The sequence below is a fragment of the Phalangium opilio genome, unplaced genomic scaffold (genome assembly GCF_054372755.1).
Source record: "Phalangium opilio isolate 3A_F unplaced genomic scaffold, DU_Popi_V2 ptg000079l_1, whole genome shotgun sequence".
Classification (NCBI taxonomy): domain Eukaryota; kingdom Metazoa; phylum Arthropoda; class Arachnida; order Opiliones; family Phalangiidae; genus Phalangium; species Phalangium opilio.
Window position 1 is genome coordinate 7,264,280 of NW_028324187.1, and position 460,195 is coordinate 7,724,474.

Below are 460,195 nucleotides of genomic sequence, written 5' to 3' on the forward strand. Positions count from 1 at the left end.
GAGGCTTTAGCTATAGTTTTCTCAGTCACCAAGTTTCGAGACTATCTGTACGGGCGAAAGTTTACATTGATGACAGACCACCAGCCTTTGGTTTCATTATTCGCCCCGGAAAAACCCGTACCACCAATGGCTGCTGCCCGCATCCAACGCTGGGCTTTACTCTTGTCCGCTTTTAATTACGAAATTAAATTCAGAAAAGGTTCAGCTAACCAAAACGCCGACGCTTTGAGTCGATTGCCGTTGCCTTGCTCTTCAACCACCACACCGGTTCCCACCGAGTATGTTTTACTTTTGCAAGAGCAAGATGCTAGTCCTATCACGAGCATACGCATCGAACAGGAAACCTTAAAGGACGCCACACTGTCTGCGGTGTTGGCGTATATGCGTCAGGGTTGGCCCACCCACAAACTACAAGAAGACATGGAGGTTTACAGAAAAAGACACATGGAACTATCAACTTTTGAGAACATCCTATTTATGGGGAATAGACTAGTAATACCGAAGTCATGTCAGGCCAAATTACTGGAAGAATTGCACAGTACTCACCAGGGCATTGTGCAAATGAAGTCGTTGGCTAGATCGCGGATATGGTGGCCTTCCATCGATCACGATATTACGGAACTGGCTAGCCTTTGCCATACTTGTCAGGAACATTCGTCCATGCCAGCCCAACAGTTTCAAGATTGGATCGCGCCCAAAGGCCCTTGGCAACGGGTACATGCCGATTTTGCGGGGCCCATAGAAGGTAAATACATTCTCCTTCTAGTAGACGCCTACTCGAAATGGATCGAATTAGCGGTCACGCGATCAACCTCTTCCGATGCGGTCATACAATGCCTAAGAGAAAATATTGCTAGGTATGGCATTATGCCGACACTAGTAACGGATAATGGACCGGGGTTTGCAAGCAAAGAATTTAAAGAATTTGTAACTGTGAATGGCATCAAGCACTTATTCTCTGCGCCCTATCACCCCCAAAGTAATGGTCAAGCGGAACGTTCCGTGAGAACAATTAAAACCAGTTTAAAGAAACTCACAGGGGGTTCATCAGAAGAAATTAACATGATGAATAACGGACTAAACAATTTCAAAACAGGAAGTTTGGAACTACGCCTAAACCGAATCCTCATCAATTATAGGCGCACACCGTTAAAATCGGGTAAATCTCCAGCGGAATTGATGCTGGGAAGAAGCATCATGACACGATTAGACTTATGTCGCCCAAATCACAGTCCCCTTCGCTTCGACGCTCCACGCGATCAAAATCATCTCATTCCAAGGTCGAATGAAGACACTGAAGCTACACAAGAAACTACAGAAACTAAAGAGCATAAATTCGCTCTTAACGACCTTGTTTATTTGAGGAACTATGGAAAAGGTTCCAAATGGCGCCAGGGAACCATCACCAAACATGTGGGGAAGATGATGTATGAGATCGATACGGCTTATGGAACTACGAAAAGACATCAGAACCAACTTCGCTCACGCTCGCAACCTCCAATACCTATGGACCCTAACAATGATTCTTATCAAGAACATCTTAACGAAACCTTTACCGACGTGTTCGAATGGATGCCTAAAACTACAAACATCGCAACGAGTTCAAGAATTCCGCAGGCCCCACTACAGACCACGGGAAACGTTCAACATCGCCGAGCTTCGTTACCCGACCTATTATTATTATTATTGTTGATGAGGAGGGTACGCGCCCTAGCACCGATGCCAAAGGCATATTGTGCATCCTCGTAATCAGGCCTTGAATAGGCCTGTAGCTGCAGCGTAGCGAAGAATTCGCTCCACCGTGAGAGAGGAGACCCTCGAGGGTTCCAGGGTGTGTGAATCAAAATATTCTAATCTAAGCGAGGCGAAGTAGTCGCACTCGCAAAGTACGTGGGCGGATGTTTCTTCCATCTCCTGACACGACCTACAGAGAGGGTCGTCGGCAAAACCCATCAGATGGAGGTGCCTATTAAGCCGGCAATGCCCGGTCAAAAGACCGGTGGCCAGCCTAATATCCCATCTGCCGAGCGAAATTAGGTCCCTAGCACGAGACCTGCAGGGACCATCGACAAACAACTTTGTCTGTCTCTGGCCCTCCATGCTGTGCCAGAGCTGATTTTGTATGACAGTCAACCTGTCATGCAGACACCGTTTGACGTGCCGACCTAACACCACAACCAGTGGTATCTCAAGCTCAACCTAGCACCCTACGCCCAAAACGGAACATTAAACCACCTGCGCGCTATAGAAACTAAGATATACCACTAAGTATTATTAATAAAATTGTAGTAAAGTCTTTAAAGAGAAGGTATTGTAGAGTAATAGATGGCGCCACCTCCACAGTTTGTAACTCTATAAGTAACCTAGAGATAGTAGGGAGAGTGGAGAGAAAATGTTAATAGATCATTCAGGAGTTGGGGCCTGAGGTAGAAGGTCGAATCTTTAAGAGTAACCCAAAATCTTTGTAACCGTAATTATTAACCCTTTTTACATTAAAAACTAAACTGTTTATTTGACCTCCTTATTTCACAATAACGTACAAATACAACAAAAGCAAACTTGATTAAACTTACAATTTTTTCAAGGAAACCTATTAAGTTAGTTACAACGTTAATTTAAAATTTCCATTTTGGATTTATATAACCATTCCACAATTGAAATTTTTATTTTCTTAACATTTGAGATTTTAACAGGGATTTTTGACATGCATAATGTTTAACAAGGGATGGTGGAATAAAGTATAAATGGATAAAGGGGTCTGGGAGTCTTCGACTGCCTGTTCTTAGCTTAGCTTAGCTTTAGAGTGGTTTAGAGTGGCTAGAGTGGTTTAGAGTGGTTTAGAGTGGCTAGTGTGGCTTAGAGTGGCTTAGAGTGGTTTAGAATGGCTTAGAGTGGTTTAGAGTGGCTTAGAGTGGTTTAGAATGGTTTAGAATGGCTTAGAGTGGCTTAGAGTGTTTTAGAGTGGCTAGAGTGGTTTAGAGTGGCTTAGAGTGGCTTAGAGTGGTTTAGAGTGGTTTAGAGTGGCTTACAATGGCTAGAGTGGCTAGAGTGGCTAGAGTGGCTTAGAGTGGTTTAGAAGGGTTTAGAGTGGTTTAGAGTCGTTTAGCTTCGTTTAGCTTCGTTTAGAGTCGTTTAGCTTCGTTTAGAGTCGTTAAGAGTCGTTTAGCTTCGTTTAGCTTCGTTTAGAGTCGTTTAGCTTCGATTAGAGTCGTTTAGAGTCGTTTAGCTTCGTTTAGCTTCGTTTAGAGTCGTTTAGCTTCGTTTAGAGTCGTTTAGCTTCGTTTAGAGTCGTTAAGAGTCGTTTAGCTTCGTTTAGCTTCGTTTAGAGTCGTTTAGCTTCGATTAGAGTCGTTTAGAGTCGTTTAGCTTCGTTTAGAGTCGTTTAGCTTCGTTTAGCTTCGTTTAGAGTCGTTTAGCTTCGTTTAGAGTCGTTTAGAGTCGTTTAGCTTCGTTTAGCTTCGTTTAGCTTCGTTTAGAGTCGTTTAGAGTCGTTTTGCTTCGTTTAGCTTCGTTTAGCTTCGTTTAGCTTCGTTTAGCTTCGTTTAGAGTCGTTTAGCTTCGTTTAGCTTCGTTTAGCTTCGTTTAGAGTCGTTTAGCTTCGTTTAGCTTCGTTTAGCTTCGTTTAGCTTCGCTTAGCTTCGTTTAGAGTCGTTTAGCTTCGTTTAGCTACGTTTAGCTTCGTTTAGCTTCGTTTAGAGTCGTTTAGCTTCGTTTAGCTACGTTTAGCTTCGTTTAGCTTCTTTTAGCTTCGTTTAGCTTCGTTTAGCTTCGTTTAGAGTCGTTTAGCTTCGTTTAGAGTCGTTTAGAGTCGTTTAGCTTCGTTTAGCTTCGTTTAGAGTCGTTTAGCTTCGATTAGAGTCGTTTAGAGTCGTTTAGCTTCGTTTAGAGTCGTTTAGAGTCGTTTAGCTTCGTTTAGCTTCGTTTAGAGTCGTTTAGCTTCGTTTAGAGTCGTTTAGAGTCGTTTAGCTTCGTTTAGCTTCGTTTAGAGTCGTTTAGCTTCGTTTAGCTTCGTTTAGCTTCGTTTAGCTTCGCTTAGCTTCGTTTAGAGTCGTTTAGCTTCGTTTAGCATCGTTTAGAGTCGTTTAGCTTCGTTTAGCTTCGTTTAGCTTCGTTTAGCTTCGTTTAGCCACGTTTAGCTTCGTTTAGCTTCGTTTAGAGTCGTTTAGCTTCGTTTAGCTTCGTTTAGCTACGTTTAGCTTCGCTTAGCTTCGTTTAGCTTCGTTTAGCCTCGTTTAGCTTCGTTTAGCTTCGTTTAGAGTCGTTTAGCTTCGTTTAGCTTCGTTTAGAGTCGTTTAGCTTCGTTTAGCTTCGTTTAGAGTCGTTTAGCTTCGTTTAGCTTCGTTTAGCTTCGATTAGCTTCGTTTAGCCTCGTTTAGCTTCGTTTAGCTTCGTTTAGCTTCGTTAAGCTTCTTTTAGCTTCGTTTAGCTTCGTTTAGCTTCGTTTAGAGTCGTTTAGCTTCGTTTAGAGTCGTTTAGCTTCGTTTAGCTTCGTTTAGAGTCGTTTAGCTTCGTTTAGCTACGTTTAGCTTCGCTTAGCTTCGTTTAGCTTCGTTTAGAGTCGTTTAGAGTCGTTTAGAGTCGTTTTGCTTCGTTTAGCTTCGTTTAGCTTCGTTTAGCTTCGTTTAGACATAAGTAACATAATAAACATAAGTATGACTCTTCCTGTTGTAATAATGCAAATTTCAAAATGAAACCTATAATCAACACTGACACTCTCACTTACATCAGGCCAGGACTTGCAACCCCGTCGAGTACTTCATGCTGGTCTTTGGCGAATGACGTAGTTCTTCAATATTAGCCAATCACAATAAACCTTCTCCTTGAACGTATTTGTGTCGGAAATAGCTCGTCTGCTATTTATTGTACAAGCTCGCGGGGTCGCGGTGTTTGTATGTTTCACTTTGAAAGTCGGATATTTCAGCACCAAAAATGATAAGCCTTTTGAAGTCTAAATATTCGGTAACTAAACCTACCCAGTGCAATTTTCAACTTCGTAATGTGGTCGCGCTAAAATCGGTAAAAAGTCAAGACAAATCAACTATATAACCAAGGCTTAGGACCGTCGACTCAAATTTCAATGGCGTCTCTTTAAAACTCTGAACCGGATTTTCAATATGAGGCGGAAGTCGCTTCATTTTCCACCGCTAGGGGTCTCTGTGCTGGGCGCGAACTTCTGATGACGTAAAAGGTCCGAAAATAGGTTTATAGTTAGTTTTGGCTAATTGTCATACTTATGGTTATTATGTTACTTATGGTTTAGAGTCGTTTAGCTTCGTTTAGCTTCGTTTAGAGTCGTTTAGCTTTGTTTAGCTTCGTTTAGCTTCGTTTAGCTTCGTTTAGCTTCGTTTAGCCTCGTTTAGCTTCGTTTTGCTTCGTTTAGCTTCTTTTAGCTTCGTTTAGCTTCGTTTAGCTTCGCTTAGCTTCGTTTAGAGTCGTTTAGCTTCGTTTAGCCTCGTTTAGCTTCGTTTAGCTTCGTTTAGCTTCTTTTAGCTTCGTTTAGCTTCGTTTAGCTTCGTTTAGAGTCGTTTAGCTTCGTTTAGAGTCGTTTAGCTTCGTTTAGCTTCGTTTAGCTTCGCTTAGCTTCGTTTAGAGTCGTTTAGCTTCGTTTAGCTTCGTTTAGCTTCGTTTAGCCTCGTTTAGCTTCGTTTAGCTTCGTTTAGAGTCGTTTAGCTTCGTTTAGCTTCGTTTAGCCTCGTTTAGCTTCGTTTAGCTTCGTTTAGAGTCGTTTAGAGTCTTTTAGAGTCGTTTAGAGTCGTTTAGCTTCGTTTAGCTTCGTTTAGCTTCGTTTAGAGTCGCTTAGCTTCGTTTAGCTTCGTTTAGCTTCGTTTAGAGTCGTTTAGCTTCGTTTAGCTTCGTTTAGAGTCGTTTAGCTTCGTTTAGCTTCGTTTAGCTTCGTTTAGCTTCGCTTAGCTTCGTTTAGAGTCGTTTAGCTTCGTTTAGCTTCGTTTAGAGTCGTTTAGAGTCGTTTAGCTTCGTTTAGCTTCGTTTAGCTTCGTTTAGCTTCGCTTAGCTTCGTTTAGCTTCGTTTAGCTTCGCTTAGCTTCGTTTAGCTTCGTTTAGAGTCGTTTAGCTTCGTTTAGCTTCGTTTAGAGTCGTTTAGCTTCGTTTAGAGTCGTTTAGCTTCGTTTAGCTTCGTTTAACTTCGTTTAGAGTCGTTTAGCTTCTGTTAAAACATTTTTATATATTCTTTAAAATTTAGTGATGTGTTATATGTACTTGTATTTTCAATATGCTTAATGTGTTCGCCTCGCATGGAACAGTTTAGGCCACCTATGGTGTACTTCGGTCACTGCTCTTGGCCTTTCTCTTGTCAAGGCCAGGAGCAGATAGAAAGTTTGATTTGGAGAGGAGATAAGGGAACGGGGGTTCCTACACGTGTTGGTCCCCTTCCCAACAAAAGAAAAGGGCCTTTTATGGTAAAAAAGGAACGAGTAAAAATCAGTGTCTTTTCTAAGAAACTCCCGCGAAAGTAAGACGTATGAAAAGTCCATGCGAAGCGAATATAACTTTTACTACTATCGAGAATTCAAAAAATAAAGATTTGTTGTTTTTTATGGTTACCAAGTCTACTTAATTTGTATAGAACTACTAATTCCAACGCGACAAAAGAATTATCTTCCGTTTACAAAATCGTTCCTTAAATTAGTCAAATTTAAATAATAACGCGACGGGTGTTTCAGTCCGCCCGAAAAATCAAGCTCTCCCAAAGCGACTGCATATTAATTCTATCATTAATAACATTTCGCCACATTTTTTGGTGCCGAAACCCGGGAACGTATGCGGTTGATGTGTTTATACTAATGAATATTGCGAGTGATTATAATCGAAACTATACGAGTTGAGTACAAATAATCAAGAATCATGTTTGGAGAAGACAACCCGGATGAATATCGTGATGCGCCGGAGCGACCTGGCAACCAAGATGGTGCGATAAGTAACATTTTAAGTAATCAATATCGAGATGATGGTGACGCGAACTTGAAACTTTCGAAGTTAATTCGGAGAAGAGGAGCCTTTAAGTCGCTTATTACGAGATATTTAAAATCAATGGAAGAAGAATGTAACGCTTCTCAGCCGCGAGCAAAGGTAATAAAAGACTTTTTAATTCAATTAAAACCAAGAGAAGAAGCTCTTCAAAGTATCAACTTAGAAATCGAAGAGTTAATAATAGATTCCGAGAGATATGAAAGGGAATTTACTAGCACGCAAGATTACCTTTCAAACATTATCAGAATCAAGGATTTAGCAAATCAAGTGCTAAATGGCGAACGCGAGCCCGAAGTAAATATTTCGCTCAGTCGAGCATCTGCAAATACAGGGATAGCCGAGTTAGAAGAGCGTCGGGCAGCCAACTTACAAATTAGAGAACAATTTATGCGAGAAAATGGAAGTCATAACAGTCAAACTAGATTCAATAGAGAAGATGAAGACCTTTCTGGTACCGTCCGAAGTAACAGTAGAAGAGTAGGCGTGCGATTGCCAAAAATAGAGATTCGTAAATTTAATGGAGAATTCACTGATTGGACCCGATTTTGGAGCCAATTTGAATCAAATATCCATACAAATGATGCTGCTGACGTGACGGATAAATTTTCTTACTTGACGTCCTTACTGGAAGGACCAGCCCTAAACGAAATAAAGGGATACACGGCCTCTCCACAAAATTATCAATTAGCCATTCAAACGTTGCATGAAAGGTTTGGCCGTAGCGACATCGTTGCGAAATCTCATTTAAAAGCCTTAAAGAATCAGGCTCCTATTCATAAAGCGAGCGATGTTGTAGCTTTAAGAAAACTCTACAATAACTGCGAAGTACAATTGAGATGCCTTTACGAGCTTGGACAGAAGAAAGAACTAAATGCTGGACTTTTGGGAACAGAGATACTCGATTTGCTACCTAAAGAAATATCATTAGCCTTTTATCGTACTAATCAAGGTTCAGCTTTAGTCAAAATAGATGATCTGATGGCGTTTCTAAAGGTCGAGATCACCTGCAGGGAGCAGGCTTACGCAGATTCGAAAAACGAGATGGAATCAAAATCAGCGAATATTAAAGAGCATCAACAGAATACAAAACGCGAACTAGGACGCGAACGTAATTGGGCCCCTAATAAACCTAAATTTGCCAGTGCTGCAGCATTAACTACAACTGTACAGGATCGAAAATGCATTCTTTGCGAAGAGACTGGGCACAACCCAATCAACTGCATTAAAATAAGCGTGAATGAAAGAAGAGAAATGGCAGCCAAAAAGAGATGTTGTTTCATTTGTCTTAAACAAAACCATTTAGCGTCGGACTGTTACCTGAGAAGTAGAAAATGCAAATATTGCAATAAAGAACATCATCCAGCACTTTGTAACACGAATATTAAACATAAACCAGAAAAAAGGAGAGAGGACACTGAGCCAAAAAGCACGGAGAGTAGAGAAACACAAGTATCAGCAGCTGTGCAAACTGAAACGGTTGGAGTGGTCTTACTGAATACGGCTAAAGCGATCTTATCTAGCGAAGATGGTAGTCAAAGAACAGGAGTTAGAATTTTGTTAGACGAAGGAAGCCAAGGCTCCTTCATTCGAAAAGCTATTTCGCGACAACTCAAGCTACCAGTCATAAGGGAAGAATCGTATAGCGTGCATCCTTTCGGGGGTGGAACTCCCATTCAGGCGACAAGAAGGAGAGTCAAAGTAGAACTGCGAAATAAAAGAGACCCTACCAAACGAATAAGTGTTGAAGCGGCCGAGACCCCTGATATTTGTGGGGGTGAATTCAAACTGGCGAGCGAAGAAATCATTGAAAAAATGAAAGGAAAGGGGCTTCCTTGGGCTGACTCCCCCTTTGGGGAAGGAGAACCTGAAAGAACTCAAGTAGATCTGTTAATAGGCTCTGATTATCTATGGGCAGTTACTACGGGAAAAACTGAAAAAATAAGCGAAACATTAACCGCGAAGGAAACCACCTTTGACTGGACTGTGGCAGGTCCAACGCAGGTGGATTCTAATAACTCAATAGTAGGAGCAATATCCGTATCAAGTTTGGTCGTAGAAAACGAAGATGAAATGATATCACGCGAACTGCGAAGATTTTTTGACCTAGAAGCGATGGGAATTACTGACACGGATGCAGTATGCTCTGACAATAGTGAACTTCTAGAATTATTTGAGAAAAATATCAAATTCCAAGAAGGGCGATATGAGATTTCTTTCCCGTGGAAAAAGAATAAGGAGCAATTAAGCGACAACTATCCAGTAGCGTTAAAACGTACGCGTAACTTGATCACACAACTCAAGAAAGATCCAAAACTCCTTCACGAATATAATGAAGTTATTAAAGAGCAAGTCGAACAGGGTATCGCCGAATTGGTCACCCCTTCAATCAAAAGTGTCGATCTAGAAAAAATTGAAGATGAATTCATACCAATCTTCTACTTGCCTCATCGCGCTGTCATTAGAAAGAATCACGACACAACAAAGCTAAGAGTAGTACAGGATGCATCTTCCCATGAAGTCGGAAAACTCTCACTAAATGAATGCCTCGAAACAGGCCCTAATTTAAATCCAGAATTATTAGACGTCTTAATTCGGTTTCGAGAAGGAGCTATCGCCTTCATCGGTGATGTGGAGAAAGCGTTTCTCCAAATTTCAATCAATGAGAATGACCGTGACGTGTTGAGATTTTTATGGCCAGATATTTACAACATTGATTCTGCGACAAGTCTTCAAGTTTATCGGATGACTCGATTACCATTTGGAGTGACAGCGAGTCCCTTCGTACTGGCCGAAATTCTAAGATATCACGCACGAAAATACTCTGAAGAGAAACCAAGAATATGGGAGCTCGTTGATAAATCATTCTATGTAGATGATTTAGCTGCAAGCACAAGCACAGTAGAAGACGCGTATTATCTCACCACAGAAGCTGCTTTTATCTTGAAAGAGGCAGGAATGAACCTCAGGAAGTTTAAGAGTAACTCTCGCGAGCTTAGAAAATTATGGAACCTTCCTGAAGCTCCAAGTTCCAACACTAAAGTATTGGGGTTATACTGGGATGAAAATCGAGACGTTTTGGTGTATGACTGCGATTCCTTAGTAAATGGATTATCCGGGAAATCAAATACAAAGCGTTGGATTTTAAAAATTGTCGCTCGCATATTTGACCCTTTAGGATTTCTCTCACCTTTTACAATCCGAGCGAAGTTCATCTTACAACTGCTATGGGTGAAGGGAACAAAATGGGACAGCGAACTAGACGAAGAAGTATCCTCCTTATTTGAGAACTGGTGCGATGAGATAAAAGATATAAAGAAAGTCGAAATTCCAAGATTCTACTTTGGAGCGATGTTTGGGATAGAGAACAGTAATATAACTTTACACTGTTTTGTAGACGCTAGCAAAAAAGCCTTTGCAGCCTGCGTATATTTGAGATTCGAAAATGAACAAGGAGAAATCAGCACGTCTCTAGTTATAGCAAAAACTCGCGTAGCTCCCATCAAGAAATTAAAACTCCCAAGGTTGGAGCTAATGGCAGCAGTACTAGGAGCAAGATTGGTCAATTATTTGCTAAAAACACTCAAGATTAAAATATCTAGCACGCATTTGTGGTCTGACTCGACCATCGCTTTGTATTGGATAAAGGGTTCCGCGTCTAAATGGAAACCATTTGTATCAAATAGAGTGAGCGAAATTCAGACACTAACCGATCCAAGAGCATGGAAACACGTGAAAGGCACAGAAAACCCTGCCGATCTCCCAACTAGAGGGAAGAAAGTTAATGACTTAATAACAAGCTCACTCTGGTGGAGTGGACCAAAATGGCTCCGTGAAAACCGCGAAAAACAAGATGAAAATTTAAAAACAGAGGGAATAATAAATTCTGAAGAGGTCCAAGAAGAATTACTGGTCAGCGAACGCGAAGGCCTTGCCGTTGCAGCAGTCCAACTGCAAAAAGAGCCATTTTTGGATCTCGATAGATTCAGTAACTTAGAGAAGGCAAACAGAATAACCGCCCATTGGCTCAGATACATGAGAAATTTAAGAAATCCAAATAAAAAGGTTACTGGAGAATTATCAGCCGAAGAACTGATTGTAGCTGAGTGCTACTGGGCAAGAAAGGCTCAAGAAAAAGCATTCCAACAAGAAATAAGCGCACTAAGGAAGGGCGAAAAATTGCCTTCAGATTCGAAGATTTTAACCTTGGAACCATTCTTAGATCAAGAGGGTCTGTTATGTGTAGGGGGACGAATAAATGAAGCGAAAATGACGTATAGAGAACGTCATCCCTGGATTCTACCCTCTGATCATCGATTCTCGGAGCTACTCGCGCTACACCTCCATGAGAGACTTCTACATGGAGGGGTAAATGATACGCTTATTGAACTTAGAGAAAAATATTGGCTTCTGAGGGGTCGACAAGTCGTAAAGAAGGCCATTAGCCACTGCTACGTATGCAGAAGATTTAAAGTAAAACCTGCAAATATGACCATGGCCCCTTTACCTGCGAGTCGTGTGGCACCTGCACCACCCTTTGAGGTGTGTGGACTAGACTTTGCTGGCCCTTTATATACGCGAAAACAAGAAAAATGCTATATAGCTTTATTTACATGCGGCGTTACGCGAAGCATTCATCTCGAATTAGTGTCTGATATGACAACGGATAAGTTTTTGTTAGCTTTGCGACGGTTTATAGCGCGACGCGGAATGGTGCGAAAAATAATCTCGGATAATGCGAAAACTTTTAAAAAGGCGGAAGCCGATCTCAAAGAAATTCGAAGATGTCTGAAAGCTCCCGAAGTACAAAAACACGCCGCTAAATTTCAAATTTCGTGGGTATTTATCGCCGACCGGGCGCCCTGGTGGGGCGGGTTTTATGAACGTTTAGTGAGGAGCGTGAAGACTGTCCTGAAAAAAGTTCTCGGTCAAGCACGTCTATCGCACGAAGAGCTTGAAACAATCTTAACCGAAGTTGAAGCCGTAATTAATTCGCGACCGATTACCTTTACATATAATGACGTTGGCGAACCGCGACCTTTAACTCCCGCCCATTTTTTAATCGGTGATCGATTAACAGCAATTCCCGCGCGTAAATTTCCAGTTGAAGAAAATCCTAACGCGACACGCGAAATATTAACCAAAAGGCTTAAATATCGAGAAATTCTAATTGAAAGGTTTTGGAATCGATGGCTAACCGATTATCTCATGGAACTAAGATCGGCGCATCATCGACCACATAGTAAACCAACCCCAGAGCTGAAAGTAGATGACGTGGTTTTAGTTAGCGAACCTAAAATACCTCGCCAAAATTGGAAGATGGCAATAGTCCAAAATACACACGTTGGCCGAGACGGAAAAATAAGGTCTTGCCATCTTAGGTTGTCAAATGGTTCGGAAATAAGAAGACCCATTCAACTCCTCTACCCCTTGGAACTTTCGTAAAACAAAATAATATGGTTGAACTTGCGTTCAAGGGGGGGGAGTAATGTTAAAACATTTTTATATATTCTTTAAAATTTAGTGATGTGTTATATGTACTTGTATTTTCAATATGCTTAATGTGTTCGCCTCGCATGGAACAGTTTAGGCCACATATGGTGTACTTCGGTCACTGCTCTTGGCCTTTCTCTTGTCAAGGCCAGGAGCAGATAGAAAGTTTGATTTGGAGAGGAGATAAGGGAACGGGGGTTCCTACACGTGTTGGTCCCCTTCCCAACAAAAGAAAAGGGCCTTTTATGGTAAAAAAGGAACGAGTAAAAATCAGTGTCTTTTCTAAGAAACTCCCGCGAAAGTAAGACGTATGAAAAGTCCATGCGAAGCGAATATAACTTTTACTACTATCGAGAATTCAAAAAATAAAGATTTGTTGTTTTTTATGGTTACCAAGTCTACTTAATTTGTATAGAACTACTAATTCCAACGCGACAAAAGAATTATCTTCCGTTTACAAAATCGTTCCTTAAATTAGTCAAATTTAAATAATAACGCGACGGGTGTTTCAGTCCGCCCGAAAAATCAAGCTCTCCCAAAGCGACTGCATATTAATTCTATCATTAATAACATTTCGCCACAGCTTCGTTTAGAGTCGTTTAGCTTCGTTTAGCTTCGTTTAGAGTCGTTTAGCTTCGTTTAGAGTCGTTTAGCTTCGTTTAGCTTCGTTTAGAGTCGTTTAGCTTCGTTTAGCTTCGTTTAGCTTCGTTTAGAGTCGTTTAGCTTCGTTTAGCTTCGTTTAGAGTCGTTTAGCTTCGTTTAGCTTCGTTTAGCTTCGTTTAGCCTCGTTTAGCTTCGTTTAGCTTCGTTTAGAGTCGTTTAGAGTCGTTTAGAGTCGTTTAGCTTCGTTTAGCTTCGTTTAGCTTCGTTTAGCTTCGCTTAGCTTCGTTTAGCTTCGTTTAGCTTCGCTTAGTTTCGTTTAGCTTCGTTTAGAGTCGTTTAGCTTCGTTTAGAGTCGTTTAGCTTCGTTTAGCTTCGTTTAGAGTCGTTTAGCTTCGTTTAGCTTCGTTTAGAGTCGTTTAGCTTCGTTTAGCTTCGTTTAGAGTCGTTTAGCTTCGTTTAGCTTCGCTTAGCTTCGTTTAGCTTCGTTTAGCTTCGTTTAGAGTCGTTTAGCTTCGTTTAGCTTCGTTTAGAGTCGTTTAGCTTCGTTTAGCTTCGTTTAGCTTCGTTTAGAGTCGTTTAGCTTCGTTTAGCTTCGTTTAGCTTCGTTTAGAGTCGTTTAGCTTCGTTTAGCTTCGCTTAGCTTCGTTTAGCTTCGTTTAGCTTCGTTTAGCTTCGTTTAGCTTCGTTTAGAGTCGTTTAGCTTCGTTTAGCTTCGTTTAGAGTCGTTTAGCTTCGTTTAGCTTCGTTTAGCTTCGTTTAGAGTCGTTTAGCTTCGTTTAGCTTCGTTTAGAGTCGTTTAGCTTCGTTTAGCTTCGCTTAGCTTCGTTTAGCTTCGTTTAGCTACGTTTAGCTTCGCTTAGCTTCGTTTAGCTTCGTTTAGCCTCGTTTAGCTTCGTTTAGCTTCGTTTAGAGTCGTTTAGCTTCGTTTAGCTTCGTTTAGAGTCGTTTAGCTTCGTTTAGAGTCGTTTAGCTTCGTTTAGCTTCGTTTAGCTTCGATTAGCTTCGTTTAGCCTCGTTTAGCTTCGTTTAGCTTCGTTAAGCTTCTTTTAGCTTCGTTTAGCTTCGTTTAGCTTCGTTTAGAGTCGTTTAGCTTCGTTTAGAGTCGTTTAGCTTCGTTTAGCTTCGTTTAGAGTCGTTTAGAGTCGTTTAGCTTCGTTTAGCTACGTTTAGCTTCGCTTAGCTTCGTTTAGCTTCGTTTAGAGTCGTTTAGAGTCGTTTAGAGTCGTTTTGCTTCGTTTAGCTTCGTTTAGCTTCGTTTAGCTTCGTTTAGAGTCGTTTAGCTTCGTTTAGCTTCGTTTAGAGTCGTTTAGCTTCGTTTAGCTTCGTTTAGCTTCGTTTAGCTTCGTTTAGCCTCGTTTAGCTTCGTTTAGCTTCGTTTAGCTTCTTTTAGCTTCGTTTAGCTTCGTTTAGCTTCGCTTAACTTCGTTTAGAGTCGTTTAGCTTCGTTTAGCCTCGTTTAGCTTCGTTTAGCTTCGTTTAGCTTCTTTTAGCTTCGTTTAGCTTCGTTTAGCTTCGTTTAGAGTCGTTTAGCTTCGTTTAGAGTCGTTTAGCTTCGTTTAGCTTCGTTTAGCTTCGCTTAGCTTCGTTTAGAGTCGTTTAGCTTCGTTTAGCTTCGTTTAGCTTCGTTTAGCCTCGTTTAGCTTCGTTTAGCTTCGTTTAGCTTCGTTTAGAGTCGTTTAGCTTCGTTTAGCTTCGTTTAGCCTCGTTTAGCTTCGTTTAGCTTCGTTTAGAGTCGTTTAGAGTCTTTTAGAGTCGTTTAGAGTCGTTTAGCTTCGTTTAGCTTCGTTTAGCTTCGTTTAGAGTCGCTTAGCTTCGTTTAGCTTCGTTTAGCTTCGTTTAGAGTCGTTTAGCTTCGTTTAGCTTCGTTTAGCCTCGTTTAGCTTCGTTTAGCTTCGTTTAGAGTCGTTTAGAGTCGTTTAGCTTCGTTTAGCTTCGTTTAGCTTCGTTTAGCTTCGCTTAGCTTCGTTTAGCTTCGTTTAGCTTCGTTTAGAGTCGTTTAGCTTCGTTTAGCTTCGTTTAGCTTCGTTTAGCTTCGTTTAGCTTCGTTTAGCCTCGTTTAGCTTCGTTTTGCTTCGTTTAGCTTCTTTTAGCTTCGTTTAGCTTCGTTTAGCTTCGCTTAGCTTCGTTTAGAGTCGTTTAGCTTCGTTTAGCCTCGTTTAGCTTCGTTTAGCTTCGTTTAGCTTCTTTTAGCTTCGTTTAGCTTCGTTTAGCTTCGTTTAGAGTCGTTTAGCTTCGTTTAGAGTCGTTTAGCTTCGTTTAGCTTCGTTTAGCTTCGCTTAGCTTCGTTTAGAGTCGTTTAGCTTCGTTTAGCTTCGTTTAGCTTCGTTTAGCCTCGTTTAGCTTCGTTTAGCTTCGTTTAGAGTCGTTTAGCTTCGTTTAGCTTCGTTTAGCCTCGTTTAGCTTCGTTTAGCTTCGTTTAGAGTCGTTTAGAGTCTTTTAGAGTCGTTTAGAGTCGTTTAGCTTCGTTTAGCTTCGTTTAGCTTCGTTTAGAGTCGCTTAGCTTCGTTTAGCTTCGTTTAGCTTCGTTTAGAGTCGTTTAGCTTCGTTTAGCTTCGTTTAGAGTCGTTTAGCTTCGTTTAGCTTCGTTTAGCTTCGTTTAGCTTCGCTTAGCTTCGTTTAGAGTCGTTTAGCTTCGTTTAGCTTCGCTTAGCTTCGTTTAGAGTCGTTTAGCTTCGTTTAGCTTCGTTTAGCCTCGTTTAGCTTCGTTTAGAGTCGTTTAGCTTCGTTTAGCTTCGTTTAGCTTCGTTTAGCTTCGCTTAGCTTCGTTTAGAGTCGTTTAGCTTCGTTTAGCTTCGTTTAGCCTCGTTTAGCTTCGTTTAGCTTCGTTTAGAGTCGTTTAGCTTCGTTTAGCTTCGTTTAGCCTCGTTTAGCTTCGTTTAGCTTCGTTTAGAGTCGTTTAGAGTCGTTTAGCTTCGTTTAGCTTCGTTTAGCTTCGTTTAGCTTCGCTTAGCTTCGTTTAGCTTCGTTTAGCTTCGCTTAGCTTCGTTTAGCTTCGTTTAGAGTCGTTTAGCTTCGTTTAGCTTCGTTTAGAGTCGTTTAGCTTCGTTTAGAGTCGTTTAGCTTCGTTTAGCTTCGTTTAACTTCGTTTAGAGTCGTTTAGCTTCGTTTAGAGTCGTTTAGCTTCGTTTAGCTTCGTTTAGAGTCGTTTAGCTTCGTTTAGAGTCGTTTAGCTTCGTTTAGCTTCGTTTAGAGTCGTTTAGCTTCGTTTAGCTTCGTTTAGCTTCGTTTAGCTTCGTTTAGAGTCGTTTAGCTTCGTTTAGCTTCGTTTAGAGTCGTTTAGCTTCGTTTAGCTTCGTTTAGCTTCGTTTAGCCTCGTTTAGCTTCGTTTAGCTTCGTTTAGAGTCGTTTAGAGTCGTTTAGAGTCGTTTAGCTTCGTTTAGCTTCGTTTAGCTTCGTTTAGCTTCGCTTAGCTTCGTTTAGCTTCGTTTAGCTTCGCTTAGTTTCGTTTAGCTTCGTTTAGAGTCGTTTAGCTTCGTTTAGAGTCGTTTAGCTTCGTTTAGCTTCGTTTAGAGTCGTTTAGCTTCGTTTAGCTTCGTTTAGAGTCGTTTAGCTTCGTTTAGCTTCGTTTAGAGTCGTTTAGCTTCGTTTAGCTTCGCTTAGCTTCGTTTAGCTTCGTTTAGCTTCGTTTAGAGTCGTTTAGCTTCGTTTAGCTTCGTTTAGAGTCGTTTAGCTTCGTTTAGCTTCGTTTAGCTTCGTTTAGAGTCGTTTAGCTTCGTTTAGCTTCGTTTAGCTTCGTTTAGCTTCGTTTAGAGTCGTTTAGCTTCGTTTAGCTTCGCTTAGCTTCGTTTAGCTTCGTTTAGCTTCGTTTAGCTTCGTTTAGCTTCGTTTAGAGTCGTTTAGCTTCGTTTAGTTTCGTTTAGAGTCGTTTAGCTTCGTTTAGCTTCGTTTAGCTTCGTTTAGAGTCGTTTAGCTTCGTTTAGCTTCGTTTAGAGTCGTTTAGCTTCGTTTAGCTTCGCTTAGCTTCGTTTAGCTTCGTTTAGCTACGTTTAGCTTCGCTTAGCTTCGTTTAGCTTCGTTTAGCCTCGTTTAGCTTCGTTTAGCTTCGTTTAGAGTCGTTTAGCTTCGTTTAGCTTCGTTTAGAGTCGTTTAGCTTCGTTTAGCTTCGTTTAGAGTCGTTTAGCTTCGTTTAGCTTCGTTTAGCTTCGATTAGCTTCGTTTAGCCTCGTTTAGCTTCGTTTAGCTTCGTTTAGCTTCGTTAAGCTTCTTTTAGCTTCGTTTAGCTTCGTTTAGCTTCGTTTAGAGTCGTTTAGCTTCGTTTAGAGTCGTTTAGCTTCGTTTAGCTTCGTTTAGAGTCGTTTAGAGTCGTTTAGCTTCGTTTAGCTACGTTTAGCTTCGCTTAGCTTCGTTTAGCTTCGTTTAGAGTCGTTTAGAGTCGTTTAGAGTCGTTTTGCTTCGTTTAGCTTCGTTTAGCTTCGTTTAGCTTCGTTTAGAGTCGTTTAGCTTCGTTTAGCTTCGTTTAGAGTCGTTTAGCTTCGTTTAGCTTCGTTTAGCTTCGTTTAGCTTCGTTTAGCCTCGTTTAGCTTCGTTTAGCTTCGTTTAGCTTCTTTTAGCTTCGTTTAGCTTCGTTTAGCTTCGCTTAACTTCGTTTAGAGTCGTTTAGCTTCGTTTAGCCTCGTTTAGCTTCGTTTAGCTTCGTTTAGCTTCTTTTAGCTTCGTTTAGCTTCGTTTAGAGTCGTTTAGCTTCGTTTAGAGTCGTTTAGCTTCGTTTAGCTTCGTTTAGCTTCGCTTAGCTTCGTTTAGAGTCGTTTAGCTTCGTTTAGCTTCGTTTAGCTTCGTTTAGCCTCGTTTAGCTTCGTTTAGCTTCGTTTAGCTTCGTTTAGAGTCGTTTAGCTTCGTTTAGCTTCGTTTAGCTTCGCTTAGCTTCGTTTAGAGTCGTTTAGCTTCGTTTAGCTTCGTTTAGCCTCGTTTAGAGTCGCTTAGCTTCGTTTAGCTTCGTTTAGCTTCGTTTAGAGTCGTTTAGCTTCGTTTAGAGTCGTTTAGCTTCGTTTAGCTTCGTTTAGCTTCGTTTAGCTTCGCTTAGCTTCGTTTAGAGTCGCTTAGCTTCGTTTAGCTTCGTTTAGCTTCGTTTAGAGTCGTTTAGCTTCGTTTAGAGTCGTTTAGCTTCGTTTAGCTTCGTTTAGCTTCGTTTAGCTTCGCTTAGCTTCGTTTAGAGTCGTTTAGCTTCGTTTAGCTTCGTTTAGCTTCGCTTAGCTTCGTTTAGAGTCGTTTAGCTTCGTTTAGCTTCGTTTAGCCTCGTTTAGCTTCGTTTAGAGTCGTTTAGCTTCGTTTAGCTTCGTTTAGCTTCGTTTAGCTTCGCTTAGCTTCGTTTAGAGTCGTTTAGCTTCGTTTAGCTTCGTTTAGCCTCGTTTAGCTTCGTTTAGCTTCGTTTAGCTTCGTTTAGCTTCGTTTAGAGTCGTTTAGCTTCGTTTAGCTTCGTTTAGCCTCGTTTAGCTTCGTTTAGCTTCGTTTAGAGTCGTTTAGAGTCGTTTAGCTTCGTTTAGCTTCGTTTAGCTTCGTTTAGCTTCGCTTAGCTTCGTTTAGCTTCGTTTAGCTTCGCTTAGCTTCGTTTAGCTTCGTTTAGCTTCGTTTAGAGTCGTTTAGCTTCGTTTAGCTTCGTTTAGCTTCGTTTAGAGTCGTTTAGCTTCGTTTAGAGTCGTTTAGCTTCGTTTAGCTTCGTTTAGCTTCGTTTAGCTTCGTTTAGAGTCGTTTAGCTTCGTTTAGAGTCGTTTAGCTTCGTTTAGCTTCGTTTAGAGTCGTTTAGCTTCGTTTAGAGTCGTTTAGCTTCGTTTAGCTTCGTTTAGAGTCGTTTAGCTTCGTTTAGCTTCGTTTAGCTTCGTTTAGCTTCGTTTAGAGTCGTTTAGCTTCGTTTAGCTTCGTTTAGAGTCGTTTAGCTTCGTTTAGCTTCGTTTAGCCTCGTTTAGCTTCGTTTAGCTTCGTTTAGAGTCGTTTAGAGTCGTTTAGAGTCGTTTAGCTTCGTTTAGCTTCGTTTAGCTTCGTTTAGCTTCGCTTAGCTTCGTTTAGCTTCGTTTAGCTTCGCTTAGCTTCGTTTAGCTTCGTTTAGAGTCGTTTAGCTTCGTTTAGAGTCGTTTAGCTTCGTTTAGCTTCGTTTAGAGTCGTTTAGCTTCGTTTAGCTTCGTTTAGAGTCGTTTAGCTTCGTTTAGCTTCGTTTAGAGTCGTTTAGCTTCGTTTAGCTTCGCTTAGCTTCGTTTAGCTTCGTTTAGCTTCGTTTAGAGTCGTTTAGCTTCGTTTAGCTTCGTTTAGAGTCGTTTAGCTTCGTTTAGCTTCGTTTAGCTTCGTTTAGAGTCGTTTAGCTTCGTTTAGCTTCGTTTAGAGTCGTTTAGCTTCGTTTAGCTTCGCTTAGCTTCGTTTAGCTTCGTTTAGCTTCGTTTAGCTTCGCTTAGCTTCGTTTAGCTTCGTTTAGCTTCGTTTAGCTTCGATTAGCTTCGTTTAGCTTCGATTAGCTTCGTTTAGCTTCGTTTAGCTTCGTTTAGAGTCGTTTAGCTTTGTTTAGAGTCGTTTAGCTTCGTTTAGCTTCGTTTAGAGTCGTTTAGCTTTGTTTAGCTTCGTTTAGCTTCGTTTAACTTCGTTTAGCTTCGTTTAGAGTCGTTTAGCTTCGTTTAGCTTCGTTTAGAGTCGTTTAGCTTCGTTTAGCTTCGTTTAGCTTCGTTTAGAGTCGTTTAGCTTCGTTTAGCTTCGTTTAGAGTCGTTTAGCTTCGTTTAGCTTCGTTTAGCCTCGTTTAGCTTCGTTTAGCTTCGTTTAGAGTCGTTTAGAGTCGTTTAGAGTCGTTTAGCTTCGTTTAGCTTCGTTTAGCTTCGCTTAGCTTCGTTTAGCTTCGTTTAGCTTCGCTTAGCTTCGTTTAGCTTCGTTTAGAGTCGTTTAGCTTCGTTTAGAGTCGTTTAGCTTCGTTTAGCTTCGTTTAGAGTCGTTTAGCTTCGTTTAGCTTCGTTTAGAGTCGTTTAGCTTCGTTTAGCTTCGTTTAGAGTCGTTTAGCTTCGTTTAGCTTCGCTTAGCTTCGTTTAGCTTCGTTTAGCTTCGTTTAGAGTCGTTTAGCTTCGTTTAGCTTCGTTTAGAGTCGTTTAGCTTCGTTTAGCTTCGTTTAGCTTCGTTTAGAGTCGTTTAGCTTCGTTTAGCTTCGTTTAGAGTCGTTTAGCTTCGTTTAGCTTCGCTTAGCTTCGTTTAGCTTCGTTTAGCTTCGTTTAGCTTCGCTTAGCTTCGTTTAGCTTCGTTTAGCTTCGTTTAGCTTCGTTTAGCTTCGATTAGCTTCGTTTAGCTTCGTTTAGCTTCGTTTAGAGTCGTTTAGCTTTGTTTAGAGTCGTTTAGCTTCGTTTAGCTTCGTTTAGAGTCGTTTAGCTTTGTTTAGCTTCGTTTAGCTTCGTTTAACTTCGTTTAGCTTCGTTTAGAGTCGTTTAGCTTCGTTTAGCTTCGTTTAGAGTCGTTTAGCTTCGTTTAGCTTCGTTTAGCTTCGTTTAGAGTCGTTTAGCTTCGTTTAGCTTCGTTTAGAGTCGTTTAGCTTCGTTTAGCTTCGTTTAGAGTCGTTTAGCTTCGTTTAGCTTCGTTTAGCTTTTAGCTTTTAGCTAGAGTGGCTTAGAGTGGCTTAGAGTGGCTAGTGTGGTTTAGAGTGGTTTAGAGTGGCTTAGAGTGGTTTAGAGTGGCTTAGAGTGGTTTAGAGTGGCTTAGAGTGGTTTAGAGTGGCTTAGAGTGGCTAGAGTGGCTTAGAGTGGCTAGAGTGGTTTAGAGTGGTTTAGAGTGGCTTAGAGTGGTTTAGAGTGGCTTAGAGTGGTTTAGAGTGGCTTAGAGTGGCTTAGAGTGGTTTAGAGTGGCTTAGAGTGGCTAGAGTGGTTTAGAGTTGTTTAGAGTGGTTTAGAGTGGTTTAGAGTGGCTAGAGTGGTTTAGAGTGGCTTAGAGTGGCTAGTGTGGTTTAGAGTGGTTTAGAGTGGTTTAGAGTGGCTAGAGTGTTTTAGAGTGGTTTAGAGTGGCTTAGAGTGGCTTAGAGTGTTTTAGAGTGGCTAGAGTGGTTTAGAGTGGTTTAGAGTGGCTTAGAGTGGCTTAGAGTGGTTTAGAGTGGTTTAGAGTGGCTTAGAGTGGCTAGAGTGGCTTAGAGTGGCTAGAGTGGTTTAGAGTGGTTTAGAGTGGCTTAGAGTGGCAAGAGTGGTTTAGAACGGTTTAGAGTCGTTTAGAGTGGCTTAGAGTGGCTAGAGTGGTTTAGCTTAGCTTCGCTTCGCTTAGATTAGCTTCGCTTAGCTTGGTTTCGCTTAGCTTAGCTTATCTTCGCCTAGCTTGGTTTCGCTTAGCTTAGCTTAGCTTCGCCTAGCTTGGTTTCGCTTAGCTTAGCTTAGCTTCGCCTAGCATAGCTTGGCTTAGCTTAGCTTAGCTTAGCTTAGCTTAGCCTCGCTTAGCTTAGCTTAGCTTAGCTTCGCTTAGTTTCGCTTAGCTTCGCTTCGCTTAGCTTAGCTTAGCTATGTCTTTTCTCTGTAATTTCAACATAGTATAAAAAATTAAAATGTTCCTCCTACCATGGCTAAATAATTCTACATCAACAAGAAATTAGTGTTGCCCATTCACGTTTTCGCCGTTCTGTGTTGGTTGGCGACGAGTAGACCACTCTGATCAATACGGTAATCCAACTATAGGGCTACTTTATTCTGCAGTACTCGCTTCAGGGTCATTAATACTTTAGTCCAGGAATGACATTTTACGAGTTTGTTCTTTCCCCCATACCTAGTTCCAGTTTTTAAATACGGCATAAACACTATTCCAAGTATACATATTTTATTCCTGTTCGTTATTATGCCATGTTCCCATTATACTTTATTCCACCATCCCTTGTTAAACATTATGCATGTCAAAAATTCCTGTTAAAAAATTTAATTGTGAAATGGTAATATAAATTCGAAATGGAAATTTTAAATTAATGTTGTAATTAACTTAATAGATTTCCTTGAAAAAACCATGAGTTTCATCGAGTTTTCTTGTTTTATACTTTTCATGCAAAATAAAATTGGTTTGAAACCTGTGAAACCCTCGATATTATGGTATAAAATTAATCGCTAAATTATGAGCGTAAATAACTTAATAAGTTTCCTTGAAAAAACCATGAGTTTCGAGTTTTCTTGTTTTATACTTTTTTATGCAAAATAAATTTGGTTTCAAACCTGTGAAACCTTTGATATTATGTTATAAAATTAATTGCTAAATTATGAGCGTAAATAACTTAATAGGTTTCCTTGAAAAAAACCATGAGTTTCATCGAGTTTTCGGTAAATTTATGCAAATTAGTATTCTTGTAGCAAACTTTTAAATTATTGGCCATATGCATGGGGAGGTTTGCTGGTGAATTTTATGCAAATTAGTATATTGGCTGCAAACTATTGAAAATACTGGCCTTATGCAAGAAAAAGTTTCAGAATTTATGCAAATTAGTATTTTGGAAGCAAACTTTCGAAAATGGCGGCCTTATGCAAAAAAAATGGTTTGCTGCAAACTTATGCAAATTAGTAGCGTCCAATTAGGGTTAGACATGAGCCAAATTCAGTTTAGTTTTATCAAAAGCGTATAGAAAACCATGGTTTTCTATACGCTTTTGGTTTTATATATTTATTTATTTATGTTGTTGAATACATGTAAGCTAAAAAATTTTCAAAGGAGCAATAACTTGCTTGTATATTACCATACGGAAGGTTTTGCAACCCGATTATTCTTACAGGACACCCAAGTTATGAGAGGCTAAACCTATAGCATCATCTTTCTTCATTACTATTTTTATTTTACTAATTTTCTAGTTCAGAACAGGAATAATTAGGCCGAAAACAAACAAAGATTTTGGAATATATTACACTTTTTATTTCAGAACTTTTATTTGATCCAGATCAACGTAAAACTGGATCCCCTTAAAATTAATTATGTTTCATAGGAATTAGTTTAACCACATGTTTATATTGTGGTTTTTCCATCTGTAGGAATCCATAAACTAAGGTACAACTTTTTAAAAGTGGAGAAAAGTGTTATAGAAGACATTATTAAATTACAATTAACTAAATTATTAATTATATTAGAAAATAGAAGTCTGCCTAACTTCAGCAGCGCCATCTAGCGGTCCATGTTTGCAAGAAATAAACCTATTCATTCTGGGTTCTTTTTGGGGCGTTTCTTCGTGGAAATTGGCTGCTGCGATTTTCTGTCCGATCTTTTCTGGTAAATATTTCGATTTTATTTATATTTTAAGGGTTAATTTGTATTAAATACCAAATTTTTACTGCAACCGATCGGAAATTATGCGTTGCAAGTGGAAAATTTATGCTTAAACGTGCCAAATACGTTTGCTATTTACGACCAAGGCTTAGGGGCCCACGTTGGAAGTGCATCTAGATGGATGCCTAGAGTACTTGTGTCATTTAAGTTGTTAATAATTTTAATCTGTATTTGATTGTTTGAATTTTATTTTTTATAGGTACCATCTGTTTCCAAAGGAGAAATTTATGTTGGATTCTAGAATCACTAACTATTTTTTTGGCAAAAGGCACCCAATATTAATCAGGTCAAGGAACCCATTACAATCCCCTTCTTAATTGAGGTCTACACTTTGATTTTATCCGTGAAAGGGAATCTCATTAGCGAAAAAGACTACTTAGACAGCCTGTGAGACATTTAGGCAATTATTAGGGTATTTAGTTTATTATTTATTATTCTATTTATTGTTAGAAGGGAAGCGGCTTTGTGTCCTTGAAGTTTTAGGGATTTTTCTTTTCGCCAGGACATAAATAAAATCTTACTTATGGAATAGGTGAACACTGGTCCTAGCCCTCCCTTTTAAGAATAATGAACGCGTAATCAGGATTTCAAGGGTGAGATTCCCTTTGCGGTGTTAAGGTATCTAGTTTATGGTTTTAATTATAAATATTTTTAGGGGAAAAGCGTTTGGCAACTCCTTGAGGGAGTTTTGTAGGATTTAAATAAATTTATGATTTATGTTTAAGGTAGAAGGTTGCTTATACGCTTTGTCCTTTAAAAGTAAACACGATTTTAAGCGGGGTTTAAGGCGAGGCTTAGCTTTTTACGCTATTCTTTCCCTATTACTGTTACGAGTGTGCCTTTTATGCCAAAAAAATAGTCATTTGTCTTATGCCTGAACATTTTGCCGTTACGTCTAGCGAAAATACTCGACTGGATTTTCTAATTAAGGTAATTAATTTCAAGTTATTCGTGTGTCTTTTTCCAAATAGTAATTCGAATTTTTCTTGCGCAGGAAGAAGTGGACGACAGCGAGTGGACTCTCATTGGAAATCCCATGCTGTGGACGACAGCGAGTGGACTCTCATTGGAAATCCCATGCTGTGGACGACAGCGAGTGGACTCTCATTGGAAATCCCATGCTATGGACGACAGCGAGTGGACTCTCATTGGAAATCCCATGCTATGGACGACAGCGAGTGGACTCTCATTGGAAATCCCATGCTATGGACGACAGCGAGTGGACTCTCATTGGAAATCCCATGCTAAGGACGAAGTTTCCTGGTTTTGGGGGCTCTACAGCGGGCCTTAGTTTAAATTTTACGTTTCCCGATTTGTCCCAGGGACTTGTAAAATTTAAATTGGGCTCGCAAGGCTTACTTTGGGGGTGGTAGCTTAAGTTTAAAATTAAAGTGTCGATATTGGGGAAGGAACAAAAATAGTCGAAAAACACTTAGGGTAGTTTTTTTGACATTTTTTATGCTTATTTTTACAATTTTTTTTATATTTTTTAATAATTTTAATAAAAAAATAATTTTTTTTTGAAAAAAAATTTTTTTTATTGTATTATTTTCTTTATTTTTTGTAAAAATTATGAAAAAAGGGGTAAAAAAACTCCCTAAGTCCAGACTTTTAAAAAAAGAAACCAAGTCTAGTATCAAAATAAATTCAAGAAAAGAAAGAACGAGGTTTAAAGCAAAATTTATTCAATAAGAAACAAAAAAACCAAGTGTTTACAAAAATTTTCGAACAAAAAAATATTAAAGAGTTTGGTAAATTAAAGTTTGAACGCAAAAAAAAAATAATAAGTAGTTACAAATAAAATTTGCAAGAAAAAAAACTAAGTTAAGTGGTTACATGTAAAATTTGCAAGTAAAAAATATGTATTTTGTGTCTTCTAGCTTCGATGATTTTCTCCGCATCTTCGAGTCAATGTTGAGAGAGATAGCAAGTCCGGAAGAAGACATCGTGTAACGGAATCCAACAGAGAATTGTCATCAGGAATGATACGTAGCGAGTCCAGAACAGCGGAAATCATCGTGCAACGTCAAGGCAACAAAGGATGTCATCAGGAATGATAAGTCATCTGGAATGATCCGTCTAGAAATGAACAGCGACAGAAAAATCCAAGAATATCAGCTGCATCTATAAAAGAAAACATATTAATAACACATCTTAAACTATTGCCTACTTTTGGGCCCAACAAAATGGATTTAAATAATATAAGGAAAAACCCCCTAAACTAATTTAAAACTAAACGCCAGGTTTCCCTTAAACTAAATACATAGCTTGATAATGAAAATTTAAAATATCCCCTAATTTGATTTAAGGAAAACAGGTCATTTAAAACTATTCCCACAGATAGGCCCCATAAATAACTAGAATTAAATGGGATTAGGCTTAGGGCAACGGTCCTCGTGTCTTAAAATGATCTCTGCGGGACTTGATTTTCGAAATTCTGACACTTTAGCTCTAAATTAATTAATAGAAGCCCCTAACTAGTTTTAGGAAAACCTGCTATTTATTTATTTTAAAACTATTCCCACAGATAGACCCCGTAAATAACGAAATTAAATGGGAGAAGGCTTAATTAGGCCTAGGGCAACGGTCTACGTGTCTTAAAATTATCTCTGCGGGACTTTATTATCGAAAATCTGTCGCTTTAGCTCTAGTTTAGGGGCTATAATTAATTAATTTAATCTTAGGAAAACCTGCTATTTATTTTAAAACTATACCCACAGATAGACCCCGTAAATAACTAGAATTAAATGGAAGAAGGCTTAATTAGGCCTAGGGCAACGGTCCTCGTGTCTTAAAATGATCTCTGCGGGACTTTATTTTCGAAAAATCGGTCGCTTTAGCTCTAAATTAATTAATTATAGCCCCTAAACTAATCTTAGGAAAATCTGCTATTTATTTTAAAACTATACCCACAGATATACCCGTAAACAACTAGGATTAAATGGAAGAAGGCTTAATTAGGCTTAGGGCAACGGTCCTCGTGTTCGGCGGGACTTGATTTTCGAAATTAAATCTGACACTTTAGCTCTAAATTAATTAATAATAGACCCTAAACTAATTTTAGGAAAACCCTGCTATTTATTTATTTTAAAACTATTCCCACAGACAGAATCCGTAAAGTAACTAGAATTTAAATGGTACAAGGCTTAGGGCAACGGCCCTCGTGTTCGGCGGGACTTGATTTCCGAAAATCTGTCGCGATATCTCTAAATTAATTACGTACCCCGTTTAATATCTTTAAATAATATCTCCTAAACTAATTATTAAGGGATTCTCTCTTGTCCAACATCTCGTTGTAAAATTTTATTTATGGTACTTGATTTTTAATAAATAAACAAAATTCACTAACATTTAACACTACCTAATTAATTTAAATACTTGAAATAAAATAAATAATTTAAGGGGAGCTAGATGAGTTTGGATTATTGTAAAGGTTAGGCTTACGGACTGTTAAAGCACCACGAGGCGAAGCAATGGTCGCCAATTAAGTTGAAGAGCTTCGAATTCAGCTTGCGTCCTCGGCAAAAACGATCATCGAAATGGCGGAACGATCACGAATCGACTTCAAAAGCCGGCATCACGATCACCATCAGCTGAGCGCGAAAGGTTTCTCCGAGCGACCTTCTTCGACGGCTTCCAGGGAACGAAATGAACCGATTGACCTATGCCTGCAACTTACAACTGCGTAAATTTCCTGCGTCGGGGGGCGCTAAAAGCGGACTCGGGTGTACCATATCCCGGGCGCGAAATCCGAATAGCTGAACACTGCTAGGCCTAAATGAATGAACGCTAGGCCTAAATGAATGAACGCTAGTCCTAACTGAATGGACAATCATTACCTTTTACCATTAACATCTGTCGTGACGTCACAAGTCAATTACCTCGTTGACGTCATAGGTGACGTCACCGGATATGACGTCATGACGCGTCACCGGATATGACGTCATTACACGTCACCGGATATGACGACATGTCGCGTCACCGGATATGACGTCATGTCGCGTCACCGGATATGACGTCATGACACTTCACCCCCTGCTGTTTCCATACTGTTACCAACCGCTGGGACCCCCTGCTGTTACCCCATGCTGGGACCCCCTGCTGTTACCCCATGCTGGGACCCCCTGCTGTTTCCATACTGTTACCCCCTGCTGTGACCCCCTGCTGTTACAGGATATGACGTCATAGCAAAAATTTACCATGCTTTAGATGTCAGTAAATACGTAACAACGTATACAGCGCCCCTAACGGCAATTTATGAACTATATATTGCTTACACGAAAGTCTAGCAGAATTTATCATGCTTTAGATGTCAGTAAATACGTAACTACGTATACAGCGCCTCTAGTGGCAATTTATGAACTATATATTGCTTACACGAAAGTCTAGCAGAATTTATCATGCTTTAGGTGTCAGTAAATACGTAACTACGTATACAGCGCCTCTAGTGGCAATTTATGAACTATATATTGCTTACACGAAAGTCTAGCAGAATTTATCATGCTTTAGATGTCAGTAAATACGTAACTACGTATACAGCGCCCCTAGTGGCAAATGTGTTAATGCTTAATTATCCGTTCATAATGATAATAATAATAACCCATAGCCCCTAAGTATCCCCAAATCCCAATCCTGTTTAAAAGCACTAACGAGTTTTTAGTGAGTAGCCCCTCGATGATTACTCGTAATCCAGAGGCAACCATTAATCCAAATCCATTTTAAATGACTTTTTAAAAGCATCAATAGAAATCACCAATGAAAGAAAATTTTCATTAGTGAATAGCCCCTCGACGCACTGCCTTTAACAGTGCTAAAAAGTGATTTATTTATTAATGATCATATGTATGCCTGTAACTTTATTGAAAAGAAAAGCAATAAAAATGAGATTCATTAAATCGACGAACAATTATTTCATTTTATTTATTCCATAGTACATTTATAAAGTATAAACAAAAGTATATGTGTTTAAAAACAGAAAGTACGCTTCGTTGTAACTTGCTGGAGCCGTGTAATATGAGAAGGCTCCCTTTATTCCACAATAGTGTCGACGTACCTTCCCGAACGTGGCACAGGGAACAAGCCGTGAATAGGCTCATAATGTAGCATGAAGGAAAATTGTCATTAGTGTTTAGCCCCTTTAATACAGGTACAGAAAGTTTTAGTTTACAGAAATTGAACCAATAGCAACCTATCGATTTTCTGTTTATTATTCGAGTCACCTCTTCTGTTATATTGAGAAAGCACTTTAATATAGTGCATCTTATACTTAACCAGAGGGTACAAATCAAGTTTTTATAACATAGCCATAACTATAATTAGTAAGCTTATAAATAGAAATGATTCTATCACATATTATTTAAAAATATTAATGCATGTTTTTATTTTGAAATATATTTCATTGATACATTAGATTTTATTAAAAAGATTAATAATGAAAATAATAAGAATATTTTTATAAACGCGTAACTTCCGAGTGTTGAGTCCAGGTACTGAAAATAATAAGAAAATTTCTATTATTAACAAATTTTAATCGGCTTGGAATTTCCACTGTTTTTCCACACTAATATCATTAAAGGTTGTTAGGATGGAAAACTAGAGAGTTGAGAATATGTAAATCGAGTCCATGGTCTTACCTTTCATGATGCAAGGAGGATGGGGGGATGAAGAGAAACGTCCAAACCGCGGTCCCCATCTCTTTAGATGGTTACTGAAAGAACATGTAAGGGATCAACATTAAACCCTTATACCCGTCTTTTCACAAACTTAATAAAGAAATACATTTTTTAAATGAATTTTTCGGACCCTTTTACGAACTGAAAGAGGTTACCTCCCTCAATAACAATCTAGACCTAGATTAGGCGGGAATACAACTTTCAAATATTCCCTATTGTGAATTATAATTAAGATTTAAAAATTAATTCAAGCTAATATAATTAAAATTAATCTTCAAATCACTACCGTTATTACAATCAGACCACTTTTATCGCAAATTAATTATCAATATCCTTAAACAAACTCCTAACATAGCCTCATGGCAGTTCGGTATATTTCTATACGCATCTCAACGCTGTCTATGGCGATACTTTGCCACTACTCTGTTATTTCTGTTACAGAATTAAAAATAACTAAATAATAATTAATAATTTCGGAAACTATTAAACATAAGGCTTATCGATGGTTTTTGGCCAGACAGGAAATCCTAAATAAAATAACGGAAACTTGATTAAAATAAGTATTTAAACTACCCTAGAGACTAAAACCATTTAATTATTGATTAACTTTTAAAACTGAAAGGATTAACAATAGTCTTACTCTGATATTTGTTTTAAAATGAACAAGTTAATTGCATTAACAGCTTTAATCATCCTATTTAATTTCGTTAAATATGGTTCAAGCGAAGCTCCAATTTGCCGTAAAATATATCTTTCTATTAGTATAAGTTTATGACCATTGTTATCATAAGTACCACTCCTCTGATCAAAACCTATTTTACTCTAAATTCGGTCCATTGTCATTTTACTGGGTAGATGCTGCGTAATATTCTTACCCACTGATCCTTTAAGTTCAACTTCGATAAGCTTGAAGCTAATCAAAGTTATAGTAAAACTAATCAGGCGTTTATATTGCAGGAGCTACGAGAGGTGACCCTGAAAAGTTGTCAATCTTTGCCGATTGTATCAACAATAACTTCCCGGCAGTGGTAAGTATTTACATGAATTTATTCATTAATGAATAAATTCATGGTAATTACCTGAAATTGTTGCAAATTGTCTTATCAATCATCATGAATAAGATTTACTTGTCCTCAACAGGTGTTGGACGTAATCGCTCAGTGTTACCAGACCTCTTTTGGATCACCTGGACAAACTAGGGACTTGCTGAACCAGTTATGTGCCGAAGGGAAGGACATAGAAGGACTTAGTGCCGTAAGTACGACAATACAGGCAATCTAGTCACGTTAAAACGCATCCATGAAAAAGCATAAATGAACTTTAGATGGAACAATGTATGAACAATGAAGGGGAAATAAATAAAGATATCGATGTAAGTGATCAAGCTTGTTCACTATATGAATAAATATAAATAATTTTGACCAACATAATTATTGTTTCCGCAATTTAGGACGGTGATATAGAAAAGGCCGTTCTGGACGTCGAGGTGAGTAATTTTAATAAAATGAAATTGTGTTTAGTGATTAACGAGTATCCATTGTTTTTGATTTCATTCGTTTGTTAGTTATGTTACCTGCAAAAAGCCCATTTGTCCTTAACTGACCTTGCAAACCTTGCAAATGACGACGATGATGACGACGAAGATGAAAAGAAATAATTATAAAAATAACATTTCTTTCAAATTAAAATTAAATGTATCAATTGTATTGCATTATGTTACATTAAACTTACAAATTGATTATGATACGCTGATCTTATTTTTCTATTTATTGTTATTGTACCATAATACAGGGAGACCCTAAGAGGGAGCCTAGAAAATAACGCAACGCTTTTATCTCCTACTTAATTTAAAACCTCTTAATACCGCAGGCAAACACGCCTTTTATGAATAGAACATTGCATTAATTCCACCTTCCTGGGTTATTTTCATTCCGCCATGAAGCCTCGCTAGAAGCATTAAGAATAGTCTAATCTCCCCCATTCAGTGAACTCTGACCCCGTCTGACTAAGTAGAGTTATTGAAACTATCTACGAAGTTTCTTCAAAAATTTCACAATATTCATATAGGTTGGATGATTTCCTTGGTCCACTGTCACTAACCAATTATTTTCTACACCTAATTCATAATCTTTATTATAATTAGTTTGATATCGTCTTTTTAATTGCATTCCTTGCGGAAATTATTAAATTTAAAATCTTATCGATGCTTTTAGAGCCGACAGGAAACCATAATTAAAATAACCGGACCTTGATTGAAAGAAAAAATGTATTTAAACAAGCCTAGAGACTAAAACAATTTAATTCCAGATTAAGTCTCAAAACTAATCGGTATATTAAAGAGTTTTAGTTTGATTACTAAAATGAACAAGTTAATTGCATTAGCGACTTTCGTAGTCGTATTAAATTTGGTTAAATGCGATGTTCCAATTTGCGGTAAGTATGAATTTTATTAAACTAACTATTAAGTTGCATAAGTTTATGATCATGAGCGTAAGTCTGCAATGTTCTACCTCGATTAGCTTTGAGAGTTGAATGCTCAAAGCTAATTGATGCTTTGTTAAACTAAGCCACCATTGTAGGTTGTAAAAATATTTGCAGGAATTTTGGGAAACGATCCAGACAAATATTCTAACATGACCGAATGTATCAGCAATAACTTCCCAGAAGTTGTAAGTTTTTACCTTAAATTATTGCAATTCATCATGCTGAACATGTTCTCCGCGCTTAACAGGTGCTGAACCTTTTCGCTGAGTGTTACCAGACTTCATTTGGGTCACCTGGAAGAGTCGGGGACTTCCTGAAGCAAGTATGTGCCGATGAAAAAGACCACGAGGGACTTGCAGCAGTAAGTATAAACGATAGTACTACAATCCAAGTAATCTATTAAAAATACAATTTACTTAAAACTAAATGAACTTTAGATGGAAAAATGCGTTTATGAAGAAGGGGAAAAAGTTCAGGAAGTCTCGGTAAGTGATAAATTTAAAGTAATTTTTGTAATATTCATAATTTGTAGAAAACTAAGAAAGACAAAACACGTTTCTTCTGTCTTTAGGATGATGAAGTTGAACAAGCCATTGAGAACGCCGAGGTAGATAACTTATTTTAATCAAATTAGTAATTAAAGGGGATGTTAATAATTAATGATTGGTTTTATTCGGTAATTAGTTATGTTATCTCCGAAAAGCTGGTTTGAGCGAAGCCCAACTTGCAGAATTAGTAAGCGACGATGACGATGAAGATTCCAGGAAGAAAAAATGAATAATTTCACAATTTCTTTCAAATTAAAATTAATGTATCCATTCAGTGTTATTAATTTTAATACAATAAAACGTGCAAATTGATTATGATACCCTTGTCCTGGTTATTTCTGTTAGTATTGTTATTGTACAATATGTTGAACTCTAATTCTATATGAAAAAAGGGTGACTCTATAAGGGAGTCTATAGGAGAGAAGACAGAAAATCCCAAGAGAGGATAAAACAATTGCAATTAAGTTCACTATTATAATTAGTTTGATATTATCTTTTTAATTACGTTCTTAGCGGAAGGAAACGATTAGTATTTAAATCTTATCGATGGGTTTATGGTCGGCGGAAATGCTAATTAGTATAACGGAGATTAAAATAAGTATTTAACGAACCCCAATTTAATTTAATTCCAGTTGACTTGAAGAACTAAACGAAACAACAGTAGTTTAAAGAGTTATTAGTGTTTTAATTTGCTTTAAAATGAACAAGTTAATTGCATCAACAACTTTAATACTCCTATTTAACTTTGTTGAATATGGTTCAAGCGACCTAATTTGCAGTAAATACGGATTTAATCATTTAATTAATAGCTTAATTAAATAATAAAAATATTTTTTTCTCAAATCATATTTTTCACGTGGGGTGGCGTAGCGGTTAGCGCTTTCGCCTCGCAGCAAGAGGATCCCGGGTTCGATCCCGGACTGTGGCACCGGGTGAAAATCTGGGAACAAATCCTTCTGCGTAGAGTTTGCAAGTTCTCTCCCCGCTTGTTAAAGGAGTTTTCCTCCGCGGTCTAACCCGGTTTCTCCTTTCCATCAAAACTTGCTGAGGTTAACGGTAATAGTTAGTATAGGGCGCTGTAGGTTAGCTGTGGCATAGGGGCTAGCCACCACCCCTCTATGCATTGTAAAGGGACCCACCTGTAAATAAGCCACAGGCTTAGTGTGGAAATCCCTTCGTAGACAAAGCTTAGATTATTATTATTATTATTATTATTATTAAATCATTTGATCATAAAGATGTTAAATAATAATAACTACCTATTGCGTTTATTTTGCAGAGGTTTTCGAACCTGACGCTGAACGACTACCAATGTTTGCCGAATGTGTGACTACCAACTTTCCCGAATCGGTAAGTATTTATTTCTTTTTTCGGGGGATAACGCTTGTATTCTCTCTAACAAAGTTGCCCCCAAAGTTTGGGGATACATAGTTCAAAGCATCTCTCTACCGAAATTACTCTATAATAACCCCAGTTACCTCATGATTTACTTGAATTTAACAGTTTTTAAACATTATCGAAAACTGTTACGAGACCGCGTTTGGATCACCTGGAACAGTTAGGGACTTCCTCGATCAGTCATGTGCCTGGGAGAGGAACTTTGCAGGCATGACTGCCGTAAGTACTACAGTAGAGTCTGTTGAAATTAAACAAAAGATCATTAACTTTGACTTCGACTAAATGGATTTTAGATGAACCAGTGCATGTCCATTAAACAAAGAGAGGAATTTGAACGCATCGGGGTAAGTGACAGCAGTTAGTTACTGACTTTCCTTCAATCGGTGGTGGCGCTCCGTTGCCTCCACAAACCCTTTTCAAAAGTTGGGGAAAGAGCTAGACTTGTGTCTAGACCGGCTTGTTTTCTTACAACTGAACATTGATGTGTGTATTCATGGACAACAAAGGCGTATAAATTAAGATATGGCTTGAAAACAACACGGACCATCCAAATTTGGTAACTTGGACTGGTAACTTTGAAGCCCTGTCTAACGTCTTTGTTGTCGACATACTGTCCGTCTTAACCCTATAGATTAAGCAGAAGATATTTCGCCCCCCCCCCACCACCCTTGAAAAGGGTCTATTGCAATTTATAATGACTTCAATTTCTCCATGTAGATGCAGCTTTTAAACAACGCCTATGAGGCCACAGAGGTAAATAATTTTGAAAGAAAACTAGGCCTAAATTGTAAATCTGTACTTAACTGGTAATTTTCTTATTTCATCCGTGAATAGGCGTGCTTTCTCCAAAAAGCCGGTTTGACCCGATCCGAATACATAGAGCTACAAACTGCCCATAGTTCTGAAGCTGAAGAAGATGAAGATTAATAAATGAAAAAAAAAAATAATTAAACATTACATCTTTCAAATAAAAGTTAATGTATCAATTAAATATTTGTAATTATATTACTACATTAAAAGCAACAACTTGATAATGATATGTTTATCTTATTTCTGTTAATATTGTTACGGACCTATATGTATAAGCCTTTTCAATGAAACTAAGTATTATTGGGGGAAAAGATACAGGGATAAAACTTTGCCTTCCATTTCACATTTGGCACATGCGCTCTGTGCATTTTGGGTTCAGAGAGTGCGCAGAGACAGCAATGGGTTAACTGCCTTGTAAATACCAATATTGAGGGTTTCCTACTACTTTTTTTTACATCAAAAAGGTTTATTTGGAAAAAAATTCAAGTGGGATAAATGGAGACTCTATATGGGGGAGACTTGGGATAGAGACAACATGTCCGTTCTGCAGGAGCCCGGGGATATCTTAAGAAGAAAGGATAAAACAATTGCAGGTCAGATCAAGAGCGACCACTCGATTACGTAATTAAAATCGCTATTATAATTAGTTTGATATTATCCTTTTAATTGTATTCTTAGCGGAAGGAAACTATTAACATTTAAATCTTATCGATCTATGGTTTTATGGTCGGCAGGAAACACTCCATGGTATAAAGGAGATTAAAATAAGTATTTAACGAACCCCAATTTAATTTAATTCCAGTTAACTTGAAGAACTATAACAGAACAACAGTAGTTTAAATAGTTATTAGTGTCTTAATTAGCTTTAAAATGAACAAGTTAATTGTATTAACAACTTTAATACTCTTATTTAACTTCGTTGAGTTTGGTTCAAGCGACCTAATTTGCAGTAAATATGGATTTCAATCATTTCATTATCAACTTATTTGATCATAGAGATGTTAAATAATAGTTAACTACCTTTTGCGTTTATTTTGCAGAGGTTTTTGAAGCTGACTCTGAAAGATTACCAATGTTTGTCGATTGTGCGACTGAAAACTTCCCCGAATCGGTAAGTGTTTATTTGGTTTCGGGAGATATCACTTGTAATCTCTCTTACAAAGTTGCCCCCAACGTTTAGGGATACATAGTTCAATGCACCTACCTCTACCGAAATTACTCTATAATAACCTTATGATTTACTTGTATTGAACAGTTTATAGACATAATCAAAAAGTGTCACGAGACCTCATTTGGATCACCTGGAACAGTTACAGGCTTCCTTGAAGAGTCATGTGCCAAAGAGGAGGACAAAGATGGACTGACTGCCGTAAGTACTTAAGTGGGGTGGCGTAGCGGTTAGCGCTTTCGCCTCGCAGCAAGAGGATCCCGGGTTCGATCCCGGACTGTGGCACCGGGTGAAAACCTGGGAAGAAATCCTTCTGCGTAGAGTTTGCAAGTTCTCTCCCCGCTTGTTAAAAGGAGTTTTCCTCCGCGGTCTAACCCGGTTTCTCCTTTCCATCAAAACTTGTAGAGGTTAACGGTAATAGTTAGTGTAGGGCGCTGTAGGTTAGCTGTGGCATAGGGGCTAGCCACCACCCTCTATGCATTGTAAAGGGACCCACCTGTAAATAAGTCGCGAGTTGACTTAGTGTGGATATCCCTTCCTAGACCAAGCTTAGATTATTATTATTATTATTACAGTCTGTTGAAATTAAACAAAAGATCATTCATTAATTTCGACTAAATGGATTTTAGCTGAACCAGTGCATGTACAACCACAGAGAAGAATTTGAACGCATCGGGGTAAGTGATCGCAGTTAGCTACTAACTAACGTTCCTTGTTGGTGTTGCCTTGAAAACCCTTTTCAAAATTTGGGGATAGTGTCTTGTGTTTGACCATCTTGTTGCTTTAAGACGGTACATTGATAAGTATGTGGACAGCAAAGACGTATTATTAAAACAATACTGACCACCCAATTCTGACTGGTAACTTAGAAGCCCATTCTAACGTCTTTGCGTCCACATACCATCCTAATGTTCAATGTTCCGCGGCCCCGTATTGTAATGGGTCTATTACCAACCCTTTATCCATCAGGGTTAGAAATAATTTGCTTTGAATAACAAAAATTACTACACTTTTTTTACATTTAGAAGGAGGTTATGAGAAACTCCCACGAGGCCACAGAGGTAAAGAATTTTGAAATAAAATTAGGCCTAAATTGTAAATCTGTACTTAATTGGTAATTTTCTCACTGCATTCGTGAATAGGCATGCTTTCTAGAGAAAGCCGGTTTGACCCGATCCGAATACCTAGAGCTACTAACTGTCCATAGTTCTGAAATTGAAGAAAATGACGAATAAAAGATAAAAATAATTAAACATAATATCTTTCTAATTACAATTAATGTGTCAATTAAATATTTTGTAATTATATTACTACATTAAAACCAACAACTTGATTATGAAAGGCTTATCTTATTTCTGTTAGTATTATTACGGACCTATCATATAAACCCTTTCAATTAAACTAAGAAAGAGGGAAAGACAAGGGGGCTAGCTTCCATCTAGCCATTAAGCGCATGCGCTCTATGCGTTTTGGGTTCAGAGAGCGCTCAGAGACTGCAATGGGTTAATTGTCTTGTAAATAACAATACTGAGGGTTGCCTACTCTATATGGGGGAGACTTGGGACAGAGGCTACAGGTCCCGAATACAGAAATCGTATGAAATGGTTCGCCTCCGATCATGATATAATTGTAATTAGTTTTCGATAAGAAATATAATTAGTTTAGGGTAATTTTTCTAATTAAATGCTGATAAGAATTACAATTATTTTAAGGCAATCTTTTTGATTAGTTTCTTTCCGGAAACTATTAAATTTGAACATTATCGACAAATTTAAAGCCGCCAGGAAATCCTGGCTTCGCAGATTAAAAATTAGTATTTAAATCAACCCGAGACTAATTTAATTCCACATTAACTTAAAGACCTTAAAGGAATAACATACTGGATTAAAGAGTAAATTCGTCAGATCGAAATTAGAGCTAAAATGAACAAGTTAATAGCATTAACAACGTTAATCGTCTCACTTAATGTCGTTAGTTCAAGACAATCTCCACTTTGCAGTAAATATGGATTTTAATCACTTAAACTTTTATCATATCCACTTATGCTTTTATCAAAGTTAATCGATGATTAATTAAACAATACAGATAATGAACATACCCTTATTAAACGGTGATAACCACGTACCTTTGTCATTAATTTTGCAGGGCTTATCGGAGGTGACGCTGAAAAAACTGCAATATTTTGGGGATGTATGAACGAAAATTTCCCAGCAGTTGTAAGTGTTAACTTGAAACTGTCTCACCAATAATAACCGTAATGATCCAGATTTAACTTGTCCTCAAACAGGCTATAAACTTGATCAATAGATGTTACCAAACTTCATTTGCGTCAGCCGAGCCAACTGGAAACTTCCTGGAAGCGCTGTGTGAGGAGAATGATGATGATATTAGAGCCGTAAGAACAATCGATCTATTAAAATTTTAAAGATGTATCGTTAGCTTTAACTTCAATTTCAGATGACGAACTGCATGGAAGAGGGTAGGGCAGGAGTTTTGGGTATGGAGGTAAGTCATCGAGATATACTTTGTCCTGTGCTAAAAAATTTCGCATTTTGCCAATCAGGGATTGAAATTTAAAATATTTTTTCTATATTTAGTACCAAGTTATGAGGACCGCCTCTGAGAACTCCGAGGTAAGTAATTTTGAAAACCAATGAAGGGGGTTTCCTTAATTAATTAGGCCCTACTAACAACTGGTCTTTTCATTTGCATCCATGATTAGACATGCTTTATGGAGAAAACCGGTTTGACCCGAGAAGAGTACGGAAGAATATTAAGTAATCGTCATGGAAATGAAGAGGATTAATGAATGATAAAATATTTTCCATTATTTCTTTCAAATTAATATCAATGTATCAATAAAATGTTGTTAAATACATTACATTAAAACCAAGCAAGTTCTTAAGTGGAACGAAAGTGTATCTTGTCCATTATTGCCTCTTACGCAACCTTGATTTAATTTTTACTACCTTATAATTTACGCCGTTTTCTAATGTGCTTGATTTTTACACGATATGAAATTTTGGATCCATTTTAATCTACCAATCACGTAACGAGGACTAGAGGAAAAGTTAATTAAAGCTAGTCACGAATATTAAAATAAACTATACTGAGGGTTGGGATATCATATGAAATGTTCGCCTCCGATCATGATATAATTATAATTAGTTTCCCTTAAGAAATATAATTAGATTACAGTACAATAATGTTTCTAATTAAAACCTGATAACAATTATAATTAGTTTAAGGTAATCTTTCTAATTAGTTTCTTTCCGGAAACTATTAAATTTGAACATTATCGATGCATTTAAATTCGCCAGGAAATCCTGGCTTCTGAGATTAAAATTAGTATTTAAATGAAGCCGAGACTAATTTAATTCCACATCAACTTAAATAACTTAAGGGAATAACATACTGGATTAAAGAGTTTTCGTCAGATCAAAATTAGAGCTAAAATGAACAAGTTAATTGCATTAACAACGTTAATCGTCCTACTTAAAGTCGTTAGTTCAGGAGAATCTCCACTTTGCAGTAAATATGGATTTTAATCATTTAACTTTTAATCAAAGTTAATCTATGGTTAATTAAACCAAAAGCAGTTAACGAACTTTCCCTTATTAAACTGTGATAACTACGTACCTTTGTTATTCAATTTTGCAGGACTATTCGAAGGTAACTCCGAAAAAACTGCAATGTTTTGGGATTGTATGAACAGCCATTTCCCAGCAGTTGTAAGTGTTTACTTGAAATTGTCTCATCAATAATAACCGTAATTTTCAAGATTTAACTTGTCCTCAAACAGGCTGTAAACATAGTTAATAGATGTCACCACACTTCATTTGCATCAGCTGAAGCAACTGGAAACTATCTAGGAGCGATATGTGATGAAGATAGGAATCAAGATGAGATTCGAGCCGTAAGAACACTAGAAACTATTAAAATTTGAAAGTAATATCGTTATCTTTAACTATCATTTCAGATGGAGAACTGCATGAATGAGGCTAGGTCAGAAATTGATGGTTTGGAGGTAAGTTATCGAGATACACTTTGTCCATCTGCTTTCAACAAATCAGGGACAGAGATTTAAAATCTACAATTACTTATAGGACGACGTTATAAGGAGCGCCGTGGTGAACACCGAGGTAAGTAATTTTGAAAACAAATGAATGCTTTTTTCCCTAATTAACTAGTAACAATTGCTCTTTTCATTCATAATTAGTCATGCTATATGGAGAAAACCGGTTTGACCCGAAAAGAGTTCGAAAGAATATTATACAATCGTTATGAATATGAAGAGAAATAATGATAAAATAGTTTCCATTATTTCTTTCAAATTAATATCCATGTATCAATAAAATGTTGTTAAATACATTATATTAAAACAAAGCAAGTTCTTAAGAGGAACGAAAGTGTATCTTGTCCATTATTGCCTCTTATGCAACCTTGATTTAATTTTACCACCTTATAATTTACCCCGTTTTCAAGGATAGATTTAATTTTAGAACTAGGAATGGAGAACAGAGTAATATCTGGGCGCGCGTCAAAGTCCCGGACCCCCTTTCACGGGACGGGGGGGGGTATGAAAGAAGAGGCGGGTCATAGCGACAGAGATAAAAAGGAATTAAGTTTTTTACGCCGTCCCCGTCAGCAACGTCATAAAAACGTAGTTTAAGTGAGCCATTAAGATGATTTAAACTCTTCGTTACGTGTTGGAGGGAGGGGCTCTATACTTGGCTATGAGTCTGACTGAAGTAAATACTAACCGTTCTCCATTCCTACTTCTAATATTAAATCTATCCCTGATTTAAGCTAATCAAGTGTATAAAGAAAACTGTACTGAGGGTTGCCTACTACCCTTTTTACATCGAAGAAGTTTATTTGGAAAAATTCTAGAATGTTAAAGGGAGTCTTGGGACAAGGCAACATTTCCGGTCTATACAGGACCCTGGGAAATAGTATTAAATGTTCGCCTCCGATCATGATATAATTGTAATTAGTTTCTGAAAAGAAATATAATTAGATTAGGCTAATTTGTCTAATTAAAACCTGATAACAATTACAATTAGTTTAAGGTAATCTTTATAATTATTTTCTTTCCGGAAACTGTTAAATTTGAACATTATCGATGTATTTAAATTCGCCAGGAAATCCTGGGTTCTGAGATTAAAAATTAGTATTTAAAACAACCCGAGACTAATTTAATTCCACATCAACTTAAATAACTTAAGAGAATAACATACTGGATTAAAGAGTTAATTCGTTAGACCAAAATTAGAGCTAAAATGAACAAGTTAATTGCATTAACAACGTTAATCGTTCTACTTAATGTCGTTAGTTCAGGAAAACCTCCAGTTTGCGGTAAATACGGATTTTAATCATTTAAATTTTAATCAGAGTTAATCGATGGTTAATTAAACAATACAGTTAAGGAACATGCCCCTATTAAACTCAGTGATAACCACGTTATTATTATTATTATTCATTTTGCAGGGCTTATCGGAGGTGACACTGAAAAAATTGGAATGTTTTGGGATTGCATGAAAGACAACTTCCCGGCTGATGTAAGTGTTTACTTGAAATTGTCTCATCAATAATAACCGTAATTAACAAGATTTAACTTGTCCTCAAACAGGCTATAAACACAGTCATTAGATGTCATCAAACTTCATTTGCATCAGCTGAAGCAACTAGAAACTATCTAGGAGCGATATGTGATGAAAATACGAATGATGATGAGATTCGAGCCGTAAGAAAAATTGAACTATTAAAATTTGAAAGCAATATCGTTATCTCTAACTATGATTTCAGATGAAGAACTGCCTGGATGAGGGTAGGTCAGAAATTGGTTTGGAGGTAAGTTATCGAGATACACTTTGTCCATCCGCTTTCATCAAATCAGGGACAAAGATTTAAAATCTACAATTATTTTTCTATTTTTAGAACGACGTCATAATTAGCGCCTCGCAGAACACCGATGTAAGTAATTTTGAAAACAAATTAATGCTTTTTTCCTTAATTAACTAGTGACAATTGATCTTCTCATTTGCATACGTCATTAGACATGCTATATGCAGAAAACCGGTTTGACCCAAGAAGAATATTTTACAATCATTAATGAATATGTGGAGAAACAATAATAAAATATTTTCTATTATTTCTTTCAAATTAATATCCAATCCATGTATCAATAAATTGTTGTTAATTAATTTTCATTAAAACCAAGCAAGTTCTTAAATTTATCTCGTCCATCATTCATTGCCTCTAATGCAAATTTAACTTAATTTTTACCTTTTTCAAATGCGGTTTTGCCATGATCTTCGCACATTCGCACTTACTCACTTCCCTTAACATTTACTTTTGCCTTTTAAAATGCAGCAACCGTTAATTCGAATGGAATATATTAGATAAGCTGGAGGGTGAAAAACATGCGTATATGAACGCTATATACTAACTATTAACGGTTCATAATTATAAAATATCAGGTAATAATTAATTTATATCAGGTGTAAATATAAAATAACTAACATACTGTCGAAGAATAATTGGATTTAAGCAGATCTAACCTTAGTTATTTCAATTCGTAGTATCAATTTATTTGTTGGGGGAGCTAGACGCCTTTTCTAGTCTATTTCTCAGAACAATAGTTGTTAGACCGTAGATTTATGTAATTGGTAATAATGAATTATTACTTCTACGTTCATTCCAAGGGGATATACTACCACTAGCCTATAATTAATATACCAAATTAAAACTAACAATTAGATTAAGATAATCTTTCTAATTATATTTTCACGGAAATTCAAACCTTATCGATGGTTTTAAATCCGTCAGGAAATCCTAGTTAAGATATAGGAGATTAAATTAAGTACTTAATAGGACGAGAGGCTAATTTAATTCCAGATTAACTTTTAGAACTCAACTGAATAACATAATTTAGTTCAAAAAGTTTAGTCTAAAAATAAGCGTTAAAATGAACAAGTTAATTGCATTAACAACTCTAATCGTCCTGTTTAACTCGGTTCAATATGGTTCAAGCGATCCAATTTGCGGTAAATAACAGTTTTTCTACTCTTTCAATCATAAAGAGCTTATTAGTTAATTAAATTCAATTTTGGTAACTTAATTTGTCGTAAAATTTGCAGGGGTTTTTGAAGGTAACCCTGAAAAAAGTGCAATGTTTGTGGAATGTATGTACACCCACTTCCCGGAAGTGGTAAGTATTTACCTAATTTAATTTATGCAAATCAACAATGAAATCATCAACAAGATTTAACTTACTCTCAACAACAGGTTATGGACATAATGGACAGATGTTTCCGATTTTCATTTGGGTTATCTGCAGCAACAGGAAACTTCGTGGACGCTCTATGCGATGTAGAGAGGAACGCTGAACAGGCTCGAGACGTAAGTACCACCATTCAATTTGAAAGAAGTGTCGTTAGCTTTAACTATGATTTCAGATGGAAAGGTGCATATCAGTGCGTAGGAGTGAAGCTGAAGATTTAGGGGTAAGTCATTGGGCTTTCATCAATAGACTGTGCCATTAATTCTAGAAGAGAAATGGAGTCCACAAGGGCGGGGACTGCCTTCTTGGGTCATGTCCCTGGTACCAAGAAGTGCTCACCGCTAGAGGTAGCGCGAGTCGACTAGCCTCCCGTTTGTAGTGAACTCGGGCTACGTATGACGTTGCCTCTTGGAGCAAGGGAAACATTAACCCTAGATGGTGGTCTCCCAGTCCCACCTGTGTTTAGTTTCTCTGCTAGTCTTTAATGGAATGGTCTATCAGGGATCGAGATTAAAAATATACTATACCTATTTTTTCTACACATTTAGAGAGAGGTTATACAAAGTGCTGCCGAGGAAACCCAGGTAAATAAATTTGAACTCTAATGCTTTTTCCTTAATTAACTAGTTGTCTTTTCATTTACATCCGTGTTTAGGAATGTTATATGCGTAAAGCCGGTTTGACCCGAACGGAGTACGAACGTTTATTGCGCAATGGCAATCGTGTTGCAGATGAATATGATTATGATTATGATGAATAAAGAGAGAAAAAAATTAATTGAAATTACTTCATTCAAATTAAAATCAATGTATGAATATAATGCTGTTATTTACACTTAATTAAAACAAGTTTATTAGTTGATTATGATATGCTGTTAGTATTTCTTTTGAATAAGATTGTAATGTCAAAGATAAAGATGAAAAATAATTAATTAAAATTAATGTATCAATTAAATTAAACTTAAAGGTAAAAGATGATTATGATATTCTTGTCTTAATTATTACTAGTGTTGACATTGTACAAGATACCTTAAATGAGGGAGACTCTATGGGGAGATTCAGAGATCGTATCAGACATTGGCGTAGAGGTCCTATTTAAATATTATCAATTTCCGTCAGTTCTGCGTATCGATAACCAACCTATTATTTCCTATACGTAATTAAAAACCACTGTTGTAATTAGTTAAAGGATAATCATCTTAATTAAATTTTCTTTGCGGAAACTATTAAATTTAAATCTTATCGATGCTTTTAAAGCCGGCAGGAAATCCTAATTAACTTAACGGAAACTGGATTAACATAATGTATTTGAAGTAGTTCTATACTAATTTAATATCATTAAGTTTAAGAACTTAACGGAATAACGGTGACTTAAAGATTTCTAGTATTGTTATAATTACCTTTAAAAATGAATAAGTTAATTGCATTAACAACTTTGGTCGTCCTATATAACTCGGTTCAATATAGTTCAAGCGCACCAATTTGTGGTAAATATGAATTTTGATAATTATATTGTCTACTCCATCAAAATGTTATTAGATAATTAAGTACAATTTTTTAATTGAGATTTACTACAAAGACCACCATTGGGTTTATAAAATAATTCGACACAACAAATTAATGGTCTTCCAACTCAATTAATTTTGATACGTTCGGTTGTTAATTAAACTAAGCAGCTAATTAAAGGGTAGTTAAACCATTAACGGCCTTAATTTTGTAGCGATTACACGAGGTCATCCTGAAAAATCTATAATGTTTGGCGAATGTTACAACGCCAACTTTCCCGCGGTGGTAAGTACTTACCCAAATTTGTCTCACCTTACGTCATCATGATCACATGATTTTCCTCACGTTCAACAGGAGACTGTCATGCACAATCTTTGTTACGAGAAAACCTTCGGGTCAAGTGGATCCATTGCCAATTTCGTGGACCTGTTATGCGCCGAAAATTATGAAAAAGAAAAAATACACGCAGTAAGTACAATACAATATCGAAATTGGAAAATGTCATTAACTTCATCTACTTTGATTTAAGATGTTTGAATGTTTAGATGAAGAAGGGGCAAAAGTTCCACCTATAGATGTAAGTGATCACTCTACACAATGAACCAATGAAAATCATTTGATGCATTATTTACACGAGATTCAATTTTGTAATGTCATTAACTATATGTCCTACAAAAACAACCGGGGGAATGCCTTACAGGCGTGATAGCCGGCCCGAATTGTCGTCTGTCAAACGATAACAAATACCAGACGCTGCGTACATCAGGGCTTCACTATTAATTAAAAACTGCCCCCATAAGCTTTCGTGGAAGTGTAGGGTCCTATAATTGTTTTAGAAATACAAAGGCTTCATCAATCAGAACTTATTTTGCTTTAAATGACATTAATATAGTCATAGTAATTACCCATTTTCTTTCTCACTAATTAGAAGGAAGAACTACAAAACGCCTATAAGGGCACAAAGGTAAATTATTCTTAAAAGACTTAATTGTATTTAAGTAAAAGTAATTAACGAGCATACCTTAATATTTTCTATTTCACACGTGAACATTTCATCAGTCATGCTTCCTCGATAAACTTGGTTTGACCAAAGAAGAATACGACACCATCGTACAAAATTTCTATAGGGATAATTATGCATACGAAGAAGATGAAGATGAATAAACGAAATATTAATAAAACTTCATTAAAATTATAATTAATTGTATTGCTATAATTACGTTGCATTAAAACGTTCAAGTCGATTATGATATGCCCTTGTCTTAATTATTAGTGTTAACTGTTGTTATTGAACAAGATTCAACAATATTACTCATACAATAAGTTCATAAGATATGGTCCATAAGTCTGTCATGAAGTGATGTGGATCATAGATTCTCGCAAAGCAACGCCTGGTGAGACACTGTCAAAGGCTTAGTTATGCAGACTAAATAGGACCTAGATGGAAGTCCTGCAAGATTAACCACCGAGTGTAGGACTTCAATTCTCGCTTGTCGTTCTCGAATTATCTCGAGCTGTAAGTCTCTCAGTAGCATTACGAAGTATAGGAAGTGTCATACTTATGGAACATATCACTTATAAACTTATGCTCATATCTTAAATAAGGGAGACTCTATGGGGGAGATACCAAAGTTAGATAAACAAATTTCTCCTAAAATATCATAATGTCATTTCGGCGTATCAATAGCCAGCCTATTATTTCCTGTACATAATTAAAAATCACTGTTTTAATTATTTAAGGATAATCATCATAATTAAGTTTTCTTTGCGGAAACTATTAAATTTAAATCTTATCGATGCGTTTAGAGCCGGCAGGAAATCCTGATTAACATAACGGAAACTTGATTAAAATTAGTATTAAAAATTAGCTCCAAACTAATTAAATTTCATTATCTTTAAGAACTTAACGCAATAAAGGTGGCTTAAGTATTGTTATAATTATCTTTAAAAATGAACAAGTTAATTGCATTTACAACTTTGATCGTCATCTTTAACTCGGTTCAATATAGTACAAGCGAACCAATTTGTGGTAAATATGAATTTTGATAATTATATTGTCTACTCCATCAAAATGTTATTAGATAATTAAGTGCAATTTTTTAATTGAGATTTACTACAAAGACCATTGAATTTATAAAATAATTCGACACAACAACTTAATGGTCTTCCAACTCAATTAATTTTGATACGTTCGGTTGTTAATTAAACGGTGGTTAAACCATTACGGCCTTAATTTTGTAGCGATTACGCGAGGTCATCCTGAAAAATCTATAATTTTTGGCGAATGTTACAACGCCAACTTTCCCGCGGTGGTAAGTACTTATCACTAAGATTTTGTCTCACCTTGCGTCATCATGACGCTGATTTTTCTCACGTTCGACAGGTGACTGACATACACAATCTTTGTTACGAGAAAACCTTCGGGTCCAGTGGATCCATTGCCAAGTTCGTGGACCAGTTATGCGCCGAAAATTATGACAAAGAAAAAATACATGCAGTAAGTACAATACAATATCGAAATTGGAAAATGTCATTAACTTCATCTACTTTGATTTAAGATGTTTGGATGTTTAGATGAAGAAGGGGAAAAAGTTCCACCTATAGATGTAAGTGATCACTCTACACAATGAACCAATGAAATTCATTTTTAATCATTTGATGCATTACTTTCGTGAGATTAAATTTTTTGTAATGTCATTAACTATGGTTTAGAAAAACTACCTGAGAAATAGATACCCCGAATTGTCGTCTCTGCATGGTCTCTCCAACGATGACGCTGCGTTGATCAGGGCTCCCGATAACTAACTATTAATTAATAATTATCACCTGAATGTCAATCTTAAACCACCCCCCCCCCTTTAAACTATCGCAGAAGTGTATTTTTTTTTAAATACAAAGGCTTCATCAATCAGAACTCATTTTGCTTTATATGACATTTAAATATAGTACTTACCCATTTTTTTCTCACTAATTAGAGGGAAGAACTACGAAACGCCGGTGATGGCACAAAGGTAAATTATTCTTACAAGACTTAATTGTAAATAAGTAAAAGTAATTAACGAGCATACCTTAATATTTTCTATTTCACACGTGAACATTTCATCAGTCATGCTTCATCGATAAACTTGGTTTGACCAAAGAAGAATACGACACCATCGTACAAAATTTCTATAGGGATAATTATGCATCCGAAGAAGATGAAGTAGAAGAATAAAACAAATATTAATAAAACTTCATTAAAATTAAAATTAATTGTATTACTTTAATTACGTTACATTAAAACGTTAAAGTCGATTATGATATGCCCTTGTCTTAATTCTTAGGGTTAATTGTTGTTATTGAACAAGATTCAACAATATGTGCTCATACCTTAAATAAGGGAGACTCAATGGGGGTGATATCAAGGTTAGATTTCTCCAAAAATTTCATAATGTAATTTCAGCCTATTACTTTCTGTACGCAATTAAGAATCACAGCTTTAAATAGTTAAGGATAATCATCTTAACTACGTTTTCTTTGCGGAAACTATTAAGTTTAAATCTTATCGATGCTTTTAAAGCCTGCGGGAAATCCTAATTAAGATAACGGAAACTGGATTAAAATAAGTATCAAAAACTAGCTCCAAACTAATATAATTTCATTAACTTTAAGAACTTAACGCAATAAAGGTTGCTTAACTACTGTTATAATTAGCTTTAAAAATGAACAAGTTAATTGCATTAGCAACTTTGGTCGTCCTAATTAACTTGGTTCAATACGGTTCAAGTGAACGATTTTGCGGTAAATATCGATTTTAAAGATGTTATTATATAATTAAATACTATTTTTAAATTAAGCATAATTATAAAACAACCCATCATGCACTGCAGCGTTAATTACATTTATAGAATATTTCGACGCAACAACTTAATAATGGGTTTCGAACTCCATTAGTTTTGAATTTGACGCGTTCAATAATCAAAGCTAATTGATTGTTAGTTAAACTAATCAGCTAATTAAACGGTAGTTAAAATATTGTCGTTAATTTTGTAGCGATTACACGAGGTCATCCTGAAAAATCTATAATATATGGCGAATGTTCCAACTCCAACTTTCACGCGGTGGTAAGTACTTACCCGATTTTGTCTCACCTTGCGTCATCATGACGCTGATTTTCCTCACGTTCAACAGGTGATTGACATACACAATCTTTGTTACGAGAAAACCTTCGGGTCAAGTGGATCCATTGCCAAGTTCGTGGACCAGATATGCGCCGAAAATTATGACAAAGAAAAAATACATGCAGTAAGTAAGACAATACAATATCGAAATTGGAAAATGTCATTAACTTCATTTACTTCGATTCTAGATGATTGAATGTTTAGATTATGAAGGGGGAAAAGTTCCACCTATAGATGTAAGTGATCACTCTATGCAATGAACCAATGAAAATCATTTTTAATCATTTGAGGCATTACTTTCGTGAGATTCAATTTTGTAATGTCATTAATTATGTCCTACAAAAACAACCAGGGGAATGTGTGATAGCCGGCCCGAATTGTCGTCTGTCGAACGATAACGAATACCTGAAGCTGCGTACGTCAGGGCTCAATTATTAATTAAAAACTGCCCCCATAAGCTATCGTGGAAGTGTAGGGTCCTAGTTGTTTTAGAAATACAAAGGCTTCATCAGTCAGAACTCATTTTGCTTTAAATGACATTAATATAGTCATAGTAATTACCCATTTTCTTTCTCACTAATTAGAGGGAAGAACTACGAAACGCCTATAAGGGCACAGAGGTAGATTATTCATAGAAAACTAAATTATATTTAAGTAAAAGTAATTAACGAGCATACCTTAATATTTCTATTTCACACGTGAACATTTCATCAGTCATGCTTCATCGATAAACTTGGTTTGACCAAAGAAGAATACGAAACCATCGTACAAAATTTCTATAGGGTTAATTATGCATCCGAAGAAGATGAAGTACAAGAATAAAACAAATATTAATGAAACTTCATTAAAATTAATTGTATTACTTTAATTACGTTACATTAAAACGTTCAAGTCGATTATGACATGCCCTTGTCTTAATTATTTGGGTTAATTGTTGTTATTGATTAACAAGATTCAACAATATTCTTCGCATCATAAGTTTATAAGATATGTTGGCCATAAGTTTGTCGCTGTTTATAAACTTGTCACGAAGTGACATAAATGAAACGTCATAGATTCGAAATAATGCGACGCCTGGTGACTGGGGCGCTGTCAAAGGCTTTGTAATGCAAACTAAATAGGACCTTAGATGGAAGTCCTACAAAATTAACCACCGAGTGTAGGACTTCAATTCTCGCTTGTCGTTCTGCTAGAACTAGTTATCTCGATTGTAAGCCTCTCAGTAGCATTACGAAGTAGAGGTGGTGTCATACTTATGGAACGTATCTTATAAACTTATGCTCATACCTTAATTAAGGGAGACTATGGGGTAATTCGGAGATCGTATCAGATGTTGGTGTACAAGTGCGATTTCATAGTATATGCTCTTATCAATATCCGTCAACACCTCCCTAACATATCATTATGTCTGTTCGGTGTATTGATAACTAGCCTATTATTTCCTATACGTAATTAAAAATCTCTGTTGTAATTAGTTTAAGATAATCCTCTTAATTAATTCCTTTTAGCGGAAACTATTAAATTTAAATCTTATCGATGCTTTTGAAGCAGGCAGGAAATCCTAATTAACATAAGGAAACTTGATTAAAATAGGTATTTAAACTAGATCTACACTAATTTAATTTCATTTACTTTAAGAAGTTAACTGAATAACGGTGACTTAAAAAGTGGTAGTATTGTTATAATTAGCTTTAAAAATGAACAAGTTAATTGCATTAACAACTTTGGTCGTTCTAATTAACTCCGTTCAATATGGTTCCAGCGAGCGACTTTGCGGTAAATATGGATTTTAATAATAATCAATTATAAATAAGTTATTAGATAATTAAATCCTATTTTTAAAATGAACATAATTATAAAATAACCCATGATGCACTGCGGCATTAATTGTATTTATAAAATATTTCGACACAACAACTTAATAATGATCTTCTAACATGTTTAGTTTTGATAAGTTCGATAATCAATGCTAATTGATTGTTAATTAAACTAAGCAGCTAATTAAACGGTGCGTTCATTTTGTAGCGATTACTAAAGGTCATCCTGAAAAATCTATAATGTTTGGGGACTGTTTCACCTCCAACTTTCCCGCGTTGGTAAGTACTTACCTGATTTTGTCTCACCTAGCGCGTCATTATAACGATGATTTTCTGGCGTTCAACAGGTGATTGACACATTCACCAGTTGTTACGAGAAAGCCTTCGGGGGACCTGGTAACATCGCCATGTTCGTGGACAAGTTATGCGAAGACTTCATTGACCTAGAAGGAATGCAAGCTGTAAGTACGACAATTCAATCAATATCGAAATTTGAATATATCATTCGATTAATAATCTACTTCGATTTAAGATGGATGAATGCTTAGAGGTAGAAGATGGAAAAACTCCAGATTTCACTGTAAGTGATCACCCTACACTTTGAACCAATGAAAATCATTTCTAACCATTTGTGCCTGAATCTCAATGATGAGATATGGCCCCTTAAACTATTGCCGAAGTGTAGTTTTTATTTTATTTATTTTTTTTTTTTTGAAATACAAAGGCTTCCTCAATCAGAACTCATTTTGCTTTTAATGACATTTAAATATAGTACTTACCCCTTTTTCTCTCTCTCTCTCTAATTAGAAGGAAGAACAACGAAACGCCCGTTATGGCACCGAGGTAATTTATTCTTAAAAGGCTTAATTGCATTTAAGAAAAAGCATAAGTTTATAAGATATGCCTCATAAGTTTGTTACTTAGTCGATTCTCGAACTAGCTCGAGCTGCAAGTATTACGATGTATAGAAAGTGTCTAACTTTTGGAACATACCTTATAAACTTATGCTAAAAGTAATTAAGGAGTAAACGTTAATATTATCTATTTCATACGTTAATCTTTCATAAGTCTTGCTTCATCGAGAAACTTGGTGTGACCAAAGAGGAATACGATACCATCTTAGCAAATTACCGTAGGGAAGATGTTGAATCCGAAGAAAATGAAGTAGAAGAATAAAACTTCATTAAAATTAAAATTAATGCATTACTTTAATTACGTTACATTAAAACTTTCAAGTTGATTATGATATGCCTGCCTTAATTATTTGGGTTAATTAATTGTTATTGTACAAGATTGGGAAAATTACTATTATTTAGTTAAGTATAAACATGAATTTATTTATTAATAATAATATTATGTTAATAAATAAATTCATGGTATAAATAAACGCGACCTAACGATTTTCATTACAACAAAAAATCCCTAGACAGTGAAGTAATTAAGTTAGTACGATTTTAGAATAGGAAACTCAACTGGTTTTTCACGTTGGGTTGTACCACCACTACTACTACCCGATGCGCTGTCACTTTGCGAGCAAATAGCCATTTCAATTTGACAGGTGTCTTCGGCAGGTGCCAAGAAAAGGCGTCCATTCTCGCATGAGCAAACCTGGAAGCTTTTAGCAGCACCGGCCCGTCCATAAACCTTGGAAATTGGCAAATTTCTCATACGTAATTTACTGTTATCCAAAATGATCTACAGAATAGAGAGAGAAAGAGAGATAGTCTTAAGAGTTGGTTAATTGGAATTTGATTTAATTGGATGTAAAGTAATTACCCGTTTTTTTCCTTGAATATCGACATCATTTAAGGCCCTGATTTCGATCTTCCCAGCTCTGGATTCCACCAAAACTTCATTGTCGCCTTCGATTTTGACTGATTTTCGCGGTGATTCAATTCTAAAATTAGAAATCAAAATTAATCTTGAATTTCGAAATTAATAAACAATCTATCAATAAATAATATTCCAAGTTGCATTATGTATTCAATTAAATTAAAAATTAAAAATTTAAATATTAAGAATTAGTTAAGCTAAGATGGAGATATCTCAAAGGGAAGGTGAACTGAAAATGATACTTACCTCAAATCTTTTGAAAGCTCTCCACGAATTAAACTCGTTTCCAAAGAGCCATCCAAACGTAAGCCACCGGAATCTTTGCGCAAATACAAACATTTCCAGCGATGTAAACAAAGTGTTAATTATATTAAATATCAGGCTATAGTAACTCACTTGCAATATTGACGTCATCAGCTGCAACAAGAACCTCGCTAGGGTCAACGCGAAACAGTACTTGACCTTCGGAATTACTGACGATAAACCGTTTCCCGACTGTCTCGAAGCCATCCTTTCCTAAGATAACAAAATAATTAAAGGTAGCCAATACTCTACCGTTGAAAGGTTGTTACTAATTATTTACCTAAGTTGACGTAACTGCTTCTACCAGGTTGAGGGTTGTAAGATACCACGGTGACATTACCACCTGACTCCAACCTCAAATTTTGATTCTAGAAATAATATCCATAGGAGTTTATAAAAGATTGATGTTCAAATTTAAATATTGAAGAAATACCTTTGGTGCAGTGACGTATCGAGCTTTGATTTTGTCAAGGGATTCAACAGGGCTTTTGATTTTGACACCACTTGAAGAGAGGGACATTGAACCAATACCAACCTGGGTACGGTCAAAGATTAGCGAAGTCTCCCGTCTGTTTTCATTATGTACCACTCACCGATGTCAAATCAAGGACTTTGATGATCCAAATATTAAGAGACAAATTCATTACGACGGTTATCCAAGACATGGCAATCATGACGTATAGGAACTGTTTCTTGACACCGTAAATATCGTCATTTTCGCATTTGTCCGCCGGGGTAACCATCTTGGCGACCGTGGCCAAACCCTCTGTAGTTGCCCTCATAGCGGAACGTGACAAAGTCACTTCCGATCCCTGAGGAGCCTGGTGACGATCAGGGTCACTTAACTCGTTTAGAGGTGGGCGGCCATTACTTTGAAGAGTGTCAACTGTGCTGCGAAATCTGATTTGTCTGACTTGATTGGCCGTAGGACAAATGGCCGATGGAACAGAAGAAATGACGGTCATTGGTGACGGTGACAAATGGGTCTGTGCTTCGCTTATTGGTTATTCATTCTTCAAGCGTGCATAAACTATAAAAGAAACTTAAATTAGTGTCCATTGCACAGTTGGGTCGCCGCATATTTTTCATTTGACTTTTCCAGCTTTTCCCTGGTCGTCTAAAGTCACGTTTTCCCTGATAAATTTTCCCTTACGTTTAAAATTTCCTTGTACCATAAACTTATCAATATATTAATACTACTACAATTAGAAAATTACCAAACCAAAATTGAAAAACCCTCTGACATCATACACCCATTTTCCTGGACTTCCAGGTACTTGTATTACGATAAACTTACAGCATAATTAAATTTACCCGTCTTCATAGGGATTGAATATTTTGGTGTCCTTCGTCAGCTATGAAATTCACATATCCTAGTAGAACAGTACTCTTTCGCAATGGTATTCTTCGAAATAATGCAGTTAAGCTTTCTTCGCAAAAAATACAGCAGTCTGTTTTCAGTTAGTTACTTGCCGGTCGACCTCGCTCAGTGTCCGCACTGATGTACGAGCATTTGCTTTCCTCCTGAAGGATGGTAGCTGAAAATAATCCAGAAGGCGAATCGCGCACCAACCGTTTCATTGATCCAGCTCCCGACTATCACCGACAGTCCGACACCCTTGCACGTTATTGCTTCAAACAAGTTGAATAATCACACTGATGCTAGAGTTTCCACGGTAGCTTTGGTTTGGATGAAAACGAAAATCGATTCGATGGTGCCTAAGAAATTTTCCTGTTAGGAGAGGATCAAAGGTTTTGGGCAATTTTTTTAAGGTTATATCTTGACCTTTGTAATTCAAAATGGGTCCAGAAAGATTTCTTCGACGCCGAACAAAAGAGAGTGGACGAATATCTCTGTGCGAAGCTTAGTTACATTAATTATTATAGAGTTTTGAGGAAATGAAAAGGCCATATATTGATCAGTTTCCTAATGGTGCTTTATATTCTAAAGATGACTTTAAAAGTTTTATCTTGCAGATCTACTTTAAACGAAAAAGTTCTATCAATTTCAGGGGGATGAGCTCATAAAAATGCTAATTCGCTATAGGCCTAAGTTCGACTTGGCAAAAATTAGCCAATATTTCAAAACCCATTTATCAAATTTAGTAGAACTTCCGCCCACACTTTAACAACATTATGAGGCGTAAAATTCTAAAGAAAAAATAATGATAACTAGAAAATTAACTTAAGTGCAAAATAATTACTACAATTTGAATATAATGACCATATTAATTTTATTTCCTTAATATTAATAGCTAAAATTAGACAAACCTATACTTCAAAAGTTACCAAAGAATTTTCTCATCTATATTTAAAATACTTCATAAATAAAAATATCTAATCATATTTTTCGGTCAAACATTCTGATTACGTAAGTTTCAACGTTATAAAATTGAGCATAAAATATTAACATTAATTATCGTTAAAAGTCCATTACCTCGAAGTAGGTTTATCACCTTGCGTACAACCTCCCAAACAAGCGTACAAAAAACCTGGAGCGGTGGCTTCCGCTTCGGCTCCCACAGGCTCTAACGGAACTCTAGGTTCTTCATGAACCGGACCTTCTTCTTCATTAGCTAAGCGTGCTATTTTCTCGGAACCCATGAAAGGTGAAGCACCAATCAATTCTGGAATAGCCGGTGTCATGGTGATGAATCTGTGTTCCAGAACCTTGCTCATTTTGATTCGTTTATTGTGATCTTTTCTCCAGAGTTCTTTGCAAAGAAGATGAGCATACTGAGCGTCTCCGATGGATCGAACCGAGTTAATTAGTTCGGTAATTATTACAGAATAACTGCTGTCGTTTAGGTTGCCAGAACATCTTGGTACATCTCCGGTAGACAATTCGTACCTGGGAAACATTTTACAAAGTTATAAAGACTTTAAAAGAAAAAATTCTCTTCATACTTACAAAACATTCCCTAAACACCAAGTATCAAAAGAGAAGTACGCTTTTTTCCCGCCTGTTACGACTTCAAATGGCGGGAAATCGAAATTCTTTCGCAATGGTTCACTAAGATGATTGGGAGGTCGCATTACATATGAAAGTACCAACCTTTATGAAGTGGTACAACGCAAGTACTTACTCAATCCAACCGCAAAGTATATTCAAGCTCCGGGCAAACTCGAAGTCAGATATCTTGACGCGACCTAAGTAATCGACCAGAAGGTTACTGGTCTTTATGTTACGATGAACGATGTACTTGTCCTCGTGCAAGTACCGTAATCCTCTCGCAACGTCCTGAATGAAGTATCGTTTCTCCATTTCCATTAGCTTGCCTTTACGTCGACGTAATAACATCTTCAAATTCTGCAACGGCAATTAGGTTAAAGATACTTGACTGCGACTAAGCCATTTAGGCCTACCCCGTGGTAATATGGTTGTTGGGAGTAGAAGACAAATTCCTTGTTTTTCCAAATGCCTTTGCACCTGGATATGTTGATGTGATTTAAACCTTTGTGTAACTTGGCTCCAAGATAGGTCTACAACCAAAAGAAACGTACGTGGAGTTCAAAAGGTTAACTTTTAAGCAACTTTACTAGAACAAAGATGATGATAAGACACTGACTGATTTGTAAAGACCAACTTCGGTGATCCGTTTGGCTTGATTGAGTTCCCGGCGAAAGACTTTGACGGCGTGTCTTGACTTTAAACAAGAATTAGAACTGTATTCGAAGCATTCAGCATGAACACCCTAGATACGCAAATAAACTGAGAGTTAGGTCAACATGTAGTTAAGATGGGCTATTACACACCTTTCCAAAATAACCGGTTTTTATCATGGTGGCAGAGCCGAATTTGATCTCATCTGGGACAGTATCGTTCTGGGGCAACTGGTCCAATCCGTAATTGCGTAGACCCCCACCATCTTTTTGAGGACTCGTTGACGGACTTCTGCTTGACGCGCCGGAAGTACCAGGAACTGACAGCATGGTGAAGTAACTAATGGTAAACTCAACTACGAGTTAACCAAATCAATAAATATAAATTAAAGAAATTTAAACTTAAATAATTTAGGGACGTTGTAGCCCTCGATAATGCCGAATTCAAAATGATAACTATACGCAGTTGACCCGATTTTTAAAATAGATGAAATTTTAATAATTTTTTAATTTTCCGTTTATCGATGTTCTTGAATTTTTTAGGCCTATTTATTTTTTAGTTAAAGTTAACTATTACTAGACTTCGCCAAAGATTCATATCTTTTGAAATAAGTAAACCAAATATTTTAAGTAATGTTGACACAAGTTTTATTATTTTTTTATAGTCAAATTACACAAAAGCAAAAGGAAAAATGATACGTATCATAAAAAACTTTTTTCCATTTTCATGCCAAGGTCAGTTGTTTTAGGAATTGTTAACTGCAACCTAAAAAGTTATTAAAAATTATTTAAAAAGTCTACGTCACAGCTTTCAAACTAAAAGGACAATAAAACCCTATAATGCGTAAGTATGGGTCTACCGTGAGGCTTATAGTATCTGTACTATAGACACTGCGGCATCTTCGATAAACTTTTCTCATCGAAACCGGGACAGAATTGAAGTGTGGGTTAAGATATGGAGAGCATAATAGGTTATTGGTTGTAAATGAACTTACGTTGAAGAAAACAGCTTCATTTAAGAATAGTGCGAATGTATGGGTAGTTCAGTGGGTGGTGATAGGCATAGGGATATCCTGAGTAAGTGAGAGGCCAACTTCTGGTTGGGTAGATAATACGTGTTGCCACAAACGCTTCAGTAGCGGCGACCATCAAGGCGGCAATGACAAGGAAAAAGATCTGTTCGTTTTCAAATACAAAATGGACTACTTTTAACAAGGGACAAGTACAGGAGTTCAATGCTGTCAAAGCGTCTCCGACAGACTCTCAGACAACGCCTTGTCTCTTTCTTATTATAATAGAAAGACATATCCTAGATCATATAAAGCTTAAAATATACTTACCAAGGTTTTCATTTTGGCTGTTGTTTAGTTGTACTGGCGAGTTAGTACTGAATGATAATTTTACCGGAATTTCTTGGCCTTTTATACCGTTTTCCTAGGAACTGCTAAATCATTCAGATCATTCTAAACTATGATAGAACTGATATGATATGATCAAGAGAGCCTGACTATTACTACTATTATTTTGCAATACGATTGGGTATTTCCTAAATTTCATAAATTTAAAAAATAAATGATATTCTATCTATTGATTTTGAAACGGTAAAAGGGTGTTTCTTATGAATAGGTTTCAAGTTAATTTATCTAAAGAACTATGATAAGTATAGAATAGCACGTGGGACTTAATATTCCTCATGACCAATTTCATCAGGCATTATCAGTAAGTTCTAACTGAATTCGCTTAACGCTACAAGAACTTCCCCTTTGAGGAAAATATCTTTAACTTATCAAGGATTTTCAATGACATTGAGAATATGACCGTACTTACAAACAATCCATAAACAACAACACTTAAAGCGGTTAAATGAACCCAACCCCTATGGAGTGTGTGTTTAGGAATATTTTGCTCAATTACTCGGTCCCTATTTACTCGATCCCAAAGTTCATAGTATGGTTGGGTGGGGGGCAAACTGGACAATAACATACTCAAAGCACATCCCCGGATCTCTAGTAAAACCAGAGTTATGAGCCTCCAAAGTTGGGTGTAATGATATTCCTATGGAGGGGGTATGTTTGTGAATATTTTCCTCAATTACTTGGCCCCTGTTTACTCGATCCCCGAGTTTTTAGTATGGTTGGATGGGGGGCAAATGGAACTATAACATACTCAAAGGACATCCCCGGATCTCTAGTAGAACCAGAGTTATGAGCCTCGAAAGTTGGGTGTAATGCTATTCCTATGGAGTGTATGGTTATGAACATTTTGCTTAATTACTTAGCATCTGTTTACTCGATCCCCAAGTTTTTAGTATGGTTGGATGGGGGCAAACAGGACAATAACATACTCAAAGGACATCCCCGGATCTCTAGTAGAACCAGAGTTATGAGCCTCCAAAGTTGGGTGTAAGGCTATTCCTATGGAGGGGGTAATTTTGTGAATATTTTCCTCAATTACTTGGCCCCTGTTTACTCTATCCCCGAGTTTTTAGTATGGTTGGATGGGGGGCAAATGGAACTATAACATACTCAAAGGACATCCCCGGATCTCTAGTAGAACCAGAGTTATGAGCCTCGAAAGTTGGGTGTAATGCTATTCCTATGGAGTGTATGGTTATGAACATTTTGCTTAATTACTTAGCATCTGTTTACTCGATCCCCAAGTTTTTAGTATGGTTGGATGGGGACCAAATAGGACTATAACATACTCAAAGGACATCCCCGGATCTCTAGTAGAACCAGAGTTATGAGCCTCCAAATTTGGGTGTAATGTTATTCCTAGTGAACATTTTCCTCAATTACTCGGCCCCTATTTACTCGATTCCCGAGTTTTTAGTATGGTTGCATGGAGAGAAAATAGAACTATAACATACTCAAAGAACATCCCCGTTTCTCTAGTAGAACCAGAGTTATGAGCCTCCAAAGTTGGGTGTAATGCATGTTTTGATTTCAAACCTATTTATGGTTGCATTCAGATAATAAAATAATTTTCCAGTGAGGCCCAAGACGTATATTTCCAAATTAGCCTCTAGTGCCTAGGGGCCGTAGCATGATCGCAATGCCACAGTTTAAAATAGTTACTCAGTTAGACAACTAGTACTGTACATTTCGCCGACTCTCTTTTTTAAATATTAGGCCAAAGTTTTAAACAAATGTGGGTTAAATGTTTTCAAGTGAGGTGGTTCATAAGTTTTTGTTTAATGTGGTTCATAAGTTCTTAATTAATGTTGTTCAAATGTTCTTAAGTAATGATGTAACAAAGATTTTATTAAATTTTTCAAAAGTTTTATTCAATTTTTCATACAAAGCAAAGAACAAGGAAGATACGTATCATTTAACCCTTTTACAATTTTCATGTCAGGTGCAGTAGTTTTTCAGTAAGTGGTTGAGTTAACTGCACCCTAAAAATGAATAGAAAATCATTGGTTACGAGTTTGCCTCTACAATCAACATCGCAGCTCATTGGTTAAAGAGTGAATGAAGCATTGCAGGTTCAATAAATAACCCTATAACGCGTAAGTATGGGTCTACAGTATCGGCATAATCCACGTGTGGTCGTACGGCATATCCTTTCAAGTATGATAGGCTTATGATTTTAATTAACTTACGAAGATCGAAACAGCTTCATTTGATAAAAACACCGCGGTTCATGAAGGTGTCGAATGGGTAGCCAGCATAGGGATATGATCCTGCCCATCCGAGTGGAATAGTGCGGGTTGCTGGGTAGAGTACGTTGGATCCAACGTATGGAAACGCGGTTGCGGCGACCATCAAGGTGGCAACGAAAAGGAGAAAGATCTGTTCGATTTCAAATAAAAAATTTACTAGTTTTACTCGTCTATAGTATTATTCATTCTGGCGTAGTGCAGTGGTCCAAGGTTTGAGCCATGGACGCTGTACAGCAGTGGTAAACAACTTATGAGTTACTGTTCGTGACTTGCAAGCTAAACTCTGACAGATGGTCAGACCAAAATGGGTCTTTCTACTTGATCTTAATTATTACAATGGAAAGACATATCCTAGTTCATATAAAATTTTTAAACATACATACCAAGGTTTTCATTTTGGTTGGTGTTTAGTTGTAACTTGAGAGTTAGTACTGAATAGATGTATTTGGTTGAATGATAATTTGACCGGAAATTCACGGCCTTTTATACTCAAATCCTAGGCCTACGATCTGCTTAATCATTCTAATCGATTATAGAATTGATATCGTCTAGACTATCGAGTACGTTTCCAAATTTCTTAAATTTCAAAACCAAAGCTCCTGTTTCCTATTGCCTTCCATACTTCAAGTGAAAGTTCTAGACTGAAATTTTATCTCTTCTATTCTAAAGAGCAATTTAGAATATTAATGAAGATACTGGAGATCTTTTTAATAAAAGCAGATCACGCTTCTGCTTTCTGTCTTCGATAATTTCAACGTTTGTTTCTTAACTTCAGACTAATTATTTTATCTTAAGATACAGCTCGGTATAGACAAAACATTCTAAAGAGTTTTTGAACAAAGAAGGACAGAGGGAGATAGTAAAATTATATCGAAACACTGAAGAGATTTAATAAATGCATTTGAAACAAATTTATAACAAGCGAATCCAAATGGACTTTATTCTATAAGTGTATAACATAAACAGTATAAGTCTTAACTCTACTACGATCTGCGATGCAATTTAACTTTCACAGGCCTATTTGGCCTAGAAATGATATCCGGCACCAGTTGAACTTTGTCTCTTGGTTCCAAAGATTCCCATTTAAAATTTCTCAAGAAATCGGATAGGATGACTTTTTCTTCCACAACCGCAAACCTTTGACCTTTTAAATTATTAACAGTGTAAGAATTATTGGTAATTACATCTCGGACGTCATCATTACCAATGCAGTTCCTAGGTCCGGCTGAAAATGGGGCAAAGGCGTAGGGATGTCTCCCTACACTATTTTCAGGAAGAAAGCGCTCGGGATTGAAGACTTCTGGTTCCGGGAAAGCATTTGGATCTTTATGAAGTGCCCCTAATAATATCACCGCTATGGTACCCTTTGTCAGCACCCAATCTTCTACAAGGTTTTCGTGACGATTACCATAAGTTCATGATCATGTATATAAGTCTCCAATTACGGTACAGCAATGGGTAGTGTTACATCCCCCTGTCCTATTCCTACCCATTGCAGACCCGTACCTTTGAAGACTTATAGACGAAGGGGGTCGTTAACTTATGTTTTTACTTATTTTAAGATCTTCACTTATCAGTCTTGATACAACAAATATAGATGGGTAAAGTCGTTGGGCTTCCTGAATTATCAAATTAATTAACGATGTGTTAATTTTAAATTAATTGCTTTCTAATTAACCTTGAGGACACAATCCAAGTACTTCATTTTGCGAACGTGATCGACGGTAATTGGCTTTGTTTTATCACCTTCAAGTACTTCGTTAACTTCTTGAAAAGCTTTTTCTTGAATGTCTTTGTGTAAACCCAATAAGTAGATGGAAAAGATCAAACCGATTGCTGTCGTGTCGTGGCCCTGTTGTTACGGGAGCATAAACATTCCTGAGGCTTCAGTATGGTCTAAATCGAGTAAAAACCAACTTACAGCTCCCACAAACGTGTTAGTTTCGTTAACAATCTCATCGTCGGTGTAGGAAGTCTGGTCGTTCATTTGGTGTGTCAGTAACAAGTCCAAGAAGGCCCTTCTCTTTTTCGTTCCTATTTCGTCGGTTTCGTCTTTAATGAGGTCATTATTGTTTGTCATTTTACTTAATTTGGCTTTTTTCTCCCGAATGATATCTTTCGTGAAATCCCGAATGACGTTTAGGTGATAATCGAACTTTCGACCGGTTGGGGTCCATTCAAAAAATGAATCCAAAAATGGGAATTTGTTAAACGCCCTGTCCATCCATATTCCCAATACACTGTATATACGATCGAAGCGTTGTTTTATATCAAAAGAATATAAGATATATATTTAAGAAAACAAGATGGTCAAGGCACAAGATTTTTGCCATTTGCCCCCCAACTTCTAAATTAAATTTCCATATAATTTAAAAGCAATATAATTACGTTTTAGTGGCAACCAACATAGGACAATCGGGATTGTTTTGAGCCATGACTCGAACTCCGAGTGAAGTTTCTAATTAAGTTATAAACAACTTAATAATATCAATAATCGTTTGATGAAAGTTATATTTAAACATTGTTTGTTACCTAATATAACGTCGAAAGTGCATAGTAGTAACGGTTGCGCGATATCGACGTATGGTTTGTCCATATCTTTCGATAATTTATTAATTAAATTACGCGAATGGAAATTAATAACCGGTAAGAAATCTTCCAAAATGGTAAAATGAAATGCGGGGGTCAATAATTTTCGATTACGTCTCCACCTTTCTCCTTTACTAAATAATCATAATTCCAGGGAGAAAGTGGTTGAGGATGTGCATTTATAATTACAATTACTTCCGCTTTACCTGACAGTATCAACAAAAATACCAGAGTTTAACAATTTCCCAATTATTTCCCTACTTTGGTTTTGTTTCAATGTCAAGTAAAGCTCAGTCGAATAAATTAAAATTACCTTAATACCAAACCTCCCCCTAAAAATTTCTCGGCTGGTTTATAGCTCCCTGATTTGGTAATTTGAGTTTTGCTATTTAACAGAGGCTAAATGATGCAAATTAGACTTATGTTAACCTTATCACAAAGACACCATTTCCAATAAGTGCGACAAATAAAACTCATCTCACTTCAACCGTTTCTCCAGAAAAAAGAACCACAAGATTTCTTGAACCAAAACGCATATGGTATAGTCCTTCTTTCCGGTGCAATTCGGCCCACCCAGAGTAAGTTTCGCATATACCTATCGCATTATCATAAGTGTAATTAAAATAATTAATTAGCATGCCAGCCGACTTAATTTAAAATGGTGGCTTGAAATCTAACAAAAATATCCTGAAAGTAAAATTAAGGGTCCCTTCGTCTCAGAACAATTCAATAATGAAGCGTTTATTAACTTATTGGGAGGGCTAATCGTAGACTTATGGCAGGAATGCATACAGATAATAGGAATATTTATCTCCTTCTATTTCCCTTGTTACTTTCTATGTGGGTTTTGTGGGCAGGGCTTGAGAACTAACTACACGTCACGAGTTATAACTCTAGTCAACGTCTTTCTAACTCTTGATTTCATCGGTTGTTATTCCAACTTACGTTTATTAAAAGAGAAATTGAACCATAACTTACACATTGAAAGCGGAATTTCTTTAGAGGGTGGTTTTAACATGAAAAAATGTAAACGGTTGCCGAATAGAAAAGCATTCCCAACTGAAGGCAAAGGATTCCTTAACAAAGCCAGCTCCTGTCGTTTCTTTTTCTTTAGAAACCGATTGAGCAACATTAAACCTAACACCACTAAAATCAAAATTTCCGACAACATGGTTCTTTCTCCTTAACGTGTTCGCAATGCAATGCTACGAAGTTTCCAGATTTGAGACGTTTTTAAAATAAGAAAAAAAGGGGGAAAAATATTTTTCACTAGCTGCATGGATTTGAAAAACAGAAATTATTTAAGAATTTTGGAATTAAGTTGTTTCAAGGTCCCAATTATACTAAGCTATCACCATCGGGGGACATCGACACTGGATTATTTATGAAGGAAAGGTGTAAAAAAAGCCCGGCTACCTGTCGAAGAACTATCTATATCTTAGTTTGAATCTTAATTTGATAGTGATACTTTTCCTCTAACGACAATTTCCCATTGTTTTAATATTATAATAATAAAGAAACAGAGAAATTAATGTCGTTTCCGCCAGAGATACATCTCAACAACAACTTATTAGAAAATGAAATTTGAATTTAAACAATTCTCATTGTGGAGGATAATTTCTTACCTAACTGACAATAAAATTACTATAAGATGATAGAATTGTGAATAGTAGTGTAACCAACTGACCAGTAGAAACATTGGGTAACTTTTTGATATGAGACGTATACGTCAGAACTTTGGGTTTATACCATAATGAAGGAAATAATTTGGGTTGTAATTGAACAGTAACTTCATCCATATTCAACGATCAATGTTACGACAAATAATTTTTGGTCTTTTTTCTTACTGGACACTTTTACAAGATGACAACAGATTCGTCCAATAGGGTGCACGGTCAGAACACGAAAGTGTACAGTAAAGGGTAGGTACTACAAGAAATGTTAATTGTTCGTACGTTCCTCAGTATATTATATACATATATGTTTGTGGTTAAAATAAGAAGAAAAAAATTTAAATAAAAAAAATGGAAATTCAGTCTGGAATTTTCTTTTTAAAGTATGGGAGGTTTTGAAATTTAAGAAATTTGGAAATATACTTGATCGGCTTGAGAGTATCAATTCTATCAGAGTATAGCATGATTAAGCAGATCGTAGGTAGGATTTGAGTATAAAAGCCCATGAAATTCCCAGTCAAATTATCATTCAACCAAATACATCATCTATTTAGTACTAACTCTCTCAAGTTATAACTAAACAACAAGGAAAATGAAAACCTTGGTAAGTATATTTTGAATAAAATTTTATATGAACTAGGACATGTCTTTCCATTATAATAATTACGATCAAGTAGAAAGACCCAGTTTGGTCTGACTGTCTGTCTGTTAGAGACGTTCTGACAGCGTTTAGCTTGCAAGTCATGAACAGTAACTTAAAGAGTTCGCCATATTGTTGTGGCCACGGTTCAAATCCGGGGCCACTGCACTGCCCAGTTAAATATTAAATGTAGGGTATATTTGCAATTAAACGTAAACTAAAGGAGTTGAAACTAATGCAGGATAGTGTGGGAGTTGGACTCTTTGGGAATGTGAGGTTAAATGTACCACAGATCCTCCACATGACGAACTAACTTACTATGAATGAACACTTTAGAAGCATATACTTGTCCCTGGCTAAAACCAGTCCCTTATTATTTGAAATCGAACAGATCTTTCTGCTTTTCGTTGCCGCCTTGATGGTGGCCGCAACCGAAGCGTTAGTTGGGTCACCAATACTCTACCCAGCGACCAACGTCTGGAGATACCCACTTGGACTTAACTATGGCAACTACCCCCTCAGCTATCCATACCTTAGCAGCAGCTCTGTATTTATCAAATGAGGCTGTTTCGAAACACGTAAGTTAATTTAAAACCATAAGCCTATATGGTAGACCCATACTTATGATTATTATTTTTAACTTAAAACCTTTGAATTAGTAGTTAGGCAAACACGTGACTGGTTTTTCTAATTATATTTAGGTTCCCAACACAAACAAAACAAAAACAACTGAATTCGGCGTTAAAATTGCAAAATGCTTAAATGATACGTATCTTTATGCTTTGCTTTGTATAACTTCTTTTTTCAAAAATTGAATAAAACATACGATAAAATTGCACAAAACGTTTGAACTTTTTATCCCCCCCCCCCCCGAATTATATGAAACTTTGGCGAAATATAGGGTAAGGATGTTAGGACCTACCTGTATATTACTTACCTAACTCCACCGTATAAAACTGCTCATTTGAATTCAGAATTGGTCACGCATGAACTTACCTTTAACCCGTTTCACGAATTTCTGTAGAAAATCATTGAATACTGATTTAAGTTGAATATAATATATATATTTTTTGCTTAAATTTTCAAATACATTAAAAATAATGTACGGTTATTTTCAATGCCGCTAGCAAAGGCTTAGCGGTTATAATTAATTTTTTTTTTTTTTTGAAAAAACTGTAGCTAATCTGGAATAATTGTGCATTTGGAATGCATTTAATTGCTTTTAATTAAACTTTATAATTTAATTTTGCGTTAACTGCAAATTGATTGTGTTGATTTCAAGGGTGCATTGTTAAAATTATTCTTTATTTTCTTTATTTCTTTTACTGATTTGGTCAAATTTAATTTGATTGTTCTAATTGGTCTAAAACACCTTTGGCTTTTTGGGCTGTCAATTCATTTTGACTCGCGATCAGGGATTTTAATTTTTCGGGATAACCCAATGACGTCATACGCTGACGTAGAGAGCCTGAAAAAATGTTCCACGAGATGTTTTAAAGGGAGAATGAAGCGTTCAAATAAGTTGAATAAAATATGCTCAATAATTAAGCTTATTTTATCATTCCAAAGTCATTAAAATTAACTTATTTGAACCCTTTAATGCTACCTTTAATTAAACAGAAACTTACTTGAATTAAGTAGAGCATGAACTAAAGTTAGAGAGTTTTGAATAATTTCGGGGACATTATCAGCTGTCAACCTTTTTTCGAGAGATTCTAATAAATTTGACTTTAAAAATTCATCTTCCGCCATACCTAATTAAATTTAAACACAATTAATGCACCGAAATTCCCAATGCAAGTGGCAAGGCTTAGCAAAATTTGTTAAGCCTTGTCACATGCATCGGAAATAACGAATGCATCATCATACTTAATTGCGTGGCGGCAACCAAAGTTAGCGCGACCAAGGCTTCATTCCTCATGACTAGATGTTCAGAAGTTAACATAGAAACAAGAGGGGAAACTCCTCCCCCCGACACTAAACAAGCGACAACCTGACTAGAAGCGGAGTTTTTAACCAACCAAGATAATAAACGAGTCGCTTCTCCTTTCAATTTAAAAATATTTAAATAAAATATTAATTATAAAAAAAATAGTTTTGGTTTACCTTTGACCCCAGGATGGTCATCAGTTTGGCACCACGTCACCAAACGTTTCATTAAATTAGGGTTAGATCCCAATATTATGGCACTTTTCTCTAAGTTTATAAGAAAAAAAGCACATAAACACGAAATGAAACCAGCCAGCCAGCCAGCCGGATGTTATCGGACTAATACTTTTGCTAACCCTAATCGCGCAAAAGTAAAAAACAAAGTAATACTTGCCTTGTTTATCAACTAACATTCTGAACGTTCCCAATAGTTTAAAAACGACGGGAAACGTTTCAATGACCACCATGGTCAAGAGTTTATCAAGAACACCCGCTTCTAACAGAACACGCTTATTCTCCCCTTAATTAAATAAATAAATTAGCATACAAAATTAATTACGACAGTAATTAGTAATAAGGCAATTAACAACCAGGTATGGCTAGATTTCTGAGGGCTGAAAGTACAGCGTGTTGCAATCTAATATCACCATCGATACCAGTATGTTTATCGAGAACATTCAAGAGATCTTTAATTACACTGTGTTCCACAATTTGAATGCAATGAGTATCTAATTAAAATTAACTAAAATAATTAACTTTAACGCTATCTTTAAAAAAAAACCCAAACACTAGATAATTTACCATTTCTGGCAAAATTGCCGATTGCCAATGCACCGGCAACTTGTACACTTTCATCAGGATGTCTTAACCAAGCTAGAGTTTCCTGATAAACTTTTCCTTTACCCTCCTGGTATAAATACTCCATGCTTTCATCACCAGTTAGTACGAGTATTATGAGATCGTACATGGTTTTAATCATGTTTAAACTCTCTTCATCACGCGATCTTCGCTGATGTTGCGAAATTAACTCGAGAACGCGTTCGCAAAAACCGTTTTTGGAAAGAAATAATTTCACACCATCTGAACAATAATAAAAAACTTATCATAACTCTGTGATGTTATGATATATTTTTAAATCCTATCTAGGATGTGATAGGCCTAATTGTCCTCTATCTACTGATACCAAATACTATAGGGTTATTGCAAATAATGCTCGAGAAAATCGACTTTGCATAGAATAAAACTCATTTCAAATTTATTTCCGTGTCGACTAACTTTGGGAGGTTATAACTCCGATGCATGTAGAGATAGAGGGAAATAATTTTGAGGTATTATAGCCCTAATTGTCCTCTATCTACTGATACCAAATACTATAGGGTTATTGCAAATAATGCTCGAGAAAATCGACTTTGCATAAAATAAAACTAATTTCGAATTTATTTCCGTGTCGACTAACTTTGGGGGGTCATAACTCCGGTGTATTCAAAGATACAGGGATGTAATTTTGAGGTATTATAGCCCTAACTGTCCTCTATCTACTGATACCAAACACTATAGGGCTATTGCAAATAGTACTCGAGATAAATAGGCTTCACAAAACTTACCATTTTCTGCTAGATTTCCAAATAGCTCTAAAAGCGACTCCAAACTATCATCAGGAAATTCTTTCCCAATAAGTTCAATAAGCGAACCTAATGAACCTTTCTCCATCAACTTTTTGCGACCACTCTCTTCAAAAATAGACAGACATTCATCATCGAATAATTGTAAGTAATTCAGCTTACAATTAAAAGTATATACCTAAATCAGCCAAACAATTTAATACAACGAGACAATGAGTGGCGACCTCCTCGTTAGAATGAAATCTACGCAAATATCTAAGCAAAACTTCGACAATTCCGGTTGAAAGAGCCTGATCTTGTGTCTCCTCTAATTAAGCGTTAATTATAATTAAAACTACTAACAATAATTAAGGCTTAGGACTGAAGACAGAAAGGCGACCTCACCGAATGTATCAGTCATATTAAACAAACACCCTGACGCGACGGTTCTCAAGTTATCAGGCATTTCGGACAAACCCAATAGTTTTTCCAAAAGAAGAACAACTTTTTCAACTCCTCTCAAATCTTTTACGATACTCCTAGCGGGGTCTATTCATAATTAACTCGCGTTAATAATTAAAATTAATATACGATTACAATTATTAGCTAACCATTATCATAGCAAATGTTTCCAAGTGCTCTGCACGATTGTATAACAATTTCCTCATTATTATGATTGATTAATTCAACCAATGGCGATATTATGCTGCTATCCGTGCATAATTTACGTGCACTGTCTAAACAACGTATTAATAATTATATCAAACCAGGGATAGATTTAATTTTAGAAGTAGGAATGGAGAACAGAGTAACGTGGGCGCGCGTCAAAGTCCCGGAAACCCTTTCCACAGGACGGGGAGGGGGTATGAAAGAAGAGGCGGGTCATAGCGACAGAGGTAAAAAGGAATTACGTATTTTTCACCGTCCCCGTCAGCAACGTCATCAAAACGTAGTTTAACTGAGCCAATAAGATAATTTAAACTTTTCGTTACGTGTTGGAGGGAGGGGCGGGCTATATACTGGGTGCTATGAGTCTGACTCGAGTAAATACTAATCGTTCTCCATTCCTACTTCTAAAATTAAATCTATCCCTGATCAAACTATAATTTTAATCGTAGTTGTTGTTGTTTACCATCTTTGGCTAATTCAGCGACCATTTCTGATAATTTGGCCGTAACTGCCACAGGTAAACTATTAGTTCTTTTAAGTAATATTGTAATTGATGTGACAATATCATTATTCACAAGTTCGTGAACTATTTCTTCTTTGGAATCGTCTGAAAACATTTCACAAAAGGTCAAAGGGTGGTTAGTTATGCAACTGATTTCCCAAAAAAAAAAGAAGGCGGATTTTTATTAAGACAATAGAGATAGTTAATCTTATCGTATTTAATTCCTTCCATTATTTTTTGTTAATCAATATTGAATTTTAAAGGGATTGTAAACTGCGAAACAAGGTCGCAAAAACGATAATAAAAGTCGAATAAACGTCGTTAACCTTGTACTCTTTCATAAAACGTACTTATTCTTCTTACCTTACTTAGGATTACGCATATTATATAAAATTTTGCAAAAGGTAGCATTTTTTCACTTTAAACCTGTTCAAAATGAACACCGCGTACTTGGTCGCGATATTTCTTCTAACTTTATCATTTACAGGTAAATTTTCAATTAAATTTAATTAGTTTTAATTAAAAAAACACTAAATTAATCTACCATAATTAAAATATTGTTACGTATTTTAGACGCCCAATTACCCGACCCATGTCCATCGAAACAGAACGTGGTACTTGGTCAAAGAGAGACATTGAAATGCAACATTAAAAGAGTTCAAGGTTTAAGGCAATGGTCACTTTTAAAAGGTGAAACGAGTCAACCCCTGGATTTGAACGTTTTTCAACCAGACCCTGATGGGGTAGTGATTAAAATGGTCACCAGTGATTTGGAAGATACCACTTTGCAACTAACAATTACTCACCCAGTAACTGGAGTTTTAATTCAAACTAACAAAATCACTATTACAGTATATGGTAAAAATAAAAAAATGCGATTGTGATACTATCACTTTAAGATATTATTTAATTGTGTTAATTAAATTGTAGGACCACCAATAATTAAGGCAAGGGAATCAACCGTTTTCATAGGCGAAAACGATAATGCAAATAAAATTAAAACAACAATCACGTGTGATGTCTGGAGTACACCCAGTTCAAGAGTGCAATGGTTTTATAAGGTAGCATAATAATACAATTTAATAAAAACACAATATGTTTACAGTAATTAGGCAGCCTAATCTAACCTAATTTAAATGCAGAAACAACCCTATCATTTTATCCCCACATTGCGCAGTTTAACTTAAATAGTAGCTGCATAGTAGTTAATCAAACACTTTCTACAGCTTTCTGGACCATTGGAGTTTGCTTTTACTACAATGGGTAAAAATGGAAGTTCGTCTTTGATCGTTTACAATAAAACCGGCTCTTACCAATGTCGAGCCGACAATGGTTATGGATTCGCAATTGACAATATCAACGTAGTGTCGAATAAAAGAGAACCAGGTTGATTAACAATTTAAATCAAAGGGTGAACATTAATTATTGCACGTAACAAATTGGGGAAATATTCGAAAAAGAATGAAATTTATAAAAAGTTATATAGAAAATTGCGGCAACCAGCCAGCCAGCCATTAAGGGTCTGAACAATACTTTTGCGCCCAAATTTTCGCAAAAGTAAAAATTATTGAAACGTAGTAAAAATGGTCACCCTTGAGAATAAACTAAAAACTAACTAATTAATTAAATATATCTAATTAAAATAGAGGTTTTCCCTGGCATTAAGAGTCTAAATACCATGAAAATAACTGACAACTCAGTTCAGTTCAAAGTTGAACCAGAGGATGAGGCAACTAAATTGACTAAGGTATTCTATATGTACACTCTATATGCCGAAAACAACGCGATGAAAGAAAATCACAATGGAGTAGCTGAAGGTTAATTATATCTTTGCAATTATAAGCATGACATAACTTAAAAAATTGTCATTCTATTTCAGTTGTTGACAACTCATTCACAATCAGTGGTTTCCCACCTGGAGCTTATCTTCATTTTCATTTTGCAACTGCTGCAGAGGATGCTATGAAATTTACTTCAACTGAGGGACTTATGGTCACACTTATGCCTCCAGCCCCTCAATTAGCAGTGACAGAAGTCACGAGTGATTCTGTCACAATAGATTGGAGAGAGCCTTGGAGTGCAACAGCAAGCAACAGAAATGGGATTGATTTCTACGAATTGAAATATAGTCTGGTATGCGCGAAATAATTAACCACCACTAAATTAAGCTTTATTTATTAACAAAATAATCTGTGGGTTGATATAGTTAACACAGAGCGGTGGTGAATTTGAACCTCCAAGTTGCCCTATTGAAATTAAAATTCCACGGTGTGCTTCTAATAGTTATAAAATACATAAACGTTCCTCGGTTGGTGGCTACACTCTTTTGGAACATAGAGCACATAACGTGCAAGGGTACAGCCAATGGAGTAGCTTATTAATTTCACATTAAACAAATAAATATAAAAATGAATAAAATCCTTATTTTCATTTTGTTTTTGTTTATTTTACAACAAATCTTTGTTATATATTCAATTCCTATGATTAAATTGGCCTTATTAATTAAAAATAAAAAGATAAACATACCTTCAACTTTAATTTTGCCGATAACAGCATCCAAACTAGAGAGAAGTTTTTCATTTGAAAATTGCGTTTCTCCCCCTGTACATATTTTCAAATTTTCCAAAGAAGCCGCTAGGCCATCTAAAACCAAAGATAAATGAATTAAATTTAATGTCTCTATAAGCATCTAATAAAGTCAGTAAATAAATCAATAAAATCCTAGGGCTAGAGAATAGAAAAGCATCTTAAGCCTTGGTTAATGTCAAATTTTCTTGACATGTTTTGCGTATTAGATACGGAAATAATACAGTTTTCTTACCCATTTCAATGGAATATAAGGCGTCAGGACCTACAATTACGTTAAGTTAAGGTTAATTAACGGTAGATTAATTTAATAATAAGTATTTAATTAAATTAACGCGACGCAAAAAGAATACTAAATGCAGCGAAGTCAAAACACTGAGTGAGCAGTGGGCCGCAGTACTGCCAGACATTCGAAACTGAAACCAAAGCTGCTCGCGCCAAAATCGAATTATTGGCGGGAAATTCAAAGGAAATGAGTGGTTCTAGGCCTATTATGCAATATATTCAGGTCTATTGTTACAAATGTTTGAAATATTAAATTGTTTCAACGTATTATATTATTCATAAAAGTTAGTTTACCAATAAAATGCCCTAGTTGAAGAAAATGAATGACCAGTACAAATAGATTATTTATTTAAAAACATTTTATTATAAAAGATGAACCCATACAAAAATTTTAAACAATAAAAAACCTCATTACATATCAAAATGTATATTAATTAAATTAGAAAATGAATTAAGTCTCAAGGGATGGTTATTTAAATGAAATAATAAAAAGTGATTTTTAGTTAATGAGTTTTCACAACCACACAGTGGCTTGGTTTGCCCTAATGAAGAACCTGATCCTTAATTGAAAATTAAACCTCCCTCTCAAAGACTTCAATTCATTATCGATTCATGACTATTCGGAGATTGAGGTTCTTTCCATGCTCATGGTAGAGCCGCGTGGACTAGGACTATCCAGACCATCAGGGATACTTGGGGAATAAAGGCCATTTTTGAGCTTTTGACCCCAACAGAGAGCGAAAGGCCAATACAAAATTCGAAGGTAGTTGTAACGCAACTTCTTGCTCATGATGCAATAAAAGATAATCGTCAGAGAGTTGCAGAATAAAATTCCGCAACGATTCCAAGCCAATTGGCAAATGAACAGCGTTTGAATGTAGGATTGGGGGTAAAACCAGTACATGATGCTGATGATGCTGTCAGGTAAGTACGTCAAAAAGTACATCAGGATCATAGCCGTCAATGCCAGAGTGATGCGACGCTCCTTGCGGAAATTGTGTTTCTCCACTTCCTGAATAACCTTAAATAACATCCATAGGTTAAAATTTATTAGTTCCCTCTAAGTTGTACAGAAACTGCAGCAAATGGGGTTATAATCTAAGCCTTGGTTAATTGGGAGATAACCTTATGGGTTCACCTCCGACCCAACCCAGAGAAGAACTGAACCAAACCACTTCTAAAACCTTCCTCGGCATGCAGTATGGTCAAGTTTGGTAAAGGGGTAAAGGATTTCTGAAACATGTACGGTACCTTGGTTTTAGACGGCCTTTTGGGTACGTTCATCGCTTTCCTGTCACTCCTGGCCATCCATAGTCGCAAAATGAGGGCAAAGGACACTATCATCAACAGGGTACACGGAACAGCCGTGCTAAGCAGGACAGCAATGGGGAAGTACAATTTGAAAGTGGCGTCTGTCTCGGCGTGTCTCCAGTTTCCGGTCAAGCCAACTGCAATTTGCTTTTCGACAGTAGAATCCGTGGTTGATGACGTCAGATTGTAGACGTATAACAGGCATTCGAAGGAAAAGTAGTAGTAAGACCATAATGCGATTGATGACAAAAGTACCAGGACACAAACGAGTTTGCTACGAAGTTGGGTGCACAAGTTTGAGGCTTGCAAAGGAAACGTGATGGCCACGAACCTCCATAAGCCAATTGTCACCGTCAACCTGAAAAATTTAAACAAGGAATGAACATAAGTAACATCGTGTGTGAAGCGTAATCCGCTTTTGGTAACATCCTAAGGCTCGAAATGTAATTAAACAAATAAGGACGATAATTCAACTTACCAATTTGAGATGCAAATGCAGGTCTGACTGACGCAATACGAGATGGCCGAAAGCACGCTAACGTGCTCGGAGAACAGGATCACCCAATTCTTGTTGAAAAACATGGCGAATTCGTAGAAGAATGTGACGTATAAAATCAAATTTATCGCTTCGAGAGTGGCCAATTGAATGTTTATGGATGCCGAAAGGTTCGAACGCGTCAAAGCCACGATATTCAAAGCGTTAGCGATAATTCCAATTAAGCAAATTAAAAGTTTCAAAAATGGTACACCGAACGCGAAATAATCCATAAAATACTCTTGCTTTTCATATTTGAATAATTCGAAACCATCAAACGTAAAATTTTTAGTTTCGAATAAGATACATTGGGTATCGTTTAGTACTGATTCCATTTTAAATTTCTAAGTAAAACTTCGTAAGTTACTTATCGGCGTTTTCGCGCCGCGTTTGGCGAAGGAAAGACCCTTCGTGGTTCAGCTTTTAACTTTTCTGACTTGTCGCTCGGGGCTTTCTTGAGATTGTGATTTTTGAAAGCAAACTAACATCGAGGGACTTTGTAAAATTGAAAAGGGACTTCATTTTAACCCTTCCCCTTTATCCGAGGGTAGAAGCACTGATACGTTGATAAAGATCTTTTGAAACCAGTCCTATATAAGAAAAGCACGGGAATCATAATAGATGAGGATAGTGAATAGCCCCTCGTGGTTTCCTTTGAAAAACTTAAGGTTTTTCCAATAAGCTGTGTATTTAAAGTGTACGTGACACGCTTCTACAAAGCGTCATAGTTCCTTGCTTGGTATAAAGTTTAGGTGTTATTTTCAAGTTTAAAATATATTTAAAAGTCTGTGACGTCAATCCAAAATATTACAGGTCAAAGGGCGCCCAATACATTATCTAGAGCAATTTCTAATCCAATTTACAATGTTCCAAGTATTTGCTTTAAATGTAAACAAGCAATTTCATTTGGATTTACATTTTTGTAGAACTTTTCAAGATAAATCATTTCCCATAAACATTATTTGAAAATGATAAAAGAGAAATATAATTAATTGCTAAATATATACAATACGTTCACTTAAGCGCATGCGTGAATAACACTTCAAATTGGTTCTCAGAGCAAAAAATACTGAATAAAATGTCATAAACAAAAATGACTGGTAATTTCTAGCACAGTGGTGGTTTATCAAAGACACTTTAAAAAACCTGGTGTTACGGTGGGTGGCCTCTCTGACTTCTTCAACCACCAGAGGTAAAAGTCAACACTTAGGATTTTCACGGTTATTTTCCATTAGGACATGCTGTAGGCCTATAATTATCTCACCTTAAAGATTTAATAGAGATTAAAGGCAGGGGAGGGTTAAATTCAAACGCCATAGAAAGAACCCATCCACTATACCTCGCACTCTATTCTACTCTCCATATACAATACATTTACAATAGAGTTCCTTCTTAAAGGTGTGGGATATATAAAGATTAAAAATCATTCTTTTCTTCAGTGAAGTTCAGTTTTCTCCCAAAAAAAATTCCTATTTTTCAATCTGGAAGATTATCTTGTTTGGTTTTTGGATATTTCTTTAAGGAAAATGCGTAGAGTATTTAATCAGTATTGGTAAAATGATTGATTGATTGATATATTTTGATGGGAATTTTATAAGGCAAATAATATACTATCTTTTTCAATGAACTACTTTTCTATGATTAACAAGTAAATAGCGATGAGTGTTTTTTGACGTCTATAATATGTATAAAAATCATTGTTTTCCCAATTTAAGGAAAGTCAACTAGAAACTTAACATCTCGCAATATTTTGTAAGTTGTAAAGGGTTAGTCGCCTAATAATATATAATGGTAAATGTTTATAGAATGCAATTTACTATATGCAAATTTTGCGCCTCAATTCTTGAATTTTGAAATTGTATAGCTGTTTGCCAAATAATAAATAATTATTTAAGTGATTTTGTTTTTTATTTCAAGTTTTCCCACGAAAGTTTTCAAAACAAAAGTTTCCGGGTATTTTTTCTTTTTTCTTTTTTTTTTGTAAAATGAAGTATTTTTATGTTCAAATTTAGGTGTAAAGAATATGACTGCCTTTATTTAGTGAGTTTTTCAAACAGTCGAATATGTAAGCCTATTATTTGATTTGAAGCAGATTGACTTTGGAAAATAAGTGATTATATATATTTAATAGTGGCACCCCATGATATTTGCCCGTAGACCTTAATACAGTAAAAGCTGGGAGAGTGCCATTACTCTGTACGAGAAATTTCTTATAAGCTAATGATAATTCTACTTCATACCTTTATATTTGTACTAAATACCTGAGATTTTATTAATTAAACAATGGTCTATAAATTGACACTAATACACACTTGTTATTTCTACCTTCACTTGGTGACGTCAAAACTTAGGGTTTGTAAAAGATACTTGGGCTTCTTAAACAAATCTTGAAAAATAACTAAATGCGCATTAAAAATTCCTTTGCTACCTTCACTTTGAAGCCTCAGAAGTCATAACTTTGGGTTTATAAGTTCGTTTCAAAAAAACCCTCGTAATAATCAAAACCATATACTTCATCTTCTGCTGCAACTAGACATAAAAGTTCTTTCAAACAGGGCTCGAAAAATTATCCAACATATTCCAGGTCCTTCCCAACAGCGCCTTTTAAAGCGTATATATAACAAAGTAATATCAAGAAGTGATATCCAGTTTACTAGGGAGAGGTGTAAATTCGCCTCCACATTTCCAGCTTTATCTCCAGTCCAAATGCAGGTCCGGAGTTAATCCCAGCCGCCTCTAAATTACAACCAGCATGCATCTTATTGGTTCTTGAAAACTCACGTCAGCGCGACTCGAATGACGAAAATTACTTGTATTTTCCGACTGAGGAGAGGCAGCGAAATAGCCCGGCCTCCTTTTACGTCCCCCTTGAATTTTGCAAGGGGGACTGGGACTATGGCACGCGCGAATACTTGGGCATCTTATACCTTCTCCCTAATAAACTAGATATCACTTCTTGGTAATATACACCTTCAAATGCTTTTATAATATAGAATTTCATACAAGATAACAATGGAGAGAGAATTAAATCCTAACATAACGTACATAATCCTGGATTAAAATTTCGCATAAAAAAAGAATGCACTGTAGCTTCCTTCTTGAAATAAAAATTAAAATTAGCGTAACAAATCCCTTAACGGAAATGGCTATACAGAACAACATATTATGTTTCATATTGTCAAGTGCTAAACTTGCTAAAGTCGATCTCACGCATATATCACGGCGTTTTTGCAAAGAGAGGACTTGAATTCAACTCCTTGGATGATAAATATTATCAGTAAAAATTATTTAGGAAGAAAAATTAAACTCGGTTATCAATTATGTCTACTGAACTTAATCTAATCGCGCCAACTACTCAGTCTCAAGGTTCCAGCATGGATTCAGCCTTGTTACCTGTAGCTCCGGAATTCCCTGACAATCCATTTCCAGATTCGACTCATACATTTATTGGCATTTATTTAGTTATTATTGGTAAGGATTTTTTTGATTTATTTCAAAATTCGTCAGGGTAATTATTTATTTATTTATTTATTTATTATTGGTATTTGTTTTTCGATTCAGGTATCATTGGTACTTTTGGAAATGGATTGGTACTGGCTATGTTCATTAGATTTCGGGCACTCTTAACACCGACCGCTGTCTTATTGGTCAATTTGGCAGTGTCTGATCTGGGAGTACTTGTTTTTGGGTTTCCGTTTTCGGCTTCTTCAAGCTTTGCCAAAACGTAAGTACCCACGCAGTAATGGTCATTACGAACCTTAAAGAACAATTCCTTAAGAATGTCACTTGATGTTACTACAATTTAGACCAAGACAATAAGACGTTTGCTAATTATATTAAATAATATGATTTCAGATGGCTCTTTGGAGAAGGTGGATGTCAGTGGTACGCGTTTACTGGGTTTCTATTTGGTACCGCTCATATCGCGACTCTCGGATTACTGGCGTTGGACCGGTACTCGGTGACTTTCAAGAGTAGCAACGCTAGGGGGAAGCTCACCTACCGACGTTATTGCAAGTTTTTAGTGGCCATTTGGATCTTCGCTGCCTTCTGGGCTCTTATGCCACTCTTAGGATGGGCCAGGTACAGTTCATTTCAATGAGGACTAACCGGTCTCAAAGAAATACCTTTAGATATACATAGTTCCACTAAAGGGGAGTGCTTTTGCCGATACCCTAGTGTCGCCAGGTCATAGGTGAGTCAAGAGGTTGAAGAGAGAAAAAGGTGCAGTTCAGTTTGAATCAGTACTTGACTCACAGAAGACCTGACAACACTGCACCGAAGTTTAAGCTTAGAGATGGGATACATTTGCTGTAGACATTTTAGTGAAAACTGTCTATTCTTTTAACAAATGATACCTAACATCATACTTGCATTGTGATTATTCCCACAGATATGGTTTGGAACCCAGCATCACAACTTGCACAATCGACTGGCGCCATAACGACTCGAGTTATAAATCCTTCTTGGTGTCGTATTTCGTCTTAGGGTACCTGGTGCCATTGGGTGCAATCATCTACTGCTACGTGGCAATCGCAAAGCGTATGAAAAGTAAAAAAATGGCAGCCCTGCGATCCTCAATCAATGATAAATGGGCTAACGAAAAAAATGTCAATATAGTGAGTATACTCCCTTAAAACATTGGTAAGATTTAGGTTTATTGCATATTTACTGATTTAGAAATGTATTTCAGATGACTTTAATCGTGATTGTGGCGTTCATCGTGGCATGGAGCCCCTACGCCGTTTTGTGTATGTGGACTGTCTTTGCTGACCCATCAACGGTTCCCTTGTTTTTGACCTTGATTCCACCTCTCTGCGCTAAAGGTTCATTAACCTTTAACCCCATCATATATTACGCCACTAATCCACGACTTCGACTTGGTAAAATATTAATTTTCAAAATTAATATTGGGCCCCTTCGGTATTGGTTTGATTACAATTTTAATTATAGGCTTGGCTGCAACTTTGGGTTGTTGCAAGGAAAACCCGAGGGAGTTGATTGAAATGGCCGATGCCAAGGAAAAGGAAACAGTCAATACAACAGAGGAAAATGCAGACGCAAATTAAATAGACACAATTGGCTTAAATTCAGCAACTAAGAGGCCTTAAATATATTGCACCGAGGATATTAAATTTAATAGGAACTTTGAACTTGAAACTTAGAGCGTAGTATAAGGGATGCCTTTAATATTTCTTATTAATATCCTTGGATAATTAGCTATGAATACTCGAAAAATATTAACACACGAATTTTTAATTAAAGTACATTTGCTAATATGCTAATTATTAAATACTTTTACAAAATATAATTAGGCTTAATTAAATTTTAAATATTTTTTAATATTATTTTAAACATAAATAGTTCATATATCTCTCCATTTATATTTATTCCACCATTGCTTACTTGTATTAATTAAATATAAATTGTTGTATTTGAAAGTTTATAACAACAAATAAAGCTATTTGATTCTGTGGTATTAATAATTCCTTATGACTTTTCTTTAAAAGTAGAAGATTGTAAACATCTACTAACAGAATTTAATAATAATTATAGTTAATTATCATAAAATATATTTAATTGCAATTTATAAAACGGTTAAATTAAATTAATGACTTAGCTGATGTACTGTACTTCTGTTAAAAATAAATATAAACATAGTAAAAAATATTTACGTAATGTGTCATGAATGGAGTTTTAGAAATTTATCTGACCGTTATTATCCAATATCACCTTTCTTAGAATACATTTAGTACTTATGAAAATCAACTCGCCTACAAAACACAACGTCACAGCTTCTAAGGTCAAGAGGAACTTGAGACGGAGAGGATTTCGTCAATATGTATATAGAATAATTTAACAATTTTCTTTACACATAACTAAATCGTCCACGCTAAATATTTAGGTTGGTCTAAGATGATTTCAATAAATCATAAGTTTATGTTCATAAGTTTGATCGCGTTATATAATCAATTGATTCTCGACTACTCCGACGACGCAATTGTCAAAGAGGGAAAAATGTTACTTATATTGATAGATTTAAGATGGTTATTTAAACTAAATAGCTTCAAATAGACATACATTAAACGGCGTTTAAACTTGTCAATCAGTTGATTAATTTAAAACATAAATCATACTGTTTCCTGTTTGGCTTTCTAAACTATCTCTATAAATCTGTTTCAATCACATTCGATATTATCAGAACGTTTCAAAGACGATTCTATGAAACAACTCATCTCTAAGGTAGCCTAAATAACCAACGCAATAACCCTAAACACTATAATATTTCTAAAAAGGTTTAAAAATCTACGACAATGTTTGGTAACAATTCTGGTCTTTTTACGTTAACGCGAGTGATAATGACCATTATTATGGTATCGTTGACCAATTGCGATTTTGGTTATTACGGACATGGACACGCTGATGAAGAATACGGATTAAGTAAGTACTTAAGTTAACTTAATTTAATTTAAAATGTTTAAAGAGATAAATAGAGTATAAGTTAAAATAACAAAAATTATAAAAATATAACATTGGGCTGAAGTTTGAAATTATTTTTTTAAGTATTTAAATCTTACGGTAGTTCAAAATTAAATGTTACTTTCTCAATAATTAAAGGGGTTTGCCCACGCTGGGCGAAACAAACTTATTGTGACGTAAAAAGGGACCTAGTATGGCGTCTAAAAAGGGACGGTTTCCTATGGGGTAATCGATGTTGGGACAATTTACAAGGGAAGGAAGACACCATATGTGGTGCAGTTTTGAAAGGTAATAATAACTTTGAAAATTGCAAGATATTCCGTGTTAAAACAATTTAAAACATTGTGTCAGGTTCCTTGGAAACTTGCAATGGCAACGGAACTCTATTGGCTCCCGATTGCGAACGAGATTGCAGGGCATTGCACAGTTACTTGGGGGGAGATTGCACCGAAGGCAACCGACCACGTGACAGATGCATTTGCTATTACGACAGAAAACGACCATGGTCTAATAAAGCTGACAAAAATGAAAAGAAACCAAGTCCTCCATAGAAACGCCAAGGAAATTATTTTGTAAATAAAGTTTAACTAGTAATAAAGGGTTAGTTAATTAATAAGCTACTTCGAAAATGAACATCAATAAAGCTAGAGAAAACACAATTAACCAGGTATAGAAGACTTCGGGAAAATGTTTCACGTTAAGGCTTCGTTCTTTATAACTAACTGTTTCACGAAGCATGTATTTTTCCATGTGTTCTAATTCCTTTCTTAATCCATTAACGTCTTGTTTTGTCTCACGAAATCTAATGATTCTAGAAACAATTAAAGAAATTCTCACTAATTGAGTGGAATTTGATACAATATCACTAACATTTCAACAAATAGAAATTATAGTTCTAATAGTAATAGGGTTAAAATTTAAGAAAACAAACAAACTCAAACCTTTGGTTGATTTTCTCAACGGCCAACTTGGAAATATTTTTGGAGAGTTTGAAACTTGATGAGACGGACATGAGGCCTTCCTGTCCAATCAAGAATCTGTTGGTGTTATGAACTTCCGGTCCCATACGTTGGATGAATCTACGTCCCTCAGCTGCCTCGTGGATTAAAATAGAAGGTCGCTTGCACAAGGCTTTGAGGAATTGAGGCGACTCCAATTCACTTGAACTCTTGACCTCAATGCGACTTTTTAGACCACGGAAAATCGTCGATTTGTCCATCTAGAATTTAATAATTAAATTTAAATCATTACAATTATATCAATTCTTTTATCCCAATATGAGTTCTAGGCTGATAGCGAATCATTTCTTAAACTGACAAACAGGTTTTCGTCTATCAGAGGTCCACAAACAAACACACACACGTACTCACACACAAACCATCAGCGCATTAGCTACGTACATTTTTTCTTATTACTGCCATACCTTCAAAATATTTTCAAGATCTATTCCTCCAGCGATGTAAACTTTAACATTCGGGTTCATTGTGACGTCATGAATTGTATCAATCACCAAACGTTTCCTAACAATGGCGTTGCTCTCTACGTCAGCAGCCAACCAAGAAACCATAACGAAACACGCAATTTTCCAGAACCCAACTGCAAGGCGAATTGAAACGCTGTTATAAAGTTTCGGTTCTGAAATACACAAAAATAAATATATTTAATTTCAATTCTGCATAATTGAGCACGTTGTTATCTTAAGATATCGGTTTTTTGTGATGTCAGGCTTACGTTTTAGAAGAATTATTGTCAAGACAATCCAGATGCTATCAACTACGATACGTCGTGTGCTTTTGTATTTCATATTCGATACAGAACGAACGTGGAATTTGTATAACATTATTAGAAGACCGACTAGTGAACCCAAGGAACAATGCACCATCAAAATATCAATCTTAAAATAAACGTTATCGGTTTTAACTTATTGCGTGGTTATTATTTACTTATGAAGTAAATTAATTTAATTTACATTTCTGTGGAAGGCTTTGATAATGCTACGAAAGGGGGCGTCAACATCAGTGATGCTTAAACATTGAATAATTGATGCATGTTCGTTTCTAATTGGAAACGTCATATCGTACGAACTGTCATAATCAAATGACGTTTCATATGACAGATATATATCCTTATTTTCAATGGAAAAATTGCTAGATTCGCTGATACTGTACCTTTAAAAAAATAAAGCTGTAACTAATTTATATAATTGTGGCTAACTAATTAATTGAGAAATTAATTTTAATTTTAATCTCGTAAGGTGGTTATTGACTACAAATTAATTAAGTAACAAGTTATTTCACTAAATTATTTTAATTAATCTAGAAAATTAACTTTAATTAGGGTTAAATTATGGGGAAACATTGCTTAATTAGTAAGTAGTAATTACGGAATTTTAAGGTTGTTTAATACGTAACTCGCAGCCACAATTAGCGAATTATTTGAAAAAATTTTATCGTCCAAAACTTGACAGTCAAGTCTCTCTTTTTCAAAATACTGCAAAATAGATGTAGCCTAATTTATTTCTTTTAGGTAATTAAAATTAATTTAAATTTAAATTTCGTACCTTGTTAATCAAGGGCGCATTTTCATCCTCGGATATCACCGCTTCTAACACGGAAATATTTTTAAACAACATCCTTCTTGAAGGATTAAACACGTAATAGATGTTTCTTGTTGTCCCCAAAGTCTTATATAGGAATATTTAAACTTATTTGCATAAAATCGTGATATTACGCTATTAACTGTCTAATATCTTAATGACACTTGCCAGCTTTTACATATTTTAATTTCTATAGGCCTAGTAAGATATGACACTATACTGAAAGTTCAGAAATTATTTAGTACGTCAACAAAACTTTCTAAGATTAAAAAGATTTAGAGTTCAATTTTAATAATAAATAATATATTGATTACTTTACTTCGTAACTTTAGAATGTTATCGTTAGATCAATAAATAGTTTTTGATAGAAGTTCTACTGTAGATAGAAATTAAAAAACTTCGAATTTGATTTTAATTTACTTAATATTAAAATTGCATTAAAAGTGTGAAATTTATAATATTTTAACAAGAAGCTATATCTAGTTTACTGTACCTTCTCCCTAATAAACTAGATATCACTTGCATTCAAAGTGTGAAATTTGTAATATTTTAATTTAATCCTTGTATTACTGAAAGGCGTTGTCATAAGTGGTAAATTGGTAATTAAATTATTTATGGTTAAAAGTCTCTTAAGTAGAATCAAGTAAATTTGAAATTACATCTTACTCATCTTCAAATACATTATTATAGGCCTATACTTCTACTTCATCTATTTTTGTAGTATCGTCTATCTTTATTAGTACAAGAGCTAATTTATCAAGGAGTATAAAAAAGGTAGACATAATCTTCAACCTGAAACTATTTTACGGTCCAGTACTCTCTCTTTCTCCTAAATCCTTACATAAAGCTTTATTATTTTTCCCCGCCAAAAAGAAAGGAAGATCTTTTTAGACCGTAATAGAAAATAGGGTGGATGGGAGTCTTTAGAGACGATATAAGACTATTACATCATGGACTAGAAGTGATAGTTTTCATTAAAGTGACTATAGAACAATAGCCTACTCTGTCAGGCCCTCTATGAGCTATATTTGTAAAATATTGATTCAAACTAAGGATAATTAAACTACAATAAAAGGGATACTAAACCGACCAATAATAGCTGAATTCAAGTCCACCCGTTAATAGTCTAGGCTTTAGAACGATCATCGTAGAAGATTTAGAAGCTTGGAGTTTAGTAAAGCTTGGGTCGTCGAAGTATTTTCACTCCCGTGTTCCAAAAGGGGATAAAACTAATTAAGGGTGGTGAGATTAAGTTTCTAAAACTTATCTAGCTCCCTCTAGAGGCTTATAGAACAACGTTAATTGTTCTTAGTGGAAGCTGATTAAACTACAGAGGCTGTGTCAGGCAGGACCAACAATAGATTTCAAGTACCTCTCTCCTTACCTTAAGTGGTAAAGCTCTCTCTCAGTAGTCTCAAGGAAAATCGATTTTCACGACCTCCCATCTTAATTTTTTTCACGCTAGAAATACCCAGGATAAATACTGATTATTAAGTATACAGGGTGTTTTTGATAAGTCTGACTGCTTTCTTAGGTTCAAAATGAGTATAAAGTGTCAAAGAATATGATTGGGGTCTACAATATTTATTTATACGGACACATGAGCTCCCATTGGTCTCGAAAATAATTAGACATGAACATGATCCTTCTTTGGTATTTCCCAATGTAAATGACACACAGACAGACATATAAATCGCACGCGTAAGCCGCCTTATAAATTGATTTTCAATATGAACGTTTTTCAAGAAGGTGCTGCCACCTATCTATAAGCAAGTTAACTAAGGTCTCGTGCTGTTAAAGGTCGACTGAAATGTTTAGATAACGACTTTTAAATCTATTTTTATTTATAAAATAACATCGAAATCATTAATAAAACCAGAATACCACTTCCGATAAAACTTACCAAAACCATTCAGTTAATTATATATAATTTTAAAAGCTAGTTTCAAATTCAAAAGTAACTCTCATTTTTGAAAACCTAAAACGCTTTTTCCTTTGGTAAAATCGTACCTGGTAAACCAGTTCAACCTCCCTTTAAGTTGATGGTATCCCAGGGTTTCACAAGTCCCTCGATAAGTGAAGTGTCCTTACTTGAATGACCGATCGATGGCGTAATGTTGTTTATAGTTGTCCCTTCAAAGCTTGGATGGTCATCTAAAGTAAACCGCTTGGATCTTGTTAGTGTAGCTAGTATGTAGAGTCACGTGGGAATTCAATAAACAACCATTGTCCCTTTTCTCTCTCTTCTGTAAGAGGCTAGCTTCTTATCGTTGTAGAAACAGGACACAGGGACCCTCTTTGCTCTTGTCCTGGTGTAAATAAACCGTGAAGTTCCAAGGTAAAGGCCAAGGACTCTCAAAGATAACGAAGGCTAATAAAAATTATAAACAACAAGAGATTAAAAATGGAGTCTTTAAAAATATCATAAGTTTATAATATATGTTGCATAAGTCGTAATTGCATAATAAAATGATGTAATTCAATGTATTTCATGTATTTGTAGCCATATCTTAATTTACGTTTTTGTTGTGTATGCAAATACCCATCAATGTTCAGTTTTAAGACAACAAGGTGCTCAAGACATCAGAAGTCCTCCATTTGAATTTTTTTTGAAAAAAATATGCGATTTTCTGAAAATAAATTTGTTATAAACCATTTTAACCAAAAATACTTTTTTTTTCGAACATTTTATTTTTGTAAGGGAACGTTTTTGTTTGGTTTCTCATCATCATCATCCATTTTTGTTCATAAATTGAAGGAAATAAATTGTTTGTTTGTTTATTTGTTTACTTTTAGTTGGTTGTTTATATTCCATTCAGAATCTTTCAACTTTGAAAGGAAATTACGTTTAATTATTAATTATCATTAATTTTTTTTAAATATCAGAGTTTGGTTTTTAAAGCGCCGTTTTCATATATTTTACATTTTCTCGCTCGAAACGAAAAATTGAAAACAAACAATTGATGAATTTACGCTAAAATTTAGCCACGCCTACTCGAAAATGACTACGTCAGTTTTTAATTAAAATTTATGAACGTAAAATCTTTCGAGGGTGGAGGGGAGGGGTTAATTAATTTTAATTGGATTGGTAATCTACTTTTTTTATAAACACTGGAGGTTCGACAAATTTCACAACAAATATATAAACGTTTTTTATCTCTACAAAAATCTATAAGGAATTTTCTCAACAAGGGAATTATGGGAATGGAGGGTTTCATTTCATTTAATAACAACGGAATTAATTATTTTTTTTAATTATTAAATAATTCTTACCAATTATATATTATAATAATTAAAAGGAATGTTTGAATTAATAATTATAATTGAGCAAATTATTACGTTTAAGTTAGTAGCGAAATTTTTAAACCTAAATATCTAAATTTACCTGATTTTTTTTTTAACCTTCAAAGCTTGAAGTGTCGAAGGGTATTGAGTTGATGGTTTCTGGCTGGTTTTTTAAACCAAAATTTTTAAACTGTGGTTCTAAAGTGATACGATAATCGCGGTTTCTATTCGATATTTAGGTTTAATCGCTATTTTAATTAATAAATTTTAAAAACTAAAACTATTTCTACTTAATAACATTAAATTTAATTTAATAACCTAATAATTAATCGTTATTAAGCTAATTTTCTCGTATTATTTAACTCACAACCAACAAACACGGAGATACAATCAATGTTAACCGATAAAGGGCGGTGGAGTTTGGTTAGGTTATATTATATTACATCATAGATACTACAAATAATTAATTATTTTTTTTAACTTAAAAAATGGTTTTCTTTTTTTTTCTGTGTTTCCGTTCGAAATACATTTATATACATACACCCTGCATCGTCATACGTTATTTAAAATAAAAAATAATTAAAAAGTCATTAAAAACCCTTTGTTTTACTTGAATAATATCACAGACTATAAAATTAAGGAATGACACTATATTTAAAATTGGCGGAAAGTTTTATCTTTAAAGTCTTAAACTGCATCGTGTTTTCTATACATTAAAAAATCTAGAACATTTATATTATGGATATTTTTAACACTATAGGCCTACTTTAACCAAAAACCTTCGAGCGATATTATTGTAGTATACTTCATCTCATCTGGAAGACGGATCAGTTCAGTTCTAATCTTAATTTTTGTTTATAAATCGAATTATTAGATAGACTAACTTTTAAGAAGGTCTCGGTAACGAGGGGCAGATAACTTCCTCTGTTTATCGACGTACTAATCACGCTTAGACTGACTTAATCGTGTTTAAATGTTGTTAATCGTGTTTAGATTATGTTCAAAGTGTTAGTTTATAATGTTTAGCTGTTGTTTACACCTTTGTTTACGTTTAGATTTTGTTTAAAATGTTTAGTTTATGTTTAAATATAGTTCAAGGAAGTAATCTGCCTCTGTTAGCAATTTCCAAATTAAAAAATGCGCAAGATATTTTTTAGTGTTTTAAATGCAATACTACCGTCTATTTTTAATCGTCTAAGAATATATTTAGTACTTCAGTTTTATTTAATCTAATTCTATATTCATAAATATATAATATATCATTTAAAGGTATGACCCTGCTCTAGATTAACCAGCGTCATACTTAGGAAGAATATATTATTAACTTATGCTATCACTAATTCGATGAAATCACGCGTTTTATTTTTCCTTTTTGCTAAGCCTAAAATCTAATTAACTACGGAGAAATTTTGAGTGTTTTATAATTACCGCTCCGCTATATCTCTATGTTGTAATGTCATAAAGTCGATTTACGTATCGTTATAATTTTCGTCACCGGAATACACGCATAAGTCCTACTCTGTTTATATGACATAACATGTCAACTTGCCCTTATCAAGTACAAAAACATCTAAAAGTAGATTTACTTCTAAAAAGGGATTATACGAAGGGATTTCAAAAATCTCAGTAAAAAGATTTCTAGATCTACTCGATTATTTCATATTGTTATTATGTCTAGAAGTCTAAATCGTTTAAATTAAATGGAATGTCTTAATATTTATAATTAATATTAATTTTATAACTAACTTCTCAGAATAAATACGTGAAATCGTCTATCTTGAGATTGTTATTTAAAATTTAAAAAAACATTTAAGTGATCATCTGTTAGAGTTATATCGCATAGAGAAATGAAATAACCCTGGAGTTGAATACTAAATGAGAAAATTAACGATCCTTGGGGACTTACTCTATGGCAAAGTAAAAAGTAAAATAATACTTCCATTCATGAAAAGTTTCAAACGCGCCATTTGTTTCGTTACCTTTTTTTTTTAAGAAGTGAGTATAACCAGCCAGCCAGCCGTAAAGCGGTCGGAACATTACTTTTTACCCATAAAGAGCGCAAAAGTAAAAAATAATTATTTTCCCTTGAAAATTGTTCAATTCTCGTAAATTTTTTTTTTCCTTTTTGTAAACGATAGTAATACTTTTTAAAAAGGTCCATGGCATAAGTTTATACCATAAGTTAAAAACTCGCGGTACAAATTCTCCCCAATGAAAATAGACGTAATTGTTTGTAACAAACATTATTTGGCACAAATATTTCTTCCCCCCCCCCCATGCACAAATTGTGTTGTCATCACGAAAAAGTAATGTGAAGAAGGGAAATTCGCCTTAGAAAAAAATGCAGTAGATAAATCTCCCCCAAAATAAAAGTAAAAAAAAATCAAATTTATAAATCGATAAAGCATAAAGAATTCAGTCAAAATCCGCTTAGAAAAATGGGGGTCGTATAAAGTGCCAACCAAGGCTTGGGGAGAAAGTTGTTTCACTAGATTTAATAATATACTAAGCTTACTAAATAAAATTCTTTAGGAATCCTTAAGATAGTGCAGGAAGTTAATACATAGAGGGAGTCTTTTAGGTTGAGATTCAAAATGTATGCAGGTAGAGAGTGCATTATACATTTCCTTACAACTCCTTTAATGATTCTCCCTGGAAAGGGGTAGGGTAGGACTCTCTCGAGAGACCATGGGTACATTATGACTATATTTTAAACCCTTCTCTATCTCTATTTATAAATAATAAATCGATTATATTTAAAGGCAAAATGCAAAGTAATATTTTTTTTTTGGTAATGAATGCTTTTCCAATCCAATATTAATATTTATTAATGCCTTATGTAAGGGGGGGGGGCGTGTCAAGAACTATATCTCGGAAGTAGTATATTACTATTTCCTGGAGCAATGCCACGTGACTGTGTCGTCTGCTTAAACGTAGTAAGTGTTGAAGGACTCGGCTAATAGAATGCCGATGCCCTTCGCAATGCGCTGATAACTCTCAAAATAAATTGACGCGTGCGCAGTATAGATCTATTTGGTATATAAGATATAGGCCCCGCCCCTTACATAACATATTGTACATACCTTTAAAAGCATCACCTTGCATTTGTACTTTAATTTAAACGTTACCTAGGGTAGGGAGGAAGCGGTGAAAAAAATAGTGGTTTATAATAAACGAGATTCTAATGGTGTAGAAAGAACTCCACCCCTAAGAAGTTCATGATACTCTCGAAGTACACCCCCATCTGGCGCCAAAATAATATGTTTTTAGTAGTAAAAACAAATATGAGATCATTGGCATAATTTGATACCAAAAAAAAATGAATCAATTGTTACTCGATTCGTTTGTTTATACTTTAACCGCGTTTTGTATTACGCGAGGTAGCTGAGGTCCGCTAAGCCTTTGTTTGTTAGCGACTGTTTTTTTTTAATTTCCCGAAAAATTGGATTTATTTTATCAACCGAGTCTTACTCGACACTGGACCATCTGTCCTCTTGCCAGTCTTGTTTCATTTCAAGTGTGGCGCTATAAGCGCGATGCAAACGTTCCCCTTGTAGTTCGAGTCGTGTACGCAATTCTTGGAGTGTTCTGAGGAGAAGGAGGCGCCGGAAGTGAACCATCTCTTGTTGGCAAAGAAGACGTTCTTCCCGCCGCCTCTGCTCGTCCTCGCGAGCTTCCTTCATCTTCTCCTCAACCCGTCTTTGTTCGGAACGAAGACGTCGAACCTAAACAAGAAGGCCGTTGGACACGAGCTTCGTTTTGTACGTGGGTTCGAACCCGTGAACCCGTAAACCCGTTATCCATGCGCCAAGAGTTAAAGTCAACCAAGCACATGCTGGGCACTCTAATTTTCTAAAAGCTAATGTCCGCAAACGTCCGTTTAGAAGCCTCGCGCTATCTACAACCAATTATCAAGCACCGCGAAACCGAAATGAAGACGGGGGTCAAAGTGCACGATAATAAAACTGGACTTACTTTATCTTCCAGAGACTCAACGGGAACGCTGCTTTGCGGCTCTATTTCGGAAGAAGGAGTTGTGCTGCAACTGCAAGCGCTATCCGCCTGAGGACTGGTAGCTTCTTTGGCCTGTTTAGTGTAAGTACTAGCTTCTTTCGCCTGGTCTTCATCCTGATCTTCTGATTGGACAAAGTCCTCGGAATAAGCCTCGTCCGGTTCGCTGCAATCACCTTCCGCCAGTGGACAAACAGCCTTCGTCTCAGGTGGAAATTCCCATTCAACTCTGAGGGGTATCAGAAACGATGTTTGGTTACACCATCTGGATAAGAAGGAGAAAGAAAGGTTTGATGAAGGTACCTGGGCAGACTTCTGCTTCGAGGATCGTGTTTGGCTGGATGACCTCTTCGGTGAGGCACTGGGATTTCCAAGAGACGGTCAGCCCCGAAGAGCAATAGCCTGTCCACCTCTTTTTCGGCCCAAAGGCCGTGGAACTTTCCTCGTCTCTCCAAACTTGTCACTTTACGAGCGTCAAAGGCCAGCTTGTCGTGAGAAGACACCTTTAACAAGTAACGAAATTGGAAGAAATTGCGAGTTAACTAGGGTAGACCAGGAAAGTGATAGCGTAACCGTATAATGCATAAGTATGGGTCTGCCGTAGCGTACCTTGACTTTGACCTGGTAGGCCGGACTAGATTCGCGGTTACTCCTAAGCGAAGTAACGGAACTCCATCCTCCGCACCATGGAGTGCCGGATGACTGACTACCAAATACGCTATTTCCGGAACCAAATCCTTCAGCGGTTTCCGGACTATCCGAACCGCTGGATCTGGTACCACTCCATCCACTGTCACCGGAACTGCTACTACTGCAACAGGAACTTCTGGGCGAAGGTAACCAAGGGTTTGTCTTAATCCTTGTCCTCTGTCGTGGAGACCCGACATCTTGTACCGTTGGCTCTTGAAAACTGGTCTTGATTTGCAACGGAGGTCGTTTGCTGTTGCTATTATTATTGTTGTTAAGGTTGTTGCTGACCGTGTTGTTGTTGTTGTTATTGTTATTATTCAATTGGTTGTCGTTTTTCTTGTCGTTGGTATTCAAGATGGCGTCTGTCGTTACTTCGGGGAGTATTTTACGCGGGCTATCCGTGGAGGAAGCCGTTTTCAGGCACGATTTTGCGCGAACAACCTTGATACCGATACCAATTTGGTTTTGGTTGTTGTTGGCGTTATCTGTCTGAGCAACTATCGGCTGCAAAATAATTTAAAGACATCCCCACAATTTTTTAACAAATAACAGGTTTTATCAAAGACAAATATATACTAAGAAAAAACAATTGTCGTTTGAATATTCTACATAGTTTTCACCACAGTGTTGCCAGGCCGTTTGTGAGCCAAGAATCTGTAGCAGTTCAGTTTGTATTAGTACTCGACAATCTTGGCTCACAGAGTCTGACAACACTGCCTTGAAGTTAATGCTCAGAGAGAGTGAGGTAATTTTCCCTAGCCCCAAACAGTGAAAACTTTCTATAACCCGAGAATATTTTCTCATAAACTCTTCATGCTCCCTTTAAGGAAGCAGGGTCTTATTTTGTGAGAAGTTTTCCGTATACAACTTATCGTTATATCTAATAGACAGAATATATTGCAATCATATCTGTACAATAATCCATATGGAACCATATATATAGGACGCAATCTATCCTAAGCCTTGCCAAGTTCGAAAAACCCGTAAAAATCCTTAGCCTGACATATCGAAAACCAGGAAAGAAAAAAAAATCACCGTCAAGATACCGTGGTCCATCGATCTTTAGCTCCCCCTGCACGACTTATCTCTAATAGAATCAATTAAATATTTTTTTCTCTGCCTTGACCCCTACACTGACCTTTGAGTCTCGAGGCAATTCGCGTAGCTCATCCGTATCCAAGGAATCACACAGGACGGAGTCATCCAGATCGTGCGTATCGTCGTCGGTTTTCCATCTGTAAATGGTCGTTGAGAGATTGGGTGAGCTGGTAGTCATGTCGCCGGATGACCAGGGGGAAAGAACTCTTAGACTTCCGCTTCCGTCCAAGCTGGAATCGCCACCCCCTCGTCCATTTCCGCTGGCGAAAGAAGGCGAGGAATTTCCTTGACCGGAAACGAGTGTTCCGTCTTTAGTAGGGACGCCTCCACGCTCTTTCTTGGCCTTCCGGCGGGAACGACCGATGTGAACCTCAACCCAACGCATTAACTTCATCTCGGTACGTATCTGTTGTTCACCTTAAAGAAACGAAAAAGAAGATTTATATAAATTAGAGAACCCAAGCTAATGCGTCCAATTCCGGAATTATATGCTAATGGAAACAAAATAAAGGTTTTACGACGTGAAACCCATTAGGGTCTTTTAGATAATCACCTAAATTGTAATTAACATTACGGCCTTGGCCTAAATATTACCGTTGCTAAAAGAACGGAATATACAGGGTGCTTAAAAAAGGGTGTATTAACACCCTATATAAACATAACATTCAGCTAGAATTCAAAGGGATCCTATGAAAAACATTAACATGTACAAAAATGGGCCAAGCCTCGCTCGTGCCGTCTCCGCCGCAAAACGTTCTGAGATCCCATGTAGAGCCAAGTCTGCCTTTTGTTCTCATTCAATCGCCAATTGAACAATTATGTTATAAATTAAGTCCTTTTCCAAATTAATAACCAATATTCTTTGACTCTATCATTATTATACATCTTTGTTCGTATCAAAAATATCGTGACTTGGCAATCGCAAGTAAGAAATATTAAAAGGAAGTCGAGGGGATATTCACTAAATTGTTGCCGATTTTAAAATAATCGAAGGGATATTCACTAAATCGTTTATGGTCGAGGGGATATGTACAAGTTTATAAGGCGAGTTATGCATAACCTTATGTACACGTTTATAAGGTAAGGCGGAGACGGCACGAGCGAGGCTTGGCCCATTTTTGTACATAGGATCTCACTTCTTTTTGTAGACCCTCTCGTTATACTTCGGTAGTTATATTAAAACAAGACCCTCTCGTGGTACTTCGTTTGCCAATATAATCGCTAACGTTTGTCCATATTTACGCTGAATTACCCCTTTTGACCCGCAGAGAATATGCAATAACGATTGTACGCGATATCCTAATATAAGAATGTAGCATCAGTTACGACACATTTCTTTTAAACTACTACTCCTATTAGCTTTAATATATATTTAACTTTCGGTTAACTTTGGACCATTACGTCCTTTCATCAAGAACACACACTATTTCTGTTGAAAAGACGGCAACGCCATCTAGTTTTAAAATAAAGAACTAAAGAACAATTTTATAAAAATTTCGGGATGTTTTAATTTTCCTGTGGTTTATAAAATAAATGAAAACTAAATCATGAATTTTAAGTTTCTATCTCCCCTAGAAGTACCTTAGAATTTTGACGATCGGTGAGTGAGTGAGTGAGTGACAAAATAAGCTAAATTTCACCTGCGATATTTCGAAAAGTATATAGGGTAGGAACTTGAAATTTGGAAACTATAGCTAGGATTGACAGTCCTCGCGGCAAGCAAAATTTCAGACTTTTACCTGTACCCATCACGAAGTTACACTGGGCTTAAAAGTGCCACGAGTTGCTTCGAGAAAAGGATGTCAGTGCTCGACTTGGCTGGGAGCACTGCCGTGCTCCCAGATTTGTTTTAAAACTTTGAAAAATTTGCACGATCATTTAAAAACTTCATTATACCTCTCCCTAAAATTTCAAGAGATTCGAGCCAGTGAAACCGAAGAAAACACATTAACACCATTTATAATTATAATAATAATAATAATAATCTAGGCTTTGTCTATGAAGGGATTTCCACACTGTGGCTTGTTTACATTGCATAGAGGGGTGGTGGCTAGCCCCTATGCCACAGCTAACCTACAGCGCCCTATACTAACTATTACCGTTAACCTCTGAAAGTTTTGATGGAAAGGAGAAACCGGGTTGGACCGCGGGGGAAAACTCCTTTTAAAAAGCGGGGAGAGAACTTGCAACTCTACGCAGAAGGATTTGTTCCCAGATTCTCACCCGCTGCCACAGTCCGGGATCGAACCCGCGATCCTCTTGCTGCGAGGCGAAAGCGCTAACCGCTACGCCACCCCACTCTGAAGACTCTAAGCTCTTTAATCATGGATAAATTTCGTTTTAATTTATTTACAACAAAAGTATAAAAGAGAAACTTTTGAAACTTTGCACAAAAAAAACAAGCCTTATTTTGCACATCTCATTAAAATTTCAAGATATTTGACTCCTTTGATTTTTCGAAGGAAAAAACTGAAAATTCCTGGTATGCGCTTTTACATAGGAAAAACATCTATAGCGCGTGCATCCAAAAGCGTGATCGAGTCGGTTGTGACCAAACGAAGCCGTCTGCTTCAAAACCGCAGTAAAACGTGACATGTCGCTGAATATTGTTTTAAAAATCACGTCGTTTAATGTAATTGATAAAGTATTCATCGAGTTTTCGGAATTGGCTACTTGCAAAGGTATTTAAAATTACTATATTCTTAATTAACTTTTGTGCCGAATCCACATAATAGATTATAGATGTTTATTTTGTGCTGGAAAACTATGTTTAGGGTTCTTTCTCAAATTTTCACAAGTTTTCAAGAAGTAAATTATAGCTTGTTTTGGGAGGCATTTGGGGTGACATTTCCTTTAATTTGGAATTAACTTAAATATGTCAGTTGAGTACTCGTTTAATTAGTATTTCATCATACCCTATTGTTTTACTGTGGCTGTTAAATGCATACATATTTAAAACCCTTGTTTGAAGCTCTGAAGCTAGACAAATTGAAGATAATTGTCGGTAATTACAATTAACTATGGGTACCATCGTGATGCCTTTTAGCCATCTATTTATCTATCTTCTTGCAAAATGCATAGAATTGTATTTCATTTCCGAAATCCCTTTTTTTAATGTTTTATTTTGCTCTGGCTGCATGCATTTGTGTTTTATTTTGCAATGACTGTATTAATGTATGTTTTTTTGGTTAGGCATGGAATAAATTCCTAATAACATCTAGTTCTTATTTAGGTTTTAGGTCAGTCGCAGTTAAACAAAAGGGAGAATTTCTCATAAAGAAAAAATTTAGTTAACACTATTACTCGCTATTGGAAATTTTGAAGATTCGATACATCAAGTATTTACACATAGGGAATACGCCCTTTTATTATAAGCCGTATTGAACGATTCAAAATGGAGCTTGCGAGATTGCCTATGATTTCTCTACAACGCCAAGCCCTAACAAATTTCGCCTCGTCAGTATGGATTAGTGCAAATAAACAATACTTGCCACTCCCTTTGGAAATCAACCACAAATCAATGACCGACCGAGCAATTGACGAGCTTAAGCACTCCGTCATAGGAAAACATATCAAAGAAATGACCATGATGATATTGGAAGAGGTAGGATATGAAATATGTCATTGGCTTTCCAAAATCAAAAACCATGTCACTACAACTATCCTGGAACACCATGTCGCCAATTTGAGCTGGACTGTTGAAGGCTCATTAAATCGACCCAAGATGGCAAGGTTGCTACTAGAGAATCAATCTGACCTTGATTTGGAATTCAGTTTTAAAATGGCATGCAAAAACTGTTTGGAGGATAAAATTAGGGAACTGTGGCCACGAATCAGAGAAGAACGGCAATTAAAAGGTTTCTATGATGAAAATTTGATGGTAAAATACTGGATCTATAAACTAGGAAGGCTGTTGCTGGACTCGCCGGAATTTTCCTTTTTAGACCCTTTATTAGAAGAGATGTCGATTGATATCAAATTTCTCGTCAGGGTTGTTTGTAGTTGGAAATATAGAAAATCAAATGTACAATTTCTGTTTAATAATTTGTGTGAAGATGAAAAAATTGAGGCGTTGGATATTATTTCGAATTATTCAAGAGCCCACTTTCTCCAATTTTCAGGAGCATCAGGTCTGGGATATTTATTGAGTCAATTAAATTACACGCAAATGTGTGAATTATTATCGAAATTTAAACCACCTGAAGAATTATTGATGAACATATCCTACTTCGCGTGGCCAAATACACATTTTCTAAAGGCATTGGACCATTGCAATTGCATTGGCAAAAAGGAAGGTGCTATTGAAGTTACAAATGGCAACGATTTGGTGGAGTTTGCTGATGGAGCGTTCGAGTTTGTCAGACGCTACAACCGAACGATTTTGTTCAGATATTGTTGGACCAGATTCCCAAGAGAAGAATTAAATAAAGTTATAAGGTTCTTTGATATCATCATTTCTGACTTGGCTTTCTACGATGACGTTGGGTCCATTAAAATGGTAATTGATAGTATTGACCCCGAGAGTTATGCCAATAATTTGTTGATTCCTTATCATTTTCAAATTTACGCAACGTTGGATGAATACGATACTGAATACGATACGGATCTGTTGAAATATTACCTCGCTCGTTGTCAGTGAGAACTTGGCATTACTCCCTATTCTCAGGGGGGGGGGGGTTCAAAGCTTTTTTTTTTTTTTTCATATTAACCCTCACATGGTTATCTTCGTATTAGTTACGTATTCAATAATTTTCAAAAGCTACGCGATTTTTCAAAAGTAATATAGAATTACCCTACATACCAATCTTGTTTTTCATACTTAGTTTTCTCTTATTATTTAGCGATTATTCTATAAAGTTACTCGTTTTGTTGGGTTTTATTCAAAGCTTTATTCCAAATAAACATGTTTGTAGTTTTTATTTAACAAAAAAAGTTTTCAACTAATTTAGTGTTCAAGAAATGTTTTTCCAAATCTACGCAGGTTTAAGAAAGTCCCTTAAAAATTGCGATTTTACTTGTTACATTCTTTCAATAATTTTGTTTTGTACTCTTTAATGGAGACATAAATAAAAGATGGTAATCTTGCGTTTTAAAATTTGATTTGTGAAATCGAAACGCTGATACTGATAATGCAACTATCTCTATACAAGTAGCAACATCGTATGATGTATATCTTCGATGTGGCTATTAGTCCGACCTTCCTGTAGTAGTCGTTGTGTCACGTTATCGCCTTTGGTAGTATGGAAGTTTTCGTTCGCCATTGAAGGGAGGGGATTGTGGTAAGATGATGATACTTTTTCGTTTGTTTGTGTTTTAATAGGAAATAGTTTTTAATTTTAAGGTTGAGCATTGCATTTAGTTGTGCTAGTAAGGTTAAGAATTGCATTTAACAAACCACTCCATTAACCAACGCACAGGCGGAGTACCGCCATAATAGGATAGTTGTTCTCGCTAGATGGAGCTCGCGTTCGCTAAACACGGGAGGCTAGTCCACTCGCACCACGGAGCTGTATTGTGCTTACACTGCTTCTTGGCGTGAGAAAACTACAATAGAACTATCCTATGAAAAACATTAACATGTACAAAAATGGGCCAAGCCTCGCTCGTGCCGTCTCCGCCGCAAAACGTTCTGAGATCCCATGTAGAGCCAAGTCTGCCTTTTGTTCTCATTCAATCGCCCATTGAACAATTATGTTATAAATTAAGTCCTTTTCCAAATTAATAACCAATATTCTTTGACTCTATCATTATTATACATCTTTGTTCGTATCAAAAATATCGTGACTTGGCAATCGCAAGTAAGAAATATTAAAAGGAAGTCGAGGGGATATTCACTAAATTGTTGCCGATTTTAAAATAATCGAAGGGATATTCACTAAATCGTTTATGGTCGAGGGGATATGTACAAGTTTATAAGGCGAGTTATGCATAACCTTATGTACACGTTTATAAGGTAATTACCTGCGCTTGCCAAGTCACGATATTTTTGATACGAACAAAGATGTATAATAATGATAGAGTCAAAGAATATTGGTTATTAATTAGGACTTAATTTATAACATAATTGTTCAATTGGCGATTGAATGAGAACAAAACTGCCGTGCTCCCAGATTCATTTAATTTATTTTAATATTGTCGATTTTAGTTGGTGGCTTTTAAACCTTTAAATATATATGCATAACTTATGGGTTGTTATTATTTACTTATGAGCGTGGTGCTTGAAATACAATAAAATAAACACATTCTTAAGCTTTTAATCATTGGAATTATCTGCTATAGAAAACGTTTTAAGACGATAACATTATCCAGTAAGGGGATAAGCCTATGAGAGGGTCATCCAATAAGTGATATCCTTGCTATTACGGAATTCCAGAAGAAAACAGGCAAGAGGTCGAATGGCATGTCAAAATGCCATTGCAGCCAACGTCCAATCCCCTCCCTCTCCGAGGGGCTAATCACTACAACGATTACGTGCAATTATTGGCTCAGAGGCGATGTGAGATTGCTGAACATTCCTACTACACACAATTTCTTTTGACTCTAGTTGTAACACCGATTACTACGAGTGGTCAGCCCCTCGCTTTAGGGACATTCGGCTTTTAATGGCTGGACATTTCCCGATAATGCTATTAAAGGGGGGAAGGGGGTTAAAAGAGTTCATCAAAGAGATAATAGGACAAGAGCTAACCCTGACAAGAAGCGAAAAGGGTCAAGTTAAGCCTTGACATGGGTAGGAAATTCGGCAATTCACCATCGAGGGCGGTAAGGCAGCTTTAAACGCTTCCTTCCGCTTAGAGAATGAATGGCAAGGCGTTACGTAACGTAACGTTGCACTAAATCATTTCCGATAAATATTAAACTTAGGAAGTTATATATATAAAATCAGACGCTATTAATTATAGAAATCACTTTTTCTAAAAATTTAATATTTTAAAATATACGCATTTTTGTTAAATTTATATTATCTTTATATTTTAGCCAGAATTCTTAAAAACATTATCTAAAATATTGAAAGAAAATAAGGAACTAGGAAGGCTGGGAATTTTTTTATTTAACATGGAGTAATAAACCAAAATGGAGTCAACCAAGATTTATTTTTGGGCTCTCTAAGGCATCTTTAACTACCACTCCAGTTAAGATACTCCACGCAAAAATCCTAACGTACATTATTTTAAGTAATTTTTTTTTCTTCAAATAAAAAGAGCAACATTCTATTTCTATTCAATTTCGTTTGAAGTAAAAAATGGAAAATTAAATATTTATCTAAGATACAACTCGCAAACAGAAAGTAAATACCAAGAAAAAAGGGGAAAGATTTGTTAAAAATGCAAATACTGTTTTGATGAAATACGTGACCTCTATTGACCCCGTTATATTTTGAAATAAATTAAATACGTGATAAAAAGGCTTAAAGTAAATACAAATTTATTTATTTAAAACCAAGGTATATATTTGAATATTTATTCTTGAAATAAATCTTAAACCCAAATAATTTTCCAAGCCATGGAATTTATTTGTACAGTCGTCCGTTCGAGCTCACCTGATAATATAACAAAAATAAGAGGCGGATGAATTCGTATTATTAAATATCATATGAAAGAAAGTAGTTTTGTCGCACGTGAGCACGAGTTTAGTAGACGCACGCGATTCCGTTCGAATTTCACGTTGAAAATAAATAATAAAAAAAACTTTTATCAAGGAAAAAAAATTGAAAAAGGTTTCTTGTTGACATGTCTTTTTTTCCCTGCGAATTTCCTGTAGCGGAAAAATAGGCAACTTTGACTTTTAAAATAATTCTAAAAGGTTTTACCATAAAAAAGAATTAGTTTTTCAATAATTCTCTTTTAAAGTAAACCAAGAAAAAAACGGCGCGCGTTCTAGGTACACAAGCTTTGCTGAATCAGGTAAAAAAGAATTACAGAGTGTAATAGCTATTTGAGGACGACCATAGAAAGCTTTAAGTCAGCTATTTATATACAGGAGAACCGTGGACCCTAGGCATACGACGCAAATAGAACGTGTTTACACAAGGGTTCGGAGCCAATATCACTTGGCTTCTAAGTTTAAATACATTAGGGTGACGTTTTATAAGCCCCTCCCCTTTAGTTCAAGGAGAAAGTGCCGGAAAATGGCATGGAAGTAGAAGTTAACCACTTAACTTCTAAGTTCAAATATATTAGGGTGACGTCAGGGGTGACGTTTTATAAGCACAAAGTCCCGGAAAATGGCATGGAAGTTGAAGTTAACCACTTAACTTCTAATTTCAAATACATTAGGGTGACGTTTTCTAAGCCCCTCCCCTTTAGTTCAAGCACAAAGTCCCGGGAAATGGCATGGAAGTTGAAGTTAGGATAAAGATTCCAAGAATAATTAAGAAATCTATTCCTTCAGATCTTCGGATCTTTCCTGTCTTAGATTTTCGGTATGAACGCTGAAAAAGCTACGGGATTCAAATAGCTAACCCAACTTGCTACATAGAAGCTAAGGAAAAAATCCATTAAATGGGATATTTTAGGTGGCGCTGTTAACTTGGGTGGCTAGGGTAAGAAGTCGGTATTAAAGTCTTGATGCTTTCTTTCGCCTTTTGGCTGTCTTCTTTCGCACCATAAAAGAAACGATTTATTTTCACCTATGAAGAAAAGAGACCACCCTCTCTCCCCCCCTGGTGGAGAAAGTCTAGAAATTCTAGAAGGTGCAGCACACAAGAAAAGGCCTCCCAAATCCCAATTCCGAAAATAAAACGGGACAGGTTGCCATGGAAATCCGATTTTAAGACTTTATATTTATTCTCGGTGGTATATCGAGGCTCTATACTTTTGTTTATCCCCTCATAAATTTTTGTAGCCCCTGCTATGTTAGTTACCACACAAGTATAAGAAATTACTGAATGGAGATCTTACCTTACAGGTATTTCTAATAGGTAAACTCATTTATGGTTAGGTTAGCTTGGTATACACCAAGAAGTGATATCTAATTTACTAGGGAGAAGGTATAAATTCGCGCCACATTTCCAGCTTTATCTCCAGTCCAAACGTAGTACGTCCGGAGTTTATCCCTGCCTCCTCTAAATTACAACCAGCATGCATCTCATTGGTTCTTGAAAACTCACGGCCTCCTTTTACGTCCCCCCCCCTTGTATTTTGAATGGGAGATGGGACTATGGCACGCGTAAATACTTAGGCATCTTATACCTTCTCCCTAGTAAACTAGATATCGCTTCTTGTTTACACAGAATCTGGTGTTTGTTGATCACATTGTTTCCTTAAGACAGAACATTGATTTTGTATATGGATGGACACCAAATTTCGTGGACTGGCAACTTCAAATCCTTATCTAACGTCTTTGGAATGATCAAACCGTTGTATGATCAATGTTCCATCTTAACCCTAAATCAAGCAGACGAATTTAATTCAGGAAGTCCTACTCCTACATACGTTTCATCAAAAATATACTTCAACTTTATCTTATCTAAACCTTGGCTAACCTTTATTCATGGACCTGGTAAAACCGCTACAAAGGCTTTATAAAATTCACCATATTTCTCCGGGAAATTGCTGTTCTGGTTTCATACACGGGGCCAAATCCTTTGAGCCCCACGAGAGATGCTTCCGAAAAATACTAGGGTATTTGTAGAAATATTACTTTGAGCTGAGAGCGTTTTGGGAACCCGCGCTAGCTAGCCAATTTATTAGAAAGCCGTGAGCCGTAGCAAATTACCATCATTTATTTTCAAAATGATAGCCTCTGAACCCTAAATGGAAACTTTCAGCTCTGGACAATGGTTATGGCCGGCAACAGATAACCAAGAATGATATGGCAATGGTCCTTTATTATTATTATGGCAAGCCAGGGATATTTTAAATTAAACGATTTTATTGACCATTGACCATATCACAACGACGTTTTAGTTAGGCCTTATTTTAGGACAGCGTTGACCTACGGTAGGTGGCGTGCGTTAGACCCTTTTGAAAAGGGGGAGGAGCTGAGTATCATCTGCTTGAATAGGGAGCTTTCAGATGGGATAGTAGTACGTCACACCCTCCCAAGTATTACCGCTGTTCTGGTAGCCATATTAGGTGGTCTCAGCTTCATTCCTGCTTTAAACCCACCAATATGGCAGCGTAAATTATTTCAAGAGACTCAGCTCCTCCTCAAACTGAAAGCTCTTTTTTAGGGTTAAGACGCTGAATATTCATAAGACGATATGTTGACAACAAAAACTTTAGAAAGGACTTCAAAGTTACGAGTCCTGCACCAAAATCCGTATTGTGTTAATTTAGATGCATTCACGTAATATCTCAAAAGATTAACTATTGATGTGCATGCAGGAAGCTGAGGCGTATAAATACGCAATGTTAAATATCACAGAAAAAAGTAGTGTTGATCAAGAGAGTTTATTCGGTATCCTCCAAACTTTACAAAGCGATATTGAATTCCTTAAATCGAGTATAGAAAATAAATCTTCTTTTAGGCCTAGTAAGGTTTCACCTAAAGTTTCAGTCGTCGCATTTTAGGTTTAGCTTGTAAGGCATGATGGATCGCTGACTATTTTGAATATTGGATCGGTTATCAGATTGAGCCTAGAGAGAGGGATAGAGGGACTCGAATCTCGAGGACCTGCGCCTGGGGCCCCATCAGTTATGTTGACAAGACATAAGCCTACTTTCCTATTCCCGACTAAAGGGTATATATGGTATACGTGCTCAAAACGTTTCTCTCAGAATGAATGGGCAGCGATGTTTGGAAAAGGTGCATTATGTGTGTTGGTAACGCGGACATTTGCAGGTTAGAACGTTTAAAACGTCTGATGAAAATATGTCTAAGGTTGAAACCTTGTATTATGAAACTAAACTTGAACTAGTGCTGTGCGAGTACTCGATAAGACTCGAGTACTCGATCGAGTATCGAGTCGAGTACTCGGCTCGATACTCGATAAGAGATTTTCTGAGACTCAAAAAAGTTTCGAGTATCAAACCAAGGCTCGATAAATACTCGAACCTGCTTTTGGAAAGCCTTCAACTCTGAAAATAGGATGTAGTAGCTATAAAAATCTACAAGAAAGTCACGCTTATTGGTTAACAGACGCACATTAGTGCTCATTGGGTATTTTCGTTTGGAACTTTGCGCGAAGTATAAAAATGGCTACAAATGACTTCGGTGAGGAATGACATTCCGAAGAAGATATTAATGAGGAATTAAGTTAGTTAAATTTAAAGGGAAGAAGACTAATACCGTCTGGGAATTTATGGAAGTAGTTGTCGATGGTGAAAATTACACCAAATGTCTATTATGAGAGCAATAAATTAACAGAAATTGTGAAAATACTAGAAAATCAATTCCCAATTACTCGATAAATACTCGAAACCAATTTTCCAACTACTCGATACTCGTTTCGAGTACTCGAGACTCGGCTCGATACTCGATAAAGGAAAATTTCAATACTCGAGACTCGACTCGAAACCCAAAATTCAAGGCTCGCACAGCCCTAACTTGAACAGGAAAAATTCCAGTTGAATAGACACTTTTTCAAAGGGCGGGCTGTAGGCTGCAGTATCGTTAGATAGAAAATAATTCATCCTCACTTCATTTAAGGTTAGGAAAACTAAATCATACCAGCCGATCCTCGAATATCAAACCCATACTGTACCAAGGCCCCTTAAAAGGCATGCATACATACATACATACATACGGGTGGCCTTCTACAGCATTTCAAGCGAGAACAAGCCGTTATCTAATGGCCAAACAGCCTGGGTAATAAATAGCCCTCTTCAACGACACTCGTTTTTGCATATTTCTTGCTCATGGCGCAACCCCTTGCAACAACGGTTGGCAGGGTTCGAAGGGGGGGGGGTTAAAACTTTAAAGAAAGAAGAATGGAATGGATTTCTAAGGAGGCACCCTCACCTCTCTCTAAGGAGGACCACCGACCCCGTAGCATGGCATCATTGCTTGATGCACCCGCCTGCACCAGTACGCGGCGCGAGGTCACACATCTGAAAAATCATTCCTTCGTACGTGGTACGTAACGTTGTAAACCTAGGAGGGAATAGAAAATTTCCTGCACGAGATTCATCCTTAGGAATAGTGAAGATAAACAAGATGTGCAAGTCAACTTAAATCCCTTCAAATTTGAAATTTGTAATTTTATAAATTTATAAATTCGTGATTGCCTGATAATGAATAATCGGAAGCTGAAACTAGTTTCGTTGGAACTAGTCTTATGAAGCAACAGACGTCAACCCCATAATGGACTCCTGGTAGCAGGTACTCTTAGAAATATTTTCCAATCGCGGGTAGCCATATTGGAAAATGGCAGCCATCCAACAATATTAAAAAAAACCCTTCCTTAAGGAATTTATTATATCCTATAGACCGACTTTATGTAAGTTTTAGGTTGCACATTTCAAAATGGTGGACAGAACAATAACCAAACATCACTGACGTAACACCATCCACCCAGACTCAACAAAGTAAACAAACCCCAAAACCTCTTGACAACTTCCCAGTTTAAAAACTTTAAAAGATATAGCCTGGTAAGGGGGTGTCAAAAAATTGATTGAAAACTTTGAACCCCCAAGAAGGGTACCAAGCACCCCTCTTATAAAAAAATAAAATAAAAAAACTGGGGGAAAATATAAAAAAACCGTCCAACTTTGGGGTTCAGTGCCAACACCAACCAACTTTTCAATTCATCCTAAGACATCCATACGCTTCGCCGCCTTTACAGCTAGCTTTGCTTGAAGCAAGCAAGTTCTCGACGCATTTTTTTTAGACATGAAAAAAAGAATTTAAATCAGAGCTCTCCGCTTTGGAACGTCTAGGGCCGGATTCACAACCATTTTTAGGCGAACTAGTTTGGTTCTGTTAGGTCATACAAGTTTGAAATCGAGGTATTCGCCACTCGCAAAAATCTAAAGGCCCTTCTGCTTGATTTGGGGTCAAGGGTGAACATTGATAGGACGGTACATGGACGCAAAGACGTTAGAGAGGGCTTTAAAGTTACCAGTCCTGCACCAAATTGACATTGGTATTTAATGGATAAAAGGGCTTATAGACTGGCGACCCTCTCGAACTTTGAAGTCATTCCATAATACTCCATAGCAAGTAAAGAACTAAAGATCTACTTCTTCAGTAAGAGAGAGTTCGTACTCAACATTAAAAAAGAAATAGGGATAAAAACATTCCCAAAGATGTCTAGTTCGCTAGACGAGTTGAATATTGGTAGAGAAAGCTCAATGGAGGGGGGTGAAAGTTAAATCATAATCCGTGCAGTTCGAATGCAGTCATGCGAAAATATAATTTATTGGATGGGGGATAAGTATACAAAAGAATGTCTTAACTGAAAAAGGATTTATAAAGATGGATTATAAAGAAATATTGCAGTCTAATAAGGGAATGCTATTTATAGAAAAACTAATGTATTACACAGATATACACGAGCATTGAAGTATGCCAGTCATCATAAGTTTATAAGTGATATGTTCCTTCCATAAGTATGACACTACCTATACTTAAATCGTAATGGTATACCGAGAGACTTACAGCTCGAGATAACTAGTTCGAGAACGACAAGCGACGTGAATTGAAGTACTACACTCGGTGGTTAATTAATTTTGCAGGACCAAGTTCCATCTAGGTCCTATTTAGTCTGCATTACTAAGCCTTTGACAGCGCCCCAGTCACCAGGCCTCCTTCGCTTTACCCTGAATCTATGACCTACGTCACTCACTTCATGACAAGCTCCAGTTTCTAAGTTACCAGAGATTAACAAACTTATGGAGTAACATATCTTATGAACTTATGTAGTCATTAACAGGTAATATACATAGTTTTCAGACTACGAGGAATGATACAATTTACACTGCAGTAGACCAGGCTACTTGGAGGATGAAGTGTGGTACCAAGTAGCCTCAACTCCTGCAGTGTAAATGGTATAAATCCTCCTAGTCTGAAGAAAACCTATGTATTACGCAGGAACCATCCTAAACCATCTCATCTCCATGTTACGAAATACGAAGCCAACAATAAAAGAATGTAGATTTTGGTTACTATAGTCTTCTTTTTTCTTAAGAAGAAAAAATATTTCAAGAAAATAGAATAAGAAAAAATGCAGCGATGACGGAAATAAGACTCTGTTTTGTTCCACCCAACCTCCCCCGCACTTCCTTTTTTTAAGGCAGCATTTCATTTCCCCTTAAGGGAAAAGGGATAAATATGGGGAAGCCTTGAAAATATTCTAAGATATATTCTTTGAAAATAAAAGAATATATTTTAAAGAAAATAAAAAAATAAAAAAGCCTTATTTTGAAACAGTTTCAAATTTTCAATCAAAATACCCGTCAGTTACAAAAATCCTTCCTGACAGTTTTTGGGAGCTTGGTTACTTTTAAATAAATTTTGAAAAAAAAAACGTGATTGTTTTTGTCAATCAAATGATCCAATTTCGATAAAGACCAGCTTTGATTTTTTTATTTAGTTTAGTTCCTAAATCACAGCTGCCATTTTGAAAATGGACGCCAAGTACAAAACAAAATTGGTGCAAGTATAATTTAAGGAATCTCTATAGACCCTTTTAAAAAATGGAGAGTGGAGTAGTATAGCCTGCTTTAAATAGGGTTAAGGCGTAATATTGCTGGGTATGTTCATTCCAAAGACTCTAGATAGAGCTTCACAAGTTTGCCAGTCCGCCACCAAATTTGGATGGTTTGTATTGTTTGAAGTCATGTTTTAATTTAAGTCTCTGTTGTCCATATACAAATCAACGGTAATCAATGGATTTATCGATTAAATGTATTGGAATTAATTATTGAATAAATTAATCTATGCGTAATTTCGAATAATATTATTCACCTTAATGTTAATTAGACCGTGAATGAATTAAATATAGTAATAAATTATTTTTTTGCGTGAAAATATTTTATATTGAATCGTTTGTTAGAAATCACCGAATCCGAACGAAATAATATTAGAAAATATTGACAGCGCGATTTAATAGACACAAGAGTTATCTCAAAACTGAAATTACCGTAATTTAAAACCATAAAAAGTTAAATTACTCATTCGAATTTTGAGTAATAAATTTTTATAGGCTGTAATTTAAGGTTTTAAATATAACTGGTTCAGTATTTACGCCAAGAAACAACAACAATAATAATAAAATATTCAAACAAATCAACAGTTATTGCAAATAAACAAACAAACACAAAAATTCATTACAATAACAAAAAACCCAAATACATCTTAAACTGTACATTACCAATTTTGTCGGACCGGCGAAACATAACATAGTAGATGAATTTGGGTTTAAAAACACACGTGTTCAAACGTTCTTGTGTTCTAAAAACCTTTCTAAAACCAACTGTTATCTAAGAATAACCGTAAGGAAAACCGAAGATAATGTCATATTAGATGAAACCTGATGAATTTTGCTTTAAAAACACACGTGCACAAACGTTCTTATGTTCTAAAACAATCTTTCCAAACCCAACTGGTAGCTAAGCCTAACGATAAGGAGAAGGAAAAGCGTAGATAACGTCTTCACTTTCTAAGAACCTCCTACATTCTAACTTTCATTAAAAAGTAAAGAGAAAAGAAAATAATTGGGGAGAGAGAAAAATTCGGGTGTAATTAAACGCTCGCCATACGATTAATAGCCGAGGCATATCGTAGCTATACTAAATGAAGCGTTATCAATGTTTTTTTCTTCCTAACGCTTCCACGAGTGTTTGAATTTTTAATTATATACATTTTCTTCCCTTTCTGTAATCAGAGGGTCACGCTGGGGGTGCTGCTCGCGTCCATTTTTACCAAAAAAAAATAGTGTTTTGGACCTCAGGGTATATAAGAGCCTATAGACAAAACCAACTAAAAATATCTCGTATTTTAAAGGGATAATATCGCCAATTCTAAATAAGTATTCTGTGAAAGGTTTGATGGTTTTATTCTTTCAAAGACTTCCTTTCTTGGAATTCTTTAAAGATATCGAGATTTCAAAGATTTTGTGATTACTTTATTAAGACTTTGTGATTTCTTGAAAGATTTCACCTCTTACTTTAAAGATTTTAAGAATTTTTACGAATTTTTGAAATTTTTTACGAATTTTTGAAATTTTTTACAAATTTTTACAAATTTTTGAAATTTTTTACAAATTTTTACAAATTTTTGAAATTTTTTACAAATTTTTGCAAATTTTTGAAACTTTTTACGAATCTTCACGAATTTTTTAAGATTTTACTTATTTTTGAAAAATTCCATGATATCTTGAAAGATTTCATGAATTTTTTTAAATTTTTACGACTTCATTTAGATCACAAAAGACGAAAGACTGTCCTAACCTTTCTCAGAGGACAACTCATTAAAAGTCATATTCCCTTTAACCCAAAAAATATCGTAAAAAATTATAATTCCTTTGAGGTAATTGGGCCGAGCAGCACATTTGAAACTGTAAGAAGCGTCGCCTACCAAGCGTGTCGCGCGCCCGTTGCGGGTAGCACGCTGTGTATATTTGACCTTCAAAAGACTATTATCTATAGGCCTATAAACCCTTAAAAAAACTAAAGTTTCCCTTAGCTTTTCTTAAACACGTGTGCTGTAAAAAAGGACCCACATTTTATTGTCTTTGGGGGGGGGCGAAGGGGGAAAGGGTCATTAATACTCCTGGTGGTGGTGCATAGGTTATAATGCTTTTATTTGCAAACGGCAACAGCCAATCAGCGTGCGGGGATATGACCTTGACACCAAAGAACAAAATAACAGAAGGTATACATACATAAGCGGTTTTTGTTACAAATTTTATATTAAAAGTAAAGAACAATGGAGGTTTTTTAAAAGGTCTTAAATACGTCATCACATAGGTCGTTTATCTATCACCTGCTTCCGATCCGGTGTCTTTATCTTACGCAGATTTACGACATCCTTACTATAGTTAATTAATGTTTCTCACGTTGCACTAAGCGTACTTTTAATATGACTTCGCAGCTTGGTGGCCATTTTCCAATATGGCGCCGTATTTAAATAAAAGAATAATTAATCCCTTTAATATATCTTTAAATCGATACTCCGAACTAGAATTTATTCTTTTTTTAACAGAAAGAGGGTTTAAAATAATGAATATTACTAATTGGAACCATGTTTGTGTCTACAATATTACAGAAGACATGAGTACAATTAAGTTTCCGTAATAGATGGCACTACTCGTTAGGCTTATCCGCCAAGCACTCACTGGGGAAAGCTCCCTATTGGACAAACACGTCAGGTGGTACTAGGCAAACGTAATAATTAATTAATTTAAGTAATATCCCATCTTAATTAATATTTAATATAAGTGTTTCTAAACTAAATATTCTAATAATAAAATAGTGCCGACCATTAATTATAATTTAAAAGAGACCATGCAAGTTTGGGATGCATTTATATTAATATAATAGAGAAAGACGACAAGAATTTTCTCGATCCCGCCAAGAAGCGATATCTAGTTTATTAGGGTGAAGCTATAAGATGCCTGCCTAAGTACTCGCGTGCCATAGTCCCTAAAGTCCCCCTTTTCAAAATACAAGGGGGGACGTAAAAGGAGGCCGGGCTATTTCGCTGCCTCTCCTCAGTCGGAAAATACAAGTAATTTTCGATATCATTCGCGTCGTGCTGACGTGAGTTTCCAAGAACCAGTGAGATGCGTGCTGGTTGTTGTAATTTAGAGGCGGCGGGGATTAACTGAGTCCGGACCTACGTTTGGACTGGCGATAAAGCTGGAAATGTCGAGGCGAATTTATACCTTCTCCCTAATAAACTAGATATCGCTTCTTGATCTCGCCAAAAGGCGCACGCCGTCTAGGGTCCTGTAATGTTTTACATTCATGCAACGAGCGCGGTCCTAATTGTAATTACCTCAGAATGTGGCGCGTGTCGTATAAATATCCATTATAATTCAAATTTTCGTTCCATCTTTAATATAAGCCTTTGTTTCTGGTATACCTTCTCTTCCCTCTCATTTTCTTAATCTTAATGACTATATAATTTTCTTTATAATAAACTTTTGTGAACTGATGTCTTCAAAGGCCATATTTTTATTATAATTATTGTAATTAAGTATAACAGAGAAAGTAAAATTAGTTTAAAAGATAAGCCCAATGTTTTGAAACGGCTTTGTGCAAATTGAGATTGTAAATGATGCAGTACATGCAGGTATTTGTCTGGGAAATTTGACCTATTTTTCACCACATCTAAAATGGCCCATTTTAATTAAAATTCCTTAACCCACCTGGTAAAATTCTTTTTGACCCACTGGAAACCAATATTAAATCAGTAAAAACCAATTTTAACCTACAGCAAGTCCATTTTCCTGGCAAAAACCAACTCCCCTTAAAAACACACCTATTTTTCACCACTAAAACCAACTCCCCTTAAAAACACACCTATTTTTCACCACTAAAAACCAATTCCCCTTAAAAACACACCTATTTTTCACCACTGAAAACCAACCCCCCTTAAAAACACACCTATTTTTCACCACTAAAAACCAACTCCCCTTGAAAACACACCTATTTTACCCCTGCTGAAAACCAACTCCCCTAATAAACAACACCTATTAACCCAAACTGAAAACTTCTTCAACTTTACAAATCATCCTAAACTTCTAATTTATAGTAAATAAATTAATTCCAACTTATAATTAAAACAGTACGACGGACATTATAAATTAATCGTTCCAAAACTCACGCCTGGTGGGTTTATAAAATTAAACCCAACACATACAATGAAACTACTATAATTAGGCGCATAATACCATCACGAACAACCGTGCACTGTTCCGAATAAACTTTTAAATAAAGCGGGGAAAATAGAAACAATGGGCTTTAAACTATTCCACTAATAACTCTAAATGTTCCGCTAAACTACGTGGATTCCAGCAAAAGCACAATCGAAAATTTGACCATCAAACACGCGAATAAGTCTTTAAAATTTAGGGAATTACAGCTAGCCCGTTTGGACGTATTTATTCTCCCATTAGAATTAAGAGCCTATTCTCTATTCTAATCGGTTCAATGACCAATACAGAGGTCAAAACTAAGTCCTAATAGAGCTATTAAGTTTTAAAATTAAAGGTTACTACGAATTCTAACCTATATATAAATATTTGTTGAATAAACTAATATAAAACCATTTAAGCATGCAGGGATGGATTTAATTTTAGAAGTAGGAATGGAGAACAGAGTTATCCGGACCCCCTTTTTCCCGGGACGGGGGGTATGAAAGAAGAGGCGGGAGGGTCATAGCGACAGAGGTAAAAAGGAATTACGTACTTTTCGCCGTCCCCGTCAGCAAACGTCATCAAAAATAGTTTAAGTGAGCAGCCAATAAGATAATTTAAACTTTTCGTTACGTGTTGGAGGGAGGCGCTCTACACTGGGCTATGAGTCGGAATAACTGAAGTAAATACTAACCGTTCTACCCCATTCCTGCTTCTAAAATTAAATCTATCCCTGTGTTAAGCGTGATCATTCAACAAAGTTACTAATTTCTCTAATAAACCCATTCAAGGTATCATTCATCTACTTGTCAAAAAATACTCCTTGCATTCAGGAAGCAAAACTTCTAGAGTAATCGAACTCCTCTTCAAAAAGTAAATTCGTAGGTTGATCGAGGCAAAACGCGGGGAAAGAATTTCGGCCGAGTTCTTATCTTAAAAGGGCATCATCTCCGGGACTCCAACGCCTGCTGGTCTCTCAGCAGCAGCAGACTATATTCAAGTGAACCTCTTAATAGCAACACACCCCTATCCCTATTCAAAGAAGACACTACGCATGGTATCAAAGTGGTTGTTAGTTGGTTGGCCTAGAGCTCATATTGGAAATAAACAGTCGCCTTTAAGACTCGTTTGGTTAATAGAGAGTTGACCGATAAACGTGTTGAGTAGTCTAGACATAAGATTTTGGCGCGAGAAAAATAAAAGTTTGGAGCGAAAATAATGATAGCACGTGTTTTTCAAGTTTTGGCGCGACAACAATAAAAATTTGGCGCGAAAATAATGAAAGCACGTGCATTTCAAGTTTGGCGGGAGAAAAATCAAACTTTGGCGCGAAAATAATGAGAGCACGTGCATTTCAAGTTGGCGAGAGAAAAATTAAAAACTTTTGGCACGAAAATCATGATAGCACGTTCATTTCAAGTTTGGCGCGAGAATAACACCACGTGTTTTTCAAAATAACAAAAACTAACATATTGAGTTCAGTTTTTTTAAAACATTTTTAAGTATAATTTAAGACTTCAAAAACCTTATGGATCACATAGCTGAAGGCTCTGATAGCATAAGGCGGGTAATAATTACTAATGAAAGGGTTCGAACTCAGCTAGAGCATACAATCGCCAGCAGCTTATCATTTCCGTTTTCTCAGCTGTCGCCTGAAGGACCAACTTTACTCTATTAATTCATTATAGATAAGGATAAAATATATCTTACGTTTTTATTTTTATTTTAAGAGCATACTATAACCTGATGTAGAAGAATTTAACTTTTTAAGTTTATATATAGTATATTTTTAAAGTTAAAAAAACAAAAAAAGGTTTTCTTAACAGACGCCTGCCTTTTCTCCAGTCGCTTCCTGGGCGAAGTGACCTCGAAAAATCTTACTTCCAAAAGTTTTATTTAATTAAAATTTAACCCGGGATGACCCGCTGCAAATGTCAAAATGACACCGCCTTCTATATAATTAACTCTCTGCAGATGCGATGCGAAATTAAGAATTCAAACATTGGCAAAAATAAAAATTAAATTACATCTTTATCATTAAATGTAGTAATATCAGTAGTGTAAACAGATACTCAGTAAAATACTACAGTCATTAAACAAAAATTACTGGTAAATTACCATGTTAAAATAAACTGTACGCTACAAATTGGTAAAGAACCGTGGTAAAATAAACTATACGCTACAAATAAGCAAATTACCGAGGTAAAATAAACACTACGCTACAAATGAGAAAATTACATAAATTCACATTTTTCGAAAATTTAAATAAAATGTTTTGGGGCCCGATAATGTATCATAATTACAGTTGTAGCCTAAGGTTCTGGGTATACTAATAAACAGACTAATAATAATAGTAAAATTGCACTATTGCATAACATTTACAGCGATATATATTAAATTACCGTCAGTAATCTACACACTAACGTATTTACAGCTGAACCAGCTATAGAGAAGGCAATGGTTTCTAATACTTTTATGTTATTAACGGTGGTCGCGCACGAGAACTGATGCGTTACGTTTCAAAAACATAAAATTCGCTTTCCCGATAATAGTCGAGTCTGCTCTGCAAGTTCTCTGTCACGTGACAAACAGACGTGCATACATAATTAAATGGCGCCCCAGTTGCTGAGCTAAAAGAAGAAATATACTGTATTTTTCCCCATACATTAATATCTATATAAACAGTAAAAGTTTTCCTCTATTTTGATCCAAAACTCAAAACAAAACACGATAGATATCGCATAACAAACACAAATGTACATCGTTACCAAAAATGAAAAGCCTAGGCCAATATTATTACAATTTGCGAAAAAGCCAAGTTGTTTTTGCAAAAAAGAAGATCATAACACGAGGGTAAACGTCGCAGGTATATGGTTATTATAACTATACGGACAATGCAGATACTATAAGCCCCTACAACAGGTCAATACTTAGGCACTATAGGTTTATCTAGCATAAGGTTATCATAACTATCCGGACAATGCAGATACTATAAGCCCCTACAATAGATCAATACTTAGGCACTATAGGTTTATCTAGCATAAGGTTATCATAACTATGGACAATGCAGATACTATAAGCCTCTACAACAGGTCAATACTTATTCACTATGGGTTTATGTTCATTGTACAATGAAGGCGTGGGAAGAGGCAATATAGTGAAAGGTGAAATGTAGCATAAATAGTTCAAAATACATATCTATTTCTTGCAGCGTTTAAACTACATTGTTTCTTAGTAAATGAACAGTTCAGGAAGCCATAGGTAAGGGTGTGTCGAAGTTTTCCCATCTTCCTACGTACTTAAAAGGGAGGACACGCAATTTGTAAAAAAACAAAAATATATTGTACTGTATACTAACAATAGAAACAGAAAGATCGCCCATTTTCAAAAGACGAACAAATATCCCATGGTTGTTTTGTAATATTATTTGAATATATATTATTAAGTATACTTAATGTTTTGTCTATTTGTTATTATTATTACTTAGTTTTGGTTTACGTTGTGTTGTGATGTTTATAAATTTTAAGGAATGTTAAGTGATGAAAAGTAATTCAATTCGATATTATTTTTCCCTGACCTTTTTGGCCTATTTTTACATTCCCAGACTTTTCCCCCTGACCTTTTTGTTCTATTTATAAATTCCCAGACGTTTTCCTGACCTATTTGTTCTATTTTTAAATTCCCAGGAGTTTCCCTAACATATTTGGACTATTTTTCAAATTCCCAGACATTTCCCTAACATATTTGGCCTATTTTTAAAATCTCAGACGTTTCTTTGACCTTTTTTAGCCAATTTTTAAAATCTCAGACGTTTCTTTGACCTTTTTTAGCCAATTTCTAAATCCCCTGAAGTTTCCCTGACCTATTTGTCCTATTCTTAAATTCCCTAACGTGTGGCAACCCTGAAACATCCCGTTTTAATTAATAAGCGTTGACAGACGACTTTCTGCTAATTAAAAACTAATTAATTTCACTTGAAAGTTATTGACCCCCCTTCCACCCCTCATAAGATACGATACCAACAGAAAAACAGCTTGACAGCTGGACAAAAAAATATTGTCACAGCGAGACAGTCTGTGTTTGGCGACACAAAGTCGGACTGGATCGCTATAGCGAGAGCTTCGTCCTGAATTTTACTTGTAAGCCTTCCTTTTAGCTTTGAAAAAGAGGACTTCTAAAATCGGATATTAAACTCAGCAATCATTCTGTATTACCTTCTCTAAGCCAAAAAGTGTTTACAGGTGAAAGAAGTTTATCCAAAAAACGTTCCTAAACCCCAACAAAAGCTGTTTTGAACTGGCTCTCAGTTAGAAAAAGAAATAAAAGCAAATGTTAGGCCTAAGCCAACCAGATTTGAATTTTCCTTCATAGAAAGAAGTGTCTGAGCAAAAAAAGGAGTTATTATAGCCTTGAGGCCCATAATTTTTCCGTCCGCTATATAACCGAAACGCCCCGCGTAGACTTCATTAAAAAGAACTTTGGGTTTTCTTTCTTTTTTATTAAATTTCTTCTTTAGACTGTTTTGTATCGTTCCAGTTTGTTCACATAATGATATTAAGCATTCTCTGCTGGAATTCGAGGGGGTAACCACAACCACAACAACAATAACAATAAATAAAATTTTGTACAGCAGATATTATTTTGTTTATTTCAGAAGTTGATTTTATTTCAAAGATACTTCGTAATTAAGAACACTTTTACACCTTATTTCACACGTGGTTACCCCCTCGATCGACTAACTTTGCAACTATCAATTTAAAAGGTTTCTTAAAGGGATAGTACTAAGTTACTAGCGTTCGTCTGTTTGGATTATTTTAAAGTTTCAATATTAAATCCAAAATTTATTGTTTACCTTATTTCATAAGTGGTTATCCCCTCGATCGACTAACTTTGCAACTATCAATTTAAAAGGTTTCTTAAAGGGATAGTACTAAGTTACTAGCGTTAGTCTGTTTGGATTATTTTAAAGAATTCAATATTTAAATCCAAAATTTATTGTTCACCTTATTTCACACGTGGTTACCCCCTCGATCGACTAACTTTGCAACTATCAATTTAAAAGCTTTCTTAAAGGGATAGTACTAAGTTACTAGCGTTAGTCTGTTTGGAATATTTTAAAGAATTCAATATTTAAATCCAAAATTTATTGTTTACCTTATTTCACACGTGGTTATTTCAACTATAAATTTAAAAGCTTTCTTTTCCATCCAAATTTAATTACACTATCCCTTTAATTTAATTTCAAACAGAGAATTTCACCAGATTGTCCTTTAAAAACGAATTAAATTAAAAGCTACTAAAAAAAGCGTAAATTTACTGCATTTGTGTTAATTGCATTAGGTGATTAAAAACCTTCCCAACCCCGAAATTTTTTCTTTTTTTTTTTTCTTTTCAGTCTGTTAGTTTTTAAGTAAATCTTCAGTTCTTTTTCATTTAACGATAGCGTATAGTGTTTGTTGATGACGTTTTATTTTAACAAGGAAAACATAATTACTAAACTAATTAAATCGACGTCAGCTCGCGGTCATTAGCTAATGCCCGATGCTTTAATTAAGTTCCAGCCCGTCCCGTTTTGCGTTAAAGTAATTAGATTTTATTTCCCATCTTTATCAAAAATTACGGCGCCAAGATATATATGGGTCTCTAGTATTTTGCATAAATTAAAGGGAGACTGAAATGGATTTAAAAAATTGGCTCAAATTCAATTTTCTCTTTTCGTGTTTGGCCCTACAGGGTTCATACAACTTTTGGAAAACAAATTTCCCTGAGATTTCCAGGTTTTTCCCCATATACTTCCATGAGTTTTCCAGGTTTTTCCCCATATACTTCCATGAGTTTTCCAGGTTTTTCCCCATATACTTCCATGAGTTTTCCAGGTTTTTCCCCATATACTTCCATGAGTTTTCCAGGTTTTTCCCCATATACTTCCATGAGTTTTCCAGGTTTTTCCCCATATACTTCCATGAGTTTTCCAGGTTTTTCCCGTATATGGAGCCAATGTTAACGAAGGAGGGGGGAGGCAAATAGGACTATTACATAATCAAAGGACATCCCCGTATCTCTAATGTAACCAGAGTTATGAGCCCCCAAAGTTTAGTGTAATGTTAATACTGTGGAGGGGATGTTTATGAACATTTTGCTTAATTACTCAGCCCCTGAATGACGCAAATTTCCCTGATTTCCATGAATTTTGCTAAAAATTCGAAATTTCCCTGAGTTTTCCCTGAGGTTTTTGTCAACTATTTATTGCCCTGATTTTTCCAGGTTTTCCCTGTTTTCCAGGTTTGTATGAACCCTTCGTTAATAAACAAGACATGTTAGCGCACGGACTCCTAGAATTTAATTTTAATCTATTAAGAACCGTTTAATCTAGACCCTTAAATTAACATTTTAGCATTATAATTAATACCTAATTAAGCAATGATATCATAGTGTCACTCGATTTAAAACTTGTCCAAAAATGTGGTTTGCCTGTTTTCTTTTGTTCTTTTTTAAATCACATCATGATTGCAGATTACGTATTGATTTCCAGGAAACTCTATTGACTCTCTTAAAACACCTCAGGTATCTAAGCTATATTTTTGTAAACAAATAAATTTGCATATATCCTAAGGTTTTTTTTAAACTACAGACATTTCTTTATAAATTGGGCTTATTTTAAAAATAAAAAAAAAATAATTTGGGCTACTAGAACTAGTTTTGTACGTATTTTAAAATCTCAAATTTTCCCCTCAATCTGCAGCAGTCACGATGTCTGAGTTTTAAACAATGCCACCACTATTTGTTAACATAATTTTTTTTTTCAAACAAAAGCCTCTTTTTTTAGAAGTAAAACTTTCCTTAAGCCTAACGAGGGTAAAATTCATTAAAAGTCTAGACCAGACCTTGGTTTTAGTAATTAAAAGTTAAGGATATATGAACGTTGTTTTCCGTCCAATGTTTAATTATAGCGAGTTAAAAATATATTACTACTTAAATGAGTTAATTTGACTTCGAGCTTTGCTTGAAGTATGAAGTAATTAAAAATAGGGGGGGTTTTAATAATAAAGTTGACCTTGAAGAATTATCACAATCCTACTATGATATAGTGGTTTTACCCCTATGACCTAATGATATTATATTTCCATAGGATATCTTCTAAAATAACGTAGTAAATACATGTCGGTTTAGTTTTACAGTAACGTTTGATCAAGCTATAACCCCAATTTCTTACAACGTCGAAGGCAATTTTGACCAAGAGTTCATTGTACGATAAACAGATCATATTACTTGTCAAACAAAAAATTAAAAATGACAAGCTAAAAAACTGTCAACTTAATAACATGTCATTTAAAAAATATCAAAAACCAATTACCCAAACCCTATAGAGTCCCTGACAAACCCTCACCAGAATTGGCGCGGGAAAATGCTACCCTAAATCGAGTACCCTAATTTAGGCCTAATATTAAATAATCTCTTTGAAATAAACCAGGATAAAGTGCAGACAATTTTTTTACAGACCTTTAAAGGAATGCCCCTTAGAGATAATTCAAAGTTGCTTTCAGAACTTCTCTTGCGGAACCAGAAGTGGCAACTACTTGCTCAGCTTTCTTCGCAAAGACTCGGGAAATCAGTATCTTATCATGCACTCACATATTCGTGTCTATTTTGACTGGACATGATATTTTGGCCTATTCAAGGCTATAGTTCCAAAAAACTGTAGTTTAAAACTGTGCCTAACGGGATTCCGTCAGTTTTTCCCGCCAATACGCAACTTTTACCCGTCCACCAATCGTAGGCAGTAGCTTCCGCGCGCGCCACTCGCTCCCCACGAGCGCTACCTTACGATTGAACTTCCCGATCCCGCGCGTTCAACTCGCGCGTTTGTCTCTCACGACCGAGCTATTTGATTTCTCGATTGCGTAATAGTACCGTTCCGTCCGTTTCTCTCTGCTCCGAGAGAGGAACGTTGCCTAGCAACCGTGTTGGACCAGTTCATTTCAAATCGGAGAGTTAAAAACGGAGGGGGAAAAGCAAAAAACCTTAGGTGATGTCTCGAGTAGTACTGAACGGAGAACTAAGAACGAGCTAGCGATATTGATTGGGTCCACCAACCAAAAGATGGGAACTCGGGGAAAAGGGGGGGGATAAACTCGAGGGAGGGGGGAATTATCAAAGAGTTCTGTTATTGATGTTACACTTCCCTGCACCGCGCTCCCACAGTGCTCCTCTCACTCTCTCATCTTGCTTTGCTCCATCTCAGAGCTGCTCTAGAATCGAAACGGGGGGAGAGAGCTCAGCTACGTAGGGGACATTTCCTTAACAGAGGAGACAGGAAAGAGAGAACCCTGGGATTGGGAGAGGCTGGAGGATGCTGCGTTTCTCATCCCTTTTGCCTTCGCCTTCTCTCCTCTCGTATAGTTTTATTTTCTGCCCCCTGCACCAGGTTGCACTGGTGCTGTAAAGAGTAAAGGAATTTCACTCTGTGCACGAAAGTAGTACTCACACAACTCCTGGAGTCCCAGGGTTACACTGAAAAGGGGGTAAACTTCCTTCCCCCTTCACGAGCTCGAAGATATTGGGGTTTGGTTTGTACGTAGGAAGATGCAGCGCCCCGTCCCCCATCTTGTGCTCTCCTCTAGCTCATCCCAAAGCGGAGCCAGCATCCGCGCAGGTTTAGCATGCATGCGGGTTTACCCAGGGACTCAAAATTGTACGTTGGGACAAGAGGCAGTGTTCTTGTAGGGGTTGGGAAGGCTATAAATAGGCGATTTGCATAATGAAGGTGTAGGTGCTATGGGAGTTGTTACAACCAAATAAGCAACAGACGATGAAAGGAGAGTATCTGAGGAAAGAGACGAATTAATGTTGGGGAAAAATCTCTTTCCACGTTTTTGCCCCCCTGAGGTAAACTTGTGTGTTTTAGAGGATAAACTATCTGACTAAGCTGAGAGGTTTAAGATTCTGATTAGATTTTGTGGTTTAGTCTAGTTTAGATTGAAGTTAATACAATAAGTCAGTGATGCTCCTAGTTTTGAACTAGTTTAGTAGTTTGTCAAAGTTAAAAGGTTTGTTGACACCTGGCACAGGGATTAGAGATGGCAAATTGACCTTCCATAAGTTGCTACCTTCCTTTTTCAAAAGAAAGTGGGTAGTTCTCTATAAGGACATTTATTTTTAAAACCGCGGCCATCTTGGAAAATGGCGACCAAAAATGAGCAGCTCCCTACGGCTTATGGTTTGATGATACCATCCGCCATATTTTTAAGATGTCAGGCAGAAAACAAACTAAACATGATCATTTTTCAACCACAATAGAGAGCTTTCAGTTGGAGGAGGAGCTGAGTCTCATGATATAATTTACGCTGCCATATTGGTGGGTTTAAAGCAGGAATGAAGCTGAAACCACCCACCCAATATGGCTACCAGAACAACGGTAAGACTTGGGAGGGTGTGACGTAATACTATCCCATCTGAAAGCTCTCTATACTAATAAACTCCTTAATAACGCCACCTACCTAAGCTCTCCTTACTATTTACTCTCTATTATCTCTATTTGCATTTGATATTGCTAGACTTACTATCCTTCGCTCCCCTTACAATACAACACCTTAGGTTACTTCTGTTTACTTTTGATAAAAGCGTTAAGTAATTTAGTAGGCATATAGTTTCATTATAAAATAGCTGACTAGACAACCTATCCCATGCAACCACTAAGGAAACCCTCGGACCCAATCACTCTTAAGATAAAATGAAATATTCATCAGGAAGCCTTCCTTTAACGTCAATTTTCTATCGACTAATCCGATTAACATAATGAAAGTAATCTCACAGTTTTGGTTGGGGTCTAAAACCTGAGAGAGAGAACTACGTACAACAGCCCACGTACGAACCAGGAAGGGGAAAATGTTAAGAGTAAAACACTCTGCAGCCAGACTAGTTATTCAATTAAAATCTCCCTTCTTCACCATGCAGCATTTAACTGGGCACGTTTACACGCCAAAGAAGACCTACGTGTATAATTTGGTTTTACATAACTTCCCAAAACCAAGACAAAACGCCATATAACTCCTCCCATTTACAGACAAATCGAAGCCCTACCAAAATGATGGGATCCCACCATTTAGATGAGTGGTTTAGCTAATTGAGAACACCAGGACTACTAGGTCTATTTTTCTGCTTTGCCTTTTTGGAAAAATTACAGCTGGTCATGCTTTTGGAAGTTTACGGGGAAGTATAAAAATATGCCTTTTCATTAGGGTTAAGAGGTTACGTGTACGCAAGATTGACGATTCACACGTGTTTTAGTGATGTAGTTGTTGGTGCGTTCAGTAAGAACAACCGTTCCCTAATTCTATATAACCGATATTTTCGGTAAATGCAGCTGAACGCACCTTTATCATGTCGATGTGGACGCAAGATTGACGATTCAAACAGGTATTTATAGTCACGATGACGTAGTTAGGTGCGTTCAGTAAGAACAACCGTTTGCTCATTTCTATATAACCGACATTTTCGGTACGTGCAGCTGAACGTACCTTTGTGATGTCGATGTGGAGGCAAGATCGACGATTCAAACACGTATTTATAGTCACGATGACGCAATTGGGTGAGTTCAGTAAGAACAACCGTTTACTCATTTCTATATAACCGATGTTTTCGGTATTTGCAGCTGAACGCACCTTTGTGACGTAGACGCATACAATATTTAACCCATCTTTTAAAAAACGCCTAGTGTCTAGAATAATAATATTCAAAATAAACCACTTTCGAATAGCTAGACCACCCTGTATTATTTAAGCAAATTTTCAAGCATCAAAGCGGACCCATGTGTTACGATGGAAAGAACCTAACGGTGTCAGGTTTAATATTTTTCCATCAACCATATGGCAATTTTCGAAATACGTTTTTTTTTGTTCTTGTTCTAATACTGAGATGTTAGTTATAATGGTTTAATTAAATTAAGCCGAGTTTGCTGAATGAATAAATTAGCTATTTAAATACAGGTACTTGCACTCCTTAGAGAAAAAGATGGTCTGAGTGGTTTTAAGACGCTTATTGAAAAAAAAAAACCAAACTGGAAATTAAATGTATTTCCGTGGTGTTTAAAAAATCAATTAAACTCGGTTCGAAGGCCAACCACTTTTACTTCTTTATACTTCATTCCAACCGTGAAGATTCTCCAATAAATTCCGATTTTCCGGCCATTTTTGTAAGCGTGTATTAAAAATTGATTTCTGAAGCTCCATGAGAGCGGCCTGTCTCAGTTTAGGAAATTTTGGCAAATTACCATAAACTAGGTCTAGGAACGTCTGCCGGTATTTTGAATAGGAAATTCACAATGTCTACTCTACACACGTACTGAACATACATACATCTACATCGTTTATAGATTAAAGATTCAAAATTCAAACAGAAGTGTATAATTAAAATGAAGTATAGTGCTTTGGGTACAGCTATAGATGAGATATTAAATTTTCAGTAGGTTTGTTTCAATTACTGAAACGTGTTTTATGAATTGGGTTTATTGTATTTATATTTTTTTTTGGAGACGTTACAAAGATGCGTTCAGGCAAAGTTACCGAAAATACTGGTTATATATTATTATATAATCGGGGTTTTCTCTCTGAAGTTCTGAACGAACCCAAAAAGGTCATAAAATCAGTTCGTATTAATGTTTTAGTTACAAAGATGCGTTCAGGTAAAGTTACCGAAAATACTGGTTATATATAATTATATAATCGGGTTTTTTCTCTCTGAAGTTCTGAACGAACCCAAAAAGGTCATTATTAATGTTTTTGTCGACGTTACAAAGATGTGTTCAACCGAAGTTACCGAAAATACTGGTTACATATAATTATGCAATCGGTTTTTCTATCTGAACGAACCCAAAAAGATCATTAAATCAGTTTGTAAATTGTTTATCACCAACTATAACATTAAATCCTTGGTAGAGAAAATTTTCGGCTACTCATTCTTCCAATAACTAACGAAGTTGGGACTTTACAACAGTTCAACTTACCTACTCCTCTTTCAATATAATTTTCTCTGGTCTACGCAACGGGGTTTCATAAAAAAACATGGTATTCCTTTGGGTTAGGCCTATTACTCGCATCAAATATTATAGAATACTTCACGGATTATCAACTTCGGATATGTATAATATTGGACGGAAGATTATGAAAAGTTGTTAGATAGAAAGTGAGTGACAATAAAAAAATTGTCCAGATTCTGAAAAGACATAAAAATGGAACGACAGAAGATGAAAATAAAGTTGAGAAAGCAGAAAAGAATGACACGATGGGATGGGTTGTTGGTGAGGGAATGAAGTGATTATTTGCCGCTCCGTTGGGCCCTAATGGTTTGACGGCGCCAGCAGCCTACATTCATTCATTCATTCCGGCTATGAGGGTTATTTTTTAAACGCACCAGTCCACGACATTCAATGACCATACCCATAAAAAAAAAAGAAAACAACCTCCAAAGAAATAGATGGAAACATAAGTCAAAATAATTCTACACTAAGTTTATTGTGTAATAAATAACGTGTAAAATAGTGTATGTAGTTTCAAAACCTTGTTTTCTTTTCTTAAGACCTAACATAGGGAAACAGCAAAAGGGGTGGGGCTTCAGAGGGCTCCTCCTATACGGTGGAGGATTTTATGAAGTAGAAGGCTAGTGGGGGAGTAAATATGATTGGGTAAGCGGAGGTCTGACGTTGTGTAGGAGTGGTTTATCCATTACTGACGTGTCCCTATTGATAGGTTTGTGAATTACAAAGACGTATTTATTAAGATATGGCTTCCAAATTTGGTGCAGACTGGTAACGTTGAATCCCACTCTAACAACGTCTTTGCGTTCACATGCCGTCCTATCAATGTTCTGTCTAAAACCCTATTTCAAGCAGGCGATACTAAGCCCCTCCCCTTTCTGAAGATGCTGATAATGTTTCTTAATAACTTAGCAATGAATAATTTCACTTATGATACGAGTAACAAAACGTCCGTTTATAAAAATAAAACCCGGTCCGGTTGGTAGTGGTCACATCCCGACAGATAAAATGTCCAAAAAAAAAACCCCAATGGTTATAGGTCATTTTTATACGCGTCGCGCAATCACAATTCCACTTTATAAGCACTACTTTCTTTTATACGGCATTTAACATCGTGTATTCCTACACTGCTTACAGTTATAAAAGTACCAATGAAAAATAGATTTTGTCGTGTCGTGTCCTAAATCATCCTTTAGGATTTTCTTACATTTTTTATGAAAGAATATGTTCCAACGTTTTGTTGTGAGCCAAAACATAGCTGAAACTTTGACTTAAACCAAAGGAAAGGATTTAAAGGCCTAAATGGGGTACCATCTTCACAAAAAAAAAAAACGGAAACAGACGTCACAAATCCTAGTATCAAAAACCTATTTTTGGAATTGTTACTGCACTCAGAAGAAAACATACGAAAACAGATTTGGTACAAAACTTTCAAAGAGATCTTATAGTTTTATTTCCTTGGTTTAAAGTATACTAGTATAACTCTTTCGATTTGGAAAGTTCTCTCGATTTCTTCCCTTTTCTATTTCGTTTTGGTGAAACTTACATCCTGCAGGCGGCAATGTGGATATCTTTTCCACCCAAGAAAAAAAAACCCTTTCAACAAGCTTGAAATTTCCTCTCAAACACTCTTTATCGATACAACTAGCCTGAGAAAGAAAACCATCCCAAGGACAGCTCGAAAGAAAAATAAGATGATAAAGATCATGATAAGGTTGTAACTTAAGTTGTATTATATTTTTTCTAATCAACATCAAACTATTTCGACTCTGTTTCAGAATTATTCTGCGTGGGATTAAGACTGATTTAAACCATGCCATTAGTTTATAAGATATTTTCCATAAGTAAGATACTATCTATACTTCGTAATGCTTACTGAGAGACTTACAGCTCGAGATAACTAGTTCGAGAACAACAAGCTAGAATTGAAGTCTTACACTCGGTGGTTAGTTTTGCAGGACTTCCATCTAGGTCCTATTTATTCAGTACTAAGCCTTTGACGGCGCCCCAGTCACCAGGCGTCTTCGCTTTACCTCGAATCTATGACCTACCTCACTCACTTCATAACAAGCTCCAGTTTCCAAGTTACCAGTGATAAACTTATGGCAAACATATCTTATGAACTTATGCCATGCAACTAACAATTTCTTCGGGTTAACTTCGGAACAACTACAAGTACTACTACAACTACAATTCGTATTAAACTAATACCTTCATGAATGTGGTGGCTAAAAAAAAAACTGTTTCCACTATCTAAGCCTTATCTCAACGTTGCCGGAGAAATGATTCTTTCCCCATGCAGCATCCCATCTCTTAGAACTTTTATATAAATCCATTCTTTCTTATAATCCATGAGAAATTCGGGGGCTACAGTGATGATATTATGGGACTACTGTGTGCTATGAAAGGTGGTTTTTAGGATTTCACAGGGACTGTCTTAAGGGTAAGTCGTTCTACGGAAAAGGATGGAAAGAAGGGAAGAAAACCATCAGAGGCTTTCGTTCATCGCGTAATAGAACGCGTTTAGCTGGGCCCGCTTCGCCAATAACCGCTGTCAACGCTTTGATTGTATTCGGGCAATGCCTAGTGCACGTGTAGTGAGGGGTGGACATTTTCGTGATAGACAGTTGACTGGACGACATTTTGGGTAACGATAGTTGGGTATAAGACTTTTTGGTGACAGACAGTTGGGTGGACAACTTTTTGGTGAACGTCAGTTTGGTGAAAGACACTTGGGTGGACGAATGTTGGGTGTACAACGTTTTGGGTACTATAGTTTAGTGAAAGACACTTAGGTGGACGAACGTTGGGTGTACAACGTATTGACGGACTATAATTGGGTGAAAGGCAATTTGGCGGACTATAGTTGGGTGAAAGGCTCTTTGGTGAACTACAGTTGGGCGAAAGACACGTTTGGAGAACTACAGTTGGGTGAAAGACACGTTTGTAGAACAGCAGTTGGGTGAAAGACGCGTTTGTAGAACAACAGTTGGGTGAAAGACGCGTTTGTAGAACAACAGTTGGGTGAAAGACGCGTTTGGAGAACAACAGTTGGGTGAAAGACGCGTTTGGAGAACAACAGTGGGTGAAAGACACGTTTGGAGAACAACAGTTGGGTGAAAGACACGTTTGGAGAACAACAGTTGGGTGAAAGACACGTTTGGAGAACACAGTTGGGTGAAAGACACTTTGACAAACGACAGTTGAATAATTGGTCGCCCTAAAATCTTGAAAGCTAGTCTTCATGTCGAAAACATGACCGGGCACAACACTGACCCCAGTTGTTTTTTCTTTTTCACTCTCCTTTATTTCTATTTGCCATTGATAAGGCGAAGGATGAATTGGAGTTGCGAGGGCGGGGGGATTGGAGGGAGTTGTCTCTGCACTGATGAAAAATGTCGCTAGATTCTTTGACAACCTATCCTATGCTATCCACGCTTCCATTAGTTGATCGCTGTCCATAAATCAAAAATAGCTATGCTGGGATGCAACATTTTCTAGACCGTATAAATTCTTGGATAAGAGGTTGGTAGTGGGCTATTCATTTCTTTTCCTAGATCTCGACGCTATTCTTATTCTTTCGTTTCTTGGAAGTTGAAAGGAGGGTTGGGGATGTGAATGTGAATGTGATCTATGCCAAGTTCGACTCGACCCAGCAGGAAAATGTCAATCGCATACATCTCTATTCTTTGCATCTTTTCAAATTCATTCTTTCATGAATTCGTCTGCTATACTTGGGAGAGAAATTGGAATAAATTCTAAAGATGGCCAGGAAAAGTTATTTTTGGCCACGTACTCGAGCATAACGTAGACATTCTGTAGTGTGCTCATTCACAATATCATTAAATTCCAATCATAATTGAGAACATAATTATAGAGGAAATAAATTGCAGTGTTTTCCCTTGACCCCTTGAAAGTTGGCTTTCCCTTGACCCCTTGAAGGTTGTCTTTCCCTTGATCCCTTTAAAGTTGGCTTTTAATTTGCCCCTTTAAAGTTGGCTTTCAATTTGCCCCTTTAAAGTTGGCTTTCTATTTGCCCCTTTAAAGTTGGCTTTCTATTTGCCCCTTTAAAGTTGGCTTTCAATTTGCCCCTTTAAAGTAGGCTTTCAATTTGCCCCTTTAAAGTTGGCTTTCCCTCGACACAACTTAACCTAAAAATGCTTATATCATTTGACCTATAAGTGCTAGAGACAAATTGAAAGCACCCAAATAAATCAGACATTCTGTAGAATACTCCATTACAATATCATTAAATTTCAATCATAATTAAGTTAGTTATAAAGGAAATATTTTCCAATGAATTTTAAATAGCCCCTTGAAAGTTGGCTTTCCCTCGACACACCTTGCACTTAAAATGTTAATAAGTGCTAGATACAAATTGAAAGCACTAAAAAGCCCCTTGAAAGTTGGCTCTCCCTCGACACACCTTACACTTAAATTTAAGTTAATATCTTTTGAACTCATTGTCTTAAAAATAAGTTACTCATCTTCTCACATAATCACAATAGAAAGGCCGCCATAACGTTACTTAGGATATGGCCATTAGGCGTTAGGCAACCTTGGCTTCTAATAAAAGGTCCGAAATTGACAGGGTCAACCAAGTATGACGGTAGCGTGCGTGCTATAGTTCTGCTAGACTCGAGCAGGGCGTTTCTCTTACAGGCCTATATAAAACGCTAAGCCTAACTATGAAAGGAAGACTTGTCTAGAAAGAAAGTCAAGTCTAGGGGGTATACAGAATCACGAGCTAGGCCATGGAATGTCACGCGCGCCTCGTTCCCTTTTTTGAAGAATACCGGTAGTCCGAAAGGATCCAGTTCTTCCAGAGACCCTGAGTAATCAATCAGGAAACGTCATCCCTGACGTCAATGAAGGGATCTCCTGGATCGAGATCGTGTGACGCTTTTTAAAAACTTTTGGATTCCTAACTTTATCCCCGTGTAACAAGAGGATCAAGACAGTTTGTTTGAAATTGCGAGGTTTACAGGTGCATGCCATTAAATTGACTTTTCCAGGACTAATTTTGGAATGATGTGCATGAAAGTCAGAATGTTGAGTTTGAAAGTCAGAATATTGCGTTTGAAAGACAGAATATTGCGTTTGAAAGACAGAATATTGTGTTTGAAAGACAATGTTGCGTGTGAAAGTCAGAATATTGCGTTTGAAAGACAGAATATTGCGTTTGAAAGACAGAATATTGTGTTTGAAAGACAATGTTGCGTGTGAAAGTCAGAATATTGCGTTTGAAAGTCAGAATATTGCGTTTGGAAGACAGAATGTTGTGTTTGAAAGTCAGAATATTGTGTTTGAAAGTCAGAATATTGTGTTTGAAATACAGAATATTGCGTTTGAAAGACAGAATATTGTGTTTGAAAGACAGAATATTGCGTTTGAAAGACATAATATTGCGTTTGAAAGTCAGAATATTGCGTTTGAAAAACAGAATATTGCGTTTTAAAGTCAGAATGTTGTATTTGAAAGACAGAATATTGAGTTTTAAATACAGAATTTAAAATTCTAAAACACTTTTTTTTGCACCCATTTACCTTTGCGCATATACTTTTCATAATAGATAGTTTTCCTCTATTTTGTTTAGTGAAAACGTTCTTTATCTAAACAATAAACAAAGTTTTCTCTTGAGACGAGTGTCGCCACGAGTTCATTTGGGCGTACTGAGTTCTATTACGTACAGAATTTTCGTGTTAAAACTAATAGTTTCCCCGTAGATTCATCTTCGTATCTATCTCCGTAGACTTTATTTTTGACAGCCCTAAAACTGTTTTTATCCCTCTGTAGTCAGTCTTAAACCGCTTTCATTGTTTAGCCTGATGATCGAGAGGGTGGGAAAAAAAGAACCAAGAGATTGCAAAAAGAATTTGTTTGGGAAGTGCATCACGAAATACCGTTAAACCGTTTTGAGTTAAATAGGTTCACGGGGTTTATTGAGCTTAGTAAAAAGAGACGGTGGTAGGTTATATCTAACCTAAGCCTAATCATATCTAACCTAAGCCTAATCATATCTAACCTAAGCCTAATCATATCTAACCTAAGCCTAATCATATCTAACCTAAGCCTAATCATATCTAACCTAAGCCTAATCATATCTAACCTAAGCCTAATCATATCTACCCTAAGCCTAGTCATATCTAACCTGAAGCCTAGTCATATCTAACCTAAGCCTAATCATATCTAACCTAAGCCTAATCAGATCTACCTAAGCCTAGTCATATCTAACCTGAAGCCTAATCATATCTAACCTAAGCCTAATCATATCCAACCTAAGCCTAATCATATCTAACCTAAGCCTAATCATATCTAACCTAAGCCTAATCATATCTAACCTAAGCCTAATCATATCTAACCTGAAGCCTAATCATATCTAACCTGAAGCCTAATCATATCCAACCTAAGCCTAATCGTATCTAAGCTAAGTCTAATCATATCTAACCTAAGTCTAATCATATCTAACCTAAGTCTAATCATATCTAACCTAAGTCTAATCATATCTAACCTAAGTCTAATCATATCTAACCTAAGCCTAATCATTACTTACCTAAGCCTAATCATATCTAGGCTTGAATGAATTCTATCAATGGATGAGGAAAGTTTAGACTCAATGACGCCCAATTTTGAAAACCACACTGCGATTTTTAAACAGACACGGATGGACCTCAACTATACCACTCCAGTATCAGTGTGTCTTATCCCCCTAATAACTGTTAAACTTTGATTCGTTATTATATCTTCTTACTAAAAATCATTTCACCTTCAGAGTTCAAACTAGCACGAGATATTGATCTCATTCGAGACAAGCACGCCCATTTCTAAGGCCTGAGCACCTGCAAACTTGGATAGTAAAGAAGAGAAGAACCATTTGTCCAAGTATTTAGAGAAAGTGAAATCTCTATGGACCAACTCAAGCAACTCCTTCCTCCGAATCGGTTGCCAAAAGTTTCTTTTAGGGGGTTGGAAAAGACAAATGAGAAATCAATGAAGATATACGTGTCAGAACAAGATCCCACTATTCTATTAGCCAAGTTCCTATTGTTAGACGCCTAGTTAACGCCGATTCTAACCCCCCAATACCTAAATCTCTGCATGCTCTAGAGAATGGCAAAGAAAAGTGACATGGAGTCATAATTCCTTTAAGGGAACTGGAGACATAAAATAATGGTTAATCAATGAATGAGGGCAGTTATCATTATCAAAACTCGACTTGAGGAGATATGAATTCATACCATTTACACCAGAAAGTCAGGCTACCTGGAGGACAAAGCAGAAGGGTTTTTGTCCTCAAGGTATCCCGGCCTCCTGGACTAAATGGTATGAATCCTCCATGTGAGTAAAATATCTATAAATCAAAAAACCCTTACGGTATAGCCCAACTTCTTCTCGACTGAAACGACACCAAATACATCGAACTTTGAATTACAGAGATCAAGAAAACAGTCCCAAATAAGATACCAATCCCATCACTATATACTACTTGCAAATATAATGTGGTAATCTTGGATCTTGGTGGTCTAATGCGGCTAAGACCAATAATAGAGAGACACATCAGTTGCAGTTGACGTGGCGGTGGTACCTACCATAAGTTTCGGTCGGGCAAAGAGAAGAGGGAGGGGGAAAACAGAAATGGGCGGGGACCCTAAAATGTCAAAGGGAAGGGAAGTAGAAATAATCCCACGACATGACTTCTAACGCCTTTAGAGATCCCTTCAAGCTTGATGTCGCTAATGACGAAGTCCTACCATTACTGTTCACGATATAAAGTTGAATGGAGTGAAACGCTCCATGCGGGGGAATTTCTATACACCCGCTAACTGGTTATCTCATTTACAACTAACAATGGTTCGTTAATTGTTGAAGCGTGAACAGACGACATCTGGGGTATTTTTGATCCTCATTAAAATCAACTACCTCCGAGACGAAGTCTTTATCGGGACTAGGCCTAGAGTACAAGATTCGCTCAAGCGAAACCACTAGCGTAGCGCATTAGCAAGCAATTAAAGAAATAATGACCGTAAGCCTTGGCAATAGCAATAAACGGCCCCTAAGGTATCTTAGAAAACCGCAAAAAATACTTGTCAACGGTTTTCTAACCGCGACCGTCATGTACTTGACGTGAAATTCAAGAATGAGTTAAGCGATATGTGAGATTGTAGCAGAAGAACTGAAATTGATATTTTAAACATGATGGCAATGTAATTTTTTTTAAATATTTTTTCATGTTAGTTGCTATAAAACCACTATTATTTTTCATAATAATTTCTTAATATTATTTAAAAAACCAATTTTTGTGATATAAAATGGTTGCATAAACTCCCATAATGCATCACTTACAACGATCAGATCCTTACATTCAACAGTAGCGGGGTTCACTTAATTTCCATATTACCTACCATGTCTGATTTCGAAGAAGTCGATGACGAGACCCCAGTTTTGTATGATGCCGAAGGAAATGTGACAGATGTACCGCGGGTTTCTACTGCAGGTCAGCAACAAGGTGCAGGTGTCACCGAAGCGGGTCAGTCTCATGGACAACAGGAAGGTGAAGCTGCCACAGTACATCCTGGAAGCGAAGAAGTCCTGCCTTCTGCATTCTATGGAAGTCTAGGTGACGCTATAGCTTACGATGAGGATAGTTCTATTTACAACGATGATACAACTGAAGATAGCGACTACCTAACATGGCTCGTGGGACTACCCATCATGGCTACAATCATGGATTTCTTTGCAACCAGTCGCGATCGGTTTAGTCAATTCTCCCCTCTTGGTTTTGAAATAATGCACGCGGTTGTGGACATCGCTCTCTTCTTTATCGTCGGGATCTTTATGATAACGATGTCCATCGTTGGAAATTCCGGTATGTCATCGGAATGACCTAAAAAGTACTTGTAGATTCTAATTAACTTAATGTTTCTCGCAGTGTCTATCGCTAGCAACGTCTTCACCCGTGTGTCCAGGACCCTCGGAAGAAGCCTTCTTCAGGCAGCCCGAATAACGTTTCGAGTTATAATTGCACTATCGAACTTGTGGCAGCGTATGCGAAATCAGGCTTCGTCAGTTGCTGACAACGTTGCCGGTCGTGTCTTCGATGTACTACGAGAAAGGTTTCCTCGTTGTGTGCAAAGAATTGAAGAAGTACTTCCTGTATTAAGTGAGGTGTTCCTTGCACTACGAGAACTGGCTTCGGCTATGGTTGGATCAATGGCCGACAGAGTGTGAGTCAAATAAGCCTTGTACGTGAGAAAGGATGAAATTGAACTAACCCTGGTTTTTCTCTACAGTTATGAAGGCGTGCTGTTAAGAGTCGTAAGGATCTGCAAATCGTTTCGAGATCGACTTAGGCGTGCGTTTGCCGAAGAGAAGGAACTTCGTCCATCGCAGTTGCGTTCCAGGATGTAACTGGCAACTGCACAGTTTCCCAGTCGATATTATACTATAAAATATTTAAGATTTTTAAGTTAGGTTTAATAAATTTGTACAAACTTTTGGTAATTTACATGCCGTTTGAAATAAATTTTGCCGCTCATTTTACATAGCGTTTTTACTAATAATATTGAGTTTATTTATTAATTGAGTATTGCTACTAATTATCAGGTATTGTTTCACCTTAAAGTTGAACATAACGTTCATGTAAAGATTAAACAACTTCATACCATTATTAAAAAGGGCCCAAGGAATTTCGTCTCTACAGTCTGAGAATCACTTGAAGCATCCCAAAATTACCGCAGTAGTACCATAACCTAAATACACTCTTCATAAGTACTGTATCGCCCACATGCGATCATGTTTAGAAACTTTGCATCATTTCAAAATAAGATCTTTTTCTAAAAGATCAAAATGGAATAGAGACATACTTATGAAATGAATTATAGGGCTATGATGCAATGCAACTTTTCATATGAAGCGGTTAGGCTACAAATTAAGTTTCCTTTTTCGAAAGGAAAGCAGATTTCATTTCTGCCACTCGACATCGCGATATTAATTATCAGTCGGGCTTGTTTGGTTAAGCCTTAGCGTGGCCCCCATACCATCATATCTTCCTTAAAAGGGCGGGAAATACGTTGCCTATCCAAGCTGAATAATGAAAAAATGAAACCCGAGCACAAACCATCTCTTCTTGAACCCTCTTTCGCTGCATTCTACTTAACAAGATGGACGTACAATCGAACTCGCGTTTTAGAGGGAAAACAGTCCGAGCGACATTAAGTCTTTAGTCCGATATTAATGATTTTTCCTTTGACATTACCTGAAGGAAGCTTTTGTGAATATTTCTTTTTTTAAAAAGCAAAGGCTTAAGAGCTTCCGCAATTCAAACTAGAATAGGGTATCTCTTTCAAATGTCCCCGAGGAAGAACTTGCTTCAAATTATTTCTTTAATTGAAGAGGATGGTATATTTGAAAGATGAAAGAGTTAAAAGTTTCTCTCTTTAAAGTAATTAAAAAGGGTAAAATTATAAATCAAAGGAAATCTTCATATTCTATTTTACTACAAATTATAATATATGAAATAATTAATACTTTAACTCCGTAGTATTAAAGAAATGCGTTTTATGTCAAACCATTTTGTTGTTTTAGTTGTGTCCAACCAATGTTTGGGAACCCATATCTCCATAATTAAATGTTGTTGACCCTATTCATGTTTTTGAGACTTTAAGTTTGACCATAAGATAAGATATGTTGCATAAGTTTGTTATGGTTACTGAAAGATTTTCATGAAGTGATACATATTAAATATAAATATTTTCATGTTAGTTGGTAGGAAACCAAGCTACTATTTTTTATGATAATTTCTAAAAAATAAACGTATTTCTGAGTCTTAATATTATCTAAAAAAAACCTATTTTTATGGTATAAAAAGGTGACATATACTCTCATAATGCATCACTCGCAACGTTCAGTTCATTGCATACAACAGTAGCCGTGTTTAATTAGATCTTATATTGCCATGTCTGATTTCGAAGAACTCGAAGTTGCCGAGGCCCTCGAAGTTGGCGAAGATACGCCAGTTTCGTCTGGAACAGAAGGAGATGCTTCAGTTGAACCACAGGTTCCTACTTCTGGTCAGCAAGAAGGTCAAGGTGTTACCGAAGAGGATCAGTCTCATGGACAACAAGGTCAAGGTGCCACCGAAGAGGCCCAGTCTCATGAACAACAAGAAGGGGAAGGTAACGTCAATGATGTGGAAAGTCATCAACCCCAATATGGCGAAGCTGCCGCAGCTGATCCTGGAACCCAAGAAATCCGGCCTCCTGAGCGCCGTTCAAGTGGTGATTTCGATCAAGATGACGCTACAGCTGACGAAGAAGCGGAGGATAGTCCCAATTTACCCGATCAGCTGATAATTACAGACACTCAGTTCAATTCATGGGCCCTCGGACTCCCTATCATCGTTACGATCTTCAATATCATTACAACCAGTTGCAATCGGTTTAATCAACTTTCACCACTTGGTTTTAAAATCATGTGCGCGGCTCTAGACATCGCTATCTTCTTCATCGTCAGCACCTATTTGATAACGATGTCCATCGTTAACAGTTCAAGTATGGCATCGAAACTTAACAAAAATTACTTGAAGATTCTAATTATTTTTTCTTCTCAAAGTGTTTTACGCTGACCACATATTCATCCGTATCTCGAAGATCATCGAAACAAGACTTCTTCTCGCAGCCCGAATAGTTCTTCGAGTTGTAATTTTATTGTCGAACTTGTGGAAGCGAGTACGAAATCAGGCTAACAACGTTCGAGTTTATGCCTTCGATGTCCTCCGAGGATTGTCTCCTCGTACCACGCAAAGACTCGAACAACTACTTATTGAACTAACCGCGTTGCTCGTTGAACAACGAGACCTGACTTTGGGTGTCATAGCATATGTCACCGCCCGAGTGTGAGTCCTTTCTACTAATTTTAATACGGTTTTCACAAATAACTAACCCTTGGTTTTTTTCTCTGCAGTTACGAAGCAACGCTGTTAAAGCTCTTCAACATCTTCAAGTCAGTTCGAGATCAAGTTTGGCGTTCCAGATTTAACATGTTCCGTTATATCCAGTTGAGCTTCAGGATGTAACCGTGACGTTTTCTCGTTGATGTTACTTTGAAATATTTAGGATTTTTAAGTTAGGTTTAATATATTGTACAAGATTTCGATAATTTACTCTCCCTTTGAAATAAATTTTGGCGCTCATTTTTATTAGCGTTTTTACAAATAATATTGAGTTTCTTTCTTAATTGAATATTGCTACTAATTAACAGGTATCGTTTCACCTTAAAGTTGATGATAACCTTCATGTAAAGGTTAAGTAACTTCATAGTCCGAGGAATTTTATCTCTCTAGACCGGAGAATCACTTGAAACATTCCGAAACTACCAGAGTAATACCATAACCCTAATACACTCTTCATAAGTCCTGTATCGACCACGTGTTATCATATTTAAGTAACTTTGCTTCATTTACAAGTAAAAGAGCAAAATGGAATAGAAATTTACTTATGGAAGGCATTACCGGGCTATGATGCAGTGTGGCTTTTTATATGAAGCGGTTAGGCTACAAATTAAGTTTCCTTTTCCGAAATACCCTGTATTTTCATGTCATTGGCGTGTAAATGAAATACCATTGGATAAAAACCGAGATATTCTGCCCTTATAAAAAGCAAAATGAATGGAAGTAAAGCCTTCTTTCCACCTCTCCGGAAATACGGAACTATTCTTTCAGAAGGAAGTAAGTCTAAAAGAAGCTCAGGATGAGAAAGGAGAAATAGGAAGAGATGGGAATGGGAAAAAAGCGTACGTACATTCTCCAGCTCTATCCATTTGGAGTAAGAGGAAACGGAACGGTGAAATTACCGCCTAATGAGCTACCGGAGCTGGTTACGTCTACTGTATAGTTCGGGACTTCCCTACTTCCCCAAAGTCAGCTTAACAAGCCACGCGTGACGCCCTGCTGAACAGGGGACCCAAAGTACTGACTGCAGCCTCGGGGACTAAACTGTATTACAAAAATATATAGGACTAAGCTTAAGCCTACTAACGCTAACGGTGGTAGTAGTAGCTTCCAATAAGGAGGATGTACAGAGTGGCTTAGCTACTTTAGCCTTAGTATTATCCTACTATAATTTAGTAGCTTTCTCATGCAATTTATTAGTTTCCTCTTATAATTCAGTTGCTTCCTCCTATAATTTAGTTGTTTAATCCTATAGTTTAGTAGTTTCCTCCTATGATTTAGTAGTTTCCTCCTATAATTTAGTAGTATCCTCCTATAACTTAGTAGTTTCCTCCTATAACTTAGTAGTTTCCTCTATAATTTAGAAGTTGCCTCCTACAACGTAGAATTTTCATCCTATAATTTAGTTGTTTCATCCTATAATTTAGTAGTTTCCTCCTATAACTTAGTAGTTTCTTCTATAATTTAGAAGTTTCCTCCTATAAATTAGAATTTTCATCCTATAATTTAGTTGTTTCATCCTATAATTTAATAGTTTCCTCCTATAACTTAGTAGTTTCCTCCTATAACTTAGTAGTTTCCTCCTATAACTTAGTAGTTTCTTCTATAATTTAGAAGTTTCCTTCTATAACGTAGAATTTTCATCCTATAATTTAGTGGTTTCATCCTATAATTTAGTAGTTTCCTCCTATAACTCAGTACTTTCCTTCTATAACTTAGAATTTTCATCCTTTTATTTAGTAGTTTCCTCCTATAACTTAGTAGTTTCCTACCGAAAGTGAAATATTTTGATGGAAATTATGTATTTAAGGATGCATATATTATATTCTAAATTCCTCGAATACCTAAGCCACTTTGTGAATTCAGGAGTATGTGGCAGGGAATTGATGACTTAATAGGAAAATAAAGACACGTGTGTAAAATCGTTAAGTGAATAATTATTCCAACAAATATTTTTTCTTTTCAAAAAGTCAACACAGTTCTAACAATTGTTAACAAATAACAAAATGCTTGTCGTAAAGACGGTAAAGTATAATCGAAAATGCACCATTGAGTCTCATCAGTTCACTAGCACATGGACATTATAGTAGCAACTGCAGGGATAAGTTTAGTAGACCGTATAAAAACAGTAAACTAAATAAACTGCTTCAATACCTTCCGAGCAAATAACCCCGCAAATAAAATGTTTAATTTCGGTTGTAACAACTTTGTTTTTCTTCGATAGACACGTCGTTGAACACTACAACAGAACAGAAGAATGTAGGTAGATGTAACGCTCGAATTGCGACCAAAGGACCCCCTCTAACACTACCCCTAACCCCCAACCTTAACTATCCCCCCCCGTATCTTCACAAAAACCAATGGACGGCCAGCAAGACTGGCAACATCTTGACTCCCACTATCTCAAACCGTATAACTACCATAAGTGAAATAGTTCTAATATAAGTTAATAAATAGAGGCGTAATATATTTTAAAATTGAACTAAGTTCACATCTATGGTATGATTTCCCATAGAACAATACTTCGGTCCCATAATTACCCTTTTTGGCTACAGCCTGTATAGACTTATATACTATTTATTTACTTATGTAACCTCTGCCTCTAACTGTATCCAACCCAGAAAAGAAATATCGAGGTCCGGCGAAATATCTTTCTTTTGCTATTCCATTGCATTCTCAAACTCCAACGCTCAAAGCAATTTTCTGTTCATTTCCTTCCAAAAAGTAAGTTCATTTCACGCTCAATATTCAATACATTTAGATCTACAACCCCTCCATTAAAAACAGTATCACCGTGCCTTGGAACGTACTGCATCATCTAGATGAAACCAAAAGTTGCCAGCAACTTCCGTATCGAGCGCCTGGAGGTTCGGGCGGGAAAATTCCAGTTTACGAGGCATTTCTACGTTACTAAAATCGTTCACGACAACTTAACCTATTAGTAAAAAGGTAAGCCATACTAAGATATGATTCTAAAGACGGAAAACTACCTTCATAAACAGACGTAAATACTTTACTATAAAGTTTTGGTTTGGGTTTTAGTTTCACCTGGAATAAATACAGCTACTAGGAAAAATTGTGTACCAATTTTCTCAACGTATCTAGGCGGATTTTGTGGGAAAAGCTAGAGTAATCATTATGTATGATGAATTTTACGCTTAAAATTACACGTAACTTATTTTTGACACTCATAATATTTAGCTTTCAAAAATAACTTCTAATTTCAAATTATCGCTTTCAAAAATGACTTATGATTTCAAATTATCGCTCTCAAAAATAACTTATGATTTCAAATTATCGCTTTGAAAAAATAACTTCTAATTTCAAATATCTATAAAGGCCTACACATTTTTCTTTAAATTGGTTGAACGCGTCCAATAAGTCTTTTGCAATTTGCAAAGAATCGATTATGGGCTGTAATAGTAGCGGAGGACAGGGTAATTTCTCATCTCTCCCATATAACTCTCTCTCTCCTGGCATCCCTCTCTATACTCCTATAGGTTATCCTCTAGGCAAAGCTTGTTTTAAAGATCATTCGGTAGATGACTGATTTGTGACGCGAAACGCGGGCGCCACGAGACAATACCCAAGCGCTAACAATATTGCTGGAAGGGGTCACCACTCAAGGAGAACGAATCATTTGTTCACTTTCCCCTTTGAAGGATTGTCTTCCATTTCCCGCCCTTAGTCTCTCAATAATACAAAATCACTCCGCGAGACGAAAGATATAGACTGGCATGGATTAGATATTGGAGGAGATCAATGGTGGCAGTATTATCCTCCTATAATATAGTACTTCAATACAAATGGTGTAGTATTGTCCAACTATTTCCTAGTGGTTTCCTACTAATGGTGTAGTATTATCATCCTATAATACAGTACTTTAATACCACTGGTGTAGTATTATCCTACTATATTCTAGAGGTTTTCTGCTATGGTGTAGTATTATCATCCTGTAATGTAGTATTATCCTACTATATTCTAGAGGTTTTCTACTATGGTGTAGTATTACCCTAATATATTCTACTGGTTTCCTACTAATGGTGTAGCATTATCATCCTATAATACAGTACTTTAATACCAATGGTGTCTTATTATCCTACTATACTCTAGAGGTTATCTACTAATTGTTTAGCATTATCATCTTGTAATGTAGCAGTTTCCTGATAGTGGTGTAGAATTATCATCTTGTACTGTAGAGGTTTCCTACTAATGATGTAGTATTATCATCCTGTAATATAGTGGTTTCCTACAATCGGTTTTGTATTATCATACTGTAATCTAGTGCTTTCTTACAACTCGAATAGCTTAACCATACTGAATATGGGACCTATAATATTGATGTCACCTCGCGCTAAAAAGGAAATAGGAGAAGAGAATCGGGGTCTTATCTAAAATCACTTGGAAAAGAGTTAGGCCTTGGTGTATAAATTAAAACCTCATGGAAGAATAACATCGGGTGCGTCTTTATTACACTTTCAGTCTTAGGTGAAGGTGAGTGATGTTAATTTCACTACCAAGGGGTGGAGGAATCTATCTCTTCAATCTCAAAATGGGGAAAGCCATTTTAAATTAAAATACCTAAAATGCCTATCCATTATATATGTTGATAATACTTGAGTGCAAACAAGATGCGCGTTAAATCTTCCAATAATTACCAAATACAGCTTTAAATTACCGATATTTAGGCAGAGCGTAGATTACCGTAATGCCACACCCAAAATAAATTAAAGAAAAATTTTGTATTGTCCCATCAGTAATATTAATGTGTACACCGATGTATTGCAGGTAAAGATTTCTACAGGGGCTCATAGGAAATACATTGGTTTGAAAACCCCTATATGTTGGCTTCCCTCAAATAAATCTATTTTAAACCAAATTTTCCCCCGACTTGTTGCAAACTTAACTAACATAATCGAAGTCAGATCATTTGGTCAGTAATATTTAAAATATTAAGAAAAACTAGTCTTATCAAAGGACAGGAGAAGAAAATTCCTCGAATTTTGACGATCATAAGAAAACCTGGGAACAAGAAAAAATACCACGAAAAAATTATTGTCAATCAATCGTCTGCTACAGTTTGAAATGGCACGTTACTGAATAGGCTCTGAGAATTTCACGAGGTTTAGCTCACAAGGCTGTACGTTAAGTTTAGTGTTAGCTTTAGAAGCTACAACAACGACTACAGCGTTTGCATTAGTCAAACCATCTTTACCCTTGAATTTCCTAGGTCCTACATGAAGGGTAGCAAAGAAGAGGAGTCCATGCAATTTTTTGTCACGATGTAATGATGGCCTGTCAACAGCCTCGTGGCCTTAGCTGTACTTTCAGCCCAAAAACCCAAGATGTACGGCTTTCAAAGGCATAACGAGGATTTAGAGCCGCTACTCCTCACTCCATCGTGAGGTGCTAAAACCGTGGGAGGAACGTGCTGAGAGAGCTTCGAGAGCAAAAGAACGAGATGAAAAGTAGAGAGAGAGAGAGAGAGAGAGAGAGAGAGAAAGGAAGGCTAAAAGAAGAGAGAAAAAAGAATATTTTCCTTACAAAGTGGAAGAGGAGGCAACGATGCGAAGGGACGCTCCTGAAAAACTCTTCTCTCAAATGGGAGGATGGGCGATTACCGAATAATCCCACTTCAACTTCAGTCTCTCTCTCTCTCTCCCTCTCTTTCTCTTTCTCTCTCTCTCTCTCCCTCTCTTTCTCTTTCTCTCTCTCTCTCTCAAGACTAAGGGAAAGATTTTTCGAAAGGGCCAAGGGTACCGAACTCTCTCTCTAAAAAAATTTCCTTCAAACAAGGAAAAAGAAAAAATTGCACAATTTTCTTCAGTGAAAAATTTGATTTTAATTTACTCCCCAAGATGTAGCTTCCAAATTATCTTTCAAGGGTTGCGATTATTGGATTTTAAGTTCAAATATTGCAATATTTCCTTAATGACACACAAGGCATGTGATTTGTTTTGATAAAAAATATACAGCAACATTTTAGCGTTGTTGACGTGGATCACAAAGACAAACAACTTCGGATAATATAAGAGTAAAAAATTCCCTGCTCAAATAAGTGAACTATTGACCTTATTTGTCACACCGTGTTTCTAAGTTCTCGTAAATCGTACCATCCATAATGCGGTGTCAAATTTCAAGGCCATTAGTATTCCATTAAATTTAAAACAGCTCAAATTAATTCTAAAAGCCATTTATAACCCGCCCCCCATGAAAAATGTGACATATTTGTGGAAAATTATAAATGCAAAACAGCTAGTTACATAGGGCGCAAATGGAGCATCGCCTGCCATTTTGGATTAGTTCTATCGACCTTAAGCGTTTACCGTTCATTAACCTTAATGAGAAATTAACTGAATTATTCAATCAATCTAAAACGCCGCGACCAATAGGGGGAAATGCATCATTGTTTACCCCTCCCCCTTCACCGGCCCTGTACCCAATCTAACGCCAGAATGTCACGTGTCAACTTGCAGCCTATAGCAGAAATATATTACACGAAGTGTATATATATAGTACAGACATATTTTCAAATCCCTTGGTATTTTCTCACCTTCTAAAACTACAATTTCTTTGCTCGAAAATGATTTAATAGACCAATTTCAAGTACCAATTGGGTAAAATAGAGTCTGGTGTGTTGCCCATCTTATTTTCTTAAGACATAACATTGATGGGTATATGGTAATATATATTTCCATAAAGACGTAAATTAAGAAATATGGCTTCAAACAATACAGACCATCCAAATTTGGTAGCTTGGACTGGTAACTTTGAAGCCATATCTAACGTCTTTGTTCCAAGCACATACCATCCTGTTCCTTCTTAACCCTAAATCAAGCAGAAGACACTTTGCCCCACCTCCCACCTTTTGATATCCAAAAAAGCAGATTAGAGAATTTCAAATAAAAACGATAAAACTCAAAACTATAGTACCTTACTTTAAACGACAAACTTCGACAGTTTATTCGGAAAAGGCTTAAATGTCGCCTTATAGCTCGGCTGACTCGGTTCAATTCTGCAACGATTTTTAATTCCGCAACTACTAAATACGAAAGATAAGCAAGTGGAGGAGCGAGAGAGAGTCAAGGGCTCTCTCTCTCTTTAGAAAGGGCTTGAAAGTATTCACTATACACCTGATGGCATCGATCGACAAGGACAAAGATTACCTGATCCAGTTTATACATAGCTACATTCCCCAAATAAGTCGGGGAGGCTGCTTTCCTGACGACAAATCGTTCGCTCAAAACTATTTTACCAGATATTACTAAATTACCACGACCAGAAGTACGTAAAATGAAGTACTACCTAAGAATGGTGTCATTATTTGAAGGAGCAAAGATAGGCAGGCTTCTTCAGATTTCCCCGCTAAAATAGCAGTAATTTTATGGTGGCAAAAAAGGCGCAATTGATACTTTACCGTCCGTAAATTACCGTTAATTGAACGAATTCCGCTGAAAATTACCGTTAATTTGACTAATAACGCTGAAAATTACCGTTAATCTGACTAATAACGCTGTAAATTACCGTTAATTTGACTAATAACGCTGTAAATTACCGTTAATTTGACTAATAACGCTGGAAATTTCCGTTAATTTGATTAATAACGCTGTAAATTACCGTTAATTTGATTAATAAGGCTGTAAATTACTATTAATTTAACAAAAATCGCTATAAATTATGCTTAATTTCATAAATACCGCTATAAATTACGCTTAATTTCATAATTACTGCCCAAAATTACAAATACCGCTGCAAGTTACCATAATTTTACCATGGTTAATTCGCAATAATTTTTTTATTACGTTTGGGTGTGAGTGGTAGCTAGCGTGACGTTACATGACGTAGTATTGCCAAGTCTCTACTATCGATTTTAATAGTTACGTTAATTTCCCTTTTCTATAGGTATGTGCCACCAAACGTACTTATTTTATTTGGAAATACTGAAGTACTTCATTTAATCCTTTTCTGTCTGTACAGACGCAATCCCAAAGTTCAACGATTCTATGAAGGAAAAATCTTCATTTCGCCAGTACTTTAACATTTTACCATATTGAACTTTCACCCTCAGATGCTAAGCTTAAATCCTCCCCCCCCCCAAACCTACCCTAAAACGGGGGGAGGGTTGTATGGATAAGCCCTTACAATTCCCAACTTGCCAAAATGTAATCAGCTTCCCATCTCTGTATACGTATATCTCTTCTCTCCACCACTACCAACTTCACTTTCATCCAATAACATTTCAGAGTCTCAGGTATGTAGGGGAGGGGGTGAACTATATACTAAACCTAGGTACGTAGCTGTATTCATAAGCAAAATAATTTCCCACTCCTTCCCATGTGACTCTTGACTCGAAAGGTATACAAGCACTTGTACCAGACAGGAAGGTTCTAGGGGTGTGCGAAAATCTGGCAACTTCTTCGATTGGAAACCGACAGGTGCAATTTCAAAATTTGGAAATGAAGAAGTAAAAACGTACGGTAACTATAAAGGTATATTTCAACAAATGTACATTTTAAATTACTATAGAGCGTGTCGTGTTAAATTGGGAAATACACTTCACACGCGGCACTCACGTGATAAGCGACTTTTACTTGCTGACCAGTACAAGTTTAGAATAGAATGTTCTTTTCCCAAAGTCCATTACAAACACTTTTATAAATTGTAAGAAAACTTGTTCAAGTCTTTAAAAAAATCAATAAAGTCACGGACAGTATAAATTAATCTTTATATTTGACCAGAAAACAGAGTTCAACCTAAAACTTATTAAGAAAAAAGTCAGTTTCTTTTGCCAAATGACCAAAGTCGATGTCATTCTGTCCCATTTACGATTGAAGTATCCATGCATGGAATCTCGTGCATTCATTATTTATTCAACGTCTTTTCGCGCATCACACGCGGATAACAAGTCACGAAAATGATTTCGTAATAGCTACGTGTGTGAGGGGGCGAATGCACACGAAATTTCATTTTCCAACACGCCACCGAGCTGCAATTTGCTTTGTACATCTATAACATTTAATTTAGGATTGAAACTTCATTTACTGATTTTGATTGATTATTAAAAATATATTTTATCTTTTGATAAACATTTTCAAATTTGTAGTTTAAATAATCTTTGATGATTTGAAGTATTATGGAAGTATCCATGAAATCAAGTTTAACAAAGTATTTTCGAACATACACACAAACAAATACCCGACCGAACTTGAACGCACTAGCTACGTGTGTTTATTGCTAAAGTCATGAATATTGACCTTCTTCGCGGAAACAACGCTATTAAATATTTAATGGACTTAGACCAAAAATGGTTAATGATTTTATCTTGTCAGTTGAGAACTTGGGATACTCTTAAAAGGACAACGCCTGTATTGGCTCTCTTGTAATAGCAAAAATGTTCAATTTGAATAAGACCTTTAGTTTTTAGTGTGTTCTTAATAAACAGGAGCGCAACTTGTAAAATAGGTAAGTTTGAATTGACTATTAGCGATAATATAATGTATGGAATCAATTTGGAAACATGAATTTCACAGAGGGAAAGACAGCCATGGCTGAAAATGCCATGCGAGTTGCAGTCAGAAGTGAAGCATTTTTATTTGAAATTTATGACGTGGAGCAGCTCACCTTTGGCGGTTATTGGGGCTCAATATTTCAATCCGTACTTCAACAAATGAGAAATTCGTAAGTATAAGTAAAGTACGTTATAAGTACAACAAAATGAACGAAACTGAAAGCGCTTCACGTCGAAAAGGGGCCTCAATATGACAGTCACCGAAGAAAAATTGGACTACCTTAAACCGATGTTAGATTTGGAAAGAAACGTCAGTGAATATTAGGCGTGTTCATTTGTCGTCGAGGAAGCGTGCAATTCTGAATGATTAATCTTTCAGAAAACTGATATTGAAATACCATTTTATCCGCAACAAGTAAATCTTCAGATTTCATCTCAGGTGGATTGGGGTGGAATGACGTTTTACGATGACGTACATATTGTGTCCAGTGGTTCAATTGGGGCCAGTTACGGACCTTTCTTCATTCTGACGATTTTTCAAACTAGCGTAAATATATCACAAAAAAATATCTCCCAGCTACAAGGGTTTTAATTTTGTTTCTTTGACGAATTCACATTCAAGGTGTGGTTGAGCATTCTTGGTTACGTCATTATTGCGTCATTCTTCGTGGGCCTTTCGCGATACATCTACAGTTCGCTATCCCGGTCATTTTTAACCAGCGAAATTCTTGATTCCACTTCAATCGTATTGGGGCTTCTAATAACCCAAGGTACAAATGATATGAAACTAATCAATTCAATGTTTGACGTTTAAGACTGATTCTCCTTTCCTAAACAGGGACAGAGTGGACACCTTCGTATGTTTCCCAGCGTATTCTACTAATTACTTGTCTCTTTGCATCAACAACGCTAATTAGTATGGCAACCTGTAACTTATTCTCTTCACTTTCATCGGCCGAAGAGCCCAACTACATAAATAACCTCGATGATTTGACCTCACGACCCGAATTACGGACTTATCAACACGAGCTGTTGCTAGCGTCCCAGCTCTGGAAGGTAGGTATCAAAAAGTTTGGAAAAAATAGTGGTGGTACCTTAATTTCTCACGAAACATTCTAGAACTCTGCAAAAGCAACTGAGAGAAGCGCGTTCGAACAAGCCTTTAGAACTGAGGGAATTCTTAAACATTTTGAAGAAAAGCTTGATAAGATAGTGGATGAAATTTTAGGCGGGAAAGCGGTTTTTATTCAAAGAATTTCGTTACTTATTCATTTTATTGCCGTGTTCTTCGAGTTGTTAGGAGAACAAGTAACTAATAACTATTTCGTTCACCTTACCGAGGAACCAGTAATGACCGAATTGTTTAGCGTACCAACACGGAAAGGTTTGTCCAAATCTATCAAAACTAAATTCTACCAAAGGTAATTAACTAACTGATCTGAACTCCAAAAAACTTCATAAAGAAAAACACCTAATTAAACTTTTCAGCATTTTACGGTATAATGAAGGGGGAACTTTTAATCGCGACTACAATATTGGCAACGATTATAATTATTATCTGTTGCAACATGGGCACGAGTTGAACATAGCCCCGAAGCAAGGTATGACGATGGGCAACATTATTCTACCACTGATTATTCTAGCAACTGGAATTCTGCTATCGTTAACGAAATTGCGTTTGAGAAAATGTCCCAATACATGTCAAGGTGTGTCGATGGGCAACATAATTTTACCACTGATTATTCTGGCAAATGGCATTCTATTATCGTTCACGCAACTGCGGTGCCCAAAATGTACCAAAACATGTCGTGTTAAACCTTGAACAATATTTGAAAATCGCAACATAACACCTGCAGAATTAGTATTGCACTTATAACTGAATACTATTTATCAGTATTTTGTATTTAACTGGTATTTGTTTAACAATTTGTTAATTGTATTGCAACCATTAGTTTAGTTACGCCTTATATCAAAATGTACGAGTAATCACTTAGAAATTAATAAAAACTTATATACTGTACACCTAACCAAAGTTTGGGATCATTTTACCATTATTACGTGTGGTTTTATATCGTCTGCTAATGAGTATCTCACCATCTGACCATGCGTCAATAACGCACGATCGAGTGAGCTATGGCTAAAGAAAAGGCGCTAACGAGGTGGCGCCATCTGGACACTGCCAGAGACGAAACGGAAAATTTTCAAACTAAACCCTCGAATCTATTTGCACGTGTTTAATAAAGAGAGTAGTTAAGCGACTTCACCAATTAACGTGAAAACGTAAGATTTTTGTCTATGGTGTGAATGGGCCTTAACTAGAATCAATAATTGTATCCACTAATTCTTATAGTTTTAATTAGAAAAGCCGTCAAGGCGAGAAAAATGCAATATTCTAATATTACTCCGGAAATTGAGCGGGAAACATAAAAGAGAATTCGTTTTGAAGGCGAGAAAGAACAGAAAAGGAAGATGCAGAAAAAAAACCCATCAAACTAGTTTATGCAAATTGCGACAAGGCATGAACCTAATAGAATTGTTTAGCGAAATCTCAGAGGATCTCTAGGCCCTTTATTCTATTATCATCGCAGAGAATTATCGCAAGAGGAGTAGAGTACGACCAATCATTATTTACAACCAGTTTCCTAACTAAGCCTTAGTTGATATTATAGAAAACAAAAACCGGAAACGAAACGTTATACATGGTATCATGTCTTTTCAACTCCTCTTTCTAATAATTCTCTTTGTGTTACAAGATAAAAATGTTTGGTTGAGACGCCAGAGAACGCTGCAATTACGGACGTTATAAGAATTTTTCTTCGAACCCGTGACTCGACTCGATTTTTGCTTCGCTCCAACGCACGTGATTGGAATAGTACACACACAAAAAAAAAGTGAGAAAAACATAAAATGAATAAAAGGAAAGAATGATACGTTGCTACAAAGAATTGGGACTGAATTTACTGAAAGTAATTGAGAAAAAAATAAGTGTAGTATTCCAAACACGTCTGTTTATTTCTTATCTCTTGAAAAAAAACAAACCCAAGCTAAGAAACATTCTTGTATCGTATGCTATCTTCATTTCTAAAAACATTGAGACTTGCGTTTATAAAAAGGCAAGAAAGTACTGGCGCTATAGCTATTATCAAGAAGTGATATCTAGTTTATTAGGGAGAACGTATAAGTTGCCTAAGTATTCGCGCGCGCCATATTCCCAGTCCCCCTTTCAAAATACAAGGGGGGACGTAAAAGGAGGCCGGGCTATTTCGCTGCCTCTCCTCAGTCGGAAAATACGTAATTTTCATTATCATTCGCGTCGCGCTGACGTGAGTTTTCAAGAACCAATGAGATGCTGGTTGTAATTTAGAGGCGGCTGGGATTAACTCCGGACCTACACATTTGGACTGGAGATAAAGCTAGTTCTAAATGTGGCGAATTTATACCTTCTCCCTAGTAAACTAGATATCACTTCTTGCTATTATAAAGAAGTTTTAATAATAAAATATGTAACTGAAACAGCATAGGAAATAGGGTTAACACAAAAAGTATAATTAATCACAAAACAAACCCTCAAGTCTCGTGTAATACCCAAATTTTTGTAGGTACCCCCATCCGGGACTGAATGGTGATTGTTATAAATGAATAAAGGAAACGACTAAGTAATTTGGGGTGATTTTTTGTTACCCCTCTCTGTCTTTCTAAGTTCCTCTAACACCCTCGGAAAAAAGTGGTTCGGTGCTAATGTCGAGTTTGGAAAAAAAAAAAAAAAACCCCGACCCCACAGAAAGGGAAGTTTAACAAGGCCTACTTCTTGAAATGAACTTCTGTTCGCCAATCCCACAATTTTTCCGAATAATCAATCCACATCCTAGCAACGTTTATATAGTAGAATTCAAGCTTCGGAAGAGTAAATTTTGGCGTATAAAACTCGTTTAAATTCCACACCTTCTAAGGTTGGATTATATAGAAAGAAAAGCCAGTGAAACCAACCGGAAATACGTCATTAAAGACACGATGGAAGCGCGCCAAGCGGAAAGATGTCTCTTCCCAAAACGACTACACGCTATAGGGTCCTCCTTGAGAAAGTATAGTGCCTTAAATGGAAGATAGTTGTAACTGCAGGGTTCATACAACTTTTGGAAAACCGATTTCCCTAAGTTTTCCAGGTTTTTTCCCATATATATCCGTGACATTTCCCAAGTGTCAATGTGCTCTGAGCTAATTTGGTTCAGCATAAAAAAAACTGCGCCGCATCTACGCGGAATCGAACCTGGCGCTTTCCGGGTGTGAAGCGGATGATCGTTTGACTAAATCTTATTAAAAAAAAAGTAACTTGGGTATCTGAGCACGAACCTCATTAGACACGACTTCATCGGGGACTGACCACTTCGGGCACTAATCCATTGTGGTATACTGACCACTTCGGGTACTGATCCACTGTGGGATACTGACCACTTCGGGTACTGATCCACTGTGGGATACTGACCACTTCGGTTACTGATCCACTTTGGGATACTGACCACTTCGGGTACTGACCATCTTCGAAGATTGATCTTTTAAGCACTGGCATTCAATGGCTCTACCAACTGAGCCACGATACACACTGGCGAATCCTCTTTGAGCTAATTTAGTTTTGAATTTTTCCCCATGGAGTAATAACAACGGGAGTGTTTTTTATTTCATAGTTGAAGCAACCTCTTCAGAGAAAACTTATTCAAACCCCAGAAATTTCCCTGATTTACTAAAAATTCTAAAATTTCAAAAATCCCAAAAATTGCAACTTTCCTATGAAACCTTACCATTTTGTAGTTACAACCTAATGGTAGTTAAAAATGGCAACCCCAAAAAACTTTTGAGACAAAAGCGGCAGAGCTGGAGACTTCTTTGGTAAAAGAAAAGAAAGAATGCCTGGAATGGGATGACAATCAAATTGCACCAAGAAACGAAACTGGTGGGGAGGGAACCCGAACGAAGGAATTGCCAAGAACAAAAAAGAGCTGCAATTTCGTCTTTAAAATTATAACAATTACACGGTGGACCTGACGGATAGAAAAAAGGGAGCCGCTGAATATCGGATATTGGAAAAAGTCAGCTTCTTTTTTTTTTGCAATTCTCCATCCTGTCAAGTCGAGGCGTCGGACATTAGTCCTTCTAAATATCTACAGAACTTCTGTAAGTGACCAACAAGAACGTAAGTATGACGCTAAATGAAATACTTTAAGTGTGTTTACGAGAAAACACGATTTTTGTTGTCCACATACCCATCAACAACAACAACATGCACAACACAACAGAATCTACTTTATCTACGACATTTGAAAAGGGTCTAATGTCCGAGCCCTCGATAGTTCTTAAGGCTTAAAAATCCGTCTTGAAGCGGCACGAGCTTCTTGGTTCAAAATCTTGAGAGGCTCACTCGAGATCTTGTCGGCTAGCTGCAACTTTACCAAAAAATTCAATAAGTCAGCTGAGCTGTGTGATAGATTCCCCTTTTCTTTAAGCCGTTTAAAATTCAAGGGTTTAAGCTTGCTAGCTGCTAAAGAATTTGTCTCGACTTATGGAAGGAAGCATTGCATCTTGGGGTTGTGTGACGGAGTGAAATTAACTATACTGATGGGACCGACGCTGCCTTGCCGCAGTCAGCCTGGGGAAAAGGGAGTATTTTTAGCCACATACGATGGGTTATTAGTTCAATTGAATTGGGATGTAGTTGAAGATGTTTTCGAACGTTGTTTTTCGTTGGTGGTTTATAAATAGTACTAAGAACTACCCGGCCCCTAGTTGTACTGGCAGTAATTTTTTTTTCTCCTTTCTCTGAGCAACTGAGTCCTATTTCTCCCCTTTCCAAGGATACTAAATACTTGGCGTTACGACAATAAGGGCCCGAGTAACTAACCAAAATGTTCATAAATGTCCTCTCCACACATGGGCTTATTAATATTATTTGTCTAAAGCTTGCTTATCTTAAAGAATATAGAATGTTTTACAGATAAAATATTCTCGGTAGCTGGGGTGTTACGATGTGGCTCTAATCTGGCCGGGGCCATCTTGTTTCTGTCTGTCTAATCCCTGAGGCAGTATTGAATTTGGCTGAAGCAATTTAGCTGCATTATTAAACGGAGCGTGCATCTAAGGATGTATGTAGAGTTAAGACAGAAAAAACCTTATGATTTCCCCAAGATATTTGACTTTTTGGTGGGTGGTTTTTCTTTTTTTTTTTTCATCTTTAAAGGGACGGTGATATGACTACTTGATCAAGTTTAAAGGGAATTAAGATTAATGTTTAAATTCCCTGAATTTGACCGAATAATTTCGAAATTCCCCTGAATTTGATCGAATAATTTCATAATTCCCCTGAATTTGATAGAATAACTTCGAAATTCCCCTGAATTTGATAGAATAACTTCGAAATTCCCTGAATTTGTTCGAATAACTTCGAAATTCCCCTGAATTTGATCGAATAATTTTATAATTCCTCTGAATTTGATCGAATAATTTAAAAATTCCCCAGAATTTGATTAAATAATTTCGAAATTCTCCTGAATTTGATCGAATAATTTCGAAATTCCCCTGAATTTGATCGAATAATTTCGAAATTCCCCAGATATTTCTTGACTTCGTTCAATCAACGTAACCATTTTAGGGCATGCATTTCACGATTTCAAATAACTAATCCTTCAAAGTAAATACATAGCACTCTACCTAACACGCTAACACGCGAAATTCCATATAATCACAGAGATAATACTGCTTTACACGTCACTCTCCCTTTAGTTTAGTAATACGAAAACCTTTCAACTGATAGTGCTACATTTTTTTTGGGTTCGTCTGACGAGAACCAAATTAAATTTGGTCTCTTCCTTTTTTTGCACCGAGTACCTGAAGTTCCTGAACCTGTAAATATGTAACGAGTTCTTCCCCTGGTTCTTTTTTTCTCAAAACATGCAAATTACAACCGGCACCCCGAAAAACAGCCTCATTAGTGGTAAAATTGCTTCTCCAAGTTCTATGCCTACTTCTTTCTTTTTTTACAAAGACTTAATGGTTCAGAGTATTGTATTTGCAAATGAATAATTTAACGTGAAAAAAGCAATTTTAGAATTTAATCTTATTGGTGGTAAGAATAGTTAAATGGGGGGGGGGTTAAAATAGAGTCTGGTGTATTGAGCAACTTGTTTTCTTAAGACAGAACATTGATTGGTTTGGTTAATTAAGATATAGCTTCAAACTATAGTAATTCTTTGAATATTTAACTAAAGATTAACTATTTCAAAAGACACCTTCTAAAAGAAGCAGCTAGGGCTTAACAAAGACACTTTAATTTTAATCCAATGAAAAATCTTTCATGTCAGTTTCCAAATACCATGGGACACCCCAAGCTAGCTTCCAAAATTTCTAAACTTCTACACAGACTAAAAAAAAAAAGCTAAACTTTAAAATGCAAATTAGGTTTATCGCACTCCGTCGCTTCTGGACTTTTAATCCCGGATCACTGATGTTCTTTCCGGTGTAACCCCCAAGGGTCTTTGCCTTTAAAGTAGAAACGCAACAATACTAAATACTTTTTAGGGTCAGAGCTCTGGTTCTATAAGAGAAACGGGTATGTCCTTTGAGTATGTTATAGTCCTTTTTCTCCCTTTTGAAAGGATACTAAATACTTTTTAGCGTCATAACTCTGGTTCTATCAGAGATAGAGAAAGTCCTTTGTATGTTATAGTCCAATTTCTCGCCTTTCCAAAGATACTAAATACTTGGGTTTACAACAATCAGAGCCTGAGTAATTAAGCAAAATGTTCACAAACGTTCAACATGGGTTTTAGTACGAAATTTGAGGGGGTTATAACTCTGGTTCTATAAGAGATACGGGGAAGTCCTTTGATTATGTTATAGTCCGTTTTCTTGCCTTTCCAACGATACTAAATACTTGGGGGTTACAACAATCAGGGCCTGAGTAATTGAGCAAAATTTTTATAAACATTCCCTCCATGTAGGGTTAACATGGGTTGGAGCGTCATAACTCTGGTTCTATAAGTCTTTTGAGTATGTTATAGTCCTATTTCTTGCCTTTCAAACAAGACTAAATACTTGGCTTTACAACAAATTAACAAATGATCGCATAACCTCGACGAGAGTATCTCAATTGTGAATCCAAACCAGGCGGATATAGATAAATAAATTACAAATTCAGGTTGCGCCTCCACTTTAACTTGGTTGCGGCACATGCGCGGTAGTGCAGAACTGATAAATCTTTATGGTAAAAACGTGGGATGGTGGATCACGAGGGATTGATGGGCAGAGAACGCTTGGCGGAATACGAAAACAATTTTAGAAGGTTACAGTTGCACTATACGGATTGATATTAGAGGTGAGGGGCTTGCACCCTAGCCCAATCAAGAGATCCCTCAAGGGTATAGAAGTACTGCAGAGAGGTAGGCTAGGCCATGATAGATCTTTATAGACTACAGTCAGTAGGTGAACAGGTAATCATGTTCTATACTTCATAGACATATTCCGTGTCGTAAAGAGTAGGACAAGATATGTTCTTCAAGGTTATAACCGGAACACGTGACGCAAGTCCATCTTAGGACAGGACTTAATCGAATTTGAAATAAAATCAAACCCTCCTAATGAAAAAGAAGAGACATCGAGTACGGACCCATCCAGTGACGGTTTCATTTAAGTATTGTTCCTTTCAGAGGACATCCTGTAAATAGATCCAAAGACCTTAGAAAGGACTTCAAAGTTACCAGTCCTGCACAACCAAATTTGGATGGTCCGTATTGTTTGAAGGCTTATCTAAATTTATAAGTCTTTGTTGTATCTATCCATCTAAAGACAACAAGGCGGTCAACACACCAGCAGACTCTTTAAAAAGTGACCTGTCCACTTCTTTCAAAGTCCAACATTAACACCGAAAGTGACCAATATAGAAAACGAATAGGTATTGTAGTTACTTTTGGGGGAACGAGAAATCCAAGGAGCAGGGGAGGTGGTTGTGATGGAAAGCGTTCTTCGCGGGGGGCAGAGGAACTCAATGACCCGAAGTAACTAGGCCCCGTGACCATTCAAGCATTCAAAGTATCACCCCAAGCCCCCTTTTCCCTGCCTTGGTCCCTTCCCATGATTCCACGCGCGCGAATCACGAGTCAAGGGAGAAGAAGATTGAGGAATTTACGAGCGAATCTCTCAGTATACTCACCTTCTAGAAATGGTACCTTCAACTAAAAAAGGGATAAAAGCAAGGCCAGTCTCGGCTGTAGTTTAGTTTAAGCAAATGCCACTAGATGGCGCCACTATAGCTTAGCAAAGGTTAGTTTTAGCTCCCCCCTCAACGTTAACGAATTATGATTGGTTCCTGTCTTTGCCAAGGTCAAATTGATGTATAGAAGATTAGCCTGCATGTTAGGGGCACCACGGAGCCGACCTTTGATTGAAGTAGTGCGCGTGTTTCGTCATAATAACGCATAGATATTTCAAAAAAGTTACATCCTAAATTTAACGTTCGACTTATAAGCTACTATCCCTTTATCTTTAAGGCCTGAGGTATCTTTTATGCCAAACAAGGTTTATTCAACAACATTGCAAGAAGTGTGTTACACGACGTACTTATCAACCAGGTTCATTTTCCCCAACACGTGTATACGTATTAAGGAGTAGCTATCATGAATGCTATCGCGGTGCGTTTATATTTGTTGATTTACTCCTGTTGTTATATTTGCTATAAGATGTTTACACTTTTTAGTTGCATGAAAAAAATAGCAAAATATAAAAATCAAAACTCGTTTCAACTTTGAGAAAATGTTTTCACGCATTTTCAAAAGTTTCGAAACTGTTTTTAAAGCTGAAAATCTTTCCGAAAAGATATTTTTCCATCTCATCATTGGTATGCAAGTATCTGTTGGAATTTAATGGTATTGTAATGGACTGCTCTACAGCGCAAGTACTTTAAATCTGTCTCTAGGCCTAGCACTTATAGTTCAAAAGATACGACCATTTTTAGGAATGAATGAATGAATATTTATTGTCTTTTCACATACAGTGAATCCCTTTTGGAACAGGGAGGAGCAGTTAGGCTGCTCGCAAGTTTAGTTTTGTAATTAATAGAACATTAGGTGTAAGTTGTGTCGAGGGAAAGCCAACTTTCAAGGGGCTATTTAAAATACATTTGAAAATATTTCCTTTATAACTAACTTAATTATGATTGAAAATTAATGATATTATAATGGAGTATTCAACATAATGTCTCAATTATTTGAGTACTTTCAATTTGTCTCTAGCTCTTACAATTCAAAAGATATAAGCATTTTTGCGTTTAAGTTGTGTCGACGGAAAGCCAACTTTAAAGGGGAAAATTGAAAGCCAACTTTAAAGGGGAAAATTGAGAGCCAACTTTAAAGGGGCAAAATGAAAGCATGGGGTTATTGTAAATACATTGTAGAATATTTACAACACTAAACATTGATCTCTCTTCGTTCTTTGTAAAAATCAACCAATCATCGCTCAAATTTAATATTACCGCCATATTTCAAGCCAAAAACGTGAACAAAAACACGCAAACAGTACATAGCTAAGTGTATTTTAAGCTTTACAAGTACAACTCTGGAACTGACTCAAATTGCCCAGAGACGCACAGTACTTCACACTGATCACGATGAATGAATGGATGGGTGTGAGTAAAAATCGTGTATCTAATCACTTCTCTAATTCTCACAGGCCTAATAACGCTGAAAGCATTGTACCATTCCAATCTCAATCCAAGTTACAATCAAGTAGAGAGAGCATGTCCGCCGCGTCCACCAAGTCCAAACAACGGAAAAACAACTTCGGAAAAGAAAGAAAGAATTTCAGGGGTTTCCAATAATGCTTCAGTCTTTAATATTTGATAAAGATACAGTCTTATTTACCAATGGGATTTCAGTGTGGGAAACCCCTACCCCCTCTCCCCCCTTCCCGGGCGCAAGAAGATATCGTTATCTTAGGGGGTGCCACAATTTTCAGTTTTCTTTCAGGGAAGTAAGTTCCATCTCCAACGACCCCACGGGGAGTCAAACCCCACACCCAGAGCCCAGACCTAATCAAGAGAGGATTGAAAAAGAAGAGAAAGTTGAACCAGTCCTAGGAAAAAATGGTGGCTCAGAGGAAATATGTCTTAATGGAAAATGGAATAGATTTTTTTCATTTTGGAAATTTTGTAATTACAAGAATACATAGATTTCTTCTACTTAAAATCTATAAGATGTCATAGACCCCATATTAATATCTGATTGAATTAAGGGGAGGGGCTTAAAACGTCGTTCGACTGCCTGCTCCTCCTTCCTTGTGTTTCATTGGCTATTCACCCAAGGTTTAACACAAGGATAACACGTGTTTACATTCGTGTTCGGCGCGGATAGGTCGATATCTACGTCAATATCACTTATCTTCTAAGTTCAAATACTTTTAGTGTGACGTCAGGGGTGACGTTTTCTACAACTCCTCCCCTTTAGTTCAAGCAGAAAAGCCAGTATAGAATATGGCAAGTTAAAGATTCCAAGTACAGATGAAATCTATGCATTACTGGCTTGCAATTAGTGCAATAAACGTCTTAGTTATTTTTATTGGTTATGATCAATGTCAGTTACGATGTATTTGCAATCAAAACCCACATCATCGCAAACCAAACCAAACCCAACCCAAAAGTAAAGAGAAAGCACGGGACAAGCTTCGAAGTTGGTAAAAGACAAATCCCACTGTTCCTATATATACCACCCTCCCATCACCTCTCTTCCATCTTGGTTCTGTGATATTCCCATGCCTATTGGTTCCTTATGGTTTGCTCATCATACTCTGAATGCACCGGGCACATCATATCTTGTGCCAGTGATGGCAGCTACAAAGCGTTGACTTCCTGCACATGACGTTTTCATGCCTCCATTCCCGTACATCCATACACACACCCTTATCCCCGACTAGCTCTTTCTCTCATTTCTCCACTCCCGCAATTTCTACTCTATATTTCGATTTCCGACCTATGCGTACAAACCGGGGGCCAAAAGAATTGCGGATGAAGTATAAACCAGAAGCGCATTAGGTGTAGTGATAAATGACCAAACATATTTGAAGAAATGTGGTAAATTTAAGACAGTAGTTTAAAGCATAGATTTGTTCATTCCATAAGTTTGTCACTGTATGGTAACTTAGAAACTGGAGCTTGTCATAAAGTGATTGAGGTATGGTCATAGATTCGAGGTAAAGCGACATACGCCTGGTGACTGGGGCGCTGTCAAAGGCCTAGTAATGCAGACTAAATAGGACCTAGATGGAACTTGGTCCTGCAAAATTAACCACCACCGAGTGTAGGACTTCAATTCACGTCGCTTGTCGTTCTGGAACTAGTTATCTCGAGCTGTAAGTCTCTAGGCAGCATTACGAAGTATAGGTAGTATCGTCATACTTATGGAAGGAACATATCACTTATAAACTTATGTTTAAAGGGATACTCTGGGCTAGAATTTTGTTGGCATGAATCTGAAAGACGTCGATTTTTCATGTAAGAGTTGCTAAAAACTTGGAACTTTACTATGAACAAGTAAAAGTTTGGAGGTACGTTTCAAACCAAAAGCTTAATCTCTCCAAGAATTACTTCAATCAATCGATTTCATATCAAGGAAATACTATAGAGCAAGGGAGGAAGGTATACAGCACCATGCAAAGACTGGTAATGAAGGTTGCTTGCCCAAGCGATCCCCTTGAATCTGCAGGTTGGCATCGTGGGCGCCCCACCTTCAAAAACCCCGTGGAACCTCGCCTAGGTAGTTTTCACGTTAGGGTGCAGGGTGTAGAAATTTTTCAAGCGAAAGACAAACGAGCTGGACCTATGATTGGGTTGGGTTGGGTTGGGTGCACGTTCTGGATAAACGGCGTCATTCAATATTAGTTCGCGGACATCATGAGCTCCAATGGGCAAAGATCCCTAACTGCGTGTTTGTGTGTATTCAGTTTTCATTGCCCGAGATCGCACCTTATAGTTTGGGCAAGGGGAAAGTCACTCCACGTAATCTTAAAAGCCCTGTCTTTGACAGTGCTAAAACAAGAAGTGATATCTAGTTTATTAGGGAGAAGGTATATAAATTCGTTCCACATAGCTTTATCTCCAGTCCAAACGTAGGTGGGTCCGGAGTTAATCCCCGCCGTCTCTAAATTACAATCAGCATGCATCTCATTGGTTCTTGAAAACTGACGTCAGCGCGACGCGAATAACGGGAAAATTACAGTCATATTTTCCGACTGAGGAGAGGCAGCGAAATAGCCCGGCCTCATTTTACGTCCCCCCTTGTATTTTGAAAGGGGGACTGCGACTATGGCACGCCGCGCGAATACTTAGGCATCTTAATCCTTCTCCCTAATAAACTAGATATCACTTCTTGGCTAAAATGATTACAAGTAATCCGTATACAGGGACTTTGGCAGTGAATAGCCCCTCGGGTTTGGGTGATTATTTATTTATTTATTTTTTGCAAGGGTATATCTCTTTTGGAAATTTATAATCTACAGTATAAAGGGAGCATAAACGTTGCTTTTCTTCACTTTAGTTTAAAAATTCTCAAAAACTTTCATAAATGCCAGGGATCAAATAAAAATTTTAGCGCAGATTAAGGGCCTTTGCAGGAATATAGGACCTTTAATGGACCTGCACATTGCATTCATCAGAGTATTATCGATTTCAGATAGACACTATCGGTTTTCTTAATCGGCATATTCTCCATTCAAGAAGAGATTCGAGAGAGCTTGAGGAAAGGGCTATAAGTGTTAAAGCTATTGCGTCTTATAGGCCCTCCAAAATCACATTAGGGGTGCATGGTGGAATGGGTATAGGGGATTTGAACCTAATATCCATCTCTTAAATACGTTACACCCCGTTTTTATTATCATATTAAGAAAATTCCCATTTCCAAGTTTTATGGGCCATTTTTAGGACTTTTTGACTATATTTGCGTGAATTTTCAGTACATATTCCCATTGCATATATTTGAATTGAAAACCTTCACTGCACATCTGTAAATAAGCCGTGTTTCCACGAGACACTTAAACAGTTTTGGAAAGGCCTAACCCAATTTTCAAGAATAATTATTGCGGTTTCTTTCAAAACACCTCTGCTTTTAAATGGTATATACGTTTTGACCTTTACAACAGCATAGCCCACTCAACAACGCTAGCTGCTCGCGAGGATCGAGTGGGCTATGCCAGAAGTTACGGTTTAAAATTTTCTCGTTCGATAATCCCCATCCCTAATGCATTATTGATATCTTTCCTAAAAATCTAAAACATATTTTCAATATAACGCCCCCAAAAAAGTCGTCTACCAAGAGACATTTGGTTTCATCTGGTATAGTGTGACAACGCGGAAGAAGTGATTTGGAAAATATGACCTAAAATATGTCTACAGTCTCCTTATATAGAACTTGTAATACTGTAGTAAAAGATAAGCTAACTGGTACGTGAGATGTAGCGTAAAATTACCATTTTTTTTTTCGTCTAAAATGGGTGATGCGGTGTCTTATGTTCCCCAAGAGGTGAATACATTATCTTACATTAATACCATGCAAAATATACCGTAAGAAACGAGATTTAAAATGAATCTGACATCTTGTTAGAGCATAGAGAGGCTACCCTCAAAATTTCCATATGGATCTTTGTGGTGAAACTTTAAATTTTACATCTTGTTCGTACTGTCTTACACCGCGTTTTGTGTAACGTCACTAACATGCCACGTTTTGTTAGTAATAAATTAGTATAAGTTAAATAATTACTCACCCAATAATCCAAGAAGTACTTTAAGCATGCTTTATGAATCCACAAATGGTTGTAATCTTTGGTATCGATGTGGTTCGTCCATTTTCTCACAATTTTGTTCTTGAGATATCAGTACATAGTCTTTCCGTTAATAATTAATAATTTTAGAGATTGAAGCATTAAATCCGAGGAAAAAACTTTAAAACCGATCTTGTCCGACGCTTAAAAACTATATTCAACTTTTGGCCACTCAAAAGGTCACGGGTTCACTATTTCCGGTTCGTCCAAAGGTCAACTTTATTTATAAAAGATGTGGCCAAGGCTTACCGACAATTTCCTTTTTATTTTGTTTATAAACGCACTAAAATTCCCTTCCTCAGTCGACCTAACTTCGAACTCATTTATATTCTAATTGATATTAACTAAAGAACTTAAAATGCATTTATTATCCAAGTACTAGAATAACTAGAGCAACCTCTAGCACGCACGAGGTTTCTGCTATGACATATTGGCGGGCTTTGCCGGCATAGATAATAAACACCAGGATCAGAAGGTCGGGGGAGAGCTTGCCGCGCTTTGTACAAACTGGGTAGGTTCTACTTCTGGAAACCAGCGCATGCGTACGGCGAGTCATGCACGAAAAACGAGCAGGCAGACCTCGTCTGCGCAGAAGCGGAAGTCAACTGCAGAAGTTTGGCGTGCGGCCCCCCCGCACAGGCGCGGCAAAGAGAGATACACTACGGAAGGCATACCTTCCGATCCTTGTGTATATTATCTATGTTGCCGGGGCGCCAATGCAACAGGACTGCCAGTTTATAACGAGCTAGCGAAGGTTTGGCCCGGGTAATATTCCGTAAATTTATTGTGATTTAACTTAATTATGGAAAACTAAGAAAGAGACCTTCAAAAAGGTTAAATAACGTTGACCATTTGAATTCCTGGAATGTTCTTTGAAGGAACTTATGTTTTGCGAAAACTAGCAGTCTGAGTATAGTATCTGTCCCAGTAGTGTAGTGGATAGCATATTGGACTTCTAATCCAAAGGTCCTGGGTTCGATCCCCAGCTGGGATGACAACGGAACATTTTATATAAGTAATAAGAGCGTCATCACTCTTTGCTCCTTGTGTTCCGGACTTCCGGTAGTATTATGGACGGTTGGGATCGTTTTCCAGCTCTGAATACATTTCATATAATGTATACTTTCAATGGAGCTGATGAGAATTTCAGTGAAGTTTTAATACATTATTTTACTTCTTCTATAACACATATTGCCTTCTACATAGCAGCAAGCTAATGTTATATAACATCAACCAAAAACAGGAAAAGCGAAACTAAAATTAAAGGGTCGCGTCGCCTTTAGCAGCGGTCTTAAGTTAGATTGATAAACTTATGGCCTTCAAACGTACCTCACGCATGTGTCCCAGTAGTGTAGTGGATAGCATATTGGACTTCTAATCCAAAGGTCCTGGGTTCGATCCCCAGCTGGGATGATTGATATTTTTATAATAAAAAATTCCGAATTCAATCGAAACGGGTTTCATAACCTAATTAATCGATTAAAAACGTAAAATAAATAAGATACTTTTATGACTAATCGCTTATAGCGACTGTTTTAATTAATTTTTTTTTTTCACTTTTTTTTTATCAATAATTATGCTTTCAACTATACATTATACTCAGTTTTTATCTTATTCAGTAACAATATTCTGAGGTATTAACAATTAACGATAAAAATTACAGTCTATGACCAAATAAAGTGTTTGTTTTTTGTTTTTTATAACTTTGAAAAACTGGGATATCATGACAAAAAGAAAAAAACATTTTAAAATAAAAGAATGTCAAAAAAAAAAAGAAAAATAAAATAACATTGACTGTGTTTGATACAATACATCTTTTTCATTTTTTTTCTATAATATATTTGTTTGTTTTATAATATATACATACAAAAACTTATAGTCGTTTTAAAAAAAAGCCGTAAATATATTTGATAACAATAAAAGCGCAAATATTTTGAGGCTCTAATAAAAAGCGACTTAATTAATTTTAATAATAAAACAATCAATATATATATATATATATTTATAAGTAAAAATATTAGTTAGGTTTTCTACCTAATTAAAAAAATTTTGAATTAATGTTTTTTAAAGTTTTATGGGAGTTTTTGCGTTTTTTTTGTATGATTTTTTAAGGAAACTTTTAAAGGACAAGTGTTAGGAAAAATATTTTTAAATGGCTGTAAAAAATCATGAGGTATATTAGAAATTACTATTATCATAAGGGGCGTGGTTTATTTGTTATTGTTTTCTACATTTTTCAGTTTCAGTTTCAGTTTATTTTTGGGAAGACCGTTGTATTTATTTTATTTTTATTTAAAGTTCAAATGCAAACTTAAATTTTTCAATTGATTAATAGAAATTAAATTAATGTTTTAATAGACAATTAATGTGTTTAATTAATAAGGAGAAAAGTAATTAAGATTAATTAGAGGAAAATTAAAGCCTATGAATTGATTTTGCATTTTAAAATTAGGTTAAACCCTTGTAATTTAAATTTAAACTTAAGTCTATTAAATTAATGTCAATAAAATTTATAGTTTGCATTTGTATTTATTATTATTTATTAGTGTTTTTCCAAGAACGGATTCATGCTGATAAGAACATAGGGCAATAGCTTTATCCTCTGGTAACCATCCTCGCATACAGGCTGGGAAATAGCACACGTCCTCTGGTCCAAAACCAGTTTATTAATTGCTTGGACTAGTTTTTTAATTCAAGAAGTGGGGGTTACTGGTCCTCGGGACCAGTTTATTAATTGCAAATCTATTGGAGAGCAAAGGCTGGGACCAGTCCGGAGACCAGTTAATTATTTCAGACACTAGGGGGTCACTGGTCCAAAGGACTAGTTTAAAAAATATCCTTATTTCCCAGCCTGCTCGCATACTTGGTTGAGAAGATTCGTCTGCTAATATTTATGTCACGTGTCTAAAAGAGTACATTTCTATAATCTATATAGTTGCTGCAGACCGTCATAGATGGCGGAATGAAGTGACGCGAACCTACACCAAGTATTCTGCTAGGACGGGGCAGAATATCTCGTGCCCTATGTTCTTATGAGCATGAATCCGTTCTTGGTTTTTCCTGTGTTGTTTTAAATTCATCTGAGGTACCTATGGTCAAATAATTGACACGTATTTCTTAATAAAAAAATGATGTTATCTTCCTTTCACGTAAAGTCGTAAACATGACAAGTTTTTTGAGCAATGGATATGTCATTGTCAGTTGTTTGTCACAAAAGCCGAAATTAAATTATAACTACAATAAAATTGGGTTAACAATCGATAGCCAGTTCAAAATTGATCTTTCCTCAGTTAATATAATTCCTGAAAACAATTAATTTAATTTAATTTAGATTAATTTTTAAAGATCCTAATTAGCCTAATTTGAGAAGGAAATGTAGTAAATAAACGTTAAGTTAATATTTATTACTGTAAATTAATTTGGCACGGTGGATTTAATTCTAACGTTCTTAGGAGGGTACAAAGGGTTAATTTAATTTAATTAATAACAATAATACAGAGTTTAAGAAATTAACTGGAAATTGTCTAAAGAAGATTTAATTTAAACTTAAGGGAATTACACGGTTTTCTGTATAAATTTCTTAAACTCTCTAACATGTAATGTAACCAATTTAAAACTGCGTACACGAGCCACCATTAATATTGAAGGGGGTATATCCCCATTTTTGAAAATAATTAAAATTTTTCATTAATTAATTTTTTTCCAGCTAAACAGTGAAGAAATTAACCTTTTTCTCTCACAATTTCTCAATATACAATGAATATATATTTACCAATTAATATTATCGTGTTTACTACATTTTTCGGGGGGGGGGGGGTGAAATAATCACTTTCAAATTAATTTTAGGAGATTTATCATTAATACGATCGCAGTGCATTTTCTATCTCTTTTTTACCTTTGACCTATTTCAAATTGCGTGAAAATTGGTTAAAAAAAATGTAATTCCTTTTATGTACATCAAATTTCCCATTTACGATAGACAATCTTGTTTTCAGGATCTTTTTCTAAAAGTGGTAATACTTTTTTTTTTAAACACACGTTTATTTTTTAACCTTATAACGAACCCTCTATACAAAATTTACACAATCAATATATCATTAACACGTAATTTATTTATCTGTATCATCCCTAAACAATTTGATTTTATTTACATCGTTTTTCTTTCACCATATATACGCACAAACACTATTTTAAATTTTTTGTCATACTTTTTTTTTAAATTGTCATTTTAACTTCTGTTTAATTATATCTGTCATTTTTTTAATTTCATTTTTTATAATATTTATGTAAGTAATTAAACAATTGTACTAATTCAGTTGGTTAGATCAAATAAAAATCTATATTTTAATTAACTAATTTTAATTTTTGTTTGATTGGCCGTTTTTAAATAAAAAATTAACTTTCTTATGGCACCCACTTATAATCTTTGAGCGCCTTGGTTTCCGCTAAAATTTAAGGTAAACCAAGCAAGTCGCAAAAAGACTATTTTGTATTTTGATAAATGTAACGTTTTGACCAAGCCTTAGTAACTTATGTAATATTTTGACCGAGGCTTAACTTCCTATTGTTTTGACCAAGGCTTAACTTCTTATTGTTTTGACCAAGGCTTAACTTTTCAATGTTTTGACCAAGGCTTAGAGTTCCTAATGTTTCTCCCATCCTACCAAGGCTTAAAGCTACGTAATCATGTTTTCACCAAGGCAAGACATAGTTACCAGTAATTTACCAAATACCACTGTAAATCACCGATTTATAGCATTACCGTAACTTGATAATGGTAAATTACCGGTAATTTTTGTCGTAAAATTAATGAACGCAAAAACATATTAATTAATTTATATAGTAGCGGCCTCCTAATACACCGGCTTTTGTTGTCTGTCTTTGGATTTATTTTACAGGATAAAAATTATAAACACTTTTACAAAGCGGATAAACCTAATTATATTTAACTACGATAGTTAAAATTTATTAACTGTACAAAACTATAGGTGCTACCTCGTGTGATATTACAAAGAAAAATGGTAATAAAATCCAGACAAATATTGGTGAGAAAAAAATGAATATTGAATATTTTCAATATAAAAAAACCGATTTTACATTTCTATACATAACACGTGCCTATAGTTATTTTTTTTTTTTACTTTTATCTTTTAGAAAGTTTGAAATAGATAAAAATCCTTTATGAAATATATGAACAATATTTATATATATGAATGAATTAATAACTGCATGAATTATTCCTTAAAAAAATCCAACGCCATTTTTAGTGTACTTTTTTAAAATTCAAATTAGAGAAAGAGAGATATCTGTCCTTTCTATTCCCAGTTCTGTTGTTTATTTTGTACGAATTTTCCTGTATAACGTATCAAGGATGAAGGGGCTTCAAGGGGGGGAGGGATTTATGGGTAATCTGAGAGAAATCGGCCCGCTAACTGTGGAACAGCTAAGGTCGGTGAGAGGCTAGAAAATGGGGGAGGAACAGGGCCGGAAATAAGCACAGGACACTGGACATTGTCCAATAAAATTTTAAAATGTCCCATAACTTTTTAAAAAACTAAGGGGGTCACTGGACATTTTGACCAATAAATTTTCCGAAGTTTTGATAGCTTGACTATGAAGATGCGACACTATTTTAGCAAACTCCAGTGGACAATGTCCAATAAATTTCCCAGTCAAATGGGGGGTCACTGGACGCATGTCCTATAAGATTTTTTTCTTATTTCCGGCCCTGGGGAGGAATACACGAAAAAATGGCGGGTGGTCTTCCTGAATTCGTCTGATGTAGACCGGTCGCCATTTTCCCGATAACTGCGCATCAGTTCCAGATCAACACTGGATATGACAGCTGAGAGCTTAAGGCTGACCATCTTGGGGGGGTGGGGCCCTAGGTTCGTGCCTAGTGGATAATCCGACAATGCTTACCACACCTCACGCGTGGCTAAATTACTTACAATAAGGACTTGGCAGTACTACGTCATGCAACGTCACGCTACCTTCCACTAGTGCTAAAAAACATACCAGGAGGAGGGGCTTATATAGCTTTCATTCTGCTAAAAAAACATATCATAATGGCGCTGGGGCGGAGTTAAGCCGCCGGAATTGACAAGTCCCTATGGTACCAGTCTGTAACTTAAGCTATTACGTATAATCCCCCCCTTTAGTCAATAACATAAGGTTATTACGTTCCCACCACATAAGTCTACTCTACCGACACATTAGGTCTAGTAGATCAAAAGTTCCAATAGTTGGAATAGCCGCAACTCTCCAGAAATTTGCATAAAATGGTTAGAAGAAAATCCCATGAACCTAAAATATTTCTTATTGATAATTGTTAATTCTAATTAAAAATAATTAAAACCCCGGGTTAATTATAATTTAATCTGCCTATGTGGGATGGGATTAGATCGAAGTTTGATAATCTGAGGTATTATATTATTTGAGCCAAAAACTGATACCGAATTCATCGCGGAGTTTCTTTCTAGATGAGATGGTTAATATTGTAGTTGTTATCGTTATATTATTATTTACATAAAAAATTCTATAGGAAAAATATGTTTTTTCGATTTTATAATTTTTTTTAAATGTGCGTTTCTTTTGGGGGGTTGTTGTTATTTGTTTATTGTTTGTTTGTTTAAGTTGTACTAAAATCGCCGTTTGCGATTAATTTTCCAAGCACAATTGAATGTGCTTATATGAAACTACACTAAACTGCAAATAATAGTGGAAACTTAAAGTTTATTCAAGAAGTGATATCTAGTTTATTAGGGAGAAGGTATAAATTCGCCCCACATTTATAATCTAGCTTTATCTCCAGTCCAAACAAACGTAGCCTGTCCGGAGTTAATCCCTACCGCCTCTAAATTACAACCAGCAATGCATCTCATTGGTCCTTGAAAACTCGTGCACGTCAGCGCGACGCGAATGATAACGAAAATTACTTGGTATTTTCCAACCGACTGAGGAGAGGCAGCGAAATAGCCCGGGGACTCCTTTTACGTCCCCCCCCCTTGTATTTTGAAAGGGGGACTGGACTGAGGAGAGGCAGCGTAATAGCCCGGCCTCCTTTTACGTCCCCCCCTTGTATTTTGAAAGGGGGACTGGGACTATGGCCTCGCGCGAATACAAAGGCATCTTATACCTTCTCCCTAATAAACTATAGATATAATATCTTCTTGGTTCATTTTCTAATTCTAACGAGAGCTACGATATATGGTATGCTTTAATTAAGGTGCTATAATTAAAAGGGGAAAAGGGTTGAATTTTACCTAAGCGTTGGCAGTAAGAAATGTTTTCATGCAATTATATATTAATATTAATATACGAAGAAACAATTAAAAAATTAATTAACAATAGTCGTTTTTTTTAACTTCTTTAAAATTAATTAAAGAACACCCTTAATTAATTAATTAATATCATCTATTTGTACTCTTATTTACACTTACTTTTCTATCATGTTTTAACAGGCTTATGTTTCTTTACACATTATTATAATTATTATTAATTAAAAATGTTTAATTACTGTACCACAATATGAATTCTCTAGGCCTATATTGGAAGGAACTTGCTGTGATATTTATAATATATATGTAAATATATAAAAAAAATGAAGTGATAATGAACATACGTACGTAACTTCTTGAAACTTTAACGAGGGGGGGAGGAAGGTAAGGGGGGCGGGAAATGTGTTTTTGTGTTTATGTGTTTTGTTTTTATTTATTTATTTATTTATTTCCTTGTTGCAACTTTAAGTTGCGTTGCTTTGCGTTGCGCCGACTCCGATATTAAATACATAAAATCAAACACTTTTATTTATGGTGCAATTAGCGCCTGCAAAATGTCTTTGTTTTATTTCATAAGTTCTCCTATCTCTGTGACGTAACGAACGCAATGCAATTGTCTATTCAAGCTGCTTCAATTGTCACTACTATAAATTCACTAACTAGCATCATTCAAATGAGCTTGAACGTGTCGTTGAAAATCCACCAAGATGGCGAATGATTTCCCACATTCATTACACATAAAACTTTTGTCCTATAAAGTTAGTTTTAACTTTAGTTCAACTAACGACGAAAAAGGAACAACAAAATTGATCGGTAAGTGCTCAAAACATTTCCAACATAAACTTGATCGTTAAGTACTTAATTAGCGGTCTTATTCCTGATCAGCGCCACCTACCCATAGCGGCGACTTTGAGAACTACTGTAATCGGCAAGCCAATCAGATGCTGCTAAAATCTGGTGACGTCGGGGGTCTTACCAAAAATGACGTCACCAGATTTTAGCGACATCTGGTTGGCTTGCCGATTACAGTAGTTCTCAAAGTCGCCGCTATGGATAGGTGGCGCTGATCAGGAATAAGGCTAATTACTTAAACTTTGGACTTTAACAGGCAAACGTAAGGTAAGTCATGAAAAGCAATAACGGTTGTCTAAAATTGTATTTTAGCTTCAATAACTACAAGTACTTGTGTTGGTAACTTAGTATCTATCCTGCGCGCATGTGTAGTAGTATAAGATTCTAACAGCACGTGATTAAATCGCCATAACATAATAAAGGAATTGCGCAATTGCAGAAAGAAAGTACATACCTGTTGATGAGTCGCGAGGTGAGTGTCTAACATGACAGACGAAGTGAATCCAGCGTCACAAGTGTCACATACAAAAGGCCTCAACTGAGCGTGTGTCAGCAAATGCTGCAAATATTTGCAATGAAGCGGTTGGTTGTGCCCTAAATTGTGACGACTGGTAACAAAAGTCTCCCCCATCACTTACCTGCTGTAAAGAAATTTGAGTAGGAAATTGTTTACGACAAATGTCACAAGAAAAGCTATCCGCCATGATTCCATTCGTGATGGTTCTGTCACAATCCAGCCATTGTTGAGGAACATCTTTGACGGGTTTGGGTGACGTACCACCTCCGGACGTCGTCGAAACCGCCGTTGATGGCCATTGAGCCACGGTCGATTGCTGTTGACCCGTCTGACCTTGTTGTTGCTGCTGCTGTTTATGATCGCAATAAAGATGTACTTGCAAGAATTTGGCACTTTTAAAAACCCGACTGCACAGATGACAAGTGCAAGATCGGTGAAGAAACGTAGGAACGTTAGACTCCACAGTAACGTTAACTTTGGGCTGGGTGTATTCCTCGATAACTGGTTGAACAGTGTCGTTTATGAAATGACCAATGGAAGGATTGGTTACGTTGACGACAGAACGCGATGGAGATTTGCGATCGCAGTTATTTTCTTCGGGTTCTCGTTTGACGTGGCCTAAATGATTGGTGGTGGCAGATGTCATGGTTGACTGAGGACCCTGGGATATCAACTTGTTGGAAGGCGGTTGGGGACGCGAATAATGACTTTGAGGAACACCCGAAAGGCTACTGCTTGATTGTATCGGAGATGAAATGATGGAGGATCGTCTCATTGGTGCCGTTTGCAAACTTTCCTCAATGGGGATTGGTGATAATGAATATTGTACTACTGGAGCGGGCATTTTTACACTGCAAGTTTCATATAAAAATGCCTATTAACCTAAGATACTACGTTACCTACTCTACTGTTGTAAAATGCCATCGTGTAAGCGTATGATAACAACAAATTAGGTACAATAGTGTTTTCTTAGATCAGGTACTCTCAAAATGTCTTAACATCGCGTATGATAACAACAAAATAGGTACATAGTGTTTTCTTATATCAGGTACTCTCAAAATGTCTTAAAATCACGTAAGATAACAATGAAATAGGTGTAATAGTGTTTTCTTATATCAGGTACTCTCAAAATGTCTTAACATCGCGTATGATCACAATGAAATAGGTGTAATAGTGTTTTCTTAGATCAGGTACTCTCAAAATGCCTCAAAATCACGAATGATAACGAGAAATTAGGTACAAGTGTTTCTTATATCAGGTACTCTCAAAATGTCTTAACATCGTGTATGATAACAACAAAATAGGTACACAATGTTTTCTTATATCAGGTACTCTCAAAATGTCTTAACATCGCGTATGATAACAACAAAATAGGTACATAGTGTTTTCTTATATCAGGTACTCTCAAAATGTCTCAAAATCGCGCATAATTACAAGAAATTCGGTACAATAGTGTTTTCTTAGATCAGGGACTCTCAAAATGTCTTAACATCGCGTTTTTAACCGGTGTCTTACACAATAGGCTTATGACAATATTATGAAGTACATGAAAAGAAAAAAACGATAATGACTTACGTTTGAGCCTCTCTAACCACTTCACTCTCCTTGACCACTTGATGAACGTTATTTAGATGAGGTTGCGTAACGGTTTGCGGCGGAGCCTGTCCATCGGCGGTATGCCACCTCATACGTCTCGGGTCTTGTTGATACAAACGATGAGCCATTAACTGCAAACTCTCCAAAGAATTTTCGCAATCCGTCGTGTCAATCTCGTTCAAATTGACGCCGGACCGTTCCATTTCCGCGTACATCCCGAAAGGCAATTTGCCCAAACATTCTAGTTTCATAATGTGCATTTTCGACCGCAGATGTTTGGCTAAATGCCCGTGTATTCGAAAGGCTATCTTGCAATCTCCGCATTTAAAAGGCCTCGGGTTATCCGTCGTCGGGGTACCGAATGTCATATTCATGTTAACTTTATTGTAATGACTAACCGACCGCTTATGTTTTTGCAAATGACCCTTTGTACGAAATGAAACCGCGCAACTTTCGCAACGAAACGGACGTTCGAAATAATGAATATTGACGTGCAGTCGTAATTGGCTAGGTTTCGAGAAAGTCTTGTTGCAAATGCTGCAAGAACATTTGCCTTCCGATTCAATTCGTACGTGGTTAGAGGTAGAAATAGAGGAACCACTCGGAACGGTCGCTGAGAGTCTAAACTCGATTTGAGACGAATTGGCCCCGCCACTTCGTCGATCGGAAACGTTACACGGTTGGAGTCTTTCTTTCACCCCGTAACTATCAACCATTCCCCCGGAATTACCAGTCCCACCGCACATATCGTCAATATGGTTGCACTGACTATCATTGTCCATTGAATTCTGGGACACCGGGGAAAGAGGGTGCTGATAATCGTCAGCTTCGGGACTATACGACGCTTCTAACATATCAACGGACCCGTCTGCCTCTAAATGTTCCGTCAATTCGTAAGGCATTTTAGACGGCATCATTTCTTCACCGTCGGAAGCTCCGGTCGCGAAATAGTTCGATCCCGATGACAAACGACTCGATGTCATACCCGTAGAGTAAATATAATCGGACATACCGCAATTATTCCTATCCGGGGACATCAATAAATCGCTTGTCGGGGACGTTAGAACGTCGTACGACACCCCTTTATCGTTAAGGTTCAAACCGCACGTTACTGAAGAGGTTTCTACGGCCGCTGCCGCCGCGGTTACGCTACTTTTCCACAAATGAGGGGTCAGGGATAAAGGTAAGTGAACCATATCTCTGGGTTCTTTCGTGATTCGCAAATCAATGGGCTGTTCACCATTTATTGTCAACCAACTTTTGGGTAAGCCTAAACTCGAATCTGTCCTTTTTATTCTACCACTTTCTTCATTCTGCAAACTTTTGAATCAACAAACAAAGAAATCATGGTTAACCATCAAGAACTGATGGTAGACAACGTAATACGTTTATCAATAAGGTAGGTCGATTTCAAAACTCGTACCTGTCAAAAACACCGGAAGTTGAAGGATGTCCCATGTTCCTGGCCTCACCAATGGCAGACATGGAGTACCGACGAGCTGTGGTTGTTTCCAATTGGTCTTCCATGACTACCGGTAAGGAACTAGCGAAACTTATAACTCTAGTCTGAAGATGCTGCTCACGACTAACTGTATGTTCGCTCAATTGGTCATTTCCAGCAGAACGTGCAAGAGGCATATTAACCGAATAAGATCGTCTACGAGACTTAGGGGATAATTCGGGGACACTTGTCCAATGAACGCGGGGAATTCCTGAACCATAACTTTCTGAACCTGCCTCTTCGGCAATTTCACTTCCCGATAAAACGCAACCAGTTGCCGAAGATAATGATTCCATAGAACCAATGCTACCCTCTTTAAGACACAACAAAACAACCGCGACTTACCATCAGTTAAACGTGTTTAAACAGTAAAAACCCCTGTCACGTGGTAGGCCTATTACAATTAAAAAATAGACTTATAATTTACCTGATTTATGTATCTGCGATACAGGTGAGGACATAACCCAATCAGCGGTACTATTATTAATTCGATTTATCCCACAGGACGATAAATTTAAAAGACTTCTAGCGGCTTCGCGTTCAGGATCCCAAACCGTATCGTTTTCCAACGACAACAATTCCGTTGAAAGACCACCAGTATTTTTGGCTACTTCGGGTTCACCACAACCACTCGCGCTTGTCGAAGACGGGGGTACAATAGGTTCCGCGTCTTCAAACTGTTCACACTCTACCGTTACACCATCGAGATCCTTCTCTGAACACATTTCTTCGTCATCTCTGTTATTTAAAACGAAATCATACGAAACGAAAATGAAGGCAAAAGACTACACGACGACGACCATAGATAAGTGACGCGAAATAATAATATAAATAATTCTAACCGATGATCTTGACTGTCGTCATCTTCCTCATCATAATCACTCTCGTCTTCATCTTCGTCTAAATCATCATCGTCATCTTCGTCATCAGCGTCAGAAAACTACGTGATGGAGACGCGATTCGCGAAAGTTAGTAACTTAGAGGAACTGGGTCACTTTTATAATCATTTAAATAAATATTTCTTCGAAATTAATTTCCCCAAAAATTATTGCAGCGTTTTGAAAGACACTTTTTATCAGCTTGAAACTACACGGACTTATTGAAAATCCCTGACTTTCCCAGCTTATCCCTGACCATTTTAAGGTGTTTACCCGCAGAGCCCATTTCACGATCACACCTAGCTGCAGCCCATATTTAGCATTGATCGAAGCAATCATGGTTTAATGTACCAAACGAAATCCCTAACCTATCCCTGACTTTTCTCCCCATTTTCCAATTCCCTGACTTATCCAGGATCCGTACGAACCCTGATATATTATTTAGCATTGCTCAAAGAAATCATGGTTTAATGTACCAAACGAAATCCTTAACCTATCCCCGACTCCCCTCCCCCCATTTTCAGAATCCCTGACTTATCCAGGTCCCGTACGAACCCTGATACTATCGTTGCTAATACGAAAGATACATCTTACTTGTGAAATCCCTAACCTATCCCTGACGTTTTCCCCCATTTTCCGAATCCCTGACTTATCCAGGTTTTGTACGAACCCTGACACTATTGTTGCTGATACGAAAGATACATCTTACTTGTGAAATCCCTATCCCTGACTTCCCCCCCCCCCATCTTCCAAATCCCTGACTTATCCAGGTCCCGTACGAACCCTGATACCATTGTCGTAGATACGAAAAAAATCAATCTTACTTGTTTGGAGAGAGCCGATTCATCAATTTGCGAATCATCAATGGTGGTAGGCACAGGTACGATTCCAAGTTCCAAACACTTTTTATGGTGAGCTTTTGATTTCATATGCTTCGTCAGATTCCCTTTAGTTTTAAAGGCAAACGCGCAATGACTACACTTGTAGGGTCGTAGATCAGTATGCGTCCGTATATGCTTCTTGAGCATACTCGGCTTTTTGCAACGTATCCCACATTCTTCGCAGACGTATTTACCACGACCACGGCCTCTTATATAAGTATAATCTTCATTTGATCGAAATCCGCCTTGAAATATACGAACTCTCTTCGGGGATTTCGAATTGACAGTCGAATTGGTAGAAGCTTGATTTGTACTGGTATTATCCCCGCTTATTTGATTTGAAGAATTTATTAAAATTTCCCCCGATTCTTGACTGAACTTTCTGCTTATAGATGATCCTGTTTCGTCATCAACCTTTTTTCAGGGATTGACTTAAATTACTTAAAAGAATTGGACATGACCTTGTCTAATTTGGGGGTCAAGATGATAACAATATTGCGAATAATTATAATAATATTGAGTAGTTAAGTAATCACGAGAAGGGTATCATACAATTATTGCATAACACTATAATGGGTCAGAAATAATTGGGAATAATAACCATTTGGAACCAAAATATCAAAACACCAAAATAATAATAATAATAATAATAATAATAATAATAATGTAAATTAAATTTTTAAGTTCGTAAAAAATTATTTATCAATTAAATTTATGCAAATATAATAACGAAATTCCGCGGTTAGGTAAGTAACTTTTGAACAAATACACGATACCAATTCCCCAATTTGTCACAAAAAATAAAACCTCTTCAAAACAACCAAAACTGAATATACTTAGCAGAGGGAAAGCATTTTTCTTTCAACAAACGTAAGTAAAAAGACCGGAATTTTGGAAATAATTTCTTCACCCAAAATATACATAAATATATATAAATGTAATAAATTATTAGCCTACCTTATTTAAATCTCCGTTTACAATTGAATTATCGAAACTTTTCTTCTTCTCTTGAACAATCCCTAGCAAACACTCTGAACCAACACTCTTTCCTTCTTCAGTGGGCTCACTTTCCATGCCTACTTGACCACCACTGGTCTTCGTAGATACAACACGTTCCCCGGTTTCCCTGTCCTGAAATTCAAGGAACACATATCTCATTGATCAACAAACAAATATAATAAGTCGACGCAAACATTGGAAGAAAACAAATGCCAGCTAAAATTCAAGTTTACTGCCCTAAAACATCAGTCAACTGATAGTAAACAACGTAAATACTCTTTGGAATTGTTTTTCAATTTCTAAAAGACGTCCAGCCAGCCGTAAGTAGCCAGTTCAATACTTTTGCACACAACGACATTCACGGCGAAAAAGTAAAAATATAGGAAATAAATAATTTCATAGTAAAACATTTTCCATTACGTTATTTACTACCGTTCTGTTGCTTTAGGCTAATTATCTTAATTTTAGGTTGCATTTCAACTATAAATACAAAAAAATATTTTAAGCACCAAAAAAAGCAGCAATTTCATTTTAATTTTGAATATTTCAAATTTGTCAAATTTGCAATTGCAGCGGCGGGCGGGCGGGCGGGATGAAATAGCGGACAAACCAAACGTACGAACGGACGCCAACGTGGTATAGTTAAAAATTAATTTGTTATAGTATTATTAATTAATAAATTAATTACGAAACGATGGATAACACAAGATGAGTCACAAAATGAGTTCAATGAACAAACACATGATGATGTATTGATTGGTGTTTTATACGCGAATTAAATATTAGTTATGGGGTTAGAAGGGTTTTAATTATGTATATTCGATGGATGGGAAAGTGAGATGGGTAACCTGAACCTTCACCACCGGAAGACCATCACCAAAAACACAAAGCACATTTCAAGTGTTTTTTAAATATCCCCGTTAAACGTTCTGTGGGGGGGGGGTTAATGAGCGTAATTATTAAGCAAAAGCATTCTGAATTTTAATTATTTTAATTAAGTCCCATATTAGGCCAGGCCAGTGAAGAAGACATTTCGCCGCGCATGCTCAATTGTCTCTGAACGCAAGGCACGTACAAAAATCTACTGAACGGAATACATGGTCGGGTTGGGCGTTCTATTTGTTTGTTATTAACTTACCGATGCAGGATCGGTTTGAATGTCAGATTGTTTCCCATTATGTTTACTATTTTCGTTTGGCTTTGCGTCAACTTCGTGTTTACGGAATTGCCAATAACTCGAATGCGTCACCACTAAGGTATTGGACACGATGGAGGTCGAGTACGTATTACCGCTTCGCTGCCCTTTTTTAGTATCGTACAAGGATATCTCTTGTCCAGGTGTCAATCCGAACATGGATTCCTTATGAGGATAAATTTGCCAGTTGGAGTACATTGAGAGCTTGGGTTGATTCTTCTGGCAGACGTACATGGGTTGCAAACGGTAAATACAACAATAAAAAGACCTGGTCGAGCACTTGAGTCTTAGTGTGGTGTACGCCTGACCATTGATGAACTGTTGAAGACATTTCCGCTTAGGCCGAGGTGTTTCCGGACTGATTATCGTGGATCCAATTAGGGTTACCGCCTTCTTCGATAAAGGTAATGACGTGGGTCTCGAAGCTACTTGTTGTGTTTTCGCGAATAAAAACTTCTTGGGGCTCTTCTCTTCCGAGGTGGTAACCGCAGTATCTTCGGGTATGGGACTACAGGGACTTAAAACAACTGTGGGTACGATCATTTTCTCGGTTTTTTGAGCAATTGTCGAATTGACTAGCTTATCGTCTTTAGTGGAAATCAGATTGTCAGACGTTTTTGCATCAGTTTTAAGTTTGTCAGAGCTTTCCGAAGGCGAGTTGATACTCTGATTAAGGCATAATGGACGGGTTGAAGATTGCGATGAAGTTGCGCTTTGCGATGGGGTACTTTCGCTACTATTCCTTGTCGTGACTGTTGGAATAGATTCCATACCCTGAGGACTAACTATAACGGACCCAGGGACATTTAAATTTTGCGTCATACTTGTTGTTGAGGGCCTGCTTTGAGTGTGAACCAAAGTTCCACCCGAGTTTAGCACCGGTTTTGAAATAGTAACAACGACGGAAACACTAGTTGTCGTTTGCTGGGGAACGGTGTTCAAAAGGGTTAAAGGAGGGTTACTGGTACTTGATGGAAAACCTGTTTCAACAGCTGAAGACGTCACTGTACTGTTTCTACCGTGTTTAAGTACACCAGGATAACCGAAGATAATATCCGAGGGAGTAAATGAAAAAACGGGTTCCGATGTCTTGCGTTTTTTAGATGGTGATAGGCTGCGATCCGAAGATGTACCGCCACCGCTTAAGAGCTGCTTTTTAAGGATCTGACCCGATCCAAATACCAAATTTGAACCAGTACCGGAGTAACTAGTTAAACCACGAGGGTAGCTGAAAGATGAAGCCCGTTTATTAACGGCTGGTCCGGCTGCCGATGATGGTACCTCCAAGAAATTAGGACTAACTGAAGAAGATGGCTTCCCTTTGCAATAATGGGCTTTGTGAGCTTCCAAGTTTTCCTTACTCCGAAACCCAATGTTGCATTCGAGGCAATTATAAATTGCATCGTGTCTCGTGCCATTCAAACCATTAAGAAGGCCTCTACTGTCTTCATCCGAAGATAATGGTATGGGTGACTTGCGAAGTAAGGCGGAATCTCGGGATTTCAATAGGAGATCTTTAATGATGCTACCTTCGGGGTTTTCAGGGTGTTTCTCACCGTCCAATAGTATACCCAGATTTTCCGTTGACTTACTGAGATTTTGATGGCTACCTTTTTCATTTACCCTTAAGAACATTTGCGGGTATCGTTCCCCTTTTCTTACAGGTCTAACCCGTGAATCCAAAGACATTTTACGAACGTTTGGAGATGAAGTTTCGTACGGATAAGGCACTTCGTCGACTTTACCCAATAGCGCCGAATGAAGTTTAGACTTAAATTTAGGTGACGGTGGACTTTTGTACTTGACGGTTACTTCTTCGCTGAACCTTCTAAATTTACCCCCGGCCTTTTTGGCATCGTCATCCGCTGCCAAACTGGATGACTGTCTCATGTACCTTTTAACCCATAGTGGGTCTTGCGTCTCGACAATGGCCGCGTTTTCCGAGATGATTTTACTAATATGTTGCTCAATTACTTCCGGTCGCGTTAATTTGGACGTCCTGGAGATACTATACCCGGAAAGCGTTTGCACAGAACTCGAATGCGATACGGGGACACTAGTGGTCAAATTGAGCGACGATGTCGCGTTGTCGTTACCGCGCGGAACGAGACAAGGTGTATTTGACGTAACTTTAGAAATAGAAAAAGAAGAACTGGGTAGACTGTGACACCGCGTACGTGGCACTTCACTTTCCACACTTAGTAAGTCAGTATTTTTTGCATTCTGTTCGTGGTCGGTTGTCATCAAGATCGAAGAAGGCGGTTTGTCCAGTACTAACCCAGATAAGACAGTCTCAACGTTGGAAGGCTTGACCCCGTAAACGGAGCTTAACATAGTAAGACTGGTAACTGAATTAGGTACCGGTATACTCGTACCGATTGACTCCGTCATTGGTCGGACAGTATCATCTCGGGTAATTGGTACTTGCGTATTGGTATTTACGTCTTCCCTTCTCATGGCCTGCCATGGCAGAGAGGACATAATAGGACCGCGCCCAACCAAGCTGCATTCGTTCCCTCCTCCACCCGAAGAGGAAGTATTTGTAATTACATCGACATCCGGACCAGTTTGATTTCCGTTTAATGGACCAGCCATTGTGAAAATGGGAATTTTTCCAGAAAAATTAAGCGTTTCGGGATGGTTTTTGCAAGAACATATCCTAACGGGCGCTTTACAACTGGGACATAAAGGGTTACCGGCATTTTCGGCAACTAATTGTTGCATAGGTTGGGGAGTCATGGATACGACACCAGTTCGTCTCCGTCGGCCGACACCAAAGGAGGGGCTATTAGGGACTTCAATGACCGTATGGGATTTTGGCGCTTCTTGAGCCGATTCGAGGTTGAGTGTGTCTTGATTTTGAACTTTGCCACTTTGTGACTCATCCGCGATCATCCCATTATCGAGAGATGTTTTAAGAGACGGAGCGACGACGGCTACGTTTGACGCCGTCGCAACTTCCCCGCTTTCCAACAACTCCGCTGTAAATTAAGTTATAACAGTGTGTAGGTATAAAAACCACAAAATAACCCTCTTAAGCCAATCTTAAAATTCTACCTATTATTATAATACTCTACGAAAAAAAATTTAAAACGGATAAATTTAATCAGTTTGGTGGCTGGATTGGTTTTAAACAGTAATTTCGACCATTTTAAATGGAAGTAGAAAGATATATAAATAATAATTTTTAAGTTGTCAGGCTGACTAAAATTTAGGGTACCCAAAGGAACTGAACTGAACTGATAAGAAATATAAGTTTTAAATATTAATTTGAATTAATAATAGAAACAAAGGTGACTTTGACGAAGATATAAAGAAATGTATCACCTGTCATACTAAGGTATCACTGACAGCTAAGGGTAATTAGGTCAAGTCCCCAAAAAAATGGGTTCAAAATTTTTAAATAATTTTTAGTCGATTCAAATATATCATATTTACATCGGGGTAACATATTTGCAGCTTTCTAAAAATAGCTTTTGACCACCCATAGATATTTGAGAACCATGAAGGTTCGTCCAAGTTGCAACCCATTCTGATGTCCCAAATGGAGTTTAGGACGGTTCACGGTTGTAAAGAAATATTTCACCTCACGTGCATTTTTCAAAAGATTCTTTCCAAGAAACGTGGCCAGCTGCTCTATCTTTGATCTGACACTGAGTGACCCCTCCCCCTTAAGGCAAAGCTGAATAGACTTACGAAGAAGGCAGTAAAGATATAAAAGAGGTGCGGCGGATAACGTTGCTTAACCATGCTAAAAAGTACTGACTACTAAACTTAAAGGGATAGTATAGTTCAGATTCAAATATACCCCGATTTAACCCCTGACCTTTTTAGATGACCAAAAGATATGTCAATGTTAACAGTATAATTTTAAATATGTTATTAGTGAGGCAACTCTGCAACGATTCAAAGTTTTTGAATTTTATAAAACCCCAAAAATTTCCCCTACTAATATAATATTCCATGACTTTTCCATGAAAGTTTTGGCCAATAGGGAGCTAACAACTGGCTAGGGGGAAGAGATAGTCTGACGTCACGCAGTACCCCCCCCTCTGGTTGGCATTTTTGCGCGTAGAATACTGTTTCCAACCGTTAGGGGGGGATGAAACTCCAGTGAGAGATAGAAGGGTGTGACGTTCAGGGTCAGAAGTGTTAACTCCCTATTACGAAATTTCCTGACCTCCCTAACTAACTATTTTCATCATCGTAGCTCAAGAACGAATTAAGGATAAACCAATACTAGTAAAGTTGGTAATGAATAAATTATGATAAAATATAATATATTTAAATTAAACTAGACTAAAATATAAAGTAAGGTAAAATAACCATTTAAGACCCTAAATTATCATTAAATCTAAGTAACTAAAATTTAAATAGAAATCATCAAATTACCTGATACTATTAGACTAAAATATTAAGTAAGGTTAAGGTAATAACCATTTAGAACCCTAAATTGTCATTAAATCTAAGTTAACTAAAATTTAAATAAAAAATAATCAAATTACCTGATACTTCATACTTGAACCAACGTTACAATAACAATCGCGAAAACTACAGCTAAAGAAATTCCAAGCTTTAAGTTATCGGTCCGAGAGAGTAAGGTTTTCAAACTTTGTCCTTGAGAACCAGGGCCTACACTACCACGATGTTACTTGGGGGTTAACTCAGTGAGTAAGTGTGAGTGTGACCACCTATAAGGAACTTGGGAATGACGCCGGGGGACAACCTCTTTGGAAAAATCCTCCTTGCAACCCCAGACTGTGTTGGAAGTGGAACTAAGGTACATTCATACATACATACACTCGAGATAGCTAAGGTCTAGGAAAGCTGAGAGCTGATAGAGCGAGCGTCGCCAGATTCTGAGTAAACACGATAAGGGGGTACAAACGTAAAAGTACTGTAGAGGGAGGATATAGGCGGGGGTGGAGATATAAGGATTTTTTTTTATCAAAATCAAGTTTGCCATCTCAGCTGTGTTTAAAAGACATTTATGTTAAGAACTGAAAAAAAATTTGCTCTTATAACGTTTCGATTTTTGAACTAAGAGCTTATGAACCTTAAAGGACACAGATGAGATGGAGAGGTAGTGTTGGTGGGCCATGAGAGGCAATGAGTTTCCCAGAGTGCCTTGCGCGCATTTGGTAGGGGATTATTAAGTGCTGCCACCTAGAGTCATTTAAAATATAAGCTAGTTCTCACGAATTAGCTTCAATTAGCAACGAAAAGCCCACTGAGGACTCTGGGAGGTCTTCATTGTCGTTGATGGTGATACAGAGGTTAAGTTATAGGTATGGAGACTCTACTCCATTTCACCTGTTCCTCTCTCCTCCCAGTACGAACTATATAGTCGAATTACTTCTTCAACCGCCATTTTTAAAGATGGCGGAGAAACATATTCAAACCCCAAAACCACTACTCATGAATACCATCCCTAAAAAAATTTCATCCTTCAGCCACTCAGTCAATCATATTAAATTTGATACGACTTCGTATAAATAATAAAGAATCTAACGGCCTATCTCTAATTAAAAGGCGCGTAAGCTCATTGATATAAGTAAGTCACGTGACCATGGAGGAACCCAGGCTTTACCCTCACTTAGAGGAGTGACGTGTTACCGATAACGATAAAGAAAAATGTGAGGTGATTCCCGGGGACGGTAATATTTATTTTCGGAATTATGGTACCATTCTAACTAAAGATTAAAATTCAGTTTTTATCCTTGTCTTATCAGCATTGGCGTCAAGTGAGGGTTAGAAGCACTGAGCCAGTCTGCTTGCTACAATCATAAGTTTATGATTGGCATAAACCCCATAAGTCTACATTGATATAATAGAACAGAGTAGAGAGATAGTGTGTACTAAAGGGGCAAGATAAATTTCGTCCCCCCACCGTTTCTTAACCCCAACCACGATAATCACGGTTGCCAATAATTTGTTATTAGAGCATCTCGGGCTCGGAACTGAATGATCTGATCTGAACTGAACAGAATATAATATACTACAAACTATTCAGTCTGTTGTAGATAACGGTTGAATTGAGCACGTCACAAATTGTACTTGCAATACTATATGAAGACTTATAATTTAATAAACTTATGATATAACGAAGATATTAAAAGAAAAATAGAAAATATTTTTAGAGGATGTTTTTCACCGCCACGGTTACGCCTAGACCTTGCTAACTTAGCTAGCTTTCTCTCAACTATTCAAGTAGGAGGGGAGTCAACTGACGTCAGCCATTGCCGTTCTCAAGGACAATAAAAGGAGGAAGAGACAACCACCCTCTTTCTGCACTCTAACATATCCCATTCCAAGAAAAAAGAAAGGCAAGGAGATAGAGAAGATTCTGAACCAAGAGGTGAATATCAAGGAGGTTGACGGTTTGAACGGTGGAGACGAGCTAAAAATCACTTTTATGGTCTGTTTAAAAAAGATAAACGGATATCAGTGTATGGAGAGCATAAACTACAGTGGAATTGTACTATCAACAATGGAAAATCACTAGGGTTAAGTGAAAAAAACCAAACAAGAAGATCCAACAGACATTTTATACTTTTCCGCTCTCCATTCTCCGATATAATCATATTAATCCTTTATAATTTTATATCTATACTTGTTAAGTACACGGTTAAGGAAAAAACTCGAATTACAAAACAAACCACACGGCGCTAGCGTGTCTGGTTGCAATTCCAAGGACTAGGGTTCGATTCCCGGATCTGATACTAACTAAAATGTCTTCGCTGGAATTAAAACACGTATCGATTGGCGCCCCACCTTTGAACTGAACCAACAATTATGTAGTTGTAAATAACGGTGGATGGAGATTTAAATTAAAAATTAAAAGTAACAGGGGCACACCGAAATCCAGCCAGCCAGAAAGGAGTCAAACCAATACTTTTGCAAACTCTAAAGAACGAAAAAATAAAAAAACAAAATACTTTTTTCTAAACGCGTGCTCTCAACGGTATATTGGTTCTGGCGCCTGCGCAGTGACAATAGGTTGTAAGCAACGTTTCTTGGGTTTATATGAAAGTAACTACAACCATATTTTCTTCAAGTCATATTGGGCGAGGGTAGGAAATCTGATAACAGAATCGGAAGCCATAGAAATGAACAATAAAACTTAATATATCCCTTCAGATTACTGAAAACTATTCGTATTACATCCATTTCTCTTATCAGGATACCAGTATGGCGGCAACGAGGCGTCAAAACTTTACTCATAATCAGGGGGGAGACACACCTACGTTAATACATTACAATAGAAATGTAATAGACAGTGTGGCTTAGCTATTTGAGAACATGAAATACCCTGAAGCCAAACCTTGCCATCCAAAGCCTTAGGCCCCCCTAGTACCTTCAAATAGCAATACCACCCTGTACACTCATTTATAATATTGGAATGTGAAAGTTTTTATTACGTTTTTTCATGTAAACAATTTAGTTTTAAAACCACGGTACAAAGTCTAAAATTAACGTGTCCCTCTAGGCCTAAGCCAACGCAACAGAGGGATCGGGTTATCAAATTAATTAGGGTTAGTTTTTCTAATCTTTAAAAACGAAACTCTTTGAGTCTTGCGTGATCAACATTATTACTATGATATTTCATATAGAGTGCTCTTATTTTATCATATCATTAGCGTGATTACGAGGCCAAATTAGTACAAATTTGACAAAAATGTAGGTAATAATTTTCGTTAATTTTGTACACTTTTCAGATATGCAAGATTGTCAATGGAGTATTGTGTTACGTTTCTATCATTGAAGTATGGCAGAAGTCGATCACACGAAGTACGTACACATCCTAGCCACTAACGTCCCAAAAATATCGCTACAGTAGGGAAGAGTACATAGAGAGAGTGTACTAAAGGGGCTAAAGAAATTTCAGCCCCTTTCTTAACTTTAACCGCGCTTCAGGGATACCAGTGTAATTTGTGATATTTAGAACTGAAGTACAAGCTATAGAGAGCTTTCAGATGGGTTTGCATTACGTCACACTCTCCCAAGTCTTACCGCTGTTCTGGTAGCCATATTGGGTGGTCTCAGCTTCATTCCTGCTTTAAACCCACCAATATGGCAGCGTAAATTATGTCACGAGACTCAGCTCCTCCTCAAACTTCAGTCTGTTGTAGATAGTGGTTAAAATGCACCCTTAACTGAATGACAACACTTTTCTGCACACTATTAAATTTAATCTTCCTGAATTTGCCTTCTACAACTACAACTACTCTTACTCCGTGTAATGCACTTCTGCCACGAGAGCGGGAGAGAGAGATAGGGGGGAGTAGAAAGAGAGGAATGAGTTACTATAATCCAGCCAGCTAGCGACACAAACAAGTGCTTAGCTCGCTATCACGTCGGGAGGCGCGAACTTAGTAAAGGGAGGGAGAAGTCGGACTCAGGCGCCACGATGGCTACGTTCCTCAGGATTTAGGAAAAAACCACCAGCCTGCAAAGGGGAGGGAGGGGGGAAAGAGAAAGAGGGAGACGTTGCTTAAAGGAAAGTAAAAAGGCCAGTAGGGGGAATCGTATATAGAAATGAAGCCACCAAAAGAAAGGGTCGGATACTTCGCATCTAAAAACTTTTAAATATTCATACACATGGTGTTGTAGAACAGTGGGCAATAAATTTTAAGTCGAAAATATAACTTCTAAGACATTTTGACACAAGGGCCGCCATAGACAAATAGTTTAACGGATGATCCCTCTTATACACAGGGAAGTTCATACAAGTTTTGGAAAACAAATTTCCCTGAGATTTCCCGGTTTTTCCCCATATACTTCCCTGAATTTTCCAAGTTTTTCCCGTATATGGAGTATACTATGGAGCAAATGTTAACGAAGGAGGGGGGGGGCAAAAAGGACATCCCCGTAACTCTAATATAACCAGAGTTATTAGCCTCCAAAGTATAGTGTAATGATAATCCTATGGAGGGTATGTTAACGAACATTTTGCTCAATTACTCGGCCCCTGTTTGACGCAAAGTTCCCTGATTTCCCTGAATTTGACAAAAAATTTGAAATTTCCCTGAGGTTTTTGTCAACTTATTATTTCCCTGATTTTTCCAGGTTTACCCGGTTTGTATGAACCCTTTACAAGATTGAAAAAAAACAAAACTATGTACTCTCAATTATTGATGAAAAATTTGCAAAAAAACAATACAATGTGAAGTATCCGACCACTCTAACTAAAGTACCCACCACGCGGATAAAAGGCATAATATTATATCGTTCTGCTGTTATATACTTCGGTTATCGTATAGCCAATTAGCTCGCGGCGTTTATATATTCCCAGTTGTTACTTCACCACCGAATGAGGTAAGCCTCTGCCGCCAGCCGAATGGAATTTGGGAAAAAACACGTTTCAATCTTCTGCCCCCCATTTTTTCGACCCTCCTTTCACTTATTTTTTTTTTTCACAATTATTTTCATTTTCCCCTTTCGTTTATACTCCCACTACATTTTCCCAATACAAAGTCTGTCTAGAAAATTGTTATTCACAATTTAGAAATTGCGCAATATATCTTTCAAAGGAGGAAAAAATATAACGAAAAAACACACTTTGGTTCAGCCCCCTAATGATGTCTATAATGTTTTAACAGACGACACAATCCGATGGTTTGACATAATTAGGCTTAGTTACTTTGGATTTGGCCTATTTTATAATTAAGCTAGAAAAATTGACCTGTAACACAGGTTAATTAATATTTTCGTTTTCATAAGACATTTTTCAAAATGACCTGTCTAAATATTTAAACAGATGACATAACCCAATCGAATTATAAATAAACAAAATAATTAGGCTTAGCGAATTCCAATTGGACTTAATATTTTGGCCTATTTTGTTGTATATGAAAGCGATAAATAAATACTGCTGACCTAATTTTACGTATGACGAGAATTTCTAGAATCAAGTGTTTGCAGTTGTTTGATGCGAAAGAAATTTTACCCCAGGTTTTACGAAACATTTTCGGAGAAACTCGGACTCGAAGCGAAAATTAGAAAAACCAAAAAAAAACAAAAAATAACACAAGAATCTGGTTTTGGTTCGCGAGAAAAACATGGCTTGCTAGCGAAAGTTTCGGGTCTTTGAAGCCATAGCGAAGAGGTATTCCCTCGTTTTCTGTCGAAAGGGATTTCCCTGCGAAAATGCTTTCCCCCTCCTCCTGACTATTCTAAAAGGAAAAGGCTGAAGTGGCTGGCGCTACCGCCGTGACTACGACAAAATATCGGTCGAGGGAAACGCCGTAGAGCCGCTACCTTTTCGTTAGGCCTAACGTTACGTAGTAATTCCTACGGTTTCCCCATTCAAAAACGACAGGGACATTTGTTTTTACGTTACGGGTCAAATATCGCGAATTTTTAGAGCACTCTCACTCTCGAAAAACATTAAAATAACACACTTACATTGCGTTAAGTCGGGCTTTCTCGTACGTGGCATGGCAAATCCTTCACCTCCTAGGCTACCCCGAGTCCTGAACGGGCGTACGGTACACGGTTTCTCGTATCCAATTTTATTTTGGGTTTATTTTCGCGGATTTTTTTCTGATTTTCAGCTACGTAGCGTCCATCCCACGTGTTTCGTGACCCACATCTTGAAAATTACGTTCAAACATCGTTCGATATCGCGAGAATATCGAAAAATATCAAGCGAAAACAAAAACCTACTCGCGAATAAAACCACGGCTCGCGATGAACGGATGGTTTATTTTCGTTTTGTTTAACCAAACCAGATGGCGAAAAAAGACATCCGAACGACGCCAGTCTCCCCGCCTTGCGAGGAATAACCTTGGCTTCCATGACGTCATAGTTAAATCTAACGAATCCGGTGAAAGTAGCGATGAAATAATTTTTTTCGTCTATACTACTCCAAGAACTATTTACATGGGCGTATTTTCCAGTCCTTGAGAAAAATAAAATAACCGCGTAATTTACACCCTACCCTAAAGATGACGCGGCGTTTTAAGGTCATATAAAATAATAAAAATAACATTTCAAAACACAACCCTACCGACATCTAGGGATTATATACATTTAATTCAATTCAGTTCAAATATTTGGGTCGTACGGGTGAACCAAGCCACCTGCCGGTATTCCGTATCAAAAATTAGGGGGTTGACGTCTGTCTGAGAGGCACGGACGACAACGTTGACACGGTTCACAGCGCGGTTGAACTTCCCATAGGGAAAACTTTCTTACACGCGGAAATAATTTTCCCATTTAAATAAATCAATATTAAATAGCAAATTTTTTTGCCGTAGAGTTTGTTTGGTGATTGAAATTGAACGCCTTATTATTAAACAGGTTTTAAAAACCGTGATACGTGGGGAAAAATGGCTGCCAATATAAAATGGTTAAAAATCTACCATTTGATTGTATTTTTAATTTATATGTACGCGCTTAATTATTACGAAACATTAGCCGAAGTTAGAAGAAATTTAAGCAGCGATCATAGAGCATGGTTTGGAAATTTCAAATACTTAACTTATTGGAATATCGTAAGTACAATTTCAAATTGCCCACTCCATTCCATTTACTTCTACACTTTGTAAACACACTTTAATCATTCCAAATCATTGTAAATGTAAAACGTAATTAGTAATATCATTCTTAACTACCATTGTATGATTACAACAGGTAGCTCAAGCTATGGTTTTTACCATTGCAACTATAGTTGATTATATACCTCTATCTACAAACTATCAAGTGAAGATTCATAATTTTCGGAACCTTCTAGTGACGGGTGTCGCTGTTCCTTATGCCTTTGTAAATTAAATAAGTCGTTTTTGAAATTAAGGGACTGGCAAAGGAAAAAAACGGATTTCCAGTGTTGCCAGTTCCTTTAGACTTTATTAAGGTTTTATCACACTTTAACTTATTCAAGGTCTTTCCTAACTTTATCTTCATATTTTAGACGGTATGTTTATCATTTTGGAGCATCTACACTATAGACCGCGAATTAATTTTTCCTAAAGCCTTTGAAAAATATTATCCTCAATGGTTAAACCATCTTTCAGTAAGATATAGTGCTTTAGAGTAGACTACCTGGGCTTTGAACTTTGAAGGTTTGCTAGATGGCGCCAGTTACATATGGCATGGCCAACTTGGATTACTTAATAGGTGATCCAAGTGGGTTATGTATATGGCTGTCTAATAATCAGGGCTGGAAATAAGCATATGACACACTGGACATCGTACAATAAAATTTTAAAATGTCCCTATTTTTTTTTTATGAAACTAAGGGTTATTTTGGCCAATAAATGTTTCCCTAGTTTTGATAGTTTTTGACCCTAACTTTGCATGCTCCAGCGCGGACAAAGTGTTATAAATTTTCCTGACAAACCGGGACGGGGGGGGGGGACACTGGACACAGGTCCTATAAGAAATCCCTCTTATTTCCCGCCTTGATTGTTGCCAAAAACCAAAATGGCGGCAAACTTTCAAAGGCTTAACACCCAGAGTCAATTTCAAATCTGTACTTAACACCCTGGGCTAATTAATATCGTCAATATTTTTAGCATACCCTTATGCTTCCACTAATACTTATTGAAATTAGCTCAAAAAATTACATTTGGAAAAGATGGCAATCATTAAAAGCTAGTTTGTTATTTGGTGGAACTTACCTCGTTTGGTAATTAACTTAATTAATTTAAATAGGGTTATTCTAGGAGAAAAAAAACGTATTAAATCACAATATTTGTTTTTCAGGGTCTTTTTCATGGGTTTTGTTTATGATATTTGGGTTTACCCTATTTTGTATCAAATGAGTAACTTGCACCGCTTGATTTTCTTGACCTTTATGGCCATTATGACCATTGGACAGTATTTTGCAGTTGAATACTTGAACACTTTCATTTGGGGTAAAAATGCGCAGGATTTAGAAAATCAAAATTCATAAGTTTATTTATTATTAGAGTCGCACTAAGTCTGCTGTGCTTGATGCACTTGGTTGATTGTGGTTGATCATTTTTTTAAATAAAGTGCACTGTGCACTTCTTTAAGACATGTTGCACAAAAGAGAGACTTAACACTTGGTCTCTAGCGACATCTTGTGACTTATTACGAAAAAAAAAAAGCTATTGTTTGAAAGTACACGTTGCACTACGTCAATAGCGACATCTAGCGGCGTTTAACTAAAATAGCTATTAATTTGCAAGAGTGCGTTGCACTAAGCCTTAGCGATATCTTTGGCATATATATGGAAAATTACAATTGCTAAAATATGGCGTCAGAACTAGCACGTGACTCGTGAGAACATGTTTTCTGTCATTAGCGACATCTGGTGGCAAAAATCGAAAACAATATATTAAATTTGAAGTTAAAAATGTAAATCTTTGATTTAGATATTAAAACTAAATAAAGTAATAAAATGGTTTGTTTAACTTACTTACCAACCAACCAATCAATCAACTAATAGTGTCAGACTTATTGTTGTCAGTAATTATGAACTTAGGCTATCAATTTCCTATACTAAAAAAAAAATAAAAAATCACTTAAAAAAATATTTTAGGAAGGAAAAAATTCAGCAACAGCGGAAGTCGTCGCCGATAAAAAATACCAAAATAGTACAAATCACAAAATAAAATATACTCATTAATTAATTAATTAATTAATAATATCAATTAAAAAATACTTTCTACAATATTATGGGCTTATAGAGTAAATACTTTACATTCCTAAAAAAAAAAAAAGATTACATTTTTTTAAATTTGTAATTATTGAATTTTTTGTAGCAAAATTAAAAAATAATTAATTACTCATTAATTAAAATTATTAATTACTTTTGTATTTGAAAAAAAAAAGTTGAAATAAAAAGTGTATTAAAAATATTTCTTTGTAGTTTGAGAAATTTGTTTTTATTTCTGTTTGTTTGTTTTTTTATTATTTATGTTTGTTGTTGTTTTATACAGTATTTGATATCACAATAAACAAAAAAGGGGTAAACAACAACAAAAAGGTAAACAAGAAAATGAGAAAAATAACAATATTTCTTACAAACAAAAAAACATCACATTTTTAATTTATTTATTTATTCATTTATTTTTAATTAAACGCGGTGTGCCTTTTTTAACTGAGGTTTTTTTACTTCCATGGATGGTAATCTTATTAGTGGTCAAAATTCCCATAGAAAAAGCTATATTTCAATGGGAATTTCAGTCCATTCTAAGATTGAAGTCGCTGTATATATTTTGTTCCTCTTACTTAAGAAATTTGTGCAATTTTTAATGTTAGGGAAAAATGAAATAAGAAAATACTCAACTGAATGTTAATGGTATGTTGTTGATAAGACAACCAATATTAATTCTACATTATTTTAATTATTATTAGTTATTACTATACTACCACTACGTAAATTATGGGAAAATGTTGTACTTTACATGTTTTTTTATTTATTTAATTATTAACATTAAGTGTTGTACTGCAATTAGTGAAGTAAATAATTATTAATTAATTAATTTGAATATTTATTTGTTTTTTTTTTAATTAAAAAACACTCAAGAATTTATATATTCTCATTAAGAATGGCTTAAGATTTCCCGACTCATGGAAAGGTGAGTTCAATGTTGTTCTTAGAATGGGCGTGGCTTATTTTTGAAAGAAAATACTAAGCAATTGCTAAAGCTCACCCACAATACTGAGAAATTATTTCTTCCAAGGTAACGCCCCATCTAAACGTTCTAATTCAAAACCACGCCCACAATACTGGGTAACGCCCCTCCCAATTCAAACCCACGCCCACAATACTGGGTAACGCCCCTCCCAATTCAAAGCTACGCCTACAATACTGGGTAGCGTCCCTTCCCAATTAAAAACATAGCCCACAATACTGGGTGACGCCCCTCCCAATACAAAACCACGCCTACAATACCGGGTAACGCCCCTCCCAATTCAAACTCACGCCCATAATACAGGGTAGCATCCCCTCCCAATTCAAAACTACGCCCACAATACTTTGTAGCATCCCCTCCCAATTCAAAACTACGCCCACAATACTGGGTAGCATCCCCTCCCAATTCAAAACTACGCCCACAATACTGGGTGACGCCCATCCCAGTTCAAACTCACGCCCATTATACTGGGTAACGCCCCTCCCAATTAAAACTCACGCCCACACTTTGGTACAACATGGCGCAACAAATCTATCCATTCTTGTAAGAGTATATAAATTCTTCACCTTTTTTTATCTCTTTAGTTTAGTGTTTCCGTTAACTAGTTAAAAATCTTTGAAAGGGTAAAAAATGATGTATATATTTTTGGTTTGGCCTGGCAGAGGACCCATTCTAGGCACTTTTTCACACTCTCTTACTTACTTACTTACTTACATTAACACTCTTTTGGTTTTGGTATTAATAAATTGGAAAATTTCAAATTTAAACACTTGTTGTCCTTCCTTCTCTCTATCTCTCTGCATTATTATTAATTAACGAAGGAATAATAAAGGATATGTCTTTGAAAAACAAAAAAAAATAATTCATTCAAAGACCGAGACCAAGATGTTTTTGGAAATTACAAAAAACTGTTGTTTATTTTGAAAAAAACAAAACGAAACAAAACAAAAATGCCCTGAGACTCTGAGATTGTAAAATAAAATAAGTGTAGTTAATTTTTAATGGTTAATGTTTTAATTAAACCCAATTTTGTTGGTTGGTTTTTTTTTACTTCTGGACTTTTAATTATGGCACTTTTATTAATTATACTGGCTTTATGGGCGGTTAATTATTGCCCAATTTATAGTGAAGAAAAGCTGGTTTTAAACTAGTTAAAAGAGAAATAAATGTCTAATTAAATTCTGCTTTAATTATTTTAATGATTTTAATAAAGGGAACGAATTAGAAACGGTTTTTTTTAAATTTTGGAAAATATTTTCAAACATTCCCGCGCCTAGGGACTCATAGTGACGTCATAAAACACTTGTCTATGACTGGTTAATTTTTTAAAAAATAAGGCGTGGGCTGAATCTGAATGAGCCAATCATTCTCCAGGAAAATGGCGACTACTAAACTTCAAAATATTGATTGACTTATTTTAATTTTAATTTTAATTAATCGGATAATTAAATAGAAATTAATATGCTTTAACAGTAAAAGTATGCCTTTAAAAATTAATAAAAAAAATGCTTTCATGAGCAAGTTTGACTTAAAACATGCGCATTAAATTTAAATTTAAATTAAATAAAAAAACGCAATTAACTTAAGTTGAGATGAACTTAAACTTAATGCCCGAATTTTTATAGTTTATTTCAACTGTCACAAAAATTTGTGAAAGGACTAGAAGTAATTAACTTTCTAGAATCTTTTAATTAAGTGCGGAATTTATAATAATACTTATAACATTTGCCACAGCTAATTAATTATTATTATTATTATTATTATTATTACAAAATTTAATTAGGGCACGGAATTTTAGTAGGTACGTTAATTAGCGGTCTTATTCCTGATCAGCGCCATCTACCCATAGCGGTGACTTTGAGAACTACTGTAAGCGGCAAGCCAATCAGATGTCGCTAAAATCTGGTGACGTCATTTTTGGTAAGACCCCCCACCGAGAGTGCCAGTCAGTGACGTCACCAGATTTTAGCGACATCTGATTGGCTTGCCGCTTACAGTAGTTCTCAAAGTCGCCGCTATGGGTAGGTGGCGCTGATCAGGAATAAGACTGCTAATTACCTTAGTTTATATTTACCTTTTTATTACCAAAACAGTCAATTTGGACTTTTATATTTTGGGTTGGGAGAGTTATCGAGACTCGGGAGTCGGGGGAAGATAAACAAAGAAGTTTTGCTGTAATTCTTATAATATATATATTTTCTTCTTATAATTGGGTATAAGTTCGTAAAAGTTTTTCCCTTTTTTTAGGTTTTTTTGTATTAATTGTAATAATTTGACACTAGACAACGTGTAGGTTACTAATTCGCTGAGATACCGTTTCTACATCAAAAACCCTGTCTGATATCCTATCACAGCCGTCGCTGGCAAAATCTAAATGGCTCAGCGATCGTGAGCGAATGATTGAGCATTCTGACGAAGATTCCCTCGTTAAACCTCCTCCAATTCCTTGGTTGGAACCGCTACTAAAAGGGTGGCTCTTAACGGGGCTGCCTGGGTTGGATTTGTTCCCGCTATCCTGCCTAGAAACATTACATGTTGGTGGGGCTGATTCCGTCCTCTTCCTTTCCAGAGACGGAGAATCTGCACGCAATTTCAATTTTTTTCCCAAGTTAAACCAAGTAATGAATTCAAATAACTAGCTATTCACATAGTACTATTGTATTCTACACTACAGCCAATCAAAAGGCTGCCCCTAAAAAAATCTAATAATTCTTCAGCCAATCTAAAGGCTTTCTCTAAAAATCGCTAAAATTCCCCAGCCAATCAAAAGGCTTTCTCTAAAAATCGCTAAAATTCCCCAGCCAATCAAAAGGCTGCCTCTAAATATCTCATAAATTCTGCAGCCAATCAAAAGGCTGCCTCTAAATATCGCTAAAATTCTGCAGCCAATCAAAAGGCTGCCTCTAAAAACCTCAGAAATTCCCCAGCCAATCAAAAGGCTGCCTCTAAAAATCTCAGAAATTCAATAGCCAATCAAAAGGCTGCCTCTAAAAATCTCAGAAATTCAATAGCCAATCAAAAGGCTGCCTCTAAATATCTCATAAATTCTGCAGCCAATCAAAAGGCTGCCTCTAAATATCGCTAAAATTCTGCAGCCAATCAAAAGGCTGCCTCTAAAAACTTCAGAAATTCCCCAGCCAATCAAAAGGCTGCCTCTAAAAATCTCAGAAATTCAATAGCCAATCAAAAGGCTGCCTCTAAAAATCTCAGAAATTCAATAGCCAATCAAAAGGCTGCCTCTAAATATCTCATAAATTCTGCAGCCAAACAAAAGGCTGCCTCTAAAAATCTCAGAAATTCAATAGCCAATCAAAAGGCTGCCTCTAAATATTTCATAAATTCTGCAGCCAATCAAAAGGCTACCTCTAAATATCTCATAAATTCTGTAGCCAATCAAAAGGCTGCCTCTAAATATCTCATAAATTCTGTAGCCAATCAAAAGGCTGCTTCTAAATATCTCATAAATTCTGCAGCCAATCAAAAGGCTACCTCTAAAAAGCTCAGAAAGTCTGCAGCCAATCAAAATGCTGCCTCTAAAAATTTCAGAACTTCTATAGCCAATCAAAAGCCTCCCTCTAAAACTCTCAAAAATTCTGCAACCAATCAAATTATTAACTAATTACCTATAAGCACTTTGTTCACTTAGATCTTAATTATTGTTTACTGTCTCATTTTATAATCGTTACCAAACTCATGTTTAAAACCTTTAATTAATCTTAAAATCTGTTTGCTATCCTCCTGTTTAAAATCTTTATTTAATTATACATATGCACTGTTCATTTAATTTCTAATATTTGTCTACTATTCTCAATTTCTCATGTCAAAATTCAAATCATTCCGTCCGTACCACAAAAGCCTAAGGCTTGCATGTACGTTGCTAGTCCAAATAAATAAATAAATCAAAAGCCTCCCTCTAAAGCTCTTAGAAATTCCCCAGCCAATCAAAAGCCTCCCTCTAAAACTCTTAGAAATTCCCCAGCCAATCAAAAGCCTCCCTCTAAAACTCTTAGAAATTCTGCAGCCAATCAAAAGGCTGCCTTTACAAATCCCTAAAATGCTATAACAAAGTAAGATTCTGCATCTAAAAATTTCATAAGCTTTGCAGACTATTAGGGGGGGTGTATCTGACCTCAATAATTTTAGTTAAAAATGAACTACAAACCTCTGGAAAAAGCTGAAGATGGTAATGGTCCCTGAAGACTTAAAAATCTATAAGTTTCCTCCAGTTTTGGTCGCCAGGGATAGGCATATGGCTGCCAAGAATGCCTGCAAGTTCGGTTACGTTTTACCTTGCTAACCCGAGCTGTAGAGGAAGAAGGCACCTGAGAGCCTGGTGATATTCGCCCCAAGTTTAACATATTTGTCGTTACGTTTCCTCCACTTAAACTACCAACTGAACCCGCTTCAAAGAGTTAAAACACCCGTATTACTACTACACCTATCTTAGGTGCTACAGCCTTAAAATTACCACTAGCGGAGTTTTGACCACCACCCTCAAGCTGGCGGTTCAGAAGGTCAAGGTTCAAAGGTTGTGTCATGTAGGAGACATGGGTGACAAACCTCGGATTACAATGAATGAGAAGCGGGCCAGAATGGCTTTGATTCTTTTGATGGTTCACCTTTGACTCCTTCTCCACCAACAAATTAGGTAATGGAGCTAAAGCAATCTTCAAACCCCAATTAATTAATTCATTTTAACGCGATTCAAACGTTAAATATTTAAGCCTAATTCCATCCACATTAATATTTAAAAACCATCTTACCTTTAGAAGGTTCTAATAAGATAAATGCAATTAATCAGTTAATTCCGTTGTTATATGATAAATCTTAAAATACTTGTTAAGCCTATTTCGATTCTGTTGAAATAAATAACCACGCGTACTATTATTAAGCCTGAACCGTAACTACTGTTTTAGGCTTAGTAGCGTAAAATCGTAAACAATTAAACTATGTAATTAATTTGATAGCTAAAATGACTTTTCGTACTGGCTCACGTACTTCTTATAAAGGTGTTGCGGTCTTACAGACTTCTTCCCGAAAAATGCCTTCTACGATACCTCTGATTGGGAACAAAAGGGGGTAGAACACGTAGGGGTCGGCACTAACATAAACAAACCCCGTAGACGTACGCGCCGATGCGGTGTAAACTGTCATAAACCAAGGGTCCGGGAGGGACCGTTTGACATTTGAATGGCTTCGCTGTCGACGCTGTTTCGTCTTTAAACACATATATTAAATATTATTTTACATGATTTATGTTTCAAATTCACTTATAAAATCTATTGCAATAGGTTTTATGAGTCAAATTTATTTATTTCTTATTTTTTTTATAGAATACATGATGGTATTCAATTCATTGTATTATCCGACTGTTTTCCTTGCATTAAAATTCAATAAATTTTCAAAAAGTGTAAAATAATCCGACTGAGAAAAGAGTTGCGTACCTCAATTAATATTAAAACCTCATTATTGATTTTTCTACACTAATTTTTGTTTTTGTAAAATATGAACTAAAATTGAGTTGACATAATTAAGAGTACTTGGTAGAAATTAAGACACGGGTTCTTCTGAACTTCCCCAAAATATGTATGTTTTAATTAAGCTTATTATTTTCTTTAATTTTAAGATGTTTAGTGTAATGTTTAATTACCCTGGTAAACGGTAATTCACCAGGGTAATTGTAATTTACGATTTTCCCTGGTTATTTACGAAAAACCCTTGATTTTACGCTTTATCGCTAACTTTACTATCCTTTTTAATGTATTTTAAACTCCGCGTGTCTCGTTAGTTTCATTTTATATCATAATACCTAGGCCCTAAGGGAAGATTTTTACAAGTGGTTTGATTCGGTTTCATAATTATTGTAGTTGAAAACGCTAATAAAAAGTTATATAAAATTATGGTAATTTACGCGGTTAAATTTTCGAATTCTAGTAAGGCGGGGCTATTTATTGGTTCTTTTGAGGAGTGCGTGAACAAGTGGGCTATAGTTTACCCTGCTATACAATGACGTGTTATCTCTTATTGGTCACGTTTTCTGCGTCATTTCCTGTTTGAGTGTGACCTGTCATTTAATTCATTTTCGTCATCCGGCTTTGCTTGCGGTTAGTCGGAGTCTTGGGCGATCTACATTAAGTTTAACGTAAGTAATTTAAACTAATTATAGGAATGGTTAAGGTTTCTATTTCTCGCGTAATGTAAGATAATATTATAGAAATTTCGAAATTAGTTAATGGCCAAGGGTTAGCTAAACTACGGGGCTGTTCCAGCCTTCCAGGATCAGGGGGGTCAGCGCCCCACCGCTCTGTGATCTTGGAGTGATCAGTGATCATATTTTAATTAATTTTAATTAGAATCATGAGCGTTTATCAGACAACAGGGAGCGACGATAGTGGTTTTCCACAAATCGATTTAAGTGGGAAATTGATAATAAAAGCCCAATTAGGGGATGATATCAGAAGGATACCCATTCATAATGAAGATATCACCTACGACGAACTCGTTCTTATGATGCAACGGGTATTTCGCGGGTATCTCAGTAGCAATGACGAAGTCACCATCAAATATAAAGACGAAGGTATCCAATTTATAACCCTATGACCCCTTTATAATCTAGCAAAGGCCTAACACACATAAAAACAATAAAACGTCTTCCAGATGGTGATCTGATTACCATCTTTGACAGCTCTGATCTGTCATTTGCTATACAATGCAGTAGAATATTAAAACTTACAATATTTGGTAAGCTTTATTCATATTTTACAATGTTTAAAGAAAGAAAGCGGCAACTGCAAAGGCTTAAGTTTAATCTAAGCCTTGGTCAGCGGCAACTGCAAAGGCTTAAGTTTAACCTAAGCCTTGGTCTGAACCCATGGTCTGAACCTTAATTTTGATATAGTTAATAGTCAACCGTGCAAACTACAGAATGATGACGTTAAGAAACTACGTAAGGATCTTCAGTTCATTCGAGATAGGGTCAACAGTCTTCTAGATCAATTGGAACCAACAACTTTGGGTGGTCCTGCATCCCCCGAGAAAGAAACTCGTCATGCCAATTCTGAAAATAACAGTCAAAACAATGCCGTAACAAGAAAGGAATTTGATCCATTGCAACAACAGCAACAACATCAGCAATATCAAAACAAGGATCAAGTTACGTCTCCCTCCAGTAAAAAAGAAGGTAATGTAACTTTTCATGGTTGGTAACCATCCATGACTATTGACGGGATCCCAAAGACTAAAGAAATAGAAACCAACCAACAAACATTTCTTTCAAGATGAAGTCAGACCAGACACTCCTGATAGTATATCCAGTTTGGGATCAGCAAGTAGCCATCAACGCGCGTTGCAACAACAGCAACAATTGCAGTTACAACAACAGCAACAATTGCAGTTACAACAACAGCAGCAGCAACAACAACAGCAACCTCAACAGATCCCAGGACAAGGATACCCCCAACAACAACAACAACATGGTCAACCAGGTTTCAATGTTGCCGCCAACCCTAACGCTCAGGGTCAACAGGGATATGGCAGCTATCAACAACAACAACAACAACAGGACCAGAGTAAGACCACTACATTCACTTGCAGACTTGGGGGGTACCAAACTCAATTTTCTTCTTGGGTTTCACTTTCACCTTTAACCTTAGGTCATTCTCAAAGAGTTTACACTCCAGTACAACCCGACCAATCTCAACAACAACAACAAGATCCAAGGATGAAGCAAGAGCCCCAAGCTCCTAAAGCAGTTTATCCATCATCGGTTCAAGGTCCTCCTGGAACGTACGCAACTCAAAATTACCCTGGACAATATTATGCCCAACAACCTCAACAACCGGGTGCTTATGGTTCGGTCCCCCCTGTTCCAGGACAACCTCCGATGAGGTATCCACGACCCTATTAGGACCAGTCCACGGTTGAATTACTCGATGGTATCTTTCATTTTGGTTTGATTAGGTATGGCCAAGGCCCGTCTCCTCAACAACACCCGCCCGTGGCGTCATTTCCACCAACTGCGGTGAGTAATCAACCTCCCCCACCTGGTGTTGCTGCTGGTGTTTATCAACCTCAGCAGTATCAACAACAACAACCCTACGCGTCAACTACTCCTACTTCCGCCTCCCCTAGTCCGACGCCCGGAGGTTCTAACCCTTATTCTAGGGGTACTTCTGGATTACCCCACGCGGCTGGTCAATACCCTAGACCCGCCCAAAGTTACCAGCAAGGTTACCAATGACTAAGTGAAAGTTTAACCTGCGATATATTGTAGTTTTTCTTAGTGCGTTCTGCTCAATTATTGCAAAATATGAAGTAATTCAACCCCTTAAATATGTAATTTCCGCTGTTCTAAAGAAAATTTCAACTGTCCTAAGTAATATTCCTCTGGTTATGTAATTTATTCCTTTGTTTGTTTGGTGTAATGTTACAATGTCGAATCTACATTTAATTTTCTCTTTACTGTATTTCTTTTCCAAGATTTAAGCTAATAAAGTATTTTAAATTTACTTCGTTGCAAATTAATTTTATTTTAATAAAAATCGATCAATAAATAAGACGCGTCCTATAAGAAATGTTTTCTTATTTCCGGCCCTGGCTATTAGAGCTAGTAATGTGCGTGATCGAGTGGGCTGTGATATTATTTACTGCTTACGCGTCAAGCGATACTTAAGCATATTCGTACACCGCAAACTGAAATAATTAGGCTTAACAACTTTGTGAGTCCTGAAGGAAAACAAGGTTATGCCCGGAGCAAGCTTAAATAAATTTTAAAATCATTTTTGACCTGGAGCCTGGAGGTTCAATTACCTTCACCTCCTATAGAAATCTGTTATAAAGTCTCCATGGTATATGCGCGCGCACCTAATTATTTTTTTTCCCAGATTTGCCGCCCATCACGCCGGTACCGCCAAAAAAAAAACGTCAAATAGGTTTCGGTGAGAAGAGAGATAAGTTTCTTTTAATATCGCGGCGTTTATGTAACGAGGAACACTTTTACTGTTTTTTACACTTTCTTCGCGAACAGTAAGCGTCTAAATTAAAGTCTTCCATCCATTCTTTTGTAAAATAAAACCGGTTTAGGTGGAAACCCAAATCGACGCATTATAGAAATTACTAACATAAGTAATTTAGAAATTAGTTCTGATTGTTATCTACGACTATTTGGTAAATATGAATGTTTTGTTTGTTTTATATTAAACTATATACGCCTTGGCATGCATGTGTGACAGCCTGACAGGTGGTTTGAAAATTAGGCCTAACTGGCCAACTATTCAAAGTAGAGGTAGGCCTAGTAGACCACGAGACGCAATACCGGCTGTAAGAAGTTTAATTTTTGGCCTATTTTTTAAGAAGTAGGCTTAGCGGTTGTTATATTTTGTCTTTTAACTTCAATTCAGTTTTAACAATATATATGGTTTATCGCATCATTAACTGACGTATCCCATTTTAAAAAATAAATCAATTTCTTTTAGTAAGTTGGCTTTTTGCCAGAGTATCTTGATATTGATTATTTTAAAGCCCGAGTGCATTTAGGTGAAGAGGCGCCGCGAGGGCTTGTTAATTAGTAGTAGGCTTAAGTAGGCCATTGTTTTCAACCTCCCGCCCCCTTTTTTACCGGGAACTGGTTAAAATTCCGCCGGAAGCTCAGTAACATTATAAGAATGATAGAATATAATGTGAGAAAAATACATTAGGCTTAACATAGTTTAAAGGGCAAGTTATTTGGTATCTACTTTAAATTGCAGTTACCTTCCCTTTAATGACAGCCCCTTGGACAAATTTATATAAGGCCCCTTAAGTTTAATCACCTCTGATTTAATTCATTTTTTTCTCAACTAGGACTAAGTTTTATTTGATCTAAATTATAATTAAAGCAAATAGGGGTGTAGACCGTGAGATTTTCGAGAGTTAGATAAAATATCACATAGAGTCAGTATTGTATTATCGCCTTGGCCGCTCCCGAACTTCCCGGGATTTTTGAATGGCCCCTTTTAGGTTGTCATAGAAAAAGGCCGGCATGCTGGTTGTTAAATAGAATGTGGGTTTATAATATTCTCTTGTCTAAATTCAGTATCTAATTAACTTTTTGTTTTATTCATAATCTTTTGAGAGTGTGGGAAGAAACGGACAGCGTGAATTAATATTAATTATCTTATGAATTATTCATGATAATGAATCATAGCTACGTTACTATTAAAGACGTTTTTATACATAATGTTATTATTTAATTATTCATGGGGGAATTTAAAAGAATTCATGCTTATATCTAATCTTTTCTTAGAAATATTTCGCACTATACTAGGAACTCCACCTACAACAACCGTTATATTTTTTTACGTTTAAAAATACATTAGCGTAGCTTTGAAATTATTATAATATTAAGCAAGGTTGTTTTTTCTATAATTTAAATATCTTAAAGTTTGTGTCATAATGACGTCATGTGTAGTGAATGTATGACGTGTTATTGGGAAGGTGACCTGAAACCTCTTGTGAAATGTTACTTTAGGTGATATTCCCTTCAATTTCGGGGGTGATATTCCCTTCAATTTCGGGGGTGATATTCCCTTCAATTTCGGGGGTGATATTCCCTTCAATTTCGGGGGTGATATTCCCTTCAATTTCGGGGGTGATATTCCCTTCAATTTCGGGGGTGATATTCCCTTCAATTTCGGGGGTGATATTCCCTTCAATTTCGGGGGTGATATTCCCTTCAATTTCGGGGGTGATATTCCCTTGAATTTCGGGGTGGTATTCCCTTGAATTTCGGGGTGATATTCCCTTGAATTTCGGGGTGATATTCCCTTCAATTGAGGTGATTAATGACTTTGGGTTGAGGTTTTCTTTTAATTAGAATTGAGGCCTATTTTTAATGTTAATTAGGAATATTAATTATGTCTGTTTGTTTTCCTCTTGATAGATAGCCAAAAATATTGAAAAAAAATGTCAAACCAAAAACCTTCCACGCCCATTGAGAAACTCCGCTACCAATGTTTGCAGCGAGGCGCGTCTGGAATCAAAGGATTCGCTAGGTAAGCACTCACTATTATTACTCACATCCTTCATAAGTAATATAATTACTCATAAGTATGCCACATCAACGGCTTTGTTTTTTTCATCAATAATTCCTTTGAAATAAGTAAATGCTCTATAGTCTTTATGCTTTTGTTCCACCATTGAAAATTAGGCCTATATAATCTAGTTTGAGTGTCTAGCTTTGTTTAAACTGGTTCTCCATGTTAATCTTTGGGTATTATAACCACCCCATTGAAAGACTTCGCGAAGTGGGGTGTATTTATCATTATGTGACTGTTTTGACAATTATGTCGTATTTTGCTTTTGCGCGTCTGTTTGGTATAAACGGCTGCTAACAAAACAGAGTGACAGAGTTAGGTCAACCACTTGTTGAGTTCTATACCAGACAATGTGAATTATTTTTTATTTTTGTTTAATAAAGTGTTCAAGTTGTTGCGTTTGAGTCAATAAATCTTTACCAAAATTTGACCTAATATGCTTTAGATCATGCCAAACACGGTGGTTTTTGTTATTTTTTGATGACTTAGTTAGTTTTGGAAAAATTAATTTTTACAATTATCCTTATCGCCAATGTTATTTCTAGGGGATTTACAAAAATTTAATTTTCTCAAAAATGGCCGGGCAGATCTTTACCAAAATTTGACCAATTATACTTTAGATCATGCTAATTACGGTGGTTATTGTTATTATTTGATGACTTAATTGGTTTTGGAAAAATTAATTTTTCCAATTATCTATGTCGCCAATGTTATTTCTATGGGATTTACAAAAATTTTATTTTCTCGAAATTGGTGGGGCAGATCTTTACCAAAATTTGAACAAATATACTCTAAATCATGCTTAACACAGTGGTTATTGTTATTAGTTGTTGAAATAATTAGTTTGAGAAGTATTAATTTTTCTTATATTTTGTCTCGCCAATGTTATTTCTATGAGACCTACAAAACGAATTTTGAAAAACTATAAAATTAATTTTCTCAAAGTTGGCACGTCCAATCTTTACAAAAATTTGACCAAATATACTTTAAATTATGCTAAATACGGTTGTTATTTTAATTATTTAGCGAAGTAATTAGTTTTGCAGTTAAAAAATACTTTTATGTTCGTCAACGCCCCATGTCACATATCTTTTAAGTATACCTTGTCTAAAGTGTGTATTTGGTGGTGTTGTCTTGAAGGACATTCCGTATAATGGACGATAACTCTGATCGTAAACTAAACAAGGAAGAGTTCGAGAAAGGGTTGAGTGATTATGGCGTGACCTTGAGCCGGGCTGACGTTGACGCTCTCTTTAACGACCTCGACAGGGACGGTAGTGGTACCATCGACTTTGAAGAATTCTTAAGGTCCCTTAGGGTAAGGTGATACTTCCTTTTTTCGGTGCCCTATCAACCATTAACAAAATTATACAGGGTTTCGTAGGCCTATATCCACCCATTAAAGTATTAGCAATGTTATATAGAAATCGAATTATCTCAAAATTGACTTGGTCCATTTGTACGAAAATGTGCAATAATATGCTATAAATTGCGCTTTATACAGCGGTTATAGTTGCTAATTAGTAGCTTAATTTGTTTAGGAGTTATTAATAGTTTTAACGGTTAAAATCGGCAATATAATTTCTCCATAATATAGAAATTTAATTATCTCAAAATTGACTTGGTCAATTTTTACGAAAATGTGCAATAATATGCTTTAAATTGCGCTTAATACAGCTGTCTTAGTTGATAATTAGTGCATTAATTAGTTCACGAGTAATTAATAGTAAACATCGGCAATATAATTTCTATCTCTACTAGCCCCATTAAATATTATTAAATTCATTAATTTCTAATATATTTATTGAACATTCCAAGTCCTTATATGGTCGGTCATGTCTTTTCAATTCTTTTTACAGCCACCTATGTCCGCTGCGAGGATATCACTTATCGAGCAAGCCTTTAAACGCTTGGACAAATCGGGTGATGGTGAAGTGACAGTGCACGATTTAAAGGGCGTCTATAATGCCAGGCATCACCCCAAGTACTTGAACGGGGAATATACGGAAGAACAAGTATTTAAGGATTTCCTCAAGACATTTGATACTCCTAACCACCCAGATGGAAAGGTAAGAAATTAATCCTTAAAATTATACAATTATTTTTGAATTGAATCCTTTTGCATGGGTTTTGTTTTGAAGACTCGCTTGCTTTTTGTCTTAATTGATTTTTTAACAACTTAATTTTCTCGATCATTGTGTGAAATCATCCTGATAATTTTTGGGAAAAATTTGATTCACCAATAACTACTAATTAGAGATGGGCCGATACCAGTTTAAACTGATACCAGGGATAGATTTTATTTTAGAGGTAGGAATGGAGAACAGAGTAATATCTGGGCGCGCGTCAAAGTACCAGACCCCCTTCCCCGGGACGGGGGGGGGTATGAAAGAAGAGGCGGGAGGGTCATAGCAAGCGACAGAGGTAAAAAGGAATTACGTATTTTTCGCCGTCCCCGTCAGCGACGTCATCAGAATGTAGTTTAAGTGAGCCAACCAATAAGATAATTTAAACTTTTCGTTACGTGTTGGAGGGAGGGGCTCTATACTGGGTGGTATATGAGTCGGACTGAAGTAAATACTAACCGTTCCGTTCTCCATTCCTACTCTCAAAATTAAATCTATCCCTGCTGATACTGATATATCGGTTTAGCCAAATATTGGTACAATATGGCATATCGGTATGGGCATAAGGAGATAATCTCCTTATGGTATGGGCCCATCTCTACTTGTAATTCGAAATCTACCCTTTGTAAACCTTGAGATCTCTCGCATCTCTTCAGATTATCGATTTTTTCTGGCTTACTAAAACCTAGCTCTCATATCCCCAAAAGCCTTTGTTGTTTATGTCACGTTGTTGACTACAACCATAAGTAAAATAGTTCTTAGCTAAGTTTATATATGGTGCCTTACGTGCTTGTCTAGGGTATACCCCCCTCCCCTGAAACGTTATGCTTTGTGCAATGCTAAATATGGGCCAGGTGTGATCATGAAGTGGGTTCTGGTAGGTCTAGACATCTTCAAATGGTCAGGGATATTGCCAAAACTTCGTTCTGCTGTGTTTTTATCGCTAAAAGCGCCATATTTTACGCCCTTCCCCCCAATTAAACACGTAATATAAATATTACGTCACCCCTCACGTGACTACCTTTAAATCATTGAGTTTACTGATATTAAGTTAAGAAATTATGATAATTAATACCTCCCAGTATCCCTAAATCCATTGTAAACGATAATAAAATGGGAATACATCTTAGGAACTTAGGGGACTATTATTAACTTATGATATTTAGTCAATACGTATGGGAAAGGCGCCTTTGAGACGGCTAGCCTTTTATGGTATTATTATGGTATACCGTCGGCACCCAGACCCAAAAAAAGCGTAAAATTTGAAATTGAACTCTAGTCTTTCCTTACCCTTGACTCTGTTTGTAGCTTAATCGTATATCGATATTTATTATAATATATAATAATAATAAACTTTGATATCGTGACGAAACTGACGCACGATTGGCCAATAACGCTTTTACTTTACACGTTTATGGAATAAATTAGTCGGCGCAATTTCCATGTAAATTCTATACCGTGAATTCTATTTTTTTTTATATATATTTGTATTATAATTAAATAACCGTGGTAAGTTTCGAATTTTCGTCCAATCATTTTCGTTAGGGGAAATATATAGGTGCTTACAGTTACACGGAGTCATGAACTGTGGAAATAGGTCACTACTTATTTAATTGGAAAAATGTTAGACGTACGAGGCCTATTATAAGTAAGGTTATAAGTAAAAGTTAACACTATAAAGGGTTTTTTTTATATTTGGTAGTTTTTGCAACGTTTTAATGACTAATTATTATCAAAGATAAGTTAGAAGTAACTAAAATGATAATGAGTATTAAGCTAAACACTTTGTATAATCAAGGAGTGATAACTAGTTTATTAGGGAGAAGGTATAAGATGCCTAAGTATTCACGCGAGCCATCGTCCCAGTCCCCCTTTCAAAATACAAGGGGGGGGACGTAAAAGGGGGCCGGGATATTTCGCGCCTCTCCTCAGTCGGAAAATACAAGTAATTTTCGTTATCATTCGCGTCGCGCTGACGGAAGTTTTCAAGAACCAATGAGATGCATGCTGGTTGTAATTTAGAGGCGGGGATTAACTGAGTCCGGACCTACGTTTGTTTGGACTGGAGATAAAGCTGGAAATGTGGCGCGAATTTATACCTTCACCCTAATAAACTAGATATCACTTCTTGGTATAAAGCAACCAAGACCTTTTTGCTTCAAGAATTTTGTTAACTTCAAGAGTGTCTAACCAACTCCTCGACTCTAGATTATAGATTTATTGGTTTATCGATTTTTTCCAAAAACCCAGATATCCAGAATAGGCCAGAGTTGAGTTGTCAATATTTGAAACGTCTCTTTTTTGTTCTAAATGGGTATCGGCTGGCTATCTTTAGGTTTTACAAGCCACTAAGAACTATTATCAATCTCGTTGACAGTATATTATCAAGTGATCATATGGCTAGGGGTTACATTGTTTGAATTGATCCGATCAAAGGGCGTTCAGTACGGTGCAAATAAAAGGGTGTATTTAGAGACATTTTGAGCCATAGATTATTTTATATAATTTCTCAATAATGTTTGCTTGCGTTTTTGGAGGGTCAAGAACTTAATACTTAGGTTAAGTTAATTTAAAACTAAATTACTATCAATTGAAGTTGGAATAAATGTCTGTGACACCATTATAGTGCTCTACGAGGGGCTAATCACTTTTAAAGTCCCTGTAATAAGGTTTGCGTTTTGGAGGGTCAAGAACTTAATACTATTGGGTTAAGTTAATTGAAATATAAATTACGATCAACTGAAGTTGGAATAACTGTCTGTAACACCATTATAGTGCTCTACGAGGGGCTAATCACTGTGCACCGATTACGGATTACGTGTAATAATTTTAAAAATGTCAAGGGCAGGGATTTTAAAGAATACTCGTAATCAATTTATAAATAAAGTCAAAGGTACAGCAATGTACACGGATTACACTTAGTGAACGGCCCCTCGGTGCTCTATTATATCCCACGACCTTTGAAAATCTTTTTGATCGCTTAGCAAAGCCGCCTTGCATCTCATCGTAACCCCAAGCATGGCATGCCATGGTCACACTTTCAATTATGCACAACCAATTAATAAACCTTAATTAATAACACAAAGTAATTAAAAATTAAATTTAAATAGATTACTAAGGAAGAATTCATCAATTATTACGCTGGTGTCAGTGCTTCTATTGACACCGACGCTTACTTTGATCTCATGATGAGAAATGCGTGGAAAATATGAACTCTACCCAGAGACAATTTCAATGTTTTCCATTTTTTAAAACTACCTTTATTACAGAAATAATTAAATCGGCTTTTTTTCCATCCAGATAATTACTACTAATTATAATAATAATGTTAAAAATTAAGGTCATTGTTAAATGCTATATAGCCTTGTCGTAAATCGTGGTGGTACGGTAAAATCGTCCAAAATTAATTAACTATCATTAAATTTAACTATAATATTAATAATAATGTTAAACAATCGTGCTAAGAAAAGAAATACGCCTAAAAGATTTTCAGGAATTTTTTAGAATTAGGTTTACAAAGTTTACAAATTTCCCTCCGAAATTAAAATTAATAATGATTAAAGGATAAGCTACTGGCAACACTGCCTTTAATTGTAAACTAAAATGTTACAGGTACATTTTACTTTTTAAATTTAGTAACTAATCTTAACTATACTTCCAAATTTCAAATCGGGTATAACTAACTAACTTGCCTAGAAAAGTATTTTTATAATTGTTGTCTGTCTAGTCAGTTTTTACAGCAGGGTTCATACAACTTTAGGGAAACTGATTTTGGACCTGATTTGTCCACTAATAACAACCGGAAGTGGATGCTTTTTTATTTTTGTGAATCGCGTACCCAGGGGGCCAGGACTCACAAAGTTCTCAAATTTTTCCGTGAAATTGATTTTTTTTCGTGAAAATTGATTTTTTTTTCCGTGAAATTTGATTTTTTTTCCCCGTGAAATTTGATATTTTTTCCCCGTGAAATTTGATATTTTTTTCCCCGTGAAATTTGATATTTTTTCCCCGTGAAATTTGATATTTTTTTCCCCGTGAAATTTGATATTTTTTCCCCGTGAAATTTGATATTTTTTTCCCCGTGAAATTTGATATTTTTCCCCGTGAAATTTGACATTTTCCAAAGTTGTATGAACCCTGAATTAATATAAAGCATATTGGCTTAATTACCCACACAAAATAATTAAAATAGTCCAATTCAAATCAAAAAATTCAATTATTTGCAATTTTGGGTCTAAAAACTCAAGACCCATATTTTTACGTTGATTATCTAAATAATGATTTTTAATAATTGTTACATTCCCACAATTTAATTCTTTTTTTTATAAAGATTATGGCTTTTTATAAGAAATCCTATATATAAAAACAACAAAGTATTTTTTCTATATTTCGGGTTAGATAAAGGTTGTTTTTGAGGGGCTTTTAAAAAATGTTTATTCTAGTACTTAATTATTAAAATTTAGATTAGTTTTTAGCTTAGGAAAGAATGGTGATAACGAAAGGGTGCTTTGAAGAAAAAAACGAACATTAATTGAATTAAACTTACACAAAAAAATATGAAATTAATTGTATTTTTTATTCATTTTTAATTGAGCTACAATTGCTAATCGCAATCCTATGCATCAACGTAGAACTAATTAATCCTGCCAATTTACTTGTTGTAATTGCAGAATTTTAATTAATAAAAGCAAAATGCCACTGTAAACTGGGTATAATTGATATGCCTGGATTGTGTTGACGTGATTGACTATTTTAATTAAAATATTACGATTTTTTTCAGGAAAATATTCCGAAAATTCTGATTAAAATCGTTAAGTGAAGCCTTTCTTTCTCGTATTAAAAGTGAAGTTTTACAGGTAAAGTATGGAGCGGCGCTCTGCTACCAAGTGGTTATTTGAACAAAAGAAAGGTACAATCAATTGCGAACATATTAAAGCTTTTAAGGGAATGTGCGAAAACATGAAAAGAAATGAATGTTATAGAAATTAATGTATTCGTTACACGATTTCTTAAAAGGTCACATCTGAACGCAAAATACAGAAAAATCGAATGTAAACTGCAAAGTAAACCTAAGTAAAGTTCCTTTTCAGAATTTTTAGTTCGCAGCCATCGCACATAGCAATTGAAAGCAGGTCCACACGAGAATAATAATTTAATCTAAAGAAGACTTAAAGACATAATGAACGCCGAAATAGCAAAAGACTACACAGCAGTCTTTCGTGAAGTGAGTTTCAAGCATCTTTCCACTCTCCAAAGAACGTTAATTTTTGCGTATGCCAATCCCATGATTTTTGAAATCTTTGATATCAGTTTTCACCATATATTATTGTGAATGGCCAAGGAGAGCTTACTGGCTATATGATACAATTCCTCCGTGTTCTAAAACGTCTTGATGATATCAAGTAATAAAATTTGTAGTCAGTTTTCACGATCTTTTTTCAATAAAATAACCACATTAATCAAAATAATTTGTCAGCGTTACTATCATTCCGAGTACGGAACAACTTTTTGGGGAGAAATTTGGGAATTCGTGGAATGGGGTTCTCGGTATGCTCCAGAGAAATGTCAGTCCTTTTTTTAATACAAGACCAGCAGCTTGAGCTTCTGTCTATAATAATGCGATGAACGCTTTTATATCACAGGAAGGAGATTTTACTTTAAACCCATTGATCCTGTCGGAGGATCGTTACAATGTCTTCCCTACATCGCACCCGTTTTTGATTATCAGCACGCAAATAATATTCGGAACAAATCAATCAAACGGAAATGATATTTACTCTGTTGTTGACAAATGGGTAAATTAACTTTACTAAGAAGTTGTAAAAGTTTAAAATTTTAGTCTTGAAATTTGTGTCCATACTAAAAAGCATCGAAAACCATACTTGATCTTTGCTTAATGTAGATAGTTGTGGTTCTCTGCAGTCTGGCTCTGCTGGTTTACATGGCGGGGAAACTAAGCTCTAAATACGGAAAAGTGAAATCGGAACTTCCTCCCGTGTTTTTGTTGCAATGCCTTCTCGGAACAAGTAAAACCTTTAATCAGAAACTCCGTTTTACAGTTTTAACCATGTTTACTCTTAAGGTCCCCAAAGTTTGAAGTGCGAGGGAGTCACTCGGTTTCTTTCTGTCGTGTGGAGTCTGGCTTCTTTCGTAGTATTGGTATTTGTATCTTCGGAAATGACATCGCAGTTTGCAAACAAATCGGAAGCCCTTCCCTTCGACAACATAGACGATATATTTCACTTTCCGGATGCAGATCCTCTTATGATGAAAAGCAACGCAGTCTACAGTTTTATTCAGGTACTTTTAGAAAGCAACAGGATTTACGGTTAGAGGATATAACCTTTCACTGGAGTAGCCTAGGCACATGGACGCACCATTAAATAAACGAAAAAACCAAAAATATCACCTTCCTAATTCCACAATCGTCTTCGTTTTTGTGTTCATGGCAAAATATATATGCATATTATCGATTGCGAAAGAAAATTTAGCAACGCGGTTAGCCTTAAAGTGTGTACAATAATTACGATTAGGCTTAAAAATTAACTTGTTCTTCATTGCTCTACACATCAACCCAAACTCCATGTTTTCGTGTGGTACGTAAAAAACATTAACCACTTGTCAACTAAACCCCCTTAGTCGGGTAAAATATTGCCAGGAACTAGGAATCTGCATATGTACTTGGAAAATAGGTTTCGTGAAGACATGTCTCCTTCATTGTCCTTCAAGACATTTGAGAAAGATAAAACAATATTGAATTGTTTTTTTTTAATGTTCGTTTTAGAAAAATGCATTGACTAGCCCCGCATTTGCTGAAGTAACAAAGCGAGCTGACGCGAACCCACATGCTTGCTACCAGAACTTAAGCAACATACTAAACAATGCCAATATTCATGAGAGAATTGAAAATCGAGAGAAATTCATTATATTTACTGGGACCTTTCTGTGGAATGTAATCAAAACCAGATACGCCAAGACAGGAATTTGTAAAATGAAATTAAGCAAACCTCTTATGAGAGTCTACTTGGCTTTGTATTTCAGCAGAAACATTTCGCAAACCCTGATTGAGACAGTCAACAAAAGGTTAGTTCCCCGTCTTAAGTTCCTGGTTAATTATGGTGCAGTTAAATTTCTCATTTGTCAGATTACGCCAGCTGACTGAAGGTGGTTGCTACGAGGACTTGAACCCCTCTCTTAAAGTGAAATCGCACCCTTGTCAGACAGTCGAAGAACCGGATGCTTTTGTCGTAATCAACTTGAAAGCTTTTACTGCCATTTTTCGCGTCTGTGTCCTGGGCTTCTCCGCCTCCTTCATCACTCTCTTTCTCGAAATATACGTGAACACGTTGAAAGTTCACATGTGTACATCTTAATATCAACCGCGTCTTTGAAAGAATAGCTGACGATATCAGCATTTCATTAGTTAGTTTATTTCAAAATTTTCCAGCAAAAGTACTTGTTAGTTTTTTAATAATGCTAATTTCCCCCGTTGAAATTGTGCAAAAGTGTAAATATGCCGGGCTCATCTTGTTTTAAAAGTACAATATAGAATACATAGAATAACGTTAAAAATAGTTGTTGTATCCGAAAATAGAAACCACTTTTCACAGTTCCATGTTGACCCGCACATAATAGCGAAAGTGTAGACGCATTATAGTGTGCATAATGTTAGACTAAATATTAAATAGTGTTAATCAACTTGTAATGCATACACAGGTGTAGGGCTGTAGCCTTGTACTAATATCGAATGACTCATATATATAGGATATACAAGTGTGTTTAATTGAAGGAGTATTGGTTGTAAATTAATAGCCACAACAAAGACAAATTAACATTTTGTAACAAATAACAAACAAAAATCGGAAGCAAATTGCAGAGCAAGAAATTTTGAAGAAACAGCGCCGTAACTTGAAATACAAATACGAAGAAAATTCATTTTGAAAGCCCCTTTGGTCTTAGAAATGATGCGGGAAGAGATTACAACATTTGTCATTTCAATCACAACTAAAATTTGAAATCCAGCACATACTTGGGTGGATTCACGGTTGACTTAACTATTGGTTCATTTTGAAACGCGCTTGGATTTACAGTTTTACTGTTATTTTTTTTTATCGAAAAAGTGGTTATTTTGTGGAAAAATGTTGGAACAAAATCAATTGTTACCATTTTAGGAAAAACAGCTTGTGACACGCCACAATATTCACTCATGCCACAAATTAAAAAAGTAACGCTCTAATGCGAAAGCTCGGCAATTAAGTTCAAAAACGCGTATAATTTTCCTCCTAATAGTTTTGTTTATTCCTTATTCTTATGCGAGGATAGATTCCTTCAAAAGAAATTCACCCCATATGAAATAAAAATTCGGCCGTTACCAAATCATTAGTATGTCTCAACTTGAGAACGAACCAAATCAGCTACGTCTATAAAACACTTGATTTCACTCCTTAATATACTGTTAAAATTGCACTGACTGCATTGATATATTGAAAGCAGGTCCACACGAGTATTATTTAATGGGAACCGAGAAATTCTACACAGCAGTCTTTCTTGAAGTGAGTTTCAAGCATTCAATTTTAAAATTCTTGCCACTCCCCAAACAGTATCAATTTTCACTTATGCCAATCCCAATTAAAGATTTTTATGATCTTTCAAATTATTCAGTTGATTTTGATTACGCTCCTTCTTTTTATAATCTACTTTGACCCTGAATGTACATCGATAGAGCATGAATTTGATAAATGGTTTCTTTGTTATCAGTTTTCACCGCATATTTTTGTGAAAAACCAAGGAGGGATATCTGGCTATATGATAAAATTCCTCCGTGTTCTGAAAAATCTTGACAATATCAAGTAATAAAATTACGAGTCAGTTTTCAGGTTCTTTTTCAATTTAATAACCTCATTACTCAAAATATTTTGGCAGCGTTACTATCATTCCGAGTACGGAACAAGTTTGGGGTGAGAAAGTTGGTAATTCGTGGAATGGAGTTCTTGGTATGCTCCAGAGAAATGTCAGTCGTTGTGTAATTAGAAATACGCGACCAGCTTATGCTACCTTTAAGCCTAGTAATACAATAAACACTTACATAACACAGAAAGGAGATTTTCTTTTAACCCCATCGATGCTGTCTAAGGATCGTTTCAACGCCTTCCCTACTTCGCACCCTTTTCTGTTTGTGAGAACGCAAATATTATTCGGAACAAATCAGTCAAACGGAAATGATATTTATTTTGTTATTGACAAATGGGTTAGTTAACATTACTAATTTCTAAATAAAATTGTAATTGATGTTGTAAACGCTGATAACGGTACGAACTGCTGTATATTAGACAATTCAATATTTTGCCTTGCAATATGTTACAATACTAAAGAGCACCGAAAACCAATCAAAATTTACCTTTGATTAATGTAGATAGTTGTGGTTCTCTGTGGTCTGGCTATGCTGATTTACATGGCGGGGAAAGTGAGCTCCAAATACGGAAAAGTGAAGTCGGAACTTCCTTCTATGTTTTTGTTGCAAAGCCTTCTGGGAACGAGTAAAACCTTTAAAGAGAAATTCTTCATCCTTTTTAAAGTTTTAACCGTCTGTTGTCTTAAGGTCCCCAAGGTTTGAAGTGCGAGGGAGTCACTCGGTTTCTTTCTGTTGTGTGGAGTCTGGCTTCTTTCGTAGTATTGGTGTTCGTATCTTCGGAAATGACATCGCAGTTTTCGAACAAATCGGAAGCCCTTCCTTTCGACAACATAGACGATATATTTCTCTTTCCCAATGCAGACCCTTTTTTGATTAAAAGCGGTGGAACCTACAATTTTATTCAGGTAATTTAGTAAATGGTGTTTGCATTCACGGCAGAAGTTATTAGCGTATTATTGATTGCAAAAGAAAATTTAGCGACGCGGGTAGCAAGTAACAGGTTAGAGCTTACTTGTTATTCAATGCTCTACACTTCAAACCGAACTCTATATTTTGTCTTGGAGGATGGACTCTATATTTTGATTTGGTACTTAAAACACCATAGCCACCTATCAACTATACACTTGGTAGTGTGGTACAATGCTAGTCTGCTAGATATTGCCAGAAACTAGGAATTTGGTAGTGCGGCAGTTGGAAAAATAGGTTTTGTGAAGACATGTCTCGTTCAATGCCTTTCAAAGGTTTTAAGAAAGATAAAACAATTGTCTTGTTTTTTTAATATTCGTTTCAGAAAAATGCATTGACTAGCCCCGCATTTGCGGAAGTAACAAAGCGAGCTGACGCGAACCCACATACGTGTTACCAGAAAGCAAGCAACTTAATAAAAATTGCCAACATTCATGTGGGAATCGAAAGTCGAGAGAAATTCATCATCTATTCCGACACCTTTCTATGGCATGTAATCAAAGCGAGATATGCCAAGACAGGAATTTGTAAAATGAGATTAAGCAAACCTTTGATAACAGCCTACAGGGCGATGTATTTCAGCAGAAACATTTCGCAAACCCTGATTGAGACAGTCAACAAAAGGTTAGTTCCCCCTCTTAAGTTCTGCGTATGGTGCAGTTAAATTTCTCATTTGTCAGAATACGCCAGCTGACTGAGGGTGATTGCTACGAGGACTTGAACCCATCTCACAAAGTGGAATCGCATCCTTGTCAGACAGTCGAAGAACCGGATGCTTTCGTCGTAATCAACGTGCAAGGATTTAAGGCCATTTTTCGCGTCTGTATCCTGGGCTTCTCCGCCTCCTTCATCGCTCTCTTTCTCGAAATATACGTGAACACGTTGAAAGTTCACATGTGTACGCACTAAAACATCTACCGCGTCTTTGAGAGGAACTTTGACACCCACTAGCTTCGTTACTATCGATAGTAATTTCACCATCCTTCACCCCATGTTGGATTTGCAAAAGTGTATGATGAGCCGGGCTCATCTTGTTATTTAAATCACAAGGACTCTTCGGTCTTCGCATCTCAAATCATTATTGCATCGCAACTAAAAGTCTAAAACACATTTTTCACTTATGATCTTTAGCCCACGTTTGATCGGAATGTCACATGTGCTAAATTTTACATGTTGACCCGCACCTTATAGATAAATACGAGGCACATAATGTTAAATAAAGAAAGGTATGTAATGTTTATCAACTACTAATAAAATGCTACGAAAAATAGACCAAATTAATTTAGGCTTAAAACAACGGGGGTGAAACCACGTGACCTAATGATTTTCAAAATTCGCCACCATTTTATTACTCACCAGTGAAGTATCCAACTCAGTACTCGGCCAAGTACTAGAGTTCCATTAGAAAATATGAAATATTTGCGAAATTACTTACCCATTTCCAAGAAGTAAGGAATTAATTATAATCTTAATTAAATAATAAGACCACCAATTTACAGGCTGAATATTTAAATTTATTTAGCTAAATATAAATACCATTATGAATATTACGCTTTATTTGTTTGTTGGGTTTTTGTACAAATAAGAGACCAAAAAATTTTAAATTTACACAAAATATTTTTAGACAATTATAAAAACTTTTCCCCCTTTTTGGTTTTTATTCGAATAATTTTTAATTTTTTATTTTATTTAATATATTAATTAAATTTGAAAACATCGTCAATTCGTCACCTAACATTATTATTAGCATTGTTAGGATTTGTAAAAAAGAGATCCTCAATTTGATTACTGCCTTCCGGAAAAATATTCAAAATTTTTAAATTTTCCGTGTAAAATGTCAGTTCTTGAGTTACCAGCCTGAAATGTTGAAGAGATTTTTAGGCCTATATATTCCGTCTTAACAATAAATCAAGCAGAGGCTACTAAGCCCCTCCCCCTTTTTGAAAAGGGTCCGTGGCCAAACCCTAAACGCCATCCCTACCCAATCCCAAAATAAATAAAGGCATTCTTAAGAAAGAAAAAACAAAAAAAAACTTTCGAGGGGTGCAACACTAACGTGTCCAAGTTAAACGTATGTATAGAGTAATATCGGTAGAGAGGGGGAGTGAACTGTGTATCCCCTTCGTTGGAGGCAACTTTGTATTAGAGAATACTATTTGCCTTCGGAAGGGGGGATATCACTAAGGTAAGAGATAGAGGGTTATGACGTTGCCATATATGTGAAAGATATTACTCTATTGTCAAAGAGTCTGCAATCATCTAAGTGATGATCCCCTTGAAAACTCTCTCTCCTCTCTATAGTGTAAGCCTTTCTTTAGGACGGGTTGACGTGTATAGACCTTTCCATTAATTCCAGAAGATAAGCAAATAGAAAACACCACCGGACGGGGGAAATCACCTTCTTGGGTTACTTCCCTCGTCCTAAGAAGCAGTGCGAGCTCCGTCTGGCGTTGTCTGTCTCTTAACGCGAGGAAATACTCTTAACGCTTGGAAAATAACATAAAAAGGTGGCCACCCCAAGTCCCCAACCCTGTGCGTTAGTTTCTCTTCAAGTACTTAATGGAACGGTCTATAGATAAGCGGACAAGAGTTCCCAAACTGGTATTTATGACTCATGGACTGGTCAGGGATTTTATTTTATCATTTTACTAGAGACTCTGTTCCGCCTCGGGGTGTGGGTATATCAGAAACTCAGAAGCGCTTCTAAAATGGTCGCGATAAGCCTAACATTCGACCATTTTAATAATCATAATTAACTGTTTAAGGGACTTACCCGTGCTGAGGTCCACCATCACTATTAACTTTTAATCGTACTAAATGAGTTTTTAATTTTTCTTTAAAGGATAGGTGTATTCTACGGAAGATTTCTCGAAGTTGGGCTTCGGGTAAGAGATCAGCTATGGCTTCGTGTAATTTAGAAAGATGTTTAGAAATGGAACGAAAGGCGGGGGAAGGAACCGGAGCTCTCACTTCCCATTTTGAGAGCAAGGATTCAATCTTATCATCCATAATCCCCACAAATTTGTTAGAAATTTCGTTGATGTGGTGATTGTAGTCCTATCATTAATTAACCAATCGCGAAAGTTATCATTTAATATTTAGTAGGATATCATAAAACACGGGGACGTACTTTTAACACGTGTTCAAAGTGTTTCGTCACGTGTTTATCTTTATCACTAATTATCTTTTCGAAATGATTTCGAAGAATTGGAATGAAATGAACCATCAATTGCAGACTTCTCAAAGCTAACGCTAAATTTTATATTATTTTTAGTATTTTTAGGCCTTTTTTTACTTTTGCGCTTTTTAGGCGGTGCAAAAGTATTGCTTTGACTTTTTAAAACCGATTTGTGTTACCTAAATGTTTAGTTGTAATTGTCTTCAATCCAACCAATTGCAAAGCCCCCGCGCCTAAAATTAGCTGGCATGTTCTTGAATTGTAAAACTATAACGCGAGTGAATATTACGTTTTAATTGAAACAAATTAGGGAAAGATGTTAAATATTAATCTTTAAATACCTTCAAAAGATCAACTAAGTTTCTGGCCATATCTTGAGCCACTATAGGAACATCCTGAGCGCATTCGCAATATTCGGAAATTATCGTCAATAAAAGTAAAACGGTGCTGAAATTAAATTAAATTAAATTAAATTAAACCCCCCAATTAGTTTAGAACTAATTGGAGACGCGATAATTAGAATTTCTGTTAATACGCACCCAACAACTGCATAGTTTTCGTTTCCAGCGATTAAGTAACTTTGCGTCTCCTCTTTAGATAATTCTTGCGGTGTCAAAATAGATGAACCCATAATTTCTAATAAATATACTAAGCCTTGGATTCCCGTTGGAACATCGGATTGTTTCCACTGTTCGTTGTTCAAAATATTACTAAAGATAATGTGTTTAGGTATTAGTTCCTTTTGCAAACGCGGAAGTAGGCATAGTTAACTTCCTATACCTTAATTTGTTAGTTTTTTCTTTATGGAACCTCAGTGTGAATTTCGTTGACTGAAAAAACCCCGAAAATTACTTAACAATAACTTCAAACGTTACAAGAATATTACTAACCATGCTTTGTAACGCTAATTTGAGCTGCGTACTGGGTTTCCCGCAAAACTCCCCACTTTTTTTGATAAAACATTCGATACATTTCGCCAATTCGATAAAATCGGCCGGTCGCATTTTTTCTACTTCACTACCATCGCCGGAATTACTATTAGACGATCTTTGCGATAATATTCTAACGCATCTTTCGCTAGCTTGATCGCAAACTGAAACCATCGCGTCTTTTAATGATTTTGTCAATCTAAGATGTTCCGAACGCGATAATATTGACGTAGATGGCGTCAATTCGCCTTCGACTACGTCCAATTTGCCACTGGAAGGCGACGCGGTAGCGCCTTCTTCGATAGGTTTTAAAAACTCTTCAACAGCCGATATCGGAGTACCGGCTGCAACTTCAACAATGTCGAGCATGACAACTTGTAAAGACTGAGTCATGCGTGAATTTAGTTAATTGCAACCATGCTACAATTAAGTATTTAAAACGCAATTAAGTTTACCTGGATTCTTCTTAAGAGTAGGAGCAAGTTTGAAAATATCTTATTCAACAGTTCCAACCATAAGTTGAATTCCAACTTCATAATCAATGTAATTACGCTGTAATTCGTTAAAAAGTAGTTCTTTCAACTGATTATGGAGCGATTTCATCGGGGTCAAAGTTGAAACAAACCTAATATCATCGCAATCAACATCTCCGTGATCTGATTTGGAAATTGTTTCAAATTCAGTTTGTTTTACGATAGCTTTAACTGCCGTTTTGGCTTCCTCTTGGAAGACATCAACAAATTCAAATTTATTCAACCTCAACATTCCGAAGACAATTGAAATTAATCGTTCCTGTAACAGAACGCGTCGTTGTTTGTTGTTAACTACCATCAAAGATACAACTAAATGAGCTTCACCTCTTCCTGTATCCTAATCTCTTCCTCTTCCGTCTGATACCCATCAATAGGTTGTTCAATTGCGGTTGGCAATGGTCGATTAAGTTGGGTTGATATGTGTCGAACAAAATCGGCTTGCATCATTTTATCAATAACCAATTCAATCTCGGCTAATTGCGAGTTCAAATGACGGAAGCAGTGTATCCCTACTAACTCTTGTTCGGCTATATCTTTGGTTGTCGCTATTAAATCCAAAGCTCCGGCAAACTCGGATGTTGCCAATAAAAGTTGTACCGTCGGTTGGGTTTGATGTACGGTTGACATCAATTTTAATTTATTATAAATTAAATGGCAGTTGTTACGGGTTTGTTTCATACGTAAACAATGAAACGCCCCTTTGACTAGAACATCGTCAATACAATTAATTTGTCTACGAAGAGATCGGACTGCTTGGATATTTTTTGTTAATTGTTCCATGAGTGCGTCATGGGATGTCATGGCTTGGAAGAAAGCTTCGGATTTAAGCGAGATTTGGCGGGCTATTTGAACTTCGACAACATCCAAATAATGACTCAACTAATTATAATAATTACGTTAATTAGAATTAAGCTTTCGCGGGATTTTTATTTAAAAATTTAGGAACCTTTTCTTGCAATAATTTGACTGACGATTTGGAAGCGGAATTAGAATCACTGTAAATTTGACTCCAAGGCAAAACTTGGTTGAAAGTTTCGGGATTTTCAAGCTCGAATGGGGTGGTTACAAAAACCTTTGGTACTATCTCTATACTAGATCTATTTCTTTCTAAAATTGAAGCTAAACTTCTAGAGGAACCATCCGCCGTCGCCCCCGAAGCAATTTGTTGGGAATTTGACGCTAAATTTTTAAGTTGTTTCGTCCTCTGAAATGTTAATCCCCAGTTTAAAAAAAAAACTTTCCCCTGAAGAGATTAATGGAAAACTTCAGTAAACATAACATTATACGTTAAAAGTACGGCCTTTTCCAAAATATAAAAATAAAATATTAAAAAGAAAATAAATGATCTCTTATTACAAAATAATTAGCATTTAATTAGCCTTAAAAACGAGGACTACCGCGCCGCCATAGCTTTAGTGACGTCTGATACCCACCGCTAACGGGATTGGTTGAATTCTGACAGGATGAGAGAGGGAAGGGTGGGGGAGGGCATAGCAAACTCGATCACGCACGAAAGAGGTTAGGGTTAGCGAATGTCACTAAAGCAATGCCAGGTGGCGCAGTAATCCTCGTTTTTAAGACGAATTAAATGCTAATTATTTTGTAATAAGAAATAATTTATTTTCTTTTTTAATATTTTTACATTTATATTTAGAAAAAGGCCATTCTTTCAAGGTATAATGTTATGTTACATGACTTTTCCATTAAGGTTGCATTTTATTACACACCCTTGAGGTTTTCTTAAGGTAATTTTTAAATAAAATGCTAGATATTGTTGGCAAATGAGGCGGTGGTAAAATAGGAGCATTTTCTACAAAAGAATCTCCCCATGTTTTGGTAAAGAAATCAGATTCTCTTTTAGTCAACCTTGGGTCATTCAATATGGCTGATAAATTTTGAGTGCTATCATAAACAGTCCACGTAGTTTCCTCTGAGAGTGAAGACTGGGCTGTACTTAAACCAATTGATGTCCTAGAACTAGTAGAATTGTTTCTAGAATGCCCTAAAACCAAACTGCTTGATGGGTGTTCAGAAATTCCAAGAGATTTTGCTGCTAAAAGTAATGTACATTAAAGGCTGCATGATGATCCTAACGTAAACTCTTTACAAGAACTACAACTAAACTAAAACCATTAAAATAATAAGATTATCTTGAATAATTTACTTACAAGTATCCTGGCGAGATGTAGTGGGTATCATAACATGCTTTTTCATTATGTGATCCTTATAATCTTGATCACTCACACCTTCTAACGGCAATGATGCACAAACATTGTTATTTCCATACCGGCAAATGTACGACCCCCCTTCTTTTATACAATGATGCTCTTGCAAATGATTGCAAAAATCCGAAGCATTATAAAACAACAAATTACGAGGGCAATGTTTACAACGCCAAAACTGACTACGGTTTACATCTTTACCGATTACACCAGTATTGGGAAGCATTGTAAGTTTGTATTAGAAGGGTTTTAGCATGGTTTTTAATAAGAAAACACTCGCGTTTAATCATTGATTTAAAATCTTGCTGAGTATCCAAAGTTTTTACGAAGATAACATCATCTTCTTAACCATATGCCCCAAATTTCACTCATATCAGTTCACTTCGCGAAGTTCGCCCTGGATTTGCAAATTGCAATCACTTATCTAAGCCTAAACGAGAACCTATTATACCGATAAACATAAATTTAACTTGCCGAAATAATAAAAAAAAAAACTTAAGGAATAACAGTAATAATTTTATTTAAATAATTAAAACATTACAGTCCACCGTCACCGGGCTCACAGCCTCACATTTAAGTCTTTCCCGATGACACATGACAGGACTCAACTCCCGATAGTTCACTTCCGGTAACTTGCCCGGATTTGTGACGTAACTTCTGGTTCGTTGCTATGGAAACTCGAAAAGCGTCGTCAGGCTTGTTTACCATCTTTCTTCGCGCCACGTTAAACCGCCGCGATTTTAAAATAGTTTTATTTTGACGAATTTAGGTTCTTAAATAATTTAAAATTATTTAAATATGATGATTCCACCGAATAGTTCTCTAGTAAAATATGATAATCCAGTTTTGGTTGTGGAAAAAACGGGAGATATAGAAAAGGTAAAATTACGGACGTGTTTTGGAGCACAGCTCAATCGTTCACGCAGTGATGCGTGATAAAGTGGGCTGTGTTTGGTAGAAGTGTTTTTGGTTTATATGTTTTTAAGGTTACTGCCAACGGTCATGGGGCAATTATTCCTGGAAAAACTGTAGAGCCATCAGAAGAAATTTTAGATTCAATTTTACCTCCACGGTTAGTCTTATACTTTTTATACCGCTTTTTCTGTTGAATCTAAGCAAGAACTCATATAAGACCATAGAGTTAGGGGAACTAGACACTCGCCAGTTATATGGGCGGTCCTACTCCTATCTCATGCCGGGAACTATAAAAACGCCTTAGTTTTGATAGTTTTGGGTTTCAAATAACTGTAGGGAATGGGAACAAGACGGCGATAAATGGGTGCAGCATGTTTCGAGCACTCCAGCGACTAGAATAGATGTTTTAAACTTGCAAGAACAATTGGACACTAAACTACAACAAAGACAAGCCAGAGAAACGGGTATTTGTCCAATTAGAAGAGAATTATACGACCAATGTTTCGGTAAATTTAAAAAAAGCCGAAATATTGACACTTTGTTAAGTCAAAACCCGTATTTATTATTGCAGACGAAGTTATTCGGCAAGTGGCCATCAGTTGCGCAGAAAGAGGCCTATTACTTCTGAGAGTGCGCGATGAACTTAGGATGACCTTGGCGGCATACCAAACTCTTTATGAAAGTAGCGTGGCGTTTGGAATCCGAAAAGCCTTGCAAGCGGAACATAGTAAAGTTGACACCGAAGCCCAAGTAATTAAACCTTAATTATTATACTATAGTAAATGCTAAAATTAATCAATAAGAATATATTTAGCTAGACCTAATAAGTAAAACCTTTAAGTAATGAACGTATAGAGGAGTCGGTACAACATGAAAGGACAAGGCTTAGTCAAGTAGGCCTAATGTTTGGTCTATTCTATTCAAGGTTGAGAAACTTAATGTCGACAATGGAATTTTAAAACACGAATTGAACGAATGGAAAGCGAAATGTGAACAAATTGAACGACGAATGGAAGAACAGTTGCAACTACGCGAAAAACAACACGAGGAAGTTATCAATGGTTTAAAAAGAACTAATGAAAACTTCAAAGTAAGCCCAATTCCCCTTAATTATAAACTATATCAAATTATTTCTTATACTGCAGTTTAACTAATCAATTCTTATTGTTTCTTTAAAAGGCGCAATTAGAAGCTATCATTGCACCACGAAATAAATAAAGGACATCTGAAGTTGTGAGTACTGAACATTTATATTATTATTGGGGTCAAAGGTCAATGGGAATAACTTTGGCGGGGAAACGCAAAAGGTAAGACGGAAATTGATATAAAATATTTCCCAATATACAAGTCATTATAGGCATATAAGTGTTATTTTGAATTTTTATCAAATCGCGCGGTTTTTAAACACGTGACCCATCTCGCGAATCGGCAGTTACTTTTCCCGCCATTTTCCAAAACTCGCGACATAATCACGCGCTCACGTGTAGAATAAGGTCACGCGCGTATCTAAATTCAAAAACGTTAAGCCTAAATTCGGTTTCTTCAAATTAGTCGCTTAAATCTTAGTTAAAATATAAGTTATTTAAAATTTTAAACAAATTCGCGAATTAAAAATGGCCGCGTACGAAATTTATGAACCATACGATTTGGTTGCGCGTAAATACAAGACGATCGTCCAAGAAATCGCCCCTCAAATCAACAAAATGAAATCCATTTTGGATGAATTTAAATCTCACCAACGAAGAGGATATGTTGGTTTAACCTTGGAACCAATTGTTCGAAGCGCCGCTGTGACGTATATTGGATTAGCTCGTCAAATACGGGAATCTTTGAATCATCCAACTAGTCGGGCTATGGTTGGAATGACGCAGACCAACAGATGCAGATTAGAGTCGCCGATAGACGATTTCAAGTTACATTTCTACGCGCCGTTCACGGACATATACAAATCGTTCTTGAGACCAAAGTCCATCGCCTTACTTGAAATGGTCCATAATTTACAAGAAGAATATCGCCTTCGAGGTGGAAATGACCATAGATTCGAACAGGCCTTTTATCAAGCTTGTACCGGTCTGGACGTTCTGAGAGAATTGCTGTCCTTTGACGCGTTTGACCCCATCAACATGGTACCGAGTTACAGAACTGTCCGTTACGTCGTAACCGAGATATTCCGTTTTTACAACAAAATGAGAGCGTTGGACACATTACGTAGTTTTCGGGATCGCGGTGCTTGTAGCGAAGTTGATGCCGCTGATATTGCCATGAACAGGAGCTTTAGAGAACAGTTACACAACGTCAGTGCGCAGTTATCCGGTTTATCCGGGGAGTTGGGGTTAACACCAGAAAGAATCACGGATGGTCAACCATCCCCCGAAGAGGGTAATCGATCAAGATCTTTATTGCGCACTCCAGCACCCGCACGGCGTCCAACAACTCCTCAAGCTCCAGCATCCGCACGGCGTCCAACAACTCCTCAAGCTCCAGCACCTTCCATTCGACGAAAGATATCATACAGAACGCCCAATGCCCGACCTCCCCATAGACGAGCCATGACCCAACCCGAACGCGTTGTAAGGAGCATCTTGAAACGTACTGGTTCGGCCTCACCATCTGTAAAGAGAGTCGTGTTCTCAAACACGGTTGACGTTCAACCGCTACATCTTCCAGTCCAACAAGGTCCACGACGATTAATAGCCGCGTCACCAGGGCGTGCTCAGAGTCCAAGTGCAGTTAGCATTCAAACCACGCAATCCAGAGATCGCAGTAGATCACCTAACAGAAGGATCGAAATAAATATCCCCGCTGTTACTGCACCAGCACCCGTATCCAACGCTCCTAGAGGAATTCGACCCCCAGGTGCCATGGCAAGTGGAATTCGAGCACCAGGTAGACCAGTACCTCCATCCGCAACTGCTGGTAGCAGAATTCCTCCACCAGCTAGACAAGTACTGCCTCCTGCAGCTGCTGGTAGCAGAATTCCTCCTCCCGCTGCTGCTGGTAGCAGAATTCCTCCTCCCGCTGCTGCTGGTAGCAGAATTCCTCCACCACGTGCCGCAACAGCAGGAACTCGTCCAGGAATTCGACCACCAACTGCGCAATCTCAGAGTGGCGCTACTGGAACTAGTCAAAGACGCCAATCACGTCCTCCAACCCAACGTGGTGGTCGAAAGAACGTGCCAACGAAGAGGAAATAATATAATTGTAAAATACTTGTAAAGATGTTTGTACTTTACTGCAAAATTATGTGTTGATGTTTAAATTAAAAATTTTTCTTGGAAACAAGTTGTATTGGACACAGTTTTATTTTATGTTTCGAACAAATGAGGCAATAGTTTGGGGACATGGTCATTTGATCACCTAAACCTGGATCAAATCGACCCTAATGGATAAGTCACTCTTACGATTGTAATAAGGGGATTGTCATTATAATACAGTTTTGAAAATCATTATTTGGACCTTTTTTCTTAAAATTACCCTGTTATAATATTATACGTCTTGAAAAAAAATAGTCCATTAATACTTGATTGTATTCGAGTACTTGCGCAATATTATGTCGCCTCGGGTAATTACTTCATCGTACAAATCTAAGTACTTGCGGTAAAATGTCTATAAACCTTTTTACTACGCGGACGGGCGCCATTGAGTATGAATTTCAAGGTCAATTTTTCAGTCCATATTTTATATAATACTTATCAACAATTTGCGCCATTAAAAGTCAGTGTTACCTAAAGAGTTTGAAGTACTTAAACATTTCGAGACGCTGTACATTTTTCGTTTCCTAATTAATATTATGATAAGATATGTACATGTATAATTAAATTTCAGAATCACTTCACGAATTATCGCATTTGTTTATAATTGTCCAAACTCTTCAGTTAATTTTTTGGATAATTGGCGATATTCTTAAATTAAAATGCACCAGTTTCTTTGATTTGAGTTTAGGAAGGGTTATTGTTTCTTAATTGTCCTTCACTGTAATTAACGTCACTGAATTCGCGTTTTCAAGGCGTGGACAATGTTGGTATAGACCACTGGTGACCTTTAACCTTATTAGAAAGCGTAATGGCGTCGCGAAATCACTTTATTTATAAGTCCGTTGTTGGGACTTGTCCGTTGGTTACCTTCGGTGTGACGCGACTCGGAGGTATTTCCAACGTAGCTAAAGGTACCATGGACCCGTTACTCCTTCTAAAGTTTTTAGAACGTGGTGGAGTATTAGTTGAATTTCCGTTTCCATCATGCACGGCCGATACTTGCGTCGAAACAGACCATCGTCCACCACGATTGGGTCTTTGCGACGTGCGACTACCCAAGAAATGCTTGGCTTTGAAGCGGTAGTAGTCATTTTTAACTAGAGTTAGTACCTGAAGTAAACGAAACAAAACAAAGTACTTGTTAGAATTTTAAATGGGACATGATTTAAAGGTGCTTTGACGCGTCTAGCGCACCTTTGACGTCGCTCCAGACGCGAGTAATGGCCCAGAAGTTAGGTCAATTAGTGCGCTAGACGCCTGACGTGATGTTCAACGTCTTCTACAATTGGTTATGGCTCGACGGACAGATTTACATAAAACTTGTCGTACCTCGTTATTGAGATAACAGTAGATAATTGCAACGGCAAAACCCTGTTAGAAAGAAAAATACGTAAATATTTGGAAGGTGTTGAACCCCTCGGTCAAAAACTTACTTGTAACCCATCGACTATCGCTGTTATGTATTTAGTTATTTGTTTTGAAATGCAAGCGTCATCCGGTTTGGGTGAATACATTATCAAGAAGTAATGAACTCCGAAGAGTGGTATTAAAACCAGAGTTGCTCTAACGGCTTTTCTAAAATAACCCGGTTCATTCGATTGTACCGAACGCAACTTTGTGACTAGAATGTACACGATGTGACATAAAAACATCAAATTCAGCTGTGAAATATTAAGAAAAATGTTAAAAATGTTAAATATCACAGTGTTAATTGCTTATTAGCATGATTAGTAGCGTTATTGATAGGATTATCAAGTTACTTACGACTAGAGAAAATATGGTAGGTGAATAAAGAATTGGCTCCAATATGCTCGGAATTACCCAACAACTATTGAAAGTAATGAACAGTAGTTATATTTTAAAGACTTCAAGCGAAAATTCAATTTTAGACCGATATAAACAACGTAATATGCAGCCCCATTTTTGTACCGACCAATAGTGGTTAAATGTGTTGCTTCATAAGTCTAAACAACAATAACAACAAATGATGTCACAAACTAAACAAAGTTTTGAAAGAAATTCAATAAATTAATATTGAAATGTAAGCTACATATTACTACCAGGTTGTTTACCATCAATTAAACTTCAATTGCGTTTCAAGGTACGTACCTAGAAGAATCTGTAGTAGCGTATGCCCTGATGAAGGCGTAGACAGCGATGAAACCGAATGGAACGCCTTTTAAAAATTAAAAATAAAACCTTAAACTTAATTACGAACTTAAGTTTAATTGTCCAAAAACTTACCCCATCCTACTACGTAAAAGTACCATAACTTTCTCTGTTCCGAAAATGCGGCTGCAATTTGCCTGTGCAAATAATATCCTTCGCATAACATCCAACTGTAACTGCAAAACCGAAAGTACTTGTAGGCTATAACCAGGAACTGGCAGAATTTCTATATAATTTTGAAAATAAAATCAATTTTAGAATGATACATTTCTTTATTTTGGAAATGGTAATACTATTGGCTATTTACTCACTGGGTTGGTAGGGTTATCGTTGACCTCGTTTATTAAAACGACACCTTTGAATATTGTAGTTGATAAACAGTACAGGAACAGAGACAAAAGTAATTGAACGTGCATCTTGATGCGAGGTATTCTTAATGACCTGCGCAGTAATTAGAATTGAATAATTAAAATTGTATTATGTGTCAGGGATATCTTGAGAACGGAGAAAAGTTCGTGATACCACCGAAGTACTGTGGCAGTTACAAAATTTAAACTTACCTGTAAATATTGAAAATTATTAATGCGGGGATAATTGCAGCGATGGAGATGCACAAGAACACCATCTCAAATATGACAAAACTTCGAATTGCCTATTTGGAATTGAGATTTATAAGATATGTTAGCCCCATTGTGATAACTGTTGTGATGTTATCGTAAAGAACCCATAAAGGACCTAAGAACGTTCGAAGATTCAATTGGACTGTAGTAGTGCAAGCCATGATCTAACGGTTCATGTCTTTCATTGGACCATATTCCCGATTCCATTAAATCACCTCCATATTGGCAAGCTTAAATCCAAAAGTACGACCTAATATCTTATATGGGTTCTTGTTACCACCATACGTACTTCGGTATCAACGCAAGTCTGATAATCAGTCCACTCGGTTTTAGTTGAAGGACGTTTGTACCATGTACCATCCAACTGACACGTTTTCTCCGATTGCTCTGTTTACATGTTAATATAATTTTTGATTTTAGTCAATCAGTCTAAGGATTTGGTTTTTAAAGAAAAGCACCCAACACTCACTCTTACAATCTCGGGTGTAATCAATTTGCATGTTAAAGTACACGTGGTCGCTGCAATCCTGGTATGATTTTTTTCCTGGAATGCCGTAATCGAAACAGGACCATCCGTCCCATGTCATTGGACAACGCTTTTTCCAGTCTTTAAAATTAAGCCAAAAAATCAAGGGTTACAGCTTTATATTTAACAAATAGCCCAAACTTTGTCTCACCTGGTGGTCTATCCTTCTTTCGATTTTGCATAAAATCCCAACATTTTCGGGCAGCGTCGCAACACTGGAACATCTTCAGCTTGTATTTGCTACTTGTCAGGGTTTCCAGTATCCTATTGGTTTCGTTGGCTAGTCTGTCCGTCCCATTGTGCAGTAGCCTCGCGTAAAGATATTCACCCGTTTTATTGTTATACAATGAACCTCTATTCTTCATGTATCTAAATTTTGAAAAGTAATTCATTTAATCTGGGATTGATATATAAATAATTAGGTTTAAGTTATACTTTAAGGCTTTGTTCCCTGAGGTAGGATACAAGTAATGGTAACATCTAGCGCATGTGTCTAATTGGTAAGCTTGGTAGCTGAGTTCAACGCCTTGCTCCGTTCTTTGGCAACCTTTCGTTTCAAAATACTCTTCTTCTAAGGCTTCGCTGTAATCTTCTAAGTTACGTTGGAACTTAAGAAAAGTAATTATGGACGTTAAAATTTTGTCTAGGATATGACTTAGCGTTGTCTCGTCTACCATACCTCATAGTTATCGCAAAGGTAATCGGACTCCATTTTAATTTCCCAACTTCCGGTTTCCAAGCATTTTCGTTGTCGAACTCCTAAAAATTTATTTTGCAAATTTAGGCCTAGTACAAAAATGCGTCGCTATAAACGAAATCAACGGTACTGTACTTTTGCAACGTGTCCTTTTCTCTAAATAGTAAGCATTGTGGTAATCGGGACAATCGCCTTCGTTGATCGTGTTTAGTTCACTTGGGGACCAGCAGTGATAAAAGTCCCAATCTCGGTCGCATCCACTTGTATTGTTTTGATTTTCCTGTATCGTAACTTCGCAGCATTTTTCTGCCGCTTCGCAACAAGCTGCCCATTTTTCGGCATATTCCGGTTTAAGGAAGCTACTATAAACTGGTCCGGTTTTGTCCCTGAAGTCGGGTTCGATGACACTTCCGTTTTCACCTTGCAGATTGTAAGTAGTCCCATCCTCGAGGAGTACCGGACTGTGAAAGTCATTTTGTTTTGATTAAACCGGTGTTTAGTTTAATTCCACACAGAGCATCTTAACTTACGGTAACTTTTTGTGGAATACCGGCGCATTTATGTTAAGGTAACATATGACACATGAATTTATATTGAAAATATCCTTAGGATATTCCTTGGTGTTAAGAGAACATACACCTGGCTCCGGTTTCTAAGTGTTAGAAAAACAAAAAATGTTAGTTTATTTAACTAAGCGTTACTGAAAGACAGACAGACAAAGATAGTTATGTGTCTCTTGTTTGAAGACATATTTTAATTCACTTAAGTCTTTGTTTTAAAGGCACATAATCCATCAATGTTCTTTCTTAAGACAACATGGTTATCAAGGGACATCTATTATAAATAAAAAATGTTATCCAACTTACCTCTGTGGTGTTGGAAACCACTGTTGAAAATAGTAAAAACACCAGCACCAATTGCAACGTAGTTTTTAACCAATTTGTTTTGTGAACCATTTTCATTTCAATTACGTCTTTCGCAAACTTCAATCGTGTTCAAGTATTTAGCGTAATTACATCCGCGTGTCCCTGAGAATGTCTGGTTGTTCACTTAGTTCCATTGTGTACTTTTGTCGCGTTTCAAAGACTGTCACAAATGTCTCTCGTTGACAATGTTCCACACCTTATTATAAAGAAAAGAAAAATCAATCTAAAGCAATGCAATACAGGCAATCGTTCTTTTTAAAAGAATGAAAAGTAAAGGTGTTTGCACGCGCCCAGTTATCGTTTAAAGTTATTTGAGCTGTTCTCAAAAATGAATTTAGGTCGAAATGGAAACTTGATCGGTTTAAAAATTATTTCTGTATTTGTTTCTGTGTGAATGGTTAATTGCATATTTCTGTTATAGTAGGTTTTTCAGTTACGGTTTCGTTCGACCAAAAATATGCTGAGAAAGTTATACAATTGAAATTGTAGTTGTAGTTGTTGAAGAAGCAGTAGTCCTGTACCTCCAAATTTTATGTTCCGTATTGTTTGAAGCCACATTTCTTAATTAATTTATGTCTTTGTTGTTCACATACGGTCTTAAGACAACATGGTGGTCACAACACACTAGACTTTATTTCACCCCCTGACGTTTGAAAAAGGGTTTATTACGATGTTGATGTGAAATTGTTAGAATGTCTTGAAATCCTTGTTATGTTTTTTGTTAATGGGGGCTCTAATTATCGTGGGACCGACTTCGTAGAGATTTATTTTTAATGATAATATTGGTACACTTTCGGCACGCGCCATGCAGGACCCACCCTCATTTTTGTTTTTGGAGTATTAACCCATAAAATCGCAGACAAACAAACGTATATACCGAACGGATGTATGTGCTATTTCCCTTGAAAATTATTTATCCTAAAAGAAGATCTCAAAGTCAACCTTGAGTACTCGTAAAAATGAATTTATTTCAAAATTTTAGGATAATTAAAGTACAGTCGACTTCCTTTGATTTTGTCGTCCATATTCAAGAACTTATATAGTAATCAAAATTATTTTCTAATGAATATATGTTACTTTGGACGATTTAAAGTCGAAAAGGTTATATGAAACTTTGTCCTACGGGTCACCGTTTTCAAGTGTGATCCCTTAAATTTAATTAACAAAAAATATAAATTAATCTTAAACTTTCCATACCTGTTATCCCTTATTATAAAGTTCTACTGTCAAAGATCTCTGGCGAATGATCGCGTCATTGCAAGAATATATATATATATCTTACAGAAGGAATGCATACAGCTACTGGGGAATCATTGTGCTCCCATATATCTCCAACGTTGATTTTTATGCGCTTTTTTTTTGTGGGCCTTGCTTGAGAACTTGCTGTTCGTCACGCCTCATAATTCTGACGACGTCTTTCTATCTGTGATTTCATTGGTTGGTTAGGCAAGGTTCAACGCTCAGCGAAATAGATTATTCGCCAGGTAAAATTTGTCGTGCATAATGGTTAGCCAAGCTCTCTTCCCATAAAAATGCTGCCTGGATACGTTGAGTGAAAATGGCACGCACACTATGATTCCTTTTAACCATATGTATTCTTGGTTACACTCATAAATTTTAATCTGGACCTCTTACGAAAGCCGGTCCAGGGACACATACAAAAAGGTTATGTGTATTAATTTGTCATAAGGCATATTACGTAGGTACTTAGCCAACATCTCGAATTTTCCCACCCCCCCGTAGGTAGAGTAACGTAACTGATATTAAGTTATCTGTCAAAGAGATAATGAGGCCCTTGGGAAAATGTTATGATATAGTCTTTATCGTCTATAATCGTCGTCACCCTTTGCTATATTGCCACTCCATTCCGTAATCATCTAAATGTTGCCGCTGTGAAACTTTGTTGAATCTCCATATTGGTTGGTCCCTTCTTGACAATATTAACATTTTGACGATAAGAGTGAGAACCTTATTGCCAAATTCTTTAACGCGAGCACGAGGCCACCATGTGATCTTCACGATTTAACGCGAGAAAATACCTACCAAGTATCTCTTTAAACTGAAACCAACTTACAGTAGCCAAACTTTATATCTCCGACAACACAAATATGAACTGTCTGGAAAAATGACCGACCCATCACCCTTCCTACCGAAAATAGTCTACTAAAGTTACCCCGGCCTGCTTCCGTTCTGTGTATCAATCACTTTATTTGCGGTGGCCTACACTTTGAACCGGGTCATCTTTGTTGACCCTTAGTTTCAGTGTGTTCCGTTTAACGCGCGTAACACTGTCATATTGAGTTTATCTGGACCATCAGTAAGGTGGATGACGAAAAGTATGACAGAAAGATGTCATCGGTGTTGACAAATATTATATTGCAGCCGCGGGGTCATCTCTGTTGATCCTAATGGTTTAGCTTGCCTCATTTAACACTGTCATATATTGAGTATGACGCGTTTAAGTATGAAGTGACACACTTTTCGTTATAAGGTGTTACTTCTTATGGGTATAGGAACAAAGGATTCTATCAGGTTATTGGTTTATTTTTACCCTCTGACAGCTGAGCCCCCGAGGCAGGCTTGCATGCTTACTTCGAGAAATTTCTATAGTAAATTGTTTAAGTAAAACTGATATCTAACCTTTTTACTGGCTTACAATAGACACTTTGTTTACTATCTATCAGGGTTGCATATTTACTTTAAATGTATAACAAAATGTAATGCAAATTGACACGATTTCGTAGCCAAGGGATACGTGACGTCACGCGTATTCTGAGACGTCATCCCTTTCTTAACGTTACGTAACATCTTCGTGGTTTCCTTGTGTTGTCCCTCCTCAAGTACCTAATGTATTTATTACCTCCCATACCATGCATGCATCCCCAACTTTAGTTTAGAACTGAAATGCGTGGTTTTGTTCCCAGCGGAGTGATATGATATAAGTGTAATTTTAAGAATAATTTACGATCTTTCAAACTTTGAAATGTCTTATGACATTTTTTGACGCGAAACAGGCTTGAAATTAGCCTGAGTTTAAAGGGAATACAACCTTAAATAATATTAACTAATAACTATAGTTGTGTATTGTTAGTTTTGAAGCATCCATTCCCGGGTGGGGTGGTTTTCCCTTTAAAAATTAAGGAATTTGAGTGATAGTTCATATAGGGGAATAATTTTGACCTCGTGTTTCGTAAAATGAAAACGTGTTTTCAAAACACTAAATTAACTAGACATGTTTATATTACTTAAATTTTAAAGAAATTATTTTTTATCTTCGGTTTGAAATTCTTTCTGAGTGGCATATTATTTTGAATACGTTTATTGTTTAAATAAGTGACGTATTCAATTACTTTTAAACATAAGCAAATTTTTCTGGGCTCGTATTACAAATTCTAAGGAATTCCTTATTATTAATTAATAGAGTTCAGAGTCGGTTCAATACACTTTTGAGTTCAACAGATTCCATTTGAAACGTGGAGAAAAATTAGAAAAGAAATATTTATTTTTGAACGAACAATTAACTTATGAATTATCGCGCAATTAATTAACGTATTACTCGCGCTAATTAAAAAATAAATAATCAAATAAAGAAACGCAAGGAGTAATAAACATTGGAGTATGTTATGAACTTATGATGTTATCCAAAAGTCCAAACCGCTTTACCTGCATGAAGTTAAAAATTAATTTTTCTGAGATATAAATAATAAACAATTTTAAATTAACCGCTAATTAATAATTAATTTGTTTGCAACTGATTTTTACACCCTTTTAAACAAATCCTAGTTAATGTTTGCCCACAGTTGCCCACGGCTATAGAGGTGTCATAAGGTTTTGTAGCTTTTGTAAATATACAGTATAATATCCATTTCGTTTTGTCGTATCAATATTGTAAGTGCTCTCTTAGTCTGTGTAGCAACACTCGAAGGCTAAGTATGTCTGTGTTTATTCAGTTAATGTTTTTACCTTTATATACACTCAAACAAACGCCATAACCGAGTCTGTCACCTTCTGCAATGTGACATTTATATAGTCAAGTTCTGATACATTACATCATAAACGAGGAAATTGTTAATACCTTTCTGCCCCATTTTCTGTTATTTCTGTTTGTCTAGAAGGTACCGTAGATTTTATTAACAACAATTTACATAGCACGTGCTAACAGTGGTTAATAAAATTAATCCCTGAACCTGATAAGGTTGAGATGGCGAAACGATCGGTGTTTGTTAATGATTGCGAAATCACTTAATCCGGGTTTTTACTTAATCATTCAGAAGCCTCTCTCTCTTTTTTTTTTGGTTTTATTATCTATGAAGTTGATGACACGACAATTAATGATAGTGGGTGGTTGGGTTTTACTGAAAAAATTACCATTTGTTCCGCGTTCGTTTCCAACTAAATGGCAAATAACTTGCAAACTTACTTCCCCAATTTATCTAATTTACGTCCAACTTTCAAAATAGGATTATTGTAAAATCCGGAATGTGTATTCCATTCCGCTTTTACTAATATTCTAAATTATTCATTAACCTATAACATAAGTTTATAAGTGATATGTTCCTTCCATAAGCATGACACTTACAATACTTCGTAATGCTACTGAGAGACTTACAGCTCGAGATAACTAGTTCGAGAACGACAAGCGACGTGAATTGAATGACTACACTCGGTGGTTAATTTTGCAGGACCAAGTTCCATCTAGTTCCTATTTAGTCTGCGTTACTAAGGCTTTGACAGCGCCCCAGTCACCAGGCGTATGTCGCTTTACCTCGAATCTATGACCAACGTCACTTCATTCATGACAATCTCCAGTTCTAAGTTACCAGTGACAAATTAACTTATGGTGAACATATCTTATAAACTTATGCCTATATATTTAAAGAAGTCAAGGGTTTTTGAGTAAAATTCGTTATACATAATAATTATTCTAGTAGCTATTCCCACAAAATCCGCCAAAACACGTTGAGAAAATGGCTATACAATGAATTCCTGAATCCTCTTAGTTGGTATTTTATTTTTGAAGGAGTTCACAGACCCACGTATTGGACATTCAGCCCTCAAAGTCTCTGAGTTGTGTTTTCTAATATAAGTCTATTAACTCGTTATATTAGAAGTTAATGCGGTTAACATCGGTTCTTGGGTCTTCTGTTGTATTAAACCTCGTGCGCTATAGCAATACATTGCTATAGTGGATGGTGTTGCTTCTAAGTGTCAGCGTATGGACCTTTTAAACTGGTTCGTTGGTGGTGGAGTTTCGCAAGAGTTATCTATATAGACAAGATCACGATCCCTATAGAAGATTCGAGCTCCACGTTGGTAAATAGCCCCTAGATACTGATACACAGATGTATATTACTCTGAAGTTACCATACAGAGTATGATGCACTTTAGAGTGACTTAGTTTGATCCTAAGAACCCACCCTTTCACAGAGAGAAGCCAGAGGGGTGTAGTTTAATATGACTCTAACCTATCCACCAAAATGGCGGCAAACTTTACAGAGTGCAAGGGTTGTGGATGATATGATTGCATCTGATTGGCTAACCGTAGGCATGACGTTTAATGGGGGATATTTTCACCCCTTTGCCCAGCACTCCCCATTAATCAAAACACCCTGAAAAATTTTGTATTGTAAGTGTTCTTCGAGGGGTAGATGCTCTGGATCTCTGTGTACACCTGAGTTCTAAAGACAGTGCATTGAGTTCAAAACCTTCGGAACTCACAGTTCAGCTTTGACAGTACATTGAGTTCAAGACATATTGTACACCTGAGTTCTCAAGTGTCTACCCCCTCGGTGTTCTTTCAGTTTTTTAATCCCCAACAGGGTTTTGTGATCCATATTGGTACAACTTCAAGTTTTATTTACTTCTGTTTGTTCCTTGTATCGCCTAGTGTTCCAGTCTCCAGGCATGACATATAAATTTCCCAGGGCATTTTCTACGTGAGTTGGTGTATCAAGTATACCCTGATATGTTTTCCAATATACTGTAGAGTTAGTAGGGCTGGGCGAGCTAGCCCCAATTGCTTTCGGTTCATAACTCATCAATGCTTTGAAATCTGTTTCTTTTTTAACAAGGGCTAGTTTTTTTTACTTTACTTTCACGGTGGGGTCCCTACTGTTTAGAATATAAATCATCAAGTTTTGGGCGCCTTACGTAGACTCAGGAAAGACTTATTATAGATCATTTATTTTAGTCTCAAAGAGGTCAGGTTACTGTCCTTAAAGGACCAAGATAAATGTAGACAAAATTGTTTTATAACTTGTTTGGTAAACTGATATCAATCATAGGATAGGAGATTATGGTTTTGTAAAAAATATAGATTTAATCCCGGATTTACAAAATTCTTTTGTTGATGGGAAGTTTTCGGTTTTGTCTTAATACCTTCGGATTAAAACCATATGTAATTAATAATAAACTCAATAGGGTTTTGTTCGGGCCTTTAGGAAACATTTAGGAAGACTTGGTGCAGGCAAGAAGTGATATCTAGTTTATTAGGGAGAAGGTATAAGATGCCTAAGTATTCGCCGGGCACCATAGTCCCAGTTCCCCTTTCAAAGGGGGGACGTAAAATGAGGCCGGGCTATTTCGCTGCCTTTCCTCAGTCGGAAAATACAAGTAATTTTCGTTATCATTCGCGTCGCGCTGACGTGAGTTTTCAAGAACCAATGAGATGCTGCTGGTTGTAATTTAGAGGTGGCGGGGATTAACTCCGGACCTACTATACGTTTGGACTGGAGATAAAGCTAGATTATAAATGTGGGGCGAATTTATACCTTCTCCCTAATAAACTATAGGTATCACTTCTTGGTGCAGGTCTGGTATGAAGCCCTCTCTAATATCTTTGTTATCCACATACCGTCCTATCTATGTTTTCTATCTTAATCCTGTATCATGCAGACGACACTGTCTTCGACTTGAGATATAATAAATGAAAGGCGTAGCTTAAATTTGTTCTTGTTTGAATAATTTAGTCGCTGGTTAAATTACTTAAATGAGTGTTTAATAACTTATAAGCCATAATTATTCAATACTCTGATACTAATGGTGTCTGGTGAAAAAGTGGCCACCCAACAACAGCTGTATGCGGTTTTGGGGGGGATTATTTATTGGCTCATTTTCTTGAAAGAACAGTTTTTTTTGGCTGATGGAAATTAATTAGACGATGTTCATTAAGAAGCCAAAAGACTATTTTCAATTTTGCGCAACGGAAACTCCTCCCAGAGGAACCATCCCGCGATACAATAAAGTACCTACTTACCAGGGGTCACCGGGTAAAAGTGAATCAGTTGAAGTAATCATTTGTTTCTTTACGATTATAACAATCTACTGACTTTTTAAAGAGTCTGTTACATTGCCTACGCTCTCCTTTACTTCATGGTAGATACAATAAATGATTTCTCAACTACTGTTTATGGATTTCTGATTGTGTATGCGGCATCTGTAACCTTCTTTTATTTTTACTTTGAAATTGTGGATTGAAAAAGTAGATCTAGGAGAGACTTTTCAATTTTATTAAATGTCAATAGGATAGGAAAGTGTACCAAATAGAGTCAACTGACTGAACGATTTGGTAACCAACTGGACCGTATTCGCGTCAGTATTTTAATTAAAACTTTTCTAAAATGGGACGTCCTTTTTTATCGTACCCACCCCCAGACTAGGGTAGGATAGTGTGTGATACGTTGTTTATTTAACTTCGTTAAATTAAGTCTTTATAGTCTCATTTCCTTATTTTACTCTTTTTAATCTACCCCTTGGCCTTATTTTAAATTGAATTTCTGATTAAAATCCATTCAGGAGTGAGATGTTGCAAGAACCTTCAGAATAAAAGCTATTCATACGTTCTCGGAGCTTATATGGGTTCTTTATATAACCCTAACTTATTTGCAGAAGATAGATTTTTTTAGGGATTATGATTTTATAGTTTATATTGGATTGGGATGGTTTTGCAAACAAAATTTTATTTGAACTGATATATAACCAAAAGCAAATTGAAATAAGAGGAAGTGAGTACGTAGGAAATGCGAAATGTTCCATTTACCAGCACCATGATCGCCCTACGATGTCTATAATAGTCTCCAAGAATCAAAAACATAATTTCAAAACGCCTTAACATTTAAAATTACTATTATCTTTGGAGAGAAATTAAAAAGATAACTGGTAATATTAAAGTAGATCGCTGATTGGTCGATTATAGGGAGTACATCGTAAACACAGGTCTTTCTTTTTCATTTGCCTTTGATTGTACTGTACCAGTTTTACGGTAAATTTACCATATTACTATATATCAGGACACAGTGCCTCTCTCTGTTACCATAGAAACCTTAATACGACATCTAAAAACTTTAAAGCGAGCTTCAAAAGAATGCCGTGCATGCCTGGTGTCCTCATTTCGACTAAAGCAGAAGAAAAGGCAATCCTTTAGTTACATCACTACGCTTATCCTTTGAATTGAATGAAATAAGGTAAATTTGAATTGGGTCCTGATAAAGATTCAAGTTGATCTAGAAAAATGTCAAATCACTCAGCTACTGTTTGGAATCCGATAACATTGGCCTGGAAACGAATGAATGTTTTCTCATATCACAACACCCTTTATAACCTAAAAATGTCATCTGTGTCATTAAATTAGATTATCTATTTTAGGTGATCGAAGTAAAGACAAACTAAATAACAGAAGCAGTTATTATTAAAATAATGTCCAGTCTTTTTAAAATGTAATTTTGAAGTCGGTCCCATCATTTTATGGCACCTTAAAAATTTAATATGTCCCTTAAATTGACCACGAAGTTTTTGTCTACGTTCCGGGATGGTAGACCAATAATGGGACGATTTTTAAAGGTCGTTAAAGAAGTCCAATACCCTTCTCTAAGTGGACAACCGGACCTACTTTCAAGGTTGACGTAAATTGGATTTTCCCTTGCTTCCTTCCATAAGTACTTTTATTGTTAAAAGTGACAATTTTCAGTCTTCTAGTAGAGTTTAAGTATTTTTGTAGCCATTATTATCGTAAAACTTAAAGGCTCAGGCCTGAATCAAGAGTATAATCGGCTTCGGTATATTCGAAACTGTGTGCAAAAAAATTGGTTCTCTTTTTGTACCCTTTAAGCCGCTTGTTTCGCTTAAAAAAAGAGCCAAAACCGATTTTTCAGTGGTATAATTTTTAAGGCAAACTAAGCGGCTCAATACCTACATTACTCTTGAAAAAGAAATGTATAAAAAACAGAAGAAAAGTTTTCTCAAGTGGAACCAAAGTTTATCTTTCCCATTATTCTAAAAGTACGCTGCCTCTAATGCAACTTTAATTTAATTATAACCTTATTATAATTTATACCGTTTTCCAATGGATTTTTCGACACGATATGGATATTTGGACAGGTTAAACCTATTCCACCATCCACGTGTGGTTACGTAACGAGAAGTCGATAGTTTAACTAATATCGAACATTAAGAATGTATAAAACAATTAACTTTAACTATAGTGTACGATAGTGTGTTTAGTTTTGGGTTATTCAGATTATTGGGTTCTTCCCGTTTGTCCTCTTCCCAGGCTCAGTTAAACCAGGTGGTTTTGGTTTAAACCGGACTGGACTGTTTTCAGCTTTCGCTTGAGGATCGGGGAAGATACAAATCTGTGGTAGTTACGATGGAATATATTCATTGAGCTAGAGGGTGTAAAACACGCTTAGATGAACGATATATCCTAATAATTAATGATTCATAATTATAAAATGATATGGTTAAATTGCTATCAGGTGTAAATAGAGATAATCTATCATATTGTCGAAAAACAATTGGATTTGATCAAATATTACCTTAGTTATATCAATTTGTTTTGGGTTTTGTGTTGAGCCTTTCTTGTTTATTTCTCAGAACTCTATTTACGATTGTAGATTTATTTATGTAATTGCTAGTAATGAATTTCGACAAGTTCAATGTTTAAATTGAAAATCTATATGATACGATTAATAAACGCGGCGTTTCTTTTATGTTTATCTCAAAGAAACTGTAACAGGCGCTGCAGCAACTTCCATGGGGTGTTATTTTTAGTAGTATAGTGGGGTTCGTTCAAGTGTGTAATGGTCGATATGTCTTTTAGAAAAACAATTTTCCCTCCCTCTTATAAACCGAGCTCTTTCCTTTTGACGCTTTAATTCGATCTAATGAGCTTCTAATAGTTTATTATTATCATTATATAAGGGAACAGAAGTTGAAAAATAGATACACTTAAAAGTTATCAACGCTGTTGTCCCGCAGTTGTCAGAGATTTGCGTGTTGTTATAATTTGCTCTAGTTAAAGTAGAGTACGTTTCCATTTTCACGAAATTGGAGATATGTGTTGTATTGATTTAATTGACAACTTTTTATTAATGAATTTCTGATTGGAAGTTATTTTGTTATCTGACCCTTTTCATTATTTTTTTTTTGTTATTTAACAAATTGTCGATATCCGCCCTCTTGCGAGTGAGTGGTACGAATGGGATTAGTTCGTACTTGTGTTTAAATCATTGCCAATTTCTTGGTAATTGCAAAAGGGTAAATTGATTAGATACGTTCATAAACACCGTTTTTTGTTCGATTTTTCTCTATAGCTTATTTTGTCGACCCTATAATAGGTGACTACGTCATGACGTACAACCCCTATCTACTAACAGACTCAGTTTTCAAGCTTGTAGTTCTGTTCTGTTCTATTCAGACGGACTTTATTAATTTTGGGGCTCGAATTCTCACGCCATCTTTTAAAATGGCGACCCCAAAAGTAATAAAATTGTCGCAACGCCGGGTGCAATTTCTGCTACATTATAGAATAATGTATGATTGTGAGAAGTACCCCTTACTATTTTTTATCTCTATTTACTCTTGCTACTAATGTTTCGTAAAAATAGTTGCAACGTATTATTTCAACTCAAGGTCTGTCTGCTAGCTTATAAATGCTCTTGATAAAGTTTAATTCCCGTACTTGGAATGAATGAGGGGTGCAGATAGATCAGAATATTTAATCTATCTATTTTTTAATTGGCTCTTCATTGAAGTGAAGTGATCAGGATATTTTAGCACATTCAACAGTTAATTCATAGAATTTATACCGTTATCCCTCTTCTTATCTATCGTGGATTATTGGAATTACAATAAAACTACGTAAAGAAGATGCATTTACTATCACCCCCAAAAAATACAGGGTGTTTGCTCTAACTGTTGGTGCTATGCTTGGATTCTTTGTAGCTGATTTACAGGCGCTAGTGAATTAATTTTGCTAGACCATTTCATTAAGTACTTGTAGAGAAACCAACGTTTAGGGATGGGGCTACCCTCTCTTAAGTTGTTTCCCTAGAGCTAGCCGCTAAGAGGCAACGTTAACCCGAGTTAACTATACGCTAGAGGGAGGCTAGAAGGCTCACACTGCCTCTAGCGATGCTTCTAGCTTAAGGGGAATAACATAATCCCTCTTGTGGTGTTCGCTTCTCTGCTGTAATTAATGAAATAGTCTATAACGTGTCGCAAACCCTTTTAATGAACTGAAATGAACCAAGCTACTCGGTAATTAACGGCGTTGTGGGATAAATTACCGGTAATTTACTTGTAATTATCACCAAACAAAGCCTCAAAGTATTTTAAAAACAATTAAAACCACACATTTTAAATACTATAATTATCAACAAAGCCTCAAAATATTTTTAAAACAATTAAAACCACATATTTTAAATACTAAAATTTATACAGTTTCTAACTAACTTTAACCCTTTAACTTAAATACTTCTTAAATATAAAATCTTGAATTTATACCAAAAATAACATTGAAAACCAATTTTAAACCGAAAATACAAGAAAAAAAATACAGTTTGAAACTTACCCAATATTTTAAAAATATATTTGAAGCCAAACAAAACTTGAAATTTTTTTCAACTCGTTCTGATAAAGTTTAAAAATACTTATAATGTAGTCAAACGAAACTAAACGGTAACTCGTAATTAATTCTTCCGTTAAATTGAATTTAAAACAAAACGTTTTAATTTTATTTAGTCAAAGACGTACGGATTTAGAATAGATTATTTCAAAGCCACCGGCGAGTTTATTCTAGCTCAGTCGCAATCACTTTTAACTCTGAATTAAATGGGCCGTGACGCGATTAAAAAAAAACATAAACGTTAAAACCGAGTCCTTTTGTTGCAAACTAATCTATCTGAAAACTTATCAAAGTCAAAACGGCTTTACATTGTCAAGTTTCCGACGGAAATGTTTCAACTTCCTCTTTTTCTTTTCAAGTTTTATGTCGGCACAAAAATCTTGAGAGCTGACGAAGAGATTTTTTTTGTTGTTGTTCTAGTTGCTATTTATAATGAAATTATAATTTCATATATTTATAAATATAATAACTACGATTTATGTTGGTGAAAGAAAAACAATGGCTTGGGGAGGTGCAATGCAACACTTCAACCGCTCCGTGCTAAGGTTTGTGCAAGAATGCAAGAAGACTCGAAAGAGAATTTTTCCTAGATGAAGAGAAGCGGGCAGGCAGGCAACACCGATCGTTTCTGAACTGAGTTTGACTTGTGCGAAGTTCTGAGTGTGAGCTGAGCGACAAGCAAGCGAGCTGCAAGCGCTAGCTAGGTGTTGCACGATCTCTTTCTTCGAGATAGCATCCTTGATTTTTCTTGGAGATGAAAAGAAGAAATATTAATCTGAGCAGTTCTGACTCTGAGATTACTATGACAGAAGTGAGATATACTGTATATTCACCGTAGTACGAGTTTTTACCGTATTCACAGTGAAAATACGTCTTATCTTGGTGAAAATTAAGTTTTTCTCGGAATTGGTTTGATTGATAAAAGGAGCAATTATTTCAAGGTATTATTTCAAAGCAATTTGATTTCGCCATGCATAGACACGGTGAACTTTCAACTTTGACCTCAAATATGTCAGTTTATCAATGGAGTCACGTTGGGTAGAGATAATACCCCAAATTAAAGGGGTTGACCGGCCCCTCTTTCCTTGTTTGTCATACTTAAGGCTTTTCGGTTTAAAATACAATCCCACCAAAACGTGCCTCTTAACCCTTGCCGTTGCATTATCCAATTAGTTAAATGGTTTTAATTAAGTTACATAAAGGGTAACGGCATTCCTGGGTGCTGAAAACGTTAGTGAAATATCTATTAAAGGAAGTGAAAGCCCCCTCGACGTCAGGTAGTCTTACCCACGTGTCCGTCATTTTACAAAATGGCCACGGAGAGTATTTAGTACTAAAGAATATCAGATTACGTTCCCTGCAATACTGCAGAAACTGTTCCTTACTGCATTTTTGTCCTAAATGTACGTTATGGATCACTCTCATGGCGGGCAGGTATAATTAAGTGGTTTTGCGAGCAATTTCTTTACTAAAACTCGTATAAAGATAAGATTTCTTTTTATATGGGCCCTCAAATATAGTATTTTCAAATCTTTATCTACCTTTTTTGTCTCATTTATTATTATTATTGCGAAAGAAAGGGTATAAGATTCAAATAGACCAGTTTATGGTGTCGCAATATTTATGAATTGTAATTTTTGATAAAAAAAAATGAAGTATAAGAAAGCAAAATGTCTTCAACGTTTGGCCATGAACTCTGTGAAGAGCTCTATGTAAAGTGTAACGACTCGACGTTTGATAGGCTGTCAAACCTTTTGGCAAAACACTAACAAAAGCTACGTAGCCTGAGTTGTGGTCTTCAAGGTTAAAAGTCTGACATCAATAATATATCTTGTTTCTCTTTTCAGAATATAAACTATTTTCGATGTTTTTTTTTATTTCTTTGTTAACTAATTAATTTTTAATCTATATTTTCAGGTCTGTCACAAATTAAAATGGATTCCCGTATTCATCGTATAAAACTGCAGATTCAAAGTTTTTTCAAATTCCCTACTAGTTATGTTACGCCCTGTGAATGTAAAAATACTAACTTTTAATGTGGTGTAACGTCACTGATTAATGACCAATAAATTGGTTTTGGTTTTATTTTAACATTACTAATGATCCCTGCTAAATTATGTAATAATTTTGATGTCAAAGTTGTATATAATCGCCGAAAACACTGAACATGTTCATTTTGGTATTCAAAAGTCCCGCTTGAAATATCTGTCCCAAGCTTACACCGGTCCCCGTTTTTGGCGCTTCGAACGTCTAAGCAAAATCTATAAAAACACCAAACTACGTCATAATTCCACCATATTGCTTTTTTCATCGTTGAAGCATCAACGTTGCTCTATTTTTGGTACGTATTTAATTTTTATCCTTATTCATCAGCGTAAATTTAAATAAGTAACTGAATAAACCTAATTTATATTGAATTATATTTATTAATCTTCAAAATCTCATGCGTATTTATAATAAATAACGCAATTTTTGTCGACAAAACATCCAAATAATGTTAAGCCTTGCCAATAGCTTTCCCAATCCCATTCTCTCACCCATGCTGCCTTCCGCTTTTAAGATAAAATATCATAGAATTAATTATTAATTTATTATTATCATAATTTACAGTCCTTAAACTCTTACGAGAAATCCTTGAAACCACAAGATGGGCAGGGAGGACAGAGCAACCTGGAAAAGCAACTATTTCCTAAAACTAATTGTAAGTTTCGTTTGATTACTTAATTTTCAAAGACCCTTTAGTTGCCATTAGACTAGTTAGGCCTAAATATTAAATAAATTTATTGATACTTAAACTGTGAGTTAGTTTGGGCAGTTTACTGCCCTCATTAATTCCAGTTTTTCATAACATTGGGAGCTGTTTTTGTACAGTCAATTTCCGAGTTATGGTGTCGTAGAATAAACATGTCCCGATCTTCTGATTGGAGGGCAAAACCTTGCATATTCCATAACCTTTGCAAAGTTCCTAGTGAACGATAATTGTAGAGATAAACCATGCAAAGTACAGACCCTTTTTTCTAATTAATTTGATACCTTTTTGGTAACATAATTGTTAGTTTAATGAACAAAGTTGCCAAGGCCTAATAATTATTACAAAGTTGCCAAGGCCTAACTGATCATCTGTTTCCATAGCAACTTTTAGATGAATACCCAAAATGTTTCATTGTGGGAGTGGACAATGTCGGATCGAAACAAATGCAACAAATCCGTCAATCCCTTAGGAAAAATGCTGTCCTCCTTATGGGCAAGAACACCATGATCCGTAAGGCCATCAGAGGACATTTGGAAAACAATGCTGCTCTTGAAAAGTAATTATGTGTTTTTTTTTAATATCAATCAATGTTAAATTTATCAGTTGTATAAATGATGACAAAACATTAAATGAGCCCTCTAACATACCAGAGCTAGAAATAGTGGAACCTACTGGCGTGTTTTTGGTCCAAGACATAACTAGCTTGCCCAAAGCTGTCTGATATTAATTAATTAAGAATAAAATTAAATAGACAATAATTTTAATTTTAATTGTAGCTTAATTTAATCTAATACAAAGTTAAAATTATATTTCCCCCATAGAATTCTCCCTTACATCAAGGGAAATGTTGGCTTTGTCTTTACCAAGGAAGATTTGACTGATATCCGTGAAAAAATCCTGGAAAACAAGGTATAATTCAGTTCAGAACTTGGGTAATTATACAGGGTTCGTAACTTCGTACACGACCTGGAAAACCTGGAAAAGTCAGGGAAACTAAAAATGGGCCTAAAAGGTCAGGGAAATTGAAAATGGGCCTGAAATGTCAGGGAAAAATATATTGGTGGGAAATTGATAGTCTGGATAACAGTATAAGGGTGACCAAAAAAGTGTTGTCTGAGACTTGAGCAGAACCCCAAATTCGCGGAGCTCGCTTCGCTCGCTCCGGTTATTTATGATTTACTTATGGTTAAATTTAAACGAATTAATTGGCTTATCTTTATAACAATGACAACTCGTGCAAAAATGATTCGAGTGAATTTAGATTGGTTTTCATATATTTAAGCCTTGTAAGTTATTGCATATGGTCAGGGAAATTTATGGAATTTAGTCAGGGAAAACCTGGAAAAGTCAGGGAATTTCATTCCAAAAATTTTGTACGAACCCTGTTATAGATGCTTTGGAGTTGTGAGCCTGGCTATTTATTAGCCGGGATCCAATTTTTAACAGCAATGGGAGCTGTTTTTATAAATGCAGTCTATTCCCGAGCTGTGGCATCTTAGATTAAACCTGTCCCGGTTTATTAATTAAACTGTGAGGGCAGAAATCACGCATATTCCATAGACACTACAAAGCTACTAGTTGGCAGTTATTGTAGAGTAAAACCATGCGGTGTACAGTCCTTTTAAAAAACCAGGATTAGTTGAATTGTTTTTGTTGATGTAAATGGTCTATTTTAAATTAGGTGAAAGCCCCAGCTCGTGCCGGAGCTTTGGCCCCATTGGATGTATTGATTCCACCTCAAAACACTGGATTAGGTCCGGAAAAGACCTCTTTCTTCCAAGCTTTGCAAATCCCAACTAAGATCTCTAAGGGAACTATTGAAATCTTGAATGAAATTCATTTGATTAAGAAGGAAGAGCGTGTCGGAGCTTCAGAAGCCACTCTTCTGAACATGTTGAACATTTCTCCGTTTTCTTATGGGTTGAAGATTCAACAAGGTTGGTTTGTTGGTTTTCACCTGAATTGGTTTCAATCAATATACTGGAGGAATAGGTCAAAATTTGGGTTGGGTATTGTGGGAAAATAGGTCAAAATATGGGTTTGATATTGTGGGAAAGTAGGTGAAAAATTGGGTTGGGTATTGTGGGAAAATAGGCCAAAAATTGGGTTGGGTATTGTGGGAAAATAGGCCAAAATTGGGTTGGGTATTGTGGGAAAATAGGCCAAAATTTGGGTTGGGTATTGTGGGAAAATAGGCCAAAATTTGGCTTGGGTACTGTGGGAAAATAGGCCAAAATTTGGCTTGGGTACTGTGGGAAAATAGGCCAAAATATGGGTTGGGTATTGTGGGAAAAATAGGCCAAAATATGGGTTGGATAATGTGGGAAAAATTGGCCAAAATATGGGTTGGATAATGTGGGAAAAATTGGCCAAAATATGGGTTGGATAATGTGGGAAAAATTGGCCAAAATATGGGTTGGATAATGTGGGAAAAATTGGCCAAAATATGGGTTGGATAATGTGGGAAAAATTGGCCAAAATTTGGATTGGGTACTGTGGGAAAATGGGCCAAAATTAGGGATGGGTATTATGGGGAAAATAGGCCAAAAATTAGGTTGGATAAAAAGCTCTATTAACAATCTTTGAACAAATTTCAGTGTACGACTCTGGAACTGTCTTCTCCCCTGAGGTCTTGGACATCACTGATGAGGACTTGAAGTCGAAATTCTTGGAGGGAGTTATGAACATTGCTAGTGTCTCTTTGGCCATTGGATACCCAACTCTGGCTTCAGTACCACATTCCATTGTCAATGGATTGAAGAATTTGATTGCCATCGCTGTTCAAACTGACATTGACTTCAAAGAGGCCCAAATGGCCAAGGAATACTTGAAGGATCCATCGAAATTCGCCGCCCTAGCAGCGGCTGCTGCACCCGCGGCTGCTGGTGGTGGTGGCAAGGAGGAAAAGAAAGAGGAGAAGAAAAAGGAAGAATCTGAAGAAGAGGAGGATGACGACATGGGTTTTGGTCTTTTTGACTAAACACTATGACGTCCTTCTCCCAGGCTTGTGTTGTAAAATGTCTCTTAATTGATAACACAAGCCTTGAACCAATAAAAAAAACAAATCAATCAAGGAAAATATTTATACTCTTTATTGGTTTGAAGGTATATTTTAAGCCTACTCTCGGGATTTTATATATTTTTTAAGCCTACTCTCGGGATTTTATATATTTTTTAAGCCTACTCTCGGGATTTTATATATTTTTTAAGCCTACTCTCGGGATTTTATATATTTTTTAAGCCTACTCTCGGGATTTTATATATTTTTTAAGCCTACTCTCGGGATTTTATATATTTTTTAAGCCTACTCTCGGGATTTTATATATTTTTTAAGCCTACTCTCGGGATTTTATATATTTTTTAAGCCTACTCTCGGGATTTTATATATTTTTTAAGCCTACTCTCGGGATTTTATATATTTTTTAAGCCTACTCTCGGGATTTTATATATTTTTTAAGCCTACTCTCGGGATTTTATATATTTTTTAAGCCTACTCTCGGGATTTTATATATTTTTTAAGCCTACTCTCGGGATTTTATATATTTTTTAAGCCTACTCTCGGGATTTTATATATTTTTTAAGCCTACTCTCGGGATTTTATATATTTTTTAAGCCTACTCTCGGGATTTTATATATTTTTTAAGCCTACTCTCGGGATTTTATATATTTTTTAAGCCTACTCTCGGGATTTTATATATTTTTTAAGCCTACTCTCGGGATTTTATATATTTTTTAAGCCTACTCTCGGGATTTTATATATTTTTTAAGCCTACTCTCGGGATTTTATATATTTTTTAAGCCTACTCTCGGGATTTTATATATTTTTTAAGCCTACTCTCGGGATTTTATATATTTTTTAAGCCTACTCTCGGGATTTTATATATTTTTTAAGCCTACTCTCGGGATTTTATATATTTTTTAAGCCTACTCTCGGGATTTTATATATTTTTTAAGCCTACTCTCGGGATTTTATATATTTTTTAAGCCTACTCTCGGGATTTTATATATTTTTTAAGCCTACTCTCGGGATTTTATATATTTTTTAAGCCTACTCTCGGGATTTTATATATTTTTTAAGCCTACTCTCGGGATTTTATATATTTTTTAAGCCTACTCTCGGGATTTTATATATTTTTTAAGCCTACTCTCGGGATTTTATATATTTTTTAAGCCTACTCTCGGGATTTTATATATTTTTTAAGCCTACTCTCGGGATTTTATATATTTTTTAAGCCTACTCTCGGGATTTTATATATTTTTTAAGCCTACTCTCGGGATTTTATATATTTTTTAAGCCTACTCTCGGGATTTTATATATTTTTTAAGCCTACTCTCGGGATTTTATATATTTTTTAAGCCTACTCTCGGGATTTTATATATTTTTTAAGCCTACTCTCGGGATTTTATATATTTTTTAAGCCTACTCTCGGGATTTTATATATTTTTTAAGCCTACTCTCGGGATTTTATATATTTTTTAAGCCTACTCTCGGGATTTTATATATTTTTTAAGCCTACTCTCGGGATTTTATATATTTTTTAAGCCTACTCTCGGGATTTTATATATTTTTTAAGCCTACTCTCGGGATTTTATATATTTTTTAAGCCTACTCTCGGGATTTTATATATTTTTTAAGCCTACTCTCGGGATTTTATATATTTTTTAAGCCTACTCTCGGGATTTTATATATTTTTTAAGCCTACTCTCGGGATTTTGTATATTTTTTAAGCCTACTCTCGGGATTTTGTATATTTTTTAAGCCTACTCTCGGGATTTTATATATTTTTTAAGCCTACTCTCGGGATTTTGTATATTTTTTAAGCCTACTCTCGGGATTTTGTATATTTTTTAAGCCTACTCTCGGGATTTTATATATTTTTTATGCCTAGTCGCGGAGTTTTATATATTTTTTATGCCTAGTCGCGGAGTTTTATATATTTTTTATGCCTAGTCGCGGAGTTTTATGTATTTTTTATGCCTAGTCGCGGAGTTTTATATATTTTTTATGCCTAGTCGCGGAGTTTTATATATTTTTTATGCCTAGTCGCGGAGTTTTATAAATTTTTTATGCCTAGTCGCGGAGTTTTATAAATTTTTTATGCCTAGTCGCGGAGTTTTATAAATTTTTTATGCCTAGTCGCGGAGTTTTATATTTTTTAAGCCTACACGCTAGATTTTATATTTTTTAAGCCTACACGATAGATTTTATATTTTTTAAGCCTACACGCGAGATTTTATATTTTTTAAGCCTACACGCGAGATTTTAAATATTTCTTGAGCCTACACGCGAGATTTTATATATTTCTTGAGCCTACACGCGAGATTTTATATATTTCTTGAGCCTACACGCGAGATTTTATATATTAGTTAAGCCTACTCGTGACGAAACAAAACAAACAAGCCAGAATGTTGAGTTCGTATCTTTTCAATATAAGAGATACGTTTATTAAATTCTGGTAGATCAAATAACATCCATTAAATCACACAAATAATGTCGAAAAAGTCGACGTTATTTGTAGGAGGAGTGGACTGACATATTTTCGCGTAATTAACTCCTAAATTACGGAGTTAATTACCAAGTAAGATGACTTGTATTCCAAAACCCAAACCCATTCCTTTTAATAACAATCCTAAATAAAATGGTTACAAAAACAATATAACACTTCGTTTTTAATTAATTTCAAACACAAGTTGATTTTGCCAACGACTTTGTAGAGTACATTGGTTGTTTTTGAAGGCTTGTCTTTCAAGAATTAATCTCCTAAAATGTTATATTAACATAACATTTAACTTAATTAGCTTAATTACCCCAAAATTTAAAGAGTTTCTTACTTTCCCAGTAAATTATGAGAAGGCTCCTTTGATTTTAACGCAGATGATATTAACAGTATATTTAGAACATCCCTCTGAGTTAAAATTGACATTAAATTAGTTTAATTTAAGCATTAAAATTAGTTATTTAATTACCTGCGCATCGCTACCTCCCATTTCGTACAATTTATGATGAATTGGGTATAAACTCTCTACAACATCGGCGTGTCTTTGCTCGTTAGCCGCTAATAAAGCATTCATAGTGGTAACCCCGATCTCCCGACTGGTTTGTACATTATCACCATCATCTTCCCTGAAAAATAGTTATTAAATTTAAACATTTAACTTAATTAATTAAGGGCAAATTACCCACTTAATATATTCCATTAAAGTATCCATGAATTTCTGACACGTTACGTCATCTCCTGAACCAATGTACGACATCATTAGATGCATGTCCACAAATACGGAACCGTGTCCGTCAAGATGTGGCATGCATAGTTGCGCCACTTTGTCCCAATATTTCGATACATCCAATCCTAAATTTTAATTAGGTTATTTAAGTGCTTGAAATTATCAGAACTAATTAATTTAATGATGGTACCTTCCAAATTTAATCGATAAAGAAGGGAAGAGTAGTTAATTATCTCTATAAAATCCATTGGGGTGTTTAAACGTGACTTTATTTGAGTTTCTAAAATTTCCAATGCCGCGTCATACTCGGACTAATTATATTAATTGTTAAAATTAGTTAAAAGGTAAGTTGATAGGAACAAACTCGTACCCTTTCAATATGGTACAACGCCAAATGCCAGTAATTATGACCAGCAAGTTTATCGCAAGTCTATTTAAATTATTGTCGTATTTTAATTAATCTTATTATTAAACGAAATTAACATGGTTTAATTACCACCCAATCATTCACGGTTTCATTAAGAAAATTAATTCCTTCAGTAGCTCTCCCCTCCATTTCATAAACATGCCCTAATGCGTGCGTGGACCATGCATCTTTTGGGTTAATTGCTAAACCCTATTTTAATTTAAGTGATATCAATTAAATTTAATCCTGGATATCAGTGTTCATTAAAAAATATACTTTATAAGCCATTTTCTCAGCTTTTTCGTACATACAAGACTCTTCTAGTCCAAATGCGTACATACCATATAGATATCTTTGTATCGTTAAGTAATTAAACGTTATTAATCAAAATTAAGTTAAATATGGTAATTAAACTAACCCGTATAATGGTGTACTTGGTTTCCAACGCGGTATAAGGCTAGCTACACTATCTCTCAACCCTTTTTTCATGCCTCGCATTAAATACGACATGTTTGAAAGTTTTATAGCTAACATGTCTGTCGGGTATTCGGTCAAAATACCTTCCCATTCGAACGCAGCTTTTGTTTCTTGCCTAAAACGGTAATTAACAGTAATTTGTGTAAAGGTTCTAAGCGTCAAATGTTCTTGAATTAATTTTACCACGAGAGCATGTATTGTGTGTAAATTACCATGGTAAAATTACTCTATAATACAGCGTAATCTAGTAAATTGATGACGCATATCTCCCTTACCCATGGCAGAGGTAATTAACAGCAGAAACATGTTTTTTCTCACGAATTGACAAGTAATTCGATTGATTGTCGGCCAATTTCAGTAACTCGTTAAGTGTAGCTTCAAGGGCTGGGTCTTTTCCCATAGTACTCCCCGATCCAACTAATTTTAAACTTATTGCAAGTACATGCCCCATAACTGCAAATAAAATTTTTTGTCTTTGTTTTATTAATTACCAACGTGAAATTTAAGTTTTTAATATTTTTACCAAAATTTGGATCGGATTCCAATAGTTTTGGTATTGTATTTTCTAGCCCACCTAACTGCGGATCGCTGTACCACCCTACTAACTATATACAATTACTTAATTTAATTCAATGCAAAACGTTTTAATTGCAATTAGTTTTTTGAACCTGCGAAATTGAAGCATCGTATAATTTACACGTTTCTTCACAACCTGTATACAATGACAAATTCTCATTCCTCCATTCCTAGGAACAATATTAATTATCGCTAATTAACTTTAACTACGCAATTAATTACGGAAAAGGGGATCGACTTACAGATGCTCCTCTCCAACTTTTATGCATGTTTTATTTTAATTAGTTTCTATTATTATTATATAGGTGTTATTTAGGTATTTAGTTCGCGTCTTAGTACTTAGTAGTAGCTTTTAAATGTTATACGTTAATGTAAACAGACTGTTCAGTTCGCAACAGTTATCTTTGGTAACCATTCATTATCTAATCAAAACCATAGTCTTACGATTAAAGAGATTTTAAACTAACCCAACAACCGCACAGACACTATAGTTTAAATTGAGATAGATGCATTTGATAATAAAACTGTGCTTTATTCGATATAGAAAAATATTAAGTACATAAATTGAAGGTTATATTATGTGTATACAATATATAAATGTAAAAAGAATGTAGTAGTAGTAGTGTTTTATAAAGCAACTCCCAGATGCGCTTGCATCCTAGCCTGTAACGTACATTTGCCCTTTTTAGCTTGACGTTCCAATAACAATCGTCTGAAATTCATTTAAAATTTAAGTAATACCCCACTTAATTAGGCAAATTAATTATTTAATTACTGACTTTCCCAAGGCTTTATGGGTTAAATTTTTAGATTGTAAAGCGGAGGAAATCAACAAGATATTTAAGATATCTCTCTACAAATGAAATTAAAAATGTTTTTAGGAAAAACAACCCGATAAAATTTTTGGTATTTTATTTTTAACCTGGGCATCACTGCCTCCCATTTGAACAAAATCAGTTCGAATAGGGTATAGCGTTTCAACTACGTCATTATGACGTCCGTCTTTAGCGGATATTAAAGCTTGCATTAATGGAATGGCGCAGTTTTTGCTAACATCTACGTTAGACCCGTTTTCTTCCCTGAAATATTTGTTTTTGTTTAATTTTGAATTTCTTCTCTAATCATAGGTACGTTCTTCTTACTCTATGTATTTAGTTAATGATGACATCATTTTATCTTTCCCATGGTCATCCCCCATTCCCAATAAGGTCATCATTAGATGCATATCATTAAAAAGTAAAATATGATCATCTAAATGAGTTAGTGACAAATCGTAGATTTGTATCCAGTGTTTAGACACGTCTATGCCTAGTTAAACGTTGTGTTGAATTATTTTTGTATGTTTTTTTAATGGATTGTACACTACGTTCTATCAAGAAGTGATATCTAGTTTACTAGGGAGAAGGTGTAAGATGCGTAAGTATTCGCGAGTGCCATAGTCCCAGTCCCCCTTTCAAAATACAAGGGGGGACGTAAAAGGAGGCCGGGCTATTTCGCTGCCTCTCCTCGGTCGGAAAATACGTAATTTTCGTTATCATTCGCGTCGCGCTGACGTGTAGTTTTCAAGAACCAATGAGATGCATGCTGGTTGTAATTTAGAGGCGGCGGGGATTAACTCCGGACCTATATACGTTTGGACTGGAGATAAAGCTAGAAATGTGGCGCGAATTTATAACTTCTCCCTAGTAAACTAGATATCGCTTCTTGGTTCTATCATGAAACAAACCTTCCATGTTTAATCTATAAAGTAAGGATGCCACATCCACAAAATCTAACATGGCACCTGATTGTCCCCTTTTCATTATTTCACCTTCTAAAATTTGAAGTGCAGCATCGTATTCCATCTTTTTTTTTTTTTGCAACATTTAAATTAGCAATTTAATTTTATTTCCTCATTTATTAATAAATTAGGCCTAGCAATAAAAATTTACCTTCTCAATATGGTATAGCGCCCAATGCCAGTAATTATGACAGGCTAAGAGGTCACAACTCTTTATGAAATAAATTTACAATACAATACAATAAAATTTTTATTTTACTATTTTCTTTAATAAATAAATAAATAATTATTTATCAAACCTCCCAATCTTTAACAGTACTGCTTAAAAATTTAATTCCTTCATCAGCTCTTCCCTCCATTTCATAAACATGTCCCAAACCGTGTGTAGACCAAGCATCTCTTGGATTTATGGACAACCCCTTTATATTTTGAAATAATTATTTATGGATGTTCAAAGTCTAAGTTTCCAACACCTCTTTTTAAGCTAACCTTTAACGCTATTTCCTCGGATTTTTTATAAAAGTTCGTTTCAACCAATCCAAATGAATACATCCCATATAAGTATCTTAGAATTCAAAATTTTAATTTTTAATTATGAATTTAAGCACCTAATTTAAAGTTTAATTTAAACTAACCCATATAGAGGTTCGGTAGATTTCCATTTTGGAATAATGCTAGCCACACTATCTCTGTTTAGGGCTTGTAAACCCAAATAAAAATACGCGTCAGTTGCAAATTTTAATGCCAACATGTCAGTCGGATGTTCGGTTAAAATATATTCCCATTCCCAAGTGGCTTTTCTCATTTCTCTAAAGATTTCAAGTCATTTTTTATGACAACAATCATTACATGACAATGCCTTTAATTTTGTATTTACCCTTCTGATAAAAGGCTGACAGCTTTTGCATGTCTTTTTTCACGGTCTGATAAATGCTCAGCTTGATTTCTAGTAAGTTTTTCTAATTCCTTAACTTCATTTAGTAAGTTTTTGTCTAATCTAGTTGTTGCACCTGTGCCCATCAGATTTGCACCAGTTGCAAAAACATGTCCCATGACTGTTTAAGTGTTTGATAGTATTTTATTTTAATCGCGAGTAACTATTTTGTAGGTAAAGGGGTGACCTTACCAAAATTAGGATCAGATTCTACTAATTTTTCAACTGTATTATCCAAACCTCCTAAATTAGAGTCATTATACCACCCAAGTAATTGTGTTAATGAGGCATCATAAAGTTTACAAGCTTCATTGCTACCCGTGTACATAGATAATTTCGCGGTATTCCATTCCTTCGTTAATTATTTTGTTTTAAGAAACATTAATTACTTAAATAAGTTAATTAAATACTACATACCGACGCACCTCTCCAGCTCTGGGCCAACATGATTATCTGTAAAGAGGTCTTATAAAGATTAGTAACTATATTTTGAAATTATTTATTGGTGGTTCTTAGCAACTAGATTGGAAATTTATTTGTATTATCGATTATAATTTTTTTTTGAAAGGTCTAAGTCTGTTTAAACGCCGATAAACAACTTGTAAGTTCTAAACCATAAACCACTTTGCTTGTCAACAACATCTACCACGTGTCAATAACCCTGAATGTCGTCTGCTTTCGTAGTTTGATTTTAATCAAGCCTAAACTTTATTCCTAATTTTGAAAACTGAAATAGTTTTAGAACTTATTAAATTAATTATAAATAGAAGTTTCAGACTCATTAAAATTGTGTATTTAAATAAAAAACTAATTTGTTTACTGAAATTCGCATTCGAATTTCTTAATCTATTTGAAAATTGCGGGTTTAAATATAGAACGATTTGATTGGTTTAAATATATCAGTCAATAAGCTTCCAGCACGTAAGAAACGTCACAACTATGGAAATTTAGAAACTCGCGCACGCTCAATTTGGGCCTTTTTCGGCATCCAACGTCGTTCTAAAAGCCGGCGTTTGGAAGGATGGACCAGCGAAAGTTTTCAAGTAATTATAATATCTTTACTTAATATTTAACAACAGTTTATGTATAATAAATGTATATTAACGTTTAATACTTATTCTTACATTAAAATAATGCATTATTTCTTTAAATAAAACTCTAAATTATCGAGATTACCCTGATTTTCTTTTGAAAGTTGGTTAGGCTTAACGATAGGATTGTCAAAAAATGTCGAAAAAAACGGTTTTATTTTCGCTTTTCAGGCGTTTTATTCCTATTTATATTAATAATCAGCGAAAGCTGGGGCTTAACGCCTTCCACATATTTAAATTCCGATGATAAAAGCCGGCTAAAAACGGTGTTTACCGGAGCACAACCTTACACGGAGCTTTCCACTGCCCATTATTCCATATACGGGCTTAAATTACTGGGAGAAGCAGTTCCTAAAGCTCAGGTACGTTGAAGATAATTTATAATAAACTTATTGCAAAATTGCATAGTTAATCTTTAAATCCAACTACAATAATTGTCTTAGGATATAAATAAACTGTGCTAGAATAAAGTGTTATCGCTCCACGTTGTCTGTTACATTAATATCAGTTTCAACACTATTTAAGATGCAAACAATGCAACTAATTTAGGCTTAAATTAAATATAAATTGGCAGTCATTTGAAGCTAAGCCTAAATTAAAATAAGCTATTATTTCTCACTTTTAGGATGCTTGTACCTTTATAAAATCCAAAACCACGTCATCAGCAACATTGGATGCAATTTATCATGGCATTCTTGCCAGTAGTCACCTTGGCAATTGCCAGGTAAATGCCTCCCCCCAGATTGTGTAGTCAATGAAAAATGAAAGCAGTATAGCCTTAATGATGATTAAAGTGAAATGTTGTAGTTGACCGATAGCGGGCTTGCCAAAGTTTTAGAAGGAAACATCAAAGAAGATTCTTCAGTTCAAGATATCTTCTACGCTGTTAGTGCTTTGAAAGTTTTGAAGAAACCCGTTGATTCTGCCAAAACTTTAAAAATTTTAACAGCAGCTCTTAAAAAAGATGAAAGCATTTTGAAGTAAATGATTTGGTTACTGTTTCCGAGGGGTCTAACATTAAACTTCAATTTAAAGGCACTGGATTCTTTAAAAGCCCATTTATAATTGATACATTTGGGTTGATATAATCTTGTGCTAGAGTGAAAGTGTTACCGCTCCACGTTGTGTGCTTTTTTAATGGCATAGACAACACTATTTAAGGTGCAAACAATTAAAGAAACACAAAGATGCTTAATTTTTAATGTTAGAGCCCTTAAAAATAGTCAAAATATTAATTGGCAGTCGTTTAATTGCATTTATTGGTATTTATTATACAGTTTAGGATACGCTTTTGCAGTTGCATCTCAATTAACAGGGGATGTTAACGCGGTATTTGAAAGAATTGAAGATGCAATTGTTCAAGCTGATGAAGTTGACGGAAAATATCTGCAGTTTGAAGGTGGTTTAAGTATAACTGCTACTATCATCAGCGGAGTTTTTAAACTTGCTGAAACAGCCAAAAAGGCACCAGCATTAAATGGGGTAAATTAGGAACCGATTCTGATTGTAATTGCTTTTATTAATTGTTTCTTTGACATTTGTTGTCCTTTAGGAACAAACAGCAAAGTTTGCAAACTACTTTTTGAGCCGTAAATTTGTCCAAACTTTAAAGGGAGCTTCACAACTCTTAGATGTCTTGAAAAGTTTAACTACAAATAAAGTAATTATTTGTTTTACCTCATTAATTTTGGGGAAAAAATCCAGTTCTTGGTTAATTATGTGAAGTTTAATGTTAAATTTTGCAATTATGAGAACTGGAAGATTAAAATATCCGGTTCTATCCTACTCCTTAGTAATTTAATGCTATAAGAGTCTTGGAAAAACTGTGATACATTAATTAATTTAATTGCATTTTAATTCTTTAAAATTCTTAATTATTCATTCACTTTTTTCAGTACTACATTCCAGTAGCTGTAACTCTGGCCAGTAATGGCGCGCTATCTACAAAGAATCCAGTTGTCCAAGTTAGGGTGACAAATGTCTTAGGAGCCTCTCTTGGTCCTTTGACTGTTACCGCTGATTCTTGTTCAAGAATTGAAGATGGAAGCTCTCTCTTCTCTAAGAAGAATTTTCTGGCTGTTCAAGGAGATTCCTCTCTTTATTCCTTGAATTTCTTGGAGAATAAACCTTTAAGAGGGTTTTATAAATTAACTGTCAGTGCTGCTGCAACTGGAAAACCTGATCCAAGGATGGTTGGGAATACTGGTGCTGTGGTAATAAGAATTTATTTTCAGTTATTTATGGGTTTAAGTATTAGGCCAATGAAATTTGGGCGTCTTATTTGAGCTTCCAATGAAATTTGGGGGTCTTATTTGAGCTTCCAATGAAATTTGGGCGTCTTATTTGAGCTTCCAATGAAATTTGGGCGTCTTATTTGAGCTTCCAATGAAATTTGGGCGTCTTATTTGAGCTTCCAATGAAATTTGGGCGTCTTATTTGAGCTTCCAATGAAATTTGGGCGCCTTATTTGAGCTTCCAATGAAATTTGGGCGTCTTATTTGAGCTTCCAATGAAATTAGGGCGTCTTATTTGAGCTTCCAATGAAAAACAGGCGTTTTATTTGAGCCTCCAATGAAATTTGGGCGTCTTATTTGAGCTTCCAATTAAATTTGGGCGTCTTATTTGAGCTTCCAATGAAATTAGGGCGTCTTATTTGAGCTTCCAATGAAATTAGGGTGTCTTTTTGAGCTTCCAATGAAATTAGGGTGTCTTTTTGAGCTTCCAATGAAATTAGGGTGTCTTTTTGAGCTTCCAATGAAATTAGGGTGTCTTTTTGAGCTTCCAATGAAATTAGGGTGTCTTTTTGAGCTTCCAATGAAATTAGGGTGTCTTTTTGAGCTTCCAATGAAATTAGGGTGTCTTTTTGAGCTTCCAATGAAATTAGGGTGTCTTTTTGAGCTTCCAATGAAATTAGGGTGTCTTTTTTGAGCTTCCAATGAAATTAGGGTGTCTTTTTTGAGCTTCCAATGAAATTAGGGTGTCTTTTTTGAGCTTCCAATGAAATTAGGGTGTCTTTTTTGAGCTTCCAATGAAATTAGGGTGTCTTTTTTGAGCTTCCAATGAAATTAGGGTGTCTTTTTTGAGCTTCCAATGAAATTAGGGTGTCTTTTTTGAGCTTCCAATGAAATTAGGGTGTCTTTTTTGAGCTTCCAATGAAATTAGGGTGTCTTTTTTGAGCTTCCAATGAAATTAGGGTGTCTTTTTTGAGCTTCCAATGAAATTAGGGTGTCTTTTTTGAGCTTACAATGAAAAACGGGGGCGTCTTTTTTGAGCTTACAATGAAAAACGGGGGCGTCTTTTTTGAGCTTACAATGAAAAACGGGGGCGTCTTTTTTGAGCTTACAATGAAAAACGGGGGCGTCTCTTTTGAGCTTACAATGAAAAACGGGGGCGTCTCTTTTGAGCTTACAATGAAAAACGGGGGCGTCTAATTTGAGCTTCCAATGAAAAACGGGGGCGTCTCTTTTGAGCTTCCAATTAAAAACGGGGGCGTCTAATTAGGAGGCTTTGAACCCTAGAGTTTTTTCCAGCAGTGAAATTATTCTTTCTAAAAAGCCTGAAACTAAAATGTTTTAGTTATTATCCTGCTGTTTAACTAATATAGTTACTACAGTGTGGAACAAACTAAAAGACACTTAACCCTAACACTCAAATGTTCTCACTCAACAAAAATCACTAAAAAAAATATAAACACTCAACAAAAACACACTGTCATTGACAGATTAATGTCAAAGTCATGACTGAAGTCAGCATTGAAAATGTGGAACTTGGAATTGTTGATCGAGATCAGTCCACATCAGGAAAAACTACAAAGTATGTCTAAGTTAAAATTGACCTAAAATTGGCCTAAAATATTATTTTGGTGGCTTGGAACCCTGGGCTTTAATCTTAATTATGATTTTAGTTCCTTCAAATTAGCCAGAAATTAAATACTTTTGTAGTTATATCCTGCCGATTAGTTTAATTATAATTAATTGGTGTGGAAAAACTACCAAACACTTCATGAAAGATTTTTAGGCCAATTTTTCCTTCATTTGACCTATTTTTTCCCAAATTGTCTTTACAACAGACTAGAGTATCCAAATAAATTGAAGACCATATCGGAAGCTGATTACCATCAGAAGTTACTGCTGCGTTTTGTCTTGAGGGATAAGATTGCTGGTGGTGTTAAAACCATGACTGCTCATCAAACATTTGTTCAATTACTTCACGCTGAAACAAAACAAGAAATTGTTTTTGTTGCTGAACCTGATGTGGGAAATATGTACAAGTTTGATTTGGTGAGTTGAAATTTATTTTCTTTTCATATATTTAAGCAGGGAGGGGGGCTCCTGTATGGGAATAAATATTTAAAACCTTTGGGGAAATATATGGGGAAAAACCTGGAAATATATGGGGAAAAACCTGGAAATATATGGGGAAAAAACCTGGAAATATATGGGGAAAAAACCTGGAAATATATGGGGAAAAAACCTGGGAAATATATGGGGAAAAAACCTGGAAATATATGGGGAAAAAACCTGGGAAATATATGGGGAAAAAACCTGGGAAATATATGGGGGAAAACCTGGGAAATATATGGGAAAAAACCTGGGAAATATATGGGATAAAAATCTGGGAAATATATGGAAGAAACTCGGGAAATTCGGGGAAATATATGGAAAAAACCTGGGAAATATATGGAGAAAAAACTTGGGAAATTCGGGGAAATATATGGAGAAAAAACCTGGGCAATATATGGAGAAAAAACCTGGAAAATTCGGGGAAATATATGGGGAAAAACCTGGAAAATTCGGGGAAATATATGGAGAAAAAACCCGGAAAACTAGGGGAAATATATGGAGGAAAAAACCTGGAAAATTCGGGGAAATATATGGAGAAAAAACCCGGAAAACTAGGGGAAATATATGGAGAAAAAACCCGGAAAACTAGGGGAAATATATAGGTAAAAAATCCGGAAAACTAGGGGAAATATATAGGTAAAAAAACCTGGAAAACTAGGGGAAATATATAGGTAAAAAAACCTGGAAAACTAGGGGAAATATTTTGGTAAAAAAACCTGGAAAACTAGGGGAAATATTTTGGTAAAAAAACCTGGAAAATTCGGAAATATTTTGGTAAAAAACTGGAAAACTAGGGGAAATATTTTGCGAAAGAATCTGGAAAACTAGGGGAAATATATGGCGAAAAACCTGGAAAACTCGGGGAAAAATGTTTTCCAAAAACTTCTGTTTAAGGCGCTGGATTCTTTTGAAGCCCATTTTTATTTTAATAAATTTGGGTTGAAATAATCTAGGCGCTAGAGTAAAAGTGTTACCGCTCCACGTTGTGTGCATTATTCCATAGCATAGACAACACTATTTAAGGTGCAAACAATTGCAAAATGTTCCCCTGCAATCCCTATTACACGTAAAAGTATTCAGTAATGAAGAAAAAAAATTTTATATGCTTGTAATAGGATTTGAATAGCAAGGCAAAGGATTTCAGTTACATTTCTGGAAGGTACTCTCTGTCACTTATTGTTGGAGACGCCGTTATTGCTAACCCTGTATCCTGGGAAATGGTAAATATGTCTTGAATCTTACAGGGACGCCGCGTGTAAGGGGTTAGGGGGTATCCAACGACTCCAAAAATGCAAAGCTTATAACTTACTTTGCATTCATTTCACCCGTTGGAGATAAACTTTAATTTAAACTAATCTAATAAACCAAATTAACTTGTATATTCTTTTGGTTAATGTTAAATTAATACAATTTCTTGTATGAAAAGTGCGGGAAATTAATTTTTTAGGGGTTGTTATACGTTTTGTTGGTTTTTTCATTATTTAGGGGGATTTAATTCTTACTTTCCCAAGTAACCCATCACCATCAAAACCCAAGGAAGATCCTTACGCGCAAAAACCAGAGATTAAGGTAATTATAATTAGTTTAATATCAATTAATCCCGCCACTGCGCGCATGCACGTTTCGATCTAGGATTTGTGTTACATGTAACACCTTTTTTCCTGAAAAAACGATGCTATATTAAATCTTTTGTAGCTTAAATATTTATGGATATTTTGTCCCATAATTAAAGCTATTTAAGAAACATTAATAACCCTTTCAATTACCAAACCCTAAAAGAATTAATTCTGTTTAATTTTATGGTTTTATAGCATTTATTCCGTGAACAAGAGATCAAACCACCGATAGTTTTGTCAAATGCCTTCTCTGTTCTGGTGCTACTTCCTCTTCTAATTCTCTTCATTTTAGTAAGTATTTTATTTATTTTTGTGACTTATATTAAGGGCTGGGTTTGCCACAAATGTTCCGTAAAGTTTAGGTTTTGATAGTAAGTTTAACCAATGTTTTCGTTGGACTTATCAACATTTTTGGATCATGTCCTCCATAGCATTGGGAGATTAAAGTGTTTGATGTCACTCTTTTCTTTAAGTTAACAGTTTAATTTTGTTAATTTAGTGGCCAAAGTACAATTATATTAATTGCAATGAAATTGTTGATAAATTTAATTAAAATTTATTAATTTTTCTTGTTTGTTTGTTTGCAGTGGGCTAAAATTGGCGTCAATTTATCAGGATTCCCCATAACATTGAGTTCTATCGGGTTTCATTTGGGATTAGCTGGTAAGTTGGGGATATTTTGGCTTACAAGTTGGGGGATATTTTGGCTTACAAGTTGGGGGGTATTTTGGCTTACAAGTTGGGGGTATTTTGGCTTACAAGTTGGGGGTATTTTGGCTTACTAGTTGGGGCTATTTTGGCTTACTAGTTGGGGCTATTTTGGCTTACTAGTTACAACTAATGTAATTGTTTTTAATAATTTTTAGGTATCCTGGGATTGTTATTCTGTTTCTGGTTGCAGTTAAACATGTTCTCGACCTTAAAGTATCTCGCGGCTTTGTCAGTTTTTGTCTTTTTGACAGGACATAGTCTCTTGAGTCATTTAGCATCTTCATCCACAAAGAACAAGTCCTCGTAATGTTGTACATTTTGGTTACACACCTCACCATTATAATAAAGTAATTATAAACAAGTTTGGTAGTATCTTAAGATTAGCTTTAGCATTACACCTATGAAATGGTTATTAGTAATTAATTACACCACTGGGCAACAGATTCATGGAATGTTGACAAATGATTGTTGCATTCCTTCCATGCTGTTGTAGAATAATCAACTCTCAAAGCTGTTTGTTGGAAACTTGCACTTTTATTGCAAGTTTCATGGGTTTTTTTGAAACAAATATAGTATGTTGCAGAATAAATTGACTAATAGTATAATTAGGCCTAGGATGTGATATGAAAAATGTAAAGACACCAGTCTATTGCCACTTTAATAACAATTGACCTATTTGTTATTTATTGCAGGTGTTTTTTTGTACTGGGAATAAATGAATGACTTCTGAATAAAGGCACAAATGATTGGAAAAAATTCATTAATCTTTTATTTCATGGTTTTAATTGAACATCGTTAATTAAGTTTCTTCTGGCATTTCTTCATCTTCAATATTCAATTCATCTAACATTTCTTGAAGTGTAATTTGAGGTGCACCTTCGTCATCTGTCATATCATCCAAATCAACTGCTGTTTTCTCTCGATCTGCAAAAAAAAGTGTTCATTTTTCACCTTTGACAATAACAAGAAATCCAAATGATGAAACCAACCCAAATAGATGTTAACATTCTGTCTGTAAGCGGGATCTTCTTCTAAATCATCCAAAAACTCAACATAATCTCTATTAACGCTGCTAGTATCAGTTTCCATGTCTATGTTCAATCTCTGCAACTTCCATTTGCGTTTACGTTGACGTGTACCTTCATCACTGTACACTTTTTTCACTATAATCTGTATGAAAAACGTTGCATCAATACGCAAATCGCAATAGTGTGACGTCATCCATGTTATTTGCCCATAGAACCAACCAAAATGGTACCCAACATGGCCGCCCATTGCCAAATCTAATCCCATGACGTCACAACTGAGATATCTCTATTATTTCTCACTTACAACATCGGGAATACGTTCTCCTTTCAATTTATCAAAATTGCTATCATTGACGTTACTATTTGCCAGATCAAAACCCAATACAGTGTCACCGGGTTTTAAAAGATGTCCCAAATGTGTCCTGCAATGTTTTTGGTCTTCATCCATTCCTAATTGACTGGTTCTAACCAACCAAACGTCGGATAACGAGTGTTTACTCGAGGTTGGGCCTTGGCCCGAAAATGTATGGCGTTTATCATGCACTATGGGTTCAACATCCATGATTGTATATTCCGTGTATTGTTTGCGAGAACATATGCTAACAAATGGGTTGCGCCAAAAAACAGTGCTGGGAACTTCAGCAACTGTATTATTAAAAATTTAAATAATGGATAAGTAAAATTAGGTTGTTTATTTTATGAAGGCGCTGCGCAACAACCTTGTAGGGAGTTAGGGTCAATTAGATGTACAGTATTGGTAACTCGGGCACAAATACATAATTGACCAATGTTTCCTAATGAATGCGCCATTGTTTTGCTCAAACAAACAATATCATCCTGAAAATTTGGTTAGGAAGTTAGGAACATCACGTGTTTGTTATATTATAGAGAAACCAAGGCTTAGTAAATAGAGAAAGGCCCACCAAGGCTTAGTAAATAGACAAAGGCCTACCAAGGCTTAGTAAATAGACAAAGGCCTACCAAGGCTTAGTAAATAGACAAAGGCCTAAGTCAAAGCCTTGGTCTGTCATGTCATGTGACTTACTTTACAAATGGGTACAATTTCTACTGAAAATGTATGCTTATAATTGAAGGTATTGTTATGGATATCATGAGATATTAATTGTTGGGAAGTTTGATATCTGCAAGGAACCACGGTTTGAAAGAAATCAACCAATTTTCTAGCTTCATCTTTCTTAGCGAAGAAGAAATCCAAACCATCTATAATTTTAATTTATCATTGAAGTTAATGGACTATAAACGTTTTTAGAAGTGTTTTCATTAGTACCATGACAAGCTTTAACATTTAAGCAATTTGAATGAGCACGATGTTTTAAAATGAGTTGTTCCAAGTAAAAAAAGGTCTTTTTATGTTCAGTCTAAAAGATTTTGAATGTTTTATAGAGCTGAACTGGGTTTTAGTTTGGGTTTAGGCCTACTTTTTGTCTAACTTGCACTAAAGCACGCCAAAAATCCTTGGCTTCAACTCTGTGACAAGTTTCACACATTTGATGGTTAATTGTAAACTCAACAACAAAAACTTGTTGCAAAATCGCGCCTCCAAATACTTCTTTTTGGATTGTTAACTTGACTTTGATTCTTTTAGAATGAGGTTCAGTCCAAACAAATCCAGCATCTACCAATCTTACTTTGCTTAAACCTTTTAGTTTTTTTAAACAGAGAGCTAAGAGCTCCCTGGACTCCAAAGAGCAAAAAATCCATTGGGATGGTGGTTGCAAATAACTGAGGATATAATTGGGGGTTGTTTATTAAGAAACAATTTTTGTTTATTTGTGCAGGATTTATGACTAACCGTTCACATCCTTTGCAGAAATATAATGTTCCTTGTTTGGGTATACCTTCAGTTATATCAACTTTCATTCGTAGGCAAGCAACACACATGTTTGCTGGATTTGGCTCCACTAAGGTGCCACATTCACAGCATAATCTAGAGATATATTTATATTCACATGTCAGTTATTTTAAAACCTTAAAAAGGTCAATTTTTTTCAATGGAAAGTGAAGGTTTTGGTCCCTTTCAAGCTTGTAACCGGCTAATGTAGCACTGTGCCACATTGCCAGGTATTTAAAAGCCACGTGACATTTAACCAAGGCTTAGCAAACTTACATTTTTCCAGCATTTTGGACGCATTCTTCCGGTGGTAGATATTCCATTTTAAACAGTTTACCTCAACACTATCTGGAATCTTTTATATAACAAATGGAAGTTACTTATTAAATAAGATAAAAATTTAATTATCGGACTGAGCTATTGCGTGCACGCATGGCTCACGAATCGTGATATACGAGCGGATACAGCAACAATCATTCAGTTCTCTTAACCGTATCCATTCGGTTAAGTTTTATATATGTAACCGGATCTATTGATATACAAAAGCTGAACGCACTGTAAGGTTCACAGAAATGACCTTTCACCCTTACAAGGAGTTGAACGAGCAGACGCCGCAGTTTTCGGGCAAGCGGCCAAGGTTTGCATTTTGACATTCGCGATTATACAGTCGCGAAAAAATGGAATTTAACCGATAAAATTAAAGTTTAACGATAAAAAATGCGATAGCGATAGTACTTTCGAAAAGCAACGACTTTTTGAGACCCTAATACCCGTGGATTGGTAAATATTTAGCCTTAAAATATATGCAAAACATGACCGAAAGGTCCGACAGCGCGTAAGTTGTATAGCTAAGCCTTGGTCATCATGGGGTGCGGCGCGATGTTTGGAATATTTAGATTGATTACGCAATCTAGCTAATGAGGTCGCGGGCTTTTCTTTATCAAATTGCTACATGATATCATCAAATATTAATGCTTCTTTAAGAAAAAAAATGCGTATTTAATTACATAGGCGTCACATTTGTCAAGGCTTACAATGCTCATAGACTGAAAATAATTTGAAAACAACACCAGTTACCTAAATATAATATTATTAGTATGTCACAAAATTTGTGATGGTACCTTTACAACACGTAAATAATCGAAATAAATAGGGATATACAGTTTAATATAGCGAGACATAGTTTTCCAAACAAGTACAACCTATTTCCACAAGTTGTCACATTTTATTGGAGTATAATAGGGGTGATTTATCTAATCTATCCAGCCAGTACATAAGTCTACCAATAAATTTCCATGTAGGCTGGAATATGTGGGCTGAGAGCCAAAAAATGTATTTGACAAGCGCTATCAGATATTTGTAACACAGATAGGGGAAACTATAGCTAGAGAAATCTGGAAAATTTTATGCTGGCTTTGATCAGTTTGTAATACTTTAAATTATCCCAGTGGTGTTATTTGTTAAGCTTGTTGGTGAAGTATCTGCTCAGAAAAAAAACTCATTTTCTAGTTAAAATTTCCTGTGCCAAAAATAAATCAAAATCTGCTCAGATTTTAAAGCATGGCAGGTAGGCTTTTGCTTTTGGGTTCTATTATCATTTTTAAAATTTTTAACAAAATTAATAATTTTCTAAAGCACTACTAAAGCTTTTAAAATTATATATTTGTACTTATATTTAACACAAATTACAAATTTAATAATTTTAAAATTAACTTTTCATAATATAATAATTTTATATAATAAATGCATAATTATAGTAAACTTAATAATAGCAATTAGTCTTAGCTTTCATTGCCTATTAACACAGCGTTTTAATTAGTAAAGACATTAAGCATGCTAATTTTACTAATCATAATCTGTCACCGTTATCTATTGACTTTTGACAGTGACATAAGTAAATTATTCTCATCTAAGTCTATAACTTTTTATCTTAGCCATGACTATCCTTGCTTCTGTAGGTTTAAAATTAATTGTCATAGAATAGTTTTGAACCTTTCACTCAGAAGTAATCCTAAATCAATTGTCAGTGGAGTTTCTAAAATTTATCTTGGGGTAGTATGTGTAATCTGAGAGAAATCGGCCCACTAACTGTGGAACGACTCAGGTCTAGTGGGACGCTAGAAAATGGGGGAGGAATACACGGAAAAATGACGGGCGGTCTTTCTGATTCGTCTGAAGTAGACCGCCCGCCATTTTCCCGAGTATTCCGCCCCCATTTCTCGCGTCCGACCGGACCTGAGGCGTTCCACAGTTAGCACGCGTATTTGTCTCAGATTACGCATACTACCCCCATCATCTGACATACTTATTGCCCAAAGGCTTAAATAAGCAAAGCAGAGCCTTTCTTACAAACTTAGAGGAGAATTATTTAACTTATGCTCATAGTTACCGATAATATGCAAAGACTCAAAGTTTGAATTTTTTTTTAGGAATGACTTTATACTACTACACTTATTCCAATTTACATTTAATTTCACAAATACTCTAAACTCATTAAGTCTTAAACGTTAATTTCTATCTTTTATCTGTTAATCGCTCTATAGACTCCACGCCAAAACGAAACCCATCATCGCCTAAAAAACCTAAAAAAACCGCAACACCGGTTAAGCAACCCAAACGCACTTTAAGAATAACAATGTTAAGCCTTTTGAAAAAAGTTGCCGGGGCCACAGTGGCAATGGGAACGGCTTATATTTGGGGGGCATGCGGCTTCAGTTACGCCTGGCTTCTGCTAGGCGTTTCAGCCTGGGCAGCTCAACAGTATCGTAGTGAAGAAAGGAGAAATAGATTGGCTCTCGGAAGGGCCTTAGGTAGAGACGAAAAAGCTGCTGTCAGAGCCAGGCTGGAAGATTTGCCCTCTTGGGTCTTTTTCCCTGATATGGAAAGAGCTGAATGGCTTAATAAGGTACATGAAGTCCCATTGTGTCGTGGTTTATTTAGACTTTGGTCGGGTATTGAAATTTGTTGCGTAGTTGGTAGACTTCGCGGACTTTGTAACGCATTTTGAAGGGTTGGGATCCCGATGAAGTCAAGGATAATGGTCCGGGGGGGGTGTAATCTGAGGGAAATCGGCACTCTAACCTTGGAGCGACTTCTGGTGGGACGCTAGAAATGGGGGAGGAATACTCGGAAAAATGGCGAGCGGTCTTCAACAGACGAATCAGGAAGACCGCCCGCCGGTTTTCCGTGTATTCCTCCCCCTTTTTCTAGCGTCCCACCTGACCTAAGCCGTTCCACAGTTAGCGGGCCGATTTCTCTCAGATTACGCGATGAAATCTGTGAATTTGAAAAATTCTTTAACTTATAACTTTAATCGTTATATTTTCAATAAATTCTACATCATATTCCTTAATTTTTTTGCCAAAATTTCACCTACGACTTCATCTACAAATATGTCGTGATCATCTTGTATGAACACAAATAATTCTTGGCGCGAAATAATTTTGATTCCCAACCAAAGTTTCTATTAACCATATTACCGCCTGACACATTGTTAAAACCTTAAACTGACAAATTAATTCGACTTAAAAACAATTCAGGCAATCAAACAGTTTTGGCCATATTTTGGCGACTTTTTACACGACTTACTTAAAGAAACGGTAGAACCGAAAATTAGAGAATCATTACCGAGCTACTTGCAAAGTTTTCGATTTGAGAAAATTGTAACTGGCGATCTTGTAAGCATCAACTTTAAAATTAGTGGAAATTATTTGTTTTAAGAAACAAATTGTTTATTTATTTATTCATTTTAGCCTCCTAGAGTTGGAGGTGTAAAAGTTTACACTCAAAATATCGCACGAAATGAAGTTGTTATGGATATAGAATTGATGTAAGTTGGTTGGTTGGTTGATACAGGAACACGGTAGGCCTACATAATTACAGTGTTTTCCCTGATAAGCATAAGGGGAATTAGTTTTATGCAATGTTTTTAGCGGGTGTTGTTTGATTTGGGAAGTTCAATTTTTTGATAAGATGAGATGGGGGATTAAGGTAGATGAGTCACATAATTAAAATAACCACCTGCTAAAGAGTAATATTCTAGGAAACGAAATGAAATTGATAAATGAATATTCAGGTGGTTTTAAATTTTATTTTTTTACGTGTAAAAGCATACCTGTCTCACCTGTGATTTAAAGTGACAATACCTTAATATAATTAGCACTATCTTACATTAATTTAAAGGGGGCATCCACAAAACACATTTACTTATGACATTTAGGGCAAAATATTATAGAAGTTTTTACATTGTCGACAAAAAATTGATTGGCCATATAGAGTAATGGCAGCCCTCTAGGTTCGACTGTATTAAGCTCTTATGGGAAATTAACATGGGGTGCCATTAGTCTATACTTAGCTGTCTCCTCTTACATTGTACAAAATATAAATATTGGTTTTGATGTTTGTATAAACTATAATAAACATTAATCAGGTATTCGGGCGACTGTCATTTTCAAATTTGCGCGAAAAATGTCCGAGCGGGTATCAAAGATTTGCAACTTCACGGAATTATGCGCGTAATTTTGAAACCATTATGCAAAAAGATGCCTTTATTTGGTGGCATGAATTTCTTCTTTCTTAATCCACCGGTATTTAAAAATATCCCATAAATACGTCGAACTCTTAATTAATTTAACTATTACATATTTAAATACATAGCTTCTTGATTTTAATTTGACTAAAATGGCCGACTTTTTGGACATTCCCGGTTTAAGGTACTGAAACCAATACGGGGTCCCCCATTAAGTTATAGTAAAAATTTCTGATTTGAAATTTTTAGTGAAATGCTTCACAAAGCTGTTATTGACAATCTTTGCACTTGGATTGTTCTTCCGAACAAATTTCCGATTGTTCTATCTGACGATGTTTCTTATCAGAATCTCAAATTTAGCGTGCCTAGTGTAAGACTTAATTAACCTAGCTAGACCTAATTAAGAATTTTCTTAATTGAACTGTAAATAAAATTCATCGTTTTATCAGGGTGTAATGAGAATTAATATCGTTGCTGGTAAAGCATTGACCAAAGCTGACGTTGGAGTTCTTGGAATGGGAAAATCTGACCCTTATACAATTCTTTCCGGTATAATTATGTTATATCAGGGATAGATTTAATTTTAGATGTAGGAATGGAGAACAGAGTAATGTGCATGGGCGCGCGTCAAAGTCCCGGACCCCCTTTTTCCCGGGACGGGGGGGAGGGGGTATGAAAGAAGAGGCGGGGGGGGGGGTCATAGCGACAGATTTAAAAAGGAATTACGTATTTTTCGCCGTCCCCGTTAGCAACGTCATCAAAACGTAGTTTAACTGAGCCAATAAGATAATTTAAACTCTTCGTTACGTGTTGGAGGGAGGGGCTCTATACTGGGTCGTCCATGAGTCGGAATAACTGAAGTAAATTCCTACTTCTAAAATTACATCTATCCCTGGTTCTATCTTTTCTGTTCTGTTCTGTAGTTTCTTAATTTCTACAATTTCAATTATTTTAATCTTCTGATTAAGTTGGTGCCCAAGAATTCAAGACTCCGTACATAAACAACACAATTAATCCTAAATGGCATTATTATTGCGAAGTAAACTTTACAAAATTACATAAAGAGGACTTAATTCTTCAATTAAATTTGGCATAATTAATAATTTAGGCTATAGTTGACCAACTTGAAGGGCAGGCTATGACAATTGAAGTTATGGACCATGATCAAGGCAACAAAGATGATTTCCTTGGCAGGTCCGTACGAGTTCACAAAGTTACTTAGTTTACAAACTAGAAAATAATACTTACTTGCGCTTAATAATAAAAGATTAACTGCTTTTAATTATTAATTAATAAATAAACTAGAATTTTAGTGCTCAGGTAGATATAGCGGCGTAGATTTTAAATTGTAGTCAAATTTCCAAAATAGAGCTACAGTTCCTATCTATCCTGTGGCAGTTCGTGGTGCTGCTGACACGGTAAGCCCATAAGTGACGCAATATGGCCAAGGATTATGGGGGAAGATGCAAAATCTGAGAGAAATAGGCGCGCTAACTGTGGAACAGCTCGTGTCCGGTGGGGAGCTAGAAAATGGGGAGGAATTGCGGGTGGTCTACGTGATTCGTCTGACATGGGCCAACCGCCATTTTTCCGAGTATTCCTTCCCATTTTCCAGCGTCCCACCGGACATTAGTCATTCCACAGTTAGCGCGCCTATATCTCCCCATCATCCTTGATGTGGCGGACAAGATCCCAGATTGTGTCCCAACTGCGCGTTGAAGCTGTTAATGAACAACATTTTTCCAACACTCATTTTAGTGGATAACATTGGAACAAGTTGAAACGGGGCAACTAAATCTCCACACTCAATGGCTTGAGTTGTCCGATGACGCGGATGATTTGCCATTAGCGGAAGATGCAGTTAAAAAAATTATAACTAAAGCTAATCTCTCAACAGCCTTGCTGTTAGTCTACGCTGACTCAGCACAAAATCTTCCGGTATATATTTTCCATCTTAATTATTATTCTTTTGTTTTTCTGCCGCTTTTGTGTTGTGTTTGTTTTTATAATAATTCCTAAGCCGTCCCTTCATTATTTTAAAATTAAATTATCATTGGGTTTTTTGATAAATAAATGAATAAACTTTAATTGGTCGTAATTACCCAAAAATAAAATTGATTGCGCAAATTAGGGTAGCTCCCCTGGTTCTTCCATGCAACAGTCTTTCAAACGGTTCATGCATAATCATGGCAGCCATAATAAACCACCACCAGACCCACGGGCATCCGCGCTTGTAAGTAACTTAACCAACAGTACACACCTCGTTCGTTTTTAATTACCAATTTATATTTGGTAATTAAATTAATTACGGAGATTCTTTCCGCATGGATTCTGAAATTATTATTTATCCTAAATTTTTTTACGGGTCCTTTTGTAGAAGTTTTCATGTATCGACACATATGTAACACTGTAAGTTACACACACTCCTGATATGTGACATTGACAAAGTTATTAGTAATAGCTTTGGTAATAGTTATCGTACACCCAAAACTATTATTTGTGTATTTTGAAACCTTAGAAATTGCCATACGTATCCTATTTTATAAATATTTGAATTCACTGACGAAGGATACATCATTTTGCCCTGCAATTCCATTCCATTTCACTCCGAACAACACTTTGTTATTGTTTATGTTGTGAAATTGTAATGCTTACACGCTTGAAAACTTCAAAATGCAAAATTTTACTAGTACACAGTAATAGCAGGGAGTTATTGACATAAAACGGGGAATTCCGACTTCGTGGGGCTTGTCGAATTACCCGACTACGTCGCAGGGCTTATTTTAGTACCCGACTACGTCGCAGGGCTTATTTTAGTACCCGACTACGTTCCGGGGCTTATTTTAGTACCCGACTACGTTCCGGGGCTTATTAAAGTACCCGACTACGTTCCGGGGCTTATTAAAGTACCCGACTACGTCCCGGGGCTTGTTTTAGTATCCGACTACGTCGAGGGGCTTGTTTTAGTACCCGACTACGTCGCGGAGCTTGTTGAAGCGCCTGATTATGTCTCGGGGCTTCTTGAAGTACCCGACAACGCCGCGGGACTTATTAAAGTATCCGACTACGTTCCGGGACTTATTGAAGTACCCGACTACGTCCCGGGACTTATTAAAGTACCCGACTACGTCGCGTGCTCATTAAAGACCCGACTACGTTTCAATAATTCACCGTGTCACCTAAATAATTTCCTGTTATTAAATACCAAAAGCCCATTTTCAACTACAAAAATTTTTCCGTATGATAATGGGGCATGTTTTAAGACGATTCACTTTGCCCAGATTTGACATTAAAATAATTAAATAATAGAACGAAAATTACGGAAATATCTTTTTAAAATAGGAAGCGCCCAAATCTATTGTTGAACCCAGCCCTTGTCTGGTTCTCACGATTGGCAACCAAAAACACCAAACCAGGGTTTGTCATAAAACAAATAACCCTGTATGGGAAGAAAGCTACCATTATTTCCTACGACATCCCGAAACGAAAGAACTTCAAGTTGACGTTAGTGTCATAGATATCTGTCGTGTAGATTATGATTTAAGATTAGGTTAATTAAGTTAAATGTTTAGGTTATGGACAGCAAAACGGAGAAATCATTGGGTAAAACCTCAATCGCTCTTTCGCGATTATTGGCCGAACCTAGTTTGTCCTTGGAACAACCTTTTGCTTTAAGAGCTTCGGGAAATATGTCTAAAGTGACATTAAGTCTAAAACTAAAGGTCAGTTCGGTTTATACAGGGTCTTGTTGCTTAAAAGGGTAATTATGGGACCGAAGTACATGAGTGTAATTATGGGACCGAAGTACATGAGTAGGACTGTTCTATGGTCAATAACTTTTGAGTCGAAAATGTTCTATACTTTTACAACATTTTGTCACAAGGACCACCATAAACCAGTTAGGATTGAAGTGTTTTATGGATGACCCCCTAGATTTAAGTGAGAAACTAAAGGGTCAAAGTGTAAAACACCAATCTTAACTTGTTCAGGGGATGTTCTTTGTGGGAAAATGTCATAGAAGTATAGAACAATTGATTGCCCATAGAACAGTCCCATTGTACTTCGGTCCTATAATTAATAACCCTTCTTGGACCACCCTGACCATGTTTAACCGCCCCAGATTTTAAAACCGGCCCAAGCTCCTCAAACAAAAGCAACCCTTATCGACGATGACGAATTAGATGGAATGACCATGGAACCGTTAGACGTACCCAGCGAGTTAGAAGTTGAAAAAATTAAACCGTCAACCCCGATACAAACACCTGACAGTGGAATTAGTAAAGATGGTGTCTCGGAAACATCCAAACTTTTAAGCAATCAGAGCCCGAGCTCAAAACGTTCCGAGAAGATGACTGAAGCCCCTAAAACTACGACCAACAGTAATTCCTCGGCTTCCTCTAGCCCCAAAAATAATATGTCCTTACCTTTGAGCCCGAGTAAGAGCTCGACTATTCCCTCCATGGAGGAAATGGTACATGGAACAGTTTCACCCATTATGGAAGCCGCTGACCTCAATACCGAAGTATTAAATGAACTGTACGTAATTGTTTGTTTGTTTCTTTGTAAAGTAAAGAGTAAGGACACAGGACAAGGGCCGGGAAGTAATTGTTTTTATTTAGGAACGAAGCTGAAACCGATTATGGACGAGTTCAACTCACTCTCAGACATAGTGCCCAGAGGAATAAGCTCGTTGTAGTGGTACATAAAGCAGTGTAAGTTAATTATTTTAATTTGATTTGATTTGGTTCTTTGAGGGGCTTTCTTTTTTTGTTTAATTTTATTTGGTCCTAGTGTTCATGAAGAGGTTTGATTGTTGAAAGTTGTGGTTTCAAAGGAAAATATATTATTTTTGAATGGAATGAATGAATGAATTTTTTAAAGATTTACCTATTTTCATACTTTTTTATTAAATAATTTTATAGAAATTTGTTTTATTTATTTATTTTAATTACTGGCTAATTAAAACTAATTAACGCGACTGGTGATCGCTTTATAACTTAATTAACGCGACTGGTTATCGGTTTATAACTAATTATCGCGACTGGTTATCGGTTTATAACTAATTATCGCGACTGGTTATCGGTTTATAACTAATTATCGCGACTGGTTATCGGTTTATAACTAATTATCGCGACTGGTTATCGGTTTATAACTAATTATCGCGACTGGTTATCGGTTTATAACTAATTATCGCGACTGGTTATCGGTTTATAACTAATTATCGCGACTGGTTATCGGTTTATAACTAATTATCGCGACTGGTTATCGGTTTATAACTAATTATCGCGACTGGTTATCGGTTTATAACTAATTATCGCGACTGGTTATCGGTTTATAACTAATTTACGCGACTGGTTATCGGTTTATAACTAATTTACGCGACTGGTTATCGGTTTATAACTAATTTACGCAACTAATGATCACTTTATAACTAATTGACCACACTGGTGATCGTTTTATAACTAATTGACGTCACTTGAAATCGCTTTATAACTAATTGACGTCACTTGAAATCGCTTTATAACTAATTGACGTCACTTGAAATCGCTTTATAACTAATTGACGTCACTTGAAATCGCATTATAAGCAAATAACCCGACTACACAGATCGCATTATAAGCAAATAACCCGACTAGAGATCGCATTATAAGCAAATGACCCGACTACACAGATCGCATTATAAGCAATTGACGGACTATACCAAATATCTGACTTATTAACACATGATCAATTAATTTGACCATTGATCCATAAATAACTGAACAGGCGATCTTAATCATGAATTTTTAGAAACTTACCTCGAGAGGATAACGATCTTCCTGACCCATACGTCAAACTCTACCTCTTGCCTGACAAATCAAAGGATGGCAAACAGAAAACTCAAATCTGCAAAAACAGTTGTAACCCTGTCTTTGATGAAACGTAAGACCAGTTTTCCTTAAAATACCAAACTTCTGATCAAAGTAGAAGCGCGAAAACAAAATTCTAACGAAACCCTGATCACAAATCTTGACCGTACACACACAGTTTTGAGTTTGAGGTGACGAAAAATTCGTTGGCAAGTCATTCTCTCGATGTAATAGTCGGTTCGAAAAGTGGAGCTGTCTTTGCTCGTGGTAAAGTATTGGGCAAAGTTACGGTGTCTCTTGCAGAAATGGACCTCAGTAAAGCCATCACTGAATGGTAAATCTGATTTTCTTTACTTTGATCGTAATTTTAAGCTAGGGATTTATTGGGGGGGTTGGCGTTAGGATGTTCTTAGTACCCAAAAAAATTGGCAATCATACAGCAGCACGATGATGAAACTGCGATACGTTAGACCAGTACGTACTTCTCATTCGTGGTGGGCATGCTGGTGTTAGAACACATTGATGGGGTTTTCAGTAAGTTTTAAGTGATTTGAGAATTGAGAATTGAGAGTGACGTCCAAAGAACAGTTCCTACCCCCATCCCCCCCATTTGTTAATTATACTTAAGCAATTAACATTGGTTCTATACTTAATTTGATCGTATTAACTGGAAGCATAGCAGATTAACGCCGTATATTATTAGCTTTAGTTGCTTTGCAGTGAATTAATTAATGATGGATATTGTGGTTCAAATTTATAGAAATTTGATCAGTTCACAAGGTTGATTGAACTTTGATTTTCTTTGGTTAATTTTGATCGAACTTTGATTTTCTTTCGTCAAAGTTGATCTAAATTTGATTTTCTTTCGTCAATGTTGATCGAACTTTGATTTTCTTTGGTCAATTTTGATCGAACTTTGATTTTCTTTCGTCAAGGTTGATCCAACTTTGATTTTCTTTGGTCAATTTTGATCGAACTTTGATTTTCTTTGGTCAATTTTGATCGAACTTTGATTTTCTTTCGTCAAGGTTGATCCAACTTTGATTTTCTTTGGTCAATTTTGATCCAACTTTGATTTTCTTTGGTCAATTTTGATCCAACTTGGATTTTCTTTGGTCAATTTTGATCCAACTTGGATTTTCTTTGGTCAATTTTGATCCAACTTTGATTTTCTTTGGTCAATTTTGATCGAACTTTGATTTTCTTTGGTCAATTTTGATCGAACTTTGATTTTCTTTGGTCAATTTTGATCCAACTTTGATTTTCTTTGATCAATGTTGAGCGAAGTTTGATTTTCTTTCGTCAAAGTTGATCGAACCGCCGATCAAACTTAGATTTTCTTTCGTCAAGGTTGATCGAAATTTGATTTTTTTTTGGTCAAGGTTGATCGAAATTTGATTTTCTTTGGTCAAGGTTGATCGAAATTTGATTTTCTTTGGTCAAGGTTGATCGAAATTCGATTTTCTTTGGTCAAGGTTGATCGAAATTTGATTTTCTTTCGTCAAAGTTGATCGAAATTTGATTTACTTTCGTCAAAGTTGATCGAACTTTGATTTTCTTTGGCCAATGTTGATCGAACTTTGATTTTCTTTCGTCAAAGTTGATCGAAATTTGATTTTCTTTCGTCAAAGTTGATCGAACTTTGATTTTCTTTCGTCAAAGTTGATCGAATTTTGATTTTCTTTCGTCAAAGTTGATCGAAATTTCATTTTCTTTCCTCAAAGTTGATCGAAATTTGATTTTCTTTGGTCAAAGTTGATCGAAATTTGATTTTCTTTCGTCAAAGTTGATCGAAATTTGATTTCCTTCGTTTAAATTTGAACCACATTTGATTTCTTTCAATCAAAACTGATCAATACAACATACAATATTCAATTGTACATTTTAGGTATTCATTGGAGTCTGAGAATTCCAACTCCTATTGAAACTCAATCAATAAAATCAGATAAATCGGTGTTTTTATTTTTGAACTTTGTTTTTTTAAAAAAACCGATATTACTAATAAGTAATATAATTAGTTAAACCCAGAAACAGGCATCTAAATTAGAGCAACAATTACCTTACCGCGTGTTAATTAAATGTTTCTAAATTTCTATATACAAGTTAAAATTTTCTATATAATTTATATACAAAGAAAAACATTAAGAAACGTATTAATTTTAATCATGTTTTAACAAACCAATTTTTCTTTACGTGTTCAAGGTGTTTTGTACCCGTTTTTTTTTGTTTACTTATTACGTTAAGTTGAAACGTAAATGATTGTTTTATATCTATTGAAATATTACGAATCTGTTTTTTATGAATGTTTAAAAGTAAGTAAGTTAGGCCTATTTTTCGCCTAATATGATGTAGTTTCGATAACTGGTGCACAACCATTGAAGTACTTAATCATTATAATGCATGTAGTTGTAGTTACAGTTCGAAGCCGTCCTTAAAAAACAAATTGCCTCAATTGTGGCCAAACATTGTCGCTAATTAATGTTTGCACTTAAATGTAGCTTTTTAGTCGCTTACTTAAGTAAGATTTTAAATAAAATGGTCTAAATGATATGATTTGACGTTTCTTAATAATTTTTTTGTGAGTTTTAAGTGTTTTCTTGATGATAATGCAGATTTTTAGGAAGAAAATGGTCAAAATAAGTAAGTAATTTAATGTTTAAAACGCTTATAATATTTATTTTATAAGAAAAACTCCGTAAAACATTTATTTTGATACTATTTTAACTTTCTACTCCAGGGTCTATCTATGCATACTACCTCTATCGTAAGTTTGTTAATAATTTTTTTTTTGTGAGTTTGAAGGGTTTTCTTGATGATAATGCGGATTTTTAGGAAGAAAATGGTCAAAATAAGTAAGTAATTTAATGTTTAAAACGCTTATAATATTTATTTTATAAGAAAAACTCCGTAAAACATTTATTTTGATACTATTTTAACTTTCTACTCCAGGGTCTATCTATGCATACTACCTCTATCGTAAGTTTGTTAATAATTTTTTTTTTGTGAGTTTGAAGGGTTTTCTTGATGATAATGCGGATTTTTAGGAAGAAAATGGTCAAAATAAGTAAGTAATTTAATGTTTAAAACGCTTATAATATTTATTTTATAAGAAAAACTCCGTAAAACATTTATTTTCATTCTATTTTAACTTTCTACTCCAGGGTCTATCTATGCATACTACCTCTATCGTAAGTTTGTTAATAATTTTTTTTTTGTGAGTTTGAAGGGTTTTCTTGATGATAATGCGGATTTTTAGGAAGAAAATGGTCAAAATAAGTAAGTAATTTAATGTTTAAAACGCTTATAATATTTATTTTATAAGAAAAACTCCGTAAAACATTTATTTTCATTCTATTTTAACTTTCTACTCCAGGGTCTATCTATCATACTACATCTATCGTAAGTTTGTTAATAATTTTTTTTGTGAGTTTGAAGGGTTTTCTTGATGATAATGCAGATTTATTGGAAGAAAATGGTCAAAATAAGTAGGTAATTTAATATTTAAAACGCTTATAATATTTATTTTGCAAGAAAAAGTCCGTTAAACATTTATTTTCATTCTATTTTAACTTTCTACTCCAGGGTCTATCTATCATACTACATCTATCGTAAGTTTGTTAATAATTTTTTTTGTGAGTTTGAAGGGTTTTCTTGATGATAATGCAGATTTATTGGAAGAAAATGGTCAAAATAAGTAGGTAATTTAATATTTAAAACGCTTACAATATTTATTTTGCAAGAAAAAGTCCGTAAAACATTTATTTTCATTCTATTTTAACTTTCTACTCCAGGGTCTAGCGTGTTATACTACCTCTATGCCGGTATCGTAAGAGCTGTCTGCTAGGTATTCTGCTAACATGCGTAGCTCGTTCAATTGGTTATTAAACGTGTTTAACGCCGCGTTTTGACTGTTTCTGTATAAAATGGACCCAAAAACGAAAGAAGATGAAATTATTAAAATGGAAACTGAAGAAATATTAGAAGATATCACTGACAATAACGAAAATGAGCCGGATGTAGTTGAAATAATTGAAAATTCACCTGAAGTTGTTACTCTTGATGATTCTCAACCTCAACCCACAGAAGTTGTTGTTGACACAGTCGATTTTGACGACTTTGATGAAGACAGTGAAATATCGGAAATTATAGACAAATTATTACTACAATCTAAAAAGTACTTGTCAACACCATTAGACCTGCAAGTACATTTAAACGTTAAAACAAAACCAGCTCAGATTACAGGAGCATGGCATACCTTTGCCTCAAAATCAAACAATTACACCAAAGGATGCAAATGGTCGCCTGATGGCGGTTGCGTCTTAACCAACAGTGAAGATCAGTGTTTAAGATTATTTGACTTACCCCTTGACCTCGCTAATTACAACACATCAACTGAAATAGACTTTACAAAATTCCAACAACTTAGTCCATCATTACAAATACAAGAATCAGCGTTAGTGTATGATTACGCGTGGTACCCTCTTATGAACTCATCTAACCCGGTGACCTGTTGCTTCTTAAGCACTTGTAAAGGTCAACCCATTCATCTATGGGACGCTTTCACTGGTTATTTACGTTCAACGTATAAACCTTATGATCATTTAGATGAAGTTGTCGCAGCACATAGTTTAGCCTTTGACCCATTTGGTCAGCATATTTATAGCGGATTTAATAAAATGATAAGGGTCTTTGATATCTCAATCCCGGGACGGGAATTTAGGGAAATTCCTACTAAATTTAAGAAAGAGGGTCAGTCAGGAATAATATCTTGTTTAGCGGTAAATCCCGCAAATCATCGGATTATTGCTGCAGGATCTTATTGCAAAACTATCGGACTTTACTTAGAGCCAAAGGATGATAGGCTTTGCGTTTTAGCGGGGCAACATGGAGGGGTCACTCATTTAGCCTTTAGTCCAGATGGGAATAAGCTTTATAGCGGTGGAAGAAAAGACCCGGAGATTTTATGCTGGGATGTTAGAAACCCTGGGAAAATTTTAAATATAATGAGGAGAAACGTAACAACCAATCAGAGGATGTATTTTGATGTTAGTAAGGATGGGAAGTATGTAGTTTCAGGGAATTCAAACGGAGTTATAACCATTTGGGACTCGACAAAACCTGGGAAGGAAGTTCAAGGGTTTGAAGAGCCCATTTTAGATCCAGTTGAGTTCTATCAAGGTCACGATGATTGCGTAAATGGGGCAAGTTTTCATCCGTTTTTGCCCTTATTAGCTACTTCATCCGGGCAAAGGAAATTCCCTAATCCATTAGATTCGGATTCCGAAAATGAGAGTGATGAGTCAGAAAATAAGCAAGATAATTCATTGAGGTTTTGGTGGTTTAATTAAAAAATGTATGTAATTTTGTTCTGAGATTAAAGTAAAATCGTAATTTTATTTGTTTTTGTACTTAAATACATTGAAAATGCACTATTGATATGTATGAATGTCAATTTGTAACTCCAATACGTGTGACTACTGTTTTCACTCCAGACTCGCATAGTGCAGTTAGTGCTCCTTGGGTAAGCGCCTAGTGGGGTTTAAGAGTTCACAAAAATAAAATTAGCCAAATTATGCGTGTAAAATTACATTTTATTGAAGAAATCCGTAGTTTTTCAATAAAAGAAAATTAATTTTATACAATATTTGTTTTAAAATTTATTATAAAGGTATTTAAATTATGAAAATATAATAATTAAACTGGTTCATGTCCAGCCCTCTTTTCGACAACAGTACAGCAGTCATAAATTACGTCATCCCTTTGTCTTGTTAGCGGCATCGCTGAGCCGTTGTTTCCCGCTCGAAAGTCGCGCTAACACGTCCGTACACGTGGGTATTTTTGAAATTAATTTATCACAAAGTTTGTCAATTATCGTCAATCAATTAATTAATCAAACTTCGGTAAGTGCATTTTAGTTTCATAAATTATTTCTTTTATTATTTAGTAGATGTTTGTGTGGTTCCTATTTTGTACAATTGTTTTAAGCCTTGGAGAGATTGGGGGACATTGTTATGGTAAAATCATAGTACTTTTTATGGTACACGATACTGACGAACGCGTACATTCACGTCGTTTATTTATTGAAATCATAAGATATAATAAGACACACTGATGAAATGAAAGATGACCGGGTTAGGGAAGGATTTTTGGAAGTTTAGGGGTGCAAAATATCCGTTTATAGATCTAGACATACATACAAAGAAACTCGATATGGTAAAAAACTTAAAAACGAATACTGGTGGCACTGGCAACTAATTCTGTAGCCAAGGGTTATTTTTATTAATTATATCATGAGGAGTTGGAACCTTAGAAGCCAACCAATAATTGAAAATAAAAAAAAATCGCTCACAAAAAACACTCCAGTTAGAGATCAAGTTGTCGCATATCCGCGACCGTCTGCCGCCGATCATTAAGTAATGAAATATAAAAAAAGGCTCTAAAAAAAGCCGCCAGCCACCGATGACACCGTCAGCCTCTTGAAAGGTCAAAGTTCACCCACTACTATCAAGGGATGAAACCATACCGTAGTACCCCACTAAGCCTAACTTTTCTCTCTCGCTTTCTAATAAGGGCTAGCTATGGATGGGGGATGGGTGTAATACATGTGGCTCGTGTCACAGTTACCCTGCTTCCAGAAAAGTGTCAATTTCGCGCTGGCTCCCCCAAGCACCTTAGGCAGCTTTAATGGCTGCACCCAGAGCGCCCATAATACGCCGCCCACAACCAACCCATCATTCTGACAGTTGGTTAGTTCGATAATATATGTCCCTTTTAGACCTAAGCTGAAAAATTCCGCGAAATTTGTGGAAAGTGGATACAGTGCTTCCACCGCCAAAATAAATAAGGAAGTTTTCTTAGAAAAAATACGTGAAATAGAAATATCTAATTAGTTTAAGTCTTCAATGGATGACGTAGAGTGACGTTATGCCTTGAAGTCTCTCCCCAACCACTTTTTATGATGAAATCACCAAAATAAAATTGATAGGAGAGGAATTAAATGCGCCACCGCGCTAATTATAGTTTATTAGTAAGTAGAGGCCAAGTTTATCAACGCATGCAGCTTTAATACCTGTTATTAACTAAATTTTAAACTGGTCGCATCCGCTGTCGTGTTATTAGTCGGTCTATAATGCTATAATTTCTTTGGCCAGCGATAATTAAAGTCATATTTTCTCTTCTGGTGGTACTTAAGTACTTACTTAGGTATCCCTCCATATTTAATCGCGACGCTATGACCCCCCCCCCCCTCTGCATTTGAGTGTGTTTTTTCGCTTTGGTCGTGCGTCGACAGTTGCTCCTGTTTCTTGTCTCTCGATTGGTGCAATGATGATGCCCTGGTGATGACGAGCGCCAGATCACTTACCAAATATAACCAGGGGGTCGGACATTTGCTTCATATTCATAAGAGTGAACATAATTACTATTGAAGATGAAGTCCAATAATAGGGTCAAAGCTCTATGTTCGAGCATACTACTACATCTTAGTAGTAGAGAGTGACTGCCTTATTATCATAAACAGTCGACCCTTATGTAGTACGGGAAAGGTCAAAGGTAACACATGGTGTTAATCCTCTATATTACCTTACACCCCTGGAGTAAAAACTTAGGAGGTCCCTAAATTATTACGGAATTACTACGGAAGGTTACAAAAACGCGCTTAATGTATGGTAAGCTTTAAATCTGTAACTCTACTTAAAGTGTTAGTGACATAATTTTCGTCACCCACAAACTTAAAATGCTAAAAAAATCCTTGAAAAATCTAGTTTATTATGATATGTTTACTTTTGTATTTGGTTTCGTAGAAATTTGTAAAATTGCAATCAAAGTTTAGTGTTTGGAAAAGGCCTAGTTAAAATTTTGTTTCGCTTGATGACGTAGTAAGGAGAAACTTTCACTCTAGATGTCGCTCACGTGACGCCTGTTAGTGTCTCAGCCTAAGTGTTAAGCCTATTTTATTCAGATTCGCGCGGCATTAGTAGACTCGGGAGTCTCGGGCGCGCGCGTTTGGCTTTTCCGCGAGATGCCGTGAGTGACGTAGCAAGGAGAAAACCCGCCAAAAATCTTCTTCGCAAATTTGCTTTTGCCCCCCAAAATTTCAAGTTTTCAAAGTGTTTTTTCTGTGTTTTCCTTCATATTTAAATATTAATCAAGCATATTTTTGGAATCAGAAGTGTTTAAACTCTCAAAAAAGTAAGGTTTTCTTTAGATTTGAGATAATTTTTAAATCACGTCGCTATTCCTTTAAATATTAAATGATAAATAAGAAATACGCAATGGTAGGCCAAGGAACTGTCCAATTCCTCCACTTGCAGGATTCTCGGTAATTCTTACCCTTGAGGCGACGAACGCGGCCGGCGAGTTACCCTACATGTCTTTCAATCATTTCCCTATTCCATCCTCTCCAGATTCGAGTTGACCCCCTAACACGGACACTTCTTAATGTTTGGGCAGGGAAATTATATCTTCGTATGTCCCCTGTAATCAAATTTAAATTTGTTTGTGATCACACGCAAAGCACCGCGTATTATTATAATTAAACATGGTTTGTACATATACATACCTACCATCATGGAAAATAGCTAGGGAAGAGCTGAAAACTTCGTTAGTGAACCATGACAGGATTATTTTTACTGTATAGTCACTCTGAATTGTGATAGTTAAAGATTAACTTGACCTAATCTATGCCCATCTGCCTCAGTATAGTTAATCGATTTGGGATTCGAATTGTATATACTTCTTTCTTTAGGCATGAATCCATGATAACGTCTGTCCCAAAGTATATGTCCAAATTTCGGTTGGTAGTGAAAAATTAAATCAAGTATAACCACTACTGAACCATAAGTAAATATGTTTAAGTCTTTCGCGCTTTATACAAACAAAATCATGAAAACTGCTCAGGGAAATGATTTCAAAGTCTCTGTATTTAGGAACTTATTCTTGAATTATTTCACTTATGGTAATTTTTTTTTGTATTGCACCATGCTGTGTCCGTCCGTACATGACCACCGAGTCTATCCAATCTATATCCCAATCTTCTTGTTGTTCAACTCCCCCTAAAGGATATCGTTTATTCTCTTATTGCATTATAGACTAGATCGAACACTCAATAGTTCTCAATTTTTCTTGAGAGCTCCACTATTCCTTTGAATAGCTTGTCCTCTTTATGATATTGGTCCTAAGTAAGGTTGAACCGTGGTATGGTAGCTGAGCTGATAACCCACCCAACGGGCCAACTAGGGGTTGAAATAAAAAAAAATGGCGGGAATCGAAGTAATATTACCGCGCCATATACTTTTTCCCGCCGCGCAAAATGTTCACGTGGTTGCTGGCGCTTCCGAAGTTGTTTGAAAAGAAAGGGCGCTAAGTCTCTTGTCCTTTTTGGCATTGCACCATCGGTCTCTGTCACCAGTGATATATGGTCCGGAGGTTACCCCCAAAAGTCCTTTTTTTGCCGAGCACAATGGACATTTTATTGCATGGAGAGTTGATACTATTTTGTATGGAGGTGAATTCATTTCGTCTCCCAAGCTTTTTCTTTATTTTTAATTAATTAGGATAACCATAATTATAATTAATTTTAAGGCTGATTAATTAGTGAGGGCATTGTTGTTAACGTCTGGGCACGTAACCCTCTGAATTTTATTACCTAACCTTTGTGTTTGAGCCTGGGAAAGGACATTTCACAATAACCTATCCAGTACAATTCATACTCCTTGCATTTAAAGGAGACCACCGGGAGTCTATTAAAATAGAAGTTTCTCTATATCGACTTTTTAACTTTTTGGGAGGTATAGGCCTATATAGTTTATTCAACTTTATTGTCAAATACGAGGTGGAAAAACGCCTGACCGGTATTGACTTCGCGGGTCAGAGTTTGTCAAGAGATGTGGTTGAAAGACAGCGACATCCGGCACTAAATTGTGGCCTTACCGGTGTACCGTGTAATAACCATCTCTACACGAACCCTGTCTACGTCTCGCCGTCCCCGTACAACTGGGTGGCCCTATTGTCCGTCCCTCTGTCCATCTGGGTGTTCGCGACCGGCGCCAATGCAAGAAAGCGAAAAATAAATAAAAGGGGTTTGGTTTCTTTTATTGAATGGCCAATCCATGCATGCGCTTCTTTGGGGTCCAGACGATTGTCGTCTTATCGTCGACACCTATCTTGTTTGCGGTGATTTTTCACCTAGTACCACCTTGCTTTACCTTTTGGTACGTTCGGATTCAATATAGGCCTACCAGATCGGTTTCTAAGTTCATAAATCTATTGACACCATGAATACAGTGACGCGCTATCGTTACACGCGGCTTTAGAATATTGAACTGAATTGAATTTAGAATTGTTGAAGAAGAAGATCTTTACGTAGGGGGACATAAGGTCAGGGCGACACGGTGTATGAACTTGAATCTGTTATAAATGGGATATTGGTTATCGAATAATAATAGTAGCAAGAAGTTATATCAAGTTTAGAATCAAGGGAGAAGGTATAAATTCGCCCCACATTTCTAGCTTTATCTCCAGTCCAAACGTAACGTATGTCCGGACAGAGTTAATCCCCGCCTCTAAATTACAACCAGCATGCATCTCATTGGTTCTTGAAAACTCACGTCAGAGCGACGCGAATGATAACGAAAATTAAGTATTTTCCGACTGAGGAGAGGCAGCGAAATAGCTCGGCCTCCTTTTACGTCCCCCCTTGTATTTTGAAAGGGGGACTGGGACTATGGCGCGCGAATACTTAGGCATCTTATATCTTTTCCATAATAAACTAGATATCACTTCTTGATAGTTGTTTAAAAGTTTTTAGTGGCGTTATGTTAGTAAATCGCCATAGATTAAAACTTTTGGGAATTATTAATTTCATTTTCTATGAAGCTAAAGAAATTATCCTCGAATGACCCCCTTAGTTTGACCTCTCTGTCAACTATGACCCACGAGTTCCTCTATCGCTTATAAGGGGTCCATATTTTGACCTCTTAAAATACCTCGAGACATGAATACACTGGCGGATCTTAAGTATACCATTCCACCGTAATTCAGACACGATCTTCCCGGGAATTACTTCCAATTTACCCCTGAATATTTAACTATCTTGACTCACTTATGTCGTAGCTAGAAAAATTTACCTTAGGGAAACCATTATAGGCACTTTCGAATAATGAACAAGATAACAAAACTCTAAATAAAAATGTACATGACCCTTTCTAGGAAGGTCAACATATTGCGTTGTTTTCTATAAGTCCTTTGTTTTAAAATCACTAAATACTTGATGTTACGTTACAGCTTAGTGTTTTTAATGTTCACTGGAAAACAAATTGCATTCTTGCCATAGTATAAATATACAAGAATTCTTTTTTCCAAAAAAAAAAGGTGGGTAGGAGAGTAGAGATAGGTGCAGGATTCAGGAATGGAATGAGCATCCAATGTATAGGGTGTTTCTTTATAGTCTTACCCAAATTCTTACCAGGGTTAGGTCCGGATTTGTGACCTATCGCAATAAGTATATCAACCAGATGGAATTACTTTTCTTTAGAATTGATAGAACATTTTCAAAGAGTGAACATCAGGGTGGGAAATAAGGTTTTTTTTTTAAAGTGGACATTAGTCCAGCGACCCCCCCCCCCTGGCCTGGAGTAAATAAACTGGTCCATGACCAATGGCCATGGCACGTCGTCTGCTAAACTAAAGAAATGGATAACTAAAATATTTGAGTTAATGTCTGAGCTCTGGATAACCTTGAATTTTCTTAGTGGTACCGCGGACCACTGACCCCCCTCCAATTTAATTTTTAAACTAGTCATTTGCCCTGTGCCACTTATTTCCCACGCTGGTGAACATAGTGTACCCAAAGACGTTAGATAATGCTACAATATTACTAGTCCTGCACTAAATTTGGATGGTCCGATGGTCCACGTATTGTTTGAAGCCTTATCTTAATTTAAGTCTTTGTTGTCTGTCCTTGTACCCATCCTAGTGCCGTCTCAAGTAAGAAAGGTGGTTAAACACCAGGCCCCCGACGATTGTAAAGGGTCTTTTGAAGCTTTTGATGGGGGGGGGGGTTCAAGTCTGCCTTTCGTTCACTCATCTCTGCTGAAATATTGGAAGACCTGATTCTTTTTCTTAACGCATCACCCTGTATATCTCGCGCGTGTCTGGCGCTTGGCGAATGATTCGCCATATCCGGGTTGCTGTCCTCTGGCCCGTGCCTTATGGAATATGGTATATACCATGCCAGAGACCGTTGCTTAGATAAAGCCTCTCTGAAAGAGAGAGAAAAAAAACTAAAATAAAATAAAAAGGACCCTCCCTAAAATTTCTAAGATATTTTTGAATCTACTGAAGATGCGAGTAGTGCTGGGGTGTGAGGTTAAAGGTCACCCCCACCCCTGTTAGTACACCACTACACCGCATCCAAAGTCGTTTGGCGTGCGTTTTAAAGAATTATCTATCTTGCAAATACTCTTTTGCCATAATTATATTAAAACAGGGTTCGTTTAAAAAACAAACTTAAATTTTTAGGCCTGAATTAGAATTAACGTTTACAAAACTTGTTTTAATTAATCCTTTGTGATGCCGTGTAGAGGATAATTTGTACAGTACATTGTAACCTAAGTTGTTACTCAATCTTTTAGACTGCTTCGAAACATTAAGTTGACTGTTTTTCATAAAATATTATTTTCTAGAGTACTAATTAACTTAACCCCAATTAATAACATAATTAAATAGAGGACAGTTTGGGCTATCAGACCCTCGAAGGATTTCGTTATACTTTTTAAATTATTAGAGTTATAACGTTCCAAAGTTGGTTTTAGAATCTCTTTTTTAAGCGATAGTTCATTATTTAGTTCACAGATGGCGTCTAATTCGCGTTTAAAATCCTTCATCGCTATAATATTTCACTTCTCCACAAGACTGGATCTTTTCTGGCGTCTCATTCTCTAGCACACCATCCCATAGCGTGATTGCACGAGCCTGAACTTTTTAAGTAGTGAAATAAATCTTAGATCTAAGTAATAATTTTGTTCCCCCAAACCTTTTTTATATTTTTTGGTTATTTTTTTTAAGAACAGATTTGCGAAGATGAAGAAAAGCATTTATATTTTTAACCTATTCCTTTTCTAAAATATTTCGCTAGATTTTGATGAGATGTTGGGTAGAGAGTCAGGCCTAATAGTGTTCGTGGAGTTAGGGTTAACTAAGAAAGAGTGACAGTACTATGAAAGTAATTCCAGTAAACGATAGCCTTTTATAATATTACTTGGGTTATCGCGAATACATTATAGACCATTTCAACTATTAACATGTGAATTAAGAACTTAAACTTCTCTAGACTCTTTCAAACCTGGGGTCAAAGTTTTGTCGCTGCTTGATATAGGGTTACTTTTAGACAAAACATTGATAGGTTTATGAACAACAAAGTCTTTTTAGATAGGGCTTTGAACGTTACTAGTCCACCACTAAATTTGGATGGTCCGTATTGTCTTAATTTACACGTGTTTGTAGTCTAAGAACATACCCTATCAATAAGGTGGTCAACACACCGGACTCTATTTGAAACCATGGTCTATTAAAGTTGAAGAATAGATCAAAAAGTGAATAAATCATAGCATGCATGCACTGTGGAAGGCAGATTCGAGCTTACACGCGTTGTTTAATCGAAATAGTCAGTCGAATGATCTGATGAGGGGGAGGTATGTTTGATAGCGTGCATGCGCGTATCCGTTCCGGTTTTCGCTTTCATCCGTATAGCGGATGTTGAAGAGCATCAGGATACGTCCGGATTAGTGCAACTGACCTCTCTCTCTCTCTCTCTCTCTCTCTCTCTCTCTCTCTCTCTCTCTCAACTCTATCTCTAATTTTCTCCATGGCGCGTGCGTGCCGTACCGACGCCTCATGGTTCGAGGATCTCTTGACCTTTCTCCCTTTTGCCTTTCTTTCTTTCTTTCTCTTCTAGCTCCGTTCCACCCCTTTCTTATACTTCGCGGATAAAAAGAAAAATGGAAGGAAAATTTGGGATTAGATATTACTATAAGTAACATCATAGATTTATAACAGGGTTCATACAAACCTGGAAAATCTGGAAAAATCAGGGAAATAAATAATTGACAAAAACTTCAGGGGAAATTTAGAATTTTTAGTAAAATTCAGGGAAATCAGGGAAATTTGCTTCAAACAGGGGCCGAGTAATTAAGAAAAATGTTCATAAACATACCCTCCATAGGATTAAAATTACACTATACTTTGGAGGCTCATAACTCTGGTTCTACTAGAGATACGATACGGGGATGTCCTTTGATTATGTAATAGTCCTATTTGCCCCCCCCCCCTCCTTCGTTAACATTTGCTCCATAGGATACTCCATATACGGGAAAAACCTGGAAAACTCAGGGAAGTATATGGGAAAAGCCTGGAAATCTCAGGGAAATTTGTTTTCCAAAAGTTGTATGAACCCTGTATATGGGGACATAATTATTACTAGTTAAGCTGTTTGTATTCCTGGTTCTAGTTATTGAGGCATTAAATTCGAATAGCTAAACCATTCTGTGTCTTTTACATATTTCCGAGTGAGGTTCAGTTCGATTCGATTAATAACGGCTCGTATTTCGTATTACGAAACCTATGCTTTTTTTGAGAGCAGATGTTTTTCATAAAAAAAATATTGTAAAAACAAATGTTTAGCTACTTTGGTATTAGGTTTGCCTTTTGCTTATTATCAAACTAGTTGACGTCCTATGGAGAAACCGGGTTGTTATAGTATTTACCGTGTTGCGTTCTGCTGCCGTGGCGGTGATATCACCGTGCACTCCGCGGGTAGGCCGTAGAACCAAACAGATGATGCCTTGTACAGGGTGTTAATTACTTTAGTAAAAGTCCTGATTGACTGAGAGACAGACAGACTTGTAATCAACACTATGCTAATATGCCCGAAACTCTGATTACTTTGTGTAGACTTTAGCTTATAGTTTAGCCAGAAATGTGTCATAACTAGTGCCGGATTATCCACAGGCACTGTAGCCGCATGCTTAGGGCCCCGATGGTCATATCGCTGTGGGCCCCCGAATGCCTAGAGCCTAGGGGACCCCGAAGGTGTTGATCCGACACTGATCATTACCAAAATACCCCGAATGTTTACTAGTCTTTACTGGTTGGTATTTACATCTTATAGTCTTAACTTTATAGTAAAATCTTGCGTTGAACGGCTCTCCATCTTTTAAAATGGTACCCGGAAACCTTGCATGATGGGTAATTGAATTGAACGCACTTCTAGTTGTAACTTATATTATTGTAGTTTAACACCCTGTACAGATACGAAACCATTATCTTTGGGAGGTTTATGTCTCTAAAAAGGTTCAGGGGTATAACAATTTTATACTCTCGAATCAGTAACTATAGAGTAGTGGCATATTGTGATAATGCAGTCTTAAGGAAAGGCAAGGAGATGCCATTACCTTTAGTTATTGTATGTCGTTTAATTTACGATCACTTCCTATTGATTGTTAGACGACCAACAAACACGATTGCATCTTCGTTTGGGTTGGTTTTCCATCCCGTTTTTGTCACGCCAAGATACAAATCTCGAAACCCCCCAACGACTACTTCGCTCGCTCACTTCACCCAAAATTTATCTCTTCTTGTTATAGTATGGTTTTACGCTACTTACCCGGGACCCCAAACAGAGTTATGGTGGCGTATTTGTGGATGTGGGGTCTCTCTCTCCAGCTAGTATCCATACGAGAAGGGTAAGGGTGTATGTGTAGAGAGAGTGTAGACTTGTTATGGAATCTTGCCTCTAAATGGTCTAAGACCATATATTACACTTATAGCTTTGAGATCTGAAATCTGAAATCATGCCCTTATCTGTTTTGCATGTAGCTTTCGAGCTCGTCATCTCCAAAACCAACCTTCAAATCGTAACTTGAAAACATTGGCCCGGACGGCAAAATGTTTTCCTAGAAAATTTTCGAATCAGAATTGATTTCCCAAAGAAGGTGGATTATAGCAACGCATAATAAAAACGAATTATTTTCTTGTACTAATATTTTTATTGTACATTTATACAACGTTCTTTCGTTTTTTTTTTCTTCTTTAATTTCAATAATACTATAATAATAATTAATAGACACTTATTCACAAATTATCGTACAAATTATTACGTATTTACATAAATTTTCTTTCTTTCTTCATTATCTTCGTAAATATTGATTTTTATATTAGGAACATTTTTAAAACGATTATTTATTTTTTCGTTTCTTTCTTATTTTTAATTTTTTTAATTTATGGGGTTACAAAACAAAATAACAACCGGTTTTTTTTTCGTTAAGTTTATGGGATGCTCTATTTCTATCAATAATTTAAATACGATTCAAAATTTTGTTTTGTTCAATTCATGCAAAGAGGTTGAATGTCCCAGGAGTGGTATGGTAAGGGAGTAAAATCGGAAAATCTGGAGACTTGGGGAATCTATTACTTACTATCTAATGTGCTCGGATTTTTCTTTTTTGCGCCGATATACGTTCTATACCTTTGACAATACAATTCAGGCTGTCACGTGTTCCATAGCTCCTCCCCGTGAGAAAAACATATTTGCCCACAGTCCCACATGCATCCTTAATTTTTCTCTTGTCTTAAATTCCACTCCAGGGTTATTCAACCTCCTTATTTATGTATTTTCTTGAATTTTCTCTCACTGGGTCAGTGCATAAAATAGGTACTCTTTTTTTCTGGTTTTTTTTTTGGCACTTTTCGCATTGTAAAACTTAGCGTGTACAAAATTTTCATCCTTCGAAATCCGTATACTTTTCCACCGGTTACTTCATAGGTTAATAATAAGACCCAATAAGTCAAACAATCGCTTTTAGAAAAGGCTTCCAGTACTTAAAAAATCAAATTCAATATGAAATTCGTTAGAAAACGTGCCTGAATGGTTGCGTCTCTTCAATGCATTTGCTTAACTTATTGGTATTTGTTATTTACTTATGGTTATACACTTTAAACCAACCAGATTCTAGCCTCTAGCGCGAATTAGAGGGAGATTTCAGCTGGGTATCTCTCGTACAAGAGACTTGTCACCTCGCAATAATGGTCGGTACCCTCGAACAAGTTAATCTTTTCAATTCTCAACGTCTAAGACCTCTTGCATCGGTGACTCCTCGTTCTCAGAATCCGCGTCACGATCTGTTCCCGCGTCATCCATTTCTCTTATATTAGCGTCCGAATCCACGTCAACCACGTCCAAATCAGAAGGACCTGGTTGTACAGATACGGGCATTGTCGGTTCGGACGCAGCGCGAACCGGGTTCAACCCCAAACCCCTTAACATTGCAACCGACCCAGTTAAGACGTCACCACCATCTAAACCCGCGAATGCCCCTCGCGTTTGATGCCCTAAATCCATGGCTTCGTACGGAGATACTCCCGGTATGTCCGGTCCGTCCGTTAAGGATTCTAGTTCACTGTCACCGGCTTCCGGTAGGCCAAGAGTATGGGTTAAAGTATGTCGACGTAGGTCGCAATTACGTCTGAAGACTTTGCCACAAGCGGGACAGTTGTAAGGTTTTATGTCCGTGTGGGTTAATAGGTGCGTCTTGAGGTTGGAGCGTTGATTGAAACTTCGTCCGCAAGTCGGGCATTTGTGAGGGGAATCCTCCATGTGTAAGATACGATGGACTGCTAATGTCCGTGATTGGCAAAAACCCTTGCCACATTCGGTGCATTTGAAAGGCTTTTCTTTGGAGTGGATGTACCTGTTGGGTTAACAAAAACATGGTGTTTAATTGTTGTGTATTTTTGTTTATAGGAATTCAACAGGAAGTTTGAGATGACTGATAATATCAAGAAACGATTTTAAACAACAGAAGGATTGAACAGTTTCCCATTCGGTAAGTGGCATAATTTTGGATAACCATTTTTGTAAGGGATTGTGAACGGTTGAAATAAGTGTTTGATTTTATCGGCTTGAGAATCGGAAAAAATCGATTAAGAATAGCTACGTATTACGCTGTTTATTATCGAATGTCCCTTCTGTTTTTAAATTTGAAACAAAATTACCTATGATCCCTGAGATGATCCTGTCTTCGAAACGCCTTATGACAAATATCGCAAGTGTATGGCCTCTCGTCCGTATGCGTTCGTTCGTGAATCAACAAATTGTAAGACTTGGTGAACCTCCTCTGACAATACTTGCAGATAAACTCCTTCTTAGGTCTAGAACTGGGTCCCCTACCACTACCCGGGGGTCTTGTAGTTTGATGTTGATGCAATTTCCGGTCTAAAAACTCCATAGTTAAACCAGGGGCCGCTGCTGGTAAGTGAGGATGTTGGTGCATTCCCGCTGGTACTTGTCCAGCGGTGAAAGGGTTGTAGTAAGGTGACACAAAGGGAAAGTGTTGCGCGTGTCCTGTGATAACCGCGGCCATGGCGGCAGCCGCTTGCATTTGATGGTGGGGGCTGTGTTGAACTTGATGTTGCAACGAGAAACGAGGTTGTTGTTGGGTAGGTTGATGAGATCCAACTCGTTCGTGACTAACAACTCCCCCCGCCGATGTGGGTTCCGAATTACTTGTCCGGTACTTATGGCTCGTCCAATCTTTACCACGACCTATCACCTCCAAATCAGATGACTCGCTACTACCTTCGTCACCGTCTTTAGACGTCGCGGATTCCGCTAACCTTGCGAAGTCAAATTTACCCTTTGGTTTCATAGAGGTTGTACGTTGTTGGGATTGCGTAGTAATTTGTAGCGATGACGCGTTAGATTTGTGATGGTGCCCGTGTGCCGGCGAGGGTCTTCTTGAACTGGTAGGACGTTGCGCGTGGTGCGTTGTCGCGAAATCAATTGGTGAGTTAGAACCCGCACCACCGATCGTTTTTGACGGCGAATGCTTCAGGGATCTGGGACTAGGTTGAAACGTGGGTGTTAAGTCTTTCCCACTACGTTGTTGTTGTTTATCGAACGCGTTACCGATACCACTATTGACGCCACCGATACGTGAAGTCACTTCCGTCACCGTGTTTTTGTGAGCGGCGTGATTGTACGCGTTGTTGACCGAGGCCGCTGCGACTTGGGCGGCAGCCGCGGCCAGGATGAAGGGATAGGGGAAGGCATTATGTCCACCGGTGTACGAAGGGCATAGTGGTAAGGGTGCCAAGGGTAACTGGGGTCTTGGGTACAATGGTTGCGGTGTCGGATGCATCGCTCCCGGTGGTGTACCCGCGGGGGAACTTGAGACATCCGGTATTGGTCCCCCTTGACGGTGGTGGTGGTTTTTCCGTAAACGGTGATGGTGTTCCGTTGATAATTGGCTGTGAAGTTGATAACCCGGGTGAAAGGAAGGTGGCAAGATTGGTGGAGCCAGCGCGATTAAGGGTGGGAGCTTTAATGGCTGCCGGACACTTTGAAATGATGGCGATGAGGATGGCGTCCTACTACTTGTAGTCTCTTGATCCGTACGATCCGATAAATCAATACGACTAAGTTCTGCGAAAGAACACAAAAACCAAAAAGAAAAATATGGTTAATTCATTTCATTTCAATTCTTTTCTAATGTGTGTGATCACGGCCGGGGTTCTGGGATTGGCTGGTTCACCCTGCTAGGGTATATATGTCTCGGGTTACTTCCATCGCTTGCTTTGTAGGTAATTTGAGGATGGTTTTTACGGGATGGGGGAAGGTATTTAAGACTTTCGAGCACGAACGGATAAAATCAAAGAGTATAACGTATAGCTGACTGACATCTCAAGGTGTCAAAAATCATCAGAGTTTTTTTTTCGCGGCGAACATTATGGGTTTCGGTTTACCTTCCGATTTTCGTTTGTTCCTCGCGTAAAATTTCAAATAAGGACTGTGAACTCTTAACGAGTTAATTGGTTTTGAAATTAAGTTTATTTCTAATAATTTTATTGTATTTTTAATTTTATAAAACAAAGTGGACCTTATAACTTCTCTCTCTAAAATGCGAAATTCCAATCGGGAGTTTTGGGTCAAACCTACTTTGCTTGCTGGTACAGTATAATTTTACCGGTAGCATACGACTGGGTAGGACCTAACCGCCCAAAAAACAAACGCGGTTGTTTAGCTCCTGGGGTTTTCTCTTTTCATTTCTTTCCTTTGAAGTATTTTTTTTTTTTTTTACCATTTATAAGTGGTCTTCGGTATTTATCATTATTTACCATTATTCAAATTACACCAATCCCCGTTTTTATACACCATTATCTAGACTAGCTTTATAGTAAATTCCATATGTACGAAATAGTATCATTCCCTAAACTTCCGTGTAATTTCGGAGTTTTTGCAAAATTGAGTTTAATTTTTGTTTAGGGTACCCTTTCTAAGTTGTTTCAAAAGAAACTGATGCGAAAATAAGGTATATATATAGGGCAATTATTTAAAATAGAGATGATTTCACTTGTCTAAAGTGATACATGAACGTCCCGGACCCGTCCCCGGAGTCCCTCTATGATGAGCCTTGGCGCCTCGCCGAAAAATGGCGGGACTATACGTTTTTAGTTCCATCACTAAATAGTATCAGGAAGTATTATGTTTGATTTGAATTGTAGTAGTAGATAAAAAATTATTTTGACTCTTATAGTAACACCCTAAATCATAAGATTAAAAAATTAAGCTAAACGTTGTCAGAGCGTTATTAACAGACGTGTTAAAGGGATACCCCGCTCTAGCATTTGATTTCCTAGGCAGCTAGTATAATATAAAAACAATAATAGTGTAGAGAGTAAAATAGACCTGCGTGTGTAAGTTGTTTATATATAAAATATATTCAGCCGATATAAAAAACAAAACCAAAAAACAGTGGCGCCATTTAATTTCTCTGCGGAAAATTCTTAATCACGTCCGAATAAAGTCTTTTCTGGTAAACAGATTAAACCGTTTTTAACCACCAACAAATTTGAGCCTACAATTACCCCGCGCTATTTTATCGTTTCAAAATTTATGTACCAGCCTGCGTGGAATTTTTATCACGTGACCGTCTAACGGTATGTGGAATGGTGCAGTTTGGGTTGAAGATACCCTATATGTATTCTTAAATTACGTTACAAATTACCGAGGGGTTAATCACTGGTAAAATATAGATCACCTTGATGTGCAGAATATCATCGTAACTAAGTGTTATAGACCTCTTGTTCTTTGATTCAGTTTGACCCAAAGACCACAACCTTTAAGTTATGCCAGGCTTAGCAGAAACACGCTGTATAGTACTATCATGACTTGATGAGGAAGGTGTAAAGACCCCCTCGAAAATTACTAAAAAAAAATTTCAACTCAGTTGCCGATAATGGGTTAGTGGAATTATTCCAGATCAATACAAAAACCCGAAAACAAAAAAGACTTATGGCATTTTTATGTTAAATACTAAAGTGCATGGCATGCATTTGGGACTTTGAAATCACGACTAGAGCGCAGCCATTATAGTATACGTTTAAGTACCCTTTTTTACTAAGGAAAATTACATCCTTATATCTGGTCCAACTGAATTCTATAGCGTATAGATTTTGAGGGGTTTAAATAGGTCCGTTTAGTTTAGTAGGTAATTAACGCGCACGATCGCGCAAGGACCCCCGAATATTTTGGGCTCGTTCCCTCTGCAGTCGCTACTTAGTACTTACTATCTCTCCAAAGCTAATGGGAACGTTTTGTCTCTGCTGAATAATTTCTGCTATTAAATATCCATTTTCTTGGATACCGATACCGATACGCGCTTAGAGGCGAGGTAGAATGCTAGAAAAGGGTGTAGTATATATAGGTATGCTTCTGGAATGGACCATGCACTTTGCTTTAAAAGCGTCTATTTATTCCAAAAACCTCTGTCATTGCTGCGCGGGAACATAGACCCCAGTGTTTATTTCGAAACAAGATGGTAGAGGTTATATTAAACGATTTCTCTTTCGAAATGCAAATATTGAATATGGACGGACTATAGAGACGTGAATTGGTCCTCCCAGATATCCTCAGCGTTTAGGACGTAAATGATGCCCCCTGTTGGTTCAAAATAGAAGCTAGTTCTCGTTAAAATACAAAGGTGCTACACGGCAGCACGGACTAGAGATGTTCATGAATTTGTGCTTCCAGCATCCTCAGCGTTTAGGTATAGGGTCGTACTGTAGGGAAACCTAAATGATTCCCCCTGTGGGTTAAAAATAGAAGCTAGTACTCTCATACAAATACAAAGGCGCTACACGGCAGCACGGACAAGAGATGTTCATGAATTTGTCCTCCCAGCATCCTCAGCGTTTAGGTATGGTCGTACAATAGGAAAACGTAAATGATGCCCCCTGTGGGTTAAAATGGAACCTAGTTCTCGTGCAAATAAAATGGCGTTATGCGGCAGCACTTAACAATGGCCTACCGAAGAGTAGCTTGGGCGTGCGCAAGGTACACATGGGATATTTTCATTGCATGTCGCAGGTCGCCCATCATCATATACACCCAAAGAACTGAACCGAACAGTACTCTCTTTCTCTGAGGTGTCCCCTTTTTTAGGGAAACGTGGGTTGCGTTGAGAGAATTATGCGCTGGCCCATTCATTAAGTACAATAATAATAATAAAATAATTACAATCTCATTCTCTCATTTCTTTTAAAATTAACAGAGAGAGCGGCGGCTTGTTGTATATTAAAAAGCACATCATATTTCTTTTATGTATATAATCTTCCTTAAATTTAAGTAGCGTGTAATTTGTAGCCCGGCAATTTGTTGACGCGACCATAGTCGAAGTTATAGTGAAACTTTTCCGCGCGCCGCTCTCTTAAATATAATGAGTTAATGAGGATTGTGTTTAAAATGTGTTCCCGTTGAACCATATTTGGCGGCAACGCGCGTTTTTCTCGGCGACGATGTTCTTTGGCGTCCGTCGGACCTGGTTTGTTCCATGCTGGTTGGAGCTGCCGCCGTCGGGGGACCGCTCTGGCTATCCCGCGCGCTATAACCCCTTTTAAGACTACCAATTTGACCCCGGGCCGTAATTGTATCAGGGTTGTTTCACCGTGCTTGAAAACAGGGTGCACATTTTAGTTTTTAAAAAACCCCTTTAGATGTTGATATTTCATTATGTACAAGGTGTAGTCAAAAAGGGTAATAATAGGACAAACGTTATGGCTCACTGTATGTTGTTGGTCTTACCAACACCCTTTTGTTACACCCTGTATACAATAAGAGGCTTGGCAAGTAGTTAAGTTAATTTACTAATCTATAGTTCTCCTTGCTTTAAGTGGCTGACTTAATTTAAAGACTCAATTCAAAGTGGGCGCCAATTTTAAGAGGTTATATAGCTAGCTCTCAATTACACTTTAAGCCTTTGTTTCTTAATTTTTCTTATAACTCCAACCGAGATCTTGAAGGACTACTGTTGAGAAGTTCAAGGGTTTTTATTGCACCGCGGCTTATTTTTCCCCCTATAACTGAGCAGGCTTTCATGAACATCTTAAAGAAAAAGAGATTCATCAAGATGTTTACGACACAAATATATATATAAATTCAGTTATCAAAATATTTATTATTTTATTAAACGGATATCTTAAAGAGTATTCAATCGCGGATAGATTTAATTTTAGAAGTAGGAATGGAGAACAGAGTAATATCTGGGCGCGCGTCAAAGTCCCGGATCCCCTTCCCCGGGACGGAGGGGGGAATGAAAGAAGAGGCGGGGGCTCATAGCGACAGATGTAAAAAGGAATAATTTAAACTTTTCGTTACGTGTTGGAGGGAGGGGCTCTATACTGGGTGGTCTATGAGTCGGAATAACTGAAGTAAATACTAACCGTTCCGTTCTCCATCCCTACATCTAAAATTAAATCTATCCCTGATTCAATCGAATATTATATTGTTCTTTGGGAAATCAATTTTGACTGTATCCTATAAGGAATATTTATTATGTCCATGGTTTGGTGGTACAATATCCTTCAGAGAAATATGGAACCGGAATACCGGATAGACAATTTTTTTCTTGAACAGTTTTTCTACCACCAATTTCAATTTGACCCTACTGTTAAACTAAAAAAATAAATCTCAAGCGTATGCATCCATTTGAGGGACAAAGTCTGCGGCCTGTGCATAGGGGTGATGGTGGTCCCCAGTGCTATCAATCGCCGAAATTTTTGACAGTTTCCGTCTAGGCAAGCGAGGCCCAACACTTTTTTTTTCTATACGCGAGAAAAAAAATATTGAATTCTTGGATGTTGCAGCCACCCTCACTCACTACTTCCTTTTTCAAAGGTCTGGGTAGAATTTTTTTTTAAGTTTTTTTTTAATATTTTTTTATTTCATATAAAAAGTTCTAAAAAAAATTTCTTAACCCATGCTGGTGTACATATAGTACCCCTTATCCTGATAAAACAGTGTGGAAAAGATAATATCAGTCTAAAAGATTTATTTTATCTTATTTGGAAATCGCCGTACTCGCGACGGAGTAATTAGGTATGGTAAATTGGAGACCTAAGAAAAAAATTCTTAACCCATGCTGGTGTACATATAATACCCCTTATCCTGATAAACAATGTGGAAAAGATAATATCAGTTCAAAAGATTTATTTTATCTTGTTTGGAAATCGCCGTACTCGCGACGGAGTAATTAGGTATGGTAAATTTCAGATCTATGAAACCCAGCTTCGAGAGATCTTAATTTTAAAATTGACTTTTCTTATTTTTTCCTTGATTTAAAATCAGTTTTTCATCCGTTTAATAAAGCCATTTTACACAGTTCAGGGGTCTGCAATTTTACATACCAATTTCTTCCATCGGCAGTACTAAGATTTTGGATTTTCGGATCCCTTCCACACTTTGTTAAGGAAGGATGCGGCTTTGTCAAAATTTCCTTAGCTTAGACTATATCAGATGTGAGCGCAGAACGCGATACGTGTGTTAAAAATATAATTTCCTGTGTGTAGGGGCAGAGTTATGGGCCATTTAATACGCAACCATTTGTTAAAAATCGGTGTGAATTCCAAATTCGACAAACTGCCTCCCCAAAGAAAGATTAGCTGCTCAATTTCACATTTTAAAAAGGGGAGGGGTTGCAGTATCGTCTGCTTGATTTAGGGTTAGCAATGAACATTGATTGGAGACTATATGTGAACGCAAAGACGTTAGATAAGGGCTACAACGATACCAGTCCAAGTTACCAAATTTGGATGGTCCGAATTGTTTGAAGCCATATCTTAATCTTAATTTAAGTCTTAGTTGTAAATCCACATGCATGCGCAACAATGTTCTGTCTAAAGACACCAACGTGGTCAACACATCAGCCTCTTATTGAACCTCACTTTTGAAAATGGCCGTGTATTAAACTCCACTATGCCCAGCTATCCCTTCAAGGCAGAGCGGAGCGGGAAACGGTGGTTGCATGTTACTCACTTTCAAAAGATGCTTCAAACTTAATTTGTAAAAAGAAAGGTTGTTCCTTTTTTATTTCGACGCGTGTTTCACGAATATAGTTTGACGTTTCTTACGTAACAAAAGCCTGCCTAGTATTTCGCAACGCCGCATGGGGTCCTACCATACGCCACTTTGAAATCGATTGTTTTCGCAAAGTTCTAGACAACGTTGACGCATTTTGTAACCGCATTTCCTTCCCTATCAAAACTGTACGTACATACATTCGTTGATTGACGCTTATCGGGCTAATCAACATGACGGGGAGCCTTTTCAAACTTTAGCTTTAGTTAAAATCGATAGGGGTTAAAAGGTCAGGGGAAATACAAGAAGTTACTAATTTCATAATGAACTCTGATGAATTAATTAAGTGAAATTTTCCTATGGGAATCTTATTTTTATTATTATAAAAGGTCATGGAAAATAATATTTCCATTAATGCATATATATTAGCAATTAAGTTTTCTAATTAAAGCAGACGAGGGTAATTAATCAAACACCGATATAAATTAATAACCAATTTATTACCGTGATAATTTATCAGGTAAATTGATTTTTAAATTTTTGTCAATGATTTAAGTATATTTGGATCTCAAAACCTATTTAAAAAACCTTAAATTACCCACACTAAATGCATGGTAATTTAAAATTTTCCAAACTTTGATTCGGTAACTTAACAGTTTTCTTTTTCCCCCAAAAAATTACGACAACTTCTATTTGAGAATTTCACGAGTTTTGAGGCCCACATTATTTTTCTTCTTAAAGTTTATCTGAGTCAAAAATTAAATCGAATTCTTTTTGCACACGTTGTTGAAAAGCGCGACTAATTCGATTATATTTTATTTGGATCCTCTTCTTGTGACGACGCGTAAAAATAATGAAATTCTTGAACTAAATCTATCCGTTTCGAGCTCGCAACTTAAATATAGATCGGCCAATCGTTCTCCCCCGTTCATTTTATTAAAGGAATATTCTAAACCTTTTTTTATTTTTTCGCGAAGTTAAAGCGTGAAAGGTTATACGAAGACGCGTTCTGGCTGGGTGGCTGGTTTTCGCGTGCCTTAGTCAATGAAATGTAGTTAAAGCCCTGCACGGTATACTAAAGAAAAACTATAGGGTATGAATATCAGTCTTACGCGAGTACGTTAGTAAACTGAAAATGTTATATTTACTATCTTGTTTTCACTACAATATGTATGATAATTTCCAAAAGCGTAATATTTTTCACTCATGTCCACTCTAGTGACTCACTTCATTTTATTTCTGTTTGTCCTTTATAAGACGTTACTAACTATAGCCTTTGTTAACCCAAAGTATGGTATTTTCCCGCTCTTAATACAACCTTCTAACAGCCCTGTTACGTTCGAGTCTATAGGTAGCTTTCAGTTGCTACGTCACACCCTCCTTAGTCTTAGCATTGTTCTGGCAGACATATTGGTGGGTTTCAGGTTTAATCCTGCATTCAACCCACCAGATTGCGTGTAAATTATCTCGAATCTTAGCTCCTCTCCAAAACCAAAGCCCTCTCTCTGTTCAAAGTGTCAAAGACATTAGTTTATTAATTCGAGCTAGTGATCGCGAAAGCCTCTAATATGTCTTGGCCATCTTGTTATCCCTGGGTATAGTCGGGGGGTTGTTCCTAAATTAGAATTGCGCGGAATTTCAATTAACACACAATTCCTTTCGGTATTCCGCGAAGATGATGCGGGCTTACATCTCAATTTAGAACAAGGAAGGGATTCTCGACTCTCTTCAAAAAAAGTTTCTATTGTAAAACATTCTCTAGCAGACGAAACATTTCGGATTTGGTTTCTTTTGAAAAAAGAAAAAAATCTCTCCAATTAAGATGGTTTCGAATTTAATTTCGACGAAATAACTCGACTCTAATTGAAAGGAACCGCTCAAGCAACAAACCTCGTAAGCAAAAATAGATTGAGATTTTTGTGTGTAAAAACGTTCTAACTGACGGAATTGCACTTTTAAAGATGAAGTTAGCGACTTTGTAAAGTCGCAACAAATCGAAATTGTTTTAATTGAACTTACAGGATTTTTGCGAGGGTTTTTTTAATGACGTCACAAATATTAATAGAATGTCTTAATTTACGTTCTCAGAAGTTTAAGTTACTTGGTATTGGCTTTTAGTATAAAAGGAATTTTTCCATTTGCGTATAGTATGTTGCAATCAAAATATTTTCCTTTGGGAAATTTGGCCCATGGTTTATTTTTAGACACCCGACTCTTTTAGTAAGTTTATCTAATAGGTTTTCTTTTCTAACCGTCGCTAGACGTAACTAATTAAAAGTAAATTCCATTGAACTATTCACTAATTTTTTTATTTATTTTTTTCATCCAATTTCTTTCATCGGAATTGGCGCCAAATTCCACGTGCTGGTATTGTAATTAAGTGACATGATTGGCGCGTGCGCTTGCATGCTTTGAGAGCTCGAGATTGTGTATAGCTATTTTTAAACAATGACGTAACGACCCCAGTGTCACGCGGCGCAATATTTGAACGGATAAATAAAGTATCTAGAAATTTTTAGAATATTTTTGGAAAAAGAACAGAAAAAAAATCCAGAATTCCTTTTCTTTTTCATTTTAATTCTCAATTTTATAACATATACTTTAAAATAATTTATCGCCTACGCATTTTGTCACATTACATTGATTTTTTCAAGCGAGTTCCTACGGATTTTTGGCATTTAAAAAAAAGCAAAAAATTCTAAGCTCTTAAAAAATATTATTTGCAAAGAAATCTTATCGAGTTGACATTGGTTTTTCGTAGAAAAATCTCTTAGTCTCTCTCTCTCTCTCTCGCTCTGTCTTAAGAGTGAAAATAAAATTTTAAATGCCATTGCTGCAGCATCCAGTCAATGCTCTAAAAAAACTTAAATCGCCTGTAAGATAAGGAAATTTCTCGCTCCTACTTCTTCTATCTAAGGACATAGGGGCTTGCGAGGATTCGAGTATTAAAAACCTTAATCGCTGATAAAAATGTCCATGGAAGCGCGCCACGCATGTGCCCAGTTTGACCCACCCGTTTGACCCTCCCCCCTTCTCCCATACAATAAATACTTCACTCTTAAGCTTTAAAGGGAGTATGCCTTGGTAAAGTTGTAAAGTTCTGATTACGAAAAATGTTGATTCTTCCTCTGTAAAAATACTCTATTATTATTGCTTATTGTTATAAAATTGATGGCATTAGTGAATTACCTCTATATATTATTAAGCAGGGTACTAAAAGGGGTATAATTTATCCTTTTTTAATCAAAAGAGCTTATAAAATAATGAATATTACTAATTGGAATCATGTTTTTATGTACAATATTAGAGAAGATACGGGCGATTAAGTAATAAGAGTAATGGATGGCACTACGCGTTAGGCTTTCCTCACTGGGAGTACCCCCTATTGGACAAACGAACACGTTAGGTGGTACTAGGCGTTCAATAGGGGTACTACTCCCGTCCCCAGTGAGTGCTTGTGGGCGGGAAGCCTAACGCGTAGTGTCCTAATATTACGGAAACTTAATTGCATGTATATTCTTTAATATTGTAGATAGAAACATGGTTCCAATTAGTAATATTCATTATTTTTTAAGCTCTTTCTGTTAAAATAGAACAAAATAAACTCTAGCCTGGCATATCCTTTTGAAAGATTAGGTCTCTCTGCAATGATCAAGGCCTATAACGACGGGCTAGCTATGAAGAAATATGTACTCATTACGCTTCAATATTGTAGACAAAAACATGGTTCCAATTAGTAATATTCATTATTTTTTAAGCTCTTTCTGTTAAAATTGAAAAAAATAAACTCTAGCCCATGCAGCATGTCTCTTTAAAAGATTCGTTCTCTCTTTAATGATCTAGGCCTATAACGACGGAGAAATAGGGATCGATGCCGGATTACGCATTTTATTATCCCTTTAGTTTTGGAGTAAAATTTTGTTTGGTAATTTCTAATTCTTCTCCTATACATATACAAACGGGGTTGGGTTGTTCTAGACTTTTTTACTTTGGTTGGTCGCGCGTGTGGTCCAAAGTTGACACACAAACGACGGTTTTAAAACCTTTTTTTTTATTTTTTATTTTTTTACTTTTAAAAAGAAAGAAGACTGCCAGGTATTTAGGTATACGGAGGATATATGCTTCTTTTTCGGACATGCAGTTACGTTTTGCGGCAACGGCGGCCGCTCCTGTCTGCCCTCGTCTCTCTCTCTCTCTTTTCTTGGGTAATCTTTTGGCTGGCGCATGCTTCGGCTTAAGTTTATAATCCGCGTGGCACGTGAGAAGATTTAGGAGCCCAACCACTTTTTACGACCCCAAACTGATGTCGATAAAAAGAATAAAAAAAAAATATTTTTTAAGAGCCCTGAAAATACTAATTCGAATTTTACGCCAACTTAGCTTTACCTCCCAATTTAAAGGGATAGTTGTTGCGGGGATAGATTTAATTTAAGAAGTAGGAATGGAGTCTAACGGTTAGTATTTACTTCAGTTATTCCGACTCATAGACCACCCATTATAGAGCAGCCCCTCCCTCCAACACGTACGTAACGAAAAGTTTAAATTATCTTATTAGCTAACTTAAACTACGTTTTGAATCAGGGATAGATTTAATTTTAGAAGTAGGAATGGAGTCTAACGGTTAGTATTTACTTCAGTTATTCCGACTCATAGACCACCCAGTATAGAGCCCCTCCCTCTAACACGTAACGAAAATTTTAAATTATCTTATTGTCCGCTCACTTAAACTACGTTTTGATGACGTTGCTGACGGGGACGACGAAAAATAGTGACTTAATTCCTTTTTACCTCTGTCGCTATGACCCCCGCCTCTTCTTTCATACCCCCATCCGTCTCGGGGAAGGGGGTCCGGGACTTTGACGTGCGCCCAGATTACTCTGTTCTCCATTCCTACTTCTAAAATTAAATCTATCCCTGGTTGCTGCAAGTAGAAGTCCGTATCCCGCGTTAAAGGTCTTTTAAGTATTTCAATTTATGAATTAATCTATTCAGTGTTTTAGACCCACGCGATGGTTTCTTTAGTTTGGGCCCGCCACCATGGGTCGTAGAACTCACTGGACCCCCTATCTGAACAGCAATAAATTGGGGTGCGGTCACCGCATTAGTTATCCGGGCTTAATCGTATTGAATGATTAAGGTGGTTTGTCTTCTTCGTCTTCTTGGGTTTTCTTTCCTTTTATTATCTGCCCCACACTTAAAGAAATGCACCACGTGGGTGTTTTCATACTGTAAAATACCTTTAAATGATTATAACCGAGGGGGTAATCACTCTCTCATATTCTGGCAACCCAACATACAGTGGCAAGGCGTCTGACGATGCTTTATGGTTCGAGGGAGAATATGATCCCCAACATACCTTGCCCCTGTGCGTTGGTTTCTTTCTCTGTATGTAATTGTTGAAATGGTCTATACTCAACTATTGTCACAAACAAATCTAAGTTCAACTTACTAATTGCGTGGATTGGACGCATGCATGCAGTACTCGACATCAGTCACACCGCCAACGTAATTTCATAAAGAACATTTTGTCGCGTGTTCGCGTTTCCCCGATTAAGAACATTGAAAGGCTGCCATAACGAATTCTCGCTTCATGACTTTTGAATGGCTGGCGTACCTTCAAGTCCGCCTTATTCAATGATACAAAGCGAATGCGCGTTTCACATCGCGTTGGTGTTTTTAACTAAATTATTTAGTAACCTGATAAAAATTTGTATGCCATACTTATGAAAAGGGGTTCATTTCTGGTTTATCAAAGCCTTTGTAGAAGTGACCCCTGGAATATATGGGTATAAACAAACATCTATAACCTAATGTTGCAATTTTCACGCCGTAAAACCCCCTATCTCTAACAATTAAATCTTCCTTGGGATGTGCTTATTATATAATATACTTCTTGTTATTATATTACTTATATTATAAAAGTATATTTCAAATATGCGTATGGCAGGCTTCCAAGGATCAAAACATGTTTACCTGTTTTCAAAACACCTGTTATAATTTTAACGCCCTTATTGCAAATTTTCAAGCCTCCTTCAAGCAAGGTTTACTACTGTAAACTTTATGATGTTATCTAAGTATAACGCGTGTATTTTAAGACAAATTTTTCATAATTTTGTCAAACTTCAAATATTATACATTTTCATTAAGTTTTCTTAAAAACGTCCAAAAATAAATAAGCAAATTTCCCGTGATTGTATCCCTTAAGGTAGCTTGTAAATCAATTATCGAACTTACCCTTAAACAGTAACAAAATGAATAATCATTGAAAACGAACTTATTTGTCAAAATGTTTGTTTGTTTATTTTGGACAGCGCTAACACGCGTGTTTTAAGAACAGCTGAAACATTTGACTCGTTAGATAATCCCTAGCTATGGAAAGGGGATTTTGAAAGTACGGGGAATCTACATAGGTTTAAGCTATTTTATGATGTCATATCAACAACGGCGCTTATATAATTAAGTCACTGAACTGTATAGAAAAAAACCTGCATGTTAAGTGCCAGAGATTCAACGGAAAAGGTTTTATATTTTTATGCCAATTTAAAAGCTTCTGTTTTGTAACAAAAGGGTTTTAAGCTAAGTTAAAAGCCGGACCATTATGTGTATTATTATTAAAGTCGATCAGCGACCATTCAATAAAATATGAATCGATTATTAATCGACAGAAATGGTCCTCCTCAACTTTATTTTCCATGTGTTTTTCAGCCAAAAATTATAATTACTGCAAGAAGCGATATCTAGATAGGGAGAAGGTATAAGATGCCTAAGTATTCGCGTGCCATAATCCCAATCCCCCTTTTAAAATACAAGGGGAGACGGCCCGTCTTCGTTCTGTATACCAATCGTGCGCTTCTTTAGCGTGTACCAAATATTCAAGTTATACCCTATAGTATTTAACTGCGACATGCATGGTAATATCGTTCAAGAATGGAGGAGGCCCCGTAACGGGTTCCGATGCAAAGAACCGTAGATTTGCGCTGCCGTTGCGGCTTCCTTCTCCAGCGGCAGAATGATTGGAATGGTTTTTTCCGAAGAATTCAAAGATCCACGAGCAATAAAACAACCACGTTTTACATTTCCAAGGAGTACAGTACACCCTTTTCAAAAATATGGGATATTGTTGGGTATGTGCAGGACATGAAAGACCTTATTTTTCCGGAAGAATCTACGAATCCACGAGCAATAAAACAACCAGGTTTTACATTTCCAAGGAGTACAACTTTTTCAAAAATATTGGGATATTGTTGGGTTATAAATAGGGCTTCAAAGTTACCAAAATTCCTTTTATTTTAATTTACCTCTTTGTTAATTGCCTATGTACATACTCATCAAACAAGGTGCTCAACACACATTGCAGACTCTATTTTAGCCCCAGACTTTAGAAAACTGCATCTATTATCTATTAATAGACGCGGGCACTCCTTGGCAAACGACTTGTTATTATACTCGAGATTCTCATGCAGAGAGCAACTTCTGATTCTGAAACCTGATGGAGATTGGGATACTAATCAAGGCGAGGGGCTAACCACTATCATTCTCTATTTCTTTAACTTCACTATTAAAATTGTCACATATTCTTATACAAGTGTTTATCCCCTTTATTATTTGAAATACGCGGGAGCAGTTTTAACCGGCGAGCAGCTTACGCTGCAGGCTGCGCTTAATTCTTTCTACGGTCCGTTTTTACGCCACGATTTTTGGTTCAGCGGTTTTTTAAAACGGCGTACATGCTCCTTGGTATCGTTTTCGTAATTAGGGCTAAGGAATTCAGGAGAGAAACTAACGATAGTGACATTTTTTGTAAAAATAGCTCTCCTGTGCAACTTCTTCGAATGCCATGCGCTTAAGCCAAGAAAGACTCTGCGATCCTCTTATACTTTTTCTCTCTCATCCGTGACCCTTAAGGCTTTGAAGGGATGTACCTATCCATGCAGGGTTCGTATTGAATCTGGTTAACCTGTTGGGCAAGCTAGGGATTTGGGAAAAATGGAGGAAAGAGTCAGGGATTATGGTTTCGGTTGGGATATTAAATCAGGCTTCGAATAAAGTTCGAACAATGCTAAATATGGGCCAGGTATGATCATGAAGTGAGCTCATGTTGAGGGCTCATGTAAACCCCTTATTGTCAAAATTTGGTCAGGGGTAACCGAGGAAAGTCAGGGATGTCAAAATTTGGTCAGGGGTAACCGAGGAAAGTCAGGGATGTCAAAATTTGGTCAGGGGTAACCGAGGAAAGTCAGGGATGTCAAAATTTGGTCAGGGGTAACCGAGGAAAGTCAGGGATGTCAAAATTTGGTCAGGGGTAACCGAGGAAAGTCAGGGATGTCAAAATTTGGTCAGGGGTAACCGAGGAAAGTCCTAGGGATGTCAAAATTTGGTCAGGGATAACCTATAGGAAAGTCAGGGATTTAAATTTATACCTTATAAGGTCAGGGATTTTGTTTGATATAAATATATCAAACCATGCTTCATGGTCAGGTGTAATCTTGAAATTGTGGGCTCAGGTATTCCCAAATTCATAATACCAATTTGAAAGAATCATTATGATTAATCTTTCGAATAAATTGAAATACATAAATTTGATTAAAAGTAACCCAAACTAGAATTTATTAAAATTTATGAATTAACACGCAGCAGCTTTAAATACCTAAATAATTAATATAATTTCCCGAAAGGCAGCTATCTAATAGCATTAAGAGCTATTTGAAGCTGTTAAGGACTTGATATAAATGAGTATGTATGTTATAGGGGCGCTAGAAAAATAATAACCGAGTAGTCGTGTGTTGCTAATTAACTGGTATTACGCCCTAAACGTTTGGCACTGCAGGCGGCTGACTCTAAGTTAAGCTATAGCAGCACCTTATTCTTAACAAACCCCCTTCCCCCCCCCCTCCCTTCCGCCTTTTCCTTGGGGTTGAGGCGAATATAAATAAACAGGACCCATTAATTTTGGCTGCTGGCAAGACGCGTAATCCGCTTTAGAACGGTTCGTCGGCGGTGGTGGTGGTGATGGTAAGCGTGGAGTAGCAGCTCTATATTGCGGTGTATATCGTCACGAAGGCCCGGGAGCCAATTTATCGCGTCTCTATCTTCTTGGCTTGGCATTTTAAGAAAAACATTCATCAGTAACTCGGTCCTCGAAAAGTTTCCTAAAGTCGCGTTGCAGATCGCCGAGAAAATTGTCGCGATACTTTCCGACACGCGCTACGACTCGCGCGCGAGCCCAAAAAAATAAACGTAATATGCATTTTTTAGCCTTCGTAACCCTAAGTGTGGTTTAAGGGTTATTGGGTTGATTATTTATGGGTGGCCGGCTGGTATCATAAATTCAAGTTTGGTATATACAGTTTGAAGTATTTTATAACTAGCTGCTACCCGTGTAATAAGAACTTCCATCAAAATGATATAAAGAATGGGTAGATTTTACTGATGACTAATTGTTTTGTAGCACCCAAGGAGCGAGGGCACCCGGCGTTGCCCGTTGGGATGCATTTTTCATTACTTTTCACGCAGACATTATTCCATAAAGAAGGGTTTTTAAATTTCTGGCCGCCATTTAAAAAGATGGCAACAAATCGAACCCAAAAGACCGTTCAGCCCGTCTATAGGTTAAAGGAAACCAGTGTATTAAATATTTGTGAAATGGGTTGAAACGCACGGACTTAAATGCGTAGAGAAGATTTTTTTACATTTCTGAGCCCCATTTATTAAGATGGCGACGGATTGTAAAAATCTTTCATAGTACGCTCCTACAACTTATGAGTAACGTTTATGCAAATTTTCAGCCTTCTAGGGCAAGCGGTTTGGGCTGGGCGTTGATTATCAGTCAGTCACTCAGTACTTTGAGATACCTACCACCTTCTGAAAGTTTTGTTTAGGCCAATTAGGTAAACATTTTGAAATAATCTGCAGGGGGTTTGTATAATGTCCCGATCGCCTTGTTTTGAAAATCGTTCCATCTAGTACTTTGTCGGGTAGCTATGTAGCAGCGGCAGCAACAGCAGCAGGGAGTTGGCCTCTCTTCTGTATCGGGAGCACTAATTATTGGCGAGGCGCCTTGGTCTCGCCAAAGACTAATAGGACTCGCCTCATTAACGCCCCGCTAAAAGAGAAACTATATTCTTCTCAAAACTCTTTAGGGGGACAAGCAAGGTATATTAGGATGTCTTGCCTTGCCTTGTCTTTAGTATATCGCTTCCGTCGTAGTGCATCGCGCCCTTATATCTTTCTTTAGTTTACTAATGGCTCCTATTATTACTGAGGCTTTACTACAACAATCAATCCAATGTGTCTTAATTCCTTCTCTACAGTCAAAAGTAAAGTCCTACAGTATGGAGTTATTAGTGCGATTTAAATAATTGTCTGTGAGCTATATTGTTGAAATGTTTTATATATTTACACTTATTTTATGTCATTGAAAATTATGTTTTGTATTTTTATTTTTCTTAGTAATATCATAAGTTTATGACACTACCTATACTTCGTAATGCTACTATAAGAGACTTGGAGCTCGTGCTATAGTTCTAGAAGAACGACTATAGCGACGTGAATTGAAGTATACACTCGGTGGTTAATTTTGCAGGACCAAGTTCCATCTAGGTCCTATTTAGTCTGCATTACTAAGCCTTTGAAAGCGCCAAAACCAGGCGTATGTCGCTTTACCTCGAATCTATGACCTACTTAAATCACTTCATGACAAACTCCAGTTTGTAACCACTGACATTAACTTATGGTGAACATATCTCATGAACTTATATTTGCATTAATTCTTAATTGTTTTTCAAGGTGTTTCTCGTCTTCCTTAATTCTCTAAAGTCTAGTCCATTTTACTCTCAAATTAATTATTTTAATTTCCTTCAAATTATCTAATCTCGTAATTAACTCGTTAACAACAAATAAGTTTAGGCCCCCTATATCAGATTAACAAAATTTCCTTGTCCCTCCAATGATTCTTTAAATTAAATATTGGGTACGTTCAGTAACGAAAATCTCAAGGAAATCGCTGTTTTCTTGATGTGTGGTTGATGGGCTCGAGACGTCACAGTGACGTAAAAGGCTGTTGAACGGAAAAGTGACATTTTGAAGTTAGCGCTGTTTTAGAAAATGGAGTCGGGGAAACGTCTTACTGGTCCTCAAAACGTTACGAAGCGCAAATGGCTCTTTTTAATTATAAACGAGCTCCCAAATAATGAAATTGTTGAAGAAAATTATCCCTATTTGAATGGTAGAAGTAGTTTTGTAAAGAAAACTAATACAATTACTGTAGGAATAGCATATTGGAATTTAAATTTTAAATCCCGCGCCAACTTTTCGTTTGTCAAGTGTTCAACAATCAAGCGCTACGTCACGCCATCAAAAAAAACCATATCGATTAGATGGTTTTTTTGATAGGCAAGCGCTGAGCATCATGACGTCAAAACCGGAAACGCGAAAAAGCGTACAGTAGGAAAAATCTCACATCGCTTAGTAAGCGCTGCCATCAAAGAGAGTTACTGAACGTACCCATTATGTCGGCAACTTTGCTAACGAAATCCTAAAAATCGGGGATTTATTTTAGTATAATCTTATACGCCACCGTTTTCTTAATCCGTGCTGTCTTGGCGTGCGCTTACTCCGCCAAACGTAACATGTTTCATACACGCAATGTTGCACGCGGAACGTACAATTTCGCGACTTGTTATTTAACGTACTCGGTATCGTTCCACGGAATCTCCCTCTCTAGAGATATCCGACTATCCTCTTAAAATCCCTCTTTCGCCGGACGGATCTTAGAGACTGAGTCTCCTCATGCACTCCAAGGATGATGCGCTCTTCTTCAGACTCGAAAGTATTCTAATTCGAAGTTAGTTACGAACTTAATGTCAGTGCAATTGCGATATTGCGGGTTTAATATCTTTTCTTTTGCGATTGTAAACAAGGTAATAATAATTTGCATATTTTTTTATGATCGTAAAAAAGGTAATAACAATATCAATTTGTGAATATTTTCGTACAACTTTCACGTATTAATAAAAAATATACCCACGCTTCGCTTGCCTCAGAATATATAGTTTTAGTAAATGTAAATGGTTATAGCTATACCAGAAGTGAGATGAGACTAGAAGTACTGAGCTAACCAAATTCTTCACTCGGCGAAAGTGAATATTCTTGATAAGACACCAACGGTTGGCCCTCTAGTGGCGGTTTCAGAATTTCCCCTCCAAAACGTGAGACGCTCGCGGTGGTAGACGGCCGAACTAGATTCAAGCACCCTCGTCCGTGTTCCGCCGCTTTAGGTTGAGGGGAAGGGGGTAAGAAATGTTTTTGGAACTCGACCAATTTTTTTCTCTCTAGTGTAGGCGCGATTGAAGCGGCGTAAAATCCTCAAATATGTTCACTAATGCCAGGATCTATTACCAATGCTAGAGCCCTTCACTTCTAGTCTCATCTCACTTCTGCTATACCTATAGCTAAGTTTATAGCAATGATATTTTGGTACGGTACTAATAATTCTAAATAGGTGAGGTTTTTTATATAATATATTTCAAATGCAAGATATTAAATTAGTAATTTAAGGCGAAGAATTAATGTCTTTTAAATTATTTAAAATACGTTTAATTAAAAAGACTCCTAAAATTAAAAATTAACTATCCATAAATTCCCAATTATTTATTTAGAAATTTGAAAACAGTCAAACGTAAAGACTTATTTTTATCGTAAACAAAGTATAATGAAATTTTACTCACTTTTTAGTCACTTATTTTTCAAAATGTATCTAGATTGAAGCAAGCTTTCTTAGTGACCATTAAGTACCTAATAAAATCAGCTAAGCTATAAATAGAGCCCCGACTGAAGTAGGCTTAGCTGGCGTTATGACAATCTGAAGTTAGGGTTAAGATGATAAACTTATGATACAACTATATAGTTTAAACGCATGGAGGATTCATACAATTAACACCAGTAGGTCAGGCTACCTGTAGTGGAAATAAACCAGTCTGTTTTTGCGCTCCAGGTAGCCTAACTATCTATAGTTCAGCATGGTATAGCTCAAGGAATTCATGAAATGTACTTGGAATATTAAGTGAAATTTTACAAAAATTAAAAACTTTCAGTTTTATTTATTTCTGTTGGATTTGCGCTCGTATGAGGCCAAAAGATGCTAGTTTTGGATAAGAACGTAGGCAGGCAGGCAGCTACGGGGATTAATGTAAGGTAGCGGAACGCTACAGTTCGCTAGGACGCTGAAGCGAAAACGTTTGGGGTTTTTAGTTGCACTTCCACTTTTTTTTATCAAGATAAGAAAGCGTTTCTTCCTCCTCATCTTCTTACTGTTACTGTTAGCGTTAGCGTTAGGCTTAGCGGCATTTTCTTTATTTCATTCGAAACCAAAAACATTTTAGAAACGTTTTGTTCCTTAAAGAATGTCTCGCGTCTTTACCCGCCCCCCCTCCCGGTTGCTGCTGCAGATGCAGTGGTTTGCTAATCTTTCTCCTCTCCTTCTTCATGCAATTTGACATTTTTGTCTAGGATGAGCAAACGCCTGGCTGCATACGCATTTCGGCGCGATCATATCATCATTATATTTAGTATTTAGACTATACGCGCGCTTTCAAAAGGGGTATAACATAATTACGCGTCTTTTCGGTACAAGAATGTGACACAGTTATGACGTCACCCAGACATGGAGCGACTTTATACCCACCCGGATGATTCCATGTCCCTATTATGGAAGCTGTTAGCAGCATGCATGGTTTGAATCAGTGTTTCTTATAATGCTACTCAATCCATTCCTGAAGATATAATGTGCAAAACAGACCCTGTACAACGTGACACAGTTATGACGTCACCCAGACAGTCGAACGACCTTTACCCCTGGAAGATTTGATTCCTGTTAAGGAAGTTGTAATCACCATGTTTTGATTCAAAGTGTTTTTTATAATGCTACTCAATTCATGCCTGATTATAAAATGGGCAAAACAGACCCCTGTACAATGTGACACAGTTATGACGTCACCCAGACAGTCGAACGACTTTATGCCCCCTGGAAGATTGCATGTCCCTGTTTAGGAAGCTGTAATCACCATGTTTTGAATCAAAGTGTTTCTTATAATGCTACTCAATCCATTTCTGATTATAATGGGTAAAACAGACCCTCGTACAATGTGTCACAGTTATGACGTCACCCAGACAGTCGAACGACCTTTACCCCTGGAAGATTTTATTCCTCTTAAGGAAGTTGTAAGCACCATGGGTTGAATCAAAGTGTTTCTTATAATGCTACTCAATTCATGCCTGATTATAATGGGGCAAAACAGACCCTGTACAATGTGACACAGTTATGACGTCACCAAGACAGTCGAACCCTGGAAGATTTCATCCCTGTTAAAGAAGATACAATGGTTTAAACCAGTGTTTCTTGCTGCTATAGTCGATTCATTCCTTATTATAATGGGTAAAACAGCCCCGTTCTGTAGTAATCCAGGTCATGTTAGAAGTTAAAATTTTTTGAAGAAAAGTTTTAAGTAAAAAAATATAAAAAAAAATAAATAAAAAATCAAACGTCTTTTCTGGCTACCTTATAAAAAAGTCGATATAGCGCTGTCATTCCAACAGCGGGGAGTCCATGCAGGCCCTCGCTCGCTTTCAGAAGTTTTTAAGAAGTTTTGGGCTTACCTAAGCTTGTAAGCTTTCGATCAGCGCCCCCTTGTGTCAGTCACCAATTTCTCGTCGGGGTACGAGTCAGTTTTGTTGACCTTTTTGATCCCTTAACATTACCTTCCTCATTGCAAAAGCGTACCACGTAACACTGCGTTGAGTAATACTACTTCAACCCCCCCCCCCCAAACTCTCCTACTGATTTGAAATTTCTTGCTATACTAACTTAGAACAAAAACAAAGGTATTGAGTTTTCATTCAGGCATTTAGAGAAACCCAACTTATAACGTCAAGTTAGCTACTTGAGAAATGAATATCTCATCACTGTGGTTTCTATTTTAGTTTAGTTTATTTAAGTAATTTTCTTTCAGGGGTCATTTTGTTGCTTCGTTTCTTGAACTAGCTCCGCGGGATATATTGGCCCGGTCTAGTGTATAAGATGGATTAGCTTACCTTAATAACTATTAACTTTAAGGTATTCTAGCCCTAGTTACACTGATCGTTGTTTTGTTGAAATAAACGCTGAGTTTGTCTTTGTCCACCAAAAATGAATTTCAAATTTTTCATATTTTTCTTAAATTTACTTTTCAAAAATATAAGTTTATTTAATTTACAATTAGAAACCCATTTTGAGTAACCAATAACAAAGGAGACTGGGAATGTTTGTTAGGAACTTATAGTGTGTATTATTATCAACTTATGATACCTCACATCGGAAAAACCAAACGGTTTTTTGGGAATTAAATGTATATAAATGGGCGTTTTTCATATTTTGCCATTTCGTGCAGTTTTTCAAAAAAAATTAAATCCCTCATAAGCTTCTTTAAGATCCGCAATGCATGCCGGGATATATATGTAATACCGCATGCAATGACCTTTAAATCCGACATCGATAACAGAAAATTTTAACACTATGAAAAATTGGGTTTTCTGACTTAAGAAAATTCACTTAAAACTCCCAACAAAACTATATGCTTCAAAATAAGATATAATTTTTATTATTATTTTTAACAAGTCTTACTGAAATATTATAAATTGCACTGCCATATAACTCTGGTTTCATAAGAGACCCGAGTTATTAACGCAAACTTTGGAATGATTTAGATTTCAATAGCAGGGGAAACTTTCTGGATTATGGTAGAAATAATATAACAAAGCATATTATTATAGTATTCTCCTAGAAGTGATATCTAGTTTACTAGGGAGAAGGTATAAGAGGCCTAAGTATTCGCGCGTGCCATAGTCCCAATCCCCCTTTCAAAATACAAGGGGGGACGTAAAAAGAGACCGGGCTATTTCGCTGCCTCTCCTCAGTCGGTCGGAAAATTAAGTAATTTTCAATATCATTCGCGTCGCGCTGACGTGAGTTTTCAAGAACCAATGAGATGGCTGCTGGTTGTAATTTAGAGGCGGCGGGGACTAACTCCGGACCTACATACGTTTGGACTGGAGATAAAGCTAGATTATAAATGTGGGGCGAATTTATACCTTCTCCCTAATAATCTATAGATATCACTTCTTGATTCTGGTATCTTTGTGGGCATCAAATAAGGCATAGCTTTCGCGTAATCTTTAACCCCTGTATTGAAGAATGATTCGGAACGAAATAAGTCTACCAAAGATGGGAGAGAAAAAAATATGTTTGAAACCCCGTGATCTCGAGTCGAGAGTAGACGACGTACGCAACATAAAGCGGAAGCGCCTGCGCAGCGGGGTGAAAAAATAATACACATGCGCGTTTCAACTGATTACATTCCTTTTCCCCTTGACAAATGACAATCGAACCAAAAACCAGCGCGCGGCCCGCCGATATTCGTCCGGCGCATTGTTATTCTTCTCTAGCTCCGAGCCGAGAAAGAAACCACGCGGCTAAGCCACCCTCCCGATCCTTCAATTTCCAAACGAACTCTATAACAAGATGGCCGTCGTAAATGCTACTTCAAGCCCCTGTTGTGTTATGTTTTATATTCATTTTATAGTAAAGTTGCCTGAGTTTGTAATAGCTCCTTCTGAGTGTTTGGTTTGCTATAGGCAACGCTAAATTTAAAGGAATCTTGCATTGGATAATAGAAATACGTTTCATACATAGATGGCGCCAAATATTCAGAGCAGGCGTGATAAGTAGGGCCTGGGATTGTGGCTCCATCTAGCCTTGCATATTAACAGCTATATTTTCTATGTCTACACGCATACTTCCTATACGTTTTTAGCTAAACGTCCTAAACTCTTTACTTACGTAAAATTAAATAGGGAGGTGTGGCTTAAAATGGCTCATCCCCTTTCCACCAAAATGGCGGCAAACTTCACAGAGTGAAAGGCTAGTGGGGGGAAGGCTAATGATTGGCTAAGTGAGGGTCTGACGCTTAGTAGGGGAAATTTTCACCCCTTTTCCCACTCCCTATACTATTGGAATCAAACTACAACAACATACTGGTTGAAGAATAAGTCCTTTTGAACCAATAGTTAATGATACTCTGCGTCATGAGGATGACGTCATAACTCTTAACTCATACTAGCCATTGTACCCTTTGTTATATTTAAAACTAACTTAAAGATACCACCAATTTTTGGAACCTTTTTCAAAATGAACAATATAATGACAACCCTAGTAGTTTCAAACCAATAACCCCATAAACCATCCCATTCCGAGAGAGTTAAACGTTCCTTCAAAAAATTGCGCCAAGACTTTTCGACTCTTGGTATGGATGGGTATATACCGGTCCTATGTTTCATTTTTGATCCCTACTCGCCTCTTGTGGCTAGAAAGAACTCCGAGTCCAGACAGCGGGTGGTTTTAAGTTTTTAAAGGTGCACAATGGCACTCCAATGAAGTCGCGCGTATTTTTTTTTATCCCAAACGCAGGAAGGAATGAATAAAAAAGGTTTTAAGAGACTCGCTCTCTGGCTGGCAGCAATCTCCTTTTGAGTTTCAGTTGACTCCTTTGTGAAAAAAAGGCAGCAGTATCGCGCTTGTCTCGTCGATTATCGCAGGTGAGCGGGCGGTGACAGCCCCACTGCATGCCAAGCTTGAGTCTTCTTGCTCAGTGGAATCTTGGCTATAGCAAGAAATACCCCCTACCTGAGTAGTACTACCTTAGCCGCGTGGTTCAATTGGGTTTGGTTCACATTACTCGATTGTTATATGGGTTGTAATATCGCAGGAAGGTCTACTGTGCATAATCCGAGATCGTGTGCTTTAATCTGCTCAAAATCCGAGAAGGGGTGTTTTTCTCTGCTCATAATCCGAGAGAGAGGGTGTTTTTCTCTGCTCATAATCCGAGAGAGAGGGTGTTTTTCTCTGCGCATAATCCGAGAGAGGGGGTGTTTTTCTCTGCGCATAATCCGAGAGAGGCTGCTTTACTCTGCGCAGAATCCGTTAAAGGGTCTGCTTTACTCTGCGGGGCTGCTTTACACCTCTCACAATCCGAGAGGGGGTGTTTTCTTAGTATTTGTGCGAGATAGATTTTCCTGCGTTCTCAAATCTGGTTGATTATCTACTTCTAATTATAGCAGTGTGAACTAAAACTTTGGTGAAGTAGGAATTCTTTGTCCATCTTTACCATATAAATAGTTTTGGTAATCTGTCCGGGTGCACAAAATCGGATCCAGGCAAATTCTCCGTCTAAAAGAAAACCCCCATCTTTCACTTGGACTGAATATAAAAAAAAATGTTAAATTCCTTCTGCTCTTTTTGACGGAAAAAACTTTAACTTTTTTATTTCATACGGAACTTGTACCTAAGTATGAGTGAAGGGGGATCCGTTAGGGACAAACCCCTGGCCCGCGCCACTTTTCTTACTGCTCGCATTGTTCAAATCAGACAAGCTCAATACAAGCGTCACACGCGCCTTTACAAACAAGATAAGCAAGATGAATACACCCCTCAAAAACCCGAGATGATTTCAATGTTTTTCTAAATTACCCATTTAATTTCTTAATGCATTAGCGAATTTGATTTACAGTATGTTAAATTACCAATGTTTATACCCAACAGTAATATTACGTAAGTATTTACTAATTATGAATCGTTAATAATAAGGATATCGCGTTCAGCTATGGTTAATATTAGCTGTCCAATATTTCCTATAAACCGCATCCCGACCTTCTTTAAAGTTATCTCTGGTTTTTCCGTGTTCGTACGGGAAGGCAGTTGAATAAAAAAGCTCGCTTCTTCACAATGCGCATTAAAATTTCGCCTTTTACTAAATTTTACCGTGCGAAGGAGCGTTAAGAGCTACTTAATTCAATTTTTGAATTAATCTTGCACTAGCGGCGAGGTTTTTAATTAAACCAAAATTAATTACATACCTGTCTTACAATAGTTCATCGCGGGACGTTTGATTTTATCTCGTGCTACCTCTAGTGGTGCATTGTGGCGATAAAACAATGTCCTCTTGAAGTAACGTTAATTTGTCTATCCAGTATCCACCCGGTCAAGCTTAACCCAGAAATACCTCAAAACCTTTAATTACCCAAGGCTTAAAACGTTATAAAGAATAGTATCGTGTTTTTGAGAATCAAGTTGCGGCGCTTAAACTAAACGTTAAGAAAAGAAGAATATGATGAAAAAATAAATCTGGATATTTCTCGATTTAAAAGGGGGTAGTCACTCGGCTCACTTTCTTGACAATGATCTTACTTTACAACCACGACGAAAAACTAGTTTCTACTTCTTTATAACTAGCCCATTGGCTTTTTAGAAAGAAAGTCTTTATCTATATACGCAGTGATAGTATATTGGCGGCATGCTTTTATACTTAATATAAGGTATTAAATTTAAAAATACAGGGCGATAATATAACGTATAAGCAATTCTTTCTCGCCGCTAATTCCATCACCTTTTCCTTACAACATTTCTTCTGACACTTTAATTGATAAGAGGCCCCCCGCGTGCGACCATCCATATCCGGTTTTGGCGAGGGGATATACACTACATTTTTCCCCTATACTGTAAATTTCGAGTTAGCTACGTTTTGTACACGTTGTTGTATTTGTTCCCTCGAGTTTTGGAACCTGAGTATCTCTTCTCTATAGGCTACTCTGTAATTTTTATTACAATGATTCATTGTGCGTTTGCATGATTTAATGTTAAAAATAGAACTTAATTGTATTTAAAGGGTTTGGTTTGATTTGAATGTAACTTTATTCTTATTGTATCAAAATGTTCGTATACTTCTCGTTTTAACTTGATTGTGCAGTGTTGTCAGGATGGTTGTGAATGGACTGTTATTCTTTAATTCACAAATGTTCAAACAAACACTAATTATTTGAAACCATATTTTAATGAACACGTCTTTGTTGTCCGAATGTTAGGCCTTAAGAAAAGGTGGTGGTCAACACCCACCGGACTCTATCCCTGACCCCTAAAAGGGGTTCGGGTTGTCTCCGAATGTTAGGCCTTAAGAAAAGGTGGTGGTCAACACACACCGGACTTCCATCCCTGACTTCTGAAACGGTCTATTCATAAATCATGTTTAACGTATTCAAGTATATTTAAAACTATTAAGACCCTAGGCTACAATATAAGAGATGAGACTGTAGTCACTGTACCAGGGTTCATACGAACATGGAAAACAGGGAAAACCTGGAAATATCAGGGAAATTGGTGTAGAGAAAAAAAATCAGGGAAATATCAGGGAAAATGAAAATTTCTTCGAAAAATCAGGGAAAATAATTTTTTTTTCCAAAAAATCAGGGAAATTAAATAAAGTGAAACAAATACACTTCAGTGGGACCCATAATCTAATTTGGTGCACGAAAAAAATCGATGTTAGTTGTCTCAGTGAAGAGAAATATATTTCTTCTTTTTATGGAATTCTGTATTTTGGTCCTGTCTATTATAACCTAACAAAGAATGATAAACATATGGTTGTAGGTATAGTCTGGTTACCCCATTTGAAATTATAACACTCCTCCAATGTAAAAAATGCACCTGTAAATTTATAAGAAGTACTCTGGAAAACCTGGAAATATCAGGGAAATTGGCTTTGGAAATTTCGTATGAACCCTGTGTACTATCCCTTTAAAGAAAGAGCGAGGCATGCGTGGATAGGAATGTGGCAATGGCATAACCGCAGTAACCGGTCATCGCGCGCGCAATGATGTCCCGCTGAGCTGATTTTCAGATGTCCTAGAAGTTATAACTTATGAAAACGGTTGCTGCCAAAATTCTCCACCCCCTGACAACTTTTCTTCCACCCTCTTTACTGTAACTACTACAACGGGGCAAACTTTGTTCAACTTATTTCAAACAACGCGTACAGTCCAAGGTGATGCGTTATTGTCTTTCTTACTTGGGGTTTCCCAACAGCTTCCCCCCGTTATAACTGTATTGTTTGAATGGAATTGAACGAGCTGTTATTCTTGTGAAACAACCAACCCCAACTTCTAAGTTCGGTTGGGTAATCTTGTACCTCAAATACTAAGCCATTTTTCTTAGGCTCGCGCCATTTCTACAGTACCATTCAGAAGTATATTAGCCGAAGTTATCTTTCAATTAGACTAAGGCTATTTCAGATAGTTAGCATTCACGATACCAACGCCATCTATCTGTGAGACGAAAAGATTATGTTTAAATTTTCAGTAGTCTATTTCAAAAGTTGGACAACAAAGATGTAAGTTAAGATACTAACCATCCAAATTTGTTGGACTGGTTACTTTGAAGCCTTATTTATCGTCTTTGCGTCCGAATATCAATGTTCAGTCTTAACCCTAAATCTAGCAGACGATACTAAGCCCCTCCCCTTTTCTGAAAAGGTTCTATTAGACAAGGGTCTTATGCAGGAGTCCCATCACACAGGGGGGGTTATGGAGTTTTGTCTTAAGTTAGACAAATCAATGACGTGACGTTACGGTAGCCATAGCCCGATTTATTTATCTTTTGGTCGATAGATGGCGCTTTATACAGATTACCACAGGAAAACGCTTACGCTTGGAAGGTTTAGCTACAACTTTTTCGGTTAAATCTTTTAGGATGGGATTCTATGTTAAATTAGACGATGTACTTCAGGCGAATGGACTTCCGAGTGGGAAGCTTTTAATAGGCGGCGCGACGTGCGTCTCAGCGGGTGACGGTAAATTGGGAATTAAGGAACCGGTGGCATTTTTGAGGGGCCACAAATCCTTAAGCCACCCCCGTTTTAAATTCAAGCACCATTTTTGAATTGCTTCTTTCGTTCGTATACCATAGCCGTTTATTGTTTAACTATATTTCATCCCCCAGTTCTTCTATGCTACTTTGGAATGGATTGGAGATGCATTTTCCTGTTTCCAGCAGAACGTGTCTCTTTTTACTATTTTACTTTTAAACTGAGGGACAAGTCACTGGTGAACATTAATTTTCACGAATTCGCGACATTAATCTGATAACTTACTTCATTTGAAATTTAAAAATTGCAAAAAATATTAGTTTTTTCAAAAGGTGTATGAAAGGGCCCCACTTGAATTCAACTATTCAAGTCAGTTTGCAACACCGGAAATTTGAAATAAGGGTGATTTTGAAATACACCGTAATTTGCAGGGTAATTACTGTGAAAAATTAAATCTGGGAGCACGGCAGTGCTCCCAGCCAAGTCGAGCACTGACATCCTTTTCTCGAAGCAACTCGTGGCTCTTTTAAGCCCACTGTAACTTCGCGATGGGTATAGGTAAAAGTCTGAAATTTTGCATGCCGCGAGGACCGTCAATTCTAGCTATAGTTTCCAAATTTCAAGTTCCTACCCTATATACTTTTCGAAATATCACAGGTGAAATTTACCTTATTTTGTCACTCACTCACTCACTCACCGATCATCAAAATTCTAAGGTACTTCTAGGGTAGATAGAAACTTAAAATTCAGGATTTAGTTTTCATTTATTTTATAATGCACAGAAAAATTAAAACATCCCGAAATTTTTATAAAATTGTTCTTTAGTTCTTTATTTTAAAACTAGATGGCGCACCGTCTTTTTAACAGTAATAGTGTGTGTTCTTGATGAAAGGACGTAATGGGCCAAAGTTAACCGAAAGTTAAATATATATTAAAGCTAATTAAAAAGAAATGTGTCGTAACTGATGCTACATTCTTATATTAGGATATCGCGTACAATCTTTATTGCATATTCTCTGAGGGTCGAAAGGGGTAATTCAGCGTAAATATGGAGAAACGTTAGCGATTATATTGGTAAACGAACTACCACGAGAGGGTCTTCTTTTAATATAACTACCGAAGTATAACGAGAGGGTCTACAAAAAGAAGTGAGATCCTATGAAAAACATTAACATGTACAAAAATGGGCCAAGCCTCGCTTCGTGCCCTTTCCGCCGTAAAACGTTCTGAGATCCCATGTAGAGCCAAGTCTGCCTTTTGTTCTCATTCAATCGCCAATTGAACAATTATGTTATAAATTAAGTCCTTTTCCTAATTAATAACCAATATTCTTTGACTCTATCATTATTATACATCTTTGTTCGTATCAAAAATATCGTGACTTGGCAAGCGCAGGTAATTACCTTATAAACGTGTACATAAGGTTATGTATAACTCACCTAATAAACATGTAAATAGGGTTATGCATAACTCACCATATAATTTGTACATAGGGTTGAGCATGACTCATCTTATAAACTTGTACATATCCCCTATACCATAAACGATTTAGTGAACATCCCTTCGATTATTTTAAAATCGGCAACGATTTAGTGACTTCCTTTTAATATTACTTACCTGCGATTGCCAAGTCACGATATTTTTGATACGAACAAAGATGTATAATAATGATAGAGTCAAAGAATATTGGTTATTAATTAGGAAAAGGACTTAATTTATAACATAATTGTTCAATTGGCGATTGAATGAGAACAAAAGGCAGACTTGGCTCTACATGGGATCTCAGAACGTTTTACGGCGGAAAGGGCACGAAGCGAGGCTTGGCCCATTTTTGTACATGTTAATGTTTTTCATAGGATTACCTTTATTAATTAAATTCATTAAGTAACCAGTGTACTATCAAAATTATAAAAAAAAATTCAAAAATTCTCAATTGACAAATTAACTCATTCTTAGGGGTAATATACCATCGATAATATACAGGGTAATTACCACGAAAAATTAAACTACCTTTAGTAATTAAATTCATTAAGAAACTAGAGTACAATTAAAGTTATGAAACAAAGAAAAAAACTGATTGACAAATTCAACTTAGTGGTAATATACCATCGATAATATACAGGGTAATTACCATGTCAGTTGCAAATTACCTATATTGACACTGTTCAACATGAGTGACTTATCTCTCGTTTAAAACCCAATTCTCTTTCGTATTCGTTTCTTTGACTCGTGTACAAGATAAATGATACACTAATCGCCGCGTTGTTAAAATTTCGTATTCATTTTGATTTCAACTCCCTTGAAAGGAATTTTACTATAGCTATATAGCAAGATGCGCTTTTCAATTTTTGGTCCAGGACCAGTTTGTGGGAGGAATAATGGCGGGCGGGCTTTTTGATAGCTATACGGTATACACGTGACCCGCTGCGACGAGTGAATTAAGCCCATTTATATTAAATTATGCTGATTTGTTAAGCAATTTCAGTGGTATTGTCTATGATATACTAGACAACATATCCATTAAAAAAAATATATATTGTGTATTGTCATGCCAGTTCTTTATGGACTTGTTTACAATTTTTTTTTTCATATTCTTAAAAATAATCATTACTAAAGGGGTAGGTAGAATATTTTTTTTCCCGTAATTTAACTTAATATGTGTGCAGTGTTGCCAAACCTTGCAAGGTTTGATAATACTGCCTCCCCATACGCGAGGTCAAAACCGAAAATGTTACATTTATCTGCAATATATACCGCACCAGCAGGTGTTGCACCATACACAATCTAATCTATTATTATAAAATCCTTGAACCAAAAATAAATATTTTCAACGTATTCTTACTACAATACCTTAAAAATAGCTATAGTTCTTTTCCATAGAAGAACGACAAGCGAGAATTGAAGTCCTACACTCGGTGGTTAATTTTGCAGGACTTCCATCTAGGTCCTATTTAGTCTGTACTAAACCTTTGACAGCGCCAAAATCAGTCACCTGGCGTCGCTTTACCTCGAATCTATGACCTACGTCACTCTTTTCATGACAAGCTCCAGTTTGTAACCAAAGGCTTAGTACAGACTAAATAGGAATTAACTAGATTTAAGTCCTGCAAAATTAACCACCGAGTGTAGTCATTCAATTCACGTCGCTTCCGTCGTTCTGGAACTAGTTATCTCGAGCTTTAAGTCTCTCAGTAGCATTACGAAGCATGGGAAGTGTCATACTTATGGAAGGAACATATCACTTATAAACTTATGCTATAGGTAAAATACGTATACGAGAAGAACCGTCACTAAAATATTTTAGAAAAATACGCGAGTTGCATTTTAAAAAGAAGAGTATAAAATCCAGTTTCGTTTTGCTACAAAAAAAACCTGTCCATATACCATTAATTGTTTTTTCTTTTACTTGGATATCCTACTCCCGTTCTAGATCACTTTTCACAAACTACTTTTAACACTATGGAGTTTATCATTGTGTATTAATGAGCGGTAGATATGCGAGTGAAGGGCAAACTGAGCTTGATTAATTAAGATACGTCTGGTAATATTAGTAAAGTCTTTAATTAATCACGTAATTTCCTCTCTCTCGTCATCCCCCCCCCCCTATAAATTTATGGAATATGACTCGTTATAGACTACTATGATGCTTTTGGATGTTTTGGGCAAGAATTTAAAGGGATAGTGGCATAGAAATAAATCATTTTTTATTATAATATAATATAATCAAAAAGTGATATCTAGTTTATTAGGGAGAAGGTTTGAGATGCCTAAGTATTCGCGCAAGGCCATAGTCCCAGTCCCCCTTTCAAAATACAAGGGGGGGGGGACGTAAAAGGAGTCCCCGGGCTATTTCGCTGCCTCTCCTCAGTCGGAAAATATGACTGTAATTTTCGTTATCATTCGCATCGCGCTGACGTGAGTTTTCAAGAACCAATGAGATGCTGGCTGGTTGTAATTTAGAGGCGGAGGGGATTAACTCCGGACCTACGTAACGTTTGGACTGGAGATAAAGCTGGATTATAAATGTGGGGCGAATTTATACCTTCTCCCTAGTAAAGTAGATATCGCTTCTTGTTAATATAATATAATATAATATAAGAAAGGTTTAATTTAATGTGGTCTTTGGGTCAAACTGAGTTCAAAGTGAATCAAAGAACATACATTCGGCGATATGTTCTCACAACAAATTTAAAGTAGCAGACTACCCCTTTAAAAGGTCTTAATGGAATGCCGTCCGTGTATACGTTGTATATATTGTTCTATTATTGGATCATATTCCTATACATGCAAATTTGTTACTATCTGAGAAAATATTTATGCTAATTTAATATATTTTTTTCTTTTTTAAATATTGTTACATTAATTAGGCGATATATTGTTAATAGTTCTAAAAGGCAATATGGGATCAAAGTATTAAGGGGAATAAGAATGATTAGGTGGACATTTTAAAGGGGGATTTTCAAAATGAGATTAAATTGTCTTGGAAATTTGGGAGAATTTTTTTGAAAATGAGATTAAAGGGTCTTATAAGATTTGGGGGAATTTCAAAATTGGACTTGAACGGTCTTGGAAAAATTGGAATTATTTCTAAAAATGGGACCAATCCAAAAGCTTGTCGAAAAATAAAAATGGAGGAATTTGAAAATAGGGCTAAAAGATCTTGAAAAATTTTGGGAAAATTGAAAATGTAGTGCTCAATTAGGGAAATGCAACGAACGTTTAGGACCATAACTTGGAAAGTTAAAGATTTGTAGAAGGACCAAGAAAATTATAGAGATAGATTTTAAAAAATATGACCAAAAAACAAAAAAAACTGTTGGAATTTGACAAATTCAATTTATTTATTTTAGTTTCAATATCCCTTTTATTAAATAATCCTGGAAAACTCCAGGAGTTAGTTACTATATTACCGAATATATCAAAAATTGTAAACTTGGTAATTTGGGATATTGTATAATATTTCTTTGCAATCAAACCCCCAATCTATTTAGCTTAGTTATCTTTTTCATCTTTTGTACGGGCGCCTGGAAGTTGAATTGAATTTTGATTTTTTTTTTTTCAAAATACTAAAAGTTGGAGATGCTCGGAGTTCCACACCCCTGTTCGTAGGATAGGGAGCGAGCGAGCAGACACGCGGTGCTGCTCGTCTCTCAGCGTGTTCCAACGAGCAATTTTAGGGAGGGGTCGGTTGTTGGACGCAGCGGCTGCTGCCGAAGATAGTCTGGCATGCAACCGACGCGGGACACCTGCCGTTTTTCTCGCCGTTCCGTCAGTCCACGGCCGCAATTCAACTGCGTCATGAGTTTAGTTACGTTACGTCTCCGCGTACATTTAAAAAAACTATGGTCATACTATAGTATTAGGTATTTACCTTACTATAGTATACCTAACCATGGATAGTATAGTTCAGAGTTTAAAAGACGCTCCTGAAAAGATGAAATCTCCCCGTTAAGTTAAGCCGCGTTTATGGCATGGCATGGTATGGGGCGTCTGCTATAATATTCTTTTATGAATTATATTTCGTTAGTTTTAAATTCTTTTTAGTTTTTATTTTTTTTTTGACACTAAGGGTTGAAAGGGTTTGCATTTGACCCTGTTAGTTAAGATAGTTCTTTGAAAGATACAGGTATTTACTTTGAGTATGTTATAACCGCGGTTCTTAGCTTTCCAACGGTACTAAATACTTCAGGTTACAATAATTAGGACCCGAGTAATTAAGCAAAATGTCTCTACAAACGCCTGTAAATTCCTGGGACACATTTCCCTGCATTACATGGTCGCCGGAGAAGGTTTCCGCCCTGTATGTTTAGTAATTCAGAGCCTTAAGACAGTGCACACGTAGTCCGGAGCCGAGCATACTTTATAAAATATTTCATGCACTCTTAATATGCAATAATTTTAATTGAAGCATGAAAATAGTATCTTTACTTTATACTAGATGGCGCCACTTACTCTTTGAAAAATATCTCAATTTTGGACCTTCCAAGCATCCCAGTAAAGGAGACTGTTACTCTATGATCATATTTGAGCCACTTACCACACAGAATTTGAATATATATTTTTAAAATAAGTCTGTGATCATTTGGCAATTTTAATTTTAATTTAGAACTTTTCTGAAAAACTAGTGATTTTATTGGTAAAAAATTTTAAAGCAATCTTATCAAAAATGTCACCCTATAACCATTTACCTATAGAAACTATGTTAAATATAATTAATAAATATAAATCAGTGTATCAGTTAAGAAGGGGTTGGTTTTTGGGTGGTATTTATTCCCAAATTCCAACCAATTTTGTCCAAGGGCTAAGGGGAAGAATTTTATCGTTTGGTTTTACGAGTTTGGTTCATGGGATGTATGGCAACTTTAGCGTATCCGATCCTGAACCATATAATAGCGTGTAAATGCATTGGGGCCTTTAAGAGGGTTAGGGGTCCTGTAACTACAGCGCGTGATGTACCAGCAGCAGTCATGCAGCATGCAGTGCGACTATAAAAATCTCGCGCCAAAAGTACTCAAAGTTTAAACGGGCGCGCCTAATTTTACGAGGAGAGATTCTCCGCACCCTTTCTTCATTTCCCGGCATTTTCCTGTTTGATGTCGTAACATAGATGGGGCCTCCCACCTATTAGGAACCTACATAACCCTATAAAGGCTCTTAATAAGTATGGGACGGTGACTATGAGTAGGTATCCTTTTTAAAAGGGTTACTGGCGTCGACTGGTGATGGCTATGAGTAGGTATCCTTTTTAAAAGGGTTACTGGCGCCGACTGGTGATGGCTATGAGTAGGTATCCTTTTTTAAAAGGGTTACTGGCGTCGACTGGTGATGGCTATGAGTAGGTATCCTTTTTTAAAAGGGTTACTGGCGTCAACTGCATGGGTAGATATCCTTTTTAAAAGGGTTACTGGCGTCAACTGCATGGGTAGATATCCTTTTTAAATGGGTTACTGACGTCGACTGCATGGGTAGATATCCTTTTTAAAAGGGTTACTGACGTCGACTGCATGGGTAGATATCCTTTTTAAAAGGGTTACTGACGTCGACTGCATGGGTAGATATCCTTTTTAAAAGGGTTACTGGCGTCGACTGCATGGGTAGATATCCTTTTTAAAAGGGTTACTGGCGTCGACTGCATGAGTAGATATGCTTTTTAAAAAGGTTATTGGCGTCGACTGGTGATGGCTATGGGCAGATACCCTTTTTAAAAGGGTTATTAGCGTCGACTAGTGGTTATGAGCAGATATCCTTTTTAAAAGGTTTACTGGCCTCGACTAGTGGCGTGTTTTTCGTAGAGAGACGTCACCCGGTGGCGTATTATTTTGTAGAGAAGTGTCACCCGGGGGCGTATTTCTCGTAAAGGAATGTCAACTAGTGACTGCCTTGCCTCTATGGTAGACTCTTACTTATGGAAAGTATCGTAGGGTTATGGAAGCATATATTACCCTAATCTCCGCAAACTTATTTAGATTCGCGTGGTCAGTTAGCGTGTGGGTTTACAAACGTCAGAGAGTCGGATATTACAGGAGACGGCAACTGAAAGGGGGGTTATAGATATCTGTAAATAAAACGGAAATGTTGCACGGCGCGCTGTGGTCTTCCTAACTTTTAATGGATGGTACTTAAGAGGTCAGCGGGATCATGGGTGAAACTGCGGGTCCATCCAGTTAAGGAACAATCACGAAACGGTTGAACCGTCGGTGATTTTAACTAACGTTATATTCGGTCTTATTACGTGGACAAAGATTGGGACACCAGTTTATTTGCAGCATTAAAAGTAACTAGTGTATTTTCAACTCAAAATTGATTGATTGTATATACTTCTGCAGTCGTACCACCACCCAATTTTAGAAGTAATCAATTTTGGTGACCCTAACCCTTTAGGTGTATACCAAGATTTATTTTATTGGTTTGTTTATAGGGGGTAAACATTCCACTCCACATATTATAGGTGGGATGGTTTTATTTATCAAAGGAACCCTACTTTTTTTAACTACTCGAATTTGGAGATATATAATATAAGCGCTACTAAAAAGGGGTGGTCTCAACGATTTATTGCGTAGGATATTATGGTAAGAGCGCTGCTCTTTCTAGACCTTCTTGGGTGGCTAAAATAAACAACTCCCAGCAATTTAACCAATTTTATTTCATTTACAACTTGAATAAAAACATCATGCTTAATTTGAAGTTTTAAATCATAAAACTAAAATGTGACTGTTCGTAAAGAAAAAACAACCAATTTTGTAAAAATTACTATGGGATTTTGTATTGAATTTCTCTCCTAAAAACCTTTATTACGTCCTGTGTGTGATTCATGCATTGTTTGAAAATCCTTTCAAGTGTTTTACGATCGTGTTGTTAAATGTATACGGCTAAGATAAGGAACACCTATTTATGTAATAGGGGAGGGGATAGGCTATAGGCTTTGTCTAATTGAATAACTATAGGACCCAATATCATATCACCTAGGCAGGCATTGATTGCATTTTTTAGACTGTAAGGTTATAATACTCGACAATTTTGACAGATTTCCCCATTTTATAATAGACCCTATCTAAATAGTAACCATCTTGCGTTATCAGATAAAAAACGATGCTTGCATTGCAAGAGCCACGCAGTCTGGATCCATGGATTTCAATTAAAAACATCACAAAGTTCGTTATATGAAAGTAGACCTGTTGTTTATTTGGTACAAGCTTTTAATATGCAAAAGTAATTAACGATCGAGCTAATTAAGTGACTTGACTGACGTAAACTTAAGAGAATGGGCCTTTAATTAAGGATGGTGTTGATTACATTTCTGTTTCGGCCGATCATTTGTCCAAGATGGTAGTAATGGATTGTTAAAATCTTTCTTAACATCCCTGCTGTAAAACTAGTGTCTAGCTATAGTTTCCTCAGTTAAAGCAATCAAAAGTTTGTTCGAATTACCTATCAGTCAGTACGTTAGTTAAAATTTAGTTAATTTGCATAAACGCCTAATTATTCTTGTTATTCAGGAAGGCCATTCACGACTCTATAAGTTACCCATAGCCATTCAATTAGAGTAATAGCTAAATTTATCGTATATCGGAAAAAACCGCAAATGCTTTAAATCTGTCTGCATGCAACAAACCGCGCGGTCTTTTTTGTGCGGCGGGTCCTTCAGTTCAATTCGCATTGTGCAAATCAAATGAGGCAAATTATACATGTCCACAAAAGAACTAGTTGTCGAAAGATGGGGCTCCCTAACCCAACAATGACGTTCCTTGTTGCCATCACGCTATTGGCCTTTACCAAACCGGTGACGCGGCGCGGGTCCCTTAAAGGGGATATAATACGTCGACGAGGTGACAAAAAGTCAATCTCCGTTTATAATGGGTCTTTCATTGAAGCCACGGAGGCATTCGGTCTAACCCCCTTAAAGGGACAGTCGCATAGCGCCACGTTTTTCAATCATAAGACGGGACCTATGCTACCATAGTGTGCATACAAGTCAAAGTGTTGCCAGTTGATTTGTGAGGGCAATTCAACCCCTATCTACAACAGACTGCAAAGATTGAACTTCTGTTCGGTTCAGTTCCAAACCCGAGACGCTCTCACAAATTTCTGGCAACCATGAAGGGCATGGACCTACGCTACCATAGTGTGCCGACAAGTCAAAGTGTTTCCAGTTGATTTGTGAGGGCAATTCAACCCCTATGTACAACAGACTGAAGCTTGTAGTATTCTGTTCGATTCAGTTCCAATTAAACCCGAGATGCTCTAATAACAAATTACTGCATGGCAACCATGAAGCACATGCGCGTTGTTAAAGTTAAGGAATGGGCCAAGAAATTTCACTAGTCCCTTTAATGCACACTATCAATAGAACGTCTCGACTCTCCTGTGAGCTCTTCCTATGCATTGGACCTTATAGTAAGTTGGACTATTTCGATTACATATCCGCGGTATCATCTTTCCCACCTTTCACGACGCTGCCAAACTTCACCGTTAACTTATACCCGAGGTCTTTGTCGAATTGGTCTATTCCATGCCCGCGTGGTGCACACTGTAAATAAGGGGTTCTAGCTCCGTCTAAAGGCTTGCGTCAAGCATCAGTAAGCGCCGGGGGAGGATTGCCTATTCGCTACATTAAAAGCACGTGGCAAGAGCGCGCGCGAATGTTAACTGGAATGTGCGCGGGAAATGAACGGGGACACACACACATGCGTAAACGCGTTAGACTGTGGAAAAACTGGCCTTTTTTCCCCAATGGAAATAGCAAATAGTCAAGGAAGGGCTAGCTGCGTAGCTTGAGCTTGGGCTCATGGGCTGAATGGCCTGTTTTGTAAAGATTCTGTCGATCCCTTGCTTGCGCTCCTTTTTTAGACCTGGACACAATGGTCGTATATTCAGGGATGTTTATTTTTTTGTGTTGTATTTGGATCAAGGGTTTCCGAGACTTGAAAGGGAGTTCAGGAATTATTCTGTATTTATGTTGGACCTCTCATAGACATATTGATAGGGTCATTGTACTTACTGATTTTGTTTTAAGAGAAAGTTGAAGACATGTATAGCATTAGCATACCTTCTTTGATATCTTCCTTAATTACTCGCGTCTTAATTGTTTTAGCCAATGTATTTTGTATTGATTCAAAGAGGAAAGGTAGGGCTATAACATACTCAAAGGATTTTCCTGTATCTCTTATGAAGCCAGAGTTATTACACTCTAAAGTTGGAGGTTGCGAATACTTAGCGTAATTTCTCGAGCTCTGATTAGTGTAGCACCATGAATTAAGTATCATTAGATTAGGGAGAAGTAGGGCTATAACATACTCAAAGGATTTCCCTGTATCTCATATAGAACCAGAGTTATTTTAAAGTTACAACACTTCAAACTGGGATAGTTAGGTTAATTAGTACTCCTAAATTTAACTTATAACTATACTTTATAACAGATATATTTAAGGATTATCTGGGACTGTTTTGACGGCCTATTTTTACTATAGTAAACTTGTATTTGTGCCATGTAACGGTTTTATTTGTACTAAACATATAACAAACAACCTAATAGCTAACACGCGTTTTAAAATTGGTAGAATACAGTTGCATGGTCTGCAACTGCAAATAATCCATTTATTTAGATATACAATGATTGATTGATACGTTTTTAATAACCTGTTATGCAGAACTGATTTTTTTGTTGGTTATTTTGTTGCTATACTTTGAATCCCTTTATTATCATAAAATCTCGCTTAAATAATTTAAATTAATTTAGTTTACAGTAATTTAATTAATTGCTATTCCTTCGATAAATTTTGTGATTTCATCTTAACCAAAGATCTCGAATTATTATTTCTACTTGTGTTTCCGATTTCGCTTAAAACGCACGAGATTTTGGTGTTAATATTGGACCCTTCTTTCTAAAAATTCATTTTAAAACAACGCCTGTAGAAGTGTTCCACCCACCATGCACCGGTGTTCGCGACGTAAGTCTAACGCGAAGGGGTAACCGAACTTATTCCGAAACCCGGCCGTTTCTATAGCGCTATAAGCCGGCCGTTTGGTTACGCGTACGGTCTAGGTCTAGAGCCTTATGGGAAACTGACCTTTCAACCCCGGTAAATCAATTGAAGGGTCAAGAAAAACAAAATTTATATTCACCTTCTATGGAAGCAACTGATTCTGCACGGTTTGAATTTAATGGTAACATGGCGGAAATATAAGGTGTTTTTATTACACCGACGCGAGAGTTTTCGAAGTGAATACGCGTGTCTTACTAAGCAGCTACAGTGTGCAAAAAACGCAATATACACGCTTGCAGTACGTGCATTAATAATATAGCAACAAATAAAGTTATTGCTATTTCGTTATAGCCTTCTTCATTTCTACACTTTCGACCAGTTTTATGAAATTATTTGACCTTTTTCTATCCTAAATCTTTGAAATTCTTTGAAATATTCCTGATTATCCGACTTAAATCTTTCAAATTCCTTGAAATGTTCTTGGCTATCCGATTAAAACTTTAAAATTCCTTGAAATATTCCTGATTATCCTACTTAATCTTTGAAATTCCTTGAAATATTCCTGATTATCCGACTTAAATCTTTGAAATTTTCCTGATTATTCGATTAAATCTTTTGAAATATTCCTCGCTATCCGACTAAATCTTTGAAATTCCTTGAAATTTTCCTGATTATTCGATTAAATCTTTTGAAATATTCCTCGCTATCCGACTAAATCTTTGAAATCCCTTGAAATATTCCTGACAACCGACTGAATGTATAAAATCCTTTGCAAATATCCATAATTATGTGTCCCATTAAAATTAGTAGAGCACAAAATCTCTAAGATATATATTCCCTTCAAATATCTACCCAAAGTCCGTGCTCCTGCAAACGTTTTCACCGCCTAAACCCGATGTCCAGGGAGAAGCCCAAATCTAGGCCACTCTATCGAAACTAGTAGAAGTATCACGCGGCTTTTGCCTTCGTTTAGAACCGCTAAACCGTTCTCCTTTTTACCGGTAAAGGTTGGCCTTACGGTGTTTGCGCTTTTTTAAGCAACATGCAGTAGTTGTTTTTGAGCTTATCCTTCCGTATAGTGGTTGCGTAAACAGATGGAGGAGTTTTGTTATAATAATTTCGTTTGAAAGTAAAATACCCTTATACTAAAAATAATTCCCTTATTACGTATAGAAGTATACTTTTTTAAACGTAGATCTACTTTTGTTAAACATAATCATCTTTTAAAACAAGGGTATTTTACTTTTACAAACAAGTGACGCAATAATTACAAAACAACTCTATACTCTATCTGCTCACGCAACCGTTATATGGTAGGATGTAATTTAAAATAACACACAACTGCTGTTGCATAAAATACCGGCAAAAACTCCCTAAAACCTTATACCAATATGCATATCATTTATTTATTTAGGGTTACGATTCCATCAATGTTTACGTTTAATTAAACCCTGGACGTATATAAAACAACAAAGCTGGATTAGCCGGTCCACTAACCGCAGGGCCACCACGCGCGTGAATAGCATACTAATTTCCCGACAAATCCTTAAAATAGGCGCGCCAATATTCGAATTTTCCGGCAAAAAATTAAAATACCGCTTATACTACGAAAAGAAACGTCATTGGCTATAGCCTTACCTTTTTCTATTTGTGGTTGTTGAGTTGTAGTAACTCGCGTCGATGAAGCGTGAAGGTTATTTCCACTACGAGTCGTTGTAACGTTTGTCGATGATGTTGTGGTGGTAGTAGTAGTAGTAGAATTGTTCTTCCTAACGTGATTATGACACAAACATGATTTGGGATTGTGACCGGTATTGATTTGATGCTCAGTCGACATTCAGGGATGCGATCCAATTTAAATCACACAAGTTTTTGTATCGTTAATTGAGAGACATTGACGAGAAATTGTGCTACAGGATTTGTATCGTTCGATAGTTCAGATGGGGTTTGAAACCCAATTTCAATATTACTGACGAAGATTCTCGGGTTAGCGCGCGCGAAGTCGTCGCGGAGTTTTCAAACTTAATGATGATTTCCCTCGGAGCCCGAACAGGAGGCCGGTGAAGGATCGAGATGTTCTGACCCTAATTTCGCGCCCTTAGCCAGCGCACGGCTTCCTCGGGTAGTATGATAGTAGATTTTTACTATCACCCCCCTGGAACCGCGGTTTGATTCGTCTTGGTAAAAGGGGTCAATTTTGACCCCATTTCACCTTACCCTGTGACTTTAAAAAATACACCGGAGCACCCGTCCACAACCACGCGCTTCTTCTAGAGGCTGGTCTGCCCCCTCCCGCTTTTTTTAATGATTCCACTTTCTTCTACTGTGGAGCGGCCGGGTGGGTGAGAACAGGGGGAAAAATACCGCTTCGCGTAAATAACGTTTTACGTTCGTCTGCGGTTTTTGAAACCTCGAGCGCCGGCAACTCCGGCAGCAGCTAAACCTAAAATCTAAACCTCGTAGATGAACGAAAGAGGAGTCGTACTCGGAAGCTTTAGCCGCAGTTAGCTATAGCTGTTTTACCAGCGCAACCACCGAGCGGCGAACGTTGGCAGCCTCCTAGCCTTGTCTCAGGATAGGGAGGGTGACTGAGTAAAACCGGGGGGTATGGTAATTTGAGGGGTAAGAAGAAAAGGATGAGATCGTCAAGTAAAAATTGTAGGAGGAGCTTTTAGTCAGCCTCCGCAGCAGCTTCGTCTGATCCTCACCCGTCTTGGATGAGGTGAAGATCAAACTTCAGGTTCTAGGGTGGCTGCGGGGAGACACGTAAAAACCTCCCGGGATTGAGGCGGTGTAATCCCCCAGAAAATAAAACCTCAAGATGAAACTTCAGACAGGGTTCATACGAACATGGAAAACAGGGAAAACCTGGAAATATCAGGGAAATTCGTGTAGAGGAAAAAAATCAGGGAAATATCAGGGAAAATGAAAATTTCTTCGAAAAATCAGGGAAAATTAATTTTTTTTTCCAAAAAATCAGGGAAATTAAATAAATTGAAACAAATACACTTCAGTGGGACCCATAATCAAATTTCGTGCACGAAAAAAATCGATGTTAGTTCTCTCAGTGGAGAGAAATATATTTCTTCTGAGCTCGCTTCGCTCGCTCAGCAAATGTTTAACTTATTATTTAAAATTAATCCAGTTCAAATGAATGTTTTGTTTTTGATTTAAAACGGCATCAGTTGCTTTGAATTCTGTAATTAAATTTCGCCGTAGACCTTTTATGAGGTGACCTTTCCTTTGACTGGAAATATCTAAGACCATAGATTGGGTTAAATTACGACACTGACCTTCAAAATATCTTTTAAATCGGTCATTTCTGAAAACATTTCATTTCAAGTGGCCCTTTTTTATAGCTTAATTCGACTTAATTTGCCCCTATTTAGTCACTTTTGCTTACTATTTCTAAATTAATTAGTCACTTATTCAACAAAAATTGAGCGTATGAGTGAGTATCAGCCCTATTGTATGGAATTCTGTATTTTGGTCCTACCTACCTAACAAAGAATGGTAAACAAATAATATTTATTTCGTAACCAAAGCTACTGGCAACCACAAAGGCATGAGCCCAAATAGAATGTGGTTTTAGGTATAGTCTGATTACCCTATTTGAAATTATAACACTCCTCGAATGTAAAAAATGCACCTGGAAATTTATAAGAAGTACTCTGGAAAACCTGGAAATATCAGGGAAATTGGGTTTGGAAATTTCGTATGAACCCTGTTCAGAAGCTTACAGCTAAGATCCTGCTCTGAAAAAAAGGGGTATCAACACTCGTGGCATGCAGACTTGGTGAGACTTATGATGGTACCACTTCAAATTGAAGCGACGTCATGTACTAAGGGGACTGATATCCATTTGTTCCAAAGGGGTTTATACGCTCCATTGTGGTTCAAGGGTCCTTGGGTTGTGTCGTGCCCCCTTTGAAAGAGATCCATTACGGATTTAGAGTGTAATTTTCCCGTGTTGAGACCCCTGATGGAATAAGTCTGGGGCTGCCGGGGTGTGTAACCAAATTTTCTCTCTTGTTTTTGGTTTAGAGCTGACCGTGGGGTTCAAATATACGGTTGAGGGAGTTATTATTGTAGAGTCTGGGGCTCTTGATTTTTTTTTCGTCAGGGGGCGCCCCGCTCGCAGACAGTTCGCTTCTAGTCTTAACTACCCTTAAGTCTTCAGACCGTCTTTCCACCTGTCCATGGTCTCGGAGTCTGCGGTGGGAGCATTAAGGGGGACGCGAACTCCCAGCAGTGCCTACCGCGGTCTCCACCGGTCTCCGCCCGACGCCTTTAAAGGGGCACTGCTTCCACTTCCACTCGTCAGCCAATAGTAGCCCGTCTTTTGAACACCCATCGTTCAGGAGACGTTCCGCGAAAGCACTGCCCTCTGGTTTTCCGTTCACTGGGACGGCTACTTGGTTAGTAGATCTCTTTTAAATTTAACGTAACCTCCCCGATTCTTTTGGCGGGAAAGATTGCTTGGAGCGCGCGCGGATGCAACTTTTACGGAGATTGCGCAGTTTGGGGAATTCTATACTCTAGTCTATATCTCGTGCTTTTTAAAAACCGCTAAACACGTGATTTTCCCTTGGCTTCTCTCTGCTCTCTAGCAGATTTGAAATCCCCGCGTTTTTTTATACAAATCTTGACAATCGATTTTAGTATTTTATCTAGAAGCAAAAATGGTAAATGTGGAGGAGATTGGGAAGAAATGACTCGGGGCTACGATTCCAACGTCGGTTTTTTTTAGGCAGACGGGGGCCTATATTTTTCCGGCCTTTTTTGTACAAATTTGTTGGAAGTTTCTAAATTATAGGATTGGGAATGGGATATTATTTTTTTTCTCTAGATTTCCCTCCATCGGAGTAATTGAAACTCGAACCATTTTTCAGCCTTCAAAAATCCAAAATTTATTATAACATTTTCGAATTCAATTTTCAAGAATTTTGGGGGTAATTTTTGGAAGATAGGTTTGTACATTTATACAACTGTAGGTGAATCTTATTGAAAGCAACTTAAACTTATGTATATGGTTTATTATGTAGCGTTGCAAATAGGAAGTATTTATATTACGTATACACTTTTTACATAATTCAGATGTTTTTTAAAATTACTGGACCATGCATGCATGCATGCATTTATGTAATATAACATGTGGTATATTTTTTTACCACTATATATGTTTACTATATAGATATGCTTGAACGGTACCAGGGGGTTATGTACCGTTCGTAAAATACTATATAAAATATAAATTCAGCTGTTTTTGATTTTGGTTTTTTTTTTCAATAAAAATTTTAATGGCTTGTTTTTCATTTTCAGGCCTACAACTGTAACTGCAGTGCGCCGAAAGGATTAGATAATACGTGACGTCAGTTGGTTCCTAGGGAACAGATTGGGAAACCCCATGCATGGAAAACAGAATAAGGTATGTGATATTTACAACGTATGGTATTTACTGTGTTGAACCCGTTGAACTCTGCTAAACTTTGCTGTCTCTGCAAATGTCAGTTAACTGTTTCTCTAAAACACGATAATAGTCAAACAGTTCGGTTAATTCATTTCAATGAATTGGAGAAAGACATAAAGTTGGAAACCTCGACAAGTCTTGGCACATATTCTTAAATGGGGACTTATAAAAGATTATTTACTTATGATATTATATATAGTGTCACTCTGTCCCCTAGAGGCGAAAATGTAACGGTTGTGTAAAAGTGTCGCCGGCGGCGAGGCCATCCCGTCGAATGATATTAACTACTTACATTTTTTTATTTTAATGTTTGATATGTTATAAGTCGACCATTATTGCTGTATAGCAAGCATGATGATGATACTTATCGACTTCGATATCTAAATGTTTAATGTATATTGCATATGCCGCCAGCCATTTATAGCTATAGCTATAGTGGGAGAGTGGGTATATAGACTTAATTTATTATAGCTTCTAAGGAATGATGTCAAATTTTTTTATCTTGTTTTTTTTCAAATGATACCAATCCTTCTTTATTACTATACAATTTAAGGCAAAAATTCGCCTATTGAAACCGTTTAGTTTACAATTTAATGAAAAGGGTGAATACTATGGAGAAAATGTTTATGAACATTTTGCTTAATTACTCGGGTCCTGATTGTTGTAACCCCAAGTGTATAGCACTGTTTTAAAGGGGACAAATAGGGCTATAACATACTCGAAGGACTTCGCTGTATCTATTGTATAAGCAGAGTTACGAGTGTCCAAAGATAGTGCGAAAAATCTCTGGTTAATTAACAATAAGGTGGAAATGTTTATGAAGATTTTGCATAATTACTCAGGCCCTGATTGTTATAGCCCCAAATACTTAGTACTGTTTAAAGGGGACAAATAGGGCTATAACATACTCGAAGGACTTCGCTGTATCTATTGTAGAAGCAGAGTTACGAGTCTCCAAAGATTGTGCGAAAAATCCCTGGTTAATTAACAATAAGGTGGAAATGTTTATGAACATTTTGCTTAATTACTCAGTCCCATATTGTTGTAAACCCCAAATTTTTAGTACTGTTAAGAAGGGGAGAAATAGGGCTATCACATACTCAAAGGACTTCCCAGAATCTCTTGTATAACCGAAGTAGCGTGCAAAAAACCCCATCTTAACTTTATCGGAAGAATGTTTTTGAACATTTCTCTGATTGTTGCGGACTACACCGCGACCTCTTTGTTTACTTTAAATCTTGCCACACAACCGGCAATAATTGCTCATTAACATTGCATTTATAATTATTAAACTCCGATAAAGCGTATATAGTATATACAGTTCATGATTTTTGAGAGAGAAAAAAGGTCTACAATATTCACCCACTATAGTTTGTTTGCTTTATATGTCTGATAAGAGGTTTTAATCGTATGTATATCGCTCGGGGGTATACAGTGAATATTTGTCACCTGTCGCTTCTACTGTCAAATTCGTCAGTCAGAGTTGGTTGCCTGATAGCGGTACGCTTTCAAGTTCCACGCGAGTCTCTCGAAAAGCCGGGATCACCCATTATATTATTTATTGTTGATCTTGGTCTTATTGCACTTGAGAATTTCGCGGCATCTTTAATCCTTCGAAGGTATAGGTAATACTTCTTCCAAGCATGAGTCTACGGATATAAACAAATGTGTATATGGATAAGAAAAATACTGTGTTTTTTTTCCATAAAAAAAAGAATTATAATAATATTGCCAAATAAAGTTCAATAGCTCTTAATATTTTCAGACTTCATATATACAGATATTGATTAAAAGAAGAAGTAGATTAATTTTAAAATAATAACAGAAATGATATTGATTAAAAGAAGAAGTAGATTAATTTTAAAATAATAACAGAAATGAATAAGGAAAATACAGTATTTTCCTAAAGGCCGACTTCCAGCGAAAAGGATGCTAGCGAACTGAAAACCGAGCATCGAGACTAACAATGTTCAAAGCGACCGTGCCGATTTTCGAAGCCCCGCGGGGTCAAAAGTTGGAAGGGTTCTCGCTAACTGAAAGCCGTGCAATGTGGCGGTTCTGCCGACTGAAGATACGCAATAGAAATCCTTTTAAATTTATTTCCTCTCGAATTTTTGCTTTCCTTTGAAGGAAATTCTCTATTGCGTACCTTCAGTTCGTTAGAACCTCATTGCACGGCTTTCAGTTAGCTAGAACCCTTCCATCTTTTGCCCTGCAGCGGGGCTTCGAAAATCGGCACGGTCGCTCCATTGTTAGTCTCGATGCTCGGTTTTCAGTTCGATCTAACTCTTTTCGATGGAAGTCGGCCTTTAAAATAGACCATTCCACGCTTCTTGACCCGAAATACATTTTTTTTTCAGTTACGATATTTTAGCTTTTAAGTACTTAAGAGAAATAATATTAATTTCAGTTTAATTTTCTTCTGATGTCGTGAACAATAGGGCGGCAAAGATGAAAGAACAGCTCGTATGCTGTATGGCTTTTACGGGATTAACTCGTATATGTAATATATACTCTATCGAAATATATCGGTCTTCATAATTTTTTTTTTTGGTGTTTGTAAAGCCATTAGTGTGATAAGTGTTAAGCTTTAGCAACGCCATTTAAACATGAACTGATAATATAATATGCCCGGTGCAATTTTTATTTTAAATTTGACTTTCCCTGCTACACACTGAGAAAGACCCTTTGCAAAAGTCGTGGTATGGTTTGAGCACCTTGTTTTCTTGAGTCGGAACATTGATATATTTTTGTCTACGCTTTTAAGTTTGCTTTTAACACAAAAAAAAAAATCCGAAAAATTTTCTTCAATTTGTACAAAATATAGTTTTAAACAAAATATTCTGGGAAATAATTGAAACTAAATTTCAAAATCGTCATTGTAGATTGTAGCTAATGATATTCTTCTTGGAAATGTTTCGGTAAAAGAAGAAGGCGTTTTATTTTTTTCTTTCTCCATAAAACACAAATTGCTCTTAATGGAGACCTATAGAGCCACCAGGTAAAAAAATTCCCGTTGAAAGCTCAGCACCCCCACTTAGCCCATTTAGATAGAGCGACCGCCATAGTTAGAAAGAGCTCTAACCTTTCCTCAATGTTAAAAGATACAGTATATTTTTGCGCACAAGTAAAATAATAAATTTCTAAGTCCGGGGTCAAATATTGACCAACTTGTATGTGGACAACAAAGACTTATTCAAATTAAGATATGGTTACAACCAATACGGACCATATAAAATTTGGGTGGTGGACTGGTAACGTTGAAGCCATCTCTAACGTCTTTGGAATTGTAACCGTTTTTCAGCACTCTATAGTCTTTTGATTCCCTCCTGGACGGTTACCATAAGGTTAACTACGGTCCACAAGGCTTAGGAAACAACCAAATGGTCAAGACCAGACTATAGGGTATTTGGGTTCATGACCCGAAAACTAATTTAACGTATATCAAGAATTGATTTAATGTTAATATCTTAACACTCCATATCTTAACCGTGTCAGAATGAACATACCGTCCTATCATGGTCTTTCTTAACCCTAAATCAAGCAGACGACACTGAAAAGGGTCTACAGAAACTTCGAAAAGAATTATTTTACTTATGTTTTTGGGGAAATCTTTCTTTAGCTCGTGGGAAAAAAATTGGTGGTCGCGGAAGATCAGCCGCCCTCGAAAGTGGGCCAAAAAAAGGCGCGGGGGTGTTTTGGGGAGCCAAGCCGCGATCGAGTTTTTATCTTTGACCGTCAAAAGTAGTTGTGGGTGTCGTGGGAAAAACTGCAGCATCTTCCCTTTTGTTTTGACCGCATATATATTTTGTTTGGTCCTTTCGTAATATTACGGGACTATGCCTTCATGGGCTAAAAGCGCACCCATTGTTATTAGTAGCCGACAGTAACCTCGCGGCGCACTCTGTTATTTAGACATAGGAATGCCAAGCCGCTCCGCAGTTCAGTCCAGTCGTGGGTGGAATGGTGGATCGACCATGCAACCTGGAGAACCCTAACTACTATCTCTTTTATCGTTTGGATCTTAAGAAGTAGATTTAACAGAAAATATTAGGCCTATTGCATTATCATACTTACTTATCCTGTATTGTTCGCGAATTTTTATCCTATGTATGACAAATTCTAAGGATTCTGAAATAAACCCCAGGACTCTATGAAATTTCCTGTATTTGTGGATCAAGCCCAAAGATTCTGTAAAAAAACCTGCATTTCTGAATCAAACCCAAAGATTCTATGAAAAATCCCTGCTGTTCTGAATCAAACCCAAATATTCTTTAATGTTCAGCAATAAACCCCAGGGGTTCTATGAAAACCCCTGCTGTTTTCAAATAAACCCCGAGGATTCTAGAACAGACCCTTCAAATTTCTTCAATAAACCACAGGGGTTCTATGAAAACCCCTGCTGTTTTCAAATAAACCCAAAGATTCTATGACTAACCCTTCAAATGTCTTCAATAAACCACAGGGGTTCTATGAAAACCCCTGCTGTTTTCAAATAAACCCCGAGGATTCTAGAACAGACCCTTCAAATTTCTTCAATAAACCACAGGGGTTCTATGAAAACCCCTGCTGTTTTCAAATAAACCCAAAGATTCTATGACTAACCCTTCAAATGTCTTCAATAAACCACAGAGGTTCTAGGAAAACCCCTGCTGTTCTGAATAAAATCCATATATTCAACGTTCCACTGCAAAACCCATTGTCAAATGAGATTCCCAAGCGTTGGTTTGTTGTTATCAATTCTTTGATAACTTTAAGGCTAATTTCTTTTTGTTATTTTTCCTTATTTCTTCTTGTACGCGAAGCCTTTAATTTATTAAGCATTGAATGTTTGGCTCCCGAGCGCCGCCGCGGTCATTTTCAACTTCATCTCCTCCCCCGCGCCTATTTGCACCAAATATTTTGTCCGTAATGTGGAATTGATGGCTTCTTACGTCGTTTTCAACTTTTCTTGGAACGAAAGAATTTCAAATCTTTTAGAATGCTTTTATTTTTTTCCCCTCTTTGTAATGTACAGGAGGAAGTCATGTGTGTTATTATTTGATCTGTTCAAATATGAATGGAATTTTAAACGTATTTTAAAGAAGGAGAAACGTTGAACTTTAGACTGTATGAGTTAACGTTTGTATTTCTTTATAAAATATAGCTTTTTAGTTTCAATTCTTGCTTAGTTTAAAATAATCATTTTTATTTCAAAATTATACAACTTTTTTCGAAATCATCCAACTCTTTTCAAAAAATACACAACTTTTTTTTTAAAAATTATCCAAATGTTTTTTAAAAAATTATCCAAATGTTTTTTAAAAAATTATCCAACTTTTTTAAGAAAAAAATTATCCAACTTTTTTAAGAAAAAAAAATTATCCAACTTTTTTAAGAAAAAAAATTATCCAACTTTTTTAAGAAAAAAATTATCCAACTTTTTTAAGAAAAAAAATTATCCAAATTTTTTGAAAAAAAAATCATCCAACTTTTTTAAGAAAAAAAATTATCCAACTTTTTTAAGAAAAAAAGTTATCCAACTTTTTTAAGAAAAAAAATTATCCAACTTTTTTAAGAAAAAAAGTTATCCAACTTTTTTAAGAAAAAAAATTATCCAACTTTTTTAAGAAAAAAAATTATCCAACTGTTTTAAGAAAAAAATTATCCAAATTTTTTGAAAAAAAAATTGTCCAACTTTAAAAAACAATTATCCAAACCTTTTTTTTTTCAAATTATCCAACTTTTTTTCCCACGCTCATTAGCTATTTTTAACCATTCAATCCAGAGCATAAAAAATTCAGAATAACGCGCATACTATCTAAACTTTTTGTGTGGCCCAGTTTAAATACCCCTGAATTTTCTCACACTCATGTACCCCTAATTCTGCATTAATTTATACCTAAACCTCACCCTTTGCGCTCTCACCAATATCACACCCCTTTTACAAAAGGTAACAACCGCAAAACATTTTTACACTATTTATAGTTTGTGTATATTTATTTAAAAGTATAAACAAGTATAATACGTATATATATGCGTTTAAAGGCGTTGTTAAAGAATGTACCGTGGGAAATGGGCCATATTCATTGAGGATAAAGTTATTTTCAGGTATTTCACCCATTGCTTAGGACCTAGGCCCTATTCCATAATGTTTGGCCTTTCTTTAAAATTATGCTGTATAGAAAAAAATTAGAAGATTATGATTTCTGTATACCTCGGGGCTCTAAATTCAGGATTCCTTCAAACCACCACCCACGCCTCTTAAGCTTCACAGGGTGGTTTAGCTATTTGAGGATTAAGGGCCACTGGCTTTTCCCGTGCCCCTCTAATGATAATTGCACCATAGACAAATGGAACCAGAAGTATATAATACTTCTCTTCGAGAGAAGTGTACCACCACAAAACGGGTGGAGTAACATAATTCTTCTTCCCAACATCATTTTACATTTATTATAGCAAAGTTACTAAACCGAATCACATACGCCATGTAAATTACTCTATTAGCGCTTAATAAACTATTTGCCAATGCGCATTCGCAGGAGATAGCAAACCAAAAGGGCTCCCTCGCCTGAATTGCAAGACCTTTATGGAGGAGAGATTAAAGTTCTGATCCTCGAGTAGCTAAACAAAACTGTACATATATATATAGTTTTGAATCTCAAATTCTCTAACAGAACAAGGTCACAAGCAAGCAAGCCAGCTTATTACCAGTACCACCACATTGTTGCTTTATAACGGCTTCTGATTATTTCACATAAAAGTAAAATACATTCTTACTCGGAATACATAATCAAAAAAGGTCGAAAAAATACAAAGGGAAGTTTGTGTTTCTGACCATCAGCCAAAATATTGTACAGGATTTAGCGCGGGAAAATAATATATAAATGAAGCACGTGGGAAATTGAACCCAGAAGTATAACTTTCCCGCCAATCCCTAATTTTATGTTGAATATAGTTGGGTCTCGCGCGCAAATTTTGATGATAGAATAAAGCCGCACGCTAATTGTTATGTTTATTTAGGGTGAATTCCAAACAAAATACTTTGCATGCATTCTACGCATTTTATTATGAAAAAGATTCTAAAGTTAAACTGTTTTTATTTTAATTAGTTATTTTAAGGGAGTTATATAATTGAAAGTATAAGATCAGAGGAGACCGCGCTCGCGTTTATAATGGTTTTAATAGCTCCTAGAGATTACAAGGAATCATAAAAATAAAGCCGACTGATAAGCTTCCTGTATATGGCATCCTCTCCCACTCTCATTTATAGATTTATCGCGACATTTTTGACCCCGTCGACGCACTCGGTAAGTTCATCTCGACCCCCTTATCATATTAGTAATAAACTACCATCCATATATGATATGATATGTTCGGCTTTTTAATTCGCGGAAAATTTGAGTAAAATGTTTTATTTTGTTTAGGCAAATTTATTTCGCGAAATCCACCGCCAGTTGACGCCTCTGTACCATTTCATTTTTTTGTTATTGAATATCAATATGACACATACTTAGAGATAGGGTTATAGGGTTGTGATTTAGTCGCAATCTTGAACGATACCACCTTTTTCAATGGAGTTTCCTGTCGGCTTCGGATCAAAGTGTTGATCTTGCACTTTTCCACACCTTTCTTAACAGATCTACTTTTAAATTAACAAACTTTGTAACTTGCATCCCACACACCCAAGATAAGGGTTACTTCCATCATCTTGTAAGATATTTCAAAAAAGCACTTTGATGTTGCTTGGTAAATGTCAAATTTATGTTATATTCTAACCAGCAATCCTAATTTCTGACAGCTAAGTAATATTCGTCACAAATTATGATTTTTAGGCCCTAAATTCCACTCATGTCATAATTACTCCTGGTTCAATTTCAGTTATAAGTGTATTTTTAGGGTCAAAATAAGTCTATCCATGTAATTTCTTTCACTTATGCGAAATTGTTTGTAAGAATCAGAATCAGTTTCTTAGAATTGATAGGTCCAAAGTTAACGCCTCCTAGGGTCAAGTATTTTAACCCCTTGACCTTTTTGAAATCGTCCCAGTACGAAATTAGCTCCATTTCAAAGTTGAATTTGAAAAGCTAGACTTGGTTTTATTTTCGCGGCGAGGGTTCAGAAGTCCGAGTTTGGTTAAGTACTTTAGCCATGGAGTGAGAAAACTTTGGGTGTAGTACTAAAGGGGAGAGAGATTGCCTGAACTGAACTGCTCCCTCGCAAAGTGGTCGACAAACAATTTTGGGTTTGAAGAAATACTTCCCCTTCTGAAAGAGAGAGAGAGGGCTAAGCTATCAAAAAACTGTAGGCCTATCAAAGATCAAAGGCGTACGTCAAAAGCCGACGACGCCTGCAATGCCGCGCGCCAAAATTAAGTCGCTTGGCGACATCAATTACGTTTTTTAACCCTCGGAATCGTTAGGTTCAAGGTTTATTGGTTTGATGTATCTGGCTGGCAGGCTGGCTCAATTTTTTTTTTCAAAAATGTTCTTAGAAATTGGGAACCCATTTAGGTACTGAAATGATTAAGGAAACTTTACAGGGTGCATTGAAGCACTACTACCGACACCTATCGACAATGGCAAACTCAAATTTAGACAAATATTCCAGAAATAATATTAATATATTTTTTAACTGAAACAAAGTAACTTTTGGTTTATTATGTATTTTTAATAAACCTCCATGATCTGCCATAAGGGGGCGTTTTAGACCTTACTTTCCCAATCCTTGGTTAGCATACGGAAGTACTACTACCGACACCTACCGACAATGTCAAACTTGAATTAAGACAAAATTACCAGAAATAAGATTAGGCTAATAGTTTTTTAATTGAATTGAAGCAAAGTAGATAGTGTGCAGGCAAGTGCCAGAAGGGGGAGTTTTAGACCTAACTTTCCCAAGCCTTGTTTAATTTAACTTATCCAGCTTGTTTATTTGGTTAAAAAGGCCATATCCATCCCTGCAGCCGGGTGTATACATTTCTTTTCCGTCAACTAATATTGACTGCTCGTGCGTACAGTACCGCTAAAAGGCCAAGCGCAGACTAGCCGGGGGGGGGGGTTAGAAGGTGATAATATAACCCCTCCCCATATAAACGGAACGGGCGACAAACAAACTTTTCCCCACATCACTTCCAAAAAAAAAAAAAAAAGATTAAAAAGAGCTCGCGCGAAAACGAGAGATCTTGACTTGTTGAGAGCGAAACTCGAGTTGACGAGGCCAATTTCAGGGGATATCAATTCTAAACTCCCGAAAGTTACGTCTACTTGCCAGAAGTTTATAACTCGAAGAAATTCATTTCTTGAAAGTGACCTTGATATACCACAAGTAAAAAGACTACATATCCTTTACGTGCCCATAAAGAAGTTTGATTTTTTACATTTCAAGCCGCCATTTTTCAAGATGGCTTCGGATTGGAGAAATCTACGACTTAAGAAGAAATATTAGTATATATATATGCAAGAAGTGATATCTAGTTTATTAGGGAGAAGGTACAAGTTGCCTAAGTATTCGTGCGGGCCATAGTCCTAGTCCCCCTTTCAAAATACAAGGGGGGGGCGTAAAAGGAGGCCGGGCTATTTCGCTGCCTCTCCTCAGTCGGAAAATACAAGTAATTTTCCTTATCATTCGCGTCGCGCTGACGTGAGTTTTCAAGAACCAATGAGATGGCTGCTTGTTGTAATTTAGAGGTGGCGGGGATTAACTCCGGACAGGCTACGTTTGTTTGGACTGGAGATAAATCTAGAAATGTGGAACGAATTATAACTTCTCCCTAATAAACTAGATATCACTTCTTGATATATATGTATACTTCGGGTAATGCACTTCTCTCAGTTAGATTCATGTTTGTAAAACGAAACCTTATAGTTAGTTAACCGAAACGTAGTGACGTAACGCCAAAAAATTGGGGAAAAGTATTTGGACCCACTTTATATGTATCTGAGAGCCTAAGTAACAATTTCTCATAATCGCAACGCTTTCATAACAGGGGGGAGGAAATATACATCAAAGGAAACCGACACCCTACACTGATTTCTACCCCAGTTGCGCTGCATGCACTTCAAAACTATATGGGTAGAAAAATTAGTCCCTAGTTGACAAATTAGCTAATGAGAATGAAAAAAGGTCGTTGCTACTTCTTGGAAATGTCTGAGAGAGAGAGACGAGACTCACGTGACCTGAACCCCCTGAAACCTTTCAAAACCACCCTGTATATCCTAATTATTATTATTTTTTTCTTGGGGAATATGAAAAATTTTGTAAACAAGTTCATTAAGAACTGACACAAGATATTATTTAATTTATTATTGTCATTTACACAATAAACAATAGGTCTGAATTGCCTCGCAAATTAGTGTAATAATAATAATAATACTCTGTTATAATTCCTTTTATAATGTCAGACTACACTCCTATGCTGTTTATTCTCAATTTATGCTATGACCCCACGTGGTATAATACACTTTGAATCAAAGCTCGCGCGTGCGGACACGTGGTTTTAACCAATATAATTTCGTATCATTTCAATCGCAGTAGCATTCGCTACTGCAATCAATGACTCCTTTTATAAAAGTGTAAAGTAATTCCCGCATTATTTACGACTTGGTGTACTATCTTTCAACTCTTCCAGAAGTTGCAAAAGTAAACTTCAAAAGCCCTGCGTCCGTTGGAATGCGAGCAATTTAAACCCCTGTTCTTAAAAATCAATTGTTAAAAGCTCTACTCTATTATTTTCCACTTTCTGAGTTAAATTACTTTTCCAAAAGGGTACAATTGTTTTTTCATATACCCTAGAACAAAAAGATGGTTAGACACTGTCTTTATGAGAAAATTGGCGGTTAGAGCCGAAAATATCTTAACGGATTCCAGAATACCCGCTTATATATATCTAGTGTAATTGATGTGAAAGCTACCTGCCGGCCTAGAAAATTTTCTATAACCGCTGATATAAACCTATATGCCCTAAGTATGGGTCTGCCATAATTGTAATCTACTTCCTTCCTTGTTCCCGTGAGGGGGGAGGGGGCGAGCAGCATCGTCTGCTTGAATCGGGTATGTGAACCCAGAGAGAGCTTAGATATGACTGGCTTCAACATTACCAGTCCGTATTGTTTGAAACCATTATCTAACGTCTTTGTTGTCAGTGCACATATCAAGAAAAGAAGGTGTTCAAACATCACACCCAACTTATTTGAAATTGAAAAGGATCTATTATAGGCGTAAATATGGAAATCACAGTATAGGCATGATTGATTATATTTTCTGTTTTTGGCAAATGCGTCACCAGGGGACGCTCTGCTACCGCCACGAGACGTCTCTCGGTACGACCCATACTTAAGAAGGATATGATAGTCTTATGCTTCTGAGTTTTTTCTTTAGCATAGAATATTGGAAAGGTGATTATTTCAAATGTCTCGAATTATTTTGCGATTGGAAAATGATTGTAATTTTGTTTGGGCGGGTCTCTGTTATAGATCAACTCGATCGCAAACCTATTCTCACAAGGAATTAACAGTTTTGAGATTATACAGTTTTTTTTTCTGCTTCTCGTAACTGTAAATATATAGATCATGTACCGCTATTTGTTATTGTTTTACAATGTACGTGTGGATATAAGACGTTTTTTTTTGGGCCTGACATTAAAAGATACTCCCCTTTCTTAAGAACTATAGTGAAGTAAGTCCGTATTAAAAAATGGTATAAGTAAAGTAATTCTTAACAAAGTTAATATCTTCGCGTGTTTGAAATGTAAGTCTGTATAGAGCTGTTTGTGCTTTTCTCTGATAGAGGGCGACAAGTTTTAGAGGTCATCACTGACGTCATAGTCCTCATAGATCATTTCGGTGTAATAAAGGGTCTCAGGATCGAGACATACAAGGGGGTTGCTCCCTTGTCGCCTCTGCGTACTCTCATGATTCCCTAATTCTACACACTCAGAAAGCATTTGATTAGGCGCTGCTCCTGCGCGCGGGGGCATTCTACAGCGCAGTCGCCAAAAAGTTCGATGGAAGGTAATGTAACCCACTTGGTTTCTCCTCTTAGTTACATCGAAGTGGTCTATTAAAACCGCGCATGCGTATGAAAGAAATCCTTGCGTACCGAGAATGACCGTTAGTAAGGAACTTAACTATTATTATCAACTTATGAAAGAGCATAAGATAGGGGAGGTACCCAGACACCGATAATAACACAACTGTAGAAACGATTATAGTTTCATCTTTACGATATATCGATAACTCTTCGATTTTATTCAATCTGGTAGAAATGTAAGGGATCATTTGAACGAACGAAAGGCTGCGCTATTACAAAATCGCCGCGGGTCAACTCTTCATGCAAGGAACAATTACAGCTTGCAAACGATGGATTATTTGTGAATTGCTTCATCGAACGGCTGGCTTTCAATGAGTTATAGACGTGATATCTAATTTCGAATACCTCGAATTCCTTAGTTACCTGTTGGCAAAGCAACTGTTTTATTTTTTCTTAACACACTCCTCAGAATTTAAAGTTATTGATTGTAATGACTGTTTATATCATGAGCGACAAGTTGATGTTTTGTTTTGAGTTGGTAGTTCAAACTTTTAGGTGTTTGATCCTATGTTGAAGTTTGTTCTGATTATGAACGCTTGGTGTTATGCCATGTCCGTTGACCTTGAATATGCACGGTTATACCACTTGGGCCTTGGATATCACTTCTTGATTCCTGGAATTACAGCCTCGTTCATTAATATCTCATGCATGCAGATGTGTAGATAATTTTTGAACGTGTTATCTATTCATCTAAAAACGTAATGGCTAAAAAATAAATTGGGGAATTTACAGGTACAGCAATTGATATTGTTCCCTAAAGTTAAGCCCCCGTTTGACCTTATGACCCCCTCTATCGGAGCTCTTTAGTATTGCCTGAAGGGACCCGCACTTTGGCGAGGAAAAGAGATTTAAAAAAAAATCGGCGATTTTGACCCCTATAATCAAAGTGACAAAATAAAATCGTTTGACCTTTCGCTTGACCTTTAGGCCGGGAACTATAGAACCACCTCAGCAGCGCTGAACTCCTCCTACTAAGGAAGGTTCACTTTGTGGCCCAGGGGTCCCGCATTTGTTTTACTTGGATTTTTTGGCCCGCGGTACAACTTTGGTATTTTTTTTGTGTACCCATATTTTCAAATTATTTTATGTAGCCATAGTATGCATTGCAATGGCCGAAGTGTTGGTTGTAGAAATATATGTCTGAAGCAATAGGGACAACAAGACAATTGTACCTTTTAACAAGCAAACGATATTTGTGCCTTCATTTTTGAAAATCTTTTATTAACCACACATTTTCATGACCCGTGGTAATTAAGACGCCATGTCGTTTTCAACTCTTTCTGGTTCATAGACCATACACCTCTTTCTGTAACACCCTGTAGAGAATCCTGAGTCGAAGTCAATCCACCCATTTTAAATCAGGACGACTTAAACACCCATGCTCCCACACCTAAATTTCATGACAAACATTTGAAGCTACTATAGGTAGCTTTTAACACCAAAGTGATGGAATCAACTCGCCGATAAAGAGCTGGTTTCCTTCCTCTCAAATAAAATAAAATATAAAGGTCACCGCGGGGTCATCCTTAATCGTAATGGTACCGAAATTTGAGGCATCGGACACTTGGGATGTGTGAAGGAAGATTTTCTTTACAATCCATCTAACTTAATTTAAAACAAAATAACTAAAACATACCAGACGCGATACAATGTTGTACTACCAAGTACCATAAGGGAATAGTACTACAAATTTGTTTGGCAATTGTTCTACCCCTTTTGTTAAAACTTACTCCTACGAAATACGGTGTTACCGTCAAACAAATTTTGGTGTAAACACGTTGCAGGTTGGGCCCTCCTTTCCTCTATATACCGGAAAACGTTTTAAGACTCTAGTGGCTTACTACTTGTTGTACTACATGGTCTGGTCTAATTCAACCACGGACCGCATTTTGTCGGTTTTCGACAAAGGGAAATCTTTAGGAGGCTAGTCGGCGCCATCCTTATGGGTACGTTATGGGTAAAGCCCCATTTCATTCTTCAAGCCATGGAACAGTAGAAAATAATACATACTAACTCTTATAAAACCAAAATTACGACGTACCTATACATATAGAAGCAACGAAATGTAAAGTGTATGTTTAACTCCATGGGGGTACTGTTCCGACCGAGTGTTCCCAACCCATCGCAAAGCTAAACCTCAAGGACTTCGTCGCTTCGACGGTAATTTTAGTTGAGTTTCGTGCGATTCTATTGCAAACACTGCCTACATGCATGCGTGAGTTTTAAATACGATTTTTTAGCTTCAGTCTTTCGCCTGCCCTTAACCCGATGACGTATCTCTATGGTTCTTGTTGTAGTATCGTTGACAATGCATTAACTACTGCCTACTGTCACTATACTCGCGTATTACCACTAGCGCCAGTGCACTTACTTTACGCACTATAAAATCTATGAATTTCTCCAATTTCTAACCGCATTTCAATAAGGTTTTACTTTTTCTTTCATGGCATTGTCACCAGCTTGTTCTTCAGATTGTAAAATTCTCTGGTACGTAAGACCCATACTTCCTAATATAAAATATACCCTTGGTATGTCGATGGGCTACCGGTCTTCCACACCTTCCTTTTTCCTCCATTACTTCCTAGGGTAAGTAAACTATATCCCAAGAGAAGTTTTCAGGCAAAAAAAAAGGTATTTTTACATTCAGGCACACTCCATATAAACTCTAGCTGCTTCCATTTCCCGTTATTTATTGTCAAGTGCGCTTGAAGACAACTGTAGAGATATTTTGGAAATACAATACGCATCTTTCATAGTAGCCTTGTATTTCTTGAAACTTACTGTCTAACAACAAATGGTCCCAAACATTGAAACATTTATTTCTTAGTTTGTGTTGGTCTGAAACCGTTTGTGTAGCCTTTGAGCAGCTTTAAATTCAACCAGGGAAGCTTAGAGACTATAGATCACGTGCGTGGGAAAAGTTACGACTTTTTATTGTACCTTCAATAAAACGGACCACGACAAAATGGCCTATTTTTGGGTGGTCCCGAAATACACGGTAGTCCGGACGGACTACAAATACAGATATATATGGTACCATTACTAGACCTCTGTAAATCAAATCTATTATTTTCCCTTAAAATTCAACTTTAGGAAGTTCAATGCTTTTCTCTACTAAGTGCTGTATTGTATTATTTAGTATTTATGACCACAACCCATGGTCCATGGATGGCTTTTGGTTTTGAACAACATTATGGAGACTTTTAGTTAGTCCTACTGGTTGCTGTGTTGGCGTGATCTAATCTTTTTGTAAAATATAACTCCCGCTTATGTATGGGCCGGGTATGTGTTATCTAGGTGGTTTAAGACATCTTATCGAGCTTTAGCTGTAGACATAAACCTATAATACTCCCCATAAGTATTTGCTACGAGCGTGCATCCTTTATAAAAAGGTAGGGGAGTGTCTCCTGGTGGCCGATTTTATTTTCCATGATCTTTATCTCTACTCCTAACCCTACTCAATCAAGGAACGATAATCACGGTATGGCTTGATCAGCTTGTTCGACGTCACGTGGTACAGTCGCGCCTTCGTCGCTACAGGCGAGAAGTAAACGGTACATTTGCTCTCGAAACTTCAAGCACCTCCCTTTGTATGGAAAAACCTATTCCAATATACTGTAGGCCCATACGGCAGAACGATACTTATGGAAATGATTACGGGGCTATGATGTAAAATAAATGATGATTACGCTGAATAATTAAGAATAGCGTGAAGAATTTAAAGTTAAAATATACATAAGATATTTTTCACACGCTAAAATACAAAGCTGTCAGTGTAGAAATGAAGGAAAAATTCTCATAATCATTTTCAATTATTATTATCTTTTTGAAATTCAATTTTGGGGTAAAAAGAAAAATAAATGTATTTTAGTCAAACTTTCCCACAAGATTCTGAAGAAAGACAAAAGCGAACTAACTAACACCGACAATGCATTTAGCCTTCACCTTTTGTGTTAACCCGTATTATAACCCAATATACATTTCTATTCTATACGCTATTTAACATTTTAAATATTTATGGGCCTTTTTAGTTTGTGGGGGTGTAAGTTACTTGGTATATAAAGGGGCCCTTAAAAGCTGTTTTTGAAAATTCCCATACAATAACAATACAGATGCTTCGGAACAACTGCAGAAGCAATTAAAAAAAGCTGTATGTATTGTATAAACTATAGAATTTCACTTTTCGGTTTTTTTTTTTTCGGAATCCGAATTTCGATGTTAATTACGAAGAAATATATAATAGTAAACGTTTCTTAGCGGCGTCTGTTTTTCAATGTATGCCGTGAATTGTGGGTGGATTGATCACGATTTACCGATAACTAGAAAATAATACCTGCCGCAATGCATCCTGGGCGCGTTCTTAACATATTGCTTTAACTTACTTTAAAGGAATTGTGCAAGAAAAAAATATTAGCGACAAAAATTAACACTCAAAGATTACTAACCCTTGGTTTTTGGTATATTTGCTTTATCCCATACGATATATGTATTATATAAGGGCAAGCAATGATTTGTTCCCCTTTTGTAAAGGGTAGATGAAATGTACAATTTACAAAGGTATTTGGTAGCTCAAGAAAGATAAATAAGCAATCCGCTTTTCGTCCCCTGGTTTTTGTGTTCTAAAGAAAGTATTTCACCATACCTTTAAAAACAAACCAAAACCGAACCAAAAAAAAACTTCGGCAAAAAGCAAAAAAAGCTTAATTATTTGAAACGAGAGTTTTGGTGGTTGCGCGCGATCTCAAAGCGGGGGTGTACACATTCTTCCTTTCGTTCTGTGTTTTTTACCGATACCCGAGAGGGCCGATAGCCCAGTAAAGGTCACCGCGGGGTCACCTTCGAGAAAATGAGAGAAAGAAAAGGCTATTATTTTTTACTTTTTCTTTGGGACGCGTTGCGTTGGCGTAGCAGCTGTTGAACCATGACCTCTGGGGGTCAGATTGCACTCGAGATTACCCAACTTTGATATGAAGCCAAGATTTTTGGCTCTCTTTTTTTGCTCTTAGTTTGGGGGTGTGAAACGCTAGCCCGTTTTCACTCGTTTTACATAAGGTGCATGAATATATGAATAAGATGTAAAATTAAAAATGCTCGTGAATTTACGTTAATATCAGATGAATTTAAACACAATGAAGTTGAAGTTAATAAGACGTTTAAATTACGCATAACTAGAACGCCATTTGGGCGATTTACAAGTCATGTCAGTTGAACCTTGCACATGTAGCGTTACCAGTAAGGTCAGAACACTCAGTTACACACTACTTATACTGCATTAGGCGTTGGGTAATGTAGTGTTAAATAGTATCAATAAAACTTTATTTTGTAGGCCTATTTTTCGCATTGAAGTGCATCTATATTTATCTGATTTCCTGACTTCATCATACATCAGGTAATTGGTGAGATGATAATGTCACTAGATATCCTTACGTCAGCGTTAGAAATTCCAAGGCAATCATATTACAGTAAAAGCAAAGAGGGTATAAAGAAGGGGAGTTGAAGCTAGCATCTTAGGAAACTCGTTTTGCTACGAGTTCTCGCATTTATTTTTTTTTTGTGACATTTTCCTTCTAATATCCGGTTAACCGCATTTCAACCAATGGGAAGATTGCAGAGAAAGATGCGCACGCACACCGGAAACTAAGAGCTAAGTAAACTTTCAAAGCGAAACAATCTACCCACTCCTGCCTTCTACTCCCCCTTTTTATACCCTCTTTGGTAAAAGTAACTACTAAAAATATCTTCAACAGTTCTAAATGACACGTGACCTTCTTGCGTAGTCATTCTCCATATTGTTCATATCAAGCTTAAATCTTGGTTAAGGTAATTGCATTTCCACTTTAATAGCTACCATTCGGCGGTGTTTTCTGTACCATACCAATACCAGGTAGGCCTAGCTAGTGTTGTTAAAAAACTGAATCCGGTATGGTACAGCCGAAGGAAACTCAGATTATTTATACTTAACATGGCCGGCAGCTAAAAAATGCCAGAAAGTTGAATTTCAATGAGAGAGCCAGCCTAAGGTTGAATAGTTCGGAGGAAAAAGTGAAGCTAGAGCATCTAAATGGGTGTGGGCGAATTCGTAATCAGGGTCATGACCCCGGTCTTTCCATATTTCGCCCTTTCGTGCTGGTGCCATCGTTATGTTTCCTTTAAAACATTCGAGTAGGTTTTGGATTAACGGGGTAAATTCCCGCGTTGAATAAATTTATTATTTCAAGACTTACTTTTTTTATTAAGATCTATAGACCTACTTTATCAAATATTAAACTGCATGCTGGTAATATTAGGCCTAACTCTATTGTATATTATATAAAAGTATTATATGATATCATTCATGACCTTTATAGATGGATGGGTATTTTAAATTTTCTTAAAGGTTGTTTTAGTAAAGAGGTAGGTTTGTAATCTTTCGTATGCATGCATTTTGTATAAATTGTTAAACGTTACTACGAGTTAGGTCTAAAAATTGGTCTAATCTCTTTTTGTAGAGGGCGAAGTTCAACTTCATTTGCGTAATGTTACTCCAATAGAGCTGTTAATATTGCTGGTAGTGCCTATTTTGTGGATCTACAGCCTGTATTTATGTGCAAAATGGATCACAAAGTGGATATTTTTCATCATTAACAGATGGTGAGCTTTAAGTTTTTGGTTTTTACAATTGTATTGCGTAAGCCTTGGCCCTTTGAAATGGGTATTGCGTAAGCCTTGGCCCTTTGAAATCGGTATTGCGTAAGCCTTTGCCCTTTGAAATCGGTATTGCGTAAGCCTTGGCCCTTTGAAATCGGTATTGCGTAAGCCTTGGCCCTTTGAAATCGGTATTGCGTAAGCCTTTGCCCTTTGAAATCGGTATTGCGTAAGCCCTTGCCCTTTGAAATCGGTATTGCGTAAGCCCTTGCCCTTTGAAATCGGTATTGCGTAAGCCCTTGCCCTTTGAAATCGGTATTGCGTAAGCCTTGGCCCTTTGAAATCTGTATTCAGTAGCCGAAAATAGAACACCAGTTCATGAATTTATAGTAATACCTAACTGCTACTATTTTGACTGCCATTTTAAGGGCGTACATCGCAAAACAAATCCAATTTATTTAAACGGGGGCGAACTCAATTTTACCATCATCCCACGCGTCAAACCAATACTGCATCTTAACCCCACAATAACCCCATGGTCCCATACGCCACCTGGATTTAACCTGATATTATATCTTGGTCAAGCCAGATAGATACCTGAAGCGTGACCTCTATATTTACTTGCGCGAAAACCTATTTGACCTTTGAAATTGACCCTCCCCACCCTCCCGAAGACGTTAAGTGTATTTTACAAAGCCGATTCTTGAAATATAATTCGCAAGTTGGTAATGTAATATACGTATAAATGAAAAACTCGTATAAATGTGCACGAGGGGTTGGATAGTTTATTTCCTTCTAAAGTAACAATAATACATCCTAAATGATTTCCCCCTGGTGGTCAAACTATTTATAACTCCCTTCCTAAGCTTGCACCTTTCCAAAATTGTTCCTAAAAATTAACCACAATGATATAAAATACTTGAACAGTTTAGAAAAATATTGAATTATAAATTTAAGTGAAGTATTTGACCCCTTGGCATTCTTTAAAAGTAAGGTATGATACCTATCCAGTTTTTTTTCTTTTTTTTTTTTTTTGGTCAAAAGGGAGCGGTAACTCCAATACCATTCGTCATTGTCAGATTGGGCCACGATTTATAGCGCCCTCTCTTATCATAAAATGAAAGTGGGTGGCGGGAAAATTCCTTTTTTCTATACCTGGGGAATTTGAAAAAGGCGGGAAAGGGGGGGGGGTTCAATGGTGCGTGGATGATTTCACGAGATCGGGCCAAAGGCACGCGCATCTTGGCCCGCTAATTACAGGGTCGAACCAAGGCTTACTTGCTTGCTGTTCTTTCCTGAGTTTATCGAGTTTCTTTTCTTTCCAAATGTAATGTGCAAAAAAATTAAAGTAACCTCCCCAACCCTTGATTGACTTTGCAGTTTGCACTATAACTATTTAAAATTAAACTTTATTTGTTAATATTCGTGATAACAAAGAAAGAATTGGAACTAAATAATCTTGTTCAAAAATTGCACAAAGGCTAAAGAATTCCAGAAAAATTTAGTAGTGATTTTTTGCCACAAATGAAATGCGCATAAAAATAAACTAACCTCTCCAACCCTTGATTGACTTTGCAGTTTGCACAATAACTATTTAAAATTAAACTTTATTTGTTAATTAATATTCATGATACCAAGAAAGAATTGGCACTAAACAATCTTGTTCAAAAATTGCACAGAGGCTAAAGAATTCCAGAAAAATTTAGTAGTGATTTTTTTGCCACAAATGAAATGCGCAAAAAAATTAAAGTAACCTCTCCAAACCTTGATTGACTTTGCAGTTTGCACAATAACTATTTAAAATTAAATTTTATTTGTTAATATTCATGATACCAAGAAAGAATTGGCACTAAACAATCTTGTTCAAAATTGCACAGAGGCTAAAAAGAATTCCAGAAAACTTTAGTAGGGATTTTTTCAATTTTTGCCATTTGAAGTAAGTTTGGCAATTTATGACCTCATCTCCATAAATGTATAAACGTAGACTTTTAAATTCTACGTTGTCCAAAAACGGTATCGGTTATTGATGGGTTATGGCCTAAAAATATTCGGTATACCAAAAATACATCGTGAAAGGATGAGAATGTAATTTAACCGCTCAGTTTCTAACCAATAATTACGCAAAAAAATAGAACACGGTTTGGTTTGGTTTCGGTTCGTCCCCAAAATGTAAGGGGTTTTCATGGTCTACCAGGCGACTACCGTATATGCCAAATGCATACGCATTTATAGTCTCTGGAATAGCCGGGCGTATCTCTGGTACTGCCCTCTCTAGAAAGAACACAAACAAGATGGGCAAGGCTTATCAGGGTTTTCCGATGTTGAACTTAATAAACAAGATCGCGCAATAATACAAGATACTATGGTTGTTGATGTACAATCGTATTTGCATCCATATAAGTATTGTGACCAAATACTTAGATAATCTAGTTGTTTTTATAACTGAAACGAACATGTAGAATTTACATTTAAAACAAGAAATTAAGCGTGATTTAATTAACGTGGCAAATGCTTTGGGAAAGCCAATAAGATCATTTAAACTTTTTGTTACTTGTTGGAGGGAGGGGCTCTATACTGGGCTATGAGCCGGACTGAAGTAAATACTAAAAGTTTTCCATTCCTACTTCTAAAATTAAATCTATCCCTGATAGTACCTAAGCCTTGTTTTAAATTTTTAAATTGCACAGGACACTTTAAAACAATCGTTAAAATTCTAACCACCCAGCCGTATCGGTTCAGGCTAATAACTTTTGAATCCACTGACTTTAAAAGTATAAAAATAAGAAATGGGTCTTTTTTCCAAGGTACCGATGGGTTAAAAATGTAATTACCACTTTTGTTTCGATTCCGCCTATAGCTTTCTATCACACTGATAAATATTCGGCCACTATATATATATGCCTCTTTGGCGGCTTCTGCAAGCCACTGAAACCTAACCAAGAACCACTTTACCTGAATCCGTAAGGACCGTAATAGAGGGGATCTAGATATAGGTAAAGATTTTCCGCGCTAATTAGGGGTTTAGAAAAAAAAATTTGAAATTAAAAAATTGAATTTTTCCGGAATTATTTTTCCGCTTTTCAAGATTTTTCTATAATAGGCGCATTTTTTTGTTATCTTTGATACATTGTAGCAAAGTTAGTTAAAGAAGACGACTGTGTTTAGCCCAGGGCCAATAGAATTGCTCGTACATTCTTGATAGGGATAATTCATAAAGATTGAATTTGAAATTATCAGACGGGTAGATTTTGATAATTATTTATTTAGTAAATTTTACGGAGGTAATTATTTATTTTGTAAATTTTACGGAGGTAATTATTTATTTAGTAAATTTTACGGAGGTATTTAATAAATTAGCGGTGATTTACCGACTTGTTTCTCCAGTCCTTGATGCACTCTTAAGGCAATGGTTTAATTTTTTTTTATGGATACCGTTGTTTTTCTTGTATTCATTTTGGTTAATTAGAACTGATTAAACTTTCCAACCTCTAGTTCCGTGGGCTAAAGTGAACCCGGGGAGCTGGTTGCGTTAATTGCAGGTGTCGGCGTACCGCCGGTGCCAAAAAACCAAGCCAACAACTTAAACGATGGATAGCTTAGGGACCCCCTCCCAAGGTGCACGAGCCAATCAGTAGGGGGCCGACCCAAATAACCCCGATACCTTAGCTTACCCTACCCTTTATGGGCAACGATTAGTACTTGCGCTACAATTTCTAGGAATTCCACCAAAAAATACTTTAAAGAGAGTGTGGAGTGAATCATAATGTAAAATAGATAATTCCCAAATTTGGTGTTGTCTTTTCAAAAATCGTTGGTAAAATTTTGGGGTTTAACCACCTAGGGTATGTTGATGGGTATATAGACAACAAAGGCTCGAATTAAGATGTGGCTTCAAAAAATACGGGCCTTCCAAATTTGGTGTGGGACTGCACTTTGAAGCCTTATTTAAGGTCTTTGCGTCCTATCATTCCTAAGCTTTAACCCTAATTGAAGCAGTCGACCCTTTTGAATATGGTCTATTTTATGCTCTCCCAGTTTAGTATACGGATATCTTTTATCGCCTGCAGTATTGCGATTTTCAGACGAAATAAATGTTGGTCCAATCGCACCACGCATTTGCATTTCACTATCACTTTAAAAATGCCCAACAGAACAAACAGGGCACGCAGACTGGGTCCCCGGGTCGATATCGTGATTTATTCAGCGCGTGATATTTGGAAGGGGTTCCTTTTTATTTTTTCCAAACTCCGTTTACCAATTCGGCTCTTTTAACCCCGAAATGCGGTGCAGAAAACAACACTCCTTGATAAAAAGAAAATTAACCAAATTGGAAATTTTCTCTCCCCGAAGAAATTACTTTGTTTTAAATTGGCCCGAATGGAATGTATATATTTTCACCTTTCCCCCTTAACCATGCATGCAAAGGCCTAACCTAAACCCTAGTAAACAGATCCGTTACCGAGCACTATTAATTGGCTTCGACTTGGAAAGAAAAGTGGGGTCCAGATGAACAATATCCGTCTATGGTTCCTGCTTAAATGTTTATCGGGTATTAAATTGGTTAAAGATGGTAATTGACTGTTCAGAGTACCCGCCGGTCATCCATGAGGTCCCGGGCAATTCCCGGGTAAGGTACCCTACCCTACGGGTAAACCGCCGTAAATTTAACCGGACTATTACTTTGCGTCTGATGTGTGTTTGGAATCTCATGAATGTTATTTGTATCGTTTAAGGTCTAAATTAGACTGATATTGACTTGGTTTTTCATGGTGCTTCTGATAAGTTTGCCATAAGTAAAAGGTTGGATGTTTTTTGGGTCAGGGAACATGGGACCTACAACATACTTCGCACTCAGTTTGACAGTTTTTTGGCAGAATTTATACATTAACCCTTTGATTACTTTTATTATAAATGCATTTGATTAAAACTGCCATATTTTGTTTGGTCAAGAAGTCCATTACACAAAACGATACCCAATAATAGACTAACATCATATTATTCAAAAATACATGTAGACTTCTAATTTTCAACCCCTCACCGATCTTGCATCCTGTTTACGCTACCTTGCATGTTTTGATAAAAATGAAAAAAAAAATAATAATATTGTTTTCTAGTAATAACATGACGAAACACAATAAAACCAATTACTATAGGGAAACATAGTCATATCGCACACCGTGCATTTGAAGGGGTTTATTGCCTGGGCGGTCTATGACCGGGTTCAAGACATGACCCTGAGTCCCCGACCCGATGCGGCGGGTCCTTCGTGGAACAAACAATTGTCGCGCGCCAAGCACAGGTTTTACCGCTATAGTCACGAGTCATTAGTTGTCATTGATACACCTTGCAAATCTATGGACCACCCAACGGTATACTGTCTAGCAGGTGTGCCTTTCTGTTACGTTCAAATGTTATTTGCCTTATTATCCTCTCCATAAGTATTGGTCGAATTTTGAGGGCACTATATTTCTATTGTGTGGATTTCTCCTGGTGGATATCTTTACCCCTTACCCGACCAGACTAAGGAAGGAAAATTACAAAAACTTGCGCAGAAGCCAACGCGCAGATTATTTACCTCCCGTCAAGTAGCAAAACACCAAACGGAGCCCGTGTTTACTATAGGCTGAGGCTAGCCCACTCGCACTGCCTCTAGCGGTGTTTCTTGGCACGATGGAAATAACCTTTGAAGGCATTCTCCCTTCCTGTGGTGTTAGTTTCTCTGCTGCAATAATTTTTTATTATTCTATTCCGGTTTGGAGACGAAACGTTTAATGGTAGATGGCGCTATGTTTTATGCCGTCTCTTGTGTAGAAGGTAGGCCCCATGGAAGACAAATACTTATAGAAAGTATAGGGTTATGCTATTAGTGTATAAATCGTTGTTTACAAAATCAAAGGGGATTTTTTTACAGTAAGTTTTTTTAAGAATCGCGTGTAAATGAAGGGTTTCATGAAACGCAGCCCTATTTTCTATTCTTTTGTTATTATTTTTGTTACGGGGCTCGAAATTACTGAGTAAGTAAACTAATAATTTGGAGCTATAAAAATAAGGCAAACTTTGTATCAGTATTTTGTTACCCCGCGTTGTCAGAGACGATGAAGTCTATTGTTCTCTTGTCGACAAAAAAGCCTGCAACGGAATCTTAATTTCCAAAAAGGTCTGAGCTAAATATTTATTTATTTCTAAAGTCTAATTTTTAAAGTGGTCCAGGCAATATTTAAATTGGTCATTTGCCCTGTACCACCACCTTATTTCCCACGCTAGGCGTGCCTAAGTCTTGAATATTTCATATTGACCCTTTTCAAAGGTGTATGGGTAAAATTAAGGAGTCCAGTGTTTGAGCACCTGGTCTTCTTAAGGGTATGTGGACAACTAACATTTAAATTAAATAATATGACACTTAAACAATACGGACCATCCAAATTTATTAGTGGACTGGTTAGTAGGTCTGCAGTATTGTATACTAATTTGTTCCGTCGGCGTTCTCGCGATACTCAATTCAATCAAAATAAGCCTTGGTCTGGTATTGAATAACTAACAAGTACCCAATCAAATATAATGCACCAATACGCAATTTATATATAATTTTTTTCGAATTCTACGAAACAGCCTGGTGCATGCATACACTACACGCGAAGATATAATAATAATAAATAATAAAAGAACCGAATTATCTACTTTTTATAAATTCTATTTTGTTGACCTTTCGGGCGCAAAAATGTATCCCTTTTTCAGTTTTGGGCTCGCGCTCTCGAGGGGGTGAAAGTCAAAATCGTGCGTGGCTCGAGGGGAACCCCAAAATTAAGCAAATTATAGCGCTTGCACGAGCTTAAGAGATTCGTTCGTTCGTTTCTTTTCTTTTTTACTTCATTGCAACCATTTTTCCTATACTATAGTGTACCATAACGATCGTGTTTATCCACCGTATTCCATTCCGTTCTTTCTATATTGTTGCTGCTGCCGTACAGTGGGGGTGGACTGGTGTCTAATCTCTATAATCCTGCACTTTCTTTATATCTTTTAGCTCGTCAAAAGTTTAAATATGGAAACTTATTTCATTGTGAATTGTCGATGGATGATGTAGGCATAGGTAGTTCTGGTATTTTTGTTCGGGGTTACGATGCTAGATATGGAATAGTGTTCTAAAGATATCATTTTTGTGCTTGTATTTTCATTGTCTTAATTCTAGGGGATAGGTTTTGGTTTGGAGAGCTGGTACAGTGGTGTTGAGTGGTCAGAAAACACCGCTTTGTGCTGGTTTTTTTCTCATTATCTTAATTCTAGGGGATAGGTTTTGGTTTAAGAGCTGGTATAGTGGTGTTGAGTGGTCAGAAAACACCGCTTTGTGGTGGTTTTTTCTCATTGTCTTAATTCTAGGGGATAGGTTTTTGGATTGAGAGCTGGTACAGTGGTGTTGAGTGGTCAGAAAACACCGCGAATATTGTGCTTAGCATTGGTAATTCATGGCAAAAAGTGGTCAAGCGTTAGTATGCCCCATAACGTGTTATTTTTTTCGGCTGTCAGCCCATGGTCAAACGTAACAGTATCGAGTTGACTGTTCACAAGTTGGCCTTGGTATTCTATAAAAAATGGCGCCTGAAACCGAAGGGGAACTAACCAATTGAAGCTCCTGTAAATCCTCAAAGCGACTCCTGTATTAATTCGAGTAAAACAATTAGATTCGAGTTTTCCAACTTGTTTCCTAAAAAAATAACTTCCATTGTTTACCCTCCATACCCTCCTCGCGTTGTCTTGTAAATGATAGCTATTGAAGATGATTTTTTTTCCTCTCTGAAAATTCTCTAAGCCTTGGTTGAAAGAAGTGGGTGGTGGATGAGGGGGGGGGTTACTTAAGCCTTGGCTATGCGAATATAGGAGCGTGCGCGAGCCCTTTCAAAGCACGCGCGATTCATAGACGTATATAGAGATATTTTTATAACAAAAACTAGAGGGTGATGGAGGCGGTAAAACCGGACATCCTGTGTGTGTGATGGGGGAGACCAAGCGTCTTAAAAATATTTCCCTTTTTTCTTCATCTTTCGGATGCTGAGGTGATCATCTCTAGCTTAGGATCGCGGCCAGGATTCGGCCCTTTTTTTCTTTCTTCATCTTTTAGAAAGGCAGGGGTGAAGGAGCAAGGAGCTTACTCTTGGCATATAGGCTGCATAAGTTGGATAATTCTAAATTAAGTTTCTAAAACAAATTGTCCTACTCAGGCAGGGACTCGAGATTTAGCAGGGACATTGTGGGAACCGTGCACGATACTCTATCGTCTCCTGGTAATTTCCAAAAGCTCGAGGAAGACCCTACTTCGTCGCGCATCGTTGTGCGCATCTGAGAGAGGGAGAACCTTTCAGTCGTGTTTATAATTTTGTACGTTCCAGTTTTTTAAACGGAAATCACGTTAAGCTTTCTCCCAACCTATGTAATGCGCTGAAAGACATGCGCGTACGAGAACGAGCTGCGTGTAATTTTTTCTCTTCAGCTGAGTCTCTGGCCTAAATCTGCGCTTGGCCACCTAGTGGTTTAGAATGGAACTAATATAAGGGATATCTCGGTGTGCCATAGGGAGCTGCCAGAGCGGTGTGGCTTAAAATGCCCCCCCCCTTTCCACCAAAATGGCGGCAAACTTCACAGAGTGAAAGGCTAGTGGGGGAAGGCTCCTTATTGGCTAAGTAAGGGTCTGACGCGTAGTAGGGGAGATTTTCAACCCTTTATCCACTCCCTATTGTAAATAAGATAAAAATATAAACTTATATATGTAATTATTAACTTATGAGGGGGATAATAACGACTGGGCCTTAGCCATCCTGAGAGATGGAATGTTTTTCTTGGTGCACCATGGAAGGCGAGAGGCTCCTGTCATGGATCTTTCGACCTTTTGACACGAAGTCATCCTCGCTTGACGAAATACTGGTTTTGCAGCGCGTGCTATACTTATTTTACGAGTTAACAATCATATAGCATTGTTCATTCATTCATAATTTTGGTCCGCGTAGACCAAAATCTTTCATGGAGTTTTTTCTATAGTAGTATAGCCTTGATCCCACTGGGGTCATTTATTTATTTTTTAAGTTTTTTTCCTGGAATTACTTAATTCTTTTATCACCATCCAAAAGTTTAGAAGGTTTTTTTGTGGTTGAGAAGGTTAATGCGAATCGTAATTGGAAATTGTATTTCTTGAGGAATTTTTCTTAAAGTTATGATTTAAGTTAATTTGCTAAATAATTTGTAATGAGTGTTTAGTTTACTGTAATTACTACACTTGATCGTGAGTAGGTGTAGCTTGGATTGAGAGAAGATGACACTTATGTTTAATCAGTAATTTTAGACAAATTTTTCCGATTTTAATTTTAGGTTTACATTGTTGTTAAACTTTGTTTTGAGGTTCTTATTGGGACTATGATATACTTATCATTCACAGAAAAGATAAGAATGATATGATTAGAGAAATATGGATTATAAACGTCATTATCTCTTAATTAACAAAAGACTAGAGGTTGCCAAAGTTGAAAGTTGTGAACGCTTTTCGAGGTCAGACTTTGATTGACAAAGTTAAATCAAGAAGTGATATCTAGTTTATTAGGGAGAAGGTATAAGATGCCTAAGTATTCGCGAGCAGTCATAGTCCCAGTCCCCCTTTCAAAATGCAAGGGGGGACGTAAAAGGTGGCCGGGCTATTTCGCTGCCTCTCCTCAGTCGGAAAATACAAGTAAGTTTCGTCATTCGCGTCGCGCTGACGTGAGTTTTCAAGAACCAATGAGATGCATGCTGGTTGTAATTTAGAGGCGGCGGGGATTAACTCCGGACCTACTATACGTTTGGACTGGAGATAAAGCTAGTTCTAAATGTGGGGCGAATTTATACCTGCTCCCTATTAAACTAGATATCACTTCTTGATTAAATACTTCTTTAATATTATTAACTTCTAATGACAATGGACATTTTTTTTTCATAATGAAAATGGCTGTTAGGTAAAAATAGGCAAAAAAAAGTATAAGGGCCAATAGGTGGTTTTTGGGGGCGGTAGAATGGTATTTTTTAATGGCCATACACGGGGCAACCACGTTACCACGTAGACGCAGGTGCTCAATGCCTGGGACGGTATATAGTATATAGTTTGTTATGTAGACACGGATATATAAACGCCCAATTCGCGTTGGCGGAGAAAAAAAGTTGAAAAACGCGCGGATAATGGTGACCCCCGAGTTTGACCCCTAGAGATCTACCCATAATTCGGCGGCAAGCAACTTCTATAGATCCAAACGGTGATCATCTCAGAGAGGTAAAACTGATTTTAAACCGTTAAGGAAATTATGGGTTTATGAGGTTATTGGACTGACGGGTTGTGCAGCTTAAAAACTTGGATTTTTAGACTCTGCTCATCAAAAGTGTAACTTTGCATTAGATGTTATAATATAAGAGTGACCTTTGACCTCAAGACCAAGTATCCCACGACACAGACGCATTTAAAATGTCTGTAATCTAAATAATAAATGTGAAATTGCTCATCCTGAAGACACAAAATATCTCATGGTTTAAAATATCTTTATCCCAAACCGAATATTATCATTCGCGCACCTTGTTTATAAATATATTTCTACATAGTCGTTCGTTGTGGTAGTAGGGGGTCATGATAGTACTCCTTCGTAGATGAGCCACGCACTTGTCCTTTGCAGGTTGGTTCTATACCTTCTAGGTCTTGACCTTTGACACCCTATGGTCAAATTATCTTCTTTTTTTGTGGAAAAATTTGAACCACTCCTTGATGTGAGGACTAAAGTATGTTGCAGGCTAATTTTTATAGGTATTTGATGTTGTTTTTATGCTATGGCCCAAGTGGTGAACCGAGAAAAAAAGTTGGAGGCAAATTGGTGTGGTACTTATAGGCCTTTCATATTAATTTCTGCGTCAACGATACGGAATTTGAAAGTTGAAACGTTCAAATGAAGATGGCGCGGGAATCTCTTTAACATTATCTCGCTTGACCTTTTTTAATTGGGGCGCATGCAGTATCGTCTGCTTAATTGATATAGGGTTAAATGGGACGCAAAGACAATAGAGAGGGCTTCAACGTTACCAGTCCTCGATGGTCAGTATTGTTTGAATCCATACGTCTCTGTTGTTCATGCACATACCCACCAATGTTCCTTTCAAAAGGGTCAATACCGATACTAAAAAACTATCCCTTTGGTAGACCCTTACTTACGCGTTATACGTTTATGTATAAATAAACCTTCTCCTTAATTCAGAAATAATTTCAAATGCCTAGAAATTTATTTATCCATTCCATTTCGAAGAAATAATAACTTAAAGAGAACAGTATACCGAGGGAATAGACACTCTTGGGTATATACTGAGGTCAATCTTGGCGGCAGCAAACCGTACATTGAATTAAAGGCGCGTGTTTATCCCCTCGTTTGGGATACATTCCAGGAAAAAACGAAACGATCGTGTTAAACTATAATTCCTTATCCTCCTACAACCAACGAAAGAACTGTACGGAACTCGCAAATGTTTTAAAGAGAGGTTGGGGTATAAGAAGAAGTATATGTAATATAGTAAAAAATGGAAATTCAAGCAGCCATTACAAGGCCGGATCTCTATTCTTTGTCTCCTCCCCCTGTTTTCTACCTGGCTGAAACTCCTTTACGTAATGCAGATAGCCAGCCACGAGCGCATCAAAAGAGGTCGGACACTATATATATATTAAAACTTGAGTGGTAGTAGAGAGGGATGTAGACTGTGTATCCCTCCATCTGGGCGTACTGTTGCAATAGAGAGATTTCAGTTGACTGACTGCCTACGTCACACCCTCCTAATCCCTACCATGGTTTTGGCAGCCATTTTGGTGGGTTTCAGTTTTCCTTATGCAATAAATCCACCAATATGGTGCATGTGTAAATTATTTCACGTATCTTAGCTGCTCCCCCAAACGACCTCCTAATTCCTACCACGGTTTTGGCAGCCATTTTGGTGGGTTTCAGTTTTCATTATGCAATAAACCCACCAATATGGTGCATGCGTAAATTATTTCACTTATCTTAGCTCCTCCCCCAAACGAAAGCTCTCTATAAGGGATAGTATTTGCGCCCAGGACTGATTGTGCCACTGCACTTCTGTCCTGTAATTATGATATCCCTTTTAATACAACAACTATCCGACATCTTTTGAGCATAATAATCTTTGGATGATATGTGGGGGAGTTGGTGGGAGGGGGGGGGGAAACGGCGCGAGTCGGAGATATTTTTCATAAGAGAAGGTATTATTATTATTAAGGTAATGCACCTGAAAGAAAGTTAGAAAGAAGAAGATGGTGAACGGAAAATGGGGGCTTTCAAAGGTATTTTTTTATTTTTTTTTACTTGAAAGCGTGACTTGGTGTATATGCAACTACACCCACACTTTGAGATCGCCATACTCGCGCCCCAAGATTACATAAAGGCGCGCTTCCATCCGAACCAATTTTTAGTTTCATCCCTAACAATGAAATTTAGGAGAAACTATGTATTTTAAACCTAATGTTGAAGTAGGTGATGCTGTAGTTGTTTGCCTAGAATGTTTTTTTGATTTGTCTAGGAAGGGATGCCACAATAAGCCTCTGGCTGGCTTATTTACATGTGGGTCCCTTAACAATGCATAGAGGGGTGATGCCACAGCTGACCAACAGCGCCTTATACTAACTATTACCGTTAACCTCAGCAAGTTTTGATGGAAATGGAATTTTTGGTGCTTGGTTAATACGTAAAATGTTTTCGACTAAATTCAGCGTTAATAAACTTATTTCGGTTCAAATGATGGTTTCAAAGGCGGTGTGCAGCTGTTTAGTTTACCAGCGTCGCCAGTTCAATATGGCCTTGACCATCTTTCTTTTCCTACTTAAGGCTCTTTCTTTCTTCATGGCAAAGTGCTATATGGCATCCCTTATCTAACCTTATTTCTTCCCCTCCCCCTCTCTCGCGCTTTGCCATATTTCTCTATAGTGTTTGAGCGGCTTGGTACGATAGGAATTCCTATTGAGAACTCATTGGAATCAGGGCACAGTCATACGCGAGACAACATTCCATTAAGCTATGGCTCTCTACGAAGTTATGGTCGCGACACGACAGTAAGATGAATTGGGCTATAGGGGAGTCTTGGACTGGTGGACCCTTTACTTCGTTTTTTTTTTTGGCGTTAAGACCTTTTTTCTGGGGGTTCAGACGCTGAGGTCGATGGTGTCCAGGGCATTAAAAACGTGGGGGCGCGAAGCTAAATGCGCGTAGTCTATCTCATATAATATTGATTCGGTTTTTTGGGCGTTGCCCACTCACGCTTTTGCCAGCTCGCCGAGTTGGCCTGCCTATTCACAGACACGTTCTATATGGATTGAACATTTTTTTATGTATCTACGCCTATGTTAATAAATTTATCCTTAAGTTACCAAGAAATCCTGCCCTTGCATGCATGCCTTGTTGTGGTTGTACAGGTTGTTAATTCAAAAACGGTTGTAGGATCGACCCAAGTAAAGTGCATGGAATCATTTAGGGATTTCGAGTCTAAAATGTTGTACAAGTTATGATTTGATAGAGTGTTTTAGGGATGGGCCCTTAATTAATTTAGAAATCATTGTCTTAATCAGTTTCTTGTACTTAAATTTAAGGGGTTAACCGTAAAACACTCCAATGTTCATATCTAGTTTATTGGTGTTCGTCGAGAAAAAACGTCATAGAAGTTATATTTTGACCCAAAATACCAAACAGAACCCATTGTGCTCCGGTCCTTGACTTTCCTTGTTTTCCCTGACTTTCATTGTTTTCCCTGACTTTCATTGTTTTCCCTGACTTTCATTGTTTTCCCTGACTTTCATTGTTTTCCCTGACTATCCATGTTTTCACTGACTTTCCATGTTTTCCCTGACTTTCCATGTTTTCCCTGGCTATCCCGTTTTTCCCTGACTTTCCATGTATTTTTCCCCTGACTATTTAGGGCGGACTTTCAGTCTCCGAACTCAGATTTAGGGACCAATAATAGCCGACTGAAAATAATCCAATTTTGTTTCCTGTCAGCAGTTCTAAGAAACATTTTTTATACCAACTTATAGCACAATTAAGGACTTAGAACTGAATTAATTTACTTATGACCACTCCGTAATATTTTATTATAAATTTCTTTTCTTATAGTTATTATGAAAGATATGTAATGGTGAAATATTAAGGCTTAGGGGGCGCTCGCGGTCTCAAAGAGGTTTTCGATCGAGTTAATCTCAACGGGGTCTCCGCGTTGTATTAATCAAGTCTTGCTGCCCATGAATGCTCGTCGTAATACGAAAGGAAAACCATACCTTTAGTACCAAAAAAAATATATATATTACAAATTGTATTATTCTTTGAAAGATGACTTTGAATCACGGTCCCCTATAACTTCTTCTGCGTGCTATAGCGGAATATCATTTTGATCTAAAAATAATAAGAACTTCAAATGACACGCTTTGCTATAAATTACCTGCATGAAATAAGTGTTCGATTAGAATTACCCATAGTGCTATGCGACAGACTCGCTCGACTAACGGTGTTGGCGTTTATACAGATCACTGCGACTTTCTAGCATCCCAATCTCAAACCGTCAGTATTTGAATTTGAAACATTATTCAAAATGGGTTTTTTAACTTATTGACCTACGGATTATTATCAAAATGTCTTCATTGTTTTGTAAGGTTAAGCCATAACGCCCTTAAAGAAAGTTTAAATAAATAACGAAATTAAGAAAGCGGATACACTTAAATTCTTTGTTTTATTCTAGAAAAGGAGCGTTGTTATTTTTATTTAAATTTAAAGAGATAATAATTATCAATGTTTTTTATATTGTAAACAAAATGGTTCCCCTTTGTTTATTAAATTCTTAAAAAGGGCGCGAATATTGTGTGCTCTGTTTTCTTGGGTTATATTTTGGGTTATATTTTGGGTTCAGCTCTCTGTAAATGAATAGATCTATAAGAATTATAAACAAACCCTATTTACCAGGAGTAACTCCTTCTAAAGTTAAGTAACTGCTGATAAATTCAAATCCGTTATAGCTACCTACTTGAAGTAACTGAGTCAACTGACAGTCAGGGTAAAAGCAAGACTTAGGCGCAAACAAATCCTCCTTGGGGCACAAACAAACACTCCTTGGGTTAGGGGCAAGTATAAACTTTGTAGCTCCTGGAAGTCAAGGCGGCAATGACCGAACAATTGTTTTTCATCCCACACCTTGAAAACCTAGGAGCGTTTCGGTTTGCTATTTGACCATCAGATCGTCTATAAGGTGGAAGTTTATGATATAAAGCTCTATAGTATTATAAGCATGTTTCCAAAATAATATGTAAATGAAGGTAAAAGCAACCAACAGCCTCCGGAATAAATGCACCGGCTACCGAGGCTCGCCCCTAAATTGAAAAATTACACACTCTCTTTCTCTCTACATCTTAATGATCATTGTTTAAAAGTTGCTGAATATTTTTTTTTTCTAAATGGCAAATTTATTTTACCATAATATGCCTATAGTTTTTATCTTGAAATTAAGTATATTTAAAATCAAATGAATAAATTTTATTATATTTCATTTTTTTGTTAACAATATATATGAAGAGTTGTTCTGGGTTTGTCGAGAAATTGAACTTCGTTACACGAATTGAACAATTGACATTGTTGAAGACTAACAAGGTATGAGTGACTTCATTTTTTATTTTTATTAATAGCAAATTGAAATGACGGAAAGTGAATGATACACTGGGGTATCCCAATCAGTCCTCGATTTTTATGAGGCAGTTTTCCCTCTAAGCAGGGATAGATAGACTTTTTTAAGACGGAATGGGTAACAGGGTTATTCGGGTGCGCGTCCTAGTCCACGACCCCCTAACCCGTGACGGAGGGGTATGAAAGAAGAGGCGGGTCTTATTTTTGTTATGGCGTTGTATGTATATCCGGGTCAAATAAACGTCGTCTGCCCCTTCGTCTGCCAAGTTGGAATGGGCTCGGATTGTAATTTTTGAAATAACATTATTTAAAAATGGAAGTTACACAAGACATAGGGCTTGCAACTGAAAAAAAAACGGGGAAGACCCAAGACAATTAAAAGTGAGTTAGAATTGAGTAAAAGTCTTCATAGATATTACAGCACGAACAGGTTTTAACCAAACACTAAGCTCACAAAACTCCTGAACATTCACTAAGCCTTGGTTAACTTCATCAATTTCGTTTACAAAATCATGAGGATAGTAGAAATGATTGGCTTAAGAAAGAATTGGCGAACACTTTTCACCTTTACAGATGTACTCCAAATCCAAAACACCGGCACCAAATTCACTAACTACCTTCTTAATTGCTATTAAAAACAATTCCCGAATAATTTACGGACCCTCGCATTTAGACGGCTCCATTTTGAACCCCTGTAAAGACGCTTATCTGTACAACCATAGCCCACTCGATCCGCGCTCTATAGCTATAGTGCGAGCAGCTTGCGTCGTGACGCGCGTGATCGAGTGGGCTATGGTACAACGCAAGAGGGGTCGTAGTCATGGCGACAGAGGTAAACAGGAATTACGCATTTTTGGCCCTCCCCGTCAGCAACGTCACCAATACGTAGTTTTTGTGAGCAAATAAGATAATTTAATTTTTTGGTTACGTGTTGAAGGAAGGGACTATATACTCGTCTATGAGTCGGACTGAAGTAAAGGCCAAACATTGTTTATTCCGTCTTAAAAAAGTCTATCTATCCCTGCTCTAAGTGAAGACTTTTTCAGACGATACAACTTAAAACTCAACTACCTAGATGGGTGAAAAACTTGAGTCAGCAAAAATTGGTCAGTGATCAATTTATAATTTGGTGATTCAACAAGTCCAATTTCTGTTCACGCGACCCAACTAGTTTACTCAACTCAAATTGACTTATCTAAATGAGTTTTATCGTCTGAAAAGGCCTTTAGTTTCACATCGAAATGGTCCCAGTGAACTAACAGAGTTCTAAAATCAAAAAATTAACCCAATACGTCCAAGATAAATAGTTACTTCACGGGTTATTATCTACTTCTTTGTTTGAAGTTATTAGGTATGGTGTGTATGTATGGTAATCGGGGGTAAAGTACGGTACGCGCGTGCAAGTTCCAGTGGTGTGTGGTGTGGTGTGCGCGAGGAGCTAGCTTGCTTGCTGCTTCACCACGCGCGTTGCCCGCGTGTGTCCGGGTCTGGGCTAATGACTCAGTGGTATGCCGGATCTTTTAGATAGGGGAGTGGTTCGCAAAAACGCTCTTGCACTTTTTTTCTTTCTTTCTTTTACTACTATTCATTCCACCCCCCGTTAAATCTTAAAAAGTAAAAAGAAAAATATCCATTCTTTAAGTCTTTACTTTCATTTTAAAGGAAGGTTGTAAGCTAATAGTGATACAACATACGAATTTGACACTGTTCATGATGCCTCGCGATTTTGGCGGTACCGTCAGTTGATCACGTTCACAAACTCCTCCCATGTCTATGGGTATCATAGTTACAACTTACACACTATCAGCATTCTCTATTTACTCATGATAGAATTATTTGACTTACAAAATTTCTAATTGCTAACCCTGTAATCTTAGTTATTTCACGATCCCTTTAAGATTGAGTATAAATTCTATTTCATGCTTTAAGAAAGTTACAAGGGAATTTGAGAGTTTGCCTCCCCTTAAAAATAAGCCCCCCCCCTTTTCTTTTAAGCCAAAGAAAAAAAAACAGATTTCAACGACACGCGTTCCATACTCAATGAAGGGATGTTTTTATATTTTATTACATTGAAGGGATGATCACCAATTGATAAATTACGGATCAATTTCATTTATTTACTTCTAGCCTTAGCCTAGCTAGCTTGAGTTGTACAAGGGTCATATTCCCTTAAGTTTCTCGTGCGTGGTTTTTAACATTGACGACATCTTTAGTACTTTTATATATATATCCTAAGATTTCTCAAAGGGGGCCCGTTTACTTTTATTCCGCAGTTAGTTGCTAAAGAGGAACTTAAACGGGCACCAAATTTTATTATTTGAAATTAACAATATTATTGCTTTTCAGTTGATCGGAATATTTTTTATTTATACCTGAATTTATTTTAATTTATCAAATTTCCCGTCATTTTATGGAATTTCCCACCATTTTATGGAATTTCCCGCCATTTTATGGAATTTCCCGCCATTTTATGGAATTTCCCGCCATTTTATGGAATTTCCCGCCATTTTATAAAATTTCCCGCCATTTTATAAATTTTCCCGCCATTTTATAAAATTTCCCGCCATTTTATAAAATTTCCCGCCATTTTATAAAATTTCCCGCCATTTTATAAAATTTCCCGCCATTTTATAAAATTTCCCGCCATTTTATCAAATTTCCCGCCATTTTATCAAATTTCCCGCCATTTTAGCAAATTTCCCGCCATTTTAGCAAATTTCCCGCCATTTTAGCAAATTTCCCGCCATTTTAGCAAATTTCCCGCCATTTTATCAAATTTCCTATACAATTTTTCGCGCCAAATATTTAATACACGTGTTTCGGTAGACCTTCAAATCCCCCCTGGCATGGTATGAAGTACCACCTCTATTTCTGATTATTATTTCGTTTTTAAATGCGACCCCCGTTTTCTTTTTTGGGGTATTGCGAGATGTAATTATGAAGCGTTATATGAGAGTGAGGCCCATTGCGTGTTACTGTATAGGTAAGGGGGACCATCATTTTGGGGGAACGTTGATTTTGGGCTCCTCCTCTTTGAAACTATAAGTACATGCCCAAATTCTCAAAAAATATTTTCTTCTCTCATAATCTCAGACCGGTTGATACATACTTCGTCTTAATATCATATCAGGTTTTTATTTTAATTAATTCAATTTTTTATGATGTGAAATTTTTCTTCTCTGATTTGAACGCCACCAAGCGGTAGCTTCTCTAAACTAATGTCTCAGAAGTCTTTAATTTTAATGTTTAAGAGGAATGATTAACTGTGGGTTAATTAATTTCGTTAAGGTTTGTTTGGTGTATACCCTGTATGGTACTTGATGAAGTTTATTGGTTATTTGTAGTTAAAATTAATTATGGTTAATGGCGTCTATTGTATTTGATGACATGACATCAACAATCGAGATGTCGTGTTTCTGATAAGCCATAATTTTAAGGTCACATGTGTTCTTGGGTCATACCAGAACATGGGGTTTCTGCAATATGTAGTAAATATTATCTCATATTGATAAAGTTTTAAATATCTATATAGTTTATTAAAAATAATTAATGTGATTAAGTATTTAAGTCGCCTTGACAGTTCAAATTATTTTAGGTAGGTAAGTACGCTGTAGAAATCTAGTTAGTGTTTATTTTTAATCTTGATTATTTCTCAATTAAAACTAATTAAAGAATCAAACTTTTTAGCCTTAAATTACCAATTACCGCTGTAACTAAAATTAACCATGCTTGGTAATTGAATTTCCAGTAATTTAAATCGTAAATAAAATTGTTTTAATTACAATTAAATGTTAAGTTAGATCAAAGAGACGTATTACATTTCTTTTTGAAGTTTAAACTTAATTCGAATGAAAATTGAGCTGCAAAAAGTATACGGATCCAATGTTATATAGTATGATCAAACAAATAGATTATCTGCACCCATCCAGAGTCATACGTGTCCCCCTTTGAGTAATTTGAGATTGGCCATTCTGATACGTCTAAACCAAAACTTAAACCTCAATCTTTCTTAAAGGGATAGCAGCACATAAAAAGATAATTTTATTTTCAGATAAACATTGATTGCGCTTGGACCGAAGTTCATTGGGTTCTATGAGCAAATTTGAGGTGAAAATGTAACTTCCATGATACTTTGCACCATTTTAGAGTTATGATTGGAGTGTATTACCAATTACCCCTTAAAATTAAGTAGGAAACTCAATTTAATTATGGAATCATATGCAAAACACTAATGTTCATAACTTATTACAAAATTTCATTTTCTACTCAAAATTGATTTTGCCCAACCAACAGAATTTGGTTCTATAATTACCCTTTATTGAGAAATATCTATTGCATTACAAAAACCACTTCAAACCACAAAAACCTACACGACTATCCCTTTAAAACAGAAATCTACAGCCATGATTCGTCCAAATTTTATTACACGACCAATTTCTTGAGTCTTACTTGTTTACACGAACGTATAAAAAACCTTCTTAGGTTTTATGGATTTCCGCTAGCCCTAAATCCATCGGCGCCTGTAATGTTAAGGAATTACGCTAGAGCAATTGGACAAGACAGTCAGTCAGTGAAGTAGATAAACATCGGGATACCAAACCCTTATCAAACTTGATGACAATTAATGTTGTCCATACTTTTTTTAGGCTTAGGAATAAGTAAAAAGAGAACTTAACTTACGCAATAAAATCTATAGGCGAGGGTATTTTATATCCGTGGCATTATAGTATTGCGTTTCATCTGCGGATGGTTATTTGCCTCGTGCAGTGGTTCAATGGTATTTAAGTCAAAAACCACCTGTGTTTTGTGTCTCGTAAATTTTCGGTTCTGTTTACTTGTGATTTATTTTTTTAAGCAATTTTTCGTTAACCGTTCTGATTTATTGCGTTTATTGCGCTGTTTATTTTATTAGGGATTAGCTAAGGTTCTCTCTCTGGTTGGTGTTGCGTGTATTTACTGCTGTACGGAAGTCAGGATGTTTTGCTTTTTATGTCTGATTTGAAAATGAGGGATTATGAATGTCAAGGAGATTTTAAGTTGTGGAAAACCGTTAGGGAGATTTTTTTTAATTGGCACAGCCTAAGTCAGGGAGTTTTTAGTTGCCATAATAGTCAAGGGATTGTTTATATTGTGAGCGAAAGTCAGGGAAATTTTTATATTGTGAGAGAAAGTCAGGGAAATTTTTATATTGTGAGCGAGAGTCAGGGAAATTTTTATATTGTGACCAAAAGTCAGGGAAATGTTTATATTGTGACAAAAAGTCAGGGAAATTTTTTTATTGGGACCAAAAGTCAGGGAAATGTTTATATTGTGACCAAAAGTCAGGGAAATGTTTATATTGTGACCAAAAGTCAGGGAAATGTTTATATTGTGACTAAAAGTCAGGGAAATGTTTATATTGTGACCAAAAGTTAGGAAAGGTTTTTACATTGTGACAAGAGTCAGGGAATTTTTAAACTGGGACAGAACGTTAGGGAAGGTTTTTATATTGTGGCAAGAGTCAGGGAATTTTTAAATTGCGACAGAACGTTAGGGAGTTTTTAAAACGGTCACAAAACTCAGGCCCAAAAATCACTAAAATCTTTCAGTCTTGAATTCCAGTGATTAAATCAGAACTAAATTTAAAATTAATTTAAGTGAACTTCCAGGGTTTCAAATTATGTTAAATCCACGCGATGTTATTTACAACAATGCAAAGAAAGATATGCCTTGCAGATTTGCAGCAGTTGGCCTCGCTGCTGTCAATAAATAATAAACCCCTGCCAAAGAAAAGATTTGCATCTAATTAAGATTAATATCTTCTAAATCCTTAAACATCTCATGATCAAAACCATCCGAATCCAAAGCAAATCTAAGCTCCTAAGCCTTAAGATGTGGGCTACGAAAGTCAGTGGCCTCACACACGCGCCGGTGAAACCTCATACACCACATTTTTCGCGGATTGCCCCTCAAAAAAAATTCCAAATGTCTAAAATTACCGAACTTGGGATTTTTTAAGTTAAATATCTTTGGTGAGTTTTAGACAAAATCCTATAAGATGTCATAGAAGAGTAATATAACTTTCTACCGTCTTCAAGGAGTACTTAGAGCTTGAAATAACAGAATGTGATGGTTGAATGTTTTCCTTAGTGCACCCCAAAATTATATTTACCAGTGCGGACTCTAGGTTCGATTGACCAATCAGCGATGTATAGTTTAATCCATGGCCTGATATTTTTGAGGTCAGAGGTCAACCGTTACAATGTACGCCCTTGTGAGCCGCGCTTTCAAATAACAACAACAATCAACCCCAAGAATTCTGTAGGCTTAGTTAACTGTACCTTGCTAACGTAATGACTTCATTTTGAACAATCAAACGACACGAGAGAAACTGAAGTTAACTTTAACGTAACTTACATCTCACTCCTTGGGGGTAAGGGCGTGATTTATTACTCATGGGTGTCATAAAGGGCACGCAGCCCGTATTTGTCTCGATAAAATGGCGGGAGTTGAAGGACTTTGGCGGGCTGCCGAGTTTTCTTAGCTCTAATCCGTCTATATAGCTTGGCTAATTGAAGCACGGGCCGGAGTTGCACCACCGCCATCATCCCTAAGATTACGTACAGTTAAGGGGTCGGGTCGAGCGGGCCCAGCCAGACGAAATTCAACTCCACGGCATTCCTGAAGCGCCATTCGAGACGAGAGACCCGCGCCCGCTTTTTTACCCCAAAAAAATCTCCGTGACGTACCACAAACCGCGCAATCCATAGCTGCATGCATGCCACGTTCAAAATGATTCAAATGACATTGCTAAGGAGTGTGGGCCTCATTTTAACCCCGGATCTCGGTGCCTGAAGAGTAAGGTTGCGTAGTGGCTGCCAGGGGTGACAATTAGAGGTCATCCTTATGCGTTGATGTCAAGAGTAGTTCTAGGTTTGAGTTCCATTTTGAAGTGAGCGGAATATTCTTGCTTAAAATTGTGAAAATAGAGAATATACACCCTGTATGTCCTAGCTTGATCATAATTGAGTGTATCGGACGCAAACATCCTTGAAGTGGCGTATTGCACTTACTAAATTATCCCTCACACCCACGTGACTCTTAAAGAAGAAAAAAAGAAGCTTAGGGTCAAAGTTCATGGCACACAGATTGCGCAAATGAGTAGTAGCAAAGTGCGGTAACTTTTTTCTTTTGCAATAAGGTTAAGATGCGTTTCTCGAATTACAAGTGACAGAGTAATCCGTTACCATTGCTCGTGATGCAATCAGTGTACGTCAGTGCTTAACTTCCAATACAAAATGAATCAATACGTTGCAATTTGCAGCAAGTTCATTGTAACTGTACACTAAGAATAATTTTACGAATCGGTAGTATCCTTTTACTCAATTCAACTCAGTTCTGTTCAATTCAATTCTCTGTAAATAACAGCACAAAATTGCTTAGTTATTCTTCATGGTGGCCCAATAGTAAAAGTTATCCGATATTATAAAATCTCCTACACTTCGAAACCATTATTTTGTTGGCCGGTAATTCTTCGGTAGAAATCCTTGAATTTACGATCATAGTTTTGTAATTTAAAAGCTGCGAAACCAAACGGCAACCCTATGTAGTAGAATTGGACGTAATCTACGACTCTATACTTTTCTAAGCCTATTCGGCCTTCCTAATAATGAAACCCTAAATCCTGAAGTCTGTAGACGCAATAGTCTGGATTAGTTAGAACGAATTTAAACGACTTGTGATGTTGTGGAGGTGGAGATGCTGGTGCCCATTGGAATAGATTACTTTATGCTTCATTTTAACATTACGTGTTAATCCGCGTTGGCTTTACATACATGGCAAATTGCGATTGAAAGGGAATATTTAAAAGAAAAGGAAAACCAGGTTTGGGTAGCTTAAGAAGTACGGGGTAGTCGAAAAGAATTAAGATCATAACTTAGAATCAAACCCGAAATGTCTTTTTGGAAAACATCACCACTTCGTATAGCCACCTTGGATTATGTAGAACTTAAAAGAAATCTTAAATTATGAACAGTAAGGAAAGCTTGGTTTTTTTTTTGTGTTCAGTCAAAGCCTCAAACCTCATTGGACGTCGCATGCGCGATGGAGCCCGCGGACCCCAACTTGAGTTAAGACAAAAGCGCAAACCTCAACTGCGCAGGTGTACTTAATATTAATAAACTAAAATAATAGAAATAAAAGCTTTGGGAACCCGCGGACCCCAACTTGAGTTAAGAGTTACACTATACAAAAGAAACGCAAACTTCTCTCAAACATCAACTGCGCAGGCGTACTTAATATTAACAAACTAAAATAAAATAATCAAACGCTAAGCTTTGGGAGCCCGCGGACCCCAACTTGAATTAATGGTCATAGTAAAAAAAATCCAAATTTTATACACCCTCTAAATAATGGACTATGCATGGATCAACTTAGAAAGATGGGTATAGACAATGTTTTAAAAATGTATCAAGTACATCCGATACTAGATGGCGTTCAATTCGGTTAGTGACATTTATAATTAGACCGTTTACCACCACCGAGGGCGGGGCTGATGATGAAAAGTTACAGTCCGGAGCGGATCTTATGGAAAATACCTGGCTACATTCGCTTCATCCATTCTCCCCTTAAGCTACTCCGTCGATCCGATGTTGCTTAAACTTGGCTTCCTTAAAATGCACCTGCCTGGTTTCGATCTATAGGTAATTTTTTCCGAAGCTCTTTTACTATGCAGGCTGTTATTATATTCGATATAGCTTGGGATTTATCTTTATCCACTGATGCGCTTTTACCTATATCGTGCTTAGCATGGAACATCTTATATACACCACCATGAGATTAAAGACAATGTGAATCAAATTACCCACTAGTTTACGAATAAAACGAATTTTAATCAAATATTAGGCCTTAACATTTAAAAAAGTATTTTAGTTTCAATTAAATTCAGTGTCCAGAATGAGTGGTCCGGTTTAAAAGTACAGATACTACGATTATTAAACATGGGGGTTTAAATTACTTATGAAGGTATGGTTTAATTTGGTACCCGTCTAAAGATGTGAAGTTATGGTTCATTTAACATTTAATTAGTACAATATTAATTTTAGTTTCATAGAAATTTTAAGTGTGATCCGGTTTAAAAGTACAGATACTAGAATTTTTAAACATGGAGTGCAAGATACTTACGAAAATATGGTTTTGGTACAGGTTTAAAGAAGCGAAATTACCGTTAATTTAACATTTAATACAATATTAACTTTAGTTTAATAGAAATTTTAAGTGTGATCCGGTTTAAAAGTACAGATACTAGGATTATTAAACATGGAGTGCAAATTACTTATGAAAGCGTAGTGTTGGTACCCCTCTTGAGATGCAAAATTATAAATAACAATTTTGGGAAGAATTTAATTTTAATTTAATTAATGTAGTAATTACTTTAAAGTAACAGAGTTATGTTTCCAAAGGTTCGAAACTCCAAAAATGTTAAATTCTTTGCTTCATTATTAAATTTAATATCAATGCTGGTACTTTCACTTTTTCTTTGAGCTAGTAACCATTGCGAACCAAAATAAGCTTCCATAAGCTAAGCTCAATCTTTAGATGAATCAGACTTTGAAAAAAAAAATAGAAAATTTATTCTGTACTTGGCCGACGTGCCTTTGGTTGAGGCACCGCCACCGATAATCCAACTGCACCCAGTCCCTTATTACTCTGTAGTCTGTATATAGTGGTACGCTTCAAAAACCGACCTATCCAAAAATTCATGAAAGAATTGAGGTTTTCTTAGATGGGATATACGAAATTGGTATCAAGGTGGCACGCGTACTATAGCTTATATAAAAGGGGCCTCCCGTATCCAACCACCCTCGTACTGGTTAGGTAAATTAACAGCGAAAGTATCGTATCTATTCGGTCTTAAATGTACCAGAGACAATTACTTTTTCAACTCAATATATCTTACTCCGTAGATCTTAAGTTCATTTCAGAAAATAAGCGTCAAACTCAACATTGTATGTAGGGAGTGGTTATTATTATTTTTTCAACGCCAAGATTACGCCGTACATTCCTAATCTGATTGTGCACAGAAAATGTTTATATAGTTAAGCCTAAATGAATTTTTTGAGCTATTTTGCGCGCATGCGTCTAAATATTATCGTTCAACAAGCTGCTGTGAAGGATACATTAGAACTTCGAAATCAAGCTCTCATGTAGAAACTGTGAAATCGTATGCACAATAGAGAGCTTTCAGATGGGATAGTAGTATATATCGCATCCTCCCAAGTCTTACCTCTGTTCTGGTAGCCATATTGGTTGGGTGGTCTCAGCTTCATTCCTGCGCCTTTAAACCCACCAATATGGCAGCGTAAATTACGTCACGAGACTCAGCTCCTCCTCCAACTGAAAGCTCTCTATTCGCTATGTTGGCGCGTCAAAGAACTATATTTTGAAGTAGTAGCGTTACTAGTTACTGGAGTAGTGATTGGGCTATGTCACGTGATTTGATGCAGTAAAGCTGTACATAGAACGTTACGTCACGTGTTGAACGGTATAAGTTTGACCCCCATTTCCTTAAATGGACTTTCAAAACATGATCATGCACGTTGCATTTCTACTTTAACAAACCAAACCAAACCAAAGCCAACCCAATCACGCGAATTACCAAAGTTGCGGGTGGAACGCTTTTCCAGCTATATTCGCTGACGGTGTTTCATTAATAACTCCCCCTCCATCAACGTATATCACATTTAAAACAAAGAGAAGTTACTGCAGTCGTTTATCCTTTGTTAAGGCTTTCAGGTTACAATGATTCCAAAAAGGTATAAAACCCTACGTACGCAACAGCACGTCAATCAGTTTGGCTCCCTCTAAGGCGGACTGGGGCTCTCGTGCGTTCGTGAGTACTGAGTCGTTGCGGGGTGCGATCGGTTCCCCTAATTAGTCGTCTCAGTGAGTCCTTTGTTCCCATTGGACCCGGCCCGGCCCCCTCTCGCGACCATTAGTGGCCTGGAAAGGGTGAGGGGACCGGGAGAGGGCGATATTTTAATAATTCACGAGATCGAGCGCGTAATCACAACCCCTCATTTTTCGTGCTCATGCAGTCAACTTTTGGAGATTCTGATTTTTAGAATTTACGCGTCCCAAGAGAGGCAAATTACTCTTTAAAGTGATAGTAGCATATATGGGCTGCAGCTAGGTGTGATCATGAAGTAAACACTATGGTAAACACGTGCTTAAAATGGTCAGGGATAAGGTGGAAAAGTCAGGAATTTTCAATATAAAAATTTCGTCCGAACCCTGTGTCAAAACCTTATGTTTGTCCGACTTTGAAACGCAAAGTACTATCCCTTTAATGGTATACTAGGCTGACAAAAAAAGGTATGAAGAAGAGCCTATTCATTTTGATTACATCACCAGCCAGCCAGGGGTGGGGGGTAGTTGGTCGATCCTCACTCTTATATTATTAAAAGAAGCTCTTCGGGATGGCGACCATTTCCGGAGAGAGCTCGAGCCATGAGCGTGCTGCACCAACGCCCAAGTTAACGTCTCCGCCCCACTCCGTGCAACGCCGCAAGAACTCTCTCTCTCGCTCTCTTTCAATGTCCTCTCTGAATTATTATCTTTCTCAACCCCCTCTCTTAAAATCCCAAAAACTTTCATCTTGTGTTGGTTTTAAGAGCTAAATAGTGGTAATTTTCGTGTTTACTTGGTTATTTTGAAAACGTTCGAAACACCGTGCACAATGGGTTGAACAGATGTGAAAATATTTGACCAGTAACTGTAACTTACGAGCGAAAGTTGGTAATTAAGCGTTTAAACGTGTAATTTAACGTTTTATATAGTCGTAACCTAACCTTAATGGTAATTTATACCCTTTTTTATTCAGTACAACTGCATACTTTATTTACAAACATGTTAATTTTATTTTAATTGATAATTAAATTTCCGATTGTAATGAAACGATACTAGCAATTTAACCTTTTCCGTTTATGATTATTTTATAATTTAAATTGAAAGAAATATATATAATTTGAATATTAACGAGCTTAAATTAAAATTTCGGGTAGTTATGACATTTTTGCATTAAATTACGTCAGGAATTGAACGATACTATAGCCATTTTACCTATTCGATTGATGATTATTAAATTATAATTTAAATTGAAGTAATATATATAATTTAATTTTAATAATTTTAAATTAAAATTGCGGGTAGTTATGACATTTTTGCATTAAATTACGTCAGGAATTGCTGCAGGTAAAGATGATCATCCCCCGCATGCGCGAAATAATATTAGGTAGCCTCTTTTTATTCGCGTATATTACGGGAACCCCGGGAGGGGGGGTAGGGTATGAAGACTACTACCTTTATAGTAGCTTTTCTAAGTTTCTTTATAAAGAGCCAACACCCTTTTTCGGATACCTGGCTCCCGGGCCTTGCCCGCTCGCGCTGCTGCTGCTGCTGCTGTTGACGGACCCCTACCCATATAAACGACCCCGTCTTTAACTATACGTCCACCACCAGACAATCCATAACTCTACAGGACTTACAAGCATGCACGACCTCTCGTTCAAGTAGACACGCAACCAAACAAAATATTGCGTCCATAGACAGTGCAGGGTTTAAGTTATAAATAGAGGCATTACCTAGTGTCATTTTTGTCCCCCTTCCTTGGTTGTGTCCGGTTGAGATGACTATAGGTGGTATCTTGCCACCATGGAGACGCTATACCGCCACATAACACTTCGACAAAAACTTATGGAGAGTATGATAGCCTTATGATTTTTGGTAAAGGTTTATTTGTAATTTACCAAACACAAGTGTTAGTTACCCAATTTATTGCATACACTAACTTCTTATCCAATAAATCAATTACCAATAATTTTCTATAATGATTTTTAGTAATTTAGTGCAGAGAATCCAAATATTTGGGAGTAAAACTGTTACTGTACTAGGGACTATACTCAGAAATACAAATAACATCCCTGTTGTTGTTGTACGTTGTTCGGACTTAAAAGTCCACCTTTCTCCCAATTAAAATTACCATTATAGCCACCCATAGAACGGTAACTTAAGTTTACCCAATTCAAAATTTAATCTACAAATTAACATTTTTTTAAAACATTTCCTTAATGTTTCTTACACACATTCCTACCTAAGTATATAAAATAATGTACACCTAAAAGTTTCAAAACCACGCAATAACAATAAAACTCGCGTTGCATCTCTACTTGGAGGATTCCAAGATAATCCATGGGCTTTGCGCGCGACTGTTATTATCAGTCTGCAAAAAAAGAAAAAGAAAGAAAGTGTACTCCGCCCTCACTTTTTCTTCATTCCATTCTCGTTCGAGCTATCTCTTAAGAAGCCATCCTGCATGCATGCTGCAGACGGCAGTCTTAAAACTATAGCTTCCGATGATCCCCCCTATAGCTCTGCAGGCTTGCCTTGGACGCATTTCATATTATAAAACCTATTATACTATCTGGGACAAATGGTTGGTCGGTGGAGTTGCTTCTCTGCCTGGTTATTAATGAAGGCCCTTTCCAATTTTCAAATGACTTTCGTAATACATGACTTTTTAGCTCTCTTTCGCCCCCAAAAAGCCATAACGAATGTGTTTTACTCTCTGATTGGGATGCGTGTCTTTTGTAATAATGGTTTAGGAGATTTATATAAAAGATTTATTAAGTATAATTGCTGGGTTGGTTTGGTAGGATTTGGATGCGGCGATTTCAATATTACAAAAGGGTGTATTTAATTGTTGAATGTTTTTAATATAATGCGGTCAGTTGCGTTTTGCCTTGCACTGATGGTATAGTAGTATAAAATGCGGGTTTTAAAACATCAGAGATTAGTTTATAGTAGTACTTGGCAATTTATTAATTGATAAACTTAATTATTGAACAATATTGGGATGTTTTTGATTCTTCAAATAGATCTATTATTTAGCCCAAAAACTCTACGGATAGTGTAGTAGGCGATGATGTAATTAAAGGAACGAAGCTACGTCATAACTGTGTTGTGAATCAACGATTATTCAAACATCAATAGACTTTTCTCAAAACATAAATAAGACTTCCTTTTCTGTATTCTAATTTTTAAAATAGAAAGATCTAGTTTATTAGGGAGAAGGTATAAGATTCCTAAGTATTCTCGCGCCATAGTCCCAGTCCCCCTTTCAAAATACAAGGGGGGACGTAAAAGGAGGCCGGGCTATTTCGCTGCCTCTCCTCAGTCGGAAAATACAAGTAATTTTCGTCATACGCGTCGCGCTGACGTGAGTTTTCAAGAACCAATGAGATGCTGGCTGGTTGTAATTTAGAGGTGGCGGGGATTAACTCCGGACTACATACGTTTGGACTGGAGATAAAGCTAGTTCTAAATGTGGCGAATTTATACCTTCTCCCTAATAAACTAGATATCACTACTTGATACAACCAAACGTAACTAAGAAACTTTGAGCAGGACGCTTCAGTTATCTTTCTGAGTAATATTCTTATTCGTTTTTGGGCGTGTGCCGTACGTCGATCGTGTTCTTAAGAGTCGCGTGCCAGCAAGTAAGTAAGGAGCGCAACACCAGACTGCTCATCGTCTCAGTTCTGAAGGCACTTGGGGTATTAACACTGTCAACAAAGCCGAATAATGAATTCCCTTGTCCTCTAGGAAGGACTCTAAAACTCTAAAGCAGACATTCAGACGGCTACCATCCTTGGTGCTGTTATCTTTTGACAGACTTTTACACGCAGTCGCGTCAAATCTATAGTCGTGTCTACATTTTTAAGTTAACAAATCCACAACGCGTTCAATATTACAGAAGAAATTGGGCCATGTACATTCCTACTCTTCAAATTTGATGGAAACTTGACGCTATGCGAAAATGTTTTTCAAATATCAAGGAATAGTTTTGTATATTATCATGACGCTGTCGTCTATTAGACGTTCTAAGCTAAGATGCCTCGCGTTGCCCTGGTGTTTAAGGGGTTAGAAACCAAGGATTGTTTACACTATCTTTGTAAACACTAAATAATGTTCGATGTCTCTTATACAACTTTCAATTTCAATTAAAAAGTTATTCTTAATTAGGTATTAATTATTAAGGGTCTGGAATAGGAAATTCTTAACATATTCAACTAAATCTTATTGAATATAAATACATTGACTAGATGTATCAAAAATCAGTTTTCTTAACTGCCAATTTCAAATTTCAAAAAGAGGTTTTTTTAAAATCTTTTTTTTTAAAAAAAATATAAACATAATATTACTTTTCATCAACCAACCGGTTTTTCATCTTTAAAGAAAAAAATTGACTGCATCCTAAGAAGCTCAAGAAAGCTGTTTATTTGCGAGGGTCTGTAATGTACTTAATACTTTAAACCTCGTGTCCAACTTAAAAAAAAATTGCCAGAAAAAAACAAGATTGCTAATGCGCGGCACGGAAAAAAGGCTGGAACCGAAAACGTTGCCCACAAGTAAAGGGACAATACAACTCGAAATTTTTGGGACGGTTTTTTGCACAGGGAAGTTGAAAACATACTGACAAAACTTATTGTTATTAAGTCTACAATTTTCAAAAGTAGGGGGGTAAAATAGTCTGGTGTGTTGACCACCTTTTGGTGCAGGACTGGCAACGTTCGAAGTTCTCTCTAACGTCTTGGGAATGAACATACCGTCCTATCAATTTTCCGGCTTTAACCGGCCCTCTCGGGTATACTTGAGCGCTTCTAAATGTTTAGATTCAACTACGTGTCACTGTCCCTTGAAAGGTAACCTTCGAGTTAAGAGAGGACTTAAGAAACGCGGTAAATGGGGAGGGTGAGAAGTTACGTATGACCCCCAACGGGGGTTCGGCGGTTCTTGGCGCGTTTTTCGTTCTTTATTTTTTTTCGGTTATAAGGTGTGGGCGAAATATATAGTAGATAGTCTTTTGGGTTCTCTTCTTCATTGAAGACGCAGTAAAGAGAGATAGAGAGAGAAACCACATATCCGGGTTGGCGAACCGAGCGATCACTTTTGAACACAACCCAACCATCATTCCAAGAGATCCTACGTTCTCCTTACCCTCACCCTCGCATCGCCTTAATTGTAGGCACAGAGACACTCTAGGGCGAGCGTCTATGCACTGCAGATTGGGTTTTCATAGTTTTGAAGGTGTTCTCGCAACATCGTCTGCTTAATTTAGGGTTAAAACGGAACATAGATATGACTGTATGTGGACGCAAAGTTACCAGTCCAAGATACCAAATTTGGATGGTGCGTATTGTTTGATGACATATCTTAATTTAAATACGTCTTTGTTGTCAACTCTCCACATACCCATCAATGTTTCTTCCGTTTTAAGAAAGGAAGGAGCCATAATAATCCACATTTAATCTTGACCCTGTTGTCCACTAGCGTCTCGTGGCCTATTCCTTCTGCCACCGCTTTCTCCCCCAAAGGCTCGCCTCGCGCCAAACTCATCTCTCTTTCCATCTGACCACCGAATCCAACCCCCACTTTGCGTTTAATTTTTAAGGGAACAACCGAAAAGGATTTCAAATTTTCAAGCCGACCACTTTCAGCCCTTGAATACCCTTGATTTAGTTTCACTATCTAAATCGAGCTAAAAGGTGCTTTATTGTATGTAATAGAAGAAACCTAACTATAACATGAACTTCAATATTTTCTTTTTGCTGATGACGTTAAGTTTTATCATAAGTTCGTACGATTAGTCGCTGGTTACAAACTGGAGCTTGTCATGAAGTGACGTAAGTCATAGATTCGAGGTAAATAGGTATTCAATTTAATGAGATTAAACCCAACCAACAAATCTTTGGAATTTTTATAGCGGCTCAGATCTAGAGCTCGGGTTTTGAGCTGTGAGAAAGGGATAACCTGATTGACTTGATTTTGCCATGCGCAGAACCCGTTTTACCCCACGAGTCAGACTCTAAACGAATCAGAAAAATAAGAGATTTATTTTCGTCGCTCAACGACAGATGGTACTGTAGTGAACTTTGTTAGTCACGTGATCCTATCCCTTATCTGGAGACTATACCAAACCAACTTGTTCATTTGTTTGTTGGGTCTAATCATTTGAAGCAATACGTTTTAATTTTAAAAGCTGAATTCCACTGTTGAAGTAATGTAATAACTATAACCAACCCAACCCCAACCCGCGAGTGTAACTAATTCTAAATTTACGAGAAACCTTAACCATAACCAAAAGGGAGAGATAGAGATGGGAAGTTTAAAATATACCTTAAGTCCTTCCACGAGGATTGTCGTCCGAGAAAGTAGCCACGCTGTCTCAGGCGACCGATCGGCGTTTGCCTCGCGGCAACTTGTCGTAACCCCGGAATGCACCCAATCCAATTGCCCCCTCCACCAAGGTTACATACACCGCGTCCACACTGCATGCAGCTCTTCGCTAATAAATTAGCGTCGGGTCCAACGCCGGGACAAGCAGCAACCATCTGTGACTAAAAAATTCAGTACTGGTTCCGGAATGAAGTTGTCCTATAGAAGGTATAAGGCTATGAGCTAATCGTTGATGGAAATCACTGTTCAGTCATTTCTAAAACACGGTAACACCGGCGTATGTCAAACAGGAGGAGGGTTTTACGCGGGCCATTTGTGGAACCGCCCGGCTACCGAGTACGTGCCGAGCACTACAGATCGGAACTCACCTTTCCTTTTTTTAAATGGACTTAAGGATAAATATGAAGTAACTACCGCCATTTATTTTTAGTCGAATTATCTTTCCAAGAAGTTCTAATTTTAGATCGGCATTTGCGAGTTATCAAATATTGCATACGCGAAAGTTGAGTTGACATTTTTACAAAATTATAATTGGGTTATGATTATTTGGGGCAAATATTCGCATATTGCCATTTTGAGATGCAATTTATAAGAAATGATTTACGGGCTTTAAATTTTAGATGCAATTTTGAGAAATTATTTAAAAATTTTTGGTTTTGAGATGGTATTTTCGAGGGTTGTTGAGAAAATAATCTAATATTGCCATTTTGAGCTGCGTTTTTTAAGAAAAGATTTACAAATTCTAATTTTGTGATGCAATTTTGAGAAATTAAATACATTTTTTTTATTTTGAGATGATATTTTCGAGAGTTGTTGCGTGTGTTATGATTTTGAGAAGGCGGATTTTGTTTGGTTTTTTTTTGTTTAATGCTATTTGAGAAACAGAGAAAGACATGTATACTTCTCATCCTTGAGAAGTTTTGAGGGAATTGATTGGTTTACTTGACAATTTTGAGAAATAGCTTATCTCAAAAGTAATCCCAAATATATTTAAGAGATTTTTTTTTGAGAAACACCGCGTGGGATATTATAATAGTACTCTATTTATAAGTACATCTAAAGTGAAAATTGCAAAATTGTAGATACGACATATTTCAGTTAAAAAAATTGCTCCGAAATTTGCACACAACCCGGATCTTGCGATGAAATAAATTTTAATTTTTTTATTATTTTTTTAATTCTTAACGTTATAAGGTCCGAGCGGCGTAGAATCTCGATAGGTTTTTGGGGTTGGCATCATGGAAATGTATTCGAAAATTGTTTGTCCCTTCGGGCTCGCTCGCTCGCTTTCAGTCCCTAGCTTGGTCCTCCTCCCGTTTCAACTTTCAAATCTTCTTCATGCCTATAAAAGTTGCACCTGTAAAATTTCTATCCGCTCCTCCTACCTTAGCTATAGCTCCTAGCTTAATTTATTCCAAAATGGAGGCAATTCCCCCCCCCCCCGTAATCCCCTACCGCCATCGCTAATGATCCCTAAAAACGTTTCGCTTTTTCTTAACGCAATGCATGCTTACACGACCCTCTTACTGATGATGGTGATACCCAAGCATTGAAACAATCGAGTAATAAGTACATTAACCGTCGTTTCAGTGGCGCAGTTTTTGCATAAAAACGCGCGGGGCTATTTGTTATTTATTACTGAACTTGAATTTCACTAGGTTACATTCAAATAAGGTCTAAATGTTTAATTTATACTTGTATTTCCCTTTGTAATATACCCCCCGAACACTTTTTACCACTAATATTTTTTTAATTTTAAATCCCTGGGAGTTGTGAATTTTTGTGGGTTATTGGTATGATACGATTCGGGTGGAACTCCTTTTTGGTTTGGTTCGTTATTGTTTGTAATGCCGTTTAAATAATTATACAGGCTGTTTCAAAATGGGTAACTATTGAGACCCAATTAAGTACAGTGGATTCTCCGATTCTATGAGGACCGTTTGAGTCGAAAATGTGAATAATATAATATTTTGTATTAGAGTGTTTTATGTATAACCCCTTAAATAAATTGGCAATTATTGCCTTACAATTTATTAGTTAAATTTAAGGGGTCATCCATAAAAAACTCCAATAATAACTCTTAAACGATGCCCCACAAATAAAAATGTATTATATTTCCCACTCAAAATCTCTCACAGAACCGATTGTACTTTGAACCGTCTATATATAAAGTTTTGCATAACTACACATTAAATGCTAATAAAGTTTTTCTGAATGATAATTCTACCGCGTAAGGGTAGAATTAATTTTTTGCACACAGTTAATGTTGCTTTGATCGCATAGAAAGTAAGGGGCTTTGATAGGGCTTTCTCACCTTGTTTTAATCTCCATTCTTACTATAGGAGGATGTGTTTAGTCAAATTAGAGTTCATGATATGTATAATGTTTTGGGCACACGCGGCGGGGCTTGCAAACGAGTTCTTAATGGCCGACGCACGTTCACGAGAAATTATATTTCTATATCATAAACACCCCAATTTAAAACTCCAGGTCCTATACTCGCATCGGCACCAATATATGTATATATGTCTTGAATTTACCTAATGGATTGTAATTTTATTTCCTAACCTGTAATATATGGGTCTTCTATCCTTCATTATGTTATGAATGCAGTTAACGGTGAATTTTTTTTAAAGGTAGCGCATATCGAGGGGATACTCACTCAGTAATTAAGCATGCGCTGCAATGATAAAACTTAGTATGTTATTGGGAATGTTGTACAATCATAAGTTTATAAGTGATATGGTCCTTCCCTAAGTATGACACTACCTATACTTCGTAGACTTACAGCTCGAGATGACTAGTTCGAGAACGACAAGCGACGTGAAGTCCTACACTCGGTGATTAATGTTGCAGGACTTCCATCTAGGTCCTATTTAGTCTGTACTAAGCCTTTGACAGCGCCCTAGTCACCAGGTCACCTTCGCTTTACCTCATTCACTTCATGGCAAGCTCCAGTTTCTAAGTTACCAGTGACAAACTTATGGTAAACATATCTTATAAACTTATGGTAGGCACAATATGTGACTTAACTGTTAAATTTAGTTTAGAAAATATTGTTTACAATCGTTCTTGAAGTCTTGATTAATATTTACAATAAATAATTTAGGTGGCAATTTATTTATAAATCCATATTCAAAACCTAAAACCCTCTGTATTAGTTTGTATTTTTCTTTTGTGCAATGAAGTCGTCAATCACAAAATTGACAATTCAGAGCTACACTTCATCTTGGATGAAAATATATATATAAATATACACGAGATTACATTAAATCTATGCCTAGTTAATAATTCTGTAATAAAAAAAAATGTTTTCACATCACGCGATCGTCATTAAAAATCAAATGCGGGCTCAGCTCGCATCGCATCGCATCGCGTCGCTTCGTAAGAAACGATTCATCATCTTTGATTTCTGTCATTGTTTTAATGATTTCGTTGGATGTTTAGGTTAAAGTTAGATTCAATCTGGCGATATGCGGCGCAGTTTTGTTATGTCCCCTCCTACCATTATGGTCTTTGCGTTTTCACCACCGAGAGCGGGTTGGATGCGATGTGGTGCATGAGCTATAGCTGCAATAACACGATAGATACGCATTCAATGTCATGAAATTAAAATAAATTATAACCGGAATTTATTAATAGTTAAGTAACAAGATGTCCCACAGTGACATAACTGCAGCGATTACGCGGTAAATTGGACGGCCCTGTGTTGTTTGTCAGTGTAATTTGGTTGCTTTTCTAATAACCGCCATTTTAAAACATGGCCCCCAAAAGTTTACCAGTAATGGCAGTCTATAGAATATAGTTATTCAAGTTATAAAATCTTTTGAAATGTATGTAAAAGAAAGTATTTTACATTTTTGACTGCCATTTTGCAAGATGGCGGCGGATTTAAAAAATATTTTCCAGTATGTACCTTCTATTTATGAGTAACGTCCCTGCAAAATTTCAGCGTCCTAGGTTAAACGGTTTGGACTAAATGTTTGTTATCAGTCAGTCAAGAAAATATTTCATTTTTAGTTTTATTTAATATTTTAAATATTTTTTAATAACAAAACTAATAGAGTTGTTTTAATTTTTTTTTGTTGGTACATTTGGTGTATTTAAACCTTATCAAAACCTTCAAGTAATCATTACCAAACACCCTATACCTTTAAATAAATTGATATACACCTGTAGGATAAGTATTCAAACAGCGGACTTCCAAAAACAATCCAGACAGACGCGTACCTCAAAATTATATTACCCATCTTAAAAATTGCTAAATATCCTTTTACGTCAATAAGGGGCTGTCTTAAAGGATTGGAACGTCCAAAGCAATTATTTTGAGAATTTTCGAGAGAGAGAGAGTGAGAGCAGAAAAGGGCTCGATTCATCAACTCTTTCTCTCTGCATAAGACCTCATTAATTCGGCCCATCAAGAAATAATGGTTGTATGCAATAATAAAAAAAAACTTGTCAAAGGAGACACCGATACTAAGCGCCAAGGGGATAACTACTACCTTGTTCCTTCGTTTCCATGCATCTTATGTATATTGTAATTCTTTTTTGATATTACGCGCGTAGTAAAGAGCCCCTCGGTATATTAGACGGTACGCTAATGTCCTTCTGAATTTCTAGATGGCATATTTGCGGTATTTCCTTCCAGGGGAGGGTGGAACTACATGCTGCCATCCATAGATGGATTAGGGTTAGAACTTAATCCCCCAGTAAATATTTAAATTGTATCTAAAAATTCTTAAGTGTAATTGCCAGGCTATTTTTATTGCTATAGGCTACAGGTATAGTAGGGTATTATGTAGATATGTCTTGACTGACAACGGCATGTCCAAACCAAACCACCTTGCAGTTTTATAAGCTAAGACATTAAAAGGGTTATTTTATTACTTAGAGTTAATATTTACTTTTGATACTTTGTTACTATCTCAATTTTAAATTATTGATTTCAAACTTTTTAAACGTAATTAAAGTTAAATGTCATTGCACCTTTTTTTTCCCGATGAAGTAATTACCTAATTACCAAGATAATTTCGTAAATACCCACCTTATAAAAGACTAGAGGAACTGTCAATATTTTTTTTACCATTTAGCAGATTCTATTGTCTTCTAAAACATCTTGTTCCTCTTTTAAAACAAAGTCTTTAGAAACGATCAACTCTAATTACTTTGCGATGCTAGCAAAAGGCACTGCCAAATAACAAAATTCATTAAGGGGGGTTTACCATTAGGACCAAGGCTTAGAGAAAGAGAGGTATAGAAATTGTGGCGCGTGACTAGAGTGACAATTTACAGGTGGTATAGACGACTGGAGATGCCTCTGGAACAGGGGGGGGGGGTAGGGAGATGGAGGGGGAAAAAATCCCTCCGCCGGCCGTCCACGCTATTCATCAAGATCTTAAAAAGTTTATACGAAATCCAGCGTCTCCTCCCTTAACACAGGACTGTTAAACTATGTAACGGAAATACGGAATGCGAGTGTCTTCACGTGTTACAGACCCTTTTCAAACGGGGTGTTGGGAAGTGTCGTCTGCTTGATTTAGGGTTAAGGTGGAACATTGATAGGACGGTATGTGCTTGGGGCTTCAAATTTACCAATCCTGCACAACCAAATTTGGATGGTCTGTATTGTTTGGTGGTCTTTGATGTCCACATAAGACATGTTCCTTTAGTCTTAAGACAATAAGGTGGTCAAACACCAGACTCTATTTGACCCTCGGACTTTTCAAAAGAATTGCGATCTGTACACTTGGGATTAAGGGGGTAGGGGAATTTCCTCTTCTCTCTCTCTCACAGATTTAATTTCAGTGCAGTGTTGTCAGGCCCTCTGACTGATTCCCACTGAACTACTCGTTTTCTCTGCAGTCCGTTAAGGTTTTCTTTGGTTTAGTACTTTCTAGTCCATACTTGAATGATTCTAGGACTATTTCTTTAGGAAAGTTAACAGGCGATGGACGCATTCGAAGGAATCTCGCTTTGAATTTACTTTCAACTTACATTGACCTTTCTCAGCCGGGCTTTCAGTTATGTTTAACTTGAGACTTGGTCAAATTAAAGTCAAAGTACATTTCTCTCGTATCTGTCCATCATTTTACGTAAGGGGAGTTGGGGTGTGTTTTTACTTGAAATTTAAACGGCAATGCATCGATGCTTGATCACGCGTGAAGGTCAATTATCTTCTTAAAGCCCTAATTATCTAATTTCGTTATGTGTTCTTTTTTATTCATTTATTTTTTAGGCTTAAGTTACAAACTTTCAATTTTGTATAAACTTCATATCGATTTCTCAAGTATGTATTGCATCCGGCAACCTTTTTAGGCATGCAAATTAATTAGTTCGATGAAAGGGATAACACGTATAGTAGAGACCTTCTTTGTAGTCTAAGGTAGTCCTAGAATAGATCTTTTTCAAAATGGAGGACTCAGTGTCGTCTGCTAGATGATATAGGGTTAAGATGGTACATTTATACCATCGTTTGATAAGGCAATGATCTGTTTGAAGATTTCAAAAACCATGGTTTTTGTTTTTAGTTGACCTATAGGTGTTTACAAGTTCGAAACCCTTCTACTCCGATTTCACCGGTTTTCCTAACTAGTTACTTCGAGTAATCCACTTCTATGCTTGGTCCACTGAGCGTAGAGGCAAGACAGTGACCAGGCATAGCAGGGGGGCACATTCAACTATACCTCGGGTCTTTAGTTTTGTGGATTGGAATGGGTAGACTGCGGGGTATCTCTCGTCACGGATGCTTGCCCTCTTTCCTACAGCTCGCGTGTCGCGAAGAGATAAAAAAAAAATCTTTTTCTCCGCTTCCTAGCTTTGCCAGACTGCGCGGCTACAACTGGGATCATCTTCGTCATCTTTCTTATTTCCAAAGCGGGGAGACAGAGAAATATTTAACGCATCCCCTCTCATCAATTCCATCTGAAGTTTTTGAATTACATCCTTAGAAGTACAGTACCCATTCCTGTTTTGTCAAAATAGAGCATGAGAAGATGGAACTGAGAGGGGAAGACACGAGGGTGAAGCTTTGCCTTCAATATCGCTTTGGGGTGCCTGCGCAGTAGTCTTTTTGTATCATGAGAGAGCGCAGAGACGGATTGCAATGTATCAACCCCCCCCCTTGTATGTCCCGATACAATGGGTTGCCTACCCCTATCTTACATCGAAAAGGTGCTGCCGCCATCTATCCACTGAAACTCGAGTTTCTTGAATTCCCAGATCGCACTGCTGTTCCTGGATCGTTTCTCATTGCCCAACTGAAATCGTACACCCTTAAAACTTTCATTAGTTCTTCACTTCAATCACGCAAATCAAAACTTTCCCCCGAAACACGAAAATCGCCATATATAGGGGGCGCTGTGTGTGTAGTTGACTAAGAGAGAGATGGTTTCGAATATCCTTTGAGAATTATACTTCCCAGTATATTAGTCCCTAACTTCTGATTGCATTTTATAGCTGGCGGCCTTCGTGCTTTTCTTGGTCCAGAGAAGAAGGGCCTACGTTTTCTCTTTTGGTTGAAGCTTTCACCCCTCTCTCCCGGTGGGTCTCGTCGGGGTCTCGCGCTGGAATCTGGTCCTCAGGTATGCGAGAGATCTCGACGGGGAAGACGCTAGCTGCTCGGGGTGGGGTTAAGGGGGAATCAGATTATTACTCTTCTCTGTCGTTTGAAAAATATCTACTTTTATTTTTATGAACAAGGTGGATACACGGACTTTCTTATTAAAAGGTTTTTCTTGGACCTCTTCGAGTATGTCCTTCCAGTTTGAATTATAAGACATTTGATATCAAGGGTTATAAAATCAGATTGCATTTACCGAACCAAAATTTACGTAGACTCAACCCCAAACTAAACCCTACCTATACTCAGCCCAAACCGAACCCTACCTAGACTTAACCCAACCGAACCCTACCTAGACTTAACCCCAACCGAGCCCTACCTAGACTTAACCCCAACCGAACCCTACCTAGACTTAACCCCAACCGAACCCTACCTAGACTCAACCCTAACTAAACCCTACCTAGACTCAACCCTAACTAAACCCTACCTAGACTCAATCCCAAATAAACCCTACCTAGACTCAACCCCAACCAAACCAAACCCTACCTAGACTCAAACCCAATCTAACCCCACCTAGACTTAACCCCAACCAAACCCTACCTAGACTTAACCCCAACTCAACCCTACCTAGACGTAACCCCAACCGAACCCTACCTAGACTCAACCCCAACCGAACCCTACCTAGACTCAACCCCAACCGAACCCTACCTAGACTCAACCCCAACCGAACCCTACCTAGACTCAACCCCAACCGAACCCTACCTAGACTTAGACCCAACCAAACCCTATCTGACCTAAAACAACACACCGTATATAAGCACAGTAAAATGTCAAGTTGGCAACTGTTTACTTGATCATACGAATCTATCACGTTGCCTATCTCTTACACAAGTATACATAATAGTGCTTTCGCCTTAACCCTCATTACGTTGAGGAACCAGAAAAAGTACGCAATGGGAGAGAGTGGGATTCCACGGTTCTGTTAAAAGCGAAAGCCATCTTGAATAAAGAAATCTCTGCCTCGAAGCGAAGTTTAGAAGAACTGCGTGCGTGCTACGATGCTAGTAGTCGCAACGACGAAAGATTAGAACGTACCACGCCCATCGTAACGTATTCACTGCCCCCTTACGGTAGAAGAAAGTTTTATAATAACCCCTCTTCTCTCTTTCTTTCTACACCGAAGACGTCTTATGTATTTTTTAATATCCCCACCAAGAACTCTCAAGAAGATGGTGCATGGTGACCGACCATCTTCACCTCCAGGCTTGATCTATTGCCGGGGGACTGGTGATAAATCTTTGGATTGGAATGCGTCTTCTCTTACTTCACACTCTTTTTTTTATAAAAAAAAATGGTGGGCAAGACATCTCTCGCGCGTAACCTTCATGATCCCGCAAAGAAAAAATATTCTATTTACTTTATTGTCTAACAAATATTTATTGGTTGAAGTTACGTGGATAAATGTTGTTTTTCTAAGGTGCATGAAGGTGTGTGATTCTAGTCCTCTAAATCAGGTAATCATAGTCAGGTGAAGTTAATAATAGCCCCTGATAAGTGGTAGTCCTCGCTCGGTTTTCAGTTGAACTCTTTTCATCGCATCTTGTCCTTTAAATGGGACTGTTCTGTGATGAATCAAATTTGAGTCAAAAATATAACTTATGTCATTTTTCGGATAAACAAGTTATGATTGGAGTGTTTTAGGGGTGACCCCTTAAATTTAATTAAGAAACCATGCTAATTTAATTTTATTAAGGGGTCATCCGTAAAACACTGTAATCCTAACTTTTAAACGGTGTCTCTTGTTTGAAAATTGGTCATCGAAGTTACATTTTCCACTCAAAATGTATTGCCCATTGAACAGGTCCACTGCACTTCTTTACTCTTAATTACTTTTTATGGAAAACCCTGTATTTAATTATGTTACCTAGATGTCTAGGATTACCCAAAAAATTTGGAGTAATAACAAAAATAATTTATGTATTTCAGAAGTAGCGTGAAGGAGTTGGGGTATTAAAATCCATCGGAATTAAAGGGTCTTTGCTGACGTTAGTGATGGTTCGGCGTTGGGGGTATCACCTGCGCTAAGGATAAGGATGCCTCGGGCCCATTACTCGACTCTTCGACTGACTTCGGATACTCGTCGTAAAAACTAGGAGACTACCAGAGAAAGATGAGAAAGGTATGCGCCCGCTGTTTTTTTTTCTTCTCTTCTTCAAATTTTTGTCTCCACAACCGCATACCAAAACCATCTTTTATCTTCTCCCAAAAATATGGTTTTTGGTGAAGATAGTACAATTGTACAGTTACGTAGTAGTAGTTGTAGATGCTGTTGTAGTAGTAATTGTTCGACTTTAAGCGAACCAAATATGGTTTTTGGTGAAGGTAATACAATTATACAGTAGTGATGCAGTAGTTGTAGATGCTGTTTTTGTAGTTGGTGCTGTGTAAGCTCGAACCAACGTTCCAACGGATATCTCAAAGTGAAAATAGCAAACCATGCATGGAACATCTTTTGTTTCTTTTCCCTAATTTTTGGACAAGCATTATATTCTAACCGCTTATTTTTTATTTGAATCGGCGGCCATCTTGTAAAAACGACCTAAACACGCTGACTTCAATGTGAAACGATTAGTATGTCCCGCTCATCTTGTTTCACTCTTCACTCTCTATCCCACGATGCCCCTAAACATATTTTCGGCATATTTTATCGTTTATAGCAAGTAGAACTCCTTTTTTTCTGCATTACACTCATGTCCATTAGTATAGAGTTACAGTATTAAAAAAAATAGATCCCGGATTTAACTTTTCATTTTTAATGTACAACGAGATTTTTCTCTAAACATTCTTGTCGATCGCCAATTCGCCAGAGGTGGACATAATAGATAGGGTCATTTCAGGAATACCAATTACATTAACACATCGCACCTGATTGGACATATTTAAAGGGATAGTAGAGGTTCCTGAAGACTTACATAAAGGTTATGATAGTTTTAACTGCATCAAAATTCGAAAATTTAACATAATAAGTTAGTTTTATTGACCCAAAGAGCACACCCGGTTTAGTCTAGAAAATATTTTTAAGATGGATTATGTAATAGGCCTTTTGACTGAATGATGACGTCATAAATGTGTTGGTTTCTGATTGGTTTAAATCCGACGTTTCTCTGTAGCGACAGGATAACGTCAAACCTGTGTCGTTTACTTCATGACGCCGGGCATTTAACTAAAGATTATTTAAATGCTTACTTTTTTTTATATTATATTGAAAAATAATATCGTGTTTGTATCCAAAATTAATGATCGATTGACACGCTAGGCGTGTACTATCCCTTTGCTAGTTGTAAAGGAGATGCTGTCTGCCGAAAGGGCCCAGATTAAATTTACATATACCGCCCGGTATAATTTTTCAATATCCCGACCTTTAATATCTTGAGAAAAATATTTAATATTTTGAGAAAGTTACCAAGATTGGATTGGAATTTAAAGAATTTTGAGGATGTCATTAGATTACACGGGGGGATCGTTGATATCAAAATCCCTAAATGGGAGGAGTTACTTTAATTTTAAATATAATATATTTCGTAGGCGTTGCGACATACCATCCCCTGATATGTGTTTAAGTTTTTTAATGAGTTTAATTAAGAATCGGATTGAAAATTGTGCCATCTTGGAGAAGTTTCGGAATTTTTCATCTATTTGGGTTTTCTATTTTTGCAAACTGATTATTTAAGACATAGTATATTTGTGTAATTAAATGTGATTGCTAGGGATGTAGTTAGTACTCTATATGAAAGATTTTCCCAAAACACCTCCATTTTGGAAAATGGCAGCTTCAAATATTAAAACTGGCTATAACCTAAGCTGTTAAAAATATTGATTAAAATGAGGATGCCAACACTTGGCCGTCTTTAAGGCAAATGTCACTTCTTCCCACGCCTTGATTAATAAATTTTCAATATAAGGAATGTTATAATACAGCAGTGTAGGAGGTTGCTTCAAAATTCATGAGTTAAACCTTTTTAGAAAAAACCCATAGAGATGTGAAGGAATGTAACTATTTCAAACCGAGAAAAAGCCCCGCGTAACATTACCGCAGGCCACCAAATTTGTGAGGAGTCCATAGGGGTTGGTCTGCTCATAACCCTGGAATACTGTCCATAAGTATGCGTCGAAAGTGAAGATGGTGCTACAGTCTAATGCATGTTAACCCGTAACCCGCTTCAAACGTGTAAGGAAAATCAAGTAGGCCTTGCCTATATTTTTCCCCAATTTGTAGGCAGTGTTTGTCCTTACAATTTTAGGAACATACTTTATCCGATGCTGTCCAATGGCTAAGGTTAGTAAGAAAAATTACTCCCCCCTCCATGAAAGGCTTTTGGCGCCATCTAGCGGCGAAATTTTCACCCCATAGACGTTAATATTGAAAATAAATTTTCAATTTGTACTTCAGGAACCCCCAATAATACCTTTGATACTGAAAACTTTTAAAAGAACTGCTCGAACAATCTCTATTTGTAGTAGATACTTTTAAACATAGATGGCGCTGTAGTCTCGTCTACCTCCGAAACCTTACGCCCTACGGCAAGCCAATACTTTGGGAGAGTTATATAGGACTATGTTGATACTGAAAACTTTTAAAAGAACTGCTCAAAACATCCCTATTTGTAGGAGATACTTTTATGCATAGGTGGCGCTGTAGTCTCTTTTACACTGCCGATACCTTAAGGTAGCCCTACGGTAGACCAATACTTACCAAGAGTTATATAGGACTATGTTGATACCCCATACGTAAAAAAAGGCCCGTTCGGATAGGGCCTATCCCAACGCCATAAATTTGCTACAATCTTTCGCCAGCGAGATTACGATAAAACTTTAAAAAGCCTTAAAATTCTTATACGGGAGCGTTCCGGCACGGTTTAAGTGGTCTATTCGATAAAGGTTTTATATGGCCGATTACTAGCTGCAAAGAAAAAAGGGGCATAATACCTTAACAGCGCCAAAGAGAAGGGTGTAATCATGCCGTAACAAGGAGCCCGTATCGCCAACTGAAACTTATAACGAAAACCAGAAGATACTACCACATAAATTTACCTTTCCCACCTTCTTTCAAAGTAGAAATGCAACCACCTTTTGATTTTATTTATAATAGTAAACAACATAACATAAAGAAGTGATATCTAGTTTATTAGGGAGAAGGTATAAACTCGCCGCATTTCCAGCTTTATCTCCAGTCCAAACGTATAGTAGGTCCGGAGTTAATCCCCGCCTATAAATTACAACCAGCTGCATGCATCTCATTGGTTCTTGAAAACTGACGTCAACGCGACGCGAATGACGAAAAATTACAGTCATATTTCCCGACTGTGGAGAGGCAGCGAAATAGCCCGGCCTCCTTTTACGTCCCCCCTTGTATTTTGAAAGAGGGGACTGGGACTATGGCCTGACGCGAATACTTAGGCATCTTATACCTTCTCCCTAGTAAACTAGATATCGCTTCTTGAAGTAAAAGTATGGTATTGGATGAGACCGAAGTACAGAATGCAGTTTCAAATTGAATCTTTGGTTTCATTTCTACTTTAACCGCGTAGAAAAATTGTCAGTATGACCTTTTAAGCTGGATTAGTGTAGGTTTCGAACCCATAGAGCCTCTCCTCCTTTGCGATATAAGAACGTTTGGCCGAAGTATCTTAACTTGTTATCAAATAGTTAATGGGTTTGGAAGCCAAAGTGTGATAATATGCGACTAATTTAACCGCGATTTATTGCGTTACGCTATAGCTTCGTAATGCTAAGCCAAATAACATGACAAAAAACTATAGACGTTTCATAAACACATCATAGCGGGGTTAGTAGTAGGAAAACACGGGAGATGGTATATATAGTTGGTTAATACTACCCAAAAGTCTTAATGCAGATATTAAAATTCTCTTTTGTCAACAATGAATACAGCTAATTGGAACCATTGTGTAATCATTTTCACTAAACGTATCTAGGCGGGTTTTGTTGGAAGAACCAGACTTATCATTATGTATCATAAATAATTTATGTCGCTAAGTGTTCAACATTGGGCGATCGCCTGACCTCGCAACAAATGAAATCACAATTAGGAAAAACGTCATGTAAGAGATATGAGACGTAGTAACGGATAGTTTTCAAGCCCGGCCCACTAAACCCGCATAGAAATTAACAAGGGAGAAATGTGTACACAGTGATTCTTATAAGCTGTATGGATTCCTGCTTTTGAAAGTTTCTTAAACTCTGCATTAACCGCAGTACATAAACCTTGAAATCAATGTTACAAGTTCAATCCTTCATAGCAATATTTAATCTTTAATAGTAGCAAACAACTAAATTTCAGTTTAATACCATGCATATGGAAGAATATGTAAATCATCCCCTTTATTTCAAATTAAATCAGTAATTTGATCAATTATCCTTAACTATATAATATCCCCCAAAAAAATGTATACCACATCAGCTGATATAAACCGTGTTATCCGACCTTCTCTATAGCATATCACTGTTAATAAGGGCTGAACACATCAGCTTATTTACAACTATCATGATCCCATAACCGCGGCGTGTGTAGGAAGACACTACTTAACAAAATTAGACACGGAGGCCACGTGATTCTATATAGCCACCAAAAAATCAATGCTTTATACTCGCCCGTGATTTTTTTAAAAAGATTTACAGAGATTTAAGTCCCCATTGCAAGTAAGTTTATCTGTAAATTCGTGAAAGATATAACGCGAGTTGTCAATGCACTGCAGCAACTCTTGGTTAGTTAGTTCAGTTCAGTTGGTTGGTATCTGCCGCGCCGCAGACTGTACCCCTCGATACAGACCGCGATAAACACTGGGAAAGAACCGGGCAAGTAAAATGGAATTATACTGATATTATATAGTCTTACTTAAAAAAGGCGTTTAATTTATATGAAAGTGGCGTAAAGAACATTTATTTCCTTTTGGGGCTGATAAGAAGCGTGGGGATCGTATAAATTTTAGGCCAAATTTGTCCGTATTTAGGATTTACTCGACTGTAGATGTTTATGGCAATTCAAGCTGGTATCATTCTTTAATTCCCATATTTACGACTGTTTTTGAGTTAGTAAAGGTATCTAATGTCTTATAGGTTAACGCTGATAGTAAACAAGATCTAATAACGTAGGTAGAATTTAATTTTAATCCTAAATTGCTAATGCTAAACGTTTTTTTAGTTAAACTTTATTTATGTTGTTTGTTGTTGTCTTGGAGTTGGATCTATGTGCCAATGTTTTATTATCTTTGTCACGTGTTTTAACATTTATTTAGTGTTAATGTTAATTAAGGAGTAAGAATTTTCTTAATTGAAATGCACAAACATTAAAATAATTATGTTATTTATGACCATATTTTATTAATTAATTAATTAATTAATATTAATTAAAATAATAATACAGTTAAAAACATTAATTTCAAAGAAAAAAAAATAATAAAATTCAATCACTTTGTTTACCACCAGTCCAAAGGCAATAAAAATAAGAATTTGCTTACAATATACATTAAACTAATTAAATTAAATATAATTAAAGCAATTAAGAATTTATCTAATGGAAATTAATTAATTAATTAATACAAAAATTAGCTTACCTCCCTAAATTCGTAAATACACGTACGCGAGACTGTACCCATAGGGCGAACAATTTTTACCTAAGTTACGTCGTCTCAGTATGATTTTAAGTCCTTTTCTATTTATTAGTGTTGAGAAGATTTTAAATGGTTGGCGTCTTAATGGGGGCGGGTTCGAAAAGAACGAGTCTACTTAACTAAGAATGTTTCTTCCCCCTCCCCCTTCCCCTCTTTATAACGAATCAAGCAAAGAACACGTAGAAGAGAAATTGGCGTTTGAATAATGGCCCGTAATTTAATAAGTTTTTACGGTTCATCGCAGGACCAGAAGGCTGCTTATAACTCGAACTTTGAGTTTTGAACTCCTTTTAACTATTTTAAACCCTGAAAATAAGTCGAGGTTTTAAGGATTCTCGAGATTATAGTATTACGGGTTGTAAGTAAAATTCCTGACTGATAATCAACGCTAAAAAGTTCATGAACCCAAATTGTTTAACCTGGTAATTAAGCATGCATTTCAACCGATTTCATGAAGGTTTATTGGCTTAAAGATGCCTGTATATAAGAAAATTAACAAAATTACTCTGACATTTTAACCCCGGGTACCTTTGTTGCTAATAAGCTCATAAATCGTCCTAAGTCTCATCTCAAAATTAAATAAAAAAAGATCTAAGAAATTTCAGTTTTTCTCAAAGCGAGGGGATTAGTTGGCTTGCTCCTCTTGTTTCCCTTATTCGCTCTAGTTGGAAAATAGCATTAAGTTAATCATTGCTGAAATAATTCATTGCTTTTAAAGATTCTTGGTAATGTTTTTAAGTTAGTCTTTTGTGTCAGCGTTTGTTTCTATTATTTTTTTTATTTTCTTTATATCAAGAATGTGGGCTGGCCTCATTTTTGCTTAAGCACGCGGCTTTCATTTAATTTTAATCATTAATTTCAATTTTAACGACGTGCCCTTTTTCTCTTCATTGCGATAATGAGTGAAGGTTAATTGATATTCATTAATTATACCCGTAGGCGTATTAATTAAATTCGCTGACTTTTAATTTATATATATATATATTAATTTTAGCTGATTACTAGTTTTAATTTTTGGCATCGGTACCAAAATACAGTAAAGGATGTATCACATCACCAATTCAATCTGCACTTTAACACCCTCTTACGGAGAAGTGTGTCATTAAAGTGGTAGTAGCAAGTTTCTAGTTATTTTTTTGGCGAATTTCAAACTTGGCGCCATGAAATTCGTGATTATAGCGCCATCTAACGATGAAAACCGCCAAACCCCAATCGCTTCTACCAAGAGCGAATTTTAACATAAGCTAGTGAGGTAGTGACTAAGTAAATTAATGCCTACCTTTTATGTACGAATTGGACGCAATGAAAGGAGAAAAGGTCGATAAACTTCGCAGAACTGGAACTAAGAAAGACAATACCAAGTAATCAAAATATTTGAGCTTAGGAATTATCGGTGCAGTTAAAAAATAAGTTAATGACTTGAAACACATCTTTATTGAGCACATTTTATCAAAATTAATTTTTCTTGTCACAGAAAAACGTCATAATATTCATTAAATTAAAAATAATGACCGTACAAATTAAACAATATTAAGTAACTTAGGTGAAATTCAAATTAATTGGCCAATAATACAAATATTACATTTTTGGCTTCGTTTTTAAGTCTTAATTAATGTAATAATAATTATAATAATTAAAATAATTAATTTAATTATTACATTAAGACCCGTTATGGCTTTTCTTCGTTTTGGTTTTTTTTTTGTAATTGTTCGATTATTGGGTATAGGTATAGTTTTTGATTTGTTTTTTAGGAACTTCTAAAACCCCGTAGAGTCAATTTTTGGAAAACAAAAATGTTGGTACTTCATTATTAACAAAGTTCGGAGCTTAGCCGTCGTTTTAATTACGTTTTTTTTTAAACTGTGAAATAGTTCACAAAAGAAAGAAAATGTTATTTTAAAAAATCGTTGGGATATACACGTGATCATATACGTCACTAAAATCTCTCTTTCAGTTTTAGAAAATGTTATTTTAACATTAATATGGTGTGATCTCAGTAATTTATTATTTTAAAAGGCAGGAACGTATAACAGACCATAGTCCACGCACCCTAGACAGGGGGGGGGTTTGAAAAATAATAATAATAAAGACCGTTAGTCATTCCTGCTGTTTTAAAATAAATGTATTCCCGTTAATGTGACATATCATTTTCACAAGAAGTTCTACTTTAAGAAAGTACCGATTCCTCGCACTGATCAACCGTTATCTCCCCGTCACTTCCGCTGTCCCCACCAATCGGCATTTGTTCCGGAAGTAAAGGATGTCCTTGCATAGCCACCATTTCCAAGTGTCTTAGAGAATGCGTCAAGGTATGTCGACGTAGGTCGCAATTACGTCTGAAGACTTTGCCACAAGCCGGACAGTTGTAAGGTTTGATGTCCGTGTGGGTTAAAAGGTGCGTCTTGAGGTTGGAGCGTTGATTGAAACTTCGTCCGCAAGTCGGACATTTGTGAGGGGAGTCCTCCATGTGTAAGATACGATGGACTGCTAATGTCCGTGATTGGCAAAAACCCTTGCCACATTCCGTGCATTTGAAAGGCTTTTCTTTGGAGTGGATGTACCTGGAGAATAGATTAAGTTTGATTTAATTAGTTTAATTAGTTCAATAGTTCTTGAGTTGTTTTTGAAGTTGAACTAGAATTAATAACCAACTTCGCAAAAATAATATTTGACCAATAGAAGTTTTATTTTATAGCGACCATGTCTTAATATCTGGGAAAACATTTAAGTCGGGCATCATTTGGCGTTTGTCCTTGAATCTTTCTTGCTTTTTTTCTTTCTTTCTTACCAAACATCATCTTAGATGGGAGTGTTCCGGTAATTAGAGCCCGCTCCGCTAATTCACATACAGACAAAAACCATCCAGACTTTGTTCAAGAGCACTTTACAAAACGAAAACTACCGAGCACATTTATTTCTTACAATTTCATGACATCGATACGGGGCTAAGGTTCGATAAATTGCCAACTAAAGCTATATTTAATTTTAAAAGTAGCTGTTACTGAAGTTTCTAATCTTGATTTGGAACGTTACTAACAGACAGACGTATTTAAAATCATATTATTACCACATTTATTTCTATCACGTTTGACATCGAATAGTCGTTAATACGGGGCTAAGGTTCGATAAATTGCCAATTAAAGCAATATTTAATCTTAAAAGATTTGGAACGTTACTAACAGACAGAGTTATTAACAATCACATTGTAAATAACATATACTAAGAGCTTTAAACACCAGGCTGGACCAATACCCTTTTTTTCCAATTTGTAAATTTTATTAGAAGAATTTAAAGTTAGATGGCGCTGCAGTCCCCTTTAAATTTTTACCTCTCTCATAGATGATATCCATACGGCAACCCCAGGGCCCAGACTTATGTAGAGTGTTACATGGTTATGGTTGGTTAAACTCGTATTTACTATAGTTTTGGAAACTGCTCTTGAATTATGAAAGTCAGAGAAGTATTTCGGCCGCGTCTATTGATAATTAAAAGCTATAAAATCCGCTAAAGGTGGAAAAGGAGGGGGGAAGGCAATGATGGTGACTGGCAACACAGTTACTTGTAGATAGAGCAGCGTGCGTTTCTACCTTTATTATCAGAAATCCCGGTTTGAAATCTCCTCCTATTATTATGTTAATTAGTGACCTTCGTAATTTCTCCTCCCATAATAAAAGCCGCTCCCACTATCACTCTAGCATACATGCATGCTCTCTATGTAATCATTCGACCCCCCTTTTCACAATTCAATCCTTACCCCCCTTTTAATAATTTTTATCGTCTTATATGGTTCGAGAGGAGATATTACAGACATTATATTAAAGTAAAAATGCAAGCTAGAATTATTCATACAGAATTATCCTGACTTGAAACTTGGAAAAGTAGCCTGTCTATGTAGATAGACAAAGTAGTCTTTGGGTTACTCGTATCTCCATAATCATAAGTTTATAAGTGATATGTCATGACAAGCTCCAGTTTCTAAGTTACCAGTGACAAACTTATGGTGAACATATTGGCATAATATAAACTAACCCTTTTTAAAAACTCAAATTTCAATAAAACTTTGATTGCATAATTAGGGGTTAATCATGAAATTAAAATGCAGGGCTCCCACAAGGTCCCTAAAAGTCCCTAAAGTCCCTATTTTCCTACAAGGTCCTTAATCTACCCTAAAATAGGTATTCGGTCCTTAAATCACCCTCTTTTTAAAAACCTCAGAAAAAGTATAAGGGTGACCTGAAAATGTCTTGTCTGAGATTTTAGCAGAGCCCCAAATTTGCGGAGCTCGCTTCGCTCGCTCCGGTTATTTATGATTTACTTAATGTTAAATTTAAACGAATTAATTGGCTAATTTTTATAACAATAACAACTCGTGCAAAAATTATTAGACTGAATTTAGACTGGTTTTCATATATGTTCGCCTTGTACGTTATTGCAAATGGTCAGAGATTTTTTTTACGAACCCTGGAAAGGTCGAAATTCTAGTTCAGTGGATTTTTTAAAAAACAGTAAACATGATACGAAAATAGTTACTTCTAATCAAAAAAACCTTCCTTATACATTAGAGCCAGTGTCAAGTCTTAGCTACCGCTCCCTTAGAATAAGAATATAAACAAAAGAAAGTCAGAAATAATATCCTATTTTGTCGAAAAAATAAAAAAGAGTAATAGGTTCCTAACTGTTTGTGATATTTTCAGAGAATAGATATAATTTTGTTTTACCAGTGGTCCCTTTTTGGTTCCTACTTTAAGAATTTAGGTCCCTATTTTACCCTATTTTTATCGTGAAAAGTCCCTTTTTCCCCTATTTATTTTTGAGATTTTGGTGGGAGCCCTGAAAATGTTAATTTTCAAGTTTAGAATAGGACCTTTTTCATAGGCTAGGGTGATTGACTCCGTCCCAACCAACCATCCAACCTTGAGAAGAACTGAACTGAACTGCGCCAAACCATTCTTTACTTCAAAACCTTCCATTTTTACTATATTCTGTTTATACTTATGGGTTGCATATCTACTTTATAATCTTGATATGGGTGGGGAAGCTTGCTGTGATATAATGACAAAAATTAGCGTCGTATAATGAGACAGTGTTTTTTCTTTTAAACCGGCTGGAAATTAGGGACTATTTTCTAACCTATGGGAGAATATATTTTATATTAGTCCGCCCTTACTTTGGAAGTGCTTTGTTTTTGAGTTATAAAACTTATTTTATAAAATATATTATAGAATAAAGAATAAAACAGAAGCTCCTTGCATGCGTGATAAGTGTTTTCAAATCCATCTTAATTGTTAAAAAAATTTCTTGATTGTTGTTTCATTCGGACAAAGGCTTAGCAACAAATAATTTGCATATGGATATTATTTGAGACTAACACTAAATTAATATAATTAAAATTAGATTACGATGTAAGTATATTTTAGTAATGTGTTATTTAGTTTTTTTAACTATCAAAAACAAGTTGTTATAGACCTAATTAATCGTTTAAACTTTTTTAGATACAATTAGTTAATGAGATTACTAATTAAAAATGACCTTGTCTGGTTATTTTGTTATAAGAGCTAGCTATATGAGTTTAGGACCAATCACAAAGTGATATTTAGTCTCACCTGCTTTCTGATTGGTTGCAACCATAGTGTCATATTGTTTTTTTTTAATTATTTTTAAATTTGCTAATTGGTTTTAATTTTTTATTCATTATTTTGCGCTAAAGCTAAAATATCCATAAAATAAAACTGGTTCTGGGGATTCAATCTCATTTTAAAATCGTCTCCGATGTACATAATATCATAAATTAGTTTTGAACTGCGGTATAATAAATCTAGTCTGACCTATTTAAGAAGTTCGATTACTACCTAATTAGCATATTTCGGATAATGTCTGTAAAAACAGAACTATAAGTTAACAGAAGTCGGTAATCTAACGTATAGGTTACTTATTGGTAATTTTTCCCAAATACGGTGGTGGTAGATTACCAATAATTCTTTCAATGATTAAGGTAAATTCGAATCGGAAATTTACTCTAATTACTAAACTTTACAGCAAATGATTAAAATGTTCAACGTATCAAGGGGTTTTAGTGCATGTTGTATTTTAGCTTCAACAACTAATGAACGATTGCCTTAAACAAACCAGTTACTAAAGTGGGCAAATGTTTGTTTACTTTCATGATCTAATTATTATAAACACGAAACGGCGATTAAAAATTTTAAGTTCCTATCCCTAATTTAGCTAAAAGTCTGAATTTTTTTGGACCATTTTTGAAAACCCCGTCTTGTTGCAGGCAACCTTGCTATAACTACCACTTTGAAGTACTGAAGGGGTTTTGAATTCGTCACAAATAGTGGGCCCACATAAACAGAATTTGGGAAAAATGATATTGTGTAATAGCAAGAAGTGATATCTAGTTTATTAGGGAGAAGGTATAAGATGCCTAAGTATTCGCGCGTGCCATAGTCCCAGTCCCCCTTTCAAAATACAACAAGGGGGGGGGGCGTAAAAGGAGGCCCCGGGCTATTTCGCCTCTCCTCAGTCGGAAAATACTACGTAATTTTCGTTATCATTCGCGTCGAGCTGACGTGAGTTTTCAAGAACCAATGAGATGCATGCTGGTTGTAATTTAGAGGCGGCGGGGATTAACTCCGGACCTACTATACGTTTGGACTGGAGATAAAGAGCTAGAAATGTGGATGAACGAATTTATACCTTCTCCCTAATAAACTAGATATCACTTCTTGGTAATAGGTAAGAGAATTAAAAAGCTGAGAACAGAAGGAATTGTGTCTATAGAAGCGTACTATATCTCCTAAAAGTTTCAAGTGTCAATCATTAGGCTTAAACAAGTTATTCAAATCAATATTAGTATACCCAATGTTTAGGGTTATCATGCGCAGCAAGAAACACGCAATTCCCACCAATGTACACGTCCAAAAGGCTAGCAAATGAGCACCTCTCATAGCATGCTTGGGAATAAAAACAGACTCAGTTTTCTTCAACTTAGACATATCGAAAAAGATCTGATGCAGCATTGATTTGAGCCCCGGGGGTATTGAGACCGGATTGCGTTAAAATTGTTAAATACTCTTCTGGAGTTTTCTAATCCCATCTCACGGAGCTCGACGGCTCCGACCAAAAGATGTCACGTAAATATCTAAAGAGGATAATTTTGATCCAAGACGTATATTTGCGGCGTAATTGTAGGGTTTGATCGGAAAAAACCTCATTTAAATTTAATGTGTTTGTTTCTTTCTTTTTTTTTACTTAATTTGAGTTTGTCTAAGTAATTTCATATCAAATTTGCTGACTCGCAATTTTATTTATATATGAAGATATTCAATATATGCTGGGGACGTACACGTCGACCCTGGGAAAGTCTGGGAAATTGAAAATGGGGCCTAAAAGATCAGGGAAATTTAAAATGGGGCCTAAAAGATCGGGGAAAAGTCAGGTAAATTGAAAATGGGGTCTAAAAGATCAGGGAGATGTCAGGGAAATTGAAAATGGGGTCTAAAAGATCAGGGAGATGTCAGGGAAATTGAAAATGGAGCCTAAAAGATCAGGGAAATTGAAAATGGAGCCTAAAAGATCAGGGAAAAGTCAGGGAAATTGAAAATGGGGCTTAAAAGATCAGGGAGATGTCAGGGAAATTGAAAATGGGGCTTAAAAGATCAGGGAGGTGTCAGGGAAATTGAAAATGGGGCCTAAAAGATCAGGGAAAAGTCTGGGAAATTGAAAATTGGGCCTAACAGATCAGGGTAAAGTCAGGGAATTTGAAAATGGGCCTAAAAGATGAAGGAAAAGTCAGGGAAATTGAAAATATCAGGACCAGAAAATGTGTGTCTGAGATTTCACCATAGCTCCAAATTTATATTTTGCCCATGCATAAGTTATGCCAGGACAAATGCTCAGGGAAATTTGTACAATTTGGTCAGCTAGGGAAAACCTGGAAAAGTCAGGGAAGAATTTCATTTCAAATATTTTTGACGAACCCTAGCTGATATATATTGTGGGACGGTTCAATAAGAAATAAATTTTGAACTGAAAATAAATAACTTCTATATGACATTTTAGCCATCCAGTTACATGATTGCAGTGTTTTAGGGATGACCCCTTAATTAAATTAACATTGCATTTCAGTTTCTTATGCTAAATTTAAGGGGCCATCAGTAAAACAATGTCCCTTGTATCAAAATCAATCATAGAAGTTACATTTTTCGACAGAATTGATTTCCCAGTACAAATCCTTACCTATAACTATTTATCTTATTTGGAAGACTATGTTTAATTGCGTTTTAGTATTTTAGGTGGGTTAATATATTATTATATAAACATATTTTAAGAAGCAAATGTTAATGGCATTCATACTGCCGTGGTATATACTGTATATATATTTCGGGGGTGTGCATGAAAACGAAAAGTGGAAAACGATTCATCATCTGGTAATTTATTTTCGTTATACGAGTGGGTGTATGACTTATTTTGGAATCGTATAAGCTCGAACAGGACTCTTGTTTTTTAAAAAAGGCTCTATATAGCTCCCATATTTGTGGCTGACGTTTTTACAGGAGTGTTTGGTTACTTATACTGCATACAGCTTTGGGCTTTGGCTTTGGCATTGGCATTGGCGCAGTACAAAGAAAAATAAATGAAATAAATTGGATGAAAAATAGCTCCTTAAACGGAACGGATAACAGTTCCGTCTGTATCCCCGTATCGCCATAAGTTTATAAGTGATATGTTCCTTCCATAAGTATGACACTTCCTATTCATCGTAATGCTACTGAGAGACTTGCAGCTCGAGATAGTTCCAGAACGATGCAAGAGACGTGAATTGAAGTCCTAATACACTCGGTGGTTAATTTTGCATGATTTCCATCTAATCCTATCCTGTTTAGTCTGCATTACGAAGCCTTTGACAGCCCCTCACCACCAGGCGTATGTCGCTTTACCTCGAATCTATGACCTACCTCACTCACTTCATGACAAGCTCCAGTTTCTAAGTTACCAGTGACAAACTTACGGAATGAACATATCTTATGAACTTATGGACGGTAGCGCTCGATCAGGTTGAGCTCTGTGTTCAATACATCGCGACCTACATATTTGGGATTCCTATAGCTTATAGTGATTGTCTGTGGGGGTGGGTGAGCTAGAGATGTATTATACCGATGATTTAATAAACACAAACACCTGCTTCTATCGTAAGCATTGTTTATGATGTTTGTGACTTCATGAAGTTGAGTAATTACACTCTCAATTCGCGATTAGCTCATCGGTTTAGAATTTAGGACTGATTCAAATTCAAACCGGACCTCGTTAACCTTTCTATATAGTCTTTGGGGGAACGAAAAAGCCCTAAATACTAAATACTTTAATGAAAGCTGATTTTAAATATTTATGTTTTAGTTTAGACAGAATCAAATATCTTTTATACTAAAATCTAGTGGTTTTAAATTAATGTGAAAATGAAGGTATGAAAATATCCAAATTTTCAAGTGTTTTTCAAGGTGTATGTATGTTTAAACTAACGTAATTAATATGTTAATTAAACATAAATAATGTATGGATTCCTGGTCTATAATATCGCTTGAAAGTAACCATAATTGCTTGGCCGGACTAAGATTTTTTTAATTATTTTAAATTTTGTTCCCTATTTGTTATCTGCTAGATAACTTCTCATTATCTAATTAGTTCGAGTTTGAAATAATTTAATTTAAAGTTTAATCAAAATTGAATTGAATTGTACTGAACTGAATCGTTTTATTTTCTATTCTATTCTATCATTTCGACACTTAACTCTTAAAGGATGCTTGTTTTCTATTTACAAGATAAAGAGATTTGCTACAGCTTGAAGTGAATTTAAAACTCTCTTAGCTAGTTTTGTCTTATCTCGTTAATTTTATCGCGCCTTTTCCTGACTCGATAATTGGCGGAACTTTTCAAAGGATAAAGTCTCGCTCTCTCTCTGTGTATCTTCGCGTATCAGTAAACACATATTCCATATCAGCTGTGAAATGGAATTATAAAATGCCAACAAAAAAATATAACCTAAAAATGATGATTTTCTCGAAATTATATTTGTTTAAACTTCTAGCACGTTAAAGTGATACGGTCTCATTTGTATTTCATGAAATTTGACTGGAATGTAATGAAAAGGATTTAAATATAGGGTTCCTATCGTTAAAAGAAGAGTTGTTAATGTATCGGCATCAATGAACCACGTGACAAAAGTAAAAATCACGCGCGCTTTCTTGTGATGTAGGATATATTTGCTTCCACGTGAGCTTCTAGATCGTGAAATACTAACTCGCATTAACCCTTTTGTTTTTGAACACAATCCAATTACTTTCTTATGATTCGTTACGTCACCGAATGATTCACTACGTCACAGAACTTGAATTTTTTTAAAAAAAATTGCTCTATTTAGCCTAGCATTTTCTGGATTTGGGAAGCGTAGTGCCTCCAGCTACTCGAGTTATTTATCGGGAATACATATAAAGTATACTTCATACTTAAATTAAACCTAAACTTCCTTTATACTAAGGTTAAATTTTATCATAACTGTCTTACCTATGATCCCTTAGATGATCCTGTCTTCGAAACGCCTTATGACAAATATCGCAAGTGTATGGCCTCTCGTCCGTATGCGTCCGTTCATGAATCAACAAATTGTAAGACTTGGTGAACCTCCTCTGACAATACTTGCAGATAAACTCTTTCTTAGGTCTCGAACTGGGTCCCCTGGCTGCCCTTGTCGTTGTCGGTATGGGTGCACCACCACCGTGCAAGAACGCGTGAGTACCACCCCTTTCCAAATGCAACAAAGGATCCGGTATGATTAACCCGTGTGGCATTTGCATTTGATGATGTAAGTGTTGTGTATGTTTATTTCCTCTAAAAATGGCTGCCGCTGCCGCAAAGGAGTGTCCTCCGTAAGGTAATACATTCGGTGGGTAATTCGGAACCGGTATGGTTAACTCCGGACGGGGCCGGTTAATGTAATTACCATCGTACGGGTAACCATCGTGAAAGTTAAGTTCATTTTGCGAAGGCATACATCGCTTTGATGGTAACTCGGGTGTAATTCTTCTACCAGCGCAATCCGATCCTGATTCGTCATCTTCAACTTCCACGTCATCTGATAACCTTCCTCTAACTCTTTCCATCATATCCTCGTCATCAATCGAATCACTTAGACAATCTTCCGAATCCTCGGGATCCGAAATTGTAATGGCGGAATGCGCCAATCTTGCGAAATCAAACCGCTTTTTCTTCTTAATTTTCAATTGACGTTTTTCATTATTGATGATTTGGTGATGACGTTTATAACTTCGTTCACCTACGGATGAAGACGAAGATGAAGATGAACAATCTTCGGATGACGGAGGTGATAACCCTCCACCACCAGAAGCGGCGGGGTTAAGGTTATTAAGCTTGACCCCTGTGGTTAGTGTCCCGTTAGGTATTAGGCCTTGGGTTATGGGGGAAATTACATTCCGATGATAGTTTCGGTCACGATTTTGGTACTGGTCTTCTTCATTGGACACTGTTCTTGTCTCTCGTCGGGATTGTCGAGGGGAGATGGGGCGCCGCTCTTCATTAAGGTAAAATTGATTCGACGGGTGAGTGGAAATTTCTCGGTTGGGGTAGGTTTCCGTCGCCGTTGCCGACGTCGAGCTTCTAGAGCCTGCGGCGAGTTCGCGAGATTCTTCTCGACTTCCTACTAGAGTTTCGCGTCGTGTGGATGATTTTTTACCAGTAGGATGATAAGCGGTGAACGCGGAACCCCCTCCGATATGTTTCGAGACAGCGTGGGGACATCCTCTTATCATTGGGATACTACTACCGGCACCATTGACTTCCTGGTCATGTCCCGCTCGAGGGCCCGTTAAGTCCCGCACGGTAGTGTAATTGTTCAGGTTGATTCTCACGGTCCGCGGAACGTATTCCAATATACTCGTTCCATTAGGACCACCACCTTGGACCATTGGTGACTGTCCAAGGTATGGCATTAGTAAAGGATTGGCAGCGGTGGTGGTACTCGATTTCGTTTGAGGTGGTATGACATTCGTGGGTAACGGAGTTAGTAGGGTACATGGTGATGTTGAATGAAGAGAAGTTACGCCAGTTGGGGTTAAGGGTGGTGTTGGCATGAAACGGTCACGTTGTGGTTCGTCTGCAAATATAAATTAAATTCGTTAATTAGTTTTAAATTAAATAAGTGTAATTGTTATTCGTAATTGTGGATAAGAAACGTTGTTATGTATAGTTCTAATTTGTTTCCGACAACCGAAATTTGCAATGGTTGTAATATACAAGGTGTTACTAAAAGGGTTCATACTTTTTTGAACACACTGTATTTTACCCATAAAATTTAGGATCAAAGTTCATATTTTCACTTTATAATGAAGTGTTTAAATACGCCCTTTATATTAACACCATGAGCAGCAGTTAGGCGTTGTTTATTTATACTTAATATTTGGTTTTGTAAAAATTAAATCGTAACTAGAATAAACAGTAACTAGAATTGCATACGCGCACGGGTTAAGCGCCTTTTAGATGAACAACACCCTTAGTGGTTGGTAGTAGTAGCTAGTTCCGTTTATAACATTACGCGAATGACATTTAATTGCTTAAGACAAACGGGCACCGCACGTTTTTTTTTGAACATCTCCGGTTTGTTCGAACGGACGCAACCCACGCTGTATCCTATTGCATTGCGCCTATAGCTTCCTGGAAATCACTTAACTTTAAAACAATTTTTACCGACACTGCTGCTATAGCGGTAAACGCCTTAAAACCCTCTCTCTTTCTTATTTGACAATCCTCTTCTTCTTAAGAACAATCGATTTTAATTTAAAAATACGATTCTTGAGATTTTCGATTTTAATTAATTTTTCTATACTTTTAATCGTAATTAGGTCGACTTGCAACTTTTGCTCAATAACTAGTACATGTAGTTTTGATGCAAATATGCAATTTAACTTAATTTTTATTAAATTAATCGATTGATATCAGTTGCATTGGGTTTAATAATCGGTTATCTCGCCGAGTTTAAATTAAATAATCGGTCAAAATCGGTATCTATTCCTGTAAAACTTCGATATCGGCATAAGTTGATTCACGATATCGGCCATTCAATGCATTAATTGCCTTCCCTATTGCCTTAACAATGTATAATACATAAATTTATAAGATATGTTTCTTCCATAAGTATGACATTACTAATGTTACTGAGAGACTTACAGCTCTAGCTAGTTCGAGAACGATGCAGCGAGAATTGAAGTCCTACACTCGGTGGTTAATTTTGCAGGACTTCCATCTAGGCCCTATTTAGTCTGCATTACTAAGCCTTTGACAGCAGCGCCTCACCAGGCCTCCCTCGCTTTATTTCGAATCTATGACCTACCTCACTCACTCACTTCATGACAAGCTCCAGTTTCTAAGTTACCAGTGACAAACTTATGGAATGAACATATCTTATAAACTTATGATAATATTAAAGTAGAGGGATCATTGATTGTTGATTTTCCAAAGAAGCTATAGCTACAGAGTAAGCGAGTCTAACATAATACTTGACAGTCTTTTATTAACATCCCCAGTACTTTGCCTTTGAAATTAAACGCTATACTATCCCTTTAAAGTAACCCCCCATCCATTGTTCTCCATGGGATAGATGGTTAATGGTTAATAGACAGACGTCTGTATCTTTGTGATAGCTGACTCAGTAAGTACTTAATAAGCTTTTAAATAGCCAGGTCAAAACGTAAAAAGGTGAATTAGCACCTGGACTAGCTAGCTAGCTCTTCTTTGAATTGTTTGATGGGTTTTGGGGGGTTTTACCGGTCGAATTAGATAGGCTTCCATATAGGCTACCAATTTACAACAGATTTTTTCCCCATCCCTGAAGTATGCATGATCTACCCATGGAGGACCTATCCTTGATCTACCAGATTGATTTTCTTCACTTACAGCTGCGCTAACACGAAAATAATAATAATAAATTTTTTTAATAAAACTGCAGCCTGGTGGTCAGGAAAGTTCTGAACATTGGCTTCATTTCCAAAGACCATATAGTTTAGTCGTGGGTTTTGTATTTGTAACCGGGAATGCATACAGATACTAGGATTCACTGTTTAGTCATTTTTAATGCTCAACGTGTGGGAAGAGCTATAGACTAATCCTAATGTCCTGTATTCATCTCAAATCATGATGAAATATAAAAGCTAACACCTAAAAACCAAGGAGATACACTTTTGTGACATGTTTTGACCTCCATATATGTGAAATTACCTTAATTTTATTTAAGAAAAACTGTTTATAATGTGTAGCAATTCATTTATGAAAGATTACTATTTATAAAATGTTTAGGTTATATCGTAAGTTCATAAGATATGTTCACCATAAGTTTGTCACTGGTTACAAACTGGAGCTTGTCATGAAGTGAGTGAGGTAGGTCATAGATTCGAGGCAAAGCGACGCCTGGTGACTGGGGCGCTGTTAGAGGCAGACTAAATAAGAAGATGGAAGTCCTGCAAGATTAACCATTGAGTGTAGGACTTCAATTCACGTCGCTTGTCGTTCTTCTATAGAACTAGTTATCTCGAGCTGTAAGTCTCTCAGTAGCATTACGAAGTATAGGTAGTGTCATACTTTATGGAAGGAACATATCACTTATAAACTTATGCTGTATAATTACACATTGTTTTGAATAATTCTGACCACCCTGTCTCTCCCAACGTTGTATTCTGTCTTTTGTCTATGGGAAATTGAAGGAACTATTCAGTCGTGAAAACGGAGGTAGTTTCGTGAATCTGTGTGTACTTTTACAATATAAAACACCGCACGAATCATCGCCTCGCAACTCGCGTAGTAGTAGTAGGCTGCCGGTCAAACGCGTTTCTTTCTACATATACTTTCTAACGTATCCGGCCAATGTACTAAGATACTACAAGATTTACTACAAGTCATACTTAAAGCATAAGTAACATCATCCGTAAGTATGTCGTTTAAACAAATGAATATATCAATTGGAACCATGTTTTTATGTACAATACTAGCTGTTACACGCGGCGTCGCTCGCGTGTAATAAGAACTTCCATCAAAATGATATAAAGAATGGGTAGATTTTACTGATGACTAATAATTTTGTAGCACCCTAGGAGCGAAGGCACTCGGCGTTGCCCGTCAGCCCCTAGGGATGCATTTTTTATTACTTTTCACGCTTACATTATTCCATAAAGAAGGGTTTTTAAATTTCTGGCCGCCATTTAAAAAGATGGCAACAAATCGAACCCTAAAGACTATTCAGCCCATCTATAGGTTAAAGGAAACCAGTGTACTAAATATTTGCGAAATCGGTTGAAACGCGAGGACTTTGTTGCATATAGAGAAGATCTTTTACGTTTTTGGGTGCCATTTATTAAGATGGCGGCGGATTGGAGAAATCTTTCTTAGTACGCGCCTACTACTTATGGGTAACGTTCCTGCAAATTTTCAGCCTTCTATTGCAAGCGGTTTGGGCTCTGCCTTGATTATCAGTCAGTCAGTCAGTCAGTCAGTCAGGACTTTGAATTATATATTTTAAAAAATACGCTATTTCAATATCCCTCCCGTTAGTAATTTGGTATACTTATCCACGTTATGTTACTATTTCAGACCGTACAAAATCATATCCCGCGTTCTAGTTGCTTTGCATTGGCTATCCATTCTCTTTTATACCTTTCTTTTTTACAAGCGTAAACTATGAATGCAGCTGCCCTGTAGCAGACCCGAGATTTTTATGAGTAATATAACGCGTTGGACGGCCAACTTAAGCTCCCCAAATTCATTAATAATTATTTGTAGTCGCGCGCCGAGACCCCTAAATTAGTATTGTTTTTGAGAACTTAAGCTTTTCAAAGAGCAGATGGAATCGAATTAAACCGAGGTATTTAGGAGGGTTATTGTCTTTTTTACAATTGGGTTATTAATGTCTATTTTTTAATAGTTAGGCCATTAAATGTGTGTATTATTTTGTTTCAATTTTGAGAACCGCATGCAGCTGCCAAGAAAAAAATACCTTTAAGTTAATTTGGACAATTCTCATAATTCTAAATTGTTTTTTGTCAAAGTGTCTTTAACTGATTTGACCATAGATTTTTATAAATATTTGCATGCTGTAGGGGATTTGGAAAAATGCAGTATGATAACTTTGTCAGTCAATTTGATCTAGTCGAAAATGTAATATCTATGCGACATTTTTCATACAACACCCACCGTTCGGAATGTTTTAGGTATGACCCCTTAATTAAATTAGAAATCAATCATTGTCTAAATCAGTTTCTTAAGGGGTTATCCGTAAAATACTATAAACAAACGTATAATTTGAAAACGGTGCTGCATGGTCCGGACGACAAAGTCCTAGAAATTACATATACTCAACTCTATACAGGTATAATCTTTTCTGGTATATCAAGGTCACTTTCTAGAATTGAATTAATTTCAAAGCATACACCGTTTAAATATATAGGCGCAGTAATGGAGGGGGGGAGAGTAAATTAAATTAATGTCGATCACAAAAATTAATTTCTAATTTAACTGAGCTCATCATAGTTCTTTAGAATTCTAATATAATTCATGATATAACATGCTTTATCAGGGTTCATACAAACCTGGAAAAATCAGGGAAATTAATAGTTGACAAAAACCTCAGGGAAAATTCAGGGAAATTTCCAATTTTTTGTAAAATTTAGGGAAATCAGGGAAATTTGCGTCAAACAAGGGTCGAGTAATTAAGCAAAATCCCCCTCCATAGGATTAACATTACACTGTACTTTGTAGGCTCATAACTCTGGTTATATTAGAGCTACGGGGATGTCCTTTGATTATGTAATAGTCATATTTACCCCGCCCCCTCCTTCGTAAACATTTGCTCCATAGGATACTCCATATAGGGGAAAATCCTGGAAATTTCAGGGAGGTATATGGGGAAAAACCTGGAAATCTCAGGGAAATTTGTTTTCCAAAAGTTGTATGAACCCTGTTTATCCCAATCAAGTAAGGGGCTACATTTCTGACACTGTTTTACTGAAAACCTCTAGTCTAGAGGTACGTAATCAGGGTTAATAATTGTTAGAGGGTTGGGGAAACAGACTAACAAAGGTGTCTGCTGTTCTTCATTATTGATGCGAGTATAGCGGGCGTAGACTCTTTTTGCGTAACTTTTAGAGGCGGCTCGTATTTACATCATGCAACCTGACAGAATAGTGAATTAACTATGTAAACAATATTTTAGCGCGAAATGATCACGTGCATGCAGATTGGCTCGCAACCATGCATGCTGTGCACGCGCTCCTGGCTCGTGCCTGCAATAAGGTGTCAGGTGCGTGTTTACAAGGCATTTATGTTCACGCATGCGTGCATGCTGGTTTTGTATATATATTGGGTGCTCAGTTTGCTTGCTAATCGCTAATTGTGTTATTGATTGACTTTGAACTTCCGAAGTTAAGTGTATTTGTATATTAAAATTAGTACCGCGACACTGTAGGACACGATGTTGTGTAGCTTTGTTTATTAAGATGTCACCTGAGGTTTTTGGAATTTTCTCAATTGGTTAAAAGTCTGATAATCAAAGTCCAGGGCAAACCGCTTTATCTAGAAGTCTGAAAATTTTCAGGGACGTTACTCTTAAGTAGTATGTACTATGCAAGAAAGACTTTTGTAATCCGCGGCCATCTTGGAAAATGGCGGACAGAAATGTAAAGAAAAACTTTATGGAATAATAAGGTTGATTGCATGCCCGTTTCAACCAATTTCACTGTGCTATTTATAAATAGTACAGTAGTTTCCTATTTACTATAGACGGGCTCTTTAACTTTTAGGGTTCGATTTGCCGCCATATTTTAAAATGGCGCTGTAAAATTATTAAAAATGTCCCAACGGATTAAGGCAAACGCTATGCATTCTAGTTCCTTTTACATTCGGCTATACCTTTTAATTTTTTAACAAAACTGTCATGAGGAGAGGTTCAGGCGCGTGCATGGGGTCAAGGGGTTAATATCATTATTGGTTAAGCTAGGTCGTGTCGTCACTCGACAACAGTCGCGGGTATAGTTGCCGGGTAAAATTTCTTAGCAGTCCGGAATTCCAGAAAGAGATCTCTAGGCGACGACGCCGGTTTTAATTGCGTAGCTCGATCGCCATCTCAAGCTCGGCTAGAACGGAGATGTAACTCTCTAGCCAGTTTAGCTAAACGTACGCCGGGATAGGCCCGGCTTAAACGACCGACGCTCGGTCCATTATCTAACTCATACTTTCGACTATATTTTAACTCAAGCTATGGTGAATTTCGTCGTCGGTAAATGCTTGTAACAAACGTATTTCTTCACGTCTAGGTATAGTATACCAAGAAATGCAGTTGAATTACGTTATAATTTATTCAAAAAACCTCATTGTACGCTCAAAATCCATATCGTGTTTTGAAATTCTGGATTTTAACCGATTATTAACCAATTTTTACCGATTATTAACCGATTGTTACCGATTATTAACCGATTGTTACCGATTATTAACCGATTGTTACCGATTATTAACCGATTGTTACCGATTATTAACCGATTGTTACCGATTATTAACCGATTTTTAATGATTATCAACCTATATATCATTAAATTAACCTCTAATTGATTTTTACCGGTAATTAACCGATATATCGGTAAATTAAACTCGAACCGATATCCGTTAAAGTGCTACCATATCGGTCACTGATTGACTGATACCGATATCATATTCACCAATCCTGAGACTGACGTCATCAACGCTAGACCCAAAGTCCCAAACCCGTTGAAAGGTGAAATTTGATTTGCAAGGACATACTTATATTTATTGTGTAATATTTTCCAAAGCGCGGCCATTTTAGAAAATGGCGGACAGAAATGTAGAACCGTTTATATTAAGTATATTGAGTTACAATACCCTGTAGACCATTATGCGTTTAAAAATCACTATAGTAACATGAAGTTATAAATATATTAGTTCGCATGCTTTTATACTACACTACATTACATTACGAAAATCATAAGAAACAATATGAAATCCCCTAACTAATATTTAACATTACAATTTTAAAAATTCCTTAATATTGACCGCACCCAATTAACATACCCCCTTTAATTAAACCAATTAAAAATAAAAACAATAAACGCATTCACAACTCACCCATTTCTTTCACCAAATGTTGATTAACAAAATTCGTCGTCTCGGTTTGTAACATCTTATAAAATTTAAAGTTCTCAAGTCTAATATTTAATATTTAAAATTAAATCATAACGACAATGTTAAAACGGGCCAAAATATAAATCCCGGTAGCTACTAGCGCCCGGCGTATTTATCCGGTAGCTCCTACGGAATCTCAATCGTATCGGAGATAAATTGCAGCAATTGTCCAGTTGAAGAATTAAATAGTTAACCTTACTTTAAATAAATAGGCTTAACTACTTTAATACTTTAAATTAATTAACTCGAAACGGCTACCGACTATAAAGGGGGGGCGGAAACGAAAAGGGGTACGATACTTGCCAAAAAAAAATAATAAAAAGAACAAAACAAAAGTACGTCGTACACTAACCAAATCTAACCGACAGATCCTCACCCGGCAAACGCGAACGGTGCTCTAGCCAAGGGAGCTCTTTTACCATCTTGCCCGGACTTCTGCATGGTGGTAAAAGTTTCCCTTAACCTCTTCCCCCCTCCCTCTAATAGATCCTTTAAGTTTCTTTTCCCCAGTTTTCTTAAATGTCTAGATCTCTTCTAAGGCCTAGGTCTAGCTATAACTTCTCTCTCAAAATCCCCCCTAACTTAAGGGGCGAAATTCTCTCTCTTTCGGAATCTCTCTCCTTCAACTCAACTCTCTTTAGATGGGCGTATCATCCAGAAACATTTTTTTTTATTATCTCTCTAAAAGTACTTGAGTTGTTTTAATTTTACTTCGATTGAAGATGTCCCAACCCATCTTTTGATGATTATTAAGAAACGGGGGGGGGGGAATTATGGTTGGTTTACTCCCCCCCTTCGCGTCGTCAGTCGTAATTGTCATTATATTTATATATATGCCTCGATTAAAATTTCTCGGCGTCATTATGACGTCAATGATTCCCTATTGGTCTATCTTCTTTTTTTAAGGAATTTTTTAAGTCCAATTATTTTCAAGTATTTGAAAGATGATGATTGATAATTGTTTTGGGGGTGTTTGTTAAGAAATTCTTCTCTTTTTTTTGGAAATGTTTAATTGTATCGTAGATGGCGACACTTTACAGAGGGGTTCTGTTATATACTTTAGATTTTCTTAAGATTTTTAATAATTTTTTTTTAAATTGTTTTTGTTATGGTTAGGGATTCAAGTAATTTACTTTAAATATGATTGAGTGAGACATATTTTAATATCGAGGGACTGTTGTTGAATTAAAGGTTGATGGCTTGGGTATTTGTTTGAAGGTTAACTTCTTGTATGGTTGGAAAATTACCTGGAATTCCTGGAAAAGTCAAGGATTTTTTCATTTTTTCTTCAATCTGTTTGTTAGGTAATTTCATATTTGTTCTGTAGTTGTCTACTATAGTTTTACTAGCAATCGTGAATTATTATTCAATGTGTTTCTGATAATTCTACTATAAATTAAATAGTATAATGTCTTTATGTTCAACTGTGTTGAAAGTGTTAAAGAACAAGAATGGGGTCTATAACGTTTAGTAACTTAGATACGGGCTCTTGTAATTTTTAAACACAATTAATATTCTGAATTTTTTTTTATACAAATAAATGTTCAAATGGAAAAATTAAATTAGTTTAAATGACTTAAGTGAGCTTTGAAATTATGTTGTTAAAATAAAATATTTGGCAAATGTAGAAGTTCTGTAAGGAAGCCCACTTTTAGGGGCGAATCTATAATGATTTTTCAATAGTACCCCTGTAGGGATGTTTCACTGCCTGAACATTATATTATCACAAAATATAAATTAATAATAATATTATTATCCATAATCTTTCATAAAGAATAATTTCAATTTAATATAAACAAAATTCCTCAAAAGGAATTAAATAAAAAAGAAAGGAATTAGGGCGTACTATTATTTATAATAATAAATTCAACTTTGAAGAATGCATAGTTTTATTTCGCATTAAAACGGTGTTTTTTTTTTGGTAGAGGAAACGTGGAAGCTCGTGCACGAGGACTTTTACGGTGGTGTTTTCCTGAGTAGCCTGCCCATAATCTGTGGCTCATTTACCAGTTGAAATAACCCTAATATCGAAAACCATAGCTTCAAGGGTGGATTCCATTTTCAATAGGTATTCGTTTTTATGATATGATACCATCATGAATTTATATTTTTATAACTTGTATGTGCGTATTATATCAAAGACATGGATTACGATATGCCTTCAAACAATACGGACGTCATCCAAATTGGGTGCTGGCAGGACTGGTAACATTGAAGCTCTATCTATAAAGTCTTTGTCGTCCTCATACCGTCTTAACCCTAATCCACCGGAAGTTAGGCTTTCAAATAAAGCTATCTCAGTTGTGACTTTAGTGCCTAGGTAAAACGTCAGGCCGGGCTTAGCCTTGGCTGTAGGCGGCCATGTTTGGTATACCGCTTTGGTTCTATGGGTAGATAGCATGGGTGACGTCATACTATAGGGTCTATAGAGAGCTTTCAGATGGGATAGTAAGTAGTACGTCACATCCTCCCAAGTCTTAAAGCTGTTCTAGTAGCCATATAGGTGCATGGTCTCAGCTTCATTCCTGCTTTAAAGACCCACAATATGGCAGAGTAAATTACGTCACGAGAATCGGCTCCTCCTTCAACTGAAAGCTCCCATATGGGACTCTTCTAAAATCCCCTACCAGGCTGCCAAACCACAATATCTTAATAGAGTAAACAAAATAAATTAAAAGAAATGTTTATCTCACACTCTCCCAAGTCGTACCGCTATTCTGGTAGCCATATTGGTTGGGTGGCCTCAGCTTCATTCCTGCTTTAAAGACCCACCAATATGGCGGCGTAAATTATGTCATGAGACTCAGCTCCTCCTTCTTCTTAAATCCCCTGCCAAACCCCAAGCCTCAATATCTTAACAGAGCAAACAAAATAAATTAAAATACATGTTTATCGAAGTTTCAAGTTCAAAATGTTCATAGGAGAATTGTTTAAATTCGTGATAGGGTGTATATATAGTTTTGGCGTAAGCAATGCATGGCGGTATAATATATCCTGGTAGGTTTATGGTAAAGGTAAGGTAAGGTAGTCAGTGAGCTAGCTGTGCGTGGCATGGTCCGTGCATGCGGCGCGCGTTTTGGGATAAAAGGTGGAGGGTTGCTAAAGATGAAAGCGAAATATCTAATCGTGAGTTTCTTTTTGGTCCGGGCCGAGTCGATCGTGATAACGCGCAACTTATGGAATCCGGATTTCCACTTTTACCTTTTATAAGCTACAATCCGAATTAAAAAATATACTGAAGAAAGAAGAAAAAGAAAAAAAAATATAACCTACCGTCTAAACGTAGCTATATATATGTAGTCTTGGGTAAGTACCACCACAAGTGTAAGACCTTAACAATCTCCAAGAAAACGTTATATTCATAAGAACAAGGATGATTCCGAGACAAGAGGTGAAATTAACAATTGAGATTTGATAGTAAATTTGTTGGAATTAAGCAACGGTAAATGTAAATTTTCGTGGAATATCTTGGCCCCTCGGGTTGTATTTAAAAATGTCTACTAGTTAAAGGGATGGTCAAATACTTGACCTCTTCTTTAACCCATCTAATCATACTGAATTCATTGATTGGTAAATTACTACGATGTGCAATACGTCTGTCAGCATTTTGGTTTACCAACTTGCATCTCTAATCCTATTCGATTGTGGATTTGAGTTTGACAATACGTAAGAGTCTAAAACGTTTTTCAATCAAATTGATTGTCATGCGGTTGGAGTTTTTGACAAATAAATAATTCCACTACTAATATAAATCCTCCTTGATCTCTCCCAACGAAACCTAGGCCTATTTTCTTCCTGTAACTTCTATCTTTCCCGCTCGGAATTGGCCACAAAACCCCCTAGCCCTCTTTTCTTTTTTTGCTTCATCATTCTATTCCGCGTACCATCATCCATGATCACCAAGCAGTTACCAACCCATCCTATGATTCCGAGTGGATCTCCGTTTCTCGCGCCACGTGCTAGCGCTCGCTTTTGAGAAAGAGCGCGCGCGTGTGTGTGGCGGGGAGCTTGCGCGAGCGGCGCGTGACGACTTCCACGCAGACGCGTGACGTTTGTCTCCCTCGCGCGCGCAATTCGGTCACGTTCTACCCGCTTTCCCGCGCACGCTTTTAATAGGCTCTTTTTTCCCCAATATTCCCCCACCCAACCAAGGCTTAGCCCGGATGCGCCAGTTCCGCCATTTTTTACCTCCAGGGGGACCGATCATTCAGTTTTTCCCGCCAAGATACTTAGATGGGGTATTTTTTTCACCTTTTCTCGTTATTGGCGCAACGATAATCACGTTGATAATCCTAAACGCCTGACTCCTTTTTTTCTAACGAAAAATAATTACTGCTAAGCCTTTGCCGCATCAACATGATTCGTGGAATAGAGTTACCACCCAAGTGTCGTTATGTTTACAACGTGACTTCCTGCGCCGCGCCAAACGGATATTGCAACTATTACTGATGTTGTTTCTACATCCCATCATCCCTTTCTGTACAACCCCCGAGTATGTGCAATGTGTTAGCTTGTTTTTTATCTATATATATACAATTGTGGAATGTTACAATAGAGAGGGGTTAGAGTGTAAACCCAGTTAGTTTTACACTAATTGCGGTGATTCAAGGGTATTAGGGGTTTTTTTTTCTTCTTGTTCTAAGTTTTCAAATGCGGATGTGAAATTTCTTTCACCTTCTTTGTAACGGTTTGAAAATAGAGAGTTGATTTGGTTATAATCCGTAGCTAACTAATATTTATATTTCAAAATGATTGGCTTAATATTTTGTATGAAGATTGAAACAATTACAAGGAGCATTATTAGTATTACAGGATATGAAGATTAAATTTACCTTATAGTTATGAAGATTTTACCTTGATTTCCTTATTTATTACTACTCACTTTTTGCTTTTAAATTATTGTGTTTTTGTATTGACTTTAATATAAAAAATAAATAAAGCTCAGTCGAGTTTATAGGTCAAAATAAATAAAAAAATACATGTTCATTTAACATCTTGATTCCGCTAACAGCAGTTCAAACTAATACCGGAAATGATTTCATAATAGTTAGCCTAATAATAAGAAATTAGTTTTAAATTGAAATTTGAAATTTTTGTTCGGTAAGTTAAATTAAAATTATTCATGTTACTTTAAGAAAATATGACAATATTTTTATGGATGGCATCTTTATCCGCTAACTTTTACGAGGTAAGATAAAAGCAATTTGACCTTCTTTTGGGGTCAATCGTATATAGTTTACGAACGACAGTGTCCCTCTGGCGGGCGACCATCTTCAGGGTGGTCTCCTTTTTTAAAAAAACCTGAACATTTTATTGTTGTCTTGACAAAAAACGCTAGGTGTATTCCAATTCTGTGGTAGCTTGACTATAGCTTCCATTTAAGTGCACCGTTCCGTTTTTAGGTATTTCAAGGAGCCATTGCTGCTCGTGTCCCCTATAATTTTCAACTAGAACTTTATGGGGATTTCCTAAATAAAATCCTAAGCATTCCATATACTAAAATTAAATACTTAAAATTAAATTTTAGATATAAAGGTTTTAACTTTTAGGAGATTTTGCAAACCTATAATTAAGATAAATATTAAATTACTTTATGTTTTTAAGTATGAATAGGTAGAAATTTTAACTTAGTTTTATTATTGTGTTCTTGAAGCATGGTATGATCAAGAAGTGATATCTAGTTTACCAGGGAGAAGGTATAAGAGTCTTAAGTATTCGCGCGCCATAGTCCCAGTCCCCCTTTCAAAATACAAGGGGGGACTCGCCTCTTCTCAGTCGGAAAATAATAAGTAAATTTCGTCATTCGCGTCGCGCTGACGTGAGTTTTCAAGAGCCAATGAGATGCTGGTTGTAATTTAGAGGCGGGTATTAACTCCGGACCTACGTTTGGGCTGGAGATATGGCGAATTTACACCTTCTCCCTAATAAACTAGATATCACTTCTTGGTATGATATAACAGTTAATTTTTCATTCTAAGTCATAAGTATCATCTGCTTAGTTACCAATCCCGAACCAAAATCATTAGAAGCCATATCTTAATATAATCGTAACTAAAACCAAACTTTGTACAATTAATTCTTTACATTTAAACATAGTAAATCCTGACTCCATTTGTTTACAAATACGAGTATTTTAAAACCATAAATAATCATAAAGAACAAATTATACATCAGAAGTTATTGATTGTTTCAAGTAAAAACTGCATATACTGTATAGCGCATTTAGAAAGTTTATTAAACCCTGCTGGTCCGCTACGATATCATCTCTAAATAGTGTTATAGGTTTTTAAAACTGAAGTCTAAAATGATCGTCACCTTTGCCCCGAAGCTACATGATAGGGCAATATTTCATGTAGGGATAGCCCTTGGCCTTGTGCATGAATGTTCTTTGATAAAATCTTCAGGATTTGAAGGAGGTTGGCCGTACTTACGTATATCGGCTACTTCACTACTTATGTTGTTGTATAAGATCTTCTTAATGTCTCGCTATTTAGTAATTAATTATCGATGCCTCCGGATTTTTAGAACCCAAAAATAGAAAGAAGCCCTACTCTGTCCATGCATATCCCTCCTAAGGGGCTTTTGTTTTTACGTTTTTTTAGTGGAGTATTTCGTTGCAGAATGCTTGTAACTGAATTTATTTAGATATTTTAGTTTTCAAGATAGTAGCGTTTTAGTTATTTGGTTTCCGACATTTTAAAATTAGAGAAATGAAGTTAAAGTTCTGTTTGATAGTTTTTACTTAAATTAAGTTGCATGGGTCTGTAAATAGTCCATACCTATTATCTTCGTAACGATATTGGCTGCGTTATTTTAGTTTTCAAGCTAGTATATATAGCGTTTTAGTTATTAATTGCCTTTGCTTTTCGACTTTTTAAAATTAGAGAAATTAAGTTTGTTAAAGTTCTGTTTGATAGTTTTTACTTAAATTAAGTTGCATGGGTCTGTAAATAGTCCATACCTATTATCTTCGTAACGATATTGGCTGCGTTATTTTAGTTTTCAAGCTAGTATATATAGCGTTTTAGTTATTAATTGCCTTTGCTTTTCGACTTTTTAAAATTAGAGAAATTAAGTTTGTTAAAGTTCTGTTTGATAGTTCTTACTTAAAATCAGTTGCATGGGTCTGGAAATAGTCCATACCCTTTATCTTCGTAACGATATTGGCTGCATTGTTTGTTAAAAGGTATTATTCAATATCAAGAAGTGATATCTAGTTTATTAGGGAGAAGGTATAAATTCGCCACATTTTTATCTAGCTTATCTCCAGTCCAAACGTATAGTAGGTCCGGACTCAGTTAATCCCCGCCGCCTCTAAATTACAACCAGCAAGCATCTCATTGGTTCTTGAAAACTTACGTCAGCGCGACGCGAATGAGAACGAAATTACTTGTATTTTCCGACTGAGGAGAGGCAGCGAAATAACCCGGCCTCCTTTTACGTCCCCCCTTGTATTTTGAAAGGGGGACTGGGACTATGGCTGCTCGCGAATACTTAGGCATCTTAAACCTTCTCCCTAATAAACTAGATATCACTTCTTGAAAACGGACGAGTAACGCCTGGTGGGTGCCTTTGCTGCTAGAATAAAAATATATATTGTTAAATTCTAAATACTATAGTAAACTATTTAAACTTTCATTTCGAAAAGTGTTGAGAACAACACCGCATCTTTTTCCTTACAATAATTTTAAAATTAGTACTGTAATGCTGTAACTTATTGCGTTTTTGCATTCAAATTGCCACCATGCAAGATACAAACGTCTCGAACGCGTCCCTATTGTCAGATTGCAGATCAGGATAAAGAAGGGATGTTTAAACGGTCACTAAATCTCCTTTTAGAAGAACCTTCAAAAGCTTTAGGCCCATATGCACGAAGACTTAGGTACACCTAACTTGACCCTTGACCCCCTCCCCTTAACCTTGACAGTGTGCGTGTATAGGGATACCTAGCTACCAGAAAACAAATGTTCTTTCTGCTCCGTTTTAATTGATGAGCGTTGCGTAACGCCTCTGGATCGTTTTTTAACGTGAATCTCAATGCACGTGTGAATGTCCTTTTCTTTGTAGTCAAGTTCCGGCCGAAATACCCCCATGGCCATCCATAAGATGTAAATTATCCAAGGTGAATTTGTTTTTATTATCGATATCTCGATATTTATATTAAAGGGAAGGTATCGTGTAAATTTGTCATTAATTTTTGGACCGAAAACCTTTTCTGTTTTATTATTATGTTCATATGAAAGTCTGACCTGTTTTGACCTGTTTGACCTCACCCTGTGTAGGCCTAGCATGTGCCATACCGTCCTTATCACAATATTAATTTTTCCATTTTCTATTGTCAAATAACAAGCTAGCAAATGTTTAAGTATTTAAATGTTAAGTTGGTTAAAATTCTACACAACTATCCCTTTAATTAGTTAGCGTGAACACTAATTCTAACTCCCCGTTTTGATTTTCGAAACGCCCAAATGTATGCTGATCTATTTACCCTTAGGGATAAAAAATATCTACTTGTATTAACATATCGAATCGTTTCGCGACTCCCGAAATGTTTTATGTAGATCTAGTATTCTTGACTCCTGAACTGTTGTAATAAGTTAGTAATTCTGAACAACAAGGGGCGAATCACTCCTAAAAGTTATGTTCAAATGTTTCTCAATATCCCTTAAAATGTTTATAAGCTAATTTAAAATTTGTGAATTTGTTGCTAAGTCGTGTGAGTACCCGGAGTTTTGTGAATTTGTTTGAAAGTTTGTTAATTTGATGTTTCGTCAGTTTTGTTGAAAGTTGCCAGCTAAAGTAATTTGTAAACTTACAAACGTTTTAGCTGGACATTTGGCGCCATCTATATTCGCTAAAACCAACTAAGTTTTCTGTTGAGAGATTTTCTGACGCTAGATGGCGATACAATACAGTAGCTCACGTCAAAGCATAAGTTCAAGTACATTTTGACATCAGGCGGTAATTTTATAATATTAAAAAAGGACAGTTCCCAGTATAAATATATTTCAGATTATAGATACGAATTTATGAAGAAACTTGTTTTGTTTCAAATTTCTAACAGCAGGTTTTGCCCTCAGTTCTTTTGAATAGGAACTCACCTAATGGGGAGCTATCGCCATCTAGTTTAATTTCGTAGAAGCTGTACTAAATGAAATAAATTAGTTCATTTTTCTACTGACAGATGGCGCATAGCGCTCCATAAAAAACGTGTAAAAATGTATTTTTCTATACAAACTAGTTTCTGTTCAAGTTGTAACACGGATCTTAGTATTATCAGAAGTATATAATACTTCTCTTCGAGAGAAGTGTACCACAAAGGTGGGTGAGTGTAACGTCACTCTTCCCAACATCGGAATACTTAGAGCAAGGTTACTAAACCGATTTATCAGAAGTATATAATACTTCTCTTCGAGAGAAGTGTACCACAAAGCTGGGTGAGTGTAACGTCACTCTTCCCAACATCGGAACACTTAGAGCAAGGTTACTAAACCGAATTACATACACGATAAATAGTTCCCTCATCACTCTTAAATATTTGACAAGACGCGCTTGAGCATTTTGTCCCACGTCAAGACGAGGTTTCTGGGATGATTGCTGGGGATTTAGTAAATACCAAACAGTTATAGAATTCACCTTACGGTGCGATGCCCATTTGTAGTTTGATGAGCGGGAAAGCAAACTAAAAGGGTGAGCCTGGAAAGAATGACGTTACATAACTAAAGCATAGGGAGGATACAGAGTGTCATCCTTAATCTATTATCCCCTTCTGGTATTATTTGTCTGAAGTAAAAAACCACATCCGAGACTTGATACAGGTCCTCTTTATAATTAGAAAGTCCATGATTGTACTTTCGCATTCCAGTTTGAGGCAGTTGAGTTATTAATCGACTTTGAAATGAATGAATAAGACGAGATATGAGTGACGAGGGGAGACTATCGTACTACGGTTAATGTTAATGTTTAACCCCCTTTTTATCTTTCAAAACTTTCAAACTAATCACGGCTAAAATAATAGGAAAACCCACGCCTTTTGATAGGCATATCAAAGTTGACCTTTTCGCCTGCAAACCTCAATACCTTAAGTCTGCATGACCATGGATATGTTTAATATTTCGATTTCAATCGGTTTCGTAAAATGCAATAATTTTACCCGTGATTATGTTTAATTTAAAGCGATACTTAAACTCAGCAACCAATTAGTATAATTATTTTCTAAAATTATAGAGGAGCGATAGTAAATTACAGAACCAATAACGTTAATGAATTATTTTAAATTTGGTTAGATTAATTTAGTTGTTCCTCGACCTTTCCTTGACCTTTTAGATTAATTTAGTTGTTCCATGATCTTTCTTTGACCTTCGCCTTTTAGATCAATTTAGTTGTTCCTTGACCTTTTAGATCAATTTAGTTGTTCCTTGACCTTTTAGATCAATTTAGTTGTTCCTTGACCTTTTAGATCAATTCACTTGTTCCTCGACCTTTCTTTGACCTTAATTTTAGATTAATTTAGTTGTTCCTCGACATTTCCTTGACCTTTTAGATTAATTTAGTTGTTCCTCGACATTTCCTTGACCTTTAGATTAATTTAGTTGTTCCTCGATCTTTCCTTGACCTTTTATATCAATTTAGTTGTTCCTCGACCTTTCCTTGACCTTTTAGATCAATTTAGTTGTTCCTCGACCTGTCCTTGACCTTTTATATCTATTTAGTTGTTCCTCGACTTTTCCTTGACCTTTTAGATCAATTTAGTTGTTCCTCAATCTTTCCTTAACCTTTTAGATTAATTTAGTTGTTCCTCTAACTTTCCTTAACCTTTTAGATCAATTTTCATTGTCCCCTAACCTTTCCTTGACCTTTTGGATGAACTTTAAATTTCTCTTACATATCAGTAATTCCAAAAATGCTTATATTAACACTAAAAACAAAAAAAAAAATCACTCAAGTGTGTAAGAACTTATTTTCTTAAAGTACGCCTTTAACCGCTAACCAATATGTTATTCCCAACTAACTAAGAAAAATTGCGTAGTTTCAATTCCATTGATAAAGACAGGTGGTCGAGGGGGAAACCACTAAGAAAATTTTGTACACCTGATTTCAGATTTCAAATGACTTCAATTGAACTATCAAAGACTTCATTCGACTTCAAAGACTTCACTAACTGTATTTGATTTCAGATGACTTCAATAAAATTTATAAAGACTTCAAGGGACTTCAATATAATTTATAAAGACTTCAAGTGACTTCAATACAATTTATAAAGACTTCAAGTGACTTCAATACAATTTATGAAGACTTCAAGTGACTTCAATATAATTTAGAGACTTCAAGTGACTTCATTACATTTTATAGACTTCAAGTGACTTCATTACATTTTATAGACTTCAAGTGACTTCATTACATTTTATAGACTTCAAGTGACTTCAATAGAATTTGTAAAGACTTCAAGTGACTTCAACATAATTTAAAGACTTCTAGTGACTTCAATAGAATTTGTAAAGACTTCAAGTGACTTCAACATAATTTAAAGACTTCTAGTGACTTCAACATAATTTAAAGACTTCAAGTGACTTCAATAGAATTTATAGACTAAAGCCGATTTCTATTTTTTTCTCAAGACTTCATTAAATTGTAATAATTAAAAAATATCTATGTACTTCGCTATTAAGTACTAAGGTGCAGAGCAACCGAAAGCAATTATCTATGCAGAATTATATCAAGAATTAATTTACTATAAGAATGCCTAAGTCACTAGATTTTACGCTTCTACTCTTACGCCGGTGTTAGTGGACAAGTAAGCCCCACCCCTTTCATGTCCCTCATTGCTCTGCGCTTTCCTATTGGATCCCGCGGGGATAGGTCATACAGACGCGATTGACGTATTCCGAATAGAGAAAGAAAACGTCTAGCAAAGTAAGCAGAAAATGGAGGCTGCCAGCGGTGCTGAAACGGTTAGGGAATGGTTTTTAATTGCCATTAACAAGTTAGTTAAAGGTTTTGAACCTAACTTAATGGATTTTGAATACTTGTCTCTACGTGAAAATCGTTCGTTCTATAATTGTTTCTAAATCGAATCAAGTGTACTATACTTATGATTTCGTGAGTTCCAAAAACCAAACCAAGGCTTAACGAGAAGGTAAAAGAGATAGATGGTGGAAAACATAGAGTAAGATAAAATATTAAGTCCCGCCTTCTTTTCCAGCCTCCCCCCACCCATGAGGGGGATTGTCGACTACCACGCGCGCACCGGACGCCTTTTTAGGCCTTCTTATAGTAAATTCCTTCTTGATTATACGGCGCAGATACAAGCTTACTTGTCCACTAACACCGGCGTAAGAGTAGAAGCGTAAAATCTAGTGACTTAGGCATTCTTATAGTAAATTAATTCTTGCCCGGATAGTATACTGATCCATTTGATCTTCGCTTATGTCTCAAGAATTCTGCGACGTTTCACGCGGGAAAATATGATCACGTGATCGGCCGCTATTTACGGAAAGAAGTTTTTGTCGTGGCATAGCTAACTCAATCACGCCAGTGAGCGCTTGGGCAGTAGTTTTTGCAAGGGGTCGGTCATTCATGAAATCCCGTACGCTACCCGCGAAATCCAACTTAAAAAATCTCAAAAAAAAATCCGAAATCAATAAAGAAATAACAAAACAGTAAAGAAATCACAAAATCAGTAGAGAAATCATAAAATCAGTAAAGATACCACAAAATCAACAAAGAAATCACAAAATCAGTAACGAAATCGCGAAATCCAAACTCAAAAGAAATCACGAAATCCAAACTCAAAAGAAATCACGAAATCCAAACTCAAAAGAAATCATAAAATCCAACGAAATCAATTGAAATATCCCAAAATCTGCCGAAATCATGGAAAAAATCCGAGGAAATCACGGGAAAAATTGCAAAATCCGTTGGATTTTATCGAATTTTGAAATCAAAAAATCCGACGAAATCAAACGAAATCCGAAGAAATCAAATTGGATTTCGAAATCCCGTACACTTTTTCCAAAACGTCCGACCCCTCAGGTTTTTGAAACTGATTATCGTCTGATTCATACTCGAATTCATAGTTCAGAGAACTAGAAGACACAATTTTTAAATTGGCTGCTTGTATGCTGTATTTCGAAGGTTCCCAATTTAGTTAAATAGTAGTTTAAATTAAGCCAATTAAACTTCGCCACAAACAAAAATATATCGTTTTTACGAATATTCTTTGAAAACGGAATGATTAGCAGCCGACATTAAGTCCAAAAAGGAAAAAATTCTGGGGAAGAGTGTCTGGCACAAGAGTCTGGTAGCATTGCACCTACGAAAACGGCCGAAAATTGAGGGATCAAGACCAACCCCCCCCCCCTGTTTGACTGGAAAATTTATAGGACATTGTCCACTGTAAAGTGCAGAAATAGTATCACATCTCCAAGGTCAGGCTATCAAAACTTCCAAAATTTTATTGGTCAAACTGTCCAGTGACCCCCTTAGTTTTTAACAAAATTATGGCACATTTTAAAATTCCAGTGTCCTGTGCTTATTTCCGGCCCTGATCAAGACTATTGAAAATAAAATTTGAAGAAAAGGAAATTTCCACTTATGAAAGACGGAATTTCAATAGACTTCAAGGGATTTTTCTACCACTTCATTTGACTTCAAGAGATTTCCAACGGACTTCGTATGACTTCTAAGAGACTTCAAGAGATTTCCAACGGACTTCGTATGACTTCTAAGAGACTTCAAGAGATTTCCGAGAGACTTCAAGAGATTTCCAAGAGACTTCAAGAGATTTCCAAGAGACTTCAAGAGATTTCCAAGAGACTTCAAGAGATTTCAAAGGGACTTCGTATGACTTCTCTTGACTTCAGAGAGACTTCAAGAGATTTCAAAGGGATTTCGTATGACTTCTCTTGACTTCAGAGAGACTTCAAGAGATTTCAAAGGGATTTCGTATGACTTCAAGAGACTTCCGAGAGACTTCGACTGACTTCAAGCGATTTCCAAGGGACTTCGCATGACTTCAAGGGATTCTCTAGGGACTTCCTAAGACTTCCGAGATTTCAACTAAACTTTGCGATTTATAGAGACTTCAAAAACAATTTATGGACTTCAATTGTGATTTCAAAAATTTTGTACACCTGATTTCACAAGTGGTTTCCCCCTCGCAGGTGGTTAAGTTCAATTATTAACATGCCACTCCCTTTTGGGCTTTCCCCGAAAACTAACTAACTAACTTATCGCGTTTAACTTAACGTCAATGTCGAAAAATGTATTTCATAATTTTGCTAACAAGATCAAGCAATAATTTCTTTATTCTCACGCTGTAATAAAAACCTTGGGGGTTTTTTTAATCGTAGTATATGGGATTTACGGTGGGTTTTCTATTTACTATGCGAACACAATTTTAGTTCAAAACTGTATTTATTGAAAATATTTGTATATTATGGAAATATGTGGTTTTCAGTTGAAATTTTTGACTTTTTTAAAAGCGTTTTCGGGAGAATGCTTTGCAATTAGGGAAAATTCAAGAACACTAGTTTATAGAGGACATTTTGGTCTATTAGATTTGCGTGGCGTAAGGAGCCATCTTATTTACAACCGGAGATTTGACAAAAGGAATTTCAATATTATGGAAATATGCGGTTTTTAGTTTAATTTTTTAATTTTTTTAAAAGCGTTTTCGGGAGAATGCTTTGCAATTAGGGAAAAATCGAGAACACTAGTTTAAAGAGGACATTTTGGTCTATTAAATTTACTTACGTTATAAGTGGAATATCCGGGGCCACAAGCCGGTCACTTTAGAAATTAAAAGCTCAAGGTTTTTACTTCTGTTATTTTTGTATTCAAGGTTGGGTGGTTTTTTTTATTATTGTTCACTTGCATTTATAATATATTTCTTTTATACGCTTAATCTATACATGGTTAATAATATTTATGTAATTTTTATTTTAACAATTAAATCATTTCATAAAAAAGCGTAAATTACTTTCCTAATTTTTCAACACTCGGGTGACTTTACGCACTTCCTTTCTGGACGCAAAAGCATAATGCTACGTTTTGCCCCCCCAAATACCCTGGTTTTCCATCCTAACAACCTCGTTTTCCACCGTAGGATATTAGCGTGGAAAAACAGTGGAAATTCTAAACTAATTAAAATTTGTTAATAATAGAAATTTTCTTATTATTTTCAGTACCTGGACTCAACACTCGGAAGTTACGCGTTTATAAAAATATTCTTATTATTTTCATTATTAATCTTTTTAATAAAATCTAATGTATCAATGAAATATATTACAAAATAAAAACATGCATTAATATTTTTAAATAATATGTGATAGAATCATTTCTATTTATAAGCTTACTAATTATAGTTATGGCTATGTTACAAAAACTTGATTTGTACCCTCTGGTTAAGTATAAGATGCACTATATTAAAGTGCTTTCTCAATATAACAGAACAGGTGACTCGAATAATAAACAGAAAATCGATAGGTTGCTATTGGTTCAATTTCTGTAAACTAAAACTTTCTGTACCTGTATTAAAGGGGCTAAACACTAATGACAATTTTCCTTCATATAGGATTTTCATTGATGCTATATTATGAGCCTATTCACGGCTTGTTCCCTGTGCCACGTTCGGGAAGGTACGTCGACACTATTGTGGAATAAAGGGAGCCTTCTCATATTACACGGCTCCAGCAAGTTACAACGAAGCGTACTTTCTGTTTTTAAACACATATACTTTTGTTTATACTTTATAAATGTACTATGGAATAAATAAAATGAAATAATTGTTCGTCGATTTAATGAATCTCATTTTTATTGCTTTTCTTTTCAATAAAGTTACAGGCATACATATGATCATTAATAAATAAATCACTTTTTAGCACTGTTAAAGGCAGTGCGTCGAGGGGCTATTCACTAATGAAAATTTTCTTTCATTGGTGATTTCTATTGATGCTTTTTAAAAGCGATTTAAAATGGATTTGGATTAATGGTTGCCTCTGTATTACGAGTAATCATCGAGGGGCTACTCACTAAAAACTCGTTAGTGCTTTTAAACAGGATTGGGATTTGGGGTTACTTAGGGGCTATGGGTTATTATTATTATCATTATGAACGGATAATTAAGCATTAACACATTTGCCACTAGGGGCGCTGTATACGTAGTTACGTATTTACTGACATCTAAAGCATGATAAATTCTGCTAGACTTTCGTGTAAGCAATATATAGTTCATAAATTGCCGTTAGGGGCGCTGTATACGTTGTTACGTATTTACTGACATCTAAAGCATGATAAATTCTGCTAGACTTTCGTGTAAGCAATATATAGTTCATAAATTGCCGTTAGGGGCGCTGTATACGTAGTTACGTATTTACTGACATCTAAAGCATGGTAAATTCTGCTAGACTTTCGTGTAAGCAATATATAGTTCATAAATTGCCGTTAGGGGCGCTGTATACGTAGTTACGTATTTACTGACATCTAAAGCATGGTAAATTTTTGCTATGACGTCATATCCTGTAACAGCAGGGGGTCACAGCAGGGGGTAACAGTATGGAAACAGCAGGGGGTCCCAGCAGGGGGTAACAGCAGGGGGTCACAGCAGGGGGTAACAGCAGGGGGTCACAGTATGGAAACAGCAGGGGGTCCCAGCGGTTGGTAACAGTATGGAAACAGCAGGGGGTGAAGTGTCATGACGTCATATCCGGTGACGTGTCATGACGTCATATCCGGTGACGCGACATGACGTCATATCCGGTGACGTGTCATGACGTCATATCCGGTGACGCGTCATGACGTCATATCCGGTGACGTTACCTATGACGTCAACGAGGTAATTGACTTGTGACGTCATGACAGATGTTAATGGTAAAAGGTAATGATTGTCCATTCAGTTAGGACTAGCGTTCATTCATATAGGCCTAGCGTTCATTCATTTAGGCCTAGCAGTGTTCAGCTATTTGAATTTCGTGCCCGGGATATGGTGCACCCGAGTCCGCTTTTAGCGCCCCCCGACGCAGGAAATTTACGCAGTTGTAAGTTGCAGGCATAGGTCAACCGGTTCATTTCGTTCCCTGGAAGCCGTCGAAGAAGGTCGCTCGGAGAAACCTTTCCCGCTCAGCTGATGGTGATCGTGATGCCGGCTTTTGAAGTCGATTCTTCATCGTTCCGCCATTTCACTGATCGTTTTTGCCGAGGACGCAAGCTGAAAACGAAGCTCTTCAACTTATCTGGTGGCCATTGCTTCGCCTCGTGGTGCTTTAACAGTCCGTAAGCCTAACCTTTACAATAATCCAAACTCATCTAGCTCCCCTTAAATTATTTATTTTATTTCAAGTATTTAAATTAATTAGGTAGTGTTAAATGTTAGTAATTTTTATTTATTTATTAAAAATCAAGTAACATAAATAAAATTTTACAACGAGATGTTGGACAAGAGAGAATCCCTTAATAATTAGTTTATGGCCTATAATTTAAAGATATTAAACGGGGGACGTAATTAATTTAGAGATATCGCGACATATTTTCGGAAATCAAGTCCCGCCGAACACGAGGACCGTTGCCCTAAGCCTAATTAAACCTTGTCACGTTTAAACTCTAGTTATTTATGGGGTTTATCTGTGGGAATAGTTTAAAATTAAATAAATAGCAGGGGTTTAACTAAAATTAGTTTTGGGGCTATTATTAATTAATTCTGAGCTAAAGCTACAGATTTTCGGAAATCAAGTCCCGCCGAACACGAGGACCGTTGCCCTAAGCCTAATTAAGAGTTGTCACGTTTAAACTCTAGTTATTTACGGGATTCTGTCTGTGGGAATAGTTTTAAAATAAATAAATAGCGGGTTTTAATAAAATTAGTTTAGGGGCTATTATTAATTAATTTAGAGCTAAAGCGACTGACTTTCGAAAATCAAGTCCCACACAGATCATTTTAAGACACGAGGACCTTTGCCCTAAGCCTAATTAAAAGTTGTCCCATTTAATTCTAGTTATTTATGGGGTCTATCTGTGGGAATAGTTTTAAAATAAATAGCAGATTTTCATAAAATTAATTTAGGGTCTATTATTAATTAATTTAGAGCTAAAGCGACAGATTTTCGAAAATAAAGTCCCGCATATATCATTTTAAAACACGAGGAATGTTGCCCGAAGCCTAATTAAGCCTTCTCCTATTTAATTTAGTAATTTATGGGGTCTATCTGTGAGAATAGTTTTAAAATAAATAAATAGCAGGTTTTCCTAAAACTAGTTTAGAGGCTATAATTAATTAATTTAGAGCTAAAGCGACAGATTTTCGAAAATCACGTCCCGCAGAGATCATTTTAAGACACGAGGACCGTTGCCCAAACATTAAGCCTTGTCCCATTTAATTCTAGTTATTTACGGAGTCTATCTGTGGGAATAATTTTAAAAGGCCTGTTTTCTTTAAATTAAATTAGGGGATATTTAAATTATTTTCATTATCAAGCTACATATTTAATTTAAAACTAAACGGCAGATTCCCTAAAATTAGTCTAGGGTTTTTTTCTTATATTATTTAAATCCATTTTGTTGGGCCCAAAAGTAGGCAATAGTTTAAGATGTGTTATTAATATGTTTTCATTTATAGATGCAGCTGATATTCTTGGATTTTTCTGTCGCTGGTCAATCATAGACGGATCATTCCAGAGGACTTATCATTCCTGATGACATTCTTTGTTGGATTGACGTTGCACGATGATTTGCGCTGTTCTGGACTCTCTACGTATCATTCCTGATGACAATTCTTGGTTGGATTCCGTTACACGATGTCTTCTTCCGGACTTGCTATCTCTCTCAACATTGACTCGAAGATCCGGAGGAAATCATCGAAGCTAGAAGACACAAAATACATCTTTTTTACTTGCAAATTTTACATGTAACCATTTAACTTAGTTTTTTTGCTTGCAACTTTTATTTGTAACTACTTATAATTTTTTTACGTTCAAACTTTAATTTACCAAACTCTTTAATAATTTTTTTGTTCGAAATTTTTGTAAACACTTGGTTTTTTTGTTTCTTATTGAATAAATTTTGCCTTAAACCTCGTTCTTTCTTTTCTTGAATTTTTTTAAATACTAGACTTGGTTTCTTTTTTTAAAAGTCTGGACTTAGGGAGTTTTTTTGACCCCTTTTTTCATAATTTTTACAAAAAATAAAGAAAATAATGCAATAAAAAGAATTTTTTCAAAAAAAAATTATTTTTTTATTAAAATTATTAAAAAATATAAAAAAAATCAAAAAAATTGTAAAAAGAAGCATAAAAAATATCAAAAAAACTACCCTAAGTGTTTTTCTTATGTTTTTGTACCTTCCATAGTATCGAAACTTTAATTTTAAACTTAAGCTACCACCCCCAAAGTAAGCCTTGCGAGCCCAATTTAAATTTTACAAGTCCCTGGGACAAATCGGGAAACGTAAAATTTAAACTAAGACCCGCTGTAGAACCCCCAAAACCAGGAAACTTCGTCCTTAGCATGGGATTTCCAATGAGAGTCCACTCGCTGTCGTCCATAGCATGGGATTTCCAATGAGAGTCCACTCGCTGTCGTCCATAGCATGGGATTTCCAATGAGAGTCCACTCGCTGTCGTCCACAGCATGGGATTTCCAATGAGAGTCCACTCGCTGTCGTCCACAGCATGGGATTTCCAATGAGAGTCCACTCGCTGTCGTCCACTTCTTCCTGCGCAAGAAAAATTCGAATTACTATTTGGAAAAAGGCACACGAATAACTTGAAATTAATTACCTTAATTAGAAAATCCAGTCGAGTATTTTCACAAAATGTTCAGGCAGAAGACAAATGACTATTTTTTTGGCATAAAAGGCACACTCGTAACAGTAATAGGGAAAGAATAGCGTAAAAAGCTAAGCCTCGCCTTAAACCCCGCTTAAAATCGTGTTTACTTTTAAAGGACAAAGCGTATAAGCAACCTTCTACCTTAAACATAAATCATAAATTTATTTAAATCCTACAAAACTCCCTCAAGGAGTTGCCAAACGCTTTTCCCCTAAAAATATTTATAATTAAAAGCATAAACTAGATACCTTAATACCGCAAAGGGAATCTCACCCTTGAAATCCTGATTACGCGTTCATTATTCTTAAAAGGGAGGGCTAGGACCAGTGTTCACCTATTCCATAAGTAAGATTTTATTTATGTCCTGGCGAAAAGAAAAATCCCTAAAACTTCAAGGACACAAAGCCGCTTCCCTTCTAACAATAAATAGAATAATAAATAATAAACTAAATACCCTAATAATTGCCTAAATGTCTCACAGGCTGTCTAAATAGTCTTTTTCGCTAATGAGATTCCCTTTCACGGATAAAATCAAAGTGTAGACCTCAATTAAGAAGGGGATTGTAATGGGTTCCTTGACCTGATTAATATTGGGTGCCTTTTGCCAAAAAAATAGTTAGTGATTCTAGAATCCAACATAAATTTCTCCTTTGGAAACAGATGGTAGCTATAAAAAATAAAATTCAAACAATCAAATACAGATTAAAATTATTATCAACTTAAATGGCACAAGTATTTTGAATAACATTAATTTCACTTTCAAATAAATCATTTAAAATAACTAGAAAAATAAATATTAATAGGGTTTAGGGTCAATCCGTTTTTTGAATTACTTTTAAACCGACTAAAAAGATTGACAAATAAAACCAGGAATAAATGCAATGCGCAATTAATTAGAAAAATTTAATAAGATTAATTTCAAATATTTAGAATAAGTACGACATAAATGTGAATCATGAATACTGTTTGCCATTTTACCACAGTTCCCCAAAATAAACTTCTAAATTCTAACTAACTAGTTACTACACAAATAGCTCTGTTACGGTGAAAACGAATGGGGCCTGACACTCATATTTACACCAATAGATTTGTTAATTGAAAACATTTTAGAGAACTTCAGTTACTTCAAAACTTCAGTATGGTTGGATGGGGGCAAGTAGGACTATAACATACTAAAAGGACATCCCCATATCCCTAGTAGAACCAGAGTTATGAGACTTCAAAGTTGGGTGTAATGCTATTCCTATGGAGGGTATGTTTGTGAACGTTTTGCCTAATTACTCGGCCCCTGTTTGTCGTAACCCTAGGTTTTTAGTATGGTTGTGTGGGGGGCAAGTAGGACTATAAGATACTCAAGAGGCATCCCCATATCTTTAGTAGAACCAGAGTTACGAGACCCCAAAGTTGGGTGTAATGCTATTCCTATGGAGGGTATGTTTATGAACATTTTGCTTAATTACTCGGCCCCTGTTTGTCGAAACCCTAGGTTTTTAGTATGGTTGTATGGGGGGCAAGTAGGACTAAAATAAACTCAAGGGGCATCCCCATATCTTTAGTAGAACCAGAGTCACGAGACTCCAAAGTTGGGTGTAATGCTATTCCTACGGAGGGTATGTTTATGAACATTTTGATTAATTACTCAGCCCCTGTTTGTCGTAACCCTAGGTTTTTAGTATGGTTGTATGGGGGGCAAGAAGGACTATAATAAACTCAAGGGGCATCCCCATATATTTAGTAGAACCAGAGTTACGAGACCCCAAAGTTGGGTGTAATGCTATTCCTATGGAGGGTATGTTTATGGACATTTTGCTTAATTACTCAGCCCCTGTTTGTCGTAACCCTAGGTTTTTAGTATGGTTGTATGGGGGGCAAGTAGGACTATAATAAACTCAAGGGGCATCCCCATATCTTTAGTAGAACCAGAGTTACGAGACCCCAAAGTTGGGTGTAATGCTATTCCTATGGAGGGTATGTTTATGGACATTTTGCTTAATTACTCAGCCCCTGTTTGTCGTAACCCTAGGTTTTTAGTATGGTTGTATGGGGGGCAAGTAGGACTATAATAAACTCAAGGGGCATCCCCATATCTTTAGTAGAACCAGAGTTACGAGACCCCAAAGTTGGGTGTAATGCTATTCCTACGGAGGGTATGTTTGTGGACATTTTGCTTAATTACTCGGCCCCTGTTTGTCGTAACCCTAGGTTTTTAGTATGGTTGTATGGGGGGCAAGTAGGACTATAATAAACTCAAGGGGCATCCCCATATATTTAGTAGAACCAGAGTTACGAGACCCCAAAGTTGGGTGTAATGCTATTCCTATGGAGGGTATGTTTGTGGACATTTTGCTTAATTACTCGGCCCCTGTTTGTCGTAACCCTAGGTTTTTAGTATGGTTGTATGGGGGGCAAGTAGGACTATAATAAACTCAAGGGGCATCCCCGTATCTCTAGTAGAACCAGAGTTACGAGACTCCAAAGTTGGGTGTAATGCTATTCCTATGGAGGGTATGTTTATGAACATTTTGCTTAATTACTCGGCCCCTGTTTGTCGTAACCCTAGGTTTTTAGTATGGTTGGACGGGGGCAAGTAGGACTATAATATACTCAAGGGGCATCCCCGTATCTCTAGTAGAACCAGAGTTACGAGCCTACAAAGTTGGCTGCAATGATATTCCTACGGAGGGGGCTATGTTTGTCAATATTTTCCACAATTACTTAGCTCCTATTTACTAGATCCCCAAGATTTTAGTATGGTTGGATGGGGGATAAATTGGACTATAATATACTCAAGGGGCATCCCCGTATCTCTAGTAGAACCAGAGTTACGAGCCTACAAAGTTGGCTGCAATGATATTCCTACGGAGGGGGCTATGTTTGTCAATATTTTCCTCGATTACTTAGCTCCTATTTACTAGATCCCGAAGACTTTAGTATGGGAAATTGGACTATAACATACTGAAAGGGCATCCCCATAGAGGCACATACATATAGTTTTAGGTACTGTTTCAGTGCTGACTTAAATTGGGCAATATATTTTTATGATACAATCTCAGGGGGAAGTGAATTCCAAATGGGGACCGATCTACGAAAAAAGGAGTGCTTAAGCTGGTCTTTATGGGCATATCGGTGGAATAAAAAGTTTTTACCATGACCCCTTGAGGGAGTGATAGAGGGGGCATCAGAAAAATAAGTTTGATTAGGGGAGTTTAAGATTTTGAACAAGCTTAAAAGGTCAAAATATTTGCGACGCGTTGTTAGGGAATACCAACCAAGAATAGAAAGTTGTACTTCCCTTGGTAGGTGTCGGAGACGGAGAGACAACCCTGGATATTGTTTAATATCGATAGCGGAATGGGGGTAACTCTTAATTTCCATTCGGTTGCGATAAAACTTTGCTATTTAATCGAAATTAACCCTTAATATATATAAATAAAATATTTACCTGGAAAGATCTCAAGCTTGAGCCAACAAAGACAGGATACTAAGCCTTGGTCGTAGTAACACCTGCAGGCTGCACTGCCAACGGCAACGTGGGCCCACTAAGCCTTGGTCGTAATTACCAAAGGTATTTGGCACGTTTAAGCATAAATTTTCCACTTGCAACGCTTAATTTCCGATCGGTTGCAGTAAAAATTTGGTATTTAGTACAAATTTACCCTTAAAATATAAATAAAATCAAAATATTTACCAGCAAAGATCGCACAGAAAATCGCAGCAGCCAGTTTCCACGTAGAAACGCCCCAAAAAGAACCCAGAATGAATAGGTTTATTTCTTACAAACATGGACCGCTAGATGGCGCTGCTGAAGTTAGGCACACTTCAAAATATGGCGGGAGCGTGCGTTTCAATTTTATTGCTTCTATTTTCGAATATAATTAATAATTTAGTTAATTGTAATTTAATAATGTCTTCTAAAACACTTTTCTCCACTTTTAAAAAGTTTTACCGGAGTTTATGGATTCCTACAGCTGGAAAAACCACAATAGGTTGAAACCTGAAATCATTAATAATTTAACTTAATTAATTTTACAGGGGACCCAGTTTTACGTTGATCTAGATCAAATAAAAGTTCTGAAATGAAAAGTGTAATATATTCGAAAATCTTTGCTTGTTTTTGGCCTAATCAATCCTGTTCTTAATTAGAAAATTAGTAAAATAAAAATAGTAATGAAGAAAGAAGATGCTATAAGTTTAGCCTCCCATAACTAGGGTGTCCTGTAAGAAAAATCGGGTTGCAATACACGTCAAAATGCTATCAGAAATTCCACCTAAAATGGTTCAATCGCGAGAGACGCGAGTCTTCCCTCTAGTAATGACAATGGTCAATAATACCAGAAGGGGATAATAGAAGAAGTATGACACTCTGTATCCTCCCTATGCTTTAGTTATGTAACGTCATTCTTCCCAGGCTCACCCTTTTAGTTTGCTTTCCCGCTCATCAAACTACAAATGGGCATCGCACCGTAAGGTGAATTCTATAACTGTTTGGTATTTACTAAATCCCCAGCAATCATCCCATAAACCTCGTCTGGACGTGGGACTAAATGCACAAGCGCGTCTTGTCAAATATTTAAGAGTAATGATGAGGGAACTATTTATCGCGAATGTTATTCGGTTTAATAACCTTGCTCTAAATGTTCCGATGTTGGGAAGAGTGACGTTACACTCACCCAGCTTTGTGGCACACTTCTCTCGGAGAGAAGTATTATATACTTCGGGTACTACGAATATTGGTACTATGTAGTTCAATTCTCGCTTGTCGTTCACTCGAATTAGCTCGAGCTCTAAGTCTCTCAGTAGCATTACGAAGTATAGGTAGTGTCATACTTATGGATCGACATACCTTATAAACTTATGATTTTAGTGATTAGTAAGATAATTTGGTTCCAGCTGATGACAAAATAACTTTTTTAAAAAAAAAAAAATCCCGAGTCATTTGTCATTATTTTTACTCAACTTCATATTATCAGAAGTATATTGGGTGTTTCCGCCAGAGCAAAAAGGGGGAAGAAATAGGGGCGAAAACCGGTTTTCAGGGGATGTCAACATGGCGTCCTAACGTGGCCAGAGCGGGCAGCCGGCAAGGGGAGAGGAGAGGGGGGAAAGTAACTTGACGTCACGCGCAAAGACCCTATAATACTTCTCTTCTATTATCCCCTTCTGATATTATCAATTTTAATTAATGAATAGTGTTGAAGAAATGCGTAGGAATTGCCATCGAAAATTCGGCACATTAAGAATAAAAACCCATTGTAGTTCATTATTCCCATTAACTTTTGTATATGTAACTGAAATTAAGAAAACTTAGCTTGTGTCATGTCCCACTAAAACATTTATTTTTCTCTCCAAAGAATCAAAATCTAATGTCATATTAAAAACGACTCGAGTGAGTGGGATGTGGTAATCATTAATAAAACTGGACTTTTAACTTCTCTGTCAATCCACTAACTTTTAATAACCTATACCGACACTTGAAGTGATATTTAGAGACAACGACGTCATTGTTCGAGTGAATACAAACACAGATTTCAGACTTAGTTCATAAACGCGAGAAACAAGTTCAAAAGTTGAACTCATTATATAATGTCAGCCATTGTCGTCCGCTTTTCATATAAATTTCTAAGAAATTGAAACACTAGGCTATAAGTACTTTTCTTTCTCGACCTACAATGTTACGACCGAAACCCTTGGGCTATTCCGTAAACTAACCTTTCATTGAGAGCAAATACGTTGTAAGTTTGTAACTTAATTTTTTTTCAATAAATCATTAATAACTTTTACTTAAATATGAAGGATGTAATAAAAACAGGGTAATTACTGGACCAAACTAATTGATTTTGAGTCTAAAATGTTCAATACTTCTATGACATTTGAAACCCCCTAAAATTACGTTTTCTACTTGAACTCATTCATTCATTCAGAGATGATAATTTACAGGGTTCATACAACTTTTGGAAAACAAATTTCCCTGAGATTTCTCCCCATATACTTTCCTGAATTTTCCAGGTTTTTCCCGTATATGGAGTATCTTATAGAGCAAATGTTTACGAAGGAGGGGGGGAGCAAATATGACTATTACATAATCAAAGGACATCCCCGTATCTCAAATATAGAGCTATTTCAGAGGGGGTAATGGCTACGTCACCAATGCTATTTGCCCATAGAGAAACCCTCACAAAATGGCCGCCCTCTACACTCAAAGGCAGGCCCAATTTTTGTAGCAGACGAAATTTTTCCCCCACTGAAATAGCTCTATAGGGAGCTAACAGTTCTGACCCTGAAACGTCACACCCTTCTATCTCTTACTGGAGTTTCATCCCCCCTAACGGTTGGAAACAGTATTCTACGCGCAAAAATGCCAACCAGAGAGGGGCTGAGTGACGTCAGACTATCTCCTCCCCTAGCCAGTTGTTAGCTCCCTATAACCAGAGTTATGAGCCTCCAAAGTATGGTATAATGTTTATCTTATGTAGGGTATGTTTATGAACATTTTGCTTAATTTCTCAGCCCCTGTTTGACGCAAATTTCCCTGCATTTTCCCTGAGGTTTTTGTCAACTATTTATTTGCCTGATTTTTCCAGGTTTTCCAAGTTTGTATGAACCCTGATAATCGTAAAGATCTTGGTGTTACGATGTTTTTGCTTTGAAGTATCGAGGTATAATAAAATGCGCGATAGCCAAAGGGTAACTTATTATTTATTATAGCTATTTAATATTAATTTTACGTCGATTAAGAAGTATACGGGCTTTTGCTTGGCACGGAAACCACAAACCCTAAGGGTGTCTAAAGTCGTTAAGAACGTCTGGGGAAACAATACAAACATTTTTAAAAGTAGAAGTGCAACTGGTCAAATAAAGCTCGTTTTGGGGGTCGATCAATGTTTGCAGGGTTCATACAACTTTTGGAAAACAAATTTCCCTGATATTTCTAGGTTTTTCCCCATATACTTCCCTGAGCTTTCCAGGTTTTTCCCGTATATGGAGTATCTTATGGAGCAAATGTTAACGAAGGAGGGGGGGGGGCAAATAGGACTATTACATACTCAAAGGACATCCCCGTATCTCTAATATAACCAGAGTTATGAGCCTCTAAAGTTGGGTGTAATGTTAATCCTATGGAAGGGGGTATGTTTATGAACATTTTGCTTAATTACTTGGCCCTTGTTTGACGCAAATTTCCCTGATTTCCCTGAACTTTACTAAAAATTATAAATTTCCCTGAGTTTTCCCTGAGGTTTTTGTCAACTATTTATTTCCCTGATTTTTCCAGGTTTGTATGAACCCTGTTCCACTCACTTTGACCCTTAGAATACACCCTTTAACTTATGGCAGACCTATCAGAATCACACCCTGCACAGAAAAAGAAATCTTGTTGCACTTCCACTTTGTGCCGCATTACTAAATAAGTAAGTACATAGGGGGATATTTCAATGATGACGAAATCTGCACTTTTTTGTGAGATAATCACATACATATATCACCCATGAATGTTTCTACCCAATGCCCTACATAATTCTCACCGATAAATAGTAATTAAACAGCGTACTAGTGTTAATGAACGTGACATAATCTTAGGAATAAATAAATTGAATTCGTTAATTAGTAGGTAGTAGTAGCCTTTTAAATGCTCATTTAGAAGAAATTTTAAATACTTTTTATTTTTTCGCTTCCAGTTAATGAATTTTAATTTTTCTTTGCAAATCGGAATTTAATGTAGGTTTTTAATGTGATTGACACGAATTTGTGATATTTCGTTTTTGGTAATGAGCTCAAAAGGGTAGGACTTATGCTAGCGGTCAATTTAAATAGCAGGGTAAAATTACGCTTATTACAGATGTAATTTACGCAATTTTAAGCACGAAAAATGATGCAATATTAGTTGGTATGTTTAGGTAATATCATTTGTTAAATATGAATATTTATCAGGAGCAAATATGAAAAACGGAAAGTGTGGTTTGTAGTAAGTAAGCAAGGAGAGCGTGCGTAACGCAACGCTACGGGGGGGAGAGGAAATGGAACTATATCTCTCCGGAAAATCCTGAGTGGTGGATTTGAAAGTTTACACATGCGCAGAAAGAAAACAATACGAATTTCCCCTCTGACTCACAAGGTTTTGGGGGGGGGGGGACATTTACTTTCAATTATTTACATTTACCTTTGGTAATACTCATTTGAAAGGGCGTACATTTTGAAAACACGAAAAACTCTCATTTATATCAATGTCTAATTGCCCTAAATTTTCAATTTCTAGATTCTCTATAAATCTTTTATTTATTCGGACCTCTCTCTCTCTCTTTAAGAAACGTCTTTGACACTGCGATAGTCTAAAAACCCTAGGTGGTATAGTGTTTAAGCAGCTTAGATTACGGGCCAATTTCCATTTAAAACTTGTTATTCCTTTCATATTTTAGCCACTTCCAAGTCACAAAGGACTCGAATTAACGATTTGAAAACGTAACCACGCCTCTAAGATTCAATGATGTTAATTAAACGTTAAAATTAATTTTAAATGGGTGAAAGGAAACCCACGCGATTAACCGCATTTCATTTAACTCAAAACCAAACTTAATGACATTAAATCAAGTTACCATAGTTTTTTTAATTAAAATTATAATCAATTACCAAAAGAAAGAGTTCAAATGTATCTGGTTTTGTTGTATAAAGACAACCCGGTTAGCGTTTTTCTTTTTTTTTTTTTTTTAATTATTAAAGGAAAAGGTATCCCTAATTTTTGACTATTAATTAATGTTTAAAGTCTACATAGACAATAAAACTTTCTAGAACTTTGTAGATTAAGAAAAAAAAATTAAAAATAACTGCTATTTTGAATTTCATTAGTATTCCCCCCCCCCCACGTACCACCCAATTTCAGCACCTACGGGGAGCAAATACAACATCTTCGGTCCCCCCCGTCGATATTGCACCGAGTCAAGCCCTCGACTTAACCCTAACTCTAACTCTAACCCTAACCCTAAACATCCTCACTAGAAAAATAAAAACGTGCCTAACAGACAAACTTACGGGAAATATTTCATCACAAATGATTTGAATCCTAGGTTCCTCGATATTGGCACAGTTTTGATCACAAAATTCATACATTTTGGCCTAATTTTAGAGATTTAAATCCGACTTAAAAATTAACATAACGCGTCAAACAAACTAACAAAGTAAAGCCTGGGCCGTTGCAGTGTTGCCAATGTTTGAAAGTGGATTTTCCCACTTCCATTTTAAAAATTTCCCACATTTCCCACACCCCCTTTTTAGCCCCGCCCCCAGCTAAAATATGGTGGAAAACTTAGTCATATTTATCTGTACTATTTTTTCCTACTAGGTTTAATATGGAATATCACTGCGCATGGCTTTGACAATATGTACAAATGCGCCAAAACGCTATAAGGCTTTAAAATTCTCAAAATATGCTACTTTTTTCCAGCGCCAAATTTAAAATCACCGAATTTATTTCAAAATGTTGCTTGCAATTATTTAACCGGGCAAAATTTTCGAAAATTCAATCATTTTAACTGCATAGTCTGCACTATAAACACTTAAACACGAAATTCCCACATTTGACCGATTTTGGAAAAAAATTACCTTTTTCCCACAGAGCCTAAAACCTCACCAAAATTTCCCATGACGAGAGGGACCCATCTCCGAAGCATCAAGAAGAAGGGGGGCGATAGAGGAGGGGGAAGGAAAATATGTAGCTGTATTTTTTGGATCGCGCTCGTTGCCATGGAGATTAGGGTATTTTCGCGGGCGTTTTAGTAAGCGTAAAGGCTGAATTCAAAAACCTTGTAATTTACAATTTAGCTTAAAATTGTCATTTTAAACGCGTTTCTTCTAAATTTGACGTCGAGAAACGATATTAAAATGCGATTTTATGACAAAAATATAGGATATTATAGGACCTTTCGTGGAATTATAGAATAATATAGGACAGGTTTAAAAATATAGGATTTTATAGGAATTATAGGACCGCTGGGCTTCATCTCATGAGTTAATGATTGTCACTCTAGTATGGAATTAACTCATACTTTGAGGTCTAGTCCTCAAAACCTCAATTGTTCAATAATTGTTCAAAATGTTGTAATTTCTGCAAACAATGATCTCGTAATTTAAGCCACTACAAATTAAAGAACCAGACTTTACTAATATCAGAAGTGAGATGAGACTAGAAGTACTGAGCTAACCAAATTCTTCACTCGGCGAGAGTGAATATTCTTGATAAGACACCAACGGTTGGCCCTCTAGTAGCGGTTTCTGAATTTTCTCTCCAAAACGTGAGACGCTCGCGGCGGTAGACGAGGAGCCGCGTCTGTGTTCCGCGGCTTTAGGTTGAGGGGAAGGGGGTAGGAAATGTTTTTGGAACTCGACCAATTTTTTTCTCAGTAGTGTAGGCGCGATGGAAGCGGCATAAAATCCTCAAATTTGTTCACTAGTGCCTTCACTTCTAGTCTCATCTTACTTCTGATAATATTCATTCACAATGTCAAAAAGTCATACATGATTGTTTAGTCATTATTTAATTGTTTAATCACAACGCGTTCAATTTTTATCAAAAAGTAATTTGAATTTTTAAATAATTCGGATTAATTTCTTGGATATTTCACTACTAGGTCTTATAATTAGTAGATGAATCTATAAAAAAATTACTTTATTTTCCATTTCACCCTCCCTTTAAGGTAAACATAAGTTTATAAAATGTTTCATAAGTATGACACTTCCTATGCTTTGTAATGCTAGAGACTTACAACTCGAGCTAGTTCGAGAACGACAAGCAAGAATTGCAGACCATACTTCCCCTATTTAGTCTGTACTAAGCCTTTGACAGCGCCTCAGTCACCAGGCGTCGCTTTACCTCGAATCTATGACCTACGCCACTCACTCACTTCAAAATTACAAGCTCCAGTTTCCAAGTTACCTGGAGTTGCTAGAGTGGTGTAGAGTGGCTTAGAGTGGTTTAGAGTGGTTTAGATTGGTTTAGAGTGGTTTAGAGTGGCTTAGAGTGGTTTAGAGTGGCTTAGAGTGGTTTAGAGTGGTTTAGAGTGGTTAAGAGTGGTTTAGAGTGGTTTAGAGTGGTTAAGAGTGGTTTAGAGTGGCTTATAGTGGCTTAGAGTGGTTTAGAGTGGCTTAGAGTGGTTTAGAGTGGCTTAGAGTGGTTTAGAGTGGCTTAGAGTGGTTTAGAGTGGCTTAGAGTGGCTAGAGTGGTTTAGAGTGGTTAAGAGTGGTTTAGAGTGGCTTATAGTGGCTTAGAGTGGTTTAGAGTGGCTTAGAGTGGTTTAGAGTTGTTTAGAGTGGCTTAGAGTGGCTAGAGTGGTTTAGAGTGGTTTAGAGTGGCTTAGAGTGGTTTAGAGTGGCTTAGAGTGGTTTAGAGTGGCTTAGAGTGGTTTAGAGTGGCTTAGAGTGGCTAGAGCAGGGTTGCCACGGAATTTTCAGAACTAAATTACCTGACTTTTCCAGGTTTTCCCTGACCTTTTTAGGCCGAAAGCGTTAATGTTTACAGCGTGATTTAAGTGCTTATAATTAAACAAACTCGATCTACATTACGTTTTCCAATGTATTTGTTGCACCAAAATGATTAAGAAACATTTTAACTATAAATAACAGTCTAAGAGATTTGTTTTGAGAGCATTTACTTTACAAAAAAAAATTCTAGACATTTTTAAGGATTACTCTAGACTTTTCTGTGTTAAGAGAGGATCAGGAGAAACTTTCATACCCAGAAATTTTACCCACTAAAATCAAGTTCCCTGACTTTTCCCTGACTTTGCCGAAACTTTTTAAATTCCCTGACTTTTCCCTGACCTTTTCGAGCCGTTTTTAAATTCCCTGACTTTTCCAGGTTTTCCAGGATTTCCAGGTTTTGTGGCAACCCTGTACCAGTGACAAACTTATGGAATAAACATATCTTATGAACTTATGGGGTTAATTAATGGGTGTACCAACGGCCAGAAAAATGATTTTAAAATGGTTGGCAGCTCTCTGATATTACTGATTTTATTTTCAAGTATAGGTCAGCCAATTGTTTATGGCATATACGAAAAGGAATATGATATAATACGATGCAGCTTTTATTGACCACCCAAAACAAAACTATTGTTGATTGTTAGTACCGATAATGAAAGTTGTTTTTGCATGCCCCTTCCGGGTATTTTTGGGAGTGCCTCCCATATTAGGGCCCGGAAATGAGGGCTTTTAGTCGCTCTAGCTTAGAAAAGAAACCTTATAAGATTTAGCGTGAAGAAAAAAACTAAATAAATTAAATTTAAATAGTTTTTAGCATAAGTTCGTAAGATATGTTCATTCCATAAGTTTGTCACTGGTAACTTAGAAACTGGAACTTGTCATGAATGAAGTGAGTGAGGTAGGTCATAGATTCAGGGTATAAAGCGACATACGCCTGGTGACTGGGCCCTGGGGCGCTGTCAAATTTGGGCTTAGTAATGCAGACTAAATACGGACTAGATGGAATTAAATCCTGCAAAATTAATTAACCACCGAGTGTAGGACTTCAATTCACGTCGCTTTTGTCGTTCTCGAACTAGTTATCTCGAGCTGTAAGTCTCTAGGCAGCATTACAAAGTATATAGGTAGTGTCATACTTATGGAAGGAACATATCACTTATAAACTTATGTTAACCTTAAAGGGAGAGTGAAAAATCCTGCAAAATTAACCACAGAGTGTAGGACTTCAATTGACGTCGCTTTTGTCGTTCTGGAACTAGTTATCTCGAGCTGTAAGTCTCTCAGTAGCATTACGAAGTATAGGTAGTGTCATACTTATGGAAGGAACATATCACTTATAAACTTATGATGTAATCGACAGATAAATAGATCACTTTATTAAAATGTAAAATAGCATCAAAATTGCTACCAATTTTAACTATTAAAAGGTGAATTTAAATAAAATTTAAAAATAAGTAACTTAATCTCGTAACGATACGACAATTAAGGTATAAAAGGCCCGAGGTTCCGATTAAAAAGAATTATCAAAACTCGTCGGCATTTTTCACTTTTTCAAATAAATTAAAAAGAAAATAAAAAAAAAACCGCATGAGTCAATGCCGGCCTGAATATTAATACCTAAAGTAAAATATTAAATATCTCGTTTAATTTTCTCAAATCTAAATTAGCCTAGTTAAAAAAGAAAAATATATGTTGTAGGCTTGTAGGTTAGCGTGAGAATTAATGTTACTAATGTTGATTTCATACATGAATTTAATTAATTATTATAGGAATTTTGAAGTAGTTTAAATTTTATTTATTTTTTTTATTGGAGGCGATTGATTTAATTATACCTGGATTGGATCTTGATTAATAGTTGTTCTAAACTTAACTTAGAGAAAAGAAAATTTCGATTCTGGAGTAGCGTTGTTTGGTGTTTTTAAAATCCCAGCATGCTTTTCAAGGGTTTCGAGTCACGAGACACACTCAGAGGTAGGAATTACGTTACGCCATCTAGTGGACGTCGCCTGTTCTAGAGCAGTTCGCTTATCTGCTGCTTTTGAGTATTAAACCAATTCATACTGTAGTTCTGAACTGAATTAGTTGGCGATCCAGGCTAAGTAATTCGAACTGCTCGAAAAGAAAATCCCTTCTCAGTTTTTAGTGTTTTGTAGCTTCAGGCATTTTTTTCCCCTCTTAACGAGTATTTCATTAAGTTAAGTATTAATTGTCGTTTGTTTATAACCGTGCCCGGTATGAACTTTTCACACGAAATATTATTTTATTAATCATTCAATATATATTTTTTCGAATTTTAGTTCAACTTAACTTCGTAGTGCAGTTAAAGTTAACGCGGATTGATATTCAAAGATAATTTTCATAGTAATTCAAGTAGTGTATACGAAATGCGAAAATTTTAAAAGAGTAATTAACCCTCCTTCATTAAAAATTTGTTAGAAAGAACGAGTTTGTTTATGACACCTTACTTCCAAAATTTCCCTCCACCCATTCAAAGGGTCAACCCTTTTTTCGTAGCTTCTAATTTAAAGTGAAGGTAATTTAAGATTAAATGGATCATATTTTCTTGAAGTGTTGTTGTGTTATTTACGCGCATTGTTCTGCGCATACCCCCATTACTCCCAAGCTTATTTCCTTAACCATAACTTCAAGAAACCATGGATTATCTAGAAAAGGTTCATATATTTCATTCTCCCTTTGCAAACATATTTTCTTTTTTTAATTGTTAATTTCTTAGCGCTCTTAGTTTAAAGTTTCTAACTTCATTAACACATTTTCCTATTTTATTTTATAATCACCTAATCGTGCTTATATCTGCGACCCTTATTACATAATATTAATCATATTTCTTTCATAAAAACACTAACGGGATATTGTTAGATTCAAATTAGTTATTAAAAAAATCGTGCGTACTATATTTTATAATAATGTTTTTATACGGGTCTTTTTTCTTACTTATTTAAATCCGGTTGGTTTAACTCGATCCAATCAATTGGAATTCCTGGGATTTAAGTAGAAACTTAAGTTCATAAGGTATGTTCACCATAAGTTTGTCATTGGTAACTTAGAAACTGCAGCTTGTCATGAAGTGAGTGAGGTTGGTCATAGATTCAGGGTAAAGCGACGTCTGGTGACTGGGGCGCTGTTAAAGGCTTAGTAATGCAAACTAAATAGGACCTAGATGGAAGTCCTGTAAAATTAACCACCGAGTGTAGCTGCTCGAGCTGTAATTCCCTAGCTACACGAAGTATAGGTAGTGTCATACTTATGGAAGGAACATATCACTTATAAACTTATGGTAGAAATTGAAGTTAATCTCAATCTAATTTAAAATGCAAGATGGCGCTAACATCACTAAACACTAGCTTCTGCTTAATATTCTTTTTAAAACTTAAAGCACCTTAGTTAAATATTTCAGCAGCTCAAGAAATGACGTCACATACAACTTTCACCCACGTGACACGTTGCCAATTGTTTAAACCGATTGATCATCTTTGGAAATTGGTATGAATGTATGACCTGCCATCCTAGAGTATCACAATGATTCTAATGAGATTTATCCTTTAAAAACACATCAAATAATTAATGAAGCCTCAGGTGAATGTCAGTAAGAATTAGATAATTAGGCTTCAAGTACTCCTCCCTTTTTTCTTACAGTAATTAGCGTTTTTTTTTTCTTTTCGAGTATTAACCATTTAACCTCACGAGTCAGATGTTGGAGTAATTTTCAACCTGTTTTTTTTTGCGTAATATCTTTTGGCGCGAGAGAAAGTGGCACTCAGTTCAATTCACCCCTTAGCGGATTCCGCGTAAAGATGAAAGGTTTGTACTTTAGTAGTTTCTATCAATGCGTAACCTACACCCAACACCACTTAGAATACAAGTTTGGGGTCACAGAGACCACCCATTCAATCCTGTAAGAAATGTTGAATCAGTTGAAATGCTGTGCCAAGAAGTGATATCTAGGGAGAAGGTATAAGATGCCTTAGTATTCGCGAGTGCCATAGTCCCAGTCCCCCTTTCAAAATACAAGGGGGTGACGTAAAAGGAGGCCGGGCTATTTCGCTGCCTCTCCTCAGTCGGAAAATAGCAAGTAATTTTCGTTATCATTCGCGTCG

At 36.6% G+C, this 460,195-nt stretch overlaps 37 protein-coding genes, 6 long non-coding RNA genes and 3 other non-coding genes across 66 annotated transcripts; 27 read left to right on the forward strand and 19 right to left on the reverse strand.

The window, feature by feature from the left end:
- Positions 1-6,861: 6,861 nt before the first annotated feature.
- On the forward strand, positions 6,862-12,429 carry LOC149654590 (uncharacterized). The gene has a single exon (XM_089845279.1). The coding sequence runs from the start codon at positions 6,862-6,864 to the stop codon at positions 12,427-12,429; it is 5,568 nt and encodes a 1,855-aa protein (XP_089701405.1).
- A 10,158-nt stretch (positions 12,430-22,587) lies between these two features.
- Positions 22,588-26,663, forward strand: LOC149654591 (uncharacterized). Of its 2 annotated transcripts, none has more exons than XR_016370656.1 (3): positions 22,588-23,032; positions 23,113-24,238; positions 24,303-26,663. XR_016370656.1 is itself a non-coding variant. In XM_089846157.1 (3 exons), exons 1-3 carry the CDS (start codon positions 23,536-23,538, stop codon positions 24,597-24,599), a joined length of 387 nt encoding a protein of 128 aa, XP_089702283.1. In that variant the 5' UTR covers positions 23,507-23,535; the 3' UTR covers positions 24,600-26,663. The 2 variants fall into 2 exon arrangements, 1 of the variants encoding a protein (XP_089702283.1); XM_089846157.1 differs by lacking the exon at positions 22,588-23,032 and having other exon boundaries at positions 23,507-23,594; positions 24,208-24,238.
- A 2,003-nt stretch (positions 26,664-28,666) lies between these two features.
- LOC149654592 (uncharacterized) lies at positions 28,667-31,016 on the reverse strand. 9 transcript variants are annotated; one of them, XR_016370659.1, is made up of 8 exons: positions 30,712-31,010; positions 30,554-30,592; positions 30,407-30,454; positions 30,153-30,257; positions 29,267-30,059; positions 29,087-29,192; positions 28,942-29,015; positions 28,667-28,797 (listed from the first exon to the last, which is right to left on the reverse strand). It is a non-coding gene; the product is annotated as an uncharacterized LOC149654592 (long non-coding RNA). The 9 variants fall into 9 exon arrangements; XR_016370660.1 differs by having other exon boundaries at positions 28,942-30,059; positions 30,712-30,790; positions 30,892-31,016; XR_016370661.1 differs by lacking the exon at positions 29,087-29,192 and having other exon boundaries at positions 29,856-30,059.
- Positions 31,005-32,330, forward strand: LOC149654593 (uncharacterized). The gene is made up of 6 exons (XM_089846158.1): positions 31,005-31,413; positions 31,579-31,649; positions 31,712-31,825; positions 31,902-31,949; positions 32,036-32,071; positions 32,149-32,330. The coding sequence occupies exons 1-6, from the start codon at positions 31,341-31,343 to the stop codon at positions 32,239-32,241; spliced, it is 435 nt and encodes a 144-aa protein (XP_089702284.1). The 5' UTR covers positions 31,005-31,340; the 3' UTR covers positions 32,242-32,330.
- Positions 32,331-32,701: 371 nt separating this feature from the next.
- On the reverse strand, positions 32,702-34,036 carry LOC149654594 (uncharacterized). The gene is made up of 3 exons (XR_016370439.1): positions 33,491-34,036; positions 33,272-33,407; positions 32,702-33,151 (listed from the first exon to the last, which is right to left on the reverse strand). It is a non-coding gene; the product is annotated as an uncharacterized LOC149654594 (long non-coding RNA).
- Positions 34,037-39,177: 5,141 nt separating this feature from the next.
- LOC149654595 (uncharacterized) lies at positions 39,178-39,719 on the forward strand. Its single transcript, XR_016370440.1, has 3 exons — positions 39,178-39,415; positions 39,495-39,530; positions 39,608-39,719. It is a non-coding gene; the product is annotated as an uncharacterized LOC149654595 (long non-coding RNA).
- A 4,408-nt stretch (positions 39,720-44,127) lies between these two features.
- Positions 44,128-45,399, forward strand: LOC149654596 (uncharacterized). Its single transcript, XM_089846166.1, has 6 exons — positions 44,128-44,159; positions 44,393-44,463; positions 44,533-44,646; positions 44,708-44,755; positions 45,107-45,142; positions 45,238-45,399. Exons 2-6 carry the CDS (start codon positions 44,425-44,427, stop codon positions 45,340-45,342), a joined length of 342 nt encoding a protein of 113 aa, XP_089702292.1. The 5' UTR covers positions 44,128-44,159; positions 44,393-44,424; the 3' UTR covers positions 45,343-45,399.
- A 729-nt stretch (positions 45,400-46,128) lies between these two features.
- Positions 46,129-47,392, forward strand: LOC149654597 (uncharacterized). The gene is made up of 6 exons (XM_089845280.1): positions 46,129-46,207; positions 46,420-46,490; positions 46,562-46,675; positions 46,737-46,784; positions 47,154-47,189; positions 47,285-47,392. Exons 1-6 carry the CDS (start codon positions 46,129-46,131, stop codon positions 47,390-47,392), a joined length of 456 nt encoding a protein of 151 aa, XP_089701406.1.
- A 458-nt stretch (positions 47,393-47,850) lies between these two features.
- Positions 47,851-48,573, forward strand: LOC149654598 (uncharacterized). Its single transcript, XM_089846167.1, has 3 exons — positions 47,851-47,958; positions 48,211-48,281; positions 48,349-48,573. The coding sequence occupies exons 1-3, from the start codon at positions 47,880-47,882 to the stop codon at positions 48,532-48,534; spliced, it is 336 nt and encodes a 111-aa protein (XP_089702293.1). The 5' UTR covers positions 47,851-47,879; the 3' UTR covers positions 48,535-48,573.
- A 1,191-nt stretch (positions 48,574-49,764) lies between these two features.
- Positions 49,765-51,401, forward strand: LOC149654599 (uncharacterized). Of its 3 annotated transcripts, none has more exons than XM_089846163.1 (6): positions 49,765-50,114; positions 50,364-50,434; positions 50,503-50,616; positions 50,688-50,735; positions 50,963-50,998; positions 51,224-51,401. In XM_089846163.1, the coding sequence occupies exons 1-6, from the start codon at positions 50,036-50,038 to the stop codon at positions 51,329-51,331; spliced, it is 456 nt and encodes a 151-aa protein (XP_089702289.1). In that variant the 5' UTR covers positions 49,765-50,035; the 3' UTR covers positions 51,332-51,401. The 3 variants fall into 3 exon arrangements, with proteins under 3 accessions (XP_089702289.1, XP_089702290.1, XP_089702291.1); XM_089846164.1 differs by having other exon boundaries at positions 50,966-50,998; XM_089846165.1 differs by lacking the exon at positions 49,765-50,114 and adding an exon at positions 50,182-50,227.
- LOC149654600 (delta-sarcoglycan-like) lies at positions 49,990-53,746 on the reverse strand. 2 transcript variants are annotated; one of them, XM_089846161.1, is made up of 8 exons: positions 53,606-53,746; positions 52,885-53,321; positions 52,725-52,826; positions 52,572-52,659; positions 52,385-52,504; positions 52,235-52,307; positions 51,932-52,052; positions 49,990-51,850 (listed from the first exon to the last, which is right to left on the reverse strand). In XM_089846161.1, the coding sequence occupies exons 2-8, from the start codon at positions 53,254-53,256 to the stop codon at positions 51,599-51,601; spliced, it is 1,128 nt and encodes a 375-aa protein (XP_089702287.1). In that variant the 5' UTR covers positions 53,257-53,321; positions 53,606-53,746; the 3' UTR covers positions 49,990-51,598. The 2 variants fall into 2 exon arrangements, with proteins under 2 accessions (XP_089702287.1, XP_089702288.1); XM_089846162.1 differs by having other exon boundaries at positions 53,589-53,722.
- A 389-nt stretch (positions 53,747-54,135) lies between these two features.
- On the reverse strand, positions 54,136-57,393 carry LOC149654601 (uncharacterized). The gene is made up of 9 exons (XM_089846160.1): positions 57,235-57,393; positions 56,890-57,070; positions 56,048-56,660; positions 55,861-55,986; positions 55,658-55,774; positions 55,378-55,601; positions 55,203-55,304; positions 54,729-55,142; positions 54,136-54,270 (listed from the first exon to the last, which is right to left on the reverse strand). The coding sequence occupies exons 3-9, from the start codon at positions 56,222-56,224 to the stop codon at positions 54,258-54,260; spliced, it is 1,173 nt and encodes a 390-aa protein (XP_089702286.1). The 5' UTR covers positions 56,225-56,660; positions 56,890-57,070; positions 57,235-57,393; the 3' UTR covers positions 54,136-54,257.
- Positions 57,394-59,153: 1,760 nt separating this feature from the next.
- On the reverse strand, positions 59,154-63,334 carry LOC149654602 (cytochrome P450 4V2-like). Its single transcript, XM_089846159.1, has 12 exons — positions 63,126-63,334; positions 62,630-62,742; positions 62,461-62,546; positions 62,091-62,281; positions 61,947-62,016; positions 61,480-61,798; positions 61,237-61,410; positions 61,111-61,177; positions 60,763-60,942; positions 59,942-60,702; positions 59,499-59,688; positions 59,154-59,291 (listed from the first exon to the last, which is right to left on the reverse strand). Exons 1-10 carry the CDS (start codon positions 63,316-63,318, stop codon positions 60,542-60,544), a joined length of 1,554 nt encoding a protein of 517 aa, XP_089702285.1. The 5' UTR covers positions 63,319-63,334; the 3' UTR covers positions 59,154-59,291; positions 59,499-59,688; positions 59,942-60,541.
- Positions 63,335-64,314: 980 nt separating this feature from the next.
- LOC149654603 (uncharacterized) lies at positions 64,315-65,303 on the forward strand. The gene is made up of 3 exons (XR_016370669.1): positions 64,315-64,424; positions 64,852-65,038; positions 65,162-65,303. It is a non-coding gene; the product is annotated as an uncharacterized LOC149654603 (long non-coding RNA).
- A 199-nt stretch (positions 65,304-65,502) lies between these two features.
- LOC149654604 (rap1 GTPase-GDP dissociation stimulator 1-like) lies at positions 65,503-72,136 on the reverse strand. Its single transcript, XM_089846168.1, has 14 exons — positions 71,983-72,136; positions 71,688-71,804; positions 69,123-69,266; positions 68,602-68,727; positions 68,396-68,539; positions 68,190-68,318; positions 67,994-68,119; positions 67,191-67,469; positions 66,980-67,117; positions 66,784-66,909; positions 66,567-66,656; positions 66,330-66,506; positions 66,089-66,214; positions 65,503-65,928 (listed from the first exon to the last, which is right to left on the reverse strand). Exons 1-14 carry the CDS (start codon positions 71,984-71,986, stop codon positions 65,801-65,803), a joined length of 1,854 nt encoding a protein of 617 aa, XP_089702294.1. The 5' UTR covers positions 71,987-72,136; the 3' UTR covers positions 65,503-65,800.
- LOC149654605 (uncharacterized) lies at positions 68,048-71,591 on the forward strand. The gene is made up of 8 exons (XM_089846169.1): positions 68,048-68,155; positions 69,566-69,648; positions 69,735-70,019; positions 70,092-70,222; positions 70,388-70,547; positions 70,808-70,978; positions 71,041-71,294; positions 71,368-71,591. Exons 2-8 carry the CDS (start codon positions 69,597-69,599, stop codon positions 71,551-71,553), a joined length of 1,239 nt encoding a protein of 412 aa, XP_089702295.1. The 5' UTR covers positions 68,048-68,155; positions 69,566-69,596; the 3' UTR covers positions 71,554-71,591.
- A 237-nt stretch (positions 72,137-72,373) lies between the features above and the next one.
- Positions 72,374-74,350, reverse strand: LOC149654606 (uncharacterized). Its single transcript, XM_089846171.1, has 3 exons — positions 73,822-74,350; positions 73,284-73,701; positions 72,374-73,053 (listed from the first exon to the last, which is right to left on the reverse strand). Exons 1-3 carry the CDS (start codon positions 74,211-74,213, stop codon positions 72,649-72,651), a joined length of 1,215 nt encoding a protein of 404 aa, XP_089702297.1. The 5' UTR covers positions 74,214-74,350; the 3' UTR covers positions 72,374-72,648.
- A 2,763-nt stretch (positions 74,351-77,113) lies between these two features.
- Positions 77,114-78,972, forward strand: LOC149654607 (visual pigment-like receptor peropsin). Its single transcript, XM_089846172.1, has 6 exons — positions 77,114-77,349; positions 77,440-77,602; positions 77,734-77,961; positions 78,272-78,497; positions 78,572-78,761; positions 78,832-78,972. The coding sequence occupies exons 1-6, from the start codon at positions 77,199-77,201 to the stop codon at positions 78,945-78,947; spliced, it is 1,074 nt and encodes a 357-aa protein (XP_089702298.1). The 5' UTR covers positions 77,114-77,198; the 3' UTR covers positions 78,948-78,972.
- On the reverse strand, positions 78,783-83,317 carry LOC149654608 (uncharacterized). The gene is made up of 7 exons (XM_089846170.1): positions 82,919-83,317; positions 82,742-82,848; positions 82,328-82,526; positions 82,090-82,252; positions 81,782-81,993; positions 81,300-81,577; positions 78,783-81,169 (listed from the first exon to the last, which is right to left on the reverse strand). The coding sequence occupies exons 1-7, from the start codon at positions 82,988-82,990 to the stop codon at positions 80,968-80,970; spliced, it is 1,233 nt and encodes a 410-aa protein (XP_089702296.1). The 5' UTR covers positions 82,991-83,317; the 3' UTR covers positions 78,783-80,967.
- Positions 80,185-80,909, forward strand: LOC149654609 (uncharacterized). Its single transcript, XM_089845281.1, has 3 exons — positions 80,185-80,319; positions 80,497-80,646; positions 80,710-80,909. The coding sequence occupies exons 1-3, from the start codon at positions 80,193-80,195 to the stop codon at positions 80,907-80,909; spliced, it is 477 nt and encodes a 158-aa protein (XP_089701407.1). The 5' UTR covers positions 80,185-80,192.
- A 2,305-nt stretch (positions 83,318-85,622) lies between the features above and the next one.
- LOC149654610 (uncharacterized) lies at positions 85,623-159,181 on the reverse strand. 5 transcript variants are annotated; one of them, XM_089846174.1, is made up of 7 exons: positions 107,456-107,775; positions 107,295-107,328; positions 92,079-92,455; positions 90,860-91,444; positions 90,554-90,753; positions 90,215-90,479; positions 85,623-89,964 (listed from the first exon to the last, which is right to left on the reverse strand). In XM_089846174.1, exons 2-7 carry the CDS (start codon positions 107,317-107,319, stop codon positions 89,707-89,709), a joined length of 1,710 nt encoding a protein of 569 aa, XP_089702300.1. In that variant the 5' UTR covers positions 107,320-107,328; positions 107,456-107,775; the 3' UTR covers positions 85,623-89,706. The 5 variants fall into 5 exon arrangements, with proteins under 5 accessions (XP_089702300.1, XP_089702303.1, XP_089702302.1 ...); XM_089846177.1 differs by lacking the exons at positions 107,295-107,328; positions 107,456-107,775 and adding an exon at positions 159,060-159,181 and having other exon boundaries at positions 92,079-92,444; XM_089846176.1 differs by lacking the exons at positions 107,295-107,328; positions 107,456-107,775 and adding an exon at positions 118,284-118,725.
- Positions 131,176-132,222, forward strand: LOC149654611 (uncharacterized). The gene is made up of 3 exons (XM_089845282.1): positions 131,176-131,680; positions 131,744-132,038; positions 132,105-132,222. The coding sequence occupies exons 1-3, from the start codon at positions 131,218-131,220 to the stop codon at positions 132,220-132,222; spliced, it is 876 nt and encodes a 291-aa protein (XP_089701408.1). The 5' UTR covers positions 131,176-131,217.
- Positions 133,769-134,974, forward strand: LOC149654612 (uncharacterized). Its single transcript, XM_089845216.1, has 3 exons — positions 133,769-134,363; positions 134,425-134,707; positions 134,776-134,974. The coding sequence occupies exons 1-3, from the start codon at positions 133,769-133,771 to the stop codon at positions 134,885-134,887; spliced, it is 990 nt and encodes a 329-aa protein (XP_089701342.1). The 3' UTR covers positions 134,888-134,974.
- On the forward strand, positions 144,378-145,388 carry LOC149654613 (uncharacterized). Its single transcript, XM_089845283.1, has 4 exons — positions 144,378-144,439; positions 144,510-144,816; positions 144,892-145,039; positions 145,108-145,388. Exons 2-4 carry the CDS (start codon positions 144,724-144,726, stop codon positions 145,386-145,388), a joined length of 522 nt encoding a protein of 173 aa, XP_089701409.1. The 5' UTR covers positions 144,378-144,439; positions 144,510-144,723.
- An 856-nt stretch (positions 159,182-160,037) lies between the features above and the next one.
- TRNAR-UCU (transfer RNA arginine (anticodon UCU)) lies at positions 160,038-160,110 on the forward strand. The gene has a single exon. It is a non-coding gene; the product is annotated as a tRNA-Arg (tRNA).
- Positions 160,111-160,456: 346 nt separating this feature from the next.
- On the forward strand, positions 160,457-160,529 carry TRNAR-UCU (transfer RNA arginine (anticodon UCU)). The gene has a single exon. It is a non-coding gene; the product is annotated as a tRNA-Arg (tRNA).
- A 2,679-nt stretch (positions 160,530-163,208) lies between these two features.
- Positions 163,209-185,756, reverse strand: shn (zinc finger protein schnurri). 2 transcript variants are annotated; one of them, XM_089846178.1, is made up of 12 exons: positions 185,223-185,756; positions 174,759-177,796; positions 173,579-173,752; positions 172,565-173,035; positions 171,705-171,802; positions 171,290-171,600; positions 170,785-171,175; positions 169,341-170,681; positions 167,887-168,616; positions 167,703-167,807; positions 166,176-167,147; positions 163,209-166,102 (listed from the first exon to the last, which is right to left on the reverse strand). In XM_089846178.1, the coding sequence occupies exons 1-11, from the start codon at positions 185,254-185,256 to the stop codon at positions 167,052-167,054; spliced, it is 6,789 nt and encodes a 2,262-aa protein (XP_089702304.1). In that variant the 5' UTR covers positions 185,257-185,756; the 3' UTR covers positions 163,209-166,102; positions 166,176-167,051. The 2 variants fall into 2 exon arrangements, with proteins under 2 accessions (XP_089702304.1, XP_089702305.1); XM_089846179.1 differs by lacking the exon at positions 185,223-185,756 and adding an exon at positions 179,321-179,565.
- Positions 185,757-185,909: 153 nt separating this feature from the next.
- LOC149654617 (androgen-induced gene 1 protein-like) lies at positions 185,910-188,644 on the forward strand. The gene is made up of 6 exons (XM_089846180.1): positions 185,910-186,313; positions 186,453-186,581; positions 186,730-186,831; positions 187,334-187,446; positions 187,524-187,675; positions 188,326-188,644. Exons 1-6 carry the CDS (start codon positions 186,149-186,151, stop codon positions 188,364-188,366), a joined length of 702 nt encoding a protein of 233 aa, XP_089702306.1. The 5' UTR covers positions 185,910-186,148; the 3' UTR covers positions 188,367-188,644.
- A 1,668-nt stretch (positions 188,645-190,312) lies between these two features.
- On the reverse strand, positions 190,313-194,461 carry LOC149654618 (uncharacterized). Its single transcript, XM_089846181.1, has 5 exons — positions 194,423-194,461; positions 194,188-194,280; positions 193,893-194,091; positions 193,587-193,826; positions 190,313-192,004 (listed from the first exon to the last, which is right to left on the reverse strand). The coding sequence occupies exons 3-5, from the start codon at positions 193,960-193,962 to the stop codon at positions 191,703-191,705; spliced, it is 612 nt and encodes a 203-aa protein (XP_089702307.1). The 5' UTR covers positions 193,963-194,091; positions 194,188-194,280; positions 194,423-194,461; the 3' UTR covers positions 190,313-191,702.
- A 965-nt stretch (positions 194,462-195,426) lies between these two features.
- Positions 195,427-197,931, forward strand: LOC149654619 (uncharacterized). The gene is made up of 7 exons (XM_089846182.1): positions 195,427-195,566; positions 195,778-196,001; positions 196,082-196,165; positions 196,323-196,604; positions 196,702-196,992; positions 197,077-197,311; positions 197,384-197,931. Exons 2-7 carry the CDS (start codon positions 195,782-195,784, stop codon positions 197,661-197,663), a joined length of 1,392 nt encoding a protein of 463 aa, XP_089702308.1. The 5' UTR covers positions 195,427-195,566; positions 195,778-195,781; the 3' UTR covers positions 197,664-197,931.
- A 385-nt stretch (positions 197,932-198,316) lies between these two features.
- LOC149654620 (calcyphosin-like protein) lies at positions 198,317-207,327 on the forward strand. The gene is made up of 5 exons (XM_089846183.1): positions 198,317-198,589; positions 200,343-200,454; positions 201,637-201,814; positions 202,356-202,565; positions 205,733-207,327. Exons 2-5 carry the CDS (start codon positions 200,366-200,368, stop codon positions 205,832-205,834), a joined length of 579 nt encoding a protein of 192 aa, XP_089702309.1. The 5' UTR covers positions 198,317-198,589; positions 200,343-200,365; the 3' UTR covers positions 205,835-207,327.
- Positions 207,328-213,991: 6,664 nt separating this feature from the next.
- On the reverse strand, positions 213,992-219,932 carry scat (VPS54 subunit of GARP complex scat). Of its 2 annotated transcripts, none has more exons than XM_089846185.1 (14): positions 219,308-219,932; positions 218,867-219,189; positions 218,086-218,343; positions 217,464-218,018; positions 217,232-217,398; positions 217,062-217,158; positions 216,568-216,990; positions 216,458-216,507; positions 216,217-216,387; positions 216,019-216,124; positions 215,857-215,944; positions 215,630-215,751; positions 215,273-215,556; positions 213,992-214,356 (listed from the first exon to the last, which is right to left on the reverse strand). In XM_089846185.1, the coding sequence occupies exons 1-14, from the start codon at positions 219,585-219,587 to the stop codon at positions 214,227-214,229; spliced, it is 3,054 nt and encodes a 1,017-aa protein (XP_089702311.1). In that variant the 5' UTR covers positions 219,588-219,932; the 3' UTR covers positions 213,992-214,226. The 2 variants fall into 2 exon arrangements, with proteins under 2 accessions (XP_089702311.1, XP_089702310.1); XM_089846184.1 differs by having other exon boundaries at positions 218,867-219,192.
- Position 219,933: 1 nt separating this feature from the next.
- On the forward strand, positions 219,934-242,464 carry Dnali1 (Putative inner dynein arm light chain, axonemal Dnali1). The gene is made up of 8 exons (XM_089846188.1): positions 219,934-220,051; positions 220,131-220,240; positions 220,348-220,433; positions 220,613-220,782; positions 220,848-221,026; positions 221,202-221,366; positions 221,456-221,509; positions 242,288-242,464. The coding sequence occupies exons 2-7, from the start codon at positions 220,160-220,162 to the stop codon at positions 221,492-221,494; spliced, it is 720 nt and encodes a 239-aa protein (XP_089702314.1). The 5' UTR covers positions 219,934-220,051; positions 220,131-220,159; the 3' UTR covers positions 221,495-221,509; positions 242,288-242,464.
- Positions 223,573-228,659, reverse strand: LOC149654623 (uncharacterized). The gene is made up of 16 exons (XM_089846186.1): positions 228,409-228,659; positions 228,073-228,194; positions 227,678-228,003; positions 227,525-227,604; positions 227,281-227,453; positions 226,997-227,214; positions 226,789-226,926; positions 226,609-226,706; positions 226,260-226,351; positions 226,011-226,140; positions 225,775-225,925; positions 225,640-225,706; positions 225,295-225,358; positions 224,964-225,191; positions 224,860-224,901; positions 223,573-224,640 (listed from the first exon to the last, which is right to left on the reverse strand). The coding sequence occupies exons 1-16, from the start codon at positions 228,502-228,504 to the stop codon at positions 224,362-224,364; spliced, it is 2,304 nt and encodes a 767-aa protein (XP_089702312.1). The 5' UTR covers positions 228,505-228,659; the 3' UTR covers positions 223,573-224,361.
- Positions 242,465-242,579: 115 nt separating the features above from the next.
- Positions 242,580-246,201, forward strand: RpLP0 (ribosomal protein LP0). Its single transcript, XM_089846187.1, has 6 exons — positions 242,580-242,711; positions 242,981-243,071; positions 243,503-243,678; positions 243,944-244,031; positions 244,804-245,059; positions 245,720-246,201. The coding sequence occupies exons 2-6, from the start codon at positions 243,018-243,020 to the stop codon at positions 246,100-246,102; spliced, it is 957 nt and encodes a 318-aa protein (XP_089702313.1). The 5' UTR covers positions 242,580-242,711; positions 242,981-243,017; the 3' UTR covers positions 246,103-246,201.
- Positions 246,202-248,531: 2,330 nt separating this feature from the next.
- On the reverse strand, positions 248,532-251,177 carry LOC149654625 (tetratricopeptide repeat protein 38-like). The gene is made up of 13 exons (XM_089846194.1): positions 251,049-251,177; positions 250,899-250,976; positions 250,754-250,835; positions 250,506-250,683; positions 250,172-250,345; positions 250,030-250,105; positions 249,844-249,963; positions 249,718-249,777; positions 249,538-249,658; positions 249,307-249,472; positions 249,090-249,246; positions 248,955-249,028; positions 248,532-248,883 (listed from the first exon to the last, which is right to left on the reverse strand). The coding sequence occupies exons 1-13, from the start codon at positions 251,073-251,075 to the stop codon at positions 248,793-248,795; spliced, it is 1,404 nt and encodes a 467-aa protein (XP_089702320.1). The 5' UTR covers positions 251,076-251,177; the 3' UTR covers positions 248,532-248,792.
- Positions 251,178-251,317: 140 nt separating this feature from the next.
- Positions 251,318-254,187, reverse strand: LOC149654626 (tetratricopeptide repeat protein 38-like). The gene is made up of 12 exons (XM_089846195.1): positions 253,938-254,187; positions 253,713-253,872; positions 253,464-253,641; positions 253,222-253,395; positions 253,076-253,151; positions 252,886-253,005; positions 252,738-252,797; positions 252,533-252,650; positions 251,949-252,114; positions 251,729-251,885; positions 251,586-251,659; positions 251,318-251,518 (listed from the first exon to the last, which is right to left on the reverse strand). Exons 1-12 carry the CDS (start codon positions 253,965-253,967, stop codon positions 251,434-251,436), a joined length of 1,398 nt encoding a protein of 465 aa, XP_089702321.1. The 5' UTR covers positions 253,968-254,187; the 3' UTR covers positions 251,318-251,433.
- A 220-nt stretch (positions 254,188-254,407) lies between these two features.
- On the forward strand, positions 254,408-262,037 carry OstDelta (oligosaccharide transferase delta subunit). The gene is made up of 15 exons (XM_089846192.1): positions 254,408-254,563; positions 254,783-254,973; positions 255,237-255,335; positions 255,419-255,591; positions 255,889-256,093; positions 256,164-256,271; positions 256,507-256,824; positions 258,333-258,424; positions 258,681-258,891; positions 260,070-260,174; positions 260,440-260,523; positions 260,766-260,861; positions 261,158-261,233; positions 261,437-261,628; positions 261,974-262,037. Exons 1-14 carry the CDS (start codon positions 254,542-254,544, stop codon positions 261,586-261,588), a joined length of 1,932 nt encoding a protein of 643 aa, XP_089702318.1. The 5' UTR covers positions 254,408-254,541; the 3' UTR covers positions 261,589-261,628; positions 261,974-262,037.
- Positions 262,028-264,625, reverse strand: Nmd3 (60S ribosomal export protein NMD3). Its single transcript, XM_089846193.1, has 9 exons — positions 264,438-264,625; positions 264,123-264,257; positions 263,749-264,052; positions 263,598-263,688; positions 263,355-263,530; positions 263,029-263,146; positions 262,614-262,954; positions 262,271-262,451; positions 262,028-262,205 (listed from the first exon to the last, which is right to left on the reverse strand). The coding sequence occupies exons 1-9, from the start codon at positions 264,482-264,484 to the stop codon at positions 262,081-262,083; spliced, it is 1,518 nt and encodes a 505-aa protein (XP_089702319.1). The 5' UTR covers positions 264,485-264,625; the 3' UTR covers positions 262,028-262,080.
- Positions 264,626-264,771: 146 nt separating this feature from the next.
- Positions 264,772-277,089, forward strand: Esyt2 (extended synaptotagmin-like protein 2). Of its 3 annotated transcripts, XM_089846189.1 has the most exons (20): positions 264,772-264,941; positions 265,671-265,728; positions 266,705-267,066; positions 267,701-267,838; positions 267,914-267,990; positions 268,591-268,747; positions 268,818-268,873; positions 268,939-269,059; positions 269,139-269,238; positions 269,658-269,728; positions 269,798-269,883; positions 270,059-270,107; positions 270,448-270,627; positions 272,032-272,193; positions 272,262-272,411; positions 272,810-273,225; positions 273,309-273,401; positions 274,480-274,611; positions 274,717-274,872; positions 276,427-277,089. In XM_089846189.1, exons 2-20 carry the CDS (start codon positions 265,722-265,724, stop codon positions 276,461-276,463), a joined length of 2,550 nt encoding a protein of 849 aa, XP_089702315.1. In that variant the 5' UTR covers positions 264,772-264,941; positions 265,671-265,721; the 3' UTR covers positions 276,464-277,089. The 3 variants fall into 3 exon arrangements, with proteins under 3 accessions (XP_089702315.1, XP_089702316.1, XP_089702317.1); XM_089846190.1 differs by lacking the exon at positions 265,671-265,728; XM_089846191.1 differs by lacking the exons at positions 274,480-274,611; positions 274,717-274,872; positions 276,427-277,089 and adding an exon at positions 273,481-273,614 and having other exon boundaries at positions 264,772-265,728.
- Positions 277,090-278,335: 1,246 nt separating this feature from the next.
- On the forward strand, positions 278,336-280,180 carry WDR79 (Telomerase Cajal body protein 1 homolog). The gene has a single exon (XM_089846228.1). The coding sequence runs from the start codon at positions 278,462-278,464 to the stop codon at positions 279,884-279,886; it is 1,425 nt and encodes a 474-aa protein (XP_089702354.1). The 5' UTR covers positions 278,336-278,461; the 3' UTR covers positions 279,887-280,180.
- A 148-nt stretch (positions 280,181-280,328) lies between these two features.
- Positions 280,329-440,117, forward strand: LOC149654631 (uncharacterized). Its single transcript, XR_016370703.1, has 6 exons — positions 280,329-280,438; positions 292,336-292,417; positions 338,471-338,576; positions 357,176-357,317; positions 399,846-400,038; positions 439,981-440,117. It is a non-coding gene; the product is annotated as an uncharacterized LOC149654631 (long non-coding RNA).
- Positions 290,559-335,921, reverse strand: LOC149654632 (uncharacterized). Its single transcript, XM_089846206.1, has 3 exons — positions 334,787-335,921; positions 292,587-294,015; positions 290,559-292,282 (listed from the first exon to the last, which is right to left on the reverse strand). The coding sequence occupies exons 1-3, from the start codon at positions 334,983-334,985 to the stop codon at positions 291,649-291,651; spliced, it is 2,262 nt and encodes a 753-aa protein (XP_089702332.1). The 5' UTR covers positions 334,986-335,921; the 3' UTR covers positions 290,559-291,648.
- On the forward strand, positions 318,736-318,856 carry LOC149654633 (U5 spliceosomal RNA). The gene has a single exon (XR_016370772.1). It is a non-coding gene; the product is annotated as a U5 spliceosomal RNA (small nuclear RNA).
- Positions 406,959-425,234, reverse strand: LOC149654634 (uncharacterized). The gene is made up of 3 exons (XM_089846207.1): positions 424,739-425,234; positions 416,111-417,716; positions 406,959-408,108 (listed from the first exon to the last, which is right to left on the reverse strand). The coding sequence occupies exons 1-3, from the start codon at positions 424,791-424,793 to the stop codon at positions 407,715-407,717; spliced, it is 2,055 nt and encodes a 684-aa protein (XP_089702333.1). The 5' UTR covers positions 424,794-425,234; the 3' UTR covers positions 406,959-407,714.
- Positions 440,118-441,861: 1,744 nt separating the features above from the next.
- LOC149654635 (uncharacterized) lies at positions 441,862-453,801 on the reverse strand. Its single transcript, XR_016370694.1, has 6 exons — positions 453,636-453,801; positions 448,561-448,608; positions 448,303-448,473; positions 448,057-448,219; positions 444,564-445,281; positions 441,862-444,499 (listed from the first exon to the last, which is right to left on the reverse strand). It is a non-coding gene; the product is annotated as an uncharacterized LOC149654635 (long non-coding RNA).
- Between the last annotated feature and the right edge of the window lie 6,394 nt (positions 453,802-460,195).

What these genes read in the sequence shown, in the direction of transcription:
- Esyt2 (XM_089846189.1), top strand. An exon ending in AATGGCATTATTATTGCGAA is followed by an intron (nt 269,729 to 269,797) that starts GTAAACTTTACA and finishes TTAATAATTTAG; the next exon opens with GCTATAGTTGACCAACTTGA. An exon ending in GTAGTGGTACATAAAGCAGT is followed by an intron (nt 273,402 to 274,479) that starts GTAAGTTAATTA and finishes ATGAATTTTTAG; the next exon opens with AAACTTACCTCGAGAGGATA.
- LOC149654604 (XM_089846168.1), bottom strand. An exon ending in AAATTGTTTGGCTGATTTAG is followed by an intron (nt 68,120 to 68,189) that starts GTATATACTTTT and finishes CTATTTTTGAAG; the next exon opens with AGAGTGGTCGCAAAAAGTTG. An exon ending in TGACCATCCTGGGGTCAAAG is followed by an intron (nt 66,507 to 66,566) that starts GTAAACCAAAAC and finishes TTAAATTGAAAG; the next exon opens with GAGAAGCGACTCGTTTATTA.
- LOC149654620 (XM_089846183.1), top strand. Translation starts at nt 200,366, where the DNA reads ATGTCAAACCAAAAACCTTCCACGCCCATTGAGAAACTCCGCTACCAA. An exon ending in AATTCTTAAGGTCCCTTAGG is followed by an intron (nt 201,815 to 202,355) that starts GTAAGGTGATAC and finishes TTCTTTTTACAG; the next exon opens with CCACCTATGTCCGCTGCGAG. An exon ending in CTAACCACCCAGATGGAAAG is followed by an intron (nt 202,566 to 205,732) that starts GTAAGAAATTAA and finishes AAATTTAAATAG; the next exon opens with ATTACTAAGGAAGAATTCAT.
- LOC149654596 (XM_089846166.1), top strand. Translation starts at nt 44,425, where the DNA reads ATGTTTGGCGAATGTTACAACGCCAACTTTCCCGCGGTG. An exon ending in ACGCCAACTTTCCCGCGGTG is followed by an intron (nt 44,464 to 44,532) that starts GTAAGTACTTAC and finishes CACGTTCAACAG; the next exon opens with GAGACTGTCATGCACAATCT. An exon ending in CAAAAGTTCCACCTATAGAT is followed by an intron (nt 44,756 to 45,106) that starts GTAAGTGATCAC and finishes CTCACTAATTAG; the next exon opens with AAGGAAGAACTACAAAACGC.
- LOC149654597 (XM_089845280.1), top strand. Translation starts at nt 46,129, where the DNA reads ATGAACAAGTTAATTGCATTTACAACTTTGATCGTCATCTTTAACTCG. An exon ending in ACGCCAACTTTCCCGCGGTG is followed by an intron (nt 46,491 to 46,561) that starts GTAAGTACTTAT and finishes CACGTTCGACAG; the next exon opens with GTGACTGACATACACAATCT. An exon ending in ACAAAGAAAAAATACATGCA is followed by an intron (nt 46,676 to 46,736) that starts GTAAGTACAATA and finishes CTTTGATTTAAG; the next exon opens with ATGTTTGGATGTTTAGATGA.
- LOC149654590 (XM_089845279.1), top strand. Translation starts at nt 6,862, where the DNA reads ATGTTTGGAGAAGACAACCCGGATGAATATCGTGATGCGCCGGAGCGA.
- LOC149654593 (XM_089846158.1), top strand. Translation starts at nt 31,341, where the DNA reads ATGAACAAGTTAATTGCATTAGCGACTTTCGTAGTCGTATTAAATTTG. An exon ending in ACCACGAGGGACTTGCAGCA is followed by an intron (nt 31,826 to 31,901) that starts GTAAGTATAAAC and finishes AATGAACTTTAG; the next exon opens with ATGGAAAAATGCGTTTATGA. An exon ending in AAGCCATTGAGAACGCCGAG is followed by an intron (nt 32,072 to 32,148) that starts GTAGATAACTTA and finishes TTCGGTAATTAG; the next exon opens with TTATGTTATCTCCGAAAAGC.
- LOC149654600 (XM_089846161.1), bottom strand. Translation starts at nt 53,256, where the DNA reads ATGACCGTCATTTCTTCTGTTCCATCGGCCATTTGTCCTACGGCCAAT. An exon ending in AAGCAGTTACGTCAACTTAG is followed by an intron (nt 52,505 to 52,571) that starts GTAAATAATTAG and finishes TTGTTATCTTAG; the next exon opens with GAAAGGATGGCTTCGAGACA. An exon ending in ATATTCAAGGAAAAAAACGG is followed by an intron (nt 51,851 to 51,931) that starts GTAATTACTTTA and finishes TCTATTCTGTAG; the next exon opens with ATCATTTTGGATAACAGTAA.
- LOC149654611 (XM_089845282.1), top strand. Translation starts at nt 131,218, where the DNA reads ATGTCTGATTTCGAAGAAGTCGATGACGAGACCCCAGTTTTGTATGAT. An exon ending in GTCCATCGTTGGAAATTCCG is followed by an intron (nt 131,681 to 131,743) that starts GTATGTCATCGG and finishes TGTTTCTCGCAG; the next exon opens with TGTCTATCGCTAGCAACGTC. An exon ending in GGATCAATGGCCGACAGAGT is followed by an intron (nt 132,039 to 132,104) that starts GTGAGTCAAATA and finishes TTTTCTCTACAG; the next exon opens with TTATGAAGGCGTGCTGTTAA.
- LOC149654598 (XM_089846167.1), top strand. Translation starts at nt 47,880, where the DNA reads ATGAACAAGTTAATTGCATTAGCAACTTTGGTCGTCCTAATTAACTTG. An exon ending in TTCAAGTGAACGATTTTGCG is followed by an intron (nt 47,959 to 48,210) that starts GTAAATATCGAT and finishes TTAATTTTGTAG; the next exon opens with CGATTACACGAGGTCATCCT. An exon ending in ACTCCAACTTTCACGCGGTG is followed by an intron (nt 48,282 to 48,348) that starts GTAAGTACTTAC and finishes CACGTTCAACAG; the next exon opens with GTGATTGACATACACAATCT.
- LOC149654612 (XM_089845216.1), top strand. Translation starts at nt 133,769, where the DNA reads ATGTCTGATTTCGAAGAACTCGAAGTTGCCGAGGCCCTCGAAGTTGGC. An exon ending in GTCCATCGTTAACAGTTCAA is followed by an intron (nt 134,364 to 134,424) that starts GTATGGCATCGA and finishes TTCTTCTCAAAG; the next exon opens with TGTTTTACGCTGACCACATA. An exon ending in GCATATGTCACCGCCCGAGT is followed by an intron (nt 134,708 to 134,775) that starts GTGAGTCCTTTC and finishes TTTTCTCTGCAG; the next exon opens with TTACGAAGCAACGCTGTTAA.
- LOC149654613 (XM_089845283.1), top strand. Translation starts at nt 144,724, where the DNA reads ATGACGTTTTACGATGACGTACATATTGTGTCCAGTGGTTCAATTGGG. An exon ending in TGACGATTTTTCAAACTAGC is followed by an intron (nt 144,817 to 144,891) that starts GTAAATATATCA and finishes TTCACATTCAAG; the next exon opens with GTGTGGTTGAGCATTCTTGG. An exon ending in GGGGCTTCTAATAACCCAAG is followed by an intron (nt 145,040 to 145,107) that starts GTACAAATGATA and finishes TTTCCTAAACAG; the next exon opens with GGACAGAGTGGACACCTTCG.
- LOC149654618 (XM_089846181.1), bottom strand. Translation starts at nt 193,962, where the DNA reads ATGACACAACCTTTGAACCTTGACCTTCTGAACCGCCAGCTTGAGGGT. An exon ending in TGGTCAAAACTCCGCTAGTG is followed by an intron (nt 193,827 to 193,892) that starts GTAATTTTAAGG and finishes AACTCTTTGAAG; the next exon opens with CGGGTTCAGTTGGTAGTTTA. An exon ending in ATCTTCAGCTTTTTCCAGAG is followed by an intron (nt 192,005 to 193,586) that starts GTTTGTAGTTCA and finishes AATTGCGTGCAG; the next exon opens with ATTCTCCGTCTCTGGAAAGG.
- LOC149654606 (XM_089846171.1), bottom strand. Translation starts at nt 74,213, where the DNA reads ATGGAATCAGTACTAAACGATACCCAATGTATCTTATTCGAAACTAAA. An exon ending in TGCATTTGCATCTCAAATTG is followed by an intron (nt 73,702 to 73,821) that starts GTAAGTTGAATT and finishes TAAATTTTTCAG; the next exon opens with GTTGACGGTGACAATTGGCT. An exon ending in AAAGGCCGTCTAAAACCAAG is followed by an intron (nt 73,054 to 73,283) that starts GTACCGTACATG and finishes ATGTTATTTAAG; the next exon opens with GTTATTCAGGAAGTGGAGAA.
- Dnali1 (XM_089846188.1), top strand. Translation starts at nt 220,160, where the DNA reads ATGATGATTCCACCGAATAGTTCTCTAGTAAAATATGATAATCCAGTT. An exon ending in AAACGGGAGATATAGAAAAG is followed by an intron (nt 220,241 to 220,347) that starts GTAAAATTACGG and finishes TATGTTTTTAAG; the next exon opens with GTTACTGCCAACGGTCATGG. An exon ending in AAGTTGACACCGAAGCCCAA is followed by an intron (nt 221,027 to 221,201) that starts GTAATTAAACCT and finishes ATTCTATTCAAG; the next exon opens with GTTGAGAAACTTAATGTCGA.
- Nmd3 (XM_089846193.1), bottom strand. Translation starts at nt 264,484, where the DNA reads ATGGAATATCTACCACCGGAAGAATGCGTCCAAAATGCTGGAAAAAT. An exon ending in AAATTGTACCCATTTGTAAA is followed by an intron (nt 263,147 to 263,354) that starts GTAAGTCACATG and finishes CCAAATTTTCAG; the next exon opens with GATGATATTGTTTGTTTGAG. An exon ending in GAGAACGTATTCCCGATGTT is followed by an intron (nt 262,452 to 262,613) that starts GTAAGTGAGAAA and finishes TTTTTCATACAG; the next exon opens with ATTATAGTGAAAAAAGTGTA.
- LOC149654626 (XM_089846195.1), bottom strand. Translation starts at nt 253,967, where the DNA reads ATGTTGGCCCAGAGCTGGAGAGGTGCGTCG. An exon ending in GTACTGTTAAAGATTGGGAG is followed by an intron (nt 252,798 to 252,885) that starts GTTTGATAAATA and finishes TATTTCATAAAG; the next exon opens with AGTTGTGACCTCTTAGCCTG. An exon ending in TGGGAGGCAGTGATGCCCAG is followed by an intron (nt 251,660 to 251,728) that starts GTTAAAAATAAA and finishes TTTCATTTGTAG; the next exon opens with AGAGATATCTTAAATATCTT.
- LOC149654602 (XM_089846159.1), bottom strand. Translation starts at nt 63,318, where the DNA reads ATGTTGTCGGAAATTTTGATTTTAGTGGTGTTAGGTTTAATGTTGCTC. An exon ending in CTAACACGTTTGTGGGAGCT is followed by an intron (nt 61,411 to 61,479) that starts GTAAGTTGGTTT and finishes CCGTAACAACAG; the next exon opens with GGCCACGACACGACAGCAAT. An exon ending in AAGTGAAGATCTTAAAATAA is followed by an intron (nt 60,943 to 61,110) that starts GTAAAAACATAA and finishes AAAACCTTGTAG; the next exon opens with AAGATTGGGTGCTGACAAAG.
- LOC149654591 (XM_089846157.1), top strand. Translation starts at nt 23,536, where the DNA reads ATGTTGGATTCTAGAATCACTAACTATTTTTTTGGCAAAAGGCACCCA. An exon ending in AGGCACCCAATATTAATCAG is followed by an intron (nt 23,595 to 24,207) that starts GTCAAGGAACCC and finishes CGTTACGTCTAG; the next exon opens with CGAAAATACTCGACTGGATT. An exon ending in GACTGGATTTTCTAATTAAG is followed by an intron (nt 24,239 to 24,302) that starts GTAATTAATTTC and finishes TTTCTTGCGCAG; the next exon opens with GAAGAAGTGGACGACAGCGA.
- LOC149654617 (XM_089846180.1), top strand. Translation starts at nt 186,149, where the DNA reads ATGGCTGCCAATATAAAATGGTTAAAAATCTACCATTTGATTGTATTT. An exon ending in ACTTAACTTATTGGAATATC is followed by an intron (nt 186,314 to 186,452) that starts GTAAGTACAATT and finishes TGATTACAACAG; the next exon opens with GTAGCTCAAGCTATGGTTTT. An exon ending in AATGGTTAAACCATCTTTCA is followed by an intron (nt 186,832 to 187,333) that starts GTAAGATATAGT and finishes CAATATTTTTAG; the next exon opens with CATACCCTTATGCTTCCACT.
- WDR79 (XM_089846228.1), top strand. Translation starts at nt 278,462, where the DNA reads ATGGACCCAAAAACGAAAGAAGATGAAATTATTAAAATGGAAACTGAA.
- LOC149654625 (XM_089846194.1), bottom strand. Translation starts at nt 251,075, where the DNA reads ATGCATAAAAGTTGGAGAGGAGCATCT. An exon ending in CTGAGAAAATGGCTTATAAA is followed by an intron (nt 249,964 to 250,029) that starts GTATATTTTTTA and finishes AAATTAAAATAG; the next exon opens with GGTTTAGCAATTAACCCAAA. An exon ending in CGTTGTACCATATTGAAAGG is followed by an intron (nt 249,659 to 249,717) that starts GTACGAGTTTGT and finishes TAATATAATTAG; the next exon opens with TCCGAGTATGACGCGGCATT.
- LOC149654607 (XM_089846172.1), top strand. Translation starts at nt 77,199, where the DNA reads ATGTCTACTGAACTTAATCTAATCGCGCCAACTACTCAGTCTCAAGGT. An exon ending in TCTTCAAGCTTTGCCAAAAC is followed by an intron (nt 77,603 to 77,733) that starts GTAAGTACCCAC and finishes ATATGATTTCAG; the next exon opens with ATGGCTCTTTGGAGAAGGTG. An exon ending in TAATCCACGACTTCGACTTG is followed by an intron (nt 78,762 to 78,831) that starts GTAAAATATTAA and finishes TTTTAATTATAG; the next exon opens with GCTTGGCTGCAACTTTGGGT.
- LOC149654623 (XM_089846186.1), bottom strand. Translation starts at nt 228,504, where the DNA reads ATGAAAATGGTTCACAAAACAAATTGGTTAAAAACTACGTTGCAATTG. An exon ending in ACCTTTGCGATAACTATGAG is followed by an intron (nt 227,454 to 227,524) that starts GTATGGTAGACG and finishes ACTTTTCTTAAG; the next exon opens with TTCCAACGTAACTTAGAAGA. An exon ending in CGATAGTCGATGGGTTACAA is followed by an intron (nt 224,902 to 224,963) that starts GTAAGTTTTTGA and finishes TCTTTCTAACAG; the next exon opens with GGTTTTGCCGTTGCAATTAT.
- LOC149654601 (XM_089846160.1), bottom strand. Translation starts at nt 56,224, where the DNA reads ATGCTGTCAGTTCCTGGTACTTCCGGCGCGTCAAGCAGAAGTCCGTCA. An exon ending in AAGTTGGTCTTTACAAATCA is followed by an intron (nt 55,775 to 55,860) that starts GTCAGTGTCTTA and finishes TTTTGGTTGTAG; the next exon opens with ACCTATCTTGGAGCCAAGTT. An exon ending in AACAACCATATTACCACGGG is followed by an intron (nt 55,602 to 55,657) that starts GTAGGCCTAAAT and finishes TTGCCGTTGCAG; the next exon opens with AATTTGAAGATGTTATTACG.
- LOC149654608 (XM_089846170.1), bottom strand. Translation starts at nt 82,990, where the DNA reads ATGTTGTTTAAAAATATTTCCGTGTTAGAAGCGGTGATATCCGAGGAT. An exon ending in TCAAAGCCTTCCACAGAAAT is followed by an intron (nt 82,253 to 82,327) that starts GTAAATTAAATT and finishes GTTTATTTTAAG; the next exon opens with ATTGATATTTTGATGGTGCA. An exon ending in GTTGAGAAAATCAACCAAAG is followed by an intron (nt 81,170 to 81,299) that starts GTTTGAGTTTGT and finishes AATTGTTTCTAG; the next exon opens with AATCATTAGATTTCGTGAGA.
- LOC149654632 (XM_089846206.1), bottom strand. Translation starts at nt 334,985, where the DNA reads ATGTCGACTGAGCATCAAATCAATACCGGTCACAATCCCAAATCATGT. An exon ending in ACAACCACAAATAGAAAAAG is followed by an intron (nt 294,016 to 334,786) that starts GTAAGGCTATAG and finishes GTTCTTTCGCAG; the next exon opens with AACTTAGTCGTATTGATTTA. An exon ending in GATCATCTCAGGGATCATAG is followed by an intron (nt 292,283 to 292,586) that starts GTAATTTTGTTT and finishes TTAACCCAACAG; the next exon opens with GTACATCCACTCCAAAGAAA.
- LOC149654605 (XM_089846169.1), top strand. Translation starts at nt 69,597, where the DNA reads ATGAACACCGCGTACTTGGTCGCGATATTTCTTCTAACTTTATCATTT. An exon ending in AATCACTATTACAGTATATG is followed by an intron (nt 70,020 to 70,091) that starts GTAAAAATAAAA and finishes ATTAAATTGTAG; the next exon opens with GACCACCAATAATTAAGGCA. An exon ending in GTCGAATAAAAGAGAACCAG is followed by an intron (nt 70,548 to 70,807) that starts GTTGATTAACAA and finishes TAATTAAAATAG; the next exon opens with AGGTTTTCCCTGGCATTAAG.
- LOC149654609 (XM_089845281.1), top strand. Translation starts at nt 80,193, where the DNA reads ATGTTTGGTAACAATTCTGGTCTTTTTACGTTAACGCGAGTGATAATG. An exon ending in TGATGAAGAATACGGATTAA is followed by an intron (nt 80,320 to 80,496) that starts GTAAGTACTTAA and finishes CAATAATTAAAG; the next exon opens with GGGTTTGCCCACGCTGGGCG. An exon ending in ATGTGGTGCAGTTTTGAAAG is followed by an intron (nt 80,647 to 80,709) that starts GTAATAATAACT and finishes ACATTGTGTCAG; the next exon opens with GTTCCTTGGAAACTTGCAAT.
- shn (XM_089846178.1), bottom strand. Translation starts at nt 185,256, where the DNA reads ATGCCACGTACGAGAAAGCCCGACTTAACGCAAT. An exon ending in TAAACGGAGATTTAAATAAG is followed by an intron (nt 173,036 to 173,578) that starts GTAGGCTAATAA and finishes CCCTGAAAAAAG; the next exon opens with GTTGATGACGAAACAGGATC. An exon ending in ACTTCCGGTGTTTTTGACAG is followed by an intron (nt 170,682 to 170,784) that starts GTACGAGTTTTG and finishes TTGATTCAAAAG; the next exon opens with TTTGCAGAATGAAGAAAGTG.
- LOC149654619 (XM_089846182.1), top strand. Translation starts at nt 195,782, where the DNA reads ATGAGCGTTTATCAGACAACAGGGAGCGACGATAGTGGTTTTCCACAA. An exon ending in CATCAAATATAAAGACGAAG is followed by an intron (nt 196,002 to 196,081) that starts GTATCCAATTTA and finishes AACGTCTTCCAG; the next exon opens with ATGGTGATCTGATTACCATC. An exon ending in ACAACAACAACAGGACCAGA is followed by an intron (nt 196,993 to 197,076) that starts GTAAGACCACTA and finishes CTTTAACCTTAG; the next exon opens with GTCATTCTCAAAGAGTTTAC.
- LOC149654634 (XM_089846207.1), bottom strand. Translation starts at nt 424,793, where the DNA reads ATGTTACAAACCGAGACGACGAATTTTGTTAATCAACATTTGGTGAAA. An exon ending in ACATTTGGTGAAAGAAATGG is followed by an intron (nt 417,717 to 424,738) that starts GTGAGTTGTGAA and finishes TTATATTTGCAG; the next exon opens with ACGAACCACAACGTGACCGT. An exon ending in GATCATCTAAGGGATCATAG is followed by an intron (nt 408,109 to 416,110) that starts GTAAGACAGTTA and finishes TCTATTCTCCAG; the next exon opens with GTACATCCACTCCAAAGAAA.
- RpLP0 (XM_089846187.1), top strand. Translation starts at nt 243,018, where the DNA reads ATGGGCAGGGAGGACAGAGCAACCTGGAAAAGCAACTATTTCCTAAAA. An exon ending in AACAATGCTGCTCTTGAAAA is followed by an intron (nt 243,679 to 243,943) that starts GTAATTATGTGT and finishes TTTCCCCCATAG; the next exon opens with AATTCTCCCTTACATCAAGG. An exon ending in AAAAAATCCTGGAAAACAAG is followed by an intron (nt 244,032 to 244,803) that starts GTATAATTCAGT and finishes ATTTTAAATTAG; the next exon opens with GTGAAAGCCCCAGCTCGTGC.
- scat (XM_089846184.1), bottom strand. Translation starts at nt 219,587, where the DNA reads ATGCTTCCCAATACTGGTGTAATCGGTAAAGATGTAAACCGTAGTCAG. An exon ending in TACTCTTAAGAAGAATCCAG is followed by an intron (nt 216,991 to 217,061) that starts GTAAACTTAATT and finishes CGCATGACTCAG; the next exon opens with TCTTTACAAGTTGTCATGCT. An exon ending in AATTAGCGTTACAAAGCATG is followed by an intron (nt 216,508 to 216,567) that starts GTTAGTAATATT and finishes GGGTTTTTTCAG; the next exon opens with TCAACGAAATTCACACTGAG.
- LOC149654610 (XM_089846174.1), bottom strand. Translation starts at nt 107,319, where the DNA reads ATGTTTCGCCGGTCCGACAAAATTG. An exon ending in CCTACCAGGTCAAAGTCAAG is followed by an intron (nt 90,754 to 90,859) that starts GTACGCTACGGC and finishes TACTTGTTAAAG; the next exon opens with GTGTCTTCTCACGACAAGCT. An exon ending in CGAAGCAGAAGTCTGCCCAG is followed by an intron (nt 90,480 to 90,553) that starts GTACCTTCATCA and finishes GATACCCCTCAG; the next exon opens with AGTTGAATGGGAATTTCCAC.
- LOC149654599 (XM_089846163.1), top strand. Translation starts at nt 50,036, where the DNA reads ATGAACAAGTTAATTGCATTAACAACTTTGGTCGTTCTAATTAACTCC. An exon ending in ACCTAGAAGGAATGCAAGCT is followed by an intron (nt 50,617 to 50,687) that starts GTAAGTACGACA and finishes CTTCGATTTAAG; the next exon opens with ATGGATGAATGCTTAGAGGT. An exon ending in ACGCCCGTTATGGCACCGAG is followed by an intron (nt 50,999 to 51,223) that starts GTAATTTATTCT and finishes ATCTTTCATAAG; the next exon opens with TCTTGCTTCATCGAGAAACT.
- OstDelta (XM_089846192.1), top strand. Translation starts at nt 254,542, where the DNA reads ATGGACCAGCGAAAGTTTTCAA. An exon ending in TTGGGAATACTGGTGCTGTG is followed by an intron (nt 256,825 to 258,332) that starts GTAATAAGAATT and finishes TGTCATTGACAG; the next exon opens with ATTAATGTCAAAGTCATGAC. An exon ending in ACATCAGGAAAAACTACAAA is followed by an intron (nt 258,425 to 258,680) that starts GTATGTCTAAGT and finishes TCTTTACAACAG; the next exon opens with ACTAGAGTATCCAAATAAAT.